The sequence below is a fragment of the Elephas maximus genome, chromosome 15 (assembly GCF_024166365.1).
Source record: "Elephas maximus indicus isolate mEleMax1 chromosome 15, mEleMax1 primary haplotype, whole genome shotgun sequence".
In the NCBI taxonomy this organism is placed as follows: domain Eukaryota; kingdom Metazoa; phylum Chordata; class Mammalia; order Proboscidea; family Elephantidae; genus Elephas; species Elephas maximus.
This window is the reverse complement of record NC_064833.1, coordinates 18335602-18859815: the sequence shown is the minus strand read 5'-3', so window position 1 is coordinate 18859815 and position 524214 is coordinate 18335602. Positions and strand designations below refer to the sequence as shown.

General features: G+C 42.8%; 6 protein-coding genes and 1 pseudogene across 15 annotated transcripts; 4 read left to right on the top strand and 3 right to left on the bottom strand.

The window, feature by feature from the left end:
* Window positions 1-117769: 117769 nt before the first annotated feature.
* Window positions 117770-186490, bottom strand: TMEM65 (transmembrane protein 65). Of its 2 annotated transcripts, XM_049854354.1 has the most exons (8): window positions 185871-186490; window positions 147249-147293; window positions 144561-144628; window positions 137445-137499; window positions 135961-136003; window positions 134025-134130; window positions 127697-127824; window positions 117770-127102 (listed from the first exon to the last, which is right to left on the bottom strand). In XM_049854354.1, the coding sequence occupies exons 1-7, from the start codon at window positions 186202-186204 to the stop codon at window positions 127723-127725; spliced, it is 753 nt and encodes a 250-aa protein (XP_049710311.1). In that variant the 5' UTR covers window positions 186205-186490; the 3' UTR covers window positions 117770-127102; window positions 127697-127722. The 2 variants fall into 2 exon arrangements, with proteins under 2 accessions (XP_049710311.1, XP_049710310.1); XM_049854353.1 differs by having other exon boundaries at window positions 117770-127824.
* Window positions 186491-241350: 54860 nt separating this feature from the next.
* Window positions 241351-246586, top strand: TRMT12 (tRNA methyltransferase 12 homolog). Its single transcript, XM_049854347.1, has 2 exons — window positions 241351-242851; window positions 246361-246586. The coding sequence occupies exon 1, from the start codon at window positions 241470-241472 to the stop codon at window positions 242787-242789; it is 1320 nt and encodes a 439-aa protein (XP_049710304.1). The 5' UTR covers window positions 241351-241469; the 3' UTR covers window positions 242790-242851; window positions 246361-246586.
* A 4448-nt stretch (window positions 246587-251034) lies between these two features.
* On the top strand, window positions 251035-252081 carry LOC126059088 (threonine aspartase 1-like; annotated as a pseudogene).
* A 7238-nt stretch (window positions 252082-259319) lies between these two features.
* RNF139 (ring finger protein 139) lies at window positions 259320-284320 on the top strand. The gene is made up of 2 exons (XM_049854343.1): window positions 259320-259887; window positions 282255-284320. The coding sequence occupies exons 1-2, from the start codon at window positions 259707-259709 to the stop codon at window positions 284069-284071; spliced, it is 1998 nt and encodes a 665-aa protein (XP_049710300.1). The 5' UTR covers window positions 259320-259706; the 3' UTR covers window positions 284072-284320.
* Window positions 284321-284819: 499 nt separating this feature from the next.
* Window positions 284820-319426, bottom strand: TATDN1 (TatD DNase domain containing 1). Of its 4 annotated transcripts, XM_049854349.1 has the most exons (12): window positions 319376-319426; window positions 311062-311127; window positions 308958-309007; window positions 305763-305826; window positions 304062-304205; window positions 303921-303963; window positions 298067-298152; window positions 297936-297976; window positions 295673-295749; window positions 290836-290906; window positions 289158-289284; window positions 284843-285095 (listed from the first exon to the last, which is right to left on the bottom strand). In XM_049854349.1, exons 1-12 carry the CDS (start codon window positions 319395-319397, stop codon window positions 284993-284995), a joined length of 894 nt encoding a protein of 297 aa, XP_049710306.1. In that variant the 5' UTR covers window positions 319398-319426; the 3' UTR covers window positions 284843-284992. The 4 variants fall into 4 exon arrangements, with proteins under 4 accessions (XP_049710307.1, XP_049710309.1, XP_049710306.1 ...); XM_049854350.1 differs by lacking the exon at window positions 290836-290906 and having other exon boundaries at window positions 284820-285095; window positions 295677-295749; XM_049854352.1 differs by lacking the exons at window positions 305763-305826; window positions 308958-309007; window positions 311062-311127; window positions 319376-319426 and adding an exon at window positions 305681-305757 and having other exon boundaries at window positions 284837-285095.
* Window positions 319427-319496: 70 nt separating this feature from the next.
* On the top strand, window positions 319497-325246 carry NDUFB9 (NADH:ubiquinone oxidoreductase subunit B9). Its single transcript, XM_049854356.1, has 4 exons — window positions 319497-319645; window positions 322592-322784; window positions 323389-323502; window positions 325024-325246. Exons 1-4 carry the CDS (start codon window positions 319545-319547, stop codon window positions 325153-325155), a joined length of 540 nt encoding a protein of 179 aa, XP_049710313.1. The 5' UTR covers window positions 319497-319544; the 3' UTR covers window positions 325156-325246.
* Window positions 325247-326916: 1670 nt separating this feature from the next.
* Window positions 326917-520421, bottom strand: MTSS1 (MTSS I-BAR domain containing 1). 6 transcript variants are annotated; one of them, XM_049854338.1, is made up of 15 exons: window positions 519809-520421; window positions 484594-484655; window positions 478781-478854; window positions 365948-366032; window positions 363236-363327; window positions 362194-362268; window positions 347165-347322; window positions 345917-346024; window positions 344500-344597; window positions 339151-339358; window positions 334851-334970; window positions 333822-334016; window positions 332409-332582; window positions 331893-332055; window positions 326917-329819 (listed from the first exon to the last, which is right to left on the bottom strand). In XM_049854338.1, exons 1-15 carry the CDS (start codon window positions 519878-519880, stop codon window positions 329119-329121), a joined length of 2385 nt encoding a protein of 794 aa, XP_049710295.1. In that variant the 5' UTR covers window positions 519881-520421; the 3' UTR covers window positions 326917-329118. The 6 variants fall into 6 exon arrangements, with proteins under 6 accessions (XP_049710295.1, XP_049710294.1, XP_049710296.1 ...); XM_049854337.1 differs by having other exon boundaries at window positions 339151-339361; window positions 519809-520420; XM_049854339.1 differs by lacking the exon at window positions 334851-334970 and having other exon boundaries at window positions 339151-339361; window positions 519809-520420.
* Window positions 520422-524214: the final 3793 nt, after the last annotated feature.

Below are 524214 nucleotides of genomic sequence, written 5' to 3'. Positions count from 1 at the left end.
TTTATCATTTATCATGATGTTGCTTATTGGTCCAGTTGTCAGAATTTTTGTTTTCTTTATATTGAGGTGTAATCCATACTATAGGCAGTAGTCTTTGATCTTCATCAGTAAGTGTTTCAAGTCCTCTTCATTTTTATCAAGCAAGGTTGTGTCATCTGCATATCTCAGGTTGTTAATGAGTCTTCCTGCAATCCTGATGCTGCATTCTTCTTCATACAGTCCGGCTTCTCAGACTTCCAAATTAAAAGAAGTCATGTGTCTCTGCGCTCCCTACTTGATACAGAACAGTTTGAGAAAACAGCACCCCACGTTGTGTGGTCTCTGAGTCTTTGTACTATCGGAAAGAAATGGGCTTTGGATGATGGCGTTGAAATGTGGGTGTAGTCACTTACCAGCTGCATGAGATCAAGCAAGTTACTTAACAACTCTGAATCTCACTTTCCTTACCCATGAAATGGAGATCATACCTGTCTTACGGGAGTGCATGCATCTGGGCAAGCACAGGGGTGGCAGAGGTAGACAAACATTTATGAAGTGTCTAGTATATTGTCTTGCTTATTCAAATTAAAGATCACTTACTATTAAAGTAACAAATGACTAATGTTTATTGTGTGCTGTTACATAAACACAAAGGGGCACTGGTGGCGCAATGGTTAAGCTCTCGGCTGCTAAATGAAAAGTTGGCAGTCTGAACTCACCCAGTAGCTCTGCGGGAGAAAGACTTGGTGTTCTGCTTCCATAAAGATTACAGCCTAGAAAACCCTATGGGGAAGTTCTACTCTGTCACATGGGGTCATGATGAGTCGAAATCAACTCTCCAGCACCCAACAATATATAAACACATGAGTCAAAATCAACTCAACAGCAACTGGTTTTAACTGATTATAGGCTACAAAGTAATAATATAGTTTCTCACTAGTTCTGGCAAGAACCCCATTTTATAGACAAGAAAACAGATACAAGGACTTCCAAGATTACTCACCTCATTTGTAAGAGACCTAAGGTCCAAGCCCAGGCCCCTTTCTCCTGCCCCTCTGCTCTTCCCTTTGCAAGAAACTGCCTAATGATTGATTTAAGATGGGATAGGTTGCCTCCAGGCATAAAATTCTTCAATGAATTTTTAAGGTTCATCTCTGTCCTAGGATTCTAGACTCCCAATAACAGTTCCAGTGCATTTTACCTAACCCCATGAGTACATGTTTTAATCCTTTTTTTTTTATTTATTTATTAACTTGAAGCACTGCATTTGAAGGTTAGAAAATATAATGGGCCTCTCTCATTCATGCTACCTCAGACCTAATACACAGGCTTTTCACATTTTGCCACTTGTGTTCTCAGTGCAGGAAAAAAAATCCTCTGTTTCCCAGCTTCCCTTGCCACTGGAATGCAGACATTAATTTAGCTCCTCATAGTTGGGCACGGAATTTATATTTGGACCTTAGTTATATGAAGAAATAGGCGCTTGATCATCCCAGAAACTGCTAGCTGTGTACCAAACATCCATTTTTCTTCTTCCTCCGTGGAAACAGAGCCCCAGCTGTACTAGAGTAGGCATGTGCTGAGATGAAAGAGCACGCGTTTCCTTCTCTCTTGCTATCGGGATAGCCAAGGCTATGTAAGCAGAAGTCATTGGGGAGGGCTTAAAGGAAAGCTTGTTAAAGGGAGTTTGTTCAGCTAATAAACCCTACGTCTCTCTTCCTCCTTCCTGCCCAAACTGTGGATGCGATGGCTGGAGCTCCATCAGTTATCTTGGATCATGAAGCAACTGTGCATATGGACCACAGAAGCCACCATATAAAGAACGAGAGGGCAGAAAGACAGAGGGAACCTCAGTCCCTTTTGATTGTAGAGTCACCAAACCATTCCTAAATGGACTGTTTCTGGACTTTTCTACATGAAAGCAAAATAAATTTCCAGCTTTATAAAGTCACAATTATTTCGGAGTGGCTGATGTTGCCATTGTGTGCGGCTGAACCAAATCCTAACTGATAAGAAGAAGCTTTCCTCAACCTTGCAGAAGTGGGGCCAGTTTCTTCCAGCTCCTTATTGGAGTCACTTTACCTCAGACCAGCAAAGGACCAGGTAGCACTAGTCTCCTCGTGAAAACATCTTACCTTCCTTCAAGCTTGAGCTGAGATCATGGAGGTTGCATGTCATGAGGCATCTCTGCATTCGAGGACCAAACCAAGCAATTAGAACTTCCATGTGAAATTTCCCCTTTTCCTCCCGAGCTTCTGTTAAATCTCACCTTTTAAACTTCACTAATACAGAGTACTTTGTTGTTGTTGTTAGCTGCTGTCAAGCTGGCCCCCAACTCATGGGGACCCCAGGCACAATGGAACAAAAACCTGCCCAATCCTGTGCTATCCCCATGATTTATCCTTGGCTGATTTTCCGAAGGAGATCACAAGGTCTTTCTCCCTAGTACTAATCTCAGCAGCTCTTTATTGTCAACCAGTATGCTAGACAGTTTCATATATTATCTTCTTTAATCTCTGTGGTGATCCTATGAATAATCTGTAGTGAGGATAAGCTAGGTTATGCTGTCATAACAACCCCCGCAATCTTGGAGGCTCATCTTAACAAAAGTTTGTTTTTCACTCACAGATTTGGCCCTGGTCTGTGCAATTCTCCAAGTGTTGGCCCAGGATTCCAAGTTGTTTTGATCATATGGATCAAATGGATCCTCCATATCTGCACAAGCTCCATAACTGCTGAGGCAGGGAAAATAAAGCAATGAGACTCCAAAAATGGCTATCCATGCTTCCACTTGGCAGTAACCCACGACACTTCTACCCGGATTTCACTGGCCAGACAAGTCCGTGGGCGTGCTCAGCTTCATGGGATCTGGGAAGTATCATTCTCCCACATGCTCAGAAGTAGAGGAGAAGCAGGTGTGGCTGAACAATAGCCATGCTTTCCACATGTGAGTATGCTTAGTCCAGATTTTCAGATCAAGACAGGAGGGCTCCATAGGTAATTAGAAGGAAGTTCTGCTTGCTTTGAAAACCATCTCCTTTCAATTCCCAACATAGCCTCTGTTGCATTATGACATACCGGATATAGACTATTTTTCTCCTCAAAGAATTATCCAGTTTTCTGCCTGCACCAGCTTTTGTGATGATTGAATGAAACTGTTTTCTAACTGTAAGCCAACAGTTTTTTGGTAAATAATAAAAACCAGATTGTGGTGAATCATTTTTATGGCCTTCTAGAGAGCCCTTGCCAGAATCACTTACTGCCCCTAAGAGTTCATCTGGGGCTTTCTGAAAATACCCAAGCAGCCCTATTCTTCCTTTGGCTTTTAGGAAGCTTAGGTAGAGTCTTAGTATTTAGGATCCAGGCATATAGGGGCATAAGGTGGCCACTGAGTAGATGCAAATTTGCATGGATATAAATTTAAAAGACATTGATGTAAGTTTTAAAACTAAGCATTAGAAGTAGGTGACCCCTCTGCTCATGTTGGTCCTCCCCCTGTAGGAGGTATTTCCTTTCTTTTCTGCTAAGCCCCAAAGCACTACAGTCCTGCCTCTCCTAAGGTCCAGAACTCATGGTTAAGTACTCCACTGCTGACTGAAATGCTGGCAGTTGGAACCCACCCAGCAGCTCTGAGGGAGAAAGACCGGGTGATCTGCTTCCATAAAGATTAAAACCAAACCCATCAACCACGTGTCGATTCCAACTCATAGCAACCCTATAGGACAGAGCAGAATGGCCCCATAGGGTTTCCAAGGCTGTAAATCTTTATGGAGGCAGACTCCCACATCTACCTCCCACAGAGCAGCTGGTGGGTTCCAACCACTGACCTTTCGGATAGCAGCCGAGGGCTTTAACCACTGCATCACCAGGGCTGTCCCATAAATATTAAACCAAACCAAAGCAAACTCATTGCCGTCAAGTCAATTCCAACTCATAGTGACCCTAGAAAACCCTACAGCGTGTCTCTACTCTGTCCTATGGGGTTGCTAGGAGTCAGCATTGATGCAATGGCACCTAACAACAAGAAGTCAACATGTATTATCATCATGCCTTATCTATCTCTGCACACTGAGCTTCTCCAGGCCATATGGACAGGTAGTTAGAAAAGGAGTTGCAGTAATAGTTGCTGTTGCTGTTGTTCGTTGTCTTTGAGTTGATTCCGACCCATGTCGACCCCATGTGTTGCAGAGTAGAACTGCCTATTAGGGTTTTCAAGCCTGTGACCTTTCTGAAGTGGATTGCAAGGTTGTCTTCCAAGGTGCCTCGGGGTGGGTTTGAACTGCCAACCTTTCAGTTAGTATTCCAACACTTAACTATTCGCACCGCCCAGGGTAAAACCCCCGAAAAACCAAACCCCATTGCCGACAAGTTGATTCAGACTCATAGCAACCCTACAGGACAGAGTAGAACTGTCCCGTAGGATTCCCTAAGCTGAAATCTTTACAGAAGCAGACTGCCACATCTTACTCCTCAGGAGCAGCTGGTGGATTTGAACGGCCAACCTTTCAGTTAGCAGTAGAGCACTTAATCACTGCGCCACCAGGGCTCCTTCTACCTAAATTCCATCAGAATTCATGGACTCTCTTGGCCCAATTTGATCTATAGTACATTGTTCTCCTAAAAAGTCCTATCTCCTTACTCAGCCCAGAATCTTTTCAATAAAACTTTAAAGGAGGCCTAGGGCAGTTCAGGAGCCCTGAAGGCACAGTGGTTAAGAGCTTGGCTGCTAACCAAAATGTCAGCAGTTTGAATCCACCAGCCACTCCCTTGGAAACACTTCGGAGCAGTTCTGCTCTGTCCTATAGGATCACTATGCATCGGAACCGACTTGACGGCACCTAATAACAACAGGGCAGTTCACCTCCAGATACAGGGGCAGATATGAGGGCAGAGGCAGAGATTCAGGTGGCCATGGGACAAGTTTTGGGCCATGACAGGTAATAAGAAGTTCCCTGGCTGGGGCTTTGAAGAAAAGCTCTTGTTCACCTGATACAAGGAGTGGCACAGCCCTTGTTCTTTGCCCTTCCCCCTAACCCTACCTGGAATGTGGATATGATGTATGGAGCTGTAGCAGCTGTCTCGCCACACGAGGACTAAAGCCAAGGCCAATGACAACGCATCAGGAAGTGTGAAGGAGCCTTAGCTCTGCACTTACATGGAAAAAGACAACCCCTCACCTGTTTGTCGGGTTTTCTGTGGCTTGCAGCCACCAGCAAACCTAACTGATGTAGAACAGCAAGACACTTGTCTACAAAAATACTCAGCCCCCCCAAAAAACCCCTATTGCCACCGAGTTAATTCCGACTCCTGGCAACCCTACAGGACAGAGTGGAGCTATCCCATAGGGTTTCTGAGGCTGTGCTCTTTACGGAAGCAGACTGCCACGTTTTCTTCCCGAGGATCGGCTGGTGGGTCCCAACCACCAGCCTTCATGTTAGCAGCCAAGCATTTTAACTACTGTGCAACCAGAGCTCCTTAAACCGCCTTACAGGAAAAGTGCACCATTTTGAAAAAAATGGCAGTGAAGGGAGGGAAAGAGGCAGTGACTGGCCCGATTCAGGCTCAGGAGCAAAACCAAAGGCCACAAAAACCTGGAATATCTGCCACCAAACCCAGTTGCCATTGAGCCAACTCCAACTCATGGCGACCTCACATGTGTCAGAGCAGAACTGTGCTCCGCAGGGCTTTCAATGGCTGATTTTTCAGAAGTAGATCACCGGGCCTTTCTTCTGAGGGGCCTCTGTGGGGACTCCAACCAGCCGGGGACTCTAAGAGCTATCCCCACGCACTCACTCACACATTAGCACTGCTCACAGGCAACAAGGCAGAGGCGGAGGCAAGGGTAGGGAGTAGGCACAAGAGTGAAACTCAAACACTGTAAAAACTCGTCAATAATTCAGTGATTCGGTCACTTGGTGAAGCGGATTTTAGTAAGTTAGCTTTCAACAAATGTGTTGTCAGCAAAGCGACCTCAAGCCTGTGTTTTCAGGTGGAACCATGGCCATCTCCCGGGGCCGCCATACCTCCTGCAGTAGCTGAGTCCTCTAGGTGCGAAAGTGGGGCTGTGGCCTGGCTCAGAGGGGATCTGCTCTCTCCCATTCATTGCAGGCTGCACTAGAGGCCCCGAGAGAGGGCTGCTTTATCCAGAGTCATACAGGGACTTGAGTGAAGCAGCTCTGATGTTCCTATTCTCTGGTGGGTTCGGTCAGAGTCAATGGCTAGGGCTGGGCACAGAGATGAACCCATGGGGATGCCTGAGCTTCACTCACACCTACCCTCCCTCTGAGGACCCAATCTTGGGGATTGGGTCAAGCTCTTGGTGTCTGTCCCCTCCTTGTCCAGTCTGAGTTCCCTCCCAGGAGCATGTGCAGACTAGAGCCCCAGTTTGCCAGCCTTGCATTGGTGGACTGACCCCCAGTAGAGGCTGGACCTGAGGCTACACCTCCCAAGTCCCCTGGGCGGTGTCTTGCACACGGCAAGAGGTCAGTAGATACTCACTGCATAAATGATAATAATAACTGCTGCCCTCTATGGAGGGGCCAGGCGGGGTGCAAGCAGCTTGTGCTCGACTACTAACCTAAATATTGGTGGTCCAAACCCATCCAGTGGCACCACAAAAAAAAAGGCCTGCTGACCTGCTTCTGTAAAAGTCACACCCAAGAAAACCCTGTGGAGCAGTTATACTCTGTAAACACGTGGGTCACCATGAGTGGGAATTGCCTCAGTGGCAGTGGGTTTGGGTTTTTCTGGCCCTCTATAGAGGGCCTCTTGGTCTATGTACAGGTTCCTCATGAGCACGACTAAGTGTTCCGGAATTCCCATTCTTCTCAGTGTTATCCATAATTGGTTACGATCCATGCATTTGAATGCTTTTCATAGTTAATAAAACACAGGTAAACATCTTTCTGTATTCTCATTCAGTCAAGATCCATCTGACATCAGCAATGATATCTTCTTTTTCCATATCCTCTTCTGAATCTGGCTTGAATTTCTGGCAGTTCCCCATCAATGTACTGACAAACGGAGAAGACAGAAGTTGTCAAGGATTTCATTTTACTTGGATCCACAATTAACACCCATGGAAGCAGCAGTCAAGAAATTAAATGACATATTGCATTGGGAAAATCCGCTGCAAAAGAGTTCTTTTAAGCGCCCATACCCCCAGGCCCTCCTGCTTACTCGCTCCAGCCTTCCTGGCTTCCTTGCTTTTCCCTGGCCCTGCCTAAAGCATTGCAGCCACAGGGCCTTTGCCCAGCCAACTCTTCCTCGTGTAGTATTTGTCTCCTTGCTCTCCCCATTATGGGTTCACTCTCTTTTGGCTTGTGTGTCACATTCTCTGAGAGACTGTCTGTTTTACTTGCTTTGGGCTTATTTCTCCTTCACAGACAGCAGCTCAATGAAGGCAAAGTCAACCCCACCTGCAATTCTATCCTGGTGTCTGGCATAGGGTCCCACCCATTGCTGTCAAGTCTATTCCAACTCATAGTGGCCCTCTAGGACAGAGTACAACTGCCCTATAGGATTTCAAGGCTGTAATCTTTACAGAGCAGACTGCCACATCTTCTTCCCATGGAGCAGCTGGTGGGTTTGAACCTTGACCTTTTGGTTAGCAGCCAAGCTGTTAACCGCTGTGCCACCAGGACTCCTTTGTATATATAGAGTTCAAGACAAAATAAAACAAAACAAAAAACAACAAAAAACCCATTGCTGTCGAGTCAATTCTGATTCATAGCGACCCTATAGGACAGAGTAGAACTATCCCATATGGTTTCCAAGGAGTGGCTGAGGGATTCGAACTGCCGACATTTTGATTAGCAGCCGAGCTCCTAACTGTTGCACCATCAGGGCTCCAGTGACCCTATAAGCCCTGAAAAATCTTTATTAAATTTGTGCGCTGGTCGTACCTGACCTTGCCCGCAATCATCCAAAGTTTGCCTTTTTTTCTGATTTATACTCTGTGAAGCAAACTTTCGGTGGAACTTGACTCCCGAAGCAACTCGTTGGCAGAAGAGAACATAGCAATCATCCTAATGGGAGTAGCCTCATCCATTCAACAGATTTATTTCTCATTGAAAGTGATTAAATCAGAACTGTGGTGTTTGCCTCTGTCTGGCACACACTTTAATCAGTGTGATACAGTCCCCAAGGCCTCATCACCCCTGCAATGACAGCGGTGTGACCCTGGGCCTTTGGAACCAAGAATTGGGTCCTAGGATGTGGTAGGTGATGCTGGTACCCCTGGTGAGATCTTCCCTGGCTTCAGCTGCCCTGCCCTGTTTATTCCTATTTACAGATGGTCAGAGAGGTTAGGTAAATTTTGCAAAGTCACACAGCTCATGTGTGGTAGCAGAATCAGAATTCACATCTTGCTCTCTGTGGCTACAAAGCCCATGTTTCATCAAGGTTCTAAAGTTCTCTCTCCTGTGAATGAATATGCAAAAACAAGCAGGCAACTGACCAGTTCCCCAGTGTCACTGATGCCAGTCCTTGATGGGGAAATTCATGGCGATCACATGTGTGTCAGAGTAGAACTGGGCTCCATAGGGTTTTCAATGGTTGATCTTTTGAAAATAGACCACCAGACTTGTCTTGCAAGACATCTCTGGGTGGATCTGAACCTCCAAACTTTCAGTTAGCAGTCTAATGTCTTAACTGTTTGCAACACCCAGCAACTCCTCAGGAATACCAGCTGAAGGTGACAATACAACGAGCCAAATTATACTCAAGTCCATCTTACCAGCCACACCAAAACTTTAGTCTCCTCATTGCTTTCAAGGTACTGGTACGTTGGAGATTTGTTGTTGTTATTAGTTACCATCAGATAAGTCCCTGACTCATGGCAACACGATGTATCACAAAACAGAATTTCTCGGTAGGGTTTTCTTGGCTGTCATCTTAATGGGAGCAGATTGCCAGGGCTTTCTTCTGCAGAGTCGCTGGCGGTGTTCGAACCACCAACCCTTAGGTTAGCAGCTGATCACAAATTGCTTACAGTACTCCAGCTCCTTATGGGAGTTAGGACTATCATTACTCATCCCCTTCTCCTCCAGGTTGTAGCCAGTTAGCAGTGGACGCAAGGGACCAAATGGGGACCAGAGAATCAGTTTCTTCAATAGCAACAAGTGCTCCATAACTCTCAAAGTCACGGTTTTCCGGTAAACTGACTCCCCCACCTCCCCACCTAGAAGGTTGATGGGCAGTATAGCAGGGCTAGCTTATTAACCAATCCACTGCTTTGCCTTTTTTACTTAGGTGCTGCTAAGGAAGACAGAGGATGGTGGCATCATTAGGCTCACTGTGCCTGGGCACAGGTCCAACAAGAATCAGGAGCCCTGCCATGAATGGGAATGACTTCAGCACCTTAACCCTGCCCAACATAGCAACGTGGCCGCTGAACACCACCTCTCAGTAGCTCTCCAATGGATGAGTCAGTCTTCTTCCTTTATGCTAACAGAGTGGGAGGGGGAGACAGAGACACTCACTTTCCAAGGTAACCAACCATCTCGGTTTGCCTGGCACTGAGGTGTCATGGGATATGGGACTTTTAATGCTAAAACCAAGAAAGTCCCAGGCAAACTGGGATGAGTTGCTCACCCTACAACTTCCTCAAGCCGTAGCAAATGTGTCCTTTCTCAAGAAGGGGAAAGCAAGGTGGAGAAAAGGAGGGAAGGGCTTCTTCCTTCAGCAGCTCTAGTGCCACTCCTAGGCTGAACTGGGGTATTAGGTGGACTGAGTGTGGGTTTGGGGATAAAATTTTGGGTGTCATATAACACCACCTTAACAGTAGTTAAGTAATTGGAGCTGGAGACTCAAAGATGAATAAGAGTCTCTAACCAGGGACTGATTCTAGAAGGTATAATACACAGTAATGCTGTAGGCACAAGATCACCTTCTACCCACTTACTTCCGGTCTTGACACCAGCTGAGACAAGTCTCATCACTGCCAGGGTTGGAAAGCAAAGCTCCCAACCACTTCTCCGCTGGCGTCTGATAGAAACTTGCATTTTTCTTTCCCTTTACCCCAAAGGAAAAATAAACACTTTGGAAATGATAAAAGTCCTTCAGACAGGAAACTTGGCTCTGACCTTGAAAAGCCAGACAGTGAACACTGGAACTAGCAGAGAGAAAAGATCTTCTCTAAAGAACTTCTGCAGGCATCTACTAAATGGACAGGGCTAAAAATAAACTATTTGAAGAACAGAACAAGTGGGTCTCGTCTCCTTCATGGAAGTTTACTGCAAATTCTCCTTCGAGCTGTGTCTTGGAGCAAAGAAATCATTAAACACACATAGACAGACACACCCTCAGACCGAGGAACCTCCAATCCAAGAGCGGTAAGGCTAAGGAAAGACAAGGGTGACTCTTTCCCTATGGATGAGGTCTGCTTCACAAGTGGGCCATGTTCCATGTCCTGTGGGTAGCTGCTGGAAACCCACTCCAACCCCCAAACATCACCTCTCATCCCTGCCCCTCCTGTCTCAGTCCAACCTGCTCTGTGAGTATCTAGAACTCAACCCCACTGCAATGTCATTCTTTTGGGTCAAGACATTGGCTCTGTTATATAACCCACTCCAGTTGTTGGGAAAAGTGGATAAAATTAAGCAAGTCCAATTCTAGGAATTTGCGGGAGGAACCTAAAAAAAAAAAAACACCCAAACCCACTGCTCTCAATTCCAGCTTGTGGTGATCCCATGTGTTTTTTATACAGTAGAACTGCTCCAAAGAGTTTTCTTGGCTGTAATCTTTACAGAAGCAGTTCACCAGGCCTTTCTTCTGCTGGGCAAGCTTGAATTGCCAAACTTTAGGTTAGCAGCCAATTGCAAACCACTTGGGCCATCCAGGGATCTTTTGCAGGTAGAAAGAGGGAATTAATGGTGAGTCATTCACAGCCTCACAGGTGGTTAGAAGTGGTGCTAAAACCCAGAAGACTGGCCTCCTAAATCCCAGCCCAATGCCCTTTCCATGACAAACTTCATCCTCAAAACCTCTTCAAACCTCTGCTTCTATCCTTCCAGCTAGCTTGCTGGAGTCTAATTTCTCCATTCCCATCCTTCCTTCTGGGTTCCATTTTAATTGGTTGCTTCTCCCATTCCTTTCTTACATTAAAAAAGAATCCAAATTTCAGTCCATGAAGTGATTAAACAGATCAGGAGGAGGCCCAGCACCCCCAGGCCACCCTACAAAACATCTGTGCTTGAAATGAAAAATTACTTCTACATTTTCAGTGTTAGGCACACCCAAACTAAACTCTTTAGAAATAAATCGTGACTTGTCGCTCCTTCCAGCCCTGGAAAAACAACAACACAAATATGACACGCTGATGGGACTGGATAACAGATAACACTTAAAATTACGTCCAGAAAATGTCACTAAAGGATTGGGTAAATTGCTACTATGCTAAAATAAATTAAAATTAAAATTAATTATATTTATGGACAGCTGTGGATTCAGAGCAAAATTAAGTGTTGCCCATTGATAACAGGCAGTGATTAAACCAACTGACCCTTCCCAATAAGAAAAATTATTAACTGCTGCCAACACTTAGTCACATAATGACTGATGAAGCAGGTTCATCCCATAGAAATGAAAAAGGAAAAACCATAAACAACATTAACTGTCAAAAAAAAAACCTTTTCAGGGTTAACCTCTCAAGATCCCAAAAAAGCATAAGAAGGACAAGCTATCTCTGAGCCTTTGGCCAGTTGTAGAAGCCAGGAATCAGGGTAGGGCATTGGCTTACCCGTATTATACAGCAGTTATACAAGCTTAACTGCCAGGCAAGACCATTGACAGCTATGCCTTGGGTTTTCCATAAATTAAAACGGTGACTTTTGCTTTCAGCAATGGCTCACAAGGTTGTGTTAGACCAACCATCCTGTGAGAACAATAAAACCTGGAGAAAATATAAAGAATGGCTGTTTTAAGGCATCACAAAGCTACCAAGACAAAGAGTCAGGACCCAGCAAAGCCAGAAGTGAGACCAGAAAGTAGACCTCCTTTACTGCTTAGCCTGATTGCTGAGTCCAAAAACAAAAGCTGAGTCTGAGAGGCCGTACAGAGATGTTTGGGATTCTCACACACTAAACCCATTGCTGTTGAGCTGATTCTGGCTGATAGCAATCCTATAGGAAAGGGCAGAACTGTCCCATAGGATTTCCGAGGAGCAGTTGGTACATTCGAAGTGCCAGCCTTTTTTGGTTAGCAGCCAAATGCTTAACCGCTGCACCACCCAGGCCCCAAAACTATAGGGAAATAAAATATTTGAATAACCCCAAAAAAGGCAGGAAGTTCCAACAGAAGAATCAATAACAAATGAGACAAATAGCAAATATCAGACTTAAACCCAGCCATACGAACAACTAAACTAAATGAAAATGAACTAAACACTTCAACTAAAATGCAAGGATTATCAGACTCAATAAAAAAGCAAGCTCTAACTATATCCTGTCTATAAAAGATGCATTTTAAATACAAAGATACAGATATATTGAAAGCAAAAGGATGGGAAATGATACACCATGAAAAAGCTAAGCATAAGAAACCTGTCTTTGTGTACCGTTCAGTCAATTCTGACTCATAGCAAGCCTATACCCAAAACCAAACTCACTGCCATCAAGTAAATTTTGATTCATATTGCAACCCCATAGAGTTTCCAAGGCTGTAAATTTCTACAGAAGCAGACCTCCCAGGTAGCAGTCAATCACTTTAACCACTGTGCCACCAGGGCCCCTAGCAACACTATCAAAAAAAACCAAACCCGTTGCCATTGAGTCGATTCCAACTCACAGTGATTCCATGTGTTACAGAGCAGAACTGCCCCGTAGCGTTTTCTTGGCTGTAATCTTTATAGAAGCAGATCACCGGGCTTTTCTTCCACAGCACCACTGGATGGGTTCAAACTGCCAACCTTTAGGTTAGTTAAAAAAAACCAAGCCTGGTGCCATCGAGTCAATTCTGACTCACAGTGATCCTATAGGATGGAGTAAAACTGCCCCATAGAGTTTCCAAGGAGTGCCCGGTAAATTTGAACTGCCAACCTTTTGGTTAGCAGCTGTAGCTCTTAACCACTATGCCTCCAGGGTTCTCTTTAGGTTAGTAGTCAAGCACAAACCATTTGTGCCTGAAGGACTTTAGAAGCTACCAAAAAAAACCCAGAATTTAGAAGCTAGGATTCCCAAAACTCAGTGCCATTCAGTCAATTATGACTCATAATGACTCTATAGGGCAGAGTAGAATTGCCCCAAAGGGTTTCCAAGGCTGTAAATCTTTATGGAAGCAGACTGTCACATCTTTCTCCCGCAGAGTGGCTGGTGAGTTCCAACTGGCAAAATTTTGGTTAGCAGCTGAGCACTTAACCACTGCACCACCAGGGCTTTTCGGAAGCCAGGATAGTAATTGCTTTGGGGACTGGGTAGTGACTGGGAACAGGCAGAGGGAAACTTCTGGAGAGCTGGCAAGGTTCTTTTCCTTGACCTGAGTTGTGATTACACAGGCCTGTTTACTCTGTGATGATTGATCTGGGTTTCACTTATGATTTTCGTAATGCTTATTATACTTTAACCAAAAGTACATTAAAATATCTTAAACAATAAATAAATGAGCAGGTTAAAGTAGTAATAATGCTGATGATTTCTAGAGCATTCAATCCTAACAGCTGTCAGGCCTGATACATGAGATGAAAAGAGACCAGTTGGATCACTGAAAATATGTAGATGGGATAACATAAGCCATTTAGCAAATAATTACACTGTAGTAAAAGGCTTTTAATTACTGTGAAAACAGTGAAGTATAAGTTGGCATCTAGCCTATGAACGCAACTACATAAAAAACTCATATACTTGTGAATCATTCTAAAAGTAGATACAGAAAAATGAATGAAGCTATTATGTTTTCTATTGGAGTTAGTAAAAGTGGTTTCACCAGAGACTCCATCATCCTGAGATCAGAAGAACTAGATGGTGTCCAGCTATCACCAGTGACTGCCCTGACAGGGAACACAATAGACAGTCCTAGGCTTGGCAGGAGAAGAGGGTGGATACACGAGACCAAATAGGCAGCTCCTGTCCGGAGGCAGAATGAGAAGGCAGAACGGGACAGGAGCTGGTTGGATGGATACGGGAAACTTAGGGTGTAAAGGGGAAGTGTGCTGTCACATTGTGGGGATTGCAACTAGTGTCACATAACAACATGTGTAACTTGAGCTGTAAACTTTCACCTACAGCACAATTAAAAAAAAAAAAAAAGTGGTTTACATGAGTAAAAACAGCCTGACTTAGTATGGCATGGCTGGGAAGTGGAGGATATTTTCTTCCCGAAATTCCATTCATTTGTTTATTTCTTGGTTCTTACCTTCTTGATTAATTTTGTATTGATGTATAATGTAAGTCTAACAGCATGCACAAATCTTAGGCATACAGCTCAATAAATTTTTACAAAGTGAAATGTAAATGCTAGTTTTACCTATGTCTGAACTTCAAAACATACAGGATATACTCTTCCGTGTCTGGCTTCTTTCCCTCAACAGTATGTCTGTGATCTTGTTTCTTACTTTTAATAGCCCTGTTTTATCCTAATAAACAACACACTGAAACCTAGACTAACACAAAGGAAGATCATCACACTATCATCAAACAAGGCCCTGGGGTTCCATGGAAAGAGGAGGGACTTTGGAAACATGCTGAGCTGGGCTTGAGTTCTAACTCTACTACTCTGGCCTTGGACCAGATTTTGAAACTCTCTGAGCTCATCACCTCATCTTTAGAATGAGGAAATAATAGTTACATGGCAGGCTTGTTGGAAGGATTATAAACAATAATTTCACTAATACAAGCTAACTTCATGGAACACCCTTTGTGTGTCAGGCAACGTGTCTTATTCACCTAGCACTGCTATAACAAATACCACAAGTGGATGGCTTTAACAAAAAGAAATTTATTCTCTCACAGTCTAGTAGGCTACAAGTCCAAATTCAGGGCATCGGCTCCAGGGGAAGGCGTTCTCCCTCTGTCGGCTCTGGAGGAAGGTCATTGTCATCAATTTTCCCTTGGTCTAGGAGCTTCTCTGCTCTGGAAAATCAGATCCAAAGATGTGCTCTGTTCCCGGCACTACTTTCTTGGTGGTATGAGGTCCTCTCTCTTGAGAAATAAAAGGTGGTGCAGGCAACACACCATGGAAACTCCCTTTACATTGGATCAGGGATGTGACCTGGGTAAGGGTATTACAATCCCACCTAATCCTCTTTAACATAATATTACAATCACAAAATGGAGGACAACCACACAATACCGGGAATCATGGCCTAACCAAGTTGACACATATTTTGGGGGGACACAATTCAATCCATGACACAACCCTGATGTATAAAGAGAGGTGGGGTGCTACCTTCTAGCCTCAAGCCTAGTAAGGAAGCCTTTAAGGAGCCGCTCATAGACCTTTATCATGTTTTCCCTGCAGTCTTACCAACCTGCCAGGGCCAGAGAGAGTTACGTGCTAAACAAGAGCTGTCGTCTCCCTTCAACTGAGTGGCCTCAGCAGCAGCTCATTGGCCTAAATCGTTGGCACCTCCATTCACGTGACCCCTCTCTTCCAAATTCCATATTCCAGACAGGCAATTTCATGGGCCCAGCATGGGTCAGGTAGATACCTCTGGAAAAACCAAATCATCCAGGCCAGTAGGAGGTGGGGAGGGTAGACAGTTACATAGCACTAACCAGCTGGCAGAGCCAGTGGCTGAGGATTGGGCAGCTCCCAGAGAAGAGGGAAGCATGTCCCAGGCCATCACCTCAGAGTACCTACCATACAGTCAGGAGCCTAGCCAGAGACACATCCAACTCCTGCATCTAGACACACATATTCTATTGTTGTTGTTGTTAGGTACTATCTAGTCAGTTCTGACTCATAGCGGCCCTACATACAACAGGGTGAAACACTGCCCAGACCTGTGCCTTCCTCACAATTGTTGTTATGCTTGAGCCCATTGTTGCAGCCTCTGTGTCAGTCCTTCTCGTTGAGGGCCTTCCTCTTTTTTACTGACCCTCTAACAAGCATGACATTCTTCTCCAGGGACTTGTCCCTCCTAATAATATGTCCAAGTTATGTGAGATGAAGTCTCACCATCCTTGCTTCTAAGGAGCACTCTGGCTGTACTTCTTACAGGACAGATTTTTTTCGTTCTTCTGGAAGTCCATGGTATATTCAATATTCTTCATCAATACCGTAATTCAAAGGCACCAATTCTTCTTCCGTCTTCCTTATTCATTGTCCAGCTTTACCATGCATATGAGGCGCTTGAAAACACCATGGCTTGGGTCAGGCGCACATTAGTCCTTAAAGTGACGTCTTTGCTTTTTAACACTTTATTCTAGGAAAGAAAAACTAGAATCCAAACTCCCTACGTATTCAAAATATTGTTATCCGGCTCACATAGAAAGCAGTCCTAGATTCCAAGTCTCCACGAGGTTTAAGGTACAGCGAAAGAGATCATGCTGATGTAGTAACACACTGAGAAGTTCAACCAGTGAATAAGACCACTGAGCACAACCCAGGCTAAGAGAGCTGGCCCTCGGTCAGTTTGGTTGGAACCACCTTCTGTTTGTTGTCTTCACATTTGACAAAACTCTGTCATATCCCCAAGCTCAAGGAATCAAAAAAAGAAGAAGAAAAGCAAAGACACTTTGAGATAACAAGGGAAGGTTCTGTATTATTATACCCATTTCCCAGATGAGAAAACTGACTCAGCGGGTTTCTGTGATCTGCCCAAGTTCACGCAGTTAGAAAGGAGCAAAGCTATGGCCAAGTCTGACTATAGATCCATGTGCCTCATATTGTATGTTTCCTGCCTACATAATATTATGACTTTAAAAAAAAAACTTCAGACCAGCTTTGATTTTAGTTGATCTAATTCGAGTTCTTGGTAGTACGAATGTTTCATGTCCTCGGTTGCTAACCAAAAGGCTGTCTGTCACTTCAAGTCCACCCAGAAGCACCTCACAAGAAAGGCCTCCCGATCTACTTCCGAAATATCAGTCATTGAAAACTCTACGGAGCGCAGTTTTACTCTGACACTCATGGGGTCACCACGAGTTGGGGTCGACTTGAGAAGAACTGGTTTTTCATTCGGGTGCCAACTGGATGAAGAAGTGAAGTGTGGGCTGTTAACAGGGGCCTCTTCTTTTCTTTTGGTCTCACACTCTCAGCCACCCTGGGAGTGTTGATTTGCTGTGTCTACCAATGTTTAAATGAGAAAAAAAAATCATAAAACAGAACTGCTATTCCGCTGGCAGAAGGCAACAGAAGAGGGCAAAGATGCATATTAAAAGAGGCTCATCTGAAAAAAGCCTGAGTGGTTATTGCCTCTGGGAATAAAATTATGTAGATTCAGTCACTGCAGGGAGGGGGAAGATGCCCTTTGGAAAATGGAGTTAAGCTAATTTTAGCTTGATTTACATTTCTAGTACATTAACAACTTCAATTTGGAGTGTGGAGGGGGAGTAGAGAGGCTGACCCAATAACACATCTCAAAGGGGGCAGGACAGAGCTGTGCTTGCGAATGCGATGTGGGCATGACAGGCGTGCTGGGTCACACGGGATGCGGGCAGATGGCATCCCTCCCCCATCAGCCAACCTTTGACTTGTATCCCATAAGTCCCCAGAGCAGCATGATTCCCTGATGGAGTGAGGGTGGAATCCCTGCCCTGGGCAAGTCACAGCCTCTTGTACCTCCTGTACCTCTCTGTGAAATGGGAACAATGACACCTGTTGTTCATGGCTCCTGTGAGGACTCCAGGTAATCATGCATGTGAATGCCGGGCACAAAGTGGGTGCTTGCGAGGGGTAGTTATTGTCAGTGGGGCTCAGCCCCACTCATCCCTGTTATCGTCCATCCACCCGTGCATTTGTTCATCCTTCATTCATTCATTCATGCAAAGTGCAAGCACAGCAGAGGAGATGGAACCACAGAGATGAATAGGGCGCAGACTTTTCCTGCAGGGAGCTCACCTTCCAGTGGGGGGGGCTGAGGGTATAAGCAGGGTGGGAAGAGTGCTGAGAGGCTCAGCAATGGAAGCTCTGTGGAAGACCCAATTTGTTTTTACAGGAGCAACAGGGCAAGGCTTCACAGAGAAAGAGGTGTTCAGTCCAGGAAGGACAGGATTTTACCAGACAATGCTGGGGATGGGAGGGGTGTTGCGGGCTGCAGGATGACATGGGTGGTGGGTGAGCGAAAGCAGGCCCTTGGACAGGCGGTTAGGCCAGGTCCAGTAAAGACCTCACGCCCCCGCTGAAAACAACACAAAGCAAGCCAAAGTGCACATTTTCCTGATATTAGTGCAAACGTTCAGAGACAGCACCCTCACCCAGGCAGCAGAAAATAGGAAAGGCAAGACCAAGGATAAGTGGGAAGAGGAGAAGACCTTGTTTTTAACTTAGCAGTAGAGGACTTTGGGCTCGGCTTCCACCAAGGATTTGAACCGGTTCGTTCAGGTTCAAGCCCCTGCTGAGAATCTGCATTTCTACCCCCACCCCAGATATACTGAATCAGGATCTACATTCTAACAAAGACTCCCAGGTGATTCTTACATGTAACTTCCTGCCAGCTTATTAGAAATGCAAATTCTCGGCACGGAGCTTGTTAGAAATGCAACTTGTTAAAGGGGTTTGAACCAGAACGAACCAGTTTTAAGCCCTGGCTTCCACTAAAAAATTATCGTCAATGGAAAGTTGTGTGGAATGTATTACAGGTGTGCCCTGAAGCTCCAGAAGTTGATGGGTTCCAAGTTGTGTAAATCAAATGAAATACAAAATGCATTTGGTACCCTTGCTATTTCTAAACAAACAAACAGATAAATACATAAAACCTGCAGTGAATTATTTTACAAAGCGACGACTCAGTTCTTCTCTGATTTTTGAGTTCAGGTTTTCACACAGAATGAAAGAGCTTCAGGATGCAAAGGGACCCAATGCTATATGCTATCCTGGGTGGCTGTGGGCACAGAGAAAGGAGCACATGCAACACCTCTAGGTTTAAAAAAGAAAAAGAAAAAAGAATTCTACCTTTTTAATAGTGAACTTTGTCAAAATGGGTTAAAAGTAATAGACAATATTCAATACATTTACTAGGGGAAATATTTTTCCTCCTAAAAAATCTGTTTCTTCCTTATTTCTTACCTTCCACGTGACTTTCTTTCCCTTTGGCTTACCCAAAGTAGTGTGGCATAGTACAGACTTGACAGACAGTGAAATCTGAATCTCATTTCCATCTCCAATATTTAACCTCTCTGGCTCTTAATTTCCCATCTATAAAATGGGAAAATAATTGCCACCTAGTTGGTGGTGCCGTTAATGGAATGTTGAACAGGCATGATGATGACAGTGATCAATACCCAGCTTTAGTTTTTCCTCTTCCATCCTTTAACCTTTATTCCTGGGGGTGGGAGTGCCTTCCCTTGCCTGCAAGTGACAAGTCCTGCAGGCTATGCCTGTTCTGCTCACACAAACAGTTGACACCCTTAAGGCTACAAACTCAGTTGCAATTCAGAAATTAGAAAGTCCAGTCCCTCTTAAGAATTCAAATCTCTGTACTTAATTTAGCTTTAAATCTGGCTCCCTCAATGCTCCAGCTTGCTTCAGTGAATGGCAGTGGGGAAGGCGAGGCTGGTCTTTCTGCTCTCTACCTCCCCCATCTGGGAATGGTTTGGTGCCTCTAATCAATAGGGACAGAAGTCCCTTCTGTCAGCCCCACCATTCTTTGTGGTGGCTTTCATACTCAAGGTTGCCTCATGATCCAAAATAACTGATGGTGCTCCAGCCATCACATCCATAATACAGGTGAGCTGGAGGAAGGGGGGAAAGGCACATGGGGTCTATTGGCTGAGTAAACCCCTTTTAATGAGGTTTCCTGTAAGCACTCCTTACTAGGATTGAGGCTAGAAGGCAGCCCCTACACTTTTCATTATCAATTCTCTCTCAACCCTTTCAAAATTTGAGACTGAGTAAGGGAGCCAATAAACACAGAATAGGTTCTTCCTCATTCCCACTGAAAATTCTGCAGGTGAGGAGGTGTCTCGGCCTTACTTTGGTACCCTTGTATCCAGCATATTGATGTGTTAGTAAAATCTGCATCAGGGAGAGTCTGTTTTTAATATCCTGTCACATAAAGGTTAGAAAAAACATATCTCAAGCGCTTGGCTTATAGTAGGTGCTCAATAAGTTATTGACATGAGTATAATCATTGCTAAAAGGTTGTTTTTCTTCGACCTGGCAGATAAGAGGTGACTTTGTGGGAAAATTTCAACAGGTGCCTAAAACTGCTCTGTAGCCAACAAAATCAGATTTCCCAAAGCCAAGTTTTCCTTAATTATTCGACTGTTTCAGATACGCTCCCAGTAAAACAACAGGATCTAGAACCAAACACTATTCAAAACGGTTCTGGTGTAGGCCCATCCAGTGGTAGCTGGTGATGTTTCAGAATCAGATTTAAAACAACAGGTTCCCCTGTGGGTTTGCAGTTCCTTAAAAAAACAAAAAGCTTTCTCAACACTGAATGAATTTATAATGCACATCCATATGAAAGTCTAAAATACAAATTAAAAAAAATTATTTGAAAATCTGCATTCAGAAACTATTTGGAAACTATAGTCAACGTACTAATTCTGGTTCTACCATCTCTGAGCTTGGTGAAAAAACATCTGAACTACCTTCCAGAAAACCAGCTCAAACGAAAAACATGAATGTCCCAGAAAACCCGAGGCTACTAATTAGCAGACTCTGTGTTTGTGCGCACAGTGTGTGTGTGGTGTGTTTGCGTCCTCCCCGCTGTGACATCGTGGGCGTTGTGAGTGTTCAGGTTCCCCTGCTGAGAGAGCTGCATGCTTTGTTTTTCTCCCGGCAACATCATGAGATCTCAGCTGCTCTCCACCCGCTGTAAGCTGACTGACTCCCCCAGAAAACAGCACCTTTTCCAAAGCCGGAGTTAGCTCTGGTAACACCAGAGGGAACTGAGACACAAATACTTTCTATTCATGTGGGATCAGGGCCTGGTGAAGGAGCCCATGTGGCAGAAAGATCAGCAGTTCAAAGCAACCTAGCAGCTCCACAGGAGAAAAGACCTGGCAATCTGCTCCAGTAAAGATTTCAGCCTAGGAAACCCTATGGGGCAGTTCTACTCTGTCCTATAGGGTCGCTATGAGTCAGAATCACTTGATAGCACACAAGACACACACAAGGGCCTGGTGGAGTCCTTGGGTGGCACAAATGGCTAAGTGCTCAGCTGCTAATGGAAAAGTTGGTGGTTTGAGTCCACCCAGGGCCATCTTGGAAGAAAGGCCTGGCAATCTCGATAGTTGCCATCAAGTTGATTCCGACTCCTGGAGACCCCATATGTGCAGAGTAGAACTGCTCCATAGGGTTTTCCTGGCTGTAATCTTCGCAGAAGCAGTTCCCCAGGCCTTTTCTTCCATAGCATGGCTAGGCGGGTTCCAGCACCAAACTTTTTAGGTTAGCAGTCAACCACAAACTGTTTGTGCCACCCAGGACCTGCCCGGACATTTATTTCCAAAAAATCAGCCATTGAAAACCCTGTGGAGCACAGTTCTACTCTGACATGCACGGGGTTGCCATGAATCAGAATCCACTCGAGGGCAACTGGTTATGGGCTTGGTAACATCTTTTCCCCTTCTAGGCCTTTGCTATGGAGAATGCTCTGGGCACATCTCAAAATGATGACTTTTTCCTTCTCCCTGGCTTAGTCCTGGGGTGGCCCTCCTCCTGCCTCAACATGCTTCCTGGATCCATGGCAATACAGAAGCAAGGGATTCTAGTAATTCAAGAAATTCCTCCCAATTTTCTCACTGCAGACCCCAGTTTCTGTGATGGAGGGTGTAGTCCTTCCTGATACAGGGACAGCTACAGGCTTCACTTGTAGAGAGCCTCAGAGGAGGCAACTCAGTCACAAACCTGCACTGAGGTATAAATGACTGATGGAGATAGTCTTCCTAAAGGCAACCTCTTCTAAGGGAGAAGAGTGAGCACTAAAAAACAGACAAACAACCCAGGTACTATCAAGTAATTCCAATTTATGCTAACTCCATATCTGCCAGAGTAGAACTGTGCCCATAGGGTTTTCAACGCTGTGACCTTTCAGAAGCAGATTGCCGAGATTTTCTTCCAAGGCACTTCTGCGTGGATTCAAACCACCAACCTTTCGGTTAGTAGCCGAGCACTTAACTGTTTGCACCACTCAGGGACACCCACATGGGCACAGAAGACCATAAAGAAGGAATGACTGGTTCACCCTGGGGAGAAAGCTGCAGAAATGTGCAGGGCTTTTCCCCAGCCCCACGTTGCTGCCAGCTCTGCAGACCTGACTCCTCCTCGCCCTGAACTAACCTGACCAAGGTGAGCAGAACGAGCAGGATATTACCTACCGTACAGGCTTCACTGTAACGCACTGAGACAGGTGGTTTAGCCGCACAGAAATTGTAGCAGCAGTGAGACTTGAGCAAATTCCTTCACACTTTTGAGGTTTTGTATCCTTAACTATGAGGCAAAGCGTTAATGCACTTGACTGCTGTCATGGATTGAATTTTGTCCACCCTAAAATGTGTGTATCAATTGGGCTGGGCCATGATTTCTGGTATTGTGTGATTTTCCTATATGTTGTAAATCCTGCCTCTATGATGTTAATGAGGGAGGATGGGCAGCAGTTGTGTTAGTGAGGCAGAACTCAATCTAAAGATTGGATTGTGTCTTGAGGGAATCTCTTGAGATATAAAAGAGAGAAGCAAGCAAAGACACAGGGGGACCTCAAGTCACCATATCAGCACCAGGAGCAGAGCACGTCCTCTGGACACAGGGTCCCTGCGCCTGAGAAGCTACTCAACCAGGGGAAGCCTTCCTCCAGGGCCCCTGAGAAGCTCCTCGACCGGGGGAAGCCTTCCTCCAGGGCCCCTGAGAAGCTCCTCGACCGGGGGAAGCCTTCCTCCAGAGCCAACACCCTGACTTTGGACTCGTAACCTACTAGACTGTGAGGAAATAAATTTCTCGTTGTTAAAGCCATCCACTTGTGGTATTTCTGTTATGGCAGCACTAGATGACTAAGACAGCAGCTAACAGAAAAGTTGGAGGTTCAAGCCCACCCAGAAACACCTTGGAAGAAAGGCCTGGTGACCTACCGCTGAAAATGCAGCCACTGAAAACCCTGTGGAGCACAGCTCTACTCTGACACATAGTGACGGGGGCACCATGAGTCGGAATCGACTCGGAGGCAACTGGTTACTGGTTATCCTTAACTATAAAATGGAAACAAAACTTAGGAGGCCTTTTCTGACACCATCCTGGCAAGGGTGAATGTCTAGATTCCACACTTGGCCTTTGCTGACGAGCTTGGGCTGCAGTTTTTTCTGCGATGTTTGGCTGGAATAAAGCAGTTATCTCTAAGTGCTCTGTCTTACCGGGTTGCCCTTTTTCTGGCACTTTGGCTTAAGAGACCAGGTTTTTCATGTTCTTTTTGTCTACGCCCAATGGCGTTTCCTGTTTGTCAGCTTCATCAGCTTCAAGTTGGAGGTTTGTGATAGAAAAAAAATCAAAACTCAGAAGACTCACCACCATGTGTTCGTTGGGCTCTGAGGTCCCTCGCCAGTCTGCCTTCTTCTCTCTACCTTCTAGAGCCTTCTCATGTTTGTTTCATGTGTCATGTCTGGGGTGTTGCTTGTACTCAGCAGGAGGAAAGAGAAAAAGTGTGTCTATTTCATCCTTGGTTAAGAACTCGGCAGCTAACCAAAAGGTCGGCAGTTCGAGTTCACCAGCTGCTCCTTGGAAACCCTACAGGGCAGTTCTACTCTATCCTATAGGGTCACTATGAGTCAGAATTGACTTGATGGCTACGGGTTTGGTTTTATTCCATCTTACCAGAAGTGAAACTGTACCATCTTGTTTTATAACCTGCTTTAAACAGGACACCTTTTCATTCAAATAAATGTCTCACATTATTATTTTAGTGTCTGTATATTATTCCATTACATTTGTATACATTGCTTTGATTAAATCAGTTATCCGTGGTTGAACATAAGAAGGCTTGTGATGCAGTGGTTAAGTGCTCGGCTGCTAACTGAAAGGTCAGTGGTTTGAATCCACCATCTACTCCATGGGAGAAAGATGTGGTGGTCTGCTTCCATAAAGATTACAGCCCTCGAAACCCTAGGGGGTGATTCTACTCTGTGCTATAGGATTACTATGAGTCAGAATGGACTCGAGGGCAATGGGTGGGTTTGTTTGTTTGTTTGTTTTTTGGAAAAGAGCTCTGATGGCTCAGTGGTTAGGTGCTCAGCTGCTAACCAAAAGGCTGGCATTGCAAACCCACCAACCACTCCACAGGAGAAAGAGGTGGCAGTCTGCTTCCGTAAAGATTACAGCCTTAGAAACCCTTTGAGGCAGTTCTACTCTGTCCTGCAGGGTCACTATGAGTTGCAATCGACTCAATGGCAATGGGTATGGTTTTATCATTGTTAAAATGATCCCTGGTGGCGCAGCAGTTAAGTGCATGAATGCTAATCAAAAAGTTGGTGGTTCAGACACCCCAGTCACTCCTTGGGAGAAAGATGTGGCAGTCAGTCTTCTGTAAAGATTATAGCCTTGGAAACCCTAGGGACAGTTCTACTGTGTCCTACAGGGTCACTATGAGTCAGAATTGTCTCAACGGCAATGGGTTTGGGTTTTGGGGGTGGGGGTTATTATTGTTAAATTTCTAGGCAGTATAAGGGAGGTGGGAAAAGCTGAGATGCGAGACTTGAACAGATCCCCCAGGTAGGCTAAAGACATGGCAGGTTATGGCACATCATTGTCCTATAGCAGACAGAGGGCAGAACATGGGGTTCCTGGCAAGACCAAGTGAAGCAGAGGGTGGGGAGGTGGAGACCAGATTTCCTCTGTCCTTCAAGCGTGCTCTTCATTTCCCTGAAATTCTTGGGCCTGTTTCCTGAAGAAGCTTCTGTCACCCATCAGAAATGGATAAGTTGTCTTCCTAGTAAATGGGTCGAGGGAATTACGTAATTGTTGTTCCATAATTACTGGCCATATACATATGTGAACACAAGCACACACACACTGACATACAGCCAAGCCCAGCCTGTTTTAATCCCGGGCTTCTGTTCCATGTCACAATTAGTCAGGATAAGACTATAATTAGCTGATACTACAGTTGGGCTGTAATGACAGTCACATAGCGTGAGTACAAGATGATAGGGGTTGAGCCGGTAGAAGGTAAGAGGGCTTTTCTTCACAGCAGTTCTCAGCTCCATCTTAGATTTCACCACTGACCGTCCTGCGGCTCAAAAATTTAACACTAACAATAGTGACTGGTGTTTGTTTGCAAAGTGCTTTTAACCCCAAGTCCTTGAAGGCAGGAACTTTGGGGAGTACTCCATTCCCCAAATCTGGCCTGGGGACAACCTCACGTGGTTGCTCCACTTCACATTTGCAGAATTGGCACATACTGAAATGTATTTCTTAAACTGGAGTTGTCTAGGCTCTGGCATACGGAGGGTGCCCTGTGCTGACGTAGGACGGGACCCCAGGATAACTGGTACCCAATGCCATAAAAATGCACTTGTTTCTCCAAGGTGTTTAATCTGGAACCATTAGATTTCAAATGACACGACCAGTACCTATCAGGGGAGAGCCTGGGTACAGGAATTTGGCTTCTGTGGCTCTTCAACTCTCTGAGCCCTTGCCCCTCTTTGTTAGCTGCTGTCATGTTGGCCTTCAGCTCATAGCTACCCCATGCACAGTGGGATCGGACTGCTCTGATCCATAGGGTTTTCACTGACTGATTTTCAGAAATAGATCTCCAGTCCTTTCTTCCTACTCCATCACAGTCTGGAAGTTCCAATGAAACCTGTTCAACATTATAGCAAGAGACATCTATCATTCGTGGCTCCCCAACTCTCTGCACCCCTTGTCTACCCCTTGGAAATTTTTCACATTGTGAGTCCTGCTATTTCAACATAAAAGCCAAAACATCTCACATTCCCAGAATCCTTTGCAGTTACATTTACATGCTTAAAAAAATACCAGTTGACACTGAGTTGACTCCAAATCACGGTGACCCATGTGTGTCAGAGCAGACCTGTGCTCCACAGGGGTTTCAATGACTTATCCTTCAGAAGTCAGTCACCAGCCCTTTCTTCTGCGGGACCTCTGAGTAGACTGGAACCTCCAGCCTGCTGGTTGGCTGCTGAGAGTATTTCCACCACCAGGGACTCCACATGTGACCTAAGTCTCATCAATTATATCTAAGACCTGGATTCAGAAGTGAACACTGTAGGAATGTGGGGGGAGAAAGTGGGCTGGCAGAGATGTCTAGTCTCATGGGCACTGCAATGGCAGACGTCCTGGGGTCTGGTCCCAGGTGGTGCTGGTATCCAGTGATGGTGGGAACAGTGGTGACGCTGTCACTGTGGCAGCTCCCGTGCCATGGTCAGGCACAGATCCTGGCTGTGTAGCGTCAGAGTTCTCTGAGCCTGTCAAGATTTTGTGCTCAATCTAATACCTTTTAATAAATTCCCTTCTTGCTTAAAATAGCGAGAGTGGATTTTGTTGGTTGAAACTAAAAGCCTAACCAACACTAACTGGAATGCAGGATTTCTGATGCCAAACTAAGAGCCCCCAGTTAGGTATTAGCCTTAAACTCACACCTTATTAACCCTATTCCTTTCCTCCAGACATGGAACTAAAATAAAGAACTGATGGCATCAGGAAAGAGAACGTTGGTCTCTGGAACCGGTCAGAAAGGACAGCCCTGGGTGGAGTAACACAGAGCAAAACTGAGGGCATTGGGCTCTGCTAGGGGAAAGCACAAAGGGGGTAGAAAGCAAAGAGAACCTGGAAGGGTATGAGAAGAGAACGCACATTTAGCGAGCAATGACTTTGTACCAGGCACAGTACTAGGCACTTTGTAAGCCCAACAAGAGCAAAAAACAGACCTAAGATAGGCACTCCCAAACTTTGCTGTGTCCCCACCTTCTAAAGAGGATTCTTGGAGCTCTTCTGCCCCTGAGCTCTTTTGGTGGGAATACAGCTAGTGAATAAGGAGAAGAGATAGCCTGGAGTTCTGCACAGAAGAAAGAAGAGATACAGGAAGTGGGAAGAGGATGTTCAGAGACACAGCAAGGGGGGAGAAAGAGAAATGAGAAATTGGGAAGGGGGCTACCATGATGAGTAGGACTTTGGGGAAGGAGATATTTTTAAGAAGGTTTAGGAAGATTTGCTGGTATTGCCAGGTAAAGGACCCCCTACTCCTGGCCTCTTCTTCAAGAAGCTTCAGAAAGTCTAATGTCACTGTTCCAGAGTCATGGTATGGATGTGTTATTCTTTTGGACGTGTCGTCATGCTGGGAAGCCTTAAGGAGGGAGGAAACACGTGATTTCATGTGACCTTTGTATAACTCTGTGAGCTGAGCGCTATTGCTGTCACTGTTTCTCAGATGGAGAATCTGAGGCTCAGAGAGGTTTTGTGATTTACCCAAAGTTACACAGCTCTCTCAGTGGGAAGACTGGGATTTGAAACCAGGCTTACGAGATTCCAATACCTCTTGGAATTCATCTATTTTACAGTCTGCCCACTTGCTGTCCCTGGGTGATCACATGGATTGGAGAATTCATGAGCTGATTTAAGGTTCTACCAATTGGTTAGATCCATAGCTCAAAAAGAGAGAGAAAAAAAAAAAAAAAGCTATGAAGTCCCGTATAACAACTATTCCAAAAGTATAAGGACAGAACCTCCAAAGCCATACTCAAGAGCTAACCTGGATAAGTTATTCAGAAAATATAAGGTAATTAGACTGAAAGGATAAAACAGGTGTGTAATCCCTCCTTGGTCAGACCATATCACAACTCATTTCTGGAGGCAATTAAGTTAATATGCACTTTAACAAAGTTTAAGTGTAATTGCCACGTGGCTGTTTATACCCATAAAAAAACCCATACAGACCAGAAAATGCTAACATGGGAGAAGAGTTTCTATTGTGTAATAAATTCAGTCTAATGTGCTAGTATTGGGGCCTGGGGAAACTCACTTGCTGTGTGCTCCTTAAGAGCTTTACAGATGTTAGTTCATTTATTTTCACCACACCCCTAAGAGGTGGGTGCCGTTGGCTGCATCTTAAAACGATTCAATGAGGCTCCAAAAGGTTAAGTGATGGGCTCAGTCATACAGCTTCTGGCTTTAATTAAGAGATAATAGGTCCTCGTGTGTCTGGGACAGTCCCAGTCTGGACGTGCTGTCTTAGGGTAATTATGAAGAGTGTTCCCTTTCGTCTTCAAAATTGTCCCCACTTAGACAACAAATTGTAGGGTCACCCCAGTCATCAGTGAAAAATTGGGGCGAGCCCAGGTCGGATAGACTCATGTTTATGGACACTTTGCTCTACAAGCCTAAAACAGGCTTTCTATGAGGCAGAGCCTGGTCAGGGAGATCCTCATGCCATGGGTCTGGAGGGGGCCTGGGAATCTTTGTTTATACCGAACATCTTCCAGGTGATTCCATTGCTGCTGGCTGGAGTGCCATGTTTTGAGAGAGACCCTCCTATACCATGTTGCCTTATTAGGTACAGAAGGTGGGCGACGGGTGAAAATCATATAGTCCTTTTTTTCTGAAGGCCTTGAAAAATGAGGCCGCCTCATCTGTGAGGAATGTGAACCCTTGTTAATTCCATCATTGCCCAAAGTCTAGAACTGTGCCAAAGGTCGTAAAAGTGACTTGACCTATGAGAGTGAGGGACTGTGAGTTCCAGGGGCAGCCAGAAAGAAATGACTTTTCCCACCACCACCATCCCAGCTGGGTAAAACAGAGCAGCAAAAGTGACCTTGGCTACTAAAAGGCATGGGTAGGTGGTGAATCAGGTGCAAATTTGGAAGAACCTGTATGGCACACACTGTTACGTATCCTAAAGACATTCCCATTCTTCCCTCCTGACAGAGGCTGTTTCCAACTGCAAAGCAAGAGGTCTCTTGAGTAGCTGGAGCATGGGCAAGTGATTCAAGGCTGGTCAATAATACCCAAGGGGAAGTCTGTTAGTGGGTTTATGGGAAAGAATCTTCCTTCCTGATAAGGTGGACTACTAAAGAGAAGCCTGCCTGCCTGAGACATGATTATTTGCAGACGTGATGCTTGGCGCTACAGCCACCATCTTGTGACCAGTGGAAGAGGGAGCGCCTTTAAGAAGCTGACCCAGAGTCCTCACACAGGAACCAACCCTGGAACCACCCACTCCAGACTTACCAAGTGACGCAAGATATGTCTGAGTTGTTGGGCCCCTTTTAGTTAGGTTTTCTGTTACTTGCAACCAAAGCCCTCCTACCTGGTACAAAGAAAAGGACTCTGAGTATTATGCTTCCAAATGCTAATGGTTATTTGAAAATTAATAAGTAATGCATATCCATGATAAAAAATGTATAAAAAAGAAAACTAGTCAGTTGTTGTTGAGACAGTTCTGACTCCTGGTGGCCCCATGTGTGTCACGGTAGACTGTGCTCCATAAGGTTTTCAATGGCTGATTTTTCAGAAGTAGATCGCCAGGCCTTTGTTCTGAGGTGCCTCTGAGTGAATTCAAACTACCAACCTTTAGGTTAGCATCAAGTGCATTAAGCTTTTGCCGTACCCAACAACTCCAAAGAAGTTTAAGGCCATTGCCATTGAGTCGACTCTGACTATAACCATACATAAATTAATCTTAAATAGATATTTCATATAATTAACATTCTAGTTTATATCCTTCCAGGGTTTTTTCCTAGGCATATGTACGTATATTGGAGCCCTGATGGTGCAGTGGTTAAGAGCTTGGCTGCTAACCAAAGGGTCAGCAGTTTGAATCCACCAGCTGCTCCTTGGTAGCCTTATGAGGCAATTCTATTCTGTCCTGTAGGGTCGCTATGAGTCGGAATCAACTCGACAGCAATGAGTTTCTTTTGTGTTTGTGTATACGTATATTTACCTTACAAAAATGGCACCAGACTCTGCCCCTCGTCTTATAATCTGTTTTGTGTTTGTGGGCATGTAAGCCTAATATTATATCATGATGTTCTTCTCATATATATATATATCTTATTGTTCTTTAGGTGAAAATTTACAGCTCAAGTTAATTTCTCATACAAAAATTTATGCACATATTGTTATATGGCATTAGTTGCAATCTCTACAGTGTGACAGCACCTTCCCCTTTCCACCCGGAGTTTCCCAGATATAGAATCTGGGAACTTGAATTGCTTAAAGCCTTCTAGTGTGCTGAATCATAGACAGGGTCCAGAACAACGCCTTGGCATGTCATTCATTCATTCATTCATGCAACACATATTTATTGAGCATGTGCCTATATGCGTCTCTGTTCTTGGAGTCAGGGATACAGCGGTAGACAAAACAAAGTTATTACTCTCATGGGGCTTAGATTATAGCATGGCGGTAGGCATAAAACAAACCACAGTATTTTATGAAAATAACATGCTCTTTCTATGTCTGTTTGCCTACCATTCCTTCCTCCCTTGCAGTATTTTCTTCAGCTTGCTATGCTAATTTTTGTTAACAGCAACATGCAAAAAAAAAAAAAAAAAATTGGCATATGGTGGGTGTAGGGGGAGGGCTTGGCTGGCAAACAAATGTAGAAAGTGCGCATTATTTGTATAAAAATATGGTAATGTTCAGAATGTGGGAAGTTCGGTGACAAAAACTAAAGCAGGGAAATGAAGGGTCGTCAAATTTCTCTTATCACAGCTTGGGGCCTTCTTCCTCCTCCCCGACTAGACTTTCTTCGCCCCTCCCCTGGAGGGCAGGTGGGGGATATAACGATAAAGAGACAGCATTTGTCAGGCAATTGGATTATTCCCAGAGCCCAAATTCAGGATGGATTTGAAGCTAGTCCCCAAAGTCATTCCCCACGTGGCGTTCATTTCTCTTCATTAGCACAGATCATTGCTTTCTTCATAATGGCTTAGAAATAACGCTGAGAAATGTCGATTTGCTCATTACCCTCTAATAGAAACTCTCATCCCCACTTTCCCACAATCTAGCGAGGACTACACTGCTGTGAGTCGCAGTTGACTTGATGGTACCTGGTGTTATAATAGCAGGGAGGGTGGAGAAGAATGGATGGATTTGAGAGGCATATGGAAGCTAGGACCAACAGAACTTAATTATTAATGAGGGGCGTGTGTGTGGGGGGGGGCAGCGTTAGGGGCAAGGGCATGAGATCTGTGCTCAGGGAGGGAGTATCTGCTGTCAGTGTACAGTATATGCGGGTCTGCTGGCCTTAGCACCACCCCTCCACCTTGCCTTGTCCCCACCCTCCACTGTTGCTTTCTGCCTGGACCCCTGGTGTCTGAACTTACCAGGACATGCCCCTTGTAGCATCTGTGATACTGTATTGCAAGAGGCCATTGTGCACGTCTGCCTCTTCCATGAGGCTGTGCGTTTCGTTTCTTAAGGCAGGAGCTGGGTCTGGGGGAAGTAGATACAGTAATTCACTGTGAGGTCTCCTGACCACTAAAATTTGAGTCACCTGGGGGTTGTGGTTGAACATGTAGATCCTGGGGCCCCAACTCCAGACTTCCAGAGTTAGAATCTCAGGAAGTGAGGCCCAAGAATCTGTCTTTCAAGCCAGTTCCCCAGGTGCACCTCATTTCCACTAAAGTTTAAGTATATACCTACTATAAAGGTATATAGGAGCCCTGGTGGTGCAGTGGTTAAGCACTCAGCTGCTACTGAAAGGTTGCTTGTTCAAACCCACCAGCCACTCCACAGGAAGAAGATGTGGTGGTCAGTTTTCACAAAGATTGCAGCCTAGGGAACCTTATGGGGCAGTTCTACTCATTCTACTCGGTCCTATAGGGTCACTGTGAGTCAGAATTGACTGGATGGCAATGGGATAAAGGCACATGGTTAAGAGGACAAGCTCTCGAGTCAGCCTGAGTCCTAATCCAGGTCTTCATTGAAGCTCATTGGTCTCGCCTCTAAACTGGGGATACTGTACTCACTCGCCCTGGAATAGGTGGGATAGCATCTGTCTAAGTCATCTAGTGCTGCTATAACAGAAATACCACAAGTGGATGACTTTAACAAACAGAAATTAATTTCTTCACAGTAAAGTAGGCTTAAAGTTCAAATTCAGGGTATCAGTTCCAGGGGAAGGCTTTCTGTCTCTGTTGGCCTTCTCGTCAATCTTCCCCCAGACTAGGAGCTTCCCGGCGCAGGGACTCGGGGTCCAGAGAACTTGCTCTGCTCCTGGCACTGCTTTCTTGGTGGCATGAGCTCCCCCCTCTTTGCTCGCTTTCCTTTCCTTTTTATGTCTTGAGAAATAAAAGGTGGTGCAGGCCACACCCCAGGGAAACTCCCTTTACAAAGGATCAGGGATGTGACCTGGGTAAGGGTGTTACAATCTCACCCAAACCCTCTTTAACATAAAATTACAATCACAAAATGGAGGACAACCACACAATACTGGGAATCATGGCCCAGGCAAATTGATACACACATTTGGGCAGGGGTGGGGGGGTGGGGGGGGGACATAATTCAATCCATGACAGTGTCTATGACATGAGGCACAGGTGTGGCACATGGCAGCTGCTCTATGAGTGCCAGTCGAATAAACTTGCTGAGGTGGCGAATGCAACATGTCAGGTCTGTTTGCGTTGGATTCTCTTTTCTATTTCATAGTCGGTGAGTGCCCCTTTGGCCTTGACAGCAGTGACATGCTAATGGCAAATGGTGATGGGGCATTGTTCTCAGGAGCCTGGGGCTCCACTGGTTCTGTTAAAATGACATTGTGCTCTGTTGATGACCATGAGGACATTTCCTTGTCCCCTAAAAAGACTCACCTAAATGAAGTCACAGCTTATTGTCTTCCAAATGTTGCCCGGACTGAAGGGTGCTTCCACAGTCTTTACCCAGCTCTCTTTGTCTCATTTGACATTTTTTTAAAATGACCACCACTTTGTTCCAGAATTAAAATCGCACCGTCTTAGAATCCTGGCAAGTTACTTCTCAGGGGAAAGTGTAGTACAGGAGGAGTGTGGGTTTGGGGGTCAGTCAGTAGGTCTGGTGGGAGATCGAGCTCCAGTCCTGACTAGCTGAGCAACCTCGAGCAAGTCACTGAACCCCTCTGAGCCTCAGTGATAAATAATTTCTGTATACTAAGCATAATAGTAGTTTGTACATTAGGCTATCATTGTTGTTGTTAGGTGCCCTCCAGTCTTGACTCATAGTGACCCCATGTGTAAAAGTAGAACTTTCTCATGGAATTTTCTAGGCTGTAATCTTTACGGAAGCAGATCACCAGGTCTTCTCTCCTCCAGAACGGTGGGTGAGTCCTAACCGCTGACCTTTTGGCTAGCAGACGACCACTTAACTGTTGTGCCACCCGGACTCTTTAGGCTATCTTAGGGATTCAATTTGTTTTTAAATTTATTTTGTTGTTGTTGAGAATATGCATAGCAGAACATATGCCAATTCAACAATTTCTACATATACAATTCAGTGACATGGATTATATTCTTCGAGTTGTGCAACCATTCTCACCCTTCTTTTCTGAGTTTTTCCTCTTCCATTAATATAAACTCACTGCCCCCTAAGGTTCCTATCTAATCTTTAGAGTTACTGTTGTCACTTTGATCCTATAGCTAGACTTCAGGGGGTATTATTGTTTAAGTTTCAGGGCAGTGTTATTTCAGGGCAATAGTTTCAGGGGTTCATCCAGCCCCCATGGCTCAAGAAAGTCTGGAATCTATAAGGATTTTAAATTCTGTTCTACATTTTCCCCCTTTTGATCAGAATTCTTCTATAGAATCTTTGATCAAAATGTTCAGTAACGGTAGCTGGGGATCATCCAGTTCTGGTTTCAAGTCAAAGGGGGCAGTGTTCATGGAGGCAATTAACCACACATTCCTTATTCTCCTCCTATTCCTGACTCTCCTCCTCTATTGCTTGGATGGCTGCTTGCAAGCTTTTGAGACCCCAGGCGTTACACAAAAAACTAGGAGGTAGAACAAAAGCATTAAACATGTTTTTAGGCCAGTTAACTGGGATGTCCCGTGAAACCATGACCCTAAACTTCCAAACCAAGAAACCAAATCCTGTGAAGTTTTCAGTTGTACATAAGCAGTTTCAGCAGCTACTCTCTCTCTCTTTCCTTTTATGTCACTATTGCAAACGTATCTATCACCTGACTTTTGCCGTTTCAAATTTTTACAGGTGTACAACTTATTGACATCAATTATAATAATTGGTTGTGCAGCCCCACCCTTAATTGATGTGATTTCTCCATAATGGTTGAACACCCGCCCCCTTTCCTCTTGCCCTTGGTAACCACTAAACTTTGGTCTCTGTACGTTTGCCTTCTCTTGTCTTTTTATATAAGTGAGGTCATACAGTATTTGTCCTTTCGTGATTGACTTATTTCACTCAACATAATGCCTTCAAGCTCCATCCATACTGTAGCATATATCAAGACTTCATTTCCCCTACTGGCTGAGTAGTGTTCCACTGTATGCATGCATGTACCACACTTTGCTTATCCATTCATCTGTTTTTTCCACCTTTTGGCTATTGTGAATAGTGCTGCAATGAACACTGAGGTACAGTCTCTGTTTGAGTCTCTGCTTTCAAGGCTTTTGGGTATATACCTAGGAGTGGAATTGCTGGGTTATTTAGTAGTTCTTAGAGTCCTGGTGGCACAGTGGTTAAGTGCTCGGCTGCTAACCGAAAGGTTGGTGGTTCAAACCCACCAGGGCTTCCACTGAAGAAAGAAGTGGCAGTCTGCTTCTGTAAAGATTACAGCCTTGAAAACCCTATGGGGCAGTTCCATTCTGTCCTATAGGGTTGCTGTGAGTTGGAATTGACTCAACAGCAATGGGTTTCAGTGGGATGGGAGTTCTAATTTTAGTTTTTTAAGGAACCGTCACACTGTTTCCCACAACAGCTGTACCATTTTGCATTCCCACCGTCAATGGATAAGGGTTCCAAGCTCCCCACATCCTTACCAGCATTCGTTATTTTCTGTTTTTTTTTTATCTAGCCATCCTAGTGGGAGTGAAATGGTATCTCCTTGTGGTTTTGATTTGCATCTGTCTAATGGCTACTGATGTTGAACATCTTTACATGTGTTTGGTGCCATTTGAATGTCCTCTTTGGTGAAATATCTATTCAAGTTCTTTGCCTACTTTATGATTGGGTTATTTGTCTTTTTGATGTTAAGTTGTCAAAGTTTTATATATATATTGTTATTAGATTTTTATTGGATATATGGTTTCTGAAGGTATTCTCCCAGGCTTTTTTGGTAAAGTCTGTCGATGAACAAAAGTTTTTAATTTTTATGAGGTTCCATTTACTTATTTTGTCTTTTGCTGTTTGTGCTTCTATTATTCTATTAGGTAATCCACTGTTAAAACCTAAGCCCTACAACATTGCCCCTGCTTGTTCTTCTTGGTTTTAGTCTGCACGTTTAGGTCCTTAATCCATTTTGAATTTGTTTTTGTGTATGGTGTGGGGCATGAATCCTGATTCATTTTTCTACAAGAGAAAATCCAATTTTCAAAACACCATTTATTGAAAAGACTCTTGTTTCTCCATCAAATGGACTTAGCACCCTTGTCAAAAATCAGTTGACCACAGGTGTGTGGGTTTATTTCTAGACTCTCAATTCTATTCCATTGGTCTATGTGTCTATTGTTATACCAGTACCAGGCTGTTTTGATTACTGCAGTTTTATAATCTGGTTTAAAATCAGGAAGTATGAGTCCTCATACTTTGTTCTTCTCTTTCAACATTGCTTTAGCTATATGGGGCCTATTGCCATTCTATATAAAGTTGAAGGTTGTTTTTTCCATTTCTGTAAAGAAGGCTGTTGGAATTTTGATTGGGGTTGCATTGAATCTATAGATTGTTTTGCACAGTATTGACATCTTAACAATATTAAGTCTTTCAACCTAAGAACACAAAACATCTTTCCATTTATTTAAGGCTTCTTTAATCTATTTCAGCAATGTTTTATAATTTTCATTGTATAAGTCCTTCACATCCCTGGTTTAGATTTATTCCTAGATAATTTATTCTCTTAGATGCTGTTATAAATAGAATTGCTTCCCTAATTTCCATTTCAGATTTCTCATTGTGGTGTATAGAAACCCAAATGATTTTTGTTTGTTGACCTCGTACCTTGCAATTTGGGCTTAAATAATTTTTGTAAAGTTCTTAGAACAGTGCTTGGCACTGAGTAAGCTTTTATTCTCAACTTTATCCAGCAGCAAAATGTTGGTTGGTACCTGAATCTCTCTGACTCTCTATCTTACACACCCTCTAAGACCACTCTGTGAAGTCTGTCTCTCACTCAAGGGCCCAGAGTTCCTTTGCTTAAACCATAACAAAACCCATCTCAGAAAAAAAAAAAAAAAAAAAAATTCCCCTACTGGAGCGTGGTTGTAGGGCAAGTAGCTTTGCCTCTGGCCCCAGTAGCTTTGCCTCTGACCCCAGTAGCTTTGCCTCTGACCCCAGCCAGAGGGTCTGCAGTTTCATAAAGTTCTGAGCCTAAAACTTATCTAATTCTTGCCTAACATACCCACGTGGGTCGACCAAATTGAGACATCAGTAAGAAGCTTCTAAAAATAAGAATGTAGACCTATTGACTGGGTGCAGTGTACAACGGCAGAAGTAGAAGGGAGCTGTGACTCTCTATTCTTCTACTCATAATCTCTGCCCCTGGTTTCAAGGCAAGGTATCTTTGTGGTCCAGGCATTCTGCAAGAAGGCTGTGGCTAGTGGCAGAAGGCACCTCAGTAGTTCCTCTTGGACCAGTGCTAGTGTCTCCATTTAAAATCAGAGCACTCAGGTGGAGTCTGAAGATGTTCCCTCAACAGGAGGACAATATACCAACTGTAGCTGCTCTTTCTCTTCCCTGGGGCTCTTTCTCCTTAGAACCCAAACCCACTGCCATCGAGTCAATTCTGACTCAGCAACCCCACGGGGTTTCCAAGGCTGTAAATCTTCATGGCAGCACACTGCCATATCATTCTCCTGCAGAGCTGCTGGTGGTTTCGAAACCCTGATCTTTCGGTTAGTAGTCGATTACTTTAACCACTGTGCTACCAGGACTCCTTTTCCTTAGAACAATGGATCTCAAATTTTGTTGCACCTTAGAATCACCTGGGGAGCTTTGAAAACTCCTAATACTTAAGCCAAACTCCAGACTCATATTAGAATTTCTGGGGGTAGGACCCAAGCATCAGTATTAAAAAAAAAAAAAAAAACTATTAAATTATGCCTATTAAAGTATGATTCTAAACTTTGATGAGCATATAAATCCCCTGGGGAAAGTGTTAAAATGCAGATTCTGATTCAATAGGTCTGGGATATGACCTGAGATTCTGCATTTTTAATAAGCTTCCAGGTGAGACCCACACTGCTTGTCTAATGACCTGAATTTGGATAGCAAGGTCTTAGATGGTTCCTTCCTCTCACCCTCCTGTCCATCAAAGTCGGTGTCCTATTCTCATTGGTCTATTGTCCCCAAGTTTGTAAGACCAAAAATGAAGGCTTTCTTCTCATCCCTTTATTTACTCCCAGAACCCGGTCTGAGGAAAAGGAACTAATTAATATTGACTCACCTGCATTATCTTGTTTAAGGAGAAAAATGGGAATGTAAAATGTTCTTGCAGTCAGATCTTGTCATTGCCACTCTTCTTTTTATAGAGCTTTCTTTCCATTTCATACAGCTCGTGCCAGCTCTCTTTCCTTCCAGGACAATATTCCTCAAGGATGTGCACACACGGAGAGAGGCCGCATGGTGTGCAGGTTCAGCACAGGGCACTTAGGGCAATGGGCCTGGCTTTAAATTCTGATTCTACCACCTGGTGGTTGTGTGGCCTTGAGCAATTTGCTTAACTTCTCTGTGCCTCAGTTTTCCCATTTGGGAATTATAATAAGTGAATGAGTTATGAATCTATAAACAAAGGTAAAATACCGTCATTAGAACCTTATGTGAATTAACTCCTATAGTTGTAAACTAGAGCCCTGGTGGTGTAACAGTTGAGTGCTCAGCTGCTAACCAAAAGGTTGGCGGTCCTGAACCCTCTCCAAGACTCCATGGGATAAAGACCTGGTGATCTGTTCCTATAAAGATTACAGCCTAGAAAACCCTATGGGGCAGTTTTACTCTGTCACATGGGGTCGCTATGAGTTGGAATTGACTCTACGGCACTCAATAACAACAACAGTTGTAAGCTATTCTATGAGGTTGCCTTATCATCCTCATTTTATAGATAAGTTGAGTACCTTGCCTGAGGTCACACAGCTAATAAGTGCCAGAGCTGGGATTGGAGCCCAGGTAGTCTGGTTCCTGTGGTAGTTCTCTTAACCACCATGCTGTACTAGCTCTCACAAGCATACATGACGGAAATCTCCTGATTCCCAGCCCAGGGCTCTGGGGAATGGGTCCTATTGTCAATATTTGCCACGCCACCCACAATCCCCCTGTCACCTCGTTTGCAGCTGAGGTCCTAACACCTATGCACCCTGTTGTCGTTAGCTGTTGTCATGTATGCCCCTGACTCATGGCGTCTCCATGTGCAATGGAAGGAAATGGTGCTTGGTCCTACACCATCCCTATGATCACTTATGTATTGAACCGTTGTGATTCACAGGGTTTTCATTGCTAGGCCTTTCTTCCTAGTCTGTCTGAGTCTGGAAGCTCTGCTGAAATCTGTCTAGCATCATAGCAACACACAGGCCTCCATCGAAAGACAGGTGGTGGCTGAGAGTAAGGTGCATTGGTTGGGAATCAAACCTGGATCTCCTACATGGAAGGCAAGAATTCTACCACTGAACCACCAATGCCCCCAGTACTGAGAAAAATAATTATGGTCTGTGTCCATCAGGAACTTGCTATCTGTAAAATTTTTTACAATTCGTAAGCAATAAACATCCCTATTATTTCAGAATAGAACTATTCATTTTTCTTTCTTTAAATTATTTCACTTAAAAAATAGAAAACCATCTTAAAATTAAGATTTTTTTAAATGTGGGGGGTGAGGATAAAACAATCTTTAACATATGCCCTTATTGGAACAACATCAACATCGATTTTAAAAACCAAAAATTCTGCCCACAACTAGACCTTCACAGGCAAGGTCTTTTACCTTTGTTCAGTTCAGCTGATCTAGCCCCTTATTTGTTCATTTACAGAGCACATTCTGAGCGTGGCTCTGCATCGTCTAAATTTAGCCTAGACTCTTAGCTCTAGAAATACCCAAATCAATGAGAGCCAGTTTCTGCTTTCAGGGAACTCAGGAGGGTCTTGTGGATGACACAGATATGTGAGAGACCATTTGCGATAGCTCACAGAAAAGGCTAGAAAGAGAGGAATGGGCAAAGACAGGAAAGCCAACAGCTCTGGCTGGAGACATCTAGGAAACCTTCTAAGAGGAAGTGACATTTGAGTTCAGGAATTAATCAAGCAAATTAACAAATTCATGAGATCACTGGCAACACTATGCTGGGTGCTGGAGAGACAACCGGGCACTGGATAACTTCTCCTCCTCCAGATTCACCGGCCACCCTCTCTGTCTGCCGTGCACCCCAGGAGGCTGATCTATATGGACCCACTGCTCTGCCCTCTGGCTTCCGGGTGGGTTTGGCCAGTGTGAGGCAGTAGCAGGAGATTACCAGGTGGAAGGAGAATGAGGTATGGTATTTATTCCCCAGGCTATGGCCCTATGAAGGAACCATGGTGGCACAAGAGTTAAGTAATCAGCTGCTAACCGAAAGGCTGGTGGTTCCAACCCACCCAGTAGGCCAGGGGGAAGAAGACATTGTAATCTGTTCCTTAAAGATTACAGACTAGAAAACCTTTTGGGGCAGTTCTATTCTGTCACATAGAGTCACTATGAGTCATGACTAGAGGGCACCTAGCAACAAAAACATGGCCCCACGGAGCTACCTCAGGTGATTGCATGCTGCCACCAGAGGTCGTGGCTCCTGTCATATGGTCTCTCCACATAGTTCTCTCTTGGGTCCCTTCCCTGTCTTTTTAGGCCTAATGGGGTGGGAAGGCCTCCTATCCCAGATCAAAAAACACCACACCCACCACCTTCGAGTTGATTTCAACTTGTAGTGACACTGTAGGACAGAGTAGAACTGACCCATAGGGTTTCCAAGGCTGTAATCTTATGGAAGCAGACTGCCACATCTTTCTCCTTTAGAGCAGCTGGTGGGTTTGAACTGCTGACCTTTTGGTTGTCATCTCAAGGCTTAACCACTATTCCATCAGGGCTGCTTGACTTGCCTAGGGCACAGTGCTATTCCCTGAAAACAAAACAAAAAAACCAAACCCATTGCTGTCAAGTTGATTCCAACTCATAGCAACCCTACAGGACAGAGTAGAACTGCCCCATAGAGTTTCCAAGGAGCACCTGCTAGATTCAAACTGCCGACCTTTTGGTTTGCAGCCATAGCACTTGACCACGATGCCACCAGGGTTTCCCTGTAGTTCTCCCTAAATCCCTAAACCCTTCCATACATTACAAATATTCGCTTTGTTAGATTCTCCTCAACCCCCACAAATTGAGCCTCCTGTTTTTTCCTGTGGGAATGCTGGCTGACTGACACAGGACGAACAAGATAGACTCAATCCATGCCTTCAGAGAGCTTATAGATACTGGGGGCGGGGTGGGGGGGCATGATTTAGGCAGAGGACATGTATTCTATTATAGACTGAGAAGAGGCCTCAGGTCCTGCCTCTGTATGAGTTTAGACAAGTCACTCAATCTCTCTGAGCACCTTTCTTTATCCATAAAACTGTGACAATATGACCACTGCCTCGTATGTCTCCCAGGGGGGTCTGTGATGATGCAGATAATAAAAATAATAACAGCAGCAAAGACACCAACATTTACATACGCTTAATATGCCTCAAGCACTGTTCTAAGTGCTTTTCAGAAACAAGAGCTGCTGTCCAAAACCGGATCGGAGTGTTTTATTTATCTCAAGATTTTTGGCCAAACTGAAATGTCACAGGCTTTGTGCAATCTTCGAATGAAAACTCAGAGTCTGCCCAGTCATGGACTCTCTTGGTTCTCACCCCTCCACACAGCAGCCATGACTCCCAAGACAGAATGTGAGGGACACTCCAAGTGGAAGTCTGGGTTGTTTACTCCTCCACTCAACAAGGCATCACCAATGACCATCCCCCCATCAGCGTTTGGACTTGTAGACCTGAAAGTTTGCCATAATCTCCTCAGGGCAAATGTAACAGAATCCACCATCAAACCTCTCCCCAGCTTTTCTTTCCCTTCCTCAGAACAGACACAAGGGCACAGGCTTTGGGATGCATGCAATCAGTGTACTGAACCTCCCCTCAACTGCATCACAAACAACCCCACTCCTGGCCCGCCAGGCACTTTACCTCCCTTTTCTCTCCCCCCCCCCCCACAACCGTTTTTTCTATTCTGTGTCAGCACCTGAGAATCAAAGAGAAGTGTCTCTTCCCTTCCTGGGATGAGAAGACTTGGTCCCAGCTTGCATCATTATTGCTTTGGAAAAATCAGTTTGGGAAGTAGGCAAAAAGGAGCGCTCCTCATTAGAGGAGATCCAGCTTGTACGTTCTCCCCTCCTTCAAAGTCAAATTCTTTCCCCCAACAGCCTCTCCTCGCCTTCAGTTATTTTTGTTCCACCTTCATGATTTGTGTCACATCCGCATACCACTCATAGTATTATTTATTGTAATTATAAATCTTGTCACTTTTTAGCTGAAATAATTTCCTGGTAAAAATCTAGTTTATATGACTGTCATAAATGGAAAAACAATATTGGGAAGATTTTTCCCTGTTACTGTAACTCTGGCAGCAACTGAGGGTTAACTGAAAATGATTGTTATGAAAACTGAGCAATATCAGTAGATTCTAACTAGATAATGCTGCTTGCTGAAGACACGGTGTGTGCAACCTGCTTTCTCTACATCTAATTGCAAGGACTGAGAGAAACTGAAAATGGAACTGCTCCTCCCTCTGGTTCAATGTCGCTTCATGCCTTGCCTGTAGATGATCTAAAACCATCGTTGAGTGGAACCAAGAATGTGCGTACTGTACATTGAGAGGCACTGGTTTAAAGTGATGGAAGTCCTAGTGTTCAAGGAGATTGGCAATCTCCAGGAGGACTTCAGAGACCAGCCCCACCCTGGTCTTCTTCCCCTACTGACTCCCCACCTCCATTCTTTTGTCAGAACATAAGAGGCCTTCCAAATAACAATTTCATTCGTTGCTGCCAACCTTGACATCTCCATGTCCTCTGAGGTCCTTTAAGGAGGCAGTTCTAAGAGTCCATGGGCCAACAGCAATAAGACACAGCATTTGTCCTGTCGTAATCAGGGTAAATCTCCCGAGATGACCACTGTTGTGTGGCATGATCCCACTTTTGCACACACACTCATTCCTCCTCTCTGTGCTCCTTGAGTTCGCTGCTGTAACAAGAGCCAAGGGGTGTTCCTATCGGGGAGATGCCTCCTCCCACAAGGTCTAGGAGTGATAAGAATTGACCAGCACTGGGCTGGGCTTTCTGGATACACTCTTTTGCTTTCTTTGGACACATTTTCCTCACCATCGGAAAGGTAAGACACCAAGCAATCAGGCCTGGCTGTGACACAGGAGAAGAGCCCTAAACCCAAACCCAATGCCATCAAGTTGATTCTGACTCATACCAACCCTATAGAACAGAGTAGAACTTCCCCATAGGGTGTCCAAGGAGTGGCAGGTGGATTCATACTGCCGACCTTTTGGCTAGCAGTCATAGCACGTAACTACTAGTGTAGCGATAATTACAACCGCCTCTGTAACTCATTTATGTGTCTTTCTCACGGTTAAATTTCTGGCATCTTGGAAACAGACACAATGCCTTAATTATGGTTATTTCCCCAACACCTAGCACAGACTCAGGCACACACGAGGCCATGAACAAGTGTTTACTGCCTGACTAAATGAATAAACAACTGTAAGCATCAAAGCCTTCTTTCATTTCTGTCAGAGCTTCTGTTTCCAAGCTACCAAGTGCTTCTGTGATCCTGGTCTATGGAAATGATTACATAATGTCCCTTGAAGAGTCTCCAAGAAATTTGGCTTCTCTCATTAGTTATTTACATCTTAGAATGGTCTCGCTGAGACTTACAGATTCTCCTTTGCCTTGCGTGGCTTCTTCCATGAGTTTCCATGTTCCTATATAAATCTCACTTGATCCCATCTCTTTGGGTCTGATTCTCTCCTCTCTCCCTCCCTTGCTCCTGGGGGCTGAATGCTTTGGTTAACCTGAAATGGCATTCAAAGGAGGTACAGCTGTTGATGCAAGCCTGGACACGTGCTCTGTCTTTCCATTTAGCTCCCTATCTAGGAGGTGGCAGCCTTTCCTGATTGCCCAGTTAGCCCCTGCCTCAAGGACAGCAAGGTCACTTAGCAGCTTCCCCATTTAATGAATGGAAAAGTCAAGAGTCTGCAAGAGGAAGTGACTGGGCCAGGATCCCAGAGTTGCAGACTGACCCAGTCCTAGGCCTTGCAAGTTCCAAGTCCCTGGGCCATGGCTAAACCTTGGAAACCTTTCCTCAAACCCTAGAGCTGAAGTCACCCACCATGGACCGATGACCTTCCATAGGAGTTGGGACACTGCATGACTCAGGCCACAACCTGGCCTGGAAAAGCTCATGCCTACTGGAGGCTGCTGGGAAGAAATTCATTACTACAATGGGGTGTGACTTATGGAGGGCTCAGGCTATGAGTTACACAGCTTATAGACTGTTGAAAATAGCATTTGCAAAACTTTGGTTTGACTCCTAAAAAAATCTTCCAGGGCTCATTTACCAAGTACCAGCTCACAGAACAACCAAGTAAAAATTCCTTAAGGTCACTTAACTCATAGCCTTAGAAATGTTAAAGCTAGAGGAAATTTGAAGATGTACTGGTCCCAAATTTTAGTCCACAGGGGAGGATACCATATCCACAGTTATACAATTAAATCATCACTGTGGTGTCCAAACTGCTCCCAAGGCTGTCATCTCAAGAATGCCTATCACTTACTGCTCTAAAAAGGAAAGAAATTGAACATTTACGTGTGCAGCCTTGAGCTACGCGTGCTATTATTACATTTAATCTTCCCCCAAACAAAATGGATTTTTAAAAAATTAATAGACTTCATTTTCAGAGCAGTGTGGATTGACACAGTGGCTGCAACAATGGGCTCAAGCATAACAACAATTACAAGGATGGCACAGGACCAGGCAATGTTTCGTTCTGTGGTACATAGGGTCGCTATGAGTTGCAACCGACTCAATAACACCTAACAACAAAAAGTTAGGCTTAGAGAAAAGTTGAGCAGAAGGTACAGAGAATTCCCATATACTCCCTCTTGCCATCAAGCCCCTCAATCTTCCTATTGCTAACATCTTGCATTGGTGTGGTACATTTGTTACAATTGATGACCTAACATGGGTACATTATTATTAACTAAAGTTCATAGTTTTCATGAGGGTTCATTCTTTGTGTTGTACAGTCCTGTGGGTTTTCACAAATGCATAATGTCACGTATTGCCTGTGACAGTATCAGAACAGCTTCACGATCCTAAAAATGCCCTGTGTTCTTATTCACCTCGCCCCTCCTCCCCCAAACCCATGGTAACCACTGATCTTTCTACTGTCTCTTAGGGCCAGTCTCCCATCCTAGGCCCCACGCAGACATGACTGTAAGATCAGCGCACCCTTTCGCCTGAGCTCAAAGTGGGCTTCGAACACAGAGCTTTCCGCAGCCACTCCCAATCAACCCCAGTTGACTTGAAATAAAACGTATTTGCCACCCCCTGGCCAGATGAGCTTTGAGCTCCATTCCAGCTCCAGTCTGCAAACTCTGGCCCTGGATTTTGCCATTGCTCTGCAGTGCTGGAGGAAAAATGGGAGCAGCTTATCTGTGGCTCCACAGAACAGAATCCTGCGGACACCAAGCCTGCCAGGCATCTGACAGATCACAGGGCAGTGCCAGGGCCCAGGGGTCTGCCACACAAGAGACGAGGGGTCTGCCACACAAGAGACGTGGTCACAGCTCCCTCCCCTTCTCTTCCTTAACTTTACTCCACATTGTCGGAAATCTTTCCCCTCACCTGACACGCACTGGACAGCCACATAGGTCTCTCGGAGAAATTAACCTCTGTTGCTGAAATGGCCTAACATCAACACCAAGGCAGCCAAGGAGGTGGATGGAAAAACACCACAGCCCTCACCTGATGACGGCTGACTGACTGGCTTGCGGGGGAGGGTGGTGAATTATAGGGGCAGTTAGTCAGAGTTATCTCTATGGAATACATCCAGAAACTCCAAGCTATGGCAGGTCGTTGGGCCTGCAGCGAGCCCCGACAGGAGGTGAGGAATGGAAAATCAGAACCATGTTGAAATCAATCCCTGACGAGTTGTGGTCCAAGGCTATGCGCAGAAGAAAGCCTGCAGATGGGAGGGAGCCCAGCACCTGGCCAAAGCGTCAGCTGCCTCTCCTAAGACTGTAGCAGGGTCCCTGGCCCTCAAGTAGGAGGACAGGTCATCACCTCCTGCCAACAGCCACCATGGGGGCGGGGGGTGCAGTCCATTCTTCGCTGGGTCTATTTGAATCCAGTGTCAAATTACCCCAGACTGTCAGCACAGCCTGTAGCCTGGCTCTGCCCTGGGAGGGGAGTCAGCCCCACCTGACCCCAAGGGCAGCCGTGATGGCCTGGACAAGGAGGCAGGGACAGCCCTGACACAGTGCAGGCAGGGGGTTCGTGTTCTCACTGGGCCGGTTCCTCACCTCGCCTCACCCCAGATGGGGCTGTTTCAGGGGCTGTGTTATACCCTGTTTTCAACTCGGGCTGCTCCTCAGCAATGCTCAGTACAGAGACCATGGAGATCCAGCAGGTGAGTCAGAGGGAAAAAAAAAAAAACATTCTCCAGGAAAAAGAAATTAACTGGAAGTTTCCAGGTCTGTCTTCGTTTTTGTTGGTGGTGTTAATTCAATATACTTCTGTTCTTATGGGTCAACATAACTTGAGTAAGAACAGCAGAGGCTTTGGAACTTGCTAGAAATGCAAATTCTTGGGTCCTATCCTAGGTCTCAGGGTGCCCTGGTGGCTCAGTGGTTAAAGCGCTCAGTGTATTGAACCCACCAGCTGCTCCATGGGAGAAAGATATGGCAGTCTGCTTCCTTAAAGGTTACAGCCTTGGAAACCCTATGGGGGCAGTTCTACTCCATCCTATAGGGTCGCTATGAGTTGAAATCTACTTGAATACAACGAGCTTAGTTTTGGCTCTAACTGCACAAGCTACCCCAATGAAGTGGGGGAGACATTCCGCCTTCCTCCCCTCCACACAATTCTACTTTGTTGCTGAAACTTCCAAGCATACTCCACAGCCATTGCAGGCCCTGGCCCCCTGCTGCAGGTGCCAAAGGGTCTGGCCTCCTGACTGTGTCAACTCTGGTCTTGTGATGATGGGTCATTGCAGCTGGAGGCATACTAGTGGGTTTAAACTTTCATATACACCTGGCATTTGGGAGGGCCATGGGAGGGACTGAAGGGGAAGGAAAAGTAACCTTTCCCACTTCTCTTTAATGCTCAGCCACTAGAAATTAATAATTATAGCTACGAATAACTACCATGTATCTAGAAGTTGCTATGAGCCAGGCGCCATGCTAAGCACGTTATACGTAGCGACTTTCAGCAAATTTGGAGGAATGTGGCCTTGTCATGCCTGTCTTAGAAAAGGAGAAACAGGCTCCAGCATCTCGTTGGAGCATGTTCAGGTCTTTGTAAGTGTCAGAATTGGGACCTGGCCCCATGTTTGTCTGACTCTAACTCTGCAGCCTTGACCACTAACCTACCTCATTCTAACAGCCATCATCCCTCGCCACCCCCTCAGCATTTTCCCAGGGGCTTTGTCACAGTCTTTGTGGGGCCAGGTTAAGACCAGAAGAAACAACTTCTTTGCACACCAAACCAAAAAAAAAAAAACCAAACCCAGTGCCGTCGAGTCGATTCTGACTCATAGCAACCCTATAGGACAGAGTAGAACTGTCCCATAGAGTTTCCAAGATTCGAACTGCCGACCCTTTGGTTAGCAGCCATAACGCTTAACCACTACACCACCAGGGTTTCCTCTTTGCACACAGTAGGTGCTTAATAGGTGGTGTGTTCTCTCTTTGCCTTTTCACACTCACAGCAGAGCGATTTGGAGCCCAAGTTTTGAGTAGGTTGTACCATTCCTGGGCTGTCTGGCCCTGAGGCGAGCCATCTGAGCCCTCTGGGGTTCAGCGTCTAGTTTTGTGAAACAGGAATCATGACATCTGCCTCCTGGGAATGTTACGGAGATTTAAACCCTTTTGTAGTCTGTGGTATACACCGTAGACCACTCAGCAGTGAAACCCACTATGCTACTGTAGAGTCTCATAGTGACCCTATAGGACACAGTAGAACTGTACCCATAGGGTTTCCAAAGAGCAACTCGTGGATTTGAACTGCTGACCTTTTGGTTAGCAACTGACTTCTTAAACACTGCACCACCAGGGCTCCCCTTGATAGGGGGTATCCTGTTTTAGTACGTTCAGCCTCAAGGTAGGTGTCTTTGGAATTGCATGGAACTCAAGAAACCAAAGTTGCAGCCTCATTATTGTGTAGGTTGAACACTGTATTAGGTGACGCATCCTGGATGTCTGAATTTTCCAAACTTTTTACTGTTTTGCCTTTATTTCTGTGGGATAAGCCAGTACTATAGTTCTCAATTACTATATTCTCTCAAGAATAAGCTATACTTAGTGTTCATTCATTCATGCCTGCCATTTTTTCCCAGACGCCATTCATTGCTTCCAAGTGTTGCCGGATCCCAGCTCAGCTTTGAGTTGCTGCTCTGCAATTTTCCAGGACTGGTTTTCCTGTTTCTGAACAGTAATTAATGCCTTTGCAGTGAGGAATAATGCATTGCAGTGGTACTTTTCAAGGAACTGGAACCCTATAAGTTATTCTTACCCCGCATTCATCCTTAGGCCACAGTCATTGCTTCCACGTGTACAGGCTGGCATGCACAGTTGTGAGCAGTCCCGCAATACTCCAGGGCCGCTGGTCTTGTTTCTTCAATGTTAGTACTGATTTTGCTATAATGAAGAATACACGGTAGTGGGAGTTTTCCTGAGGTACAAATTACCTTGGTTTGATTTATTTGGGAAGGAGGCTTGACTTAGGTAATTTTCTCCCCTGTGTATTCTCATGTTTGTTTGAAAGTATGCAATAGTTATTATCCTAGTTTTGTAGAGCCAACAACTAGTTTTACAATGTAGAACATTACCCAGGGGGGAAAATGTGACCCACTATCCTTCAGTAGGTTTGCTGTCAGTAGGCAGCTAGCTATCCAGGTGCCAGAAAAGAAAGAGAAGAGGAAGACCCTCATTTCTGGCTATGTATAAGCCAGGAGTAAGTGGGGTCCCAGATGAGGTATGGCTCCAAAAGGATGGAAAGTATTATCCTATCAATGCATCTAGAAGGTGATGCAGAGAGTGCAGCACTAACGAAGAAGCAGACCAGAACAAAATTTACGTGCAGGCATTGCCAGGTGCCTTTAGGTATTACACCATATTTTGAAAACTTTCATGAAAAATAATAAAAAGGCTAAGAAAAAGAACAAAATTTATGTGCAGTCATTGCCAGGTGCCTTCATGTATTACTTCATGCTATGCAAATTTTCAATAAATAAAAGAAGTAAAATAAAACAATTTTATCCTTGATTTATATCCCCAATATTTACTACCTCAAGGGTCTGCTGGGCCTCATGGGATCCCACATAATATGTATTAAAATCCATAATTCATAATGAAAAATCTGAATTGGCCCTTGAATCAACATGCCTTCCATTAGTGAAAACACATAGTATCAACAGAAAGTTTAAAAAAGAAAATAATTGGACCTAGAAAGATTTTAATAAGCTTGTGTCTATAAAGTGCACAATATTTGGAATATAATAAGCACTGAAAAAAACGGTAATTGGTGTGTTACTGTTATTGAGCCTCATAAAAAAATGTGCGAGGAGGCAAGGCAGGCATTTCCATCCCCATTTTACAAATAGAAAAGTAAGCCTCAGAGAGATTGTTACCCCCTGTTCTGATGCTGGAATCCTTGTTCTGTCTACAACAATATGGCAAGCTGTGCAATCAGCCATGAAACCTTTAACAGCTTTTTCACCCAAGGAAGAGTTAGCAGGTGTCTTAGCTATCCAGTGCTGCTGTAAAACAGAAATACCATAAGTGGGTGGCTTTAACAAACAGAAATTCATCTTCTCTCACAGCTTAGGAGGCTAGAAGTCCAAATTCATGGAGCTATCTCTAGGGGAAGCCTTTCTCTCTCTGTCGGTTCTAGGAGAACGTCCTTGTCTTTTTTCAGCTGCTGTTTCTTGGTTCCTTGGAGATCTCATGTGGTATGGCATCGGTCCTCCCCCAATGGCGCTTGCTTGCTGCCTGCTTAATCTGCTCTTTTATATCTCCAAAGAGATTGATTTAAGACACAACCTACACTAATATCACCTCATTAACGTAATAAAGGAAATCCATTCCCAAATAGAATTATAACCACAGGTATAGTAGGGTTTACCACACATATTTTGTGGGGACACAATTTAACCCTTAACACAAAGTAAGCCTCAATGCACATTGACTAGAGAAGGTCGTTCTAATTTTGCAAGAGCTGATCACTCAGAGCAATGTTTCTCAGTGGGGCGCCATCGGCATTTTGGATGGGACAATGCTTCGTTGTGGGGGATGGTCAGGGTGCATTTCAGAATGTCTGGCCTCCCCACCCATGGAATACCAGTGGCTCCTCCAAGCCACCGTCTGAATACACCAAGGCTTCAGTCAACCAACTAACCAATCAACTAAAGTAGAACAGTGAATCGAGATTGCTGGCCATGCTTCCTTCTTTCTGCCTCAGCCCTGACAAATGGATTCTCAGTGGTACAGAATCTTTCTCAAATGAAATACAATGGTGGTTTCTCATATTCAAGAAGAGGAGCTGAACTCAGAAGCTAAACTGTTCTCTGGCTTTCCAAGCTCAGAGTTTCCGAACTCACTGCTATCTGCCCTCAGGTCTTTCCTGCCCAGGAAACAAAGAACAGAAAAAAGAAGAATGGTGGAATCCATGGACTTGAGTTACAGCCTCTAAAGGCCCTGAACTAGTTAGTTAGCCTCTTTGGGCCTCAGTAGCCTTGACTGTAGTGTGAGGAGGTTTAGTTAGATGATCTCTGTCCCTTTCAATATGGACCTCCAGCCTAATTCCCCTAGGTCTCAAGCCCTGAGACCTAAACTGATTTCCTTTTATTCACTGATTATTTGGAATATAATGTCCTCCCCCACCCCACCCCCGGCCTAGAATCTTGGCTAACTAGTCTTTGCCCATCACATCACATGGGTATAGTTGTCTAGTATATTTAAGCACAGACACATCAAAACCCCCTGTTCTACCCTAGAATATAGTGACTTTTCATCAGAGGGGAAAGAAAGTAAAATAGAGTGACACTAAGAATCTTTATTAACACTTGCTACCATTTGTTAAGCACTAACTTGTGCAACGTCACTATATACTTTCTCTTCTTTATTTTCACTACGAGACTCTGGAGAAACGTATTAGCCCTCACTTTGTGGATGAGGAAACTGAGGCTCGGAGAGGTTAGATTGACTTGCCCAAGGGAAAAACATTGGTGAGTGGCACAGGGAGGATTTCAAACTCCACCTATTTGGCCCCAAAGCTAATACCCATCACATTGTACTACATATCATACAAACCGCTGATTTCCTTCTCTTGTTTCCATAACCCTTTGTTTACGCCAATTACTCAAGGTTTGCCCACACTCACCTCTGTATTAGATCCATTTTTCTCCAGGTTTGCCTCCGCCAGTGGTCCATCAGTTGAACAACTGGTCTTTTCCAGGGAACTCAGCACAGCTTCTTCATCTCTTGGTACTCCACCACCCCTCAGACCCAGCTCCCAGCAGATGTACAATGTATGCTTGCTAACTAGCATATATCAGTATTCCAGAAAAGTCCTCTGCAGTGAATACCATACTGATGAATTTTGATAAAAGCAACCTTCTTAAAAACCTTATTTTACAGAAGGCAATCAACATTCATCATACTATTCATTATGTGCATCATCGGTTTGCCTCTTTTTTTTTTTTTCTTCTCTGACCCAATTTAAAAAAGAACATCTGAGTTCTCGAGACAGCCCACATTTTTGAAGCTGTTACTATTGCTCGAGCTATGGCCAGACTCCTCCCTGGCAACGACTCAGGCACAGGAAGGTGATGGGCTATCGGCATCCACATTTGCCTGCCACGGGTCCACCTGCCATTGGCATGCTTGGTAGTGGCCAAATTCATCATGCTGATGAGCACAGTCACATCTAGTGTGGTCCCTGGGGCTCATTATATGGGCTCTGGGGTCATGCAGATTCAAATCCTGATTCCCTCAGATTCCTAAGAAGTCCTGGAACACTGGGAAAACAAGGGAGCAAACAGCAAAGAGAAATCTTGGCTGTCACACCCTTTCTTTGTGCAAAGGCCTTCCAGTTTGTCTTCTGGAATCTTTGTTTGGTTAGTATTGGGATAGAACTCCACCCAGAAGTGCCTCAGAAGGAAAAGCTGGTGACCTACTTCCAAAAAATCAGCCATTGAGAAGCCTATAGAACACAATTCTACTTTAAAACACATGCGGTCACCATTAGTTGGAATCAACTCAAGGGCAACTGGTTATGGAGTTCAGATGAGGCTGCTTATTGGTTCATAGTCAGCCAAAATGGCGGTCTCTGGGGTCCAGTGCAGGGCTTTATCTTGGACTCAGAAATAGAATTTGGACCCTTTTCTGCCAAGAAGGGCCAATGTTTGCTTTCTCTGACGTAAGTGCAGCGTTGGATTAGAAAATGCCTGCAAACTAAGATGCCAACTCCTACACTCCTGCTGGCACATGATCAAATTAGCATTTTTTCCCTGCTGAACAGTTTTGTAATTGGGATATTTCATAGTTGGACCATTCCGTAAATCCGAGATTCAGAGCTGAAATGAACCCTAACATGCCCACAATTAACGGCTGTAAAAGGACAATAGGGCTGCCAAGCCATTATCCAGTCCTGTCAGTTCAACCCCCAGAACATATCCTGAACCCTCCCCTTCTCCTGTTTCCATCACCACCACCCTGGCCCCAGCCGCCATCTCCCCTCATATAGATCACTGCAATAGCCACCCAAGTGGTGTTTCAGCTTTGCCCCTGTCATACCAGTCAGATGGTCTTTGAAAAATATAAACCAGAGTGTATCACCCCTTTGCTTACACCTTCAAGTGATTCCCACTGCATCTAAAATAAAATCTAATCCTGCCGTGGCTTATAAGGTCCTGCAGGTCTGGCCCCTGCCACCCTCTTGGACCTCATCTCCTCCCACTCTCCTCCCTTCTCACTCTGCCCCAGACCTATTGGCCTTCCTAGCGTCCCAGGAACATGGCAAATGTGTCCTCACCCCAGGGCCTGTGCACTTGCTTTTTTCTGCCTGGAATACACCTGCCCTTGTTCTTACGATGTCTGACTCCTCCTTGCCCTTCAGACTTCAGCCTTACTGTCATCCTCTCCGACAGGCTTCCCGGATCAGTCCGTCTTCAACAGTCCTCCCCTCCCATCACTCTCCATCATATCACCCTGTTTCATTTCCTTCACAGTACTCACACAGTTTTTGTTGCCTTGCTTGTTTTAATTTCTTTCCTCTACAATGTGGGCTCTTTGTCCTTTTGGCCTTTCCCAGTGCACAAGATCTCACAGCTGGTAGGTGCTCAATAAATTTGTGTTGAATGAATATTCATTCTGTGTACAATGAATCATAGGAACGCAAAGGAGGAAGCTGTCAAATTTATTTGTGGTATGGCGAGGCATCATAGAGGAAGTGACTTTTGACCTGAGTGTTGAAGCCTAAGAGGTTTTAGGGCAGGTGCACAAAGTGAGACAGACCATGATCACAACACCACTGTGCCTATGTTGTTGCTGTTGAGTTGGTTACAACTCATAGCAACCCTATGTACAACAGAATGAAATACTGCCTGGTCCTGCTTCATCCTTACAATTGTTATGTTTGAGCCCATTGTTGCAGCCACTGTGTCAATTCATCTCATTGAAGGTCTTCTTTTTCGCTGACCCTCTACTTTACCAAGCATGATGTCTTTCTCCAGGGACTGGTCCCTCCTGACAACATGTCCAAATTATGTGAGACAAACTCTCGTCGTCCCTGTTTCTAAGGAGCATCCTGGCTGTACTTATTCCGAGACGGATTTATTCATTCTTCTGGAGTTCCATGGTATATTCAATATTCTTCCCCAACACCCTAATCCAAAGGCATCAATTTTCCTTCGATCTTACTTATCCATTACCCAGTTTTTGCATGCATATAAGGCAATTGAAAAGACTTGAATCAGGTGCACCTTAGTCCTCAAGGTGACATCTTTGCTTTTTAACAGTTTAAAGAGGTCTTTTGCAGCAGGTCTGCCCAATGCAGTGAGTCATTTGATTTCTTGACTCCTGCTTGCATGGGCGCTATGCAAAGTGCTATGAAAGCAAGACTATTGGTTTCTATACATATGTACTACATATTGGTTCCACATACGTGTGTGTGTGTGCACGTGTGTGTCTCCTATTGGTTCTGTTTCTCTGGAGAGCCATGACTGATGCAGCTTAGTTCTGTTCTTTGTAAGTCCCCTTAGGAAACCCTGGTGGTGTAGTGGTTAAGTGCTACGGCTGCTAACCAAGAGGCTGGCAGTTCAAATCCGCCAGGCGCTCTTTGGAAACTATGGGGCAGTTCTACTCTGTCCTATAGGGTCGCTGTGAGTCAGAATCGACTCGATGATAGTGGGTTTGGTTTTTGGTTTAAGTACCCTTAGGCCATGGGCTATAGGAAAAGACATAGGATCTTTCAATAGCTTTCAGTTGTAACAGAGAATTGTTTCTGGAGCCTGTTAGTCTTTAGCCTGTTTCTGCTGCCCCCAACACAACAAGTCTCTCATCCCAAACAATTACCTGCAAAGGCCTGGTCTACAGGGGGCCCATCCCTCTCCGCTCCTAATGCATTTGGTGTAATGAAAGCAAAACTCTGGAATCCCATGAGGCTCATCCTTCCCAGATTGTCCCTAACTAAGCACTTTAAATGGAGCAGACAGCTTAATGCAGGAGAGACCTCTGTGCTTGTCCTTTCCCTTCACTTGAGTTTATATTCGCTCCTTGAGCTGAGTTTATAGACCGTAGCCAGGTGTACAGGATCAAAGGGAAATCGGACCGCAGGAGAAGAAATGAAAATTGCCTCAAAATGTGAATGGCAGTGACTAGACAACCCGGGCCTCCCAGAGGAGTTCTCCAATCCACGCAAACTCTCCAGTGGCTGATAACTCAGCCTCCGACCATTTAAGAGGACTTGCCAGCCAACACTACGTCATAACATCCAGCCTGCGTGAGATATGGTTCCCGCTGCCCTTCTTGTCTGAGCAGACGGTGTGGGGAGTGAAGTCCACAGTGAAAATAATCATTGGCTCTGAACAGCCATCAGGACAATTTCTGGACCCTAGCACCTCACCCCACCCCTACACAACTGCCAAGACCTGCCCTTCCCACAGCAGGGTTTGAGGGTAGTTCATGTATTCAATTAAAAACTGTTTTTAATTAAAAAAAAAAAAAAAAAAGATGTGCTGACCAATCAAATCAAATTCATGGTGATCCCATGTGTTACAGAATAAAACTGCTCCATAAGGTTTTCTTGGCTGTGATCTTTAAGGAAGCACATTGCCAGGCCTTTCTTCCATGGTACTGCTGGTTAGGTTCAAACCACCAAGCTTTGGGTTAGTAGCTGAATGCAAAGTGTTTGCGTCACCCAGGGACCTCATATTCAATTTAGCAGCTGCTAGACTGTCCCCTATGGCTGCTGTACCTCTCCCTGCCCTTCCTTTTCCTAGCTCTTCCTCGCCAAGAAATGAGCTGCCCTTGGGGTAATTTGGGAGGTTACTGCTAGCACCCCACAGAGCAGACAGACCTAGGGTCTAGTCTCAGCTCCTCCACTTACTAGCCGTGTAACCCTGATCCCTAAGTCCCAGCTTCCTCCACAAACTGTGGATGACAATGATGCTGTCCAACGAGGCTGTGGGACAATCGACCGAGAAGTGAGTGAAAGTGCTTAGCACAGTGCTTGGCAAACAGTGAATGCTCAATTAATATTAGCTGTTATTATTGTGGTTGCTCTTTTTATTATTAACAAGCAACTGGTGTGCCACCAAAGGTGTGTTAATTTTCTGTGGCTGCTGTTATAAACTATCATAAACTGGGGGGGCTTAACACTACAGAAATCTTTCTCTCTCACAGTTCTGAAGGCAGAAATCTGAAATCAAGGTGTTGGAGCAGCCATGCTCCCTCCAAAGGCTCTGGGGAGAATTCCTTCTTTGCCTTTTCCAGCTCCAGGTGAAGGTTGGCATTCCTTGGCTTGTGGCTGCATCACTCCAATCTCTGCCCCCACCTTCATGTCACCTTCTCCTCTGCGTGTCTCTGTCTTCTCTTTGTCTTCCTTATCTCCTTTGATTCTTTCTTATAAGGACACTTCTGACAGCATTTAGGGACCTCCAGATAATTTCCTCATCTCAAGATCCTTAGCTCAGTTGTATCTGTTACCATGGAAGGTAATATTCACTCTTTTGCCATATAAGGTAATATTCACAGGTCCTGGGGATGAGGGCATGGACGTATCTTTCTGGAGGACACCATCCCACCTACTGTAAAAGGCATTAACTGAGAAAATGGGCTTGGGAAGGAGGGCCTTTGCCCATTTCACATCCAACAATCTTATATCCTGGCAGCTTTGACTCCCAGCTGCAAAGCTCTCGGTGTTGCTTCTCCCAGGAACCTACTCATGGCCCATTCTGCAGGCCCGCATGGTCCCTGTGTCCCTGGAACCATGATATATACACAGCCTAAGGTGAGTTTGTGGGGTGGTGGGATGGAGCAGAATAGGCTGTAATGACTAGAGATATGTAACTGGAAAAGGGAACTCTTAAGAGAGAGTGAACCTCAAATCTTTGCTCACCTGGACTTATACATAACTGTGGGGATGCCGTGGAGAGGTCAAGGTTTGGGTCATCTGGTAGGAAGGGCTTATGTTACATAACTGGAAAAAAAAATACACTAAGCCAGGATTAATCTTCACTCTTGATGTTAAGTCCTCTGATGCCCTCCAAACTGTTGAAATACAAATACGACTCTCAGTCCCTGACCACTACGGAGAGAAAGACAACTCGTCACCTGGTTCTAGGAGCCTCACGCATAGTGAGTCCATGACTCTTAAAACCAGATTTCTACATTAGTTTACCTGAACCTATCATCCTAACTGGTGCCATACAAGAGGTAACAGCAGTCCCCATTTTCCTGTTATTCCCTCCTACTGAGATTCCGAATCAAGGAATGAGGGGCAGTGGTAGGTCAGTGGTAGAATTCTCACCTTCCATGCAGGAGAGCTGGGTTCCATTCCCAGCCAATGCACATCATACACAGCTACCCCCCATCCCCCAGTGGAGGCTTGTTTGTGGCTGTGATGTTGAACAGGTTTCACAGAGCTTCCAGACTAAGGCAGACCAGGAAGAAAGGTCTGGTGATCTACTTCTGAAAACCAGCCAGTGAAAACCCAATGGATCACAACTGTCTGATCCGAAGCCCATCTTGGTAATAGTGCAGGATTGGGCAGCATTTCGTTCCATCGTGCACGGGGACACCACAAGTCCAGGGCCAACTGATCAGCAGCTAACAACAACATCAACAGGGAGTGGGGATAGGAGGAGTGCTCCAATGTGGGAACCCACTTGAGTCTGCCCTACAGCCTCCTCTATTAACACCTGGGCAGGAGAAAAAAGAGGAGGTGGCCTTCAGAGGGTTTCCGCAGGTGATTCAGGCCCTTCCAAGGCAGAGTTTTCAGGAAACATCTTTCCTTCTACAGGGCTCTTTAGCTCTTTCCCCAATTAATTTCTCCTAACATTTAACTTACGTTAGACACATAAGCAGTGATTTCTGGCCCAGGTCAGCCACTCCAAAACTATTTATAATCCTACAGGAAGTCATTACTCTTTTCATTTCAAGATGACTGATTAAAAAAATTATTATTATTATGGCAGTTCATAGAAACAGAATCTCAGAGGGTGGTTTGGGAAGAGAATGACCTGGTAAATAATTATTTTCTCTCGCACCCACAGAAGCCTTTATCTCTCTCCTAATTCTTGATTAGAAAATTTTCAGAATCAGCAGGGATTCCGAGAGTTGAGGAAGGAGGATGGGGGATGAGATTTGCATCAATGCACAGTGTTTTGAGGAAAGGCAGTTGTGACTGCAGAGCACAGGGTGAGATTTAGAAGAAACCTGAAAAGAGCCTCTGAAATAAATGCCAGGGAAGAGACTCTTTAGAGTTCGGTTTCAGGTCGAAACTGATAAGATTGCACCACAGTGAAATACGTAAGTACAATAAATCTTAACCCTGTTCTTCTAGAACCCCCAGGAAGACATTTTCTATGACCTTGAGGATTAATCAAGTATAAAGGAGGTTAAAGAGATCTCCCAAACTAAAGGGGCACACCAGCCCAGGAGCAAGGACTAGAAGGCAGGAGGTGACAGGAAAGCTGGTAGTAGGGAACCCAAGGCCGAGAAGGGAAGAGTGTTGACAGGTTGTGGGGTTGGTAATCAAGATGACACAACAATATGTGTTCTAATTGCTTAACGAGAAGCTAGTTTGTTCTGTAAACCTGCATCTAAAGTACAATAATAAAAAAGTTATAAAAGATTTCCTGAAGAGACCCTTATAGCAGCAAGTCACCGTGCAGGTTGAGAATTTCCATCCTCTCTGCCAATTAGTCTCTTATTTATTTCACAGATATTATTGGTTTCACAGCTACCCTGTCCCTGACTCTGAACTCGGCACTGGGGATAATATGAAAATTATCAACATAAAATTATTTCTCTCAAGAACCTTACAAGTTTTTGAAGGCAATAACGATCACGTACAATTATAGAGACAATAAAGATAGTGATTGAGTGCATGGCTCTTCCATTTCTTAACTGTGTGATGTTAGACAAGTTATTTAAACTTTCCGAGCTTCAGTGTTCTCATCTGTGAAGTAAAGATAACCCTAGCACATCCCTTGCATGGTTGTTTTGGACATTAAATGAAACAATGTACAGAGCTTGTACTTAGCACTGACAACATTAGAGGGTCAGTGAAAAAAGAAAGACCCTTGATAAGACGGATTGACACAGTGGCTGCAATAATGAGCTCAAACATAGCAAAGATCATGAGGATAGCACAGTACAGTATTTCGTTCTGATGTACACAGAGTCGATACGAGTTGGAACCAACTTGACGGCACCTCACAACAACAAACTATAACTCGTACCTGTTGCTGTCCAGTCGATTCCGACTCAAAACGACCCTGTAGGACAAAGTAGAACTACCCCATGAAATTTCCAAGGAGTGCCTGGTGGATTTGAACTGCCGACCTTTAGGTTAGGAGCCGTAGCAATTAACGACTATACCACCAGGGTTTCCACAACAAACTATACCAACAACAAAACCCCAAATCACCTTAATTACTGACTAGACTGACCCAACCCAACACACGAATAGACTGACAAAACACACATGCTTGTTTCTGGGCATAAATACTATTTGCTTCAGTTCACCCTATTCTTCTATACACAGTGGTCATTTAATAATAATAATAATAAAAAAAAGACAAGGCACATAAAAAGCAAATGGCAACCCATTTGATGAGTGTAAGGTAGTCGACAGACCCAGACCCAGACCCAGAGATGACCCAGATGTTGAAATCATCAGAGAGGGACTTTAAAATAACTAGGATTAGTATGTTAAAGAATCTAGTGAAAAAGATGAGCAATGTGCTTGAACAGATAAACAATTTTAGCAGAGGGATGGAAAGTATAAAAAAGATTCAAAAGGAAATGCTAGAAATAAATATCACTATATCCGAGATGAATTCCTTCAGTAGGCTTATCAACAGAGGAAAGAATCAGTAAACTTAAAGATAAGTCAATACAAAATGTCCATATTAAAATACAAAGAGAAAAAGAGAGTGAAAAATAATTACATGAGTAGCCCATTGTCGTCGAGTCAATGCTGATTCATAGTGACCCTACAGGACGGAGTAGAACTAACTGCCCCATGGGGTTTCCAAGGAGTGACTGGCAGATTTGAACTGCTGACCCTTTGGGTAGCAGCCAAGCTCTTAGCCACTGCGCCACCAGGGCTCCTCCATAAGTAGAGAACTCCCAAAATTTCCTCAGATAAACCACATTTCTTGCAAGTTCACAGCCCAGCTGCAAATAAGGATCATCAATTAAAAGATAATTTCTAAGAGATCCACGAACTCCTACAAAACTCAGATTTGCCTTCGTGGCTGCTGTTAGTTGCTATCCAGTTGATTCCAACTTGTAGAGACCTCACGTGTGCAGAGTAGAACTGCTCCATAGGATTTTCAAGGTTGTCACCTTTCAGAAGCAGATCACCAGGCCTGTCTTCTGAGGTGCCTCTGAGTGGGTTTGAACCGTCAGCCTTTCAGTTAGTAGTCCAGCGCTTGACCGTTTGCACCACAGGTTTGCCTTCAAAAGGCTCATTTGTGTGCTTGGGCTCCTAACTTCTCACAACTCCCGGCAGTCTTGCCTGCACAGCTTTACCCAAAAGCTCCCGTATCAAATAGTCTGATTCCATGAGCTGTGCATTTAACCGTTACACCATGCTATTTCTCTCTGCTGCTGGAAAAAGGAAAAAGAAGAAACTTAATTGCTGAAACATCTTCCCATATTGTTTGTAGTCACTAAGTCCTGAAGGTCTTAGGCATGTAAGACCGGCTCCTCCATGCCAGGCTCTCAGGCTTCCTCCTAAAGAGCCCCTAAGTGGCTTGTGGATGATCCAAAGCTCGTATGAATGGAAATTTTCTTTGCTGTCTCATATTTTTAACTACAACATTCATGTAAGCTTTGCATTTTACTCCAAAATAAATCCACATTTGCTTTAATATAAAAACAATGCATTAATTCTTTCCAGCCCACTGAAATTGAGTCTCAGGGAAGAGGTGCCATGTTTATTTGTGATTTCAGTACCCCCTGACATAGCACCCTATGATTCAGGGGGTCTGGGGACCCCAACTTGAGGAACCTAGGAGGAAAAATGGAAGGAAGACCTTCAAGGGCCTTTCCAGCACTGAGAATCTGTGGTCCTTGCCATCAAAAGGAAAAGTGAGAAAAAAATTCAATTCTGGCAGTTCGGGTGATCACTAGACTCCTTCTGAAAGACATTTCACACATCACTCATGAAGCAAGACAGGGCAAATGGCTGGCCTCCTGGTGTGAATAATGCACTCGGCGACATTTTTTTTTTTTTTTTAAATTAGCTCCACTTGAAATCCACATTCATGTTTGTCAGAACAGGACAATTTTCTCCCTTCTTGAGATTTTTTCCTACCATTTCCAACTTTTACTCCATGTCAGTGATGTATTTTATTTTATAAAATCTGTATTATAGCAATAATAAATAAACTTAAAGAAAAAAAACACCCCTAATCATATCACCCTTCTCAACAAAGTATTTTTTTCATATTCCCTTTCCATCCTCATCCATTTGATTTTGTAATTACAATTAATTGTAAAAATAAGTACCATACATTTTACATTGTATGTCATTTGTTATTGTGTAGTCATTCTTTTGTTGATAGTGTTCATAATTTCCATCTAAATAGCATGCAAAATTTCAGTGTAATACTTTCCTATTACCCATTGTTGAATATTCACTCACTCCCTCCAATTTTTTAATACTATGGATAAAATTATAGTGAATAATTTTTCCCTGAGAATGCTATTTCCTTTAAAAAATACCCACCTGCTTTATATATTTATGCCCATTCCAAAGAAAGGTGGAGTGTGGAAATTATCGAACAATACCATTAACATCACATACAAGCAAATTTTGCTGAAGATAATTCAAAACGGTTGCAGCAGTACATCGACAGGAAACTGCCAGAAATTCAAGCTAGATTCAGAACCTGGAACAAAGGATATCATTGCTGATGTGTCAGGTGGGTCTTGGCTGAAAGCAGAGAATACCAGAAAGATGTTTACCTGTATTTTATTGACTGTGCAAAGGCATCCCACTGTGTGGATCATAACAAAGTGTGGATAACATTGTGAAGAATGGCAATTCCAGGACACTTAATTGTGCATAGGTCAAGAGGCAGTCATTCAAACAGAACAAAGATATCCTTTGTGGTTTAAATCAGGCAACGTGTGCATCAGGATCGTATCCTTCCTTTCACCATATTTATTCAATTGGTATGCTGAGCAAATTATCTGAGAAGCTGGACTCTATGAAGAAGAAAATGCATCAGGATTAGAGGAAGATTCATTAACAGTTTGCAATATTCATGCAGATGGCATAACCTCGCTTGCTGAAAGTGAAGGGGACTTAAAGCGCTTACTGATGAAGATCAAGAGCACAGCCTTCAGTATGGATTACACCTCAACATAAAGAAAACAAAAATCCCCACAACTGGACCAATAAGCAACATCATGATAAATGGAGAAAAGATTGAAGTTGTCAAAAATTTCATTTTACTTGGATCCACAATCAATGCTCATGGAAGCAAGAGTCAAGAAATCGAATGACATATTGCAATGGGCAAATCTGCTGCAAAAGACCTCTTTAAAGTGTCGAAAAGCAAAGATGTCACCTTGAGGACTAAGGTGCATCTGACCCAAGCGTGATATTTTCAATCTCTTTCCATGCATTGGAAAGCTGATAATGAATAAGGAAGGCAGAAGAAGAATTGATGCCTTTGAATTATGGTGTTGGCAAAGAATATTGAATATTCCATGGACTGCCAGAAGAACAAACAAATGTGTCTTGGAAGAAGTACAGCCAGAGTGCTCCTTAGAAGTGAGGACTGCAAGATTTTGTCTCATATACTTTGGACATATTATCAGGAGGGACAGTCCCTGGAGCAGGACATCATGCTTGGTAAGGTAGAAGGTCAGTGAAAAAGAGGAAGACCCTCGACAAAATGGTGCAACAAAGGGCTCAAACATAGCAATGATCGTGAGGATGGCACAGGACTGGCAGTGTTCCGTTCTGTGTACATGGGGTCGCTACGAGTTGGAACCAAATCAACGACACCTAACAACAACAAGCTTGGTACATCCACAGCAACGATATTCTAATTCAAATTCCAGAATCACTTAATTCATAGCTGTTGTGTTCCAAGCACTACACGCCAGGCTATGCTCAGAATGATAAAAATGAGAGGATCATAATCACAGCAGGACTGGATGACAGGTAAGTTATCAATGGCAGTATTTATACTTTAGTAAAATGACACTCATGCTGCAATATGGGTCACCACATCCTCACAGGAGAGGAAGGTCAGGGGGTGATTGACATGGAGAATCTGCATCTAAGTGGCCAAGGACATGACCGTTGGAAATTATTTTGCAAGAAAAGGAGTGGAAGGAGGCAGAACAGATCAGAAGTTAGTGGTAGCAGCTTTCCTTGAATTATAGCCAACAGTTGTCATGGTTAAGAGCATAGGCTCTGGAGTCAAAATGGCTAGGTTCAAATCCCAGCCCTACCTCTTAAGCTGGGTGACCTCAAACAAAATACTTGGGGATCTAAGCCTCTTCACTTATCTGTTACCGAGGGTCATACTACTACACACTTTCAATGCAATTCTAGCACAGTGCCTGGAATATAGTGAACAGTCAATCTGATTTTAGCTCTTATTGTCAAAGCCTTTCCACAACAAAAACACTCTCCAGGAGGTAGCCAATGAAGCTACATTAATGTAAGTCAAATAGATAGGGTTAAAGGCAAGAAGCATCATTAGGGATGAAGAGGGTCACATTATAATAACAAAGGGCACACTTGCCAGAAAAATACAAACTCTAAATTCATATATACCTAATAACATAGCCTCGAAATATATTAAGAAAAAATTGATAGAACTACAAGTAGAAATTGGCAAATCCATTATCACAGAGGGAGATTTTAACAGAACCCTCTTAAAATTTGATAATGAATAAATAAGAGAAAAAACGTGACTCATAGCGACCCTAAAGGACAGAGTAGAACTGCCCCATAGGGTTTCCAAGGAGCACCTGGTAGATTTGAACTGCTGACCTTTTGGTTAGCAGCCATAGCTCTTGACCACTACACCACCAGGGTTTCCAAAAATAATAATAATAAGAGAAGATATTAATAAACTAATAAAAACAAAGATTACATAGAAGATGAAAACAGTAACGACATACAAAGCTAAATTTTGTTTTTGAGAGGCTAATATATAATCCACTCGACGGCACTGGGTCTGGGTTTTTAATATATAATAGACAAATTTCTAATTGTCCTTCAACAGGAAAAAACATAAATTATAGTATAGTCACAGATAGGATATTAAACTGTAAAGAAAATGAACTGGAGCTACACATATCAACTTGAATGAGCTCACAAACATAATGCTGAGTTGTGGTGGAAAAAATAAAAAGCAAGCTGCAGAAGAATGCATACATAAAGTATAACACCATTTATAGACAGTTCAAACATGTGCTAAGTAATACTGCATATCATTAAGTTTACATATGTATGTAGTTAACCATAGAGAAATACATGGAATTAATGAAATACCAAACTCGAGATAATGTATATTTTTGGGGGGGGGGGGCGGAGAGGCAAGGGGATAACATTAGAGAGGGACCCACTGGCTTCAATTATATTGAAGATATATTTTTTCTTAAGGTCCCTGGATGGTGCTAACAGTTGATACTTGACTACTAACCTAAAGGTTGGTGATTTGAACCCACCTAGCAGTACCTCGGGGAAGAAAGGCCTGGCAATCTGCTTCCATAAAGATTACAGCCAAGAAAACCCTATGGAGCAGTTCTACTCTGTAATACATGGGGTCACCATGAGTCGGAATCAACTCAACAGCCATGGGTATTGTTTATAGTTTTTCTAAATTTGGTGGTGGGAACACAGTTCTCATTATACAATTCTTTATACATTTTTGTGTGCTCAGATGGCTTCATGATTTTTCAAAGGAGGTGGGACTAGGAAGAGATGACACTGATCATAGCTCTGGGACCGTGGAAGGTCACTGCTCCTTTCCAGGCCCCTGCCTCCTCGTCTGGTTTTGGCTGCCAGCTGCCTGCTGAAGAGATAACGATGATGACAGTGAGTGCACTCTTCATAGTCACACCTTGATGGAACAGGTGAGATGAGGAGGCCTGGACACTCAAGGACAGGCAGTGACCCTGGCACACCTCACAGCTGGCAGACCAGCAACCGGTTCTGAACATCTTCTGCCTCTCCTGTGCATTGATTAATGTGCACACCCTTGAACACATTGCAGAATTCCCCCCAGGTTTTGGTGTCCCCTCCTCAGAGGTCCAGAGGAGCTCATACAGACACCTACCACACACACACACACACACACACACACACAAGCCATGGTGAGGAAGAGCCAGGCCAAGTGACTGTGTATCAGCAAAATGAGTACTGATGCCAAGTGATTTGACAAGCTAAATGAGGCAGGAGCAATAAATTTTCTTAATGAATCTCTAAGGAGTCCCTGGGTGGTGCAAACAGTGAAGTGCTCGGCTACTAACTGTAAGATTGGTGGTTTGAACTCATCCAGAGATGCCTTGGAAGTCAGGCCTGGTGACCTACTTCTGAAAGGCCACAACAGCCTTGAAAACCTGGAGCAGTAGGCTCTGCACACACGTAGTCGCCATGAGTTGGAATCAACTCAAAGGCAACTAACAATGATAACAACAAGTGGCCAAAAGAGACTGCACACAAAAGCCTTGAAAGAAGTAGACATGTTTTTTTGAAAAATACCACTTATTGAGAGTCTACGAATGCCAGATTTTTTTTTAAATATACTTATAAGCATCCTTTATCTTCAACTGATACAAAACTAAAAGTTAGGTGTTACCGTCCACATTTGGCAGATGGGAAAGCCAAGGCCAAGCTAAGTACAGGATAGTATACAGGATCTGGAGTCAGGGTGCCTGGGTTTGAGTCCCATCTCTACTGCTTACTCAGCACGTGACCTTGGGGAAGTTGTTTTCTCTGTGCCTCAGTTACCTCTTCTGAAAATTCATTCAATGCCTGGTGAACTCCCACCTGTGTCACCAGACTTACCTGACCCCGTGTCCCATTTCTTCTCCTGGAGGATCTGCTGTCCACCCCTCCTTTGTACCCCATTGGACTGCCATTAACAGCAACTTGAACACTGGGCTGCCCCTTGTGAGTTGGTCTATGAGTTGGAATCGACTCGATGGCAATGGGTTTGGTTTGGTTTTGGTTTTCCTCCATTGGCTTATAAGTCCCTAGAGGGCAGGACTGGGCCTTCTTTGTATCTTTTATCGTATTCTTATTTTTTATGTGGCTCATAGAGTTGCCAGTTGCCTTTAAGTCAACTCCAACTTCTGGCAACTCCATGTGTGTCAGAGTAGAACTCTGCTCCATAGGGTTTTCAATGGTTGTTTTTTGGAAGTAAATTGCCAGCCCTGTCTTGTGATGGAAAACCCTGGCGGTATAGTGGTTAAGTGCTACAGCTGCTAATCAAAGGGTCGGCAGTTCTAATCCACCAGGCGTTCCTTGGAAACTCTATGGGGCAGTTCTATTCTGTCCCATAGGGTCACTATCAGTCGGAATCGACTTGACGGCACTGGGTTTGGTTTTTTTTGTTTGTTTTTTGGTTTTTGGTCTTGTGATGTGCCTCTGGGAGGACTTGAACCTCCAACCTTTTATTTAGCAGCCAAGTGAGTTAACTGTTTGCACCACCCAGGGACTCTATATGGTGTTAAATGCTCAATAATATGTGTGTGGGGGGTGCATACACACATGCTTGCATGCCTGCTCACGCACATGCATACACACACACAAAGCAGCCGGTGTTCGCCATTAGGATTAGGCTGGGAGGTCCATTATTGTGGGAACTGTCTTATCCCTAGTAACTCTGAAACCATGGTGGCATAGTAATTAAGTGCTACGGCTGCTAAACAAAAGGTCAGCAGTTCAAATCCACCAGGTGCTCCTCAGAAACTCTAGGGGGTGATTCTACTCTGTCCTAAAGGGTCACTATGAGTCAGAATCGACTCGATGGCAAAGATTTTTTTTTTTTTTTTTAATAAACTCATAATGAAAAAGTGGATGGATGGGTGGATGGATGGATGGATGGGTGGGTGGGTGGGTGGGTGGGTGGATCGGTGGATGGGTGGATGGGTGGATGGATGGATGGATGGATGGATGGATGGATGGATGGATGGATGGATGGATGGATGGATGGATGGATGGATGGATGGATGGATGGATGGATGGATGGATGGATGGATGGATGGATGGATGGATGGATGGATGGATGGATGGATGGATGGATGGATGGATGGATGGATGGATGGATGGATGGATGGATGGATGGATGGATGGATGGGTGGATGGGTGGATGGGTGGGTGGGGTGGAAGGGGTGGGGGGGTGTGGCTGGGTGGGTGGATGGATGGTGATTTTTGCTTTGCTAAGCATCTCCTAAAGGGCTAAAGGAAAAGAAATGGACCTGAAAATCATGACTTTGAACAGAAGTTAAGTCAAGGGCATACCTGCAGAGAAATCACTCAAAACTGCCGCAGCATTAGGCTCTGCCAGGTTTTTGTCCTTGGTTCCCAGGGTTTGTTCTTTAAGCTTCACACCGTTATGAGTTTTCTTCACAGACTTATAGTTTTCAAATCCCATTCATGAACACCCCTTTCATTAGATCTTTGCAGTAGCCCACAAAGGTAGGAAATTAATATTAGTATCCCTATAGCGACCCTACAGGACAGAGTGAACTGCCCCATAGGGCTTCCAAGGAGCGGCTGTGGATTTGAACTGTCAACCACCAGGCAGGGCTCCATTTTACCAATAAGGCAAGTTAGGCTTGGAGAGGCTCAGCAACCTGCCCAGTGTGGGAATCAGGATTCAAACCCAGGTCTTCTGATGCCTAACCACCAAGGGTTGGCTCCATCATGTGGCCGGGCCTGACCAATGTTACCACACAGGGATGCAGACACGAGTCACCTAGGCCACCAGAAAAGCTGTCTCTCCATTACATAAAATGAGGGTGACTGCAGCCTGGTCTTGTGTACCAAGCATGAGCCTTCCAGAAGAGGAGTCAGTGTTTTAATTCCAGACCTGCTTTTACCAGCTGCCACTTAGCACGGAGAAGGGGAAACAGAGTGGACCACCAGACAGATCAGAATTTGAATCCCAGCTCTGCCACTGATTATCTGTATAAACTTAGGCATTTAGTTAATCTCCTTGAGTATCGATTTAGCAATCTATAAAATGGGGATAATACTCAAATTTGAAGCTTAATTAAAATGACCTAGCAAAGTACTTGGAACTTAGTAGGGGTTTGATCAACCATGTCATGGATTGAATTGTGTCCCCCAAAAATATGTGTATCAATTTGGCTAGGCCATGATTCCCAGTATTGTGTGATTGTCCACCATTTTGTCATCTGATGTGATTTTCCTGTGTTTTAAATCTTACCACTATGATGTTAATGAGATGAATTAACAGCAATTATGTTGATGAGATCTACAAGATTAGATTGTGTCTTAAGCCAATCTCTTATGAGATATAAAAGAGAGAAGCAAGATCTTATACCACCAAGAAAGAAGCTCCAGGAGCAGAGTGCGTTCTTCAGACCCAGAGTTCCTGCATGGAGAAGCTCCTAGTCTAGGGGAAGGTTGATGACAAGGACCTTCCTCCAGAGCCAATAGAGAAGGCCTTCCCCTGGAGCTGATGCCTTGAATTTGGACTTCTAGCCTACGAGACTGTAAGAGAATAAATTTCTCTTTCTTAAAGCCATCCACTTGTGGTATTTCTGTTATAGCAGCACTAGATGACTGAGACAAATGATAACCCCTCATTCTCCCTTCTCTGCCCATTTCCTCCTTGGTAGAATGAGGAAGAGACATTACAGCATGAAGGTCACCAGCATGGACTTCAGAGCCAGACTGCCTAGATTCAAATTCTAGCTCTTTTACTTATTAGCTGCACCTCAGTTTCTCTTCTATAAAATGGGAATAATAGTAGCTACCTCACAGGGTTGTTAGAAGATTAAATCAGTTAGCATTTGTAAAGTGCTGAAAACGTTTCCTGGCACATCACAGGTTCTCCATGTGATTTTTTAAATAAGAATTGATCCCCTTCACAGAACTTTTGTGGAAAGAACAGCTGTGGAAATATTTTTTAAAGAAAATCATACAAATGAAGAGAAATACTAAAGCATCTCCCTGATGCAACAGGAAGCCCTGAGCCCATTCTATTCCATTGGCACTGAATAAGGTACAAAACGATTAAGTCAGAGTCATTCGTTCATTCAGCAAACATTTGTACATCTACTATGTCCTGGGGATTTTGTGAAGCACTGGAGATATGGTGGTGAATGATATGGGTTGCATGGATCTACCTTTCAGGTGGAAGGAGATGGACAATTTAGAAAATGGAAACGAATGCATAAATAGGACAACCACAGCTTGTAATAAGCAACTAGGGAGGAAATGGATGCTGTGCTGTGATAGAGGATAATGGTAGGAAAGGGAACCTTTAGACAGGGCAACCAAGGAAGGCTTCTCTGAGGAGGTGACATTTAAGCTGAAACCTCATGACAGGGAAGGAGCCTACTCATGGAGTTTAAAACAACCCAGTCTAGAGGGGCTGGGAGGATTTGACATGAGCCTAAATACAGTGATTCTAATTGAACCTACCTCACAGGATTGTTCTGAGGAACATATAAAATGAGGTATGAGAAACACTTGGCACAATGCCTGGTACACAGTAAATGCTAATTATTACTACTGTCTCCTCGGGTAAGTGCATCACTTCCCAGTAGCACCCACGTTTCTGCATTGGTCAGGTAGAACACCATTCTTGGGCCCACTCCAGCATCAAGGAGTCACTCTGTGGACTCTGAAGAGGTAAAGACATGGTTCGTTCCTCACTCCAATCTCCCATTCATTTGGGAATTCATTCTGCTATTCACTCAAACCAACACGTATTTATTAAGTGGCTTCTATGAGCCACATGAGCCCCTGTGTGATGCAAATTATTAAAACACTCAGCTGCTAACTGAAAGGTTGGTGGTTTGAGCCTGCCCAGAGGGACCTTGGAAGAAAGGCCTGGTGATCTACTTCTGAAAAATCCTACGAGCACAGTTCTAGTCTGACACACACAGGGTGCCATGAATTGAAGTTGACTCAATGACATCTGGTAACTGGTATGAGCCACATAAAAGATACGAATGTGGTAAAAGATACAAATACATCCCCAGTTCAGCCCAATGGAGGAAACATACCTACAACCTTACAAGGGGGCAGCCCGGTATCTGAGCTGCTGTCACAGGAGTTCAATGGAAAACAAAGAGGCAGGTGGCCAGTAGATCTTCTGGGGAAGAAATGGGATGCAAGGTCAGGAAATCTGGCAACACTGGTAGGAGTTTGTCAGGCATCAAAAGAGCTTTTGGTTTGCCAGCAAGCTGGATCAATGAACGTTAATTCCTGGCTCACCACACAAGGCTGAGCCTGGGGCATAGAGGCGGCAGGGATGTGAGCTGAAGGAACGGCTCCAGTCACTGAAGATATGGCAGCCATTCCCGGGCAGCAGAGCAGAAGGCAAGCGCAATACAAGACAGGGCACTGTTGCTCTCCCCAGAGGAAACTTCATTACAGAGGCACCATGTGCACTCCAGCCTCCAGCCCTGTGCCGACATTGGCCCCTTCGGGCACCCACCTTCCAGAGATGCAGGGCCTGGCTCAGGCATTCCATTCTGTCTTTCTCATGTGTTATAGCCTACAGGTGTCACCACCCCCCAAACTGCTACAACACATGCCTATGAAACTCAGCGTCCTCTTCCATCCGACCAACATGTACTCTGCCTGCTGAGTCCTGGAGGCAGAACACGCGCAATATTCTGTCAGGGCACCAGGAGAGTCAGTGGGCATCATCTCTCAATACCAGGCAGGTTCGGGTCAGTGCTGAAGAAAAGACGCAAATAAAAGAGAGTAGACCCAATGCCGTCAAGTCGGTTCCAACTCATAGCGACCCTATAGGACAGAGTAGAACTGCCCCGTGGGGTTTCCAAGGAGCAACTGCTGGATTCGAACTGCTGACCTTTTGGTTAGTAGCTGGGCTCTTAACCATTGCACCACCAGGGCTCCAAAGGGGAACAGAACCATGAGGAAAGGAGAGATTCCTACAGGGTCTCCCATGTTTCCACACTACGTTGAAAAGTCCTTCCTTCATTGATTCCTTTGTTAGTTCATTGAACAAACATTTACTGCACACCACCTAAGTCCCTGGCACTGCTCCAAGTGGTTAGATACTTCAGTGAACAAAACAGACAAATACCCCTCAATGAGAAGGTGATAGTTGAAGACATAAGAGAGGTAAGGAAGTGAACATGCGGACCCTGGAGGGAAGAGCAATCCAGTACAAAGGCCTGGAGGTGAGTGTGTGCCTGGGATCATGGGGAGGTCAGTGGCTAGAGCTGAGTGATCGAGGAGACAGCAGAAGGAGGGGAGGACTGAACGATAGCCAAGTACCAGAGAGGCCATTGGAAGGGCTTTGGCTTTTATGCTGGGTGAAGTGAGGAGACATTGAGGGATTTTGTGCTGGGGAAGGACATGATCTAATTTACACTTAGGAGCTATTGTGACACTACAAGAGAAGGATGATGCTGGCTTCCGCCAGGTGAGAAGCAGAGACATAGCTTTAAATTTCATCTCCCTCCTGAGTGCCTAGGACCATCGCTGGCATATGGTGGATGTTGGCTAAAAAATTGATGCAATGAATTGAAAAATAAACCAAAAACCTCAATAACCCTTTGAAACTGAACTGCAACCATGGGCCAGGCCCTGCTAAGCCAACCAAGTGCAGGCATACTAAGCAAGGCCGTGCAATCTTTTGTTATCAGGCAGGGCCAGGGAGCAGGCTGGCCCAACTGCAGCCTTTGCCGTGGAGAGCTAGTGGGCCGTTCTGACAGCAGTGAGCATGGGCCCAAGGTCTCGTTCACTGGAGCCAAGAGCCACAAGAGCAACGCCTTGGCTCCGCAAAGCAAAACAGCTGTAAACATAATGCACTTCGATTGTATCACGAATTTTTAACATATCACATGACTTCAAAATTGAAAGAGCCTTGCAAAGCCCCATCCCTGCCCTCCCAGCTTGCTGTGCTCAGAAGGGCTGCCCAGTATCTTAGTCCAGAAGCTGGTTAAGGCGATGCTCGTGGGACTTCAGGAGCACAAAGTGATGATTCAGGGGCCAGGCCCGGCTTGTCAGATTGTGCACTGGAAGCAAAAGGAGGAGATGCGTGTGCATACTGAGGGAGAAATCAGTTTTCCACAGACCAGATCACCTTGCCCTGCCCAAGATCCACTACCCCAAAAAACCCAAAACCCAACCCGTTCCCGTCGAGTCAATTCCGGCTCATAGCAACGCTATAGGACAGAGTAGAACTGCCCCGTACGGTTTTCAAGGAGCATATCGTGATTCAAACTGTCAACCTTTTAGCTAGCAGCTGTAGCTCCTAACCATTATGCCACCAGGTTTTCCTCCACTATTCTGCTTCCCCCAAATTCTACAGAGTCACCAAAACAAAATATTATGAGCTGTCTCTCTGGTTAGAAAGGCAGGGAAATAAAGAATAGGACAGCCATCTTTATGAACATTCCAACACCAGGTCTGTAAGAAATCCATTCTGCAGAATTTTGCGATAATTACTCCAAGTGAGAACCTGCAGGGAGAAAGAGAAAACCTCAGGGTCTTATCTCAAGTCTCACTGCCCTGGCCACTCTGCCTAAAGGAGACACCCCTCCAGCTACTATAACATTACCACGTTTCCATTCCTTCATAGCACTTACCACGATTTGAAATGATCATTTGTCTACTAGTCTAGGTTTGATGCATGTGAACCGTGGTGTTGGTGAAGAATATTAAATATATTGTGGACTGCTAGAAGAACGAACAAATCAGTCTTAGAAGAAATACAACCAGGATGCTCCTTAGGAGCGAGGATGGCAAGACTTCAACTCACATACTTTGGATACGTCATCAGGAAAGACCAATCACTAGAGAAGGACAGGATGTTGGTAAAGTAGAGGGTCAGCAAAAGCGATGGCAGTTCCCCAGTGAGATGGACTGACACGATAACCACAACAATGGAGTCAAACATACCAACGATCATGAAGATGGTGCAGGACCGGGCAACAGTTTACTCTGTTATGCAGCAGGTCACCATGGGTCGGAGCCAACTCAGTGGTAACTAAACAACAACAGTTTAGGTTTGTCTTCCTGCCGGAAAGTAAGCTCCATGAGAGCAGGGGGGCTCCAAGTGCTGATGAGACCCTTTCTCTTGGGCTGTATTCCCCTCACTGATTTTGATAATCTGAGGTGAACGTGGAGCTCATGTGATTTGTTTCCCGTCCCTCAAGGATAACCTCTCCTGCCTGTGTTGGCTGCTCCCCAAAGCTTTCACATGTATTTTTAATATTTTGTCCAGCTTTCATAATTGCTTTTAGCAGGTAGGTTAGTGTAACACAAGCGACTTCAAACTAGAAATTCTCATCAGGAAAATAAAAAATAGATAAGGGCTGACACTTGAAAACTAAATCTTGAGGGGCAGAAGAAGAGGAATTAGAGAAGGAAGAGGAAAACCGGAATATGGCAATCTTACCAAGGCCAAAAGAAGCAGAGAGTCAGCATTATCCAAAAAAAAAAAAAACAGTCATGAAAGGAAGGCTAAGATAAGGACGCTACCCTTGATGAGGAGCACAAGGTCATTGGTGTCATGTTTGCTGATTGTTCCACTTATTTATCTTCACCAACAGTAAGTTTTCTGGTGGATGGACAAGCCTTAGGACTGTGTGTGTAATCACAGAACAGTCCTGGACATTCAGCATCTAGTTGTTCCTAAATTATATAATCAGAAAAAGTTTTCAATATTGGCAAAGTTTATGTGTGAGAGAGGCTGGTGTAAAGCTGATAGGGAGGTCTGGTTTGGAGTGTCCCTAGCTGAAGGGTTGGGAGATGCTAATTTAGTGAGGCCCCACTCTGCCAGACTATTTATACCCACCAGTGAATGTGCCAGGCGCATAGCATTCAGTTCATGACTCAGGCGGGCAGAAAATGAATTTCACTTCAAGGATCCCAACCCACGTGTGGTGAAGAGAAGCTGGGCTCATGCTTCTTTCACACAAATGCCAGCCAGAGAGGTAAACAGAGAGAGCCCCGTGAGCACAGAGCCCGAGGGACCAGGCTTTGGGTCTATAAGAAATGCAATTCTTCTGTATCATCTCTCAAAATATTCTTCCTTTGCATTTGGTAGAAAGAAAGTGAGTGTGTCCATATCTATCAGTTTGATAACTGAAAATTCTGACTGTTGTAGGCTCACACTGCTAACCAAAAGGTCAGAAGTTCGAATCTGCCATGCACTCCTTGGAAACTCTATGGGGCAGTTCTACTCTGTCCTATAGGGTCGCTATGAGTCGGAATCGACTCGACAGCAGTGGGTTTGGTTGGGTAGGCTCACAGCCTCTTGGTTTCACCACCTTACCTCACCCCCACTCCAGATCAAAAGGAGCCCATTCTCACTGTGTTCTCTCCTTTCCTGCAAATAACCAGCATGTTTCCAGCTTATACTGGCATGTCTAAGCTATTGGAGCCTTTCACTGGTCAACAAAATCACAGATGGGTGGTGCTAGAAGGGTCCACTGGCAAAACAAAGAGCAGTGGGGTTTAGTGTTTAAGTGTGTAGACCACTGGAGCTAGACTGTCTGGCTTCATTCTAGTTTTGTGGCCTTGGGTAAACCATGCAACCTCTCTGTTTCCATTCCCTCTTCGGTAAAATTGTTTTTTTTTTAGTTGTAGTCAAGTCAGCTCTGGGCAACCCTATGTATAACAGAATGAAATATTGCCCAGTCCTGTGCCATCTTATGATGGTTGACATGTTTGAGTCTATTGTTGCAGCCATTGTATGTCATGCCTCCCAACCTAGGGAGCTCATCTTTCAGAACAAACCTGGACAATATTCTGTTGTGATCCAAAAGGTTTTCATTGGCTAATTTTTAGAAATAGATCACCAAGCCTTTCTTCTTAGCCTGTCTTAGTCTGGAAGCTCCGCTGAAACCTGTCCATCACGGGTGACCCTGCTGGTATTTGAAATACTGGTGGCAGAGCTTCCAGCATCACAGCAACATTCAAGGCACTGTCAGTACAACAAACTGACAGACAGGTAGTGGTCAGTACAATAGGGATATAATCATAGTACTTAGCTATGTGGAGCTCTTCTGAGGATTAAGTGGGTTCATTACAGTACCTGGCTACCCTTACTAAGGTATGAGTGAAGCTCTTAATAAACTATTAAAAAAATAAATTAAAAAACCAAACCCATTGCTGTCAAGTTGATTCCAACTCATAGCAACCCTATAGGACAGAGTAGAACTGTCCCATAGGGTTTGCAAGGAGCAGCTGATGGATTTGAACTGCCTACTTTTTGGTTAGCAGCCAAGCTCTTAACCACTGAGCTACCAGGGCTCCTTAGAATAAACTGTAAATGTGCATTGTGATTACCTTTATTACCCTTCCTGGCACACCCAGTTTTTACTCAAGGCTTACTTGTCCAGATTTAAGGAGTCAGGGGACTATTGGACTGTTTAAGGAGCTGAGTCAGTGTTTGCACTGTGCTGGGTCAGGTGCCCCTTCAACAACCTGAAGATGCTTGTGGGGGCTGTGGGGGCTGTGGGGGTGGAGCTCGAGGGACGAGGGAGGAGCAGCTCTGGCAAGGAGCTGAAACCCTATGTCTCAGTGCTGCCTGGAGGAGGCCACCCCCGAAGCAGCCGGGATCAGAGAAGGGCCCTGGCGGAGGCACCAGGCAGTCAGAAACAGGAAATGGAGACAGACTTGATGAGAAAGTTCTCACCACTCACATGGCAGGAGAGAGGCGACTGGCACCTCCACCTGCCCACTCCTTGTACAGTGGATGACTCATCTTAAAGAGATGTCTCTGTATGAGAATGCAATTCATCTGCATTAGGCTGATTAAAACCTGTCCTTTGTCAACTTAATGGTGAGGGTAGAGAGTCTGGAATGCAAAAGTGAAAGGGGCTTTGGAGTTTGACACACCTGGGTCCCGGACCTGGCTCTGCCACCTGCCGGCTCTGTGACCTTGGGAAAGTTGTTTAGCTTCTCTGGCTCTGTTACCTTGCCTGTAAAAGGGGGTAATGATGCTCCTTCCACAGGGTTATTATTGAATGTTAAATGAGATGGCGTATGTAAAATGCTGTGTACATACTGTACCAGCCTCCAAGGGAGCAAGCAAAACAATGACCATATGTCTGCTCCCTCCCTTCCTAAATGAATCATTATGTCCAGTGAACATAGGTAGAGCATTCAATCATCTGTCAACATATCCATCTCATGGTACCTCAAATGTCTCCAGAACTCCTAGAATTGAACTATAAATGATCAAACCAATACCGAACCCGTTGCCGTCAAGTTGATTCCAACTCAAAGCACCCCTATGGAACAGAATAGAACTGCCACATAGGGTTTCCAAGGAGTGGCTAGTAGATTCAAACTGCCACCTTTTGGTTAGCAGCCAAGCTCTTAACCACTGCACCAAACTCTGAGGTCTCTTGCTCTATAAATTTTACAGTCCTACTGATTTCATTGCCATAACTCCATAGTTTTTACTTTAATGATTTAACCATTGAAAGAATATTTATTATGAGAACCTAACTTGCTGTGTAAATGTTCCCCCAAAACACAATAAAATATTATTTTTAAAAAAAGAAATATATATATATAAGGATATCCATTACTTTAAAAAAAAAAAAAAACCTCAGGTATGCTGTCACCAGGTAGCAGTAGGTATTTTACCTGGACCAATTTCAATAATTTTCTAAATTCAGAACCTTATACACATTTCTTTTACAGAAGTTACTGTGTGTTGTGTTTATTTTTTGTCGGTATTCTCTACTCAGCTGAGATACTTAATGATAAGGACATGGACCACTGATCTTTGTTTTCTGCTTAATTTAGTATTTGGCACATAGAGAGTGCTCAATAAATATTTTTTAAGTGAACTCTGAACTGAGCTGCCCTTCTTACATAAACTCTCTATTAAAAAAAAAAAATCGAATTCAATACTACTCTCGCCATAATGCTTTACTATGCCTTGAGTGAAATGCTGTTATGTCTTGTAATCACCAAAAACAAAGTATCTGCTCCCATCGATAACTCATCATTAGTAAAAACGCTCACAAGCGAAGTCAAAAGATCCTGGATATTACCTAAGTAGGTTCTCCTTTCACCCACCTTCCTTTTCCACATGTTTCAAGGTAACGATTTGTGGAATCTCAGTCTAACAACAACAACAACACACCGGTACCGGTTCCTGCCGAATCAGTTCTGACTCGTGGTGTATCAGAACAGAACCGTGCTCCTGGGGGTTTCCATGGCCGATTTTTCAGAAGTAGATTCACCAGGTCTTTCTTCTCAGGCACCCCTGGAAGGACTCGAACCTCCAACTTTCTGGTTAGCGGCACAGCAGGTTAACCGTTTGCACCACCCAAGGACTCAGCAAAAATACAGCCGTCACCATTTACTGAATGCTTGTCATGCGCCTGTGTAAAGTGCTTTACGTGGATTATTTGAATCCTTGTTGCAGCTTCATTCATTCATTTTTTTGTTGTTGCAGCTTCATTCTAGGGTCAGAGAGAGGGCAGGTTGGATGGGCTCCGATGCTCAGTGGGACGGCTGCCCAAGGCCACTCAGCTAGTGAGCCAAATTTCAAAGCCAGGGAGTCAGACTGCAAAGCCAGGACTCTTCACCACTGCACCTAAATGCCTCTGCAGCCTAGCATTCGGGCTTCGCAGGAGCTAGTCCAAAGACTTCCCCTCACACCTCAGTTTTTCCCTTCTGTGAACCTTTTGCTTCAGTCAGGAGCTACCTGCTGTCTCACATACACTGTGCACTTTCCAAGCTCTCCCTGCAGTGCTTTCTCCGCCCCCTCTGCACACTCAGCCCACCTTTCAAGACCAGGTTGACCACCGTCCTTCCAGAAGTCTCCGTGATCCCTTCTGCCAACACCGCCACACACACACCCTAAACATGCGTCTCCTCTCCCTTCTCTAAACTGTTCAAGCGTTTTTTCTACGATGCTCCTGGGGCACTTGACACCATCTCCTGGGCATTTCAGTTTTGTGTACAGAGGCCCTGTCTCTACTGGGCACTGCTCACCTTGGAGGTAGAGTCCACACAGGACCCAGGCCTGTGTCCCCACAGCGCCCAGCCGAGGTGGTTGTGCGCTGTAAGCCCCTCCCTGCCAGTGCAGCCTCATGCTGAGTGATACAATTGATTTCCCTCCCCCTGGCTTCTCTCAGCCTTCCCCCCACCCCCTGCCCCAAGTTAACTGACTGGGCCTTTATGGCACTTGCAAATGAGTCATAAAATGAGCACATGTACTGCTAGGGGCCACCCAACTAATCAAAAGGCTACAGAAAAATGAAAATGCTGGATGAGACGAAAATAAATAATCACCAAATTGTCACCATCTGCGCCTTGCTGTCAGGAAACAGAGCCCACCACAATCCTCATTTCACTCCCTACCTGCTCAGATTGCACAATGAGGTTTCAACCTGGAGGTGTGAGTAGGGAGCTGAGTTTCAGAGGTAGGATGTGCCCCGAATTTATTTGGGGGCCATTTCATCAACCCAGCCACCATGTATTAGGCATCTACTACATAACTGGCAGTCTCTGGGTGGTGCAAACAGTTAACATCCTTGATTGCTAACCGAAAGGATGGAGTTTTAAAGTTTACCCAGAGGCCCCTGGGAAGAAAGCCCTGTTGATCTACTTAAAAAAAACCAGCCACTGAAAACCTGTGGAGCACAGCTCTACTCCGTGAGCCAGCAGCCTCCCGTCTGACGGGCTGGTCCTGGGTTTGTCAGCCACTGAGTCTAAAGAAGCCTGTAACCTGATGCTGAGCCACAGACTCGGAACTTGCCAGCTTCTGCACCGCGTGAGCCACTTCCTTAGGATAAATCTCTTGATAGACAGACAGATAGATAGATGGTAGTTTGTTGCCATGGATTTACAACAGAACAAAACACTGCCCGGTCCTGTGCCGTAACAATAATCATTGTTATGCTTGAGCCCATTGTTGCGGGCAGTGTGTCTGTCCATCTTGTTCAGGGTCTTCCTATTTTTAGCCGGCCCTCTACTTTACCAAGCATGATGTCCTTCCCCACGGACTGGTGCCTCCTGATAACATGTCCAAAGTATGTGAGACACAGTCTCACCATCCTTGCTTCTAAGGAGCATTCTGGTTGTACTTCTTCCAAGACAGATTCGCTCATTATTTTGGCAGTCAATGAGATACTCAATATTCTTTGCCAACAGCACTATTCAAAGGCGTCAATTCTTCAGTCTTCCCTATTCATCGTCCAGCTTTCGAACACCATGACTTGGGTCAGGTGCACCTTACTCTTCAAAGTGACATCTTTGCTTTTCAACAAGAGGTCTTTTGCAGCAAATTTGCCCAATGCAATGCGTCGTTCAATTTCTTGGCTACTGCTTTCATGGGTGTTGATTGTGGATCCAAGTAAAATGAAATCCTTGACAACTTCAGTCTTTTCTCCATTTATCATGATGTTGTTTATTGGTCCAGTTGTGAGAATTTTTGTTTTCTTTATGTTGAGGTGTAATCCATACTGAAGGCTGTGGTCTTTGATCTTCATCAGTAAGTGCTTCAAGTCTCCTTCACTTTCAGCAAGCAAGGTTGTGTCATCTGCATATTGCAGGTTGTTAATGAGTCTTCCACCAATCCTGATGCCCCGTTTTTCTTTATACAGTCCAGCTTCTCTGATTATTTGCTCAGCATACAGATTGAATAGGTATGGTGAAAGGAAACAACCCTGACGCACACCTTTCCTGATTTTAAACCATGCAGTATCCCCTTGTGCTGTTTGAACAGCTGCCTCTTGATCTATGTAAAGGTTCCTCATGAGCACAATTAAGCATTTTGGAATTTCCATTCTTCGCAATGTTGTCCATAACTTATTATGATACACACTGTTGGATGACTTTGCATAGTCAATAAAACACGGGTAAACATCTTTCTGATATTCTCTGCTTTCAGCCAGGATCCATCTGACATTAGCAATGACATCTCTGGTTCCACGGCCTCTTCTTAATCCAGCTTGAATTTCTGGCAGTTCCCTTTTGATATACTGCTGCAGCCACTTTTGAATGATCTTCAGCAAAATTTTGCTTGCATGTGATATTAATGATATTGTTCTATAATTTCCACATTCGGTTGGATCACCTTTCTTGGGAATAGGCATAAATATGGATCTCTTCCAGTCAGTTGGCCAGGAAGCTGTCTTCCATATTTCTTGGCATAGACGAGTGAGCACCTCCAGCGCTGCATCTGTTTGTTGAAACTTCTCAATTGATATTCCATCAATTTCTGGAGACTTGTTTTTGCCAATGCCTTCAGAGCAGCTTGGACTTCTTCCTTCAGTACCATCAGTTCCTGATCATATGCTACCTCCTGAAATGGTTAAACATTGACCAATTATTTTTGGTATAGTGACTCTGTGTATTCTTTCCATCTTCTTTGGATGCTTCCTGCATTGTTTAATATTTTCCCCATAGAATCCTTCAATATTGCAACTTGAGGCTTGAATTTTTTCTCCAGTTCTTTCAGCTTGGGAAATGTCAAGGCTGTTCTTCCCTTTTGGTTTTCTATCTCCAGGTCTTTGCACATACCATTATAATGCTTTACTTTGTCTTCTGGAGCTGCCCTTTGAAATCTTCTGTTCACCTCTTCATCATTTCTTCCTTTAGCTTTAGCTACTCGACGTTCAAGAGCAAGTTTCAGAGTCTCTTCTGACATCCATTTTGGTCTTTTCTTTCTTTCCTGTCTTTTTAAGGACCTCTTGCTTTCTTCATGTGTGATGCCCTTCATGTCACTCCACAGCTCATCTTGTCTTCAGTCATTAGTATTTGATGCATCAAATCTATTCTTGAGATGGTCTCCAAATTCAGGTGGTATATGCTCAAGGTCATACTTTGGCTCTCATGGACTTGTTCTAATTTTCTTCAGTTTCAACTTGAACTAGCATATGAATAATTGATGGTCTGTTCCATAGTTGGCCCCTGGCTTTGTTCTGACTGATGATATTGAGCTTTTCCATAGTCTTTTTCCACAGATGTAGTCGATTTGATTCCTGTGTATTCCATCCAGCAAGGTCCACATGTATACTTGCCGTTTATGTTGATGAAAAAAGACACTTTGCAATGAAGAAGTTTTTGCTCTTGCAAAATTCTATCATGAGGCATCTTTTCTATCACCAAGGCCATATTTTCCAAGTACCAATCCTTTTCTTTGTCTACAACTTTCTAATTCCAATCACCAGTAATTATCAATGCATCCTGATTGCATGTTTGATCAATTTCAGTTGCAGAAGTTGGTAAAAATCTTCGTTTTCTTCATCTTTGGTCTTAGTGGTTGGTGCATAAATTTGAATAATAGTCGTATTAACTGGTCTTCCTTGCAGGCGTGAGGATATTATCCTATCACTGACAGCGTTGTATTTCAGAATAGATCTTGAAATGTTCTTTCTGACGACAAATGCAACACCATTCCTCTTCAATTTGTCATTCCCAGCAGAGTAGACCATATGATTTTCCGATTCAAAATAAACAATACCAGTCCATTTCAGCTCAGTAATACCTAGAATATCGGTCTTTATGTGTTCCATTTCATTTTTGATGATCTCCAATTTTCCTAGATTCATACTTGGTACATTCCAGGTTCCGATTATTAATGGATGTTTGCAGCCATTTCTTCTCATTTTGAGTCATGCCACTACAGCAGATGAAGGTCCCAAAGGCTCGACTCGAGCCACGTCATTAAGGCTGACTCTATTTTGAGGAGGCAGCTCTTCCCCGGTTGTATTTTGAGTGTCTTCAAACCTGAGGGGGTCATCTTCTGACACTATATCAGACAGTGTTTCTCTGCTATTCATAAGGTTTTCACCGGCTACTTCTTTTCAGAAGTAGACCACTGGGTCCTTCTTCCTAGTCTTAGTCTGGAAGCTCAGCTGAAACCTGTCCGTCATGGGTGATTCTGCTGGTATTTGAATACCAGTGATACAGCTTGCAGCATCACAGCAACATGCAAGCCCCACAGTACGACAAACTGGCAGATGCATGGAGTATACATATATGGAAACCCAGGTAGCGTAGTGGTTAAGTGCTATGGCTGCTAACCGAAAGGTCAGCAGTTCAATTCCACCAGGCACTCCTTGGAAACTCTATGGGGCAGTTCTACCCTGTCCTATAGGATTGCTACGAGTTGGAATTGACTCAATGGCAACAGGTTTTTTATATATACTCATTTCATTGGTTTTGCTTTCTAGAGAACATGGCCTAAGATACTGTGCTGGACTCTGAAGGTATAGTGGCGACAAAAGCTCTTCTGTCAAAGAGCTTACCACATGAGCATGCTGATGAAGAAATGGGGAGGAGAAATGAGGGCAGCTGGTCAGGTAACCTTGGGAAAATCCCGTCACTGCTTTCAGCCTTGGTGTCTTCACCTGTGAGATGAGGATGATAGCCAGGTTGTGTTGAGGATAAAGAGAGATAACATTTACATAAAGGCCAAGACCACAGTGAATGTTTCATAAATGTTCCCTCCTTTCACCTCTGCCTCAGGAGCCCGCAGGTCCAATTCCTCCCTTCATACAAATGTTAACTGTAAATGAAGAATTAAATATATAGCTCAGTGAAGCCAGTCCATGATAGAGACCTCATATAACTGCCTTCTTTAAGCAAAATTGAGCTAAATAAATGTTATTTTCTTCATATTTCCCTGGTGAAATGAACCATGTCCCTTCCTATGAACCTCAGATGGTGGCCTCAGAAATTAAAGTATCTTCAAAAGTATCTAAGATCTGAGTCTTATCCTCCCCATCTGTGAGGTGGAGAGGATAATATCCACCTCACAGGTTCTTGAGAAAAACAGATGAGATAATTCATATATTTACTAATAGATATTTACTGAATGCCTCTGATGTGCCAACCCTATTCTAGTTGCTGGGGTTACAGCAGTACACAAAACTGATTTTTAACAATCCCTACCTGTCTGTAGGTGAGGAGAGACAACAAATATTGGGGTGAAATATATAGTCTGTCAGATGGTTAAATGCAGGCAAAGCACTTAGTACAAGGCCTGACTGGTAATAAATGCAGTCTGCAGATTACAAATGAGTTCCATTCCTAAGTCTGTCTTTAGGTCGAATTTGTACATAAGTCAGAATGGTTAGGTACTGTTCACATCTAACATCAGTTAGTCAAATGTTTGTCTTAGTATATAGTATATGCTGTAGATTTCTATGCATAAAAAACATTAAAGAAACACTTTCAGATCCACTAAAACATCTTTAACATAATAATACAGTAATAATAGTAATGTTTCATGTGCATCACAAAGTAGGGCCCGTTTGTTATTATGAACCAATTTTTAATATAATAGAATTTATGGGGTTAGTTTGTGACTATGGGTTGTACATAAGTCGGATATTCGCAACCCAGGGATTTCCTGTTTTTAGGGTATGGAGATACTGATTGGCACTAAGAGTAAAGTACCAAAAAAGTCAGCTTCTCCAAGGTCAGGCTCAAAGTCGTGTGGTGGACAGGAGGTAGAGAAGATTCCCAGTTCCCACAGTACTAAACACCCAGTCATCCATGCAAAGAAAGAAAGGAGCTCAGCGTGGGGATGTCAGTGCTGTGACAAAGTCAAGAGTATTTTTCCCTCACACTTGAGAATGACAATGGAAATCATTTTCACACTAGATCAGTCCTGCCTCATCAATTCAAACACCACGAAAGATTTTCTCGCATAAAAAATAAAGTTATGTTGGCAAAATGTTTATACTCTGTGCCCCTTTGCTTCCTGATGTAAGAGGAAAAATAAACTTACGTTAATAGGTGTTGGTCCTTATAGTTGGGACAGGAGTAGTAACAGCCCCTACTGGTCCAGGCTACTGCATCATTCCTTTGCTGGTTTCCTTAAACCCTACCCTCAACTTCAAAAGCAATGTACATGTAGTCTCCGACTTATGACGTATTCAAGTTACAGTGAACCACGCTTATGACCATCCTTATCATTAGTAGTATGTACAATTATTTGCTGATGTTACCATTCTCAGAACTTCACTTGCATATATTCAGTTTCATGATTTACTGCTCAAAACACTGCCATATTTATAGAGATACTGATAATAAAAGACAATAATAATGAAAACTAAAAAAAGAGGCATTTTGTCAAAAGCAATTTAGGACGCAGTTTTTGGAACGGAACCCCATCTTAAGTCAGGGACTATCTGTATTAAACTCTCCCGAAAATGCCCAGTAGGGACTTGCCATAGGCTCCCTTCTAAGGATCTGACAGAGGAGGTGACTGATAAATGTGCGTGGAATGAATTAATTGATGAATGGACTCAATCTTATCCTATCCACAGGTCTATACCATTATGATCCAGACCAGAGATCCCTAAACCTATTTGGTCATTAAAATCATCCAGGGAACTTTTTAAGCAAACACTCTCAGGCCCAGGATGGTCTCAGGGAAATCTAGGAATTGACTTTGGAAATCTTTATAACATTTGAAGGTTCTCCAAGGGATTCTGGTCATCAAGAAGGAGTGAGAACCTTGAGTCTAGATGGTATCCAGATTCCTAGACCACCCTGGCCTAGAAATGGAGGCTGTTAATAAAGATTTACCCACACTGACTCATGGTCGGTTCCCATGACTGAGTCCAGTCAGGAAAGGACTCCTTGCCCCTTACGACATTTCTCTTTCTTCAGATAGAGAGAAGAAGAGATAGGGAAGAACTCTCTTCCATCACAAGTAGCTGCTGACTGCTGAATGAAGCCTAGGAAGAAAGGACTTCTTCAATGATCAATTGAATAAGCCTCTACCCAGAGGGCACACATCACAGGGGTAAGCCCTAAGAATGTGCTCTTGGGACTCTACTCATTTCAGTCACTGTCTACCTCACAGCTGTGTGACTGTGGGCCATTTGTACAGCATTTCTGAGCTCCACTTTCCTCATCTGTAACATGGGGATATGGAATCCTTGAGTGGCACAAAAGGTTAAGTACTCAGCTACTAAGGAAAGGTTGATAATTCAAATTCACCCACAGGTACCTTGGAAGAAAGGCCTGTTAATCTACTTCTGAAAATCAGCTATTGAAACCCACGTGGAGCACAGTTGTATTATGACATTGCATGGAACTGCCATGAGTTGGAGTCAACTCAGTGGTAAACATTTTTTGTTTTTGTGTGTTTGTTTTGTTTTATTCTTTCCTTGACTCGTATTTCAAGACCTCATTCCCTCCTTGAGCTGTAGTTTCAATAACTGAGATTCTGCCTTAACCTTGGTACCTGAAAGCCTGGGCTGTGAACGACATAATGTTCCATGCCTCATCTATAATTGGGATGTTCTTTGCTGATTCTGAGTCCTCGTCCAAGGCCTGGAATTTTCCCAGAACACAGACTGATTCCTGAGGCCTGATACTGGATGAAAGATGGAAGTAAGGTTGCCAGCCTATACTTCTAATAACATTAATAATAAAACACTTAGCACTTAATATGAATTGACCTCTTCATACGTTCCTTACCGATATTAGCTCAATTTATCTCTACAATACTATAAGATAGGTACTATTTTATCCTCATTTTATAGATGAGAAAACTGAGCCACTGCGAGTTTAAGCAGTCAGCACTTAACTCAGACAGTCTAATTTCAGAGATCATGCTCTAACAACTCAGCTATACCACACCACTATGACTACCTTTTCCTAACTCAAGTTGTTGGGGCAGTGGTGTGGATGATGCAATAGAAACGGATATCCCAAAAGATTCACCAGGAACACTATTACTCTCCATGAATGAGGGAAATTACTCCACCTCTCCAAGCAGCTAATCATCATCCATCAATCTATCCACCCATCTACCCAATCAACCATCCATCCATCTTCCAAAACCATCAATCCATGATTCAATCTATCCCTCTACCCACCCATCCATCCTTATATTCACCTACCTATCCATTCATCTTCTAACCCACCCATCAACTCATTCACTCATCCATCCATCCATCCATCCACCCATCTATTCCATCTATCCATCCAACCTAATCATTCAGCCATGGGTTATGATGTCTGATGGCGCCATTGGAACTGGCTATTTTTATGGCCCCTTTACAATCTGAGACTCTGTGACTTCATAAAAATATATTGACAGGTAGATGATCATACACAAAACGAGAGACAGACTCAATGATCCCTCAAAGCACTCACACCCCATAGGGAAGATTCCACAATAAAAACACGTATAACTCTAGCGGAAGGTAGAGAATGCAAAGATGTAAGTAGCAGCATAGAAGGCAGGGGTAGTGGAGGTAAACAGGCCTGGCCCACACAGAGAAATGTGGCCCTAACTATTTTTGAAATATGTGGCAATAGCCTGGTAGTTCTGAACAACACCAAAAGCCCAACTCTACCTCCCAGTAGCCTGCACCATGCTTCAGATTCCTCCCTCTTTTCCAGGAAGGCCTATTTCCAGGTGCCCCCTATTAAAGGCACAAGTACTAGGAAACACATTAATCAGTGCTTATCAACAAGATTAACAATCAGACCATCTAGGAATCCAGGATCCTATTTTTTGAACCTCAGATCAGGGCATATGACAAGCCACATGGAGATAAATACAAGGTCTATTTGGGTTTATTTAGAATCTGAGCTGCCTCAGAAGATCTGCCTCATACAGCCACCCCTTCATTCTGCTCATGCCACACCGGGACTCTTGATGTTTCCTAAATAAACCACGGACTTTCAGGCCCCCTTGCCTGTGTGTAGGATCCCAGTGGTTAACACGCTCAGCTGCTAACTGAAAGGTTGGTGGTTTGAATGCATCAGCCACTCCATGGGAGAAATACATGGCAATCTGCTTCTGTATAAATCTTCGTTACCCATTGCTACCGAGTCCATTCCAACTCAGAGCAACCGTATGGGACAGAGTAGAACTGCTCCATAGGGTTTCCAAGGAGCAGCAGGTGGGTTCAAACTGCCAACATTTTGGTTAGCAGCCGAGCTCTTAACCACTACACCTCTAGCCTTGGAAATCCTATGGGGCAGTTCTAATCTGTCCTGTAGGGTCGCTATGAGTTGGAATCAGCTTGACGGTAGTGGGCTGCCTTTACTTATATAATCCCTCTGCCTGTATCCCTTTCTCCTCTCTCGATAGAGTAGAAATAGATTGTCTAAGGCCCATCTTCTGAGTCAGCTTCTCCATTCTTCTAAGTCAAATGCTTCCATTCATTTCTCTAGATGGTTCCATAATACTTGATTTTTACCTCTTATTTGGCACTTAATACATTTTTCCATGTGTTATTCTTCTTATGTAAATGAATTCTCCCAACTTTATTGCAAACAGGAAACAGACAGGACCCCATCTCTTGAGTGCTTGCCACATAGTTTCTCAGTGTTTATATGATAATTGTGGTTTGATGTGAAAACATCAGGCTTTAAATGGGACTGTATTAGACTACCATTATCAAATAATATAAAAAACTGTGCTTTATAGAACTTCAAGATTGATATGTTTATCTTATGGATATAAGGTGTATTATGGATATAAGGCGTATTATGGATATAAGGCCAAGTGGAGCAGAAATACCTTGGTAAAAATGGAATTTCTTGTTTTCCCTTTAAAGTCAAACAATTTAAATAAAGTAAACTCAAAGGACATCAGAAATCAGCCAGTTCAGTGTCCCCATTTTAAGGACAAGATTGTATAGGTTCAACTTAGTCAAACTTCCAGTTAGGACTTTGCCAAGCTACAAGTGTAGCCAGAGTACTGGGCTCCCCTTGCACTGAATGTGTTCGGTCAGCAGGGCCCAGGGGACATCCAGGGCATGGCAGCATGTCAAGGTGCTCATCAGACCTAGAGATGGGAGGCAACTTCTCACCTCCCCACTTTGCTCTTCCAGGGAGAAGACTGAGCAAGTGCTCTTTCAACTCCTGCAGACTTCAATTTTTTTTTCTTCTCTGCCCAAATTAGTCATTTTAAGAAAAAGGAGGAAATGACCCATCACTGCTGGGAATTAGTCACATGCACGAGTTAAACGTCCAGCCAAATCACAACCATCACTTAAGACTTCTTCCTTTGCAAGATGATAGACAGGGACAGTTAAGGAGCATCCATCCTGGAAAAGCTCCGCAGGCAGGCTCTCTGGGACAGAGGAGAGCCTGCCAGCCAGCACGTCGCCTTGAAGCATTGAGGCTTAGCCTGAAAGGTTAAAACCAATAATGGACACTCCGGGTGGGGTGGGTACAGGGCAGACATGGGGACACTAGGATTGTTACCGCAGCAAATACACCAAAACCCCATATTAAAGTCCAGCCGATCCTGAATGCTAAGATATGCTAGTCCCGACGACAGGATCAAATACTTGGCACTGTAACTGAGTAGTAAGAAAGCAGAGCTTTTATTCTGTTCATAGAATGCTGCCCATTGTGCCAAATGACAAAGCCTGTATTTGCACGGTGTCTTTTCTTGTCTTCCATTATTTTATTGGAGTCTCACAACTGGGAGGTAAGACAGGGATCATGGAAGCACAAAAGGCTGTAGTTCCTTCCCAAGTTGAGGCAGGAAGTTGGAGCAGAGCAGGGACTCAAACCCAGGCCTTCTAATTCCCTGGTTCATGACTCTTCCACAACACTGAGAAACCAGGTATTGCAAAGGTCGTGAGTTGTTGGGAAGACCAAGGGACTTCCATTTACCGCCAGCTCACACATCACCCACAGGAGAGGGAAGCCTGACTGGTCCCTGGGTCTTATTCCTCCTCCAGCCATAAGCTCAGGGAAGGCCTCCTCTTCTATAAAGCAAAAGGAGAAGGAGAGAGTTGGACAAGTCAGTTCTGCTTTTGAGTTTCCTGGCCTGGATCCTGGACTTCAAGGTGCTCACAATTCACCTCTGATGGCATCAGAATTTGTCCTGTGAGGGAACAGTGTCCCCTAGAAACAGTACCAAAAGCCCTGCACATATACGCACACACATACACGCATGCACATACACACACATGCACAGAGTCAAACATACACATGCACACACCCATATACACATGCACGAATATACACATGCACACACATGCAAACACACACATGCACACAGACATACATATGCTTGTGCACACCCATACACACATACCCACACATGCACAAACACACATACATATGCACAAATACACACATGCACAGACATACACATTTGCACACCCATGCACATTTACACACACATGCGTGCACATACAGGCACACTGATGTGCACAGACATAATACACATGTGCACACCCATGCACACAGACATGCACACAGACATACATACACACATGTACACACACACATGCACAAACACATACATGTACACACACACATTCTCAGCCAAGAAGATCTACCGGAGGGCTTTCTCCTGGTGGACAAGTGTCCTCCCTTTATGTCTCCCTGAGTCTCACTTTTCTCCCACTCAGCTTCTTGTTGCCACCCACTATTTAGCCCCAGAGTTATTCTCCTTCTCCTGAAAGCTCTGGCCCAAGCCAGACATTTTAACACAGGACAGTTCTGGCTAATAACTAGAGAATTGTGGCTGAAAATACAAACAGTACCACAACTGGGTCACTCCCACCAGAGAAGTTCATGATGCCATGTGAGCTCTGGACTCACAGGCCCAGACGTCCCGGGAGCTCATCTCCCCTCGTGTTTCCCACCAGTGCCCAGTGACATCACTGCCCAGTTTCTGCATCTGTGAAATGAGAACACTCATCCCAGCAATCTCATGGGATCCTTGAGCAAGTCAAGGGAAAGATACCAGATGAGACACAGTTTAGCCCTCTTCCAATAAGATTAAATATATGGGTTTTCCTCCTTTTCTTGCTTTGGGTATTTGTTTTTCTTCTTAACCCATTGCTCTTGGACACGACTCATCATTATGGATCAGAAGAGACATCTGTCTGAACCCAAGCAGATAGAGACAGCCAGAAAAGAGAGAACTTGATGACAGTTTAAAGGAGAGGCTGTCCCAGATGCCGGGACTTCGTCGACTGGACTTTCTAGCCCTCTAACAAAGCAAAGCAATTTAATGAATGCACTGCCTATCTCAATTTAGAAAAGGCCTGCACCCACTTGTCAGGTTTAACCCACTGGCAACAGATGGCAGCTTCCAGCCTCCTCCTTCTGTCCTGAGTGTGTGAAGCAAGTGTCAGGGGGTGACCTAGCTGAAGAGGGCTTTCTGTGACCCCCAGAAGGGCTGTCCCTAGTGGGCTCACCTAACGGGCCTCATACCCTCTTCTCTGTCTGCTCTAGCTACATAAAAGCCTGTATTTCAGGTGGCTACTTTACTCATGTAGCCCTCACAGAACACTTCATCCTAAGGATCCTTCTATGTCTAGAATTCTCTGTTTAAAAGGTCACCCTCTCAGGTGTGAAGCCCTATGACCAGCACTGAATCAACCAACAAGCACCAAATAAACTTCACCATGTACCAAGCGCAGGTACTATGGGGAGATAATTCTAAGACATGTGGACGGTTATTGTAAAAAAAAAAAAAAAAAAAGTCTTTACCATTTAGTTAGGGGACAAAAGTAACACATATCAGAACAAACTGACAATAACAAGAAGAGGATAGTACTTATTTTTTGCCAAATTCTGTGATGCCTTCAGTGCCTAGGCCACCTTTGTTTGAGAGACCTCATCATTGGCAAAACATTCTGATACTGTAGATTCGAGGATCAGAAATTGCTAAAAGTTATCTAGAGCCAAGTCAGAGAAATAAAATAGTCACAGAAATGGAGTAGATCCAATATGGATTAAAGAAGAGAAAACAATTAAGTAATCTTGGGAGTTATTTTTACTAGTTTGGAGGCAATTCTGAAAGAACTCCCACTGACTCTTGAGCAATGACAACATCACTTAAAACAGGGGCCAAAAACCAAACCGAACCCATTGCCATCCAGCTGATTCCGACTCACAGTGACCCTATAGGACAGAGTAGACCTGCTCCATGGGGTTTCCAAGGAGCGGCTGGTGGATTCGAACTGCCAACTTTTTGGTTAGCAGCCTGAGCTCTTAACCGCTATATCCGCCCTCAAACAGATTTATTTCAAGAGGGCAATACACACTTGAGTGTATAAACTCTAGTGTTGGTTTAAAAAAAAATCATGCTACTTTTTAACAAATAACGGTAGTTTCAACATATATATATAACTGTTGTAGAAAACAGGATGGTGTGTTTGGAATTTATTATTTCTGTATTTGGGGAGGGGGGAAAGGACTGTTAATACCCAAGAAGACAGACACAGGTAAGATGCTGGTCAAACGTGCACCTCAAAGCCAGACTTCCTAGAGAATTTCTTCAGAAAGTGGCAAAGGTTCCCTTTTCCTTCTGGCTTGTGGAAATGCCAGCTTCCATGTTGCGGGAGAACTTTGGAAACTGGATGAGGTTTTGTTGTACGTTCAGTAAACGAAGACAGTATCATGAAGGGTCTAAAAATCAAGGCCAAATCTCCATCGACCAGTCACCACCTGCGTATGCCCAGGGCCTGGGTGTCCCCAAGCCTCAGTCAAGTCTACATCAGAGGTCCTCAATTTGGGCTGCTGTGGGAATCATCTGAAGAGCTTCCCGAAGTTCCAAGGCCCAGTCCACACCCTAGTCCAAATACATCAGAGTCTCTGCAAGGGACCCTTCCTCTCCCCTCCCTTCAATAACCTTTACCTCGGGCTTTGGGGTGGAGCACAACAATGCTTAGAACCTTGTCTTAGTTGCAAATCAGTCTTTAAAGCAGGGCTTCAAACCAGTTCGTTCTGGTTCGAATCCCTGCTAAGAATTTGCATTTCCACCCCCAGATATACTGAATCAGAATATATATTTTAAGACATTCCCTGAGTGATTCTTACGTATAATAAATTTTGGAAACCACTGCTCTACTAGTGGTTCTCAGAACTGGTCCCTAACCAGCAGCATTAGTATTGCCCAGGAACTTGTTAGAAATGCAAATTCTCAGCAGGGGTTCGAACCCTGGACTAATGAGTTGGAAGCCTTGCTTTAAAGATGGCCCCAGAGCTCAAAGGGCAGCACCTCAGGTTGCTGCTGCCCCAGAGAGATGCGTCCTGGATCCTGGGCTTCTTTGGTCAAGGGCATCCGCAGCTGGATCCAGGGGGCCCTGAGGGGCAGTGAGGAATGGAAGCGCCTTTCTGTCCTCCTGCCCTTACATGTACAAAGTCACCGGGAACAGAGTTGTTAGAAGCCTCAACCAACAGGAAGGATAGATACTCGTGACCCCAGCTTCCTTTTTTCTGAGAAGTGGAGATTCTTAATCACATAAACGCTCTCTGATTCAGAATTCACACCTAGACACACATTCATATAGTTATCTCTAAGTTTTAAGTTTAGTTTCTTTTTGAGCACAGAACTCCAACTACTAGCTAACAAATCACAGCCCACTGAATGCTGGTTTTATTGGAAGGGAATCCATTCAGTACCACTGGGTGTGCTAGAGGCTTCCTGTGTGTTTATCTTCATCTGTGCTTCTGAGATGGGTGTTGTGTTCGACTAAGCCTCATGCAGGAGAAATAACTTGCCAAGGTCACTCAGCTGGCAATGCTGGATTCTGGAGACTAGGTTTTTCCATGGTTCTCAAACTTGAGCTCACATCAGAATAACTCAGAGGGCTTATTAACACAGATTGCTGGGTTCCACCCTCAGAGCTCCTGAGTCAGGAGGTCTCGGTGGTTGTTCTTGTTAGCTGCTGTCAAGTTGGCTCCAACTCATAATGGAATGTTACCTGGTCCTGTGCCATCTCCACGATCTTTGATATATTTGAGCCTATGTTTGCGGCTATTGTATCAACCCATCTCATTGAGGGTTTCCCTTGTTTTTGCTGACCTCTACTTTACCAAACATGTTCTTTTAAAGTAATTGGTCTTTCCTGATGACGTGTTCAAAGAAGCATCCTCACTTCTAAGGAACTTTCTGGTTGTATTTCCTCTGAGACTGATTTGTTCATTCTTCTAGCAATATGCCGTCTGATTTCTTGATTGCTGCAGGTCTGGGTTAGGGGTGGAGAATGTGCATCACAAGTTTCCAGGTGGTGCTGATGTTGCTGGTCCGGGGACCCCACTTTGAGAACCACTGTTTTACAGCAACAGTGTCACCTGATAAAACTCAGCAGTGAAGAAAAGAGAGGCGAGTCCTTAAGAACAACTCTTAAAGAGGTTAGGTTTCTGCACTTGCCCCACACATATGCTTGCTCTGCTTTTTATTTTTTGAGAAAATGTATTCTTCAGAGAGAGCAGATTCAGCTTTGTCCAGCTCCAACCACACCTTCCAGAGTGGCCATGGACAAAGGACTAAAGTTTCACCATCTCCCAGAGTTGATGGTTTAATGGATTCCCTGCAGGCCTCTCCTTGGATCAGGTGAGGAAAAATCCAGGAAAACAAGAATAAACTGGCCACGTGATGCAACCAGATCACTTCTGACCTCACGGAAGACCTTGGCAACTACTGACGCTTGATTGCAATTTGTGGCCATTAATACAAGCTGAGCCTCAGTTGACCTCAGAAAGCCCTTTCTCTGATGCAGGCACGGTTTGTCTGGTTTCTTAGCAACCTAAACATTAAGGAACAGAGGTGAAAACAAAAGGCTCTAGGAGGCCATCCTCTGCTGGCCCACCTGACCAGATATTGGAAGAAATTTCTGCAGTATTAGAAGAGTTTCCACTGCCAGCATGAATAAGGTCTGTGATCCTAACCTACAGGTTCTACATAAAACCACAGGCAAATTACCACAACACCCTGACTATCATTAAAGCCACACAAAAGCGCAAATGTAAATGATGCAGGTAACTGTGAGCTGCTGGCAGGAAGACTGCTTTAGTGCAATGATCTGAAATAAAACCGGTATTTTGAAGCTTAAGGCTTTGAGAAATATATGTTTATAAGTCAGGGCATTTTTTAGAAGGCAATGTTGTGGTTGTTTTCGTCATTGCCTTTATCACCATCTGAAACGATCTTGTTCTTTGTTTGTTTGTTTACCATCCACATTGGGACATTTTTGAGATAGAACAGGACCACTAAAAATAATTAACAAGTTAGTATCCCAGGCAAACCAGCACTCCTAACGTCTCCCAGACTAGAACGTGAGCTCCGTGACAGCAGGGACTGGGTCTGTTTTACTCATCCTGTGTCCCCAGCTCCTACAACATGACGTGGCACACAGTGGGTATGCAGTAACTATTTGCTCAATGACCATGGAAGCTTTTCATCTCAATTTCTTCAGCGATGAAAGTGTGTGTGGTAACCATGACAACTGAGAGGCTGTGGTGAGAAATAAATGAAGTCACAGATGAGCCAACAGACCCTCAGTCAAACGCTTCTTTCCTTTTGCTCTCTTCCACAGGAAAATCAGGGCTTGGAACTGATGTCTCTGGAAGTGGAATTTGGGAACTGGAATGAGGGTCTAGTATAGTGTTTCTCACTCCCAACCACACTTGGTGTAAAACACTAATGCCCGGGCCCCTCCAAGCCAAGTGAAATGAAAGCATTGGAGGCCCAGGGAGACGTGTGTTTTGAAACCTTCTTGGGGGATTTTGATGCATAGAGAGGAATCAGGGCCAGAAAGGGACCTGCTCTTGGTTACACAGCTCTTCATGGCTCTCAGCCCAGTGCTCTTTCCACTCTGTCAAAACAATTTTAGATAGATTGATTGATCAACAGATGGGTGGATAGATTAGATAGATAGATAGATAGATAGATAGATAGATAGATAGATAGATAGATAGATAGATAGATAGATAGATAGATAGATAGATAGATAGATAGATAGATAGATAGATAGATAGATAGATAGATAGATAGATAGATAGATAGATAGATAGATAGATAGATAGATAGATAGATAGATAGATAGATAGATAGATAGATAGATAGATAGATAAGACAGATAGATTAGGCAGACAGATTAGACAGACAGATAGATAGATACGGATAGACAGACAGGTTGTTGTGTGCTGTGGAGTTGATTTGGACTCATAGCGACCCTACAGGACAGAGTAGAACCCATAGGGTTTCCTAGGCTGTGATCTTGGGTTGCTATGCGTCAGAACTGACTTAATGGCAATGGTTTTTGTTTTTGTTTTTGTAATCTTTACAGAAGTAGATCGCCAGGTCCTTTCTGCCGTGGAGCTGCTGGTGAGTTCAAACTGCCAATCTTTCAGTTAGCAGTCGAGTGCTTAACTGTTGGGCCACCAGAGCTCCTAGACAGATATATAGATAGACAGATAGAGTGAGCATACTCTGAAGTAGCATATTTGTCATAGAAATAAAACTTCTTTAAAATAAAAATTAAGAAAAAGAAGTTAGAGAGGCATGCAACACACCAGAGTTGTCAAACTGGGTCCTGCAAGTAGAATCTAGCTGGTAAATATGTCTTGTTGGGTCAATTTATTGAAAACAGTTTAATTACTTGCCAATCATAAACATCAGAAACTTTGATCTAAAAATTTGAATCCCTGGATTTCTTGGAAAAGTCAGATGTGACGATACTGAGCCCATATTCTCACATTTCCATAATCAATTGTATGCGTACTCTCATACATTGCTTTGGAAAATAAAGCTAAGCATACATTTGAAGTATGGCCCAGAAATTCCACTAAAAAAAAAAAAAAAAGACTTCCCTGCCAGCAGGTGTAGCTTCCAGCTGTGGAAAGATCCTGAGGACCTTCTATGAGAGGATCTGGGCTTGCTAGGGAGCCCAGTCTTCATCTGCAGAATCAATGAGCCAAGTTCAAAGTCAGTCAGGTTAAGTTCCCCATCAGATCATGTTCACCATGCCCACTCCAGCCCTGGGCATGGGCTCTTGATCGATGTGTCCACTTGCCCCTCCAGATCCAGCCTCCAGAATCACTCTCCACCGCCCTCCACCTTCTGCCCCTCCTCTATGTCCGGGGAGGCTGAGCGTTGGGTCACCCCGGCTCCCTCTGGCTTCTAATTTGGTTCAGCCAACGGGCAGCACCAGGAGTTAGAGGGTGAGAGCAGAGTCTGGAGATGAGGCTAACTTCGCTAGATTCTGTGAGCTTGGCCTCAGCAAATGAACACCAAGACTTTAGTCAGCTATTTCCCATAGCCAAAAAGACAAAACCATTTGCCGTCGAGTCGACTTCACTTATGGCAACCATATGTGTGTCAATGGAGGACTGTGCTTCACAGGATTTTCAGCAGCTGGTTTTCTGACAGCAGGTCATCAGGCCTTTCTTCTGAGGAGCCTCTGGATGGAATTACACCTCCAACCTTTCGGTTACCAGCTGAGCACGTTAACCATTCGCACCGCCCAGTGACCCCTCAGACAGTCAGTACACAAGAAATGTCTTTCCTTCCTGACTTACAATAACACATGGGTAAGATCTGCTCAGTGCTTGGGGGAGAAAACCAAGATTAACCTCTATTTATAGTAAAGCAGTGACACAAAAGAATTATTTAGTGAAATAAAATAACAACAAAAAATCAGCTTTGTTCTCAGCTCTCTTGCTTTGTTGTTCTGGTTAATTATACCTTTCTTCTCTGGTACAGGGCCACCCTCTTTCTTCCTTTCAAATTCTGTTTACTTTATACACGACATTCAGAGTTTTTTTTACAACCTCTTGGGCTTTCAATGGCTCCTGTGCTTAAAGTAAGGTTTTCTCACCGTTAGTTTGGAAAGCGATTTCCTGTGGCAGAGAACTGCTGCTGGACTCCAAGGAAGAGTTTTATGTTCCCAGCTTCCAAGCTTGGCCAACAGCCAGGGTGGGCTTTCTGAAGGGATGATGGCCTCTTCTCGGCCGCCATCTCAGACAATCAGAGAGAGATTCTCTGGCCTGAAGCTGATGCAGGGACTTGGACATAGAGATGCTCCCAGGCTAGCCTGAGGGTAGACTTTAATGAGCTCAAAGGAAGTGAACAGGCTCTTGAGGCGGGCTCCTCTGGGGCCAGCTTACTTAACACTGCTGTGTGTTCTCAGACAAGTCTCTGAATGTCTTCAGGCCTCATTTTACTCCTGTGTAAAATTGAAATAATGATCATTTGTATTTTAAGGACCAGTGTGGGTGCGTGAACTCTGATTTGGGTTTCTGGCCCCAAAGAGACTGTGAGGAGTGGAAAGGAATTAATGAGGATTGGCAATAACGAATGTCAAGTTCTTGACACAAAGTAAGTGATAAATAAACCAAACCTGTTGCCATCAAGTTGATTCTGACTCATAGGGACCTTATAGGACACAGTAGAACTGCCCCATAAGGTTTCTGAGGAGTGGCTGGTAGATTCGAACTGCTGACCTTTTGGTTTCAGCCAAACACTTATCCACTGTGCCACTAGAGCACTGATCAATAAATAGTAGTTATTATTACTTCAAAGGGATTCCCTCGGTGGTACAAATGATTAATGCCCTCAGTCGTTAACCAAAAGCTGGGAGGTTTGAGTCCACTCAACATCAACTCAGAAGAAAGATCTGACAATCTACTTCCAAAAAATCATTGAAAACCCTATAGAGCACAGTTCTACTCTGACGTACAGGGGATCACCATGAGTTGGAATCAACTCAACAGCAACTGAAAAGATCACTTCGTAGAGTTTTGTGGGTATTGAATGCTTAAAAAGAACCAATCGATGCTATGTACATTTTAGATGTTCAATAAATGGTACAATATATTTAATAGTTGGTCTAAGAATATTGTTGAAGAAAGCTCAAAAGTAACATACTCTGCCCCAAGCAGATTATTCTAACACCTCTGTTGCCTTTGGACAATACCTCTGGGGTCACCTTCTTCTCATCAAAAAGAACTGAGCCCCTGATAAGAGTGGTGACAATAAGTCCTGTCAAGAAAGTTAAATTTTTTTTTATTAGCTGTAGAAAATGTGAAACTCCAGATATTTGTCAAACCTTATTTTAAATTCCAAACCACTTGTTGAAAGTCGGAGTGAATGTCAGGAAGCAAAGTTTTGTAGACTTGATTTGTAGATGGTTATGGTCGTTGTATTTTTTCTTACAGGGAGCATAGCTTTCTGGGGTGGATTGATCACTTGGCCAGAAGGCAGGAGCTTCATCCTGGCCCTATCATTAGCTAGTTGTGTGAACTTGGGACCCTGGTTCCTCACCTGTCAAACAAGGGGGTTGGGCTAGATTGTAAGTGTGTGACTTTCCATTTCCCAGTATTTGACAGACTTGGGGGAGGGTGCTGTTACTGACAATAAAGTCCCTGAATAGGGGAGGTGGGGCAGGGGATAAGACTTCCCACAGAGCCAGGAAAGGGACCCCACTGCCAGCTGAAAAGATTCAAAAAAATGAGGCAGGGCTGGTAGTGTGGTAGGGTGTAAAGGAGATAAGGAGATGTGGTGGCAGCGACCAGTGCAAAGAAATGGATCACTGGGGCAAATGCTCAAGAGAAAGGTCAAAAAGATGAGCACAGACTAGGCAACAGTGGAGGCCATTGTGATGTGGAGGTCACCAGTGATCTTGAAAAGAGCCCTTTCGGTAAAGTGGAGGGGGAGAAAAGCCTCCCTTATTTTTGCCCTCCAAAGAAAGGTGATCCAACTGAATGCAAAAATTATCCAACAATTTCATTAATATCAGAAACCCTGGTGGTGTAGTGCTAAGTGCTACGGCTGCTAACCAAAGGATTGGCAGTTTGAATCCGCCAGGCGCTCCTTGGAAACTCTATGGGGCAGTTCTACTCTGTCCTATAGGGTCACTATGAGTCAGAATCGACCCGACGGCACTGGGTTTGGGTTTTTTTTTTTTTTTTTATCATTAATATCACATGCAAGTAAAATTTTGCTGATGATAATTCAAAAATGGTTGCAGCAGTACATTAACAAGGAAACTGCCAGAAATTCAAGCCAGACTCAGAAGAGGATGTGAAACAAGGGATATCATTGATGATGTCAAATTGATCTTGGGTGAAAGCAGAGAATACCAGAAAGATGTTTACTAGTGTTTTACTGACTATGCAAAGGCATTCAACTGTGTGACTCATAACAAATTATAGGTAACATTAAGAAGAACAGGAATCCCAGAACACTTAATTGTGATCGTGAGGAACCTGTACGTAGATCAAAAGTCAGTCGTTTGAACAGAACAGGGGGATATTTTGTGGTTTAAAATCAGGAAAGGTGCGCGTCAGGGTTATATCCTTTCACCATACTTATTCAATCTGTACGCTGAGCGATAACCTGAGAAGCTGTACTATATGAAAAAGAACATGGTATCAGGCTTGGAGGGAGACTTGTTAATAACTTGTGATATGCTGATGACACAGCCTTGCTTGCTGAAAGTGAAGAGGGCTTGAAGCACTTACTGATGAAAATCAAAGACTACAGACTCAACATAAAGAAAACAAAAATCCTCACAACTGGACCAATAAGCAACATCATGATAACAGAGAGAACACTGAAGTTGTCAAGGATTTCATTTTACTTGGGTCCACAATCTACATCCATGGAAGCAGCAGTCAAGAAATCAAATGACATATTGTATGGGGCGAGTCTGCTACAAAAGACCTCTTTAAAGTGTTAAAAAGCAAAGCTGTCACCTTAAGGACTAAAGTGCACCTGACCTGAGCCATGGTGTTTTCAGTGACCTGATACGCATGCAAAAGCTGAACAACGAATAAGGAAGAGCTAAGACGAATCAGTTCCTTTGAATTATGGTATCGTTGAAGAATATTGAATCTACTCTGGACTACCTGAAGAATGAACAAGTCTGTCTTAGAAGAAGTAGAGTCAGAGTGCTCCTTGGAAGCCAGGATGGTGAGACTTCATCTCATGTACATTGGACGTGTTATCAGGAGGGACCAGTTCTTGGAGAAGGACATAATGATTGTAAAGTAGAGGGTCAGTGAAAGAGAAAGACCTGCAAAGAGATAGATTGACACAGTGGCTGCAACAATGGACTCAAGTATAACAACGATTATGAGGATAAGGCAGAACCAGACAGTGCTTCGTTCTGTTGTACATAGGATCACTATGAATCAAAACCGACTCGCCGGCACCTAACAGCAACAACAACAGGCACACTTTGGAGATGTTTTTCTGTAGCTCTCGAGACTCATTGTTAAGAGTAAAGGAGATGAGATACGTGGACACTTAGAACAGTGCCTGTTACATTGGAAGTGCTGAAACGTGTTAGCTGACGTGATTATCTATTTTCTCGTCTGATCCTCCCCCATATTCCTGAGAGGCCCAGATGCCAAGCATGACCCAGGTTTGACATATGAAAACCGAGGCAGCTAAACATGTTAATTTACTCAAGGTCTTGCATCTTGTTCATTGGTTCATTCCTTATTCCCACACATGCAAGGATAAACAGATCACTAAAGAGCTGGAGCTAGAAGCAGGTCTCCTGTTACCTTACCCATACTCTTTCCAATATGCTAGGGAAGAGTTCTTTAAATTTCTATTGATTTTTTTATCTTAAACGTGTGAGTTACACATCATCAAAGCAACTCAGTTCCTTGACTTCTCAGAGTTGTCAGTCTCGTTACCAGATAGATTTATTTGGTCTTTTCCATTTCTTTGAATGTATACAGTTGGGTCTCCATATCCACAGGTTATGCATCCAATCTTGAATCGAAAATACGAGAAAAAACAGATTTTTTCCTTGTCATTATTCCCTAAACAATACAACAGAACAACTATTTACATAGCATTTACACTGTATTAGGTATTATAAGTAATCTAAAGATGATTTAAAATATATGGGAAGATGTGTGCAGGTTATATGCAAATGCTACACCGTTTTATATAAGGGACTTGAGCATCCGCAGATTTTGGTATCCATGAGGATCCTGGAAACAATCCCCTGCGGATACCAGGGGACGACTGCAAATAGCATCTTCTTCTAGAGGCCAAGGAGCCCTAGTGGTACAGCGGCTAAAGTGCTCAGCTGCTAACCAAAAGGTTGGTGGTCCAAACCCACCAGTAGCTCCATGGGAGAAAGATATGTCAATCTACCTCTGTAAAGATTTACAGCCTTGGAAACCCTGTGAGGCAGTTCTACTCTGTCCTATAGGATCACTATGAGTCACAATCTAATCAGTGCAGTGGATCTGGTTTGAGTTTGGCTCTAGAAGCCAGAAACTACCCTGTATACTATGTTTCCAAACTTCTATGAACTGGGAATCAAATAGTCATAGGATTGACCCCTTCTCTCATGGACGACCACCATCAGCATCTCCATATTACACATTTTTGGGTATTAGAAACCCATCAAAAGTTAGCCTCCTGGCAGAGATTCCGGAGAAAGAGGTTAATTAATGATCATTCTGGGGTTTGTCTGAACACAAGAAAATCCAACCTTTGAGAATGGGCTGAAATTCTCAGTTCCTCAACCATCCACCACTGTCAAACAGGCAAGGTTTAATCAATTGCTGAGCGCTGAAAAGGCTGAGCACCCTAGTGCAATCCATCTCTTTGAACTTTATTACCAATATCCCTTTCTCAACCTCTTGAGTAATCCAATTCTCTGCCCAAGAAAAGTGAATGTAGAATCAGAGAAGAGGCACCAATTAATCCTCCCCACACACCCACCACCACCGTCCCCACAATGCTGCCTACAGGCAGAGATGCCCTTAAACTGTTCCAAACAGCACTCCTTGCTCAACTAATCTAGGGAGCTTTATGGCTTCCTTGGGACCCATCTCCACCAGCATCCCTTCTCTGACATAGAAGGGAACAGTCAGAGGGAAGATGGCCTGCCTGGCTACTAGTAAGGCTGAGATTCCAGCCCCCTGGCCCTGCTTTCCAGACTTTTCTCCACTAGACCGGTGGTTGTATGTACACTGGTAGGCCAGGCTAGAGAGAGTTGAAATCCTGGCATGGCCACCTACTTTATGTTTGACTTGGGGCCCTGGATTTCAGTTAAAACCCACCTCAAAGGGCTGTACAGATTCAATTAGGTAACGTGTATAAACCCCCAGCAAATTCCCAGCACTGAATAAATCAGCGTAATGATTATTCATTACTACCCTGGTGGCATAGTGGTTAAGAGCCACGGCTGCTAACCAAAAGTCTGGCAGCTTGAATCCACTAGCAGCTCCTTGGAAATCCTATAGAGTAGTTCTACTCTGTCCTATAGGGCTGCTATGAGTCAGAATTGACTCGATGGCAACGGATTTGGTTTTTGGTTTGGATCATTGGTTTTACACAGATGGAAGGTGGGATGATACAACACATGCAGCTGAAATATGTGTCACTGGTTAAACATATGTCACGTCAATTTAACTATCCACATCACTAGTGGAGGTGTCGTGGACTGGTATTCAGATATGTGGCCTTTAGGAACTGATGATATTTTAGAAGAGCAACCCTCAGGGGCCAGAGGCCTTGCAGTTATCATGTGGAGTTCTTTACTCAGTGAAAGGGTCTATTAAGCTGCTCTTTTCCATTCTTTCACCTTAGTTTGATGGTCCTCAAAATGGGAGTCTTCTGCAAATTCCTCACACTCCCGTTCTACCACATTCCTCTAGGCAGGTTTAACTAAACTCAAGGCTCCAGGCTAGAGGAGGAGCCATTGTATTTCTTGGTGGTCTCTGATACACCTCTGGTTAGATTTCCACCTGGCACGTTGCGGTCTGTCTTCTGGCAGCCATTCACTCCCTCCCTTTTGGCTCCCTTTTCCCTTCATGTGATCTACTTGTCTTTTCCAACATCTAGGTTTGTCTATGAACTCAACTCATGAGTTGAGATAAATCATGCTCACTCACTCCTTTCTATGGAGGCTTCGGGAAATTCTGTTCTCAGTCAATTACACATAAGGTGCCACTTGGCAGGGGCAGACAGCAAAGAACCTCAGAGATCGAGAACACGCTTTTTTTATTGATCATCATTGGGCCTGAAGAAACACTGGCTCCTGAAGGTAAGCCAGGAGCAGACAGCGCTTGTTCATATTCTGGCTTCTCCCACACAAGGATCCTTTTTCATGTTCACTTCTAGTCCCTTCACTGGAGCTCCCAGTCACGAATATGCCCCCAAACAACTTCACAGAAGGATTTCACCACATACAGTCCCAGTCTCTATACTTAGCAAAATGTTTCACACTTCACGCCCTGTGGGGAGCTCTCCACAATGTAGCCATAACCTTCAAATCCAAACTATATCATAAACTCCATGGATGTGCCAGAGTGCCCCATACACCACATACTGCACCAAATAGCCTGGTGGGGGGGTGCATTTACAGAGGCTGCAATGTGAATGGCAACCCTATAAGTTTGAGTGCACAGCTGTACAAAGCAGTGCTGGCAGAAACCATGTCTCGTACAATTCATCTCCCTCATGCATCATGCTGAGCAACTAGAATGTCCTTTGTAAGTATCGACTGGCTGACATTTCTAAATGAAGTGTTTTCTTCCAAAGACAAGAACAGTAAAAGTCACCATGAAAAGAGAAAAGGCTCTGGTGAATATTAGATAACTATTACAGCTCCCTGGATCACACTGTGTTTTTCAGTTTGAGCATTGGATATTGCGCAGTAGAGAGAAAATGCCTCTATTAACGCACTAGTCTTTGGGAAGGGACAAGGTTAGATGCTGCTTGAGGTTTTGCCATCCCTCCTTCAGTCCACCTGTTTGACACATACCTTGTAATAACCTTAACACTTTCATTTTTTACACCTAGTAATGACTTTGTTCTCCTCTGGCGGTTATTTCATAGTGACCCTAAAGGACAGAGTAGAACTTCCCCATAGGGTTTCCAAGGACCACCTGGTGGATTTGAACTGCCAACATTTTGGTCAGCAGGCGTAGCTCTTAACCACAATGCCACCAGGGCTTCCTTAGGAGCCACTAAATACGTTCAGATTCATTTACTGATTTAGGAATAACGTCCTGTTCCTTAAAGCTTCAGCGGACAAGCCAGTGCAAGAACATACTGCTAAGGGTTGGGGTCAAGTGGGGTCTCAGTGACACCATCTACCTCAGCCATAGAGGGCCTGCACCACTTCTTAGAGAGGGACCTATCAGTCAGAATGCCTGTTTGTTGGTCTAAGATGAGAAGTACAACGGTCAACCAGGTCTACCTGCCTGCCCACTTCGACACCTGTGAACTGTCTTCCTCTATACACCAAATAGCTAGACATCAAAACTACAATCAGAAGATCATTTGAAGCACGGAGATGCTGAATGGGGGATTTGCAAAGTGATACATAAGTGCTTGGCTGCTAACCAAACGGCTGCAAACCCACCAGTGGCAACTCAGGAGAAAACACCTGGTGATCTGCTCCCATAAAGATTGTTGTTGTTGTTAGGTGCTGTCAAGTTGGTTCTGACTCATAGAGACCCTATGCACAACAGAACAAAACACTACCTGGTCCTGTGCCATCCTCACAGTCGTTGTCAGAAGAGACTCTAAAACTTGCTCGTGAACCTAGAGCAGCAAAAGCAAATGGAAGAAATGAAGTAAAAGAGTTGAACAGAACATTTCAAAGGGTGGCTCCAGAAGACAAAGTATCACAATGAAATGTATAAAAGACCTGGAGTTAGAAAACCAAAAGAGAAGACATGCTCAGCACTTCTCAGGCTGAAAACACTGAAGAAAAAAATTGAACACTTGAGTTGCAATGTTCAAAGATTCCGTGGGCAAAATATTGAACAATGCAGGAAGCATCAAAAGAAGGTGGAAGGAATATACAGAGTCACTGTACCAAAAAGAATTGGTTGACATTGAACCATTTCAGCAGGTAACATATGATCAAGAACTGATAGTATTGAAGGAAGAAGTCCAAGCTGCACTAAAGGCATGGTGAAAAACAAACATCCAGGAATTGATGGAATACCAATTGATACGTTTCAGCAAATGGATTCAATGCTGGAAGCGCTCACTTGTCTATGCCAAGAAATTTGGAAAAGAGCTACCTGGCCCACTGACTGGAAGAGATCTGTATTTGTGCCCATTCCAAAGAGAGGTGATCCAACGACATGCAGAAATTATTGAAGAATAGCATTAATATCACATGCAAGTAAAATTTTGCTGAAGATCATTCAAAAACGGCTGCAGCAGTACATGGACAGGGAACTGCCAGGAATTCAAGCCACATTCAGAAGAGGACATGGAACCAGGGATATCATAGCTGATGTCAGATGGGTTCTGGCTGAAAGCAGAGAATACCAGAAAGATGTTTGCCTGTGCTTTATTGACTATGCAAAGGCATTTGACTGTGTGGATCATAACAAATTATGGATTACATTGTGAAGAATGGGAATTCCAGAACACTTAATTATGCTCATGAGGAACCTGTGCACAGACCAACATGCAGTCATTTGAACAGAACAAGGAGATACTGTGTGGTTTAAAGTCAGGAAAGGTGGAGTCAGGGTTGTATCCTTTCACCATACTTATTCAGTCTGTATGCTGAGCAAATAACCCGAGAAGCTGAACTATATGAAGAATGCAGCATCAGGATCGGAGGAAGACTCAATAACAACCTGCGATATGCAGATGACGCAACCTTGCTTGCTGAAAGTGAAGAGGACTTGAAGTACTTACTGATGAAGAACAAAGACTAGAGCCTTCGGTATGGATTACACCTCAACATAAAGAAAACAAAACTCCTCACAATGGGACAATAAGCAACATCATGATAATGGAGAAAATACTAACCTTGTCAAGTGTTTCATTAGATCCACAATCAATGCCCCTGGACACAGCAGTTAAGAAATCAAACGACATATCGCATTGGGCAAATCTGCTGCAAAAGACCTCTTTAAAGTGTTGAAAAGCAAAGATTTTCAATTGCCTCATATGCATGGGAAAGCTGGACAGTGAATAAGGAAGACCAAAGAACTGATGCATTTGAATTATGGTGTTGGTAGAGAATATCGAATACACCGTGGACTGCCGGAAGAACGAACAAATCTGCGTTGGAAGAAGTACAACCAGAATGCTCCTTAGAAATGAGGATGGCAAGACTTCGTCTCACATACTTTGGACATGTTATTAGGAGGGATCAGTCCCTGGAGAAGGACATCATGCTTGGTAAAGTAGAGGATGAGCAGAAAAAGGAGATGGATTGACACAGTGGCTGCAACAATGGGCTCAAACATAGCAATGATTGTGTGGGTGGTGCAGGACTGGGCATGTTTCGTTCTGTTGTACACAGGTTAGGGTTAGGCTTTGATAGGGTCCCCATGATTTGGAACCAACTGAAGGCACCTTACAACAACAAATGGAGGCCATGGGAATGTCTCCATGGGAGTGGACCTTGATTACAGCTCCCTGTGGCCTCAGACTCTTCAGTTTCTCATTAACATATAATTGCTTGGTTTACTCCCAACCACGGGTAAGTGAGGACTTTACTGATTTATCTCTCAAAGGGAAACTTTTCATCGCGTTCCCAGGAAGATATTAAGCTTGCAGCCCCTTTCAGCCTCTCTTTCTTTTAAAGAGCTGTGGAGAGTTAGAATGAGTCCATGTGTGTAACATCCCATTGTTGATACTCGGCATGGTCAGGTCCTCAACAAGCATTGGTTTCCTTTTCCTGGGGTAATGAGGGGCATTTACCAGCTCTGGCATATGCCAGGAAAGGGGGCAGCTCTAACTCTACTCAGCCTCACTGTCCCTAAGAGAACTTCCACTGAGTTGGGGGAAATCTATCCCCAAACCCTAGATGGGATTCAAAGTGTGGCAACCCGTGTATGAGGAAAGGCTTGAAGGAGACTGTGGGTGTGCCTTCTCTAGGAAGCCCCTTGCCTGTCACCATCCGTGATGCCCTGACCTTTCTCCCAGCTCCAGTCTCTCTCTCAGTTAGCATCTAACAGTCAAGCAAGCTATTGTTTTCTGTTTCAGAGGTACATGATAAAAAAACATGATCAACTACTGTAAATTCTTGAGCTTCCTGTGTGGAGGAGGCTGTCTTAGGGATCATTGCATCCTCACAGGCCTAGCCAGGATTCAGCCCACATCCCCAAATCCTTGTCAATCATCTGGAATTTCTGTAGGTCCTTGAAACTGCCTTTGAACCACCCTAATGCAGTAGGACCTGTTTCTGGAACTCTTTCTCATGACTTCTGTTTTTACCTCGAGCACACAGACTCAGAAAAATGAAGACAGAGAAAACAACGACTAAGGAACAATAACCAAGCTGAGGGAACTAATCCTGAAATTAATACTGGCTCCTTGGGAGTGCTCCTCTCCTCCACATGATAACTTTGATTAAGGAAACCCCATGAAGTGAGTGGGGACTGTTCGTGAGCAGTAATGGTGTCTGCACAGAGACCACGTTTGGGACAGCTGCTCAGCTTTCAATGATCCTTAAAGTCTGATTCCAAATTTCACTCCTGCCTGAGCCTCCACTGTTCTTCCACATCCTCCCACTGTGCTCTGAGCCCGGACTGAACTCCTTGAGGAGGGGCAACCTGTGGGGCAGAAGGAGAATGGGCTTTGGGGTCTGACAGGAATGGGTCTGAATCGCAGCTCCACGTCTTAAGACCCATGACTTTCCTTGAAGAGCTTTAATCCTAGCAGGATTCAAAGAGATAATGTATACCCATGTCCCAATGCACACAGTAGGTGCTCATTACATGGAAGCAGTTTGTTTCGATTGGTATAATTATGCTCACACTTTGTTACCACAGTTGTTTCTGCCATGGATGACAGCCATCTCTGTTAGTTGACATCCTATCCATCCTTTCATTCCCAGTTTAGCTGACACCACCTCCAGGAAGCAGAGGCTGATTTCTAGGCCAGATGCATTATATCATCATTCCTCTGCTCAAAACCACTCAGTGATTCTCCACTGCCTAGAGAACAAAACCTAATATCCTTAGTGAAAACACAGGGCTTTCATGATTTGACCTTTGCCCCGTTTCCTTCCTTCAAGCCCCACCCTCATTTTACATTCCAACCATATGCATCTATCCTGCTTTCCTGCATATGATGAGCTGCCTCCTGTCTTCCTATTGTGGGAGCTGTACCATCAAAATCAGGTGGCTGGATCAACTTGCACTTGGATTTCTGGGACACAAAACATGCAAAACAGGGAGCCCTGCTGTAAAGGGGCTCTGTGAAAGGCTTCGTCCTTGGAGCACACCAAGAATCGTGCCTGAGATCCTGGAGTATCTTTGCCTCTGCATCTTGCAAATAGAATATTTCCTGTGTCCACCTGAAGCCATCCTCTGGAAAGCCATGGAAGGTATGCTTTGGTCCCCTCTCCCTCACCTGACCTGTTCCACCTGCCCACCCATCAGCAGCCTGGGGTCTGGGGAGAAAGCATCCCACCCATGGGAAGATTGGAAATCAATGGCTTTGCCATTGCTCTGTGCAGGATAGCAAGAGTGCACCACAGAGAAAGAATCAGGCCTGGCCAAACCCTGATGGATCATTCGTTAGCTTGGTCATGTCCCTGAACCTGTTTCTTCATCTGGGAGAGGCAGGTGGTAATAACACTTCAAGGGTTATGGGGAGGCTTGCCTGGCATGTAACAGCTGCTCAATAAATGTTTACTATTACTACAGTTTCTGGAAGTAGCAATGGTTTTCCCAAAAGACCACGGGACTATAACAACCATTTGTTTGCTCAGGTTTTATGCACTGCTTGAAGAGATTGACCCAGTCACCTTGGATACATCCACAGTTCAACATTAGAAGGTCAAGGTTATGTCCTTGGCTCTCAACGTTCCCCTCCACATCCCTCTCAGTCTTGTAAGACACGCTCCTGGAGGGAAGCATCTCTGCATGCCAGAGAACATGTTCAAGAATTCAGCCTCTGCAACCTTGACTCTTAGGGGCTTATTATGTGATGTGTAGATTACTGTATGGAAAGAGCCAAGAACCTGCAGGCAGAAGACCTGGGGTCTAGTCCTAGCTCCGCTCCTTACCAGCTGTGTGATCTTGGCAAAGTCCCTTACCCCGAGTGTCAACTTCCTTACACAGGGTGCCAAGTTCACAAGCAAGATATGAGAGGGAAAGTGTTTTGTAAACTATAAGTTTAGTTCAGGTCTAAGTTTCTTGGAATTAACTCTTTTTCCTCTTGACCTATTTTACTACAGGTTAAAATCTTATCTGTAACTCCAAAATGCAAAAACATCTGAAAAACAGTATTTTTCTACAACTTTTTTCATTTGGTTGCAAATGGTGAATATCCTTGCAAGGATGGCAAGACTGTGTCTTACATACTTTGGACATGTTATCAGGAGGGATCAGTCCCTGGAGAAGGACATCATGCTTGCTAAAGTAGGGGGTCAGCAGAAAAGAGGAAGACTGTCAACGAGATGGACTGACACAGTGGCTACAACAATGGGCTCAAGCATAACCACGATTATAAAGATGGAGCAGGACCTGGCAGTGTTTCATTCTGTGGTACACAGGGTCACTATGAGTCGGAACCAACTAATACACCTAACAACAACAACAGCGTGGTGAATATTCATGTGTTTTACTGCAGAAACAATAATACTGTGTTTGATTTTAGAATGCTGTCCCAATTACCCCAGAGAGTGTCAAGTAAAACATGGGATTTTCTGAATTCTGAAACACATGTGGCCCCAAGAGTTTTGCTTCAATTATGGACTTCTATTCTAGAAATATACTTAAGTTTTAGCCATTTGTGTACCATTTTCATGATTTTTGTCATACTCATCATATACCATCTATATTAGTATTTCCTTTATATTTTTTAATTAATATGATTTTTTTATGATTTATTTTTAGAGCAGTTTTATGTTTACAGAAAGCAATGAAGCAGAAAGTACAGAGTTCCCCCGTACTCCCTTCTCCCCTGCCCACAGTTCCTCCTATAATTAATAACATCCATTAGTGTGGTACAGTTATTACAACCGGGACAACATATTGATCCCCATGCTCACCCCAAGCCCCAGGAAATCACTGATCTTTTTACTGTCTCTATAGTTTTGTCTGTTCCAGGATGCCATATTGTTGGAATCATGAAGCATGTAGCCTTTTCAGACTGGCTTCTTTCACTTAACAATATGCATTTAAGGTTCCTCCATGTCTTCTGGAAACCCTGGTGTTGTAGTGGTTAAAAGCTATGGCTGTTAACCGAAAGGTCAGCAGTTCAAATCCACCAGGCAGTCCTTGGAAACCCTATGGGGCAGTTCAATTCCGCCCTACAGGGTCACTATGAGTTGGAATGGACCCTGTCTTCTCATGGTTTGATAACTCATTTCCTTTTATAGTTAAATAATAATCCATTGCACAGATATACCACAGTTCACCTACTGGAGGACATCTTGGTTGCTTACAATTTTTTGCAATTATGAATAATGCTGCTTAATATTTATGTGCAAGTTTTTGTGTGAATGTAAGTTTTCAACTCATTTGTGTAAATACCTAGGAGTGCAATTGCTGGACCATATGGTAAGACTATGTTTAGCTTTGTAAGAAACTGCCAAACTGTCTTCCAAAGTGGTTGTACCATTTGCATTCGCACTACACAGGATTGAAAGTTCCTGTACATTTTTTAATTGGCTTTTTTTTCCTTGTTTTTTTTTAATACACATTACAAGAAAAAAAAATGTCAGTTTATGTGACACTCCAAATCATCTTATCACCATGGAACGTACCTCATACTGGAACGTGCCAACACAACATGCAAGTTCTTAAATAGCCAGAACACAAGGGATAAGGGTGACATTTGTGAGCTGCCATGTCTTAGTCATCTAGTGCTGCTGTAACAGAAATACCACGAGTGGGTGGCTTTAACGAAGAGAAATCTATTTTCTCACAGTCTAGTAGGTTACAAGTCCAAATTCAGGGTTTCGGTTCCAGACGACGTCTTTCTCTGTCGGCTCTGGAGGAAGGTCTTTGTCATCAATCTTCCCCTAGTCAAGGACCTCCTCAGGTGCAGGGACCCCAGGTCCAAAGGACGTGCTCTGCTCCTGGTGCTGCTTTCTTGGTGGTATGAGGTCCCCCACTCTCTGCTGCTTCCCTTTCCTTCTATCTCTTGTAAGATAAAAGGGGTGCAGGCCACATGTCAGGGAAACTCCCTTTACGGTGGATCAGGGATGTGACCTGAGCAAGGGTGTTACATCCCACCCTATGCCTCTTCAATACAATCCAATCTCACCTCATTAACCACAGGCAGAGATTAGAATTTACAACATACAGGAAAATTACATCGATCACAAAATGGAGGATAACCACACAATACTGGGAATCATGGCCTAACCAAGTTGACACATATTTTGGGGGGACACAATTCAATCCACGACAAGCAGATTCATCTTTGAGGTTCTCAACTACCATAAGTATTCAATAGTTCAATGCTGCCAAGTGCTAGCTGCACACCTGCCATGAGCAGGACTCCGCACTTAATCACGTCAGCTTTGAAGTTCTCTTTAAACCAACCCAAACCAAACCCACTGCCATCCAAGTCGATTCTGACTCATAGCAACCCTATAGGACAGAGTAGAACTGCCCCATAGGGTTTCCAAGGAGTGGCTGGTAGATTTAAACTGCCAACCTTTTGGTTAGCAGCTGAATGCTTAGCCACTGTGCCACCAGGGCTCCAGGAAAGATGACATTAGTATTATTTAAAACAAAAACCAGGTCCACAGGGTTGAGAGCTTTGCTTAAGGATGTCCCCAGTCAGAGGCAGCGACGAGAGTAAATTAAGTTTTCTGCTGCTGATCTGGGGGTCTCTCTGCCATAATATAGGGGCTCAGCCACATTAAGCCACAGGCTTAGCAACTCCTGGCATATGTCCCTTCTGCCTCTGGCTTAAATGTTAATATTCACAAAAGCCACTGGAAGCCTGGGTTTTCATAAAACCAGTGTGTTCTCAGCCTAAAATATCCCCTCCTGACTTAGCTGTTATCTGTTGCCAGCTCTGGATTAAAGGCTCCGCAATGGTTGCAGAGATCTAACGAAGCTTTTGGAGGTTTTGCAAATATTCCAAACAGACTGGGGAGAATTACGTGACTGTTTTAGCACACTGCACAAAGATAGGGGATAGCAGTTTGTGGATACAGGCCAGAGCCCACACGATCTGTTCCAAGGCCAGATATAACAGCACAATTTAGCCTTTTGGGAAGTTTTTCTGTTTGCTTAATCACAATTTTCTGGAAGAATCAAGAATTTCCCAAACTATCTGAAAAAGTAAATAAAAAAAATTTAAGTTTTTTTTTTTTTATCAGAACCATCAATTTTCCCAGCCTTTCTTATCTTGCCCATGTAGAAGGTCATGAAAAGAAAATTAGGCTGAGTGTCAAGTGACTTGGGTCCTGAGTTCTGCTCTGTTACTAGCCAGCCACGTGCCCCGGGCATCAGTCCGTTGTCTATGAAGTGTGGAGGGCTGTTCTCAAGAGCTGGCCTGCAGTGTAATACGGAAATCTACGCGCTGGGGTCAAACAGACAGACGCATTAATCCTAGCTCTGCCCTTGGAGTCCCTGAACAGTGAAAATTGTTAAGCACTCAACTACTACCAGAAAGGTTGGTGGTTCAAACTCGTTCAGAGGAGTCTCGGAACAAACATGCCTGGCAATCTGCTTCTGAAAGGTCACAACCTTGAAAACCCTACAGAGCAGTTCTACTTTGTATACACGGGGTTGTCAAGAGTCTGTATCGATTCGACAGCAAATAACAACAACAATCCCCTTGGACAAGTTATTTGGATTTCTCTGAGCCCCACTTTCCTCGTCCATAAAACCTACCTCAAAGGTGTTCATGAGATTAAAGGACAAAATGGATGTAAAACACTTAGCATAGCCCTGGCACAAAGTAAGAGGTAAATAAAATGGCAGCTGTTGTTGTTACTGCCAATCAGGATACGCTAGGCCTTTCGACTGGGTTACACTAACGTACATAATGAACAGCCGTTGTCTCCAATGACTATGGATTATCGCCCAGAACAGATGGACTGAGGAAACATCGTGCAGCTAACAGATAAGCTCATCGCCATTCAATTTCCCACACGTTAAGTTTTCTAGCTCTGGGAAGATATTCAGAGTGCCTTGGGAAAGAATCAATAGCATAGCTTTAAGTACAACCAGCTCTTGACTACAAAAAGAAAGTCAGGGGGAACAGGAATAACTAACATCCACAAGTAATTATTATTCTAGTCTGTACCTTTGACTTTCAGGACAGTACTTTTTTACCCAAGTGTGTTGCCCCGATTTGTTTACCTTCCCTCACTCCTCCTTCACTGGAGGGAAATGGCCTGGAGTTTGGCAGCAAGAGGCACGAGGAGACACAAAAAGCCAGGCCAGTATTTTGTAAAACGAAGTCTCCTGAGCAACTGTATCAGGGTGACCTAGGTGTTTGTTAAAATCCAGATACCCCACCCCAACTGAATGAGACTATCTGGAATTGGGACTTGAAAATAAGCATTTTCAACAAGGACCCTGATGCAACCAAAACTTCAAAAGCCACTGATCTTAGGCCACGTTATAATCATGCAATAAATCCTACAAATTATTAATGTGGCATCTCAGTAGGACTTCTGTCTCCATAGAAATTCAAGGTTTAAAAGGAGCAAAAGACACATAAACAAACCATCCTAGTAATTATATAGACATATGACCATCAAACCTCCAACTCATGACAACCCCATGTGTGTCAGAGTAGAACTGTGATCCATAGGGTTTTCAATGGCTGTGATCTTTTTTCAGAAGTAGATTACAAGTCATTTTTTCTGAGGTGCCTCTGGGTGGATTTGAACCACCATCTTTTCCATTAGTAGCTGAATGCTTAACCATTTGTGCTACCCAGAGACTCAACCATACAATAGAGGCGAAAACAAAGTACAGTGGGATCCCAAGCAGGAGGGTCAACCTAGCTTGGGAGTACCTGAGACATTGCCAGGAAGGCCTTCCCCAAGAGGAAGCTTCACCTGTGCCTTTTTCAGGTAGACCAAGTGGATGAAGCATACAGGGCAATCAGTGGATGGGGACAGAGCACATAGCAAAAGGAATAACACCAACAAAGCAGAGAGATGTGGGAGACACGTGCCCACCTGAAGAGCTGCAATTATTCTTTGAGGACTAAGGTGCGCCTGACCCAAGTCATGGTATTTTCAGATGTCTTGCATGCATAGAAAGCTGGACAATGAATAAGGAAGATCAAAGAAGAACTGATGCCTTTGAATTATGGTGTTGGCCAAGAATACATGAACTGCCAAGAGAACGAACAAATCTCTCTTGCAAGAAGTACAGCCAGGATGCTCCTTAGGAGAGAGGGGGTGGCAAGACTTTGTCTTACGTACTTTGGACAGGTTATCAGGAGGGACCAGTCCCTGAAGGACATCATGCTTGGTAAAGTAGAGGGTCAGCAAAAAATAGGAAGACTCTCTCAACGAGATGGATTGATACAGTGGCTGTAACGATGGGCTCAAACATAGCAACAGGCAGTGTTTTTTTCTGATGTACACAGGGTCGCTAGGAGTTGGAATCAACTCAACAGCACCTAACAACAACAACAACAAATTATTTTCCTACGTGGCTGAAAGGCAGAGCGTGAAATTTGAATGGATAGCAGAAACATTTCTTCTCAGCTGTGCAAAATCACAAATTATACTTTCCTTCCTCAAGGAAGGAAAACGATCTCAAGTTTCTAGCATTAAAAAGCATAAACAAATATCTAGGCTCTACTATGACTTAATTTTTTTTTTCCTTTTCCTGATTTTAAAAACCACTTGCATCCTACACTAAATCCAAAAAAAAAATCCCAAGTAGACACTAAATATAGTCAGCTCTTTGAGCCTGCTCCATTTACTCTGCCAAGTCAGTCTCCTTAATTGTGATTTATGCTCAGATTGTAGTTGATTTCTTTTGCATAATAATTTCCATTCTTTTAAGGTATTGTTAATATATAACTATTTTAGTTATATACTCCTGGATTGACTTCTCATGTCAGACTCGTTTTGGTTATCTATTGCTGAGTAAAAAATCATCCTAAATTCAGTGCCTTGAAACAATACTATTTGCACTAGACTGCAATCAAGGCTGGGATTAGCTGGACAATCTTTTGCTGGTCTTGGTGGTAGTCACTTGTGTGGCTTAATTCAGCTGCAGGTTGGCTGCGGGTAGGCTCAGCCAAGATGCTGGGATGCTGGACGTTTCTTAGGCCTCTCTTGCTCCATGTGGTCTCTTCATATATTCCCTTTGCCAGGTAGCCAGATTTTTTTTTTTTAATTGTGCTTTAAGTAAAAGTTCACAAATCAAGTCAGTCTCTCATATAAAAATTTATATATACCTTGCTATATACTCCTAGTTGTTCTCCCCCTAATGAGTCAGCAAACTCCTTCTCTCCACCCTGTATTCCCCATGTCTATTCAGCCAGCTTCTGTCCCCCTCTGCCTTCTCATCTCCCCTCCAGACAGGAGCTACTCACAAAGTCTCATGTGTCTACTTGAGCCAAGAAGCTCACTCTTCACCAGTATCATTTTCTATCTTATAGACCAGTCCAATCCCTGTCTGAAGAGTTAACTTTGGGAATGGTTTCAATCTTGGGCTAACAGAAGGTCTGGGGACCATCACCTCTAGAGTCCTTCTAGTCTCAGTCAGACCATTAAGTCTGGTCTTTTTATGAGAATTTGAGGTCTGTATCTCACTGCTCTCCTGCTCCATCAGGGAGCCTGATCTCTTATATGGCAATTCAAGACTCCCAAAGCACCAAAGCAGAAACTGCCAGTACTTAAGGCCCAGTCCTGGCACAGTGCCACTTCTGCTGCATTCCATTATTTAAGCAAATCATAAGCTGAGTCCAGTTTCTAGGGAAGGGGAGTACACAATGGGGTAAAACACAAGGAGGTGTTGTTTATTGGGGGCCGCCAATGAAACAGAGTATAAAAGTCTGCCCTGTGGCCCTCAGTGGCTCACAGTCTCCCAAAGAAAAATATTCTCTTCCTCTTCCAAGACTCCTGAGAATCGCATCCCATGACAGCTTCAGTTTCAGGCTCAAGGTCCAGAATCTTGTCATCTAAAATCAGGTCCAAGGATAGAGGAGGTTCCTCAAGTGTATTTCCACTAAAGCTGAAGACCAGCAAACATGGGCACACTCTTAGTCTCAGTTCCTTGTCTGTAAAGTGGCAGTGGACTGTAAGCTTCATAAGTTCCACACCAGTTCTAACATTCTCTGACCCCAGGATCTTGAAAAGAACACGAAGAGGAGAACAGACTCTGAGTCACCAATGCTACATCCTCCTCCAAGTACTCCCTCAATGCTGCCAATATGACAGAAAGGCCCTGTGGAAGGCTTCCAACACTTCCCAAGGAACACATTGGGATCCCAGGAAGCACACTGGGATTCTGCTACCTGCCTACCCTCCTTGTCTCTTGGTATCAGTTGTTCTTCCCAGGAAGCCCAGATGATAGAAACCCTGGCTTGGCCCTGATTGCATGCTGCATTTGGTTGTAAGTGTCTTATAGGAAGATATCAAGCCATATCCTCTTTGTACTCCCCACTGCAATACCCGTCCACCTTCACTGTTCTTTGAGAACAAGACTCCACGCTTACATTTTATATCTTCCACCTATACTCCCATCCCTGACATAACTATTTAAAATCACCAATGAATTACTTTTGAAGAAAAGGATATTTTTTTCTTCTGGACCTGGATGTCATGATTTTCTACCATTATCTGTACAATAGTGATAGCTCCTGCCCAGCTACTTCTACTGGGATAAGGAAAAGGGAATGAAATTAAAATTTACTCCTTTAGTAGAAATGTTCTGTGAACTCCATCGGACTAGATTTATGTCAGCACCGTCATGACCACTGCAATCCGTATTTCATTTCCACCTTGTAACAGTGTAAATTACCAACTGGAAGAATCAAAAATTCAAAAGATGTGCGTCCACACATGTGTATGTGTACTTCTCTTTCTTTCAGCATGTTTGTCTTTATGGTTTTCCACCTTTTCTTTGCTATCATCTAATCTTCCCTTTGGGCTCTGACTACAAGATTCCCATTTTTCCAGATCCATCCGGTCTTAGTCATCTAGTGCTACCATAACAGAAACACCACAAGTGGATGGCTTTAACAAAGAGAAATTAATTTTCTTACAGTCTAGTAGGTTACACATCTAAATTCAGGGCATCGGCTCCAGGGGACAGCTTTCTCTCTCTGTCAGCTCTGGAGGAAGGTCCTTGTCCTCAATCTTCCCACAGTCAGAGAGCTTCTCAAGCCCAGAGATCCCGGGTCCAAACGACGTGCTCTGCTCCCAGCACTGCTTTCTTGGTGGTATGAGGTCCCCAACTTTCTGCTTGCTTCCCCTTTCCTTTCATCCCTTGAGAGATAAAAGGTGGTGCAGGCCACACCCCAGGGAAACTCCGTTTTGGATCAGGGAGGTGACCTGAGTAATCCTTTCAACCACAGGCAGAGATTATGATTTATAACACATAGGAAAATCACAAAAAGGAGGACAGCTACACATGGCCTAACCAAGTTGACATGTATTTTGGGGGGACACAATTCAATCCATTAAACATCCCAACCTAGGAAACCCTGGTGGCGTAGTGGTTAAGACCTACAGCTCCTAAACAAAAGGTCGACAGTTCAAATCCACCGGGCACTCCTTGGAAACTCTACGGGGCAGTTCTACTCTGTCCTATAGAGTCGCTATGATAGAATCGGCTCAACAGCAATGGGTTTGGTTTTGGGTTTTTATTCCAATCTAATATTTCCTTTCATCTTTCTACTGCAGTACCACTTCTGCAGCATCCAAATGCTGCCAGTCTCAATACCTATTCTCCTTTCTTCAGCTTTAGTGTAATTTTGAAAACTGCACTCTAGAGAGAAGACAGAGATGGGCTATTTTTGTTTAAAGCAAAATTCCCCACCAGGCTTAAGAAAAAGACTTTCAGAAACAAGGCATTCAACTATTCCCATAGCAACAAGGGAATCAGGCATTTTTGTGTGACCCAGTAGATGTCTGTGGAACTACCAACTCCTGAAAAAGAGTTATAAAGCAAAGAGCCTGGGATTTAGAGGCCAAGGACCTGGATATCAGGTCACTCATGGTTTGTGTGTTAACGCTGCTTCGGAAAAGCAAAGGACCTCATCTGTAAAAGTACAGCTTCCCATATGACCGACTGCCAGGTCTACCAGCAGCAACCATTCCCCTCAGAAGCAGATGACAAAGGCTTAAAAAGAGTGTTGAAGATGGGCAAGTAGTTTAAATCTGTCCATTAATGAGTTTACGGCACTCTTATCAAGCCTTCATAGGTTCAAAATTGATGCTGATTGACAAAAAAAAATCCCATGTAGGAAGAGGGATAACCTATCACATGGTATTGTGGTAAAGACCAAGGACACAACAATGAATTAGAAATACCCTTTGCCTGTCAGAAGCTCAGTGTTGAAGAATGATACAGTTGATGTAAAACAACGTGTTAATGGTAACCACAGAGGCCGTGGATCACAGGGAAAGGGACAAATCACTAATTTGAACTAAACTGACAACTTGTCCTCTAAGTTTGCTACATATCCTTTTTACTCTTCCTGAAATGCAATAATTCAATGTTTTTATTTAAATGGTTACTTGGGGGACATTAAGTCTTATTGCAGAGTAAAGATTAATATAGTGTCAAAATAACTATATTGCCCACTATATTGAATTACGTAAAAACAAAAAACTAAAATGCAATACAAGAACTTAACAGCCACACTGTGAACTATATGAGTCACTCAGAATCACAGAATTCTGCAATTTGCACATTACTCAAAGATTGCTCATCTTTCTAATATCCTAAGAGCCTCAAGGAAAGGGATTGGATCTCACAATTTATCTGGCTCACCCCTCTCTCACAATCTGGTTCCTTGCTGGACCCTGAGCACATATTGGTAGGAGTACAGCAAATATTTTTCTGAATTGAATTTTGCATTTCTAAATTTTGTAGAGACAAAGAGAAAGGCTGAATCTTAGTTACGCTATTTATTAGCTGTCTGAGTGGGAAGAATATTGCAGAAAGATATAATTATAAAACCTGAATGTAGCCAGGATTCAGCCTAGAGTTTTCAGCTTGTTTATAAAACATGCCAAATATCAGATGGCACGCAAAGGGTAATGTGTAATAGCAGACAGGCAAACACTGGCTGTGATTTTTAGAGGAAAGACTACAGAATTTGGACCAAGCTTTTGGCAGAGCTGTTTACAACATATTCTTTCTCTCTAAATGTAACTGCTCAGAAATGGAAAGGATTTGGAACAAATGAAGGACGTTTATTTTAAGCACCTTAAGTATTGTTCTTCTAACATCTTTGCTTTTCTACTTAGGGAAATTCAAATACTAAAAGCATGGCACCAACCATCAGAAAGTATACTCTGTAAATTATAAACGCCTAAATTATCCACTGCTCTCTTCAGCTGCCTAACATAATGACGCCACTCTTGTTGTTGCTGGGTGCCATCGAGTTGGTTCAGACTCATAGCGACCCCGTGTACAACAGAACAAAACACTGCCCAGTCTTGCACCATCCTCACAATCATTGTTATGCTTGAGCCCACTGGTGCAGCCACTGTCTCAATCCACCTCGTTGAAGGTCTTCCTCTTTTTCGCTGTCTGCTTACCAAGAATGATGTCCTTCTCCAGGGACTGTTTCCTCCTGATTACCATGTCCAAAGTATGTGAGAGGAAGTCTTGCCATCTTTGCTTCTAAGGAGCATTCTGACTTTACTTCTTAAAGTGGTATCTTTGCTTTTTAACACTTTAAAGAGGTCTTTTGCAGCAGATTTTCCTAGTTAATGCATCGTTTGATTTCTTGATGGCTACTTCTGTAGGCTTTGATTGTGGATCCAAGTAAAATACCCTAGTCTTAGTCTGGAAGCTCAGCTGAAACCTGTCCACCATGGGTGACCCTGCTGGTATTTCAAAGACCAGTGGCATAGCTTCCAGCATCATAGCAACACAGAGCCACCATAGTACAACAAACTGACAGATGTATGGGGAATGTGACCCTAGAGTTCTAAAATCTAAAAGGAAAAAAAAAAAAAGTCCAAGAATTTAGAATCGAGAAAGCTGTATTTGAGTAAAGGTCTAGTGGCTTAACAGCTATGCAGTTCTTCTCATCTATAAAATTGGAGATTGTATTGACTTTACTTCTTGTGCTACAAAAATGTTGGTTATTATTATTAGGGAAATACAAATGTAAATAAGATCTAATTCCTTCCTTCAAGGAACTTACATTGTAATGAAGAGACAAAGGTACAAAAAATACCCACAATAAGGCATGATCTGAAACGGTGGGTCATTATAATAATGGTCTCCAATGAATAACTCATCTCTGTGACCCTTTGCAATGCAACATTGCCACTCTTCACATCTAAAGGTCAGATCAGTTTCTGCATCCCCTTGAATTTGTGCTGGCTTTGTAACTTGTTTTGACCAAGAGAAAGTGACAGGAGTGACATGGTGTAAGCTTATTTTTTCTCTCTAGGGACCCAGCTGCAATGTAAAGAAGATTCAGCTAGGCTACTAACTGATGAGAGATCACATGGTAAGAGAGGGCCCAGCTTTCTAGCCCTCTATGCCAAGGCCATATTAAACCTTCCAGCTTCTGCCAACTCACCAGCTGGCTGCAGCCACATGAGTGATCCCAAGCAAAACCAGTAGAAAAACTGCCCAGCCAACCTACAGAAATGTGAGAAGTAATAAATTATTGTTTTAAGTCACTAAGTTTGGGGATGGTTTTTGTACAGAAATAGATAACTGAGACATCTGGTAAGTACTAAATGGAAGCAAAAAGTGATGTGGGGGAGGTGGGCTGGGTTTCAACAACCCAATTCCAAATTTTATGCAGATACACAAAGGGCCAAGAAGAACATGTTGTTGTTCTTGTTAGGTGCCATTGAGCCGGTTCCGACTCGTAGTGACCCTATGTACCACGGAACAAAACACTGCCCAGTCCTGTGCCATCCTTACAATCATTGTTATGCTTGAGCCCATTGTTACATCCACTGTGTCAATCCATCTCCGTGAGGGTCTTCCTTTTTTCCACTGACCTTGTACATTACCAAGCATGGTGTCCTTCTCCAGGGACTGATCCCTCCTGACAACGTGCCCAAAGTATGTAAGACGCAGTCTTGCCATCTTTGCTTCTAAGGAGCATTCTGCTTGTCCTTCTTCCAAGAAAACATGGGTAATCTTAAAAACAAATTTGAAGGACTTATACTACCAGTTATCAAACTGTCAATTAAGACATCAAGTAGTTACAGTAATTGATACAAGTATAGACAAACTGACCAATGGAATAGAGAATTCAGAAGAAAAAGAGATCCCCTCTCTCTCTCTATATAGGGCAGCTATGAGTCGAAATTGACTTGACGGCACACAACAACACATACACTTCAATATGTATTTTTTTCTATTGTTCCTGTAGCAATTTACCACAAACTCAGTGGCTTACAACAACGTAACTTTAATAACAGTTTTGTAGGTCAGAAGTCTGGTGGACGTGGCTGGTTTCTCTGCTTAAATCCTCATAAGGCTAAAATCAAGTTATTAATAGTGCTGTGTTACTCTCTGAAGGCTCTAGGGAGAATGTTTCCTTGCTCATTCAGGTTGGCAGACTTCACTTCCCTTGCAGTTGTAGGACTGAAGTCCATTTCCTTGTTTGCTGTCAGCTGAGGGCCATTCCTAGCTTCTAGAGCCCACCCACCTTTCTGGGCTTATGGCATGGTCCTCCATCTTCAAAGCCAGCAACAGCAGGTCAAGCCCTCTCACACTTTGAATTGTTCCTGCCCCTTTTTCTAGTGCATCTCTCTGGCTGACTGTTCCGCCTTCATTTTGATAATCCAGGATAAACTATCTTTAGGTCCATAACCTTAATTCCATCTGCAAAGTTCCTTTTGCCATGTTATGTAACACATTCACAGGTTCCATGGATATCTTTGGGGAGCTATTATTCCTGACTTAACTACATTGTTGATTTACCCTTGATTTACTATAAATTTGACACTGTACAGCTGTGGGGAATAAATTATCTTCTCATTAAATGGCACTAAGTCAATATGAATATATGGAAAAATGTATTTTTTGTCTCAATATATAAGAATCAATTCCAGATGAACTACAGATCTAAATATGAAAGGTAAAACAAATCTTTTTGAAGAAAACATTGTAGAACATCTTCATATTCTCAAGATTAAGAAATGATTTCTTACATAGGATACAAACAGTACTAATCATAGAGAGGAAAATTAATAAATTGGACTTCCTTAAAATTCAAAACTTCTGTGCATCAATAGATAGCATTAAGAAAGTGAGATGGCCAGCCATAAATTTCACTTTGATACCAGTATAACATCACTAGCTTTCTTTTGGCTAGTGTTTGCAAGGCTTCTGGCAAAATTCCCTGTTTTAGTTTGTCTGAAAACATCTTCATTTAATCTTCACTTTTTAAAGATATATTTGCTAGGTAAGGACTTCTAGATTGGCACTTCTTTTCTGCAGCCCCGTTAAAAGTATTATTCTCTTATCTTTTTTGGCTTTCAATGTTTCTGTGGGAGAAGTAAGCTGTTAATCTTGTTTCTTTGAAAGTTATGTGTCCTTTTTCCCTTTGGTTGCCTTTAAGATGTTCTCTTTGTCTTTAGTTTGCAGCAGGTTTACTATGATTTATTTTTCTTTATTCTGCTTTGATTTTGAGCTTGATCAAAGGTTACTCCTACGGTATTCTAAGACTCCAGTTACACATTTGCTACACATTTTGTGTGCACACGGCTCTTTTCCATTATTGTTTTCTCCCTATATTTCAATACGTATTTTTTCTATTGATCTGTCTTCCAGTTCACTAATCCTATCTTTTATTGTAAAAAATCCATTATTACATCCATCTAATGTGTTAATTTCACACAGTGTATCCCATTCTAGAAGGGCTAGAATGTGGTTCTAGGACAGCTTAGAACGTCCATTTGTTTTTTAGATTCCAATGTTCTGGTGAAAGCCTTCATCTTTTCAGTTGTTTTTTTTCCATAATTCCTTCAAACATATTATAGTTATTTTATCTTTTCATTTATAAATCATTAGATACTAAAGAGCCATCTTAAGACCTGATAAAGAGAGTGGTACATTTCCAGTGTGGGATGCAGTCATGGGATGGAGCCTTAGAGTTCATTCCCTTGTGGATAGGTGAGTGTCTTCCATATTGGAAAGGTTAGGCACACATACTTGGTAGCCAAAGAGGTAGAGTGTGACTGTTAGTTGTCCCTAACATGTATTTCCCTTCTTCCAATTTTTGGCTATACACTTAAGTCATTCAGAATGGAGAAAGATCCTAGCTTCTCTTTCAGCTGTGTGTGTGGAGTTTTTAGGGAGTCTGTGAGGTCAAAACTATTTTCATGATATGCTAAGACATTATTTGTCTTTTTCACCATGGGTGACGTGTGCACCACAATGATGGGTAAAAGCACCAGCACCTTAGAATAAATCAGGGCACTAGCAGTCACCGTATTCTTCATTACCATTCACTCACAGCTTACAAATAGGTCGTATTCACTCAGTGTCCTTGATGAAGCAGTAAAAATTCTTTCTTAAATTTTGACTCATAAGTAAATGTCTTTTTGAGACTCTATATGACGAAACAGAAAATTGTGCACAAAGCACCTCTGGAGATACCAAAACATGATGGCTGTCTTGAGGAAAAGCATTTGTAAAACTGTAATAGGTTATCCAGACTTGAGTATCTGGCAGACGTTTTCTTGAAAATGAGCTAATTGAACTGTCACTTCAAGGAAAACAACTGACAATATTTGTTGCCAATTATAAAATTTAAGCTTTTAAGTGAAAAGCAGAATTTTGGAAACCTTGTTTCTGCCCTCTGAGATTGCGAGCTTCTCAAGGTTGGTGAGACTGGTTGTGTTGCTAATAAATATGATGTTTTTTTATTTCATATAATGCAATGTGTTAACATTTGGAAGAGCTACATTAACTCAGTGAACCAATAGTTTCCAAATGCTGAATCATGTAAAATCACACACAGGAAAAGATCCAACACAAGACAAATTAATGGATTTTAATGTAACTGAATATGAAATTCACTGATATGGTTTTGGATTCACACTGCAACTTATCTTTTAGAAAAGTGCCAATTGTTTCAGTTTTGGTGCAGTGTCCAAGAGTCCAAAGTCATCTAAAAAGGCTATTAAAATATTCATCCCTTCTCCAACTACTGTGTGAGGCTGGATTTCCTTTGTATACTTCAATCAAAACAACATATTAAACAGAGTGAATGTACAAACAGATGTGAGAATCTGTTTTCTTTTAAACTAGACATTAAGCCAAAAAAGTAAAACAATACTACTCTCCTCACCAAATTTATTTTGGAAAATAATTATTTCTCATAAAATATGTACTGTATTAGTTATGTTAACATGAAATGAATTACTGTTATTTTAATTAAATATTTTTGCAATTTCTCAGTTTTAATTTCTAATATAGTAAATAATTATATAACCCTCATGAACAAAAGCTCTTGGGGATCTCACTATTTCTCCAGACAGTAAAGGGGTCTTAAGGCCAAAAAAGTTTGAAAACCTTTGGTTTAGGATACCAAAAGAATGTGAGATAAAACCACAAAGCTGTTCTGTTTGTGAAATCATGAGTGTATATTTGCTTCTCTGTGTTCTTTCCCCACCTGCAAACCCCAAAGAATAAGCTTCGTGAGGGTAAAGACGCTCTGGTTGTTCACCGCTGCAGCCAGCATGTAGTTAAAGGCACAGGATTTACTAAATGAATCTTCAGATTATAAGTACAATTTCCTTAGGTTATAGATGAGAAAATGACTCTCTGAATCTGGAGGTAAAGAGGAACCTAAGCAGAGAACAGACAGTATAAAGTCCATGCAACTGATGTCCCAAGAGCATGGTAGTTAAAAACATAGGTTTTACATTTAGACGAAGCTAGATTCCAGTCCCAGCTCTGACACTTACTATCAGCAATGTCTTGGGCAAATTAACCTCTCCACGCCTCAATTTACCACCAGTATAAAATGGGGATAATAATAGCACCAGCCAACATTAGTATTAAGGTGATAAAATGAAACAATATGTGTAAAACAGTATAGCACATAGCAACAAATAAGTGCTTAATAAAAGGGCACTAACATTATTTATTATTAACTCATAGATAAGACTCAGGCTCCAGAGCTTATTTTCTGAAATTTCCCAAACAATGTATAGTTAGACTGGCTATCTTGTTCCTAAGTCCATATAGCTGAGAACCAGCAAAACAGGGAGATAGAGCAGTTGCCAGAAGGGAAAGCAGCAAAATATGGAAGGAAAATGAAAAAAACCATGAAAACTGGATTCCCAAGGTATGGCATTACAGTACAATAATAATGTCCATCAAGACGATGCTAAGCCATTAAGAAAAATGTTACACTACATTTAATATACTGTGTTAAGAAGGCAAGAAAATATATTTCTAAAATTAAAAAAGTTACTTTAAAATGGTTTAAGCAAACTTCTGTTATTTAAAGATAAACTTTCATTACCTTCAAAATTCATCTTACAGAGAAAAGGAATAAAGTAAATGAGGCATTAGTATATAAACAGCTTAGCTATCTCTGCTGTAAATACCCATCAGTGTAATCTATTCCAGTATCTCTAGAGCTTTGTTTGATGTCCTATTAAAAGATCGAATTATCTCAACATAGGATCACCATCTCTCACACTCTGTAGTGTTGTGTCACAATTGTGGGTATCAGAAGGTGGTAAATAATTACTCTCAGGGACATTTCCACAACCCTTATAACAATTCTGTACTGATGAGTCCTATTTCCTTTAGTGATGGAATAACCAGGATAACCAGGGACCCTCTGAGATTAGGAAGAAAATCAAATTTCAAAATCAAAACCACATAACAGATTTCTTAAAAGATGTTTTTTTTTTTTTTGTTCAATTTGTCTCTGTAAAAACATTGGTCACCATTTAACATACAGTGGCAACAAAATGCACTCAATTTACATGCATCGTCAAGTCAATGAGTCATAAAACATGGACAACGTGAATTTCAAACAGTAGTAAAGTAGCTCCTGTCACATTTAACCACAGTTCTAGTGCTTCTAATAGAGAAATAGCTAATATGAGAAACAAAGAGTTCCAGTTTCAATTTGAAAACTGCGACAAGTAACATAAAATAATGATTACATGACATCATTACCCTTATTAAGGAGAACAGCTCTTCAGAAATCACTCTGTGCACAGCACCATGCCAGCGTGGGCTAAAATCCTGACTAATGTGGATCTTCTGTCAACCACAAAACGACTCCTTTTCTTTTTTTTCTTTTTATTAATTACCTGAATGATTCAAATTTTTATTTTGTCCACAAAATAAAATATCTTTCAACATGTTTTAACACCTTAAGTCATTCTGAAGATGTTCAACTGACAGATTCTGTAGGACTGGATTATGTTTGAAAGCAAAAAAAGAAATCAATTACTAAAAGCCCTTTCTAAACTTATAGGGGTGAGATTTCTGGATGTGGGATTTGAGATAAGATTTTAAGCACCACAATAAAATACCTTCTTAGAAAACAGAAAGGACTAGCAGTATACGAGTCAGGGACAAAAGCACTTAAACATTTACATAAAAAAATTTTTTTTTTTTTTTGGTATATGTGTGTGGAATTATGTGGACTATACAAACCACAATTCTGTTTAAGATCTCAAGTTCTATAATTCTGATTTGACCAATGAAACTGTCAAATTTTTGTGTATAATACGAATGTTACATATTTATTTTTATACTGTACAACTCATTTTTCTTTTTTTCCTCAAAGTCTATGATAAAAGGATAGCACTAAATCACTCTGAAATGCACAGGAGAGAATTCCTGACAAATTGCTTTGTGGAAAAAAGTAGCTTCCCTGAAGAGAAGAGCTCTAACATGTGCAAATAGAACTGTAAGGCTGCTGTACATACAACTATCCTAGGAGTTTCTCTTCTTTTGCATCTCTTTAGCAGCATGAATGATTTCAGTTGCCAAAATCATAACTTTAATTTAAATTTAACAATAATAAATTTAATTTCCTCCATGATGTTTAATTATTCTTACAAATAAGAATAATTTTTTTAGCATGTGTAACAGGCCACATGCTAAAAAAAACTTTAAAGATTCAGAATATTAAAATTAAATGATTCATACATGGTTATATTAAAGTCAGAAATACAAGACTAGAAATAAATAACTTCAACCCAGAATATACTTTAAATACCACAAAAGAAGTACAAAGACCAAAAAAGGAAGAAAGGATTCCTCCTGTGTAATTTTTGACTATGAGACTATATAGCAAAAAAAACAAAGTATAAAATATTTAGTTTTCACCTCAAAAGAAGTTAAACAGAAATAAAATTCACGAAACAAGATACAATGCCATCAAGATTATGAGTATAGAGTATTCAGATTCCTTCAATTCAGATGAGAAGAAAACACTTTGGGAAAAAAATCCTTTTCAAATATAATTTATATCTCTAACCTTACAAACATCTCTTCAGCATCACTTATAACCTAAACCTTCTTAAAAACATCTCTTCAGCATCACTTATAGCCTAAACCTTCTTATACAAGTAGAAAACCTTGTATAAAAAGCTTTTTTATGCAAGTAGAAAAGGTCCCATTTTCTACTTAATAAAAAAAAATTTTTTTTAGCTTCATAATTTCCAAGAGACAGGTCAAATCCTTTAGTTCACCCTAATCCCACAGTCCCTATTAAAAACACTCTAAAATAATAACTTTCTTCATCTCAAGGAGTCAGAACTCACCATCTAATTATTCAAAACTGGGAAATAAAAGATAAAAAAGTCAACTAGAAGTAAGTACCCTTGTTAACGTACGTGGTTTTATGCAGCAGGGAGGCCATAACGGTCATTCTTCTCAACCTCTGGCTCTAAAGACAGTGAGGTCAGAGAATTAAAATGAGCAACAAAGTACTTTAAAAATCGTGTCCATCTTAAGTGAATGTGAGAATTAGGAAAATGACTGAAATTATATGAGTAGATATGTTTACCATGAAACAGTACAAAACTGATGTTGCCAAAAGAGAGTTAAAAAAAATCTTGAACTGATATTAAACATCTTAAATAATTTGGAAAAATCTTCAGGTTCAATTGTAACTATCAGGGAACGACAACAACAACAAAAATGCTTTCATGCATGTACATATATTAAGTAACAAACAGGCAAACCTCAAGTCAGTCCGGTACATCAATGACTGATACGTAAATAATGGTTTTGATGTGTAAAGAAAGAAAAGGAAAAGGAAAAATGCTGACTGTCAGTGATGAAAAAGTATTTTCAACAACTTACATAAAATACTACTAAACCATTTTTAAAAAAGATGTCCTAGGGAGACCACGCCACAGTAAGTTAGTGTTTTCCATAATACATGCTGAACTATTTGATCCCATATCTATACACTGTTACTGTATTAATTCCTAAATGTTGTGACAGCATATTTAATAATTGAGGTACATTAGTTTACATCTTTTTATAGGTATTCTAAGAAGGTTAATTTTTCTCTTCCAGTTTTTCATCTTCTTCACCTCCTCCAAAGAAAAGTAAAGGAAACATTCCTAATACGCAGCCAACAGCCACCCCAACAGCTTTGCCCTAAGGAAACAAGAGAGAACATGGAAAATAAAAAAGTTATTTTATCCCTGAAAGATGAACGCTTGCTTAATTACGTATCTATGAAAACAGAGGATTACTGTGTACTATAAAGAATGCCGGTGGCATAGTGGGTAAGAGCTACAGCTGCTCACTAAAAGGTCGGCAGTTCAAATCCACCAGGCGCACCTTGGAAACCCTATGGGGCAGTTCTACTCTGTTCTATAGGTCGCTATGAGTCGGAATTGACTCTATGGCAATGGGTTTGGGTCTTTTTGGTTTATGTACTACAAAATTCAACTGAGGCTGTATTTCTTATCGTAATTGTGTAAGTATAAAAATAAGCTATCAAAAGGTTCTAGAAAAAATCGTATTTAAAGTTCTGAAAAGCGAGCAGGAAAAATGTTTTCTTCAAATTGCCATAAAAAGAACATTAAGGAAACATTCAAGTAGAAAAACACTTAAAATTGCATATATATTTTTTAACAGAAGGTAGTGGGAAAAACCTAGCCCACTACTCTCAATATATTTGCTACCATTATGTATACTCCTTTTCAATATTTGTCCTTCTGTACACCTAACTAAAGGAGTCTTGGTGGCACAGTGGTTAAGAGCTCGGCCGCTAACCGAAAGGTCATCAATTCAGACCCACCAGCTGCTTCTTGAGAGAAAGATGTGGCAGTCTGCTTCCATAAATATTTACAGCCTGGGAAATCCTATGGGCAGTTCTACTCTGTCCTATAGGATCCCTACAAGTCAGAATCACCTCGATGGTACAGGTTTTTTATACCATTGTTATTATTGTGTCATCAAGTCAATTTCGACTCACAGTACCCTACAGGACAGAGGAGAAATACCCCATAGGGTTTCCTAGGCTGAAATTTTTACAGAAGCAGATTGTCAGGCCTTTTCTCCCATGGAGTGGCTGGTGAGTTGAACCTCCAACTTTCTGGTTGGCAGCCAAGTGCTTAACCATTGTGACACGAGGGATCCTTATACCTAACTCCATGTAGGTATAATTATTATGCAAATATAGCTTTGTTTCCTGCTCCCCATCACCACACATGCTATAATAAATTCTTTTCCAAACAGCTACATGAGCTTAAAATGAAAACTTCTAAATTCCACTGAGTTGATGGGTCTACAAGCTACTTAAATCTCTCCCTATAAACTACTGCTACTTTCTCACCATTATAAGTTGACACAACAATGAACATTTCTACGTATAATTCTTCCCCAATAATTCATTTAAGAATCATTGTGCGTCTTCAGAGCACTGCTATGCTGTTTACCCCGACAAAACTGCACATACATATACAATTCCAAGATATGTACGTGCATGTGTATATGTCTATACCAAAACCAAACCAAACCCACTGCCGTCGAGTCAGTTCCAACTCATAGCGACCCTATAGGACAGAGCAGAACTGCCGACAGAGTTTCCAAGGAGCACCTGGCGGATTCGAACTGCCGACCTCTGGGTTAGCAGCCATAGCACTTAACCACTACGCCACCAGGGTTTCCGATATGTCTATATACACACCAATTTTTCTGCAACCCCACCTACGCTATTACAATTTTAAATTTTTATTTTTGGAAATGATTGTTTTAATTTTCATCCCTATGATGACTATCAAGGCTAAAAACTTTTCAATTAAGTTTCTTTCCCTTTTTTTTTTTTTTACAAACATTTATTAAGAATTTACTATGTGCCAAAGTCTGTGCTAGATACCAGGGAGACAGAGATGAATCAGATGCAATCTGCCCTTTCCTCCAGGAACTTCTAGTTAGCTGTATGGAGAAAAGCTTATAAACAAAATAAGCGCCATTAACTATGACAGGTGCTATTATGACAGCTACATAATCTGCAGTCTTTGGTGAAATGCCTTTTCCTGTAAGTTGCCCATTTATCTGTTGAATTCCACAGGTTTCCTAACAAATTTAAATGGCAGGCATTAATGTTTTAACAGTGGTTTGCCAAAAAATTTTTTCAAGTGTGTTTTTTTGTTGTTGTTGGTGGTGGTGGTAGTGATATGCCCATATTTTATGTTAATGATCAAGTCTGTCATTTCCATCATGTCAAATTTTAAAAGTCATCACTCCTCCAGAGTTTTAATAAGCAGAAATTTTCTTCATTCTAGATGCTGATAAAGCTAATGTTAGAGTCTTACTTTGACCTTTAGATGACATTTTCTATATGTATTCATCCAAATATGTATACAGAAACTATATTCTATTTTAGACTCCTGACTTCCCTACATATATGAAATGACCATTGGCCAATAGGCCCCATTTCCACTTCCCACCCATTCTGTTAAAATGCCTGTCACTACTGTCCACACCATCAAAGCCTTTCTTCTCCCTTCACTTTAGGAATGTCAGTCAGGGAGCTCTGACCCGGTTATCTCAATGCCCTTCTGCAGATATCATGTGAATAGTACTGGGAGGAAGAAAAGAAGTGAGCGGTCCTTTCTGGCTCCCTGATTCAGGACCTGAAACACATTTTCCCATTGTAAAAATAGGTGTTTTATGTGATGATTAGGTTTTATGATACTCTAGGTCCTATGGTTAACTACATTGGGACTAGCCTGGGAACTTGACTATATCTGTTATATAGTTCTATAAGAAAACATTTCTCAAGTTTCAAATAACCACATTAACAAATGAGGTTTTAAAAACAACTTATGTCAATTGGAACTTGCATATGTATTTGCATTTATTCTATTATAGATAAATTTCATATTTATATTATGTCATGAATCACTAACTTTAAACACTTCATACTGTTAGTGAGCAAAATGTTATATTACGGAGTAAAAAATCGGATCCTAACATATAACAGAGTCAACAACTAAGGAAAAAGATCACTGCTTCCACATGCTGGTGAGGAATTTATCAAAACACAGAGAGAATAAATACACAAATACTAGCTTTGCAACTGAGGTACTCTTGTCTAGAACAAGGGAAATGGACCTGTTTATAACATATAAAGAAAACAGAATTATCAATTACGTGATAAGATTCCAGGAAAATAAACTTCTCCTGATCCTAACTGTAGTGCCAAGCTTTACGCCAAATTGCCAGAATTCTATTCCATTGTCTCCGTGTCTATCCTCGTGCCAGTACCATACCATCTTGATTATTGTTGCTTTGTAGTAAGTTCTGAATAGGGAATTGTGAATCTCCCCCACTATATTCTTCTTTTTCAAGTTTTGGGTATTCTGAGTCTATTACAATTCCATATGATTTTACAATCAGCTTGTCAATTTCTATAAAGAAGCCTAGTAGGGTTCTAATACAGATTGCATTGAATCCATAGATCAATGTGGAGAGTATTGTCATTTTAAGAACATTAAATCTTCCAGTCCATGAATATGGGATGTTTTTCCATTTATTTAGATCTTCTTTTAATATCTTTCAACAATATTTTATATTTTCAAAGTATCAGTTTTGCATTTCCTTTGTTAAATGTTTTCCTAAATGTTCTCTTCTTTTTCTTAATACTATTATAAATGGAAGTGTTTTCTTAGTTTTATTTTTTGATTGTTCATTGCAACTGTATTAGAGATACTATTGATTTTTGTATGTAGGTCTTGTATCCTGCAACCTTACTGAACTTGTTCATTAGTTCTAATAATTTTTAGTGGATTCCTTAGGATTTTCTATATACAAGTCATATCATCTATGAATAGACATAGTTTTACCCCTTCCTTTTCAATCTGGAATACCTTTTATTCTTTTTCTTGTCCAATTTCCCTAGCTAGAACCGCTAGTACAATGTTTAATAAAAGTGGCAACAGCAGCTAGTCTTGTCTTGTTCCTGATCTTATGGGGAAAGCATCTAGTCTTTCACCAATAAATACGCAGGTTTCCTTCATCAGATTGAGGAAGTTCCCTTCTATTCCTTGTTTGCTGAGTGTTATTATCATGAAAGGGTACTGAGCTTTGTCACATATTTTTCTGCATCAACTGAGATGTGATTTTTTTTTTTAATTGCACTGATATGGCATATTATTTTGATTTTGGGATGTTAAACCAACTTTGCATTACTGGAACAGTACCATTTTGTCATAGTGTCTAATTCTCTTTTTACATTCCTAGATTCAGCTTGCCAGTATTTTGTTGAGGATTTTTCTATCCATATTCATAAATACTGGTCTGTCATTTTCTTGGGGTGTCTTGTTTTGGTATTAGGATAATACGGGCCTACAGTACAAGTTGGGAAGAGTTCTTTCTTTTATTTTTTTGTAAGAATTTGTGAAGAATTGAAGAATTGGTATTAATTCTTCTTTAAATGTTTGGTAGAATTTATCAGTTAAGCCATCCAGGCCTGGGCTTTTCTTTGTAGGTAGTTCTTTGATCATTAATAAAATCACTTTACTTATTATAGTTCTTTCAGATTGTCTCTTGCTTCTGGAGTCAGTTTTCATAGTTTGTTATTTTTCTAGGAATTTTATAAGGTTGGTATAACATCCTCTCTTTCATTATTGACTCTAGTAATTTGTCTTTCTTTTTTTCTTTACCAATCTAGCTAAAAGTTTGTCTATTTTGTTATCTTTTCAAAGAACCAACTTTTAGTTTCACTGACCCTTACTCTTTTTCTATTGTCTATTTAAGTTTCCCTCTATTGCTTCCTTTCTTCTGCTTGCTTTAGGTTTAGTTTTCTCCTCTTTTTCTAGTATCTTAACAACAACATCGAGTTTATTGTCTGTCTCCCCTCTACTGGGAGAGGAAAGATACACTAGGAAAAAGATCTTTTCTGTTAACTGGTATATTCAAAACTCCTAGATCTATACCTGACATATAAAGCCAAAACACCAAACCTGTTGCCGTCAAGTTGATCCTGACTCACATAAACCCTATAAGACAGAGTAGAACTGCCCCATAGGGTTTTCAAGGCTGTAATCTTTTCGGAAGCAGACTGCTATATCTCTCTTCTGTGAAGCAGTTGGTGGGTTCAGACCACTGACCCTTCAGTTAGCAGCCGAGTACTTATCACTACACCACCAGGACTCCTCACCTGACATACACTAAAAAAACCAAACCTGTTGCCATTGAGTCAATTCCGACTCATTGACTCATAGCAACCCTATAGAACAAAGCAGAACTGCCCTGTAGGGTTTCCAAGAAGTGCCTGGTGGATTTGAACTGCCGACCTTTTGATTAGCAGTCATAGCTCTTAACCACTACACCACCAGGGTTTCCCACCTGACATATAGTAGGTAAATAATAAATATTGGTTGAATGAATGAATGATGATACCCATCATCTCTAATTCAAACCTCTCTGGCTCTTGACCTTTAATCCAAATGCCTATTAGGTGTCACTGTCTGAATGTCCTACTAGCATCTCAAATTCAACATGCCCAAAACAGAACTCACTGTTTCCCCCTACGAGCTAGTTCTTTTTCCTTTTTCCTTGACTTACTTGGTGGCATCATGATCCACCCAGTTTCCTTCCTCTTTAAAACTCTTTGCTGGCTCTCGTTATCTAGGTGTGAGGTTCAAGCTCCTTACCATAAAAAATATAATGCCTCTCCTATCTAATTCATGCTTAATTCTTCAACGCTGTTTTCAATTGCTGCTCTACCAGCAACTCCTACATATTATATTCCAGCAATGTCTAACTTCTTGCCTTTTCTCAACACACCCTGTTTTTGTCATGCCCTTGTACTTGCTAATCAACATACCCAGAATGCTATTGTGTACCTGGTAAATGTATCCAATAATTGCCAAGTAATCTCCCCACCAAACGAACTTTCTTCCCACAAAGCATTAATTCTTCTACTTGGGCTATTTGTGTATCTTGTGCACACTTCTATTACTGCAAATGTCACACTAGATTATAATTTGCTTACATGTATGCTCTCTACCTAAATAACTTCTCCTAGGACAAGTATAGTTAGTTTCTCGTTTTATGTCCTTGGCTTCTAGCACATAACAGAAACTCTTCAACATTAACTGAATTATATACAGAATTTTTAAAAAATCAAGAACACCTACAAAAAATAAGAAATCAATTAAAAAAGAAAAAACTTTTCTTCTGATAACTGCCACAGTCTAGACAATTTTTGTTAAAAACTTCACTCAAATCAATTTTAGTTTCAAAATTTATCAACGGACTGAATGATACACTGTCTTGCCCTAGCAACCCAAATTCATTATCATGAACTATACCAAAAAAAAAAAAAAAAATGTACTTACCAAATGTGCACTAACGCGTGTTTGCCACATGTCAACTTGCTTTGGTGTGAGATCAGGAATTGACAAGCCTAACCGGGAAGCCAAAGCTTCAACATAGCCTGCAAGTCTTAAAAAACAAACCAAGAAGGCAGAACATTCTCAGACAGCAAAAAACTAATTACTACAAATAGAAGCAACATAATTTTATACCTGTAATTGGCACTCTAGAAATTATCTTAAACATTTTTTTAATTTTCGTTTTTTATTATATATAAATATATATCCACTTAAAAATATCTTTATATTAATATATTTAATACGTAGGTTGATTAAGCATTGACTTAGTGAAATTATTCTCTACCATTACTAAAAACAGACCAACTCAGGAGATATAAAAATAATCTACTAACATTTACAATTTCTACACTTAGTCAAATTCAAAGCAAAGCACTTTAACTTGTAATATAAATTTATAATTGGCAGCATAAAGCAAAAGTTTCAAAAATCCATTTGACTCATATACTAAGAAAAACAGTCTAGAATTTTCAGAGCAATGTCAAGTATTTTATCAATTCTAAGTCAACTTCACTAATTGAACATAATCTTATTTTCTGAACTATAAGAAAAAATCAAGTATGCATGCCATCAATTATAAGATGAATCCCCATATCAGATATGATAAATTACAAAAATGTATATCTAAGAATCAGTAGAATGTGATATCAGAAAAAAAGCAGAGTAGCAGTTCTTAAATATACAACTCCCAACAAAATCTTCATCTCTAATCAAAAATAGTTTTATGATGCAATCTAAAAATGAATGGCTTAAAAATCTATTAGATCATTTGATTCTATCAAATATATCAGGAAGCTATCACAGTAGCTACAATATTATCATTACTAACCTTTAATGTTGGGAACTAGAAAATGGAACGTTTAATCACGACAGATTTATGCCAGAAATTACAGGAATATAAAATTTCTGCCTTGGCTCCAAAGCAAAGAACCTTTAACAGTAGCTTTGGATAAAAATCCAGTGCAGAGTCTAATTTAGAGTTAGATCACAAGAGCTGCCTTTACCTAGTTTATACAGCTAAGTAGACTCCTACCAAGCCCAAAATTAAATCTCAAAATTTACCACTCTATTGAGCCAAAGAAGGAAGAAAAAACCCAGTGACAGAGAAAGACAGTATACTTATCACAATACCTAATTAACACCAACCTGGTCTAATTTCTACACCCCAAGCTTTCCCTAAATTCAGGAAGCAGCCCCAGGTCATCTGCCACTCAGAAGGGAGGACATAAAAAGAAAAAAAGTTGGGTCTTTTCTGAGGAAATAGACATCCTGTTTGTCTCATCATTCCTGTCACATAAAGAAAACAAACAAAAGCCAAACCTACATATATTTTGATCACTATTCCTTTTGAAAGTTCTACTCTTTAGAAAACATGCCCAGTAAGTATCCTCAAACTTGGGCCATATTCTTTATCTTTGAGCTTAGCAGGAGAGGAATGAAGGGTTATGAGGATGGGGGTCCCTGCTTTAAATCCTGTCTCATCCTTGAGAATGTTCACAAGTTGCACATTAGTACTTCAGTAAATGAAAATTGAATTTTGCTTAGATTGAAGTTTTTATTGGATTATGATAGTTTTTTTTTTTTTTGGTGGGGGGGATATATGTATCAGAATCAACTGAAAAGATTACTAAACACAAATGCCAGGGCCACATACCCATAGAAACCAATTCCGCATCTATATTTTCACGAGTTCCCTGGGCAATTCTGATACACAACGTAGATTCAGTCCTACTGATTTAGAATATTAAATTTAAAATTTTAGTTCTAAAACACAAAGAGAAAAATACATTTTACTTTTTTTTGGCCATGGTTCTCAATTAGGGGAGGAAGGAGAAAGAAAGTGAATACACACACACACAAATGAATAAACGAATGAACCTACCCAAGTCCAGCTAAATCTGATACAAGATTTCCCAAAGCAGCAGCTAAAAGATTGAAAAATGACGAGTTGTTATGTAAGTCAGAAAATTGTTACAATATATCATTATGTGATCAATAAAACACTGGTCTGGAAGAGTTCTCACATTTCTCAAACTATAACACTATATCCATAGTAATTCACTGAATAGCTCTGAATCTCAACAGTCTGAAATAGGCACAATTCTTCTGAGATTATAGTATTCCACCTCCATTAAGCAGTAGGTATTTCTCTGTTTAAGCAGCCAGTTTCGGTTTAGATATGAAAACACCTACATAATAATATTTTGTCTTTTATCTTTGAGATAATATTTGTTAAAAAAAAAAAAAAATCCATCATTGTCGAGTCGATACCAACTCATAGAGACCCTACAGGACAGAGCAGAACTGCCCCATAGGGTTTCCAAGGAGCGGCTACTGGATTTGAACTGCTGCCCTTCTGGTTAACAGCTGAATGCTTAACCACTGGGCCACCCGGGCTCCATCTGTTTAAAGGAATTTGGATATTTGGAAGTTGAAGAATAAAGGCAAATATATAGGTCTGAAATTCAAGAAAGACAAGAAGAAATGCTGTTTTTCATTAACTCACCTACTTCATGCTTTCTTTACAACAAACACAACACAGAACCATTCTCGAATTTCACCTTCCTCAAGAACACAGTAGTGGGACAATCACAATGCAATTAATGAGAATGCTTACGCACCGTGAAAATGTGACTCATGTCACTGAGCAACTTGTGCAGAAGCTGTCAAATGGGGACCTAATTTGCTGTATAAACTTGCACCAAAAACAGAATAAAATGGTACTTTTTAAAAAAAAAATTCAAAGCTCTTTCTGAAAACTGCGTTGAGATACACTGAGTTCTACTAAGTGTCGGGCATTATGCACGCATTATTTACCCAGAGGGAAATGTAGGTAACATTACCCCATTTTAAGGAAACTGAGGCTCAGAAAGGTGGCCTGAAGCCTCACCTAATAAGGACACAGCCAGGAAAATAGCAAAAACCAGAAGGTTCATGATTTTAGCTTTCTGACAGACAAAAGAAAAATTTAAAAAAAAGAATATAGTAATGGTGGAAGGAAAAGAAGATGAAGCCAAAATAGATTTTCAATCTTGAATTTCCTGGTTTAATTTTTCTACCAAACTGAAAGATAATTTAATAGAGAGGTTTTGGGGGTAGCATACTTAATTAAGAGAAACATTTGTTTTAACATAGTCAATGTAGCAGAGTATTGTTACCCATTAACAAAGAAAAGTACCTAAAGTTTCTCAGAAAAAAAGTGCTACAAACACAAAATTAAGAGGAAGAACAGTATTAAGGAGATAAACTAACAGACATCTCAATGAGTAAACCTATTCAAAAAATTATTCTCTTCTAAACCTAACCTACTGAAATATTTTACAAATATATAGTCAAGAGAATAACAACATTACTATTATTAAATACCTGCCATAGTTGAAATTCCCAAAATAATTCCAATAGACATCTCAATTTGGGTTCCCTGAAAAATGATTACAAAGAAATTAATCTTAAAAGTTAAAGCTGAAGTGACTATAAAATAATAACAAACAATAACAAAAACAGGTAAAAGTTAAACCAATGTGTTATTGTATCAAAATCATATACACAAAACTTGCAAACATTACAGTAATGCACTTAATTATTAAATATATGCATTCATGCAGAAATAATATCAACACTATTTTATTCCTAAAAGCAGACTTTCATTAAAAAATAGCAACACATTTATATTACTTATATTGCTATAAAAAATAGCAATATAACTCATCATTAAGAATCTAGAATGTATATTTTTCTATCAGAGAAAGATGCCTTAAAGCTCTTGAACACAAAGATTAACTCATATAATTTTAAATTGTGAATGATACATCTATACTATTTATTCTATTAAAAAGACTAACTAAAGGGACCCAAAAAATCATAGACTTCTTAAATTATTCTTATAATACTTAGTTCTCCATTAAGTAGTGAGGCTATATAATTCATTTATAAGCAGCAACAGTATTTAGTACAATAGATTTATAGTAAAAATGAGGCCCCATTTTATTTCCACTGAATTTATTTTATTTGAGATAGTTTCAGACATTCTACATCTATATCGCCATTTCTCTGAAGAAAAGAGGGGTTAATATTCTTGCTTCCACATTAAAGAGGATACAAGTGAGGTAAGAGATTATGCTATTCTAGTCTAATGGATTATTAAATAGAATAAAGAATAAATTCTACAGTGTACTTGTCAAACCCAGTTCTAACCCTTGGGCAATGCTACCCAACAGTAGACAATTTTCAAGAGCTCTTTTGAACACTGATGCTTAAAATTTCTAGAAAATTTAAAAATCACAAATGATATTTGTGGAGGAAATATTTACTGTCCATCAATTCTTTACACAACAGAAGCAGCCAAGTTCAGTTTTATTCACTATTCTCTTCCCTAGGACTTCTGGTTCCACTCCTTTGTGATACAATTCCTATTGAATACAGACCAAACAACTGACGCACAGAAGTCTCCCAGGCTCTTAAAATTACAAGGATGTGAAACTACCCAAAGAAACAGATTTCTGAAGAGGAAAAAAGAAAACAGAAGGAAAAAAAAAAAAAAAAACAGGCACAGAGAAAAAAGACTGAGGATGTGTAACTTCATATATGAATGCAAAAGAACTAGAGTACTCACAGAGAAGAGAGGTACATGATAGCTACAGCATATTAAAATAAATTTAAAAAAAAAAAAAACTCACTGTCATTGAGTTCATTCCAACTCATAGCAACCTTATAGGACAGAGTAGAACTGCCCCACAGAGTTTCCAGGGAACGGCTGATGGATTCGAACTGCCAATCTTTTGGTTAGCAGCTGAAAACTTAACCACTGAGCCACCAGGGCTCCATTAAAATAAATATATCCTCTTTAATGGCAGTGAATCGCTGGGAATGACCCAAAAAGAATCTGTTTTGCAATACACATATATAAAAAGTATTTAAGTGCTTAATCATTTGGTTGAGTTTAAGAAGCTTGAAATTTCTCCTAACAGCAAGAAAAGCCTTACACAGTCAGAGTGTGAGGGCAAAAGACTATCTACTTCTTTATCTCCCTTGTTGTTGTTGCTGTTAGACGCCATCCAGTCAGTTTCGACTCACAGCGACCCTAGAGGACAGAGTAGAACTGCCCCATGGGTTTCGAAGAAGCAGCTAGTGGATTTGAACTGCCGACCTTTTGATTAGCAGCAGAGCTCTTAACCACCGTGCCATCAGGGCTCCCTTAGTTACATCAAATTTTATGTTAGAAGATGAGGTAGAAGTTATAAATAAATAGAATACTAGTTGTCTTAAGGTCATACGTAGCTTAGCACCTTAATATAATTGGCCTATTTCAAAGGTCTAGTAAATTCTATCCTAATGAAACTGTAAGGAAAAAGAAAAACCCACAGAAATCTCAGTTATAAAAAGTAATTCGATAATATCAAAAAGTAATAACAAGTTATGAAATCAAAACTTAGTACAAACAGCAGCTAACACAGAGGTCAAATCTATTACAAGAAGCTGTGCAGGAATTTGTTTTTATGATTACAACCAGGGTAGCACCCAGAAGACTACACCCAACTAGAAGGAGGAAAATATCAAGTATCTTAAAAAATAAAAAAAATAGAAGAGTCAAGAATCTATCTCCTTCACTTACTGTCCTAAGACAGTCAGAGCTGTCCCATAACGTTAGGAGGCAATCAGTATTTTAAAACGATAAAAAGGTGTTGAAGTGGCAAATGTCTTGGTGTGTGTACATATATATATATTTACCACATACATAAAAAAAGATAACAAGGTGAAAAACATTCTTATGATAACAATGATCACTTATTTCCTTTTTCTATATTCTAGAGTTATATACTGTTTATGTATTTTAGTCTCAGCAGTCTATTACAAGCTTCTCTGGAAAATTGCCCTGTCTCTGAATTAGTCTGCAATTATCACAAGATATTTTTGCTACACCTATTACTTTTAATCAGGTATTGAAGTCAGTGGTTTACAACATTTCAGTATTATGTAAATAAAGGCTAGTGAAAAGCCACCGAAACTGAATTTCAATGTATTCTAGAATAATAATAAAAAAAAAAAAAAAAAAAATTTTTTTTTTTTTTTTTTTTAAGTATTACTAATTTGGAGTCAACTATTTTGGGTCTATAAAAAACAGTCCACAGTCAGTTACACTATTGATGTGGCACAGGCATGGAAAATGCAAAACAGTGAACAACATTACAACAGCCCGACTTTACGATGTGCGTGTACGTGGAGGAGGCAGGTTAGTTTTATTTTGTTGTTGGTGGTGGTTTGCTTGTTTTTGGTATCTGTATTTAAACACAGACCTGCTAGTTTAGGTATTTATTTCAAAGAAATGATTAGACCATTCTGTAAAGGTCTTATTCAGGATCTAAGAAGCTAAGCAGTTTCTCAGTTATGATCTCTCTTCGGAATCTTTCTGCAACCCTCTCTAAGCAAAATAACATCATCTCAACACTTCCTGTAGCAGGGACACTGTTCCGGTATTTGAATATTTAAGGTCTGTCCAACTGAGAGTTAGGAAAAAAAAAAAAAAAAAACTGGCTATTAAGATGATAGTATGGGTACTGACTGTCAATAAGGAGAATCTTAAATGTTAGATGAAATCATGTAAAATTCAAAAAATATCTGCCACAGAGAGGTTTTAATTGAGACAATCTGTTCAAAAACACATCAGGACTTAGGAGTCATAAATTACCTATTCATGATAATGGAGTTTTTATTACAATTCGATTTGATTTACATTAACTATTGAAATAACCTAGCTAACTCAGGTTTTAGTAGTTCTAGATAGGGCAGTGTGGGTCTAAACAGTCAAATAAGTTCATCACATTCACAGATAAATAAACTGGCCAATTTGACTCTTCTATAGAAAAAAATGCTATCATCAGTCAAAAAACCAGCATTTTGAAAGTAGATTTTGCAGATGCTCATTTAGTCTGTGGCTAACTTTAGAAATCCGGTCTGGCTAGACTGCTTTACCAAAGAATTCTCCATCAGGTGCTTATCACCTTCGAGTTGTGTACACACCACAATAGTTTCTGGGATTGTTTATGTAGCAGGATCCCTTCCTGCTATGAGAACCCTCTACTTTCCTCAACTAGGCAAATGGCTCAACTTTCTGGATGTCTGATCCTCATCTACCTAGAGATAACGTTAAGACAGTCTAGCAAACAAAACTGTTCTTCAATGAACCAACTTTAGGTACTTTCAAGCAAATTTTATCATTTATATAATATAAATTACATTTTTTCTATTGAAACCAAATCCTCCGTTTACATCCATCTATAAGCTCTGGTGGCAAAGTGGTTAAGAGCTACAACTGCTAACCAAAAGGGTTGGCAGTTTGAATCCACCAGCCATTCCTTGGAAACCCTGTGGGGCAGTTCTACTCTGTCCTATAGAATCGCTATGAGTCAGAATCAACTTGATAGCAATGGGTTTGTTGTTTTTTATAGTACATGTAACCCCCCAAACACCAAAAAACCCATGTCTCTCCTATGTATTTCTCCAACACTCAACAATTCTAAGATAGCTATAATAATGTAATTCTATTTTTTTTAAACTGAGCAGTCTCTTACACTATAGGTATCGTTTATAAAATTTTTTAAGTTAGAGTCAGTGAAGCTTAGTAGTGACAACAATCTAACTCAGAGGAGTTTCTAGTTATGAAGCACTTTGATTTTTTCAAACAAGTGTAAATAAAAACCCCACCTGAGAGCAGTCCTATCTTGCTGTTGTTGCTAGGTGCCCTCAACTCGGTTCTGACTCACAGCCATCCTGCGTACAAAAGAATGAAACACTGCCTGGTCCTGCGCCATCCTCACAGTATTGCTATGTTTGACCTGATCATTGCAGCCACTGCATCAGTCTATCTCTTTTTCTTCTTTTTCGCTGACCCCCTACCCTACCAAGCATAATGTCTTTCTTCAGGGATTGATCCCTCCTGAGAACATATCACATAAAGATCAATATCCTAGGCATAAGTGGGCTGAAACGGAGAAATGGACTGGTATTGGCCACTTTGAATCACACAATCATATGGTCTACTACGCCGGGAATGACAAATTGAAGAAGAATGGCATTGCATTCATCATCAAAAAGAATATTTCAAGATCTATCTTGAAGTACAATGCTAGTGATGGAATAATATCCTACAAAGAAGATGAGTTAATACCAGTTACTCAAATTTACGCACCAACCACTGTCGCTAAAGAAGAGGAAATTGAAGATTCTTACCAATTTCTGCAGTCTAAAATTGATCAAACACATAATCAAGATGCACTGATAATTACTGGTGATTGGAATGTGAAAGTTGGAAACAAGACAAATCAGTAGCTGGAAAATATAGCCTTGGTGACAGAAACAATGTTGGATATTGCATGATAGAATCTGGCAAGACCAATGACTTTTTCATTGCAAATACCTTTTTTCAACAACATAAATGGCGACTATACGCATGGACCTTACCAGATGGACTACATAGGAATCAAATTGACTACATCTGCGGAAAGAGACAAAGAAAAAGCTCAATATCATCAGTCAGAACAAGGCCAGGGGATGGCTGCAGAACAGACTGTTCATTGCTCATATGTAAGTTCAAGTTGAAGCTGAAGAAAATTAAAACAAGTTCATGAGAGCCAAGGTACGACCTTGAGTATATCCCACATGAATTTAGTGACCATCGCAAAAACACATTTGACGCACTGAACACTAATGATCAAAGGCCACATGAGTTGTGGGATGACATCAAGCACATTATAGATGAAGAAAGCAAAAGATCATTAAAAAGAGAGGAAAGAAAGAAAAGACCAAAATGGATGTCAGAAGAGAGCAGCTAAAGCGAATGGAAGAAATGATGGAGCAAAAGAGCTAACAGAAGATTTCAAAGGGCAGGTCAAGAAGACAAAGTATTATTAATGAAATGTGCAAAGACCCAGAGTCAGAAAACCAAAAAAGAAGAACATACTCAGCACTTCTCAAGCTGAAAGAGCTGAAGAAAAAATTCAAAACTCAAGTGCAATTCTGAAGGATTTTAAGGGCAAAATATTGAATGATGCAGGAAGCATCAAAAGAAGATAGAAAGAATACACAGAGTCATTTTACCAAAAAAAATTAGTCGTTTTTTAACCATTTCAGGAGGTAGCATATGATCAAGAACCGATGGTACTGAAGGAAGAAGTCCAAGCTGCACTGAAGGCATTCGTGAAAAACAAAGCTCCAGGAATTGACTGAATACCAATTATGATGCTTCAACAAACGGATTCAAGGCAGGAAGCACTCACTCGTCCATGCCAAGAAATTTGGAAGACACCTAGCTGGCCAGCCAAATGGAAGAGATCCACATCTGTGCCCATTCCAAAGAAAGGTGATCCAATAGAATGCAGAAATTATCGAGTCCTTTTTTTTTTTTATCTTAGTGTCCAGAAATAAGTCATTGATATTTCTTTCTCCCTCCCACAACATAAGTAATAGACCTTCAATCCACTTATTGCTAATATTTGAAAGGAAAGACCTCATATAAAATATTTTAAAAATATGTACGGAAAGTCGATCATTATCTTCTTAACTGACTATGATCAATTCATTTTATTTGGACAAAATAAGAGAGAAGTGGAAACCCTGGTGGTGTAGTGGTTAAGTGCTACGGCTGCTAACCAAAAGGTTGGCAGTTCGAATCCACCAGGCGCTCCTTGGAAACTCTATGGGGCAGTTCTACTCTGTCCTACAGAGTTGCTATGAGTTGGAATCAACTCGACGGCACTGGGTTTGGTTTTTTAGTTTTTAAGAGAGAAGTGGATAGAGTACTGGGAAGTTTTAGGAGACTTGCACTTTATTCATGGACCTATTTCTGACTTTAGAATCTGGACTCAATACTGGTATCCATTAACAAAAGGTGCCATGTAACAGTGAGAAAGGTAAGTCCACCATTCATGAGAATAAACACTAAACAACACTTTTAAGGAATATCTTTAACATGACTACGGGAGAGAAGAATCATTTTTTTAACACTACCATTGAGCAAAGGTAGAAGGCGGATATGTTCACAATGTTCTGAATTGAAACTCAAAACACCTTTGGGTTAAATGGCTAGACTGTGTATGGAAACACCCTTTAAAACATATTGCATGGGAAAATTGAACAAGAAAATAATAGAAAAATCTACATACGTGGTAAGACCTGCCTATACAATTAATTAAATGTCAGAAAAATTTTTCATACTTTTTTTCTTTAAAAAATGTTAAAACTAGAACAGGATAATATGGATGCAATAAATATGTTTTTATGATAGACTAAATGCTTTTCCAAAAGACTTAACGGTTAATATATATGATGCCTCAAAATTTAGCCTAATTAATATGAAATACAGTAAAAATTAGCCCTGTTCATTATGGTGTTAAACTTTATAGCTACAATGTGCACATTATTAGGAAAGTTGTGACCACATTAATTTCTTCATTAACTCAGAACAGAAGAAGTGAGAAAAGAACTTACTGCAACAATCATAATTGCATTATCCAAAAAGCCAAACCCTACGAAAGGTATCGCATTGTGGATGAATACTGAAAAACATCAAAAACAGAAAAATACATTTTAAGACTTCTGTAACTTTAGAATAACAACAACAACAACAACAACAACCCATATGATTATGGTCTCCTAAATAGGTTTGATAATCTTTGGAATTTGTTTTGCATTCCCCATAGCCAAAAGATCCTGCTAGTGCTGTAAGTTCAGCTACTTGGTAGAAGCTACGCGGTGAGGGGGGAGAACATATAATATGTAAAAATACTTGTGTTGAGCTTTTGTGTTTTCTTACTGGCCACACACACACACACAAATAAACAATTAATGGCAGAACAAATTAGTAAATACATGTTAAGTGCCATGTTTTACCTATTTATTTGCTACTTACAGCAACCTGTTTCTCTCACTCCTAAGGACTGGTAATATAAAATTGCTATCGGCATTAGAAATAATGAAATACCCCCTGAATCAAATTTCAGGGAAGCTATCTGGTCACTTTTACTCATTAACCAACTTTTTTAACAAACATTAGAAAACTGTGATTATCTTATCTACGGGCCATCTTTTTTCCTTCCTAACATCATTATCCATAAATGCTTTCTCAAACTATAAAGAAACAATAACTGATTAAAATAAAATATGTAAATTGGCCCATTCCTACCAAATGTATACCTTAGCTTATCTACCTGGTATATATCTGAGTGACCTGAAATGATATTAGATATGTAACTAGGAAGGACTAATACCTATTTTTTTTTCCATATTTGCATCTTCAGCACATTGCAGAATACCTAGTGCACAGTAGATGCTCAATAAATATTAAGTTGAGGACTACTAACCTGGAAAGGAAGAGAATTCCAGATTGAGGGAACTGAAGGCATACTGTGAACCAGATTAAAAGCTGGGGATAGTTAAAAGACTTTATTCTAACTAATTTATAAACTTGCCAAGGTACAGTCAACATTAGTGCAACTAAGGACTTTTTTTTAGATAAACATAAAAATTCTGAGTTTTACACTACATCCAAAAAAAAAAAAGTCCCTTTGAACCAACTGGTTCAGTAACATCAGAGTCTTTTTTCTTTTAATGCAGGTAAATCCACAGAAAAATATAATCCAGAAGTTACAAAAGTTTGGTATTACTATGGTGAGTTCTGCACCAGCCATAGAAGGCAAAATTCAAGCAATAAAAAGACATTTCTACCTACAAGCACTATCAAAAGATTAAAATCAAGGGAAAATAGTATATATCCTAGATCATTTCAGATTTCTTTTTGTTATTAAGTAAGAATGTCCAAGCTAAAAAGCAGCATCTTTTTAATTATAAAAAAATAGTATTTTAAAAATTGGTGATGATAGAAATCGAATAGTAATTAATTAAATGAAATCTTTCAATTAAAGGACCTAGCTTTAGTTCTTTGATTTTTTACCTGAGTCTATGTGCTTAACTGTTAAACATTCAAAATTTTATAAACAGCTTCCAAAACATAATACAATCCCAATTCTCAAGAACAAAAACCTAATTTTACAGGTCAAAAGAGTGTAACAAAAAAAAAAAAAATTTTTTTTTTTAATTTACTAAATGAAACATTTGCAGTGAAGAGAAAGCTACTTAAATATGTCTCAGGAGACAAGTTTCCCAAATAACTTTCTCAATCACCTTTGAAACATAAATATTGCAAAGTAACTATGAAAATTTTGAGACTGCTTAGCAATTCTGGATTCATTTGATGGTATCTAAGATTGACCGGTTACACATATCTTAAAATACATTGTTAAGGCCATTAAATTAAGATTAGACTAATTGCTACCCTAGTAAAAATTTGGTCAGTGAAAGCAAGGCACATTGCTACAATAATCACATTGAACTACAAAATACGTCATGTTTTTAATGCTCAGACCTGGACAAATATGTCTCATGAATAAAACTTTATTTTTAACCCAACAGAAAAAAAAATTTTTTTCAACAAGTTCAACTGACATGTTAAGAAAACAAAAAGACACTATAACTCAACTGTTGCTAACAAATCACGTTTAGTATTTAATTTACAACCTACTCGAGTTAACTATACTGTTAAATAATGTTCTTTTTCCTCTGTCTTTATGATAAAATTCTAAACTGTTTTATGTTATTTCAGTATTAGCCTTGAATACTTTTTCCTATCCTACTAGAGTAAAAAAAGCACACCAGCAGCACTGTAAGGTTTCTTCTGCTGGATGGTTTGAAATAAACTTCACTGTCTTCATTACCACACACAAACAGCTGGAAGTATTTTCTCCACCAGAGAACAGTTTCAGCTAGCCTTGAGTCTAAAAATTCTAGCTCTATAGTGACCAAACTTAAAAACAAAACTAAATATAGCCTTTATCATGGAAATTAAGAAAATCTCTTTATAAGTATAATTGTATTTCTGGATATTTCTAGACGGTAATAATATTTTAACAGTATTAGATTTTTTAAAGATATTAAATATTCCATAATGTTATGATATTTTTTAAACCAAGTTTATAAACTTTGTTCCTAAGCAAAATAAATAGGGTAATCCACATATCTGGAGAGCTTTAATTGACTCTTCCGTACTACTGATGAATGTCACAAGTTATTTCAAATCCAAGAGACAGCTGAACAAATATTTTAAAATTTTAGAACCATTACCATATCTCAGCTGTCCTGGGGTGGGTGGTGGAGCTTCCAATTTTTCTAAAAGGAAAAAAAAAAAAGGGTATGGGGCAAGAATTAGTTACTATTGCACGATTCTTCTGTATTACAATGAAAAAAATACCAGCAGATTTACAGAGGAGGAGAACATCAGAGTTTTATACACATAGATTATCTTTAGGTTAATGGGCCAAGGTCATCCATACAGAAAATATTAATTGGTATACGTTAAATTACAAGGCTAGAAGCAAAACTGAGCTTCAATTACAAGCTTATCTTGGACCCTTTGGCCCTGACTAAGTCATTTTTTTAAGTCCTTGCATCTATATAATGAGACTGTATGTATTAATTACAGTAAAGAAACACTAGAAATAACATCATCAGAAATCTAGCTACTCTTCTTTAAGATGGCAAACCTAGATGGCTTAAAAAATATATATCTATAAACAAGCAACATAGATAGCAGGTTAAAAAAATATATATTCAAATAGACCTAGATACCCTTTAAAAATAGGAAAATACTTTTAAAGCAACTTACTACAACAATGACTTCCCCCTGGATTATGTTCTGTTCCTCAAATAAACCAAAAAAAAAAACCAAACCCGTTGCCATCGAGTCAGTCCCAACTCATAGCAACCCTACAGGACAAAGTAGAACTGTCCCCTATGGTTTCTAAGTGCCTGGTGGATTCGAACTGCCAACTTTTTGGTTTGCAGCCATAGCTCTCTTAACCACTAGGCCACTAGGGCTTCCGTTCCTTACAGAATCTCCCTTGATAATACACTGAGTATTTTCCATTTTTGGAACCTATACTACTGGCTCATAGAGAGTAAAGAATTTTTTTTTTTTTTTACAATTAAAAAAAAAGTTGGATGCTATTTAAAATCACAAGTAACAACATAAAATATACTATTTACACACATCATAATTACAGTTTTTCCAAAATAAATCAAAATATTTTTAAGTGCTATCATATCTAAAAACATAACAATTACTACAAAATAGCACTATTAAAAAAAAATTTTTTTTTTTAATCTCATAACAATAACTATCCCATCATTTGTACAAATTCAAGAGTAAACGATGGTAAAATGGTAGGGAATTCTACTTTCTTTACCCTCAACCAATCCAACGGAATGAATTGATAACATAGAGAGAAGAAATGACACTGTGGATCATTCTACTTTACAGATTTAGTACAACTAGATCGCCCAGCAAAACTTATGAGACATACATTTTCTAAAACAATTATTTATAATTTATAACAACACAAAAACTAAGGAATTTAGGTTTAAAAAAACAGCAAATAAACCTCTAAAGATAAGCTTTATAAAAAAGGAGTATGGTCTGTATTCATGACTGAAATTTTACTTAAAAAGCATAGTATCATAAAGGCTCTACAATAAGAAGTAGTTTAATCAACTATCATATTTTGAAAGCTCTAAGAATAGAAGTTTAAGCTTTTTTTCTTTTTTAGAAGAATTAAGAAATTAAGATATACTACCCAAAAAACCCACTGCCGTCGAGTCAATTCTGACTCATAGCGACTAGTCATCGCATAATTCCACATCTGATTAAAATAGTATATTCTCCATTGTTTAACTAGCACTATCAAAATCTACCTTGAAAGCATGCAAATGGTCTTCCAAAATTTTAAACAAGGAACATAGGTTACCACTGTACTACACAGAGTTTTCTCGTAAAGTAAGCATGCAAAAGCAGTTACAAACCAGCACTGTCTGTTAGCTGCATTACTCTTGGTCATCACTATGGTTCTGACACTATGATAAGTCCTTGTCAGGTGACTGGAACATCTTGAAATACCTAAAAATTCAAAAGCAGGACTTTCCCAATAGAAGGAGAGTATAAAAAGTCCTTGCTTTTATTTCTTCGAACTCCCTACACATTTATGAAAATATTAAAAATATTCCACAATTCCTAAGAAGGAAGAATAAGGGCCAGGTAAACAGATAATATGTAGTACTAAAGAGAAAAATTCAAATAATGTAATCAGTAGTCTTAATCTTTCTTTCCTATTACCAACTAAAGGTAATAAAATCAGAGGACGAGAGAGAAAGGGAAGGAGAGAGAGAGAAACAGAGAGAACAGGGAGAAAAACCACTGGCTCAGACATGAAAATAAAATCAAAGCATAGATTCTGGCTCCTGCCTCAAAAAGAACTTAAGGAATAACAAGAATCATGAAAGTAACATTTCCTAGGAAGCAGAAAGTTTATTGGAAAGTAACCATCAAAATTTTTTAAAATCATAAAGTGATAATTTTGAAGACTGACATTGTATATTATCTTCTTTATTATAATAACTGAACCAAAACAAAACACATACCAGAAATAAAAATATTAGAGGTAAAATACATTAGAACTCAATTTTTGAGCCATCTACACAGAGAGACTGAAGATCTATGAAATGGTGGGAGGACACAGAAGAGTATACCTACATATCATTTCACTCACGTGGATTCAGCATAGTGCTCAGTGTGCAACAAATTCAAGTTTTGCTTTTTGGAACTTTCTTTTTCCTCCCCACCCCCTCCCCCTGAATATTTTTGATCTGCAGTTGGCTGACTCCGAGGAAGTGGATCCCGTGGATATGGAGGGCTGACGGTAATGAGTTACCCATCAAGGCTGTACTTCACCACACACATTTGCCGATCTTTTTTAGCTTTAAAAAATAGTTAAATCTCTTTGCTTTTGCTTTAAAAACAAATGCTGATTCTACTTCTAATACTGGCTGAGTAACCTCCTATCAGACCAATCCTCCTGATAACAATCATAAACTACAATACAGATATGTACATGCATATGTGTACACATACACATATATACATGCGTATGTACGTGCATGTACAGATGGATGTATATATGTATATATATTGCAGTCTATGAGAGCACTGACAATGACCAAAAAGTAGGTTGACTCTGAAGCAGAATCAATACTTAGAAGGGTGGAATGGCACTGAGTTGCCTATTTTTGGCAGTTTTTAACCTGAGCATAGGCTCTAGTCGACAACATGCAGGGCAACTAAACGTAATTTCTTTGGGAAAAAAAAAAAATCAACAAAATCAGTAAGCCACTAGCTAGACTAATCGTTTTTAGATTAATTAAGAATGAGAGAAAAGACACAAATTACTAATATCAGGAATGAAAGAGGAGACATTACTACAGATCCTATATCCATTAAAAAATAAGAGAATATTATGAATAATTTTATGCCAACAAATTAAATGAAACAGACTAATTCCTTGAAAAATGCAACTTACTAAAACTGACATAAGATGAAGCAAAATATCTGAATATCTCTACCTATTAACAAAATTGAAATTGTTACCAAACACCTTCACACACACACACTTCCAGGCCCAGATGATTTCACTGGTGAATTCTATTAAAACATTTGAAGAAGAAAAAACACAATCAACTGACAAGTTATATTGATTGACAACAAGATTGCAACACAACAAATAGGTAGGACAGGTTTGAGAAGTTTATTACAAAATTTAACTTGTATCTGTTTTCTTCACTTCCCTTTAAAAAAATTATTTTTTATAAAATATTAACTATAACTTGTTATGTTCATTTTTGAACATTCCATTCAATTTAACTGTACTTTACAAGGTATAGGAAACCCTGGTGGCATAGTGGTTAAGTGCTACGGCTATTACCCAAGAGAGGTCAGCAGCTCGAATCCTCCAGGCGCTCCTTGGAAACTCTATGGGGCAGTTCTACTCTGTCCTATAGGGCTGCTATGAGTCGGAATCAACTCGACAGCAGTGGGTTTTGGTTTTACAAAGTATAAGTCCAAGCTTGCAAAGAAAGAAAATTTGAAAAACAAAGAGCAGTCTTGTTTCCTAGTCTGTTGTCTATTAACTTTCACAGCAATGACAATTCTGAATGTGATAACCTAGTTCAGTCTCTTTCCATGGATGTAAACATCAACAGAAGATCACAAATCAAGGGAAAAACTCAAAAACATTTACTTACATGCAATTCAGTACTCATTTAATGTCCAGTTACCCAGTTTCTGATCCCTAATACTTGTTCCAGGTCCCACCCCAGCATCTTCCCCATGAAAATACAGAAAGTAGACCAGTCAACACAAACTATAATCAGGCCAAGTATGACATTTATGCAAAGAAAAGAGATGAAACTAGTGGTTTAAGCAATTTAGGGACTAAGGGTCTCAGCCGTCCATAATCCTGACCATTATGAATAACTGCTTAGACTTTTAGTAGAACAAAAGTTCAAAAGAGTAAGGTGAAACTTACAATAAATATACATGTTAAAAGATATAAACTTAAAATGTAAACCATGCTACATGCAAAGTAATTTAAGCAAGTGATACAAAATACCATAAAGCCAATCATGCACCAAAAGGGGGTTATAAAGCTGTGCAACAATATTTCTAAAAAGGAAACAAATCAAAACAGCTATGTAATATAATTACAAAAACTGACATTCAAAATTACAAAATGAAAATACTCAATTATTTATAAATAGCAAGGAATTCACTTTTAAAATTAGTAAATTTCAATTAACAGATCTTTTTAAGTGGCATAGTAGAGCTATGGCTGCTAACCAAAACATCGGCAGTTCGAATCCACCTGCCACTCCTCAGAAACCTTATGAGGCTTCTACTCTGTCCTACAGGATCGCGATGAGTCGGAATCAACTCGACGACAAAGGGTTTGGTTTTTGTTTGTTTGTTTGTTAATAACTGCCAAAGAACTTTTTAATTATTTTAAAAATATAAGCCTTCGCTAAGACCAATAAAAGAGTCTGAGTGAGATTTTCGGATTTTATTTAACATTTAAAAGTGGTTCCTGCAATATGCAAATTATGGAGAAAAGAAATTTCTACTTCAATCTTACAAGAGCTAATACTGTCACCTCATTAACCTTCTGGGAAATTTAGCATGTGAACTGAGGCTTCACCGAAACCTAGAATGGCATCCAGTTTACTTAGAGGCAACTAACCGATTCCTCCACCACATGTCTGTCAGTCTGTCATACTGTACTGGCTTGTGTGTTGCTGTGATACTGGAATCTTTGCCACAGGTATTTCAAATACCAGCAGGGTCACCCTTGGTAGACAAGTTTCAACAGATCTTCCAGACTAAGACAGACTAGGAAGAGGGACCTGGTGGTCTACTTCTGAAAAGAACTAGCCAGACAAAACCTTATGAATAGCAGCAGAACATTGTCTGGTATAGTGCCGGAAGATGAGCCCCTCAGGTTGGAAGGTACTCATTATACAACGGGGCAAGAGCTGCCTCCTCAAAGTAGAGTCGACCTCAATGATGTGAATGCAGTCAAGTTTTCAGGACCCTCATTTGCTGATGTGGCACAACTCAAGATGAGGAGAAACAGCAGCAACCATCCATTAATAATTGGAATGTGGAATGTACAAAATATGAATCTAGGAAAACAGGGAATTGTTAAAAATGAAATAGAATGCATAAACATTGATACCTTAGGCATCAGTGAGCTGAAACGGACTGGTATTGGCCATTTTGAATCAGACAATCATATAGTCTACTATGTCAGGAATGACAAATTGAGGTATGGCATCGTGTTCATTGTAAAAAAGAAAATTTCAAGATCTATTCTGAAGTACAACGCTTGTCAGTGATAGGATAATATCCATACACCTAGGAGAAAAACCAACTAATATTACTATTATTCAAATTTACGTACCAGCCACTTGTGCCAAAGATGAACAAACAAGATTTTTACCAACTTCTGCAGTTTGAAATTGATTACACATGTAATCAAGATACATTGATAATTATTGGCAATTGGAATGCAAAAGTTGGAAACAAAGAAGAAGGGCTGGTGTTTGGAAACATGGCCTTGGTGACAGAGATGCCAGAGTTTGCATGATAGAACTTTGCAAGACTAACAGCTTCCTCACTGTAAGTACCTTTTTTCAACAACATAAACAGGGACTATACACATGGACCTTGCCAGACGGAACACACATGAATCAAATCAACTATGTCTGTGGAAAGGAACAATGGAAAAGCTCAGTATTATCAGTCAGAACAAGACAAGGGGCCGATCATGGGACAGACCATCAATTGCTCATATGCCAAGTTCAAGCTGAAGCTGAAGCAAATTATAACAAGTCCACGATAGCCAAAGTATGACCTTGAGTATATTCCACCTAAATTTAGAGACTAACCCAGGAATAGATTTGATGCACTGAACACTAATGACCGAAGACCAGATGAGTTGTGGAATGACATCAAAGATATCATACATGAAGAAAGCAAGAGGTCATAAAAAAGCCAAGAAAGAAAGAAAAGACCAAAATGGATGTCAGAATACACTCTGAAAATTGCTCTTGAACATATAGTAGCTAATGCAAAAGGAAGAAATGATGAAGTAAAAGAAATGAACAAAAGATTTCAAAGGGCGGTTCCAGAAGACAAAGTATTACAATGAAATGTGCAAAGACCTGGAGTTAGAAAACCAAAAGGGAAGAACATGCTCAGCATTTCTCAAGCTAAAAGAACTGAAGAAAAAATTCCAACCTTGAGTTGCAATATTGAAGGATTCTACAGGGAAAATATTAGACGACACAGGAAGCATCAAAAGAAGATGGAAGGAATACACAGAGTCGCTGTACCAAGAAGAATTGGCCAACGTTCAACCATTTCAGGAGGTAGCATATGATCAAGAACCGATAGTACTGAAAGAAGAGGTCCGAGCTGCACTGAAGGTACTGGTGAAAAACAAGGCTCCAGGAATTAACGGAATACCAAATGAGATGTTTCAACAAATGTATGCATCACTGGAAGTGCTTGCTCATCTATGCCAAGAAATTTGGAAAACAGCCACCTGGCCAAGTGACTGGAAGACATCCATATTTGTACCCATTCCAAAGAAAGGAGAGCCAACAGAATGTAGAAATTATCGAAAAATATCATTAATATCACACAAAAGTAAAATTTTGCTGAAGATCATTCAAAAGCAGTTACAACAGTACATTGACAGGAAACTTCCAGAAATTCAGCATGGATTCAGAAGAGGACATGGAACCAGGGACCTCACTGCTTATGTCAGATGGATCTTGGCTGAAAGCAGAGAATACCAGAAAGATGTTTACCTGCATTTTATTGACTTCGCAAAGGCATCTGACTCTGTGGATCATAACAAATTATGGATAACATTGCTAAGAATGGGAATTCCAGAACACTAAATTGTGCTCATGGGGAATGTGTACTTAGACCAAGAGGTAGTTGCTCAGATAGAACAAGGGGATACTGTGTGGTTTAAAGTCAGGAAAGGTGTTTGTCAGGGTTGTATCCTTTCATTGTACCTATTCGATCTGTATGGTGAGCAAGTAATTCGAGAAGCTGGACTATATGAAGAAGTTAGGACATCAGGATTGGAGGAAGACTCATTAACAACCCGCAATATGCAGACAACACAACCTTGCCTGCTAAAACTTAAGAGGACTTGAAGCACTTATTGATGAAGATCAAAGACCACAGCCTACGGTATTGATTACTCCTTAACATAAATAAAACAAAAATCCTCATAACTGGACCAGTAAGAAACATCATGATAAGTGAAGACAAGACTGAAGATGTCAAGAATTTCGTTTTGCTTAGACCCATAATCAACGCCCATTGAAGCAGCAGTCAAGAAATCAGATGACACTTTGCACTGGGCAAATCTGCTGCAAGAGATCTGTTTAAAGTGTTAAAAAGCAAAGATGTCACTTTAAGAACTAAGGTGCACCTGGCTCATGCCATGGCGTTTTCAATAGCCTCATGTGCATGTGAAAGCTGGACAATGAATGGCTTATGGTGTTGGCGAAGAATACTGAATACACCATGGACTGCCAGAAGAACAAACAAATCTGCCTTGGAAGAAGTACAGCCAAAATGCTCATTAGAAGCAAGGATGGCAAGACTTCGTCTCACATACTTTGGACATCTTATCAGTAGAGACCAGTTCCTGAAGAAGGACATCATGCTTGGTAAAGCAGAGGGTCAGCGAAAAAGAGGAAGACCCTGAATGAGACAGACTGACACAGTGGCTGCAACGATGAGCTCAAACATAGCAATGACTGTGAGGATGGCACAGGACTGGGCTGTGTTTCGTTCTGCTGTTTGGAGGGTCACTATGAGTTAGAATCAACTCGATAGCACCTAACAAAAACCATCACTATCGATTCCTGGGCTGTAACAGGCCAGTAGTGTAACAGCTGGGGAGAGGAACTGGTCAGTAAGATGAGAAGAAAAGGAGCCCTTGGGGCACAGTGGTTAAGCACTAGGCTGCTAAGCAAAAGGTCAGCAGTTCGAACCTACCAGCAGTTCCTACTGAGAAAGATGTGGCATTCTACTTGATTTTGTAATGATCACGGCCTTGGAAACCCTATGGGGCGGTTCTACTCCATCCTGTAGGGTCGTTATGAGTCAGAATTGACTCAGCAGCAAAGGGTTTGGTTTTGTTGGTTTATGATGGGAAGGGTATGGTAGTCAAATAATCGCCACCTTTATTAACACATTAATGTAGTAAGGCATTAATTGTTAATTGAAAAATAGTCTTTAAAAAAACCCCTCTGGACTTCTAAGTCAACTGGCAAAATAATACTATTATGAAAACATTCTGCATCCCACTTTGAAATGTGGCGTCTGGGGTCTTAAATGCTAACAAGCAGCCATCTAAGATGCATCAATTGGTCTCAACCCACCTGGAGCAAAGGAGAATGAAGAACACCAAGGTCACACAACAACTAGGAGCCCAAGAGACAGAAAGGGCCACATGAACCAGAGACTTACATCATCCTGAGATCAGAAGAACTAGATGGTGCCCGGCCACAACCAATGACTGCCCTGACAGGGAGCACAACAGAGAACCCCTGAGGGAGCAGGAGATCAGTGGGATGCAGACCCCAAATTCTCATAGAAAGACCAGACTTAATGGTCTGACTGAGACTAGAGGAATCCCGGCGGTCATGGTCCCCAAACCTGCTGTTGGCCCAGGACAGGAACCATTCCCGAAGACAACTCATCAGACATGGAAGGGACTGGACAATGGGTTGGAGAGAGATGCTGATGAAGAGTGAGCTACTTGTATCAGGTGGATACTTGAGACTGTGTTGGCATCTCCTGTCTGGAGGGGAGACAGGAGGGTAGAGAGGGTTAGAAACTGGCAAAATTGTCACAAAAGGAGAGACTGGAAGGGCTGACTCATTAGGGGGAGAGTAAGTGGGAGTACGGAGTAAGGTGTATATAAGCTTATATGTGACAGACTGACTTGATTTGTAAACGTTCACTTAAAGCTCAATAAAAAATATTAAAAAAAAAAACCCTCTGGCTCAAGATACAGTAAACTATGTATACACACACACATACACTATGCCCATATCTCTCTGAAGTTCTTACAGTTTGTTGTTGTCGTTTTCCCCCTTTATATAAAAAAAAAAAATAGTCAGCCTAAAAAGACTGAACTGTATTTAAATCCTTATCTTCTCAAAATTTTGAGTAAAATATTTCTGACCCTTTTTCATACTTTATGGTTTACATCTTAGGTAATGTATCTAAGTTAAATAGTAATCAGAAATAAATAAAACAGGGATGTAGAGATATTTTAGTTTTTACTTCTATACTTCTCGCTCTCTACTTCTCTCCCCCAACTCCACACACACACGCAATCCCACCACCACCACCACACCATGCAACTTAAGTTAGATACCAAACTGTATGGAGAGTGAATCTAAAAAAAACTTTTATGAATGGCATTAAAATGACTTATGGAGGCTATCAAACTACTCAAAAATATTATTTTCCAAATATTGAATGTTTATAGAAGTTAACATTATACTAAGTTATTTAAATACAGTATCTTTTTGTAATATTTTAAAAGCTTCCCTGAGTGTTGTTCTTTTTTCCTATTCATCCTAGAAATTCAGTCTTTGATGCTTCTCATTCCTCACTTGCTGAGGTTATCTCAACAGTTTTTAAAACCCAGTGCCGTCGGTAAATACATTATTTAAATATAAACGATTTATGTTGAGGTTTCATCTTTTGTTACGATCAGAAATTTAATCCTTCAGTTAATTAAGCATGCAGTTATCATTCCATCATAGCCACACAGTCATGGTTAGATAATAAAAACAAATATTCTGTCAACAGCCTAAAATACTGATGCAAAAAAAAATAAAAGACTGGAGGCGGGGCCGAGATGGCAGACTAGGTGGACGCTACCGCGGATCCCTCTTGCAACAAAGACTCGGAAAAACAAGTGAATCGATCACATACATAACAATCTACGAACCCTGAACAACAAACACAGATTTAGAGACGGAAAACGAACAAATACGGAGAGGCAGCGATTGTTATCAGAGCCTGGAGCCAGTGTACCAGTCAGGTGACCTTTGGCGCCCGATTTGGGGCAAAGCCCAGGCGGGAGACGGCACAAATAAGGGGCCTAGCCCTAGCCCCCGAACTCATTCCGGGAGGGGGCCCAGCCAGTTTGCGTGGGCGGCGTGGGGGCGCAGCCGGTGGGAGAAGTCCCCGGGAGGCAGTGACTGGTCTTGGAGTGGGGAGAGCAGCGTCCCAGCCGGGGAGCCGTCCTGCCGGGATTTAGGAGGGGAGCGGGCGCGGAGAGCAGCTCCACCCCCCTGAACTAACCCCGGGAGGGGGCCCAGCTGGTTCGCGGGGGCGGCGTGGTGACGCAGCCGGTGGGAGAAGGCCCCGGGAGACAGTGACGGGTCTTGGAGCGCGGAGAGAGGCGTCCCAGCCTGGATGCGCGGTCGCGGCGTAGGCGCGGGGAGCTGCTCCGCTCGCCTGAGCTGACCCCGGGGGGAGCCCAGCCGGTTCGCGGAGGCGGTGCGGCGATGCGGTAGGCAGGACGGGGAGTCCCCCGGAGGCAGCGACTGATTTTGGAGTCGGGAGTGCACCGCCCCAGGCTGGCAGCTGAGGATCTGACCGTGACTCCAGCGGGCCAGACCCCCGGGGGGCAATCTCCACACAGACAGCACACATAGGCGACGCGCCCCGTGGGAATCTCAGATATAATAGTCATTCCAAGCAAGACAAGCAACTCTGGCTATATTCTGAGGTGCTACTCTCCTATCTCTCTGATTCCTCCCCCACCCTCCCCAGGTGGCTTCATTAACATCCAAATAGCCTGAGCCAGAGGGAGAACTCAGATAGGGATCTGACTGCATTTTTTTTTTTAGTGGATTTTCTGGAAAAACTAGTTTCCCAGTGATGCCTCGGAGACAGCAGTCCATATCAAACCACATAAAGAAGCAGACCATGACTGCTTCTCCAACCCCCCAAACAAAAGAATCAAAATCTTTCCCAAATGAAGATACAATCCTGGAATTATCAGATACAGAATATAAAAAACTAATTTACAGAATGCTTAAAGACATCACAAACGAAATAAGGCAAACTGCAGAAAAAGCCAAGGAACACACCGATAAAACTGTTGAAGAACTCAAAAAGATTATTCAAGAACATAGTGGAAAAATTAATAAGTTGCAAGAATCCATAGAGAGACAGCATGTAGAAATCCAAAAGATTAACAATAAAATCACAGAATTAGACAATGCAATAGGAAGTCAGAGGAGCAGACTCGAGCAATTAGAACGCAGTCTGGGACATCTGGAGGACCAAGGAATCAACACCAACATAGCTGAAAAAAATCAGATAAAAGAATTAAAAAAAATGAAGAAACCCTAAGAATCATGTGGGACTCTATCAAGAAGGATAACTTGCGGGTGACTGGAGTCCCAGAACAGGGAGGGGGGACAGAAAACACAGAGAAAATAGTTGAAGAACTCCTGACACAAAACTTCCCTGACATCATGAAAGACGAAAGGATATCTATCCAAGATGCTCATCGAACCCCATTTAAGATTGATCCAAAAAGAAAAACACCAAGACATATTATCATCAAACTCGCCAAAACCAAAGATAAACAGAAAATTTTAAAAGCAGCCAAGGAGAAAAGAAAGGTTTCCTTCAAGGGAGAATCAGTAAGAATAAGTTCAGACTACTCAGCAGAAACCATGCAGGCAAGAAGGGAATGGGACGACATATACAGAGCACTGAAGGAGAAAAACTGCCAGCCAAGGATCATATATCCAGCAAAACTCTCTCTGAAATATGAAGGCGAAATTAAGATATTTACAGGTAAACACAAGTTTAGAGAATTTGCAAAAACCAAACCAAAGCTACAAGAAATACTAAAGGATATTGTTTGGTCAGAAAACCAATAATATCAGATACCAGCACAATACAAGGTCACAAAACAGAATGTCCTGATATCAACTCAAATAGGGAAATCACAAAAACAAACAAATTGAGATTAATCAAAAAAAAAAAAAATAACAATACACATAACGGGGAATCATGGAAGTCAATAGGTAAAAGATCACAATAATAAAAAGAGGGAATGAATACAGGAGGCATTGAACTCCCAGATGGAGAGTGATACAAGGCGATATAGAACGATACAAGTTAGGTTTTTACTTAGAAAAATAGGGGTAAATAATAAGGTAACCACAAAAAGGGATAACAACTCCATAACTCAAGAAAAACGTAACGACTCAACTAACATAAAGTCAAACACTATGAAAATGAGGATCTCACAATTTACTAAGAAAAACGCCTCAGCACAAAAAAGTATGTGGAAAAATGAAATTGCCAACAACACACATGAAAAGGCATCAAAATGACAACACTAAAAACGTATTTATCTATAATTACGCTGAATGTAAATGGACTAAATGCACCAATAAAGAGACAGAGAGTCACGGACTGGATAAAGAAACACGATCCATCTATATGCTGCCTACAAGAGACACACATTAGACTTAGAGACACAAACAAACTAAAACTCAAAGGATGGAAAAAAATATATCAAGCAAACAATAAGCAAAAAAGAAGAAAATAGCAATATTAATTTCTCACAAAATAGACTTTAGACTTAAATCCACCACAAAGGATAAAGAAGGACACTATATAATGATAAAAGGGACAATTGATCAGGAAGACATAACCATATTAAATATTTATGCACCCAATGACAGGGCTGCAAGATACATAAATCAAATTTTAACAGAATTGAAAAGTGAGATAGACACCTCCACAATTATAGTAGGAGACTTCAACACACCACTATCGGAGAAGGACAGGACATCCAGTAGGAAGCTCAACAGAGACACGGAAGACCTACTTACAACAATTAACCAACTTGACCTCATTGACTTATACAGAACTCTCCACCCAACTGCTGCAAAGTATACTTTTTTTTCTAGCGCACATGGAACATTCTCTAGAATAGACCACATATTAGGTCATAAAACAAACCTTTGCAGAGTGCAAAACATTGAAATATTACAAAGCATCTTCTCAGACCACAAGGCAATAAAACTAGAAATCAATAACAGAAAAACTAGGGAAAAGAAATCAAATACTTGGAAAATGAACAATACCCTCCTGAAAAAAGACTGGGTTATAGAAGACATCAAGGAGGGAATAAGGAAATTCATAGAATGCAACGAGAATGAAAATACTTCCTATCAAAACCTCTGGGACACAGCAAAAGCAGTGCTCAGAGGCCAATTTATATCGATAAATGCATACATACAAAAAGAAGAAAGAGCCAAAAGCAGAGAACTGTCCCTACAACTTTAACAAATAGAAAGTGAGCAACAAAAGAATCCATCAGGCACCTGAAGAAAACAAATAATAAAAATTAGAGCTGAACTAAATGAATTAGAGAGCAGAAAAACAATTGAAAGAATTAACAAAGCCAAAAGCTGGTTCTTCGAAAAAATTAACAAAATTGATAAACCATTGGCTAGACTGACTAAAGAAATACAGGAAAGGAAACAAATAACCCGGATAAGAAACGAAAAGGACCACATCACAACAGAACCAAATGAAATTAAAAGAATCATTTCAGATTACTACGAAAAATTGTACTCTAACAAATTTGAAAACCTAGAAGAAATGGATGAATTCTTGGAAAAACACTACCTACCTAAACTAACGCATTCAGAAGTAGAACAACTAAATAGACCCATAACAAAAAAAGAGATTGAAACAGTAATCAAAAAACTTCCAACAAAAAAAAGCCCTGGCCCGGACAGCTTCACTGCAGAGTTCTACCAAACTTTCAGAGAAGAGTTAACACCACTACTACTGAAGGTATTTCAAAGCATAGAAAAGGATGGAATACTACCCAACTCATTCTATGAAGCCACCATCTCCCTGATACCAAAACCAGGTAAAGACATTACAAAAAAGAAAATTACAGACCTATATCCCTCATGAACATTGATGCAAAAATCCTCAACAAAATTCTAGCCAATAGAATCCAACAACACATCAAAAAAATAATTCACCATGATCAAGTGGGATTTATACCAGGTATGCAAGGCTGGTTTAATATCAGAAAAACCATTAATGTAATCCATCACATAAATAAAACAAAAGACAAAAACCACATGATCTTATCAATTGATGCAGAAAAGGCATTTGACAAAGTCCAACACCCATTTATGATAAAAACTCTTACCAAAATAGGAATTGAAGGAAAATTCCTCGACATAATAAAGGGCATCTATGCAAAGCCAACAGCCAATATCACTCTAAATGGAGAGAACCTGAAAGCATTTCCCTTGAGAACGGGAACCAGACAAGGATGCCCTTTATCACCACTCTTATTCAACATCGTACTTGAAGTCCTCGCCAGGGCAATTAGGCTAGACAAAGAAATAAAGGGTATCTGGATTGGCAAGGAGGAAGTAAAGTTATCTCTATTTGCAGATGACATGATCTTATACACAGAAAACCCTAAGGAATCCTCCAGAAAACTACTGAAACTAATAGAAGAGTTTGGCAGAGTCTCAGGTTATAAACTAAACACACAAAAATCACTTGGATTCCTCTACATCAACAAAAAGAACACCGAAGAGGAAATAACCAAATCAATACCATTCACAGTAGCCCCCAAGAAGATAAAATACTTAGGAATAAATCTTACCAAGGATGTAAAAGACCTATACAAAGAAAACTACAAAGCTCTACTACAAGAAATTCAAAAGGACATACTTAAGTGGAAAAACATACCTTGCTCATGGATAGGAAGACTTAACATAGTAAAAATGTCTATTCTACCAAAAGCCATCTATACATATAACGCACTTCCAATCCAAATTCCAATGTCGTATTTTAAGGGGATAGAGAAACAAATCACCAATTTCATATGGAAGGGAAAGAAGCCCCGGATAAGCAAAGCATTACTGAAAAAGAAGAAGAAAGTGGGAGGCCTCGCTCTACCTGATTTCAGAACCTATTATACAGCTACAGTAGTCAAAACAGCCTGGTACTGGTACAACAACAGGCACATAGACCAATGGAACAGAATTGAGAACCCAGATATAAATCCATCCACGTATGAGCAGCTGATATTTGACAAAGGACCAGTGTCAGTCAATTGGGGAAAAGATAGTCTTTTTAACAAATGGTGCTGGCATAACTGGATATCCATTTGCAAAAGAATGAAACAGGACCCATACCTCACACCATGCACAAAAACTAACTCCAAGTGGATCAAAGACCTAAACATAAAGACTAAAATGATAAAGATCATGGAAGAAAAAATAGGGACAACCCTAGGAGCCCTAATACAAGGCATAAACAGAATACAAAACATTACCAAAAATGATGAAGAGAAACCCGATAACTGGGAGCTCCTAAAAATCAAACATCTATGCTCATCTAAAGACTTCACCAAAAGAGTAAAAAGACCACCTACAGACTGGGAAAGAATTTTCAGCTATGACATCTCAGACCAGCGCCTGATCTCTAAAATCTACACGATTCTGTCAAAACTCAACCACAAAAAGACAAACAACCCAATCAAGAAGTGGGCAAAGGATATGAACACACATTTCACTAAAGAAGATATTCAGGCAGCCAACAGATACATGAGAAAATGCTCTCGATCATCAGCCATTAGAGAAAGCAAATTAAAACTACGATGAGATTCCATCTCACACCAACAAGGCTGGCATTAATCCAAAAAACACAAAATAACAAATGTTGGAGAGGCTGCGGAGAGATTGGAACTCTTATTCACTGCTGGTGGGAATGTAAAATGGTGCAACCACTTTGGAAATCTATCTGGCGTTATCTTAAACAGTTAGAAATAGAACTACCATACAACCCAGAAATCCCACTCCTCGGAATATACCCTAGAGATACAAGAGCCTTCACACAAACAGATATACGCACACCCATGTTTACTGCAGCTCTGTTTACAATAGCAAAAAGCTGGAAGCAACCAAGGTGTCCGTCAAAGGATGAATGGGTAAATAAATTGTGGTATATGCACACAATGGAATACTACGCATCGATAAAGAACAGTGACAAATCTGTGAAACATTTCATAACATGGAGGAACCTGGAAGGCATTATGCTGAGCGAAATGAGTCAGAGGCAAAAGGACAAATATTGTATAAGACCACTATTATAAGATCTTGAGAAATAGTAAAAACGGAGAAGAATACATACTTTTGTGGTTACGAAGGGGGGAGGGAGGGAGGGAGGGAGAGGGTTTTTTATTGATTAATCAGTAGATAAGAACTGCTTTGGGTGAAGGGAAAGACAAAACTCAATACATGGAAGGTCTGCTCAATTGGACTGGACCAAAAGCAAAGAAGTTTCTGGAATAAAATGAATGCTTCAAAGGTCAGCAGAGCAGGGGCGGGGGTCTGGGGAAAATGGTTTGAGGGGACTTCTATGTCAACTGGCAAAATAATTCTATTATGAAAACATTCTGCATCCCACTTTGAAATGTGGCGTCTGGGCTCTTAAAGGCTAACAAGTGGCCATCTAAGATGCATCAATTGGTCTCAACCCACCTGGAGCAAAGGAAAATGAAGAACACCAAGGTCACACGACAACTAGGAGCCCAAGAGACAGAAAGGGCCACATGAACCAGAGACCTACATCACCCTGAGACCAGAAGAACTAGTTGGTGCCCGGCCACAATCGATGACTGCCCTGACAGGGAGCACAACAGAGAACTCCTGAGGGAACAGGAGATCAGTGGGATGCAGACCCCAAATTCTCATAAAAAGACCAGACTTAATGGTCTGACTGAGACTAGAGGAATCCCAGCGGCCATGGTCCCCAGACCTTCTGTCAGCACAGGACAGGCACCATCCCCGAAGACAACCCATCAGACATGAAAGGGACCGGTCAGCGGGTGGGAGAGAGATGCTGATGAAGAGTGAGCTAATTATATCAGGTGGACACTTGAGAGTGTGTTGGCAGCTCTTGTCTGGAGGGGGATGGGAGGATAGAGAGAGAGGGAAGCCGGCAAAATTGTCACGAAAGGAGAGACTGAAAGGGCTGACTCAATAGGGGAAGAGCAGGTGGGAGTACGGAGTAAGATGTATGTATACTTAAATGTGACAGACTGATTGGATTTGTAAACGTTCACTTGAAGCTTAATAAAAGTTAATAAAATAAATAAATAAAAGACTGTAATCATAACCAATGCATTCCACTTCAAATAAGCCATCAGTCTTGTCCAACAGATGCTTTGCTACTTGCATTAAACATCTGACAAACCATTAATGCTGTAAAGATTGTACTGTACCAAAACTATCAGGGGTCTCTGCTGATGATACCTCCTGTACATGCTTCATAATGACAATCTCAGGTTTGGGATATCTGCGCACTAAAAATATTCTAAAATCAAAATGTATTAAAGCAATAAAGTAAATAAAACCTGTGTAAATGAAAAATATATATGAAATTTTGAAGTGTCATATGCTAGTATACAAGCAGTCCTCACTATGCACTGGAGCGTGAGGGTCATAAAAATGACAGTGCAAGCTGAAACTACGCAAAGCGACCTTATCATCAAGGAAAAAAATCACTACTGTTCTGTGACTGTTAAAATTTATTGTCAAAACACTAAAAATTCTGTTACTGTCAGTTACAATGTATAGTATAAAAAATAAGACTAACATTTATTTGTTGTTGGCAGTTGCTGTCAAGTCGGTTCATGACTCACGGGGACCTTGTGTATAACAGGAAGAAAAGTTGCCCAGTACTGTGCCATCTCCATGATCTTTGATATGTTTAAGCCCATTGTTGAGGCTATTGTGTTATATCAGTCCATTTCATTGACGGTTTCTCTTATTTTCACTGACCCTCCACTTTACCAAACATGATGTCTTTTCTAGAGATTGGTCTTTCCTGATGAGATGCTTCCAAAGTAAGCAAAACAAAATCTCACCACCTTTGTTCCTAAGAAGCATTCCAGTTGCATTTCTTTTAAGACTGATTTGTTTTTTCTTCTGGGAGTCGATGGCATATTCAATATTACCAACACTGCAATTCAAATGCCTTCAATTCTTCTTCTGTCTTCTTTCTTCACTGTCCAGCTTCTGCATGCATATGAGGCAAATGAAAACATCACGGCTTGGGTCAAGTGCACTTTAGTCATCAAAGTAACAGCTTTGCTTTTCAGGACTTTAAAGAAGTCTTTTGAAGCAAATTTATCCAATGTAATACAGCGTTTGATTTCTTGACTGCTGGTTATATCGATTCTGATTGTTGATCCAAGTAGTATGAAATCCTTGACAACTTCAGTTTTTTCTCCATTTATCATGTTGTTTATCAATCCAGTTGTAAAGATCAGTATACTGTAATTTAAAACATTAGAAACATGGAGAATTAAAGTGTTCTATTTCTTTAAAAAAAACTTATCAAGAGTGGTTTGAACTGTGCTGGCCCTCTGCTCCTCATCGTGTAACTTACAATATAAAGCAATCATCTTTTCTATGATATGGTGAACTGTCATACTCCTTGCTAAGTTTGGATCAGCTTACATTTTATCCTTTGTGCTTTCAAGGTCATGAAATATTGCTGAGCATTCCTTTAATGTGAACTTTTTGCCAGAGTCACTTCTTCTGAAACATCTCCATTCTTTTTATCACAGCCTCCTTACTTAACTGGCGTATATCAATACTTTCACCTTCACTAAGCTCCTCCGGCTGCATATCCACAGTCTGTCGATGGCAGCAGTTCCAGGGCAGTGTGAGCGTTCTCACAGTCAGCTATTTCTCTATAACTTCATTTATATTTGATTAAAATTTCACTTTGGCAGTATAATTTTTTTTTTCATTGCTGGACTTTCATATTTGTTGGCCAATACCCTCTTTCGATTACCCATTTCTGAAAAATGTTACATGGATTTGTCAGTGGGAGACAAGGAGGCAACACAACTATATGTTCTGTGTGTGAAATGAGTACCAGATGTGTAGTGAACACCCACTGAGAGGCTCTGAAAGAAGTGATGCAATTGGTCACTGATCACGACACACGTCTGCTACTTACTGATTTGTGGACCGAGGCGCTAGCAGCAAAGTCTGTACTTTATACAATTACTCACAGTTAATATACTGTGGTAAACAAAATTTAAACCATGTTGTTGGGGAACAGGTATTAACTAAAATGTGGTAACTGAAGTTCATACATATCGGAACCATGCAAAGCAGAGATTACCTTTAATAACAAAAAATGAACTATTTAATAAAATGGGAATTAATACAGAAAAAATATACTAGGCCATTAGAATTTGATACAATCTTTTTTTTCCTACACATTAAAAAAAAAGAAAAAAACACATATACACTGAAGAAAAATAGAAAGGGAACAAGATTTCTTTTCCTGAGAAGCAACATGCTTTTCACATAAATTACTTGAATTTACTATCATTCAACTATCAGCCAAAGAGTAGCTAATCTTTAATGAAGCAGGGTTCAATGATTAAATATATAAACATATAAATGATGAATATAAATAAAGGAACTTTAACATAAATCAACTAGCAAGTTTTTTTTTTTAAATACTTTCACACTCAGCACGGCAAAAAAAAAAAAAAAAAGGTTCTTAAAGGTGATTTTTAAAACAAACGAGAAAAAAAAAACCTTGCAGAAAATAGCACCCAATCTCAAGAGGTTACATGGACTCAGTAAGACATATAAATATACATGAAATGATTAAAGAAAAAGAAAAAACACAGTGTAAGTTTCTAGAAGGAGAAACTGTGGCCTTAAGAAGTAGCAAACAGCCTCTAAGAAGAGACAGGATTTGGGTTTGGCCGTAAAGCACTACAAGATTTTAAATAAGTGGAGGAGAAGGATTCCTCTTCTTCTTCCTGTACAATTCAGTCCAAAAGCCATAAGGGGAGATTACGCATGGCAGGCATCTGTGTAGGAAACAGGGAAAACCGCAGAGGTCCAGAGTGGAGTTTCAGACTTCCAGGAGGGTAAGGAGTGTCCACTCGGGGTGTGAAAGGGAGAGTCAGTCTGGCACAAGGTGCTGGAGCCCAAGCAGGGTAAGAAAGGCTTCCACATGGCAGGAGGTTGTGGCTCAGGCAGTCAGAGCCCTAGCTGGGATGAGAAGGGCATCTGCAGGAGTAAATGTGCAGTGCTGGTGATATTATATTGATAATATGTAGGAGAAGTGATCAAAAAAATAAACCTTTAAAAGATAATGGGAGCTTGGTATCTTCTCCATTAAAGAATCAACTTAGAAACATAAAAAGGGGGAAAGCTAGAATGTACCCTTTGGTATTCAGTAGAATTCGATAAACTGGTATGAACTCTTACTTTATAAAGTATATAGACAGATACAGAAATATAAACATGATATATATTATATATATAAATATACACATTCATATATTCACAATCTGTTCACTGTGGTTGTTGTGGTTGTTAGGTGCTGTCAAGTCGGTTCCAACTCATAGCGACCCTATGCACAACAGAATGAAATACTGCCCGGTCCCGAGCTATCCTTACAATCGTTGTTATGCTTGAGCTCATTGTTGCAGCCACTGTGTCAATCCACCTCGTTGAGGGTCTTCCTCTTCCGCTGACTCCGTACTCTGCCAAGCATGATGTCCTTCTCCAGGGACTCATCCCTCCTGACAACATGTCCAATGTATATAAGACACAGTCTCGCCATCCTTGCTTCTAAGGGGCATTCTGGTTGTACTTCTTCTAAGACAGATTTGTTCTTTCTTTTGGCAGTCCATGGTATATTCAATATTCTTCCCCAACACCACAATTCAAAGGCATCAATTCTTCCTCAGTATTCCTTATTCACTGTCCAGCTTTCACATGCATATGATGCGATTGAAAATACCATGGCTTGGGTCAGGCACACCTTAGTCTTCAGGGTGACATCTTTGCTCTTCAACACTCTGAAGAGGTTCTTTGCAGCAGATTTACCCAATGCAGTGCGTCTCTTGATTTCTTGACTGCTGCTTCCATGGCTGTTGATTGTGGATCCAAGTAAAATGAAATCCTTGACAACTTCCATCTTTTCTCCGTTTATCATGATGTTGCTTACTGGTCCAGTTGTGAGGATTTCTGTTTTCTTTATGTTGAGGTGCAATCCATACTGAGGGCTGTGGTCTTTGATCTTCATTAGTAAGTGCTTCAAGTCCTCTTCACTTGCAGCAAGCAAGGTTGTGTCATCTGCATAACGCAGGTTGTTAATGAATCTTCCAATCCTGATGCCCCATTCTTCTTCATACAGTCCAGCTTCTCAGATTATTTGCTCAGCATACAGATTGAATAGGTATGGTGAAAGAATACAACCCTGATGCACACCTTTTCTGACTTTAAACCAATCAGTATCCCCTTGTTCTGTCCGAGCAACTGCCTCTTGATCTATGTAAAGGTTCCTTATGAGCACAATTAAGTGTTTTAGAATTCCCATTCTTCGCAATGTTATCCACAGTTTGTTATGATCCACACAGTCGAATGCCTCTGCATAGTCAATAAAACACAGGTAAACATCCTTCTGGTATTCTCTGCTTTCAGCCAGGATCCATCTGACATCAGCAATGATATCCCTGGTTCACGTCCTCTTCTGAAGCCAGCCTGAATTTCTGGCAGTTCCTTGTCAATATAGTTCACTGTGGGGGCCTGGCAATAGCAACACTCTAACAGCAATGAACACACCTAGTACCCAGATCTTAATTTTTAAACATCATTATACTCTGAAAGCCAGCATTCCCTGTAGAAATGGCTGAGTCCAGGGTGAGGCCAGGAAAAGTACGAGATGAGCTGGAACACCTTGTGGCGCCAAAAGCTAAGGAAGTACTCAAAGAGTGATGGGGACATGTCAAAAAAGACACAAAAGGCAGCTTGAAAGGATTTCACTGGCCAGCTACAGAATAGCCTGAGGATCACAAATAATAGTAATGAATTATAACCTTGGGTAACATAGGAATCATCAAGCATATATTGATATAAATTAATAAACTGAATGATGAGGAATGGAATATTCTATAGAAATCAATACAGAGGGTAAAGCTTCAAGGCCTTGCTTTTGAAATGGATTCTTAGACACGACACCAAAAGAAAAAAATAAACTAGACTTCATCAAAATTAAAAACTTTTGCACATCAAAGGGCTTTATCAAGAAAAGAGACACCCTACAGAATGGGAGAAAATATTTGGGGACCATATATCTGATAAGGGTTTACTATCCAGAACATTATAAAGAATTCCTACGACTCAACAACAAAAAAACAAACAATGTAATTAAACAATGAAGAAAGAACTTGAATAGATATTTCTCCAAAGAAGATATACAAATGGTCAATAAGCACATGAAAAGATGCCTAATCCTTTCATTAGCAAATTAATTTTTCTTTCTACTTTTTTGTTTACATAATGTTTTTTCATTAATGGAATGCATGCTGAATCATTGAGTGTGTCTAAATTTTTGGTAGGTAATATGGACTTTTTTTTTGGCTTCATCCCAAAAATCCTACCCTCAGAGGACAGAGGGACATATGTGTCCCACAAAAATTTTTCAAAATCTGTATTTTACCTAAAAAAAAAAGATTCAGCACCACTTCCTACAATACACTGTGAAAACAATAATTCAGAGCATATGCTCCTTTCTCCCGTTTTCCAACAGTCATACAGCTCCCTGCCTACCGGCAGCATGTACTCTCAGTGGTACAGTACCTTACCAAAACTCTGAGAGGCAGTAAAGGTAGGCAGGCAAACATATATCCCATTACTCATGAAAGGGTTAACACCACTGTTGCTGTTAAATGCCAACTAGTCAATTGTCACGGTGACCCCATGTGACAGAGCAGAACTGCCCCATAGGGTTTCCTAGGCTATAACCTTTATGGGAGTAGAATGCCAGGGCATTTCTCCCTAAGAACCACTGATAGGTTCAAACCACTGACCTTCAGGTTAGCAGCCGAGCACTTAACCATTGTACCACTAGGGCTCCTTCCCCAGCCACTAGTGTGGCTATTATCAGAAAAAATGAAAAATAACAAGTGTTGGCAAAGATATAAAGAAATTGGAATCCTCCTGAATTGCGGGTGGGAATGTAAATGGGTGCAGCTGAGGTGGAAAACAGTTTGCCAGTTCTTCACAGAGTTAAACGTTGAATTACCATATGACCCAACAATTCCACTCCTAGGTATATACACAAGAGACTTGAAAGCAGGAACTCAAACAGATATGTGTACACCAGTGTTCACAGCAGCATTACCCGCAATAGCAAAAAAGTGGAAACAACCCAAGTGCCCGTAAACAGATGAATGGCTAAATAAAATGTGGTACATACATACAATCTAGTATTATTCAGCCATAAAGAGAAAGAAGTTCTGATACATGCTACAACATGAATGAACCTTGAAAAAATTATGCTAAGTGAAGTAAGTCAGACCCAAAAGGACAAATATGGTATGATCCTAAAACCAAAACCAAACCCATTCTTTCAAGCCAATGCCAACTCACAGTGACCCTAACTTATATGAAATATCTCGACTTGGCAAATACATAGAGTCAGAAGTAGATTAGTGGTTCCAGGGGCTCAGGATAGGAGAGCATGGGGAGCTATCACTCAAGGGTGCTGAGTTTCTGTTTGCAGTGACGAAAATTTCTTGGAAACAGTGGTGATGCTTGTTGAGCATAATGAATATAATTAATGTCACTGAATTGTACACTTAAAATGGTTAACACGGCAAATTTTTTCTCATATACACACACACACACATAAATATACAGACACATAAAACCACAATAACAAAAAATCCAAACCCAATGCCGACGAGTCGATTCTTACTCACAGCAACCCTACAGGGCAGAGTAGAACTGCCACACAGGGCTTCCAGGGCGGTAATCTTTATGGAAGCAGGCTGCCACATTTTTCTCCTGCGGAGCAGCTGGTGGGTTCGAGCCATCGACCTTTCAGTTAGTACTCAAACATTTAACCACTGTGCCACCAGGGCCCCTTTTTAACCACAATAAAATTTTTTTAAATGTTTAAGTTTAAAGGCACGATACATGATGTATTTTTCCAATAACTGCTTATTAATTTAATTTTATCTTGGTATATGTAGGTTAATTTTTTTGTACCATCTGCAATTGACTTTTGGAAATCTGAATCCATTCAGCATTAGAATAATGCCTCTGAGAACAGAAATTCTACACAAGACTGTCTCTGAAAAAATGGGCATACTAGTAACATATACTTAAAATAAATTCAGAATTCTGGTCTATGAGTAGAGATCATTTCAGAGAAAAATCAAGCCTCTGCCTCATACCTCCTCTCCATATCCAAATATGAGTCCTTATTAATACTCTCTCCTCAGCTGACTGAAATCTGGCTAGTCCCCACACAGTTCTTATAAAACTGCTTCTGACAGAGACATCAACCTCCTTCTTGTTAGTGAATCCAATGGACCTTTCTCCCCCCAGTCTCCCTCTTGCTTGACCTATCTGAAGCAGCAGATCATTCCTTCTATTTTGAGATGCTCTCTTCTTAGCTTGTGAGATAGATTATGCTGGCTATTCTTCCTGTCTCCCTGACCGATGCTCCTCTTCAGTCTCCGAATTCTGGCTCTTCTTTTTGCCTTCCAATAAACACTGGTGTTTCTCAGAGTTCCCTCCTAGATCCTCAACACTTTTCACCTAACTTACTCTCCCTAGCCTTAGTTACTAACTATATGGGTTTTTGCTGTCTGTTGTCTGATGGGTTTGAACCGATGACCTTTCTGTTAGCAGCTGAGCACTTAACCATTGTGCCACCAAGGCTTGTACCTCATTCTGGAGTTTCGGGGTCCACATATCTAATTAACTACTGGATATCTTTATACGGCTATCTCACCAGTACCTAATACTCAAGAAGTTAAAAATGAATTCACCTTCCCCACTCCAAAATCTGTTTCTCCCTGTGTATTCCCTTCCAGTGTGAAGGATGTCACTATCCTGTCAATTGCCAAAACAGAAAACTGGCATCATCCTTGGTTCTTCTTTTTATCTCATGCCCGTACATGGAATCAGTTAAATGTTCAATTATTCAATTAAATTTTCTTTTATTTAACTCCTAAATACTCTTTCAAAACTGTCTACTACTTCTTTACATTTTTATGTTCCACTAGCCTAGCTCAGGGCTCTATGATAGCTTATGTTGATTTTTTTTTTTTAGCCTAGCTCAGGGCTCTATGATAGCTTATTTTGATTTCTGCGAAGTTCTCCTAACTAGTCTCCCTGCCTCTAATCTAATTCCTATACTACTCAGCCTCTACACTGTATGCAAAGTGAGCTTGCCAAAATGCAAACGTGATGGTACCACTATTCATAATATTTTGCCTCCACACACACCCCTAACCCAGGTCTGGCTACCTCCTACTGAGCTCTAGATGTCAACTTTCTGTAGGAAACCTTGCCCCTGTACCTTTCCCCTCCCAGATCAGGTATACCTCTTAAGCACTTCAATACATCTAAGCTCTACCACAGTGCTTATCACACTATTATAACTGCAAGCTAAATTGTCTCTATCTTTCCTAAAACATAAACTTCACAAATTTAAGAACCATACCTAGTGCCTAAGATCTCCGTTCACATTCTCAAAGGTATCTTAAACTTGGCATGTCCAAAATTAAACTCTTTAATTTCCATTCCTCAAAACCATTTCCCCAGTCTTTTCCCTCTTGGTGAACAGCACCACCTTTTACTCAACCACTAAGTCAGAAACGTAGGTGTCATTAATTACCTATTTTCTTTCCCTTAGTTATTGCCCCTTTCTAATCCATAAGTCAAGACTCATTAGTTAACTTTCAAAAATGTATCTCAACCCCATCTACGTCTCTTAATTTCCAAAGGCACCTAGTCTAAGCCACCATCAGCCTAGTGGGCTCACCAACACCTTCCTAGTGGGCTCCCAGTATGCTCACTTGTACCCACCAATCTGTTCTCCGATAGCAGCCAAAGTGCTCTTTAAATTCCATTATTTCACTCTCATGCTTAAACTCATAAACGGCCTTCCAATGGTTTATCTAAAAGAGCCCTGACTAATCTGGCTTCTGCCTACCTGCCCATCTCATCTTATTCCATTCTCCCCTTAGTTCACTGCATTCCACTTACATTTGCCTTCTATCAATTTCTAGACTATGTCAAGTTCACTTCTATCTCAGGGTCTTGGCATTTGCTTTTTTCCTTCTTCTTAGAATGTTCTTCTCCTAGCTGTCTCAATGACTGGGTTTTTCTCAATCCTTGATTTTCAGCTTAAATATCACCTACACAAAGACCTTCCCAGATAAAGTCATCCAAAGTAACTGCCATAACATCCTATTTATTCTTCTTACAGCACACACGATCTATAATTATTTTATTTGCTTTACTGTCTCATACCTCTCCTCTCACACAAAAAAAAGTAAGCTTCATGAGGGTATCTTGTACAACTAGTTCTCTGATGTACTTCCAACATCTAGCACAGGATCTATGATATGGTAGGTACAATAACAAAGAGTTGTCAAATGAATAAAATTTGAGAGTTTGGAAAGTTTCCCTATAAATATTACATGAAATATTTTTTAAAAACTAATTTCATTCAAAAATCTAAAGGAAAATTAGACTGGAAGTTGGAGATTTATGACAGTTACAAGTCCCAAACACTAGCTCTCTGACTTGCCCAAATTTCCCGCACAATATTAACTTTTTACACATTGACTTCCCTTATTTTCAAAGTAACAATGCCATATCTGCTTTTGTGCTGAATGTCTTAAGTACAAACATACAAAAGATGAACTAGAATATGTTTTAGAAAATGTCATTTTTCTTGAACATTTGAGATGTTTCTTTTTTTCCCAACATGTGCTAAAATTCCAGGTAGAATACCCAGAAAACTCCAGTAGTAAGAACAGAGGTTCAAGTCTGATAAAGCGAAGTTAAAAACTCAACAGATGGAAAAAAAAAAAAAAAAAAAAAAACCTCAACAGACGAATGGATAAACAAAATGTGGTACATACATAAAATGGACTATTATTCTGCCATAAAGAGAAATGAAATCCTGATACATGCTCAACGTGGATGAACCACGAAAACATTATGCTGAGTGAAATAAGTCACAAAAAGACAAATATTGTATGATTCCATTAGTATGCAATATCTAAAACAGGAAAATGTACAGGGACCAAAGTCTATTAGCGGCTGCCACGGGCAAGAGGGAGGAGGAAAGGGGAAGTTGTTGCTTAGGAGGCATTGAGTCTCTGTTAAGTGTGATAGGAAAGTGTAGAAACAGATAGTAGTGATGGTTGCACAACGTTATGGACGCAATTATTGTCACTGAATTGTTCATGTAAAAATACTGAAATGGTTAATGTTTCATTTTATTATGGTAAATGTATACATATACACACACACACACACTTACCACAATAAAAAATAAATTAGTTCAAACTTGAAACAAAACCAAATACTTTGCCATACAAGTTGTAGGATTTTGGGCAAACTACTCTTAGCTTCAGTTTCTTAAACTATAAAACAGAAATAATTCCTTCTCTCTGTAAGAGGCGTAAACAAAATACATAAAAACTCATTTGCTCAGTATGTTTGGCACACAGGAAATACTTAATAATTGGTAATGATATCGTTAGCAGCAGCAAAGTGGTAGCAGTAGTATTTCTTCTATAAAATATAAGAATCATTATAGAGTTGAAATTCAGAAGTTGTGTTACAAAATACCGGGGTGTTTAAAAAAATTTTTTAATAACTTAGTAAACTAAATAACCTACCCTAAAACTCAGAAGAAAATCTAAACTAATCCAAGAAAGAACACATTTCCCTGAAATTTTAAATAGTAACGCCTCAATTACCTCTTAGATGCTCAGAACAACCACCTTTTGAACAGCCATAATCCAGACGTTAGCAAAAGTGCTCACAAGAAAGATCTTCAATGAGAGAGCTAAAGAGCCAAAGACAATAACAATGTGGTACATGCAGCTGGCTAGCTGGGAAAACAAAAGAAAGTAGTGGTCTGTATGACCTTGAAATGTCTATGAAGATCAAGCCCTACTGAGAAGACACACATAGAGAGAGAGACAGAGAGAAAGGAAAAACACTATGAAAGACTGACAAATAGCACAACTAAGAGCAGGCATTAAAAGCAATAAGAGAGATGCCAAGAAGCAGATCTCCTTATAAAGCAGAATTTACCACAACTGCAAGGGATGAATGAGAAAAACAGAGTAGAGTAGTCTGAGGCTGAGGTTCACTAAGGGCGGTGACTAAGCCCAACACATTTCACTACCACAACAATTGTAAGGATGGCGCAGGACCGGGCAGTGTTTCATTCTGTTGTGCACAGGGTCGCTATGAGTCAGAACCGACTCGACGGCACCTAACAACAACAACTGGGTAAAATGCATGCCAACTGAAACAGCACTGTGTTCTAGAGGTATCTGGGGTAACTAATAGGTCTACACATAGAAGTAGTCCCAAAGAAAATTTCATTAAAATACAATAAGTAACGACTCTGACATCTAGTAGAAGTTCAACTGTGCTCCTTATACATTTACTAAGAAAGATACAATATTTATAAATATGTTGCCATCAAAGTCATCAAAGAAAATGTTTTAGAGCTTAAGGGAAATGACTCTGTTATCTATCTTTTGTCTAGAAGAGCCTCTCATTTACCACATTGATTGAGGGAACTAAGTTACTATATTTAAAAACATATATGTGGTTGTTTTCGTTAACTTAAACCAGATGCAAACCTGTGAGGAAAAGACAAAGCTAGAGTCCTGTAAACCTACACACTAGTCAACTCAAGACGTGAGCAAGATGCTAACAAAATCTGCAGTCGAAGATTTAATCCCTATTTGCCCAAGTTAGCTATACACTCTGACACACCAAATGAAACCAGGCAAGAGTGTAGTTAAACAAACTCATCACTATTTTTAGAAAAACTGAAACAAACTCTACCAATAATGGTTCCATATCAGGTCATCCCCAACATTCAAGATAATCTATTACCTTTAGTTCCACCTGACCTTCTGGACAACCCTATAACTTACTGACTTTGTATTATTTCAACTTTCCTATCCATAAACTTGTTTATTAAAATTGTCACTATTTGTATTTGGAAATTATAGGGTAAGTTAGCCAATGATAATAATAAAGTTCCCCTAAAAAGTAAGAAAAAAAAATTGTCACAATGGCTATAAAAACTAAGCAATAAGTGACTATTAAGATGGGCGATATCAAATTAAAATACCAATGAATTAAACTATAGCAGTGTTTGACTTATCTGGAAGTCTTATTTCCTAAAATGCCAAATATTTAGAATTTAGTCAAGAACTTACAAGTGAAGAAACATCACAATCAAGGAAAATAGTCATCACTAATCTCACTTATTTGATGGAAAGCTGAGAAGTCTGATAGACAGATGAAGGGTTATCCTTCTGTCCCTATCCAGAGACAAATAACGTAAAATAAACCAATGGGCTAGAAGCAAAGAGGATACACAAGGCAGAGGAACTAAAGAATAAACGGCCTACAGTATCTCATTTTAAGCAGTGGTTCTCAACCAGGAGCGACTGTGCAACCCTCCTTCCCTCCAGGGAACATCTGGCAATGTCTACAGACTTCTTTGGTTGCCACACTGGGTCAGGGGGAGGGTGGTGCTACCGGCACCTAATGGATAGAGTACAAGGACACTGATAAACATCCTCTGTGGAGGACAAACCCCACAACAGAGAATTATTTGGCCCAAAATTCAACATTGCTGAGGTGGAGAAATTCTGATACAGAGGGAATAGTCCTACACGTCTCAACATATAAAAGGAATCCATGTATTAGCCGCCAGTGCAAGTAACGAATGTTCAAAACAAGGGTCCAAAGTCTTAAAGTCACCACCACTCTGTCAGTTTGTCGTACTGTGATGGTTTGCATGTTGCTGTGATGATGGAAGCTATGCCACCAGTATCTCAAACGCCAGCAGGGTCACCCATGGTGGACAGGTTTCAGCAGAGCTTCCCGAGTAAGATGGGCTAGGAAGAAAGGCCTGGTGATCTACATCCAAAATTAGCCAGTGAAAATCCTACGGATCAGTACAGGATATTGTCCAACGAGATTCAAACATGCCAATGATTGTAAAGATGGCATAGGAAGGGACAACATTTCATTCTGTTACACATAGGACTGTCATGAGTCTGAGCCAACTCGAAGGCAGTTAACAACAATAAAGTCTTAAAAAAATAAAAAATTAACATGGTAATGGTTTGTTAAGAGAGTAGAGAGGGATGTAATACAAGGTTTTCAACAAAAATGATTATTTTAAAGGTACTGATATAAAGGAATATATTGCAATTATTAGGTATAGTCACTTACATGGAGTATCTCCTCCTAATTTCCCTCCCCTTGAATCTGGACCGCCCTTAGTGATTTACTTGACCAACAGAGTACAGCAGAAATTATACTCTGGGACTTTCGAGGTTGTTGGTGCTGTTGTTAGGTGCCAGCCAAGCCAGTTCCAACTCTGAGTGACCCTGTGTATAACAGAACGAAACACTGCCCGCTCTTGTGCCCTCCTCACAATCATCTTTATGCTCGAGCCCACTGTTGCAGCCACTGAGTCAATCCATCTCCTTGAGGGTCTTCCTCTTTTTTGCTGACCCTCTACTTTACCAAGCATGATGTCCTTCTCCAGGGCCTAGTCCCTCCTGATACCATGTCCAACGTATGTCAGAAGTCTTGCCATCCTTGCTTCTAGGAGCATTCTGGCTGTACTTCTTCTAAGACAGAATTGTTCATTCTTCTGACAGTCCATGGTATACTCAATATTGTTCTCCAGCACCATAATTCAAAGGCATCGACTCTTCTTCAGTCTTCCTTATTCAGCATCTCACTTTCACATGCACATGAGGCGACTGAAAACACTATGGTTTGCCCAAGGTCGAGAAGGGACAGTGTTGACATGTCACAGGGTTGTTAACCAATGTCAACAATATGCGTACTGACTGTTTAATGAGAAGCTAGTTTGTTCTGTAAACCTTCATCTAAAGTACAATTTAAAAAAAGAAATCAAACAAAGTATTGCATCTGGCAAATTTGCTAAAAAAAAGAAAACACCGTGGCTTGGATCCAGTGTACCTTAGTCCTTAAAGTGACATCTTTACTTTTTAACACTTTAAAGAGGTCTTTTGCAGCACATTTTCCCAATGCAATCCGTCATTTCATTTCTTGACTGCTGCTTCCATGGGTGTTGATTGTGGACCCAAGTAAAATGAAATCCCTGACAACTTCAATATTTTCTCCGTTTATCATGATATCGCTTATTGGTCCAGTTGTAAAGATTTTTGTTCATGTTCAGGTGTAATCCATACTGAGGGTGTGGTCTTTGATCTTCATCAGTAAGTGCTTCAAGTCCTCTTCACTTTCAACAAGCAAGACTGTGTCATCTGCATATAGTAGGTTGTTAATGAGTCTTATTCTAATTCTAATGCTGCATTCTTCTTCATATAGCCCAGTTTCTCGGATTATTTGCTCAGCATACACACCGAATAAATATGGGGAAAGGATACAACCCTGACACATGCCTTTCTTCACTTTAAACCATGCGATGTCCCCTTGGTCTATTCAAACAACTGCCTCTTGTTCTGTGTACAGGTTCCTCATGAGCTCAATTAAGTGTTCTGGAATTCCCATTCTTCACAATGTTATCCATAATTTTTTACCATCCACATAGTTGAATACCTTTGCATAGTCAATAAAACACAGGTAAACATATTTCTGGTATTTTCTGCTTTCAGCCAAGATCCATCTGACATCAGCAATGATACCCCTTGTTCCACGTCCTCTTCTCAATCTGACTTGAATTTCTGGCAGTTCCCTGTTGATGTACTGCAGCAACCACTTCTGAATAACCTTCAGCATGATCTTCGGCATGTTAGACTTTGAAGGCTAGGTCATAACAACTCTGTGATAGGCTGAGTAATAGCCACCAAGGATGATCACATTCTGATTAGGTCCCAGAACTCGTGAATATGTTATCTTGTATGGCAAAAGAGACTTGGCAGACGTGATTAAGGATTCTGAGATGAGAAAATTATCCTTGATTATCCACGTGTGCCCTAAATATAATCCTAAAAAAACCAAACCAGTTGCCATTGCATTGACTCTTAATTCATGGTGACACCATGTGTGTCAGGCTAGAATTGTGCTCCACAGGGTCTTCAATGGCTGATTTTTCAGTAGACCAACAAGCCCTTCTTCCAAGGTGTCTCTGGGTAGACTCCAACCTCCAACCTTTCAGTTAGTAGCTAAGCGTACTAACCATTTGTACCCCCCAGGGTCCCCTAAGCGTAATCATAAGGGTCCTTAACAGAAAAGCAAGAGGGCTTATGAGGGAGAAGGTGATGTGACGAAGGAAACAGAGACTGGGGTGATATGGCCAAAAGCCAAGGAATGCTGGCAGCCTCTTGAAGCTGGGAGAGGCAAGGAAGAGATTCTCCCCTAGAGCTTCCAGAAGGACGGATCCCTGCTGATACTTTGATTTTAACTCCTGATGACTCATTTTGGACTTCTGACTGTGAGAACTGTAAGGGAATGAAATCTGTGTTGTTTTTAAGTTACCAAGTTTGTGGTAATTTGTTACAGCAGCAATAGGAAACTAATACAAAGTCTTACAGCCTTCTTTGGAACATTTTTTTAGGGAGCCCTGACCTGTCATCTAGATATTACAACCACCCCGACATTATCACACTGGCAAGGCCACATGCATCTGCTCTGGTCAACACTCCCAGCTAAGCCTACCCTCCTAGCTATCCCCACCAAAGTGCGAGATATGTGAGACATGTGAGTTAAGCTATCTTGGACTCTCTGATCAGCCCAATTGCCAGCTAAAGTTTACCAACTGACCTCCAAAGACATCTCACGAAGGAGATGAATAATTCAGCTGAGCCCTGCCTATATTCCTGATCCACAAAATCATGAAATATAAAATAATTTTGTTTTAAGTAAGACATAATTCTGAACATGGTTATATGCTGGTTATACGTAAGTGATGATAAAAGATTACCAAATAGCATACATCCATTTTATAATGAAAGAAAAAAGTAAATTATCTGTTTTCTACTAATGATAATCTATAGTAATAAACCACCAAAAAAAAAAAACAAACCCATTGCCATCAAGTTGATTTCAACTCATAGCGACCCTATAGGACAGAGCAGAACTGCCCCATAGAGTTTCCAAGGAGCGCCTGGTGGATTGAAACTGCCGATGCTTTGGTTAGCTGCCGTAACACTTAACCACTACACCACCAGGGTTTCCGATCTCTAGTAATACGGCCATTCTAATATATCCAGTAACTCTGAAGTCTTCAGAATTAAGCTTGTTGGAATACACTGCTATAATTGTGTTCTTTCCATACTGGCAACTGATCGTAGCAAAACATCATTTAACTTTTCTGGGCCCAAGGTACAGAAGCTCTCAGTTTATCAGAGGTCTTTTACTCCTCCTGCCTTCAATTCACACTTCACACTTCATATCCTCATCCAAGTCCTTCCCTTTTTGCTGGGCCTAGTCAGGGCTATGCCTCCCTTATTCCTCTTTTATGAACTGTTTTTCTTGCCCACTTTGTTATTCTCTTTGAGCAAAAGCCAAGATTACCCCCAACCCGTCCCAGAGTTGCTATTTTCTCATATAATCAATGGGCTGAGGAAAAAAGGGATTCTTTTGTCAAGGGTCCAGACGTCTAGTGGACCAGGACTTCATGACCAATCTTATTTACAGTTATTTTTCAGTACTCTAAATATCTATTTTGACAGCAGCTTTCTATCTTCTGGTCTTTTATTTTATCAAAGGCCCCTTATGCTACTTGGTAAATTCTCAAAAAATAATCACAAAGGGAGGGATACTACAAGTTTAGAGTTCGGAATTAAACGGTTAATCTATATGGATATAGATACATAATAAAACAAATTTGAAATGTACACAATTACCACTTATATAGAAAATCAGGAAGGAAAAAAAAAAAAAAACCAAGCTGATTAAGACCTAACATTGAGAACAAAACTGTTCTGTTCACCCTGACACTGCTAAACAACTATTTGCTATATGTAAAAAAAAATCCAATAAAAAAATACCTTAAATGCACATTTGAAGAAAATATTCCCTAAGAAGCTCCTTTTTCCAAATCCTATCTCTCATCATGCCTCGCCACTGTTGCTGAATGCCACTGAGTCGATTCTGACACATAGCAACCCATAGGCCAAGAATACAATCATCCAATAGGGTTTTCTAGGCTGTAATCTTTATGGAAGCAGATTGCCACGTTTTTCTCTGGCAGAGCCTCTGGGTGGGTTCAAACCACCAGCTGAGTGCTTAACCATTCCACCACCAAGGCACCTTAGCCAGCTCTTCTCTAACTCTCCGCTGAACATTAATTATTAACACCTTAAATAACTGCATTAGCTGGTCTCCAAGATGGTCCTCAATAATTTACCACCTCCTGGTATTCACCTTGCATAGCACCCTCCATACTGTACCATGGCAGAAGTAATAGAATGTCTTGTCACTTCTGAAATTAGGTTACAAAAAACTGGCTTAACCAGCTTAATGTGTCTGTTTCTCTATTTCTCTGCCTCCTCCCCTCATTCTGGGGGAAACCAGCTGCCATGTCTCGGGAACACTCAGGCAGCCCTATGGAGAGACCCACATGGCAAGGGATTGAGACCTCCAGCCAAAAGCTATGTGAGTGAGTCTTCTTACAGGTGGATCCTCCAGCCCCAGTCAAGGGCTTCAGCAAATGCAGCTCCAGTGGAAGCCTGATTGCAACTTCATGAGCGACTCTAAGCCAGAAGCATCTCCTAAATTGCTCCAGATTCCTGATCCTCAGAGACTGTCTAAGATAATTCATGTTTGTTTCAAGCTACTATGTTTTGGCGTAATGTGTCATGCAGCAACAAATAACTAATACAATGAGCATTGCCCATCCTTCACAACCCAAATTGCTATATTATAAAAGTTTAAATGAATAATTATAAGTAGATATACAAATTCCAAAAACAGGCAAGCAAATTTGTTTTAAAATTTTTGGCTAAATACTGATAGGCATCTGTAATAACGTCAGCTTGCCAGTCCCACCTGTAAACACAATGAGCCAACAGTGCACTGTCAGCAGGCTATGGCCTATTTCTGGAAGAAGAGAGACCGAGTTGAGCAGGTTTAAGTTGAGAGTGCAACATCAACATTTTTAATATTGAGGAGAAAATCTGTTTGTAATTTTAAAATCACAACTTATTATTTAAGTATGATAAGATGTGCCACAAAGTCTGCCTTGTCCATTGCAAATTGATTCTAATTTTTTTTCTTGTTACAGGCTATATCACATCTCATTGATAAACACATCAAAAAGGTAAGGGAATAGACCAAATTTTACCAGTAGATTACACTGCCCTGTCAAAGCATGAAATGATGTTTTTCTGTCGTGTTTCCACACCAAATCCAAAACACTTCACTGGGTCATAAAAGCACCCGTTTCAAGAAAGTATAAGATTTCCTAAAATTAGAAACAGCTCTTTTAAAAGAGAATTTATTTCATTAGAAAGTGCACTTAGTACACACAGGTTTAGTCCATGAGTTGAGTATTTCAAAACATTATTCAAAAGCAACAGTAAAAGAAAAACAAGGAAGTTTTTCATTTGCCTGACTGGAAAAAAGAATGCTGATTTCAGCAACAGAATGAGCTGTATACATTCTGAACACAGTAAAATTCTCTCTACCTTAAGTGATTAATGAATTAATTCACTAACTGATGATTCCAGTTATCTCCCTAATAACATGTATAGACATGTTAATACTGAAAAGAATAAGTGAGCACTAAGACTCTACTATGAGAGGGATCAACTTGACGGCAATGGGTTTTTTAACAGGATTAAGACTGTACTGGAGTTGGAATTGACTCAACAGCACTGGGTTGGGTTTGGTTTTTTTTCTTTGGAGCACTGGTGGCATAGTGGTTAAGAGCTCAGCTGCTAACCAAAAGGTCGGCAGTTCAAATCCACCAGCTACTTCTTGGAAACCCTATGGGAATCCACCAGCCACTTCCTGGAAACGCTACAGGGAAGTTCTGCTCAGTCCTATAGGGTCACTATGAGTCCGACTATGAGTCGGAATCAATTCTGCGGCAATGGGTTTTAAGACTGTACTAAAAATTGAAGCAGAATTCCTACGTGCCATTTGATTCAAACAGTAATAATTTAGTCATCACCGTTGGCTTTAAAGTTTTTTTAGCTTATCTACAGGAGATAAACATTTGACTACTATGTTGTTTCCTTTATCCATATCTGTTTCTCTTAAATGAAAAAAACAATTTAAATTACTAATTTCCCTCACAGAACTTACATCATTATTAAATTTAATTGATGCTAACTGATCTCCTGAAATTCAGTGACTGAAATTTTCAGGTTCTTCGAAGAATATTTAAAACCATGTTAAATTAAAAACTATCATCACTGGAAAATAGTTGCACCTCTACTGCAATACTGCAGCTGTGTGCTACAACAATAATGTATGAGGGAAAACTTACCCAGTTGTATTGTAACACATGCTTTTCAAGAAGTTGCCCTAAAATTATATCCACAGAGCCCTCCAATCCTGTAACAATGCTGACAATGAAGAATTTCCAAGAAATTACTTAGAAAAGGTCGAATGCGTGTTTAAATAATCTTGCCAATGGAGAAAGACTCTTAACACTAACATTCCAGAATGTGACTGGCTCTACTGTTTTCCAAGGAGCACATTTCCAGAATTGAGTATTTTAAAATTGCACACTAAATGCGTACACAGATTGCAGATGTGTTAGTACTCAATGATGACTTCATATAACATCATGATGCTCTAATATGTTTAATAACTGAATTGACTGGGATGTTACATGTTTTCTGTAAAAGCATTGTGGGTAGACAAGGTCTGGAATCATCTAATACATATAATTCAGTCCACAAGTCCCTGAACTGAGAAAAAAGTGGCTAAAAGACACAGCTAATAAAAAGTTTCTGAAGGAGAAGTAGCACCAATAAGTCATGCCTATCAAAAAGAGGTACACATTATGAGGTAGATAATTCTTTCCTTTATTAGCACACATAAATACACCTTCAAGTGCCTCTCACAAATCAAATGCCATGTTGCAGATAAATGTGCTCTAAACTCAGGAAATCTATGCCATGTTCGTGGACCGAAAAACCAAAGTTTGCTTACTTACAAGGGAAAAAAAAGGCGACTTAAAACTTCCAAATGCATCAGAAAGTAACATGAAATGGTAGCAACATGTTTTGTCTGTATTTAAATGACAAAAACATTTTAAGACTGAATCATTTTAGTCATTTGCTCCTTTGGATTTTCTGAACGCTTAGCCTTTTCACCTAGACTCAAAATCTGACCTACCACATTCTGCACTCATTTTAAAAATATCCTATTTTAACATGTTAGCTTAAAAATAGCTTGGTTTCAGCATTCCAAATTACTTTTGAGCAGAAATCTGCTTTTTATTGTAGAGCCACAGATTCCCAGAAAAGTACCCTCTTAATTACTTCACTCTTGCAACCTCTAGGCAAACAACAAAAACTGGACTTTAACTTGGGCAGCACCGAGCACGTACGGGCTTGCAAGGATGTCTCTGCAGCTGCTGATTGATCCCTTCTTTCCATTTCCCAGGAAAAGGTTTCCTTCAGCTCCTTAAATCAGTACAACTAGATGTGTCTGGAAACCAGCAGCTGCGCGCATCCCTGACTTACGGAGCAACACCCCTTCTTCTGGACACCGCTAAATCTTCACTTGATCACCCTGCAGGAAAGTTTCTTCCTCCCTCTGGGATTGTGACACCTTCGCATGCCACCTGCACGGCTGCAAGTTCGCTGGAAAGCAGCAAGGGGCTGGGGACAGGAAGGCTGGGCAGGGGGGCGCTCAGCAAACCAAAGCAAAATCAACACAATGTGAGCTGGCCTTTCGTCGGCTGAAGCTCCAGGATCCCGAGTCTGGGGAGGAGGCAGCCCGGCGGGGGCCCCCGGCTGCAGGGAACGATCGCGCCCGTCCTACCTGCCTCGGGGACACTCGGGCGGAAAGTTCGCCCCCCTAGGACGTCCCAGGCACGAGGCCAGGAGGCCGAGGGGGGCGGGCGGGCGGGCGGCGCCGGGGGTCCGAGGCCGGGAGGGCAGGGGAGCAGGGTGGGAGGAGGGGGCTCCCGGCCCGGCCCCCGCCCGCGCCCCTTACCTTGGGCGATGGCGATGGACTCGAAGCGGTGCAGCTCCTTGAGCAGGCAGCTCCTCTCGGTGGAGTGCAGGCTGTAGATGAAGTCGCGCGCGCCCTGCGCCGTGTTCAGCGCCTCCATGGGCTCCTTCTTGGGGTGGGTGCCCAGCCCCCGGGGGCCGGCAGGGGCGCCGCCCGGGGCCGCGAGCGCCAGCAGCCCCCGCCCGCAGCAGCACCAGGACGGCGGGCGGGGTGCGGCGGCGGCGGCGGCGGCGGCGGCGGCGGCGGTGGTGGCGGCCGGGCCGGGCCTCAGGCTGCGCGCCGTCCGGCCCCTCAGCAGCGGCAGCAGCCGGGACATGGCCGGCTGGGGAGCGGGGACCCCGGCGGCAGTCCGGGAAGGGACTGCGGGCGAGGCTGCGGGGAGAGGGAGCTGGGCTCAGCCCGACCCCGCCCCGACGTCAGGCGGCCGAGGCGCCGGGCACCATGCACTCCCGGGCCGCGCGGCTGTCGCCTCCTGTTCCGTCCCCCTTCCTTTCCAAAATCCCGCGGCGGTTCCGGCCCCTCCGACGAGAAAACTTTCCCTGAGGCGGCGGGGCCGGGGAGCGCCCGCAGAGGGCGGGCGGGCGGGCGGCGCGGGCGTGCGGGCGGGCGCCTCCCGGCTGAGGCGGAGCGGCGCGAGCGGGCGGGCGGATTCCGCGTGTGTGTGTGTCCGTCAGGCTGCTCTTTCAGGGGGATGAGTCAGCCACGCGCCGCCCTCCTCCGGCGCCGCCCTCCTCTGCCGCCGGCTTTCCCACCCTCTCGCTTCTTCTAGTCCCCACTCTACGGAGTTCAGGCGCCCTCAAAGCAGCCGCGCTCTCAGGCCCTAGCCGCCGCCGCTACCCCTAGCGGCTGCCTAAGGGGTAACAGGGCGGGGCGGAGGGGAAGGGGCGGGGCGATGGGGAAGGGGAGGGGCGGGGCCGCGCAGGCGCAGTCCGCCGGCTCGCTGGCCCGCTCCCGCCCCGGTGAGGAGCGTGCACACGCTTCCCCCCCCCCTCGGGGGCGTGGGGTCGAGAGAGAGGCCGCGCGCTCGCGGTCTTGGCGTCCACCGCGCCTGCCTCGGGCGGGAGGGTAGGGAAGAAAGTGCTTTCGGCCCCTCGCCCGACCGTACCGTGCAGCTGCCACCCGGGCGCCCCAGCGCAATGACTAAGTCTGGGGCTTGCTCTGAAAGGGCCCCGGGTGCGGGGCAGGGAGGAGACGGCCAGACCGCTCCAGAGTCCGCGCTGCCGCCTGGCGCCTGGCGGGGCTACCGCGCCCTGCTCCGGCCTTTGGGCAGCTAAGCGCCCCAGCAGCTCCCTTTGCCATGTCGGCGCCCACTGCGGCTTCTTCCCGGCGGCCCGGTCTCTGGGGCGCCCAGGGCCGCTCCGCGTGCTCCAGAGGCTGGGTGACGCCAGCCTGTCTGTCCCTCCCCGAGGAGGGCTTGCGACTGAGACGTTGGCACGAGAGCACCCTTCCCTTTCTGAGGCCAGCAGCTGCAGACTGTTACTACTGGACCCGGAGGCACGGCTGTCACGGACCTTTTCTTGGTGGTTGCTTGTAATTTTTTTTCTCTCTGCCGAGGCGGAAAGAATTCTGCCATTCCTGGCGATTTCCACGTGTCTGTCTCTTAAGGCCCAGGTCAAAGACTCCTACTCCATGAAGCTTTCCCTTATCTTCCCTAAAGAAGGCGATCTCTGCTTTATCTAAACCTGTTTAATCAACGGTCTGAGAGAATAGATCCCCTTCTAGTGGATAAGCGTAATCTCTTTGAAAGCGAGATCTAAATCCTGTCCTTATCTTACCCGCTGCCGCACCCAGCCCAGAGCCTGGTATGAGCGCGTGTGTGCTATAAATATGTAAATACATAAATGTGAGTAAAAGGAAGAATGTTATCACTAACTGGTTCTCAAAGTTTGGCCTCCAACTAGCAGCATCAGCGTCACCTGGATACTTGTTAGAAATATAAATTCTTGGATCGCACCCTGACTCCTGAATCTGAAGCCATGAGGGTGGAGCCCAGCCATCTGTGTTTTAACAAGCCCTCCAGTTGCCCACATGGAAACCCTGGTGGCATAGTGGTGAAGTGCTGCGGCTCCTCAAAAAAAAAAAAAAAACTATAAAGGTCAGCAGTTCAAATCCACCACCTTGGAAACTCTATGGGGCAGTTCCACTCTGTCCTATAGGGTCACTATGAGTGGGAATCGACTGGACGGCGGCGGGTTTAGTTTTTGGTTTTCCAGTTGCCCACACAAGTTTGAAAACCACTGCTGTAACTTAAAGAAACATGAAAAATAATTCTTGGGTTTTTGTTTTATATTTAATGTCGCGGCAATTCCTCTGTGGTATAATAATGATGATTAAGAATGCTCTCTGTGGAAAATGCAAGCTCTTTATGGGCTGGAACTGTGTCCTCATCTGGAAACCCCCATCATCACCCCCAGCGAGTGTTGGAAGCCTCCGCAGAGCTTTGTCATTCTCCAGTGTTTAGGATTACTCCCCATCCCCGTGTCCCCTGCCACCCAGAGATTCTGATGCATTGGATTGGGTCCAGGCCTGGGACGTTAGGTTTGAAAAAGTTGCTAGGTAAAAACCCATTCCCAACAGTCTCTAGAACACCAGTTTTGTGTGTGGGCTCCAGAGACAGATTGCTCAAAGTGTGATCCCTGGATCAACCATTTCCTAGCTTTGCGTTAGTAGTGGATTTTTACAATAATGGCTCCCAGTGAGTCATGCCTTCTGGTACTCGCTCGTTTGGGTCATCACCTCCCACACTGACTGTGGGCTTGGCCACGTGACTTGCTTTGACCAATGAATGGGACATCAGCAAACCTGACCTGATAAATGCTTCCTCATTGGGACTTGGGGTAATATATTTGGTCTGATATTTAAAATATTTCATTTTCTATAGAAAATAAAATAAGAGAGCCCTGGTGGTGCAATGATTAAGAGCTCAGCTGCTAACCGAAAGGTCGGGTTTGAATCCACCAGCGGCTCCTTGGAAACCCTGTGGGGCAGTTCTTGTCCTGTAGGGTTGCTATGAGTCAGAATAATCAATGGGTTGTTGTTGTTGTTTAGAAAATAAGAGAAAGTGTAGACCAAAGTTATTTATGAGATATGTTACGTAAGAAAAAATGGATAAAAAGGTGTTGAAAATAGATAAAAAGGATGGAACAAATAAGAGTGTTGCTTTAGACAGAAAAGGCTAGAAAGACCAAGTAAACCTTAAATATTAATAAGGTATAGATCATACTACCTCTAATTGGCATCTATGACATCCCTAAATTGGCCACCTACAGGTGACACCCATTATGGCCTCATATATTCTCTGACCAAGAAAAGCAGATAAAATCCCTAGTTACTCAGTGGGCTGATGGCTAACTACAGTGATGACCAGACACACTTACTCCTGTATCTCTGCCACGGAACAGATGTATGTTGGTTCCAGGCCCCCTCAATCTGCTGCAGAGCCTCTCCACTTTGGCCCTCATAAACACACTATCTGCAGAGAAGACTGACATGGCAGAAAGACAGAGGACACAAACATTGCATAAAGCAGTTTAGGTACTATGGTTATTCCACCCCACTTATACCCTATCCCAGATTTGTTAATCTACCCACTTTCTTTCCCCTTGCTTCTCACTCTGTGTTTTAAATTGGTCAATAAATTGTACTAATTAATATCACTAATAACAAATTATGTCAAAACTTAGTGGCTCAAAAAAGCCAGTTGATTTTGCTCATGATTTTGTGGCTCAGAAATTCAGAAAGGGCTTGCTTGGTCAGTTCTTGCTTGGGATCTCTCAAAGAACAATTAGATGGCAACCACAGCTGCTGTCACCTGAAGGCTCTGCTGGACTAGAAATGCAAGGTGGCTCACTCACATGGCTGACAGTTGACGGCGACTGTCGGCTGGAACCTCAGCTGAGGCTATGGATCAGAGCACCTTGTCTCCAGCGCAGCAGCCTCTCCAGCACAGCAGTTGCAGAGTATTTGGACTTCATGGCAGCTGACTTCATCTAGAACAAGTGTCTCAAGAGACCCAGGCAATAGCTCATAGTCTTTTCTGACCTCGGAAGTCACCCAGCATCCCTTCCATTGTATTATATTGGCTACAACCAAGCCACTAGGGCCAGTACACATTCAAGGGAATAGAATATCAATCTCACCTCTGAATGGCAGGAATGACAACAAACTTGAGATCGTATTTTAACTGCTACACAAACAATCTGATTCAAGCTTCTTCATTTGTTCAATAAGCCAATCTGTTCCATGACTGTAGGACAGCCTGTCTGGTGGTATACTTGGAGACTGCCTTTGCATCAAGATGATTTTCCCCATGACACTTGCCCTTTTGGAATCCAGCTGCCATGTACAGAAGTCTGAGCTACCCTGCTGCAAAGGCCACGTGGAGGAGGAGGCCCCATGCATCAGCCATGGCTAACTGCCAGACACATATGTGACGGCATCTGGGACCATCCAGTCCTAATCAGTCCAGATGAGAGCATACCACAGTGGTTGGGAACATCAGGTTAATGAGCCATTAGGGTTTGAGTCCCTACTCTACTATTTACTAGCTTATATAACCAAGCAGTTGCTGCTGAGTTGATGCAAACTCATGGTGACCCACGTGTGTCAGAGTAGAACTGTGCTCCATAGGGTTTTCAGTGGCTGATTTTTGGGAAGTAGATCAGCAGACCTTTCTTTTGAGGCATCTCTGGGTGGACTCAAACCTCCAACCTTTCTGTTATCAGCCGAGCACATTAGCCATTTGCGCCACCCAGGGACGCAATATAACCTTGGGCTAATACAACCTCTCCATGCCTCAATCTGATCATGTGTTAAATGGGAATTAGGGCAACTGCTTTATAATGTTATAGTGAAACTAAACCATTAATACATGCAAAGCATTTCAAACAGCATCTGGCATATATTAAGTGATCAATAAACATTAGCTTATTATCTGAAGGAAACCATAAATCCCCATGGACCTCTCAAACCTCTAGGATTATGTCTTTGGACCCTGATTTGAGAAATGCCTACCTAGCTATCTGTCGTTTAATATATTGAATATGTATTACCTGGATCCCCTTCCAAGTCCCATTCTCTGAAAACCTGAATACCCTAAATAGAAATAAATGGAGGAGATAGGAAGGAAAACTCCATTTATGGAACTATGAAATATAAGACTAGATGTGGGTGGAAAAGGTGGGTTCTGAGGAAATACGAGGGAATAGAGAGGTAGTGACAGAAGATTGGAGAGGTTAAGGAAACGGAAGAGAAAACGAAGGCCTAGAATGCAAACTTGGCAGGGGTTCAGCCCAGCCTGCTCTTCATTTTTAAAGATGACAAACATCATGCCGGTTGATAATCACAATCTCCTCCTTGTGACAAATTGCTGCTGAATCATCAGTCCATGGTAGGCTGCATTGTGCAAATACTCTCCAGAGTTGCTGGCATTACTGTTGCTGGCAGGGCACAAGGTTGTTTCCTGTCTACCATTTATGGCACATTATGCACCCAGCTATTCATGTCCACTCTAAAATTCTTGAAAGTGTTGCTTTAGTGAGTGGGACCTTTAATTGTGCCTTCAGCCCACCTACGTACAATTCTCTTATTGCACTCCATCACCCATCAAGTTCCTGCTTTAGTATTCTAACCCCTGGAAGACCTCTGATCGATCATAGTTATGGGGAATAAATAACTGTTCCACAATGAAAGGAGCCCCGGTGTTGCAGTGGTTAAGAGCGTGGCTGCTAACTGAAAGGTTGGTAGTTCGAGTCCACCAGCTGCTACCTGGAGACCCTGTGAGGCAATTCTACAATATCCTGTAGGGTCACTGTGAGTTGGAATCAACTCAGTGGCAATGGTTTTGGGGTGTTTTTTGTTGTTGTTGTTGTTGTTTGGTTTTCACAATGAAAATCACGATATAAGAGAAATTAAAGAACCCTTCAGTCCAAATCAAAACACCAAACCCATTGCCATCAAGTAGATTCCAACTCACAGTGACCGTATAGGACAGGATAGAACTGACCCATAGGATTTCCAAGGGTGTAATCTTTATGGAAGCTAACCACCACATCTCACTCCAGAGGAGCAGCTGGGGGGTTTGAACTGCCAACCTTTTGGTTAGCAGACAAGCACTTAACTGCTACACTACCAGGGCTCCTTAAACACTTGAATACATGGAGGGAAATAACAATTCAAGTTTGGGAGATTCAATATTATAAGATTTCAATGCTCCCCCAAATTAATCTATATGTTCTGTGCAGTCTCAATCAAAATCCTTGCTGGGTTGTATGTATGTGTGTATGTGTTGAAATTGCCAAGCTGATACTAAAATTCACATTGAAATGCTGATTGGACAGTATAGCATAGTAGAAGGAGCATGAGCACCCCCGAGATAAAATGCTAACCCTGACACCTACTTGCTGTTATCTATTTGGATAAGTTGTTTATTTCTCTAATCCTTGATTTTTTTTTTTCCTTAAAATCAACCTCACTTATGAGGGTAAAATGAGGCAATTTATGGAAAACAGAAGGCACAATATCCAACCTATAGCAGGGGCTCAACAAATGGTAGGTTGTATTAGAAGCATTAAGATAAGAAAATTAGCATTAACAGTAAACAGTATGTCTAGAAGTGGTTAGACACTCATATAACTTTAAAGCTGAAAGAAAGAGAATCCACCTAGGGCCTCTATTTTCTCAACATTCCTTCACTCCTGAACACTCTGCAATCTAGCTACCCAGTTTCCAAAATATGAGACTGGAGATACAAATTTTCGAAAACCATTATCATCTGTCGTTGTTATCATTAGGTGCTGTCAAGTCAATTTCAACTCACAGTGACCCTAAGTATAACAGAACAAAACACTGCCTGGCTCTGCACCATCCTCACAATCATTGTTATGTTTGAGCCCACTGTTGCAGCCACTGTGTCAGTCCATCTCACTGAGGATCTTCCTCTCTTTCGCTGACCCTCTACTATACCAAGCATGATGTCCCTCTCCAGGGACTGGTCCCTCCTGATAACATGTCCAAAGCATGTGAGACAAAGTCTTACCATCTTTGCCCCTAAGGAGCATTCTGGCTGTGCTTCTGCCAAGACAGATTTGTTTGTTCTTTTGTCAGTCCGTGGTATATTCAATATTCTTCCACAACACCATAATTCAAAGGTAGCAATTCTTCTTTAGTCTTCCTTATTCATCTTCCAGCTTTCACATGCACATGAGGCGATTGAAAACACCACGGCCTTGGTCAGGCACACCTTAGTCCTTAAAGTGACGTTTTGCTTTTTAATACTTTAGAGATGTCTTTTGCAACAGATTTTCCCAATGCAATACGTCCTTTGATTTCTTGACTGCTGCTTCCATTGGCGTTGGTTGTGGATCCAAATAAAATGAAATCTTAAATACTTCAATCTTTTCTCCATTTATCATGATGTACCTTATTGGTCCAGTTGTGAGGATTTTTGTTTTCTTTATGTTAAGGTGTAATCCACACTGAAGGCTAGTCCTTTATCTTCAACAGTAACTGCTTCAAGTCCTCTTCACTTACAGCAAGCAAGGTTGTATCATCTGCATAATGTAGGTTGTTAATAAGTCTGCCTCCAGTGCTGATGCCCCATTCTTCTTCCTATTGTCCAGTTTCTCGGATTATTTGCTCAGCATACAGATTGAATATGATGAAAATATACAACCATGACTCACACCTTTCATGACTTTAAACCATGCAGTATTCCCTTGTTCTGTCTGAACAACTGCCTCTTGGTCTATGTACGGGTTCCTTATAAGCACAATTAAGTATTCTGGAATTCCCATTCTTTGCAATGTTATCCATAATTTGTTATGATCCACACAGTCGAATGCCTTTGCATAGTCAATAGAATACAGGTAAACATATTTCTGGTATTCTCTACTTTCAGCCAGGATCCATCTGACATCAGCAACGATATCCCTCGTTACACATCCTCTTCTGAATGTGGCTTCAATTTCTGGCAGTTCCCTGTCCAGGTACTGCTACAACCGTTTTTGAATAATCTTCAGCAAAATTTTACTTGCGTGTGATATTAATGATATTGTTTGATAATTTCTGCATTCTATTGGCTCATCTCTCTTTGGAATGGGCACAGATATGGATCTCTTCCAGTCAGTGGGCCAGGTAGCTGTTCTCCAAATTTCTTGGTATAGATGAGTGAGAGGCATTGAATCCACATGTTGAAACATCTCAGCTGGTATTCAGTCAATTCCTGGATCCTTGTTTTCCTCAATGTCTTCAGTGCAGCTTGGACTTCTTCCTTCAGTGACATCGGTTCTTGATCATATGCTACTTCCTGAAATGATTGAACATCGACCAGTTCTTTTCGGTACAATGACTTTTGTGTATTCCTTCCATCTTCTTTTGATGCTTCCTGCTTTAAAGCTTTGGGACTGGCTAGGTTCCCATTGGGATAAAGTAAGCCTGGAGATGAGGTAAGGATCTGGGCCTAGGACTCTGTCACTGAGAGGGTGGAAGAGACAGAGTAGCCAGCGACATAGGAGGAAAACCAGAGAAAAGTGGTGATTCCTGTCCTTCTGTCTGTGTTTATTAGTAGAGATGCTTAGAATGATGTTTGCCTAATGTAATCCAGGTTATTTTTATTGTTGGGATATTGGCTGACCTTTTCTAACTTTCTTCTTTGTGCTTGTCTCTGGTGCTTGAATTGTTTATAACAATAAGAATCTATAATTTTGATAAAAATAGACCTTTACCCTACAGAAAGGAATTACAGAATACTTCTAGTACGAAAAACAGTTGAGAAATCCTAAATAAGTTCTGAACAGATAACTCCCTCTTTTGGATTCTTTGCATTCCTCTACACTAATCACCCAGTACTACCTTTCACCATTAATGCTATAGCCCTTCATTTCCAAAGATTGAATCTACATGTTGCAAAGAGTTCATCACAGGGTAAGAAATAGTACTTCATGAAAGCAGGATGGAAAATAGAAGAAAGGAGCTATCAATTGAGGCTAAAAACTCCTGCACTCAGTTTCATACTCCATGAGGCTACTATTTATCTACCACACCTAGTGGCAACAAGACTATGACTGTTCCACACTCAACAAAAAAATTGCACATACACAAAAATACATACACATTTGACTTTTTGGGTAATGTTTTGTACTTTTTTTCCCTTCTAAGTTGTCCTTAATGTTTGAGGTTTGGCAGACATCCTGATCAAGGCAAACAAGAGGACCATGAAGTGCCTTCCCTTCAAACTTTAAACTTGAGTTCTTAGTGAGGCTTCCAAATATTTAGATGCTGTAAGAACTATTTTTGAAAAATGACTCCATCTTTGAGCCCAGCAGGAGGGTCAATGAAAGAATTTTGAATGTGTCTCATTTGGAAGGGAAATAAGGCATCAGTTTAGACTTTTCTGAACACGTTTTCAATGAGTCTTATCAAATCATATCCTAACTGACACCTTAATTCTCTATATATGGACACCTACTGTATACCAGCCACCCAAGCTAAGCAATGGGAGTGTAAAAATAAAAGCACACTTTATTTGAAGCCAGATTTTTTATTTAAAGGCTAATATTTTCAATGCTATGCATTGCTACTGTTCAGCAGTATCCAGTTATCAGGACCCAAGAGGATTGCATTTACTTGCCCCCTTGAAGTTAGGGATGACCCCATGACTTGCTTTGGCCAATGAAATGGAGAACTGACATGTTTCACCTCCAGATGCATGCATTTTTTTTTTTTTAAGTCAACTCTCCAGCTCTCTCAACCCCTACCATGGTGAGAGTCACGATATGTACTGAAATGAAAGTTCTGTGAAATTGAAGAGGCTAGAATAGTGAGCCAACATAGAAGGTCACTTGCCCTGGAGAGTTGCCCCAACCCACAGCAGATTTTGCATGATAGAGAAATAAACTTATTTGTGTTAGGTCAGTGTGATTTAGGGACTCTTTTTTTGTTACTGCAGCAAAAGCCAGCATATTGTGACTAATACAGCTCCTTCTTGTTTCTCTTTGTTACTTTTATGAAGTTGAATGCCTTCCTTGACTCCTGCTACCTCTTTTTATCTAGCGAGAGGACCTGTTTTGACTCCATAATGTTGTTTTTCTTGATTAGGATACAGAGAGACAGGCTGTCTTTTTTTCTGTCTGGTTTGCGAGTTTGATGTGACTCTGGAGCGATAGACACAGATTTGGGGGTCAACAGCACTTAGGAAGTATTTAAATTCATGCGAGTGGATGTCATTGTCTATGGAAGTGTGCAGATGAAAAGATAAGGGGAACTTAGAATGGAGCCTTGGGAAACAACATTTAAGGGATAAGTAGCGAAACAGGAAAGAAACAAAGAGGGTGGGAAGTAAGAAGAAATGGCAAAATGTGTTCACAGGTGCCAAAGAATGAGAAAGTTTCTAGGATGAGTGGTCTAGAGTTTCAAAGACAGCAGCAAATTCCAGTAAATTAAGAATAAGAAGGTACTCATTAGAGTAGTGTCTGGGGTCTTAAAAGCTTGTGAGTGGCCATCTAAGATACTCCGCTGGTCTCACCCTGTCTGGAGCAAGGGAGAATGAAGAAAATCAAAGATACAAGGGAAAGATTAGTCCAAAGGACTAATGGACCGCAAGTACCACAGCCTTCACCAGACTGAGTCCAGCACAACTAGATAGTGCCTGGGTACCACCAATGATTGCTCTGACAGGGATCACAATAGAGCTGGAGAAAAATGTAGAACAAAATTCTAACTTACAAAAAAGGCCAGACTTACTAGCCTGACAGAGACTGGAGAAACCCCAAGAGTATGGCTCGCAGACACACTTTTAGCTTGGTAATGAAGTCACTCCTGAGGTTTACCCTTCAGCCAAAGATTAGACAGGCCCATAAAGCAAATTGAGACTAATGGGGCACACCAGCTCAGGGGCAAGGACTAGAAGACAGGAGGGGACAGGAAAGCTGGCAACAGGGAACCCAAGGTAGAGAAGGGAGAGTATTAACATGTCGTGGCGCTGGTAACAAATGTCACAAAACAATATGTGTGCTAATTGTTTAATGAGAATCTAGTTTGTTCTGTAAACCTTTATCTGAAGTACAATAATAATAAAAAAAGGAAGTACTCATTAGAAATGATGGGTTGAACACATATAATTATGGCCACTTTATAATAAAAGTGCACTAGAATAAATATAAATGGGTTAAAAAGACATTAACTTCACAAGCACAGAGTTAATAGAATAGATGATGGCAACACAATAATGCAAGAAGGGAAGCAGATGGAGGAGTGGTAACTAACCTGGTGAATCAGTTGTTAGTTGCCCTTGAGTTGGAGCCAACGTATGGCACCGTTATGTAAAACTGAACAAAACATCACCCCGTCCCGCACTGCACCATCCTAACATTTCTTATTAATGCTTGAGTCCATTATTGCAGCCACTGTGTCAGTTCATCTCATTGAGGGTCTCCTTCTTTTTCACTGACCCTCTACTTCAACGAATCTGATGTCTTTCTCTAGCAATCCGTCCCACCTAATAACATGTCCAAAGTAAGTGAGATGAAGTCTCACCATCCCTACTTCTAAGGAGCATTCTGACTGTAATTCTTCCACTGATTTGTTCATTCTTTTGGCAGTCCATGATATATTAATATTCTTCACCAATACCACAGTTCAAATGCATCAGTTGTTCTTCATTCTTCCTTGTTCGTTGTCCAGATTTCACATGTATATGAGGCAACTGAAAATACCATGACTTAGGTCAGGTGCACCTTAAGTCATCAAAGTGGTATCTATGCTTTTTCAGATTTTAAAGACATTTTTTTCAGTATTTAAAATCTTCCCGCATGTCCCACACCTATTGTTTAGTTTTTTTGCGAATGAGAAACTAAGAACCATCTTTTACTCTCAAATTCAGTGCTGTACAAAGTAGAAACTAAAAAGTACTATACCATCAATGGAAAAAAAAAAAAACAAGTAAGACAAAGTACTGCAATAGAGCAGGGGTCAGCAAACTTTTTCTAAATACAGCCAGATACTAAATATTTCAGACGTTGCAGGCCATTTGGTCATTGTTGCAACGATTCAGTTCTGCCTTTGTATGGCAACAACAGCCATAGACAATACTTAAACCCATGGATGTGGCCTACTTTGACCCACAACCATAGTTTGCTGACCCCTGCAATAGAGGTATAAATCTATACTCTGGAACTGGAGAAGTGAGAAAGATTAATTGATTAATTCTGTCTGGATAATTGGGGAAGGCTTCGCAGGGATATAAAACTGTCATTAAGCCCTAGAGAATAAAAAGGATTTTAAACAACAGGAATAAGAAAAGGACTTTTCAAGCACAATGACAGCTGGAAATACTTTTGTCCGTGTGAATTATTATCAAATTGATTATCATATTCCTATGAATAACGTTATAATTGGATGTAGTTTTGTGACCTATGATTTCACATTTACTCATTTTTTTCCTTCAGTGCTTTGCACAATAATGTCAGGTATGTATTCATTCGACAAAATTTATTGAGCACACACTGTGCTTAAAGCACTGTGAAGGAAGACGCAAAGGATACAAACACAAGCCATTCATTGATTCACTGATTACATACTGAGTATTTGCTATATGCCAGATACAGTGCCTGATGCTGGTGATACACTAGTGAATCAAATAGCCTTTGCCTTCAAGGAATTCCAGTACCTACCTCATAGTGCTGTGAGCTACATAGATTAAATAAAATTATGCATATAAAGTGCTGACCTATAATAAATGTTCAATAAATATTTTATTATTATAATAATAATTTTTAATAAAGAGCAAAATAAATGCTGTGATAGAGAAAAGTTCTGTGAGAATTCAGAAGAATGAGTTTATTTTTGCTAGAAAGATATTTTCATGAAACAGGTGGCATTGAGCAGAGCCTTAGAAATTGAATAGAATAAATATCTATATTACCAAATTCAGGTCATCCGGGATACCTGAGTCCTGATTCCATTTCCTGGATCTCTCAGTTTATTCCCTTAATTTGATGGTGTCCATCTTCCAGTTTTTTCCTGATATGATGAGTGGGACATAAATAGTTGGAGAATTCCACGTCTGAAAATGTTATAATTTACGCTCGTATTATATTGCTGGATATAAAATTCTGTTGTTGTTAGGTGCTGTCAAGTTGGTTCCAACTCACAGAGACCCTGTGTACAACAGAATGAAACACTGCCCGGTTCTGCCCAGGTCCTTCATCCTAGTCTGTCTTAGCCCGGGAGCTCAGCTGAAACCCGTCCATCATGGATGACCCTGCTGGTGTCTGAATACCAGTGGCATAGCTTCCAGCATCACAGCAACATGAAAGCCCCCACAGTACAACACACTGACAGACAGGTTGGGGATAGAATTCTAGGTTGGAAATAATTTCCCTCAGAATTTTGAAGTTATTGTTACATTGTCTTCTGGCTTTTAGTGTTGCTATTGAGATATTTGTAACCATTCTGAAACAGATTCTTTTTTACTTGTACTGCTTCCTTGACAACCGCTGCCAAACCCAACAACCATTGATTTTACTGCTAGAAACTTTTTAGGGTCCTCTCATCCCTAGTGATCTGAAATGTCATGATGACGTGCTTTCCAGGGGGTTATCTTTCATCTACTGTTTTGAGCCCTCAACAGAATCTCTCATTCTAGAAACAAATGACCTTCACTTTTGGGAACTTTCCTCAGCTATTCCGTTGACAATTTTCTCCCTTCCATTTCCAAAACTGCATTCTCTTCTTTAACTCTATTGTATCACCTGACCTAATTTTTTAATTTCATCACTTATTTTCTATTTTATCTTTCTTATATTATTTATCATTTACTTTTAAAGGAATTTTTCTCAGTCTTACCTTCCAGTCATTTTACTACGTTTTTTATTTTGACTGTTGTATTTTTAATTTTCAAGAAATCTTTATTTTCTGGATGTTATTCAGGATTCACCACATGGCAGATCCTGTACCAAGTACTTTGCATTACTTTATCTCACTTAATCCTCTTAACCTTGCAAAGTACATTTTGTATCTCCAATTTATAGATAATAATAATTATAGCTCACCATTATTGAGTGCTTACCATGGTGCAAGTACTATGCTGAGCCCTTAATTTAGATTACTTCTCTTTACCTTCATTAATAACCCTAAGAGGTAGGAGCTATTTTTAATCCTTATAGTATAGATGAGACACTGGAGGCACAGGCAGGTTAAGTACCTGCCCAAGGTCATATAGCCAATAAGTGATGGACAGGATTCAAATCTCTGTTCTCTATGACTCCAAAGTTCAACCCTTTTCTTCTCAAAGACCCGGTCAAGTTCAGGCAGAGGTGGGCTCTGTCAGGCAGAGCTGAGAGGTGCAAGAGTCACTGCAACCATGTCTTTGTGTGAGTTTCAATGTGTCTCAAAATCAGAAGTCTATTTTTTTTTTCTTAATAGCTTCAGTGGCAACTTCCTTCCATAAATTATCTGTTGGCTGACTAGCTTCATATTTAATGAACTTTGTCAATCTCGTTTGAATTTCCCCTTATCATTTTCCTTTTTAATTACCCCAGGTGATTTCTTCATGTAATGTTGTCCCTGAGGCATTGGAAAATACATCATTCTAGGAAAAATTATATAAGATAATACACTAAATACAAGGTACCTTAAGCCCAACAAAAAGACAATAAATGTGAGGCAGGATGTAAAATTGGGGCAATGGTTGTAGTATCATCAGAACATGTCTAACTTCAGGGAGGATAATGTGAATTAAAACCAACCCAAAGCTGATTCCCATAAGGTGGAGGTTAGACATCACCTTATTACCAATTCTGACACCAGCCGCCCCTTCTGTGGCACCCTCTACTTCTCTGCTGGGTTTGATAATTTGTTACAGCAGCCACACAGAACTTACAGACTATACTTAACAGTTAAGTGGTTTATTAAGGAAATAACAGGGTACAGCTCAGAATCAGCATCAACAGGCTCAACTCAGGGTCAGGATCAGGAAGCATGTAGGCAAGTCTCCCTTCTTCAGTGCAGCACAGCTCTCTCAGCTCCTCTCAGCCAGGCAGGCCTCCTATTGACCCTGCTATCTGTCACCACCAACGCTGCCGCAGGGCCCCTTCCAGGCCTGTCACTGTCTTCTGATTTACAGACCTTTATCCGTGTTATAGCTCTTTTAGGAGGTTCTGTGCCTCTTTTCTCTCTGCTTCTTCTCTCTTCTCCTTTCTGCTTCTTCCTGCTTCCTGTCTGCCTGCTTCTTTCTGTCTGAAAAGCCTCAGTAGAGTTGGCTGCTTATATTTACAACTCCTTATCAATTTCAAGGCATGGCCCTCCCACTAGGTCCATGAATTGACCAATCCCCTCTCTGTAGGCCATAGACACATCATTTGCATGGTAGGTTATAGACACTTCATTTCCATAGTTCATAGTCACTTCATTTGCATAGTCTGTTGACCGATCCCTACAAGGTGCATGCCAATCACAGGGCAGGCTGCAGCCCAGGGCCAGACATAAGTATCAAATCAAGTTGTTTACAGCTTACCCAGGAAATATAACAAACTCTCTGGGGTAGAAAGCCAGGGCAAAGGTAACTTCTCAGGGCTTAAGGGAAAAATTTTTCAACCTGTTTTTCCAAAGAATCTAGGCAAACAGCCACATAAAGGAACTCATTTCATCACACAAGATTAATGTATTTAAGTTTTTTTCACTCATAAGTATTTATTGATAACCTTCTCTATGCATAGCACTGTGTTAGATACATTGACCTCTCAGTTCCATGACCTCCTGCTCCTCCAATGACCTTTTATTCACCCTCACTTCGGCCACCTATTTATGATCATGCCTGGTTGGTCATCATGAATAACTTTAACACCTTAAAATCTCAGTTATAAACACTCCACTCTCCGACCATGACTTCCTGCCCTTCTAGATCACTTATCCTTACTCCTACTTACCTATAGTTGTCTGGACCTATTGGAACCTTGTATCTATTGACTCTACCACTTTTCTATTATTCATTCTCTCATCTCCCTTCTTTTTGAACCCCGCTAAATTCCTTGGTCTAGCATTATAATTTCTCCCTTTGAAACACTCTCAACTTACTTGTCCCCCACTTGTTTGGCAAAATATCAACTCTGGCTAAACCTAAATATTGGCCAGATACCCACACCTGCTCCTGAGCAGTAGAATGTGGCTAGAGAACTGCACAACTTTATCTACCCGCCCTCTGGCCTTCTCTCCCTTCACAAAAGATGAAGGGTTCCTGCTCTTGTCAGAGATGCCCCTCATAGAATTAGCCACCAGCTCTTGCATTTTTAATTTCTCTCTACTGGATGATTCCCACCAGCATAGAAGCATCTTCCATTATCTTCCATCTTTAAAACAAACAAAATACACTTTCTCTTGATCACACATTTATCTACAACTACAGCTGTATTTATGTTTCCCTTCAGGGTAAAATTTCTGGCAAGAGGTGTTCATGATCAGCATCTCCACTTCCTCATTTCCCGTTTACTCTTTAATCCACTCAGTTGGGCTTCCACCCACACCACTGCCCCCAAACTGCTTTTATTAATTAAGATTATCAATAAGGTCCATGTTGCCAAATCCAGTGTACACTTACCTGTTCTGATTTTCCTCCAAATCTGAAAGGTATGTGAAATAGTGAACTACTCCTTCATTCTAGAAACTTTCTTGACATGTGGGAAAACTCTCTCCTGGTTTTCTTCCCATTTCAGTAGCTGTACGTTCTAAGTCTTCTTTCAGGGTTACTCTGCTCTACCTCTAATCGTTTGCATGTTCCAGAGATTCATCCTCAGCCATCTCTTTTTATCTATACTTTCAACCTAGGAGATCTCATGCAGTCCTACAGCTATGGATATCATCTGTACGCCAATGACTCCTGTATCTCTACCTCCAGACTAACATGTTTAGATTCCTGTGTCTACTGTTTATTTGACATCTCCACTTGGATGTGTAATATGCATCTTAAACACAGCATAGGCAAAAAAAAAAGCCTCCTCATTCTAACTCCCCTGAATCTAGCCCTATGTAAAACGTGCTACCATCCACCCAAAACCCAAGAAGTAAAATGTCCAGAAAATATAGAGAGACAGAAAGTAGACTAGTGGTTGCCTAGACTAGAGGTGGGGGAGAATTGGGGGGTGACTGGTTATGAGTATGAGGGTTCTTTTTTGTGGTGATGAAATTTTTCTAAAATTAGATTATGGTGATGGTTGTGCAACCATTTAAATACACTAAAAACCATTGAATCAAACACTTCGAAGTGTCCCAGTTCTTTCTAAATCATTGAACAGCATGATTACCATTTACCCAGCTGCTGACGCCAGAAACCTAGAGGTCTTCTTTAAAATTTCTCTAGATCTTGCTCCTTCTGCAGGTGCATTGACAAGCCCAGGGACTCCAAGGACTGCTGGAAGCTACTAGAAGTTGAAGTTGAAATAAGCTAAGAAGGACCTCCCTCTAGAGCCACACAGTGAAATCAGACTTCTAGCTTTCTGAACTGTTAGAAAATAAATTTCTAGTTTTTAAAGGCACCCAGTAGTAGTATTTTTTGTTATGGCAGCACCAGCAAACTAAGACACCAGCTTTGGGCCTACAGCAACTGTCATGGTGGCTATAACTATGACGTTGTAGCGATTCCTGGATATTTGATGCTAATCCAAACGGCTGTGAAAACTCTTCACAATTGTATTCTCCTTACCTTTATCCTACAAGTTTCTTTAACTTATAAACTCAATGGAAAAGACCAGAGACTCCACGAAGGCAGGGACATTAACCGTCTTGTTCACTGCTATATTCTTAGGTTTAGACTGTAGATATGTACTATGTATTCATTAAATATTTTCCTAATGAATGAATCAGACCGGGTTTAATGCAACAGTTCAAACAAAACCTTCCTACCACAATAGATATCCTGAGGGTCCCAAATTCAGAGCTGCAATGTAAATAAAATAGATAGATGAGATTTTAAAAAGAAAAAACTACCGTAAGAGTCCTTGAAGAAGAATACAGATAAATCAGTTTCCTTGTTGTTAAAAAGTTCAGACTAAATGAACCCAAAGTTCCCATGGACAGTGAATGAACCCCTGAAACTATTACCCTGAGATATCCTTTAAACCTTAAGCCAAAAATATCCCCTGAAGTCTTCTTAAAACAAATCAGTAGTTTAGCTTAACTAGTAAAAAATATCAGCTTTGATCTATCTAGGGCTTCAAACCAGTTTGTTCTGGTTTGAACCCCTGCTGAGAATTTGCGTTTCTACCCCCAGATATACTGAATCAGAATCTACATTTTAACAAGATCCTCAGCTGATTCTTATGTATACTAGATTTTGAGAGCGACTGCTCTACTGGTGGTTCTCAGAACTGGTCCCTAACCAGCAGCGTATAACATCGCCTGGGAACTTGGTAGAAATGCAAGCTCTCAGCTGGGGTTTGAATCGGAACAAATTGGTTCAAAGTACTGGGTCTAACTGTATGGGATCAAATCAACAACAGCAACTGGAAAGATTAGGTAGGAACCTTAGGGGACAGTGAGTTTATGTTAATGGAGAAGGAAAAACTCAGGAAAAGAGGATGAGAACGGTTGTACCACTTGAAGACTATAATCAATATCACTGAACTGTACATGTAGAAACTGTTAAATTGATGTATGTTTTGCTGTGTATATTCTCAACAACCAAAATTAAATAAATTATTTAAAAAGAAAAAGAAAAAAGAACAAATCACCTAAGTGAATGGATTGAGGCTTGCTATTACATCACGTAAGTGACAGTACTCACTGGATATTCAGGGTATAAACTTTTATCAATCAGCAGGAAAAGTCTTAGGTGGTATCTGGAGCTCTGGTGGTGCAGTAGTTAAGAACTCAGCTGCTAACCAAAAGGTCGGCAGTTTGAATCCACCAGCCACTTCTTAGAAACCCTATGGGGCAGTTCTACTCTGTCTTATAGGGTTGTTATGAGTTGGAATTGACTTGACGGCAACATATTTGGTGTTTTTGGAGTTTGCAAGTGGTATCTGCTCACACTGAACTGCTGAAAGTTATTCTCTATGAATAGTTTCACGTTTTTGGAATCTATAACATACTAATGGCTGGCTTGGTAAATTGTTTATAACCTGGGGTTTGTTCAAAGAAGTCATTTCTTGATTTTCACTTGCCAGGCCAATCCAAAAATGTCTAGGAAACCCCTTGCATCCATGAATCTAGTACTGTACTCATATATCAGGTCCCCATGACTGACACTCCTTCCATAGGAAAATCAACGGCAGAATTCCAAAAATTTATTTCTGGGCAGCATTTCTTCCCCTTCCTCACAGCTATCCTCTTTTGCTCCAGTGTGCTATGATTTAGTTTTGAAAATTTTGAGGTTCTAGACTTTTCTTCCTTGCCACAACATTAAATAGGCCAACATAAAACTGGAGAAAGTTTCTGTAAATTCTGTAGAACATAAGATGACTCAGCCTGGCTGCTTTATAGTTTCGAGGCTGTATTTAACTTCAATGAAGGGGTTGATGAAATTTTTGCCAAATATTCTAAATAAACACCAACAACATTACAGGGGTCTAAATCTCAGGCTGAAAGGCAGGACCGGCTTCATAAATTGGAGTAAGAACTTCCAAGAGCTATTAAAATAAACACTATTTTCCAATAAAGATTATGTACATAAGTGAATTGTTAGAGCTGGAGGTGACCTTGAAGATCATATAATCCAATCTTTTCATTTCTCATGTGAAAAGAGTGATATGTGGAGGTTAAATAACTTACTCAAGGTTACACAGTGGTAGAGCCAAGGCTAGAACCTGGGACTTCTAGCTTTCAATGACTGCTGTTGCCAGGAGGAGACAGAAAAAGCCATTTTGATGTTTCTCTCACAGAGGAGACGATTTGCCCAAGGTCACAGCCACATAGGAAGTGGCACAATCAGGACTACACTCAGCTGTCTTGACTCCTAGACTTAGGATTTTTTCCATTACCCTGTGCTTCTGTGTTGGAGACAGGGATGGATTACCCAATAGGCAAGGTACTCACAGGCTTAATTATGCTTACTTTTTTTTACTCATCTGTAGTGCACAAGGTAGCACAGTGGTTAAGAGCTCAGCTGCTAACCAAAATGTTGGCAGTTTGAATCCACCAGCCGCTCTTTGGAAACCCTACGGGGCAGTTATACTCTATCCTATAGGGTAGGTATGAGTTGAAATCGACTCAACGGCAACTTTTTTTTGTTTGTTTGTTATCTTGTTTACTGTTAAGCTGGTGCATATACCATAAAAATACCATACTTACCGGTTAATCCACCCCTGATTGGAGAGTAGTGAGAAATAAGGCTAAACAGACAACAAGCCAAGAATAAATTTCTGTTGTTTAAGCCAATGCTATTACAGTTTGGAGGCTGGAAGTCCAAAATGAGTCTTACAGGGCTAAAATCAAGGTATTGCAAGGCCTTTCTCTCTATGGGGGCTCTAGAAGAGAATCCATTTTCTTCCCTCTTCCAGTTTCTGGTGGCTAACAGTGTTCTTTGCTGTGTGGCCGCATCACTCCCATATCTCTGTTGTGGTCACACTGCCTCCACCTTTCTCTATGTCTTCTCTTCTGAAATCAAATCTCTCTCTGCTTCCCTCTTATAAGGACATTTGTGATTGCATTGGACCTACCTGGATAATCCAGGATACTCTCCCCATCTCACCTGCAAAATTCCTTTTATACAGTGGCATTCACAGGTCCCAAAGATTAAGATGGTGGTATCTTTGGGGGCTGTTATTCAGCGTACCACAGACACCAATACAGCATTTTACTCTCATTCAATACAACTTGTTTCCTTTGTAACTCTATGTGTTTAAAAAATTTCAACCCCAGGCCACCAAATATATGAAAAGATGCTCAGCATCAATAGCCATCAGAGATGCAAATCAAAATCACAAGGAGATACAATTTCACTCCCACTAGGATAGCTAAGATAAAAAACCCAGAAAACAACAAATGTTGGCAAGAATGTGAGGATATTAGAGCGCTTATCCATTGCTAGTGGGAATACAAAATGGCACAGCCATTGTGGAAAACATTGTAGCGGTTCCTCAAAAAACTAAAAATAGAACTACCATGTTGTTTTTGTTGTTAGGTGATGCCAAGTCAGTTCCGACCCTATGTACAACAGAACGAAACACTGCCCGGTCCTGCATCATCCTCACAATTGTTGCTCTGTTTGAGTCCAACATTGCAGCCACTGTGTCAATCCATCTCCTTGAGGGTCTTCCTCTTTTTTGCTGACCCTCTACTTTACCAAGCATGACGTCCTTCTCAGGGACTGGTCCCTCCTGATAACATGTCCAAAGTACACTTCCAAGGGGCACTCTGGTTGTACTTCTTCCAAGACAGACTTGTTTATTCTTCTGGCGGTCCATGCTATATTCAATATTCTTGGCCAACGCCATAATTCAAATACATCGATTCTTCTTTGGTCTTCATTATTTATTGTCCAGCTTTTGCATGAATATGAGGTGACTGAAAACATCATGAATTGGGTCAGGTGCACCTTAGTCCTCAAAGCGACGTCTTTGCTTTTCAGCACTTTAAAGAGGCCTTTTGTAGCAGATTTGACCAATGCAATATTTCGTTTAATTTCTTGACTGCTACTTTCATGGGTGTTGATTGTGGATCCAAGTAAAATTAAATCCTTGACAACTTCAATATTTTCTCCATTTATCATGACCCAGCAATTCCACTCCTAGGTATATACACAAAAGATTTGGAAGTGGAGACTCAAAAAGAGACTTGTACACCAATGTTCATTCCAAACTATTCACAATAGCCAAAAGGTGGAAACAACCTAAATGCCCATCAGCAGATGAGTGGATAAACAAAATGTGGTGCACACATATAACGGAATACTACTCAGCCAGTAGGAGAAATGAAGGCTTGATACATGCTACAGTATGGGTGGAGCTTGAAAAAATTACTCTGAGCGAAATAAGCCAATCACAGAAGTGCAAATATTGTGTGACCTCGCTTATATAAAAAGACAAGAAATGGGCAATGTATAGAGACCAAAGTTTATTAGCGGTTACCAGGGGCGGGGTGAGGGGCGGTGGTAAAGGGGGGTTAAATGGTGATGGAAAAACCACATTGATTAAGGGTAGGGTTGCACAGCCAGTTATTGTAATTGCTGTCAGAAAGTTGTACACCTGTAAAAAGTTGAACTGGCGTAAGATGTGTGATAGATATATTTACAACAAGGACAGAAAAAAAAAGGGTAGCTGCTGAAGCTGCTTATGTACAACCAAACACCTCATGGATTTTGGCTCCTTGGTTTGGAGGTTTAGGGTTTATGGTTTATGGTTACATGGGACATTACAGTTAATTGGCCTAGTAACATGTTCAGTGCTTCTGTTCTACCTCCTAGTTCTTTTTGTAGTGCCTGGGGTCTTAAAAGCTTGCAAGCAGCCATCCAAGTCACAACAATTGGTTTCTATTTGCCTAGAACAACAGAGGAAGAAGGAGAGTCAGGAATAGAAGCAGGATATGGAATGTGTGGGCTGGTTGCCTTCATAAACAACTGTCTCCTTTGCCATGAGACCAGAAGAACTGGATGGTGCTCGACTACCATTACTGAATGTTTTGATCAGGGATTCCATAGAAGAATCCTGATCAAAAGGGCGAAATGCAGGACATAATTTCAAATTCTCATGGACTCCAGTCTTCCTGGAACCATGGAGGGTGGATGAACCCCTGAAACTATTGCCCTGAGATAACCTTTACACCTAAACCAAAAATATCCCCTGAATTCTTCTCAAAACCAAACAATAGCTTAACGTAACTAGTAAAAAAGAAAGTCTGTCTTCACCATTACGCTCTTTTAAGAACTATTCATATGAAATAAAATTGACAACAGCAACTCGAAAAATTAGATAAGAACCTTAGAAGGCAGTGAGTTTGTGTTAATGGTGGAAAAACAACTCAGAAATGAAGAATGAGAATGGTTGCACAACTTGAAGAATGTAATTAATGTCACTAAATTGTACATGTAGAAACTGTTGAACTGGTGTATTTTTGTTATGTATATTCTCAACAACAACAAAATAAAAAAGAAAAGTTTTCAGCTCTGCCATGTACTAACTGTATGACCTAAAGCAAATTTCCTACCTTCTGTTTCCTCTTCTATAAAATGTTGTTGTTGTTAGTTGCCATCAAGATGATTCCAGCTCATGATGACCCCATGCATTAGAGAGTAGAACTGTTCCACGGAATTTTCTCGGTTGTAATCTTAACAGAAGTAGATGGCTAGGCCTTTTCTTTCACAGGACACCTGGGTTGGTTCCAGCCACCAACCTTACGTTACCAGCCTAGAGCAAACCATTTGTACCATCTAGGGATCTCATCTATAAAATGTTGTTTTTGTCAGGAGCCATCGAGTCAACTCCTACTCAGCTACCCCAAGTGGCAGAGTAGAACTGCCTCATAGGATTTTCTTGATTGCAATCTTTACAGAAGCATATTGCCAAGTCTTTCTCCCTTGGAACCACTGGGTGGGTTCAAACCACCAACCTTTTCGTTAGGAGCTGAGTGCTTAATGGTTGCACCACCAGGTCTCCTTCATTTATAAAATAGGGATAATAAGCCCGCATCACAGGGTTGTTGTGAGAATTAAATGAGATAATTTATGTGGAGCCATACAGCACCAAGTTTATAGTAAGCACCCAATAAAATGTTAATTTCCATTTTCTGTCTCCCAAAATCCTTTGATTATAAATCTATAAATGAACTTCAAGGTAATAATCAGCATATGACATTATGACATTTTCCAGACCTGACCAGTGTGGTTAAATCTTAATTGTAGCCTGGGGTGGATTACCCAATAAGCAAAGTAAGCATGGGCTTACTTTTGCTTACTTACTAATATGCAGTGAACAATTTCACATGAGTTGTGGTGAAAAACGTGAAATTATTCACCACAGATTAGCAAATAAGCACATGTAAGCCCATGCTTACTTCACTTACTGGGTATTCTGTCCCTGTCAGGGATTATAACTTTGAAAAGAGGCTTTGATTCTGCAGGAATGTGCTGTGGGGTTGGGAGAGATACAGATGCCAGCCATACCTAGAAGCAGAATCTTTGATGTGGTGAAAAATGTGTAATTGGTCACTAGAGATGATCTGGTCAGCAACCTAAGCACTGTGTATACCTTGCCTATTGGATAAACCACCCCTGATTGTAGCTACTGCTAAAAATCTCTAATACCAGTTGCTTAGTCTGACTTTGACCTTGACATACTTAAGCACTGACAGTGTTTTTAGAAGCCCGGGTTCACTTTTGACTAGTATTTTCCAAATAGCTTTGGGTAAATTATTTATTGTTGCAGTTATAACTTCCCTTTGAGCAGCCTTTGGTACATAAATTCAATATATAATAAAGAAATTAAGCCAAGAATAAAGAGATCAGGTGTTTTCCTCAGAAAGCGCATACAATAATAAATATTATCATCCTAATGATTTTTTTTTTTAATGATTAAATTGTACTTAACGAACTATATACCCCAGGGTCTAAACTGGCTCCTTGTTGTTAATTAGGTACCTTTGAAATCATTACACTTTGGTTCCCTTTCTGATATCAGGAAGGTGTGACATATTAAGTGACCAAATTATCCAGCCCCAGAGATCAGGGCATTATAAATCAACATGTGCTTATCGAATTCCTACTTTTCTACAAGTTCCTTAAAGGCAGGGACCTTGTAATTTGCTTTCTTTCCATTTGTGGATCACAAATTTTCTGGAACACATTAAGCCTAGTTCGGTAACATGTTTTCAAGAATTTAACAGCAAAATGAGAAAGCCTAAGCTTACAAATCGGTTATTTTATAAAGTTTTTCCTTTTTTAACACAATTTTCTGTAAAAATATATGTATGTGTATCTCTTTAAGAAATAATTCAAAAAAGAAAACAAAACCCATTGCCACCAAGTGGATTCCGACTCATGGCGACTGACCGTATAGAACAGAGTAGAACTGTCCCATAGGGTTTCCAAGGAGTGGCTGGTGGATTCAAACTGCCGATCATTTGGTCAGCAGCTGTAGCACTTAACCACTACACCACCAGGGTTTCAAAGTTACTAGGGCTCCTAGAAATGACTATATAAATGGAAATGATAATATAAATGTATTTATAATGTATAATACATTATCTTAGTTACCTAGTGCTGCCATAACAGAAATACCACACCTAGGTGGTTATAAAGAACAGAAATCCATTCTCTTACAGTTCTGGAGGCTTCAAGTCCAAGTCAGGTCTTGGTTGTGTCCATTCCCCCTGTTTGTGTGCCTGCAAACCTTGACGTTCCCTTGCGTCTGTCTTCCCTCAGTGTGTCTCCATGTCTATTCTGGTCTTTTTTATATCTCAGAATAAGGATCCACACTGTATTGATATAACCTCATTAACATAAGAAAAGAAAAAGTCTATTCCCAAACAAGATCACATTCACAGGTACAAGGCCCATATTTGGGAGGATACAATTCAATCCATAACATATTTTATATGTATCTATAAGTATGTGTTGGAGCCCTGGTGGCACAGTGGTTATGAGTTTTGCTGGTAACCAGAAGGTCAGCAGTTGAGATCTACCAGCTGCTCCTTGGAAATCCTATGGGGCAGTTCTAGGCTGTCCTATAGGGTTGCCATGAGTACGACTATGAGTCAGAATCGACTCACAGGCAACAGGTTTGGTTTTTTGGGTTTTTAAGTGTATGTTATATAAAATATATAACATATTGTTTCCAAGCTATCCCATAAACTCCAATGAGCCCTTAATATACAAAGCAACCAAATTGCTTCTTTCTTTTTAACATTATTACATGTATTTTAATATATGACTCTGAAGAGTTAACACTAAGCAAGGCTTTCCTTCTGTTTCTAATTTGTTGAGAGTTTTCATCATGAACAGAAATTGAATTTTGTTATTGACTTCGCTTTTTTGCATCTTTTGAGGTACTCATACAAATATTCTTCTTTGTTCGTTTAATGTGAATGAATTTCATTGATTGAATTTTGAACAATGAACCCACTTTTTATTACTGGGATAAACCCTCCTTGATAGTTATGTATTATTCCCTTTACATATTGCTGAAATTGATTTGCTAACTATTTTTAAAGGGTTTTTGCATCTAAGTTTATGAGGAATACTGGAGTATAATTTTCTTTTTTCGTAACATCCTTGTCTTGTTTTTTGGTATAGGTTATACTGGTCTAACTCAAAGAGTTAGGGAGAGTTTCCTTTTCTCCTTTTTTTCTGAAAAAAAAATTTTGTGATAGATTAGAATTTTTTTCCTTAAATATTTGATGGAATTTACAAGTGAGGCTATATAGGCCTAGAGTTTTCTTTCCGGAAAAGTTTTTCATTACAAACTCAGTTTCTATAACACATACGAAAAACGAAAACTAAACCTGTTGCCGTCAAGCGATTCCGACTTATGGGGACCCTATAGGACAGAGTAGAACTGCCCCACAGTGTTTCCAACGAGCTGCTGGTGGATTCGAACTGCTAACTTTTTGGTTAGCAGTTGGGCTCTCAAGAACTGTGCCACAAAGACTCCATAACACATATAGGCCTATTAATACATTTTATTTCTTCTGTCAGTATTTTTAATTTTCAAGAAATTTATTCATTTCATCAAAGTTGTTGGACTTACTGGCAAAATCATTAATAATATTTTCTTATCATCTTTTTAATGTCTATAGAATTGGTGGTGGTATCCTTCTTTCACTGTTGGTATTATCTGTTTGTTTTTTCTTGATCAGTCTTCCTAGAATTTTATCTGTTTTATTAATCTTTTCAAAGAAGAAACCTTTGGTTTCTTTAATCTTCTCCAATATTTCCCTCTTTTCTATTTCATTTATTTCTACTCCGATCTTTATTGCGTTCTTATTTGTTCTTCTTATTTTGTGTTTAATTTGCTCTTCCTTTATTAACTTCCTAAATTAGAAATTTTGATAATTTAATTCAAACTTTTCTTCTTTTCTGATACAAGTGTTTAAAGCTAAAAATTTTCCTCTAAGTTCTTCTTTAGTCACAGCCTCAAAATCCGACATGTTGTATCTTCATTATTATTCAGTAGAAAAATCCTCTAATTTCTCTTTCGATTTCTTCTTTAACCCTTGGGTTATTTAAAGAAAAGCTGTATAATTTCCAAAATACTTGGAGCTTTTTTGAATATTTGTTGTTATCGACTTCTAATTTGATTCCATTGTGTTTATTCCGATTGGGGTATGTTGTGATTCTTGGATCTGTTGGTAAACAATTTTCATCTAATTTGTAAATTTTTCTGCCATTATTTCTTCAAAATTTGTCCTACATCAGTCTCATTTATTTCTATGACTCTAATTACATGTATTTTGAACCACCTGACACTTTAAATTTTTTATCATATTTACCATAGTGGTTTTGAATTCCTTGTCTATCAGTTCTAACATCTAGGCCTTTCTTTTTCTGTTTCTGCTGATCACTTTTTTTTCCTCTTCTTTATGGGTCACATGTTTGCTTTTTCACATGTCTAGGACTTTTTAAAATATAATGGACTTTGAGGATATTGTATTGTTGATAGTCTGGAGTTTGTTGTCTTCCTTGAAATAGTGTTGAATTTCATCCTGCCAAGTAGGTGATTATTGGTGGGTTAGCTTTTTTTTTATTATTAATGAATGTTTGCAGCTGTTTCTTCTCATTTTGAGTCATGCCACATGAGTAAATGCAGGTCGCAAAAGCTTGACTCCATCCACATCATTAAGAACGACTCTACTTTGAGGAGGCAGCTCTTTCCCAGTCATATTTTGAGTACCTTCCAACCCAAGGGGCTTCTCTTCTGGCACTATATCAGACAATGTTCCTCTGCTATTTATAAGGTTTTCACTGGCCAGTTTCTTTGGAAGTAGACCACTGGGTCCTTCTTCCTAGTTTTAGTCTGGAAGCTCAGCTGAAACCTGTCTGCCTTAGGTGACCCTTCTGGTATCTGAATACTGGTGGCATAGCTTCCAGTATCATAGCAACATGCAAGCCTCCATATATGACAAACTGACAGATGAGTGGGGGCTTAGTAATTGGAACATGGAGTGTGCAAGAAAATTGGAAATCATCAAAAATGGAATGGAGGAGGCGGAGCCAAGATGGCGGACTAGGCAGACGCTACCTCGGATCCCTCTTACAACAAAGACACGGAAAAACAAGTGAATCGATCACATACATAACAATCTACGAACCCTGAACAACAAACACAGATTTAGAGACGGAGAACGAACTAATACGGGGAAGCAGCGATTGTTTCCAGAGCCTGGAGCCAGCGTACCAGTCAGGTACGGCACAAGCACAGAGACCTGCTCCACCCCCCTGAACTAACCCCGGGAGGGGGACTAGCCGGTTCCACGGGCGGCGTGGGACGCAGCCGTTAGGAGAAGTCCCCGGGAGGCAGTGACTGATCTTGGAGCAGAAAGAGCAGCATCCGAGCCGGGGAACCGTCCCACAGGGATTTGGACTGCACGCAGGTACGCCATAAACACGGAGAGTTGCTCCACCCCCTGAACTAACCCCGGGAAGGTGACCATCCGGGTCGCGCGGGCGGCGTGGGACGCAGCCGGTAGGAGAAGTCCCCGGGAGGCAGCGACTGGTATTGGAGCGGGGAGAACAGCGTTCCAGCCGGGACACTCGGTCACGGCACAAGCACGGGGAGCTACTCCACCCATCTGAACTAACCCCGGGAGGGGGCCCACCTGGTTCACGGGGGCGGCACGGCCACGCGGCTGGAGGGACGAGAAGTCCCCGGGAGGCAGCGACTGATTTTGGAGTCGAGAGTGCACCGTCCCAGTAGGGGAGCCTTGACGCTGGGCGTGGGGCTGGAAGCGGAGGATCTGACCGTGACTCCAGCGGGCCAGACCCCCCGGGGGCAATCTCCACACAGACAGCACACATAGGCGACGCGCCCGCGGGAATCTCAGATATAATAGTCATTCCAAGCAAGACAAGCAACTCTGGCTATATTCTGAGGTGCTACTCTCCTATCTCTCTGTTCCCTCCCCCACCCTCCCCAGGCGGCTTCATTAACATCTGAATAGCCTGAGCCAGAGGGAGAACTCTGATAGGGATCTGACTGCAGTTTTTTTTTAGCGGATTTTCTGGAAAAACTAGTTTCCCAGTGATGGCTCGGAGACAACAATCCATATCAAACCACTTAAAGAAGCAGACCGTGACAGCTTCTCCAACCCCCCAAACAAAAGAATCAAAATCTTTCCCAAATGAAGATACAATTTTGGAATTATCAGATACAGAATATAAAAAACTAATTTACAGAATGCTTAATGATATCACAAATGAAATTAGGATATCTGCAGAAAAAGCCAAGGAACACACTGATAAAACTGTTGAAGAACTCAAAAAGATTATTCAAGAACATACTGGAAAAATTAATAAGTTGCAAGAATCCATAGAGAGACAACATGTAGAAATCCAAAAGATTAACAATAAAATTACAGAATTAGACAACACACTAGGAAGTCAGAGGAGCAGACTCGAGCAATTAGAATGCAGACTGGGACATCTGGAGGACCAGGGAATCAACACCAACATAGCTGAAAAAAAATCAGATAAAAGAATTAAAAAAAATGAAGAAACCCTAAGAATTATGTGGGACTCTATCAAGAAGGATAACCTGCGGGTGATTGGAGTCCCAGAACAGGGAGGGGAGACAGAAAACACAGAGAAAATAGTTGAAGAACTTCTGACAGAAAGCTTCCCTGACATCATGAAAGACGAAAGGATATCTATCCAAGATGCTCATCGAACCCCATTTAAGATTGATCCAAAAAGAAAAACACCAAGACATATTATCATCAAACTCGCCAAAACCAAAGATAAACAGAAAATTTTAAAAGCAGCCAGGGAGAAAAGAAAGGTTTCCTTCAAGGGAGAATCAATAAGAATATGTTCTGACTACTCAGCAGAAACCATGCAGGCAAGAAGGGAATGGGACGACATATACAGAACACTGAAGGAGAAAAACTGCCAGCCAAGGATCATATATCCAGCAAAACTCTCTCTGAAATATGAAGGCGAAATTAAGATATTTACAGACAAACACAAGTTTAGAGAATTTGTAAAAACCAAACCAAAGCTACAAGAAATACTAAAGGATATTGTTTGGTCAGAGAACCAATAATATCAGATATCAGCACAACACAAGGTCACAAAACAGAACGTCCTGATATCAACTCAAATAGGGAAATCACAAAAACAAACAAATTAAGATTAATTAAAAAAAAAATACACATAACAGGGAATCATGGAAGTCAATAGGTAAAAGATCACAATAATCAAAAAGAGGGACTAAATACAGGAGGCATTGAACTGCCATATGGAGAGTGATACAAGGCGATATAGAACAATACAAGTTAGGTTTTTACTTAGAAAAATAGGGGTATATAATGAGGTAACCACAAAAAGGTATAACAACTCTATAACTCAAGACAAAAACCAAGAAAAACGTAACGACTCAACTAACGTAAAGTCAAACACTATGAAAGTGAGGATCTCACAATTTACTAAGAAAAACGCCTCAGCACAAAAAAGTATGTGGAAAAATGAAATTGTCAACAACACACATAAAAAGGCATCAAAATGACAGCACTAAAAACTTATTTATCTATAATTACCCTGAATGTAAATGGACTAAATGCACCAATAAAAAGACAGAGAGTCACAGACTGGATAAAGAAACACGATCCATCTATATGCTGCCTACAAGAGACACACCTTAGACTTAGAGACACAAACAAACTAAAACTCAAAGGATGGAAAAAAGTATATCAAGCAAACAATAAGCAAAAAAGAAGAGGAGTAGCAATATTAATTTCTGACAAAATAGACTTTAGACTTAAATCCACCACAAAGGATAAAGAAGGACACTATATAATGATAAAAGGGACAATTGATCAGGAAGACATAACCATATTAAATATTTACGCACCCAATGACAGGGCTGCAAGATATATAAATCAAATTTTAACAGAACTGAAAAGCGAGATAGATACCTCCACAATTATAGTAGGAGACTTCAACACACCCCTTTCGGAGAAGGACAGGACATCCAGTAAGAAGCTCAACAGAGACACGGAAGATCTAATTACAACAATCAACCAACTTGACCTCATTGACTTATACAGAACTCTCCACCCAACTGCTGCAAAATATACTTTTTTTTCTAGCGCACATGGAACATTCTCTAGAATAGACCACATATTAGGTCATAAAACAAACCTTTGCAGAGTCCAAAACATCGCAATATTACAAAGCATCTTCTCAGACCACAAGGCAATAAAACTAGAGATCAATAACAGAAGAACGAGGGAAAAGAAATCAAATACTTGGAAAATGAACAATACCCTCCTGAAAAAAGACTGGGTTATAGAAGACATCAAGGAGGGAATAAGGAAATTCATAGAAAGCAACGAGAATGAAAATACTTCCTATCAAAACCTCTGGGACACAGCAAAAGCAGTGCTCAGAGGTCAATTTATATCAATAAATGCACACATACAAAAAGAAGAAAGAGCCAAAAGCAGAGAACTGTCCCTACAACTTGAACAAATAGAAAGTGAGCAACAAAAGAATCCATCAGGCACCAGAAGAAAACAAATAATAAAAATTAGAGCTGAACTAAATGAATTAGAGAACAGAAAAACAATTGAAAGAATTAACAAAGCCAAAAGCTGGTTCTTTGAAAAAATTAACAAAATTGATAAACCATTGGCTAGACTGACTAAAGAAATACAGGAAAGGAAACAAATAACCCGAATAAGAAATGAGAAGGACCACATCACAACAGAACCAAATGAAATTAAAAGAATCATTTCAGATTATTATGAAAAATTGTACTCTAACAAATTTGAAAACCTAGAAGAAATGGATGAATTCCTTGAAAAACACTACCTACCTAAACTAACACATTCAGAAGCAGAACAACTAAATAGACCCATAACAAAAAAAGAGATTGAAACGGTAATCAAAAAACTCCCAACAAAAAAAAGTCCTGGCCCGGACGGCTTCACTGCAGAGTTCTACCAAATTTTCAGAGAAGAGTTAACACCACTACTACTAAAGGTATTCCAAAGCATAGAAAATGACGGAATACTACCCAACTCATTCTATGAAGCCACCATCTCCCTGATACCAAAACCAGGTAAAGACATTACCAAAAAAGAAAATTATAGACCTATATCCCTCATGAACATTGATGCAAAAATCCTCAACAAAATTCTAGCCAATAGAATCCAACAACACATCAAAAAAATAATTCACCCTGATCAAGTGGGATTTATACCAGGTATGCAAGGCTGGTTTAATATCAGAAAAACCATTAATGTAATCCATCACATAAATAAAACAAAAGACAAAAACCACATGATCTTATCAATTGATGCAGAAAAGGCATTTGACAAAGTCCAACACCCATTTATGATAAAAACTCTTACCAAAATAGGAATTGAAGGAAAATTCCTCAACATAATAAAGGGCATCTATGCAAAGCCAACAGCCAATATCACTCTAAATGGAGAGAACCTGAAAGCATTTCCCTTGAGAACGGGAACCAGACAAGGATGCCCTTTATCACCGCTCTTATTCAACATCGTGTTGGAAGTCTTAGCCAGGGCAATCAGGCTAGACAAAGAAATAAAAGGTATCCGGATTGGCAAGGAAGAAGTAAAGTTATCACTATTTGCAGATGACATGATTATATACACAGAAAACCCTAAGGAATCCTCCAGAAAACTACTGAAACTAATAGAAGAGTTTGGCAGAGTCTCAGGTTATAAAATAAACATACAAAAATCACTTGGATTCCTCTACATCAACAAAAAGAACACCGAAGAGGAAATCACCAAATCAATACCATTCACAGTAGCCCCCAAGAAGATAAGATACTTAGGAATAAATCTTACCAAGGATGTAAAAGACCTATACAAAGAAAACTACAAAGCTCTACTACAAGAAATTCAAAAGGACATACTTAAGTGGAAAAACATACCTTGCTCATGGATAGGAAGACTTAACATAGTAAAAATGTCTATTCTACCAAAAGCCATCTATACATTTAACGCACTTCCGATCCAAATTCCAATGTCATATTTTAAGGGGATAGAGAAACAAATCACCAATTTCATATGGAAGGGAAAGAAGCCCCGGATAAGCAAAGCACTACTGAAAAAGAAGAAGAAAGTGGGAGGCCTCACCTTACCTGACTTCAGAACCTATTATACAGCCACAGTAGTCAAAACAGCCTGGTATTGGTACAACAACAGACACATAGACCAATGGAACAGAATTGAGAACCCAGACATAGATCCATCCACGTATGAGCAGCTGATATTTGACAAAGGACCAGTGTCAATTAACTGGGGAAAAGACAGCCTTTTTAACAAATGGTGCTGGCATAACTGGATATCCATTTGCAAAAAAATGAAACAGGACCCATACCTCACACCATGCACAAAAACTAACTCCAAGTGGATCAAAGACCTAAACATAAAGACTAAAACGATAAAGATCATGGAAGAAAAAATTGGGACAACCCTAGGAGCCCTAATACAAGGTATAAACAGAATACAAAACATTACCAAAAATGATGAAGAGAAACCCGATAACTGGGAGCTCCTAAAAATCAAACACCTATGCTCATCTAAAGACTTCACCAAAAGAGTAAAAAGACCACCTACAGATTGGGAAAGAATTTTCAGCTATGACATCTCCGACCAGCGCCTGATCTCTAAAATCAACATGATTCTGTCAAAACTCAACCACAAAAAGACAAACAACCCAATCAAGAAGTGGGCAAAGGATATGAACACACATTTCTCTAAAGAAGATATTCAGGCAGCCAACAGATACATGAGAAAATGCTCTCGATCATTAGCCATTAGAGAAATGCAAATTAAAACTACGATGAGATTCCATCTCACACCAGCAAGGCTGGCATTAATCCAAAAAACACAAAATAATAAATGTTGGAGAGGCTTCGGAGAGATTGGAACTCTCATACACTGCTGGTGGGAATGTAAAATGGTACAACCACTTTGGAAATCTATCTGGCGTGATCTTAAACAGTTAGAAATAGAACTACCATACAACCCAGAAATCCCACTCCTCGGAATATACCCTAGAGATACAAGAGCCTTCATACAAACAGATATATGCACACCCATGTTTATTGCAGCTCTGTTTACAATAGCAAAAAGTTGGAAGCAACCAAGGTGTCCATCAACGGATGAATGGGTAAATAAATTGTGGTATATTCACACAATGGAATACTACGCATCGATAAAGAACAGTGACGAATCTCTGAAACATTTCATAACATGGAGGAACCTGGAAGGCATTATGCTGAGCGAAATGAGTCAGAGGCAAAAGGACAAATATTGTATAAGACCACTATTATAAGATCTTGAGAAATAGTAAACCTGAGAAGAACACATACTTTTGTGGTTACGAGGGGGGGAGGGAGGGAGGGTGGGAGAGGGTTTTTTTATTGATTAATCAGTAGATAAGAACTGCTTTAGGTGAAGGGAAAGACAACACTCAATACATGGAAGGTCAGCTCAATTGGACTGGACCAAAAGCAAAGAAGTTTCCAGGATAAAATGAATGCTTCAAAGCTCAGCGGAGCAAGCGCGGGGGTCTGGGGAACATGGTTTGCGGGGACTTCTAAGTCAATTGGCAAAATAATTCTATTATGAAATCATCTGCATCCCACTTTGAAATGTGGCGTCTGGGGTCTTAAATGCTAACAAGCAGCCATCTAAGATGCAGCAATTGGTCTCAACCCACCTGGAGCAAAGGAAAATGAAGAACACCAAGCCCACATGACAACTAAGAGCCCAAGAGACAGAAAGGGCCACATGAACCAGAGACCTACATCATCCTGAGACCAGAAGAACTAGTTGGTGCCCGGCCACAATCGATGACTGCCCTGACAGGGAGCTCAGCAGAGGACCCCTGAGGGAGCAGGAGAGCAGTGGGATGCAGACCCCAAATTCTCATAAGAAGACCAAACTTAATGGTCTGACTGAGACTGGAGGAATCCCGGCGGTCATGCTCTCCAGACCTTCTGTTGACACAGGACAGGAACCATCCCTGAAGACAACTCATCAGACATGAAAGGGACTGGTCAGCGGGTGGGAGAGAGACGCTGATGAAGAGTGAGCTAATTATATCAGGTGTACACTTGAGATTGTGTTGGCAACTCTTGTCTGGAGGGGGGATGGGAGGATAGAGAGAGAGGGAAGCCGGCAAAATTGTCAAGAAAGGAGAGACTGAAAGGGCTGACTCAAGACGGGGAGAGTAAGTGGGAGTAGGGAGTGAGATGTATGTAAACTTATATGTGACAGACTGATTGGATTTGTAAACGTTCACTTGAAGCTTAATAAAAGTTATTATAAAAAAAAAAAAAATGGAATGGAACTCAAACATCGCTATCCTAGGCATTAGTGAGCTGAAATGGACTGGTATTGGCCATTTTTAACTGGACGATCATATGGTCTACTATGCTGGGAATAACAACTTGAAGAGGAATGGCATTGCATTCATCACCCAAAAGAACATTTCAAGATCTATCCTGATGCACAACCCTGTCAGTGATAGGATAATATTCATATGCCTTTACAAGGAGGACCAGTTAATATGGCTATTATTCAAATTTACACACCAACCACTAAGGCCAAAGATGAAGAAATTGAAGATTTTTACCTGTGTCTGCAGTCTGAAATTGATCAAATATGCAATCAGGATGAATTGATAATTACTGATGATTGGAATCGGAAAGTTGGAAACAAAGAAGGAGGATCGGTAGTTGCAAAATATGGCCTTGGTGATAGAAACGATGCTGGAGATTACATGATAGAATTTTGCAAAACCAAACAACTTCTTTGTTCCAAATACCTTTTTTGAACAACACAAATGGTGACTATACACCTTGCTAGATGGAATATACAGGAATCAAATCAACTACATATGTGGAAAGGAAATGGAAAAGCTCAATATCATCAGTCAGAATAAGGCCATGGGCCGATTACAGAACAATCAATTGCTCATATGTAAGTTCAAATTGAAAATGAAGAAAATTAGATCAAGTCCATGAGAACTAAAGCACAACCCTGAGTGTAACCCACCTGAATTTAGAGAACATCTCAAGAATAGATCTGACGTTGAACACTAATGACCAAGGACCAGATGAATCGCGGAATGACATCAAGGATATCACACATGAAGAAAGCAAGAGGTCATTAAGAAGACAGGAAAGAAAGAAAAGATGAAAATGGATGTCAGAAGAGACTCTGAACCTTGCTCTTGAACAAAGAGTAGTTAAAGTAAAAAGAAGAAATCAAAGTAGAAGAGCTGAACAGATGATTTCTAAGGGCAACTTGAGAAGACAAAGTAAATTATTACAATGACATGTGCAAAGACCTGAAGATAGAAAACCCAAAGGGAAGAACACACTCAGTATTTCTCAAGCTGAATGAACTGAAGAAAAAATTCAAGCCTCAACTTGCAATATTGAAAGGTTCTGCAGGGAAAATATTAAACAACACAGGAAGCATCCAAAGAAGATGGAAGGAATATAGAGAATCATTATACCAAAAAGAATTGGTTGGCTGTCAACCATTTCAGGAAGATGCATATGATCAGGAACCAAAGGTACTGAGGGAAGAAGTCCAAGCTGCACTGAAGGCATTGGCAAAAAAATGAGGCCCCAGGAATTGGTGGAATACCAACTGAGATGTTTCAACAATTGGATGCAGCGCTGGAAGTGCTCACTCGTCCATGCCAAGAAATTTGGAAGACAGCTACCTGGCCAACTGACTGGAAGAGGTCCATATTTATGCCTATTCCAAGAAAGGTGATTCAACCAAATTCGGAAATTATCAAACAATAACATTAATATCACACGCAAGTAAAATTTTGCTGAAGATCATTCAAAAGCAGCTGCAGCAGTATATCAACAGGTAATATTCAAGCCGGATTCAGAACAGGGCTTGGAACCAAGGATATCATTGCTGATGTCAGATGGATCCTGGCTGAAAGCAGAGAACACCGGAAAGATGTTTACCTGTGTTTTACTGCCTATGCAAAGGCATTTGACTGTGTAGATCATAACAAATTATAGAAATATTGTGAAGAATGGGAATTCCAGAACACTTAATTGTGCTCATGAAGAACCTGTACATAGACCAAGAGGCAGCCACTGGAACAGAACAAGGGATACTTCGTGGCCTAAAGTCAGGAAAGGTATGCGTCAGGGTTGTATCCTTTGATCATACCTAAATCTGTATACTGAGCAAATAATCCTAGAAGCTGGACTATATGAAGAAGAATGGGGCATCAGGATTGGAGGAAGACTCATTAACAACCTGGGTTATGCAGATGACACAACCTTCCTGCTAAAAGTGAAGAGGACTTGAAACACTTTACTGATGAAGATCAAAGACCACAGACTTCAGTATGGATTATACTTCAACATGAAGAAAACAAAAATCCTCACAATTGGACCAATAAGAAATATCATGATAAATAGAGAAAAAATTGAAGTTGTTAAGGATTTCATTTTACTTCGCTTCACAATCAACACCCATGGAAGCAGCGGTCAGGAAATCAAAAGACTCATTGCATTGGGCAAATCTGCAAAAGACCGCTTTAAAGTGTTAAAAAGCAAAAATGTCACCTTGAAGACCAAGGCAGGCAAGACTCAAGCCCTGGTGTTTTCAATTATGAATTTGGGGAGAGGGTGGCAAGTCAAGTAATACATTGCCAGTGGCATAGAAAAGTTAATAAATCGAATATACCATGGACTGCCAAAAGAAAGAACAAATCTTTCTTGGAAGAAGTACAACAAGAATGGTCCTTAGAAGTGAGGATGGCCAGACTGTGTCTCACATACTTTGGACATGTTATCAGGAGGGATCTGTCCCTGAAGAAGACATCACACTTGGTAAAGTAGAGGGTCATTGAAAAAGAGGAAGACCCTCAATGAGACAGATTGACACAGTGGCTGCGACAATGGACTCAAGCATAGCAATGATTTTGAGGATGGCACAGGACTGGACAGTGGTTTGTTCCGTTGTACATGGTAGTCCTTACTCTAAGGCTAAAGCAACTCTACCTTTAAATCATGTCCTTTCTAAGGTCTCAGCTGAATGCTAGAGCATTCAGTGAGTTTTCTCATCTCTGGCTATTTAGAACCCCAATATCTCCCAGCACTTATGACTTCAGAAATCTCCATTCATCGTACAGTTCCCAAGTAGCTTCACCCTGCCACCCCTTGTGGAGTGTCACCTGCACATGCAGAAGCTAGTATTTGGCCAAGTACTTAAGGGGACTCCACGCAGATTTCAAAGGAGGCCTGGATGGTGCAAACAGTTAACTGTTCAACTATCGAAAGGTTGGTGGTTTGAGCCTGCCCAGAGGTACCTGGGAAGAAACGCCTGGTGATCTGCTTCTGAAAGCTCACATCTTAGAAAACGCTGTGGAGCACAGTTCTTCTCTGCACACATGGGCTCACCTTAAGTTGGAATCAACTCGATGGCAACCAGTAACTGGTAATGCATATTTCTGACAGTCTTTCTCTGCCCAGTACTAGTATGGTGCCCCACAAGCAGGAGCTCCAAGTGATATCCATGGAAGTGATCCAAGGATCATCCTGGAGAAACTCTGCCTTGGCAGGCGTAAATAGGCAATTGTGAAAAGGGAAGGATTATGAATTTGGAGAGAGGGTGGCAAGCCAAGTAATAATACGTTGCCACTGGCATATAAATCGCTGCTTAGGCCTTACATTATGATCCACCCCAACAATCTCTGACCTTTCTAAATTCTGGGAGGGATATCACAGAGAAAAGAGAGCCAACGGTAAAACTAGCATTTGCTTTTGGTAAAACCAGAAATCACTTTTAGCAGATTCAGTCAATTCGATCTTAGTCTAGTTTTATTACAAAATCTGATTCAGTAGCTGAAATCAGAGCACTTTCTTCCTGACAATTGTTGTCCTATAAAATATTGACTTGGGCAAACTCTGCCAGGAAAAATAAGATCTATGCAATTCATAAAAGCGCAGTTCAGGCAGTTCTCTTTCTAAGAGGCAAAGCTCAATGTGATAAGTGGAGGCCACCTCAGTTTAAATAAATAAATGGTTTTAATGGTCAATATCAGTGAAAAAATGATTCTAATTTGCTTCTTCCTCAGAGTGTCTTATTTACAAACATTAGGCACAGTTCTTATTTTTAATTATGACAGATTCCTTTGTTAAATTCAACATACATAACAATCTATTGTTACACAAGAGATATACTTGGTTATTGTTCGTTTTCTTTATAAAATGGCAAACTCCCCTAATGAATTTAAAATTGAACTTTATTGAGGCATAGCATTTTAATTCATATTCTGGGAAGTTAAATAAACCATATAAATTATATATAACTGTAGGTAACAAATATATAATAAAGTAATATAAAATAATTATGCAGGAATCATGTGCGTAAGTGTACTCATAACTCCCAGGTATAGAGAGAAATTAACCTTGGCAAGCTCTTAAATCATCCATGCAGTTTAGTATCCACAGTAGTTGAGTAGTTGTCCCCGATCTTTGGTGAAATGCACGTTCAAATACAGAATTGATATATTCATAATTTCAGAGCAAAAAAAAGGTGAAAAGAATTTGAACAGCAGGGTAGATACTTGAACACCAATGTTCATAACAGCATTATTCACAACAGCCTAAAAATGGAAACAACCCAAGTGTCTATAATCAGATGTACAGATAAACAAAATGAAGTATATACATACAAAACAAAAACAAAAACAAACCCATTGGTGTTGAGTCAATTCCAACTCATAGCCACCCTACAGACAGAGCAAAACTGTATAATAAGGTTTCCAAGGAGCAGCTGGTGGATTTGAACTGGTGACCTTTTGGTTAGCAGCTGAGCTCTTAACCACTGTGCCATCAATGCTCCATATACATACAATGGAGTATTATTCAGCCATAAAGAGCAATAAAGTTCTGATACATGCAATGACTTGGATGAACCTTGAAAACATTATGCTGACTGAAGTAAGTCAGGCACAAAAGGACCAATACTCTATAACTCCACTTAAATGAAGTTCTTAGAACAGGCAAATGCATCGAAACCAAAGTTTATTCGTGGCTACTGGGGCTGGGGGAGGGGAAAATGGGAACGTATTGCTTAAGGGGTACTGTTTAAAAAAAAAAAAAAAACCACCTGTTGCCGTGGAGTTGATTCCTACTCATAGTGACCCTATAGGAAAGAGTAGAGCTGCTCCATAGCGTTTCCAAGGAACAGCTGGGGGATTTGAACTGCCAACATTTTGATTAGCAAACAGAGCTCTTAACCACTGAGCCACCAGGCATTTAGGGGGATGAAGAAGAACATTTGAAAATGGGTAATGGTGATGGTTACACAACCCAGTGAATGTAATTAATTTCACTGAATTGTACTCTTAAAACTGGATAAAATGGCTAATGTTCTGTTATACATGTTGTTGTTGTTAGGTGTCCTTCAGTCAATTTTCAACTCCTAGTGATCCCATGTGACAGAGTGGAACTGCCCCATAGGGTTTTCTTGGTTGTAATCTTTATGGGAGGAGACCACCAGGTCCTTCTCCCACCCAGAGGCTGGGTGAGCTCAAACAGCCAACCTTTAGCTTAGCAGTGGAGTGCTTAACTGTTAAGCCACCAGGGCTCCTTTTTATTATGTATATTTTGCCACAATTTAGAAAAAAAAGAGAGAGAGAAACGACAGGGTCAGATTGCCTGTATCCTCCAGGGACAGAGATTCAGAGGAATAGAACAAAGTTGTCATGCTCCAAGGATTCAGTCTGGTGCAGAAGACAATCATATTTGAGTAAGTGCCATAAGGGAGTTGGACAAGCTATACATATCATGGGTCCATAACGGAGCGAGAAAGCCCTGAATTTCACTTGAGCTGACTTTGAGCCAGGGAGAAGGGGAGGCATCCAGGGTCAGCGTCCCAGAGCCGGTGCTGGTAGTTGAGCCAGGTTTTAAGGGGTGGCAGGAACAAGCTGCGTGTGCTGCCCGGACAGAGGAAGCAGCAGGTGCATACTGCAGACCCAGGAAGGGGTGTGGCACCGCACAGAGGTCGTTTCCCATGCCTGACGCACAGGGTGCATTTGGAGAGGGGCCAGGTATTGGAGAAACCAAGAAGGTCTGTAGCATAAGAATCCTGGGACATGGTGCCAAGGAATTCTACCTTTGTTCTATAAATGATGGGCAGTCATTGAAGGATATTAAGCAGGAAAATGAAATGACCAGACATGCGTGTTAGAGAGTTTACGCTGATTAAATTTGGTGTTTATGGTCATTTCTATAAAGCATCCAGTATTAGAACCTTGGTCAGGAACCCCACCCCTAATGAGACCACTCTAAGTTCTGTATCTGCTCCCTGAAATTGGCTCTCAGAAGTGAGGGCAACTCCCATACAGCATGACCTGTTTTCCCTGACTTTCCTTCCTCTGGGCCATTGTGATTTCTTTGAATCCAAGAAATCAATATAAACATAATTTAATAAAGATTACCTATCCACTTCTTTTCATTTCCCAAAGCCAGTTTTAAGTAGATCTGTAGACGTCGCTATGAGTCGGAATCGACTCCAGGGCAATGGGTGTTTTAATGGGTTATGGTAGAGATAAAATGTTACCATTTTGTGCTTTTAAATATAAATTACAGGTAGTGATGAGAATAGAATGAAAAATAAGCCTAAATCCCTGGTCACTGAACAATACTTACTATCATATGACACTGATTGCATTGGTTCTATGCAGAGGAAATTTAGCATCAAAACCAATTGTAGAGAAACAGTTTGCAGGAGACATGAATAATCATTCCATCTGCCTATAAGCCATGGAGAGGAACAGTCTGTTTATCTATAGTTGTTTATCATATAAATATGTGTGTGCGCTTCCTGAATGTAAGGCCACAAATACAGATAATCTTTTACTTTAAGACAAAATCCAGAATGCCAATAGCCATTAATCACTTCTTTGTTAATTGGCTCCCAGCATAGAGCAATGGTTAAAAAAATATAAGCTACAGGACCAGGCTGCCTAGGTGAAAATTCTAGCTCTGTCTCATCCCAGCTATGTGATCTCGGGCAAGTCCTTTAACCATCCTGTGCCTTGATTTCCTCATCTGTAATAATAGGGATAATATTGTTGTAAGCTGCCACTGAGTCAGCCCCAGATTCATGGCGATCCCACCCACAACGAATGAAACGAAGCCGAGTCCCAAGTCATCCCCATGATTGATTGCAGATCAGACCGCTGTGATCCACAGGGTTTTCATTGGCTGATTTTTGGAATTAGATTTCCAGGCCTTTCTTCCTAGTCTGTCTTAGTCTGGAAGGTCCACTGAAACCTGTTCAGCATCATAGCAATATGCAAGCCTCTACTGACAGATGGGTGGTGGCTGCATAGGAGATGTATTGACCAGGAATTGAACTGGAGTTTCCTGCAAGAAAGGTGATAATTCTACCAGTGAACCACCACTATCCTCTGGGGATAATATAGTATCTTCTCTATAGGGTGGTTGTGAGGATTAAATGACTAAATATATGCTGAGTACTTAGAATAGTTTTCACTGGCTAATTCTTTTCAGAAGTAGGCCGCCTTCAGGGTTGTATCCTCTCAGCATACTTAATCAATCCATGTGCCAAGCAAATAATCCGAGAAGCTGGACTATATGAAGAATGGAGCATCAGGATTTGAGGAAGACTCATTAACAACCTGCGATATGCAGATGACACAACCTTGCTTGTTGAAAGTGAAGAGGACTTGAAGCACTTACTGATGAAGATCGAAGACCACAACCTTCAGTATGGATTACACCCCAACATGAAGAAAACAGAAACCCTCACAACTGGACCAATAAGCAGCATCATGATAAACAGAGAAAAGATTGAAATTGTCAAGGATTTCATTTTACTTGGATCCATAATCAACACCTATGGAAGCAACAGTCAAGAAATCAAAAGACAAATTGCATTGGGTAAATCTGCAGCAAAAGATCTCTTTAAAGTGTTGAAAAGCAAAGATGTCACCTTGAATACTAAGGTGGCCTGACCCAAGCCATGGTGTTTTTAATCACCTCATATGCATGTGAAAGCTGGATGATGAATAAGAAAGACTGAAGAAGAATCGACATCTTTGAATTGTTGTATTGGCAAAGAATATTGAATATACCATGAACTGCAAAAGAACGAATAACTCTGTCTTGGAAGAAGTACAACCAGAATGCTCTTTAGAAGCAAGGATGGTGAGATTATGTCTCACATAGTTTGGACATGTTATCAGTCCCTGGAGAAGAACATCATGCTTGGTAAAATAGAGACGCAGTGAAAAAGAGGAAGACCCTTAATGAGATGGATTGGCATAGTGGCTGTGACAATGGGCTGAAGCATAACGACAACTGGGAGGATGGTGCAGGACTGGGCAATGTTTCTTTCTGTTGTAGATAGGGTCGCTATGAGTTGGAACAAACTTTGACAGCACCTAACAACAACTTGGAATAGTGCTTTCCTTATAATAAATTTATCTCTTTTTGTTATTACTATATTTTTTACTTCTGATCTTGCCAACTAACACTGTCTACATTTTTTAAATCTAAAACTATGTTAAGATTACAGAACAATTAACTTGCATGTGACTGTTTTCATAATTTTTTCCCTTAGAATCAAACAAGGCAATGAACTTGGATGAAAATGTAATAGATTTTGCCAGGGTTTATCCCAGAAAAACTTATTCTTCACTCTTTTTTTTTTTTTTTTTTTCTACTTAATAATCACTTGTGAAATGACTTTGTTCTCAACAATATTGCCAAACTACAACATCCTTGGGTATAAATCCAACAGATTTGTAATGGAAATAGTTTTGTGTGGACCTACACTGGTGTCCAATGAAAGCACTATTGGTTTGCAGGTCTGGGTCCATGTCCAAACAGTCTGCTAACCAGATGAACAGATTAAAACTCTTTTTTTAATCTTTACTTTTCTAAGCTATTTTAACATAACTACCAAATGAATGGAAAATACTCCCAGCTGCTCAACTGTGATATTCTCTTACTTTTGTGATTATTGAGGAAACCCTGGTGGTATAGTGGTTAAGTGCTATGGCTGCTAACCAAAAGGTCGGCAGTTCAAATCCGCCAGGCGCTCCTTGGAAACTCTATGGGGCAGTTCTACTCTGTCCTATAGGGCCACTATGAGTTGGAATCGACTCGATGGCAATGGGTGTGGGTTGGTTTTTTTGTGTGTGTGATTATTGAGCATACAGTCACATCCTAGAATATAACAGCAGATTTCTGTTATTCTTCTTTTATCCCAGAAGTCTAAAATTTTTTAAATATGTACATATCTATCATAAACTTTGAAAAGACTCCTGATATATGTATATTCATTTATTTTTAAACTACGTCCATACTATTGTACTACTATATTACTCACATTACGAACACACACAAAAACAGAACTTTAAAGTTAAAATATTTGTTAAAGGTCTGTATTAGTTTCCTATTGCTGCTATAACATGTTATGCTCATTTAGGGACTTACGACAACATCAATTTATTGTCTTACACTTCTGGAGATGGAAAGTTTAAAATCTAGGTGTCAGCAGGGTTGATTCCTTCTGGAGGCTTCAGAAGCAAGTTCATTTCCTTGCCTTTTTCAGCTTCTAGAAGCCTCCTGCCAGGTCGATTATTCAGTAAGCAAGGTAAGCATGGGCTCACTTGTGCTTACTTACTAATCCGTAGTGAACAATTTCACGTGGGTTTCACCATAAAGCCCTTGCTTACGTTGCTTCCTAGGTCATTGGACCCTGTCAGGGATGGTAAATTGGAAAAGAGGCTTTGATTTTGTGGGAAGGTACTGTGGGGTTAGGAAAGAGACAGACGCCAGCCATACCTGGAAGCAGAATCTTTGATGTGGTGAGAAAATGTGAAATTGTTCATTACAGGTGATCAGGTAAGCATGATAAGCCCCGTGCTTACCTCACCTATTGGGTAATATGCTTCTGCCTGCTACTAATTCCGACTCTCCTTCCTCCCTCTTATAAGGACCCTTGTGACTACACTGGGTCCATATGGATAATCCAGGATACCCTCACCATCTCAAGATCCTTAAACTGAATCACATCTGCAAAGTCTCTTCCATAAACTAACATATACACAAGCGCTAGCAACTTGTCGTTGTAGTTAGGTGCTGTCAAGTCAGTTCCAACTATAGCGACCCCATATACAACACAATGAAACACTGCCCTGTCCTATGCCATCCTCGTGATCACTTGGACGCTTGAGCCCGTTGTTGTAGCCACTGTGTCAATACATCTCATGGAGGGTCTTCCTCTCTTTCTCTGACCCTCTACTTTACCAAGCATGATGTCCTTCTCCAGGGACTGGTCCCTCCTGATAACATGTCCAAAGTATATGAGATGTAGTCTCACCATCCTCAGTTCTAAGGAGCACTCTGGCTGAACTTCTTCCAAAACAGATTTGTTTGTTCTGGTAGTCCATGGTATATTCAATATTCTTTGCCAAAACCATAATTCAAATGCATCAATTCTTCTTCAGTCTTCCTTATTCATTGTCCAGCTATCACATGTATATGGGCGATTGAAAATACCATGGCTTAGGTCAGGGGCACCTTATTCCTCAAAGTGACTTCTTTGCTTTTTAACACTTTAAAGAGGTCTCTTGCAGCAGATTTGCCCAATGCAATACATTGTTTGATTTCCTGACTGCTGCTTTCATGGGTGCTGATTGTGAATCCAAGTAAAATGGAACTAGGACATGGGTATTTTTGGGAGCTATTATTCAGCCAAAAACAAGGTCTAATATTTTCTTCCTGAAAACCTCCTGTGTTGCATGAACTTTACTTTGATGATGACTGATCCAAATGCCTCTGAGAGGCCAAACCCAGGGGCACCTACCAGGCTGGTGCTTCACCAGAAAGGTCTCCTGGACCATCCTAGGCCAGGCTAACAAGTCCCACAGTCTCTACACGCATATTGTTTTATATAATTTGTTAGTACTCAGAACCCAAAGCAGGGAACGCTAGAAGAGAGGATCAGTTTATCCTTATTTCCTCTGAATCCTTTCTAGGTGTAACCATGTGAGAAGAGGTAAGCAAGCCTGTGTGGCTTAATCTCTGAGCATAGGGTGGCTCAACTGGAGCCCTGGAGGAACCTGGGAAGTCTCATCTTGTCCCGTGTTCATCAGTATCTTCCACGATTTCCCATAGCCTCTGAACTATCAAGTACAAAGCCTTCTCTGTTGCCTGAAGGCCTTTCACTAGCTGACCCACATCTATCTGTGATCCTCTCCCTGAGCACCCCCTAGTGGTACTTTAGAAGCTATATTGTTGTGTGCGATCCAGTGGATTTTCGACTCATGCAGACCTGATGTGACAGAGCAAAACTGCCCCACAGGATTTTGTAGGCTTTTTTTTTTTAATCTTTTAATCTTTGCAGGAAGGAGCCCTGGTAGCTCTGTGGTTAAGCGCTAAGCTGCTAACCAAAAGGTTGGCTGTTTGAACCCACCAGTCGCTCTGCAGGAGAAAGATGTGGCAATCTGCTCCTGTAAAGATCACAGCCTTGGAAACCGTATGAGGCAGTTCTACTCTGTCCTGTAGGGTTGATATGAGTTGGAATCAACTGGACGGCAACAGGTTTGGTTTTGGTTAATGTTTACAGGAGCAGACTGCCAGGGAGCAGAGCGCTAGGTCTTTTCTGGGTAGGTTCAAACCACCAACCTTTCAGTTACGAGCCAAGCGCTAAGCCATTGTGCCACAGGGCTCCAAAGTCCATTTAGGTGTCTAATCACAGGCGCTGCCTGGCCACTCTGTGTTCATGCACACCTTGTTTCCTTTGCCCAAATGACGATCTGGCAAATGAACCTTGTCTACCAGGAAACTCATCCTTTAAGCAACTTGTCCTAGCTCACTGTTTTAGTGAAACCTCCCCTCAGATTATGGGTTCTCCTCCATACCCCCTTTTTAACACTAGCAATCCTGTAATCACTCTAGTCAGGACTGGCTACATAATGTGCAGGTTCCAATGCAAAACGAGAATGAGGGCCCCTTGTTCAAACATGATTAAGAATTTCAAGACAGCAACAGCAGAGGGTTAAACCAAGCCAGGGGCCCTTCTGAGCATGAGGCCATACACTAGCGACTACATGCCTGCCCTTGAAGCTGGCCCTGATCCTAGTGAATCTGCTCAGGACATTAAGGGCAGACACTTCATCTGTAACCCATATGTCCCTAGGCCTGGGTCAGTGCCCCCACAGAGCCACACAAAAATGGCTGTTGGGTGGATGCAGGAGAAAATGAGTGAGGAACGTTGAGGACAGTCTGCATTTTACAGATAGCTGATTGTTCAGCGTGTTTGTCTATAGGTCTTTCCTCAATATGCTTCAAGAATTTCTTTATGATAAATGTGTTTAACAATTCATATGAATTTAGCTTGACTTTATTTGTCAAGCAACATTTAAGGAAATATAAAACCACGCAAGTTTTGTAGAGAGGCATGTATCACGAGTGAAGTAAAGGTAGGGAACTAAAATATTTGTGGTTGTGGTCACGTAACCAATGCAAGTTTCGTTGACACATTCTCGAAAACGTGAAGGGCAATAAACAAATGAAAAAATAGGAATGGGAAAATGTTCAGCTTTTCGTAAAGAAAATGAGGTGAAATCCAGGAACGGCAGCAGCTCTCTGCCTGCCTCTAGGTAAATGAATGGCTAGGGTTCTCGCTCTCCCCCACCCATTCCCAGACAGAGACACTAGGGAAAAATCTACCTGGATAGAATTCCCTAGGGGGTCAGCAGTTTGCATAAGTTGTTTATTAAGTGTTAGGAACAGAGTATCACTTTGCGTATACTGTATTAAGTACAGAGGCTCCTTTGGGGTTTTCATTTAAATAAACTTACCCTTCATGGAGCTTTGTCTTCTTAATCATTAATCCTTTCTGCAACCACAGAAGAATGGAGGGTTTAAGGTTTTGTTAATGCACTCCGCAGTAAGAGGAAGAGGGTAATAAGGGGAGTCACGTGTAACACTCATTTGGTAGTAAACCAGGGGTTGATGGACCTTTTCCTGCCCTGCAGGTGCTGATAGGCCCTTGGGTCTCTCCTTCCTGGTCTTGGCTGCCTGACACAAAAGAAGCAGAAATGGAAAGGCTTTGCAATAAAAGTTCTGAGTTACCAAAGGACAAAACACACTGTCCTGGTGGTAGCCTTCCACCTAGCCACCCCTTCCACTGATTTCCCCCCAGGGTCCCTGAGTGGTGCAAACTGTTAATGTACAGCTGCTAACCTAGAGGCTGAAGGTTTGAGTCCACCCAGAGGCACCTCAGAAGACAGGCTTGGTCTACTTACAAAAAATCAGCCATTGAAAACCCTGTGCGACACAGTCTGCTCTGACATGTATGGGGTGGTCATGAGTCGGAGTACAATTCTATGGCATCTGGTAACTCGTATTCACTGATTCTGGGCTATTAGCCAGCAGTGTTTGTCCCTTCAGTGAGCTCTAAACTATATATCAGTATATTCTATTTACAATTGTTGAAAAAGAGCTATAGTATGACTATATTATATACTTCATCACATATATACAGATATAGAAATTAAAGATATGACATACAAAGAAGAAAAGAGAAAAATTCAGCATTTCCCCTTTTTACCCACTGGACCATCTTGCATACTCATGCACCATTTGAAAGACTCCTGAAAGCCAGTGTTTTCAAATTGTGCTTGAAATCAGCATAGGATACAAAAACCTCTGCCGTCGTGTCGATTCCGACTCATAGCGACCCTATAGGACAGAGTAGAACTGCCCCATAAAGTTTCCAAGGAGTGTCTGGCGGATTTGAACTACCAACCTCTTGGTTAGCAACTGTAGCACTTAACCACTACACCACCAGGGTTGCAGCATAGGATAGTTGTTAAAAATGCAGATTCCAGAATCAGCTGGCCTAGCTGGGTGACACCCTTACTGTGACTTCAATATCCTTTTCTTTAAAACATGGTTAATAACAGTATGAACCTCACAGAGCTCTTAGGAAAGTTAATACTGCATTGAAATCAGTGCTGGGCTCGCAGTAAGCGCTTGATAAATGTTTATTATTTCTTTCTCAAAGCCACTATTTAAAATGATTTTTCTTTCTCTCTTTTTCAAACAATCTAGATGAGAGGGAAAAGAAAGAGAAGTCTGGGAAGACTTCTTGAAGGAGACAATCCTCACCCTCAATCTAAATTATCAAAAACAGTAAAGGTTTGCTGGATGAAGGTAAAGTCAACAACAGTCAGCTTAGGCTCTTCTTATGTAAAAGGTATTGTCTTAGGCCGGGTTCTTTAGAGAAGCAAAACCAGTGAAACGTATTCATTTATAAGTGTATATATATGTGTGTGTATAGAGAGAGAGGCAGAGACAGAGAGAGATTCATCTCAAGAAATGTGTCACACAGATGTAGAGCTAGCAAATCCCAAGTCCATGGGTCAGGCATCAGGCATCAGGCTGGAGGCTTCTTCTGACTCAAATAGCTGGAGAGGCTGATAAACCCAAGATTATTAGGTAAGATGGCAGGCTGTTGGCTCACAGGCTGTGGAGGCCAACGAGCCCCAAGATCTGCAGGCAATATGGCAGGCTGCTGGCTCAAGGCTCAGGAGCCAGAGGTCAGATAATAACAAGCTGGATGTGGGATCCAGAGTGAGCAAAAAGCCAGAGAGCTTTGCCAGAATGTACATCTGTATTGGACGCAGGCCACGCTGCTGAGGAAACTCCACTTACAACTGATTGGCTGATCACATCAGATCACATCATGGAGACCATTACATTATATCACAAAATAGAGGATAACTACCTCATTACCTGTCAAATCACATCATTACATAACTAACAAACCACTGAGAATCGTGGCCCAGCCAAGTTGACACACGATCTTAACTATCATAGATATTATTTAAACATTTTCATAATGTGCTCTCTGCTCTTACATCTCCTTTTCTGTGTTTCATCTAAACCCTTCTCCAGAGCCTCTGTGTTGTTCCCAGGGACCTTTTCTCCTGCTGCCCAAAGGAAGGTCACTTAATGGCTGATGCTTATTCACCTCCCTGGTGCTGTCCTCTATTATGGGAATCAAAAAGCAAAACTAATTCATTTCCCAGCCTCCTCAGCAGTCAGGCGTGGCCATGTGGGCCCTTTCTTCCCAGAGAGGTAGGTGTAAGTTCAATGGGGAAGGCTCTTCTTGTTTATTTTTGCTCTTCCCTGCTCTTCCCGCCTAAATATGCTCATGCAGCCTAGAAGTGCAGTGGCCATCCTGAAACCAGCAGGATGAAAGGGTCACGAGAAGACTGATAGAAGGAGCCTAGTCTACTGAGGATTCCCTGAGCTGCTACACTAGTCCTAGGCTTCTTTTTACATCAGAAATTGATTTAGCTGCTGTGTGTCAGGGTTTCTATCACTTGCTGCCAAACACACACACCTGGATTAGCCAGGCCAGTAAGTAGCGTCTAATGGAGATGAATGGAGAAAGTCCTGTGAGGAAGAGCAGGACCCTTGAAGGCTGGGCATTCAAACCATCTGAAGTCTCAAGTACTTTCCCTGGAGGCATCAGCTTCCTTGGTGCTGGTGATTGCTGCCATCCAGTGGAAACGCTGTGAAAATAAACACTATTTTTCCTTTGATCTTTCTTCTTTTTTTCCTTTATTCATTCCATCATTTGTTCATTCTACAAATATTTCACGATGGCCTGCTATGTGTGGTAGTCAGTAAAAATACGGTATAAAGGCGGGTTCTGTTCCTTTGCCCCTTAAGCCTTATACACTTGGGGGAAAACGAAAAAACCAAACCCACTGCTGTCGAGCCGATTCCGACTCATAGGGACCCTATAGGACAGAGTAGAACTACTACATAGAGTTTCCAAGGAGCGCCTGGTGGATTCAAACTGCCTACCTTTTGGTTAGCAGCTGTAGCACTTAACCTCTACCCCACCAGGATTTCCCACTTGGACGAAGATAGCCATTAATCAATAAATCAAAAATAAAAAAAGTATGAATGGAAAGTGCTAAAAGGGAAGAGTATGGTGCACTGATTGGCCTGAGCTCTGAAGGTTAAGCTGGGATAACCAGGTGTCATGGATTGAAGTGTAACCCAGCGCCGTATGTCCCCCCCAAAATGTTTGAATCAATTTGGCTGGGCTGTGATTCCCAGTATGGTGTGCTTGTCTTCCCTTTTGTGATTGTAATTTTATATTGAAGAAGATTAGGGTGGGATGTAACATCACCCTTACCCAGGTCACCTCCCTGATGCAATATAAAAGCAGTTGCCCTGGGGTGTGGCCTGTACCTCCTTTTATCTCACAAGAGATTAAAGGGAAGCAAGCAGAGAGTTGGGGACTTCATACCACCAAGAAAGCAGTGCCAGGAGCAGAGTGCGTTATTTGGACCCTGGGTCCCTGCACGGAGAAGCTCTTAGTCTGGAGGAAGATTGATAAGAAGGCTGACAGACAGAGAAAGCCTTTCCCTGGAGCTGATGCCCTGAATTTGGACTTCATCCTACTTTATTGAGGAAATAAACTTCTCTTTATTAAAGCCATCCACTTGTGGTATTTCTGTTATAGCAGCACTAGATGACTAAGAAACCAAGTAATGAAGGAAGTTTTCTGGGCAGTGAGAGCAGCTGTGATAATGAGATCTAGACATCCAATAGGGGAAAAAAAAAAAAAAAAAGGTAGACAGGTTTACCTGGAGGAAGAAGCATGTAGTCTATACTGCATTATTTAACTAACCAGGGTGTTGGACTGACTTTGGAACAGAAGGAAGCTTCCTAGAGAAAGAACAATTTGTATGCTATGGCTTCTCCCATTGCCTGACTGCAAATAATAAGGGGAGTTTCCATTTGTATGGGGCCTAGAAAACAATTTCCTTACTATATCACAGCTTTTCTATAGACTTTTCCAACATACAAAAATAACATTTGTTCATTATATACGTATTGTAATTATTAAGAAGTATACAAAGGAAAATTTGAATCACCTATAAATGCACAATATATAGGAAATTGCTCACATTTTAGAGACTACCCTAGTAAACTTGCTTATATACATAAGTAAATAATACGGTGTCACCTATAGGGTTGCTATGAGTCGGAATCAACTCGACAGCACTGGGTTTTTTAGTTTTGGTGTCACCTAAGGCATAATGATATATTTTGCAATTTAATACTGCAGAAAGTAATCTCCAGTATCATTAAAACTTATTGTGATTGTCATATTAATAATTGTATAATATTCCATCTACAGGATATACCATAATTTGCTTAACCATTCACCTATAGGTTTAAGTAAAACAGCAAGGACGATTTTAGTTTTATCCATCTTAGTCTGAATTTCTGATCATTTCTACACTCCTGGAAATGGGTTACTGCTCGATTGGGTATCAGCATGTCCACGTTTCTCAATGCTCAAAGCAGTCATTCTGTTAGTAACTATTTGCCAAGTGTTGATTTAGGGTCAGGAACTATACAAGACAATGGAGATATAGCAGTGAACAGAAAAGGAACATTCCCTGTCTACGAGAAGATTATTTGCTACTGGGGGAGATGGAGATGGCATATAAGAGTAAACAAATAGCAAACAAGCACTAAAGTGGAAAATAACAGAAGGGAGAAGAATGACACATTTAGAGAGAGTGGTTAATGAAGTCCCCTCAGAGAAGGTGAGATTCAGACAAATCTCCAGCCACTGTATCATCTAGGGAGAGAGCATTTCAGGCAGAGGGAACAGCAAGTGCAAAGGCAAGAGCCAGAGAAAAGACGGAGCCTATTTTAAGGAAGAGAGGAGAGGCTGGTGGGCCTGGAGCAGGGCTTCTAAGCAGTTCATTCCAGTTGAAACCCCTGCTGAGAACTTGCATTTCTAACAAGTTCCCAGGTGATGCTAATGCAGCCAATTCTGAGAACCACTAGTAGAGCAATGGTTCTCAAAAATTTGTTGCACCTAAGAATCCCCTGGGGATCTTATTGAAATGTAGGCTGTGATTCTCCGTATCTGGGGTGGAAATGCAAATTCTCAGCGGAATTTCAAACCAGAATGAACTGGTTTGAATCTCTGGCCCAGAGGGTATTGAGGGTGGGGAATATTCTCTCTCAGGCTGAGATTTAGAAGCCAGATCATGCATAGCCTGGTGCACCAAGGGAAAAAAAAACTTATTCTATGAACAATGAGTACACAGGAAGGGTTTTTCAGTAGAAGAGGGATGTGATCAGAAACTGTTTTGAGAACTCTCATCCTGGTTGGTATGTGGTGAATAAAAAAGAAGAGTCATAGTGGATAGGCAAGTGAGGGGATGGCTGCAGTAATATATATGATAGAAGGTGGCTAAGGGAAGCAAGAGAGGTCAGCTAACTTGGTATATACTTTGGAGGTGGAGCCCATGGCAGCTGACTATCAAATAGCTATAGAAAGTTGAGGAAAAGGGAGGGGGAGGGTGATCAAATATAATTGCAAACTATGATTGAGCGAATGGGTGGATGGTGGGTAGTCTGGTACAGTCATGTACATGGGAGTGCGGCAAAAAGAAATCTGTTTTAGACATAGTAAGTATGAGCTGGCCATTAGACACCAAGTTGAAATATCAAAGGCACAAATGGCACTAGAGTTGGAATACCGGGGTGAAAGTCTGGGTGGGAGATATGAATTTGGGAATATCATCTGAGGTGAAGGGTCAAGGAAGAGATCATCAAAAATGGACAAATGGCAGCATGTTTACATATTGATGGGAATGATCCAGGAGAGAGAGAGAGAGATTGAAAGTGCAGGATATAGAGGGAATTACTGAAGTGCTTAGGGAACTCTGAGGGATAGTATAAAACATGCCCCAGAGTTATTCCGGCTAAGGTGTGTGGGAACTTCCATCAGCCACTGGTTGAGGGCTGCTCTCTGTAGAGTGTGGGTGTGCATTAATTCCCCAGCATTTCTGGCCTGCCAGATTGGCTAAGCCAATTCTGGTGGTTAGAGAAAGTCTTCAGGCAAAGATTTTCAAGTGCTTGTTTTTAGAATATGGGGCACTTGTACTTTGTCTCATATGGTTGCTATAAGTTGGAATGGACTCAACAGCAAATTTTTTTTTTTTTTGGTTTTGTGGTTAGAAGTCATTGAGTTGGTACATAGGGGAATGGTGAGTCCTGAGCGTATATGGAACACCAAAGCATCTTCTACACTAGTCCTGCTAGGTCCTTTCTCCATGGAACCTGAGTCTTAAGGACAAAACTAGGGGCGGGGGTGGGGGGAGTGGGAAGAGGGAAAGAAAAACAAGTCTGAGAGATGTCAAGAAACCTGAGTCTTAACCATAGTCTAGTACCTCCCACAGAATCCCAAACCAAACCTGCATTCTGACTCATAGTGACCCTATAGGGCAGAGTAGAGCTGCCCCGCAGGGTTTCCAAGGAGTGGCTGGTGGATTCAAGCTATTAACCTTTTGATTAGCAGCCGAGCTCTTAACCACCGTGCCACCAGGGCTCCGTCTCCCACATTGGGGACTTCAATTAAGGTTAACTTCTCTGGGTCTCACTATGGGGGGCGGGTAGTAAACAGAAGGGGTGGTACTTCCTTACAGGTCTTATTTTCAATTATTTGAATTTATCTGTAGAGGAATTCCCTTTGTCCTCATTTAAAAAACCAAAAACCACACCCTTTGCCGTCGAGTCAATTCCGACTCGTCAACAGGTATTTAGTATCTGTTATCTAACGATTTCAACTTGTTACATTATAATGTACTTCTAAAAATCTTTTTTTAGTAACTACTTCATACTAGTCACTGTGCAAAAGCATTTTATATATTTCTCTAATCACTATAGCAATCCTCTGAAGAAGTAAATCCCATTTTATAGGTGAAGAGTCAGGTCCTGAGACCTATCATGTGTACTGGAACTCGGATCCTTCTGACTTCCAAACACTTGTTTCTTAGACCGCAAGACCGCGAGATGGTGATGACTATCTCTGGATTAAAGGGAATGAGGAGGCTATGTCGGATCCTTCACTCTTAGTAAACACGGTGGATGCTGATGCTGACCTGAGCGGCATGAGACTATGGGAAGCATTTCTTCAAATTCAGCCCATCATTTCAGGTTCACTTTTCTTTTTGGATTCGTGAGCAGCATTGAAGAGTGTGCATAAGGGTGGTGGAGAATATCGACTAAATTGAAATCTTTTAGACCACAGAATTCCTTGGTAACATTAATTTCCTCTTAGGCTACGGCAGGTAATGGTCAACCACAATAAAGATGGCGGCAGAGGCTTCATCACGGCACAGGGGACGCCTCTCGCTCCAGTCGCGTCAGTTGCACCTAGTTCCGGCCGGTTCCTTCACACTACTTCCGGCCCCACTGCTGGGGCTTACGCTCCTGTGCTGCCGCCGGGGTTGTGTGGAAGGAGGGGAGCCCACGGTGACTAGAGGGAGTCCAGCCGGCCGAGAGAATCGAAGAAAATGTGAGCGTTAGCAACATGAAGCCGGAAGGTGGGAAACCCGGGACTGTTGTCGCAGTTGTGACTGAACCTCGGTTTACCCAGCAGTACAGGGTCTATCTTGAGAAGCAGCAACTCCTGGATAGACAGCACCGTGTGGTAAAGATGCCGGATGGCACGGTGGCGCTGCCTGTGCTGGGAGAGACCCTCCTGGACCAGCACCTGCAGGAGCTGAGGAGTCGCGTGGCTCCAGGCAGCACCTGTATGCTGACGCAGCTCCTGCACCCTGTACCTTCAAAGGCGGCCCAGAGTTGTTCACCTGCCCAGCGGCTATGTCTTGAAGTGAGTCGCTGGGTAGAGGGCCGAGGAGTCACGTGGTCAGCTGAGTTGGAGGCTGATTTGCCCCGATGTTGGCAACGGCATGGTAACCTCTTGTTGCTGAGTGAGGACTGCTTCCAGGCCAAGCAATGGAAAAATCTAGAACCAGAACTCTGGGAGACTGTTGCCTCGGCACTTGGCGTCCAGCGTTTAGCGAGACGAGGACGGATATCAGCGGATGGCATTCGAACTCCAGCAGTGACTTTGCTGCTGGGCGACCATGGCTGGGTAGAGCACGTGGATAATGGAATCCGATATAAGTTTGATGTGACCCAGTGCATGTTCTCCTTCGGAAACATCACCGAGAAGCTGCGAGTGGCATCACTGTCCTGTGCTGGGGAAGTGGTGGTGGATCTTTATGCAGGGATTGGTTATTTCACACTGCCGTTTTTGGTTCATGCTGGTGCTGCCTTCGTCCATGCTTGTGAGTGGAACCCCCATGCTGTAGTTGCTCTTAGAACAAACCTTGAGATCAATGGAGTCGCAGATCGGTGCCAAATACACTTTGGGGATAACAGGAAGCTGAAGCTTTCCAACATCGCGGACAGAGTGAACCTGGGGCTGATTCCTAGCTCTGAAGAAGGCTGGCTCGTTGCCTGCCAAGTGCTACGACAGGATGCTGGGGGCATTTTGCATATCCACCAAAATGTGGAATCTTTCCCTGGGAAGAATCTCCAGCCTTCTGGAAGCAGTGGAATGGAGGAGGACCAATGGCCTTATCCTCAGCAAATTATCACCAACCAAGGGAAAAATAGAACTACCAGCGATTCTGGGGGAAAAATGCTGGCAGGTGCCACCAAACCAGAGTGGAGAAAGTGGGCGGAATCTGCAGAAACACGCATTGCCGCTCTTCTTCAGCAGGTGCATGGGAAACCGTGGAAGACACAGATCCTGCACATCCACCCAGTGAAATCCTACGCTCCCCACGTGGATCATATAGTCCTGGATCTGCGATGCCGCCCCTGTCCTCTTGTTGGTTAGAGGAGATGGATCCTGGGCAACTAGGGATCCACATGTGAGCAACCCTGAATGCATCAGCTCAGGTAGGTTCTCACCCCTGGCTCTTGGTGATCCATTTTAATATTCAAAAGGCTTGAAAGCAGGCTCCAGACTGATCCTAATCTTTTCATCTGTCTTCCACTGCTCACATTGAGAATGAGATACGTATCTGGGAGAAGCAACATGCCTCATTGAAATGAGGCCCAGCTGCAGTCCTGAATTCCTAATTCTCCAGTTCTCTCTGGCTTTGGGCACGTGGTTTTAATATTGTTTTGGCCTTGGATTTCCTCATTTGCAAAGTGAGGGTTGCGTTGAACTGTCTCGCGTCTGTTAGCTAATGAGCAGTTGCACACAGGGCATCAGTTATTTTAGAGTGAAAGATGCAGTGCTGTGTCCCAAAGATCACTCTGGCTGCAGTGTGGAGAATAAACTGGAGGGAGGCCAGGATGGAAGCAGGGGGACCGGTGAGGAGGCTTCTTTGGTTGTCTAGGCATGAGGTGATAGTGACTTGGACTAGGATGGTGGCAGTGGGAGATGGATAGATTTGAGAAACATATGAGAAATAAAATTAATAGAACTAAGCAGTAGAATCCAAACAAAGGCACTCTAACTGTGCTGCTTTGTTTTCATGGGTAAATTAGGGAGGTAAGGGGACAGAAACTACTCGTATATTAAACCCATTCCCCTACTTTAGCATTAGTTCCTGGGTGGCGCAGATGGTTAAGCGCTCAACTGCTAACCGAAAGGCTGGAGGTTCAAACCTACCCAGAGGTGCCTCAGAGGCAGAGGAGTATGTAAGGCATGCAGTTGTGGCACATGCTCTGGGCGCACTTGAGGCCTCCGCCCCCCAATAATCCCTCCCATTAATGCCCAACTTCCTTCCTGAAGCACGGCAGACACAGAGCCATTGGCCTGGGGGCGCAGAGGGGGCCACTTGCAAGTCCATGGGGGCACCAGACAAGGCACGGAATGACATTCCAAGGTGTCACAAATATGAAAGGGGCTAGACCGAAGCAGCTAGACAAGAGGGGGAAGGCATCGCTGCTATCAGCATCTATTCATCTTAAAATTGGGGGTGCAAGCAACTTAGAGATGGCCCCGGGCACTTGAAGGAGAGGGCACAACTTAGAGACTCGTTAAGGGGCCTCAGAGGCAGCGTGTCAGTGTTTGCCATAGGCGCTATTTTCTGTAGATACGCCTCTTCTTGGAAGACAGGCTTGGTGTTCTGCTTCTGAAAGGTCACAGCTTTGAAAACCCTATGGAGCACAGTTCTCTGCACACATGGGGTGACCATGAGTTGGAATCAACTCGTCGGCAGCTAACAACAAGTGAGCGTTGGGAGAATGTCTTATGTATCAAGGTTCTTGTGGTAGAAGAAGCGTAAAGAATCACCACCTTAAATCATAGGGAAACTAGAGCTCCCCATCCCCCCCAAGCTTGTGCAGTTACTGCCAATAAAAAAAACCCAAAACACCCACTGCCATCAAGTCGATTCCGACTCGTAGCGACTCTATAGAACAAAGTAGAACTGCCCCATAGGGTTTCCAAGGAGCACCTGGTGGATTCAAACTGCTGACCTTTTTGTTAGCAGCCATAGCTCAACCACTGGGCCGCCAGGGTTTCCTGCTGCCAAGAGTGAGCTATTAATAAAGTCCTGATTAAAATCTTAGGTTCTGACAGGCGTCACACGTCCTTTTCATCTCCCTTCCCCGGCTGACTACGTTAGGGACAACCCAGGGAGCGAGAGCTCTTCTGCGGTTCTCTAAGACAGCGTATCATATGGTGTCTGCCACCACTGTGGCTTCCCACTGGGAGGACTGATTCTTGAGACTCACTCAGAGCTCTGTTTTGGTGCTTTCTGAAGCCAGCTGGACGTTTGCTTGATGGAGGAAATAGAAGCGTGGCTTTATCAGAACCGTGCCTAGCATTTGGCTGCCTGGAGTTGGGCTGGGCTGCTAGTCCTGGTTTAGCAGCCTTGGGTTGGTGGTGTTTGTGTCATTCAGCAAATATTTATTAAGTGCTTACTCTATATAGGAGCTGCAGGGAATATAAGATACATTAGATACAGTCACTGTCTCTGAGGAGCTTACAGCCTAGCAGCAGAGTTAGCACAAGTACTCAAATAACTGTTATACAGCAAGTGCCACGTGGGAGTGACAGCCATGTTGTAGTAGAGCAAAGGGAGGAAGACTAGTTCTGAGGATTGGACAGGGAAGTCTTCAGAGAGGTGGTATTTGAATTAGCTCTTGAAAACTGGGTAAGATTTTTTTTTTTACTGTTGTAAAAATATATGTAACGCAACATCTGTCAGTTCAACATTTTTCACATTTCATGACTAATTCAGTAACTGAAATGGGAAAAATTACAGGTCAAAGCCCTGGAATGAAAGACTCAGAAGAGCCCTTTCAGGAGCTTGATGTGTGAGATTGGATTATTGCCAGGACTGTGGAGAGCAACACATATTCAAAGGAGCATGGTTGGCCACGATCTTTGAGCTGGGCATCTGTAACTTTTCCCGTTCCGGTTATTGTGCCGGTTCACCCACATTTTAAAACTTTGATTCTGATCTGAGTGTGCCTCCTTGGCCATGACTGAACCAGGAAGCTCTGGTTTCTTCTCACTTGTGGGCCCATACCACTCTCTCCTCAAACCAAAATGTTCAAGATGCCAAGCTGTGGCTAGAGCAGTGTGGGGAGGAAGGCAGATGAGAAACAACAAGCGAGATGAGTCAGGGAGCCACGTGTCTTGGGTAGTTGCCTTCCTGCCATAGCTGTGAACAGCCAGCTGATGTCACAGGCACCCTGATGAATTCATTCAGCCAACAGTTGTTGAACTCCAGTTGTATATATGACTCCGTGAGTGTACAGTGGTAAAGAAAGATTGACATGGGCTGTCTTCATAGAATTTAGGTTCTACTTGATTTGATTCCTAGCTCCTCTATTTTCTGTGTGACCTGTGGCAAGTCATGAATCAAGATTTGGTTTCTTTGTCTGTACACTGGAAATAGCAGTTGTACATATCCTATAGGATAGGTGTTAGGCTTAGATGTGTTAACATACGTAAAGCTGTCATCACAGTGACTGGCATAAAATGAATACTTCTTTCATTCATTCAGTCTTGCATAAGATGAATCACCATTTTCCAGTTTACCTGTGGGGGACTGTTATGCGTCTGGTTGACTTAAAGCAGACTGTCTTTATTGTTTTGGGTCCTTATTTTGAAAAGCCATTCATTGGTTAATGAGGATGCACTGTGTACTCTTGTCAGGCACTGTATTGGGGGCCAGGACATAGAGGAGACTAAAGCTGAGTCCTGCTCTCAATGGGATCACTATCTGGTGACGTGGACACAGAGGAAACAATGTCAGTACTGTGTACTGAGTGCTGTTAGAAATCAGCAGAGGTGTCTGTGGGTACACATAAGGGAGGTCCCTGTCCGGGGATCTCGGCTGGGGAGGTGGAAGCAGGGATGCCGGAACTGAGAAGTTAGGTGTGAATGGAAGGACATAATCTTAAGCCTTTCCTCTACTCACGTGTATTCATTTACATTGCAGTTTTCTCAGAGGTCTTGCTGGAGAATAGATCCGCCTGGTCAAGAAGAGGCATCTAATGGAACCAAGGAAGAGAGAGTGGAAGATCCAGGAGGCTCATGGAGTCCTTGTCACGTCAATCCAGGAATTTGAAAAAGCCCTGAAGGCTTCCTTTCTGAGCTTCAGTACTAGTTACCAGTTAATGCTCCCACCTGATGGACGTGTGATTAAAAAAATAATTTTTCAAAACTTCCTCAAACTCGAGTTGCTGTTTATTAATGCCATAATTTAAATAAGTTATGTGCACACACTACTATATAAGTACATTGTATACATTTTAAATACATAAACAGAAAATGATGTTTAACATTTTAACATAAAAATGGTAAGAAACAAATAAATAGGAAATTCATCTCCTATTCTGGCATGCACATGAGAGGGGAAAAAAATGTCATTCTGAACAGCCCTGGGCAAACTGTAAAACTCATAAAACTAAAGCATTATTTTAAGTGATTGTAACTATTTAAATGTTTAAAAAACTAAAAAAAACCCAACCTAGCTCATACATTGCTGGTGGGACTGTAGAATGGTACAGCCACTTTGGAAAACAGTTTGGTAGTTCCTCAAAATATTTAAGATAGTTCCATATGACTCAGCAGTTCCACTCCTAGGTACAGGTTTCCCCCACTATCCAAAAATAGAGCGTTCCTATGAAACCTTTTGTAAGCCAAAATGGCATAAAGCGAAGAATCAATTACCATTAATTTATATGGGAGAAATTTTTCAGTATTCCTAGGCCCAAAAAATAACCCAAATCCCAAATCATACCAAATAACACATAAAACCTAAAATAACACTGTTGTTGTTAGGTGCCGTCGAGTTGGTTCCGACTCATAGCGACCCTATGCACAACAGAATGAAACATTGCCCGGTCCTGAGCCATCCTTACAATCGCTGTTATGCTTGAGCTCATTGTTGCGGCCACTGTGTCAATCCACCACATTGAGGGTCTTTCTCTTTTCTACTGACTCTGTACTCTGCCAAGCATGATGTCCTTCTCCAGGGACTGATCCCTCCTGACACCATGTCCAAATAACACTAACATGTAGTAAAAGCAGGAATGATAACGTTCACAGACACACTTCAAAGCTATGGCAACTTGATGCCGAGACGCTGAGTACAGTTCCCAGGGAAGGAGCTTGGCAGGCAACACCACTCCTGCTGCTCGGGGTGCAGGGTGCGTGCTGCCTCTTTAACAGCTCGCTGCAAAACAAAGCTGTACGCAGTTTTTGTTTGTTTTCATTAAAACTTGACATGAATGTTCATAGCAACATTATTCATAATAGCCAAAATGTAGAAGCAACCCAAAAGGCCATCAACAGATGAATGGCTAAGCAAAATGGAATATTCAGCCATAAAAAGGCTGAATGAAGGACTGAAACATGCTACAATGTGGATGAACCTCAAAACCATATATTGAGAGAAGCCAGACACAAAAGGCCACCTTCATGATTTCACTTATATGAAATATTCAGACGAGGTCAATCCAGATTATGGTTTTGCAGAATGCAGATTATAGTTGGCAGGGCTAGGGAGAGAGGAGAATGCAGAACGCCTGGTAAATGGGTAAGTTTTTCCTTTTGGAGTTATGACTGTTTTAGTCATTGTGTTACTGAATTACTTTGAAGTGGTGAATTTTATGTAAATTACACCACAGTAAGAGATTTTTTAAAAAGAAAAAAAAATAGGCTTTCTGGGCTTTAATTAATTGGTGTTCTGAGTGGACTGCAGAAGAGCTTTTATCCTGTAGTCTGACCTTCAAGTCAAATCTCCATGTTCTGTTTAACAAAAAGTTTCCAGGAACCAAGGAGCCAGAGTTTTCTTGACGTAGAACCATAGAATTTTTGGGTGAGAAAAGGCCCCCACTTTCTCTTCCTCAGCTGGGCACCACTGTTGCCTGGCCCCAAAGCTTAGATCAATCTTCACTCTGTTTAGTAGCCCTTTGCGTGAATAAAACCTATAGATCTTTAAAACATTCCAATATTTTTGCTCACAAATAATGCAGGTAAAAAAAAGAGGAAATAACATTTCTCTGTCCTATTCCCCACTTCCCATGCCAGCCTCACAAGATAAGTACTATTCACAGTATGGAGTTCATTTTTTCGATTCCTTCTAAGGCCACAGGTATTCATATATTGTGATTATACTATTAAACATACAATACATACTGTTCTACGTATCTTTTAATTTTGTACTATGTTATAGGACAACTTTCAAGATCTACAGATCTTTGGGATTCCTTTTACTCCCTGCATAATTTTCCATTACATAGATATATATGATAATTAATTCAATTATTCTTGTTTTTAGTGTTTATTTCAAATAGAATACATAAACTTTTCTTATTGTAAGAATATAAGATAAATACTGTGAAGTTGATTTTGCCAGGACAGAGGGGATGCACATTTTCACTTTAATGTGTATAGACAAATTGTCCTCAAAATTAAGTGAGTTTTTTAAAAAGAGCATTACTTTCAATTTTGCTCCTAGGTATTATAAATATTTATAATCTTTGAAAGTCTGATAATCTAAATATACTATATTATTGAATTTGTTGTTAATGAATTACACCACTTAAAGGTTTATAAATCTAGGTATTCTCATATATTTTGCTCAAACTTGTCTTTTACCAAATTTTTATTATAAAAAAAAATTTTAATTTATCTCAGCATCCAGACTGAGACAGTGACGTTTAATTATAATTTCAATTCCCAGACAAAGCAGGTAGTAACAGTTTGGTGTAACTCATCAATCTTAAATATTTATATATTTAAAAAATTCATGGGATATGGTAGGTCAAAGACAAAAACAGGAGAAGTGTGATGGAAAAGGCTTTTTAAGTAGATGGTGGCGATGGCTGCACAACATCGTGAAGTAATTAATAGATTGTACACTTAAAATGGTTAATATGACAAATTTTATGTTATATATTAAACACGAAAAATTTTTTAAACTAGACAACCAAGGAAATTCATTTTTTTTTCATCGTGTATCTTTTAAATTTGAACCATGTGGATGTATTAACTATTTGGGTTTTGTATTATGTAAATTACACTGGCTTAAGAAACAATATTATTAGAGAAACTAGGAAAAATTAGTTTTAAATTAAATGTTTCCAACTGTTACAAGAAGAGAAAAATATTTGGTGGTAGTCAGGGATTACTCTACCTAGAGTGCTAATTAGGAGGTTTATGAGAAGGACCTAATGGTTGGAATTTGTTTACCTAATCGAAGTTCCTCTGCCTTGGAGAGTTGCTCAGAAACAATGTGATACAGTCAGAATAGCATGAGTGTGGGTATCAGGCAGAAATACAAAAAAAAAAAAAAAAAATTTTTTTTTTTTTGTCGGTAATTAACTTTTTTGGAAGTTTCAACTTCCTCATTTGTACAACGGGTGAAATCTTAATCGGGTTGTTATAAAGATTAAACGATATAACATCCAAGTGCTACAAATGTGTTGGTTTATTTTTTTCTTCCTTATATAGGTGTGCTGAACTGAGACGGATTGCCATGTGTGAATTAAAAAAATAAGTCTTGAGAAAATGTAGGTTGCAAATGAAGAACTACCTGTAGCTGAAGCTCCTCTATGTTTGGTTTGACAATCTCCTATTTCTTATGAGGGATAAAGCCTCTTAGTATCTCAGAAGTTTTAAAAATCTTTGGACTAATAGAGTTTCTCTCTCTTTTTAAAAGATGGTCAGAATGAGAATGCTTTAAAACCTTACAGATATACTCTAACAATGTTCCCGTTGGTTTTCTGTGCGCATTTTCATCTCATACTCAATTCTAGCAAATACATTTTTAAAAGTGTTTTTTTCTCCACTACTTATTCAGCACTTGAAAATCAATGGATTACTTTTTCTTTTAGTAGTAAATATCTTTATACAATATATTGATTGTATATTGGTTTTGTAATAAAAGGTCACCCACCAAGGCCCATTAACACTTATGGATATATTTCTATTTTATTTTATCGTGCTTTAGCTAAAAGTTTACAGAGCAAGTTAGTTTTTCATTAAAAAATTTATATCCAAATTATTTCATGACATCGGTTGCAGTCTCACAATGCATCAGCCCTCTAAGGAGACTGATTTTCTTCAGACTTGCAATGGGAGAGCACCCAGAAGTCACCCCTGCTGAGAATCTGCATTTCGAACAAGTTCCCAGATGATGCCCTAATGCTGCTGGCTAGGGACCTGTCTGGGGATCTTGTTAAAATGGGGTGGAAATGCAAATTCTCAGCAGGGGGTCAACCCGGAACGAACCGGTTGGAATCTCTGGGATTTAGACGGGCACTCATGAGCTCAAACTTGTGATTTTGAAAGCTTATTTTTTTTATGCTTGTGACAAAATGATGAATGAGTCCTAAAAAAGCCCTGTGCTCTGAAATCCCCGGTGAGGCACTGGGATTCCTTGCATTTGGGGGAATGGGTACTTCCCCCCATCCCATAGACAGAGGAAATTTTGGGAAAGACATGAAGACTAGTATGAACCAAAGAGTTTTGTCTTCCAAGTCACATGAGGGAACACCCACAGGACTGGAAATCTGAGGAGCAGAAGCAGATGAACCCTTAAGAGGAAAAGATGTGTGCTGGTCTACCTTGCACAAGTTGTCTTTCAGAAGGCACTGATGAAGAATGTAAAGAGGTGTGCAAAAGAGCTTGTCAAAAGACAATCAAAAGATTCTAGGCTAGGACCCTAGCAACAGAGGCGGCAACTGCAGCCCTAGTGGACCTGGAGGATTCTCCATTCAACAAGGTAGGCATGGGATCCAGTCTCAATATTTTGGGGGAGATGGGAATGTGATGCCAGCATAATGGATGGGAAGTCCTTACAACTCCGAGCAGCTGGAGCACCAAAAGAAACCAACAGCCCAGGTTTAGTTACAAATTCTCTTTTGTGCCATGGCCAGAGGGGAAACCGTCTCTGCTGGCAGAATTCCTCCTTGCGTTTTGGATGGCAAAGGTGCTTATCAATGACCAGTGGTGCACGGGATACCTTTAGCCCTACTGACTACAAGAATGTGTTTTGCTGCATTTAAAAGAAATAAGAAGAAACCAAACCACCAGGCAGAGGGGTAAGAACAAACCTCAGTTAAAGAAGAGAAACCAACCAAGTGACAAAGAAAACAGCTCAGGAACTTTGGAGGTGATTGGTGCCAGGGTTGTGGACCAAGAAGGCAATGTTGCTGCATTGCATCCAAGTGGAGGTTTAGCCATGGAACATCTGGGTGAGTAGGTCAGGCTGCTCTTCATAAATGTGGGTTCTGGGCTAACTATAACAGAGCACATACACCCTAGCTCATGGCTGTGACCATTTTAAGGAAATAGCGGATTAGCACTTTGCTGCCCAGAGTGTGTGCACAGGCTACAAGCCCAGCATGTTCACTAAGCTCTGCTGGAGACCGAGACCAAGTTCCTCGACTGACCTTTCCTGGCAGGTGAGAAAGGTGTGCCACAGGAGTGATCACTCTGAGGTCTGGCAAGTTTTCTGATGAATGTGATTCCTCACATAAACAGAGGTACATGGTGGAGTTCTTGTGGAGTCAGAATGAAAAGCATGTATGTTGGATACATGCCAACTAGTCTTGGGAAAACCCTGATGCAAGTTTCAAGACTTCCACTTGGAGCATGGGAGAGTGAACTGGAACAGGAAGTGGGGTTTGTCTCTTGGAGAGCAAGGTGATCACTACCTACAGCGCTAAGCGTTTCATCACCTGAGAAGTAGGGGTTCCAACAAATGTGTTCGATGTTTTATCTTCATAATGTCCTAGTTTCTAATGCAAACATGGGTCCTTTAACTTAGATTCTTTGTCTTCCAAGTCATCTTAGGAAACACACCTATAGGTTTATGATCTCATGTATTTCACTACTGTGAAAATTAAGACAAGGCCTGATCAAATCATCTACCTAAAATGTACATGTTGTTTACAAAACTAACCTCAGGCTCTGAGATCATAGTCTGATTTCTATTATGTAAGAATACTCAGTAAGACTATAGAGTATTAGAACAATCGAGTAACATTCGTGATTTTTGCTATACCTTCATTCCATCTATACTATTTACTATTTTTCTTTAAATAAAAATCACTTTTTTATTTCAGATTTTTGCTATTTTAAAAGGACTAGGGTTGCAATGAGTCAGAATCAACTTGATGGGAATGGGTTTGTTTTCCTTTTTTTTTTGGTTACATTATTACTAAACAAATGAAGCATTTGCTGACTTTTCCAAAGTCTCTCCATGCTTTCAACAACCCCCACCACACACACACACACACACACACTCAAAATTAAATGCATTTAATCTGGGGCAGAGCTGGTGGTGGCTGGTAGAGGACGGATGCTTAGGAATTAATTATTCCATTTGCCACCCTCCCAGCTGCAGGTTCCAATCTGTGTGGGCAGCCCGTATTCTTTTTCCTGTGTCCAAATTGTACCGTATCAGAACAATATTGGAAAGAAACTTTTTTATACATACTTATACAATGATCTTTTCTAGAAGTCCCCATTTTTCTGTTGAGCTGTTATTTTTATTGATTTATAAGAAATATTGGTTCTGTGTCAATTAATGAGTTACGAACTTTTTTCTAGTTTGGTATTTGTTTTTCATGTCTGTTTTTGTGGTTTTGTTTTGTTTTTTGTTTTGAGTGGGAAAGCTGTAAAAAAGTGGTTCTTTTTATGTAGTCTTTTTCTGAGTTTCTGTCATATTTATATGATACATTGAAATATCTTGACCAGTATAGGCACGGTCTTATATTCAGAAGAAATACTAGTCTGATTTTACAAAGCGTTGAAAAAAAGGTTGTCATTCATGAATTTTATGATTTCTTGACTGTCTTCTGTGTGCCAAGCACTGTTGTAGACACTGAGAAAACAGCAACAAAAAAAACAAAATCCCTCTCCTCGGAGAGATAAGTTAACAGGCAAATATATAGTATTTCACAGGGAGAAAAAAACAGTGTTAAGTGTAGAGGGAGCCTGTTACTTTTTTACACAGGATGGTAAAGGATAGCCGGTCTAATAACCAGTAACAAGTTGCTGCCAAGTTGATTCTAACCCACGGTGACCCTGTACGTGTCTGAATAGAACTGTGCTCCATAGGGTTTTCAATGGCCGATTTTTCTGGAAGTTGATCACCAGGCTTTTCTTCCGAGGTGTGTGTGGGTGGACTTGACTCTCTCACCTTTCAGTCAGAATGCAATTTTGTTAATTGTTTGCAACCCAGGGACTTGTCTTCTAATAAGGTGACATGTAAATCCTTTCAGAAAATCTTGTGAAGAGGTCTGTGGGTGGGTGGGAAGTTGCATTCCTAACACACTTTCCTAAATGTTCCTTTAAATGTACTGTTTACCTCTTTCCTGCTGTCATACAGCATGATCACTAGGCTTCAATTTTTGGCCTCATTCATCCAAAATTGTCATCAACTTAAATCCACTTTCTAGATAATTTCCTTTCACCCCCCCCTGATTTCCTCATTATATATTTACTCATTTCTCCCTTAGAAAATTCTCTGCCCTTCCTAATGTAAATTCATCTGGTCTGTCTCTACCTGTATCAGTTCTACTAAAGCTCTGAGATGCAAGCTTACAGCCCAATATACATATTCATTCTTTGCACTCTTTAGCAAGGCCTGATTCCCCAAGATAGTTAAAACATTCACCTTTTAAAAATTTTATTAATAACAATTAAAGCTTTGTTCCATATGGTAATTATTTTGGTGTAAGAAATGGACAAGGAACTACCTCTATTATATTTTTCTCTAAACGACTACCTTATTGTCTCATCACTGGTTTGTAGATTCTGGAGTTAGGTCACCTGAGTTCAAATCATGGTTCTACCACTTTACTAGCTGTGTGGCTTTTGTTCAATGACTTAACCCCTCTGTGCCTCAGTTTCTGATTCTGTAAAAATGGAGATAATCACTACTTCATAGAATTGTTATGATGATTAAAAGAACTATTACATATAATGCACTTAGAACAGATGTAGTAAGCTTATAAATATTAGCAATTATTGGGAAGTTAAGTTTAGTAACATGAAATTAAATCATTTTTGTGGTCATCTTTTACTGCCTTACAAGATTATTTTTGCTTTTTAAAAAATTTTAATCATACGATTTGCAGTTCATGAACATACTGACATGTTTTCTTCATCTCTGAAGGCAAGATAATCCTAAAACGAATTATAAAAAATCTTTTAGAACTGAACATTCACTGTATGGGAAGCTTTCACTGCCATATGGGCACTTAAGACTTCTTGTGGTACTAGTGTAAGGTCAGCAAACTTTTTCTGTAAAGGGCCATTTAAGACATTTTAGGCTCCGTGGGCCATACGGTCTGTCACAACTACTCAACTGCTGTTGTAGCACAGAAACAGACAATACATAAACAAACGGATGTGTTTCAGTAAACACAACAAGAAAAACAGGTGGCAGACCGGATTTGGCCATGGCCCATAGTTTGCCACGCACTGTACTAGGGGCCATTGACCCTGATCACTAAGAAGATAGATGAAAACCCCAGAAACCTCTGAGACATGTCCTTGTAATAACATGACGTTGTCTTACCAGTGTACTAGAGATTAAAACAAAAACAGAAACTTTAGTAACTCTATGCTTGAAGGAAATAATATGATGGTGAGATGGGGAAGAGGATTCCAACCAAGTTCTTGTTTCCTACTGCTCCTACCACTAAGCAGACTGCTCCGGCCACTTCCTGTCTCAACCTGCCCTCTGGTATGGCCATGTAGAGGTATATGATCCACTAAGCTCGACCAATCTGATGGTCTTTCCTAGGATTTGCAATCTTGAGGAAAAATGAAAATAGCTCTCTAATAAATTTCCTTTTTAAGATAGCCCAGAATCAGTTCTATTGCTTGAAACAATGACTTGACTGATGCAAATGTCAACGGAAAATTCAAACCAGTTCTTACACATCTTACATCTATCTTAGGTATCTGGTAGCACAAATAGTGTGCACTCGGCTACCAACTGAAATGCTGGTGGTTTGAACGCACCCAGCGATGCCGCAGAAGAAAAGCCCTGTCCATGTGTTTGTGAAGAAGATAGTCAAGAAAACCCTATGAAACTGAGTTCTACTCTGTAACATATGGGGTTGCCATGAGTCGGGGGCCAACTTTATGTAGCCAACAAAAACATCTATCTTAAGGCTTTGAAAGCTACTAAAAAGCTTTTTGAGCCATAAAGCCAAACAAACAGATTGTTAGTGTCGAACACAGGTAATCTATGTATATAGAGTTTGTGTGTCTCTGTAAATACACACACACACACACACAGTGTTCTGGGTAGACTCAATATAAAGGTACATTGAGTTCAACATTCAAATCAATGTAGAAAATAGGCAAACATTATATTAGTGAACTGAAGCCATTTCTTTCAAGAAGTATCTTTTATATTAAAAATTCCTAAGAATTTCACAAACTACCCCATTAATACACATTTAGTTTTAAGTTAGTAATTTAAAGTACTTGCTACTTTGTTTACCTTATCAGGATCTTATTCAAACCTTCATTTTATAGGGGCAGAAAACCTGACCCAGAGAGTTTTAAGACACTTGCTTGAAGTCATGTGTAAGTGAACTAAGAATGACCCACCGCCACTTCTTGGCCCAGGATATAATTTAGTCTGAGTTTGAAACTCTTACACTATTAAAAGTTGTGCATCAAATTAAAAAAATTAAATTAAAAAATTAATAAGGACCAAGGTATTTATTTTTAAAGTCTTTTATTTACTGTTTACTACATTACCAAAAAAAAAAAACAGAACCTTGTTGCTATGGAGTCGATTCCAACTCATACCGACCCTATATTAAACTTTTAAAATAAAAATGTAAAGAAAACCCATGAGCTGTTTTATTACCTATTTCACACGATCACAATACAATGGTATACGCCTCTGGTCTCCCCGCCACCCTCCTGTTTTAGATTAGTCCTTGGGGACGCTCTTCTCCATAATGGCATCCCCTTTTTTTTTTTTTGCTTTAAATTGCAATCAGGGCAGAGTAACAGGTGGGTTGAAAAGCTAATTCACAGCTGAGGTTCTCTATGTAAGTCTTCATTAGTCCTCTCCCCTGACCAAGTCTGCTTCCCTTTGGGGATTTTGTCATAACCACGAGGCTACTCCCCAGACAAAAATTAACCTGGCAGTGGTTAACAGACTGGACTAGCAAAGGTGATGACAATACTGACCATACTGCAATAAGCCAGGCAAGCTGCAGTAGGATCTTGAATTTGGATAGTGACAGTGACAACAGAAAGGAGACGGGTACAAGAGACTGTGAAGAAAGATGGATAGGAATTGGCTGCAATTTGGCTATGGGTGAAAAGAGGACGGAACCAGATGCCTCGAGTTTTGAGCTTCAGGGACTTCTGGGTTCAAATCCTGCTTGTGACTCTTACCAGATCTGGACATACACACTAGCCGCCCACTACTTACTACCTCTGTGATCTTGATAACTTATCTAAGCCCCAGTTTCCTGCTCTGTAATACAGGGATAACCAAAAGATTTAGGTAAAATGTAAAACTTAGCACAGTGCCTAACACAGAGCAAGTACCAGATAGACGACAGTCATTAATAGCTGGGTATATCAAAAGAAGGTTAAAAACATAAGACTCGAGTAAGAAGTTTGGGTGGGAGTTTGATAATTCTACCACATATACCTCCACCCTAAGAAAGGGGTTTAGGAGAGGTTTAGTAATTTTCCTAGCAATGCTCCTGCCCTCTGGGGATCCTAACTGATAGAGGCTAACCACCCACACAGAATTCAGAATTCTGATAACAACTAGATTGCAGTTTGAGCTGGGGGCCTGGGTAAGCCCGACTTCTTGCTTCCTATTTCCTCCCTCTTCATCTAAGATGGCTGGGTCTACAGCGCAAACTCTGACTTCACACACCTCAAATGATAGAGAGGGAACAGGATGACAAGAATGGACAGACCATGTTAATTACATGGATAGGCAAGTAAGCATGAGTAAAGAATGGCCTCATCTGCCCTGAGGAGGAAAGAAGTGATTATGTAGGTGTGCCTACCTCATGTTGTTAGGTGCCGTGGAGTTGCTTCCGACTCTTAGTGACCCTATGTACAACAGAACAAAACACTGCCCAGTCCTGCACCATCCTCACAATCATTGCTATGTTCGAGCCCATCACTGCAGCCACCATGTCAATCCGTCTCACTGAGGGTTTTCCTCTTTTTCACTGACTCTCTATCAAGGATGTCATACTTCTCAAGGGCTGTTCCCTCCTGATAACATGCTTGAAGTAAGTGAGACCAAGTTCCACCATCCTTGCTTCTAAGGGGCATTCTGGCTGTACTTCTTCCAAGACAGGTTTATTCATTCTTCCGCCAATCCACGGTATATACTTCCCCAACACCATAAACCAAAGGCGTCAGTTCTTCTTCTGTCTTCCTTATTTGTTATTCAGCTTTCACATGCATGTAAGTGATTGAAAATACCATGGCTTGGGTCAGGCGCACCTGAGTCCTCAAAGTGACATCTTTGCTTTTTAACACTGTAAAGAGGTCTATTGCAGCAGATTTGCCCAATGCAATACGTCATTTAATTTCCTGGTTGCTGTTTTCATGAGCTTTGATTGTGGATCCAAGTAAAATGAAATTCTTGACAACTTCAATCTTTTCTCCATTTATCATGATGTTGCTTATTGGTCCAGTTGTGGGAATTTTTGTTATCTTTATGTTGAGGTGTAATCCATACTAAAGGCTGTAATCTTTGATCTTCACCAGTAAGCGCTTCAAGTACTCTTGGCTTTCAGCAAGTAAGGTTATTTGCGTATGGCAGGTTGTTCATTATTCTTCCTCCAATCCTGATGCCGTGTTCTTCATATAGTCCAGCTTCTCTGAGTCAGCTGCTAACCAAAAGGTCAGTGGTTTGAACCCACCAGCTGTTCTGTGGGAGAAAGATGTGGCAGTCTGCTTAGGTAAAGATTTATAGCCTTGTAAACCCTATGGGGCAGTTCTACTCTGATCTACAGGGTCACTATGAGTCAGAATTGACTCAACAGCAATTTTTTTTTTTTTTAATACAGACTGAGTAAGTATGGTGAAAGGATACAACTCTTCACGCCTTCCCTGATTTTAAACCACGCAGTATCCATTTGTTCCCTTCAAACGACTGCCTCTTGGTCTATGTACAGGGTCTGCATGAGCCCAATTAAGTGTTCTGGAATTCCCATTCTTTGCAATGTTATCCATAATTTGTTATGATCCACACAGCCGAACGCCTTTGCGTAGTTCATAAAACACAGGTAAACATCTCTCTGGTGTTCTCTGCTTTTAACCCAGATCCAGCTGACATCAGCAATGGTATCTCGTTTCACATCCTCTTCATGGAAGTCAGGAAATCAAAGGCAGGGAGGCCTGCGTTCTTGCCCTGAAGTCACAGAACCCCTTGCCATTAGTAAAATGTGCCCCAATGAACGTCCTCAGTTCTGCTCAACTGGGCAGGAGGCAGGCCTGATATGCAAAGGAATAAGAATGGTGTTTCTCTTGGTGCCGCCCCATAAACGCCAGCTGTCTCTCAGACCTGGCCTCCAGGTGGAGTGGCTGGCCTAGGTTTGGATGGGGGCGACCTTTGCCTTTTCTCCTCCTAAGCAGCTCAGAACCATGTTTATGAAACGTTTAATGTCTACTAACACAGCAGCTAATAACCCCTGCCCGCGGAAGCAGAGACCTTCGCCAAGCCGACGCCACGGCGAGTGAGGCGGAAAGCCTGAGTGGTTATGCCGAGACGGGCAAAGAGCGCGCGTGGTGCCAAAGCAGCGAAGGTTTGTCCGGCCGCAGAAGCGGGCGGAACCATGGCAACGTTTTCAGACATTTGCTACGCCATGCGTGATGAGGGTGGGGCGAGCGCCCCTGCGCCGGATTATGACGTAACCGGCGGTGCGGGATTCGCGGTCTCGCGTGACCGCGGGGGCAGCCTCTGGTCTCCTAACAGCAGCAACCGCAGAGGCCGGCGGGCGAGGTCAAGATGGTGGCTCCGCGGGCGGGGGAGGCGGTGGAGGGAGGAGGAGCCAGGCCATAGCCAGCGACAGCCAGGGGCCTCCCGGGGAGCCGCCGCGGCCGCCGCGGCCTCAGCTGCTGCCGGCTCCGCCGCCTGCTCCAGCTCGAGAGACACGAGCGGGCGGCGGGGCGGGCCGTGAGAGACAGGAGAGGCGGGCGGGCGGGCGGGCGGGGGCGGAGTCGCCGTCTTGGCCCCCGCCCCCGGCCGCGGTCCCCAGCCCTGCCCCGCGCGGCCCTGCCCGGCCTGGCCCAGCCCCGGTGCGGCAGTGGCTCATGGCGGCGGTGGGGCCCCCGCAGCAGCAGGTGCGGATGGCCCGTCAGCAGGTCTGGGCGGCGCTCGAAGTGGCGCTCCGGGTGCCCTGCCTCTACATCATCGACGCCATCTTCAACTCCTACTACGATTCCAGCCAGAGCCGGTTCTGCATCGCGCTCCAGGTCGTCCTCCGGCTCCTTGGTAAGGGGACCCGGGTAGCCAGCGTCCCGGGACGGTGCTGTGGGCCGAGACGTGCCCCAGGGACTCGGAGAGGCGCGCGTTCTGTGGGTCGGGGGTGTGGGTGTGTGTTTGTGTTTGGGAACCACAGCTTCCGTTTCCTGAGCGGCGTCTTGGCGGGGCGGGAGGGGTGAAGAGGTGATGGTTGTCTCGGAGTTGACGGCGGGGTGATCCTGCCAACGACTCAGCCCCCTGCTCAGTGTCGCACCTGAATGGGGCGGGGAGGCAGGACCGAGGTGTGCGCGTGCGGCTCTTTCTCTCCTGTTTCTCTTTGGGAATAATTGCTGGTTTACCGCGTCCTGTGCGACAGCCTTGGAAAAGCAGCAACTCTGCTTGTTCTCGCCGTGTGTGACCTTGGACTTGTCGTGCCAAGGGTGGGTCTCAGTTTCCCCCTGTCCAAAATGCAGAATACTTCGTTGTCATTTTTTCTCTATCTACGGGGTCGGTAAGATCGTGAGATGTGTGTGTAGTAAATGACATTTCCAGAGAAGGAGACATAGGGTTTCGAATGTCAGACCTTGAAACCATTACCAGAAATCCTCAGGAGGAAAGAGATACTTGATAACGGGTCCTGAAATTTTCCATGAATAAATGAGAAAGTATTGAAAAAACTATAAAAACGTAGTTAGAAAGTGATGAGACATAGCCAAAAGAGACTTGAAAATGAGTGTTTTTGTTGCATATGAACGGAGTTTAAAAACATCTTGCATTTCACTCCCCGTTTCCACCTTCACTTATACCTCCAGAGTGAGAAGCATTTATGCGTTAAAGGATTTTTTTAAGTAATTGCAACTTGGCAGATCTCGTTTGATGAGGGAATTGTGATCAGTTTTTAGTAGTCTAGGGCTTTTGAGGAAACCCTGGTGGCGTAGTGGTTAAGTGCTACGGCTGCTAACCAAAGGGTCGGCAGTTCAAATCCGCCAGGCGCGCCTTGGAAACTCTATGGGGCACTTCTGCTCTGTCCTATAGGGTCACTATGAGTCGGAATAGACTCGACGGCATTGGGTTTGGTTTTTAGGGCTTTTGACTTGGTGCTCAGCGTGAGCCATTGGTGAGATCCTTCCCAAGCCTTTCTGAATCCTGAGCCATCTGTTGCTTCTTTATTCCTACAAAAACAGAGTGGTGATAAATGCAGAATTTTCAGCTTAGCAGTAAATAACAGTATTTTATATTTATATGGTACTTTTTTATTTTAGCAATACATTCTCACTGGTATTATCTAACCTAACCTTACAAACATTCCTCCAAAGTGGGTGGTGGGTGGTGGTACTCTCAATTTAGAAATGAGGAAACTGAGGGTCATACAGGTTAAGTGTTTTGCTCTTGGTACACAGCCAGTAAGTGCTTGCCACAGGCTGGGCTTAAACGTTTTCTGAATCAAGTATGGTTCACTTACTTCTCAGTACAGCTGCAGTCCAGATACAGAATGGTCTAGTAATGCTCATGTTACTAACTGTTAAAATTAAACATATAAGTGTGATGTTTTTTAGTGCAAGACTTTCAGTATCCCGTCAGCTACTTAATCCCAACTATTCCTACTCGTCTTTGCGAAAGTGTACTTCCACCACTATTTGGGGCATAAATAGGGCAGCCTTATGAGAGGATTTCGCATATTCATGCCGGAAATAGTATAGCCAGTGCCTTGTGTGTTCTTACAGCATGATCTCTACAGATCCTCTGAGAACCCCTTTGGGACCAGTTGCTTTAATGCAGTGCTCTCAGGGTAGAGCTTCAGGCTGGGGAGCTTTAAGGAAGAGGAGTGTTTTCCTTAATTAAGTCATTTGTAGTTTTAAGAACATTGAACAAAGTAACCCGGTGTTTTCCTTTTTTTTCTATCTGTGCTTCTTATTTTTGTAATAAATTAATGGAAGTTTGTATTTCACAATTTAAAAAAGACTTACGGCAAGTTATTTAAAGACTCTGTGCCTTGGTTTTCCCACCAAGGCACAATGATGGACAGTGATGGTGTCTCCTAGGGGCGTTAAGACAATAAAATGAGTCAGGATGTACATTACTTAGAACAGTACCTTTGACGTGTGAGGGCCGTTTAAGTATTAGCTATTAATAAGCTTGATTGTTTTTTTAAAAATATTTTAATGCTTCAGTTAAGACATACTTTGTTACAGATATTTTGGTCTTTTCAAGAGATCATGTAAATACATAGTTGGTTCTGTATTTGAAAATTTTGATCCCACAGTATTCTGTGGGTTAGACTTTACGAGAAATACAAACTATTTTTCAAACCTGTCACCTTACTGCTCATTTTATTGTACAATGCAATGATACTAATTTTTCACATTTGCAAGAAGAATAGTAATTTTAATAAACTGGTTTTGATGCTAAAAAATTCACCCTAAACAAAAACAAATATCTTAAATTTTTGAGACCCATTCAGTGGGCATTTTATGTGGTTATTAAAAGTGACCGATTGATGTGTTAAAAAGATAGCAGTGAATAGTTGAAATTGATGTATCTGGTAGTTTTTGTTTCAACCTGATTAGGTTCCTGGCCCCCCCCCCATATTTGATTTTTTTTTTTTTTAATTTTAGAGTATAATTTTGTACCCCGCCCTCATTTTCAAATGAGGAAATTGACATGAGGTTCAGAGAAGTGAAGTGATTTTCAAGAATACACAGTTCATGAGTAGCAGAGTTGGGGTTTTCCAAAAAGGTCAACAAGTTTGATTACTCTAAAGACAAATTCATTTTCCCAGTTTGAAAAATCAGTTGCCATCGAGCCAATTCAGACTCGAGGCGACCCCATGTGTCAGAGTAGAAGTGCGCTCCATAGGGTTTTTGTTTTTTATAAGTTTTTAAAAATTTTGTTGTTATTGAAAGTATACACAGTAAAACACCAATTCGACAATTTCTACATGTACAGCTCAGTGACACTGATTACATTCTTCAAGTTGTGCAACCATTCTCACCCTCTTATTCTGAATTGTTCCTCCCCCATGAACATAAACTCATTACCCCCCTAAGTTTCCTATCTAATCTTTCCAGTTGCTGTTGTCAGCTTGATCCCATATAGATAGATCTTAAAAGCACAGTGCTCAAGGCAGACATTCTTAACATGTAAAAATCTATTGTTTGGTTTTAAGAAAACTTCAGGGGATATTTTTGGTTTAAGGTGTAATGATTATCTTAGGGCAATCGTTTCAGGGATTTATCCAGCCTCCATGGCTCCAGAAAGTCTGGGTTCCACGAGAATTTAAAATCCTTTTCTGCATTTTTCCCTTTTTGATCAGGATTTTTCTACAGTAAACTGAGTAGTTTTTATGTGATAACTGTAGACTTCTCAGTACTACTGTGTATAAATCTCAATAGCTGTAAGCCTCACTTTTTCCTTAAAATTAAATTATAGAAATGGAAATATATTCTCTAAATTAAAAAAAACCAATTTTATATGTAGTATTTGCAGAATTTACCCCCTTATACAAAAAAGTGCTACAGCTGTACTTCCATTTGATAGCAAACTAATTTTAGAATTCCCACAAGTCAGAAAACAAAGCATTTTATTTTGGAGGTCCAAATAAAATCATATAATATAGAGTATAAGCTATTTCTTGTTGTTGTTAGCTGCTGTCGAGTTGACGCCCAACTCAGAAACCCCACGCACAGTGGAACGAAATGCTGCCTGGTCCTGCGCCATCCCCCAGATTGAGCCATTGTGACCTACGGGGTTTTCATTGGCTGATTTTCAGGAGTAAGTCACTAGGCCTTTCTTCCTACTCTGACTTAGCCTGGAAGCTCTGCTGAAACCTGTTCAGCACCATAGCAGCACGTAAGCGTCCACTGACAGGTGGGTGGTAGCTGCTGCATCAGCCGGGAATTGAGCCTGGCTCTCCCTCACGGAATGCAGGAACTCTACCACTGATTCACCACTGTCTGAAGCCATTTCTCAGGAAGCAGTAAATGCTAAATGAGCCTCGATTCGGAACAGCATAATGTTTAATTAGCACGTTTAAATCCAAGGCCCAAACAAAAACCAAACCCAGTGCCGTCGAGTCGATTCTGACTCATAGCGACCCTATAGGACAGAGTAGAACTGCCCCATAGAGTTCCCAAGGAGCACCTGGTGGATTTGAACTACCGACCCTTTGGTTAGCAGCCGTACCACTTAACCACTACGCCACCAGGGTCAGGCAGAAATGGCAAATATAGGAGGTTGTTTTAATAGTATTACCCATACGATCATGATTCATTCAAGTGGGAATGGCCCTTCTAAACATAAAAGAAAATGCAGAAATTACCAGAGAAAACTTTGATAAATTTGAGTACATAAAGTTGAAAAACTTCTGTATATGACAAAACTTAAAAATTTTTTTTTATTGTGCTTTAGGTGCAAGTTTACAGTTCAAGTTAGTTTCTCATATAAAAATTTATACACACATTGTTACGTGACCCTAGTTGCAATCCCTATCATGTGACCGCACATTTCTCCTTTCCACCCCGGATTTCCCGTGTACATTCAACCAGCTCCTGTCCCTTTCTGCCTTCTCATCTCACCTGTGGGAAGGAGCTGCCCATTTAGGCTCCTGTATCTACTTGAACTAAGAGGCACACTCTCCACGAGTATCATTTTATGTCATAGTCCAGCCTATTCTTTGTCTGAAGAGTTGGCTTCAGGAATGGTTTTAGTTCTGGGTTAACAGAGAGTCTGGGGGCCATGTCTTCTGGGGTTCCTCCAGTCTCAGTCAGACCATTAAGTCTGGTCTTTTTACTGGCATTCGAGTTCTGCACCCCACTTTTCTCCTGCTCCATCAGGGACTCTGTTGAGTTCCCTGTGTATGACAAAACTTTAAAAAAAAAATCTTTAAAAATGAAAAACAGAGAATAAAATATTTACATCATGTGAGATTAAAGTTCTAGTAAGGTTTTCCTCAGTCAATAAGAAAAACATACTCCCACAAAAAAATTGGCCTAAGACAAGAAGTTCACAAGGAACAAAATGCAGATGGTCAATAAGAGAAAGAGAAGGTACTTAACCTCATTTATAATTGAAGAAATGCAGTCAAAACAAAAATTCACTTAGATTGGCAGAGTTCAAAGTTTAATTAAAACCAGTTTGGCAAAGGTATGAGGAAATAATTGTTTATACAATTTTGGTAGACAAACTGGCTCTATCAAATGAAATTTGCCATACACCTTTTGACTCACAGTTCCAGTTCTACCAGTTTAGCCTAGAGATATAGTTGTTCAAAGGCTATGATCAAGAATATTAATGGCAGCATTATTGAGCAGTAACAAAACAATAAGCTTAACAACCTAAATGTCTATTGAAGGGAATTGGTTGATTTTTTTTTTTTTTTGTATTATGGTCTAGCCATACAATGACGCGTTGAAAAGAATTAGATAGAGTTATTGATGGTGCTGTAGAAAGAGCTGAGAAAACCTGTAAAGTGAAAAAACAAAGCGAAACCGTAGTAATTATGTCTGGCATAGGGATAGATAAGGGGTTCTTATAACAGTGGCACTACAGGTATTCCCTGCTTTTGAAAGTTCTCTTTACACCCCTTCACTTTTATAAAAGGCCTACATCAGTACCTATTAACTGAAAGAAATCTGAAGAGGATTTTCACTTTTACGAAGAAAGGTGAAAATAGCATGCAGTGTTTATTTTGCAGCGAGTCGTTAAAGAGGCAGCACGCACCCCAAGCAGCAAGAGTGGCGTCGCCAAGCTTCTTCCCAGGAACTATACTCAGTATCTCAGCATCAGGCTGCTGTAGCTTTAAACTGTGTTGCTGAGCATTATATCATTCCTTCTTTTACTATACATCAGTGTTATTTTAGTTTTTACGTGTTATTTGGTACGCTCTGGTAGGTTATTTTTTAGGTCTGGGAGTGCTCCAAAAATTTTCCCATGTAAATTAGTGGTAACTGCTTCTTTGCTTTACACCAGTTTGGCTTACAGAAGGTTTTGTAGGAACCCTGTACTTTAGGATAGTGTCGGAAACCTGTATTGACGTTTTGGATGGGATAATTCTTTGCTGTGGGAGGGCAGTCCTTTGCATTGTAGGATGTTTAACAGCATTCCTGTTTTCTACCTGCTAGATGTCAGTAGCACCTCCTTATACACCTGCCCGCCCCCCCCGAGTTGTGACAACCAAAAATTTCTTCAGACGTTGCCAAACATATCCTGTGGGGCAAATCCTCCGTTGTTGAAAATCACTGGGATAGAAAAAGAGACCAGTAGAATAGAATAGAAAGCCCAGAAACAGACCACCCATGTATAGATTGGAACTCCATGTGTTTGAGGTGTGGAATTACAGTTTAGTGAAGTAAATATGGATTATCCAATTAGTGGTCATTTAGTTATTCATATGGAAAAAATTATACTGGATCCCTACCTCAGAGCAGTGTATAAGCAGTGAATTCTAAGTGGATTAATACCTAAATGTAAAAACGTAGACCTTTAAAAATTTTAGAAGAAAATACAGGAGAACTTTTTTTTTAATCTCAGAGTAGAGAGGAAAAAAATCTTCAGAGCTATATAAAAGAAAATGTGTAGAATAAAGATTGGTAAATTTAATGATATTAAAATTGAAAATCTCAGTTACTTAAAAGGCACCATCCAAAAAGTAAAAAGAAGGGAGGTGGTCCAAGATGGTGATGTAGTCAGATGCCTCATAATGTCCCTCTTACAACGAAGACTCAAGAAAACAAGTGAATCGGATATAGATGTCAGCTTTGGAACCCCATAGCATCAAAGGCAAGGCTGAAGAATTGGACTGAGTGCCAAGTGGAAGGAAAGACAGTACCAAAACAGCAGACACAGAGAATTATGAATTGCCGGTGCCCTGTCAGCCAAACCTCCACAGCACAGTCACATTGACACAAAGCAAGCAGCGTTCCCAACTGAAGCCCCCATTACCTGGTGTAGCCAAGCAGGAGCTACTCTGCACCCACATCCAGAGCCAGGCAGGAGTGCTCCCCTGCCTGTAAAAGTTAAGTGCACTCACCTCAGCCACTGTGCCCTCCCCCAGCGCCCCATACCAGAGGCCTGCAGATCTGCGGTGACCCCCACCCCTCATCTATCCCTCCCAACCTTCCTCACACAGTTTTGGTCCAGCGGCACCCATCACTGCCCCATCCTCTGAGAAGGGGGCCTATGGATTGGCAGCATCCCCTCTTCTGCCCACCTAGCTGTGCAGGGGGCCTGAGATCTGGTGACACCTGCTTCTCCACCCAGCCACTCACGCTAGGAGCTTGTGGATGGGCAGCACTCCTTATTCCGCCCACCCACCCACCGACATCGTGAGCCTGTGCTCTGGAGTCTTCCTCTCTTCAACCTACCCACTCATGCTAGGGGCCCGTGTACTGGCAACACTTGCTCCTGAGCTCAGCCGCCCAAGATGGGGCCTGTGGATTGGTGGTGTCTGCTTCTCCACCTGGTCACTGGTGCTGGGGCCCTAGGGACTGGCAGCATCCCCTCTTCCATCCAGCGAACCGTTCCAGGGGGTCCAAGGACCTGCGGCACCTACTGATATGTCCAGCCACCCACACTGGAGGCCCACAGACTGGCGGTGCCTGCTGCTGTGCCCAACGATTGGCGCTAGGAGCCCACGTACCGGAGCTTCCTACTCTAATGCCCAGCCACCTGCACTGTGGGCCAGCAGACCAGTGGTACCTCCTGCTCTCTGTAGCCACTTATGCTGGGGGACCAGAGACCAGTGATACATCTCCCCCACAGAGTGCTCTAGTGGACGGGGGCATGCAATCTTAGCAGGCACCTGTGGCATCCCCCTGCCTTGCCCCCATCACCACCTCTTCCCTACAACCAGAAGCTTGTGCCTGCTCCAGCCACCCCTACACAGCCTTGCCTGTCCAGGACCATTGGTAAGAGTTTCTGTACCACCCACCTGGTGACTGTTAACCCAGGCACCCTGGCCCCAACCACCTGGCAACCGTCAGTACACATACACTCCACCAAACCCGGTGACCAGTGAGAACACTCCCTACACCCTCACCCAGGTGACTGGTCAGACAGATACATCACTTCACTGGCAACACCAGCTACGTCCTTAGCCGCCCCACAAGACCAGCGAACAGAGGCCCACACTCACCCAGCCACTGCCCACCCACCCGGAGACAGGCAGCGAGAGCTCCAACACAGCTAGACTAGTGACCACAGTAGCACGCATGCTTTGTCTACTTGGGTATATCAGAAAGCCAAACCAAAAAATTATGATGCAGCAAACAAATGTACAATAAATAAAAATAATAACACCTCAGTGTCTTGGAGACAACAGGCAATATCAAGTCACATAGAGAAGCAGGACAGGATGGGTCCAGCAAGTGACCAAAATGAACCAGAAAACCTTTTGGAGAAAGAAATGGTAATGAAACTACATGATAAGGAATTCAAAAGAATGTGTAGGGTTCTTTAAGAGATCAGGAAAACACATACAAAAACAAGGAAAAGACAGGCAAAATCAAAGAAAAAGACAAAGCAATAGAAGAATTCATGAAAACAATACAAGAACAAAATAGCAACCTAGACAACTAGAAACCATACAAAAACAGCATCTAGAAATTCAAAAGATAAACAATAAAATATCAGTAATAGACAACTCAATAGAAGGATGTAGGAGCAGAATTGAATGAGTGAAAGCCTAACTACAAATTATATGGGACATTATCAAGAGGAAAAATTTAAGCGTGATTGGAATTCCAGAGCCAAAAGGAGGCAAAAAAAAAAAACCCAAAACCCAGCAAATTGTCAAAGATTTGCTGGAAGAAAACTTCCCTAATATCATGAAAGATGAGAAGATACCCATTCATGGAGCTCAACGAACCCCATACAGGATAGAGCCCAAAAGAAAGTCACCAAGACATATCATAATCAAACTTGCCAAACCAAAGACAAAGAGTCCTAGAGCAGCTTGGGAAAAACAAAAAGTTTCCTACAGAGGGGAACTAATAAGTCTAAGCTCTGATTGCAGGCAAAAGGCAATGAAATGACATATACAAAACCTTGAAAGAAGAAAAATTGCCAACCAAGAATTATATATCCAGGACAATTGTCTCTCAGATAAAATGGTGAAATTAGGACATTTCCAGAGAAACAAATTAAGGAAATTTAAAAAAACCAGACCAGCCTTACAAGAAATATTAGAGGGAGTCCTTCAGACAGAGAACCAACAACATCAGACAAAACCTGAGATTAGGACACAGGACAGCATCAGCCAGATACCAACCCAGATAAAAAATTCTCAAAAACAAAACAAAGCTAAAGACTGAAAACAGGGTACCAGAGACATCAATCTGTTAAATGATGACTATGTCAAAACACAAAAGGGGATAAATGGTGTAGTTATAGAACTTTCATATGGAGAGGAAGTCAGGAAGTCAAGGGGATAACAAGAAATAAAAGACTGTTATAAACTTAGGAAGATAGAGGTAAATTTCAAGGCAACCACAAAGAAAGTTAACAAACATACTCATCAAAGTAAAGAAGAAAAACATAAAAACTACTAACAAAATCAACAATAACAAAAGAAATGAAAAGGAAATCCACAAACAAAAACTCAGCATAGAAAATTAAGCAGCACAAAAAACCACCGGCACCCCCCCACCAAAAAAAAGCACACACACCAAAAAGGACAGCAGTAGACTCATACCTATCAATAATCACACTGAATGTAAGTGGCTTAATTGCATTTTACTGGTAGTGGCAGAATGGATTAAAAAGCACAACCCATCAGTGTGCTGCCTACAAGAGACGCACCTTAGGTACAGACAGAAATAAACTGAAACTCAAAGAATGGAGAAAATATTTCAAACAAACAGTAACCAAAAAAGAGCAAGAGTGGCAGTATTAATCTCTAATAAAATAGACTTTAAGGCAAAATGTGCCCTAAAAGATAAGGAAGGACATTATATGATAATTAATGGTCAATCCACCAGGAGGGCATAACCATAATAAATATACATACACTCAATCACAGAGATGCAAAATAAAACGAACTCTTAACAGCACTGAAAAGAGAGATAGACAGTTCCACAATCATAGTAGGAGACATCAACACACCATTTGTAATGGAAGACGGAACAACGGGAAACACTGAAGATCTAAATGCCAAGTGAACTAATTCAACCTCAGAGACTTGTACAGAACACTCCACCCAACAAGAGCGAAGTATACATTCTTTTCCAATGCACATGGATTGTTTTTGAGAACAGCCCACATTTTAGGCTACAAAGCAAGTCTCCATAATATCCAAAACTTCAAAATAATACAAAGTATTTTCTCTGATTAGAGTGCTGTAAAAGAAATCAATTAACAGGAAGAGCAAGGGGAAAAAAAATCATACATGGAAACTGAATAACACCTTGCTTCAAACCACTGGTAACAGGTGAAATAAAAGAATCTTAGAATCAAATGAGAATGAAAAAAAAAGTACCAAAAGTATTGGGACATAGCAAAAGCAGTGTTTCAGAGGTCAATTTATAGCAGTAAGTACATGTACCAAAAAAGAGGAAAGAGCCAAAACATCCCTATGACTTGAACAAATAGCAGCAAAAGAAGCCCATAGTCACTAGAAGAAACTAAATAATAAAGATGAGAGCAGAAATAAATGAAACCGAGAACAGAAAAACAAAAACCAGCAAGACCAGAAGCTGGTTCTTTGAAAGGATCAATAAAATTGATAATTCAGTGGTCAAATGGACGAAAGAACAGCAGGAGAAGAAGCAAATAACCCAAATAAGAAATGATGGGTGACGTTAGGACAGAACCAACTGATACAAAAAGGATCACAACAGAATACTATGAAAAACGGTATTCCAACAAATTTGAAAACCTAGAGGAAATGGACAGATTTCTAGAAACATAGTACCTACTTAAACTAACAAAAACCTGAGATAGAAAAACTGAATGGACCTGTAACAAAAGAAGAGATTGAAAAGGTAATAAAAAACCTCCCAGCTAATAAAAGCCCTGGCCTGGATGGCTTCACTGTAGAATTCTACCAAAGATTCAGAGAAGAGCTCACATCAATACTACTAAAGCTATTTCAGAGCATAGAAAAGGCAGGAATACTCCTGAATTCATTCTAGGAAGCCAGTATAACCATGATACCAAAGCCAAGTAAAGACACCACAAAAAAAGATTATAGACCAATATCCCTCATGAATGTAGACCCAAAAATCCTCACCAAAATTTTAGCCAGTAGAATTCAACAGCATGACCAAGTGCGATTCATACCAGGTATGCAAGGATGGGTAAACATTAGAAAATCAACCAGTGTAATCCACCACATAAATAAAAAGAATCAAATGATTATCTCAATCAGTGTAGACAAGGCATTTGATGAAGTCCAACACCCATTCCTGATTAAAAACTCTCAGCAAATAGGAATAGAAGGGAAATCCCTCAACATACTAAAGGGCATTTATAGAAAACCAACAGCCAACATTATTCTCAATGGACAGAGACTGAAAGCATCCTCCTTGAGAACAGGAACCAACATTATTCATAATAACAAAAAGATGGAAACAACCTAAGTGCCCATCAACGGATGAATGGGTAAACTGTGCTACATACACACAATGGAATATTTCACAATGATAAAGAATAATGATGAATTGGCAAAACATCTCACAACATGGATGAATTTGTTGGACATTATGCTGAGTAAGATGTCAATCACAAAAGGACATCTTTAAGGCAAAATCTGCCCTAAAAGATAAGGAAGGACATTATATGATAATTAATGGTCAATCCACCAGGAGGGCATAACCATAAAAAATATATATACACCCAATCACAGAGATGCAAAATAAAACGAACTCTTAACCGCACTGAAAAGAGAGATAGACAGTTCCACAATCATAGTAGGAGACATCAACACACCATTTGTAATGGAAGACGGAACAACCCATCTATTAAAAAAAAAAAAAACAAGAAAAGGTTTATACACAGGGGAAAAAAAATTCTTGGTTACCAGGGTTGGGAGGGAGGGGAGGGAGAATTACTGACTAGATAGAAGATGCCTGTTAACATTGGTGAAGGGAAAGGCAGTACGTTATATGGGGGAAAATCAGACGACATGACCAAGGTGAAAGAAGGCACTAAAAGGAACGCGAGAATAAAGGGTAACTATGGCAATTTTTTTTTTTTTGCAATTACTATAACATAGACAATATTGCAACAATAGTATTAACAAACAGTAACTTACAAATGGATATATAAGTATGCTAGAGAGGTGTGGAGGGTTTAAGGGAGCACACCGACACACAGATAGGGGTTTGGTTTTGGATATTTCTACATACACAGTTGTAGGTGCTACATGTCTATTAGTACGAACAGTAGAGCACGCTAGGGTACAGTCACGGAAGCTTCTTAGAGATAAACCAAGCACCTTGTGGGACAAAGGTTTTAGACTTGAAGCAAATTACCATAGACTTGAGGGGACATCTATATCAGTTGGCACAACATAGTTCATAAAGACAATGTTCTGCATCCTACTTTGGTGAGTAGCATCTGGGGTCTTAAAAGCTTGGAAGCAGCCATCTAAGATACAACTGTTGGTCTCTTCCCATCCGGAGCAAAGGAGAGAGGAGAAAGCCAAAGACTCAAGGAAGCAACTAGGCCACAGGATCATGAACCAAAGCCTACACTATGCCAAGAGCAGAAGAACTAGACTGTGCCCGGCTACCAGTACTGATCACTCTGGGATCGCAACAGAGGGTCCAGGACAGGGCAGGAGAAGTACGTAGAACAAAAAATCAAATTCACAAAAAAGACCAGACTTACTGGTCTGACAGACTGAAGGAACCCCCGAGACTATGGCCCTAAGACACCCTTCTGACCTGGAACCGAAGCCATTCCCAGAGACTACCTTTCAGCCAAACAACAGACAGGCCCAATAAATAAGCAGTAACACCTGAGAGGAACGTGTTCCTTAGACCAATTAATTATAGAGATCAGAAGGACAACATTTGCCTAAAAGCAAAGATGAGAAGGCAAGAACAGGTAGAAAATTCAAATGAAAGAAAATGGGGAACCCAGGGAGGAAATGGGGAGAGTGGTGACACATTTTAGGGGTATGTGTAACCAATGTCATGGAGTACTTTATATACAAACTGTCAAATGGGAAACGAATTTGCTCTGTAAACTTTCACCTAAAACACAATTAAAAAATAAAAAAACTTATAGGTGAAAAGACCAGCCAGTAGCTGAGAGAGGATGATTAATTGCATTACGTGTAACAAAGAACTTGTATTCCAGGCATTTAAAGAGCTTCTGTTCAATAAGGATTAAAGACAACTCAATAGACAAACGGGCAAAATATTAACTGGTAATTCACAGAGAAGGAAACCTGAATGGCCAATAAAAATGGAAAGAAATTCTCTCTCATATAGTTTAAAGTGCAAATTTTTTAAAAGGTAAGAAACTATTATAGTGAGATCCCCTTTTGGTAAAAAGAAAAAAAAAAAGTACAATTATGCAAAAATAATTTGTCAGGTTGTACAAGGAACATAAAAATGGTTCCACCTCATTGGTGCCAGTAAGATGGGGAAGGTAGAAACTAAAAAAACTTGGTTCACTCTACATTTAATACCTCTCTACAGAATTTGACTTTTTTTTTTTTTAACTATTTACATAATACTTCTTAATAGAACTTGTTAAAATTTTCACTTAAAAGCAAAACCTTGGCTTTATCTTAATTAAAAATTTAGAATGACAGTTTATTAATCAAAAATAAAATATTGATACAAAACGTTTTCTTTGCACTATAGGTTATTTACACCCATTGCCATCGAGTCAATTCCAACTCACAGCAACCTGTAGGGCAGAGTAGAACTGCCCCATAGGGTTTCCACGGAGCAGCTGTCATATTTGAACTACCAGCCTTTTGGTTAGCAGTCGAGCTCTTAACCACTGCTCCAAAAAGGCTGGCAGTTTGAATCTGACAGCTGCTCCTTGGAAACCCTATGGGGCAGTTCTGCTCTCTCCTGTAGGGTCGCTGTGAGTCACAGTTGACTTGGTGGCAGCGGGTATAGTTTATTTATCAATTAATTCCTACCAATTAACATTTTAAGGTATTTTATACTGACTCATCACTCACATGGTTAGGTTCCAAAGACCAGGTCATTATGTGAGAATCAGCCTTACATGATAATGGAGAATGACCACATGAGATCCCCAAATAGAGGATGACTACATCATTACTTAACTTCCAGATTACATCATTACATAACTGCCAGACCACGGAGAATCACGACCCAGCCAAGTTCTCACATTACCTTAACTATCACAGTCAGCATTACTCTCACCTCGCATTTCGGCAGCCGATACTGTCAGATGTATGTCATTAATGTGCAGAATAGTCGGATAGTAGACTTTTTTCTGTTGTCGTAAATTGAAATGTCCGATAATGAGATAGTTGATAAGTGAGCAGTATGTGTATTTACTTTGTCTTAAATTTCATTGCTTCGGTCTCCCATGGGAGTAAGGTTTTTCATTTTTATTCTAACGGGTACTGAAATGTTTTCCCACAGCTTGCTTTAGATTGTTTTAAAGATATAAAGAGTTACAACTGTTACGTTGTTTTATTTTTTTTAATTTTAGTTGTAAGTCAAGAAAATGTTGAAGTATAAATGGAATTTGTACATTAAAAAAATGGTTAAATATTTCGTTGTGTGACACCATGGTAGGTTTTTTTCCTTGTTTTTTGTTTTGGTAATCCAAATTGAAAAGGCTCTGAACTTGTCATGAACTGAGTTGATATGAGTTGATACATAGTTTCAAAGCTCCGGAAGCGGTCTGACCATCTGCCTGTTTTCCCACCTTAAGAGCTTCAGGCAGCCTCTCATCACTGGACAATTGGGTAAGCTCACTGAGCTGTGATTTTAGTTAATTCTATACTCGTGTGTCCCCAGGTGATTTTTTCTTTCTAAAGCAGCATTTATATATCGCCTTGATTACTTATGTAGGTCACCCTTAAATCCTAATGAGAAACTCTATCCCTGGGTTTAATTTTGTTAGGCTTATAGGGTGAATATCAGGGGTTTTATATCTGGAGTTGTGAAAATGCAACAAAACTTTGATATTATTGACAGTATTTCCTAAAGGCCATAAGAGGGAATGTTACTTGGCAAATCGTTACTTGGAAAGTTGACCTTTTTTGGTAATATGTGAGCTGATTCTTTGCATATTTTAGAGTTAAAAAGTCGGGTGTATTTTCCATAGACAGGAAACGTGAGTATATGGGAAAACATCAAGAACCTCATATATATGCAGACTTTTAGTAGGGATTGAAACAGTTTTATACTATTTGTAGAGCAGTGGATCACTTTTATATGGCCTTTCTCTCCACAGTCTTGTAACTTCCACTCAAGTGTTTGGGTGGGACTATGCAGAAGAGGTAATTGTGGCCCACCAAGGAAATGGGTCAGTTTTGCCATCCTGCTAGGCTTAAAATGAGTCATCCCAGAGGCAGGAAGAGAATCTCACCGCCATCGAGGAAGAAGACCCAGGAGCAAGGTGCACCCTTTGGACCTGAAAACCCTGTGCTGAGACTGTCCTAGACCCAGGAGACAGACAGAGAGCTGTACCGTAAAGGTGACAAGACAGCGAGAAGCAGTGGCAGAGAAGCGGCAGCAGCGGAGCCAGGAGAATGGCAGGGGATGGTGTGCTGGGCTTCCTAGCCCATGGAGCAGGAAAGCTGAGTGCCTTCAGGCAGGACATTTGCTGCCAGAGTAGCATGCCTCCAGGCTCTTGTTGGAGCTAGCTTTGCCAACCCATGAAGGTGGAGCTGAGCACCTTCAGGCCGAGGCTTACTGGTGGAGTGGGGTGCCTTGGGCACTTATTGGCAAAGCTCAGACAGCTTTGTAACACTTGCCTGAGCAGGCAGGGCAGAAGCTGAGGGCCAGAAAGAGGCGTGCCTGTGGGCATGCCTGAGAAGAGGCTCTCCTGATGGAAGAACTGTATCCTGAGTGTTTTTGAACCTGAATCGTAACCTGTTACTTCCCTAGTAAACCCTATAACCACCAGTAGGACTGTGAGTTCTGTGTGCCCATTGCGACAAATTATCGAACTCAGCAGACTAGTAGAGAGAGTGCCGTGTGGGGGACAGTTGGTGTCCCAATTGGTAAAGATGGTGAGGAGAAGAGGCATGTCTAACTCCCGCCTCATAAGAATCAGCCCTGGGCTGTTGATCTTGATCCTCCTTCCCTCTTGAAAATACAGGAGGTCAGACGCCACCACACCATTTTTACACTACTCTTGAAATGTTTACTCATTTTTACATTTTGGGATGTAATTTAATATTAATTAGGATTACCATCAGATTGTTACTTGTTAGGATACATCTAGATTGTAGTTTCACTACATCGTTTGTCTAGCATAACCTTCCTCCCTTTTTTGTGTGTGCTATATTTGCATAAAGAAAAGTGACAGCACAACTGGATTAAACCAAAAGCTAAGAAATTTCCTGAATACAACCAAACATTTCGAGGGATAGAGTAGCAGGGGCAGTGGTCTGGGGACCATGATTTCAGGGGACATCTGGGTCAACTGGCATAACAAAGTTGATTAAGAAAATGTTCTGCATCCCACGTTGGCGAGTGGCGTCTGGGATCTTAAAAGCTAGTGAGCGGCCATCTAAGGTGCATCGTTGGTCCCAGTCCACCTGGAGCAGAGGATAACGAAGAACACCAAAGACACAAGGGAAATATTAGCCTAAGAGACAGAAAGGGCCACATAAACCAGAGACTCCATCAGCCTGAGACCAGAACTAGATGTTGCCCAGCTACCACCAGTGACTGCCCTGACAGGGAACAGAACACAGTCCCTGACGGAGCAGGAGGTTAAGTGGGGTGCAGAACTCAAATGCTAGTAAAGACCAGACTTAATGGCCTGACTGAGACTGGAGGGACCCCAGAAGACATGGCCCTTGGACTCTCTGTTAGCCCCAAACTAAAACCATTCCTGAAGCCAACTCTTCAAAGATTAGACTGGACTGTAAGACATAAAACGATACTCGTGAAGAGTGTGCTTCTTAGTATGAATAGCTACATGAGACTAAATGGGCAGCTCCTGTCCAGAGACAAGATGAGAGGGCAGAAAGGGACAGGAGTTGGTTGAACGGACATGGGAAATATGGGGTGGAAAGGAGTGTGCTGTCACATTATAGGGAGAGTAACTAGGGTCACATGACGATGTGTGTATAAATTTTTGTATGAGAAACTAACTTGAACTGTAAACTTCCTCTTAAAAAGAAAGGTGACACTTTTTCTCCAAAAGTATTTCTCAAACCCAAATCATTGTCATTTGTGTATAAAAATAAACTTCAAAAAAAATGTATTAAAATAAAAAGGACTGGTGGTTATAAATTACAGTTGTCGTCTTAGTTGCTGTCCGGTTGATCCTGACTCATAAGCGACTGCACGTGTGCAGAGTGAGACAGCTCCGTAGGTGTTCGGGGGGTGACCTTCTGGAAGCAGATCGGCGGGCCTCTCCCCCAGGGTGTCGCTGGGTGCGCTTTGAACTGCCGTCCTTTCAACTGGTAGTTAAGCACTTAACCGTTTATTTCATGACTAGCTGGGGAAGGTTAGTTTACCACTTTGTGAATGGCAAGTTGGCAAAAACACGTAACAGTTCTTGTTTGACTTTCTCCCTTTTAAGTGGCGTGATATGGAACTAAAGAGATTTTGGTTTTATTTTGGCTCATAAGATTAAAGTTTTGTCTTAGGAAATATACTTTTTTTTTCTAGTTAGGGGAAGTACAATGTATGACGTAGTAGTCTCATTTCCTTAAGTTACCTTCCGTGGAAAAAGTTTCTCATCCTGCTCGAAAAGCCATTTTCTATTGAAAGAGCTTATTCCTGGCTTCCAACTCTTTGGGAGATTATTAGTGGCCTACCTGCTTGAAGAATCGTGGTTCTTATTCAGAGATTTATGTTATTTTTCAGGTGATTGTATTTTGTGTTCCTGTTTGCACACATGACCTGCCCTCTTGACACAGGATAAACTTTAAGCCCATGGGCAAAGTAATCTTTTAGAGGAACTAGTCCCTGCTTTTACATGCAATGGGTTGGGAAATGCTTTCACTGTAATATGTGGAGACTTTCTTGATTACAGGCTGCAAAGGTGGATAGATGGTTATTTGAAATCAGTTTGTCACTTCTTCTGTACTTTCAAGATGTGGTTTCTCAGCTTTGTCTCTCACCTTTTTATAGGTTTCATTTTCTAAGCAGTCTGTATTTTATGGTTGCCTTTAACATAATCTTGAATGGGATATAAATATTTATTTCCCCCAGTGGAATACTAATTGTACTTTGTACAAAAAATTTAAGGATCTCTAGGTGTACAAGACAGGGTCCTTCCGTGAAATCAAGGGCACACTGTGTAATAGGGCAAATGATACCTACCAAGATGCCTTGATAATTACTGGTGATTGGAATGTGAAAGTTGGAAACGAACAATCAGTAGTTGGAAGATACGGTTTTGGTGATAGAAATGACACCAGAGATCGCATGATAGAATTTTCCAAGACCAAAGATGTATTAATTGTAAATACTTTTTTCAACAACATAAATAGCAGCTATACATATGGATCTCACCAGATGGAATACACAGGAATCAAATCAACTACATCATGGAAAGAGACTTGGAGAAGCTCAATCTCATCGGTCAGAACAAGGCCAGGGGCCGACTGCAGAACAGACCATCAATTGTTCATACGCAAGTTTAAGTTGAAGCTGGGAGAAAATTAAAACAAGTCCACGAGAGCCAAAGTATGACCTTGAGTCTATCCCATCTGAATTTTAGAAACCATCTCAAGAATAGATTGGATGCATTGAACACTAGTGACGGAACACCAGACTAGTTGTGGGATGACGTCATACATGAACAAAGCAAAAGGTCATTAAAAAGACAGAAAAGAGCAAAATGAATGTCAGAAGAGACTCTGAAACTTGAATGTAGAGTAGCTAAAGCGAACAGAGGAAATGATACAAAGTAAAAGAGCTGAACAGAAGATTTCAAAGGGTAGCTTGAGAAGGCAAAGTATTATGATGAAATACGCAAAGTCTTGGAGTTAGAAAATCAAAAGGGAAGAACACGCTCGGCATTTCTCAAGCTTAAAGAACTGAAGAAAAATTTCCAGCCTCGAGTTGCAATATTGAAGGATTCTATGGGCAAAATATTGAACAATGCAGGATGCATAAAAGAAGGTGGAAGGAATACACGGAGTCATTGAACCATAAAGTATTCACCGGTGTTCTGTCATTTCAGCAGATAGCATATGATTAAGAACCAATGATACTGAAGGAAGAAGTCCAAGCTGCACTGAAGGCATTGGCAAAAACAAGGCTCCAGGAATTGATGGAAGACCAATTGAGATGTTTCAACAAACGGAGGCAATGCCAGAAGAGCTCGTTTGTCTGTGCCAAGAAGTTTGGAAGACAGCCACCTGGCCAGCCGACTGGAAGAGATACGTATTTGTGCTCATTCCAAAGAAAGGTGATCCAACAGAATGTGGAAATTATTGAACAATATTAGTAACATCACACATAAGTAAAATTTTGCTGAAGATACTTAAAAAATGGTCGCATGAGTACATCAACAGGGAACTGCCAGAAATTCAAGCCAGATTTGGAAGAGGACGTGGCATGATGTCAGATGAATCTTGGCTGAAAGCAGAGGATGCCAGAAAAACGTTTACCTGTGTTTTATTGACTAGGCAAAGTCATTTGACTGTGTGGATCATAAGAGTTTGGATAACATTGGGAAGAATGGAAATTCCAGAACACTTAATTGTGCTCATGAGAAACCTGTACATAGACCAAGAGGCAGTCATTCAGACAGAACAAGGGGATACTGCGTGGTTTAAAATCAGGAAACGTGTGTGTCAGAGTTGTATCCTTTCACCAAACTTATTCAATCTGTATACTGAGCAAATAATCCAGGAAGCTGGACTGTATGAAGAACAGGGCATCAGAATTGGAGGAAGATTCATTAACCACCTGCGAACATGCAGGTGACACAACCTTGCTTGCTGAAAGTGAAGAGGACTTGAAGATAAAGACCTTCAGTATGGACTACAGCTCAACATAAAGAAAACAAAAATCCTCACAAGTAGATGAATAAGCCACATCAGGATTAAACTGAGAAGCTATTGAAGTTGTCAAGGATTTCCTTTTATTTGGATCCACTATCAACACATATGGAAGCAACAGTCAAGAAATCAAAGGAAGTATTATTGCATTGGGCAAATGTGCTGCAAAAGACTTAAGTGTTATAAAGCGATAACGTCACTTTGAGGACTAAGGTGTGCCTGACTTAAGCATTGGTATTTTCGCCTCATACACATGCAAATGCTAGACAATGAATAAGGAAGACCGAAGAAGAATTGATGCATTTGAATATTGACTGTACCATGGACTGCCAAAAGAATGAACAAATCTGTCTTGGGAGAAGTACAGCCTGGGTGCTTCTTAGACAGGAGGATGGCGAGATGTCATCTCATGTACTTTGGGCACGTTATAAGGAGTGACCATTCCCTGGAAAAGGACATCATGCTTGGTAGAGGGTGAATGAAAAAGAATACCCTCAATGGAATGGACTGACACAGTGACTGCAAAAATGAGCTGAAACATAGCAATGATTGTGAGGATGGCGCAGGACCAGGCAGGATCTCGTTCTCTTGTACATAGGGCTGCTGTGAGTTGGAATCAACTTGATACTTCACAACACTCAGATAACTAATACCAGGCTGTGTCAAGTGTTAGGTGCTTCACTAAGTTCTGTAGGTATGCTGAAGAAACAGTCATTATCAGAGAAAGTGGGTTTATCAGATGGGTAAGATTTAAACCATTAGGGATTTGGGAAGTTGGTGGGATCATCCTTCCAAGCAAAGAGAAGAGTATAAGCACAGTCACAGTGACGGCAGAGAAGCGATGTGCTCTGGAGCACTGGTGTTTTGGGAGGGGTATTACTCTAAAGCCAGCTGGATCTCTGCATGCCAGGGTAGCAAGTTTTAGTTGATAGTAATTTCAGAGCTGCTTAATTTTCAGCAGAGGAATGAATGAAGAAGGGCAGTTTGGTGATGGCTTGTAGATGGATTTGGACAAAATACATTTTTAGAGGCACAGGGACTAATTGGTTGGTGTCACTGAGAAAGGGCAGATATAGGTGTCAGTAGAATTTGGCAATAGATTGGCAAAGTCTGAGGGTGTGGAGGGACAACTTTAAGAGAATAATGAAACCTGTAAGTGAAATCGGGAATTACGAGGAAGACCTGGTTCTTGGTTGAAGGTGAGTTAGGCTTCAGAAAGTGTGAGTTTTGCAGTTTCAGGACTAGAGCTAGGTGAGTATTTCGCCGTCATTCCTATAGGTGAAAGCTTGGATAATAATACATTTATTGTAATCTCCCTTAAAATATATATATATTTTTAAGAACACAGAAATGGTGCAGATAGCACATGAGACTGTTTACATTGGTTAAGCATGGAGTGGGGGAGGAGGGAGGTTTACTATCATGCTTTAAGATACGGTTTGGTTTTCTGAATTTACTGTTGTAATTTGAGCAACAGTAAGAAGGGTTAACTATATGAAGCAGAAGATTCAATAATATCCAGGAAGATACTTCAGAAAGCATTTCTGACACTGAAGGCAAGTGTGTAGACAAAGAAAACGTCTGAATTTGGACCCTGGGGAATGCTCAAAATGTTTTAAAAAAATTTTTTTAATTTATTATTTTTAATGTATTTTTGGTGAAATAAATGCTCAAATTTATTGAGCAGGAAAGATAAGCTCTGGCATGAGTTTGGTGTGAGGGAAAGGAGGAATTAGCTGGAAGTGTAGAACTTAAATGTGATTCCGTAAAGAAGTCTCTTTAAAAAAAATATATAAATACACTCTAATGTTTAATAGGAAAAAATGTTTTCTGTTTTGGTTCTTTTTAACTCTTCAGTTTTTGTTGATGGAATTAAAAAAATATTTTAAATGATTATGACATTCTTTAGGACGTGTTCTTTAAAAATTTTTTTAACTTGTTGAAAATAACATGTATCACTACAAACTCATCTTAAAGGTCCTTTTTTTTAGTAATTTGGCATCTGGACCTATAGTACTACTTGAATGTGGAAATTAGAAAACAAGGGATGAGATTTAAAATAATAATATGCTTGGTTTGTCCTATTGAATGTGGACTTTACAAAACTCTTATTAGCCTATAAGCATAGATTGTCTTGAGTGTCAACTATCAGAGCTCAGAATTTTGAAAATATTCATGTTAAGCGAAGAATATCGTAACAATTTAGTGGAAAAATATTCTTTAGAATGTTTCATTCAGATGACATTTTTTTTTCTCTTTGTAGGTATATTTATATCCAGTATTGTTCTCATCTTGTCACAGCGATCACTTTTCAAGTTTTACATGTACAGCTCAGCTATTCTACTAGCCGCAACTTCAGTGTTGGTAAATTATTATGCTGCTCTGCACATTGACTTCTATGGCGCCTACAACACGTCAGCTTTTGGAATCGAGCTGCTTCCTCGAAAAGGGCCTTCACTGTGGATGGCACTGATCGTTCTACAGCTGACATTTGGAATCGGATACATAACACTACTCCAGATTCATTCCATCTATTCACAGTTAATTATTTTGGATCTCTTGGTTCCAGTAATAGGCTTAATCACAGAACTCCCAGTACACATCAGAGAGATGTTAGTTTTTATTTCTTCTTTGATTCTCACATTAAATACAGTGCTTGTATTGGCAGTGAAACTCAAGTGGTTTTATTATTCCGCACGATATGTCTATCTTTTGGTGAGGCACATGTATCGAATTTATGGATTACAATTACTGATGGAGGACACGTGGAAGAGGATTCGTTTCCCAGATATACTGCGAGTCTTTTGGCTAACAAGAATTACAGCTCAGGCTACAGTGTTAGTATACATTTTAAGGATGGCAAACGAAACTGAGTCCATCTTTATTTCTTGGGATGATTTCTGGGACCTCGTTTGCAATCTGATCATCAGTGGATGTGATTCTACACTCACTGTCCTGGGCATGAGTGCCGTCATTTCCTCGGTCGCCCATTATTTGGGACTTGGAATATTGGCCTTTATTGGATCCACTGAAGACGACGACAGGCGGCTTGGCTTTGTAGCACCTGTTTTATTTTTTATTTTGGCTCTTCAGACTGGTTTAAGTGGTTTAAGGCCAGAAGAGAGACTTATTCGCTTAAGTAGAAACATGTGCCTTTTATTAACTGCAGTCCTGCATTTCATCCACGGAATGACAGACCCTGTGTTAATGTCTCTCAGTGCCTCTCATGTATCATCTTTTCGTAGACATTTTCCTGTGCTCTTTGTCTCTGCTTGTCTGTTTATTCTTCCTGTTTTACTTAGTTATGTTCTTTGGCATCATTATGCACTAAATACATGGTTGTTTGCAGTTACAGCCTTTTGTGTGGAACTCTGCTTAAAAGTAATTGTTTCTCTCACTGTGTACACGTTATTCATGATCGATGGCTACTATAACGTCCTCTGGGAAAAGCTTGATGATTACGTCTACTATGTTCGTTCAACAGGCAATATTATTGAGTTTATATTTGGAGTGGTAATGTTTGGCAATGGGGCTTATACTATGATGTTTGAGTCAGGAAGTAAAATTCGGGCTTGTATGATGTGCCTACATGCATATTTTAACATCTACTTGCAAGCAAAAAATGGCTGGAAGACATTTATGAATCGTAGGACTGCTGTTAAGAAAATTAATTCACTTCCTGAAATAAAAGGGAGCAGCTTACAAGAAATAGATGATGTGTGTGCAATCTGCTATCATGAGTTTACAACATCTGCTCGTATCACACCATGTAACCATTATTTCCACGCACTTTGCCTTCGGAAATGGCTGTACATTCAAGACACTTGTCCCATGTGCCATCAAAAGGTGTACATTGAAGATGATATCAAGGATAGTTCCAATACAGGTAACAGCAGCAGATTTATCGCAGCCAATGAAAATCCTGAGGAAGGTGCAGTGGAAGCTGCTGCGGACTCTGACAGGGAACTGAACGAAGATGACAGTACAGACTGTGATGAGGATGTCCAAAGAGAAAGGAATGGAGTGACTCAGCACGCTGGGCCAGCAGCTGACGAACTTAGGAATGATGATACGGACTGATTAAAATAGCCTTTCCTAATCATTGAGGTATTCGTTTAAAATTCAGTTCACCCAGAATGGAGTAATACGCTTCACTTCAGTGTGTAACCAAGCACAAAAACAGTGTCAATGTTGAATCTGTGAATGGTTTTCCGTTTACTGTGATGTGCTACTGTAAATATACCTCTTTAATTACTTCTGGTCTCTTTGGTGACCTGTTTAAATTTGTGTACATTATTGTACATAGAATAAAAATGTTTTCACGTTTTTATGACAAAATTTGAACAAACAGCTTTTTAATAGATGTAATAATAATATGGTGCGTCAACTGTGCCAAAGATTCCTGAAAGTATATAAGGTATCTTAACTCTGGACCCTAGTTTTTCTTTAAAATGGGCAGGAGAATGAAAATGCAAGTCAAAACAAACCACATTAAAGTCAAAGAAATAAAATGATTTGGACCAGAGGATAATGGCTCTACATTGTTTTAAAACTAAGGAAAAAATTAGCATACCAGAGTTAACTGGGAAACTTCTTTGAAATCTGAGAGTAGTAGCAGTGCACTTTTGCTCCCTTTGAAGTCATGATTCTGAGACTGTTTAAAGTTAAGAAACAGGCTAATAGCAACTAAACGTTGGTATGAACCCGAATGTGCTAATTTCGATGTAAAAGCAGCATATTTGCTAATCATTCTGTGTTTGAAGTGTTGGTAAAATCCTCCTTTCAGACTTCTGAAGAGACTACAAAATGAAAATAGGTGGGGGGTTTCACTGGTTTAAACTAGGGCTTTGGGTGATACAAAAAATCCTGCTCCGATTTTATGGATATAAATGAGAAAGATGGTGTATGGTGATACAGCTTCCAGATAAGTCCTTTATTAAAGTTTTCAGCAAGTTCTACCATGAGATCTTACATACATTATGGAAAATGGAAGACATCCAGTTAAGTATCAGGGAAAAATATTTTAATGGTGTTGTTATACAGAGTATTGGCTAATTCCAGTGGGTCCTCATCTCTTACTGCTGACATTATCTCCAGTATTTGACTAAAACAAACAAACAAACAAACGGACAGTAAGATTTCCAAGTACATGTTCTCTTTTCAGGATCTGTAAGCAGCATCATTTTCCACGTAAAGATAATGTACTAGTACCTTTAACACAACAAGCAAAGCTCAGTAATTAAAACTTTCAGCAATATCACAAAGGTTTAACTACTGGTAGAATATTTAAAGTAACTAGGGACAAATTTCTGGGACTGTCTTACATACAACTAGTGCCAAGAACCAGGTTCAATTAAATTATAAAACCAGCCGTCCATGTAACGTGCAGCACAATTATGAGCTTAACGCAGTGGAAATGAAGAGTCCTTTTAAACTGGGTCACAGCGTATTTATTAGTGGGTCATGATGAGCATTTAAAAAATTTAAATAAGAAAACAAAAAGTATACCACACTTAGTAAGGCTAAGTCCTGTTTCATTTTTGGCTTTTTGTGTGTGTGTATTCTGAGGGTAGCAGTCAAAGTGTGACAGCTCCTGCTTAGAGAACCAGTCGTGTAGAGACAGCAGGAAGTTGCTGCATGATCACTAGCACAATGACAGTAAAAGGAAGTTATCTGCTTTGAATAAGGTGGTATGATTTGGGGGAGGGGAGGGGTAATGACAGAGATGGGAAGGAGCATACTACTGATCCTATACTGCTTTTCCCTGCAAGAGGACAGCCAGGTGGCCATCTTCCAGTTTCTCTGCTTAGAATGATAATTGGCAGTAGTGCTTCCTAGCAGTATTATATATAGGTAGAATATTTTTTATGCATGTGTTAGAAAATTCTAAAGTCAGAATTCAGCATTTAAGTATTCTTTGTCTTATTAAGCTTTTTGTTCCCTTAATGAGTATCTTTAATGTGAACACCTAAAGGAATTATTAGAGAAGGAGATTTCAGATTAAGGAATTCGGCACAAAAGCTTATCTAACATATAACATACTAAATGAGCTGACTGTAGGAAATCTTTCTTGGCAGTTAAGATATGCTGAAGGCAAATCTATTCACACTTAAATGAGGACACTACAAGTCCAGCTCTCTTAGTAAACTGGAGAATCTTCCTCTGTATCAACTACTGGGAATTGAAACTCGGAGTGCTGCTGATAGTAGACCATTTTGAAGCTCATCACAGCTTTGCTATAAATATAAAAGTCTACTAGAGTTCAGTAGAATATTCTGTTGTACTAAGTCTGATAATAACAAAGTTTATGGCAGTCTTAGATCAACTTTCTGGATTCAAGCTATGTCCATGTATATTCAGTAGCTTAAAAAGGTGCAGTCATTCTAGAAAACAAAATGAAGTTCAGTGTCCCTGAGAATTCAATGGTTTCTTTTGTTTAAGGTGACATTTTTACAGTAGGCAGAGGTTTTAAAAGTCATGCCAACAGTAATCCCATTCAAGCATTCCTACATGCATACTACTGTGTAAGAGCTGTGATTCCTGCCACCCATCTGTTTTCTTTCAGCCCTTCCCCCAAAGCGATGCCAGTTACAGCTTAAAAACAAAAAACAGCTACTTTCCTGCTTAAAATCCTCTGGATCCTGATAAAATCTCAACTACAAAGCTTGGCATACAAAATCCCTCACAATCTGGCCTCACTCTGCCTCTCCAGACTCATCTTCCTCCACTTACCCCTGGCATCCTACTTTCTGCCACACTGTCATTGTTCCCCGATCAGTCAGGCCCTCTGGAGTCGGCCTTTGCTCAAGGTGATTCCCCTTGTCTGGCCTGACTCCATTCAGGCTTACAGAACCAGTGAAATGCCACCTCAGTAAAGCTCTCCCATTTCTCCTGTGTCCTAGGTCCCTGTGGTATACCTCTGTAACAGCACTATAATTAATTTATCTGTTGGCTCCAGAGGGGGCAGGGTCCGTGTCTGATTTGTTAAATGTCTTATCTGTAGTGCCTGGCAGGAAGTATCTACCCATCTGGTGGATGACGGAGGGCAGGGACTATCATGATTCCTCAGTAGCCTCGGTAACTTGTACCTTTCCTGACATGGCAGGAGCTCCAAAGTGTTTCAAGGAATTTATAATCCAAAAGGGAGTGAAAACCTCTGAATAAACAACGATAACACAGAACTGGTAGTGGGATGGAGCTTCATAAAAATGGCTTTGGTAAATAGGAATTCACTTGCTAATTAGTAATTAGCACTAGACTAGAGGCGTGTGCTTTTGAAATGTGGCTTAAAGGTTTTCAGTTTGCAAATGTACATTTTCCCAAGCTCTACCTACTCAGTTAAAGAGTTGGTATTCGTGATGACAGCTGATAGCCAAGCCTTTATCGTTAATAGTCTACATTTAAAAGCACCTTGAAATTTGGTCTTGAAAATAGCTCATTAACATTTATAATTTTATCTAAGATTGAGGCAGTTTGGAAAACTGACTTGGGGTATACTGTTGGCAACTACTTCCTCTCAGCTGGCTGCTGGCAAAATACTCGTCTGTCTCCAAAGAATTTATTCAGAAATGCTGTTTCCTGGCTGGATTTGCAAGAACCTACATTTCATAAAAATTGCAAGCAGTTCTTTACTAACCAGATTTTAAAAGCATTCCTCCCCCTGAGTTTTAAAGCATTCAGTTTAAAGTCTTTGCTAGCACCAGCATGCTAATAAAAGAATCTTTCAAAATATATTTACAGAACAATCCTTCTCTTTTCTGTCTGCTGAATTTTAGATCTCTAACTTAAAAAAAAGATTAAAAAAAAAAAAAAGATGGTGCATATAGAAGGAATTAGTCTAGTCTAAAAGTAATTCAGTATTTTTATAAATGTGTTATAAATATGCCCAATTGTCTGAACTGGTAGACCATACTAGATGTGGTATTTAGTCTAAATAATCTGCAACCAAAAAGAAATTGGATGATGTGCCCATTAAAATGATATAACAAGCCTTTCCTGTATGTGATAATGTTAACAGGCCCTTGTCAGATGAGTAACAGGCCCTCTTTTCATATGTGCTATATAATTAAAAGGAAACCCTGGTGGCGTAGTGGTTAAGTGCTATGGCTGCTAACCAAGAGGTCGGCAGTTCAAATCTGCTAGGCGCTCCTTGCAAACTCTATGGTGCAGTTCTACACTGTTCTGTAGGGTCGCTATGAGTTGGCATCGACTGGGTTTGGGTTTTTTTTTTTATATAATTAAAAAGTATTCTGAATTACTGCCTTTATAGAAACCAAAGTTCTGTACGGTTCTACCTTTTTTTGGTGTCTGGAAAAAGGAATCCTCTCTCACTCAGACTGTTGCTCAGAAGCTTAAAGAAACAGGTATTATTTCTTAGTTTTATTCAGGTTGTCAAATCATTTAAGACACAGATAACTCTTCACAAAAAAGTCTCCCGGTAAGGCTGCATTTTTATAAACAGCAGCAGGGAAGTAGCAGGACTTAGACCAGGTAAGGTGATTTTGTGGGGAGCTTGAAGGACCTTTCCGTCTCCAACAAAATGACAAATGACCAAAATCACTGGTTTCTCAAAGGGGCAATAAAATCACTTTGGGTTGAGACAAAATCAAACCAAACCCATTGCCCTCAAGTCGATTCCGACTCTTTATAGGACAGAGTAGAACTGCCCCATAGGGTTTCCCAAGGAGCAGGCTGGTGGATTTGAACTTCTGACCTTTTGGTTAAGAGCCGAGATCTTAACCACTGCGCCACCACCGTTGAGAGGAGGGCAACAAAATCACTTTGGGTTGAGAGGATCTGAAAAGAGTGGCGCTAGAGCAGTTCAGGTGCAAATCCCCTCAAATCACTGCATTAAAATGGTGGTCTCTGGAACTTCATTTAGATTTCACAAAACAACACCATACTAATTCTGTCCCTTCGGTTCTTTTGTAAGTGGCATGTGGTGGTTGATTTTAATGTTCACTAGTGTTTTTGAGGAAGCCCTGGTGGCGTAGTGGTTAAGTGCTACGGCTGCTAACCAAAGGGTCGGCAGTTCGAATCCGCCAGGCGCTCCTTGGAAACTCCATGGGGCAGTTCTACTCTGTCCTAAAGGGTCGCTATGAGTCGGAATTGACTCGACAGCACTGGGTTTGAGTGTTTTTGAAGACCATGAAAGCAAAATACTTACATTATATGGCAAGGTTCATTTCTGTCTTTCAAGCAGTGCCCATTTTCCCACTTCTTTTTGGTAGGAAATGAAGTTTTTATGTACTTTGAGCCGGCATGTGTACTTTTGACTCCGCACCAGGGTGCATCTAGAGTTAAGCAAAAAAAGTGTCTCCTGAAGGTTTGTTTACCTTTTTAAATTATTGCTTTGTTAATGAATATTTCAAGCTAATATATAGCCTCTAAAGTATAAGCCACTATTCAGCTTCAGAAAAGGCAGAATTAACGTAACAAAACATTTTAAGAAAAGCAAACATCTTGACTTGTAAAAATCTCAGTGTTTTATGACTCATTTTTTTCTGCTAACATTGGATTATAGCATGCTTTAAAAAAAAAAAAACCTAAACTGGAAAGAAATACAATTTTAACATGAAAACATTTATATTTCTATATTGCCTCTAGTAAATGTAAAACAGTGGCTTTGAATACTGGAGTTATTCACTTATCTATTTCTTTAATAAGGAACTTAATAGCTTACACATTTTACAAGCATTATACTTTTAATAAAAATTTAATTTTTTCCCTACACTTATATGATTACAGTTTTATTATAGTAAAAAGGATACAAATGAAGAGATGCATAAGGTGAGGTCTGGGAGGGTTCCCAGTACAGAGCTTCCATGTCCCCAAAACGGACATGCTACCTGCCTACCTGTATCGCAGCCTATCACCAACCAGGAAGCTCCACAAAATTTTCATTTTCATGACTACCAAGAAAATAATGATTTCTCAGAATGGCTCAGTCTACTAAAGTTCATGATACAAGGATAAGGAAGCCTTGAGTTCCAGGATTTAGATAATATTTTTAGCTTCTATCCTTGTTTTATCTTAGGAGGCAACAGATTAATTTCTAAAATTTTGTCAGCTGCTGTCATTGGCCTACCACTCATGACAATCCTATGCACAATGGAACAAAACGCTGCCTGGTCCTGGACTATCCCCATGATCGGTTGAAGATCGGACCTTGTGATCCACAGGGTCTTCGTTGGTTGCTTTATGGAAGTAGATTGCCAGGTCTTTCTTCCTAGGCTGTCTTAGTCTAGAAGCTCTGCTGAAACCTATTCAGCATCATAGCCACATGTAATGTGCCACTGACAGATGGGTGGTGGCTGTGTACAAGGTGCATTGGCTTGGAAATGAACCTCGGTCTCCCACATGGAAGGTGAGAATTCTACCACCAGACTACCAACGCATCATTCTTATACTATATTCTTACACCATGTTTTAATTTTTTGCACTTTATTTAAAAAGTGCTGTAGCATTAAATCATTATAAAAACTGTAAAAGAAATTCTAATAGTTTTTGAAAACCTGAGGTGAAATGCTTAGCCAAGACTTTGTTTAATTAAAGTAAGTATCCATAACTATAACCTAAATTCTTAGTTGCCACATATTCTGATAGCCATTTTTAAAAGTGCTTACCCTTAGTCAAACTTCTAAAATTAAAAAAAATCACTTGCATAAATATTTTTCCATCCATTGACAGCAGCCCCCAAATATCTTCTGAAAAGTATAATTGTTGATGGAAGTTGAGCATGCTGTCTGTTCATTTTAACAGTAAACTTGATATCAGACTTTTTCTCTAGCTTTTTTTTTTTTGGTATAGCTTTAATGAAAAAAGTCTAAAAACATTAAACTTACCAGTCTCAATCATTAATTTTTCACTAGGTATTGACTTCAAAACTTCTAAGTTAGCCTCAGTTTTCAGTGAGCTAAAAAAAAAATTTTATATTGTGTGTGTACATATATGTGTATACATACATATATACAGTGTGTATATAAATAATAAATATAAATAGGTGGCATTTAATGAATAACTTTTTCATATTATAAACTTATGTTTAAAATACACTATAAACTTCCGCTGGCGACACTGGCAGAATACTTCCTTATCACTGTAGAAAGTGTTTGCACATTTGTGTCCTTCACAGAATTCAAATTAATATCTATCCCAATCAGATGCTACCTCTAAGGGGATGCAAATTTTCATGCTTCTTAGTTGATTCTCTAATAGCTTTCTGTATCATCTAAGTAAAATTTAACTTTTTAGAAGAATTCATTTTCTTCTCTGTAATTTGCCTAACTGTGAGGTGCTCCTAAGGCTGTTTGAAGGCCCATCTGTACATTCTTTATGGGCCAAATACAGGGATTCACTGGTGTGAAAGAATCAGTATTAGACACTCAAGGTTCACGTTTCACTAGTGACAAATATAATATTCACAAAGGATGGAAATCACAATTACTGTTAGAGTGGTGGATTTATTTAACAAGCAGATGCTATTTTGATTCTCACCCCATGTAGGTATCTTTCCCTACCCTCTATGTGGAAAGTTTTAGGATCTTCCATTATTCTTGATGTTCTGAAGCTTATGATTATCTGTCTGGGTGTAAATCTTTTTTCATAATTTGGGCCGTCATATCCTTCCAATTTAGACTGTGTCCCTCCAAACTCAGAAAATGTTATTTGCGGGGGAGGCAAGAAATTTCTCTTTTTCTTCTCTTTCTGGGATTTCATTAGATTTTAGGACTCCTGAATTGGTCCACTAAGCCATTTTGTTCATACATCTTTTTTTCTGGGAGATTTCCTTGACTCTCATTTTCAGTTCCTGAGGCAAACTGAATTACTGGCCCCAATTCTTCACTCTCTAGTAGAATTTTATACCTGCACTCTTGCAATGGTTTCCTGGTAGGGAGAATGAACTCTGCCCCTTGACCACAAGACTTGTTCGCCAATGCGATGACCAGGCCTGAGATGCGCTTAATGTGGTTGGGTTTGCACTCAGGTATCTACCGAGTAGTGGCTACCTTGTTCAGCCTGTGTGTCCAGAATGAAAACATGTAGCATTGTAGCAGAGATGCTAAGTCTCTATAAGCCAGACTTCAACAAAAAACCCTCACCCGTTCCTGTAGAGCCCACTCCCACTCACGGCAACCCCATGTGTGCACAGCAGAAGGGCGCTACCCGTACCGAGTCAGCCTCCAGCTGAAGGAGCTAATTAATGGTGACCGGCACAATGAATGGCAAAAAGACATCAAAACACATCTTTGTAAAATTTCATAATACCCGAGATAAAGAGCTAAAGGTTTCCATAGGAAAAAAAAGTCACACGAAAAAGGCTAGAAATCATAATGTTATTAGGTGCCGTCGAGTCGGTTCCGACTCATAGCGACCCTATGCACAACAGAACGAAACACTGCCCGGTCCTGAGCCATCCTTACAATCGTTGTTATGCTTGAGCTCATTGTTGCAGCCACTGTGTCAATCCACCTCGTTGAGGGTCTTCCTCTTTTCCACTGACCCTGTACTCTGCCAAGCATGATGTCCTTCTCCAGGGACTGATCCCTCCTGACAACATGTCCAAAGTATGTAAGACACAGTCTCGCCATCCTTGCTTCTTAGGAGCATCCTGGTTGTACTTCTTCTAAGACAGATTTGTTCGTTCTTTTAGCAGTCCATGGTATATTCAATATTCTTCCCCAACACCACAACTCAAAGGCGTCAACTCTTCTTCGGTCTTCCTTATTCATTGTCCAGCTTTCACAAGCGTGTGATGTGATTGAAAATACCATGGCTTGGGTCAGGTGCACCTTAGTCTTCAGGGTGACATCTTTGCTCTTCAACACTTTAAAGAGGTCCTTTGCAGCAGATTTACCCAATGCAGTGTGTCTCTTGATTTCTTGACTGCTGCTTCCATGGCTGTTGATTGTGGATCCAAGTAAAATGAAATCCTTGACAACTTCAATCTTTTCTCCGTTTATCATGATGTTGCTCATTGGTCCAGTTGTGAGGATTTTTGTTTTCTTTATGTTGAGGTGCAATCCATACTGAACGCTGTGGTCTTTGATCTTCATGAGTAAGTGCTTCAAGTCCTCTTCACTTTCAGCAAGCAAGGTTGTGTCATCTGCGTAACAGGTTGTTAATGAGTCTTCCTCCAATCCTGACGCCCCATTCTTCTTCATATAGTCCAGCTTCTTGGATTATTTGCTCAGCATACGGATTGAATAGATATGGTGAAAAAATACAACCCTGATGCACACCTTTTCCTGACTTTAAACCAATCAGTATCCCCTTGTTCTGTCTGAACAACCACCTCTTGATCTATGTGAAGGTTCCTCATGAGCATAATTAAGTGTTCTGGAATTCCCATTCTCATCATTCGCAATAGCAACTGATTTTTCATCTTCAGCACTGGAAACGAGAAATGGAGCAGTGTACATTTTCCATGAAAACAATTCCCAACTTAGAATTTTATAACCAGAAAAACTATCAGGTAGGAAGTTTTCTTCTTTAAATATCCAGACAAATGTTTAAGAGGTGTAAACCCAAAACCCAATGCCGTCGAGTCGATTCCAACTCATAGCCACCCTATAGGACAGAGTAGAACTGCCCCACAGAGTTTCCAAGGAGTGCCTGGCAGATTCGAACTGCCGACCCTTTGGTTAGTAGCTGTAGCACTTAACCACTATGCTACCAGGTTTTCCTTAAGAGGTGTATAGAGTAAATTCATTTTCAAACATGCAAAGTCTCAAAAATATACTTCCTATGCATATTTTTTCAGGAAGCTATCGGAGGATGTGTTCCATAAAAACGGAGAAGTAATTCATGGGACCTAAAAACAGGAGGTCCATCAAGAAGAGACACTAGTCTAAATTGGAGCAGAAAGATAGAAGGGTCTGTAACTAATGAAACTATCGGCTTATCTACATAGGTTTCCTCATGTGAAAAAATAAAGGCATTTTAGAGAGCTACTGGAAAGTGTGAGAGGGCTCTGGGTTTTTAAGAAAGCCAAGTAAATTCAAATATGAAGCAACTTACTGCAGGAAAATAAAAACGTGGGACAAGAAAAGAAAATATGTTACCCTACATGGTTCTGTATTTAATAATATTTACACAGGTGTAATAATGAAAACACTGAATACGGATATAACCAAATATTCTGAACTAGACTGAGAGACATACCGACAGAATAACGGAGGTGAGAGAGACATAAAAATTAAAATGTTCATACACCTTAATAAGAATTGACAGTTAAAGGGAATGAATCGAGATAATTTTATATAATTTTGGAATATGGCGATAAACAGTAAAGCGGATGCCTCAGGAAAGTTGACTTAGGGGTGGAGGGTAGGCTGGAGGGACTGTGATAATTGTTCCTAAGTCTTTTAGTACTATTTGACTTTTTAATCCATATACATGTATCCCCTTGCACATTAATTTATAAATTTAATTACTGATTTAAAATACAAATGAAGCATATAGGATATTTAAATAAGTCTGAACTCTACTGCAGACAATTCCATCATTATGTTTTACTAAGGGAATTTTAGTAAAAATAATGTAATCAGAAAAGAATTCTAAAAGAATGAAACAGTGAAGAGGGGAAGGAAGTCTTAACATTATCTTGCCATTTACTGAATAAGCTACACTGAGGGCATGGGAAGAGACACACACAGATGGAAGCTGTTAGGTAGGTGGACTGAGACAGGCCCAGGGGCCTAGCTGTGCTAGCTGAGTGCTGAGTGCATGAGGTTTAGTTTGGTGTTACAGTGGAAGGTCACAGAATGCAAAGCCAGAGGACACAGGTTTTAGTAGTGATTATCACCCTCGTGAGTAACTTTATACCTGTTTCTAAACTTCTCAGCCTCAGTTTCTTGGGCTACAGAGATAATAAGATTGTCACAGTATAACCTTTCCCCCATTTTTAGACATCACTGTATATGTATCGCTGCGAACACCACTGCGTACGTGTACGTGCAGCGCTGTGACCACCACCGCGTACGTGTACGTGCAGCGCTGTGAACACCACCGCGTACGTGTACGTGCAGCGCTGTGAACACCACCGGGTACGTGTACGTGCAGCGCTGTGAACACTGCATACGTGTAGGTGCAGCGCTGCGAACACCACCGCGTGTGCACATGCAGCGCTCTGACCACGTGAGTGTAGGTGCAGTGCTGTGAACACTGCGTACACGTACATGCAGTGCTGTGAACGCCACCGCATATGTGTACGTGCAGCGCCGTGAATGCCACTGTGTGTACGCACGGCGGCACTCTGACCGCCACCGCGCACATGTACGTGCAGCGCCGTGAACACCACTGTGTATGTGTACGTGCAGTGCTGTGAAAACACCACTGTGTATATGTATACACAGTGCTGTGAACACCTATGTTTTAAAGGAATAAAATGATCTGAGAGGATGAGTCAGATTGTTAGAGAAAGCTAGCTGCTGTGTTCCGTCATTGGAGCACAGGGCGGTTTATAACTTTCAAGCTTTAACTTTTAATAGTGATGTACTATTCCACTTCTTACTTAGATAATTACTGAAATTCTTACGCAAAGGTCAGTGCAAAAAAAAAAAAAAATGCACAAATTTAGTAAAGACAGACTGAAGTCTTTTTCAGCAATTCACTGTAAAACAATTTAAGAAATATGCTTAATATAAAAGTTAAAAAAAAAAACAAAACCTAAGAACGTACCAACCATTAAACCCTATGTAAAGATCCAAATCAATCAAAGCCGCTGCCGCTTCCTTGGTACCATCGAAAGAATGCACCTAAGGACATATAAAAAAATGGGTAGAATTATTATCATCGTTACCTTTTCTTTAAAATTCTACGTAACATTAATTAGACTTTCTAAGCAAAAATACAGATGCATGTAATGGTTTTAGGGTCACAAAGTTTCAAATGTGGTGGCCCTTGTAATTTTTGTTTTCAAATCAGATTTCACAGTTATAACCTGTCTTTTACTGACGTGAAGCGAGAAGGACTCAGCTGCCTAGAATTCCTCTCTCTGCAGCGGCATCATTGCAGATACCTCCAGGAAGCAGGATAGGGGCATGGAGCCATGTTCTCAGGCAAAAACAGGAGGAAAAGTTAGAAATGTTACAAAACCATTGAAAATGTAGTTTCAAATACAGATCAATTTTTCTGTTATAGGATATTTTTTTCTAAAAGAGAAGTGACTCTTAAGAGGCAAGTTTGAAGAAGATCTGTAACTAAAGAGGCTGTGAGAATGCTACTCGAAAATGTGAACGGTCACACAGTCAGTAGCAGCTCAGCAGGCAGAAAGGACTGAGGGTGGTGTTTCTCTCCTTTCAAGACTCAGGGACCAAGGCACAGTCTTTCACACTTCGGATGCACTTATGTAATCAAAAACAACAAACAATAAAAAACAACAACTTTCCTTTAAACGTAAGGTCACCTAGAAAATGACATTGTATTAACACTAAATCCAGAGTCTGAATGCACTACGGCTGACATGCTTTTCAGCAGTAAAGAAAAACGATGCTGCACAGCTGGCCATAAAGGCCTTACTCTTTCCCCCAAACGTTTCTGGTTGACTAGAAAACACAGCCTTCGTTAATATCAAAATAATTTGAAATGTGATTTCTCATAAACCATTTCAGATAATTACCTATCAATTCTTTATCTGGAAACATCTTTTTTTTTCATAAATATCAAATATTTAAGCTGGATTTGTTCTTATTGCTGATGTTAATTTTTTAAACTACAGTGAGACCTGTGAGAGCTGGAACTCAGTGGGACCTGCCTTTTTTTCCAGGTCTCAGAAGTCTTCTGCCTTTGACGGGTGCAGTCTTACCACTTTTATATCACTCGTTTTGGTGGAAAATACTTGAGTTTTCCTTCTCTGACAGGTTTCCACCTTATACAGGTTCCTGCTCTTGCAAGTTTTACTGTGTTATTAACTCATCTAAGTAAATTTTTATTCAGAAATAAAGCAAATGGGCCAAGAGATAGAGTCTGAAGGTTAAAATAAGTGCCACCAGTAATCTCAAGGGCATTAACTAAGGCCTCTCTTAATCCAAGGTACAGCTTCTAAAGCACATATTACAGGGTCAGTAAACTAAGATAAAAATGTGCACAGTCACGTCAGCACCACAGAAGTGCAGAAAACATCCACATTAGTGGTAGTATGAGACAGAGGCTAAAAATTCGAGACAACTGTCGAAGGGACATAGCGTGGGTATACAGTAAGTGCTCAGTGCTATTTCCTGTGTCTTTAGTTGGCACAGTATACATGATTTACATACTTGGGTAACAGCTTTTTCAACAGAGACTAGTGAATCATTCCTGAAATTGCATACAAAAAAATTTGTGTATTAAGACTTTTTCCCAGGCAGATTTTCAAAGGAGTCCATGATCCAAAAAGGATTAAAAATCACTGCTATGGATCCCTGAGTTAAGTGGTGGGCTGACAGTATTTCCAGGAAATGCCTCACAACTAAAGACTGAAATGACCATATGGGAACAATACTGACAGCAGAATGCAAATTAGAGAAAAAAGAACAAGTCTCTAGATCTGTGATAACAGTAAATGAATGCAGCTGACAAGAAATTAAGACGCACACCTGAAACAAATGCTAAATTTTGTAAAAATTACTTTATATTTTGCTCAAAATTTAAATTGGAGAATACTAAGGAATGACTCACGAAAGAGGCAGAAAAATCATCATACACACTCTTAAAATTTATGGGTTTTTTTGTGAACAATGGAATTTTGTACTCATCTTGTACTTTGAACAAAGGAACTATAAATAAAACAGTGTGAGATGATTGTATCACATTGGCCCATAGATACAAGTCAAATTTACATGTCCTTCAAATTAACTGATTAGTAAAGTAACTTCACTGCTGACAGATGACTACTTTACAGGTTAACCTTAATAACCACACTGCATTTGTGCATCATATACGAAAACAACTATCTTATACTTACCACTCCACCCACACACCGATCTCTATTTCTTTTCATTATGTCTGTGAATCACAAACAGAAAGAACATTTAACAAATAGCTTGATTTCTGCGAAGTTTTTAAATATTAAATCAGAAAGTAGTTTTAACTCACCCAAAAATTCAGCATGTGAGTTTCGACAATGAAAAAACATTGGTAATTTTGTTTGTTCTGACAGTTCGAACTGTTTCTCAAAATATCTGCATAATACAAGACATTTCCTTGTTAAAATTTTATTTTAGCATAAGAATAATTATGCCTAATGATTTCTAAAATTAATGCAATTTTTTTTTTTTTTTTTTTTGGGAAACTGTCAGAAAGGAAAAGTACATTCCAACATTTAAAACACATCAGGATTAGAGAGGGCTTTTCGCGACACACAGGTTCTGGAAAGGGACACTTCATCTTCTGGGAAGAGAAAAAAGCGTACTGAATCTTTTCTAAATTATTTTCAGAAATGTCTGTTTGTTTTTCCATTATAACTGCTGCGTAAATAGGTAGCACTTTACTATTGACCCTTTAAAGTAAAGAGCTATGAGATGTATGTTTAGAGTGATTGGGGATGTTCTCCCAGTTAAAATTACTTTTAACTACCTTTCCTATCAAACCGCAGCAGAAGTGCTTATCATCTCATATCCTGCAGCACACATAGGTGGCACAACATTCACTACTGCCTATGGCCACACTAGCTGGCCGAGTCCATCAGTGGGATTCAACTCACCAAAGTGAGAAGCCAGGCCGAGCTTTATCCCTAGTGCTAATCGATTCCACTTTGTAACCAATTTTCTATACGCTGTTATAAGAGAGATTACTGATATTGAGCAAAAAGACAGAAAAAGGATTCTCTGCTAAATGTTGTTGCTAGGTGCTGTCGAGTTGGTTTTGACTCATAGCGACCCCATGTATAATAGAACGAAATGTTGCCTGGTCCTGTGCAATCCTCACAATAATAGGTAATCTGAGCCCACTGTTGGAGTGACTGTGTCAGTCCATCTCATTGAGGGTCTTCCTCTTTTTCGCTCACCCTCTACTAAGCATGATGCCCTTCTTTAGGGAATGTTCCCTCCTAACATGTCCAAAGTACGTGAGCTTCCAAGGAGCATTCTGGTTGTATGTCTTCCAAGACAGATTTTTTATTGTGCTTTAGTGAAAGCTTACAAATCAAGTCAGCCTCTCATACAAAAACTTACATACACCTTGCTGTGTACTCCTAGTTGCTCTCCCCCGAAGGAGACAGCACACTCCTCCTCCTCTCCACCCTGTATTCAGCCAGCTTCTGTCGCCCTCTGCCTTCTCCTCTCGCCTCCATACAGGAGCTGCCCACATAGTCTCATGTGTCTGAGCCAAGAAGCTCACTCCTCATCAGTATCATTTTCTGTTCCAAGACAGATTTGTTAATTCTTCTGGCAGTCCATGGCATAGTCAATATTTTTTTGCCAACACCATAATTCAAATGCATCAATTCCTTGGTCTTTTCTTCCACTGCCCAGCTTTCACAAGCATACGAGGTGACTGAAAATACCATGACTTGGGTTTGGCCGCACCTTAGTCCTCAAGGTGACATCTTTGCTTTTTAACACTTTAAAGAGGTTTTTTGCAACAGATCTGCCCAAAGCAAACAATGCGTCATTTGATTTCTCGACATCTGCTTCCATGGGCGTTGACTGTGGATCCAAGTAAAATGAAATCCTTGACAACTTCTATCTTTTCTCCATTTATCAAGCTGCTTATTGGCTCAGTCATAAGGATTTTTGTTTTCTTTCTGTTGAGGTGTGATTCATACTTACAGCATTTGTTAAACAGCATAAAAATGAATTATGCTATTTTTTAGAAAAGGAGAATTACATGAAAATGGCAGCCCTCAGTATTTTAAAATACTTTGTTTTGTCAAGTGAATTATGGGCTTTTTATCCATGCTGCTCTACAAAAATCAAAAAGACCCATCACTATTAAACATTCAACGAACATTTACTAAGTACTGACCATGCCCTAAGACCACCATGCTAGGTGCTCTGGGAAACACATTAGTAAGACTTGGCGTGTGCTTAGAACTCAAAGACGAATGGATGTCGTGGAGGGAAACAGGTAGCATAAAGCATATTTTCAGTACAAAATGATAAATGCGGAAACCCTGGTGGCGTAGCGGTTAAGTGCTCCGGCTGCTAACCAAAGCGTCGGCAGTTTGAACCCACCAGGCGCTCCTTGGAAACTCTACGGGACAGTTCTACTCTGGCCTATAGTGCTGCAATGAGTTGGAATCGACTTGACGGCAGCGGGTTTGGTTTTGTTTTTATGATAAATGCTAAAACAAGTACAGAGGGCTGTGAGTACACAGAACGGGGTCTGCATGCTGTTTGCACATGCTAGGGGAGAGGGATGGAGCAAAGGGGAGAGGGCGTGGGTATCTGTTTCCTTCATGACAACCCAACTGTGAATATTACTGGTATGTCTTCATTTTACCCACTGAGTCATTCCATGCTTTATAATTTTTTTAAAAAAGCTCGTTTTGAACTGTCCTTTTAAAAATGTCTACCCTACCTTCGTTTGTCCTTAGTGTTAGATACTCTGGAAGAGGCCCAGCTCACATGCCGTCACCTTGGCAAAGAATTCTCTGATTCTCTGAGAAAGTCAGTCCTTCTGCTGTCCACACACCTTTTTTTTTTCCTATTTACCATGATCTTTATCATTTTTTTTTTAAATTGTGGTGAAAATATACACACCAAGACATTTGCCAATATACCAGTTTCTACATTTACAATTCAATGACATTGATTACATTCTTCACGGTGTATAACCATCATCACAATCCTTTTCCAAAATATCCCACCACCATTAACATAAACTCAGTGTCCCCCTTCCTTCCCATTCCTGGTAACCGCTAGTAATCTTTGGTTTCTGTAGCACTCAGCAATCATTTACTGAATGAACTGAGTTAGGACTTTATTACAGATTAACATTTGAACAACTGGCATGTGTCTTAATGCATAAACGATATCTTGCCGTAAATATTATCTGCTTTATAGGTTCGGATTTTGCTCTGATGGTGAAGTATCCTCAAAGCAGTAAAACAGAACTGATACTATTAATGTTTTCATTTAACATAAAAACTGAGCTAAAGTATTGGATTGTATTTCAAAATAAGTTTCAATTCATTATGGATGAAAAGTCACTGGATAAGGAATCGGGGGATTCTGAAACTGCCCTTGATTGTCACGATACATACAGTCTGACTCACTAGATTCATCCTGCCCGAAACAGACACTGAAGCTGAGGAATAGTGACCCAGGGGCCTAACCTTAAAAAGAAAGAAGATTCTATTAAAGACAGCTGTTTTTCTATTGCATTATAAATATGTGGACTTTTATGGTTAAGTGAGCTGACCCTACATGATATTCAAGAGAGGTACAGGGACTTAGGAACCCTGCTGGTAACCAAGTATACATCTCTGAGGAACTCAGCAAATGACACACCACAAACCAAACAGCTCTGAACCCCAGAAACCCATTGCTGTTGAGCAGTTTCCAACTCACAGTGACCCTACAGGACAGAGCAGAACTGCCCCGCAGGGTCTTCAAGGCTGTAATCTTTACAGGAGCAGACCACCACGTCTTTCTCCCACAGAGCAGCTGGTGGGTTCACACCGTCAACCTCTTGGTTAGCAGGGCTGGATAATGAATGACACAGGCCTGCAAAAAAAGTATGGGTCCTTAGAACATTATTCCAGCCCATCCTATTTCACTTGTTTATGAGCCTTTATACTCCTGGATTCTGGAGCGTGAAGCCTAGGTTATGACATACCCCACTGGTAAATCTGCTCTTCTCTACCGTGACTGTCGACTGGTATGGACACACCAGGATTTCACTGAAGGTGGGGTAGAGGAGGAAGGGTGGAGAAAGCATATACTCTGGGGTCAAGTCGCCGGCTTACTCAGGATTGTCTGACATAAATCAGTTAACTATTGGCTTATCCATGTTTTTATATACTCAGTTCCCGGTACACAGTACTCAGTAAATATTTGCTGAAGGAATGAATAAATAATCCCCCTTTGGAAGCTCATTCTACTGTTGCATCACCTTGACAACAAAGCCATTGAGCCAATGACTTGATATTTCTTTCCAGCCTACAGTACTAACCCTTGAGCGTGAGGACAGGTGCTCCTACTGAAAGCCATGGGAGGCGATGGGGCGTAGGAAGTCTTGGAAGCTTGCGAGCTCTGAAGTGTTCCCAGAAGCCACCTCTCAACATGGCTCCTATTAAAGGACTCTCAGGTTCCAAACTGAATTCCAACACTCAACAAGAGCAGACTGTGCTTTTCCAGAACTGGTGACTGATCCCGTAAACCATTTTTAATGTCTCTTTGTCTTGGTTATCTAGTGCTGCTATAACAGAAATACCGCAGGTCATTTATTTTCTCACAGTTTAGGGGGCTAACGTCTGAATTCTGGATGCTGGCTCTAGGGGAAGGCTTTCTCTCTCTGTTGGCTCTTGGGGGAGGTCTTTCTTTGTCTCTTCAGAGCTTCTTCTTCTGGGCAATCTGCATGTGGCTTGGCATCCCTCTCTCTTCTCCCATCTTTGCTCTGCTCTGCTCTCTTCTTTAATCTCTTTTATATCTAAAAAGAGATTAACTCAAGTACTCCCTGTACTATTCCTGACTCATTAACATAAAGACAACCCATTCCCAAATGGGATTATACCCAGGCACAGAGGTTAGGATGTACAGTACCTATTTTTGGGGGACATAATTCAACCCCTGCTGCTAAATTTTATCCCCCACAAATGTATTTAATCCAGTCCATTGAAATGGTTCATGTATGAATGCATTTGTTAAACAACAAAAAGTTTCTATCATGTAAAACTCATTTCTTATTTCTACCACTACAATCTAATTATATGGTTAATCAATCAGGGAAATATACGCTTCTGTTGTTGTTAGGTGCCATGGAGTCAGTATTAACGATAAATGCTTGAGTACCAACTCTGGAAGGAGAGAGGGGATAAGACTGGAAAGGGACAGAGTGTGGTCTCTAAAGCATTAATAACATTTTATTTCCTAAATTAAAAATAATTATTTCCTATATATAAAAATATATATTTGTTGTCGTTGCGTGCCATCAAGTCGGTTTGGATTCATAGCAACCCTATGTACAACAGAATGAAACACTGCCCAGTCCTGTCCCATCCTCACAATTGTTGTTGTGCTTGAGCCCATCGCTGCAGCCACTGTGTCAACCCATCTCATTGAGGGTCTTCCTCCTTTTCACTGACCAAGACTTTACCAAGCGTGATGTCCTCCTCTAGGGACTGGTCCCTCCTGATAACATGTCCAAAGTATGTGAGTCGAAGTCTTGCCATCCTTGCCTTTAAGGAGCATTCTGGCTGTACTTCTTCCAAGACAGATTTGTTTGTTCTTTTGGCAGTCCATGCTATATTCAATATTCTTTGCGAGCACCATAATTCAAATGTGTCAATTCTTCTTGGGTCTTCCTTATTCATTGTCCAACTTTTGCGTGCATATGAGGCAACTGAAAACACCACGGCTTGAGTCAAGTGCACCTTAGTCTTCAAGGTGGCATCTCTGCAAAGATATGCTTCTATCCCTGATGAATTCTAAGGAGCCCTGGTGGTGCAGTGGCTAAACACTCCGCTGCTAACAGAAAGGTTGGCAGTTCAAACCCACCCAGAAGCTCTGAGGGAGAAAGACCTGGGATCCCCTCCTGTTAAGATTATAGCCAAGAAAATCCTATGATGGAGTCGCTATGAGTTGAAATTGACCCGATAGCACCGAACAACTTATGAATTATATGCGAGCATGCATGGAATGTTTCACTTAATTTTTGATAGACAATGGTTAAAAACAAAGCATGTCTTGACGCTTAATCCAAGTATACATATTCTCAACTGATAAAAGCTATTAAAAAATCACTCCTGGGATTTTCAATAATTTCTATAGTCAGCAAATCTCCTTACTTGAGCTGAGTCTCTTTGGGACAAAACTGCAGTCGGTCAAAATCTTTAAAAGGTAAAAAGAACCAATAATTACTCATGACTTATATAGAACAAATCATTCGATTCTGAACAAGTCACTCTAGTGGCTAGGCCGGCACTTACCAAGTCCACATTCCCCTATTGCCACAACTTTCCCCTTATTGTTTTCAGCAAGATTCAGCAACTCCTTTAAGTAAAGATCAGGGTTATCCTTTTCAAATTCACTGCATCGTGTAGGATGACATCCAACTGTACTGAAAAACATATCTAACACAAAATAACGTCTTAGGGTTACTTTCAAAATATTTTTTCTTCTTTATACTGAATATACAAAAATGGGAGCATATCAAATAGTTTCAACTGGTTAATTTTTAATAGCGTCCACAAAACTCTTCATACTTGATTTAAATTATCACTAGAATTGTACTATATTAATTGTTCAAGAATTTTTGGAATACCTTAGTAAACGGGGACATGAATATGAAAATTGCCTTAATGTACTAATAAAATTAACCCAGCTCTTTCCAAAAACTTGGTATTTACTGAGACTTGCAGAATGGCAAATAAAGCAGTTTCTTGAAACGTTATTCAATGTTAACGTAACTGTCTTGATACATGTATTTAATATAAGTTGCAGTTAAAATGCATTCCCTTAGAAAGCATAATACCAATGATTTAAAGAGGTGGAAGGGGGGTTAGTTTTTCCAAGAAAAAGAAATCTCAGCTATTCAGAGGCCAGACTTTGACAGCTTTAATTGTATGGGACACATATGTGAAGTCAGCAGTAAATAAAAACGGCTTCTGGGTGCCTTTGCGCTCACTGGCACATGCACCTAAACCCATGGGAGAGGTGAAGAGCCATTCTCAGGCTCTCAGCAGATGTCTACAGACATGAAGGAGGCAGCACATTGAAAGCAGTGTAGACACAACGTCCGTGGAGGAGTAGATCAGAGCTGACAATGGAGATGGAGGGCTTACAAAAGTGTAGCTGTCTGGGCACAAAAAGTATGGAAGAAAATATTCTATACACCTCAACAACTTCTGAGATGATTTTGTATGACCTTAATCACTAAGAAAAAAAAGTTAGTAGATTCTGAAAAGAAGCATGTATTTTAGAAAGATTTCTATCAAAAAGAGCTTTTAATACATTTTTAGACATAAAGGAATACATCAGTATTCTGAAAAATGAGGGGAATGCCTCATTCATTAGTGCCTAACACGAGGCACGCAATCAATCTATCAATAAATAAAGTCTGCTGAATGAAGTGTCATATGTAACCTGAGATTTCTTTTAAGAAGCAAATCAAAAAGAATTTCGATTTTAATAATAACGTAAAATGTATGATCATAAAGAGAGCACAAGAGGGATTATATATTATATTATTCTTAGCTGTATTTCTGGGGCCTTGCACATCGTCTGGCCCACAGAATAAACATTCAGTAGATGATCTCTCACAGCTTAAGTTAAAAAAGTACATAAAAAGAAACTCACATCTGAAGCACATTACAACAAACACACAAAAACTCTACAACAGGAAGACTTGAGGTTAAATTCTGTACCTGGTGAACTTAACTCCCACTAACTGAAATCTTAAAATAATCTTTAAGTACTATGAGAAAGTTTTGATATACCAATTTGTATGCTGAATTTTTTCATCTTAATCATGTCCAATTGAAATCAATCCATTTTCCTATTGTTTCCACAGAATTATACCTGAAAGATTATTTCCATTGTATTATACCTGAAGCAGTTATCAGAAAGACTTCTTCAAAATAACTTAATTCATATTTTTTTTTTTTTTGGTAAAAGTAATATGAGGATACCATTTGTTTGTGCCAAATGCAGTGCATCTTTACTGTCTTGTAGACTTCCACCTGTAATCATAAACTGAAATTGGAAGAAACAAAGAGTAAGGCTGACGTCAACAGGGCATCCACAACCGCCCCCCAAACAAGTCTTCCTTTGGCTCCTTTTTCCCAGAATGCCATTCTCTTCTCAACTGTCACACACTTACCCTTCCTTTAAAATTCAGCTCAAAGATCACCCCCTCCTTACCCCTTACCTCAATGCACAGAATTGTCACTCCCTGTTCAAATGTAATTAACATGCCTGTCTTTCCTATTATACCAGGAATGAGTTCCCTGAGGGCAGATGTGTTATGAAAGGCTGAATAACCGAAGACTCCAGAACTTAGAATTCTATTAAACTAAACTGGCACTTCAATAAACTCACCAAACCCACTGCTGTTGAGTCGATTCTGACTCATAGCGACCCTATAGGACACAGTAGAACTGCCCCATAGTTTCCAAGGAGCGCCTGGTGGATCTGAACTGCCGACCTCTTGGTTAGCAGCTGTACAGCGCTTCAATAGTTTTGATTAATTCAACAGTTCTCAAAGTGTGGTCCAGGAATGCTCAGGGGGTATGCAAGGTCAAAACTATTTCCCCAATAATGCTAAGAGGGTATTTGCCTTTTTTACTCTCCTTCTAGCAGGTTTTCCAGCACTGATCACAACAGATTACTACAGAAACCAATATAAAAATTCCGCAGTCTTCTATTAAGCCAGACACTAAAGAAATCTGGAAAAAATATAGAACAATTCCACTTACCTCACTAAATTTTTTTTGAAAATACAATTTTTATATAAAAATAAGTTAACATACAATAATTATTATTTTAAAATAAATCAGTATTTTTAAAGTTTCTCAGTTTTAATTTCTACTATAGTATATATTACATAAATAAAAGTTCTTTGGAATCCTTAATGATCTTAAAGAATGTAAACGGGTTCTGAGACCGGAAAGGTCAGGCATCACCGGGTGAGTATACACGATGAAACCTGTGCAGGGAAATGTGTGGCTCTCGGCAGACAAGCACGCTTCCATACAGGGAGCCCACGATGCACGACAAATTCGGGGTACAACGAACCACATTTAACGAAGGTCTTTTTTTTTTTTTGTACATCTTATTGTTAATGTCGCAGTGCAAAATTTGCTGATGTTATCATTCTCAGATGTGCGCTCGCAGATGTTCTATTTTATGACTTACTGTTTAAAACACTGCTGGATTTGTAAAGATACTGGTAATAAAAGGTAATAACGAAAAAAAAGAGGTATTCGACTTATGTCAGAACCAATATACAACAGACAGAGTCGTTGGAATAGATCCCTGTGTTAAGTTGGGGACTACCTGTATAGATGGCTATTAGAGTCCAACCAATGGTTAGAAAGCCATCTGTTAAGATTAAAACGTTGTTAAAAAACTATGTGTTGATGGTGACTACTGAGGCAGTGCTCCTGAAGGTGCACGTTCTTATAAAGAAGTGACTTAAACACATCAATGGGTATTTTTTAAAGCATACTTCAAGAGCCTCACTAAGCTAAGATGAAGAATTCATTCTAGGTATACACCTAAAGCGAAAACATACAAAATGTAAGGGAAGTGCAAATGATAAACAGATACTTTCATATAACAACTTAAACTTCTAATACGATTAGACATTGAGTATTAAGGGAAGTTACAGCCAGAGTTAAATCCTCAATTGTCTGTAAAATGTAGGATATAAGATATTAACAAAAATATTGGAAAAACTTTCTTATTTACTAACACCAGCGAATTCAATACCAGACCAGCTTCTCACATCCAGTATTTCAATTATGTAAAATAGTTCCTAATCAAGTCTGCTTCTTATTTGATCTATAACTTTTCCAAGTAGATGAAAAAAAAAGTAAGGGTAAGACTAGAGGGCCTGTTTTCCTCTCCCAGTTTAGAATGGATGGTAGTGGTGGTAGTGGCTTCCACCATATACTTAATGAAGGTTGTTTACCTTATGCCAGATACAATACCAAGTGCTTTGCATTTAATATTTTTTCAATCCTCACAACAACTCTCTAAGCTAGGGACTATTACCATTCCTGGTGATTTACCAAGCAGGGGATGACTACATAGTGAGAAATCAATGTAACTTTAATCCTTCATTGTTACTTGTGAATACACCCACTCCTTACTTATCAATGTGGTTAGTTTCCAAAGACCAGGTCGTTATGTGAAAATTGGCATTATGCAAAAACAGAGGATGACCACATCAAATCACAAAATTGAGGATGACTACATCTTTACATAACTGCCAAATTACATCATTACATAACTGCCAAACCACTGAGAATCATGGCCCAACCAAGTTGACACAAGACCTTAACCATCGCAGCCAGTGTTATTACTCTTGCCTCACACCTCCGTGTTCATTACTGTTAGACTATGGCGTTAATGACAGACAGTAGATTTTTTACTATTGTTGTAAATGCGAAATGTCAGAAAATGAGATACTCGATAAGTGAGGAGTAGGTGTAGTAACTAATACAATTTTAGAGTTGGAGACTAGAGAACTCACTTCGTTTGTAGCATCACTTTTTAAAACTGAGGTTATTCAATGCAGAAGCTGAACCAGGTATCCTGATACCATATCATGGGATTTAACCTGATTTCTTATGCGCATGTGTGGGGTAGCTTGCTATCTTAAAAAAATACTAATTTAAAGAATTTGATATTGAGCTAATATTAATATGCTTGGAACTTTATAAAAGTAGTAGGAATTTTCTTAATAATCACATTATTACTATAAAAGTTAAGGTGTCCCCTCAGTCATTAGTGACAGATAAATGTCTTTTCATCGATTGCTTAATTCTAACAAATGCTAACTTATGATATAAAATTATATTTTATTTTCTTAAGAAACCTGGTAACCCACACAGGGTTTTAAAAAAAATTTCAAAGATACTTTACCATTTACATTTCTAATCACATGGAAGAATTATTCATGAGGTTTGTGTAACAAATCCCTATGAACAGAATATTCTGATATTTTATTTCCATTAACTTGTTAATATTACATGTTGACAATACATACCCAAAAAGGCCAACTGTAGCATTGGTTCTTTCTCTTCTATTCTATAGAATTTAGCTAAAATTTAGTTTAAAAAATAAAAACAAAGTCAAGAGTAACAAAAAACAGATGCTACCTTTTTAACACCAATCAGGGCCGCTCTCTCTATCACATCGGGTAAGTCACCTATAAAAGGAGGATCCCGCATTAAGGAAACCTGGTAAGTAAAAAGTCACTTACTTACAATCTAATTATACCTCCTTGAAATAAAAATACATGGAAATAGTCATTTTTCTTAAATCAGAGTCAAATGATACTACCTGATGAGTGTGTATCACATAATAAGAATAGAACTAGCAATAACCTTAAAAAAGCAGCGGGGGGTGGAGGGGAACCCAATATAAAGCAAATTAGTTGTGTAGTTATCCATTTAATTGTTTTTCTGTGTGTGTATATTGACCAAAAAGGGGGAACATGACAAAAATCAGGAGGTTCAGGCTACAGATGAATTAGCTCACTACAAGTTAATTCACTTGCCTTGAATTTGAAACTTGTTGGTATTACTTTTTTGTGTTAAAAGATTGTTTATTTTTACTAGGCATTTTCTGAACAATCCCACAATACCTCCTAAAATATGGGAAAATATTTCTTTGTAAATCCCAGTCCATGCTGTATTTCTATAATTACTATTCCCATTAAGTATAATATTTATTTTCGCTGACAGTTGTTTTTGCTTTATCCCCAAATTCATCATTAAATAACACAAAACTTGTCTGGGGAGATCAATAGTTACTAAGCTCCGAGCAACCTGAAATAACTGGACAGCAATATTAAACAATGTTATCATAAAAATCCATTTATTTAGTTTCATATTTATGTATCACAGTCAGTGTGACTGGAATCAAATTACTATTACTGCTGAAGTAGCTATAAAATTGCTTCTAGACAAAAAAAAATAACTTATGGTAAGAAGGACAGCCAGTTTTGCTAAATGTTATAAACTGCAGTAATACTAATACTGATCATAATAAAACTTGTTTCATAAACACACATATACAAACATTCAGAAACAGTCACAAAGCAGAAAATCCATTTCGTGCTACAGAAGAACACTATTTAATAGTTGAACTGTATTATATAAGTGACGTATAAAAGTATCTAAAATACTAAATGAAACAGAAAAAGTTGGTTTTGAAGTAAGACATACGGAAGTTAACACTGACTTTTCTCCTTTCAGGTGGCATCTAGCATTCCCATATTTAGGGAAGTGTTCACTTAAACTACCTAAGGCGTGGTTAAGATCAGCTTCTGATTCAGCTTTGTGAAATATGCAATTTCACCATCACCCAGAACCACAAAACCAAATTTTCCTGTTTACATTTACACAATAACAAGTATAGTCAATTTTCTGAGACAATATTCACAGACTAGTTTACTGAAGAAATTCAAGAACTTCCTGCTGTCATCACTTCCTGCTTATTCATCTCTGTTGACAAAACAGGCCTTTTAAATGAACTTGATGTGATAAAAATAAGCCGTTGTGCTTCCGGCTAAGCTCTCCACCAATCTTTGAGATATTCCAGTCTACAGAGCAGGCATCTAGGACAGAAGAGGGGGGAAGCGGGACGGGGAGGCAGAGAGCAGTGTACCTTAATCCTCCTTAATCATATTGCTACGGTGTCACCCAGCTGAAAATGTTTTTTGAAAAACAAGATATAACAATGTTCAACTGTTAATGATTTTTGGATTGTGTTCCCTACCATTCCATGGCTTAAAATGATTCATTGAACACCAGCTATCGTTTGTCTTTTGTGCACATGGTTTCGCTGTTGTTAGCTGTCGTTGAGCTGACTCACGGTGACTCCACACACAGCAGAACAAAATGGTGGACTGCTGCGATCCACAGGATTTTCACTGGCTGATACTTGGGAGGCAGATCACCAGGCCTTTCTTCCTTATATGGTTATATAAAATTCTATACTCAAAATTATACACTCCGTGGGTAAGGCAACGGGCATATTTAACAGTGTTACAATGGGCGCTTTATAAATGTTCATGACCATGGTTTAACAGCTTACCTGTGTTTCACTCTGAACACAGTTTATATTTTATCTAGGATGCATAATGAGTACTTTAATATTTCAATTGTAAGAATGGATTTATGCTTTTTAAAATCTCCTTTTCGAGGCAGAAAGTCTGTCTTTATGGAGAAATTATTTACCCTAATAAAAAAAATTTACCTGGATGCTTTTGAACCCCCCTATAAATTCCTCTGAACATAGGATCTGTCAAGTTGATACCAATATCTGTGGAAAGCAAAAATAAAATAAGTGATTAATCATTAACAGCCTCAATTTGAAACTTCTACTTTAAATGAAATGTTAATAAACTTTTCGTTCACACGCTCAGTCACTCACTCTAAACAATATTCAGGTGTCCACCACTTGCCAAATACTGTGCTAGATGCCTGGGACTCAAAGATAAGATCTAATTCTCGTTCTCAAGAAACTCCCTGCAGAACTGCTAAGAGAGACCCATTAACAGACAACTACGAAATAGCAGGAGCAAGCACTGGTACTATGGGACACAGAAGTTCCAAACCTAGTCTGGTAGCTGGCCCAGAAGAAGCTTCCAGAAGGAGGTGCCCCCGAACTGAATTTTAAAAGGTGAGTTAGTTACCCAGTGGAAGAGGGGAAATTGCTGACAGAGGCGGCAGCAACAGTAAAGCCTTGAGGCGCAACATAGCACAGTGCTTGTGGAGAGCTACAGTATGTCCCTACTGCTGGATAGAAGTGTAGAGAAGAGGGTGGCCAGAAGAGGCCAGACCCAGCCAAGTTAAAGACACTTGTCTTTAAAATACCAGAGGCAACAAGAAACACTGATGGCTTTTAAGCAGAGGTGTAAGATTCGCATTCTGGACATCTCATTCTGGCATCTTTGTGGAAGGTGGGATCTGAAGGGGACAAGTGGAGACAGGACGTCTTGTTTGGAAACTGGCAAAAACCAAACTCACTACTATCGAGTCAATTCCGACTCATAGCGACCCCTTAGGGTTTCCAAGCCTGTAAATCTTTACAGAAGCAGGCTGCCGCATCTTTCTCCCATGGAGCCACAGGTGGTTTCAAGCCACTAACCTTTCAGTTAGCAGTCGATCACCTTTGCCCACTGTGCCACCAGGGCTGAGAGCCTGAATTGGGGTAACAGAAGTGGCAATGCAGACAGGGGAATAATTTTCTGTATTCATCAAGTACTCATGAAGACCAACTCTGTACCAAATGCTATGTCAGAAGTTAGGGTACATGGACATGAATAAGCCCCAACACTTGGTGCCTGCCCTCCAGAGATTATGGTCTAAATGGGAACTACAGATGGCCACAGATAATAAGCTAGGCTGTAAGCACCACGAGGCAAGAAACCATGTTTGCCTTTTTCTAGTCATATCCCTAGAACCTAGCATAATGGTTGGCACGTAGCAGGAGCTCTGTGTACGACATGTCTGTAAGTGATTAACTGCATGGGAGCACAGAGGAGCAGCATTCTACATACAGTATGGGTAGGCACATACTTTATCTAAAAGACCGTACGAGTCTTCACGTCTACAGCACAGACAGCATCTCCCTCCACCTTGGTACCTCCCACCTCTCCCCACCCTGACTTGTGTCTGAAGACATTTTTGGTTGTCACAACTGAGGGGAGTGCTACTGACATCTAGTGGGTAGAGGCCATGTTGTTGCTGGTTGTCATCAAGTTGATTCTGACTCACAGTGACCACGTGACAGAGTAGATCCACCCCATAGGGTTTTCTAAACTGTCAACTTTATGGGAGCAGATCGTCAGGTCTTTCTTCCATGGAGTGGCTAGGTGGGTTCGAACTGTCAACCTTTTGGTTAGCAGCTGAGTGCTTAAGCGTTGTGCAACCAGGGCTCCTGGACGCTGCTAAATATCCTGCAACGCACAAGATAGTCTCCCACAGTTAAGAATTATCTGGCCCTCAAAATCAAGCGCAGCTCCTGATAAATCTGCTCTCAAGTATAGGGGACAAAGGGAATAATGAACCGTGAAGCCAGAATGTGATGGTCATAGGCAATAAAAAGGCCTCCCCTATTTAAAACACACCCTTTAGCTTTTAGCACTAGAAGAACGGGGGAGCGGGAGGAGAAGGGCAGCTGCCTACCAACCGACCCTTCGTTATTTATGTCAAGTTGCAGCTTCTCCTTGGTATATTCTCACCATTTTCTCCAAGCTGCCCTCAGGGATGTGCTGCTCCAACATTAAAACAGACCTTGAAAGATGAGTGGGAGCTTGGATTATATAAGAAATGGTGGAGAGAGTATTCCAGGCATTTGAAACAGCAAGAGAAAGGCACAAACACAGAACACTGCAAAGCATATTTGGGTGACAGCATACATGTCAACAGAGACGAATGGGAGGACGAAGTCACAACTGGTCCCCTTTCAGAGGGCTATTAACATACAAACATCATTTAATACTCCAAATGCAATGCTGGGGTTTGGTGGAATAGCCCAGATGAGAAGAATTCACCCTTTCGTTTCCTTACAAGTAAGGACTTTAGAGAAAGGGGCAGATGGAAAAAGGAAACCCATGCAGAGGAGAGGCCTTTCTGCCTAAAATAATCACCCCCCCCCCGCCACCCCGGGGTGCAGTCTACCGTCTCCCGACACTGGTCATCATCAGCACCCCATAAACGGTGTTATCTCTCGAGCCCATTTCCCCTTTGTTCAGCAATGAGATTAGAATGTTCGCAAAGCAACCTTTTACTGGAAAACAAGTGTAACCAAAAAGCAAGCAAATGCAACAAGTAAGCATTTACAACCCTAATTTTATTTTAGTATTTTATTTAACCCAGTATATCCAAAATATTATCATTTCAACATGTAATCAGTATAAAATTTTTTTATGTTTTTATTTTTGTTGTTGAGAGTATACACAGAACACACATCAACAGTTTCTGCATGTACAATTCAGTGGCACTGATTACATTCTTTGAGCTGTGCAACCTTTCTCACCCTTAGGATCCTAATTTTAAAAGCGAATGGAAGACCAGCTTTGAGGCTCAGTTTCTGAAGCCATCCCTGGTCCTTGCCTCAACCCTAACTGGCATGGGTGCTAAATCATTCTTAGTGTCTACCTTGAGGGAGATACTGGTTGAAGCCAATTCCTGGTGATATCACTGCCTCCTAGAACTGTCTTCCTGATGTGGGTCAGTCCTTCAGGCCAAGTCACAGTGGACTTAATGTTCTACGTTCAACTTTGGGCCCCGGTGAATCCTGAGCTTTAGGGTACCCTGCACGGAGTTGGTCTAGCCACCAATTTCTTCCTTTTTGTAAGAAATCCCTCTTGCTGACATTATGATTTGCCTGGAGCATATTCCTCAGCCAGTTAGGTATCAGAGCCGCCTCTATCCTTTGATGAATAGGCTGCCTCACCTAAGCCGTGAGGTTTGGTGGTATCTTCTTTTCTCGGAGTCTGTGTAATCTGTGGTTGTTTCCTTTTCCTCGAAGCAGTTCTTCCCTCTCCTGTACTGCACGGCTCTTGGATATCAACCATTCTACTTCTCCACCCATTCACTCACCTGCAAATATCTGCAGGGTGATCAAGATAACTTGCAAGTCAATATAAGGGATCATAAAAAAGTCCAAATTGATCAAAAGTGTTCAATTGTGAGCAAGTTCCAAAAATACAATAAAATGGGGGAAGTGCAATTATATACAAAAGAATGGAAAGGGAATGGGCTCTGGAGTCAGAATTCCTGGCTCTGTTTACTTATCAGTTGAATGATCTTTGGCAAATCACTAGGCCTTTTGGAGTTTAATTCCTCACGGTATAATCTCTGTTCCCAGGGAGGAAATGGTGGCTCAAATCAGAAAACGAATGTGAAGGCTTTTCTTCAAATTAAAAATCATAAAAAACGATACCACCAAACCTCATGGCTTAAGTGAAGCAGCCTATTCATCAAAGGACAGAGGCAGCTCAAATACTGTAACATACCAACAGCAAATGGTGTTAGTCAATAGGGTTAACTCTCTCAATCCAAGACTGCATCATCAGTCAAATGTGAGTTCATCTGTTTTGTGTATAAGACTCATGCATGATGTAATCACAGAAATAAAGCCAGTCAAAATCCTATTTAACTTGTTCTGATCTGCGATAAGAGATAGCTATCTTCTAAATTAACAGGTCCTATTGGAAGTGTTTTTATTTTTTTATTGGAAGTATCTCTATTAGTAATAAACTCACAAAAAAGTAAACAAGTATTACACGAAAACCAATTTCTATCCAGTTCCAGCCAAAGACAGTACACAGCTGTGGGAGATGGGCATGGGAGGGAATGACAGGAAGGAAAAAAAAGGACAAAGTAGAAAATTACTACTTTTGATTAGGGGGAAAAAAATCAAGGAATTCATCTATTCAGTGGCAAGTCACCTTATACAAATCAGCAATGTTTCTTTCCCATTCATTTTTTGTCTTTAAATACCTGGGTTTAAAAACACTACTGCTTTACAGGTAAAAACTACTTCAAGTACTAACAAGTTTGATTTTTCAAAATAATTGCAATCAAGAGAAAAACACGTCTCCAAACTGAAGCCTCGCCGTCTGGCTCAGTGATCATGTCATACAATTGTCACTTGTGATCTAGGGATGCAAAGGGACCACAAACAGCGCATTTAAAATTGTTTTTGATTCTCTTAGCTTTTAGATATAGCTTCAAGTTTACAGGAAATACAGACGATTGAAGAGCAAGCTAAATGACACACCACGTAACAAACAAATCCAGAAGAAAGGATGTTCTGTGGGGCAATCACCAGTTGCTTCAATAAGTCAGTGCCATGAAAAAGGGAACGTCCCAGATCAAGCGGCTGACAAACTATGGCCTGGGGGCCAAATTTTACATTTCTAAGTGGCTAAAAAAATAAAAATAAAAAAATAATGCTTCATGACACATGAGAATTACAAAATATTCAAATTTCACTCCTGTAGTTTATTGCTAACCAAAAGGTTGGAGGTTCGAATCCACCCATAAGTGCTCTGGAAGAAAGGCCTGGCAATCTATTTCCAAAAAAGCAACCATGAAAAACCCTGTGGAGTACAGTTCTACTTGGACACAAATGGGCTCACCATGAGCCGGAGTCGACGCCGCAGCAACCGGTTAGAGTTTCACTGGAACACAGCCGTGTCCACTTGCCTGCATACCATCCGTGGCTGCCTTCGTATGACCACAGCATAGCTGCGAGAGGTCAGATGGCCGCACAGCCTAACATATCGGCTGCCTGACCCTTTAAAGAAAAAGTTTGTCAGCTCCTCTGCTAGAATTAAAACACTTAAGGGACAACCAGATGTGTGGCACTGGAGCGGTTCCTGTTTTAGACATGACCAGCTGTAAAAGACTAGAAAAATTTGAGTATGGCCTTGGTATTAGTTAAGATGAAATTTACTGAAATGGAAGGGTGGAGGTGGTGACTGAAAGCAGACTGCAAAAGAGTATGTTCGGTTTGGTGTCTTGGCATGCTTCAGGTCTGGAAGGAGACTGTGAGGTATCATGACTCTTGGTACTTGTAGTATTCTGGGGGCTTAGAATATGATGTATTTTTTTTCTCATTGTTGCTTGCCAGTATTTTGTATTTTCTTCTTGCATTGACATTGTTTCTAAGTGTATTTTGCAGTCTAAATTAGGATCACTGCAGTATAGGTTTTAGTATATAATAGTTGGAGCTAAAAGCATTTTTGAAAGTGGGAGAGTTTATACATGACACTCAGTTGGGGAATAGACTGTAAAAAATTCCACATAGAGAAAAAGAATGGAAATGTTAATGAGCATCAGTTGGATTGAACGCATTCTCATACTGATCATCTGGTACCACTGCAAACAAGGGGAGGCCGGGCTGCCCGGAGGGGAGATCAGAGAAGGGCGCCTGAGGCAGAGGGGTCTAGGCTAAGCGCAAACCTCCAACTATCCTGTGAAGGGGAACTCATTTTAAAACAAAAATGTACAGTGAAACCTGTGAGATGGGACTGCCTTATTTTTCCCAGTCTTGGAAATTTTCTGCCTTTGACAGGATGCAGTCTTACCACTTTCCTATAGCTCTCTATTAGTGGAAGATATTTGAGTTTTCCTTCTCTGACAGGGGTTCGTCTTATATAGGTTCCAGCTTTCAGAGGTTTTACTATAGTTGATTTGTACTTTGGAGGCTATGTAGGAGCCCTGGTGGCGTAGTGGTTAAGAGCTCAGCTGCTAAGCAAAAGGATGGCAGTTCAAATCCACCAGCTGCTCCTTGGAAACCCTGTGGGGCAGTTCTACTCTGTCCTACAGGGTCGCTGTGAGTCGGAATCTACTGGATGGCAATGAGTTTGGTTTTGGTTTGGAGGCTACGCGCAGGATGGGTTTAAGGAGACATGACTAGAGGCAGGAATTTAGTTCTATGTTACAAATATATACTTCAGAAAAACAGTTGTTCTTTCTTTGTGGGGTGTTTCATGGCTGTATCCTATCTCCTCCCTCAATTATATCACAAATTGGAGTGGAGAGGCTGAGAGACCACACACCCTGGACAGTGTCTTAAAACCTTGAGGACCTCCATAGGCTTGCCCACAACATTTCTGAGAAACCTCTTCTTGGGCACTTAATACATTCTCCCTTGCGTTTGCTTTGACTGTACATAGGTCTTACCTTTCTAGTCTGAAGACTAACTGTACTTAGAGACCGTTAGATTTATTATGGTTTTACAGTACTTAGTACAATATCTCTGGAAAAAATCCTACTTAAAATAACCCTCAGACCTAAGTCTATAATCCTATCCTCATTCCTGAGTGTCATACATTTCCAACTGCCCAGTAAACAAAACATTTCCACCTTGATGTCTTATAAAAATCTCAAATGTAACCTAACCCAAGCCAAATGGAGCTCCCTGCATCTCTGACCCATTGCCAAACCAGCCCTGCTTCCACTTTATACTTAGGTTAATATATACTATGCTCCCAAACCTGGGTCCTCTTTGGCTGCTTGCTTCCCTTCCTTCCCCCATAAACCCTCAACTGCTAAGCTGACTGTAATCATCTCTTCCATTCTCTCTCCCTTTTCCGCTGCCCTAGTTCGAGCTCTGAAATGCTTCCCTGCTTCTCCCACCTTTCCACCCGTTAAGCTACCAGAATTGCCTTAATAAAGCAGAGATGTGATCACGGTCATTTCCCACCTTCAAGTGACTGGAAACTCTATAAACACAAGGATTATACCCAGTTTTACCCACTGCTGTAAGGGGGCCCTGGTGGTGCAATGGTTAAGCATTCGGCTGCTAACTGAAAGGCTGGTGGTTCTAACTTACTCAGCAGCTCTGGGGGAGAAGGGCCTGGCAACCTGCTCCCTGTAAAGACTGAAAAAAAAAAAAAACCACTGTCGTTGATTCAGACCTTAGCAACCCTATAGGACAGAGTAGAACTGCCCCATAGGATTCCCAAGACTGTAATCCTTACGGAGGCAGACCACCACATCTTCCTCCTGAGGAGCAGCTGGTGGGTTATAGCCTAGAAAATTCTAGGGGGGCAGTTCTACTCTGTCACATGGGGTCGCTATGAGTCTAAAATTGACTCCACGGCACAACAACAACCCACTGCTGTATCCAAAGAGCCCAGTCCAGTTCCTGGCACATAACTGGCACTGAATAACTTAGTGAATGAATTAAAAAAAAATTGCCATCCATTCCAATTCACAGCGACCTTATAGGACAGAGTGCAAGTGCCCCATAGGATTTCCAAGGAGCTGGCTGGTGGATTCAAACTTTTGGTTAGCAGCCACGTTCTTAACCATTGAGCCACCGGGGCTCTTAGTGAATGAATGCTCCATGTCAAAGACCCTCAATGCAGCTCCACTCTATATACAGTAAAACTCCTCAGTGAGACAAATTACCCTTTCACTCCTAGTTCTCACAACGTCCTCCAGATTCCCCAAGTGCCTCGTATAAAATATTTGTAGCCCTCTACCTCCCTATCACATTCCCTCTCTTGTTCCACGATGCTGAATGGATTACCGCACTTGCCAAGAACAGGATTTCCCCCCATTTGTGTTCTCCAGTTTCTCCCCAACATGATGATGGCAAGGACATTAGGGCCCGGGTCTTTGTGCCCTGTGCTCCTAGGCCGGCGTCAGGCTCACCGGAGGCATTCAGTTACTGTGACATGAAGGAACGAATTACTGTAATGCACCGAACGGCCCCCTCGCAGTCGTCATCTTTTGGGCCACGGAGAAAGGGTAGGGAGGTGCACGTGAGATACATCCTTTTTTCTTCTTACTGAATGTAACACGCATGTAGAAGGGAGCATAAATCATAATTGTACAGCTTGTGAATTTTCATAAGCACACTCGTGAAACCAAGCACCCAGATCCAGAGCCAGCACACAGATGCCACCCCGCACCCTCTTCCATCGAGTGGCCCTTTCGACCCTCAAAAAGCCCGGAAGCTCAAATTCTACGCCCTCTAGCTGCGGTGAGCGAAGCCAGGGCGGGACACAAAGGTACCGGTACCGGGAAACAACACGTCTTACCGACGAACTTGAAGCGACTCATGCCTGCTGCCCCGGCTCGTCCCCGGCGGAAGCGGAAGTGGCCGCCGATCGCCCTGCCCTTCCGGTCTCCCCGCCCCGCCCCTCCGGCTACAGAGAGGCCTCGGGTTTCCCGGGAGCCCTCGCGGCAGCGGAAGGTGAGCCCGCCGTCATGGCGTTGTCCGGCTCGGCTGCTTACCTGACGCACCAGCAGAAGGTGTTACGGCTTTATAAGCGGGCGCTGCGCCACCTCGAGTCTTGGGTCTTCCACAGGTGGGAGAGGGGAACCCTGGCCTGGGGAGGGGATTCTGAGGACGCTAAGAAGCCCCGGGGGACCGGGCGGCCAAGGACTCCGGGACGGAATGAGCAGGCCGCGACTAGCCCCACGTAGCTCGCCCTTAGACCCGGGTTCGAATCCAGGCTTCGTCTCCTATAGCTGCGAGACCTTGGAAGAGTTGACATGTCAACATGATTCTCTTCCCTCTCTCCATCTGAGACTAGTCTTAGAACATAGAGATTTTCGTGACCGAGATACATTGGCGTAGTGGTTAAAAGCTACGGCTGCTAACCAATAGGTCGGCAGTTTGAATCCACCAGGTGCTCCGTGAAAACTCTGTGGGGCAGTTCTACTCTGTCCTGTAGGGTCGCTATGAGTTGGAATTGACTCGAAGGCAACGAGTTTGGTTTTTGTTTTTTTTAGATACATTGCAAGGTGGGGTGACAACCCAAGGTGTGTCAATGCCAGGTCTCCATTCCCTTGTCAGAATCCTAAAAGCTATGCCAGCGGAAGAGCTTCTGAGAAGAACTTCCAATGAGGGAAAACTGGGGAGGCCTGGAAGAGGTGCAGATTGCATATTTGTAATTGGGAAGTAATCGGCATACATCTCTTTGCTAGGCAGGAAGATGGTACAGGTGTAGGATTGTTAGCTTCTTCCCTGAGTTTTCCTTCATTCGACAGAATTTGTAATTCAGGTTCTGTGCTGAATGCTGAACAAATAAAGGTCAATCTGCTTTCCAGGCTGCGGCGGTTTTTGTATTAGTGAGAAAGGTGGACACATAAACATAGATAACATAGAGAATTACCAACCTTACGGGGATGAGGGAAACCCTGGTGGCGTAGTGGTTAAGAGCTACAGCTGCTAACCAAAAGACTGGCAGTTCGAAGTCTCCAGGCGCTCCTTGGAAACCCTATGGGGCAGTTTTCCTCTGTCCTATAGAGTCGCTGTGAGTCAGAATCAACTTGATGGCAATGGGTTTGGTTTTTTTTTTTTAATAGAGATGGAGGAAGTAGAACCATCAGGAATTTAGGTAATGCTGAATTACAGCTGTGAATATTGAGTCCAAAATCATGGAAGAAATGATAGGAGTAGCTGCTGTGACGATGGAATCCCTGAGTGGTGCAAACTGTTAAGCGCTCAACTGTAAGCTGAAAGGTTGGCAATTCAAACCCACCCAGAGGTGCCTAGGAAGACAGGCCTGGCAGGATCTGCTTCCAAAAGGTCACAGCCTTGAAAACTCTATCCAGCAGTTGTACTCTGCACACATGGGGTTGCCATGAGTCAGTGTGGACTCAGCAGCAAATAACAACTTTGACAACACCGACTCGGTGTTTTTAGCCTCACTGACATCCTTTCTCAGTCCTTGCGTGGTTTTCTTCCTCCATTTGCCCTCATGGCTGTTTGTTCTCCATGGTTCCGTGCTAGGCCTTCTGTTAATTGCTTTGTGTACTTTGGACAGGTTCGTTCAATGCCAAGACTTGAGTTACCACCTATGCTCATCTGTCTGTCTCTAGAGCTCTGTATCCAATTGTTTGTTCGATCATTTACAGATCTCTGAAACTCAGGTTTTCTAAATTCTTTAAAACCAAATTCATTCTTTTTTCACTACGCAGTGGTTAAGCGCTTGGCTGCTAACTGAAAGGTTAGCTGTTTGAATCCACCAGCTGCTCTGCAGGAGAAGGATGTGGCAGTCTGGTTCCGTAAAGATTACAATCTGGAAAACCCTATGGGGCAGTTCTACTCTGTCCTGTAGGGTCGCTATGAGTGGGAATCAACTCGACAGCAGTGGGTTTGGTTTTTAGTTTTAGTCTAAGGAAAGGCTTGAAATCTTTTCAATGATTTAAAAGGTGCACGTGCAGCAAGTGAAGATAATTGCGATGAAGGGTTTGTTGCCAGGGGTTGGTCCAGTCATTTCAAAGTGAGGGCAAATTTACGTAACATTGAAGGGCAAGTGCCAGTTGTCTGTAAGATGGACATTCTTAACCCTGGGAATGCCTGTACTGGCAATTGAGTCACTCACTTGAAACCTCAGAATTGCCCTCAAGTACTCCTTATTTACCCTCTGCCAGTAACACACAGCCTCTTATACTGTGTGTTAGACACTGATTTTTGTAAATTCTCTCTCCAAAATAATAATATTAGTAGCTGACATTATTGACCATTTACGATGAGCCAGACACTGTCTGAAGTATTTGTTTTAACTCATTGAGTTTACAATAACCTTAAAATATACTGTTATTAACACTATAGAGGAGAACGTCAGGGCTTAGAGACAGTAACTTGCCCCAGATTACAAAGCTGGTAAGAGGCAGAGCTACGGTGCAAGCCCAGGCGGTTTGACTGAAGAGCCTACTCTCACCACTTGTCTAAATGTCTCCTGTCCATCATCATCATGGCTGCCCTCATCATTAGTGGCCTGGATTACCGCTGGGTCCTCCTAACTGATGGCTGCCCATGGTTTCTTCTAGAACCTGACCATAACTTCCCTGAGGTTGTTCAGCTGGTGTCAGAGTCAGGATTCAACCCCGGCCTGTCTCATTTGAGCAGTACTGTTTCCACCATGTGGCACCTCCCTCCTTACTCATCTTCATATCTCCAGAATTTAGCACAGTGCCTAGCACAAGGTAGGAGGAGATTCAGTAAGTTATCATTTAATGAGTGTTGAACAGTTCTACACAGGCTGTAGGTTTTGTCTTTTGCTAATTCTCCTTCTCATTTTTAGTTTAGATCATCATTCCTTTTTTGAAGGAGAGAGGGTGCATCTGCTGATGTTTAGGGGGCTGCAAAGAAGCAGTCATAACGTGGCTACTACTCCAGGGTCAGGGAAGGTGGTGGGAAGTTACACAACATCCAGAAGGCTTTGGTGGCAGTACAGTCGGCCAGTAATACTGCCTAGTCAAGTAGATAACCTTTCTAATCTCCAAAATCATTTTGGTTTAAGGGATAAATACCGGTACTTTGCTTGTTTGATGAGAGCCCGGTTTGACGAGCATAAGAATGAAAAGAATATGGTGAAGGCCACGCAGCTGCTGAAGGAGGCGGAGGAGGAATTCTGGCAGTGTCAGCACCCACAGCCATATATCTTCCCCGATTCTCCTGGGGGCACCTGCTATGAGAGATACGTGTGCTACAAGGTAGGTGAGGGTTACGGTGGCCGGCGATTGCCGTCTAAGAGCAGACTTTGTTTCTCCAGCCCCAAACCTCAGCCTTACAAACTGCTTCCCCTTTTAGGGGCAGCTGGGCAATTTCTTGCTTGAGAGCTGTAGCTACTCTTTTTTAGTTGTCAGTTTTCTTTCTCTCTTAGATGTCTTTAAGACTTTTTTTCTAAATTCAGCTCCAAAGTCTTACAGTATCCTTTTTGGCAAAGCATAGCACTAAGTTACTTGGTAAATAACATTTCTGTACCTTTAACCACTTTGGATTGGTGCTTAGCATTCTGGAGGGTTTTTAAGTAACACTTGCAATAACCTGAAGTCCCTCTGGCTATTCAGAGAATGCAGGCCAGGGAGGAACGCCGCCATTATTGCTGTTTTCCAGCCACAGCTCCTTACTCTCAGGCATTCTCCTTTGTCCTTGGTTTCTTGTTTGTCAACTCTACCATTAATTGATTGGTGTCAGAGACAGCCTGGTACTTGCCATGATTGTCAAAGCGCACCTTGATTTTTGCCTTCTGTCTCCCGAGCAGGCCCTGTCTGTGACATTGTAAGTGAATGACGCTGTGGTTTCCTGTCCTGGCAGGTCCCTGAGTGGTGCTTAGACGACTGGCATCCTTCTGAGAAGGCGATGTACCCAGATTACTTTGCCAAGAGAGAGCAGTGGAAGAAACTGCGCATGGAGAGCTGGGAGCGGGAGGTGAGTCTGGCTAGCATTTTGCCATGTTGAGAAGACACAAGAGGTAAAGGAGGAACGTTTCTGAGATGAGGGCGTGGGATCCCGAGGGGATCTTATTTCGGTTAGCAGTTTTGGTGACAGAAAGATGACAGATTTCTGTGTGATGCCTTCTTTTTTCTTGGTGAAATAAATGTTGAGAAGTAGGTTAGGTGCAGCATGTTGGGGGAATATGGAAAAGGTGTGATCCCCGTGGGGAGAGGAGGAGCTTACTGGAGAGTAGGAGGCTTGTCAGGAGGTGGTGAAGGCCCATTTGAAGTTAGAAACTGTTATGACAACAATTTGGTTCAGTGTTGCCCCCCCCCCCCTTTAGCAATACTAAGCTACACAGGTGCAGGTAGAAGGTAGGTGGCGTGGTTTGCCCATTGTGCACAGAGAGTGGCAAGGGACTCATTATTGAAAAGGGAATGATTGTCATGATGGAATGAATCCAAGCTGGATAAAGAAGGGAAGTGAAGACAGTGGAGACTGATGGGGAGAGAGCAGGTCGAGTGGGTGGGAGATCAGTGGATTTGTTGTCTATGAAATTTCAAGAATTATTTTCAAGGGGGCATTTGAGCAAGTGAGCTGGAAGGGGAGGTGGTGGTTGCATGGTGGGACATTGGAATTCGTGATTTTGAAAGATGTGCTGGTTCTGGTGATAAGGTCCAGGTGGTTGAGTGTTGGAAATCCTTGGACAAGGTGGAGTGGAAGGAATGTCGTTGTGGCCAAGGAGGGCAGTGTTTTATAAGAAGTGTCCCAGCATTTAGAAGTTGGAGGTATATATTTGAGTAGCACATTCATCTGCAGCAATCACCATGGTAACTCAGCACACGTGTTTGGAGGTCCAGGTCAGCCACAACACAGAACTGACTTTTCCAGAGGGAGTTTCAGAAAACTCTGGAACTCCCTCTGGAAAAGGGGACTTGGAAGTGAGTCTCTTCCATCCCCTCTGTTCCGAGAGCCTTATGTTAATCATGGAGATCTCTAGAACGGGGGCAGTTGGGAGCACTAGAAAGGACTGAGTACATATTTTAAATAGGATTTCATGTTATTTCTCATTTTGGTTGCTGTTTGGGGACCTTTGAAGTCAGCATGCCAGTATACGAACCAAGGTTTTTTTAATGGTGCTTTCGGAGAGCACTTAGCTGAGATTGTTATTGTTGTTAGGTGCTGTCGAGCCGGTTCTGTGTTTTTCTAGAGACAGGTGTGGGCCATGACAAGTGGAATTGGATGGTGATTGCCATGGTTTTGCTTAATGAATAAAAGGGGAAGGGGAGTTTGTTTTCAGCTTTGCCATTTTAAGAATAGAAAAATGTTTTAACAAGTTTTTCTATCTGAATAAAAACGTAGGTACGAAAAATGCAGGTATGTATAAACACATTTCATTAGTGAGGATCAGATAGTACGTAATATGAGACAGAGTAGACCCTTTTCACTGTAGCAGGCAGATTTTACAAAGAATTAGACTCCTTTTGCAATTGTTTCTTCCCCATCTCCTTCTAGGTTAAGCAGCTGCAGGAGGAAACCCCACCTGGTGGTCCTAAGACTGAAGCTTTGCCTCCTGCTCGAAAGGCAGGTGATTTGCCTCCACTATGGTGGCACATTGTGACCAGGCCCCGGGAGTATCCCATGTAAAGAGAGAGGAAGACACCTCGCTGTTCACGTTTGCAAGTGAAATCAGTTACAGACTGTATGCACTTGCCCTAATAAAAATAACCAAACATGGTCCGGTATGACTGATGTCTTCTGTCTGAGGATTAACGTGATGCCAAGTTATTGTGCCATTGTCATTGTACACATAAAGAAGATGGTGTGTAGTCATTCAAGCAGTGTGTGCCTTTCTTCCTCAACAAATTGTTTGATGTTATCGGTAAAGAAAAATTGCAGCAGAATCAGACTCTGACTGGCTTGGAAGACTGAGGTGAACAAACTGTAGGCTGTCAGGATTGGGAGGAATACAAAGCAGAGAAAGTATGTTAATTCTGAAGATTTAAAATACAGAGAAGCCTGTGAGAGCCGGAACTGCCTAGAACTACCTCGTTTTTCCAGTCCCAAAAGTTTCCTGACTTTGACAGGATGCGGTCTTACAGCTTTTCTATCTCTATTAGTGGAAGATAGTTTTCCTCCTCTGACATGTTTCTGCCTTACATAGGTTCTGGCTTTTGCTGGTTTTACTGTACCTTTGTGCTATTTTAAATCTTCAGTCTATCAAAATTTTTGGTCAAGATTCCACTAGTGAAATTTAATTCTTATTAAAGGACAGCTCTCCTTAAGTAGCACATATTCGGTGAAAAGCATAGGGTTTATGGAGTCTCAGGTGAAGGTCTGATGGCCAAGGTTAAAGGGTCCAGGCTGGGATGAAACAGGTTTGTGACTTATTTTGGATGCAGTTTTCCCCTTGGGAGCCCTGGTGGTGCAGTGGTAAAGAGCTCAGGCTGCTAACCAAAAGGGTGGCAGTTGGAATCTATCAGCTGCTCCTTGGAAACCCTATGGGGTAGTTCTGTCTCCCATAAGGTTGCCGTGAGTCAGAATCAACTCGACAGCAGTGGGTGTGGGTTCCCCCCTCTTGCTTTTTTACTGTAGTTTGGGTTGTCTGAAGACTAAAAGGTGAGTGTCATGGATTGAGCTGTGTCCCCCCAAAATATGTGTCAACTTACACCATGATTCCCGGTGTTGTGGTGTTGCCCTCCATTTTGTGATTGATATTATTTTCCTGTGTGTTGTTAAGTTGCCGGTGGTTCATGATGCAAGATTAAATTATGTTAAGGAGGATTAGGGTGGGATGGAACACCCTTACTAAGTTCACATCCCTGAGCCAGTGTAAAGGGAGTTTGCCTGGAGTGTGGTCTGTACTACTTTTTATGAGAGATATAGGGAAGCGAGCAGAGTGGGCGACCTCATACCACCAAGAAAGCAGCGCTGGGAGCAAAGCTTGCCCTGGGACCCAGACAAGCTTTTAGTCCGGGGGAAGACTGATGAAAAGGACCTTCCTCCAGAGCCAATGCCTGGAATTTGGACTCGTAACCTACTAGACTGAGAACTTTTCTTTGTTACAGCCATCCACTTGTGGTATTTCTGTTACAGCAGCACTAGGTAACTAAGACAGTGAGGGTATGACAGAACTCTTAAGTGTTCGTTGAGGTTTCTTTAAAAGGTAATGTGATTTTTAAAACTCAATCAGAAACACCTCTTCGTTCCAGGTAACTCGCTGGAACTGTTTTCAGAGAATCAGTTCAGGCAACTAGTGTTCTTCGAGTTCATAACCATCACAGAAATAATGTTCTGTCTCTGCCAAGAGAGGAATCTGAAGTTCACTTTAGTTTCAGTCCACCTTCTAACATTTGGCTAAGACCTCAGAGAATTTTAATAAGACTTGAAAATATAGGACTTGTTTTCTTTTTTCCTAGTGGTTCTTTATTTATAATGTAGGCTGAAGCAATTGTTACAATGTAGAAGGGAGACACATTACACAATTGTTATTTATACAAGTTTGGAACAAAAAACTGCACAGGGAGAGGTCAACTCTCAGTACAAACTAGCAACTAAACCACAATAATTTACCTTTAGAAACCATTTATTTTTAGCTGTGACACTGCTTTTACAATATGCAAAAACACAAACAGAACTACCCAAGGTGTTTTGTCACATCCTTTCTACATGGAATTTGGCAACATTTTATATTAAATTTATTCAGATTATACTAACGTTTAAAAACTAAACAAGTGAAAAGCTGTACCCAAGTACAGTTACATCCATTTATTCCAAAGGTTTAAAATACCACTTTTATCTATTGTCGTTACCTTGCAGTGATCTCTGTGTCTGCAAAAACCATCCCGAGCATCATCTGCACAGCGCATCAGCTGCTTTTAGTCGTCAAGATTGGTGGGCTAAACCACAGGCACTACTATCGCTTATATTCCGTAAAAGGAGCTTGTTTTTCAAAGAAAAAGAAGCTTAAGTAGTTTCTAATAATCATGCCTTTGCTTTAAAGCCATAACATAAAATGTCCTTGAGCAGTCCCAGCAAGTGTTCATGTTAATAGAAGGAACGATGACTGTACAGGTATGTTATTCTCACATCCAGTGGTTAGGTATTAAAGCATAAGATTATGTAATTGAAGATCAGAGCCAACAGACAGCTGCAGAGTCTCTGGGGCTCACCAAGATTTGAGCACTAAGATTACAAATGGGCACTTTCATAGGACCTGACTATGCTAACACTGTCATCTTCAAATGTGATTGATCCCTTTAAGTCTACAAATCTCTGTTGGCTTTAGGAGATGGATACTATAACAAACAAGTTTCATTTTAAGAAGACAAGACATAAATCCATTCCAAAAACCATTTTGACCTAGAATACCAAAAAAGGGACCGTCAGATTCCCAGTGACGATAAATTCTCTCGTCACTGTTTAGTATAAAGCCAACTAACTGATTTCTTTAAAAGAAGAGAAGAAAAACAAGCCCCCAGATTGTTAAACACATTGGCAAGTTGCTAGACTCCAAGCTGGTTACCCCTGTAAAATCCACTCGAGTTTTTTCAAAATATTTGGGCTTTTCAACGTGCCCAGCCTGCTGGGCACAGTTAAGTAAAAGGCATTTGCTGTATCTAAGAATTCCCTGCTATCGTTTTAAAATGTTTTCACATTTTTTAAAACTGCCTTACTTTTTTGGATGTATTTGGATTCAATAAAAGCGAGTACAAGAGTAAAGAAACTAAAGTGGGGGATTCTACGTCTACCCAGTGGCAGCAGCATGCACGGGACTGGAGGTGGGTGCTGTGTGCAGTCAGGAATCGTGGGAGAAAGAAGTCCTTATAACACCCTACAGAAACAGACACTGCAATCCAGTATGGCTTATTCGGATGCAATTACCATGAAGCTACTAGAAATTCAACCTACGAGGCTACTCTTAAATGTAACAGGATCGGCTATGTTGCCAGCGTGTCCCTCCACGGCCCTCCCCCCAGTCCCAACCGTCTACCATTTCTAGATTTACTTTATTCTGAATATTGCTCATCAGTAGTTCCTCCTGCCTCTCTGACCCAGAACAGAGTATATTTAAATGAGGGTTTTTTTTTCCCCTTATCCATTTTGTTTGTACAGTAAAATAACTTGAATTCGCTTCTAAGCCAGACTATTACGATGCATCTACAAAAGCTTGCGGTAAAAGAAAGGAAAAAAGGATTGAAAGAGAAGAGTACAGTAATCCTCTTGCTGAAGTTAACTACTTTGTGGTTCCCCTGTCCCAACCCCCCCTTATGCATTTAAAATTTTACAAAGACTTATAAAAAAGTTAAATGGAATTTGGCACCTTCAGAAAAATCAAAAGGGAAAACTAAGATTAAAATGTGCAGAAAGAAAACTCAATATTTACAAATTAAAAGATCAAGATTATGTCAGTTACATATGTTGCTTTCCATTTTTATCTAAAGGTGTGGAGTATTTTGAAAAAAGCTGTATTCTGAATTGCCTACAAAATCTTTTGTTGGGTTACAGACTGGAATGGATCAAGACAAATTAGGTGTTATTAATTAGACAGTTTGTTCCCCAACCCTCCGCCCCCCACCCCGGCAGCATTTCTGGTGAGCCTAAGAGAGCCTAGGAGAGGCGAGGGGCCGAGCGGTCATTGGTCATGGTCTTCTTCAGCTTCACGCCCCTTCGGATGGCGTTCAGCATGTCTTCTCCTTGTGGGGTGTCTCGAGGGCTCAGGTCTGCAGGCTCATTCTCTGGAATCTGGCCTGGGGAGGCCGTGGCACTTGAGGGCTCCCGTTCCTGGTCTTCGGCCTCGCTTTCTGGAATCGCCTGTCTGTGCTCCTCAGGAATACTCGACTTTGGGCCTGGAAGTGGAGGGTTGACAGACGCCTGGCCGCTCCACGTGGAGGAGGGCATGCTGGTGACACCCTGGGGGCTCTCCCCCACAGATGGTGACTCAGGGCTGTGCTCACCCCGCTCCTCTGGCCCATCCGGAGGGGCTGGCAGCACCCCGCGGAGGTCTGGGACGGTTGGGGTCTTCACAGGGATTACGGGGGTCTTGATGGGGATGGGACCAGCTCCGATGGTTCCGCGGCGGACGGAAGGCTTGGTGGAAGGGGTCCGGCGGATGGTTGCAACACCCGGGGTGACCACAGCAGGTCCAAGGGTGGTGGGGAGGCCAGCGGTGGAGGCCGGGCGCTTGGCTTGGAACATCCGTCGGTAGGACTGGCTGATGTCGCTATTCCTTGGGATGGTGGAGGATTTGTCAAACTCCTGCTGATCAGCTTCCTGGTCTCCACTTACAGAGAAATAATCGTAATCTGAAACTGATGATAGGTTTTGATTAGAAATATCCAAAGCTGCAGCTTTACTTTCAGATTCTTTTGTGTTAAGGGCAAACAGCCCAAGCAAACCAAAACCAAACCCGTTGCCATCCAGTCAATTCCGACTGGAAGAGCCCAAGAGGCAGGGGATTTCACCCACATTCTCATTCCAAGCCCACCCTCGATTTCTGTGCAAGCCTTAGAAAGGCCTCCCCAAGGAAGAGGTCCCTAGCAGGATCTTTGCTCTGCTCACTGATCTACCCCCAGCACCTAGAACAGTGCTGCACATAGGAGGCCCTCAAATACCGGTGAGCATGCAGATGGTAAAAGTGCCTGGCTCCAGCAGACCTATTTCTGAGATTCTCTGGGCGGAGAAAGGGGGATGAAAAAGACATTCTACAGACCCTCCAGTCCAGAATTCGACATGAGAAACAAACTCAATCAGCCTCTCAGGGGCCTGATAATTAATTGGTGAGGCAAAGGCTAGAAAAAGAAAAGGAACTCCTGGCAAGAAATAAATGCAACCTATGAAAATAGATTCTGTCAGCAACCCGTGCTTACCTGCTCAGCATAATGCCGACCCCACGGCAGAAGGAAGAAGCTTCCGGATTAAACATCTAAGACCAACGTTCTCAACAGCAGCATTAGTGACGTGCTGGGTTGGAGAATTCTTTGTTGTGGGGGCTATCTTGTACACTGTAGGATGTTTAGTAGCATCCCTGGTCTCTACACGCTAGATACCACGAACAACCCTCTCCCCTCCAGCTGTGACAACCAAATTGTCTCCAGGGGGAGCACAATCACACACACACACACACCCTGTTGAAACAACTATCTTAGCGTTTTTGATGAATTACAAATAGCTTTTGGTCAACTGTAAGATCTAATCCAGCTGTTAGATCTTCATCTTGCCTGGCTTGTGTGTGTATTGGGGATGAGGTCGAGGGAGGCCGGTTCGACAGAAGATTTGGTTGGAATAGGTAAGAGCTTGAGCTTTGGACACTAACAGACCTTAGGTTCCAACTCCAGCTCTGCTACTTATTTATTGCACGAATTTGGGCAAGTTACTGAGCCTCAGTTTCCCCATGTGTAAGATGGGAGATAAAAAATATTTATCCCATAAGTGGTTGTGAAGATTAAATAGGATAATAAAAATAAAGTGCTTGGTACAACCTGCTAAAAAATAATGAAGCTATGGTCATTAACAGCATGTATCTCAGTTCAAATCCAGGACCACCATATATCCTGATGGTGGGAAAGGAGAAAAGTTGCTTAAGTCCAGGTCACCTCCTGATACTGCAACACCTGACAACTACAGATAAATTCTTCAAAGGACCCCCAGATGGCGCAAAGAATTCTGAAGTCCATCTGCCAGCCAGGGCTTAGGCTGTGATTAAAATGCACTGTCTGCATTATGCTGAGTGAAATAAGTCAGTCACAAAAGGACAGAGAGTGTATGATCGCACTTAAATAAAATAGGCCAATGTATGGTGGCACAGTGATTAAGGGCTCAGCTACTAACCAAAAGGTCGACACTTCAAATCCACCAGCCGCTCCTTGGAAGCCCTATGGGGCAGTTCTATTCTGTCCTATAGGGTCGCTATGAGTCGGAATCAACTCAACAGCAATGAGTTTTTTTGTTTGTTTGTTTAGAGAGACCAAAGCTTATTAGTAGTTTCCAGGGTTGGCAGGAAGGGAGAGAGAAGAAGCCACTGCTTAGGGGCACTAAGGTTCTCTTAATGGTGGTGGAGTAACTGGGAAAAGGAGAGCCGTGATGGTTGCCTGACATGGTGAACATAAATCCATGTCACTGCATTGTACATGTAAAAACTGCTAGATTGGCAAATGTTTTTGTTATATATTATTTTTACTACAATTTTTTTAAAAGTTAAAAATTTTAAAAATAAAAATATTTTAATAATAAAAATCAATAAATATGAATGAATGAAAATATAATTTTTAAAAATAAATAAAATGCCCTGACAATTTGGTCACCTCCCTGCAGGGAGGACCACCCCTCCTCCTCAGCTGGTGCTGCTCAGAAAGCCCAACTGTGACCCCCAAGCGGCCACCTACCTTGGGAGGGGATGGTATCCTCCGAGCAGCACGGGGTGGTCGTCTGGGTGCTGTAGCCACTGGAGCACTGCAGTGAGTCCCGGCTGCTCCTCTGTGTGTCCAGCTGGAGGCCCCGTGTCAGGGCCAGGGCCAGTTCCTCACAGGCCTCCATCTCCTCACCAGGCTGCAGGTTAGAGGAAAGAGAGAGGCACAGACAAGCCACCAGGGCCATGAAATCCCCCGTCTGGTATCCCAGAGTCTTTCCACACCCCTCTTCTGGTGGGACCTCAACATCCTGCTCCCATGAACACTACACATCTGTGGGCCCTCGAGGCTATTGACCTGCTTGGGTCCCACCAGGCTCTAGAGAGTTCTATGTGTCTGACTGCCACACAAGGCTGTTTGTTCCCCATGGGTCTTCTAAATGCTATAGAGCAAGGAGTAGAATAGATGGAGCCCAGCTCCCTCCCACTGCAAGGCCCAACCACCAGCCAGACCTAATTAGGTCCAACCAGCTACAGAAAACAAGAGCGTCACCCTGTTGGCAGCTGACACGGTCATGCTCCGTGGCCTCTGGGCCTCCTCGGTGGCTGCAGGTGCGCCACCTGTGGCAGCGGGTCCTCCTCCGGGGGGCTCTGGCTCCCGCTTCTCTTTGCGGCGCTGCAGGGTGTTCACCAGAGGCTGGTCATAGGGCCCAGGCTTAGCCCAGTCCTAAGTAGAACAGTGGGGTCAGGGAGGCCAGGAGGGGCCGGGGCCTCTGTCTCTGTGGAGGGCTGCAGCTCCCCTCTAGACTGCCCACAGAGCACAGCTGGTCCCCTTAGGGGAAAGCCTAGCCTGGGGCAAGCCTGCAGCCCCTTCTCTATGGCCTCACCCGGCTCTAAAAGACAGGAAGTTGAGAACCCTTGGGAGCCCCTGGGTATCTCCCTTTTTCTCCTATCAGATCAAAACCCTCAGCAACCAGGCAGGAAGCCTGTGAAAGACTCTCGTTTTAACAGCCACCTAACAGCTGATCAACATACGCTAAGGGCACCAGCCAGGAGAGACCACGTTCCCAGGGGCCAGGCCATCTCTTCTGTCTGAAGCAGCCAGCTCTCCTTTAAAATAACTGCACTTTAGTGGAGTGGCCACCCTCCCTAAGGTCGACTCTTTCACTCCCTGGAAAGGGCCCAAAGGGCACTCAAGATCTGTGATCTCTAAAGTCCTCAGAAAGAAAGGAGAGGTGTGCCCAGGGTCAACAGAAAGACTGGAGGAGTCTGAGGGGTCCACGAAACCTGTAAGGGATGAAGTCAAGACCTAGCAAAATGGTGGCCACCTATGGGCCTACTCCTCAAACAAGGGTCCTCGTCTCAAAGCAGAATATCTCCCTGGAGCATCAGGTGAACTTACTAGGAAATAAATTTACAACTTTTCATACAAAACAATCAGGACTAGGAATAAAATCTCCATGTGCTTTTATGATAACACAATCATCCAAAACATATTTTGGGCTATAATTCTGTTACCATAGCCCAGAAAGGGACTCATTAGGAAAAAGTTTGAGGAACAGGAAAGGGGAGGACAGGCCCTCCCAGTCCCCTTCAGGCTCTTGGATAATCCTGACGGCCCTGGGCGGGATAAGCCCAGCAGATGTAATCTCAATCAAGCAGAACTGGACCTTTGTGACTTGGAACTGTTGGTCTCTGCAATGTCACATCTCACAGAGGGTAACTGATGTTTCTCAAATGGAGGCTCCCCAATCTCAGCTCCAGGTGGAAGTTTCTATCTTGGAGCTACCAGCTGCTTTTTGGTTTCCCCTCAGTGGGAATTCATTTAGGAAGAGGTGTTATGAGGAAGAAGGCAGAGAGTGAAAGGAAGGGGTGGGGGAGGACCATGGGACAGAAGAGAAGAAGGACTCAGGGCATAGGAGAGGAGGAGGGAGGGGGGAAGGGAGGAGGGAGGAGAGACACAAACCTTCCAGCTAGGGATCTGAGATGACGGGAACATGCCGGGCCCAATGGTGTAATAATGAGCGTAGTCTGGAAGGTGGGCAGAGGTGACCCGAGGGAGCAGGCGGGAGGCAGGCAGGCAGTGAGGGAAAAGACCTGCACCCACGGGTCCCACATGGGACTCACTTGATAAACTATAGTGATAAAACCCGTTAGACAACTGGAAACAAACAAAAAGGGGGGAAAAAAAGGAAAAAAAATTAATATAACAGGATGAGTGCGGAGATACGAGATGGCATTGACGATCGACGGAGGGGAAACCTGGATATTCATAAATAAAACAAATGTCTGGGCTCTGCTGCTCATGTATGATCTGGGACAAAGGAAAAAGGAACCAGGGTGCAAAGAATGCAGTAAGTATTCTCCAAGTAAGTATTCTCTCAAGGAAATATTTTACCTACATTTTAGAACAGTCTGGAAATCAATCGGCGTACTTAATCTCTGGCATTCTGGTTATTTAACTAATGTGTAATTTCATGGTGATGGTGACTGCTCATTTCATACGCAGATTAAAACATTGTCCAGAGCCTTCAAACAAATCCGTTCATCCCAGGTTTCCCAAACACCACACTGTTCGGAGGCAGATTCCAAATTGGGGGAGGAGGGGTTGGAATGGGGGCTGGAAACAAAAAGGCAGCAAAGCACACAGGCTCTGATGTGGTGAAATGTCATGGCCAAGAGGATGGTGACAAGGAGACCACGCAGGTGGGATGTTTGGGAGGGAAGGAGGCAGATGGGTGACCCCATGACACCTGTTCTGGGAAGAAGCCTTCACACCTCTGAGCTCCTCAGACCCCTCCTCGCCCCTGGGAAACTGCACAGTGATTGCTCCTTCAAGGAAAAGCCCTCAGTGGTCTCCCACCCTCTGTTGCCTGGAGGGACCCCGCTCTTGGAGTATCCTTTTAGCTTCCAGGTTCCTGCAGCTTCAGCTTTGGTGGAGAGTGGCAGATGGGAGGGGTGGGGAGAGGCAGGCGCCCTGTGGCCCGGTTGTCACCTTCTCTGTGGACGCCCAGGCGCCCATGGTGGAGCCTGAGCTGACTGAGGTGGGGGAGCTGCACTCGCTGACTGACTGGCAGGTTTCGGAGGCTTCAGAGGAGGCCGAGCTGGACGAGTTCTGTAGCAGGGGAGGGACCACACGAGGAGCCAACAGAAACCAAGCCACAAGCCACCAAAACACCATCATAAATAAAAACAAAAGAGTGGGGGCAGGAGCGGGGAGGGCACACACAGAGAGAGACAGACAAATACACAGGAGGGAAGGACGAGAGAAGCAGAGGGTTAGGGCCTTTAGTTTTCCCCACAGGAGACCCACACAGGGGCGTCACTCCCTGGAAAAGAAGCAGGAGACCCACCAAGCTCTCGGCCCCCTGGGCGGTAAGACCCCAAAGAACACAGACTTCTGTGGGTCTTGCTCACTGCTGTACTGCCAGCTCCTAGAAGCGTGCCCAGCACCAAGGCGCTGGTCAAGGCATTGGAAAACCCAGCAATGCCGTGTCCTCTTGGGGTTTTCTTCATGTGCCACGAGCCCAGGTCCTGAGGAAGGCCCTGTCCCTCACACCCCTCAGGTGCACCAGTCCAGATGCAACTGAGTCAGCTCCAACTTACGGCAGCCCCACGTGTGTCCAAACTCTGTTCCATAAGGTTTCAAATGGCTGATTTTTCCAAAGTAAACACCAGGCCTTTTCTCCAGGGCATCTCTGGGCGGACTTGAACTGCCACCCTTTAGGTCAGCCGTGAAGTGTGCTACCATTTGCACCACCCAGGGACTCTCTCTTGTGCACAGGCATTATTATTACTTGAGGACAGACGCCCCAGAATGGGCTTTTGCTACCTGTCTGCTAAAATGGCTCCAATCCCTAGACTACCCCTTGGCCAAATAAATCTTTAACTAAGGTTACGAAGCTTCATTTTCACAAGACACATATTTAGGTTTTTTGGCCTAGAGAGTGATTTTTAGACTTGGGGCAGTGAAGGCCTATGGTCAGTGCAGTGGTCCCACTGGCCACTGTAGGGAAGGGAGGAGCATCTGGAGAGATCAGAAACATTACAAAAAGGTCCGACTTGGGAAAACACCTCTTCAGGCTGATCCTCCTTAAACTCCGTCCCCGCTAATTTGCTGACATCTGCCCCGATCGGCTCCCCGACACTCCTGAGTTCCTGCCCAGCCCGAGGCAGGGACTGGGTCTGTGAGTTTACCTTTACACCCCGAGTTTCTAGTCCTGTGCCTGGTACATGGCAGCGGCTCAAAAAAAATACCAAATGGATAAGGGACAACGGCCGCCTCTTCCATATAAACTGGGGTATTGCCTTTCGCCCACCCAGGTACTTGCTGAAGTTTCTCACTGTTAATGGCAATCTCTGCATCATCCCCGATTGGTCTGAATAAGTCCAATGCTTCCCCACTGAGGTGTCTGGCTGCATTTCCCAGGAAGTGTTCCCACATCCACTTTAACTGCCAAAGAGGCCAGACTCATGCTTCTGTTGACCCCTTTCACCCGCAGAAGAAAGAAAGGCTACTGCTAAGGGACACCGCTGCAGCGTCCCAATCCTACACGGGCAAGAACCAAGAAGACGAGAGTGCCTGGTGCTCCACGTAGCCGAAGCAAGGAGAGGCCACCTGGCTGACGTCCCAGCTACACCCTGAGCTCAGTCAGAGTCTGGTTAGCAGTCGAGGACCTGGAGTCTCAAGGTTTTAAGTCCGATCTCTGCCATTTCCCAAGTGAGAAACTGTGGACCTAATCTCTCCAAACCTCGATGTTTTCAAATTTAGAGTGGGGATCAACAGTATCTATCTATCGAGCACACGAAGCTTCAATGAGATAAACGTACATCCATATTGTGCTTAATCAACTTGTCAATGAAAGTCAGTTGTTAGGAATATCGTTTACTGGGGCTGTTAATTTTGGTTTCTCTAATTCAAATGTTTGGCTTGAAAAAAAAGCGAGCCAATAGCCCACCCCAGAAGAACCCTGGTGGCGCAATGGTTAAGCGCTCAACTGCAAATCGAAAGGTTGGTGGTTGAAACCTACCCAGTAGCATCATGGGGGAAAGACCTGGCAATCTGCTCCCATAAAGATTACAGCCTAGAAAACCCTCTGGGGCAGCTCTACTCTGTCACATGGGGACACTGTGAGTCAGAATCAACTCAAGGCACCCAACAACAACCTACTCCAAGACTACACACTCAGATCTCTTTTGACCCCTGCTCATCTTTTTCTAAAGAACTTCTTGACTTGGGTGGAGTTAACAGCTTTAGGGTGAGATGCTCACTGGGGCACAGGCTCTACTCCCAGGCACATGTGGGTTAAGGAACAATCTGAAGAGCGAAGGGGAGGCAAAGGTATGGCCTTCATTTATACATGTGTAATTGAGTGAAGAAACTGAAGGGACCCTACTTCTCAGGGACCCATGTTCCCTCCTTCCCACCCTAAACAATGCTAATCTTACTGTCTTCAGGACCTCATGCCCTCTGGCCTATGTCACTGGCACAGTTTCCTTAAGTTTCCCATCTACCTTATAAGTAGTGGCAGTGCCTATTTTAAAAACAGAGCTCTCTATTAAATTTTACAGCAATCTTGAACTCATTAAAACTACCCTAAAGTTGCTAGCCAAGCACATCTTGGGCCCCGGCTTTCAGGTTTAAGTGAATCCCCACATGCTGCCCCAGCTTCCTTTTACATTATTGTAGGCAGAAGGCCTCTGGGTCCACCTGACACACACACACACACACACACACACACACACACACGAGAGAGAGAGAGAGCTTGTGGGCGACAGCAAGGCCGACATACACGGTCTCGTTTCCAGCAAGGGGTGTTGGTGCACAACACCAGGTTAATTGGTCAGTGGATTAAACACACACAGGATTAGGCTGTACGCTAGAAGAGCCTTTGAGGAAATGCAAACACCTGCTCTTGTCTCACCACTCACACTCTCTGCCGCAAGACACGCAGGTTTGGTTTAGTGCTGCATGTTGGGTGGGGGAAAGGAGTGGGGCCTGACACCTTAAAACCTGGCCAAAGCACATTAGAATTAAAGCCGTAGCTCTTGGCTCTGAGCGTTTCCATTGAAATGAGTCTGTGTCTGGGGAAGACAGAGAGGTAGCAGCAGTGTCTGGGGACAGCTGAAAATGCCGCCCAGGCTCTGGGTTCACCAACCGAACATCAGACACGGCAGGCGAGTAACAGCTTCCTCTACATGACATGCTCCCCAAAGCACTCCCTTGTGGGGGCTTTCAGGCTGATGTGGAACAGAAAGGGCTCTGGACCTGCAGCCAGAAACACCTGCTCCAGGTGCTCGTCATGTAACTGTGCAACTCGGACACGTGACTTAGATCTCTGCTCCTCTGCTTCCTCAACAAAATAGGGATAACCATACTCTACGTGGCTGCTGGGAGGATGGCATGACTAACATCTGTAGGAGCTCCTGGGATGGGGCCTGTTACTCAGTAAATAGTCTGTGAATGGTGGGCAAATTGGATATCTGGGTAAACAAGGCAAGCACATGGCCTTCTGAGTGCAAAGGATCTTGTGGTCAGTCTCAAAATGTACATGTGGCTGATGGGCTCAAAGCTACCATGCACCCCAGCAGATGCCCTACAGGGCACACTGAACGTTCATGTTTCCTCGCTTTCTCTGTGTTGTGTTAAGCCAGACACTAACCCACTGGCGGCGAGGCAGAGAGGACAGAGCCGATGAGGCATGCGAAGTCTGTTTCGAAGCCTGCCCATCCTGCCTTCTGCTCCAACTGGATCCATTGGGCCAGGATGGGCCTGGCACCATCTAACCCAACCATGGGCAAAGAGACTTAAAACCTCCGCTTCTCCCAGAATCAAATCACCAACTTTGATCTCAACAAAAAGTCATAAAGAGAACCAGAGAGTGTCAAGGAGGGGAGTCAGAAGTGATATTCAACAATATACTCAGCTATTCAGAGAGCCTGTGATGGGCGTGGAGGAGACCATACCGCTGCGGAACGTCCATTCACTACAGCTCAGTGCTCAGCCAGGCACTTAGAGGGATGCCAGAGGTTTGAGTCTCTTTCAGTCTGTCTACTTAAGAGCTCCTAAATCAATGTAGTAACTCAACCATCACCATGGAGACAGGCTTCCAACACAACTTACGGTATCTCTCTCATTTGGGGAATAACATATCTAGGATGAGAAATTAAACCAGAGCTTTCTCAAATGAGAGAGCAGGGGTCTGTTCCAGCCAAGGACCTTCTCTGGGTACAGCCATCAGCGATGGTCAGGGTGCCAGGTGTGATGGCTGTTCCTGGGGCCAAGGGCACCTTACCTGGTTGGGGGCCTCTGGCGGCATGGGGGATGGTGACTTGGACTGGAAGGCATCCTGGGATATGAATCCTGAGTCATGGGAGGACACGCTGGACAGCCTCACAGGCGCCTGCTGGGGCAGGTTGGAGCTGCGATAGCGGTAATGTGAGCTGGGGGAATGCGAGTGGGAGCCGCTGGACCGCGAGTCGCTGCTGTTGACGCTGTTCAGGCTGCTGTGAGGGGCAAGCAGAGGGGTGGTGGGTAGGGAGGGCACAGAAAGGGGAGAAGGAAGTGGGGGAACAGGCAACAAGGGGGCAGAGGAAGGATGAGAACAACATCCTGCAATCAACCCTCTACCCAGGTGTAGGACAAGCAGCATCCACCATAAGGCATGTTTTCAAATCAATCATTAACAGCAGTGACCAAAAGGCTTCTTCATGTGAGCAAGACTCAGTTCTCTGCTGGTGCAATGAGGCATTCTTGGGATTGAGGCCAATTCTATAGTCAATTCTACTGTCTATAGTCAATAGCTGCCCAGTTCTGCAATGTTATCTACTACCAAAGCCAGGGAACCCTGGTGGTGTAGAGGTTAAGAGCGTGGCTGCTAACCAAAAGGTCAGCAGTTCGAATCCACCAGCTACTCCTTGGAAACCCTATGGGGCAATTCTATTCAGTCCTCTACAGTCGCTATGAGTCAGAATTGACTTAACGGCAGTGGTAATCCAAAGCCAAGGACTGGATGTCCATGGCATGCAAAGAGATGCGGCTAATCTTATCTGCTCATCTGTTTGTAGGAACAGTGACCCTGTGACATAACCCACTAAAGTTTCAATATGACCTGGTCAGTGCATGCAAGTGGCTCCCTTGGATGGGCCATCTGGGCCCAGCGGCCCGGGTCAACCCAGCCAGCCATCGCTTTGAGAATGCAGGTGCCAATGGGCTTCTGAAGGTGATTTCACCCCAGGTGAGTCTGGTTCAAGGTCTCAGCAAGCAAAATCAGCCAACCGACTCAGTATGTTTGTGTGGGGAACCCCTGGGTGGTGTAAACGGTTAAGGTACTTGGCTGCTGACTGGAAGGTTGGAGGTTTGAGTCCACCCAAAGGTACCTTGGAAGAAAGGCCTAGTGATCTACTTCCAAAAAATCTGCCACTGAAAGCCCTATGAGGGCAGTTCTACTCTGACACACGGAGATCACCATGAGCTGGAACCCACTCCATGGCAACTGGTGGTCGAGGCAACGTTTGTGCGGATGTGTTTTACGTTTTATTAACAAAGGCGATGATTTAATTAGTGATCTACCCCAATCTCAGGTGTTTCTCTGTTAAAATATCTGCGGACCTTGCACAACAGCGCACCTAGCAGGGGGCAGACAGCTTTCACCCACTGAGGCAGTCGATTGTAAACGGTTTGCTTCCAAGACGGAGCAATAAACAAGGATGTTGCAAAATTACACACACCTTAGGGGTGTCCTTCTGCATTCCATTTCCAGCCCTAAGATGTAGCCTCTGTGCTCTGTATATGAATTCAAGTTACAAAAAAACAGAAAACTGAACAAAGTGCCATGCTCCAAACAAGCAGAGCTGATAATTACAGGGCAGTTGTAGAAACACCAGAAGAATGAAAAAAATACGACCCAGCCCAGGATGAGAAAGTTTGTACTTTCTGGTCCCAACCCTGCACGAAGGTTCTGTTTTGCAAACTCTGACAGCTAATAAGGTAGTCAAGGATTTTAAGACTGTTCTACACTAGAACTACTTGGTGCTAACGTTCCAACAGGGGGCATTGTGTGGGAGACCTGGGTTCAATTCCTGACCAACACACTTCCTGCACAGCCACCACCCTTCTGTCAGCAGAGGCTGGAGTGTTGCTATGATGCCGAACAGGTTTCAGTGGCGCTTCCAGACTAAGACAGACTAGGAAGACAGGCCTGGCAATCTACTTTTGAAAATCAGTCAATGAAAGCCCTATGGATCACAATGATCTAATCCCCAGCTGATCATGGGGATGGATCAGGACTGGGCAGCGTTTTGTCCCATTGTGCATGGGGTTGCCATGAGCTGGGGGCCGACTCAACGGCAACTACAACGATGTTCTGACAGACGTGGGGCGGGGGGCTAGAGGAAATCACTGCTGCAGAGAGTAATTATCATGATTTCTGCTTTTCCCCAGTCAGCGGGAAGAGGCATTTACAGACAGCCAGTGAAGCGGGCTCCAACTCCACTCCAGCAAGCTCACAGCTGACGCTGTCAATGCAACATGACTTGCTATTCAAACCAGAGCTTTGCATCTTTCATTCCAGGTTGAACCCCTACTGAGAATCTGTATTTCTAACAAGTTCCCAGAGGATGCTAATGCTGCTGGTTAGAGATGAATTCTGAGACCCGCTAGTAGAGCAGTGGTTCTCAAAATTTATTATACATTAAGAATCACCTGGGGATCTTATTAAACTAAAGATTCTGATTCAGCATATCTGGGGTGGAAATGCCCATTTTCAGCAGTGGTTCAAACCAGAATGAACTGGTCCGAAGCCCTGATTCAAGCTAAGACTGCAAGAAAGAAAAGCTATACATGCAACTTTGTTTTGCAATAATGAGAAAGAATTCTTTTTTTAGGTTACAGTAGGATAAAAAAAAAAAAGATTTGTCACACACACATACGAAGCCCATGAAAGAGGACAAGAAACCAGCCAGCATTTCAGGGAGCAGAACAGCAGGATGTAGCACCTAGTCTCCTGCTTCCTCTAAGCGTATCCTGAGCAAGCAGAGGTATGAAATGAAGCACACACGTGTGTACAGAGACATCCCCCTGCACCAGTTCAGCAGATCCAGACTGCCTTTCAGTGAAGGGGACAGTCACTTGGCTATGAAACATCACATTAAAAAGACGAGTAGGTCAAGGGTACCAAAAAACACCATGATGTTTCCATCCTTCATGAAGAGGACATACCCCAGAGGTCATGGCCCCCAGACTCTCTGTTAGCCCAAAACTATAACCATTCCCCCCAAGCCAACTCTTCAGACAAAGATTAGACAGGACTATCACTCGGTTTTTCTGGGATAAGACAGAAAATGATACTAGTGAGGAGCGTGCTTCTTAGCTCAAGTAGACACATGAGACTATGTGGGCAGCTTCTGTCTGGAGGCGAGATGAAAAGGCAGAGGGGGACAGGAGCTGGCTGAATGGACATGGGAAATACAGGGTGGAGAGGAGTGTGCTGTCACATTCTAGGGAGCGCAACTAGGGTTACATAACAATGTGTGTAAGTTTTTGTATGAGAAACTGACTTGAATTGTAAACTTTCACTTAAAGCGCAATTAAAAAATAGGAGAATAAACTTTTCTGTTAGAAGAGCTTTCTAACAGAAAACTGCTAAAAAAAAAAAAAAAAAACACACCAGTTTTCTAGAGGGCAGAACTATTTCAATTGATTCTGACTATGTTTCAATAGGCAGCAGTAGTTAATGATTGAACACCTGGGCTGTATTGCCCCAGGTTTTAAAACCTGGCAGAGTTCAGAGCAAACCAACTCTTTTTATAATTTTTCAATTACTTCTACCTCTGTCTCCCATGCTTGACAAAGAGCTATTTGTAAGGTCCCCCTTCCATTAACATAGTAGGTCCTCAGTACATGTCTGGTTATGGAATGCATACAGGCAGGAATGTGTGGTCCAACAAAGGCAACTGCACAGAATGAAAAATACAAGCTCACAGCTTGCTCTTCTGAGCCGGCTCTCTAAGGAGGCAATGAGAATTTTATACAAGGTGGTGGTGGTAGTGGTGTATAGAGCAAGTGGGCCATTTACTTTGTGAAACCCTGAGACAGAAACTTGGGGGAAACATCCGAACTCCTTCAGGGAATGACTTTCTAGGCTGAGGGCTGGAGGCCATGGTCTCAAAGGACATCTAACTCAACTGGCATCACATAGTTTATTAAAGAAAATGTTGTACATCCAACTATGGTGAGTAGCATCTGGGGTCTTAAAAGCCTGTGTGAGTGGCCATCTAAGATACATCTACTAGTCCCATTCCAGCTGCCGCAAAGGGGAATGAAGAAACCAAAGACATAAGGGAAAGATTAGTTCAAAGGACTAACGGACCGCAAATACCAAAACCTACACCAGACTGAGCCCAAGATAACTAGATGGTGCCTGGCTACCACCACCAACTGCCCTGGCAGAGATCACAATAGAGGGTCTCAGACAGAGTGGGAGAAAAATGTAGAACAAAATTTAAATTCACACATATACAAAAAAAGGCCAGACTTGCTGGTCTGACAGAGACTAGAGAAACCCTAAGAGTATGGTCCCCAGGTATCTTTTTAACTCAGTACTGAAGTCATTCCCGAGGTTTACCCTTCAGCCAAAGTTTAGACAGGTCTATAGGTCAAACAATAATACATGTGAAGAATGGGCTTCGTAGTTCAATCATGCATATGAGACTAAATGGGCACACCAGCCCAGAAGCAAAGGCAAGAAGGCAGGAAAACTGGACCCAGGGTAGAGAAGGGGAGGGTGTTGACGCATTGCAGGGCTGGCAACCAATGTCACAAAACAATTTGTGCATTGTTTAACGAGAAATTAATTTGCTCTGTAAACTTCCACCTAAAGCACAATAAAATAAATAAGTGAATAAATAACTCGGGGGGAAATGAGAGCACAGGCCATTGTTACTTTCTTCATTTGCTCTGGCAACAAAATCTGCCTGTATAAAATCAACCTATGTTCACTTTTTCTTAGTCCTTGTGATTTTTACTCTGCTAACCAGGAAAGACAAATTTGTCTTGGAAGAAGTACAGCCAGAATACTTTTTAGAAGTGAGGAGGACTTCGCCTCATGTAGTTTGGACATATTTTCAGGAGAGATCAGTCCCTGGAGAAGGACATCATGCTTAGTGATGCACAATTTTTTGTGGTCAGCAAAAAAGAGGAAGGCCCTCGATGACATGGACTGACACAGTGCCTGCAACAAGGGGTTCAAGCATAACAACAATTGTGAGGATGGGGCAAGACAGGGCAGTGTTGTCTTCAGTCGTACATAGGGTCACTATGAGTTGGAACTGACTCGACGGCACCTAGCAACAACCAGGAAAACCAAATGCAAGTTCATAAAATAGGAAAATCCCTACGACAAGCAGTTGAAAGAGAACAAGCTACACCCACTAGTCTCATGGCTAATGTGCTTTTCTTACCGATCCGAAATGAATCCAGAGACTAAAGAGACTGAAATCATGATGGCATTTTCCAGCTGATCACATCACCATTTCCTGTTTAAAGTTAGCCACCCAAGGAGATGAAGGACTGCCTCTGCTGCTCATATCAGCATAAAGAAACACAACCTGACCTGACAGCAAGAGTGAACCACTGCTCCACTTACCTGCAGACACTTGACTTTCGGGACATGGCGGTGCTGGGGGAAGATGGCGGCGTCTGATACGACCAACTGTAATCTGAGCCTTTCAGGTCCAGAATCACCTGAAGAGGCAGAGAGTCGACTGGGTGAGTCAAGTGCTGAGAAAGGGAACATATTTTTTACCTGCTAAAGAAAAATACTATCTGTCAAATCTTAACACTTATCATAACATCAAAATTCTGCCATCATGTGAAGGTGGGAGTTAAAGAAAAAAAAATTGTGCCTTTTTTCTATTAAACAACCACACTTTCAATCCATCAATGTCATAATCCTTTTTCTGAGACAAGCAAAAATATAATTAATGGGGGGAGGGTAAAGGAAACCATGAGATATCAGTTAAAAGAAAAAAAAAGAGAGAGAGATTTACAGTGACAGATGAATAATTTAGCCAGAAAATGACTTTCTACCCAACGCTGGAATTCACAGGAAATCATCTTATGGCACCACAAAGGCAATTACAGTTTCAGCGTTTGTTGATCTTGCATTTTAACTACTCAATATTCAATGGCCACTTGTGTTGGATTTCACCAAGACTAGACATTTTAAAACCTGGAAGAACCAAGAACAAACCAATTCTTTCACCATTTTTCACCAGTACTTCGTCTGTCTCCCTTGACAAAGAGCTACTTGAGCGTAAGACCCACCTTTCATTCACATAGTAGGTGCTCAATAAATGTCTAGTTAAAAAACGCATGGACGGACAAAAGCAATTGCACAGAATGGAAAACACAAGCTTCCAGTGTTGCCTTCTGAGTTGGCTTTCTAAGGAGGCAATGAGAATTATACACACAGGGCAGAAGCCAGCACGTGATGCATCAGATATTTCTTTAAATGTGTCTCTTCCCACCTGCTATGGTGTTAATGTTACACGAGCCAAATGAATAAAGCACAAAAATGTCATTTTCTCCTAAGATGAGAGATCCCCACATGTTACTACACTGGAAACAGGGAAATATAATGAGAACGGTTGACTGCCAAGTTCCCGTGGGAGTTTATTTCTAGAAGGTAGATGAACATAGCCACTGAGAACATGGACTCTGGAACTCGACTGCTTGGTTCAAATCCCAGTGCTACCGCTCACTAGCTAGGTGAACCTGCTTCAGTTACCTACCCTCTCAGTACCTCAGGATCCTCCTCTATGAAATGGGATAATACTGAAGGTTAACTGAGACTATCTATGCGAAGAGCTTGGAACAATGCCTGGCACACAGTAGGGGCTATATGATGCTTAGCTGTTATGATTATCATATAGTACAACCTGAAGGACATAGTGAAATACTGATATGAATTAGTATGTGACGATGCCGGGGGGACACTCAGGATCTGGAACCTGGGTCACCTTGGCTTGCTCCCCTGAATGCTCAATCCACACAGCTCCTACCTGTTCGCTTGAGGAGGGTAGTTTGTGAGGGTCCATGGTCAGGCTCTTTAGATCTTCTGATATGGTCTGAAGGTGAGTTATTTCCCCTAGCATTGAGATTTCTTCTTCCTGAGGAAAAGTGAGTCACAGCAAGTTACGCTCATTAGTGACGGACTTCATGGTCTTGGTCCAATTTTTTACTAGCACCCAGGTCAAGGTTAATACTTTCAATTTCTCAGAAAAGGCACACTTCCCTGAGGGCACTTCAAGCCCCTTTTTTGGAGGGGGCGGAATGGAGAGGAAAAAGTCTCCCATAAGTATGGAGTGACCTGGGTGCCCCGGACAGTGGTCAAAAGCCGAAATGAGCACACGTGCCTTTCCCGCAGTATCTGGGGGGCCATCAGGCCTGCTCAGAAAACCTGACTTGTATTCTTGTGGGTTCCTACAGTCCAGCCCTCTTTCACATGCTGAGGAGGCCTGCCTGTGAAGTCAATGGCTTCGGTGGGTGACGCGATTCAGTGCTGTTTTGGTTCAGATCTGATAGCAGATCTTTGCAGCAGCAGACACACGTTCCATAGACATTAACTGTCTCCCTTCTTTCTGTTTTCTCCAACTTAAAAATGGCAAGTGTGAAGGGAGCAGAGCCCCGTGGATGAAACATTCCATCACTTTACCAAAGCGCCAAGCTGGGACTGTGGGCCCAGGCAAGGGTGATTCATAGTTAAACTCTATGTTGAGGATAACTCACATTTGGACATTTTGGTAGGCCTAAGGGATATGAAATTGTGGGCTTTCTTACCAACTTTGAGAAAGCCAACAGCAGCTTTCTCAGTTATGGCATGTAAACACAATTTACTTCAAAAATAAGTTCGAGTTGACTTGTTGAGGCTCTTCTATATTAATCACGTGGTCACTTGTTAGTATTCTACTTGGCCAGTGGGTCTCAAAATCACCTGTCAGGCTTATTGAAACATAGATGGCTGGTCCCCACCCCCAGGTCTCATATCTACCAGTTCCCAGGTGAGGCTGATGCTGCCAGCCTGGGACCACACTTTGAAAAACATCTTGCTACACTTTCTTGACTTGGGGAGAAAAAGTAAGTGGAAAAACCAGTGCGAAGAATTGTGAGCAAGGTGTGGGCCATGTGGCCATCAACACCCGGTGGAGAACCACTGATCATAGAAGGGATTCCATACCCTGATTCCCAACACACAGCAGATGAATGGATAAACAAAGAAGGAAAGTCTCTGGAGCTTTCCACAAACTTACGATCACTGGCCGCAGCATAGAGATGAAGGTGCAGAATCGGCCACGCTCTTCAATCAAAGCTTTGCGCACTGCCTGCTTCTCTGTTTCTTCCAACAAGAGATATTTATCATTGACATCCTGGAGAGCACTGTCCAACTGAGGCTGGATATCGCCTCTCCCTGCAAACGAAACAAAGCCCAGGTACGGCTCACTGAAACACCAGTTTCTGGAACAAATGCACCTCCCTGGGGTCCTTGTTAAGAGTCAAAATCACCATTTTCCAGGATTAAAAAAAAAAAAAAATTTACTTATACCCAGAAAGGACTTAAGGTGGCTGTTTTTCTAGGACCAGTCATTTCCAATCTCCAATACCAGAGTGGCACATTTATCCTGGCTTACTCAGGTTACTCAGGACAAGGAAGGTTTCTGGGGCACTTCATCCCTTACTGCCTCGTGCAACTCCACAGAGCTTCTGCCAATTAAACCCCCAGACATGACAGCCAGACAGTATCCTTCCTTTTAGAACATTCTGAAGAGGTGAAGGATGGAGGAACAAGGTGAGTGCCTGTGGATGTTTCCAAAAGTGAGCACAAGCTGCCTTTGTTGGGTCAACCTTAATGCAAGAACCTTTGTTTGGGCAGAAGTTTCTGTCACTGAGGACAAAAGTGGCAAACGTCAGCTCTCCTGACTCTGGGGCCCCGGGGAATCCTTGGCAGTGAATTTAAGTCCACAGTGGAGATCCCTGAATGCTCTTCCTGTTGAACAAGTCCAGTAACAAAAGGACCCACAGTCAGTTCTCTGCTGCTGAAAAACTGAAGGCGAGTCTGTTCTGAGCCTGCCCCCGATTTGATAACTGTCTGCCCACATCGACCAAACCCAAAAACCAGTTGCTGTGGAGTTGATTCTAACTCATGGCGACCTCGTGTGTTTCAGAGTAGAGCCGTGGTCCTTAGGGTTTTCAATGCCTGTGACCTTTCAGAAGTAGACTGCTACGCCTTTCTTCTGAGGCGCCTCTAAGTAGATTCGAACCATCAGCCTTTTGGTTAGTAGCTGAGCATTTAACCATTTGCGCCACCCAGGGACTCTGCCCATGTCCACAGAGCTCAGTTAAATGGGGGCGAGCATTTCTAGAGTCTTAAACAATTCAGATCTTCAAACAACTCTAGAACATGGTTGGCAAACTGTTTCTATAAAGTTTTATTAGAACACAGCCATGCCCATTCATTAACATACTGTGTGCCACAACTGCTGAGCTGAGTAGTTACAACACAGACAGTATGGCCCCAAGACCGACAATATTTACAATCTGGCCCTTTACACACAGAGTTGGCTGCACTAGGAGATAACCGCGGACAAAACAGGCTGATGGCACCATGACGGAGCAGGAGCTTCTGCAGATCTGATCTGTAGGTGGGAACAATGGGGTGACTCCATGCTGAGGCCAGCTCACAAGCTTCCTCACTGAGGTCCTAAGGCAGAGCCCTCACCCACCACCCGGAACAGAGTAAGGCTATTTCAACTCCTTGGGGGGCAGGGACTTGGCCTTTCTCAGCCCAGCCCCCAGGACAATGCTGTTATGTATATACAGTAAAACCTGCAAAAGCTGGAAACTGTGTAAGGTGGAAACCTGTCAGAGAAGGAAAGCTCTAATATTTTCCACTAAAACAGGCAATAGAAAAGTGGTAAGAGTGCACCCTGTCAAGGGCAAAAACCTTGAGAGACCCGGGAAAACAAGGCAGTCCCATGAAGTTCCGGCTCTCACAGGTTTCACTGTGTATCAACTGCTCAATAAGTATCTGTCTAATAGCTTTAAACTCAGAATGCTAGAGCTGGAAGGGGCCTGAGGGACTTCCCTTGCCAATCTGGTTGTTTTTGAGTGGCAGTTGAGGTCCAAATGAAAAAAACCAGACCCACTGCCGTCGAGTTGATTCCGACTCATAGTGATCCTATAAGATAGAGTAGCACTGCCCCATAGAGTTTCCAAGGAGCGCCTGGTGGATTTGAACTGCCGACCTTTAGGTTAGCAGCCATAGCACTTAATTACTACGCCACCAGAGTTTCCAGCTGAGATCTAGAGGAGTGAAATATACTGTCAGAGGTACACAGGGAAAGGCCTGGAGCCAGGGCAGAGACCACCTGGTCTGACTTTCTCTAGCACTGAGCTCAATCTTCTCTGCCACATGCCGAATGAATGAATTCCATGACGCCTCCCAGGAAAGGGACTGCCCTGTTACCATCTACCCTCTTCAGAATGATGTAGAAGACATTAAATGCAATGCTCCGTTTGAAGAAGAAAAAGGTCAGAGAAAACGGCCTTGAGTGGAGGAATACATTTCATGTTTTCTCTCCTAAGCAGATAAGAAAGCTTAACTTGGAGCAAGAGGTGATCAAGCTTAAAGAACATTCTAAAAGAACAGGGAGTTGGATTTCAGTAAGGAAAAGTCAGCTCTTAGGCAGAGATTAAGCACCAAGTTAGCATGTAAAGGGATGCCCTAGTCAAACAACACCCTCAACGCCTGGGATAACCAGTGAAGCCCAGTACACACCATCCTGTATCTCTCAACAGTCATGTGAGTACAAATGTATAACATGCACAACAATGTACAGCTTCAGAGCATCTCACTTGCTGGTTCCTCCGTCACCTACCCCGCAGGTTAGTTCTACCTGTTCCTCTAGTTTCTCCACCGGGGATGGAGAGGAAGTCATCCTCATGCACTGATCTAACACCTGATCATGCGTGTCCTGTGTTCATTACTGGGCACAGAACCCATAAAAAAACCCACTGCCATCAAGTCAATTCCGACTCAGAGCGGCCCTACAGGACAGGGTAGAACTGCCCCAAACAGTTTCCAAGGAGCACCTGGTGGATTCGAACTGCTGACCTTTTTGGTTAGCAGCCATAGCTCTTAACCACTATGCTACCAGGGTTTCCAAAGAGCTTGTAAAATCACTCCCCCATTCTCCCTGGGGATTTTCCAGATGGCGGGGGCACTGGGGCGTCCCCCGGGCTAGTCAAATTGTGGTTTTTCTGTTTTAAGATGACCATGAAGAAAGGCCTGGCAATCTATTGTAAATAACATATTAAAATGCTAGTTTGTGCAGATGAGCCCACATACTCTGAATGTGCGTACGTGATGGAAACCCATGGGTCATGATGGAATGCTGTGAACACCCCCTTTTCAATGCAACCTACTAAACAGTCTGGCCAATTGCAGGCCTTGTTGGGTAAGACCACGTGGCTGAGGGCTAGTCTAGAGGCCTTCTTCTAGTCTCTCTCTCTCCTATGATGTTTTAACAGCAAAACTTGGAGGGCTGCAGACTAAGCCAGAATGTTCTTAACTACAGCAGAGGGAAGCAGAGGAGAATTGGTGGAGGAGGGCAGTAAATTAAAATGATAGTACTTGATAAAACCCCCTTGGATGTGTTTTGATTACAATAGCAATAATTTTTAAATAACAGCTTGTAATTATAAGGGCATTCCTTGGTGGTACAAATGGTTAGCGTCCTCGGCTGCTAACAAAAGGCTGGAGATTCGAGTCCACTCGTAGGTGCCTCAGAAGAAAGGCCTGGCAATCTACTGCTGAAAAATCAGCCATTGAAAACCCTACGGAGTGCAGTTCTACTCTAAGACACACGGGGTCGCCATGACTCAGAATCAACTTGACGGCAACTGGTTTGGTTTTATAAGACATTGAAAAAAACCTTTACTTCTTTTCTCAAGTTTTAGGCACAGCCTAGTTAATAACTCTAACTTTTAAAATATCTATCCACACAGGAAAGCAAAGTAATAGAAACAAGTGTTATCTAATTTGGTAAATGTATATTTAAATTATTCTACCATTGTAGCACAGTTATTTTAAATATGTATTATGTTATAATGAAGGGATTTTCAAATTGTAGTATTCTAAAATAAGTATGATCTGTAAAGACTGCTATAATTACAGTGATAGTGAGAACATTTCCATTCAGGATATATCATAACCTATAAACACAACATTTATTTTCTAAATTCACTAACAATATATAATTATATTTTTAAACAATGACTGCGGTAGAGACGAGTCCACATCCCAGGTGGACACACTGGTGAGGGGCAGTGAGGGGCAGCAACAGCTCAGTCAGTGGTAGAATTCTTGCCTCCCGAGAGGGAACCCAGGCCCGATTCCTGGCCCACATACCTCACGGGCTGCTCTGCCAGGGTAGCCCCACTCACATTCAAAACGCAAACACTCTCTGTGGCTCCTTTTCACCAGCTCCCACCGCTCTCCAGAAAAGTCCGGTGGACGGACTTCCCCACTGCCTGTCACACAAGGCAGCACGGTCAGCTGGGCCACCTGGCCGCCTCGCCTTCTGGAGCCACTCTGTCCCCCTTCCTCCTCGCCTCACTCTCCTCCCCAGGCCCCTTGCACTCCTCCAGGGCTCATCCTACCTTCATATACACCCCATCCTCCTCACCTGCCTAAAGCCTGTTCCCCCTGTAGGTTTGCCTCAACCCTGTTACTCCTCCTCGAACTTCCTGGCCAGGTTAAAAAAAAAAAAACCCCAAACCACCTGCTGTCAAGTCAGCCCCACTCACAGCGACCCCATGGGGGTCAGAGGAGAGCTGTGCTCAGCGGGGTTCACGGCTGATTTTTTGGAAGTAGGTGGCCAGGGCTTTCTTCTGAGGCATCGCTGGGAGGCTTGAATCCTTGACCTTTTGTTAGCAACCGAGCATGATGACCATTGGCACCACCTCCCTGGCCAGATTAGGGTCCTCTTACTTGAGCTCAGAAGTTCCTTCTACTTGTCCGTCAGAGCACTTAGCCCAGTTCTAATTTCATTTTCATTTTCCTAGTTATTTGATTGCTGTCTCCCCTGGTAAACCCCATCAGGGCAGAAACCATGGACGTTTTTTGCCCAGCGCTGTATCTTCTCGCTCTGCACACTTGTCTGGAAGGCAGGAGATGCTCAAATACTTGTGGAATGAAGGAGGTATTGATAAAACCACACGACCTGAATGTGCTCACTGGTGACCAGCATGCCCTTAAATGGCCTAAAAGTGCAGACCTAGTGAATTCCAGGACCGCCAAGCAGCCAGAAGAAGGGAGGGGGCCCCTTAAATGGGCTTTCCAGACAAAATTCCTGAGCAAAGAGACTTTATGGACTTTTCTGTAAAATCTCAGTCATTCTCAGTCTTGAGAATTGTTTTTCCACAGCCAGTTTCCAGGCCCTGCTTCTATTCACACTGAGGAGTCACGAAGAAAGCAGCCAGCAGCCCTTGACACCCCCAGGCAAAGTCACATGATCGTCTTTACAGAAACACTTATGGGAGGGGGGGCAGGATTACTGGGCACCATGTCGCCTCTAAAGGAGGGAGGATTTTTTTTTTTAATTAAGTAAGGAGAGTTTACAAAGGATTTTGAAATGAAATCAAGATCCCATATCAACTTCTCAACATTTATCCTTTATTTTCTTTAAGCTCCACATAAATATTTCAAAGCAAGAATTAATACTTCCTTGTGCAGTGGTTCAGAGCTGTGGCCGCTAACCGAATGGCCACCAGCCGCTCCCTGGAAACCTCAGAGGGCAGTCCCACTCTGTGAACGGCAGTGGTGGTTTAGTAGCAGAATTCTCGCCTTACACGGAGGAGACCCAGGTTCAATTCCGGCCAATGCACCTCACGAGAAGCCACCACCCGTCTGTCAGTGGAAGCCTGCATGTTGCTGTGCTAAACAGACGTCAGCGAAGCTTCTAGACTAACATGGACTAGGAAGAAAGGCCTGGGGATCTACTTCTGAAAATCGGCCAATGAAAAGCTTATGGACCACAACACTCTGATCCGCAACTGATCATGGGGATGGCGCAGGATTGGGCCAGGATTTCATTCCATTGTGCTTGAGGTCATTACTAGCTGGGGACTTTACGACAGCTAACAACATCTGACAGACGGGGAAACAGATTCAGGGCCAGTGAGCTAGTCACCGGCACAGCTAGAATCCAGCCCTGGGTTTTCTCATTCAGAAGCCCACATTCTTGGGACTTTGAGCTCACGGTAAACACAAATCCTAGCAAATGAGGTGCTAGATGCTACAAGTTCAAAGTTGTAACAGCTCAATTTAAAAGCCAATCAAATGTGACGAGCACTATCTGGACCCCCCCACCCCCCGGCTCCCCAACATCTTCACGCACATGCTGCTGCCCACACAGAGGCCTCCTGGTGGGACCCAGCCAGACATTTTCAGGCAAATGGCAACAGGCAACCAGCAAACCCAGGACCCACAGGCCAGGACGGCTGTCAGGAGTCAGCAAACATCCCAAATAATTTCTTTCTCCTGAGACAGACCTACAGGGAAGCCATTACAATCCTGCAGAATGACCTCCGTACGCCCCCGACACTCACACAAATGCTGTATTTCATTCTAAGACGCCCGCCTTTCTGCATTTTCACACTCACAAATCGTGATGTGTCTGACAACCAATGGTGTGCTGTACTTTAATTGGCAGTGATTTTTTCTCTTTTTTAGTGGTCCATAAAATAATGAGGTATCTTAAAAAAAGCCTAGTGCCGTCCCAAAATTCAGTGGAATACAGGGTACAAATGCTTGAAATGGACCTGTAAAGGGATGCTGGAGATTAGAATTTGGAATGAGAAATTCCCTTTTGCCCCAGAAGAGTGGATGAGGCTATTTTTATTACCCTATGTAAGTGTCCTTGTATTGCTTAATAGCATATTTTCTAAGTGTATGTAAATATAGTAAGTATATGTAAGAAGATATAATTTTGGGAAGATAAAGTCAAGACTCTAACATGATAGACAAGGCCATGGGTCCCTGCTCACAGCTGCAAGCCCACCTCTTCCTAGTCCTGCACTGAGAGAAGACAGAAGAGCCATTCACACCTTGGTTGTTGTTATCGGGCGCCATGTGACAGGGAACTGCCCCATAGGGTTTTCTAGGCTGTAATCTCTACAGAGCAGATTGCCAGGTCTTTTTTGTGGAGTCACTGGGTAGGTTCAAACTGCAACCTCTTGGTTAGCAGCCGAGCGCTTAACCACTGTGCCACCAGGGCTCTTTATTCACACCTGGGTAAAATCTTGAAATCAGCACACAAACATGTCTTCCCACAACATGGAAAAAACATGTTCTTCCCTAAGAACCCTGCTTTTAGTTTGAGCTGGATCCTTCCCACAGCACGGAACACTCCATGAGGGCATGACTGTGTCCGTATCATCATCGCTGCACCCCCAGCACTCAATGCATGATAGAACACCTAGCAGGCACCCATTAGTAATTATTAAAGGGATGAAATGGAAATGAAACCCAACTCAGCTTCCAGCCACTTGGACCTGTTTTCTCTGTACCTTTCCACACACTCTTCCTCCTTCTGAAATGTATACGCACCCCACCCTTCTCTACAAGCAACCCTTAGTTCAGCCTTGAAGAGTCTGCTTAAGCATCACCTCTTCTTGGAAACTTCCAACTCCCCCAGGAAAAATCCAGTCTCTTCTTTCTCTGTCTACCCACGGCATTTTCTTCACAATCCACTGAATAATTTATGTTGCCACGTCATGGCTGTCTGTAAGATGCTTGCGCCTTTACCACACCATACACAACTTGAGGGTAGAGACTATTTCTGCATCCTTAGCAGCTAACAGAGTCTAGCACAGAAGAGGTATTCACACCTGTTGGATGGATGGATGGACAGATGAAGGTTTGCTTGCATCACAGGGCTCGTGTGCACTCATCAAAGGGGAATGTTGATGAATGAGATGGCACCAGCTATGAATCAATTAGCCCCATGAAGCACACGAATGGCTTATGGGTTGCATCTCTAGAGAGGCTTGGACTGCTACTGCACCCTGCCATTGGCTATGCTCTGCACCATCCGTTCAGTGTTCTCTAGGGAGACGAAATCATATTGTGCATGCAATCGATACTTCCAACACGTTGTCCTTCTAATCTTCTGCTCTTTTATACACAGTTGAGGTTAACACTGAGAAAAGTGCTCGGCTCCTATTCTGCTTCTACATTGTGAATAACTCTCCCCTGGCTTCCGAATAAAGCTCCAGGGAAGCCAGGTGTGCTGCACCTTGACAACAGTCCCCTTGTGCACAGGGACATTCCAGGACACTGGTTTCTGCTCCTGCAGTCAGCCATTTGAGTCACAGCCAACTCGCTTGATGAGCTGTGTCAGCATGAGACTTTAATAAAGGAAGAGCACTAGCAGCTCTGGGCCTCAGTGGGTCTACTTATTAGCTTGTTTTGACCAAGAATCCTCAGTTGTGAACGGCAGTTAATGAATACCCCAGCCTCTGAGGACTACACGCTTTCATCTGAAATGTAATGGCTCTTTGCAGGAGCTTACGGGGTTCAATTCAAATGTCTCTACTGATTTAGGTCAGGGATAGCTTCCTGAATGCCAGGCTAGGTCTAGAAGGTAAAATTCTACCACGCCTGCTTCCACTGAGATGGAGCGAGCCCCAGTCATTCTCCATTTCCCCCATCACCCCACTAACACTGGGCAGAGCTCGTGGGCAGCATCCCATCGTCTGTACCTTTTTCTTCCTCCTCATTCTACTGCTCTAGCCTGGTGTTCCCCAGGGCCAGAGGGAATAGAGGCCAGGCTGTGACTCTCTAATGCCAACTAACTTTTTTATGTTTTGTGAAAATGTACGCAGCAAAGGATACACCATTTTGACAAATCCTATATGTACAATTCAGTGACCTTGTTTACTTTCTTCAAGTTGTATAACCATTCTCGCTATCCTTTTCCAAATCGTTCCACCGTTAATGTAAAGTCACTGCCCCCGAAGTTTCTCATCTAACCTTTCGAGATGCTGTTGTCAGTTTGATCCCACATAGATAAATCTTTGAGGGGCACAATGTTCAAGGGATACCTCACTAATTAGGACTAAACTGTTGTCTGGTTCAATGCAGACTTCCAGGAAAAGTTTTGGTTTGAGGTTTAAGGTTTAAAGATTATCTCAGGGCAATAGTTCTGGGTCCAATTAACTCTTCAAGTCTTCACCTGTCTTTGTCACCATGAGGGAGACATAGAGACAGAACTGTCTCCCCCACACCAGGCCATCCCGACCTTACCGTTCAAGAGAACTGAGTGGTGTGGGTTTCGCTGTAGGTGACAAAATCCAATTCCAAAGCTCTTTGGAGCTCAGCACAAATGCTAAGAAAACACTTGGGCACGCTCGAGCAAAGAGAACCACAAGGACACCTCACAGACAACCCTTCCCAAGACAAAGCGACAGCCACAAGACCGTGAAAGTTTTGGTAGCATAACCACCCACAGGATGGCATTCAACAATCAGTTGAGAAGAACAATTCTGAGCGTTGAATTTGAAGATCTGATACCTTTGAAATGAAACATTTCACAAACTCTGCTGAAATAAGAAATACTTTTTTTTTTTTTTAATGAATTTTTAGTTTTGAACAGTACCATATGGTCCTGGGGAGACAAAGTTAAAGATATTTTGCAAACAATACAACCAAATCCGATTTGGGAATTATTCTGATGAGTTATTTAGAGGGTTTTAGTTGTATTTTTTGTTTGTGATAGAAATATACGCATACATATATACTCAGATATATGTATGTTTCAAAATACTTCCTGTAGAAAGGAGGGTTAAATCACTCTGTATTTCTTCTTTCCACGAGTCTAATATTGAATTACGATGATGCAAAGGTTCTTAGAATGTTGTGCTAACACTTTTAATGGCCAAACATCCAAGAAAGAAAATGATTAAAACACACCCACACATAATTTTCTTAAAGTTATGGAAAATTAAGTAGGCACAATTGATTGTTCCAAGCTGGCAGGAAAACTTGGGCAATTAGCATAGGTCTGGACAACCATGGAAAGCCTACAGCAAGGACCATGCCGTGACCAGCCACCAGGGATACAGGATGGTAGACTTACCCAGAGCGTCCACTGGCGGGGGTGCACGGTGAGAAAGGGCAGGATACACAATTGACACAAAAAGGAAAATAATAAAGTCAAACCGGTATTCGAGCAGCAGTCTTACCTTCCTTCCATGTGTTCAATAGTCCATGGCTGGCCAAAAGATTTTTTATTATGGCGACTAAACCCTCATCCACCGAAAGCTGCACGTCCAAGCTCCCCTCTCCTGCCTTGCTGATGGTATTCTTCCCTTCCCATCTAAACAGGACCCTTCCTAGTCAGTAACTATCATCCCTTGAGAATGTAGCAAGGTTTTCTCTTAAAAGTAATTTATTTTATTTTGTTGTTCAGAATACACACCAATTCAACTGTTTCTACATGTACAGGTTCAGCGACATTGATTACATTCTTCTAGTTGTACAACCATTCTCACCCTCCTTTCCTGACTTGTTCCTCCCCCATTAACATAAACTCATTGCCTTCTATGGGTCCTATCTAATCTTTCCAGTTGCTGTTGTCAATTTGATCCCATGTAAATAGATCTTAAAAGATCACAATGCTCAAGGCAGGCATTCTTTACTAGTTGAGCAAAAACTATCATTTGGTTTTAAGAAGACGTTAGGGGATATTTTGGTTTAAGGCTTAAAGATTATTACAGGGTAATAGTTTTGTGGGCTCATTCAGCCTCCACGGCTCCAGAAGATTTGAAATACTGTTCTAGGTTTTCCCCCTTTTGATCAGGATTCTTCTATAGGATCTTTGATCAAAATGTTCAGTAATGGTAGCTGGGCACCATCCAGTTCTTCTGGTCTCGTGGTAAAGGAGGCATGTAGCAAGGTTTTTAAAAGAGAGATGAAGAATATATACTCAGAAGAAGCCAATTAAGATTTTTTAAAAGGAAAGCCTTTCAAGTATAATTTATCATAACTTGAAAAGTATCTGGGGGAACCTAGGGAAGTAAGTTTAGGGTAGGGTACAAATGAAAAAGAGAACAAAACAACCAAAACCAAATAATTATAGAACTTAAAATTTTAGGATAACAGCAGATAAAATACTAGTGTAGAACCCCGTGAGTCTGTTTATAACATTAGCTTTGCAGCCTCTACTGAAAAATGATTAATTCAACTACTTAAATGTCAGGCTCAAGCACTAGCATATTAAAATGTTCCAGTTCTCTCTCTCAAAAACACTCCCCGATAAACTTTTAGTAGTTACAGATTGAAACAAACGGCTTCACCAGAATTAATTTTTTCATTTAAATGAATAATACTATGGGAGTTAATTAAGGTGACAGATAAGACTGCTGACTTAGGGCAGTAAGATGGCAAAAGTAGGTAAACAATATAAAACATCTCCCACTTCTGAGCCTCACTTACTTCTCCAGTTAGGTTATGGTCAGCTCTAGGACCCCAGAGGCAATGAGCTGACATCATGCACAGGGAGAGGGCCAGAGAGAGGCCCCTCAGAGCTCACGGCCATTGGGTCAGTCAGCTCCATGCCACTTCCCCAGCTTCTTGTTGCCTTTGCCAGTTCTTGTTGTCTTTGTCCATCCTTAACCCCCAACCCCTGGTTGGCTTTTTTCTGTGCCCTTGACCCTGTGCCCTCTGCACTAGACCAGACCTTCTCTGAGGGCAGGGACCATCTCTCCAGCCCCAGCTCCTTGCCTAATAGATGTCCAATAAGCATGTCTTCAACAAAAATAGCTAGTCACCCATAACCAGAGCATATTCCAAGTTGGTTTAAAATGATTTTGAGATAAAATCCAATAAAAAACAAAGCATTAAAAAATGTTTTTAATGGAAATATTTAAATACCTTTGGATTATAAATGACCTGTCTCCATCATATTATAGTCAAAAAGAATCTAATAAGGAGTGTGTTAAAAGGTGATATTCGCAAACTAAGAAGCAAGGTAAATGAGTGGCAGCCAAAAACTACACCCCAGGTCGTTTGCCTAAGCCAAAAAAAAAAAAAAAAAAAAAAACCAAGGGCTGTGCTAAACCCATGCTCAGATGCATGAGGGATTTCTAAATGAAAAGAATTAGAAGAATATTTAGATGATAGGTCACAGTGTTTTGACAAAGGTGTGGCAGAAAGCTGCTTGATAATCTCCTAAAAATATATTTAAAAGGAAATGGCTGTTTGGTTACATAAATTAGATTCAACACTCTCAGGATAAAAAAAAAAAAAATGTAGCTAAAGCTTTTGTCCACACTAACACATGGTGTAAATCTTGGAAGGAACACACTAATGCTTTTATAAACTGGGGTCTAGGAACCTACTGGAGCCGGTGGCACACTGGTTAAGAGCTTGGGTGCTAATCAAAAGGTTGGGAGTTCAAATCCACAAGCCACTCCTTGGAAATCCTTGGGGCTGTTCTACTCTGTCCTATAGGGTTGCTATGAGATGAATTGACTCAACAGCAACGGGTGTAGTTTTTTTTTTTTTTTTTTAGGAACCTACTATCGGAAGGAGATGAAACGGATGCCTTAAGAGGTGTTCCAGGAATCTCTGGGTGGTACAAATAGTTAAGTGCTCGACCACTAACCAAAAGATTGGCAGTTCAAACCTATCAAGAGGTACATCAGAAGGCAGGCCTAGCATCTGCTTCTAAAAGGTCACAGCCATTGAAAACCCTATGGAGTAGTTCCGCTCTGCACATATGGGGTTGCCGTGCATCAGAATCGACTTGATGGCAACTAACTACAACAAGAGATAGTCTAGGAATACTACAGTTAGCCAGATCCAAAATAACTGAAAGTCTCAAATGACCAGATTTCTTCCAGCCCGTAACTTGTCGGGTTTCCAGTCCGTTCGGAACTCGTGCCTTCTAGGGAAGCTCTCCTCAACAAGAACCCAGTGAGAAGGATGACTCCATGGCCTTCCCTACATTCATCCCAGAAATACACAAAGGTGAGCACCTGGTCAAAAGAAGCACTCATATATCTCAGAAATATTTTTTACAAGGGCAAGAAATAAAATTTGTTTTCTGGCTGTACCTTGGAGAAACTAGAAAGTCATCCAGAACATTCCAAGTTACTGATCTGACTTCACTTACAGATGTAAGCATGCCATCATGGCCACCATGTCTAAAAGGACAATGGCGCCTGAGACAGCCAGATGTGTGGCTGCAGCTGAGAAGACGGCAGCTTCAGAAAACCCTAATCACAACCTAAGTTCTCCCAGCCTTCAAGCACAAATGCCCCAAGAAATTTCAAAACTAAATGCCAATTATTCCTGAGTCCCAGGGCCAGAAGCATCTATTCATGTCATGCAGTCTAGAACCCTATGGATCCCAAATCTTTCTATCTGGCACCTTGATGGGGAGCTCGTTATTCTCCTAGGCAGCCGTGCCACTGCTGGGCATGTCTAACTGCTGGAAACTTCCTTTTATGAGCACTGCAATCAACCTATCAGGCTTCACCCATAGGGCCAAATTCTACTAATTGGACAATACCAGTGACTTTGAGTGACAGATGAAGGCTAGTTCACCCTCCTTGCAGAATTCAGATAAAAGGATTATCACTGTAGCCAAGAATTTAAGGCCTCTGAAAGGGGAACTCTGGAAAAGCTAAGGGAAAATAGCTACTTTTTCTTACTTTCTATTCTTCACCAAACTCCCACACCTTTTCTAAGCTCTAAGCATCAACCCTGGGCTATCCCTTCAAGCCCATTAATCCTCCCTATCTTCAAGCTGGCAGTTAGCTGGAGTTATGCTCAGAATTTTTACCAGCTTGCTCTTCCACTGGGCCTCGGCTTTGATGGATTGCGGCAGTAACTTTTATTTATAAACATCTTCCCCTGGACTCGCTAAAATATTACTGGCAGGAATCCTATCACTTGTCAAACACTTGCTCCCAGGTGCCTTTGTTAGACAGAATGCCAACTGCTGAAGCACCAGACCTAAAAGAAACTACTGAGGCCAATACTGACAGATAACTGATCATGGGTGAAAATTTTTCTGCTCTTGAAATGAAGCCCTGGTGGCACAGTGGTTAAGAGCTCAGCTGCTAACCAAAAGGTCCACAGTTTGAATCCATCAGCTGCTCCTCGGAAACCCTATGGGGCAGTTCTACTCTGTCCTATAGGGTTGCTGTGAGTCGGAATCAAATGCAATGGGTTTGGTTTTGGTTTTATCTTGAAATGGTTCCATGATTTTTATAAGAACTGGGGGGACATTTTTCGGAAATGCCAAACCTTAGATAAAAACTTTCTCCTGCTGCCATAAACCTCACTGCATCCTTTCATCTCTCCAAAGGTATCTTCTTTTAATTCCAAATGGGAATGGACTGTTTAGGAAAAAGGAAATTTGGTTTTGGGGATTTCTACCTAAAAGGCGGACATCTTAAATTAACACGGAACTCTGGGAAGGCAGATGAGGGGTGGGTTCCTTCTACCGCCCACATAGCAGGCTGACTAAAAACTCCCATCTTATCAAGAGTGATGCATCAGATTCCAAAATCTGGTGTCAAGAGAGACTTTAAGGTTTTAGAAGAATGTTTGCAAAACGGATGTAGCTAGATTTTTCTCTTCTAAGTCCAGCCCATACCAGGAGAACAAAGTTGGGTTTCGGATCCGACAATTAAAGGGTTTGTGAATGGTGATAAAGGGAGAGGCAGGAGGAGGGGATCTGGCATGGTCTGCTTTTTATTAACTGGGAATTAGTAAGCTCCCATCCTAACGAACGCCATCAAAAGTCCCCCATAGCAGCAACTCCCAGCAGCTACTTCTAACACGTTCATAAGACTTAATAAAGGGTTTAGGAGATTATAGGCTGTGAAAGATGGAAAAGAAAATGACATAATTTCTGTAATAATTACTACAGAACATTTGCATAAAGGCTTTTATGTGCCACACGAAAGCGTCCAAGAAATATATCGGGTTCATTACAGTGCACAATAGCACGGAAACTGTCACATTTTGGAGACAAACAAAGGTGAGGGGAGGGGACAAGTCAAGCATGACTTTGTAAGGGCCTCAAATGAATACATATCCTGTACTTCAAGAACGTCAACTCAGATAGATGCTATTTGCTCCCATCTGTTCTCTGGGACTATCAGACATGAGGAGGTCTATGAGTATCTTCCGCTTCAAAGACCGATGGAGCACGTGTTTGCTTTCTCAAAGTAATAAGACTTATGACAGAATTTTAAGAGTTACCTTTTTTTGCTTTCTTCTGCAGTTTCAACGTGTCTGAGGACTTCTTTTTTATCTCTTGGCGCGCTTTTTTGTATTCTAAGAGAAAGCAGAATATTGAAGGATTTGACCATTTTGCTCAACAGGCATTATCATCACCACAGAAAGCATGAACTATGACGTGCCATGAACAGCTTTATCAGAATACAGTAGGATAAAATCTCATGATAATTTTTTACAAGAAAGAGGCTTTAAATTAAAATGGAAAACTCCACAAAACTCATGACAGTTTTTTTCCCACTAATACCAGTCTTGAGTTAGGGCATCAATTGGAAGTATTTTAATAAAAATTATTTATTTGCCAAGTTATTCATTTGCCAATGTAATTTTATTCAAATTTTCATTCAGTTGCCAATGAAAACCGGCAATTGTTGGCTCAAGTATCAGGAAAGATTTTCAATATTACTTACTTTCCCAAGGCCCATCTCCACTGAACTTCACTTAAAAAGAACCCCATGTGGGGTAAATATTGGCCAGACACTACAATTATGAGAAGAATGGTGGTGCTATTTCCTTTGAAGATCAGACCTAGCTCCTTCTCATACCATCAAGGTCCTCAACAACTACCTAAGCCAGTCACAAAGACTGTCTCGCCTGCTCAAGGCAATATGCAAAGAGAATAGCCAGGTCTGGGCAGGGACAGAAGGTTAGCTTGTACCATTAAAAGTTTGGTTTTCAAAATGAGCCTTATGTAGGAATCTTTGGCATCTAAGTTTCTAGTTCTAGTACCATCTACGTCTAATTCAGCTGATCACAAATGACACCACTAGCAGACCAGGCTGCTGAGAGATGTTTCATGGCCAAAAACAGCACTGAGTTTTGCAATAGGATCACCTTTGACCCATTATCTTCCAAACTGAAATGCCTACAGAAGATGTGGGGCAGAGCAAGCCTTTAGCTATTTGAGGGTGATATCGATAAACCCAGAAGAGGGCCCAGGAAGCAGCCAGAGCAGTCCCCAGCTCTTCCCAGGGTTCTACTCTGGGTCAGATGTCTGCCCCTCTACCTTTTGCGTGGTCTTTATCCAGCTGGTTCGCCACTTTCTTCCATTCTTCCATCTGTTCTTGAAGTGGGTTTATCAGGCAGTCAATTAAAGCGCTTTTACCAAAAGGAGAAAGAACAGGAGAAATTAGAGCTCAAAGATACATTTTATCGTCAGGATTTACACTTGGTTGTCAAAGCATACCTAAATCACAATTACCTAAGCAAGAAAAGACAGAATAAGCTCCCATCAGAACATAAGCTAGATGAAAAGTTCACATCTAAATCCCCCAGCTTCCAGCTTTGGAACAGCTTTGTCCTTTGAACAATTTTCAATGACTATTAAGAAGCTGTAAGTGGGACTGGTTGGAACGAGCCCACTTCTCACTTCCCTGCTTATATTCCAGTCCTCATATTAACAAGCAAATTTCCAGACCAGTGGGTCACCTGCTGGCCCCACAATAAGGAACCCCTGGAGAGTTTCGCAAAGGTAAAGATTGGTGGGCCGTACCCTACACCTACCAGAAACCTTGAGGGTGGGGCCCCAGAATGACTACATTTAAAAAAAGACTCCCCCACCCTGCAAAAAAGACCCACAGGATTCTGATGTACACCCAGGATTATAAACCATGGAAACAGACTGACTTTGGAGAGCCTGGGAAAGAGAAGAGCTAAGAGACAGTTTTCAAGCTTGAGTTTCTCAATCATAGAGGTTGAAGGTACCCCCAGGGGCATTCCTTTATTCTGTGCAGTCTTCCAAAGAGACCACATTTAGGCATATGGAAAGGGGGCTCCCACACACGAGAACCACGCAAGTCATGGCACCACGGTTTTTCATCTGGGCAAAGGAAGACAAACCAGCCCATTCCTACCTCATAGAGATTCTGTAGAAAAAATTAGTGAGTACCCATAACTGGTTCTCATTTCATTGGTGAGAACTACTAAAAAGCTATCCTCAGACCCTCTCTTGATCCCGAATAAACCAGTTACCGTCCTGTCGCCTCCGACTTATGGCAACCCCATGTGGGTCAGAGTAGGACTGTGCTCCACAGGCTTTTCAATGGCTCTGATTTTTTGTAAGTAGATCACCGGGTCTTTCTTCCAAGGCCCCTCTGGGTGGATTCGAACCACCAACCTTTCAGTTGGCAGCTGAACGTGTTAACCATTTGCACATGGGTCTTCTCAAAATCTTCAAGTTCTTGACAGATTTTCCTGCTTTTCTTATCAGGGCCTTCCCTTTCCTCTCACCTTCTTTCTCTATCCATCAACATACCACTCCCTCACTTGTTTCTGGTCTCAGTGTCACTGAGCTGGCCACCGTCCCCCATCTCCCTGTATTTCTCCCCATGTCACTCACCCCTGCCTAACATCATAGCAGGTTTATTTAGCGTAGAGAGTGTAAGCTCTGTGAGAGCAGGCTCCTATTTACTGCTGTACCCTATACACCTAAAACAGTACCTGCTACACAGCAGGTGCTCAGCAAACAGTGGTTGTTGAATTGGGGGGTCTGTATCCTCATCATAAAAGTAGGCTGAGATGCCACAGGGCTGGCATAAAAATGAACGAGGTGATGTGTGAGGAAGCAGCCTATAAGCTGTAGAGCACTTTACAAATGTGACCGAGAGGGAGGGAAGCCAACTCCCATTTCCCACTACTCTGGTGCTTTCTGGTTTGTGAACACTTCATTAATTTTTATAAGAACCCTTCAAAGTAGGTATTATTATCCCCATTTTATAGGGTCTGAGGTCTTAGCCCAAGATTACTGTTGTTGTTGGGTGCCGCTGAGTTGATTTTGACTCACGGCAACCCCATGTGACAGCCTAGAACTGCCTCCTAGGGTTTTCTAGGCTATAATTTTTATGGAAGCAGATCACCGGGTCATTCCCCATGGAGCTGCTAGGTGGGTTCAAACCGCCAACCTTTTAGTTAGCAGCTGAGCACTTAACCATTTGAGCCACCCAGGCCCAAGATTATACAGTGTTAAGTGGGAAGGTCAGGGTTCGAACCCAGGTCTGCAGAGATGGAGTGCTTCCTACTATGTTCTGCTGTCTCTGGCAGAGGCCCTGCCAAGTGGGCCAGAGAGATTTCACTATGGCAGGCATTTACATAACTCGCTACCCATAAAGCGGAACTGCACAAAATTGCTGAATTATGCTGATCTGCTTGGAAACCAGTGTGCATTTTCATTTGAACACTGGTGACCCCAAACCCCCGTGTCAGCCATTGCCATTGCTATGCATTCTGAACACGTGAAAGCCAAACAGGAAGCTGGCTCTGTGAGCTTCCACTTCACTAGGGGTCAGGAAAAAGCTTGGAGGGGAAGGGTTCCAGGACAGAAAGGCCTGTTCACTCTCCTATCCTGCATCTCCTCTTCCTAGGAGGCTCTGCAGGGTGCTAAGGGCCTGGGGGCCTCAGCAGGGTGCGCCAGCTCATCTCCTCATCCTGAAGGAGCGTGAGAAGAACTACACTCAGGAGCGTAGACTAGATCCTGCAGGGAGCGCAGGCCCCATCAGGGCAGGAACCCAGGTCTCGCTGTGTTCCCAGTGCCAAGAGCGGTGCCTGGCACATAACAGATGTCCCATCCATACCCATTCAATGACTAAACAATCAAGGGGGAAGACGGGCCCTGAGGTTTTAAATGCTACAAGGCAACCGCTTCCAGTGAGTTTCGCTATGTACCGTTGCTTCCTCCGCAACTAGCAAGGGCGTTGGCCACCTGGGCTCAGATGTCCCTCACCTTGAGAACTGCCTCAGCTTGGCTTCAATGCTTCTGTGTCTCATGCACATCCTGGTTAGAGCGGATCCGATCTCCCTGGTGCCACCTGCAACAGCAAGAGAGGCAAGGTTGAGGGCAGGGTGAGGAGCTGCGATCCCCGAGACCTTTAGGGAGAGAGCAAAAGCATGGAAATACAAGCCAGATCTCCACCAAGTCGCAAAACCTAAGCCAGTGGATTTCAAACCTTGGACCATGGCCCTCAGGAAAAAGCAGGTATTTTATACTCACAACACGTGCCCAATTTATACGTTTACGTTTAAAGACACACACACATAAATACATACATATATAAATACACACATCTATACATGGTGAGGGAAACCCTGGTGGCACAGTGGTTAAGAGTTCAGCTGCTAACCAAAAGGTCGGCAGCTGGAATCCACCAGGCGCTCCCTGGAAACCCGATGGAGCAGTTCTACTCTGTCCTTTAGGGTCACTATGAATTGGAATTGACTTGGCAGCAACAGGCTTGGTTTTCGGTTTTTGTGTATGGTGATCTATGTATATATCACCAAGATGAAAGTTATCCTTGCCATATGATACTCTCTGATATTATCTATTCTGATTTTTTATAAATGCTGATTGTGATCCAGATATTGATTTTAAAAACCACAAACGAGTCCTGGGTTTGATCAAAATAGCCACTGATGTTTAGGGAAAAGTTGTAGATTTTTTCCCCCACTTCTGGCAAAGTAATCCACTTCACATTATTGAAAGCAGCTAACAAAGCCACTCCAAGCTATTTCAGAACACGGGTTCTAGAATGTAAGTAATTCAGAGAACGGCAAGACAAAGGTAAAGGAAGTGACAGAGTAACTTTGAAATGGTTTTGGTTAACACCAGCAAAAAAAAGGTCCTGGTGCTCAGCAAATGACTGAAGTATAAGCTGCGGTAGAGTTTGATTTTCCTGAAATGCTTGTCATGCTTTCGCCTGCAGCACACCCTTTTCTGTGATGATTTTAGAAATCTTCTCTTCCCTCCCCCTCTCGGAAACAATGCTTCCATCAGCATTCGCTCGGGCGTGGGGGGTGGGGGGTCAGCAAACTGTAACCACAGATGGTAATTCTGCCCTGAATGCTGGAAGGGCAGGCACAATTATAAACGTTATGAGAACATTGGAGCTTGTGAAATCGCGGAAAACTGTCCAATAAAGCACTATTTTTAACAGGCGAGGCCTTCAAGGGAAAGCCGTAGGAACTCACGGCAGGTTGAACCAGGTCAAGTTAACAGAAGAAAATCTCCTCCTTATTAGCACCTGGACTCTCATGGCTTGTATTTCCCGCTCCGCCCTCTCTTCCAAAAAGAACGCCAATTTGATGGCATTACAGTTCCACGTATTTTCCATTTTATTCTAGAAACTAACAGGTTTCTAGAATAATGACGTCAACAACAAAAAACAATAGTGACATGTATTATATATTAACGTTTATATATTTTATTTATTTAGTCTGAAAAGGGAAGTCTTCTCAGGAAGGTTCTTCGTCTAAATCAGTGTCTCTCAATTGACGCTACTGACACCTAGTACCAGTCGATCCTTCGTAGTGAGGGGCTGTCCCATGCACTGTACAATGTTTAGCAGCATCCTTGGCCTCTACCCAAGTCAGTAGCATCCCCACATGTGCGACAACCGAAAATGTCCCTGCCATCCCTTAAAAAAACAAATCAGTTGCCAATAAGTCAATTCAGACTCATAGCGACTCCTAGATGACCAAGTAAACTGTGCTCCGAAAGGTTTTCAAGGGCTGTGATCTTTCAGGAGCAGATCACCAGGCCTTTCTTCTGAGGCACATCTGGATGGACTCAAACTTTTGGTTAGCAGCTGAGCGTGTTAATCATCTACAGCACCCCAAAACAAAAGAAACCCATTGCCATTGGGTCGATTCCAACTCAGGGCAACCCTACAGGACAGAGAAGAACTGCCCCATAGGTTTCCAAGGAGTGGCTGCTGGATTCTAACTGCCAGCCTTTTGGTTAGCAGCCATAGCTCTTAACCGCTGTGCCACCAGGGCTCCTTGCATCAGCCAGGGACCCCAAAAACATCCCTAGACAGTACCAAGTGTTCCCTAGGGGGCAAACTTGCCTCCTGTTGAGATCAAGTGTTCTGAAAAAAGATCCTGAGCAAGAACTAAATGTCACCTCAGGCTGACTTTTTTAAATGGCCAGAAGTCTCTTTAAAATGTTGTCTTTTAGCCCCTGGCACCTGAACCCACTGTTTGAGGGGCAGGGGAGAACAGTGACCATCTCAGCGGCTCCATCTACTGTGATTCACATGGTTCTACCAGCAGAGGGCGCTGTTTTCTCAGTATCGACTCACCTTCTGGGCGCTCAGGTTCTCTAAGTTTTTATTGCTTATAAGCAAGGATAAAGAACATTTTATCCCTGGGGAAACATATCCTCCATTTCCTGGGCCTTCATTTGATTAAAAGTTAATAACCTGGCCACACAAGGAAACTGGTACACTCATTCACTGCTGGAGGGAGTGTAAACCAGCACCTTCTTTTCTGGAGGAACATTTGGCAGCATTTATCAACAAAGCCTTAAAAACATCCACCCTCTTTGACCCAGCAATTCTACCCTTAGGAACTTTACCTGAGGGGACAATTTAGGATGAGAGCAAGTTCTTACCTATGAGGGCAGTCATAGTACATCTAGAAACAAAATCCCATTGTAGGAAGCTGGTTAAATAAACCCGCAGCACGGCCACACAATGGACTAGCATGCAGGCATTTGAAATGCTGGAGAAGAACGTTCAAGGTCATGGGAAGATGAGGCAGGCACTGATATCAATACCCTATATATATATTAACATATCCCTGGGTGGCACGAATGGTTAAGTGCTCGACTACTAGCCAAAAGGTTGGCAGTTTGAACTTACCCAGAGAAACCTCGAAAGACAGGCCTGGAGTTCTGCTTCCGAAAGGTCACAGCCTTGAAAACCCTACAGAGCAGTTCCACTCTGCACACATAGGCTCACCATAAGTCAGAAATGACTTGACAGTAGCCAGCAACAACACATACTGACTCATGTGATCCTCACAACACCCTCAGGAGGCTGATGCTATTATCACTCTAATTTTATAGAAAGGAAAAGTGTATCGAGTAATTTGTCCAAGATTACATTGCTAGTAAAGGCATTGGTAGCTCAGTGGTAGAATTCTCCCCTTCCATGCAGGAGAACCGGGTTCAATTCCCGGCCAATGCATCTCACGTGCAGCCACCACCCGTCTGTCAGTGGAGGCTCCTGTGTTGCTGTGATGCTAAACAGGTTTCAGCAGAGCTTCTGAACTGAGACAGACTAGGAAGAAAGGTCTGGCGACCTACATCAGAAAATTAGCCAATGAAAATCCTATGGATGACCCAACAGTCTAACTGACAACCTACCCAGGGGATGGTACAGGGTGCGGCAGCATTTCATGCCCTTGTGCATGGGGCCACCAGGAGTTGGAGGCTGACCCATGGCAGCTAACAATACACCGCTAGTAAGTGGGATCAAACCTGGTTGTCAGGCTCCAGAGTCCGTGCAATGAGCCACTCTGCCATATGGCATTTATTTACAAAGGGAGAGGGGAAGGGGCAGAGACCAGAGCCTAGAACACGATGCTAAAGCTTACTTATCTACATACTGTGACTAGCGGTAAGGTTTTACAGCCCAGTTATCTCATTTTAATTCTTGAGCCTAGAATTGCGAAGTTGATACCACAGGGATGGAGCTCCCATCCTTGCTAAGTGAGAGAGAGCTCAGTGTTGGAGAGCTGCTCCTTTGCCTTTCCGTGCTTCAGTTTCCACAAGATACAACGAAAAGGTGAAAAAAGATCTCAACAGTCGGCTCCCCCACCCCACTTCTCTGCTCCATTATTTGTCATCTTCCCAGATATTTTCCATAGATCACCGCTGATCTTTTATCATCCCAAGAAAAGCCCGCGGCTTCCCTGAAACAGCTGAACGATGCAACAATAGCAATTTCTGAACATGTCGTCTGTGCTCCACCATTGGCTTCTGAGGAACAGGAAGCCCAACCGAGGAGAGGAAATAAAGAACCGCACAGAAAACTTCCAAAAAGCAGTGTCTCTGTCCGGCTGGCTCAAGGGCAGGGGACAGGCCGATGACATTCCCCGTGGCACCCAGGGTAAACCACACCCTTTAGCATTACTGCTGATCTCGGCAGCAAAAAGGTCCGTCTGTAGATGAGCTAACAACCTCCTATCCTCTCCCTAACCCTTGCTAAAACTTAAAAAAAAAAATCAGCATGTCTCAATAAGCTTCAGAGGAGACCGGTTTTAAGATATCTGCAAGAGCTCCGATTTGACAGTGAGGCTTATCTGTGGACTCAAATGGGCTGAGGCACACTCAGCACCCTGTGGATGAGAACAGGAGACCAAACCTGTTGCCCTCAAGCCGATTCTGGCTCACGGCAACCCCACGTTTTACAGAGTAGAACTGCCCCATAGACACGGTTTTCTTGGCTGTAATCTTGACAGAAGCAGATTGCCAAGCCTTTCTTCTGCGGCACCACTGGGTGGATTTGAATCACTAACCTTTAGGTTAGCACTTGAGTGCAAACCGCTTGTGCCACCCAGGGACCACTGGAGTGAGGACAAGCTCTTACTTATTTCTGCATTCCCAGCACCCAGCGCTGGTGCCGAACGAACGAAGGGATATTTGCCATTCCGAGAACAAATCACCAGGGTGGTCATATCTGAAGGTGGACATGAGCTGGGTTTGCCTTCTGTATAATCCATAAACATCTGTGTGCACTCTGTGCACGCTACAGAAGGTTGAGAGTAAACATGAGAAGCTTACCGTCTTAGAGAAGGCTGAGTCAATTCAAAGCCAGCCCAGACCAACCATGGTGTATTAATTTTCTCTACTTGCTGTCAAGTCGATTCCAACTCATGGTGACACCATGTGTGTCAGAGTACAACTGCTCCCTAGGGCTTTGGAAGTAGGTCACCAGGCCTTTCTTTTGAGGTGCCTCTGGGTGAATCTGAACCGTCAACCTGTTGGTTAGTAGTTAGTGCTTAACTGTTTGCACCACCCAAGGCCACAAGTTGGAATGAGCTGGTTTATTCATTTCCAAGGGCTGCATTAACCATAAACTCTGGGGTTTAAAACAACACAAGCTTGGTACCCCACAGTTTTGGAGGTCAGAAGGAGACAAGGCCGTAGCCCTTGAGGGGCTCATGGACTGGTTGGGGAGAAGACCTATAAAATGGTGCCGGGAACACAACCTTCACAGCAACCCTGTGCGGTAGGCATCCTTGTTCCCATTTTACACATGAAGAAACTGAAGCTCAGGAGAATTAACTACCTTGCTGAGGGTCACAGAGCCAGTAGATGGTAAAGCTAAAATCCAAACCCTGCCTTTGCTAATCTCAAAAGGCCCTTTCCGGCTATTAAAAAAAAAAATTGCCATCGAGTCAATTCTGACTCATAGTGACCCTCTAGGACAGAGTAGGACTGCCCCACAGGGTTTCCGAGGAGTGGCTGGTAGATTCAAACTGCCGACCTTTTGGTCAGCAGCCGAGCTCTTAACCACTGCGCCACCAGGGCTCCTTTCCCACTCTAATAAGCTGGAAATACTCCTGACTGAGGACAAAAAAAAAAAGAAAATTTCTTTTTTTTTTTTTGTCCTCAATCAGAGGACAAAGGGGCACATTAAAGTCACAAACAGAATAAAATTATTCATTGCCTATTTTTTAGGGCACAGGGAAGATATGAGGAAATAAGGAAGCAGAGCCACTGAGCCACGCTCCCTTCCCCTCAAAAGCCTGCCTAGTGGCTAAACCCTCAGGCCTGCCACTTGCCACAGTGGCTCTGCTGTGGGGGACGGTGGCCCCCATCAAGTTGCATTGTCCTGTCCTTCCAAGCTGCCTTATTTGCAGGCGGCTCCCACCTCCCCACACAGCAGGGCACTAATGGGGCAGCAGTCGCTGGGCCTACAGCGCAGGCAGGTGGCAAACACGACTGAAAAGCCATTCTGTCAGGCCCAGCTTCTGCAGCAGGAGGGGGAGGGTGGGAGGAAGCAAAATTCGAAAAAGGCTTTGGTGAAGCGCCTGCTACAATAAGTCACTGTGCCTCCCAGCTGCCCCTCCCAGGGCTAACGCTGGAAGGCTAATTAGGAGTCAGACAGAACTGACAGGGGAATATTCTCTGAAACCCCTGCACGCATGGGGTCCTAAGGGGCAGGGTCTCTCAATCTTGGCATCGGCGACATTTGGGGCCGGGTGGTTCCTCGTCCTGAGCGCTGGAGAAGTTCAGCAGCATCCCTGCCCTCTACCCACTAGATGCCAGCAAACACCTCCTCACCCACCCCCCAGCTGTGACAACCAAAAATGTCTCCAGACATTGCCAAATGCCCTATGGGGGGCAAACAGCCCCCAGTTGAGGACTCCTAGGTTATAGGCGTGTAATTCCGTTGTGGGGCTGACCTGTGCATTGTAGGATGCTTAGTGGAATCTCTGGTCTCTGCCCACCAGATGCCATTTGTAACCCCTCCCCACCTTGAGTTGTAACAACGAGAAATGTCTCCAGAAACTTCCAAGTGTCCCCTGGTGGGGAAGTGCCCCTCAATGAGAATTACTGGCCCAGGGGAGCATCTGCCCTTTTCCCAGGAGGAGGAGACCCCGGTTCTGGCGCTGGGCCTGGAGATCCACAACCAGCACACTTGGTTCCACAGGAGTGCCCCACAAACACTTGTTGTTGCAGCAGCCATGAAAAGCTATTATGGTCACTGCCGCCCACCCTTCCCTCCCCTCCCTGCCTTTCCCTTCCCTCCCTTCCCTTCCCCAGCTTCCTAAGCACAGAGGTAATAGGCAATTTGTGTTCTCATAATGAAGAAAATATTCCACTCACCATTAGAGAAGCTTTCATTAAAAAAACACACAACTGACATTCCACAGAGTCAACAGGCACGGACTGTCTCCCCCACAGCCTTGGGGACACATTAATTCAACTACAGGCAGCTCATGTTGAAGCCCAAGGTATCAGAAATACCCCAATAATATGAAAAGCAGCCCACAAGGCCCAAGGCAAGAGAATCTGGCAGTAGAAGACCCGCCATCTGTGGGGTTTGCAAGAGTCCCTTCATGAGATCTGACATGAGCTCAGGGAGGGGAGGGCCAGTGGAATAAGGAAGCAACCTCAAACCCCTCGATGGCTTCTGACTTCCACCCGGACCCTGGCCGGCCCTGAGCTGTCAGCCTGAACATGACTCTGAAAATCTATGGCACTGGCCACAAAACAGGTATCACCCAAACTTAACCCTGGCCGGTGCTCTCTCCTCGTCCCCTCTTCTGCAGGTTTGAGTGAATATGTGCAGATTAATAAAATCAGTTGCCGCTGAGTCACCCCCAACTCATGGTGGCCCCACGTGTGTCGGAGTAGAACTGTGCTCCACAGGATTTTCAGTGGCTGACTTTCTGGAAATAGATCACCAGGCCTTTCTTCCGAGGCACTTCTCGGTGGACCTCCAACCTTTTGGTTTGCAGCTGAGCATGTTGATGGTGGTCCTCCAAGAACTGGGTAGGCTAACTGGAGTTCTGTGTTCTCTTTGTTGCAGAAAACCCCAAAACAAAATCCACTGCTGTCAAGTCGATCCTGACTCATAGCAAGCCTACAGGACACAGTAGAGCTGCCCCACGGGATTTCTAAGGCTGTAAATCTTTACAGAAGCAGACTGCCACGTCTTTCTCCCGCAGAACCTGTGGTGGTTTCAAACCATCGAACTTCTGGTTAGCAGCCAAGCGGTTTAACCACTGTGCCACCAGGGCTCCTTGCAGCATGAGCCACACCCAAAATCTATCATCTATGATTTCCAGTTTTGGCTTCTTGTGAAGCAATCTATGTATACTAGATTTTTACAGTCTTATCCCCAATCTTTTACAATTCCCTCATCTATACTTAATTTGATGACAATTTACTTTTTGAAAAGCCACTTGCTTTTATCCTGTCTTTCTAAACATTCCACTTATTTCATAGAAGCAACAAATCCTGATGTTTCACACATCTTTCCAAGGTTTATAGAACTCAGAATTAAATTACTTAATGACAGCCCGTACAACTGGCATATATAGGTTTGGGGGCACACATAACCGACTCTTGGAAAGGCTACAACTCAGGTGGAGGGAGAAGGGCAGACATATTGGAGAGAAGCTTACTAGCTGGGAGCCAAGGAAGGCAAAGGTTGACATTATTTTATACAGAAAATAAGGAGCATCGTTAAAGCAGTGGGTCAATGAAGGCACACTCTGATGAAGCGGTGATTAGCCGAGGCCAAAGTAATTAATGCAGCCGGGCCGGCGTTTCTGTTTGTAGGATGCATGGCTACCATGTGATAACCCTCCCTTCTCCCCTGTCTAATATCACCTCTCTGAGGAGCTGGCTAATGAGTACATGGAACCCAAGTGAACAGCACACAGGGCGCTTTCTGCGAAAACCGAAATCGTTCCTTCTTCCTAAGCATCTCAGAAGACTGGAGGCCGAGAAGGGGCAGTTCAGAGGACCTGCCGGGGAACGCTCTGTTCATTCTTATTACCAGTCATGCACCAGTGAAGTGGTGACGTGACAGAACTCACAGCTGTGGTGCCCAGAGGTTCACAGTCAACCAACTGCGTGAACCTTCATCCCACTGTGACCCCTCCACACCAGTGGGTGGCTCTAATGAACAGAAGTTTATTTTCTCTCTGTTTAGGAGGCTAGAAGTCTGCATTCAGGGCACTGGCTCTAGGGGAAGGCTTTCTCTGTTCGCTCTGGGGGAAAATCCCTGTCTCAGCTTCCCTAGTGTTCCTCTCAGCATTCTTTGTGGATCCCCACATGGCATCCATCTCCCCCCCCCGTTTGTGCTTGCTTGTTTTTGTGCCTAATCTGCACTTCTATCTCAAAAGTCACTTGGTTTAAGACACATCCTACACAGGTATGGCCTCACTAACAAAACAAAGAAGCCCAATTCCCAGACGGGTCTGTATCCACAGGTATAGGGTTAGGATTTCAACACATATTTTAGGGGGTACACAATTCAATCCATAACACTATGCTTGGCTAAGGAGGCTTTAAAGGTGTCCCAGCCCTAGAGCTCTCTGCGTTATCTCTGTACTGCAAAGTCCTGAATAGTTGCATCCCCAGCCTTCTTTCAGCAAAGAACGAACAAAACTGAAAATTCAAAAAAGAAAAAAAAAAATTTTTTTTTTTTTTTTTTAGCTCCCACTAAATCCAGCACTCAGCACCTTCACTCAGGCCACTTCTGAAAGAGCCACCGGCAGGTGGTAGTATTTCAGTTTCAATACAGGAGGAAACCTTCTCTCTTCTTTCTTACTCTCAAGCCCCTGTGCTCAGAGAGCCCAGAATTCTGGAAATGTCAGGTGTCTTTTCACCTTGGTGGCTGCTGGAGGGCTGCCAGGCGCTGCATCACAGAAGTTGCCTCAGCGTGCGTCAGCTGCGCTCTGGCTGGGCCGAGCAGAGCAGGGTGGGCACATGGCTGGGTCCACCATCTGCCGCCGGGGGGGACGGCTGAGGTCGGCACTCAACACGGCTCACACAGCTCTGTGGAGGCGTACAGTGAAGCTGGTGCCCTCCCTCGGCAACCTCGCTGGCACACTTTAGAATACCTTTATTTCACAGCTTCAAACGACGGTGCATGGTCTTTGAAAAAAAAAAAAAAACAAAAAACCAAACCCATTGCCGTTGAGTCGATTCTGACTCATAGCAACCCTACAGGACAGAGTAGAACTGCCCCATAAGGTTTCCAAGGAGCAGCTGGTGGATTCGAGCTGTCGATCTTTTGGTGAGCAGCCGAGCTCTTAACCACTGTGCCACCAGGGCTCCACAGTCTTTGAAAGGGAGAATAAAACTGCTTCAAGACGGCATCCAATAATGAAAAGGTGGAAACAACCCAGTATCCCTCACCAGATGAATGGAGAAAAAATGTGGTACATACAGACAATGGGATATTATTCAGCCGTAAACAGAAATCAAGTTTTGATACATGTCCCCAATCTTTTACAATGGCCTCATCCACACTTAATTTGATGTTTGTTTTTTTTTTTAATGATACCCTGGATACTGGAAAAGCGAAAGGACACCACCCCACACTCAACAAATATTTAGGAAATGGTCTAGTTAACTGTGCTATGCAGCAAGGTGAAAACTTCCTGCCCTCATGGAACTCACAGACAAATCATCTCGTCTCCTTAATTGGAAACGGTAGGTTTTAATGGCGGCCTCAGAGCTGGAAGGAGCCGACTGAGAGAACTCAGGAAGGAACCAACCAGCAGTTCCTTGCTGGTCAGAATCACACTCTGTCTTTCATTAACAGGTAAGCACCTGGCCCACCCTCAGGAGCTCCGGCTTGCTGTCCTTTCTCTTATTCTCCTCCACACAATGCTTCTGTGAGGCAGCTGGCTCTTGTCAGGGGGACTGTTGCTTTCATTAAAGGTCAAAGAAGGCACTCGGGATATGAAGAACATCAAATTAACCAACTACATTTTTCTGGCTTTGTCAGCATTTTATTTTTATCCCTGAGCAGGAAAAGATGGATAACTGGGAGAAGGTGGCATCATTTGATGCCCTACATCTGTTTGTATACAGGAAAGGCAGGGAGAGAGGGAAACACCCAGCTCCCAGTATGACAGACAAGTTAACCACACACGGCATTTACCATGTATATCGGCCACACGTTCTCTCCACTCACTAGAGGGAACGGCCGCTGAAACCACTGAACAATGTCCAAATACCTTATGTTAGCCCTGAAATGGTTTCAGAACTATCCAAACATTTTTTAGATCACCTAAATGTTGTCACAACAGGTACACAATTTGATTTCACAGAAACTAATGGATGAGCAGGTAGTGCAAACAGTCAACACACTCAGCTGCTAACCGGAAGGTTGGAGGTTTGAGTCCACCCAGAGGTGCCTCAGAAAAAGGCCTGGTGATCTACTTCCAAAAATCGGTCACTGAAAACCCTATGGAGCACAGTTCTTCTCCTCTGACACACATGGGGTCATCGTGAGTCAGAATCAGCTCGACGGCAGCTGGTTTTTTTTAATGGATGAGAAACATCCGTAGTACTTTACACAGAAGCAAAGACCTATCCCGTTGTCTTCCTAGGGTTCCTTAGGACAAACGTGAGGAAACTTAAAAGATTTTCAAAAATAAATTAACAGTCCCCAACAAAGGAAGCATAACTTCCTTTTTGTTACAATGGCAATCCCAACAGCCAGCTTCAGTCTTCAAAGAAGACTGAAGTTTCCTGTTCAAAACCATTTTATTCTGCAACTGTCTACAGAAGAGGCTGGAACAGAAAACGCAGCTGCTGTTTACGGGATGGCTAATACTGAGCGCTCAGCAAATGCCAGGTATGGTCAGTGGCACAGTTCTGGAAGATGCGTGGTGCCCATACACAGGGTGGGAGATACTGCCAACTGTTATCAGACGACAATCTTCCAGCCAATCTCACTTCTCCGCCTCTCCCGCTTTGCGACTTTTCAAAAAGCAGAGGAAACAAAACCACACACAATCCCACCACCATCTGGCAGCTTCAGGCCAGCAAACGCGAGACTCTGGCAGGCACAAAGACCAATATTCCTCCTCCTTTGTTGCTGTTTTAAAAGCCAAGCGAGAACGGTAATAAGGAAACACAGAAACACGGACACGCTCACGCTATGGAAAAAGCATATTAAGAACAAACGCATTCCGGCAGGGAGTTTTCTCAGCCTTCATTCCCGATGGAATGGGACCTGGATGAAAAGCGCAGTGGGAGTGTCACCGGGAAATGCCCGACATCTGTCACCCTGAACCCCTACTGTGAGGGTCTGCCTTCCCCTCATAGCCATTGGAGCCAGGACTGACTGGCTCCACAACGCCAACACATGCCAGCCAAGCAGATGTGACTTCATGTGTAAAACCCCACTGTGTTTCCTTAGTTCGTGGACATTCATTGTCAGGCAGATCAGATGCCCACAGCGGCAGGTCTGGGCACTATCTCCTGGGCGGCCTTCATGGAATGTCACATGATTGGAAGGTAGCCTGATGAAAATGGCAGAACAGGGGGTCAGTTAAAAGACGTCGTGTGCTTTAGGGCATCAGAGGAAGAGCCTCAGCATTCATCTCTCCCAAAGGGATAGCCCTGCAATGGGACCCCGGAAAACGAGCCCTCTGGCTCCCCTCTTGCTGGATGTCCCCTGGTGACCAGACCTCCTTGCGATGAACCATCCATTCTTAAAAACTCCAGAACCGAGAACCCGGTTACTCTCACATGTCGCTGGCCTCAGAACTACTCCGCCGTTCCTTTAAGGGGTTGCTGAACATCCCTGAGCTGTGCAAAAATGTGTTGACGTTAACATCTCAGAAAGCAATCTTGCAGCTTTCCCAATTACTAGGAATAGCTAATGTTTACTGAGTGCCTGCAACATGACACGTGCTTGCAAGCACATTACATTCGTTTTTTAAAAATCTCACTATGCCTCTACAAGGTAGGGATTGTCATCCTAATTTTACAAGTGGGGACAAAGGGCTCAGAGAGGTTAAGTAACTTGTCCCAGGTCACATGGCAGAATTCAGGACTTGCATCCAGGGCTGACTGCATAGCCAAGACCCTTAACCACTCCATTCTTGGGGATACCTCGTCAAGCACTCAGCTACTAACCAAAAGTTGGTGGTTTGACTCTATCCAGAGGTACCGCAGAACAAAGTCCCAGTGATCGACTTCCAAAAGGTCACAGCCATTACAAACCCTACGGAGCACGGTTCTACTCTGACACACATGGGGTCCCCTGCACGGCCAAGCTCATTCCCCACCCCAGATGACCCGCTGGGTGATTTATTGCCACTGTGCTATGTCTGGTCTGGCTACCCATAGCTGTTCCTTTAGTGGGACACAGTGTTCCTCACCTCTGCCCAGGGGAAGACTGGAGACACAACTCTCAACCTTTTTTTTTTTTTTTAAGGTCTAGGCAAAAAGCAGTTTCCTTGTTTTTTTAGGATGAGTCCGTGACAGAGAAAGGTTGGGATGGCAAAGAGGTTTCATCTCCTGGGGTAATTCTGATCAGTAATGGACTCCTGGAGCACTGTGTTGAGAAAGATTCTGAGGCTGAATCAGGGCTTGATAGAAAACACAGCGCCCAGGTCGGCTAGCAATGTCTGCCTTGGGTGCTAGAGTAGCGGAGGTGCAGCCCTGTATTTGTTACCCTTGCCTGAAATCCTCAAAGGAGAACTAGAGCAGCAACTTCCCAAGCTTTGATGTGCATAAGAAACCCCGAGGGACTGTGTTAAAGTGCAGATTCTGATTCCCAAGGTCTGAAGTGGGCGCGAGATTCTGCACTTCTAATAGACTCCCAGGCAATGCTGACTTGTCAAGGGCTACCAGCCACATTTGAAAAGAAGCGGCTAGAGAGTATTTCGTCATCCCATACACCTTTTCCCAACTCCCGTGAATACCACCACCCTGCAGAGGCCCTGCCAGACCAGATGCCCTGGACTTGGAGAGGAGACAGGGGAAACACGACAGTTCACTGTGTCACCATATGACACTGGGGGCTGCTGCAGAGACAGAATACTGCTGAGGAAGCTTCCCTGCCCCTCTCTCTTGGCCTCCATCCAAAGCCAGACTTCCCTTTAACTAGATGTCCTGCCAACAAACGAAAGTGCAACTCTGGGTACAGAGAAAAGGGAGTGTGTGGGCGTGCCAGACAATGCCAGAGGGCAAGGTGGCTCAAAGTGGTTGAGCTTGGGTCAGAAAGAAGCCCCTGGTTCCCACTGGGCTCCACCCTGGGACATTTAAGCAGCCTCTGGTGTATAAAGGTAGGCTTGGAGGAAGCTTTTTCTCTTCTGCCTTGTGGAGGATTTAGAAGCAGCTCAGAGGCCTCCAGGAGCACTTGCAAATAACGATGGGAGAACGGACAGACAGAGGGCAGGAGAGACCAAGAGGGATCAAGCTCACCTCTACCCACCCCCCAGCTTCCCACAGCTTCTTGTTGTTGTTAGTTGCTGTCGAATTGGCTACGACTCATGGCAACCTATGTGTAAGAGAACAAAATTGTAGCCTGGTCCTGTGCCATCTTCATGATCGTTGGTACATCTGAGTCTTCTGTGAATGTCTTCCAACCTGGGAGGCTCACGATATTCTGTTGTGATCCATAGGGCTTTCCTTGGCTAACTTTCAGAAGCAGATCACCATACCTCTCTTCATAGCTTCCCAGGGCACATACGAGTGGGCTTGTGTCCACCATTAGGCTCTGCGCACCTTGGGGACAGCAACAATATCCAACCCATCCCTGAATTCCCAGGGTCTAGGAAACCCTGGTGACATAGTGGTTAAGTGCTACAGCTGCTAACCAAAAGGTCAGCAGTTCAAATCCACCAGGTGCTCCTTGGAAACCCTGTGGGGCAGTTCTACTCTGTGCTATAGGGTTGCTATGACCCGGAATTGACTTGACGTCAACAGGGCTCTGGCAAAACGTATGACCTAGAACAAAAGGCTCCATAGGTATTTACATATAAAGGAACTAAAAAAGGGATTAAAAAAAAACAAATTCCGGCAGTATTCTGAAAAGCAGGTACTCACAAGGTTTGAACATCAGAGCTCAACCTGAGATCCCAGGAGAGGGCAATGAGAGGGTCTTTATAAGAATTAGACTCCCCCCCTCCAAGCATCCATTTGGCCCACTGGTGTGAAAACAAAGGGACCAGGGGTTCTGGACCCTGAAGCTGCACCCTCGGAGGCCTGCCTGGGTCTGAGGTGCAGGGTCATCTGGGAAGGAGGACATCTAAATGCTAACCTAATAGAAGCGTTCCATATTTTTGGAAACCCTGGTGGCGTAGTGGTTAAGTGCTATGGCTGGTAACCAAAAAGTTAGCAGTTCAAATCCACCAGGCGCTCCTTAGAAGCTCTATGGGGCAGTTCTACTCTGTCCTATAGGGTCACTACGAGTCAGAATCGACTCAACGGCAATGGGTTTAGATCCATGCTTGGCTAATCAGCCTGCCTTTCAAACAAAATGAAACATGTGAACGCCTACTATGTGCAAGGCTGTACGTAACAAGAGGGATTCTTTTTCCCTATGAGAACAGCAACGAAGGGGGGAGGAAGAAGGCAAAACAAAGAACCAAATCTTTTTAAGACACAGGGCTGACAAAGACCTCAGAAGTCTCCATAAGGATGGAACAGGGACCATTAAAATGTTCACAATATTCAGAGCATATTTTTTTTTTTAGCAGATAATTGCTAACAATCTCAGGAAGCCCAGGTCCCCTTACATGCTATCAGAGAAGCCTTTGCAGGCGCAGCTCTGTTGCCATGACAACAATCACTTGGCTGAATAAAAAGAGGGACAAGGGACCTGCCAACGGGTATTCTCAACAGTAAGCCCTGAGATTTCTTAAAGCTACTTTCTAAAAACGTTCAGCAGCTAGGAGTTACAGAACCTAAAAGCTGAATGTGTCCTCATGGGAAACCTAGTTTATCTTGGTACCGGAATTTCTTCTTTACCATCCCGTCAGTCATCTAGACTCGGCAGAATCTTCTCCCCTTCGTGTTTGGAGGAAGAAGGCAGGGAGCTTTCCTTGAGAGACTCAGTAACCCTTGGAGTACACTGAGGATAGGCATAAGGGCGGGAAAAGGCTTTTATTTGAAGAACCTTTCCCTTTCTGGCTGCTAACCAAAAGACTGGAGGTTCGAATCCACCCAGAGGCACTCAGAAGAAAGGCCTGGCCATCTAACTCTGAAAAATCAGCCCTTGAAAAATCCGATGGAGCACAATCCTGCTCTGACACACATGGGGTCACCATGAGTCCAAGCTGACTCAGCAAACGGTCAGTTCCTTTCTAAGCAGAAGGTTTAGATACAGCACGCCGGTCTCTTTGGCAAGGGCTGCCATTAGCTCAATGAGGACAAGCAAAACAAGAACAGGGTGGAAAAGTAGCTTCTTCTAGGTTTTAGATGCACAGCTAGTTTCTATTCCAGGCTTTAAATGTCACCTGGAAATTCATGACTATTACTGTGACTCTAAATAGAAACAGTACTCAAGACCCTGGTGGTGGTCAGTGAACCACATGGAAGGCTGCATATATGGCAAAGACATGGGTGCGTGCTTTGCCTCCACATGCCACATAAACAAGCCCTTGTGGGTGCGTACACAGACACACGGCACGTGACACTTAATAGCCACCTCTGTAGAGCATCATCAAGGATGGCTTCTTCCAGGGCCCAGGTCATAAAATATCTTTTAAGACAAATGTGCATGGGTTCTTAGGTTAACTCACAGGGGAAGACAAGACATCTGTGTAGTCGAGGATTGGGAGAAGGGGACAGAGGGTGTGCAAGTAAATGCATCACAAAAGAGGGTACAAGCCACGCAGTAGTGGCAACCCCACATCTCGCCCATGTGTGTGACTCTAAGAAGCAGCGTGCTCTGCAGAGGAGCCTCCTGGATTCCATTGCAGCCTCTAACCGTCTCCTGACACCACCAAACACGGTGAGGCTGCAAGATGACAGGTGCCAGGGTCCATGATGGGAACAGGCCAGAACCCTCGGCTTCCTCCATAACAAACACCATGACTTCCCAAGTGTACCGTCTGCATCTTTCAACAGTCATTCTAGGCTGGCGAGTGGTACCTGTGACTGCTATACCGAGGCAAGCTTACGGTGTAGTTCATACAAGAAAAAGTCAGAAAAATTTTAAAGAAATAAGTCTGTTTTAGTGGGGAGGCCTGGTGGCACAACGGTTAAGTGCTGGGCTGCTAACCAAAAGGTCAGTGGTTTGAACCCACCCAGTGATTCTGTGGGAGAAAGACCTGGCAATCTGCTCCCATAAAGATTACAGTCCAGAAAACCCTATGAGGCAGTTCTATTCTGTCGCACGGGGTTGCAATGAGTCAAAATTGATTTGACAGCACCTAACAACAAGGGAGCCCTGGTGGCACAGTGGTTAAGAGCTATGGCTGCTAGCCAAAAGGTCTGTAGTTTAAATCCACCAGCCACTCCTTGGAAATCCTGTGGGGCAGTTCTACTCTGTCCTACAGGGCTGCTATGAGTTGGCAGCAATGGGTTTAGCAACAACAACCTGTTTTAGACTTCAGTGTACTTTATTATCAGTCGTTAGCTGCTGGCAACTCAGCCCCACCTCACGGCACCCCACGCACAATGGGATGAAACGCTGCCCCGCCCTGTGCCATCGCCATGATCAGTTGGGGATCGGACCATGGTGATCCGTAGGGTTTTCACTGGCTGATTTTCGGAAGCAGATCACCAATGTACTTAGTTGCCTTATAAATAATTTCTACCATCCAGAACAAAGACTGGCAATGTCAATGAAAAGGACTAGGTTGGACCTAGAAATCTCTCCTTGACATAAGATGCCCAAGTGGGCTTATTTTCACAGAAATGGGTTTGAAATTAAGATAGCACCAAGAGCAAGTGCACCCCCAGAACACAATGCCCACACCAGGGAGGGCTCCAGTGCCAGGAGCTCACAGATCCTGCAAGGCAGCCCATCACAGTCCCCAGTCGGAACCCAGCACTCATCTGGGAAAGAACCTAGCAAACCCTGGTAACATTACTTAATCAGCAGGCTTAATCTCTAAAGTTTAAACAGGAAATTGCTCCTGCAAGCTGGTCTCATCTGGTGGGCAACATCACAGAGGCAACTCAAGATGAGCATTGACAACTGAGTGGGTAGGGGTGGGTCACAAAGAACGGCTCCTCACCACAAGGCTGAGGACAAAGGACGGAGGGACAGGCAGGAGCAGGCACGTTCCCATTACAGGAGAAGAACGGGGCCACAGGAAACGGACCAGCAGTTATTAGGCAAAGGATGCTTTGCATTCGTGCAGCTGAAAGGACAAATTTACAGTCCCTGAGGTTTATTTTAGGGCCCATTACCCAGTCATTACAAAGCTGAAACTGGTCTTTCAGGTAGAAATCTTGCCGTCAGGGATCTTCTATTCCCAAGAAAGAAAACAGGAAGAACGACAGCATCTGAGTGCTTTCACATTTAAAGAAAAGTGTGAGTGTGTGCATGTGTGCATGTAAGAGAGAAGGAGAGACAGACACACGAGTGAGCCCGAGGACAGGGGCAGACAGATTTAGTTGCCTGGCAATACTAGGCCACTGGATTAATCCTGAATTGTATTCAGCGTGCTTGCGTACACACGCGCACACACACACACTCGAAAACAGATTAAGTGTTGTATTAGAAAATGAGATTGCGTAAACCAAATTTTCTTATTTGTTTTAAGTTCAAAAGACTGAGAACCATCCAGTGGATCATACAATCACAGGACAATTTTCACCCAGCCATAAATGCTCCATCTTGGCAAGCAAGCAGATCCCCAAAGCCAGCCATGCCTCCTTACTTCATGTCTTAGAATGCAGGGGCGTTTTGTTATTAGGAAGAGGGGCCGTTTCTCTTGCCCTGGAAGGATGGTCTGACTCCTGAAAGCATGAGATGGACAGTGACAGGCTCTGGTGGTTACGCACCTACATTGAGGCCCTTGGCTATACTTCCTCTCCGTCCACTTAGCAATCCAAGAACCACCTTAGCGAAGAAGAGCTACGGGCTCAGACAGCAGGACAACTTGCTCCTGGAAACCCAGCTGAGCAGCATACCACAGGGTAAGACCTGGGTTCTGAAGTCGGACATCTTAGTCCACTGTTCTAGTTCTCCCTTTGTCAATGATGTGACCTTGGGGTGGTATTCACTCTGGCCTCAGTGACCTTATCCAATAAGACCTCCTCCATAGAGCCATCACAGATTAAATGAGATAATCGAAGTACAATGCTGAGCACCAGGCCCTGAGCATACAGATATATTGCTATCATTGTCCAATACAGTGGTGGAAGATGAGCCCCCTAGGTTACAAGGCATTTCACAATGGCTGCAACAATGGATTCAAACATGCCAACGATCATGAAGATGGCACAAGACTGGGCAACATTTCGTTACATCATACATGGGGTCACCACGCATTGGAACTGACTTGACGGTAACGAATAACAAGAGATCATCAAGCAATTAGTTTCCAAACCCACAGCTGTCTGGTCCCAGACCCCCTTCCCTGCCTTTGTACGTGTAGCTTCACACAAGACTCTCTTAACTAAATCTGGTTCTGGATTTATACCCCACTTCATTCCAAAGGTGGAGCCCTGGTGGCACAGTGGTTAGGACCTCAGTCATTAACCAAAAGGTCAGCAGTTTGAATTTACCAGCCACTCCTTGGGAACCCTATGGGGCAGTTCTACTCTGTCCTATAGGGTCACTAAGCCAGAATTGACTGGATAGCAACGAGTCTGTTTTTTTTTTCCATTTCAAAGTCCGTTAGAGTTTTCTGTTCCATATCTCAATTGCAGCAGGAATGTGTGTGATGACTGCTTTGGCAGAGGGAACACTGCCTCGAAAATCAGTCACAGAAAGTTTCATCGAGACTCCTGGTGCTGCTGTGCACAGCTCCACATGTTATGCATTGCACAGCTCCAGAGGACACCATTGCCACAGATGGTCTTGGTCACCCAAAAGTCTGGTTTCAACCCAATCAAATCCAGAACACCATCTTCATGGTACCTGAGTCCCGGCACTGCCAGTTCTGCTGTCCCCCCGCCGCCCTCCGAGCCCCAGCCCCTATCTGTTAGCAAACTTTAAACTAGGCTAATTCCCTCTCATCAAAGGGACGCCTCCCACCTCAGACACCTGGAGGAAAGAAGGCCCCCAGAACCCGCGAGTGAAACCTTGTTTAAATTGAGGCCAAGCGCCTGCTTATACGCGTGGCCCACCACATTTATAAAGAAAAAAATCAGACCCTAAATTCTCGGGAGATTTTACTCATCTGAGAATGAGGGTGTGCCGCCATTTTCTTGTCCTTTCTTGTAGGTGGGTGTATTTATCTTCCTGATGTGGAGAGAGAGGGCCACATACTTTGTCCTCACAATTACGGAAAGTGGGCACGTCTCTGATTTCCAAGCCAATGGCAGGGCCGCCAGTGGTCCCCGACTTACCAACAAGGCGTGTGTTTCGGAAGACTACCTGAAATATTTTTAATAATAGGCAATTTTTTTTCCCTCCAAAGAAACAACGTCATGAATGAACGGTAGCTACGTTCCCAGGCTAGCACACAAACTTAACCCATTATATACCTAAGCCAGAGTCTCACCGGGTCACGCAACAATGTTTCTATAGGAAAAAAGCCCAATTTCAACTCGGTAGAACTTAGTGGTGAAGAAAAAATGGGGTGGGGGGAGGGGGGAGGAGAAGCCTCCTACCTCTGAAAGGACACCACTCTTCATGGGCTTAGTAGTTATTTATTCTACACTATTGTCGTTGGGTGCTGTCAAGTCAAGCTGATTCCAGTCACAGCAACCCCCCGTGACACAGCAGAACTTCCCCACAGGGTTTTCTAGGCGGTAACCTTTACAGAAGCAGGTCCCCAGGTCTTTCTCCTGCAGAGCCACTGGTGGGTTTTAACCGCCAACTGTTCAGTTAGCAGCCGAGCGCTTAACCACAGTGCCACCAGGGCTCCTTATTCCACACAAGGACTAGTAAAACAGTGCTTGCTGTAAAAAAAGCTTAAAGAGGTCAGCAATTACTTTAAAACAAAGGTGAGAATGTAAAGGGGCAGGGAAACTAGAATAATGGAAACAAAACAACCAGAATAGAAATAATGAGACTGTTCACGCATGGTAAAGAACGTAACCAATGTCACTGAACAACTTGTGCAGAAATTGCTGAATGAGAACCTAAACTGCTATGTAAACCTTTACTGAAAACACAATATTATTTAGAAAAAAACAAAGCTTACAGGCCCATGGTACAAAATGAAAGGTAAATAGGTGTGGATGCTTTAATGGGATAAGAGTCCAGATTTGGGGGAAGTCAAGAAGGACTTCCTAGAAGAAGTCGTATCTAAGCTGAGACGGAAAAGGCACAGCCTGGTCAGACAGTGGGTATTGGAGGGTATGGAATGCATTCCAGAAGAGAAAGAAAACAGCACGTGCAGAAGCCTGACAGTGAGAGGGAGCATGTCTGGGGCCTCTAAGGAGCCCAATGGAGCTAGAGAGTCGGGGACATGCAGGGTGGAGGCACGAGGCTGGACAGAAAGGTCGGCAGGGGCCAGACCATGTAGGAGCTCGGCAACAAGATCAACCTTAGCAGAGAAAGGTCACTTCATCCAGAGGCAAACGGGGAGTCATGGAAAGGTTTGAAGGGGCAGGGGGGGATGGCAGAAGTGCCAGATGAAATGACCGGTTCTAGCTCTGAGTGTTTTCTTTTTTTAACTAATTGTCACTCACAATAAGCCCACTGAAGCTCTTTGAGAGTAGGGGTCATTCCCCGTGGAGCAGGCTGGCCTCACAGTGGCCTCTGGCAGACAGAAGGTAGGTGACAAAATTCTCCTACAGGCACTGCCTGCCTTCAGGCTTGCCTCTGACATGCTCCCCGCTGGCTTGTGTCTGCTATAAATACTCCACAGTCCCTCTATGCACTGAGTTAGGACTGTCTCACCTCCTGCCTGCGTCCGTGAAACCAAACAGCTGTCCCGGTCCAGGTTCCAAAGAAAAGCGCAGTCTTAACTCAAAGTCCCTGAAGAACACAGTGCTTTAAGTGCCCAGGCATCAGAGCCAGACGTGGGTTCAAACCTCAGCTCCCCCCAGTACTTAACTGTATGATCTGGTCAAGTTCCTCATCTCTCTAAGCCTCACTGTCATCACCTCCAAACTGGGGGCTAATAATAGGATTCAATGAGATAAATACAAAACACAGGGCTAAGCACAGTCATTGCTGACATGGTGGCTATTGTTAGTAGTGCTGCTAACATTGTACCCTGTACAACTAATAAATATTTTTAACGGTAACGTCCATTTAAAACTACCCAACTAAACAGCAGCTGTGCCCTCCAGACCAAAGCAAAGTGCCTCTAAATCCTTTGAATAGACACAACAGGTGGGCTTAGCTCATATGACTCATGACTTCTTACCAGCACAGGGAGCAGCCTGTAGGACCTCTCAGGCAGTACAGGTAAGAATGTGAATGATCTCATCACAGCTTTGGTCTCTGTTCTGGGGACAGTTCTGGAGGAGAAACTGAGGCAAGAATAAGAATGACTCCTTCCCCCACCAGATCCGCCTGGTGTTCCTAGACGCAAACCAAACCTGTTGCCATCAAGTTGATTCCTACTCATGGCGACTCCATGTGTGTCAGAGTAGAACTGTGCTTTATAGGGTTTTCTTGACTGCCTCCCCAATCTTTATAGAAGTAGGTTGCCAGACCTTTCTTCCATGGCACCACCGGGTGGGTTCAAACCACCAAACGTTTAGGTTAGTAGTGAAGCTGGTGTACCCAGAACTATTCTTATTCCGATACACAGGACAAGCTGCTGAGTTGAGTGCCCTTCTCTCAGTCAGCTCCCCAGGAGCTATGGCAGCCTGGGCCCCTTCAACCTTCAGTAGGTCCTGTTCCCACTCAGTATCACTTTCCCCTTTCTCCCATCAGAGGTCAGAGCACCCCAAGTCTTCTGGGCTCCGGGCTACACTCTCCTCCCGCTGAACCAGCAGTGCAAAGTCTTGTTCCCAAATACAGGACACAGATACATCAGCTCAAACATGACATTTAATGTGAACATTCAAATGGTCTGCCGAGAAGTCGGAAGGCTGAGCGCTATTGGAGACTTGAGGATTCAACAGCTGAGATTCCATGGCAATGAAATGCAAAAGAAAGTCCATATTCATTTGCATTCAGAGTTTGCTGGGAAGCTGCTGGAGATAAGACCATTGGCTCAGCCATCTTCTCATTAAGTTTTTGTTGTTGCTATTGAGCTTGGCCCACCAATATGCCTCAACACGTTCTCACATCGTTCATTCATGGCTCACGAACGAGGCAGCACGACCCCCACACGCCCGGGTGGAGTGTGGGAAATAAACAATTAAGACCATTCCTGCAGTCAAAGAGTCCACGATTCAGTGAGAGTCAGATACAGAAGCAAATGGGCCCCAACGATGTCACATGTACTATGACAGAGCTGTTGTCAGGTGTCATCGAGTCAATTTCAACTCATAGCGACCCCACGTGACTGAGCAGAGCTGCCCCATAAGGTATTCTAGGCTGTAACCTTTAGGAGAACAGTTTACCAAGGCCTTTCTCCTGCGGAGCTGCTGGGTGGGTTTGAACTGCTAACCTTTCAGTTAGCAGCCAAGTGCTTAACCATTGCGCCACCAGGGAGTAAGGGAACACAGAAGGAGGAAGAAGAAACAAGAGGAAATCTTTCAAGGAAAAGGTGATGTCTATGGCTTGATTTTGAGGTACAGGATCCTATTTATAATTAGCTCAATCCAAGCCCCTGCACTTGCCCTTTCTCAGTAAACCATCCGGTGAGCTGCCATCTTGACGGTAACTCCCTCCTCCTATTACAGTGGCCCTGGACCGACCCCAGCAGGGCGTGGCGATTACAGCTCAACGAGTCCACATGTTGGGTGTGCCAGCTTCTGGGATGGATGAAGACCTTGATATGCTCTGTATCAATAAGCCAACATTCATCAAGAGCTACTTGGGCTTGAGGGTCTCTAAGTGGTGCAAATGGTTAACATGCTCAGGTGCTAACCGTAAGTTTGGAGGTTCAAGTCCACCCAGAGGTACCTCTAAAGAAACGCCTGGTAATCTACTTCCGAAAAATCAGCCATCAAAAACCCTAAGGAGCACAGTTCTACTCTGACATATCGAGTCGCCATGAGTTGGTATCAGCTCAATGACAACTGTTGTTTTTTACCGGTTTGCTTGGGCTTGAAATAGGTGCTGTGGGCTACAAAGAAGTTATTTAAAATATGGTGGTTGTGGCCAATAGTGCAAAGGAAGCAGCAGGCAGTGACAGCAACTGTAAGGCCATTTTAATGCCTAGAACAGTGCCTGGCCCAAAGTAGGTCCTCATATTTCTGAAACAAATGAAGGAACTAATCTAAGCAGAATTGAAAAGTACACAAAGATAAGGGAAAGAAACTCATACTCGTTCTAAAATTTCTCTTAAGCTCATCTGTTCATGCGATTGAAGCTCATGAGTTATGGGCCATATACCAGGCTTCTCAAACTTTACTATGCATTGGCATCACCTGGGATTTGTTAAAACGCAGACTCTGAGATTCAACAAGTTTGGGCTGAGTGAGGTCTGAGAGTTCACGTTTGGAACAAGCTCTTAGGTGACGTCAATACTGCTGGTCCCAGGACCCCCTGTTGAGTCGTGAGGGAGAGACTAACAGACAATATTGTAGCTAAGCAGTCCGCCTGCATATGCCAGCTAACAGAGTGGGGGCCATGATGCAAGAACCAAGTAAGGCGTGAATAAGACTTGATTCCTGCCTTGAAGGGGCATACATTCCAGTAAGAAAGAGATGAGCTCAGAAAAGAGGAACCATAATGTGAAAAGGGTTCTAAACAGGGGCATAATACAGAAATGGTATGTGCAAAGTGTACCGGAGCACAGCCACACTTCTCCATCATTCTAAAAGCTTTCATCAGCAGTCAGAAATCAGCTCAATCACGGATAAAGAACCACAACCAGTAACCTTTCAGCCCACAAGGAGAGTATCCCAGGCCCATGGTCATTACTTTGCACAGAGAAGAGTGTGGTGGCTCTTGTCATGCTCTTGGCCACCAGCATCTGAACACTTTCTATGATTGGGCAAAAATCTCTCTCTACGAGAGGGCGAGAGGGAGAACCCAGCTCCAAGGAAGCTGTCTTCCCAGCCTGCCTTGCAGCTAGGGGCCAGGCCACAACCCACCTTCTGACTAAGTACACACCCCAAAGTCTGAATGGGAAGCAAGTAAGAGGAAGCAGGAGTCACCAGACTCCATTCTGAGCCTGCAGCAGAGCCAGCATATACATGGTGGGGGCTGGGTCCTCGGTGTCTTCTTAGGGGTTATGTTCCAGCACAGCCTCTGAGCCTGCTCAGAGATCCCCAATATTCTCTAATGAAGTCCCTTTCTGAGGCTCAAGTGATTTCTGCTGCCATGACTTAGCGCCTTAATTGATAGTATTGGGGATAGAATTAAATCCTTCTCAATTCAGCTCTTGAGCAAGGAGGTGCTTTGCTGTTGAAATCTTGATTGCTTTTTCATTTCAAATTCAGGTTCCTTTATAAAAACAAGGATTGATTAGCAAAGCATCAGATTAGCCTCAACCCACACCTAAGGAACAGCATTTCAACTGACGTCTGGCCTGCAATAAACCCCAACGTTTTTCCAATCAGGTTTACGTAAGCATTAAACCACAGCTGGAAATGCTCTCTGGTCAGAGAGAGGGCAGCGTGTCTACCACACACGACTGTGTCAAACTTCAGGTCTGTGCCTGATGCTCTTCCCAGAATACTGGTGGTGAGAAAATGATTTCAGGCAAGCCGGGCATCTCCCCGCCATCCAGCAAGGAGTCGTCCCTCCCGCCGTGAGAGGTGGTGACGTGGCCGCCAGAGAGCCCAGAGGCGAAGGAAACCAGGAGCTGCCTCCAAGGGCCAGGGGCCCCGCCTCTCTCTTCCATTTCCAGGGGATCAAGTACCCACCAAAGAGCCAGCTTGGTCTCAGGAGGAAACTATTTGAGACAGAAGCAGACATTTCGGCCCAAAGCCATTCCATTATGTCCTTTAATCTATTTGTCTTAATTTCTTGACAAATCACAACAATCAAAAAAATCCCAAAACTAAACCATATGCCACTGAGTTGATTCTGTGTCAGAGTAGAACTGGGCTTCATAGGGTTTTCAATGGGTGATTTTTTTGGAAGTAGGTCACCAGGCCTTTCTTCCGAGAAGCCTCTGGGTGGACTCGAACGTCCAACCTTTCAGTTAGCAACCAAGCACGTCAACCATTTGCACCTAAAATTCAGCTCTTCCAGTTCTCACGGAGAACCACAGGAACCAGGAGGGTCTGTGAAAGATTATCGGGTACTTCAGGAGGGCTCGCATTTAAACCAGAGATTGTTGAAAGAATCTTTTTTAAGCAGCAAAACCCTGTTTTGATTTGAGATGTTTCAGAGAAAAGATGTTCAGCTCTGGCTGAAGCCAGTGAAGGAGTGCAGGGGCTCTCCTCAGACTGCCATCCACCCCACCACCACCTCCCCCAGCCACCCCCTGGGCACTGCCAGGCCACCCGAGAGCTCACCCACCAAACCATGACACTCCATGTCATTAGTTGTTGTTAGGTGTTGCTGAGTCAATTCCAGCTCATAGGAACCTCGTGTGACAGAGTAGAACCACCTCAGAGAATTTTCTAGGCTGTAATCATTACAGGAACAGACTGCCAGGTCTTTCACCCACGGAGCCGCTAGGTGGGTTTGAACCGTCAACCTTTCAGTTACGAGTCGAGTACTTAACTGTGGCACCACCAATGCTTATTCCTGTCATTAGAGTACCCTAGTTCTAATGACCTCAGAGAGCCAAGGAAGTCACTTGGCAAAGTTGACCACAACATTTTATATTCCTCACCAGAAGCAGCAACCTTGCGCCAGGCAATTTATAGACATGGCTTCTAATATTCATGACAACTCTACATGGGGATATTAACGCTCCCATCACGGAGAAGGAAATGAGCCTAGAGACTGCAGTCCTTCCAAGAGCTGGCTTGGCACTGCAGCCTTCACCCCACCTCTGTTGTGGCAAAGGGTATTCTCTACGCGGGCAATGCCCACTTTCTCAGTCTTGTGGAAAGCAGTATGTCAAAGCACTTTTTCCAGAGAGACTGCTACCTAAACACTTCTGTAACAATATTCTCAAGCTGTCTTTGCACAAAGAGGGAGAGTAACCTGCCCTGTGTCACACAGCCAACATGCGGGGGAGCTAAGCCTTAGACGGGGTTGTGTGCCTCCGAAGCCCACTGATCTCCCACCAGCACCTTCTACAGCTTCTCTAACCTAAAGCCCTCAGGCTGCTGCCCAGGCCTGTCTGTTTTACCCACACCTCAGTGGACACTGAGGAAAGCTGCCTCCACTATCCACTAGCCAATTGTCCGTAAGCGAATGGACAAGGACCCAAAGTACACTCTTCTGTTTCACAACATTTCTGGACTTTACTTGTGCAAAGAACAAGAAACTACTGCATCGTTCCTCGTTACCACAAGATCGATTTCCAAAGATGCTATCAATAGGGCAGGCTGTGTGTGCCAATATTTTTATATTTAATCCACCATTGGCAAAACTAATCTGTGGGCAGCTGGCCAGGGCAGATGTGGTCAACCTGCTGTTAAAACCACACTGGCTATATTACACACTGTGACCAGATTAACCAAACCCATTGCCATCGAGTCAATTCTGACTCATAGCAACCCTATAGGACAGAGCAGAATTGCCCCACAGGGTTTCCAACTGGATTCAAACTGTCGACCTTCTGGTTAGCAGCTGAGCTCTTAACTACTGTGCCACCAGGGCTCCAGGTTAGAGGATGGCAAAGAGGAACAGGAACCGAAGCCTGCTCCTTTCATTCCAACAGGACACCAGGTACAGGGCCTTCCCTAATCGGCTCTGCAACGGCCCTGGCACCCAGCAGCTCTCCACCACGTGTCCGGCACAAGCACAGGGTAAGAAGAGCCTTTCCTGGACACGGGGGAAAAAGAAAGGAGAAGAAAACAAATACCAAAAGTGTCAATAATAAACATGCCTGAAATCGGATTCTAAGGAACAAAGTAAAGGGGAACAGATGCGACAGAACCTCAGACTTCACAACGACTTTTGCACCTTCTCAAAATCATTTTACAGTAACAGATTTACAACATTTTAGGGCGTGATGCCTGGGAAATGAAGGTCCCTAGGTGGCACAAACGGTTTGTGCTCAACCATTAACCTCAAGGTGGGTATTTCGAACCCATCCAGTGGCACTGCAAAACAAAGTCCTGGCAATCTGCTTTCATAAAGACTACAGCCAAGAAAACCCTACGGAGCAGTTCTACTCGGTCACACACAGGGTCGCTCTGAGTCCAAATCGACTCTTCGACAATGGGTTTCATTTGGCTCGGCTGGAAAACGGAAGGAAGAATTGCTTTGCGCTAAATGATTCGGACAGATGTTTACTAAGTTTGTTTTTCTCAAATTTTCGTGTTCACGGTTAACGGGAGGTGATTAATATTTATGAAAGAAGAGCTCACCTGAATTTCATATATTTGACATCTATTAATGTTAAGAGACAAAAAAGGCAGAGCTGTGAAATGTTCTTTTAAACGGGCATCTGAGAGTATTCACAGAAAACAAAATTGTCAGAAGCTGCCAACACACACTTTTCAGTCGTCCTGGCAACTCGAAACGCTCCGCTCTCACTATACCTGCCTGTCGCTTCTGCATAGGCCGTGTCTTCTGCTGGGACATGGCCCTACTTGCTTCAAAACCTTGCCTGGGGTGCCTGGTTACCATTACTGAACTTTTTGATCAAAGGTTTTATAGGAGAATCCTGATTAAAAGAGGGAAAATGCACAACATGATTTCAAATTTTCACAGAACCCAGACTTTCTGGAGCCATGAAGGCTGGATGAACCACCAAAACTACTACCTTGAGATAATCTTTAAACCAAAAATATTCCCTGAAGTCTTCTTAAAACAAAATAATGGTCTGACTTGACTTGTGAAGAATGTCAGCCTTGAGCTCTTATGCTCTTTCAAGATCTATCTACATGGGATTAAACTGACAACAGCAACTCGAAAGATTAGATAGGAAACTTAGGGGGCAGTGAGTTCATGTTTAATGGGGTGGAAACAACTCAGAAAAGGAGGGTGAGAATGGTTATACAACTCAAAGAATGTAATAATGTCACTGAATTATTGTACATGTAGAAACTGTTGAATTGGTGTATGTTTTGCTATGTATATTCTCAACAACAACAACAAAATAAAAACAAACAAGCAAGCAAAAACCTTGCCTGGGCTCCTCAAAAAGTTAAACATAGAACTACCATACAACCCAGCAATTCCACTCCTGAGTACATGCCCAAAAGACTTGAAAGCAGGGACTCAAACTGAAATCTGTACATCAGTGTTCACTGCAGCACTATTCACAATAATCAAAAGATGGACACAACCTAAATGTCCATCAACAGATGAATGGATACACAAAATGTGGTATTTCCATACAATGGATTTTATTCAGCCATAAAGAGGAATAAAATTCAAATATATGCTTCAACATGGACCAACCTTAAAATATTATGCTAATAAATAAGCCTGACACGAAAGGATAAATATTACATGATTCCCCTTATATGAAATATCTAAATTTGGCAAATTCATAAAGACAGGAAGTCAATTAGAGGTTCCCAGGGGCTGGGGAGAGAGGGGAATGGGGAGTTTAGTTGCTTAATGGGTACAGGGTTTCTGTTTGGGGCAATGAAAAGTTTTGGAAATAGATAATGACGATGACTGTACAACATGGTGGATGTATTTAATGTCACTGAATTATATATTTAAAAGTGGTCAAAATGGCAATTTTATGTTAGATATAGTTTAACACACACACACACACAAGACATAAAACCCTTGCTCTGGCACCACCCAGACTGAGCAGCTCTCTCTCAGCCCTGCCTCCAAGGAGCGTCTGCTGGCTTGCACAAGACCTTTGTGCCCCATCAGACCAAATGCCACTGGCCTTTATTTCCTGTCTCCTCCCCCAAGACTGCTAAGCTTCTTTCGGGTATAGCTCTTATCCTTTTGCATATATTTGCTGGGTGATGGAAGAAGAAACAAACCACTCGGAGATGCTGGGAAGTGGGTCTCATAAAAGCTGATGGGAATACAATCAAATGCTCACAAGATACAGCACCAGGTGCCGTTGAGTCGACTCTGACTCCTGGCCGCATGTGTGTCAGAGGAGAACTATGCTCCACGGGGTTTGCAATGGCCAATTTTTCAGAAGTAGATAGCCAGGCCTTTCTTCCAAGGTGCGGGCTTGACCCTTTAACCTTCTGGTGAGCAGCTGAGTGTGTTAACCGTTTGCACCACCCAAAATAGATCTGGTTTATTTTTCAGATTTGCAATAGACAGTTTTGAAATCTCTGGCTGGATGGACGGAAGTATCAGAGAAGTTAGACTCGTGAGATGGAAGGGATCCTGGGTCATATGGCCCAACATCTGCATAAGGCAGAAATCATGTCTGCTGTGTACCAAGTCAAACACATGGCTGACGCTGTTATCCTGGCAGACGTTCCTCCCTTAGGAGTCATAAGCCGCAGACCTGTTTTTCTGCCAGAGAGAAACAGTGCAGAAATCACAGCAGATTTTTTTCTTTCCACTGCTTCAACTGTCTCGTCCATCCTCTCCAACAGCTGCAAAAGAACTCAGGAATCAGGGCCGCATACCCAAAGTTGGGCATTTTTGTCCATGCGAAAATGGAATGTACTAATATAAAAGGGACAGCGTCTACCCCTCCCCTCTAGATAAGATATTCTTGGAGGGCACAGGACTGACTCTGTAACTCCCAAGAGAGTGCAGCAGGTCATGGCACACAGTGAGCGCTCACAGTATCTCCGAGTTGGTCTTCCACCAACATAAACCCCGTGTCTGCCACAGGCTTTCACTTTCGAGGTCCTTAGTTCCTTCCTCCTGAAGTTCTCGACAGATGGTACAGGGTGGAGTGACCTTAAAAGCTACTTAAGTCAGCCAATTTTCTTATCCAAAAAGCCAGGCCCGAACCACAGTGTAAGGAACCCTGGTGGTGCAACGTTAACCACTTGGTTGCCAACCAAAAGGTAGGCGGCTTGAACCCACCGACTACCCTGCAGGAGCTAGACCTGGTGAATTGTTCCTGTAAAGATTACAGCCAAGAAAACCCTATGGGGCAGTTCTATTCTGTCACATGAGGTCGCCATGAGTTGAAGTCGCCTCAACGGCACCCAATAACAACCATCACTGTATAAGGGTAAGCATTACAGTGCTAAGAATGCTACCTTGTTAATACCACAATAACACTCTGGGGAAGGAGAAAAAAGCATGAGATGTTTAAAATACCTTTTCCTCCTTCCTGCATGAAAAATTAAATTAAAAACAAGAACAATGGAATTTTGATGCCTCACAGAGCTCGGATGGTGCACATGAAACACTATCTTCAGTGACTGGACTGGGAACCAGGTTTCTCCTACTGAACATTGGTCTGGCTTAAAGGTCATCCCCGCCCACATTCCAGCCTCCTCCCAGCACTCCTCTAGGGAATCAAGACAAGAGAAGGGGTGGGGCGGGGGCCGGGGGGGGGGGGGGGGGACATCACAGACACTCTGATCACCTGGAGCTCTTCCACCCATGAAGGCAACTTTTAATAAAGTTATCTTCCTTCCCACCACCCCTTTCGTGTCCCCACTTCCCCACCCAAACCCACAAAGCGAGGAAACAATGACACAACTATAGTCACCAAGGTGCTGACCTTTAAATGTTTAACCAGGGATCTATTTTTTAAGGGCCAGACAAAAAGGCAGGTGATTGGTTTTCAGCATGAGTCACAATATCCTCACGGTATAATAATTCAATTAAATATTTAATGGCCTCAAGTTTTCTTTGAGGTGCTGTTTATGATGGCCTTATTAACCCTGGTCATGGGCTCATGAGTGAAGTGGAAGGGGTCAGCACCCCCCTGCATCCTGCCCCAGGAAGGAGAGGATCCACGAGGGGGGCAGGCTTCCCTAAGCTGGAACTGGAAAGCCAGGCTCAGGGAACAGGGACCAGGGTGTCTCCATCACAGCATGTGGCATTGTTTTTCCCATCAGCTAGAGGCAGAGGTTATGCCCTCTCATAGACTATTCCCCGTCAGTTTTCCCAGAGAGATCCTTATTAACCTTTAAAACCAGCGGCTGTCGCGTTGATTCCAACTCACAGTGACCCCATGTGGCTCAGAGTAGAACTGTATGATGGCTGATTTTTTCACAGGTCAGTCGCCAGGCCTTTCTTATGCATGCCTCTGGGTGGACTTGAATTGCCAATTTTTCAGTTAGGTTTAGCAGCTGAGTGTGTTAATCTTCTGCACCACCCAGGAACTCCTAATAACCCTCAGGGAGTTAAAAAAAAAAAAAAAATTCTGCAGCGGGTTCTTGGCATTAGAACCCTCTGTTTTGGCTCTGGCTTGGTTTTCTCTTGTGACGTCCTACTATGGGGGGCTTTCCTCTCTTACTTAACAAGCCCCTCCCCAACTAGAGTCACAAGGAAATAAGAGTAGGGAGCTGAAGGCAAGGTCAGACCTCAGACAGCCCCAGCCCTATAAAGGGTAAAAGAACAATTCAAGCTACTTATCCTTATCAAGGAGGTAAAGTCAGGGTGACTCGATGAAACATTCTAGTACTATCTAACCCCGAGAACTGGTTCCTCTGAAGGACACCAACGAAAAACAAGTAACCAGCTGCCGAGTCCAGGTGACTGTGATTCATGGCGACCCCGTGTGTGTCAGAGTACAACTGTGCTCCACGGGGTTTCAATGACTGATTTTTCAGGAGTACATGGCCAGGCCTTTCTTCCAAGGCACCCCTGGGTGGACTTGAACCTCCAACCTTTCAGGTAGCAGCTGAGCATGTTACCTATTTACACCACCCAGGGACTCCCCAATAATAAAAGACTCCCCAAACTCCCTGATTTGACTGTTTTAGAGTATGGTTACCCTTTATTTATTGTCATCTGAACTCACACAAATGTTTATCCTCACAAAGACCACAGGCAACTGAACCACATGTTCATATGTATGTATTAAACTTCTCATATTTTCCCAATTTCTGTTAGCGTATTGATCAATCACCTTTGCGAGTGGCAACTCTCAAAGGCTAAAAATATTGGAAATCTTGGAAGAGGCCGGAATAGGCACCAAAGGTAGTCTGACAAGTTAAGCCAGGTGACCTCTGCCTGGGAGTGCCACTAACGAACGACACAGAAATGAAGAGGAGGCAGGTTGGTTTGGCTGAGGTTGAGGAACCATCAGGATGGCCAAACATCTCCGCACTGTGCCAGGCACGTTGATGGCGCTGAAATTCCTGTCTGCTCAGATGAATGGAGACCAGCAGACAGTTGGAAGGAGGAGACTGGAAGCCAACCCGAAGAGGTGGGTTTGCTCAGAGCAGGGAGATGTGGACACGTCAATGAATGAGGACTCCACACAGCTGCTTCCTACCCTCCACATTACAAACGGCAGATGTCTGACAGCTGTCTGGAAGTTTCCTGACACTCACTGTCCTTGATTTGTAGATAAATGCTACAAACAACATACCCACATTTCTCCAGCTACAGATCTCTGCGGCTATACAAGCACATGGCCCCAAATCTGTCAGGGCCAGGTAGGTGCATACCCAATCCAAAAATGCAAGTCTTCCCTTTTCAGGGAAATGGTTCCCTGGGCGTAGTTTGGGGCTTGCAAGCCAGAAAGGAGAGTGAATGAGAAGGCACTATGCAAATGGCAGTCAACCTTGTTTGTCAGTATTAGATTCATGTCCTGGCTCTGTTGTGGTTGTTAGGTGCTTAATCAGTTCTGACTCACAGTGACCCCATATACAACAGAACAAAACACTGCCCAGTCATACACCATCCTCACAATTGTTGTTATACTTGACTCTGGCTCCTGCTAATTAAACAACTCTGGAAAGAGCACCCAATCTCTCCGTGCCTCAGTGTGCTCATCCGTAAAGTGTGACTGTCTACCCAGTATGTAAGACTCTAGAAAGAAAAATATGGAATACATCTCAGAAAAATACACTATACAACGTAAAATCCTACATAACAGCAAGGGTTTTTTGGCAAGTAGTAGAATCCTTCTAATCTTTGGGGTTGAATCTATCAAAATAATTTTGCCCCAGCCAGAATTACAACCCAGAGAAATGAGTACATGATTGAGAACTTAAGGATAACAAAAGCTGAAACTTTAGACAGAACAGCACTTTCAGACACAGACTTTCAGTTCTCAAACACAGGCGGCTTTCATGGCCAAGTTCAGCTGGAATGGACCATCTGTTTGCGAGGCTCCCCTGCCCCCAGAACCGGCCCCGTCCTGGTGCTAAGAGAGACAGCCCCATTAGGGCACCCCACACCCACAAAAACTGCAGCTTTGAGAACTGCTGTGAAAGCGGCTTAAACGCTCCAGCTGCAAGTGCGGCTGGGCTGCCTTCTTCAAACATTTCTAGTTCCTTTTATTTCTTGATGAACAGGCTCCCCGGCAGCTCTGCAAAATAGGAAGGCTACACAATCATTTTCATTAGCAAGCCCTTAGACACTGCAGCATTTCCATCCAAGGAACCCAGATGTCAGGACTGTACCCGTGCAATGGACCCAGCTGAGCCCCCGGTCTCAGCCTCTGGCTGGCTACAGGGTGAGTTTTAGGTAGTCTGTGACCTCAGCTTAAGTGTAACGGGCACCTACTATGTGCAGCAGGATACAGTACTGAAGTGTGATGGGGAAAGAAAGGGAGAGGTGGCAACTCAAACTCACGCATAACCAAGTCCCTTAACCATGACACTATGCTGGCCAGGATGATGATGAGAACGAATGAAGGGCCCACGTAAAAGCAAGACCATGCAGAATCTGAAAGGCTACGGAAGCGGGAAGTTGAAGGTCCCTGGGTCCTCCAGGAGAATTCTTGCTCACCACAGTGAGCCAGTCTAATGCTCCATCCATTCTCTCCTTGGAAGGCTCTGCAAGGACAGTTCTAGGCTGGTCCCAGCTCACTGATGGCTTTAGAGCTGCCTTTTCTGCCAGGATGCTTGAATTTGAAAAGGATCCCACAGTCAAGGTGTCCCCAGTCAAAAGGACCTTGAGAAGCATTAAGCCCAGAGATTAACAACCTCAGCTATGAAGCTGGGAGTAGGGGAGAGATCTAGTGATGCTCCGTTCAACAAGGCAATTTGTTGAGAGGTACTCAACCTGCCCCTTAAAAGGAGGTAACGAGACAAGGCTGCTCATGGGGATGGGTGGTTAGAAATTACCAAGCCCCAGCCAGGACAGATTACTGAGGGCCCTCTGCAAGTTATGCTGGGGACACCTGGCTGCAGGTTTCCTCCTCTGTGCATCACCCCAGCCTCTACCCCAGCACAGGAGGGAGAGGCTGGGGGGGGGGGGGGCGGGACTCACAGCTCCATGGTAACCACTGCAGGATTGGATACATGCTGCCCTGATGCTAAGGAAGGTCTCCTTCAGCCCCTCCCAGCCACTACAGCTGATGAGTCTGCGGCTGGTACCCGGTCCCCGCCCAGCCTGCACAGGTGAGGTGGGAGTGAGCCTGTCATGCGATATTGCTTCACTCGCGCTCCTCTGCAGAGGCCAAAAGGGTACTCAAATCCTTCACAGACTCCCATTTATCGGAAGCAGCCTTGTGGTTCATGGCAAAGTTCCCATAAGGAACACCTTTCAAGGGCCTCAAGAGGCTGCCATGGATTTCTCAGAAGAGAAAGTGAATGGACATCCTGGGTGGTGCCAACAGTTAAGTGCTCGACTACTAGACACAAGGTTGGTGGTTCTAACCCACCCAGAGGTGCCTCAGAAGATAGGTCTGGCAATCTGCTTCCAAAAGGTCATGGCCTTGAAAACCCTTTGGAGCAGTTCTACTCTGCATATATGGGGTCGCCATGAGTCAGAATCCACTCGAGGGCAAGTAACAACAACGACATCTTTCCAGGCATTCAAATAAAAACAGAAAGTGCGGCTACACTTATTTCTCCTCCCTCCATGCCCTGCATCCCTGACCTCGGACCCTGGAAACTCCATAGTGCCTTTGAGCTGTCTGAAAACCTGGTGTCATCTCAAACTATTTTAAATTGGTTCAATTAAGTTATTTAGTTGGCACTGAAAGGATGAGGGTTGGCAACCTGATAGACATTGGGGCAGAATCCTTCTATTAGCTAACAATCACTGAGCAGCACTGCAGGCATTAGCACCAGCATTAGATCTTCTCAACAACCTGGCAAGGTCAAGATCTCTACTTCATACATGAGGACACTGAGGCTCCCATGGGGTTAAGGGACTTCTCCAAGGTCACAAGGCTAGAATGGATTGAGGCCGGGTTTCGGACCGGGTCTATCTGATTCGAAATCCTTTGTTCGTAATTCTTGCTCTATAACCAAGAGCCACAGCCAAGGAGGACAAAGGATATGGGATCAGGAACACTGAAGAGGACACCAGGCAGCATTCATGGAGAAGCAGGACTGATCAGAGATGGAGCAGACTCGTGGGATTAGGTGGGTGCTCCAGAGACCATGGAATAGGGGTGACACAGGAGAGGAAGGTAAGGGGTGGAAGACACCAGGAGTCAGCCTGAGATGTTTGGAAGCCAGGAAAGATCTTGTGCTAGCAAGTGGTGTGGACTGTGCTTCAGAAAGAAAACTATGACATAGCCATTTCCTATAAGAAATTCCCATAGATAGAAAAAGAGCTATGACGCCAAGTGCAGAACAGGTGACAAGAATGGACAGAAGCTAAGGGCCTGGCAGAGAAGGAAGGGGTGCTGCCTGTCACAGTCTGCAAACCTGAGCGTCAAGACATCAACCCAGGTAAGAAGCCCTGTCTCCTCACTCACAGACCACCTGCCTCAGAACACAGCACCAGTTATCTCTCCCAATTAAGCCACCACCACAGGGTACGAAACTCAATGACACAATCAAGTGGCAGGATGTTGATGCAGCCCCAGGCTGGTGTTTACAACCCTTATTAGCAGGAAGGGGTCCTCAATCCCCTAGACCCCACAGCTCACCCCAGAACTGCAGGCCAGGCCAGGCCAGCCCAGCAGGGTCCAGGCTTCCTTCCCCTCCAGCTCATTCAGTAGGCTTTCTGAAAAAGGACAAGAAGGCATCGACCCCATGTGTGTCAGTCAGAGAACTGTACTCTACAGTGTTTTCAATGGCTGATTTTCTGAAGGACATTGCCAGCTTTTTCTTCTGAGGAGCTTCTGGGTGGATTGAACCTCCAACCTTTCAGTCAGTGGTCATGCTCACTAACCATTTGCACCACCTAGGGACGCCTAGACCCCTACACACATCTCTGCCTTCTTAAGCACAGCCCACTGCCCAGGGGCTATAGACTCACCCTTCAAAGAGCTGAGCTACTGAACTGGTGAGGGCAGAGTGTGGGAGGGCCCTCTAACTGTATCAGCCCCTGCTTTCTTAGTCCTTTCTGAGTCTTCCCTGAAATACTTCATCTGCTCCGTGGAATATGGTTCCTCTTTTAAAACTGCTTAAAACTTCTAGATCAATAACGTTTAATAAACATTCTAGGATTTATGACCAGTTAGGACCAGACAAAGGAAGCCTTCTTCCAACCCCCTAGGAAGAGATCACCTTCACAAGTGACCTATTAATTCCTTGGACTCAAAGAGGCCATGGACCCCAAAGGCCCCCCGCTCTCACCCCATCTGTTGCCACTGATTTAAACCAGAGGCCACGACTTCTCTTGGCAAGCCATCCATCAGCAAAATCTCCACCAGACAGCGGGCCTGGGTTATACAGGTGTGTCACCCACTCAGGGGTAAGGCTGAGCTGGGGTTGGAACCAGAGCAGAGGCGAAAGAACAGAAAGAGAAGGAACAAACAGAAAAGAACCAACTAATATTTTTCATTATTTTGAATTATAAAGATTTCACGTTTATTCTATCAGTTCTCACAGCAATTCTACGGAAGGAGAGAAGAAACAATAATTACTAATCTCCTTGGTTTACAAATATGGAAAGTGAGGTTCAATGAGGTTAAGTGATACACCAGAAGGTGTAGGCCCTTGTTGCTCATTGGGGCCCGCAGACCGGCTGGACGATGTGGGAGCCCCACCCCAGATCTACGGCCTCAAAACCTGCATTCTAACAAGACCCAGGCAATTCGTAGGCACTCTAAAATCCGAAGTGCTAATCTATAGCACAGACTTTGGAGTCAGAAAATTCTGGGTTCCAATCCTGGCTCCAATCCTGGCTTATGTGTTAGGCTAGAGGAAGCTATGTAGCCCCAATGTGCCTAAATTGTCTCGTAATTAAAGAGGTACCTACGACTCGATGGCACTGGGTTTGGGTGGTTTATTCATAAGATGGCTGCAAGAAATAAAGAAAATAACACACATCACACACCTGGCACAAAATGTGGTACATAAACAAATTTAGGCATGGGCTCTGCTATCAACATCTAAAGCTAGACACAAAGTGCCAGATCCCGCCTCTAAGAGTTTTTCATTCTTCTGGGAACTTTTGGTGGCAGTGTTCCAGAGCCTGCTTTCTATGTCCCAGTGCTGTGCCGCACACCCGTGTGTTCTTAAATACACATTTGAGCACAGCTTCATGGCTGAGATATGGCTACCGACCGCACTCAAAGCCAAAGATATGCTTGTATCAAGAAATGGAAAATAATGACTAATGGTGGCATTTAAACATTTAGTCACCCAGCACACCCCAAAGTATCACTATGGAGCTTAAAACACACACACACTCTAGGCATTGAGGTCAAAGGCTAGGAGCAGGCTGTGGAAGCTGGGGACAGGGAGAGGCCAGCTCTTCTGGACTGATTCCAGGCATGCTGCCACCACTGGGTGCCTCTGAGGACAGCAGACAAAGGTCACCGCCTTGACCCGAAAATCTCCCCAATGACACAAAATGTCCTTTCCTGCCAGAGCCAGCAAACACGGCACACAGATTTCACAACAGGGGAACCCTACCAGACCCTGAAAGGCACATCCACATACAAAGCCAAGGCAATGTCCACCCAGTAGAGTCCCGACCCTCTTGCACAGGTCAGATCTTCCCTGACCACATGCCACTGCACTTCCCCTCATTCTGCTTTCCCTCCGTGTCCCTGGATTTGGTCAGTGGCCTTACCACGCACCAGCATCAAGTCCCAGTCAGCTCCTCCCTGTCCCTCACCTCATCCCAACGCTTAGCATCTCTGCCGCTAAAACGTCTCTGATGCCATGCTCTCCACTTCATCCCCACCACCCAGATGCTCATCACGAAACTTCAGGCCTTCTGGGTTCTCTCATACCATTTTCTGCATCATTCTCTTGGCCATCCTCCTAGGATACATCTGATCCCATTGTGCTCTTGGGTGATTCCCTACCACTTATGGAATGGACCCGTGGTCCTCTAAAAGCTGACGGCAGCAGAGCTAAGACTCCCACTCCCTGCCTGCCTACCACGCCCGATATTCTGCTGTGGCCACTGAGATAATAGGCCCGAGATCTGGGGTTTGCTGGTGGTTGACTTTGTCTGCTTTGCTTTTAATGGAAAGTAAACAGTACAGAGAGGAAAAGTAAGGAGCATGCCTCTCCATACTGCCTTAAAAACACACCCAACCACAAACGAGGAGCCCCTGGGTGGTGAAAACTGTTCCCATGCAAAGGCGGGAAGTTTGAATCCACCCAGAGGCATCTCAGAAGAAAGGCCTGTGATCTACTTCTGAAAAAGCCATTGAAAACCCTGTGGGGCACAGTTCTGCTCTGAGTCAGGGTCAACCTGAAGGCAACTTTTTTTTTTTTTTTTTTTAATCACTAAAGGCAGTGAATAATAAGACGGATTTCACTACTAACTGGAGAATTTTCCAACCAGATGGTTATTGTTACCTTAGCAGTCAAGGCCTCAACAATTCCATTACTGATCCAAATCTTTTGGGAACACATATTTAACAACAGCATTTGAAATCGGGCTCTAAGTTACTCAAGAAAAGCAGCTTTCCTACTTCGTATCAAACTCTTTCTGACCAAGAAAAGTCTTTGCCGTCAAGTCCATTCCAGCTCGGAGTGACCCTACAGGGCAGAGGAGAACTGGCCCATAGGGTTTCCAGTGAGCGGCCAGTGGATTAGAACTGCCCACCTTTTGGTTAGCGGCTGAGCTCTTAACCATTTCACCACCAGGGCTCCGAAGCTAGTTAGTATAACTAATTCTGTCACATTGCAAGCTCCAGATCTAAATTTATGTATGAAAATATAAATTAATCAACATGACAAAGTAGCCATGCCTTTTTCTGGGTAGGTTTTTTTTTAAGACCAATAAGGATAATCTATAAACTAGTCCTTACTTAAAATGAAAGAGATAAAACATCTCAATGTTTCTTCATGCTCCCCTTCTTCACTCTCTAAAACCACAGCATATAAACATTTACAAACAATGAAGAGATCTTGATCTGTCACCATGGACACACCTGTCAACAAAGGCTAATGACAACTGGAGGAAAAAATGTCTGATTTCCATGATCAGCTGATTAGAGCAGGAACCCTTTAAATGTCCTTGATCTAAAAATTAGTTTCCCCTTGTTCAGCCGCTGAGAAACTAGCAAATGCACAGTCCATGCCCACACTATTCCAAGTGTGGCCCCTGGAATTACAGCAGCGGCAGCACTGCCTGGGAGCTGGTTAGAAATGCACTGTCTGGCCACACCCACACCTGCTGATGGAGAACCTGCCCTTCAACACAATCCCATGGCTATCAGTGGTTCCTATGCACACAGAGTTTGAGAAGCGCTGTTCTATGCTACAGCTTAAAAAGAGAGCAAGTGATCAAAAAAAAAAAAAATCCCTCTTGAAACCAAACAATAGTTTAGTTTAATTAGTAAAGAATGTCTGCCTTGAGCATTATGTTCTTTTAAAGAACTATCCGTATGGGATCAAATTGGCAAAAGCAACTTGGAAGATTAGATACGAAGCTTAGAGGGCGTGAGTTTACATTAATGGGGAAGGAATGATTTGGGAAAGGCAGATGAGAATGACTGCACAACTTGGAAGGACGTAATCAATGTCACTGAACTGCACATGTAGAAACTGTTCAGTTGGTGTATGCTCTACTGTGTATTTTCAACAACATTAAAAAAAAAAAGTTCTAATGAACTTTTTGTTTTATACAAAACAATGAACGCTTCTCTGACTCTGTTTCCTCATCTGTGAAAAAGGATACCTGTCCATCCTCCCAGGTTTTTGTAAGAGCTGGTGGTTCAGTGGCAGAATTCACGTCTTCCATGCAGGAGATCCAGGTTCAATTCCCAGCCACCATCCGTCTGTCAGTGGTGGTCTGCATGTTGCTAGGACACTGAACAGGTTTCAGCAATCTTCCAAGACTAAGACTAGGAAGAAAGGCCTGGTGACCTACTTCCAAAAATCAGCCAAAGAAAACCCTGTGGATCACAACAGTTCAATCCCCAGCTGATCACAGGGAAAGGGCAGGACCGGGCATTGTTTCCTTCCACTGTGCACAGGGTCGCCACGAATCGGGGCTGACTTGATGGCCGCTAACAACAGCCACAATGCTGAACGCTCAGCTTGGAGCCTGGAGCTTAGAAGGTGCTCAAACCTCCACTTACTTACCCTCCAAACATCACTTCCTTCCTCTCCCTTCCTTCCTGTAAATGAATCTCACTTCAGGGCTAAAAAAAAGATGACTAAGGAGCAGTATTTGAGAGAAAAGGAAGAAAGAGACAAATACAGAGAACAAAAGTCAAAGGACAGAGCTGACTCTAGATCGTTCTGGAAAATAAACTCTTAAGATGAAAGATATGTAGCCAGCAAGATTGCTGATTCTGGCCCACCTTTCAGAGGGCAGATAGACTACATTTAGTCGTAGAAACATGACTGCAGTTATCCAAGTTTTAGGAGACTTCAGACTTCTTTGCTACAAAGCTCAATTGCAAATTTGTACTTAAATAGAGAAAGCCGTAATGCCTGACATGCCATTCAAATGCCTGAGCACCTCTGTTTCTATAAAATCTTCCTCCTCTTCCTAATCCAGAGCACATGGCCATATTTATCACAGTCGGTCAATTCTAATTAGCTGCTTTTGGTCACGTCTGCCACTCTAAGTTTCTTGAGGTGAAGGAGAGTGGCTTATTATCTTTATATTCTCATAGCACAGCAAGATCTAGTAGACAGTAGGTGCTCAATCACTGCCATTGCATGGATGTCCTGAGGTGTTATAGTCTCTGCTGCAGTTGCCCTATTTCTAGATGGAATTCACTAATTTTATGGCTCCCTGATTTCTTATTTTATTAGACTGCTATCATGCTTTAAGTAGCCCTGGTGGTGCAGTGGTTCAGTGCTCAGCTGCTAACCAAAAGGTCAGCAGTTCAAACCCACCAGCACTCATGGGAGAAAGACGTGACACTCTGCTTCCTGATTACAGTGTAGGAAACCCTATGGGGTGGCTCTACTCTGTCCTATAGGGTTGCTATGAGTCTGAATCGACTTGACAGCAGTGGGCTTGGTTTTTATCATTCTTTGCTTCTGGGTGCTAAACAAAAGAAGAGAGGGTAACTGGTCTCAATATTCTTAAAAAAAAAAAAAAAAAAAAAGTCCTTTGACACATGCCAAGCATCAGAGGAGGTCTTGAACACTCGGCTCCCGATGTTGTACGACACAAAAGCAGGAAGGACAAAGTGTCTGCTCTAGCGGGTCTGTCTGCCGTGCTCCTTAGGTTGTGAGCACAGATTCCAAAGGGCTTTGGCCTCGGACACAGGTTCCCGTGATTTAACCCCAGCTGGTGCCAGACTGCGTTCTTTTTGTGTTTATTGTAAGAATCCAAATACCAGGAGGCAGGAAAATGGAACAGACGTTATTAACAGAGGCAGCTTACTTCCAGAAAGTTTTCCAAAGGGCAGTGAGTATGACATGATCAGCCTGACAGCTGTGAGGCATGAAGCCTGATTTGCCCGCGAGCCCTCCCTGTTCATTTAGCCACAATCACCAAGGCCTCATGATTCTCTACAAGGAAAGCACTCCACTGTCCGCGCAGACCAATCAAGAAATCTCTTGCAGAACAAAGGTCCCTGAATATTCCTTAACAACTAACAGAGGGCACCTAGGCTTCATCACCATTTGCCACAGCATCCTTGGAAGGTCACTGCTTACATTTTGGCACAGGGCTCTTTGCCCCACGGTAGCCTCGCAGGACGGCCTTCAGTCCCCTTCAGCAGTACCAAGGGCCAGCATTTGCCGTGGCAGCGGTCCAGTAGAAACAGACTATCCCGATTTCATCATCTTTCAGACCTTACTCAAATTATTTCAAACTCAAAAGTATAAAAGTCTGAACCAAGATGGGATTTTCTCTGTAGAAACTGCTAAGGAAGGAGTCACATTTTCATTGCCTGAGTGTGCCCACACCGCCTCACTAAATTTCACAGCCCAACCGAGAAGACATTTGCCCCCAAAGATCAGAACAACCACGGTCCTGACTAAGGCCACAGACGTGAGCGCCAGACTCCGGGGCTGCTGTCCAAAGCAGGTGCATTTGTTCACGCTTCTCAGTTCTGAAGAGTCACCCTGCACCAGCAAAACAAAGAGTTCCAATTCAAACTGCTAGATTTTAAAATGAATTTATGTCTCAATTCACTCCCTCCCGTCAGGAATCGGGGGAGGAAATGATACATGGACAATTGCCTCCATGAACAGCTGCCTCCTTTGCCATGAGACCAGGAGAACTGGAGGATGCCTGGCTATCATTACCGAACACTTTGATCAAGATTCTATAGAAGAATCCTGACCAAGAGGGGGAATACACAGAACAGAATTTCAAATTCTCCTGGAATCTAGTCTTTCTAGAGGTATTGAGGTCGGTTGACCCACCCCCCCCACCCAAAACTATTACCCTGAGGAAATCTTTAAACCTTGAACCAAAACTATACCCTGAAGTTACTGAACTGAGTAATAGTTTAGCCTAATGGGAAAAGAGTTTGCCTGAAGCATTATAAAGAATCTTCTATATGTGGTCAAACTGACAACAGCAACTCAAAAGGATAGATGAGAAGCTTAGGCGGGGCAGTGACTTTGTGTTAACGATGGTAAAAGTGTTTGGAAAAGGTTCTCAAGAAAGGTGGCACAACTTGTAATTTGTTGTCACTGAATAGTACCTGTAGAAATAGTTGAAGTGGTGTATGTTTTGTGTGTATGTTTTGTTGTGTATATTTTCACCAAATAAATAATTAAAAAAATTTTTTTTCCACTCCCTCCCAAGCAGATCATTTGTGAAACGGACAAGGAAAACAGAGTCAAGGGAGGTTTAGGATGGTGACATTAAAGAATATTAAGAATATGTACATGCGTTTTTGTGTGAGAGACTGCCTTGATTTGTAAACTTTCACTTACAGCACAATAAAAATTGTTTAAAAAAAAAGACTATGTACATCCACGGCCACCCCAGAGTGAGAAACAGTTATGGGGAGTAGGTACGAAAGGGAGGGAGGATGACAACCCCCAAAGTGCCCTCCTCCCACAGGAGGGGGTGAGCAGAGCAGGGGCTCCAATGCAGATGGGCTGGTTGGAGACTTAGCATCAGGAAGATGAACACTAAACACTTGCAAAACTGTAGGAGGAAGAGGGGTTAGGTCATTTGCAAACCCTTGGCCTTGGCCCAGCTGCTGTTTCATGCTGGGGCCTGCCGGAAACAGGTGGTCATCTCCCTTCACATCCGGGAAGGAACAGAATTTATCTATCACATTTGGGCCTCAGATTCTTCACCCAGAGCAGCATTCTTCTGATGGTCTTCAAGGGGGTGGGTGACCTGCCCCTAACCACAACAGGGCTGGTTTTCACAGTCAGGTTTTGAATTTATGCACTTGCCCTGTTCATCCCCTCTATGCAAATGTTTACTCAACCCAGGCATGAATGTTGCCATGGGAGCGTGAAAATAAATTAGGCAGAACTTGCCCACAGAGAACATATGCTCTCATGTTGCTGTTGTTGTTGTGTGCTGTCGAGGTGACTTTCGACTCATAACAACCCCATGTGACAGAGCAGAACTGCCCCATGTGGTTTCCTAAGCTGTAATCTTTATGGGACTGAGCAGTGTTTCGTTTTGTTGTATGTACGGTTGCTATGAGTTGGAACTGACTCGATGGCACCTAACAACAACAATCTTTATGGGAGCAGACCACCAGGTCTTTTCTCCCATGGAGCTGCTGGGTAGGTTCGAACTGCCCAGAGTTACTACATACATACACATTAGACAAATTAAGGAGGTGACACAGCTTTGGGAGGTGGCAGGGTAGACTAACTCAGTTTGGCACCAGGCAGTGCTTCCCAAACTTTGATGAACATAAGAATTACCCGAGACACTTTCCATTTGGGGTCTCTTCCTCTGCATAAAATTTGATGAATCCTGTATCTTTTTCGGGCAGAAGACAATGACCTTCACTTATGGTGTTTTCCATTAATCTGAAGAAAGGAGCCTTTGACAATAACTCTAATAATTCTTTCACCTTGTCAGAGAAATCCGAGGAAATTTCAAATTTCATTGCTATAAAAGGTTTAAAAGTTTCAACACTGCTTCTTTGGGCTGCAAAGGGTCTCTCTCTTCAACCAATGAAGACGATATAGTTAAGAAGGTAGAGAGTAAGGGTTTGTAATCAAATCCATCACCTAAAACTGAGCCCACCTTAGAATTTAATAATGCTGAGTAGAGCTTCAAAGGAAGCCCAAGTCATCCCAAAATAAGCCTGGAATAGAGTCCCATCTGAAACGGGAGAGGACAGCATGGTCGGACATTCCATTTCCACATTTCCTTCCCTGGCTGAGATCTGCGCCCTTTGGTACGTTGTCAGTGAACGGCAGAGTCTGTGATGGGATAAGCAGACACCTGGTCCCTACATGGTCCCTACATTCTGAGAGTAGTTCTGCCTCCCCTGAGATCCAAAGAAGAGAAACGGGCCCCAGAGCTAATTACCACCATTCAGGCATGAAGCTGAAACATCCCCCAAATGTTTCACATTTAATAACCTTGGAGTCTTCCAATGAACCCCTGTCACGTACTTAATTTCCACCACTTCAGCCAGGACACATGAGTGACAAGGACCCTGAGGCCACAAAAGAACGGGTAGCAAAGGAGGATGCTTTTCTTAATCACTAGTAGCTATTGCTATAATGTTACAAGCAAACAAGTTACATGTATATATACACATATAATTTTGGAAATAAAAAAGCCGTCCCCACGAGACTTTTAATTAATTGGAATTAATCAAAGGACTGAACTGGCAAGTACTAACTATGAGTCTTAACCAAAAAAGCACTTCTATTTTTCAGTTGTCCAGGATTTCAGTTTACTTGGATCCACCATGAACAGCCACGGAAGCAAGAGTCAAGAAATCAAGAGACACAGTGCATTGGGCAAATCCGCTGCAAAGGACCTCTTTAAAGTGTCGAAAAGCAAAGATGTCACCTTGGAGACTAAGGTGCACCTGACCCAAGCATGGTATTTTCAATTGCGTCAGATGCAAGTGAAAGCTGGACAATGAATAAAGAACTGGTGCCTTTGAATTGCAGTGTTGGTGAAGAATATTGAATATACCATGGACTGCCAAAAGAACCAACAAATCTGTCCTGGAAGAAGTACAACCAGAATGCTTCTTAGAAGCAAGGATGCCAGGACTGCATCTTACATACTTTGGACATGCTGTCAGGAGGGATCAGTCCCTGGAGGAGGACATCATGCTTGGCAGAGTACAGGGTCAGCAGAAAAGAGGAAGACCCTCAACGAGATGGACTGACACAGTGGCTCCAACAATGGGCTCAAGCATTACAACTGCAAGGATGGCTCAGGACTAGGCAGTGTTACTTCTGTGGTACATAGGGTTGCTATGAGTCAGAACTGATTTTATGGCACCTAACAACAACACAATAATTTTTCAGTGCATATATTGGTAATGAGCTAGGTTAAAATGGGGCTGGCAAGCAGAAGCCCTAGAAAACCAGCTTTAATGAAGATACAACATTATCACAACAAAAGTATATAAATAGACTGCTCCAAAGTGCTATAAGAGCATATTTTATCAATACACAATCAGATAGTGTTCATTTGCTTAGTAGAATTCTTTTATATGTAGTGTTAAAACTGTTATTGTCTACATATTCATAAACTTGGAATCAGGGAATCTAATCTATTAAGACTTTTGCCAAACTTCTTGCTCCAATAACTGATGATGACAGTAACAACAACAATAAAACCAGGTGCTGCTGAGTCGATTCCGACTCACGGTGACCCCATTTGTGTCAGAGTAGAACTGTGCTCCACAGGGTTTTCAATGGCTGATTTTTGGAAGTAGATCACCAGGTCTTCTTCAAGGCACCTCTGGGTGGACTTGAACCTCCAACCTTTCAGTTAGCAGCCAAGCATGTTAGCGATTTGTACCACCCAGGAACTCCAATAGTAAATAAGATAAACATTAAATAGACATTTATAAATAGAAACTAACATATCAAGCCTATCGCATTCGACTGACATCTAATGAGCACCTACTGTGTGTAGCTCATACACACTATATCTTATAGGGCCCTACCATACCGCAGGGCTGGACAGGTGATGTTCATTCCATTTTACAGATGAGGAAACTAACTGGCTTCCCTCAGGCATCACAGTTCTCTTGACTCCCAGCCCACTGTTCCTTTACCCTCCCAACTATTTCTCACAGGCACCCAAGGTTCCGTATAAAGAGCCCCAGTGGTGCAACAGCTAAGCATTCAGCTACTAACCAGTAGGTTGGTGGTTCAAACCCACCCAGTAGCTCCACGGAAGAAAGACCTGGCAATCTCCTTTCATAAAGATTACAGCTAAGAAAACCCTATGAAACAATTCTACTCCGTCGCATGGGGTTGCTATGAGTCAGAATCGACTTGATGGCACCCAACAAAAACAACAAGGTTCAGCAGAAAACTATCCCATTCTGCATGATGGTCGTTTGATTAAGAAGTAAGAGCAAGAAGGATGCAAAAATAATGTATACACACCTTGAACAAATTTATCTTAAGTCAAAACATTCGTTCCCTAAGATTTGAGTACGTATCTGCCGCTTGGAGCCCCCAGATCTTTCTAGGAACAACCACACCCCAATGTCCAATGTCAGATTCCTTCAGAAAGAGCTTCACCACTTACAAGATTATCAGGAAAGATCAATTTCTAGAAAAGGATATCATGTTTGGTAAAGTAAAGGGCCAACAAAGGAAATCCTCAATGAGAGGGATTAACACAACAGCTTCCAGTAGGAACTCAAGTATGCCGTCACGAACTGGCGCGGGCCGGGCACCATGGCAATCTGTTATATATAAAGTCGCCATGAGTCGGAGCCAACTGTCTTGACAGAAAATTAACAACGTTTTACCAGACTGTCAAGGTACAGAATCATTTCAGATTGTAACCACTCCACCCTCTTTATTATGCTTATGTCTCCTCCACACCTAAAACAACAGGATTTAAAAAAAAAATAAGTTGCTTTTCCACGTCTTTCCAGAACACATAATTCAGTTTTCAAAGAAACAACTTCTCTTTTCACACTCGAATTTCATCAGTTTATGTAATATTTTATTCAATTACGTAAATACGAAAGCAAGTTTTGGAGACTAACACACCTAAGCAGTGAGCATGGCCTTCACCTGGGGGTGGAGTGAGGGGCAGAAGAGGTAGGGGGCAAGTAAGAGGGCAATCACTGTCACCTGGCACCTTGTTCAGACCACATAGTGTGGTAGGCACTCCAGCCAGCAAGCCAAGTGGTGGTCAGTCAGGAAAGCTTCTATCGCACAGGTCTGGAAGCACCTTAGGCAAAAACTCAGTGTTTCCATCAGAAAACAGAACAAAAAAGACTGAGAAATGACAAATATGGGCTCAATTCCCTGTGACCTTGGGAAATCATGGGGCCTCTCTCTTTGTAAAGTATGGTTACAACGGTATTCCTCAGGCAGTTGCTACAAGAATTAAATAAGAGCCCTGGTGGCACGCTGGTCAAAATCTTGGCTGCTAACCAAAAGGATGGCAGCTCAAATCTACCAGCCACTCCTTGGAAACTCTAAAGGGCAGTTCTACTCTGTCCTATAGAAAGGCTATGAGTTGGAATTGACTAGACGGCAATGGGTTTGGTCTGGCTTTTATACAGGAGTACCTAGCACAGGACTTGTAACATAGAAAGTGTTCAATAAACACGAGTACCTTCTCTGCCTTATTCATTGTCTCTTTCCCACAGTGCCTAGCAATTGCTTTGAAATAGAAAACTCTAAAGATGGATGGATGGATGGACGGATGGGTGGGCTGACAACTGGTTTGGTAGCAAGACATTTAAAATCCTTTAGCTTAGTGACTTGCTTGACTCAAGCAGCACAAATAAATCATGAGGCTGTATGCTGCGTCCTAGTTTTTCCCACCTAAAGGTAAGTAAATTTTACTTTTACCAATGAACACGGAGAGTACAGAGCTGGGCTTAATAGGAGAGACAAGCAGAAAAGAATTATGGAGTATCAGTCCCAGATGTTAAACAAAAGGATTGGATCACTGGTGGAATACATCTTTTTTCCCCTCCACCTTACAAGTGTGGCTATTGAGAAAAGAGAGAGAAACGGAGTTTTTACACAGCTAAATCCAGGAAAAAGGTCAATTATTTACCTTTCATTTCCAATAAACAGTAAGTCTCAAAAACTTAAAAGGGAAACCATTCTGGAATGACAGCCATGTGGTTTTGGTTTCCAGTACTTAGCATTTCATAAAATGCACAGTTAACTGAAAAGATGTTTAAACTCTGCACTGAAGCAGGTGCAAGATACAGGCCTTCAGTGGTGGGTGTGAAACGAAGGGAAAGCAGGCAGAACTGGAGGGCCCTGAGCTCAGCATAGCTTGAGTTTTTTTTTTTTTTTTAATGAATCAAGGAGCAGATAAAGCTTTCATGCACTGTAGTTTTGTTTACAGGAAACTCAAACTGCTAAAAAGACACACCCAAAACCTTAATAACCAAAAAGCAAAACAAAACAATACTTGTTGCCATCAAGTTGATTCTGACTCATAGCGACCCTATAGAACAGAGTAGAACTGCCCAATAGGTTTCCAAGGAGTGGCTGGTGGATTCCAACTGCCAAACCTTCGGATATTATTCCCTGGGGAGAAAAAATCTCTATTTTAAACAGAAGGAGCCCAAAGACAATGTATTTTTCTCAAATAGCTCCTGATAATTGTCATCTTCCTTCAAGCAACTCATGTTGGGTAGGTCCAAGTCTGCTTTTAAAACTATTAGGTCCCCAGACATCTCCTCAGTTATACCATAAGCACTAATTTGCTGACAGCTTCACTTTTCTTCTGTGTTCTGAAAACCAATAAGACAACACCCAATAGTCTCCGTTTCTCTAAGCCTCAGTTTCCTCATCTGTGAAATGTGAACAGTGGAACCCATTTCAGACAACCATCTTCAGAATTGAAAATACATAATAGACTTAGCACACCCTGCATGCAACAACCCCTCAGTTCATGGTAGCTGCCGTTATTATTCTTTTCTATACGATAAACAAAACCTCACAAGTACCTTTCAATAAAATTGACAGAGTGGGGAAAAAAAAAAAAACAGTAACACCTAGTGCTAGTGAAACACCGTCACTAGCTGGTGCAAGGGAAGCTGAAAAAATCCTTCCAAAGACTCATTTGGCATACAGAGCAAAAGTCTTAAAAAATACTTGTGGTGCTGACTCAGTAATTCCACTTTAGGACTCTCTCCTAGGCAAATAGGATATGCAAGAAATATATACAGGAATGCTTGCTGCCTTGTCATTTACAACACAGGAACACTCAAAAGAAAGCAAATGACCAACAATGGGGGAAACGGCTGCATGAACAGCTGTGTGTTCATACGAGTCATGCTTCTGCAGTCACAGAAAAATGAAGACAATATGGTCATTTAAGAACTCACATTTGTACCCCAAACTCTTACCTACAATATGAGCCCAAATTTGAGGGGTTTCATATACAGTATAATATGTGCCAGGTCTTTTATAATACGTGCAGTCCTGGTGGCACAATAGTTAAGAGCTTGCTGCTAACCAAAAGGTTGGCAGTTTGAATCCACCAGGTGCTCCTTGGAAACCGTACGGGGCAGTTCTACTCTGTCCTATAGGGTCGCTCTGAGTCGGAATTGACTCGACTGCAACAGGTTTGGTTTTGGATTTGGATATATAATATGTAAATATATTTTAAAATATTATATATTCACACATGCTAAATAATATCTACATTATTTATGGGAAAATATATGAACCATATATATGGAAAAACACTAGAAGAACTACAACTAACTATTATGTCAGTTATTTCTGGGTAGAGAAATTACAGGTGGTTTTTATACACTGTAAGAGTATAACTGCTCTGTGGTTTTAAAATTCTCTACAAAGAATCTGTTTAAGTATCAGAAAAGTGGTATTAAAATTTTGTGAACTGCCGTGTATGCATGTGAAAGACAGACAAAGAAGCCACACTAGAGAGATTCCCCACAAGCCCATTTCCATGAAAACCAAAGCTGGAGGCACACCATTAATAGCTGAGGAAAGAACACACAGAAAGAAGGGGAAGAACACAATCCCCTTAGGCCCGCAGTGTGAGCTACATTAAGTCTGTAGTTATTTCAGTTATTTCCTTTAAGACCTGGGCACATGGGCATTGCTCATTTTAATGTAATACCATTTGTACCAAAAAAAAAAAAAAAAAAAACCCTCACAAACCCCAAACCACGTTTAAATGCGTAAGGAGCTCATGATTCTGTAGCATTCTGGTTTCCTTGGCAACGGTATCTCTGTCTTCTTTGGTCTCAGCTAACACATGAAATGGTCTTGGTCCTCCGAAGTCCCTAAGACCAGCTGCTGGGGACAGAAGAGAAACCGTGGTAGAATGCCCGTTTAAAAAAATACCCAAACCCATTGCTGATCGGTCAGAAACCAATTCTGACGCAGAGCGATGAGACAGAACAGAGTAGAACTGCTCCATAGGGTTTCCAAGGAATGGCTAGTACACTCAAACTGCCGACCTTTTAGTTAGAAGCTGAGCTCTTAACCACTGCACCATCAGGGCTCCCAATGCCCATTACAGAAGTTATGATTAAGGAATCTGTCATGTATGGGGTCGCTATGAGTTGGAATCGACTCAAGGGCAATGGGTTTTTTTTTTTGGTCATGGATTGAACTGTGTCCCCCCAATATACATGTATCCATTTAGCTGGGCCATGATTCCCAGTATTGTGTGATTGTCCACCACTTTTCCTATGTGTTGTAAATCCTATCACTATGATGTTAAGGAGACGGATTAGTGGCAAGCACATTGATGAGATCTACAAGATTACACTATGTCTTCAGCCAATTTCTTTTCAGATATAACAGAGAGAAGTGAACAGAGAGACAGGGATACCTCATACCACCAAGAAACAGCACCAGGAGCAGAGTGTGTCCTTTGGACCTGAGGTTCCTGCACAGAGAAGCTCCTAGGCCGGGGAAGGACCTTCCTCCAGAGCCAACAGATAGAGAAAGCCTTCTAGGACCTCTAGCCTCCTAAACTGTCAGAGCATAAATTTCTCTTTGTTAAAGCCATCCCCTTGTGGTTTTCTGTTATAGCAGCACTACACTACTCTGTTCACTACCTCAATCCACATAAATTTTAAGGAACAGGTTCTAGACACATTCATTATTTGGGTTCTGAACTGTCTGATTTTCACATTACCAAAAACTTAATTTTAGCATCATATAAACATAGTTAACCTTCTTCACTAAGTGAAAGGAAAAAAGAAAATTACATTTAAGTCTCCAATTGTGTTAAACAGTACAAACATCTAAACATTTACCTGCTGTTTCCATCCCAGGCCCCTTGAGCAGCCAAGTGTGTGCAGTGAAGGGTAGGATTTCCATACCCCTTTCTGGCCAGCAAATGTCAGCCTGGAAAAACCACATTCTAGGGGCTGTGAGCAAGACTTTGGCGTCTGAGTACTACAGGCAGGATATTATAAAGAAACCTGTAATTAATTTCAAGGGGCATGGGGAAACCTAGCCATCCATTTATTATTCAGGAACTATGTTGTTGTTGTTAGCTGCAGTTAAGTCATCCCCTGACTCATGGAGACCCCACGGACAAGGGACTGAAACTCTGCCTGGTCCTATGCCATTCCCATGATTGGTTCCAGATTGGACCGTTGTGTTCCACAGGGTTTTCACTGGCTGATTTTCAGAAGTAGATTACCAGCCTTCTCTTCCTAGTCCATCTTAGTCTGGAAGCTCCACTAAAACCTGTTTGGCATCACAGCAACATACAAGCCACGGACAGACAGGGCGGCTGCACATGGGGTACGCTAGCTGGGAATCTAACCCAATTTCCCTCATGTAAGGTGAGAAGTCTACCTCTGAACCGCCAATGTCCCATTTCAGTAACATAACCCATTGCTTTCGAGTAAATTCCAACTCACAGCAAATCTACAGGACAGAGTAGAACTGCCCCACAGGGTTTCCAAGGAGCAGCTAGTGGATGCAAACTGCCAACCTTTTGGTTAGCAGCTGAGCTCTTACCTGCTGTTCCACCACGGCTCCTTTCAGTAACTGTTTTAAGGACTCTTACAGTTAGTAGTAGTCTCAGTAACTATAACAGGCCTTAAAACAGTTTAAGGAATCTGTGTCTGCCCCTTACATCATTTTTCTAAGAAAATCTCCAGCTGGATAAAGTTAGGCGTTTCATGTTTAGATTCATTCAATCATACACATTTACTGGAGGCCACTATGAACTTGGCATGGTGACAGGCCTCAGGAACTCAAAGGTGAAAAAGACAATACACATCTGGCCCAGAGATGCCCTGAGACTAGTGGAGCACAAAACACCTTTCTCAGTGTATAGAACATAAAAGGGCGGCTCCCTCACGTACAAAGTAGCATCATGTTTATGGATGTTTATACAACGACCTGTCTTCGAAATCGCAATAAACAGCAAACATTTTGGGATGAAGTGAAATTTTCTCCACAAGAACCGAAAGGGCACTGAACTGAGAGCAGCTACGATATGTTCCACTGCGGTGTCACAAGCTTAAAGCTCACTTAATCAACTTGCTTTTCTTTTTTTTTAATTACTTTCCTCAAATCTCATTTTCTCAGCTGAAGCTCTGCATGGCATTTTCACTTTTAAGCCTAAACCTTTGACTTAAACTCTTTATCGTGAGTGCCCAGAAAGCAAAATTGATCGTAAGCATCTTACTGTTTTGAACACTCTAGGCTTTCAGTGAAAACAGTCATCCCTGCTCCCAAAGCTACAAAAGCCTCACCCGGCTTCTGCGCCCTCAGCCTAAGTGGTTGTTGGTAATGACCTTTGCTCCCTTGGGGCAGAAAGGTCACTGACTCTCACCCTATTGCAAAGAGACTGGCATCACCAAGAGCTGCTAGTGCAAACAGATTCCAATGGTTCCTGCTGTGTTTTTGCCCTTCTCTCCACTGTAAATACGTCCATTTAGAAAAAAGTGATAAAGGGTTTAAAATACTCGGTTACCACTATTGACAATTCTGACCAGGGACACAATAGATGGTCCCAGATAGACTGCGAGAGAAATGTAGAATAAAACTCAAATTCTTAAAAAAAAAGCCAGGTTTACTAGAGGAGCTGCCCGTGACTGTCACCCTGAGATACCCCTTAAACATGAAACTGAAATCACCGCTGGAAGTCACCTTTCAGCTAAATAACAGACTGGCTCATAAAATAAACAATACCACCAGCGACTAACGAGCTCTTTTAAAAAATCATCTATATAAGACCTGTAAGCGAAGACGAGAAGGTAAGGGGCAGGGGGTAGGGAAGCTAGATTAATGGAAATAAAGAGAATGTTGACGTACTGCAAAAAATGCAGCCAATATCACTGAACAATATGTATAGAAATTGTTAAATGGCACCTAATTTGTTGCGTAAACGCTCACCAAAAACAATAAAATATTTTTTAAAAGTTTAAAAAAAGAATTTAAGATATATATAACAGGCTGTAGGTTTTAAAAATTTTTCATTTGACTCATTTTTGAAAGGCAGTCTTGTGCCATGTTGAAATCTCAACTTGTTTAGGCTCCTTCAGGAAACAAGGAACCACTTCCCTCGGCATTTTCTCTCTTTCCCACATAGCATCGTCAAGGTTGGTTCACACCCTTTAGTCCTTTATCTCAAGGCTGCTGTCACCTGCCCTTTAGTCAATTACATATTAAACAGTTGTTACAACCTAGACAACATGCAATATCTAATTAGCACTTCATTTTTAAAATGTGAAAAATTATCAAATACTAGGAAATCATATAAACCTTCTTGAAATTATTTTCATAGATCACAAAGAATAACTGTGTCCTGGGGTTTCTCAAATTATCTTTAAATAAGGATTTCTTGGGGGCAGTGGTGATTCAGTGGTAGAACTCATGCCTTCCATGTGGGAGACCCAGGTTTGATTTCCAGCCAATACACTTCACGTGCAGCCAGCACCCGTTTGTCACTGCGGGCCTGTGTGTTGCTGTGATGTTGAACAGGTTTCTACAGAGCTTCCAGACAAAGACAGAGTAGAAAGAAGAGCATGGTGATCTCTTTCTGAGAATCAGCCACTGAAAACCCTAGGGACCACAACGATCCCATCCCGTTGTGCATGGTAATACTATGAGTTGGGCCCAATTCAAAGACAGCTAACAACAACAAACAGGATCTCTTATGCCTCTGCTAATGTTTTAAAGCAAGTTAAATCAAATCCATAGTTTCATTGTTTAGAAAGTCAGCAGGAAACACAATGACAAGATCCCTGAAAAGGTAAACTATTACACAGAAGACAAGATACAGTCTTTGAACATGACAGAACTAGGGCTTTAAAAGACTAGATGCACCTGAGTTTTAAGCCTTCTACGCAGAACAGAGCCGTTATATGAAGCCATTACCCAGTACCTAGAGAGAAATTTTCTATCTTCTATTTTTCAGTAAAATAAGTATGCTGTATCACCGGATCACAGCTAATAGCTAGTTTCCTCACGGTTAAAAATACCTGCACCATTATACATACTTTCTTTAAATAGAAGAAATTTCTCTCTATTTTCAAAAACTACCTTGAACTACATTTCCATGCTATTTACGTATTACGTAATTTTGTGGAACTGAATTTTGGGGGGATGGCACTGTTTCTATGTTTCACAATTTTTATCCCCAATGAAGTTTTAATATGAAAAAGGGGAGCCTAAGCGGTGCAAGCGGTTTAAGCACTTGGCTACTAACAGAAAGGCTTGAGGTTAGAACCCACCAGAAACGCCTGGGAAGAAAGGCCTAGAGATCAGCTTCTGAAAAGTCACAGCCATGACAACCCTATGGAGCACATTTCTACTCTGAAACACATGGGGTCAGAATCAGCTCAGCGGCAAAAGGTTTGATTTTGGTTTCTTTAATATGCACAAAGGCGTGTGTGTGTTGAAGTTTTACTATTCCTTCTATCCCCCCCCATTATTATAACTTAAGTAATTTCAAAAACCCTAAGGCATTTATAAACCATTTTTTAGTTCTTCATATTTTTAGAGCTGGCCAGCTGTAAAAATAATCTAGCAACTCCATGAATTTTTCCCAAAATATGACTATGTAGATGGATCTTTGATAACAGAAGAGCACAGAATTAGGGTGGAAAGTTATGTATGTTAAAATCCAGGATTCCTCTCTTCAAAATCAGAGGAAAACCAAGAGCTTCTGGAGGCACTTCCAGGTCCCCTGTATGATCTAATCCATCCCAAATGATGGAGCATGGCTTTAGAGAACTCAGCGTAGGAGAAAAGGTCTCCATCCAACAACAGGTTTCAGGATTAGGAAGGTAAGCACAATTTAGCTGCAGGACTGAGGTAGACAGACCTTCTTCTGGGCTAGAATCCAATATATGATGGGAGCAGACCATGAGACTATGCATTAACATCTCAAATCAGGGCCTGCACTCATTCCTACCCCATCACTTCAAAGCCTGTTACAAACGGAAAGAACGAACTAGGGCAAAAGAGCACCAAGGAGCTGCTAGACTTGCTTCAAGAATTACGAGTTGATATTTGGAAGCAGTTGCGTGTTTCAGGTGAAAGGGTTTTGTTGTTGCTGTTGTTCAGGATTTTTTCTTAAATATTTCAAAACACCAACAATGAGCTCTTTAGGTCAATTTTGACAAAGGCCCTCTTCCAGTGTAAGAATTTCTGGCAGGCTACAGAATAAAGAGTCACTTAAGAAATTTTTTTTTTTTTTTTTTTAAGAAAACCTCATATACTCTAAGCAGCACTAAATCAACAATGAATGGTGTCCACCTGGAAGTTCTACCATGTCCTCCTCTCCTAATTCCTCAGGCCCATGAAGAAGGTCATCACAGCTCCTTGGCAGGGCGGGTAACCAGCTTCCACAGGTTGTCATTGTTGCTGTGTGTGTTGAGTTGATTCTGACTCAAAGCAGACCCCATGTGACAGAGTAGAACTGCCCCATAGAGTTCCAGAGGTTGTAATCTTTACTGGAGCAGAATGCCAGGTCTTTTTCCCGTAGAGCCTCTGGGTGAGTTTGAACCACCAACCTTTTAGTTAGCAGCCAAGTGCTTAACAGTTGCAGCACCATGGCTCCTAGCTTCTGCAGGAAGGAACCCCATTTCCAGGAGACTCGTTATATCAGAAAGGCTTGGGTTCACCTGCACCAAAGTCAATGGGAGGCTCAGCGACATTTCCGACTAAAGTACTAGCAACAAAAGCCACCCCACCTCAAACAGCAGCCACTCCCAGCTACTGACCAGGGGATGTTTCAACACAAGGTTAGGCAAGATAAAGTGAGAATCTGAGGTTTCCATGAGGGGCCTAGAGATGAACCAGGCATCACAGGCTGTGAGTATGCCCTGATGAAAAGCACCATATTTACCGAACTCCTGTGTGACCCAAGTCTGCATTCACCAAGTAGAAACCCAAGCGCTGCCCTCCAGGGGCTCTTACAATATCCAGCCTTTATGAAAAGCTCCCTAGGCAAGAACGGATCATGGTTTAATCCCAAAAAAGAGTTACCCTTTCTATCTTTTGTGATCTACTTGCCATCTTTCTTCATAAAGGTTCAGAAAATAGTAGTAACCATTCCATTTTCAACTAAACCCTAAATCAGGAGTCGGCAACTTACAGCCCAGGAGCCAAATCTGGGCCATCAATTGCTTTTTGTAAATAAAGTTTTATTGGAACACAGCCACGCCCATTTATTTACATATGGTCTACAGCTGCTTTTGCTCTACAACTGCAGAGCTGAGCTGTTGCAACAAAGATCCTTTGTCCTCCAAAGTCTAAAAATATTTACTATCTTGTCCTTTACAGAAAAGTTTACAGACATCTGCCCTAAATGGTATAAAACAGTCAAACCTCTAAGAGGTATATAACATTATCAGCAGGAAGCAGTCTTTCTGTGAACAATTCCTCAGGGTGGTGCAATGGACAGAAGAGTCAGGGGCTCTGGGACCAGGGCTGTGCATCATCACAGCTTTCACAACACATCGCATGACCATGGTGAGGCTCTGCTCTCTTGGTTATAAAATTAGGGCGTTAATGGAGGATCAGACAATACGGCATATATAAAAAGGCCCTAGCCCCAGGCCTGATATTCCCCAACGTGCCTTTCATCCACCCTTGACCAACCACGGTTACTTGAGAATTGAGTACTAAATATGAATGACTGCAGTACTCACCTTCAGTCATTAAGGTCCCTATCGCCATGACCTCAAAGGGCTACTGTTATTTGCTGGATCAAATTTACCTAACTTAAACCCATACCTTTGGACCACTTTTTTTTTTTTTTTTAATCCATGATGTCATTTTTCCACTTTTTGCCTTCTTATTTGCACAGTCACTCCCCAAATACGCATTCAGCCGTTTTTACAATGATGACCAAAGGAAGACCACCTTCTAGGATGTCAGTATTGAAGCATCAGGAAACGAGCCTTCTTTAAAAAGACATCTGGCTTAGGCTGATAACATGCCACAAAGTAAGCTGATAGCACCAGTCGGTCACGTGTGCAAGTCTAAAAGGAGACCCTGGCCACTGGGAGACCTTCCCTTCAGAAATGGCACACAGCACACTCCCATAAACAGTACTGACTGCCTGACCTAGCTCCAGCTACCACATACAGTCCATGTGGCCATTTTTGCCATAGGTTACTACTTCCCTAGAGTTTTGCCTTCTAAATAAAGGCTGTTGATGACTCCTGACTGCAGAAGGGCCGGTCCCTAAAGCCACAGACCAGATCAAATGTGAAAGTCTTCACAATAGCAGTTATTTCAACTGCTCTAGACACTTCAGCCAACACCCACCAGGAAAAAAAACCCTCCCCATGGAGAGCCTGCTGTATCAACCAAGGGGCTCAGGAGGAGGAAAGTGCATACAGCCTGGGCCTCCCTGATTCCCAGAGACTTCCTGTTTGCAAGGTTTCCCCCTTTTCTACCTCAGAGCTGCCACAAACTCCCTTCTAGAGAGAAACCTCCCTTTGTGGCTCTCTCCCAGACTCCCAGACTTCCTTGGGGACAGGGGTAATGAACATTCTTCAGGGGTGAATATTCAGGGGTGAACATATCGGAGTGCCTAGTACAGTGCCTGCCATAGAGCCAGGACTGTATTCATTTTCTTCTCCTCAAAGGCTTCCCACTCCCCCACTTCAAAACTCAGTTCAACAGGAAAGTTTCCTTCCTAAGAATCCTTTCTGGCTAGTTCTACCCATTTCAGCCACCCAGGGATTCCCTTCTCCAATACCTCCTTTTTCCACTCAGCATCATACACTCATTAATGCCTGGATAGGACCTAGAACATATTTATTCCAACTTCCTCCCCATGACAGGAATTTCTTCTATACATCAGCGAAGTGCAAAAGAAATACAATGTAAGCCACAAAGACAAGGCACACATGTGATTCTAAATTCTCTAGTGGCCACATTAACATAAAAAGAAACAGGTAAAATCAATTTTAATAATATATTTTATTTAACTTAATATACTCAAAATGTTGTCGTGTCAACATAAAACCAATATAAAAGTTATTAACAAGATACCATACATTCTATTGGGCAAATCTGCTGCAAAGCACCTTTACAAATTGTTGGAAAACAAAGATGTCACCTTGAAGACTAAGGTGTGCCTGACCCAAGGCATGGTATTTTCAATTGCATCATATGCATGTGAAAGCCGGACGATGAATAAGAAAGACTGAAGAAGAGTTGACGCCTTTGAATTGTGGTGTTGGCGAAGAATATTGAATATACCATGGACTGCCAAAAGAACCAACAAATCTGTCTTGGAAGAAGTACAACCAGAATGCTCCTTAGAAGCAAGGATGGCGAGACTGTCTCACATACTTTGGCCATGTTATCAGGAGGGATCAGTCCCTGGAGAAGGTCATTATGCTTAGTAAAGCAGAGCATCAGTGGAAAAGAGGAAGACCCTCAATGAGGTGGATTGACACAGTGGCTGCAACAATGGGCTCAAGCATAACGATTGTAAGGATGGCCCAGGACCAGGCAGTGTTTTGTTCTGTGGTACATAGGGTCGCTATGAGTTGGAACTGACTCAACGGCACCTAACAACTACAACATCGCACATTCTTTTTTTCATAACAAGTCTTTGAAATCCACTGTGTATTTTATACTTTACAGCACATGTCTATCTGGGCCAGTCACATGTAAGTGCTCAAAAGGCACATGTGGCCAGTGGCTGAATGATATGGGAAATGACAGGTCTATACTATTATCTGTTGCAATTCCCACAGTGTAAGGAGCGTGTTCCTTCAAACAATACACAGGAAAAACACAGTTCCTTCCTACAAACACAGCACCTCAGTTTATCAGTTAGCAAAGGCTAGCACAGCTAAGAAACACAGGACACGTGCAGGACCCTGAATCTCCTCGTTAACTTACACAAAGGGACTAGAGAGATTTCATGGTCCACCCTGACAGATGAAGAAACTGAGACCCAGAAAACTCATGCGACTTATCTGGTGTCATACAGATAAATAGTAGCAGAGGCAGGCCTTAAATCTAGATGTCCTGTTGAGGGCTGCTTCAAATACTAAATATATGACATACACATACAACCATGTATCTATGTGGTCATCACTGTCTGTAGACAGTACCTAATTTCAGATTAACACCTGTGTTTTCTCCAAATAAGTTCCAAATTTCCAAGATCCAGGAAATTCGGTGGTGCTCCTCTTCCCATCCTTAACGGGGATGATGAATAGCACAAGAAAGACATATCTATGTCTGCCTTCCACCCCCAGCAGGTACACTCTAAGACCATGAGCCTCTGAATCTTTCATACACAGAGTCACCTATAATCAAAGACATTAAAAGAGTGATGCTTTAACGAATATCCACCTAAAACACTCTAAAAGCCCATCCCACACGTATGCCCCCATGGTAGGTGTGCCTCTGACCTTGGCCATTTTATTCACACTGTGACCTGACCATAGTGAATTCTCTGCTTTACCTTGACCACCTGCATTTCCAGTCATCTGTCCATTTCATGGTAACTTTCAAGAGGAACTGACTGAACTAAACTCAAAATGCATTCAATTTTGTTCCCAGAACATGGGGCCTGGCTTACATTGAGAATACCTGGGTGTCACACGGGGACTAGGCAGATGAGAGAGGAAGTGGGATTGGATTTCAAAAAGAAGGACCTCCTAGGAAAGCCTGGACCAATTCCCTTTGCCTTCCAAGGGAAGACAACATGTTGGGGTCAGTACAGAAAGGCATCAGTTTCAGTTATGCCTAAGTGCAAGGTGTGGCTTAGGCCGCCATCTTGAAGCAAAACGGCTGGCTGATGCCTTTTCATATGGTATGTCTTCTGTAAGTTTTTTATTCATTCATATGTATGTTTTTTATTCATATGATTATCAGGGAAAAGGTCATAAGTACAATCTTGAAAAAAAAAAAAAAGCCCTTATTACATTTACTTTGAATAATAATGGTGCAAATGGTCAATGTGCTCAGCTGCTAACTCAAAGGCTGGCAGTTCAGCTCCACCCAGAGATACCTTGGCAGAAAGGCCTGGCAATCTACTCTGAAAAAGGAGCTACTGAAAACCCAATGGAACCCAGTTATACTCTGACACACGTGGGGTCGCGATGAGTCAGAATGGACTCGACGGCAACTGTTTTTTTTCTTCCTCCTATGATATACAACACGTGTGACTTTCTGTGATTATGGTGGGGGAGGTCTACAGTCAACAGAACTACTAGAAGTAACTTGCACTCAAAGAATACTGAAAACTTAGAAAACATGAACTAGCAAACCCCTCACTGGCCATCAGGAAGCCGCTGGACACCCCGGCGGTAGGGAAAGACTCTTTCCTGTCACAGATCTTTGGGCAGAGCAGCAACATCTCAAGTTATTTATAGGCCAGAGCTATTGCTGGGCAGATGCTTCTGAATATCTTACTGCTGCCCCACATGAGGGTAATGAGGTGTATCATCCACAGTCACCTGCCAGGTGCTACAGGAACAAGGTCCTCAAGCCTCAGCTACAAAGAAAAGAAGGATAGGCCTGAAGCACTCCTGGGCACAGCTGCCAACAAAACCCTGAGGATGAGAATCTTTGCCAAGTGAATCATTAACCTATTTTCAAATGTTTGGCCCTCTTCTCCTATCCAGTTTTCCTTTTAAAGAAACACACCAATGGCACTGTTCTGAGAAGTGTAACAGAGGCATATGTTCCCATCTATTCTCTCACGGACTCTGCCACTTTTCATGGTGACAATACTTTCCATAAATGTAAGGCTCATTAATGAATTACACAGCAGAATTCTTCTCCTTTCCCCACAGGTCAGGAGAAATAACAAATTAAAATTCTGGGCAATTTTAAGAAAAACAAGAGTGTCATAAAGTAAAAACACTTAGAGGTTCACACTAAACCACATGAAGTATATTCTATGCCAAGAACACCACAAGTGAAGAAACCCTGATACTTACCCTGCTCAGTCACTATTAGCAAGGGGGCCTGAACCAGCTGGGAAAGCTTGTTAGGCCTCAGTTGCCTTATAAACCAAGCCACTGCTGTCAAGTTGATTCCGACTCATAGTGACCCTATGGGACAGAGTAGAACTGCCCCATAGAGCTTCCAAGGAGCAGCTGCTTGATTTGAACCACCAGTCTTTTGGTTAGCGGCTGAGCTCTTAACCACTGCACCACCAGGTCTCCTTACGAACAAAGGGAGGGCAGTAATATCCATCATTACCTAATTCATATATGACTATTCTTTGACAGGCATAACATGATGGACCTATTAGCAAATGTGATAACCAAAGTGAACAGCCCTTTACAGTTTACTTACATCGTTCATCAACCCTGTGAGGGACCTAATAACTTGCTCAAGGCCAAAAAGTTAGAAAGTAACAGAACGGGGTGTTCTAGTTTCCCAATGCCAAAACCTCTAAGAATTTAATAATAATGCTTGAAGATTAATCAGGCACCCCAATCTCAATCATGGAGTCCCTGGTGCAAACAGTTAATGCACTTGGCTGCTAACTGAAGGGTTAGAGGTTCAAGTCCACCCAGAGGTGCCTTAAAATAAAGGTCTGGAGATCTATTCCCCCCAAATTTGCCACTGAAAATCCTATGGAGCACAGTTCTGCTCTGGCACACATGGGGTCATCGTGAGTCAGGGCCAACTTGACAGCAACTGGTTTTATCCTCAGTCATCCTCAAGTGAAGCACTATGTTATCTTCCCACGTCTGGTCTCCGGCCCCAAAAATAGCAGAGCGGAATGTGGGCTGGAAAACGATGTGATCTGGAGAAGTGTGAAAGCTGCAGTCGCCCAGTGGCTGTTGACAGGGCACAGTCCCGGGCTTGGGTCCCCGCTGGGAGGGCCTGCTGAGCCCTGTCTGGTGCACAAACCAAGTCCACTGACCCCTTGCAGGGAAACTTTTTTTCCCAAAGTTACTGCACATGGGTCTAAAAGGCAACATGTTAGATGCTGACTCAGCCACAACAGCACCTGGACAAAGAACGGCATTTCTGGGTGACCTGAGCTTTAGACTTTCCCTGCTTGGGCCTGCAGGTCCATGGACTTCAAGAGTACAGAAGGTCTGGTACACCCTTCCTCATCTCAGCAGAATAGGGAGGGGTCTCCATGGTGACTTTAACACAGGTGAGAACAACAGGAAACTAAAAAAATACTCATCTTACACCATGTGCCAAAACATGGACTTGCTTTGCAAAGTCAAAGGTGAATGTGGGACAACTCGGCCAATTGGCATAATATAGTTCATAAAGTTTATGTTCTACAACCTAGTTTGGTGAGTAGAGTCTGGGGTCTTAAAAGCTTGAGAGTGGACATCTAAGATACAACTATTGGTCTATACTCATCTGCAGCAAAAGAGAAAGAAGGAAACCAAAGACTGAGAGAAGAAACTACCCTACAGGACTAACAGCCCACACAAACCACATACTCATCTATCCTGAGACCAGAAAAACTAGATGGTGCCCAGCTACCACTACCAATTATCTGACCAGGGACACAACGGATGGTCCCAGATAGAGTGGGAGAGAAACATAGAACAAAACTCAAATTCTTAAAAAAGGCCAGACTTACTGGACCGGTAGAGACTAGAGGAACCCCTGGAACTGTCACCCTGAGATACCTTTTAAACTTGGAACTAAAATCACTCCCGGGGCTATCTTTTGGTTAAATAACAGGTTGGCTCATAAAATAAACAACATCATCAGAGAGTACTGAGCTCTTTAAAAAATCTCTTGTAAGAGACCAAATGATCAACATTTACCCAAAAGTAAAGATGGAAAGGTAAGCGGGGCAGGGAAGCTAGATTAAATGGAAATGGAACAAACGGAATGGAAATAATGAGAATGTTGACACATTGTAAAAAATGTAACCAATATCACTGAGCAACATGTATAGAAACTGTTAAAGGAGAACCTAATTTGTTGTGTAAAGTTTCACCAAAAACACAATAAAATATTACACACACACATACACACAAAGTCAAAGATGAAGACAAAAGCTTCTGGCCTTCAAAGAACTTAACCACTGAGAGCTTGGGGATTTGAACCAAAGACTAATTCTTCCCTTCAAGAAGATTCAGATATGGGACAAAGACTGGATGGGCAAAGAAGATATGCTCAGAGCTGGGGAGACTGGCTTGCAAAGTTCTTAAGTCATCTAAATAAGTTTTTATCTATTCACAGAAGGAAAAGAAGGGTATGGAAGTGTCAAGGCGTTTGAGTAAAAAGTGTGAATCATAATGTAACAGGCTCGGGTCTAAGTTGCTCCCAAAAGTCAAGGAACAATGAGCCCAGGGCCCTTCTTTTGAGCCACTTATTCAGAGGCAGCCCTGCAGTATTCTAACTACAGGTAATGTGAGGATAGAGGAACAGGTTAAATGACACCATAAGGATAAAAAACAAACAAACAAAACAATCGCTGTTGTCTATTCTGACGCATGGAGACCCGTTTGTTACAGAGCAGAACAGCTCCGTAGGGTTTTCTTGGCTGTAATCTTCATTAAAGCAGACTGCCAGGCCTTTCTTCCACTGTACCGCTGGGTGGCTTCAAATTGCCAACCTTTAGGTAAGTCGTTGTGTGCAAACCATTTTGCCACCCAGGGACCTACCATGAAGATAAAATCAGCCAAATTCAGAATGCTACTAGGCAAACAGCTAGATCCCTCAACAAATAAGTTAGGTAAAAAAATACATTAAACCAAAGAGGGCACTGTTATTAATTAAAAGAAACTTAAGGAACACATCAACAAAATGCAATGATAGGACTAGACTGTGATTCAAACAAACCAATGTAAAAGCCATTTCAGTCAACTGCAATGAGTCAAATGGAGAAAACTGAGCTTGAACTAATGTTAAGGAATGATTGTTCATTTTGTTATTAAAGTCGTTAACACTATTGTAGTTATGGGTTTTTTTTTTAATTATTAATGAACTTTAGATAAAGGATTACAGAACAAACTAGTTTCTCATCAAAAAGTCAGTATACACGTTGTATGACATTGGTTAACACCCCCACAACATGTCAACACTCTCCCTTTTCAACCCTGGGTTCCCGATTACCAGCTGTCCTGTTCCCTTCTACTTTCCAGTTCCCGCCCCAGGGCTGGTGTGCCCCTTTAGTCTTGTTTTGTTCCATAGGCCTGTTCAATCTTTGGCTGAACCTCAGGAGTGGCCTCATTACTGAGCTAAAAGGGTGTCTGGGAGTCCACACTCCCAGGGTCTCTCCAGTCTCTTGTCAGGCCAGCAAATCGGGTCTTTCTTTTTGAGTTAGAACTTTATTCTACATTTTTCTCCAGCTCTGTCCAGAACCCTCTATTATGATCCCTGTCAGGGCAGTCAGTGGTGGCAGCCAGGCATCATCTTGTTGTACTGGACTCAGTCTGGTGGAGGCCATGGTAGATGTGGTCCACTAGTCCTTTGGATTAATCTTTCCCTTGTATCTTTAGTTTTCTTCATTCTCCCTTGCTCCCAAAGGGGTGAGACTAGTGGAGTGTTCTAGATGGCCGCTCACAGGCTTTTAAGACCCCAGACGGTACTCACCAAAGCAGAACGTAGAAGATTTTGTTTATAAACTCTGTTATGCCAGATGTTCCCTGAGACCATGGTCCCCACAGCCCTCAGCCCAGCAATTCGGTCCCTCAGGGAGTTTGGGTGTGTCTATGGAGCTACTACAGCCCTCCCTGCCTTGTACAGGCTATGCTGGCTTCTCAGTTATGGGTTTTTTCATTTTGTTCTGTTTTGAAACCCCTAACCACTTAGAGGCACATACTGAAGTGTATATAGGTGGAATAATACAGTGCCTGCAGTTTGCTCTACAATACTGCAGCACACAAAGAAGCAGTCGGTGGCCATACGTGACAATAAGAATAGCAGAAAGCTGACGTTGCTGAAGCTGGGCAACGGATAAACGGGACGCATCATTCTGTTCTGTCTCCTTTCCTGTGTGCTTCAAACTTTCTGTAATAAAACATCTAAAAAATGAGAACAGAAAGATGTTTCCCTTCTCGGCACATGTGTCGTTAAAGGCAGAGTCAGCTGAAAAAAAGGGGACACTCGTTAGTGACAGATGGAAGCTAGTTCCCGCTGCACTGAGCAAAAGCAGAAGGCAATGGCATGAAGGCTCAGTGGCAACTCTGTGCCAAAGAGGGTTCTGGTGGTCACCCCTGAGACCACCATCACTGCACACAGATCAAGGAAAAGCAGGTACACACAGCTCTTTCCCAGCCCAAACGTAACCAGGAGACAGAGGCCTTCTGTTCATACACACAGAACCCCCAGGTACCCACCTCTCTGCATGAAGCATGAGACTCAGTTCACACACCCACCCAGCAGGTGACATTGCCATCTCATTACTGACCCAAGTTCAAGTTGTCAAATTACAGCAAGCACTATAAAATGGAGTCCCTCTCCATCTCTGCATTCTTTCAAATGAATCTGAACAAACCCCAGCCATTTGTAACTGGTTATATACGATGCTAGCAACTTACTAATTTAACTGATAAGCAATTCCTTTCTTAACTTAATACTAATTAGGAATCTGAGGTATACAGTGGACTTGAAAAGGAAGTCATGTGTTGATCATCAGGCATCTACGGGGCAATCTGCCATAACAGCTCACCAATCCCACTGTCATACAGAACACCCAGACACATCCAAGAACAATATTTGCTTCAGGAGACCCTCTTACCTTAAGTGAGGTACAGTTTCTTTACACAGTGTACCTTGGTTTCCTAGGGCTGGTATAACAAAATAGATAGCAGGCTTCCCAAGTAGATACTCTTAATCTACAGTAGGAAGTAAAACGAAACACCATAAAGGCATCCTGACATATAACTTTAAATGATGCAACAACTGTGGCTTGATCAAAGTTTAAAAAAAAGAAAAAAGAATATTTTCTAATATACCTACTTTGAGGGAAAAAACAGTTGCGATGTCTTCATTCTTGGAAATAACAGCAGGTACTTCCTCTACATTTTACTATGTCTATCATGGAAAAAAAAATTTTTTTTTTTTTTTTTTATCATGGAGACTCTGGTGGCGCGGTGGTTAAGAGCTACTGCTGCTAACCAAAAGTTCTGCAGTTTAAATCCACCAGGTGCTAATTGGGGCAGGGCAGTTCTATTCTGTCCTCTAGGGTCGCTATGAGTTGGAATTGACTCGACGGCAACAGGTTTTTATTTTTTTTACCATGGAGTTTTGCTGTCTCAAAACTCTACGGTACCATATATGACAATTCCATTCTAGTTTACAGCACAGAGTATCGAAGGACTCGTAGGTGTCAAATGGTCTCCACTCTAACTTACTGCCTGGACTTCTTGTTATCTTAGGAGTAAAGAAAGTGAGAAAGGGAGAGAATGAGAGCAAACGCCACCAAATTGCACAGCTTCGTTCTTATCAACCCATGAAACAGAAAACTATTTACAGTCTTCATGAAGCTCAAAAGGTGCACGATCAACACTTGACTAATTAAAAATCAATAGTGTCAAGAAACTTGGAAGCTCTGTGAGCAGAGATTATGAATGTAATCTCTTACCAGAAAAAGTTTTGGATCAAAAAGGAAAAAAAAAAAAAGAATCTGAGGTATAGCTATAACCAATATGTTTGGAGCCCTGTATGGATGATCAGAGATGAAATGGACACTTCACAATGAAAATTACCTTTCCACCCTATTTAGAACAATTATTTATGACACTAAAAGCACTTTAAATTTCTAAGTATTATCAATTACCAGAAGGCAGTGGTGGTTCAGTGATGGAACTCTCGTCCCTGAGCAGACTCGAGTTAGATTCCTGGCCAGTGCGTCTCCTGCATAGCAATTACCCGTCTGTCAGTGGAGGCTTGTGTATTGCCACGATGCTGAGCAGATTTTAGTGGCGCTTTCAGACTCAGAGACTAGGAAGAAAGGCCTGGCAATCTGCTTCAAAAAAATCAGCCAGTGAAAACCCTAAGGATCACAACAGAATACTGTCTGATATAGCACTGGGAGATGAGCACCCTAGGCTGGAAGGCACTCAACATACATAGTGGCCACGACAATGGACTTGAACGTGCCAATGATCATGGAGATGCTGCAGGACTGGGCAACAGTTCATTTTGTTGTACGTGGGGTTGCCAGGAGATGGGGCCGACTCAACAGCAGCTAACATCAACATGGATTATCACATTACTTTAAGAGCTCCAATTCTGTGTATCTGAGAGCCATAGTTTATTAAGTTACCCCCCTGAATCCTAATCCATTTCAGTGACTTGCATCTCAGGAATGATCATATATGACATACCTTTTCCTGGTAATATTAGGAAAGTTGCTCTTTAAGGAAAGTGAAACACCTGGATCCTCACACTTGGAGGACTACTCCAGGCTCATTCCAGGAAAGCTATCTGAAAAGCACATGGAGCAGCTCAGCTCACTTCTCAGGAGACTGAAGAATGGGAATTACAATTTGGCTCCAGAAGCAAACAGCCAATATATTAAAACCACACTGGTCCCACTGGCTACATTTTAACATCCACAGAAATTCTTGGGAGGAACCTGGAAACCTGGAAAAGTACCTGGTCATCATCCTGGATCTTCTCCCATTGTACATTGATGGGACAACACCGGGGACACCCCCTGCCCACCTGGGTTGCCCTCCCTGCCCTCACAGATTTCCCTGCTAGCCCCTGGATCACATTTTCCCAGGGTCTTGTTCCACTGTCAGGAACTAGCCTAGGTTCCTGAAGGAATGGGCTGGGGCTCACACATCTTCACATCAGCTGCACCTATGCAGTGCCTGGCCCAGAGCTGGCACGCAGATGCCTGCTGGGTGAACAGAAGGGGAACGGACAGATAGTGAAGAACTCCTCTGAATTAATTCAATGAATTCCATCTGAATTAATGAAATATACCAAAGCACCAGAATGTACCAAATTAACAACGGGGAGACTTTAAAGAGTGGGTATTTTTATGAGGAATCATTACATCGACTTTAGGCAGAGAGCTGTCCTAATCAAGAGTCCAAATAAAACGAGGCACCCTCGTGGTGCAACAATGAAGCACTCAGCTGCCAACCAAAGGGTTGGAGGTTTGAACCCACTCAGCAGCTCCACAGGAAAAAGACCTGGCGATCTTCTCCCGTAAGGATTACAGCCAAGAAAACCCTATGGGGCAATCCTACTCTGTCACATGGGGTAATCCTACTCTGTCACATGGGGTTACTATGAGTTGAAATTGGCTCAACGGCACCTAACAACAGCAACCAAACAATTAAATAGAAATTAATTCCCACATGTACAATTGTAAGGGCTAATCTCTTCTCCTCCTGATTCTGTCTCTCTTCTGGGTGTTACTGCTAAAACCGGACCTTGTGATTTGTTTCCTGTGCAACTGGAATACCAGAAGCCACGGAGGGCTAAAATCGGTCTCTAGTTCTATTTAAATCTGGCTGTTGGGATGGCCATTCTAACTAGGTAGATACCAAAAACCACAAAGCTATCCCAATAACAAGCTTGGATTTCAAGACAGCATACACGTACATTTCAGTAAAGAACTTAAAAAGCCCTTCTCTGGCTCTGGGCTCAATTGTGGGAGATGTAAAAGCAGCCGACCGCCTGGAGTTTGGTTTCAGAAAAGAACAAACAGTCATTTGAGCAATTTGGGATAGGCTGCACCACAGAAACACTGGCCATAGAAAGGAGCAGCATGGTGGCCAAAAGAGGAAGGGGCACAGAACCAATGACACAAGTCTGTAATTGTTGATGTTGTTGGGTACCCTCGAGTCGATTCCGACTCATAGCAACCCTATTGGACAGAGCAGAACTGCCCCATAGCGTTTCCAAGGCTGTAATCCTTACAGGAGCAGATCGCCAGGTCTTTCCTCCCACGTAGCCACTAGGTGGGTTCAAACCGCCAGCCTTTTGATTAGCAGCCGAACACTAAACCAGTGCGCCACCGGGGCTCCTTAATTTATAATCAGAAGATATATATATTTAAATTTTTTTTTTATTATGATAAATATATAGATAACAAAACATTTGCCATTTCTACAATTTAGAAGGTATATTTGTATATTTAGAACTATACACACACCCTACCCTCAAGCTGAGAGGAAGAGAGGATTAACCCAATAATTCAGCAGGACCTCCCACACAACAGCACAGGTCACTAACCCACTCCCGCAGCAGAAAAGGAAGTTCCTGGGTCCTAGCTTTCACCCTCCCTCACACTCGCCTAGTACGAGATGCCTCCCACCGTACACCAAACATGAGGCTCAGGCTCAGAGAGGGTGTCAAGGCAGCCATATTTCTACAAAGCACATTCTTAGCGAATATGATGTGGATGGTCCAAATTCCGAACGTGTTACAGCTTCAGTATTGGAAGTTCAGTAAGTTCAGTATTGCAAGGCCCCCAACTCTTCCATCCTCTCTTCCTCCAGGTCCTCTCTGCGATATGCCAGCGTTCCTTCTGTGAAAGGGTGTGTTTCAATGTCCTCCTCACAGGAGCAAACGGTGAGGGGCTGATGCCTTGAAGACGTGGTGAATACACATGCACACACACACGAACATATAGAAACACACACTAACATTCACAATCACACACACATACACAAATACACAAACATACATGATCACACATACAACCACACACACAGAATCACACACATACAATCATTCATACAATCACACAAACATACACAACCACATACACAACACACACAAATATACACAATCATACATACAACACACACACAAAAACATGCAATCTTACACACGACATACAAACATACACAATCATACACACGATTAATCTGAATCACACTCTCCACTGAGAGCAGACACTTCTCTGCCCCAAGGCTATTGCCAACCTACAGAGACAAGTAGAAACAAAGAGGTCACATCCAGTGAACAGAAAAAACCAGGCCCAGCCATGCGGCAAAATGCCAGAAGGCAGTGGGATGAGCTTGGTCATTAAAAAGTTCACCACTCACAACCTTCATCCTTTGAGGAAAGGGCTTCAGTAAGAAAAGCTAACACTTTTCTGTTAAAAAAAAAAGTTTAAATCATCTTTTTTCAAAATGCATTGGGTAATCCTGAAAAGTAAAAAGCCCAGAAAAATGTCACCCATAAGTCTATGACCCAGAGAGAACGCTATATATGTCAGTTTATTTCCTTCCACTTTTTTTTTTTTTTTTTTTTTCCTGTGAACAGGTGGATTTTTACAAACAAGTCATGTCTCTGGACAACTGGATTATTACAGTCGTATCTAGACAAAGGGTCAGTTTCATGACCCACATTTTCCACCAAAGGCCTCATGCTTAAAAACCACAACTGTCTCAGACTAACTCAAAGGAAACCCACAGCTGGGAATATACACGTAACCATCACACATGAAAACCATCCCGTAGCCAGCCATCAAGTCGATTCTGACTTGTAGCAACCCTATAGGACAGAGTAGAACTGCCCCATAGAGTTTCCAAGGAGTGCCCGCTGGATTTGAACTGCTGACCTTTTTGGTTAGCAGCTACAGCGCTTAACCACTATGCTGCCAGGGTTTCCACATGAAAACCGGACAGGCCAAATGGTCAGGTCATGGTATCCCAGCAAAGCTGCAGGTACAGGCACCCCAGGGATAATCACCCACCTGCCCCATCCATACTCCCATCAAGGTCAAGAGTAATTCTACCTTTCCTTTCTCCCCACGCTCCTCAATGGAGTGGATTCTTCCTTCCTCGGCTCCCCGGCACATATGACCCCTTGTTCATCTACATACAAAGGTCGTCCTCCCCTGGCTCCTTCTTAAACTAGTATGATTTGGACATTCTCCATCCGTGTAAGAGCCCTCAGCCCTCATGGGTGGATTATCCAATAAACAAGGTAAGCGCGTGCTTATTTGTGCTTACTTACTAATCTATTGACAGCAGTGGGTTTTTTTTTTTTTTTATAGTGAACAATTTCACATTTTCTCACCACATCAAAGATTCTGCTTCTAGGTATAGCTGGCATCTGTCTTTCTCCTAACCCCACAGCACCTTCCTACAGAATCATAGCCTCTTTTCAAATCCCCAGTGGCGCAGTGCTTAAGAGCTACAGCCGCTAACCAAAAGGTCAGCAGTTATCCACCAGCCACTCCTCGGAAACCCTATGGGGCAGTTCTACTCTGTCCTATAGGGTCGCTATGAGTCAGAATTGACTTGATGGCAATGGGTTTACTTTTTGGTTTTTGGACACAGCAAGCAACTCAGTAAGGAGGTAAGCACAGGCTTTGATGTGGTGTGGTGAAATCCATCTGAAATTGCTCACTACAGATCAGTAAGTAAGGACAAGTAAGCCCGTGCTTACCTTGCTTATTGAGTAATCCATCCCTGCCCTCAGGGTATCATCTTTTGATATTTCACCCTTTCACCTACCCTTTCTGTAAATGGCCTACTATGTCCAAAGCACTGTAAATGCAAAGGTCAATGAATTGCAGCCCCAGTCCTCAAAGGAGGGCAAAAGCAGACACAAATAGAAAATAGCGATAGAAAATACAAAGGATTTTTATGCAGGATGTTATGAGTGAGGGTCTGCAATACTTTCTCCAGTGATGGTACCCAGCTTGAGTCTTAAAACCAAAGACAAGCAGGTGCTGGTCAAATGGTGGTTTGTCTGCAGACAATGGAGAAGCTTGAGCAATACCCCAAGGTACTCCCCGCCCATGTTAGTGGGAAGAAGCTACCCACATTTCAGTGTAACCAGTAGGTAAAGTACAGGCAAGGAAGAGCAGGAGAGGTGAGCTGGCGAGGCGGACAAATCCTGCAAAGCCACCCCAATCAGTCCACAGGGGACCGCCCACGGTTCTGCCGGGCTTTGCCCAGGGGTGGTTTCATGGCTCAGAACCACAGGCCTAAATTCAACTCGTCATCATGGACCTACCAAGTCAATGGCCCTAATTAAAGTTGCCTGTGACACAGGCCTGGCCATCTCCTCCCAGCAGGGCCCTCTTTAGATTAAGGCTCCTCTCCGCAAGCACCAGCTTCTCACTGTCCTTTAATCTGGTAGCATCCAGGCATCCTAGTCTGAACCAACCATTTAAGGTTACAAAACGTCTCTCTAATCTTAGGAGCATGCAGATCAGCATTTAGGGGCACACGAGATTAGAGGCCACACTCTAGAACTGAGCCCTTTGTTTCCCCTCAGGTTCTGAGAAGGCGGATCCCGCTGGACTGTACGTTGCCTAAAAGCACGCACGCTCACAACCCGCGGTCAAATAGAATTACAGGCAACGAGGCTTCTCGCTTGTGAAAGAAAAGGGAATGAAAGGTCAGGAGTCCCATCTAGTCGGAAATCTGTAACTAGAAGACTTTACTGATAGCTTTTACTTACATCAAGCCATTAGTCACTTTGGTCTCCAAACCTGCTGCCTTCCTGTCTTTATATAACCACCACCAGTCCCACCCTCATCATCACCATTATCACCACCACCACAGCATCATCTTTTTCCATCATCCATCATTATCACGTATCATCATCATCATCTTCATCCATCATCATCATCATCATGTACAGAGTACTTAGTATGTGTCAGGTACTGTTCAAAGCACCAGAAACACATTATCTCATTTAATCCTCACATTAACCCCAAGGCTAAGACTACCATATTTCATAGATTGTAGGATCCATCCTTGAGTCAATTCCAGGGTCAAGTCTCTTTTCCTCACATTTGTCCTGATCCCTGGTGGTGTAGTAGTTAAGAGCTCAGCTGCTAACCAAGAGGTCAGCAGATTGAATCCACCAGCCACTCCTTGGAAACTCTATGGGGCAGTTCTACTCTGTTCTATAAGGTTGCTATGAGTCAGAATCAATCCAACAGCAATGGGTTTGGTTTTTCTTTTCTTTTTTTTTTTTTTTGGTTTAATGCCAGTGTTTGATCCAGGTGACCTCCTGGGTTTTTTTCAGCACTTGAATCATTTGAACATGTATGTATTCCAGAGGCAGTGCTACCTTCCAATATTAAAAATAATAATAATAATAGCTCTGCAGTATTACTGGTCGCTATGAGTCTTTTTTTTATGAGTCAGAATCAACTCGATGGCACTGGGTTTGTTTGGTGTTCTGCAGTATCTAAGGCTTTTCTCTCTCTGGGATTCTTTAAATATTTCTTTGCTCTGTTTAGTGGCTAATTCTCATTTTCTCCTCAATCTGTTCAATAAAACATTGATTTCTTCTCTTTTCCTAGCCCTATAGACCTCAGTTCATAAAATTGCACTCGAAGTTCCTTCACTCACTCCATCTCACCTTTGGGCCTTTACTTACACTGTTGTAATGGCTATCTCCAGTCTCATTTGCCACCCTCCAGAGCCTTCACTGATTTCCTCCTGCCCACTCTGTCTCTTCTCTGCCTTCCCCCAGGCTCCTACAGGCTCCTGGCTCTGCCAGACTGATCTTAGAGAGCCCAGTAGTAAAAGCCTGGCTTCTGGAGACAGACTGCAAAGTTCAAGTCCCACTCTACCACTGATGAGCTTCATGACACCGGCAAGTTACTTAACCTCCCTGTGCCTCAGTTACTTCATCTGTCAAATGGGGAAAATGTTAGTACCTATCTCTCACAGCTGTTGTGAGAATTCTGAGAAAAGGCACATGTAAAGTGCTCATTAGCACCTGTTGTTGTTGTTAGGTGCCATCAAGTAAATTCCAACTCATAGCATGTGACAGAGCAGAACTGCCCTATAGGGTTTTCTATGCCATGATCTTTACAGGAGCAGATTGCCAGGCGTCTTAGTTATCAAATGCTGCTATAACAGAAATACCACAAGTGGATGGCTTTAACAAAGTGAAATTTATTTTCTCACAGTCTAGTAGGTTACAAGCCCAATTTCAGGGCATCGGCTCCAGGGGAAGGCCTTCTCTCTCTGTTGGCTCTCGAGGAAGGTCCTTGTCCTCAATCTTCCCCTGGTCAAGGAGGTTCTCAGGCGCAAGGACCCCATGTCCAAAGGATGTGTGCTGCTCCTGGTGCTGCTTCCTTGGCAGTATGAGATCCCCAACTCTGTTTGCTTCCTTTTCCTTCTCTTGAGAGATAAAAGGTAGTGCAGGCCACATCCCAGGGAAACTCCCTTTACCTTGGATCAGGGAGGTGATCTGAGTAAGGGAGGTGTTATAATCCCACCTTAATCCTCTCAACATAAAATTACAACCACAAAATGGAGGACAACCACACAATACTGGCAATCATGGCCTAACCAAGTTGACATGCATTTTTGGGGGGACACAATTCCATCCATGACACCAGGTCTTTCTCCCACGGAGCCACTGGGTAGGTTTGAACCACCAACCTTTTGCTTAGCAGCTGAGCACTTAACCACTGTGCCACCAAGGCTCCTTTGTTAGCACCCACCGCATAGTAAATGCTCAATAAACATTAGCTGGGTCACTATGAGTTGGAATCAACTCGACAGCAATGGGTTTTTATAATCCACTGCATGATAACAACCTGTTTATCTGTAGACATTCTCCACTAAACTAGTCTCAATGGGGCAGGCTCACAGTCCGCAGCATATCCGCAGAGCCTAGCACTGTGGCTAGCTCAGGAGAGCTCAAAGACTATCTGTTGAATGAATGAACAAATGAACACAAGCCTGTGTGTATAACACCTGCAAAACATCATGGTCTGGAATACCAGGGCAAGGCAGCCATGCAAACGAGTGACTCTAATCTAAATGCTAAGTAGATGTTCTAGCAATGAGCTGTGTAAACATGACAGAAGGAAAATTAATTCTGGCAGGAAGGTGCTTTGATGAAAAATATCAACGGGAGCGGAAGGAACAAAGACATGTGAATTTAAGGAAATGGCCACAAGCAAAGGCAAAGAGGCTTGAAGTGTATGGTCGTCCAGAGAACGGTCTGCCACGGGCTTAAGCAGGGTTCATAACCAGATCCACAGACCCCCTGAAACTGAATGGAAAGTTGGGTGAGCACACGACTTCTCACGGAGGAGGTCCACAGCTTCCATAATTTCCTCGCTGGGGCCGAGAAGGGGCCCTGTCACAGCGTATCTGGTCAGGGGACAGGAAGAGCAGAGGGAGAAGGAAGAGAAGGAATGAGCCCAGCTAGCAGTGGGTTAGAACGCTGGTCAGCAGAGCTTAGGCTTTATGATGTGGCCGTGGAAGTCACTGAAGGTTTTCAAACGGGAAGTGGGGTGATCAGATTTGAAATGCAGGAGAGAAAAGCCACCCACAACATGGAGTCAGCCAGGAGAGCAGAGCAGGAGGAAGGAAGCCAGTTAGGAGGCCGCCACTGGAATACAAGAGGGTGAGACGAAGACGATAGTGGGGGTAAGAACAAGAATCGAGATTCATATTTATTATGGATTGAACTGTGTCCCCAAAAAAGATAGGTTGAAGTCCTAACCCCTGTACCAGTCAATATGTCCTTGTTTGGGGAAATGGGGTCTTTCTTTGAAGATATTATAAGTCATGCTGGCGTAGGTGGACCCTAGTCTTAACCCCTTCTTAGTACCAAAAAGCAAACCAAACCTGTTGCTGTTGAGTCAATTTCGACTCATAGTGACACCAAGGAACAGAGCAGAACTATCCCGTAAGGTTTCCAAGGCTGTGATCTTTATGGAAGCAGACTGCCACATCTTTCTCCCACGGAGTGGCTGGTGGGTTCAAACTGCTGACCTTTCTGTTACCAGACAAGCACTTAACCAGCGCACCACCTTCCCTTCTGAGTAGTGTCTTACAAGAATGTCTCCAGAACCATGAGAAAATAAATTTTTGCTCTTTAAAGGCACACACTGTGGTATTTTGATACGGCAGCCCTAGGAAATTATGAGACCATTTCATAAGCAAGGAAGGTTCACATGAACCCAAGACAGAAGTCTAGCCTGCCAGCTCAGTAAAAAGTACAATTTAAGGAGCAGGCTGGGATCCACGCAGAGGGGAGGGAAGGGAGGTAAAAACGCTGTTTCCCCCTCTCTTTCAGATTATGAGTTTAAGGTGTGAGCGTGGCATCCATGGGGAGCTCGTGGGGGGCCTGGGGTTCAGAGAGGAATGAGGCATGGATTCTGGGGTTCTCTTAAGATAACTGTTGCAGTGTTATGTGTACCTGAAAGAACCCAAAATCAGAACTTCCAAGAACGCAATAATGGGGATCGAATCAAAAATACAGTAAAGCTATGGACCCTGGACACTCTGCTAACTCAGAATTGAAAGCGCTCCTAAAGCCCACTTTCCAGACAAAGATTAGACAGGACTGTAAAACAAAAACAACACACGTGAGGAACAGACTTCTTAGCTCCATCAAATATACGAGGCCAAATGGTCAACTCCTATCCAAAAGCAAAATGGCAGGGCAGGAAGGGACAGGAATTGGACGAATGGACACAGGGAACCCAGGGTGGAAAGTGGGAGCGTGTTGTCACATTGTGGGGATTGCAACCAATATCACAAAACAATACGTGTATACATTTTTGAATGAGAAATTAACTTGAGCTGTAAACTTTCACCTAAAACACAGTAAAATTTAAAAAACAAAAAACAGCAAAGGAGACCAAGAAGGAACAGTTAGAATGATAGGGGCAAACCAGGAGCAGGTGGTTCCCTTGAAGCCAGAGGAGGAGAAAACCCTCAAGAAGGAGGAGTGGTCGACAACCTCAACTACTGAGACACAGTACAAGCAGGATGAGGACCAACAAGAGGTGGCCGATGCAACGTCATTGGTGAGAACTTCTGTAGAATGAAACCACAAACCTCATCAGTTCAGACTCTTAATTCAATCTTAGTGATAGACTGGGGATAGGGTCTGAATTAATTTAGAAAATTCATCTTTGTAGACAGTACCAATTAACACAACAGGTTCTTAAAAGATGTCTTAAACATTTAAGACAACAAACTCTCCTGAGTTGTGATATGATAGAAAGAACACCGGGTACATGGAGCCAAAAAACATGCATTTAAATGTCAGCTCTACCACTTATTTGGCATGTGATCCCTACGAAAGTTATTTAACGTCTCTAAATAGCATGGGGGTAAAAGACATGCTCACAGGGTTAGGGGACTTAAATCAAATGGCATACCTGCAAGTCCTTGGCTCTGTGCTTGGCATATGAGCAGGCCCTAAACGAAGGCCACGCTTTATTTAAATACCACTGAAATATCCTAGAACCTGGAGAAGGATATCATGCTTGGTAAAGTACAGTGAAAAAGAGGAAGACCGTCAACGAGATGGACTGACACAGTGGCTGCAACTATGGGCTCAAGCGTAACAGCAACTATAAGGATGGCACAGGACCAAGCAGTGTTTCATTCTGTTGTACACAGGGTCGCTGTGAGTCGGAATCGATTCAAAGGCATTTAACGACAACAAAACCAACCCAAAAAACTAAACCCACAACATCCATTAATATAAAAGCAACTGGTATGCTAACTATAAATATTCCTTATCTACTCATCAAAGCAAATTCCTTAAGTGCTTTAATTAGGCAACACTTAACCCAGTTACAAGTTATTTTTGTTTTTAAAAGAAACAAAATGCTATATAATTGAATATTCCATAATTCAGAAAGTCACTGACTGAAAGACCTTTCCATAATGTAATATAAATTCCCATAGTCTTTTCGTACCAGTAAGACAAGTGTACACACACTAAGTCAACATTTAAATCGCCTACGAGGAAACTAAAATTTTATTTTGACAATTCGTACTCACATGCTTAAGATTCCCAGGATTTGGTCATAATTTGAAGATGTTTTCATCACTACCAAAAATATAGGAAAAGTAAAACCTTCATTACCCAGAATGCTTTCGGGACTAGAAGTTGTGGCTAACTGAATTCTTCAACCCATATGAAAGGTTGTTACTGTTTTGCTCAACCTTTGCCGCCAAAAACCTAAAGCAAGAAAACAGAACCCCATGGTAAAGCGAATACAATCTTTCTTTGGTAGTTAAAGATTTTAAAGAATGTTAGCGACATATTCCATCTGAGTGTCTGTTCTCCTTATGCGTGAAACGCCAACCAGGGGTATGCTGAGGAGGAGGGAGGATAAGAACAAACTTGTTTTCTCAATAAATTCCCTTAGTTTGCTTATTTGGAAAGACCTGCCTCATTCCTATTCAAAACAAAAAGTTACCAAGATTTATAACCAATTAAAGGGCCAGTTGACAGATGCTTTGTTCCTCTTTGGTTATCAGGTAATACCCTACATTATCTTAAATAAAATATAAACTAGTTGAGCTACCTGTGTGAAGAGTTCTGACCACACATCACCTGACAAACTGAGAGGCCTTGAAGGAGAACACAAGACATTCTGCATCCTTTCTTCTTCTTTGGAATGAGAGATCCTATGTACCAGAGACTTTTCATTACGTTCTCACCCATCTTCAAAACAACCCTCCAAGATAAGTATTATTATCATTTCAAACAAGTGAGGAAACTGAGGCGTAAAAAGGTTCCATAATTTGTACAAACTATCTCACAGCCAAGACTCAAAGCATCCAAAGCTTTCACCTTCACTAAAAAAAAAAAAAAACTAGCTGCCTCTAAAAAAAAAAAAAAGATGGCTGCCGGAAGGGACAGCCTCTGAGGCAGCCACAGGGCAATCTTACATGCTTGTTCCCACCAAGCGCCTGAGTGGGTGGTTGTTTCTACTCTTTCCTTTTGTTTTCTTAAAGGCACAAACAGTTCCACATGCAGCATCTTGTCAGGCATGTTTTATTCTAGCCCTAAATCTACAAATGTCTTCAAAGGTAATAACACTACAGACAGGAGGTATTACCAGATTTGCTCGATCCAAAAGACACAAAGCTGGATTTCTACACCTCAGATGACAACAACAAACCTTATCCAGTCTCTTCTCCATTTTTAACCCCCCTTTTCTCTTTCACCCGCCTAGTGCGTCTGCAAACCGATTCCTCACTCCACGTGATCACGGCCAGCTAACAATTTCCCAGCAGCCATTTTGTTTCAGGATGGCAAACAGGCCTACAAGGTCAACATAATAGATAATCCCGACATTCTTCAACAGCACGGCAGATTCGGCTGTAAGAAAAAAAAATCAATACACCTCTGAATGTGACCAGAAAACAAACACGCAAAGGTGTAAGGATGCCTAAAGCAGTTGAAATCAAGATCTCAGTTTGTTTGGCCAATCAGACAAAGCTGACGGCCATTTTGAAAACACCACATCCACACGGAACCGGAACTCCATTCTCAGCTGTATCTACAGAATCTCACCTGACACAAACTTTTACACTGAAAATGCCACAAGGCTTATCGAGGTTTGACACACTTTGTTCCTGTGAAGTGAAAGAGACGCCTTTTGGTGCACATGGGGCCCAATCCCATAAAACTGCGTACCTTCAGTGGTATCTTACACATAGCAGGTTCCAAGTCAAAGCTGTTAAACTGAACACAAAACCTCATTGTTAGACAGACGTTTTGATTGTATCAGGCTTTTTAAACCCTTGTTTCAGAGTGGGTTTCCTGCTACCAGATTTCATTTTGCTTCACTTGAAATACTGAGCAAAAATGAATCCCTCAGTAACAACAGCAGCCAAATCAGACCCCACCACCACCTACACACCAAAAGTGCAATAGTTAGGCAATCATGATAACATGTGCAATTAGAGAAGGTCTCAACCCAACAGTTTTGGATTCTATTTTCTCTATAAATACTTACTCATTTTCTAATTAAACAAACAATTAGTAGACAGCACAGCATGAGCAACTGCGTAGGCAGTACCATTTCACCATACTGAGATATTGTGACAAATGATGCTAACTAAGGGATGAATAAAACATGTTTTGGTCCTCATGTTTGCACAATCTGAGATGACCACACAGCCCAGCTGTTACAGAATAGCTAGTCCCGAAAATTTAACATGTGTGCTTTCAATGACAGACATCTTAAAGGAGAAATGTCCCTTTAGATGAATGCCAGATTGCTTGGATTGGGGAAAAAGAGCTGGCTATGCGAACACATTCAGGGTAATTTTGCTTATTTTTTGTTTGTTGGTATAGTATTGCAAATGGTCCCAGTCAGAAAGGAATCAATGACAATGAGCTACGTATTTTCTGATGCTTTTTACTTATTGTCAAGGATTGAATTGTGTCCCCCCAAAATACGTGTCAACTTGGGTAGGCCATGATTTCTGGTACTGTGTGGTTGTCCTCCATTTTGTGATTGTAATTTTATGTTAAAGAGGATGAGGGTGGCATTGTAACACCCTTACTAAGGTCACATCCCTGATCGAACGTAAAGGGAGTTTACCTGGAGTATGGTCTGCACCACCTCTTATCTTACAAGAGATAAAAGGAAATGGAAGCAAGCAGAGAGTAGGGGACCTCATAACACCAAGAAAGCAGTGCCAGGAGCAGAGCGTGTCCTTTGGACCCAAGGTTCCTTTGCAGAGAAGCTCCTAGTCCTGGGGAGGCATTCTCCTGGAGCTGACGCCCTGAATTTGGACTTCTAGCCTAGCAGACTATGAGAAAATAAATTTCTCTTTGTTAAAGCCATCCACTTGTGGTATTCCTGTTATAGCAGCACTAGATGACTAAAACACTTATGTTCAGTGTCTCAGTCTATACATACTTCAGAGATACAAGACAAAGCGATGACCTTTATATAGCTCATGTGCTAACATCTGCTAGTTCCATTTGACTAAGCAAAGCTAGTTTTTTACTCTTTTTGTTTAGTACTATAAAAGAGCATAGATGGCTATAACACTAGAGTAATACTACACTACACAAAGGCAGATGGTGTGAGCATCTTGCTCTAATAGTATTCAGTTATCAGCTCTGCAGAAGGATGTCTGTAAGCACTGGCTATTTTTAAATCTTATTCATTCATTCATTCATTCAATAACTATTTACTGAGCACCGCACACTGTCGATACCAAAACCAGTTGCCTTGGAGTCAATTCCAACTCATGGCGACCCCATGTGTGTCAGAGTAGAACTGTGCTCGATAGGGTTTTCAATGGCTGATTTTTCAGAAGGCCATCACCAGGCCTTTCTTCTGAGGTGCCTCTGAGTGGACACCAGCCTCCAACCTTTAGCAGCCCAGCCAGTGCATCAAGCATGCACACCACCCAGGGATTGCCACTGTGGATGCAGACATACGTAAAACAAAGGTTTGCCCTCATGAAGCTTACATTCTAGTGGGAAGGAAAGAACTAAAGGAAGTCATGGAAACAAATAAAAATTTCAGATGATCCTAAGCGTGGAAGAGAGGGTGAATGGAGATGCATGTGGAGGGAGGAGGGGGGTGGTATTTAGCTGGTATGGTCGGTCAGAGGAGGGCCTGATGAGCTTACATTTGAGCTGAAGCCCTACAAAGGTCTGGAGAACAGTATTCCAGGCAGAGGAAACGGCAAGTTCAGTGATTCTGGGATGGAATAGGAGCAGCCAATATGGCTGAACACAGCAAACAAGGGACATAAGTGTTGGCAGAGGAGGCGAGGGAGTCAGGCTGGGGCACCAGCAGCCCTGTAGTCCCTGATAATGAACTGTTGATTTTACTCTACCTGCAAAGGAGTCTCAGAAACCAACAAGAAGCTAATAATTTAAATATAAATATATGTATGAGCTCAGCAAACATAATACACTTAGCATTGATCATCTGAGAGAATATAAGCTAGGAAGCTGGCTTATCATAAACACTATCTGTATAGGACTCTGGGGCTTACAGAGAGCTTCTGTATTGTCGCCATCTCATTTGGACGTCTACATTGGGGGCAGTGAACATCAGGCTAAGGACACGCAATAAAAAGAGCTCCTAGCTCTTAATAACTAAGAAACCAATTCCTTCTGTCTCTAAAGTGGTTAAAGAAGAACACTCCAGAGACAGTACATGAAAGGAGGTGGCTTTAGGATCCTCCCTCTGAAGGCTGCAAGTCATCTCACTTCAAATGGCTTGGGAACTCACTGCAGCACTATCCACAACAGCCAAAACGCGGAAACAACCCAAGAGTCCATCAACGGATGAAGAGATAAACAAAATGGGGTCTATACGAACAACAGTGACATTATTCCACCATTAAAAGAAATGAAGTTTTAATGCAAGCTATGACAAGGGTGAACCTTGAAAAGATTATGCTGAGTGAAATAAGCCAGGCATAAAAAGACAAATATTGTACAATCCCACACAGATGAAATATCTAGAATAGACAAATGCACAGAGACAAAAGGTTATTAGTGGTTACCAGGGGCTAGCCCTGGTGGTGCAACGGTTGGTGCCAAGAGCTTGGTGGTTCGGACTTATCCGCAGCTCCTTGGGAGAAGAGACCTGGCAAGCTGCTTGCATAAAGATTACAACTAGGAAATCCTATGGGGCAGTTCTACCCTGTCATATAGGACCGCTATGAGCTGCAATCAACTCAAACGTACACTACAACAATAGGAGCTAGGAAAAGGAGGGCATGGGGAGTTATCGTTCATGGGTATGAGGTCTTTTTAGGGGGTGATAAAAAGAAGTTTGGGAACAAATAGTGGTGATGGTTGCACAACACTGTGACCGTGATTAATGCCACTGAATTGTACACTTTAGGGGAAAACGGTTAAAATGGCAAATTTCATGTTACATATATTTTACCAAAATTAAATAAAAAAAGGTATAACCTGCAAGAATGCCATCATGTGTGGTGTACTGGCCACACTGTCAAGGGTTGTCAATCCTTGATATACTTGACCTTCACCCCTCACAGCAACCCTGCAACTAGCACATTTTATACTTGGGGAACCCGAGGCTCGAGGGTGATGAAACTTGCTCAAGGTCAAGGAATTAAAGCGTGGCTATGTAGGTTGGCTGCTGGTTTTCCATACATCTTTAGTCATTACTTCCAGATGATGCTTGCTGGCAGGGTGACAAGGGAAACTAAAAAACTGGTTAGACTACTCTGTCCTATAGGGCCTCTATGAGTCAGAATTGACTCAATAGCAACTTTTTTTTTTTTTTTTAATTGAAGGCTCAGTATTCCTTACGAAGCTTCAGGTCTGCCTCTCTAAGAACGAAGTTTCATCATAGTACCCACCACCAAGCAAAAGGGTTAGTCCCTGCTCCGATTCTAACTGCTATTGTTATGTGCCGTCGAGCTGATTTCAACTTACAGCAACCCCATGTGACAGAACAGAGCTGCCTCATAGGATTTCCTAGGCTGTAATCTTTGCAGGACCAGGTCTTTTCTCCCACAGAGTCGCTGGGTGGGTTCGAACCACTAACCTTTCAGTTAGCAGCTGTGCACTTAACCACTAGGCAACCAAGGCTCCGATTCTAACCAGCTGTGTAATTTTGACCTCGTTATTTCTCCACCTCTCTGAGCTGGTTCTCTCTCTCTTAAAACAGAAATAATAAAAACTGTAAGAGTACTTAGTACCTCAAAGGACTGTTAGGCATTTTTAATAAGGTTGTGCAGCATGTAGGAGAGGTTTAATAAATGTCGTTCATTATATGCCTGCCCATTATGCAATCTGGTTCATTAAGTTTCTTGGAACTATTCAAGGAAAAGCATTCTGCCCCCAGAGGCACGCCTGCCTAATGAGAAGTTGTGTGGGGTCCCCAGGCTACCTTCGAGCCCTTTCCTGCTTGGCATTTTCTCCTCTTCGGCTCCCTGTCAGGGATGAACCTCCTTGTCCAGAAGTAACCAGAACTGTTTTCACAGTCGGGTTGCCCTGACAAAACCAAAAAGGCTTAACTGCTTTACCAGACACCCATCTTGTCATTTTTCAGGTGGATCTAGTGCATGGTTCCATGAAACGTGACAATGTTTGTGAAATACTCTTCAGCTTCAAAAAAAAAGAGAGAAACAGTGCTTTCAACTGGTAAACAAGCCACAGTTCCAGATTCACGATGCCCTAACCCAAGGCGTGTGCTGCTTCGAATCTGGGTCTCCTTATCTGCCTGTAGTAACATAAATTGATGTGGCCCATCTGTGCTGTTTCAGGACAAACAAGAATGAAGTCATTGCGCTTAAAATAGCACAGTGTGGAAGAGCTGAGAGCAGCCCGCTCTCTTTAATCTCCCTTGGGGACTTTCACACAGGATTTCGGAATCACGGCCTTGTGCTCAGTTCACTTGACGTGCCCACATCTGGGTCACGCACACGTGCGTGACCAGCTTTACTTTGTATGCTGCTCTCTGAAGAGCGATTTTCTTCAAGATGACTGTATACCGTGAAAATGTGTGTGGTCTTCTCTTTGGCCCATTCTTTAATTTTATGTGGCTTTTCCTCCTTCATCTCTACTATTTCAGGACCACTGTAAAACACACCACCCACCTGACTCTCAGTTTGTGGTACTGTGTTGGCTTCCGTGTTGCTATGATGTTGGAAGCTGTGTGTCTTAGTCATCTAGTGCTGCCATAACAGAAATACCACAAGTGGATGGCTTTAACAGAGAGAAATTTATCTTCTCACAGTCTAGTAGGCTGGAAGTCCAAATTCAGGGCATCGGCTCCAGGAGGAGGTTTTCTCTCTCTGTCGGCTCTAGAAGAAGGTCCTTCTCGTCTATTTTCCCCTGGACTAGAAGCTTCTCTGTGCAGGAGCCTGGGATCCAAAGGACGCACTCTGCTCCCAGTGCTTCTTTATTGGTGGTATGAGGTCCCCACTCTCTGCTTGCTTCCCTTTCCTTTTACCTCTTATAAAATAAAAGGTGGTGCAGGTCACACCCCAGGGAAAACTCCCTTTACATTGGAACAGGGATGTGACCTGAGCAAGGGTGTTACATCCCACCCTAATCCTCTTCAACCACAGGCAGAGATTATGATTTATAATACACAGAAAAAACACAAAATGGAGGACAACCACACAATACTGGGAATCATGGCCTAACCAAGCTGACACATATTTTTGGGGGATACAATTCAATCCATAACACTATGTCACTGGTGTTTCAAATACCAGCAAGGTCGCCCATGGTGGACACCAGGTTTCAATGGAGCGCCCAGACTAAGACAGACTAAGAAGAAAGGCCTGGAGATCTACTTCTAAATATTCATCAGCAAAAGGCTAATATTACCATATAAACGATCACTGTGTGCCTTCTAAGACCATTCCTCAGCAAAATAGAGGCCCAGGAGTCCCTGGATGGCACAGTTAAGTGCTACCTAACAGCTACTAACCGAAAGGTTGGTGGTTAGAATCCACCCATAGACGCCTCGTTAGAAAGGTCTGGCAATCTGAATCTAAAGATCACAACCATTCAAAACCCACTAGAGTGCAGTTCAATTTGGGAACACATGGAGCTGCCAAGAGGTGGAATCAATTCAAAATAGAGACCTCACTCCCTTAGGTATTCAGTGTTGAGTTATCCCAAAAAAAGAAGAAAAAAAAAGGCTCCAGTTCCCTTGAATTATTTTTTAATTGAAGGTTTTGGGCTTCAGATTCAGCATAAAGAGAACTCAAACACAACAGGCTTATGGAAAGGGCAAAACTCAGCCTCACCTTAGGAAACAGCCCTGCCCAACACAATCCTGTGAACGGCCTGGCCAAACACCACACACACAGAAAATACACACTGAGTAAAAGAACTTGGCAACTAGTCATTGTGTCACATCAAGTACTCTTCATGGCATCTACAATAAAGTCAGTTAGATGAACATTCTCATCCTGTGCTCCCCAAGTGATGCCAAGAAAAAAACACTGACTATTCAAAATTTTCAAAGCCCTGGTGGCGCAGTGGTTAAGAAGAGCTTGGCAGTTTGAATCCACCAGCCACTCCTTGGAAACCATACGGGGCAGTTCTTTTCTGTCCTACGGGGTCACTGTGAGTCGGAATCCACTCGATGGCAATGGCTTTTGTTTTGGTATTCAAAATTTTAAAGGTATTCGGGGTAGAACACTTCTAGAAAGGAAGGGAGTGAGAAGCCTAAGAATTCTCTTGCTGAACAATGAGAAAGACCTTCTTCCTTACTGTTATCACTGATGGTTAATTTTTTTCTTTTTTCTTTCCCAACCAAAACTTTCAAATCAGGGATACACAAATCAAAAAAGAAAAAACAAAAAAATTCATTTTGAACATTTAGATTTTACCAAACACAGGGAAAAGGTAAACTCTGTGGGGCAATTCTACTCTGTCCTATAGGGTCGCTATGAGTCGGAATCGACTCGACGGCAACGGATAAAGGAGAAACACATTTCTCACCTCCACCTCCATCTCTGCCCCCTCCTCCAAGGTACTCTGCTTGAAGTCAAGGATTGGCAACCTTCTTCTGTAAAGGGCCAGTTAGCAAATATTTTTGGCTCTGGGAGTCGTTTGGTTTCAACTCTGCTGCTGTAGGGCAGAAGTAGACATAGACAGAACCTAAGCTAACGGGCTGGCTATATTCCAATGGAACTTTTTGTGTGGACACCTACATTTTAATTTCACATCATTCTTGCATGTCATAAAATATTACTCTTCTTTTGATTTTTTCCCCCATTTATTTAAAAATATAAAAACCATTCTTAGCTTTTGGGAATTGCTGGATTTGGCACACAGGCTGTAGTCTGCCGACCCCTGCTTTAAATTATTGTGGCTAACTTTCTGAGGTGCAGTGCCCACGTTCTTTTCCTGCTTCGGGGGTGGTGATAGTTTAAGAAGTTTACATGAACCAAGCTAGAACCAGGCAAAGGCAACAGTACAACAGTGTATTTCAGAAAGTGGGTACCTCTGTTAAGAGAATCCCAAGCGAGTCTGAAGACCCCTTTAACCACCTCTTGGCAGAGCACCAGAAATTTTAACATGTGCCTGCTTACTTCTAAAATTTAAATGTCTCACTCCCTTCTCTTCGAAAGAGAAACAATAGAATAGAATATTTCTACTTTCTGGATCAGATGGGTCTATACTCACCAGATGTGTCCTGTGTGTTTGGCACCGTTCAGGCTGCCAAACACAGGGGACATCGCGACAGATCTTTGCCCCTAAAGGTTTTAGACCCTCGAGAGCTGGAGCCCCAAGCCATGGCGTTTTCAATCGCCTCATATGCATGTGAAAACTGGACATTGGATAAGGAAGACAGGTCTGGCAATCATGGTGCCTTTGAATCATGGTGTTGGTGAAGAATATTGAATATACTTACCATGGACTGCCAGAAGAACAAACAAATCTATCTTGGAAGAAATACAGGCAGAATGCCCCTTAGAAACAAGGATGGTGAGATTTCATCTTGCCTACTTTGGACATATTATTAGGAGGGATCAATCCCTGGAGAAGGACATCATGCTTGGTAAAGTGGAGGGTTAGCAAAAAAGAGGAAGACCCTCAATGAGATGGACTGAAAACAGGGGCTGGAACAATGGGCTCACACGTAGCAATGATTGTGAGGATGGCGCAGGACAGGGTAATGTTTCATTCTGTTATTATACACAGGGTAGCTATGAGTCAGAACTGATTCGAGGGCAACTAACAACAGCATGTAGGTGATAGATTTGGGGCTAAGCCTTCCCAAAATGTGTTTCATTGACTCTCCCCCTTTGATTTACAGCATGCACTTTAGAGATAGTTTTAGCTAGGGTTTAATATACATATTTATGGCAATGAAGTTAGCATGGTCTCATAGAAACAATTCTAGACTTTAAAATCCTGGTGCTGCCACTTAGCTCTGTGATCCTGGGAAAACTAGTTAACCTCCCCAAATCCTCTATTATTGCATAAGAACTAACATAAAAACATCTTTTTCAAATAACCCTAACACTTTAATGCCGGGCCTTGGAGACACTAATTCATCTTCTCATTCAACATGTTTAATGAGCCCCACTACCTATCAGGCACCAGGAACACAATGATGACAGCTACTCATTGGATTTTTTCATTAAAAACACACATGTGCCTAAAACATTGCTTAAAATTGTACAATGCCTATCCTCTGCCTTTTCTAATTCCACTTCAACTTGTACATCTCAGGGGAGCGCTAGCTTTCAAATGGTACAGACCCAGCTTGACGTGCAAAGTCAGCCATGCATTTGTCAATTCTGCTCTACAGTATGGCTTCAGGAGATCTGTGGCACTCAAAGAGTTAAACACTCCTAACTGGGACTCTTCCTAAGAAATTCTACAGTCCGTGGCATGTGTTGGCTTACGGTTCTGCCAAGGCCAGGTTTGAACCCCACATGGGGCAAGGTTTTTTTGTGAGGGCAAGTCCTTTAGCTGGTGAGTAAGCCCAGCCCAGTGCCTGCATCTCAATGCAGGTTTGTTCTTCTCAGTTAGCAAAAGGTTTTATTTAATCCCTGCAACGACTCTCAGAGTTGGGTATAACCATCTTCATTTAATACACGTAGGACTCACATACGTTGGACATATTATCAGGAGGGATCAGTCCCCGGAGAAAGTCATCATGCTTGGTAGAGGGTCAGCAAAAAAGAGGAAGGCCCTCAACAAGATGGACAGACGCAGTGGCTACGACAATTGGCTCAAGCAGAGCAATGAGTGTGAGGGTGCTGCAGGATCGGGCGGTGTTTGTTCTGTTGGACACAGGGTCACTATGATTTGGAACTGACTCTACACCACCTAACAACAGCAACAGGATCTGAAAGCAACTGCACTCTGTAGTGGCTTCTTAAGAGTCCCTGAGTGGTGCAAATGGTTAACGCATTCGGCTGCTAACCCAAAGGCTGGAGGTTCAAATCTACCCAGAGGCACCTCAGAGAAAAGGCCTGGCAATCTACTTCCAAAAAATCAGGCACTAAAACCCCTGCAGAGCACACGGGGTCACCATGAGTTGGACTCGACTCTACAGCAGCTGGAACGCGGCTTCTCAGCATTTGGAAATTCCTAAGGATTGTGTCTCGTAACCCTGTGACACTGAGCCTCTGCCGGGGCTTGCGACCCCGGCTGCGCTTAGAAACAAGCTTTAAAAAATACTGGCGACCAAGCCCCATTCCAGGCTAATTAAATCAGACTGTCTGGGAGTGAGGCCCAGATACTAGTATTTTTTAAAGGCTCTTTAGAATTTTTGCCCAGATAAAGGTTACAGAATGACAATCCATGAGCCAAATTCAGCCTGCAAACCCTTAAAAATCAGATTTCCCAGCATACCCTGATTTCTAGCTTCTTCTCAGACTATGCTCCCCAACAGAGTAGCCATTGGACACAGGTGGCTATTTAAATCAAAATTAATTAAATTGAAATAAAATTGGAACTTCAGTTCCAGTCATACCAGCCTCATTTCAAGTACTCGATGGTTGCCTGTGGCTACCTCACTATACAACGCAGACACAAAGCGTTTCCAACATCACAGAGAGTCCTGGAGGACGCTGGTCCAGTTCTGCATCCCCACCACAAGGCAAACCGGCCAGGGTGCCGCCTGCCTGCTTTAGACAGGGGTTGTGCTGATTTTCGGCAGTAGGCTCCCTGGTGGCAGCCTGGCTAAATTCATGCATTTACACGACCTGCCCAGCCCTGGGATGCCATACCCAAACTCTGCCTAGCCATTACATGTGGCACCTAAGACTTGCAGAATGTTGTTGTTGTTGATAGGTAATGTCAAATAGTTTGCGACACATGGTGACTCCATGTGACAGAGCAGAACTGCCCCATAGGGTTTTCTTGGCTTTAATCTTTAGGAGAGTAGATCTCCAGGTCCTTCTCCCGCAGAGCTGCTGGGTGAGTTGGAACCACCAACCTTTCAGCTGGAAGCCAGGCGCTTATCCATTTGTGTCTCCAGGGTGCCTATGAGACCTGATTAGAGGTGGGTTAAAATTCCTCGCCTAATTGCATGGGCTGTGTGTTTTCTCCCCTCCTTGCCTTTCTACTCTTTCTCCCTCCCTCGTTTTTGCTACAGTGACCGAGAGAGTGGGCAGGACTGACAATTCCACCTGGCAAACGGGCAGGGAGGAGGGTGAGCAAGTAGAAATGGCCTCATTCCCTCCAGACGTCAAACCTCCAGGGGCCACTGGCAGCCAGCTGCTACCTCTGCTTTCACCTGAAAGTGGCAGAGAAGGAAGCCCTGGGAAGTTGAGCCACAGGGGAGAGCATGCCAGGAGGTGGTGGCCTTCCAAGCTAAAGGTAGGGAAGGGTTAGACTACAGGAAAAAACAAAGGTCAGTTATACGGCACAACTAGGACGCACAGCTTCCAGAACGCAATACAGCACTTCTACTGTATTAATGGAAACCCTGGTGGCGTAGTGGTTAAGAGCTACGGTTGCTAACCAAAAGGTCGGCAGTTTGAATCCACCAGGTGCTCCTTGGAAACTCTATGGGGCAGTTCTACTCTGTCCTATAGGGTCGCTATAAGTCGGTAATCGACTCCAAGGCAGTGAGTTCGGTTCACTGAGATTGTATTAATACCTGTTGCCATCGAGTCAATTCTGACCCAGCAACCCTATAGGGCAGGGTAGAACCACCCCATTGGGTTTACAAGGCTGTAATCTTTATGAAAGCAGACTGCCACATCTTTCTCCCTCGGAGTGCCTTGTGAGTTTGAACCACCCACATTTCAGTTAGGAACAGAGAGCTTAACCACTGCACTACCAGGGCTCCTTGTTATATTAATAAAAACCAAAACCTGTTGACACTGAGTTGATTCTGACTCGTAGCATCCCTACAGGACAGAGCAGAACTTCCCCAGAGCGTTTCCAAGGAGCGGCTGCTGGATTCAAACTGCTGATCTTTCAGTTTACAGCTAACCCTTAACCACTGTGCCACCAGGGCTCCACTGTATTAGTAGAACACGTCTATTATGCTCATGTTGTTGACAGTGGTGCTGCTGAATTGATTCTGACTCCTAGCGACCCCACGTGACAGAGCAGAACTGCCCCATGGCATTTCCTAAGCTCAGTCCTTACAGAAGCTGATCGCCAGGCCTTTTTCCCACAGAGCTGCTAGACAGGTTTACACCACCAACTTTTACAGTAGCAGTTGAGCGCTTAACTGCTGCGCCCACCAGGGCTCCTTACTGTACTAATAGTGTATTAATATAATGCTTTCTATTATATTATATTATTATAATAGTTCTATTATATTCATCTCTTTGAAAGAGCACCCAGGCCCTGACCACCAGTGTTCTCTCAGAAGAGAAATTCAACAATGCATTACACTTGTCAGAGACGGTTGGTCGGTGCCAGGTACAGTGTTTCTACAGGTATGAAGGAAAACACTCCCCTGGGCAACACAAGTAAGGCCACCAGGAACTCTTCCACCCACGCTGCCTCTAGGTCGTTGCTATTGTTGTTAGGTGCCGTAGAGTTGATTCCGACTCATAGCAGCTCTATAACCAAAAAAACCAAACCTGTTGCCATTGAGTCGATTCTGACTCATAGCAACCCAACAGGACAGAGTAGAACTGCCCAAAGGGCACCTGGTGGATTCGAACTGCTGACCTTTTGGTTAGCAGCCATAGCTCTTAACCACTATGCCACCAGGGTTTCCAGGAGCTGCACAGGACAGAGTAAAACTGCCCCGTAGGGTTTTTCTAAGCTGTAATCTTCATGGGAGCTGACTGCCAGGTCTTCTTCCTGCAGAGTGGCTGGGTGGGTTTGAAATGCCAACCTTTCTACCAGGGCTCTTATTGCCGCTGAGTGTTTATTTTACCCCAGGCCCTGTTCCTAGGCGAGGAAGGCTAAGCAAGACCACAAAGATCCTCAGCACCAGAGTGGTGGTTTCTTTAGACCACAGGAAGGAGCTCCTCCATCTCAGGGAAGCAAGCTGATGGTCCATTCACAAGGCCACCTGGGCGTTAAGTGGCAGCGCTCAGAGCAGAAGGGTTTCCCCAACATGGAGCAGACTCCAAGGCTCTGGTGTTAGAAACAAAAAGTAGGATTATTGAGCTCAGTTTCCTCCCAAGAGAAAAGCTGGACTTTCGGAACCTTACACAAATGTGTCTATCGCTCCAAACAACACAGGGAAGCTGTGGCCGTCTTAAGTATGGAATAAAATTATGCCCTCAAGTAACTAATCTTCCTCTCACCATCATGCCAGACAGAGAGAAATACCAAAAAACCAACCCCACTGCCGTCGAGTCGATTCCGACTCATAGCGACCCTACAGGACAGAGTAGAACTACCTCATAGAGTTTCCAAGGAGCACTTGGTGGATTCAAACTGCCAACCTTTTGGTTAGCAGCTGTAGTTCTTAACCACTATGCCACCAGGGTTTCCACACCAACCCCAGGACTCCTGCATTTGGTTTCTGTCGGAGGAGCTATTTCAAACACGGAAAGGTGCTGCTTTTATACCATCCCCAAGTTTTTTATTTGTTTGCTTGTTTAGATAAGCCTCTAAAAAAAAAAGTCCACAATGAAAATATGACCGTCCTAAATACATTTATCCCGAATTATTTCAAATGATAAGGGCAACCTGACCACTGTTTAGCTTAAAACAACACTCCCTCTCTCTCAGAACTGCTTTCTGGATTGCCATTGTTAGCTGCTTGTGGAGTCGGCCCCTGACTCTAGGGCAACCCCATGCACGAAGAAATGAAAAACTGCCCAGTCCTGCACCATCTTCATGATCAGTTGTGGACCAGATCGTTGTGATCCATAGGGTTTTCATCGGCTGATTTCTGGAAGTAGGCTGCCAGGCCTTTCTTCCTGCTTTCTATATAAATGTTCTTGTTGGTTGCCATCACTTCGGACTCATGGAGACCCCATGTCTGTAGAGTAGAATCGTTCCATGTGGTTTTCAAGGCTGTGACCTTTCAGAAGCAGACTGCCAGGGCTGTCTTCCAACGTGCCTCTGGTTAAGTTTGAACTGTCAACTTTTCAGCTACTAGTCAAGTGCGTAATTGTTTGTGCCACCCAGGACCACATGCACTCTAAGTAGTAGTTTTCCTTATTCATAGTAATAGTTAATATTTGAAGGCTCCCATGCGCCAGGTGCTGAACCATGCCCTTTATACATTTTCATTTACTTTTCCTCTCTATTCTACATAGGTGCCATTATCACATCCAATTTACAGATGAGAAAACCAAGGTACAACGAGGTTACAGCAACTTGTCAAAGGTCTCCTTGTTTAAAAAAAAAAAAAAAAGCATAGCCAGGATTAAGCCCAAATGGAAGGTCCTTAACCAGCCTGCTATGCAACTTAACTCTAACAAGATACCATTCACACCACAATGTGGACTGAGCAGGGTGGGGGACTGTTTATAAACACGTTAGTGTGTTAACCCCATCTTCAGCAGCCTCCCTCAAGTTGCCTTCAGCCCTATTTGCTGAACAGAAGCTCTCTGGGGGAGCCACCAGTGGCAAAACTGCTGGAATCCAGACCTAATATGGCTACCCTTCAAAGCTGCCTCTTCCCTTGGAGAAAATAACCCCTCAGTAGGGAAGGCTGCGGAGGTTCAGTGGTAGAATTCTTGCCTTCCATGCAGAAGACCCAAGTTTGTTTCCTGGCCAATGCGCCTCATGCATAGCCACCAGTCATTTGTCAGTGGAGGCTTGAGGGTTCCTGTGACGCTGAACACATTTCAGTAAGCTTCCAGACTAAGACAGATTAGGAAGAAAGGCCCGGCAATCTACTTCTGAAAATCAGACAATGAAAACTCCATGGATCACACCCTAGTCCAATCCCGGCGTGCATGTCAAAGACACTGGGTGGGTTCAGAGGTCATCTGGACAAGCAGCTAACAACAGGCAAGGTGGCAGGACGAGGAGCAGCACTGGGACAAAGGAGAGAGGGCTGACCTCAGGAAAGTTAACATTTGGTTTCGGGCACCAAGAACAGAAAGGTGCTGGCCGTAGCCTCCATGCCTTCAGGGTAAGACTACAGGGGGGCTGGGGCAGCCGGTCTGGCCCTGGTGAGGAAGGAAGAAGGAAGCCTGGAGTCAGAAGGGAGAAGCCAGGCCAGTGGGTGTGGTGCAAAGGGTAAAGGCCAGCCATCTGAGCCAGTGACTAACTGCAAGGCCAGTTCATGGCAGCCCTGACCACAAAGCCAGGGGAACAAAGTGGGGGAGGAAAATGACACAGTATAGATATTTTCCTTATGGTGCAAAAAAAACGCATGACTAGTAATGTCAGTTAGCATTTCAAGCTGAATTTGGGCTAACCACAATCAAAGAAAAGAACAAGGGGTTTTCTGAAGCCAAATCACATCCCTCCCCATAGTCCTGACGGGGAGGGGGAAGTTATTAGATGAGCTTTGGAATACCCATTAGTTGTTTAGTGTTGCTTTTTTTACTTGCAGATGATCATCCCAGTCCCCCCACCGCCCTGCTCCCCTGACGTATGGCCTTTTGATCTCTCTCCTGAAGCTTTTTTTTTCTAAAGTAGTAAATCAGTACGTTGAACCATCAGGGCTCGTTTTATTTCCATGTGATTTAAGCATGATGTGTTAATGTTTAGTATCACAATGCTCCCATTTAAAGTAAGCAAAAAAAAAAAAAAGTTTTGTACACAATATGCACTTGGTTAAAAAGGACGTTGCGCAAAATTTAAAAGAAGGAAAAAATTAAATTTAAAAATGGAAGGTAAGAGTGACTTTGAACATCCTTACTCAAGGACTTGTGAGCAACACCAAAACCGTTCTCCAGGCAGCCTGCAGCATACTTATCAAATAAACCAAAAAAACAAACCCGTTGCAGTCAAGTCGATTCCAATTCGTAACGACCCCATAAGGACACAGTAGAACTGCCCCAAAGGGTTTCCAAGGAGCGGCCAGTAGATTTGAACTGCCGACCTTTTGGTTAGCAGCTGTAGCTCTTAACCACTGCCACACCAGGGCTCCACCTATCAAATACTAAACCAAAAACCAAACCCCGTTGCCACCGAGTCCATCAGGCTACTAGCTCATCTATATTTAAGGAGCCCTGGTGGCGCAATGGTTAAAAGCCACCAGCGGCTCCATGAGAGAAAAGACCTGGGGATCTGCTTTTGTAAAAATGACAGCCTAGGAAACCCTATGGGGCAGTTCTACCCTATCCTGTAGGGTCACTATGAGTCTGAATTGACTTGTGGGCACATAACAACAACAATCTATATACATTCCCCACGCCTTGGGCTCTGAACTTGGTAGGGAATTCCCGACGCTGCTGGCTTCTCTGACACCCTAAAAAAGAAGGCAATAACACAGGTCCATTTGTAGACTCAAAAGCCCGGCTGGAGACAAGAGGCAGGACAGCCCCTTGGAAGCGCCATGGCAGAGATGAACAACACAGCCTTTCCAAGACAAAGAACCCAGCTGCCAGACCTGGCAGCAAATTCTCTGGCAGCAAATACCTCAAGATGTTAAAAAAAAAAACTCCAGCTGTCAAGTAGATTCTGACTCATAACAACCCTCTAGATATAAACCAAAGCCACCGGCGTCAAGTTAATCTGACTCACGGTGCTCCTATAGGACAGAGTAGAACTGCCCTATACAGTTTCCAAGAAGCGCCTGGTAGATTCGAACTGCCAACCTTTTGGTTAGCAGCTGTAGCTCTGAACCACTACACCACCAGGATATCCCCCTACAGACACAAGGCAAGTGAAACCATCAGAAACTAACTTACTAAGACCACAAAGGGATAACTAAACAGACACACCCAGTCCCAGGCCCGAGATGTGATGGTTAAAACCCTCAAGGTACAGGTGCCATCTGGCATCAGATCTTGGTTGCTACCTGACGGACTGCTGACAGACCAGGATGAAGCTGGTGACCACAGGGAGGGCTTAGCCATCTGGGGGCTACTCAATCCCTCCTATCACCTGAATCAAACCAAGAAGGTGCTTTGATCCCTCGGAGAGCAAAAAGGTGACCTAGGTCTTAGGACTCTCAAATACTGATCATCTGAAGAATGGAGTTTTTTATCTGACAACCGCAAAACACTTCAGACTAAAGAGAAAATCATTTGGTTTGCCGTCATGGCCAAAACTTTGAAAGCACAAGTACATAACGAGAGTAGAAATGGCAGAGTAAAATAAAAATATCTCATTTTTTTTTTCCTAGACAAATGAACCATAAGTCACTCTGCATTCTTTTTAACTTATTTGTTAGTATCTGATGCTACCGCCATTAAAAACAATCTCTAAAGTCTTTGTTGAGCATCAGAATGAGACAGCTGGGGTACTGGCATGAGGAAACATTCAATCTTGTCATTTTAAAAAAGGAATTCATATTCATAATTAATAATGCTTTTGTCTATGCCAAAAGGAAAATCTAAAGGCTCAACTATGCTTAAGTAAATTCTCCTCATGCCAACTGCAATACAATTTCATAAATTATACAGCAACAGAGAAGAACAAGATTCTGTAAGTCTTGAGAATAAAAGGAAAGGATAACAACAAGGCAGCCACATTTCAAATAAGAAATTGGGTTAGAGATGTCCATTGCTGAAAGGATGGTTAGATTTTCTTCCTCGTCCATAAAAGAAACAGTAATTTAAAGCTTTAGCATCCTAAGAAGAGGCAGCGCAGTAGTTAAGAGCTCAGCTGCTAACCAGTTTGAATCCACCAGCTGCTCCTTGGAAGCCATATGGGGCAATTCTACTCTGTCCTATAGGGTCACTATGAGTCGGAATCAACTTGACAGCAACGGGTTGGGTTTGGTTCTCTGACATGAATTTCAATGATTCAATAACTCTTTGAGAGTGGTCAGGTGCCATCAGGTATAGGTAGTACTAGGACCACCAGTATCTGGGCCAAAATATCAACTAAAGGTAATTAACAGGTAACTACGAAAATAGCTTTGGTTTAAGAGGCTATGGAAAATCCTTAAAACAAAGACTAGCGAAACATTTTTTTAAAAATCCCTTAAAGATTCATTTTCCATTTACACAGCTTTTAGATAGACATACAAAGTAAAAGCTCATTTCATTAATTCAACGTTTTATGCCATGAGTTGGAATTGGCTCCATGGCAACTGGTTTTTTTTTTTTTTTTTTTAATTTATGCCATGCTCCATGTTAGAGGTTATGGGTAGAGTAATGAATAAGTCACTGGACACTGCCAGGGCAGTTGCCAGACTACACGGAGGAGTGCAGAGTGACTGCTAATGGGTACGGGGTTTATTTTGGGGTGATGAAAATGTTTCGGAACTAGAAAGACGTTGTACAGTATTGCAAACATACGAAATCCCACTGAATTGTTTGTTTTTAACATGGTTAATTCTGTTATATGAATTTCATCTCAATTAAAAAACAACCCTGCCAGGCACACAGTAGTGCTCAGTATTAATAACTGTACAAGTCCCAGTCCTGAAGGCCCTCACAGGCTGCAGGGGAACAGAGAGTGCAGAATATAGGGAAAGGCCAGGATCTGGGCATGCAGCAGAGGGGAGGCCCCAACACCCTTGAGGAGTGAGAAAAGAGTTCTCAAGAAGGGATGACCTGAGAAAAACCTCAAAGGATAAGGCAGAGTTTACAGGTGAGGGTGGGGAGAGGAGAATTCATTTGCAAGCAAAGGCAGGAGATGGTGGTATATACTCAATACAGCCGGGGCACGGAGAGACAACCAAAAATGTAAAAAGGCATTTGGGGTGCCACTACGATACCCCTAACCAAAAAATAAACAAAATAATAAATCAATAATTAGTACAATGATATATAATATTTATAATAGGTAGATATTTGTTTATAATTATGAACAAAATAATGAATTGTCATCATCATCAAAATAATAAAACCCACAGAATCAAGGCCAAGGCTGGAGTAAGGCCCACCTATTACAGGGAAAGGCATCGGGGACCTCACTGTTTACAAATAACACACACTCCCAGCAGTCACCTCCTACAAACACATTAGGAAAACAAACACCAGAGCAATAGGTGTCCACCTAAACAAAACTGGAGGCAGTTTTACTGTACTTCAATCTCACTAAGGAGCCCTGGGTGGTGCAAAAGTTTCTTAATTACTAACTGAAAGCCTGGAGGTTCGAATCCACCTGGAGGCACCTCAGAAGAAGGGCCTGGTGATGTACTTCGGAAAAATCGGAGGGTTGCCATGAGTTGGCATCTACTTGACAGCAACTTTTTTTTTTTAATCTCATTAGACAGGATTCTGGACACCTGCAGTGGGAGCCCAGGGCTCCTATCACTGCCATCTCCCACACAGGCGTATTATAAGCCTACCTGTGGCCAGCGGCCAAGGAGACCGCCACCACCACCACCACCACTGGGAGGTCAGGTGATGTGCTTACATGACTCTTTATTTCCTCCAATTCCCACGTAAGCAACACATCTTGCACTTGGGTTTAAATCGTATCATCCAAATGAAGTCTTGCTCTCAGAATCAGCATCGGCCTTTAAACAAGTACAGATGGCAATCACGTGCTTAAAGGACAAATCAAGGGCTGGAATTTGGGCTTGCTATCCTGGGCTCTCAGAGCTGGGGGCTTTAAGAGAGCGGGGTCAGGAAACACAGGATGGCACATGTTGAGAGCCGAAGGTCTTTTGTCTGCCATCAGGCCCTTCTGGTAAACCAAATGGATTCAACCAAAGTCAATGGGTTAACAGTACTGGGGTCAGCCCGGCATTCTCATCATTCCAAAGGGAAGCCTATAGATGAACAGCCCAAGAAGAGGGCTTACTTCACTCTCCTCCATAATTGTTTTGTTTATTATCAGATACCTTTGGCCATCGTTGGAAAGCTGTGTATTGCCCTACTTCTGACAATCACATCAAAAGGGTTCCTATTAAAGGTCACTTCCTGCCTTAACAGAAACAGTATTTTTATTTCATTTGCAATCAGTCGGCTTTTCCCCTTTCCTTATTTTAAAGGCAGAAGCAGCAGCACTGTACTGAACTGTGAAATGTGCTCAAACGCAATTCTAAAAGAAAGTACCACCCAGTGTCTGCATATTTGTTTCCATGGTAACCAGGGTCCCTGGGCCCTGGCGCGCACAGCAGGAAATGGTGCAGATTTCCACAGCAGTATCTCTCACTAGAAATAAGAGTTGCACGGCAAGTTTAAATATTTGGGATTCAAAAACATGGGTGTGTGTGTGTGTGTGTGTGTGTGTGTGTGTAAAAATATATACGAGAGAAAGATGGGGCAGTCTGCTTCCATAAAGATTATAGCCTTGGAAACCTACGGGGCAGTTCTACTCTGTCTTACAGGGTCGCTATGAGTTAGAATTGGCTTCATGGCGACGAATACAAATATATGCATATATATGTACTGTATACATATATATATGTGCAATATATACAAAATTAAGATGAGTTAGATGACCTGAGGAAACCCTGGTGGCATAGTGGTTAAGAGTTCAGCTGCTAACCAAAAGGTCGGCAGTTCAAATCTACCAGCCACTCCTTGGAAACCTTATGGAGCAGGTCTACTCTGTCCTTTAGGGTCGCTATGAGTCAGAATCAACTCAACAGCAGTGAGTCTGGTTGTTGTTTTTTAGATGACCAGATGACTAGTTATTCTTACAGATAAATATGCTTATGTCAAATATAACAAATAAAACAAACGATTAAAATGTAAGCAAAACAGCTTCCCCCCACCCCCCGGCCAGAAAACAAAAACCTCTTCTGTAAAAAAGGAAGGACTGGAATGGTAGCAGAAAACTGCTTTGGAAAACCAGATGATCCTTACAAAACAACAATCATCTGAGAAGACAGAGGGCTTTTCCCCAGCCCATGTCATTTCCTCCTTGAACACTCTCACTGCTAAATTAAAAGGCGCAGTGAACTGGTTGATGATGTGACTTTAAGGAAAACCATTAGGACAGAACATCCTGGACTCGGATTCCCTCTCAGGGTGGCCTTGGACAAGTGACTTCACCTTGCTGAGACTCAGTTTCCCCTGTAAAAATGATAAGGTTGTACCAGTCTATAAGTACAACCCTATGCTTTCTTAGAAATGAAAGACCAGACAGCCACGTTCTCAAAAAAAAAAAATCTCCAGGAAATTCTCACTTTAGGTCACACGTATATTTCTAAAAGTAAGTGTGTAAAAATCAGGTTTCTTTAAACGTATCAGGAAAAATCACTGCCAGATTCTTGGTGACATGAGATCTTTTGAAATGTGGTTGAATATTCTTTACTTACCCTGTGAGTGATTTCTCAATATCGCATTTTTCCTATAGCAGAATTCATGTGTACAGTGGATGGGAAAATTGTAGCTCAAAGGAGTTTTCACGTTTTGTGCATGTTTTGTGGCTGGGGCTTTATCAGAGGGCACAGAAAAGAGACAGCTGTGCGGTCTGGCAGAACAGACCCATCCTAGAAAAATACTAGTTTGACAACTTCAAGTGTCTTCAAGTTCACATTTACATTCCAAACGGTTATTTTTAGCTGAGATGGGGCAGACCAAACCAAGTTCACAGCTCCATGGCAAAGATCTTTCACAAGAAAGCACTGTGCAAGAAAAACGACCTTGATCATGGCATTATTTTATGAACATTAATCGGCGTTTTACTAAAAGTGACTACAGTGTGTTTGTGTGTGGCAGTATTAGTTATTAAGCCAAAACAAAAAGCCAATATATGGAAGCAAAGCAGAAGAATTAAAATGGAGAGAAGTGGTGAGGACCCTCACTGCATGTGTACAGAATGCAGACAACCCTTTAAGCTGGACGGATGAAGTGCTGACTCGATCACTTCATTTTGTAAACTGCCTACCAACACAAATCACCACACTGCACACAGATCGGCTCAGTCACCCGTAAAAACACACATCCTCTCAACGCTTGGACCTTCTTCCCCGCTGCTGCTGCTGCCACCACCACGGCGTAATTCACTGGCATTTATTAAAGCTGCCCAGATTAGACGGAAAACAGCACACTCGATAACACGAGCATCATCTGGGAAAATTCACTAAAGCCAAAAAGGGAAAACACCATGGAACCATGCAAAGCAAATGGTTCTCTTAAGTTGTGGGAACTCTTAGCAGCAAGACAAGCCTTAACAGGACCCATGTGCTTGGGTACAGGGTTCAGAAAGCCCTAGCTCTTCCTGGTATACGCCACACACACCAGTCGCCATCAAGTTGATTCCAACACATGGCGACCCCGTGTGTGTCAGAGCAGAACTGTGCTCCACAGGGTTTTCAGTGGCTGATTTTTCAGAAGTTCACCAGGTCTTTCTTCTAAGGCACCTCTGGGTGGACTCACACCTCCAACCTTTTGGTTAGCAGCCAAGTGTGCTAGCCACCTGCAACACCCAGGGACTCCTACCCTGGCATAGGATTTTAAAATTCCAGTGACTTCTTGCTCCAGATACCCAGGGTATGCTTTCGTAAAAATGGGCTTCAGGTTGGTTCCTCTCAGGTAACACACAATGACCACTCCTTCCCTCATCATTTCAGGAACAGTTAAGAGCAGAACACCTCACAGGGAGAAACTCTGGTTAACCACAATGGAACAGTCTGTCTCTGGCAACTGTTGCTACCCAACCAAAGAACAATAATAAAAGCCCACCTGTTGGAGCAGGACAGCGCTATTGTCAGGCATATGTTTTAATATCAAGAAAAGATCAATAGGATTGGAAAGAGGGGATTTCATTTTATTACCAGTAACACTCAGTTCATGATTACAAATAACAGTGAGGCTTTTCAAACCACTGCTACCAACGGGGCAAAATGTGCTTAAGACTTCCTCACCATCATTCATATGAATCAAAATCAAGAGGTTAAGTTCAAAATCCCAAGTTAAAGGTAATAGAGTCTCTGTGTCATCTTCAATCCAGATGTCAACATGGCGTCAATTCCAACTCATAGCAACCCAATGGGACAGAGCAGAAGTGCCCCCATAGGGTTGCCTAGGCTGTAATCTACATGGGAGCCAATCATCAGGTCTTTTCTCCCATGGAGCCACTGGTGGGTTTGAACTGGTGACCTTTCAGTTAACAGCTGAGCGATCCATATTGAAAAAATATATAAGCAAACACAGCTGCTGGCCTGTCTACTCTGTGACCCAGCTGGATGGGCTTAAGATATTTTTGACAAAAGAGTAATTGTTTTCTGGGCACCTAAGATGGGCCAGGTCCTAAGAAGTCAGAGCTAAGGTGCCCCTGTGACAGCTACATACAGACTCCAGACAAAATTATCCCAAGCTAGCTTTCCATAAAACTTCTTCCCTGGAGTCCAGGAGATGTTTTATGCTATATTCTTTTCTTTCACATTCTGTAAATTCCCAGTAGGAATAAGGTCATGAAAGAATACACTATTCTTGAATCTTTAAAACCGATAAACTTGATTCTTAAAGAAAGATCACAGCTGAACTTGTTTCTCAAATGCTCATGAGTTTTCTTGCTTGCTCCAAGAATCCCAAGGACAAGAACCCAACATCAGCATGGAAGTAGACACGGCTAATAAGAGTACAAAATCAGTTTACGATCTACAGCCACAGCTTAGCAGATCGCAGAGTTATGCTTCCCACCCCCCCAACTCTTTAATCAAATGAATGAATTTGGTCACATTCCTTTAAGATGATACTAAAAAAAAATATTCAATTTCAGGTCTAAGAGAAGAGCCTTTTCTGTAACTATTTTTATTTTTCAATTTGAGGCCAAATAGCTTCCCAGGTAGAAATCATCAGGCTGTACTGACTAATTAAGAAGAGTTCAGGGCTTAAAAACAAAGTCGATCCAGAAGCTGAGGACCAGCGAAGTCTCGATTAAACAACCTGGTTAAAATAAAACTTGGGGGCAAACAAAGCCAGTCTGGCTGCAGCTCTCAGAAACTGCTTCCCAGCACGTCCTCCCCAGTCTGGGAAAGAACAGGATGGGGGGCTGCCTTCATCCATCTGCCCCTTGGCATGATCTCATCATATTGAAGCTGAGCCCTCTTTCAGCCACAAGGAAATAGGAAGTCACATATTCCACCAGACTTGTGTCACCGAGATCTGAATTCTGAACCCCAAGTGGAATCTGGCCAAGGCCTCACCCCACCAGCCTCCTGCCCCCTGAGATGACAACTTTCCCTCCCTGGAGCCACAGAGGGCTGTTGGAGTGTGGTGGCTGCTATGCGGTGGGACAATGGTTAAGTGCTCAGGTGCTTCACAAAGCAACATTCTCGCTCCCATTTTCCTTCAAACATATGACCCTCAGGCTGCTATTGTTCCCACTTTTGATGAGAGAAAATGTGTCTGCTCTAATGCCATGAGTCGGAATCGACTCAATGGCAGTGGGTTTGATTTGCTTTTGGTAATATAGACTGAAGGCACCCTGAGGCACAACGGGTAAGTGGTTGGCTACTAACTGAGAGGGTGGTTCAAACTCACCTGGCGGTTCTGTAGGAGAAAGACCTGGCAATCTGCTCCCATAAAGATTACAGCCTAGGAAACCCTATGGGGCAGTTCTGCTCTGTCACATGGGGCACCATGAGTTGCAAATCAACTTGATGGCACTTAACAACAAAGCTGCTATATGTGTTCACTCTGCTAAATGCCAGGTACTTAGCATTTTGGTATCTGGGTTCCTCAGAGCTAGTCCGGCACGGGCCCTGCCCCGGCGGAGTCTCAGTCTAGGGCAAGACGGTGACCCTGCAGTAAGGAGAACGCTCTAACAGAAGCGGGTAACCCCGTGGAAGGATGGGCTTTACCTTCTGTGGGAGGCAAAAGTTTCACAGGTGATGTGACTTTTAAACTGGCTCTTGGAAGACAAAGAAGCGCTGGGGATGCAAAAGGTTAAATGCTTGGCTGCTAACCAAACGGTTGGTAGTTCGAACCCACTCAACAGCTCTGCGGGAGAAAGACCTGGCCATCTGCTTCAGTAAAGATTACAGCCAAGAACACCCTATGGCCCAGGGCAGTTCTACGCTGTCACATGTGGTCTCTATGCGTCAGAATCAACTTGGTGACACCCAGCAACAAGCTGGAAGAGGAACAGCAGATGTAAAGGTGGCAGGGGGTACTCAGGAAGGTATCCAGGCCTGGAATACACATGTGCACACAGGAAGGGTCAAAGGCTTTCACCGCTGCAGGGAGCAGTGTGTTCCTTGTGGGTGGAGCTGTCGGCACATGGGAGAGGTCACTGGACAGGTGGGTGATGGTGAGATGGCAGGATACCTAAGGTGACAGTACAAACCTGCCTACAGCACAGAATCCCCTGGGAAGCCTTAAAACTCAGAGATCCCCAAGCCCCACTCCAATTAATTCTGATTCCATAGGTATGAGGTGGGGTCCTAAAACCTGAACTTTGAAACGAAGTCTTGAGTGATTTTGAGGCACACGGCCAGATCTGGAGACCCCGGCACTGAACAGGTAACATTTTTAAGAACCCAGCCTGCTTTACCTGATAGAAGCCGTAACAATTTGCTTTATCAACTCGCCGCAGACTTGGAGATCCAGGCTCACTGATTCAAGTACCCACCAGACCGTTTGGCCCTAGATGGCTGACTTGACCTTTCTGCTTCTACCTGTCACCCTCACCCAGGACTGAGAGGGGTTTTTGTTTTTTTTTTAATAACTCAAACCAGCCCAAATGCTCATCTTTAGTTTCCTTTTTTTTTTTCTCTTTCTCTCCCCTAACCCTTTCCCAAGTAGCCATGGTGGCACAATGGCTAAGCGCTCAGCTGTTAACGGAAAGGCTGGCAATTGGAACGCATCCAGCAGCTCCGCAGGAGAAAGACCTGGCAATCTGCTCCTGTAAAGATTGAAAAATAAACCCACTGCTGTTAAGTCGATTCCGACTCATAGCAACCCTATAGCGACCCTACAGGACAGAGTAAAACTGCCCAATAGGGTTTCCAAGGAGCGGCTTGTGGATCTGAGCTATCGACCTTTCGGTTAGCAGCTGAGTTCTTAACCACTGCACCACCAGAGCTCCCCACAAAGGGGCTACCAAGTCAGAATCGACTCAGTGGCACCCAACAACCCTCTCCCCTCATGATCCTCTTCTGAACTCTGCTTCCTCCACTCCCTTTGTCCTCAGAGCAAAAACTGGAAGCTCTGCAGAAAATATGGAACAGAAAATCTAGACCGCCCAACTTCATTCATATTTTATGTATTTAATAGGGTCAAAGAAGATTTTAAATCACAGAATATTCTTGGAGTTTACTTGCAATCATCTAGACTTAGGTCTCTTGTTCAGATGTAGAGACTGGACCCCAGAGAAGTGAAATACGATGTACTCAGGCCCACATAGTTGGCACAGCCAGAAGTCACACCCAGGCACCCCAGCTCCTGACCTCGTTGTTATCCTTTTTTAATTTTATTGCGGTGAAAGTCTACATAAGATAACATACTCCACCTCAGCCATTTCTACACGTACACCTCAGTAGCAATGATTACATTCTTCAAGTTCGCCAACTACTCTCGAGACCTTTCTCCAAATCATTCCACCACTATTAACATAACTTCCATGACCCCTAAGCAAAAACACAGGTTTTTCTTTTTAAATGCATTCAGGATCAAGCGACTTTAAAAGCAAATATAAGCTTATACTAACTCCAGGAGCTCCCTGGAATTATAAAGGAATTATAAATTAGTGGTTGAAGCCTAGGCTCTGAGGCCAGACTTGAGTTTCACTGCTACTAGGTGCGTAACTGGGGTCCCTTTAGGTAAGCTCCCTTTTGTCTTGGTCTCATCATGTAAAATGGGGATGGGGGTCAGAAGCACCTCCTCATAGGGCTGCTTTGAGAATAAAAAGAGTTAACAATATGGGATCAAACTGATAAGAGCAACTTGAAAGATCAGATAGGAAACTTACGGGGCAGTGAGTTTCTGTACATGGGGAAGGAACAACTCAGAAAAGGAAAACTGTACATGAAGAAAATGCTGAATTGGCATATGTTCTGCTGTGTATATTCTCAACAACAATAAAAAATATTTTTAAAAAAGAGTTAATATAAGTAAAGCATTTAGAACAGAGCCCAGCCCACTTTAAGTATTCAATAAAGCTAGCTGTCATTATCTTCAAGGAGCCCTAGTGACGCAGTGGGTAAGCTCTCACTATTAACTGAAAGGTCAGCAGTTCAAACTCACCCGTGGCTCCTTGGGAGAAAGACCTGCTAATCTACTCCCATAAAGATTTACAGCCTAGGAGCCCTATGGGACAGGTCTACTCTGTCATATAGGGTCGCTACAAGTTGGAACTGGCTCAATGGCACACAATAACAATGTCATTTTCAATATTAAAGCCATACGCATTTTTAAAAGTGGCCTATCAAGGTTCTTGGACATTAAAGACAATCTAGGCCACCTGGGATCCATTTCCTTCCTTCTCCTAATTTTAAATTCCTTACTATGTGCTCGGTGTATCCTCATCTAAATATCCCGAGATGGTTTTTCAAAGCTATGAAAGTAATTAGAGAGGCACACAGAGGCAGTCAGAAATGCAAGGCCCTTGCTGACACAAGCAAACGACGCGGTGGCCATGGAGGGCCAGTGCTGACTAAGAGGGTGTGTCATGAGCTCGATACTCCTGCCTCCCAGTGAGACAGCGGGCAAACCTGTGGGGTGTAACTGTGCCTGCTTACAGGTATACGGACGCTACTGCCCAACACGGTGCCACTTCTGCTATAGAGGGTTAGGAGGGCATTTTATTCCTTGGTTCTTTTTCTTTTCTCTTATTTTTATTCATTTATTTTTTTTAAGTAGCCCAGACAACTGCATGCCAGTCACTTCAAACATTTAACTCCAGTGATAAGCCAACTGCTGGTCTATTACAGATATGAAGAAAACGGAGACTTCTGCTCTCAAGTGCTCCCCGGGTGGCACAAAAGGTTAAGTGCTTGACTTCTAATCAAAAGGCTGGTGGTTCAAACCCACCAGATGTTCCTCCAAAGACAGGTGGGGCGATCTACTCCTGAAAGGTCACAGCCTTGAAAAGTCTATGGAGCGCAGCTCTACCCTGCAACACGTGGAGTTACCACGAGTCGGAATCGACTTGACAACAATGGAAAAAAACTCTCAAGAAGTTCCCAGCTCACAAATTCTTGGATTCTTTGTCAAAGACTGGTTCTTCATGACCAATAATACAAAAAAAATTACGAAGTGTACTTTCATATTAGATACCAATTTTATATTCACCCCAAAGTGCAAAATCAACTAAATATGAACTGTACCTTGTGCTAATAAGCTTGTAAATTCCATCATAGTTTTATTAACCTAAATATAACAACCATTTATACACTTCCATTTAAAAGACAACAAATGGTACAACACTGTGTATGTAATTAATGTCGCTGAATGATACACTTAAAACAGTTAAAATGGCAAATTTTGTTAAATATATTTTACTACAATAAAAAAAAATTAAGAAAAATGAACAAAATAGTTTTAATACAACAATAGGTCCATAATGGCTAGATTGATTTTGCTTCTATAGTGACTAATTACAAAAGTTTTTCATACATAACTAAATTTTTTTAATAGCTGGTACATAACATTTGCTAAAAGGACAAAGACCTTTCAGAGCTGTTTCCTCTGGGAAACAATATGAAATGTTAATATTTTGGAAGCCAGAGACTTGCTACCTTGAAAATTCTGAACATCTGCCCAAAAGAGATGCACTTAAGAATAACTGCAATTTTCTTCCATGGCTTCCAGAAAAAGAGACATGGAAAATACATCTCTTGCAAAAACAAGAAACTGGACAAAGGAGACTTTTCTGTACAGGGTGTGGATTTCACATTTCAAACTGTATTAGAGTTACAATCTGTGATGACCTTAAGCCCCAAAATATCTGCTGATCAAAACAGCTTGAAGCATTGTCTATAGAGTCCTGGTTTCCTTGGTGATTCAGACACCATTTAAAAATAGATTACTTGTAAATCTCCAAAAGGATGTATACATGGGCACTGACTGCAGCACGGCTTTCAATGGCAAATCTCTGGAGATCATCTAAATATTTATCAATAGAGGAATGATTAAACTGTCTCTATCCAGGCAGTGCAATTCCATTCGGCCACTTGAATGAGGGGGGCCCACAGGTACCAACATGGAAAACCTCTAATACACTGTGCAGCAAAAACACTGGGACAATGTCTTTTATGGGCTATCTTTTGAAAAGGATCATACTTATATATTTTAATCCATATACATTCTACATATTATTCTGTATGTTTAAAAAAAAAAGTCTATAAATACTACTAAACCCAATACCGAAGGCGTGCCGGGAGGGATGGAGATGGGGATGGATTTCACTTCCTATATTTCATTATTTGAATTTTTTAAAATAAGGAGTGTGTTTTCTACTTGTCAGTAGAAATTAGCCATCAAAATAATTTCTGACACTGAGCATACAAAAAGTACGTTCAACTGTCTTATCACTTCCATAAAACAGACCTTCTTGCTATCCACCTAAAATATATTAAGCTAAATTCTATCAGGCTAAAATAAAATACATGCTTTAGCTCATATAAGAGTTCTCACACTCCCACAGCTCTAAGAAAGTTATTTCCCACAAGTGCATGTGGGCTCTAAAGAGAATATCCTGGCATCACTAAAACGGACCTGAAAACAAACAGTTTAAAAATATATCAAAGCAGAGGTCTGTTCACTATGCCATTATTTGTCTTTTGTCAAATATATTACCTCTAAACCCCTACTCTTCCTGCATCACCACCACAGAGGGGCGGTTCCGGTTTCTTTTCCCACAAATAATTGCTCTGTTTTTCCTCCCTCCAACCCATGAGAACTCCCAGGCCCTCAAGTTTCCCACTGAAAACCACTCTGGGGATCAGCCTCTTCAAACACCCGGGTTCCTACCGCAGCACATGACATACAATCAGGGGATCCCTTTCTATTCCATCCTTCAGGGGCCATCCAATAGTTAAACACTAATATAGGAAAACATACCACGAACCACAGAAAAAATATATGCATATTACAAATCAAAAAGGCAATGCCAGATATCTAAATTCTTTAAAATACTGGAGCAAATGAAAAAATAAGATTCTGATGGCTATTACAGAACTCTGGTGGCACAGTGGCTAAGCACTCGGCTGCTAGCCAAAAGGTTGGTAGTTCAAACTCACCAGCTGCTCCATAGGAAAAAGATGTGACAGTCTGCTTCCATAAGGATTACAGACTTGGAAACCCTACGGGACCGTTCTACTCTGCCCTATAGGGTTTCCAAGAGTCAGAATCAACTCGACGGCAATGAGTTTTTATTATAGAAATACATTCACATGGCTGACAAGTCCAGTAGAGGAAGAAACTACTCTAAAACAGACCCGATAATATTAACCATAGTGATCACTGGCTTGCAGTTGTGTGTGTCTTTCCGCTTACATTTTCTAAAGTTTCTCTAATGAACACGTACAATAAAACCTGTGAAAGCCAGAACCTGTGTAAGGCGGAAACCAGCCAGAGAAAGAAAACTCAAATATTTTCCACTAAACAAAGCAATAAAAAAAGTGGTAAGACTGCACCATATCAAAGGTGGAAGGCTTTCGAGACCTGGAGAAACAAGGCAGCCCCAATGAGTTCTGGCTCTCACAGGTTTCACCGTATAAGCTATGTAATTATTAGAAAAAAGGGCTTAAAGAAAGTTACTGGTTATCCACATAAAGTTGATAAACTGGGTGAGGAAAAAACAGCTCTGAAATCCTCATCACATTCTCCTGGGGAACCTTCTGGAATACTGTTGGCCTCTTGGAAACAAGAAATATTACCTCCCCTGGGAAAGCTTCCCTGACTCCGAGCTAATTGCTCATTCTTCTATATTCCCCCAGCACTTTATTCTATCACTGTTACCATACCACACATACCATTTCTAGATTGAAATTCTTTATTTAAACATCTCATTTCCCCACTCAATTGTAAGCTACAGGGCCAAGAGAGTAATATATTCATTTCTGTGGTCCCAGCACAGTGCCTGAAATAATAGCAGTTTCTGAGTTTCTTAAACCCAATCCCTCAAGGCATGCTAGGAGGCAAGTGGGGATGGATTTTACTTTCTAGACTTCATTATTTGATTTTTTTTTTTTTTTTTTTAATATAAGGAGCATGTTCCTTGAGGGCCTGGAAGTTCTCGTGGATTAAGGGAAGGGATTATTTGTGGGAAGAGAAACCAAAATTGCCCCTCTGTGGTGGCGATGGAGTAAGAGTAAGGGTTTGGAGGTGATGCCTTTGACAAATGAATGAGAAGTGCCCCCACTGCATATTCATTCAAGTATTTCATTGAGCTACTGTGGTAATTGGGTACCTACTAAAACCCACCAGAGGCGCCCCTCAAGTGATTCAGGAAACTAAGTTAGCACGTGACTAGGAGTAGACCCTCCCCATCCCCACCCCAGTTTACCAACGTCACCATGACAATGAAGACAACAGGCGTAGCTGGCCATGCAATAAGGAGATCCAGAAAAATCAGACAAACAGGCAGGAGATAGTCTCTGCTTTCAGAATGAAAAGGAAAACATCCCCTTTCAACAGGGGGTCTCTACATCACTGGTAAATGTTGTATTTTTAAAGGTGGTAGTGAGTCCAGGGGTATTCATTTTCTTCTTTATATCTTTCACATGTTACGGACATTATTTTGTGTGACTCAGGATTATTGAAACTATTAACATTTTCAAAATATTTCCCTTTGTTCATTTATTAAACATACTTTAAAGATCTATTATGTTGAAGGCAGTATGTTTTAGGGGGTTTGGACATAAAGAGGTCATAGACTCTACCTCGAAGGTGTTTACATCAAACGTGGGAGGCACAAAAGCAGAAAGAGCACAATAGGATACTGTACTTATTAAACAAGGGTTCCTCGTTTTATGGGAACCCAGAAAAATGGTCTATCCAGTCATCCCCAATGTTCCCCATTCCACAGGAAAATAAGGAAACCTTAGGACGATCTGGCGGCATAGTGGCTAAGAGCTACGGCTGCTAACCAAAAGGTCAGCAGTTTGAATCCCCCAGGTACTCCTTGGAAAACTCTATGGGACAGTTCTACTGTCCTATAGGGTCACTATGAGTCAGAATCGAGGGGAAGGCAACGGGGTTTTTGTTTTTGTTTTCTTTTGGTAGGACAATCCACGTGAGGAGGAAAAAAACAAACTGCAACCAAATGCAAAGCTCAGGGCTCTTCAGCCTACATGTCATTAAAAGTGATTAAAATCCACAATTAAAAAAAAAAAAGACGTCGAAGAACTACTAGAAAAAAATATCTAATTCCTATATTCATGTGGAGATGTACTTACAGATAAAGACCTGGAAACATCTGTTATCTTATCAATTAGAAGTAAAACACATGAAACGGGGAGAAAAGTGATCAAAAAAACACATCGAACCACCCCAAGTGTAAAGTGTGGCTCCTTTTCCTTATTTTCATTCTTTTTTGCATGTGCTATCTGTATATAACGTCTCATACGTGGAAACCCAGAGTTAAAAAATAAAAATATGAGTCAGCTAAGTTCTGATAACTGCAGCCGTATCTTCTTGTGAAGCCACCCCAGGCTAAGAGCCCACATGCTGATTTCAGTTAATGCTGGAAGTCATCCCTCCATCTGCTTACCACGTGTGTTGGTAGCCATGTCAGCCACTTTCTGAAAGGCGTCCAAGAAGGCAGCTGCCGCTACTACTGTTGTCCTGAAAATGCAAACAGATAACAAAAGCATGAGGAATGTCTCACACCAGCAAATTCATTACAGCTGAAGGGCTAAAACCTCTGCTAAGAAGAGAACGTAGACTTCCAGGAGAGACAACTCAATTGGATTTGGACAACCATTTGCTTCCTGGCCCCATTTTTTTCTTAGGAAGCATTCTGTTCTTCCTAGGAAGCACTCTACCCAGTAATGTCCAGCTCACTCAATGCTATGCGATAAATGCTAGTAGCTTTTCCCCATTCCATTTCACTTGATTGTTTAAAATTATTGCCAGGTCAATTTTGTCAAAGGAAGAAAAGACAATGTGGCTACCTAAAAGAAAAGTATCATTAAAAAACTGAAATGCTATAGTTGAAATTAAATCTAGAGCAGGAAAACTATACATATATATATATATATATATACACACATACGTATAACGATCGGAGGAAGGAATCTTGGAAAGAGTCCATCTAGGCCAAAGAATTCACTTTAGAGATGGAGTAACTGAGATTACAAAATGCAACGTGACCTTCAAGATCAATCGTTCAGAGTTGGGACTAGTACTATTTGCCATCAAGCCAATTCCAAATTCATGGCAACCTCAGGTGCATCAGAATAGAACTGTGCTCCACAGTTTTCAAGGGCTGGTTTTCTGGAAGTAATCATCAGGCCCTTCTAAGGTGCCTCTGGGTGGACTCGAACCTCCAACCTTTCATTTAGCACCAGAGTGCATTACCCATTTACACCACCCAGGGACTCCAAGAGCTGGGACTAGCATCCCGGTGTCATGACTCCCAGTCCCCAGCTCATCCCATCACAAGGTCCTATACGTGTGACTTTTCCTCCAAGACCTAATCATAATGAAACAAAGATACTATTTTTTTTCAAACTTAGGATGCTATTTCAACTATATATTCTGAATTCCTAAAAGCAGAGAATGGGGAGAAGTTACCACACTCGTTTTATGTCTAGAAATTATCTTGAATTCTTAACATCTTCTTGAGCACTGCAAGATACCTTGAGCACTCTGTGGTCTGCTAGTTCCCAGAGTCTTGATGCGAGATGTCAACCAACGAAGAGTTGTCAACATTCCACACCAGGACCACGGACCCTAAGCAAACAAGCCCCAGAAAACGCATGTAAGGATTTTACAATCAAGCTTTTAGCCTGGTGTGAATTTTCAAGTAAGTCACATATGAATCCGGTCTTCACTGAGCATATCTATAAATCCAAAGTTGCTAAATAAAGAACATGAGAATAGGACTGAAAAGAAAGAGTTCAAAATGGAGAAAAAGGAAAGAAATGGTCTTTAAACATAAGCACCAGTGACAATGAAATAAAAGCATCAAAAAGTACATTCGAAGGTTCCTGAGGTGGTCCCTGGGCTGACCTGGGCAACAATCCCTTAGAGAACTTCAAAATGAGGCCTGGAATTTTCTAGTAGAGCAAGAAAACATTCTGTTTGAGTAATAAAAAAATAATAATAAAGATATACGTGCACAAAGCCAACCAGCCAAAAAAAAAAAAAACTTTCGCCAACCAATAATTACTCTTAAAAGTATTATTTTTTAAAGACATCAAATGCAAACCCATGAAAAGTTAGCTTCATCAAACATCTTGTGATTGTAAATAGCTCATTTTGATTTACAATTAATTTCTGACACAATGGCTGGATTTATTCTCATTCACGTCAATGTCAATTGTCCAAGTTTAATAAGCCAGAGACAGAGGTGCCTTCTGCATGTCATGGTCTCCAGGATTCCACTGAAAATTAGGAGGGTGGTCAATTTTGAGGAATTAAGTGTCCCTGGGTGGAGCTCGGAGTCCTGGTCATGCAGTGACTAAGAGCTTGGCTGCTAACCAAAAGGTCGGCAGTTCAAATCCACGAGCCACTCCTTGGAAACCCTATGGAGTAGTTCTACTCTGTCCTCTAGGGTCGCCATGAGTCAGAATCGATCTGACAGCAACAGGTTTGGTTTTTTGGTTTGAGTGGAGCTTGGGTTTGTGCTTGCCTACTAACCAAAAGGTTGGAGGTTGGAACCCACCCAGTAGCACTGAGGAAGAAAGGCCTGGCAATCTGCTTCTGTAAAGATCAGTGCCAAGAAAACCCTATGGAGGGAGGAAAGTGCATCCTTTGGACTCAGGGTTCCTGCGCTGAGAAGCTCCTAAACCAGGGGAAGATTGATAAGGACCTTCCCCCAGAACTGACAGAGAAAAACTTCCCCTGGTGCTGACACTCTGAATTCACAGTCTAGCCTCCTAGACTGTGAGAATATAAATTTCTCTTTGCTAAAACCATAAAAAAAAAAAAGAAAGAAAGAAAACCCTACGCTGCAGCTCTACTCTGTAACACATACAGCTGCCATGAGTCGAAACTGACTTGACAATGGGTACGGTAAGGGCTTTTAATTGACTTCCAATTACAGCCATATTTCACTGTCTGACGTAGTCACAGGATAGTCTGACCCTCTCTAAGGGGCAGGGCAATCAAGCAGCCACTGATAATAGGAAGGAATGACTCAGCTTAAATCCTCCAAGACATATTTGCTTCTTCTACCCAACCAAAAAAAACCCATTGCCATCAAGTCAATTCCGACTCATAGCAACCCTACAGGACGTAGTAAAACTGCCCCATAGGGTTTCCAAGGAGCACCTGGTGGATTCGAACTGCCGACATTTGGTTAGCTGCCAAACTCTTAACTATGCCACCAGGGTTTCCACTTCTTCTACGGTGTAATCTTTATCCTTTCTCTAATACAGGAAATTAAACCGTGTGCTCGAGGCCCCTACAATGCCATTAGTCGAGTATTAGTCATTTGACAACATAATAAAGACATGGTCCTGCCCCTCAGGAGGCCTAAATGTTGTTAAAAATACAAAATATACCTGTACCAGTGAGAATAAGCTAAGATTACTTCAAGTTTTACTTTTGTGTGTTTATTAAGACAACTAGGCAGTCAATTTTTTTGAGCTTTAGCATCCTCATTTGTCAAAGGAGAAAAGAACCGTATTCTTGGTCAACCCTAAAAGCCTGTTACAACAATTAAACAAGGCCAAAAAAGACAAATTAGGGGGAAATGCGTGTCAATGCTTTACTATTCTACTACAGGAGAAGACCTACAATATGGAGAATGTCTTTCAGAAATAAATGATAATTGTGGCAGAGATGGACTGGGGGAGGGACTTGTTGTTATTAGGTGCCATAGGGTTTATTTCGATTCATAATGACCCCGTATGACAGAAAAGAACTGCCCCACGGTTCATGGCTGTAATCTCTATGGGAACAGATCGCCAGATCTTTCTCCCGGGTAGCCAATGGGTGGGTTCAAACTGCCAACCTTTTGGTTAGCAGCCAAGTACTTAGCCATTGCCACAAAGGCTCTTTCCATCTGGCTAAATAAGGGGAGGCTGGTGAAGGTCTTGGAGATCCTGGGTGGTGCAAACGATTAACATATTATAGCTGTTAACCTAAAGGGTGTAAGTTCAAGTCCACCCAGAGATGTCTGGGAAGAAAGGCCTGGCAATCTAACTGCCAAAAAAACAGCCAATGAAAACCCTATGGAGCATAGTTGAACTCCTGACACACATGGAGTTGCCATGAGTTCTTTATTTTTTATCGTTGAAGAACTCAGATAAAGGGCTTTGAATTCTGAGCAGAGGAGGCTGGATCTCATCCAGCACAGAGAAATTCCAAGTTCTTAAGCATGGAAATCATAAAGGACTTGACAACTGGAGAAGACAACCACATTCTAGAAACCACTGACCATCTGGAGGCCTACTCACAGCTCTAGAAATCCCAGAGCAAGTTCAAGTTCATGAGTGATCTCAAGCAATGTATTAGTCTCCTAGGACTGCTGTAATAAATTACCACATACTTGGTAGCTTTATGCAATGAAATTTATTTTCTCGCAGTTTTGCAGACTAACAACAACATCCTACTGCCATCAAGTCGATTCCAACTCATAGCGACCCTAGAAGACACAGTAGAACTGCCCCACAGGGTTTCCAAGGAGCACCTGGTGGATTCGAACTGCCGACCTTTTGGTTAGCAGCCTTAGCTCTTAACTACTGTACCACCAGACGAGAAGTCTGAAATCAAGGGACTGGCAGAGCCATGCTTCCCTCTGAAGGCTCTAGAGGAGAATCTGCCCCATGCCTTTCTCCTAGCTTCTGGTATTGCCAGCAATCCTTGGCATTATTTGGCTTGTAGACACATCACCCCAATCTCTGGCCCCGTCACCACATTGCATTCTCGCTGTAAGTTTCTGTGTCTCTGCTCTTACTCTTATAAGGGCACTACTTGTTTTGGATTGGGGCCACCCTAATGACCTCACATTAGCTTGACTACATCTGCAAAGACCCTATTTCCAAATAAGGTGACATTCGCAGGGCAGGGTTTAGGACTTTAATATACCTTTTGGGAGACACAATTCAACCCACAATAGGCGCCATGAAGCTAGAGGAATGGAAGGGATAAGATCAACTCCCCCGAGTTATTCTCTCCTAATCTATAAGGGAGCAATGGAACCTCCAGTCCTATGGCTAAAGCACCGGGAGGTAACCCCAGGTGACCACGGGCAAAGGCCCAAGAGGGTCAGGCCATCTCTCCCTCATCTCTCTCTGCCGTCCACATGGATTTTTATCCTAGAAAACACCTACATGTGCTGCTCTTTGGAAAACTATCCTCCACCATCCATCCAAACCAGTGTCATCCCCCAAATGCCAGGAGCTAAGATCATGAAAATAAGTACTTTTTTAAATGGTCCATACCTCATGGAGCACCTACCACGTGCAAAGACATTCCTTCTCCCCACTGATTTAAAAGACTACAGCTTTCACGAAAACATGTTGAAACATTCTGCATCGCACATTAAATGATACACGAACAAGAACAGAACAAGACTGGGCGATCGTAACAGCCCTGTAGGGTAGATCAGCAATAGGTTGTTTTTTCTTTAACAGCTGTAGGGAGGTATTAATTTGCATACCATAAAATTCACCCGTTTTAAGTGTCCAATTCAATGATTTTTTGGTAAATTTACAGAGTTGTACAATCATTACCACAACTCATTTTAAAAACATATCCATCACCCCCAAGAAGATCCCTCATACTCATTTGTAATCTGTCCCTCTTTCTAGTCCTATTCCCAGGCAACCACTAATCTACGTCTGTCTGTACAGATTTGCCTTTTCTAGACATTTCATATAACTGAAATTATACAATATTCATCACTAGGTTTTAAACTCTTTATACTGAGAGGCAGTAAGCAGAAAGGTAAAAGCATGGAATGTGGAGCCAGCCTAGCTGAGTTCAAATCCTCTCTACCATTTATAAGCTGTAAGACTTTGGGTAAGTTACTTAGCTTATCTGTACCTCAGTTTCTTCTTCAATAAAATGGGATATTAACTGTACTGCCTCAGGGGGTTGTGAGATTTAAATAAATTAATATAACTCTGGCATATAGTGAGTGCTACATAAATGTTACCCACCATTACCTCATTTGACTCTGAAAATTCCTGTGGAGGGAGGCAGAGGGGATGTGAGTCCAATTTTACATATAGTAACCAGGGGCCATGATATATGTTTAATAAGTGGTAATGCCCAAATCAGAACCGACTACCCCCTTCTATATCTGTAACATTTCCAAGATTAGCCCAATCTTGCACGTTGGGTCTGTCCTACTTCATCCTCTGTTTAAGGATGTTGCCTTTTTCCTGTGGACAACAAGCTTCTACTTACCGGAGCTGGGATTGTAGCTTTCCTGCTTTGTTTATGAAATCTTCCCAAACTGGATAGCTCCCCTGCAACAAAACAAAGCCATCAATAAGCCACACTGTGACAGACATCTGATTAAGGCATTCACAGAACACCCAATTCCAATTACACAGGGAACAATCTGTGTCTATTATACACTGCCCAGATTATATATAAATTTATCGGCTGAGGAATTGTGTTTAGAATGTGCTCCATCCGTGTCATCTTGCAAATACTACAAACATCAACTGGAATTAGTTCAGCCGAGTGTGCTACGTAATACATTGCTGTATCACCTTTTCACTCAATAGACGGGGGCTCCAAATGTATGAAGTGCCAAGCATTTAAGGCTCTACCCTGATCCAGCTGCTTATACAACATGGCCTTGTGTTCTAGCCCTTGTCCCTGACAGCAGGGAGGAGGGAACCAGAGTGACTGGGGCTCCTCCCTAGGACAGATGGCTATCAGGAAACATAATTAGAATATCAGAATCTCAAGGCTGGAAAGTTATCTAAATATAGCCACTCAGCTGATGCCTTCAGCCAACATCTACATACAATATGACAACAGGTGGTTTCCCAGCGGGCCTCAACTCAACAGCTAACAGGGAGCCCATTACCCTCCCATGGCAGCCCATATCGGCCACCCTGTCCTTTATGTCCACGTGATCCCAGTTCTAAACTTCTGAGGGCCCTCAGAGTACAATCAATTCTGTTCCCATGTGGAAGTCTTTTTAAAAAACTAAGGATAACTAGGACACTGGTGGTTCACTAGTAGAATTCTATTTCCTCAGCATACAGATTGAATAAGTATGGTGAAAGGATATAACCCTGACACATACCTTTCCTGATTTTAAACCATACAGTATCCCCCTGTTCTGTTCAAACAACTACCTCTCCGTCTATGTACAGGTTCAGCGTGAGCACAATTAAGTGTTCTGCAACTTCCCTTCATCCAAATGTTACCCATAATTTTATGATCCACACAGTTGAACGCCTTTGCATAGTCAATATAACACACTCACTACTAAACACTAAATAGACAATGGATAACTGGTAACTTTGGTGAAGGGTAAGACAGTACACAACGCTGGGGAAGCCAGCACAACTCGTCCAAGGCAAGGCCAGGAAGCTCCACAGATACATCCAAACTCCCTGAGGCACTGAATTACTGGACTGAGAGCTATGGGGACCATGGTCTCAGGGAACAGCCAGCTCAACTGGTGTAACATGGATTATAAAGAAAATGTTCTACATTCTACTTTGGTGAGTAGTGTTTGAGGTCTCAAAAGCTTGTGACCAGCCTTCTAAGATACTTCACTGGTCTCACCCTTTTCGGAGCAAGAGAGAATGAAGAAAACCAAAGACACAAAGGAAAGGTATGTCCAAAGGACTAATGGACAACAACTACCACAGCCTCCACCAGACTGAGTTCAGCATAACTAGATGATGCCTTACTACCATCACTGACTGCTCTGACAGGGATCACAATAGAGTCCCAGACAGAGAAAAATGCAGAACAAAATTCTAACTCACAAAAAAAGACCAGACTTACTGGTCTGACAGAGACTGGAGAAACCTGAGAGTATGGCCCCTGGACTCCCTTTTAGGCCACCCCTGAGGTTCACCCTTCAGCCAAAGGTTAGACAGGCCCATAAAACAAAATGAGACTAAAGGGGCACACCAATCCAAGGGCAAGAACTAGAAGGCAGGGGGGAATAGGAAAGCTGGTAATAGGGAACCTAAGGTCCAGAAGGGAGAGTGTTGACACGTCATGGGGTTGTTAACCAATGTCACAAAATAATATGTGTACTAATTGTTTAATGAGAAGCTACTGTGTTCTGTAAAACTTCATATAAAGTACAATAGGAAACCCTGGTGGCATAGTGGTTAAGAGCTACAGCTGCTAACCAAAAGGTCGGCAGTTCGAATCCACCAGGCGCTCCTTGGAAACCCTATGGGGCAGTTCTACTCTGTTCTGTGGGGTCACTATGAGCTGGAATCAACTCGATGGCAACGGGTAAAGTACAACAACAAAAAAAAAAAACAACAGTCACTATGATAGAACAGTACTTATTACATGCCAGTAATACCACCTTCATCCCCCAGTTGTGACAACCAAAAACATCTCCAAACATTGCCTAATGTCCTGTTGTGAGGTACTATCAAGTCAATTCTGACTCACAGTGACCCCATGTGACAGAGTAGAACTGCCCCATAGAGTTTTCTTGGTTGTAATCATTACAGAAGCAGGTCACCAGGTCTTTCTCCCACAGGGCCTCTGGGCCGGTTTGAACTGCCAGCCTTTCAGTTAGCAGCCAAGTGCTTAACCGTTGCACCACCAGGGCTATGGGGTAAAAACTGTCCCCAGTTAAGAACCCTTGCCTTAGAGAGATATCTGAGAAACTAATTTCTTTTGGTAAAGAAACAGTTAACTGGAGTTTAAAATTACTTCAGTTTCTTCCACAGTTACCACAGTTCATTTTCTTCCGCTAAAGTGAAATGACGTCTTTATTTTAAAAATAGCACGCATAGTAGGAACACATTGTTATAAAACTGCCTATTTACGTATTTCTCTATCAATTCTATCTGAAAACATGCACAGAGATATCTGGAAAACTGTGTCTACCAAATAATAAAATGGGTTCTTTCTGGAGGCTAAGATTTGGATCAACTGCTGCTTTCTTCTTTGTACTTTCCTCTCTGGCTAGTTTTTTTTTTTTTTTTAATAAATGATCTGGTATCATTTTTACGAAAGCAAAGTCATTGCATTAAAAAAAATTTAAGATCCAATTGGAGGTTCTGGCAACAACGGCACCATGAATTTACAATCTTCCCAAGCCTTGCCATCTGTTTCACACGTGCTGCTAGGCCACATCCACCAATTCTGCATTCGTGCGATCGAGACCTGCTTGGCCCAAATACAGGTCTCCAGATTTACTCCCATAAGTGCCGATTTGCTCCAATAGGTCACTAAGTTGTACCAGGGCAGGGATCATGTCTGACTGGCTCCTGGCAAAGGTCCTTAGACAGCCACACCTGAGCTACTGTCAACCAATACCCATGCAGAGGTCTTGTCACCACACTGCTAAGCCCTGCGGCCACCATCCCATCTTTGTGGCCTGTGGATTTCCTTCAACCCAAGAGCGGAACTATGTATTAACTGATATTAAATGAGCTCTTGCAAGATCTCACAATCCGTGCGCGGCACAGTTATGTGCTTGATTCCTAAACAAAAGGTTGGCGGTTCAAACCTATTCAGTGGTGCCATGAAAGAAAGGCTTAGTGATCTATTTCCAAAAAATCAGCCATTGGAAACCCTGTGGAGCACAGTTCTTCTCTGACACCCATGGGGTCACCGTGAGTTGGAGTCAACTCAACAGCAGCAACCGGTTTGTTTTTGCAACATCTCAGGCTACCATTCTAGTCCCATCAAGACATTGCAGAGATTCCAAGTATAACACCCAATATATTTACCTCTTCCTTGTCAAGTCCAGATATGAACAGCCCTTCTACATTTACATCCAAGTAATTAAAGAGATAAAGGCCAAGATTAGGGTCCTTGACTGGCCACTGAAGAGCTCTGTCCAGACGGACAGCAGTTAACACCCTTAAGAGAGCAAGACTTCAACCCAACAGTTACAGCCCTGTCTCGCCATTCTTTCACTTTCTGATTCATAAGCTATTGTAAGAAACTCTTTGAAAAGATGGGGGACGTTCAGAGACACTGTCCACCTAATTCTATTCCAAGGTACCACCATCTCTCACACAGGGAGAGGGACCTGAGGGCTGGGCCCTCCTCTCCCAAGCACCAACAACCCCCATCCCCCATCCAGGGAGCCCTGGAGAAGGCCACTGAGATGAGCAATAATGTTTATTAAGAGAAAAGTGAGACAACCAGCAAGAACAGACCAGAATGCTAAGTGGTCTGGGCAGGGAGCATTGAGTCTGGAGTTCCAGACACAGCCCTGCCAGTATTTACTAGGTGAAATCACTTTACTCCTCAGGACCTGTTTCCTAATAATAATACTAAATGTAATAGTGATAGTCTCTGGGTGGCACAAATGGTTAAACACTCAACTGCTAACCAAAAAGTTGGTGGTTCAAACCCACCCAGAGGTACCTAAGGAGACAGGCCCGGCAATCTGCTTCTGAACGGTCACAGCCTTGAAAACCCGACTCTGCACACATGGGGTCACCTTAAGTCAGAACTGACTTGATGGCAACCAACAACAATAACAATAACGATAGTTATTATATATGATATTTCAATAGAAAATATAATAAATATATAAATTATAAAATAATAAAAATTTCATCACTATCATCAGCAATACCAATTACTGAACTTTGAAACAACACAGGAGTCAGAAGCACAAATTTGGGAGTCCAATTGCTTGGACTGTATTTTAGCTTTACGGTTTGCTAGATGACATTCAACCAGTCGCTTAAGCTCTACATGAGGACGAGTCACCAGTTTACACGGTTAGTTCAAGACATAAATGAGGATATACATAAAAAGTGCTCAGTGTACTGCCTTACCCATGGTAAGTGCTCAATAAAGCAAATGGAGGAAATGATGAAGTAAAAGAGCTGAATAGAATATTTCAAAAGGAGGCTCGGGAAGACAAAGTAAAATATTATAATAAAATGTGCAAAGACCTGAAGTTGGAAAACCAAAAAGGAAGAACACGTTTGGCATTTGTCAAACTGAAAGTACTGAAGAAATATCCAAACCTCGAGCTGCAATACTGAAGGATTCTATGGGCAAAATACTGAACAATGCTAGAAGCATCAAAAGAAGATGGAAGGAGTACACAGTCACTGAAGCAAAAAGAACTGGTCAAAATTCAACCATGTCAGGAGGTGGCATATGACAAAGAACCGATGGTACTAAAGAAAGAAGTCCAAGTTGCACTGAAGGCCTTGGTGAAACACAAGGCTCCAATTTAGATGTTTCAACAAATGAATGCGGCACTAATGGTGCTAGCTCGTCTATACCGAGAAATTTGAAAGACAGTTACCCGGCCAACAGGATGGAAGAGATCCATACTTGTGCTCATTCAGATCCAACAGAGTGCAGAAATTATCTAACAATATCATTAATATCCCATACAAGTAAAATTTTGCTAAGACTATTCAAAAATGGTTGCAGCAATACACGGACAGGGAACTGCCTGAAACTCAAGCCAGATTCAGAAGATACGGAAGGAGGGATATCATTGCTGATGTCAGATGGATTTTGGCTGAAAGCAAAGAATACCAGAAAGATATTTACCTGTGTTTACTGACTATGCAAAGGCATTCGACTGTGTCTATCATAGCAAATTATGGGTAACATTGGGAATTTCAGAATACTTAATTCTGCTCATGCAGAACCTGTACCTAGACCAAGAGGCAATTGTTGGAACAGAACAAGGGGATACTGTGTGGCTTAAAATCAGAAAAGGTGTGCATCAGGGTTATATCCTTTCACCATACCTATTCAATCTGTATGCTGAGCAAGTAATCCAAGAAACTGGACTATATGAAGAAAAACAGGGCATCAGGATTGGAGGAAGACTCATTAACAACCTGCGTTATGCAGATGACACAACCTTGCTTGCTGAAAGCAAAGAGGACTTGAAGCACTTACTGATGAAGATCAAAAACTATAGCCTTCAGTATGGGATTATACCTCAATATAAAGAAAACAAAAATCCTTACAACTGGACCAATAAACATCATGTTCAACATCAAAAAGATTGAAGTTGCCAGGGATTTCATTTCACTTGGATCCACAATCAAAACTCATGGCAGCAGCAGTCAAGAAATCAAATGACGTATCGCATTGGGCAAATCTGCTGCAAAAGACCTCTCGAAAGTGTTAAAAAAACAAAGCTGTCACTTTGAGGGCTAAGGTGCACCTGACCAGAGCCATGATATCTTCAATCACCTCACATGCATGTGAAAGCTGGACAATGAATAAGGAAGACTGAAAAAGAATTGATGCTTTTCAGTTATGGTGCTGGTGAAGAATGCTGAATATACCATTGGCTCCCAGAAGAATGAACAAGTCTGTCTTGGAAGAAGTACAGCCTGAATGCTCCTTCGAAGCAAGAATGGCTAGACTTCACCTCACGTACTTTGGAGGGACCAGTTATCAGGAGGGACCAGTCCCTGGAGAAGGACACCATGCTTGGTAAGGTAGATAGTCAGTGAAAAAGAGAAAGACCCTTGACAAGATGGATCGACACAGCAGCTGCAGCAATGGGCTCAAACATGGCAACAATTGTTGAGGATGGCGCAGGACCTGGCAGTGTTTCATTTTGTTGTACAGAGGGTCACTATGAGTCGGAACCAACTCATTGGCCCATAACAACAACATGATTGATCCAAACATTTGCAGACTCTGAGTGATCTTACTCAGAAGGTTGGGAGAGATCTTAAAAACACTCTAAGTTGGACCGTACACGCCAGCTGGGATCCCTTATTGTTAGCGGTGCTTCAGTAGTAGAAGTCTCACTTTCCATGCCAAAGGCCAAGGTTCAACTCCAGGTCAATACATCTTGTGCACAGCCACCACCCATGTGTGGGTTATGGTTTGCATGTTGTTATGATGCTGAACAGGCTTCAGTAGACTAAGACAGGCTTGGAAAAAAGATCTGGTGATCTACTTCTGAAAATCAGCCAGTGAAAACCCTATGGATCACAACGGTCCAATCCCAGACCAGTCACTGGATGGTGCAAGATCAGCCTTTTGTTCCACCGTGCATGGGGTTACCATAAGTCAGTAGCCAACTCAAGGGCAGCTCACAACAACAATGTGTAGAACCAGGTGACATGGGAAGCTAACTGAAATGTCAGTGGTTTGAACCCAAAAGCTGCTCTTCAGGAGAAAGACTTGGCAGCCCACTTCCATAAAGACTACAGCCTTGGAAACCCTAGGGAGCAGTCTACTCTTGTCCTATAGGGTTGCTATGAGTCAGAATCAACCTGACGGCAATAGGTTTGGGTTTTTTTTGGTGTATTAGTTGGCCAGAGCCCCCTGGCTGGCACAAAACCTTAAGTGCTCAGCTACTAACAAAAAGGTTGGCAGTTCAAATCTACCCAGAGGCACCTTGAAAGAAAGTCCTAGTGATCTACTTAAAAAACAATCAGCCACTGAAAACCCTGTGGAGCACAGTTCTACTCTTGACACTCATAGAGTTACCATAAGTCAGAATCGACCCCACGGCAACTGGTTTTTCGGTATTAGCTGACCACAATTAAACCCGAAACAGGCTGAGGTAGCTGGGTGTACAGTACCAGACAACCGCTCTGCTGCTCCTAAGTAAACGGTGCTACAGAGAATTCCAACCCGAGATGAGTATGCCTAAAAACAGGGACTGCTCAAGCCACTTTAAAACTACTTACCTGCCCTGACGTGGGGCTTCATTTCAGTCTTTTACCAGAGTAGCAAGAGAAAGAGGGACCCCCCTCTAGTCAAGGGGCACAGCACACGGCTCTCGGCCTACGAACACCCACTCAGCCAGAAGAAGGCTGCCAAGAGCAGCTCTCTCCTGAGCTAATGATATCTGACAGTCTATCAAAGGGTGTCAAGCCCACCTGTTTCAGGGAATATATAATTTAATGGATTAAAAAAAAAAAAAAAACCAACTTCTAAGAACAGAAGACAAAAACCTCCTTGTTGAGACATGAAAAGACATGTGTAAATGTTATTAAAATTTAAAGGCAAGGCGATGTTGGGTTGCTCCAGATTTTTTTCCCCCCTGTTTTTTCAGGAAAAAAAAAGAAGTTTGGGCCTATCTGAAAGCAGTTTTACTACAAAAATTCAAATGCTTTGAGGAAGTGAGAGAAGAGGCTGAAGATAACAGTAGAAAGATTAAAAGGTAACTGAGAGAAAAAAGACCCTGGATTTTTCTAGACTAAGAGATTTAGTAAATGGGACCGTACTCAAGTTTCAAAAGAAACCTGCCAACAAGGCATTTTATACATTTCGAGTCCTTCTAGAAAGCAATTCCAATATACTCCTTGGTTTTCTCGTCTACACCCACCCACCCACGGCTGCGTTTCTGACTGCTCTATTCACGTCTGAGGAAACCCCGAGGAATGCATTCCCAGAGTGATGAAGAAGTTTCCACACAGATCCTGCTGTGGAGTCCACCAGAGAAAGCAGAAAGGTTTCGCGACTTTCCAGACAGACAGACCCACATCAAAGAAAACAGAACTCCCGCCAAGCACCCTGGTTTTGCCAAATCCAAAGTCAGGAGGCAAAAGGAAAAATCTCTCCTCCTGCAGCCATCATTTGAATTTCTTTGGAGAGGAGGGTAGGGAGTTTTGGGGACCCTGGGCAGTTTGTTGAAGAGAGAACTCAAATCACACTGGGTTCTGACAGAAAGGGAAAAGTCCCCTATTAAAGAAACGGGAAAAGAAAGTCACTTTGTTTACAGGCATATAAAGAGAACTCCCTTAATCAAGATGTGTGGCTGTCCCCACTTCCTACAGCGAGAGAGATGGGGCTTCCCTGAAAACACGCTATAATTCACGTCTCTGCAGCTGCCAAGTGGGGATCCCACAGGGCTCCCCACATCACATGCACCATCTCTGATGACCACCTTCTCTTCAAACTTCCTAGAGGATTCAACAATCTGGAAAACTCCTATGCCATCATCAAGACCCAGCAGAAATGTCACTTCTTCTAGAGAGTTCTCTGATGCACTTTCTTTTCACCTGCCCTCCTGGATTAGAGCTCTCTTGGTTTATTACATCAAGTAATTCGCCATTTATGAGCCTAAGATCTCCCCGCTGAACTGTGGGCTCAAGGATGGACAAATGAAGGGAGAAAGGAGAAGCATTTCCGGCAAGAGGGAAGGCAAGTGCAAAGGTAGGGAAGCAGAGAGGATCCAAGCCAGCTCTGGGGAGAAGCAGGAAAGGGGCAGTGTAGAGTAAAGGGGCAGTGTAGACAAAGTGACTATGGGTCACTTCAAAGGCAAGGTCTGGGGTTTAACCCAACTAGGACAGCAGAGGATCACCTGAGTGGCCTTCATTCCAATGGCAGGTGACATAAATCCCAAACCAACCATGTGATGGGAAAATCTGGCTAATGAGTTACCTACCTGATCCCTTTCCAGGTGGGGAGGAGAATTAGTCCTTTTCTAACTTTCTCAGGAGAAAAGCCCGCTAAATCTCCTTCCGCTCCTCAAGAATCTGGTAACCACCTAAACAAATATGCGAGCTGGCTTTCCCGCCCCACCCTCAGGTTTGTGCTTTGGGAGTACCCCCAAGTCCCTCTCCACTTCTCGTTCTCCTGCTTCAGGTTCCCCAGAGCCAGAAGGCCAGGGCAGGCCACTTGCCTCATGCAGGGCGCAGAAGGCAGGCAACAGCAAAACTGGCTTGGGGTTCTGTTTCGTCTTGTATTAAACAGAGGCTCAGGATGGTGTCCCACACACGGTGCAGGAGAATTAACTGTGTAACTCATCAGGCACGGCTGGTGAACGGTGCTCCATAAATAATGCAGCAACTGCTCTCCCAGCCCAGCCGCTGGGGCAGCGGGACCTCCAGGGACAGCTGAGGGAATTGGATACCAAGCTGCTCCACAGAGAAGGGAGAGGAGCTGGGAGCTGTGGCTGGAGAAGAGGCAACTTGAGAGAGGACAGAGAGCTGGGCAGGATGCTCATGAGGAAGAAGAAGTGTGTGGTTGAGAACAAAAAAAGGACAGGCAGGGTAGGCTACAGAGAGTTAGGTTCCAGCTCAAAGGCCTCTGTCGTGCCCAAAAGGGTGCAGACAGAGGCTGGCTCACCAGTGGTTAGGGCTGGCAAGAACTCAAGCCTCGGGGATAAGGTTGGACAGATACCTTGCCAAGTCCCTACCTCTCACCTTGACAAGCACCACTGTCGTCATCTTCATCAGGGAGCATCACTATTTTCTGAGCAGTTGCTACGTTCCAGATACATACATCACCGCTTCTCAAACCTTAATTTACATTATCCGTCACCTGGGGGTCCTGTCAAAACACAGCTGAGTGGGGCCTGGGATGCTGCAAGTCTAGTCTGAGTAGAGATGCTGGTGCTGCTGGTCCACTGACCACACCGTGAGTGACACAGCTTTAGACCACACTTGGCTTATGCTCACAACAATCCAGTGAGGCAGGTACTGCTAGTATTGTATGGCTGAGGAAACGGAGGCCCAGAGGGTTCTACTGAAGTGATCTCGGCTGAAATCTGAGCCCAGATCTGTCTGACTTTGCAACCCAAGCTCTACCCTGATTCTGGGAAGTGAAAGCAGCAGGATGGACAGACCCAGCCTCCCATCCCAGCCCAGACATGGGCTGCAGAAAGCGGCTGAGACAGCAGGCTGGATCCTGCTCTACATGAGCGTCCTGTAGGGGCTCAGATCTGTTTGTTCTTCTGGCAGTCCATGGTATATGCATTATTCTTCATCAACACCACAATTCGATGGTGTCAATTCTTCTTCGGTCTTCCTTTTTCACTGCCCACCTTTCACACGCATATAACGAGACTGAAAAGACCCTGGGCTTCAGTCAGGAACACCTGAGAATGGAGATTTCATCCCAAATCATCAGGAAAGACCAATAGCTAGAAAAGGACATCATGTTTGGTAAAGTGGGGTGGGGGGCAGGGGTTGTCAGCGAAAACAAAGGAAACCATCAATGAGATGGATCAACACAATAGCCACAGCGATAGACTCAAACATACCAATGGTCATGAAGACAGCACAGGACGGGCAACGTTTTGTTCTGTTATGCAGAAGGCCCCCAGGAGCTGGAACTGACTCAAAGGCAACTAACAGCAGAAACTAGAGGCGCTCAGACCATGCAGAACAGGGAGCGACAGCTCTCCAGACATACAACACCTGGGTACAGCTGTAAATGCCCCCAAGGGAACTCCACCGTCACATTAGAAATGGTCAGAATCCTTAACCACCTGAAAACAAAAAACAAAACAAGAAAACCCCTTTGTGTAGAAAAAGGCCTCAGAGAAAATGCCGGAAACGTTCACAGGCTCTGTCATTCAGTGGTATGATTGCAGGTAATTTAATCTCATCTTCAGGCTTTCTGTGGATTCTGGAACTTATCTGCAGAGGGCCTCCCTGAAGCATCTCAAGCTGCCGCCGTCGCCCCCACTGCCACTACTTCCCGCTCCCCACGTCTGCGGGAACCTCAGTAGGGTGAGCATGAGGAACGGTTGGCAGTAGCCCTCTTCTTCTTGCCCTAGGTACACCCCTTCTGGGAAATGAAAAGAGAGGAAGCTTCCAGAGGAACCTTCTGCCCTCATCCCCAGCTCCCCTGGACTCACTTCTCCAGAAGTGGGTGTGCAGAATGACGGACAAGACTCGTGAATATCTCTGTCACAGTTTTGTCCTCAAAGCCACCCTTCCCCACCCCATCCTGCAAGATGAAGGGCTCCTCCGATCAGACGAAAGACGTTGTGTAAGCGCATCCATCATAAAGACCGTTCCTGGGCTATTATTCTCTGGTGGGGCTCGCCTAATCCACTAATTATCCCTGTCCATCAAGTGGATGACAGCCTTGGGGATAATCAATGGTTGCTTCCTTGCACGCCCACTCTCACCCACTTGCCCATCCTGAACAGCAATAAATGTGCCTCTGCAGAGGCTGATGTAACCACAAAGGACGCTCCTCCATCCATCCTTCCCTCACACGCGGCTCCATTTGTAACTAGAACACACTAATTAAGCCAAAGACATCAAGCTTTTTCTCCCTCCTGCATTACTAGGTTAATGCCCAGACTGTCTGTTTTCTGACACATGGGTCGGTCTCTACTTGAAATAAGAGAAGTAAACAAATACGTCAATCATACCTTCAAAATTATTTTGTTTTGTTTAACTATACCAGTTATTGTTGCTGTGTGCCATCGAGTTGATTCCAATCCACAGCAATCCCATGGCACAGGGCGGAACTGCCCTATAGGGTTTCCAAGGCTGTTAATCTTTACAGGGAGCAGACTGCCAGGTCTTTTCTCCTGCAGAGCCACTGGGTGGGTTTCTAACCACCGACCTTTCAGTTAGCAGTTGAGTGCTTAACAGCTGTGCCATCAGGGCCCGCGTAAGCATTCCTTTGTCTATTCTGAGCCACCCAAATCAGGGTAACCACTAGCCACATGTGGGTTCTTAAATTTAAGTTAATCCCAATGAAATAAAATATTCGACTCTTCAGTCACAGGGGCAACATTTCAAGTCCTCAATAGATACCTGTCATGGACTGAATTGTGTCCCCAAAACACACGTGTCATTGGTTTGGCCATGATTCCCAGTATTGTGTAGCTGTCCTCCATTTTGTGCTTTTTCTATGTGTTATAAATCATAATCTCTGCCTGTGGCTAAAGAGCTAGGGTAAGATGTAACACCCTTGCTCAGGTCACATCCCTGATTCACTGTAAAAGAAGTTTCCCTGGGGTGTGGCCTGTGCCACCTTTTATCTTACAAGAAATAAAAAGAAAAGGAAGCAAGCAGAGAGTTGGGGATCTCATACCACCAAGAGAACAGTGCTGGGAGCAGAGTGCATTCTTTGGACCCGGAGTCCCTGCATGGAGAAGCTCCTAGTCCAGGGGAAGATTGATGACAAGGACCTTCCTCCAGAGCTGACAGAGAGAGAAAGTCTTCCCCTGGAGGTGACGCCCTGAATGGGGACTTCTAGCCTACTAGACTGTGAGAAAATAAATTTCTCCTTATTAAAGCCACCCACTTGTGGTATTTGTTGTGGCAGTGCTAGATACCTAAGGCAGTACCTGTGGCTACAGTACTGGGGAGTGCAGATAGAAGAACCTCTAACTGCAGACAGTTCTATTACTCAGCACTGGCCATGACATGGCAAAGCCACCCTGGGCAGCCTTGGGCTGTTCTGTAGCTGCAACTAGGTGTCTGGTTCTATTTTTTTAAACTTTTGTGGAAAAAAAAGCGCAGGCACTACATTTCTGTGAAAATAGAACCCTTCTCCGACTCCTTTTTCTTTCCCCAAATTCATCTCACCCCTCCACTAACTTTTACTGCCTTTAGTAATTTATTGCTTTATTATTATTTCCTTTATGATTTCAGATGGTCCCTCCCACCAATAAAAAGGGGGTGGGGGGAATTACTACCTTCATCATTCACCCTACGCTATGCCTTACGTGAAACCAAGGTGGAATCTCCCATCCGGAAGTCCAAACCTACTTCACTAGCATCATGAATAACACCCCCTCACATTATATAGACCATGACAGATGATAAAGGGCTTTCACAACAACCCAGGGAAGGCCATTGGTAGGACAGGCATTAGTCCTTCCCTTTTGACTGAGGGAAAACAAGGCTCAGAAAAGCGAAGTAATGGTCCATGGTCACAGAGGATCTGTCCCCACACCAGTTTCTCTCATTAACTGCTCCTAAGTTTCCCCAATTCCTTTTAAAATGAAACTGTTCCATGGTTTCACCTAAGACTAACTCATTCTCTTGTTAAATGACAGATTCTGGAGCCAAATTATAAAAATTTTAACCAAGATTTTATTTGGGAGTAAACCAAATTAGTACAGCAAAGAAGCTTGGCACTCAGGCGGAGATGCCAAAGGCTTCAATTTGAGAAAGAGCAGTATCTTTTTATAGAAACTTTGAGGAATTTAGTTGGTGAAAAACAAAAGGTTCTGGAAAGTTGTCGTTTAAGGAAAGGCAGATCCTTTCAAAGGGGATGCGAGTATACGATTGGACCACACATCCTTTCTTTCATTTGTAATAGCTGCAAGGGTCCTTGTCTTTACTATGATGACACCTCAAGAGAATGTGGGTTTGGAGAACGTCAGTTAAGTAAGGTTTTTAGGAGCAAGCCCCTGGGGCAGGCCTAAACCAGTCATGGTCACTTCTGGCTGATACTTCATATCTGCAAAACTGCTGTAATAGGTGCCCTCATAGCGACCCCCATGTGGCTCAGCAGACCTGCCCCATATGATCTTCTAGGCTGTAATCTTTATGGGGGAGCCCTGGTGGTACAGTGGTTAAGACCTCAGCTGCTAACCAAAAGTTCAGCAGTTCAAATCCACCAGACACTTCTTGGAAACCCTATGGGGACTGCTGTACTCTGTCCCATAGGATTGTTATGAGTCAGACTCAACTCGAAGACGATGGGTTTGGTTATTTTCATTTATTTATTTATTTATCGGTTAATCTTCACGGGAGCAGATCACCAGGTCTTTCTCCCTCGCATCCGCTTGGTGGGTGGGTTCAAACCGCCAGCCTTCTGGTTAGCAGCCGATTGCTTAACAGCCGTGTCACCAAGGCGTCTCTGGAAACCTGGGTACTCAATATTTAACTTCCTAACATGGGGGCTGGCACTCCATGCTTTACCTAAGTGATCATAAGCAATGGTATGTACATTTAACCCCCCTCCCAGAATAGTATATATCTACCCCCGCTAACCTTTTCCCCCTTACAACAGGGTCCAAAGCTATTGTGCCATTTGTTTATTCCTGTATATAACGTCCATGTGAGATGACGAACCTAAGTAAGCACTTGATGAACTGCACGGCCTATAGGAATGTTAAGTATCATTACCATTAATTCATGTTTGTACCTCTCTCCTCACCCACATCTCCTCCCCGGAAGTACCCTTTCTTACTCGCCTCCACCTAACGCCAACTGCTTCTGCATTTTAGGGACTAGTTCTTCTTTGCGCCAATCTCTCCAACGCCCTGAAAAAAACACACAAACACTCATGACCATTTTTTTTTTTTTTGTCTTATTCTTTGTCCAGCTTTCTCATGCATATAAAGTGACTGAAAATCGCATGGCTTGGGTCAGGCACACCTTAGTTCTCAAAGTGACATCTTTGCTTTTAAACGCTTTCAAGAGGTCTTTTTGTAGACCGATGCAATGCATCTTTTGATTTCCTGACTGCTGGTGTTTTGTGGGTGTTGATTGTAGACCCAAGTAAAATGAAATCCTTGACAACTTCTATCTTTTCTCTGATTATCATGATGTTGCTTACTGGTCCAGCTGTAAGGACTTTTGTTTCTTTATGTTGAGGTGTAATCCGTACTGAAGGCTGTGGTCTTTGATCTTCATTAGTAAGTGCTTCAAGTCTTCTTCACCTTCAGCAAGCAAGGTTGTGTCATCTGCATAATGCAGGTTGTTAATGAGTCTTCCACCAACCCTGATGCCACGTTTTTCTTCATATAGTCCAGGTTCTCGGATTATTTACCCAGCATACAGATTTAATAAGTATGGTGAAAAGATACAACCCCAACACACACGTTCTTGATTTCAAATCATGCAGAATCCCCTTACTCTGTTCGAACAACTGCTTCTTAGTCTATGTACAGATTTTACATGAGCATAATTAAGTGTTCTGGAATTCCTATTCTTCCCAATGTTACCCATGATTTCTTAGGATCCACACAGTCGAATGCCTTTGCATAGTCAATAAAACACAGGTAAAAATCTTTCTGGTATTCTTTGCTTTCAGACAAGATCCATCTGACATTAGCAATGATACCCCTCATTCCACGTCTTCTTCTGAATCCAGCTTGAACATGTGGCAGTTCCCTGCCGATATACTGCTGCAACCGTTTTTGAATGATCTTCAGCAAAATTTTACTTGCATGTGGTATTAATGATATTGTTCAATAATTTCCACGTTCTGTTGGATCACCTTCCTTTGGAATGGGCACGAGTATGGATCTCTTCCAGTTGGATGGCCAAGTATCTAGCTGTCTTGCAAATTTCTTGGCATAAATGAGTGAGCACCTCCAGCACTACATCCGTTTGTTGAAACATCTCAATTGATATTCTCTCAATTCTGGAGCCTCGTTTTCCACCAATTCCTTCAGTGCAGCTTGGACTTCTTCCTTCAATACCAACAGTTCTTGATCACATGCTGCCTCCTGAAATGGCTGAATATTATTCAATTCTTTTTGGTTCAGTGACTGTATTCCTTCCATCTTCTTTTAATGCTTCCTTTGTCACTCAGACTTTTGCCCATAGAATCCTTCGATATTATACTTCAAGGCTTGAATTTTTTCTTCAGTTCCTTCAGCTTGAGAAATGCCGAGTGTGTTCTTCCCTTTACGTTTTCTAAATCCAGGTCTTTGCACATCTCATTGTAATACTTTGTCTTCTCAAGCTGGCCTTTGAAATCTTCTGCTCAGCTCTTTTACTTCATCATTTCTTCCTTTTGCTTTGGCTACTCTACACTCGAGAGCAAGTTTCAGAGTCTTGGCCTTTTTCTTCCTCGTCTTTTTAAAGACCTTTTGCTTTCTTCATGTATGACGCCCTTGATGTCGTCCCAAAACTTGTCTGGTCTTTGGTCATTAGTGTTCAAGACATCAAATCTAGTCTTGAGATGGTCTCTAAATTCAGGTGAAATATACTCAAAGCTGCACTTTGGCTCTCGTGGACTTGTTTCAATTTTCTTCAGCTTTAACTTGAACTTGCATATGATCACTTGACGGTCTGTTCCGCAGTTGTCCCTGGTCTTGTTCTGACTGATGATACTGAGCTTCTCCATCTTCTTTCCACAGATGCAGTCGATTTGATTCCTGCAGTATTCCATCTGGTGAGGTCCACATGTATGGCCACCATTTACGTTGTTGAAAAAAAGGTATTTGCAATGAAGTCGTCACTGGTCTTGCAGAATTCTATCATGCGATCTCCGGTGTCATTTCTATCACCAAGGCCATATTTCCAACTATCGATCTTTCCTCCTCGTTTTCAACTTTCACATTCCAATAACCAGTAATTATCATATGCATCTTGATTGCATGTTTGATCAATTTCAGACTGCAGAAGTTTATAAAAATCTTCATCATCTTTGGCATTAGCGGTTGCTGCGTATATTTGAATAATAGCCGTATTAACTCATCTTCGTTGTAGGTGTATGGATACCATCCTATCACTGACAGCACTGTACTTCAGGATACGAAATGTGTTGCCATCAAGATGATTCTGGCTCATAGCAAACCTACAGGACACAGCAGAACTGCTCCATAGGGTTTCCAAGGCTGTCATCTTCAAGGAAGCCGATGGCCACATCTTTCGCCCACAGAGAGGCTGGTGAGTTTGAACCATCAACCTTCTGGTTAGTTGCTAAGTGCTTAACCACCGTGCTACCAGAGCTCCATACTTCAGGATAGATCTTCAAATGTCTTTTAGACGATGAATGTGACACCACCGCTCTTCAATTTGTCATTTCTGGCATAGTAGACAGTATAACTGTCTGATTCAAAATAGCCAATACCAGTTCTTTTCAGCTCACTAATGCCTAGCACGTGGATCTTTATGCATTCTGTTTCATTTTTTGACAACTTCCAATTTTCTTAGATTCATACTTCGTACATTCCACGTTACAATTATTAATAAATGTTTGCAGCTGTTTCTTCTTATTCTGAGTTATGCCGCATCAGCAAATGAAGGTTTCGAAAGCTTTACTCCATTCTCGTCATTAAAGTTGATTCTAGTTTGAGGAGGCAGCCCTTCCCCAGTCGTATTTTGAGTGCCTTCCAACCTGAGGGCCTCATTTTCAAACCCACCAGTGGCTCCGCAGAATAAAGACCTGGTGACCAGCTCCGGTAAAGATTAAAAAAAAAAAAAAAAGCCTATGGAGCAGTTCTACTCTGTCACATGAACTCATTGTGAGTTTAAATCGACTCGACGGTACCCAACAACAACAACATTGCTTTAATGAGTCACAGTACAGTGTCAGTAGCGTTGACTCAGACATTTAATGAGCAGCTACTACGAACTGACACTGAGCTAGGCACAGGCCACACAAAGATAAGTAAGCCACCAAAGTGTCGGGCGGAACTCAGTCTAGGAGGAAAGCTGATGGGTAGACCATCGATCCCAAGTTTACCAACAAAGTACTGGGAGGCAGTGTTGGTACAACTTTCCCAAAGGACGTAATGCTTTACCTGGGTCTTACAGGATAAACTGGAATCTTCCTGGCAAAGAGGAGGGGAAGGAAGAAGGAAGTATGCCCTGCAAAAGCAGCAGAACTAGCAAAGGAAAGGAAGTGCAGAAGAGCACGCTGCGTTCTCGGCACTGGAGGCATTTTGTTCAACTGGAACATATACCAGCTACGTCTGCGGTGCAGCGAGGCTGGCAAGAGAGTAGGGGGAGCATGCCTACTTACTTCATGAGCTGCAGAGGAAGCTCCTGAGGGCTTGGGGTGGCCTGGCAGCCATCCCCTCTTCCACTTGCTCAGGGCGCAATCCCACTGCAACCTATACGACATTTGCTAGAACTGCAGATTCCTGAGCCCCAGCCCAGACTTATACAAGTGAAGTTTCTGGGAATGAGGCCCAAGAATCTGCATGTTAGTACACTCTCAGGGGAGACTTACGCTTCCTAAAAACACATACAGCAGTATCTAAGAACCACTGCACTAGATAAGATGCCGCGTCTCTCTGAGCCCTTGGAAGCTATGGCCTTAGCGATATCTCAGTCCTAATGTCCATGTCTGACTCCTTCAGGAGTCATCTCCGGCGACAGGCACTCACACATGAGAATGTGAACTGATACAGGACTTCTGGAAGGCATTCAACAAGGGCTTTCCAAAGCCTTAAGAAGTACATATCTTTTGACATAAGAGAAATCCTTCGGGGAAAACCATCAAAGTACATCAATATTTATCTACGAGGATATATTAACCGCAACGTTGTTTACAATTTGGAGTCCCTGGGTGGTGCAAACAGTTAACGTGCTCAGCTGCTAACCAATAGGTTGATGGTTCAAGTCCATCCTTGGAAGAAAGGCCTGGGAGTCTACTTTCGAAAAATCAGCCACTGAAAACCCTAGAGAGCACAGTTCTGCTCTGACACACAGGGGATGGCCATGAGTCAGAATCAACTTGACTGCTTTACTGGTTTGCTGACAATTAGAGAAAAAACGGAAGCAGCCTAAGCACCAATCAGTAAGGAATTGGCTCCTACCTCAGGGCCTTTGCACTTCCTCCTTTCTTGCCTGGAACATTCTTCTCTCAAAATCCACACGGTTCATAAGGTGTTGCTCAAATGTCCATGAGGCCTTCCCTAGCCACCTTATTTAAATCCAGCAACACCACCCGTTGTTTTTTCTCTTTTCTCCTTTTCCATCCCCACCCCACCATCCCTCGTAACCACAACCGAGTATTTCTTTTTGTAACACTAGCCCTGTTTTATTTTTTCCCATTGCACTTATCCCTTCTAATATGCTAGAGAAGTCACTTACTTAGTCTGCAGAGTCTTCACGTCTCACCCCACTAGAATGTTCCTACCAGGAGGGCAGGGATTTGTGTCCCTTTTGTTCACTGCTGTATCTCCAGGACTTGGCCAGAACCTGGCACACAGTAGGCCGTCAAATAGGTGTCAACTCAATGAATTAGTTACAGAGATCCTAACAATGGAATACTGCACAGCCATTAAAACTGTCATTGCTTAAAAGACAAGGACACTCTATTGCTAGGCGAGAAAAGAAATCTCAGACATAGCCTAGGCTGTTTGAGCCTTTGTTTAAAGATGCATGTGTTTCTGTAGGTGTCCATAACCCCTTTTGCAATCCACTGGTTATGGGTGAGTTATTTTTTACTTAACTGAAGTTTCTAATTTTGTTTCCATTAACTTTATATTACTTACATAATCTTCGAGAAATAATCCCTCATGAAATGTTCTCAAAACATTTGCCTTTTTTTTTTTTAGGAAAAAGCTGCCTCCTCAGTGACTTAATTAGGGTGCCCCTATTTAGAGCCAGCACAACATCAAAGAGGCCGGGTTCCAAGGGACCCTGGCTCCTGGTCTACTTCTGGTTTCAAGACGACCTCACTGCCTCCACCAGCATCTCAAGGAACCTGTGTGAGCTCAGATGCCAAGGGCTGGGCCATCAGCTACTCCTGGCTCTGCTCCTGGCTACCTGCTTCCTATTGGGGAGGGGGGAACCTCATCCAATTATTGATCACATCCTGCTGGAGAGTTTGCTTTGAAGCTTCAGTAAACAGTCACTTCAAAACAAAGAGCGACCATTAAACCAAACTCAAAGACTTCCTTAATGGCTGCATGTCCAGCTGCAGGAGACAGGGCTCAGGCAAGCCAGGCCTCTGAAGTGAAATCGAGGTCTCCCTGGGAACTAATCCTGAAGTATTTCCAGCCTCCTATTGCAAATATCCCCTCGGCTTCCTGTTTGGAAGAGAGGTTACTGGGGCAACCCCGATGGAAGGAGTTTCTAGAGCAAAACAAGTAAGTATGTGCTGTGAGACTGCCACTTATTCAACCATGCCGGACCCGTTGGTCTCACTCCCCATAACTTCTCTCTGCTGACAAGTTGGAGGCATCTGCCCGGTGAGTCAAATGCCCAAAAATTCCATGTCATCAACTGGGTCACACTGCATTGTCGTTGGCTGCCGTCGAGTCGATTCCAACTCACAGGGACCCTGTGTGACAGAGAACTGCCTCATAGGGTTTTCTAGGCTGTAACCTTTACAGAAGCAGATCACCAGATCTTTCTCTCACAGAGCTGCCGGGTGGGTTTAAACCACAAATCTTTTGGTTAGCTGCTGAGTGCTTATTAACCATTGTACCACCAGGGCTCCTTAACTGGGTCATAAAAAGAAAAACCAAAGCCTATTGCCGTTGAGTCGATTCCGATTCATGGTGACCCTACAGGACAGAGTAGAACTGCCACATAGAGTTTCCAAGGACCGGCTAGAGGACTTGATCTGCCGACCTTTTGGTTAACAGCTGAGCTGTTAACCACAATGTCACCAGGGCTCCAACTCCGTCAAAGTCTCCTTTGAATGAAATGAGAGCTCTTGAGCTTCTTAAAGAAGCTTAGAAACAAGCCTCAAGTGTTACGTATTTTCTCTGGCTCATCCTGAGTTCTAAAGGAATAGATTGAGCCATCACCAAAAATATCAATGAAAAACACCCATTATAGAATCTGACAGGGAAATCCTAAAATGCTATATTGTGAGAAGACAGTCCAGCATGGTGGATAAGAATGTAGACTCTGGAGTCAGACTGCTGGGAGCTCAAATCCCAGCTCTACCTCTTAGTATTCGTATGACTTGGGCAAATGGCTTAACTACTCTATGTCTCTATTTTTCCACATGTAAAATGGAGATTATAATAGTAACTACTTTACTGGATTGTTGAAGGGATTAAATGAGTCTATAACAGTGCCAAAGTACATAGGTGGTGATGATGGTGGTGGTTGTAGTTGCTGGGTGCCATCGAGTCGATTTCAACTGATAGAGACCCCATGTGACAGAGCAGAACTGCCTCCTAGGATTTTCTAGGCTATATTCTTTACGGGAGCAGATTGCCAGGTCTTTCTTCCATGGATCCACTGGGTGGGTCTGAACTGCCAGCCTTTCAATCAGCAGCTGAGTACTTAACAGATGCGCCACCAAGGCTCCTTCCTTGATACATACGTAATGCCATATAAATGCTTACTTAAGAAGTAAAATAAAATTCTGTTCTAAGCTTGGGGGTCATCAGTACTAAAAGCTTTCCCTGGCTCTGTCCTTTCATCCCAAGTGGGAATCAGGGGCCTTCCCCAGGGCTCCCACAAAACCTTGTGTTGACCTCTATCCTGGTACTTTTCACACTGAATTCTAATTACTTGTCTGCTCTTCCACTAGACTAACCGTCTTACTGGGGTCACAACGACTGTGTCTTGTTCATACATACATATCTGTTGCCCAGCAATAGCAGTCTTGCTATGCTATTTACTGACTATGTATACTGCGTTCACTCAAATTATTTATACGTTGAAGGTTGAAAAACATTTCCCTCTTATCTCTACTGCACTATCAAAGTGAAGACATGGGTTCCGGGTGTTTACCGAGGCATCTGAGGGCCACTATGGGCAGTGTACTGTATCCTGTCCTCAACTCCCAACTAGGAACAGAGACACAAGAGCCTGTGCTTAGCACTTATTTCATGCTAAGCCCTTTCTATTTACTTTCTCATTTAATCCTCAACAACTTTAGGAGGGAAGCCCTTTCCATTTACTTTCTCATTTAATCCTCAACGACTTTAGGAGGGAAGTATCATCCTCCCTATTTTACAGATAAGAAAACCTAGGCTCAGGCAGGTTGAGTCACTTGCCCAGAGTAACGGAGCTAGGAAGTGGCAGAGCCAGGCTTCAAAGCCCAAGACAACCACTCTATAAGACAGAATCTAATAAATACCAGGTAGAATCAAGATAGGAGTTCCTGGGTAAGGAACTTGACTACTAGCCAGTTAAGCACTTGACTACTGGCCAAAAGATTGGCAGTTCTAACCCACCCAGAGGTTCCTCAGGAAACAGGCCCGGCAATCTGCTTCTGGAAGGTTACAGCCTTGACAACCCTATGAAGCAGTTCTACTCTGCACACGTGGGGTTGCCATGAGACAGAACTAACTGGATGCCAAGTAACAACAAAACAACAAAATCAAGACAGAATGTGGAAAATGCTTTAAAGGTCTCTGGCTTGGCAGAGGGAAGAGGACAAGAGAATGAACTAACTTTCTGGTGGGGCTTTGCAGGATAAAATGCAAGATTTCAACACACAGCAAAGGCAGAGAGAGAGTCCTCCACACAGCAAGAGTGAGAGGCACCAGGTATGCTCAAGGAAGCCAGGGGTCCCAGTCTAGAGAGCACAGTAGAGCCCTGCTGGCACAGTGGTTAAGCATTTGGCTGCTAACCAAAAGATCGGCAGTTCAAATCTACCACCTGCTCCTTGGAAACCCTATGGGGCAGTTCTACTCTGCCCTACAGGGTAGCTATGAGCCAGAATCGACTCAACGACAATGGGTTTGGTTGTTTTTTGCTTAGACTCATAGTGGGCCACCCAGCCAGGGCCAAATCACAGGGTCCTTGAATGCCAGGCTAAGCAGGCAGGCAGGGAGGAAGAGTCCAAACATGGCCAAGTCTTGGGAAGGAGCACAGGCTCACGATGACACTGCTGATAGGGGCCAGGCCCCATGCAAATGAGGACCATTCTTCCCGGTCACCTCAGAAAAGGAAGAGAGACTCAAAGGAAGCCAACAGGAAAAGATGGCCCTGACAAGGCAACTCTTCACCTCTCCCCACCCATACCCCCACCCCCTTCACCCCCCACCCCCTTCACCCACTCTAAAAGGCTTTTTTTAGCACTAAAATAAATGTCCTGATGACCCTGGCCATGTACCCAGCCCCGCCTCAAACATTATATCCAGACAGTGGGTTTGCAAATAAAGAAATCAAATGCAAATAGCCCCTGCTGAGCCAGCTGAGGTTATAATGAACTCCAGTGATTTACTTAGCAAACAAAAATGCTGAACTTCTGTATTTCCTGCCTCTTCACTGCAAGCTCTAAATACAGCTCCATAAAGGGTGGGGCAGCATCTGCCCTAAAAAGTGGTAGAGATAATTGCTACACTGATTTTTAGACTTCAAAATACTTCATTCCCAAATCTACAAGGCAGAATAACAACAGCGGCTAGCATTTAACTACAAGGGCGCCAAGTACTGTACGAAGCCCTTCACATACGTTATCTCATTTCAGAATCCTCACAACAACCCTATAATGTGGGTGTATTATTAGACCCATTTTACAGAAAAGTAAACTGAGGCTCAGAGAGGTACATATAGCTGTCCCACAGGATTTGAAATCAGGTCCATTGGACTGCAAGGTCAGCAATAGCTCCAGAATTTCTACAGGAGGGGTTTTGTCACTTTTTTTTTAGATATCCTCGAGTCCGTTCCAACTCCCAGCAGACCCTATACAGCAGAACGAAACACTGCCCAGTCCAGTGCCATCTTCACAATCATTGCTGTTTGAGCCCACTGCTGCAGCCACTGTGTCAATCCATCTCATCGAGCGTCTTTCTTTTTTTCACTGACTCTCTACCTTACCAAGCATGATGTCTTTCTCCAGGGACTGGTCCCTCCTGACAACATGTCCAAAGTACATAAGAGGAAGCCTTGCTATCCTTTCTTCTAAGGCGCATTCTGCCTGTGCTTCTTCCAAGACAGATTTGTTCATTCTTCTGGCAGTCCGTGGTATATCCAATATTCTTTGCCAACACCATAATTGAGAGGCGTCAATTCTTCAGTCTTCCTTATTCATTGTGCAGCTTTCTCATTTATGTGAGGCGACTGAAAATGCCATTGCTTGAGTTGGGCGCACTTGAGTCCTCAAGGTAACATCTTTGCTTTTTAACACTTTCAAGAGGTTTTTCGCAGCAGGTGTGCCCAATGCAATTACACACTGTTTGACTGCTGCTTCCACTGGCATTGATTGTGGACCGAGTAAAATGAAATCCTTGACAACTTCAATCTTTTCTCCGTTTATCATGATGTTGCTTATTGGTCCAGTTGTGAGGATTTTTGCTTTCTTTATGTTGAGGTGTAATCCATACTGAAGACTGCGGTCTTTATTTTTCATCAGTAAGTGCTTCAAGTCCTCTTCACTTTCAGCAAGCAAAGTTGTGTCATCTGCATAGCACACCCAGGTTGTTAATGAGTCTTCCTCCAACCCTGATGCCCTGTTCTTCATATAGTTCAGCTCCTGGGTTTATTTGTTCAGCATACAGACTGAATAAGTATGGTGAAAGGATACAACCCTGACGTACCTTTCCTGATCTGAAACAACACGGTATCCATTCAAACTAGTGCTGCGTGGTCTACGTACAGGTTCGCAAAAGCACAGTTACGTGTTCCGGAATTCCCATTCTTCCCAATGTTATCCATAATTTGTTTTGATCCACACAGGCAAATGCCTTCACATAGTCAATAAAACACAGGTAAACATCTTTCTGGTATTCTCTGCTTTCAGCCAAGATACATCTGACATCAGCAGTGATATTCCTCGTTTCACATCCTCCCCTGAATAGGCCTGAACTTCTGCAGGTTCCCTGTCGATGTACTGCTGCAACCGTCTTTGAATGATCTTCAGCAAAATTTTACTTGCACGTGATATTAATGACATTGTTTGGTCATTTCCACATTCCCTTGATCACCTTTCTTTGGAATGGGTACGTTTATGGATGGCTTCCAGCTGACTGTCGAGGTAGCCGTCTTCCAGATTTCTTGGCATAGACAAGTGAGAGCTTCCGGCGTTGCATCCGTTTATTGAAACATTTCAACTGGTATTCCATCAATTCCTGGAGCTTGTTTTTTGCCAACTCCTTAAGTGCAGCGTGGACTTCTTCCTTCAGTACCGTTAGTTCTTGATCATATGCTACCTCCTGAAATGGCTGAATGTCAACCAATTCCTTTTGGTACAGTGACTATTACTCCTCTTGGATCCCTTTTACTTAGAAAGTATGTTTACAGATCTACACCGTCCAATGGGGGAGCCTTTTAAATTTAATTATTCCATTGCTGTTGAATCAAATTTCAACTCATAATGACTGTTATGAATTGTGTCCCCTGAAAATGTGTGTCAACTTGGCTAGGCCATGATTCCCAGTACTGTGTGATTGTCCATCATTTGTCATCTGATGTGATTTTCCTATGTGTTGTAAATCCTACCTCTATGATGTTAATAAGGTAGGATTAGCAGAATTATGTTAATGAGGCAGAACTCAATCTGTAAGAGTAGGTTGTATCTTGAGTCAATCTCTTTTAAGATACAAAAGAGAAAAGCGAACAGAGAGACGGGAACCACCTACCACCAAGAAAGCAGAGCCAGGAGCAGATCATGTCCTTTGGACCAGGGATCCCTGTGCTAGAAGCTCCTAGACCACAGGAAGATTGATGACAAGGACCTTCACCCAGAACCGACACACAGAGAAAGCCTTACCCTGGAGGTGGCGCCCTGAATTTGGACTTATACCCTGCTAGACTGTGAGAGAATAAAATTCTCTTTGCTAAAGCCATCCATTTGTGGTATGTCTGTTATAGCAGCACTAGATAACTAAGACAGTGACCTGATGGGACAGAATAGATCTGCCCCATATGGTTTCTAAGGCTGTAATCTTTAAGAAAACAGACCACCACATCTTTTTCCCATGGAGTGGCTGTTGGGTTCAGAACACCAACCTTTTGGTTAGCAGCCAAGCACTTAACCACTACACCACCAAATCTGTTGCTGTCGAGTTGATTCCAACTCATAGTGACCCTATCACCACCAAACCAAAACCAAACCAAACCCAGTGCCGTCAAGTCAATTCCGACTCATAGTGACCCTACAGGACAGAGTAGAACTGCCCCATAGAGTTTCCAAGGAGCACCTGGTGGATTCGAACTGCCGACCCTTTGGTTAGCAGCCATAGCACTTAACCACTACGCCACCAGGGTTTCCCCTATCACCACTGGAGCTCCTTAAATTAATTGTAAGTGAATAAAATTAAATATCCAGCTCCTCAGTGGCACTAGCCACACTTCGAGTATTCAGTGGTCACATGTGGCTAGCTAGGGGCTAACATATTAGACAACTTCCATCACTGCAGAAAATTGTACTGAACAACATTATTCAGATCAATAAAAGATAGCCACATATTCTAAAGATGCTTTTATTCAGGCATAGGTAACACTGAGGAAACACTTTGATGGGGCTGAAACTGAGGGGGACGCTGTATAGCTCAGTAGTTTTCAGCCCTGGCTGCGCACTAGAATCAACGGTGTGCTTTTTAATATCCCAATGCCAGGATGCTCACCCCAAAACCAAAAAACCAAACTCCTTACCGTGGAGTCAATTTTAACTCATGGTGGCCCTGTGTGTTACTGAGTAGAACTGAGTTCCACAGGGTTTTCTTTATGGCAGGAGCCCTAGTGGTACAAACAGTTAAGTGTTCAGATGCTGGCTGTTAAAACCTGCCCAGAAGCTCCAGGGGAGAAAAGACCTGGCAATCTGCTTCTGTAAAGATTACAGCCTAGAAAACTCTACGGGTCGCTGTGAGTTGGAAAAACAACTCAATGGCACCTAACAACAATCTTTATGGAAGCAGATTGCCAGGCCTTTCTTCCACAGCACTGCTGGGTAGGTTCGAACCACCACCAACCTTTTGGTGACTAGTCAAGCACGAAATGTTTGCACCCCCACGGAACCACTGAACCAGAACCTGTGGGGAGTGGGGCCCAGGCATTGGTGATTTAAAGCTTCCAGGGAATCCCAAGGGGCTCTTCCCCATAACTACACCCACTCTACCAAAGGGAGCACACCTGTTCAGAACCTCCTTCTCCAGCCAGAGTCACTCCTTGGCCCCTGCAGACCTTGAGGGAGGTGGCAGGAAAGACAGTCCCAGGCAAACCTGCTGCCCACTCCAGCACTCACTCAGGAGGCCACTGGTGCTGAGCGAGCTAATACTTTTACTGCTGTCCAAAGTCTTTGAGGGAGAGAAAGCAAATAAAAAACACACAGCTCAAAAGGCACTCAACTGATTTTTTTTTTTACCCACTTAAGCTAGACAGGAAAAGAAAAGCCACTTAGAAACTATGACCCTGTCTGTATATGCCAAGAATCAGCAGCACAGGAAAGAGTTTTTCTGGCCATCCCATCAGCTTCTCAAAGACCGCTCTACAGACTCAACCAACCTGGAGTACTACCGGGACATAATTAAATACAGAAAATTCTTTTACAAGTGTCCCAGGCCTTGACACAAAATGAGCTCAAGGTAAGGCAGTTTTCTTTGAGGAGTCATTTGAACTTTGAGTGAACTTATTTAAATTGTATAATTAGGGGGACGGAGCCAGGTTCATGCAGCAGCCCCGCCTGAGGGACCTGTGGACTCTCCAGACCTATAAACGCAGCTGTCTAGCCTTCATGGAGAAAACGCCGAACGTTTTGTGTGGGGACAAGGGCAGCTGCCAAGGCTGAGGGTGACAAGGTCAGGCCAGAGTCTGACCCACAGACTCCTCTCCCCTCCTGCAGACCCAGGGGAACAAGAGGAAAAGGGAGCATCAAGTTGTCTGGTGGAGAAGACTAGTGAGTGGGCAAAGGAAGGAAGCCACAATGTGTTGATATACCGTAAGTTAAATGATTTCCACAAAAATGACCCCCAGATGGAAGGCGGCCACCCCACAAGAACCCTCAGAGCATCTCAGTTCAAGCTCATGCTCCATGCCAGCTCCAGGCTGCAGGCACAGAGAGAAGACCCTGGTTCCCCTCCTTCATCTCCTGAAGGACACTCAGCCAGGTGAAATGACATCTTCTGGAAATAAATCCCCGCCCCATCTCAAGCATGCTCTAAAGATGTGGTTAAGTGCTGGGCTGCTGATCAAAAAGTCGGTAGTTCAAACTCACCAGCTACTCTGCTGGAGAAAGATGTGGCAGTCTACTTCCCTATTCTGTCCTATAGGGTTGCTATGAGTCAGAATAGACTCAACAGCAGCCGGTTTGGTTTTTGGTTTGGAAAGACAGCTTTAGGGTCAAACGGGCCAAGGTCTGAATACCAGCTTCACCTCACGGTGGCCTTAGATAAGTTACTGAATCCTTCCAAGCCTCAACTTTCTCATCTGTGAAGTGGGGACGGATGTCAGAATGACATGAAATCATGCACATGAAATGCTTAGCATAATGCCCGGCACATAGTAAGTCCCTATCCAGTTCCCTCCTGCCTGCCCCGTTTGCCAGATGCAACAAATACTGAGCACCTACTATGTGCCAAGTAGCACTCCAGAGCACCTTAAACATCCAAATCCTCACATTTGCTCAAGAGGTAAAAACATAGCCACCTCTAACCAACCTGGGGAGGAGCAGATGATACCCCAATACTGACAATGGGCAGGCTGTTCTGGAAGGGATTCTATGCTGGGTGAGTTTTGTGTTTTTCTGTGTTGTGTGTATATACATACTCTTCAGTGGCACATACTCAGATGAAACCTTCAGCAGTCTCCAGCTAATTTGAGAGAGGACTTGGCAATGAAATACAATGGGCTTCCTTAATGCTCAGCCAATTCATTTACCCCATTTGTCTCTCCGGTTTGCTACTTAATAAGGCCATATCAGCAATGCAATCTGCAAATCTGAGTTAAACTGCTTAAGGCATCACTCAGTTCCCTGTAAGGGGGCCTCAGATACTTGTCTGGTGCCCTAGACTGCTAAATGGGTCCTTTGGCTTTGGTTTGGTTTGGGGAGAGGGTATTTCTTTGTTTTTCCAGAGGTGTGGGGTTTAGGGAAAAGTGCCCAGAAGTCAGTTTCGAGAAGTAATGGGGAACTCAAAATGATCTCATTTTTCCATATACAACTTGAACATCTAAGTGGTCTCACTCCTGAAGGAATCTCGCCAGCCCTCACCCATTCCTGGGAAGATGGCAGAAGCCTGGATGAAAATTATAAACAAAGCATCTAATGGATCAATACTTTCAACCTTTTCACCTCCTAAGCACTTTAACAACCTCAAATGAGCTAGCCAAACTGACAGATACCATTTTAGCTTTATCCCTTTCCCTACAGCCAAGATGCAAAAGAAGTGTTTAAAGGCCGGAGGTCAGCAGCTAAGAAGACATGCTATGCATGGGACACACTTATACTGCAAACAATTGTTAGCGGTTTATCTAAAATCCAAGTGTGACCGGGCAGCCTGTTGCTGAAATTTTAACTTGAAACTCAGCGCTTGCAACATAGCTGAGGCTCAATAAATACTATAGAATGAGTACATGTCACTCTTCATAAGAACTGAGTGATGGCTGAACCCAGTGAAATTCAAACTCGGCTGATCTTCCATACAATTCGTGACCTAAAATGACTTCTTCTCTTCATTTGGGGGCATTCCTTACCGTGGAATTTCAGAAAGTAAAGATTCACCTTATCAAACAACAAGTTCTATATGATTGTGTTGAATATCAGGTGCAAGGGGTTTTCCACAAAAACATATTCTAAGACCAAAAATGACTTCTTTTCAAACCAGGAAAACAAGATTTTCAGCTAAAAAAACAAAAAGATTGGTCTATACTGAAGACATCGTAAATATGTGAAGAGGGACTCATTCCAGGCAGTTCTCTGCTGCCAATTCTATGACATCTTTTCTTTACCTTCTCCCACAGGCTTGAACTGAGGAAGCAGTAAAAGACTGGCCAAACACAGCCGTTTGCTAAGAGAAAAGCCAATGCAGGGTCCATCTGGACTTTACAAGGGCTTTGTGTGCCTGTCACAATTTAAAGAGAGCGGGCAACCTTCCTCAGAGCTCTTGGCCACTGGCTGAGGCCTTGGCTGAGCTTTCAACATATTCTTAGAGAAAACATTTTTTTAAGACCCAAAGGGAAAGTCCTATAAGGACTGACACCTTCCCCAGGCTGGACTACATGCCCTTCCTTGTGGCCACCATAATGTATTCATGTTATCTATTTACAGCCCACTGGCCAAGGAGCTCTCCAAGGGCAGGGGCTGTGCATCTGTGGGGCCTCACAGCCTAGCCAAAGACCCTCCACATAGTTTGTTGTTAGTTGCTGTCAAGTCAGCTCCAACTCATGGCCATACCATGTACAACAAAACAAAACACTGCCTGGTGCTGTGCCATCTTCATAACCATTGGTATGCTCGAATCCACTGCTACAGCTGCTGTGTATTTTGAATCCCTTCCAACCTAGGGGGCTCATCTTCCAGTACTGTATCAGACAATATTCTGTTGTGACTGAAAGGGTTTTCACTGGCTAATTTGGGTTTTCACTGGCTAATTTTCAAAAGTAGGTCACCAGGCCTTTCTTCCTGGTCTGTCTTAGTCTGGAAACACCACTGAAACCTGTCTACTATGGGTGACCCTGCTGATATTTGTAATACCAATGGCATAGCTTCCAGCATCACAACAACATACAAGCCACCACAGTACCAAAAACTGACAGATGAGTGGCAGTTCAGGCCCTCAAGAAACACTGCCCAAGTGAACCTCTCAGCTGACAGGAACCCCTAAGCCATGCCAGTTGTGGATGGTGGGGGGAACAACCCTGAAATCACTATCCAGCCTTGGACCCACTACCCACATTCCTGATCTTATGATAAGTGAGGGAAAACAGCATGATGTGCCTTTGAACCACAAAAGATTTCCATGGAATTCAAGAAGTCCCTTTGGCAGTTCTAATTTTAGGCAGAACTGAGGAGAGAGGACACTGGTGGCAGAGAGAGGTAGGGGGCCGTGGGGAGGAAGTGAACAAGGCCCCTATTCTGCTTGGCGGCACAGGTGCTGGTAACAGAACACCCCTCTATAAAGTGAGAGGCAGGGCTGGAGAATTCAAGGTGTAGTCTGGTGTTTTTTCACCCCCAAACACATTACATAACCCCGAACACACTCTCCTTGCCTGGTACAAAGTTCCCCCTGCATCGGGCCCAATTCAGCTCCAGACATGCGGATTCTTGAGCAATAACAGTGAGGAAAATATTTGGCTTTAGCATCCAATTTTTTTTTTTTTTTTAACCAAGTTAATCATTAGAAGACAGACATCTACAGGGTGAGCTGCCCCCAAGTTTGGCCAGCAGAGTCCCCTGGTCTTACAAGTTTGCAAATATCACCAAATCCTATGCTGGCTCAGTTACTTAAAAGTAATGGCCCACTTGAGAGTTGTGCTCTTTTAAAGAACTACCGATAACGGATCAAACTGACAACAGCAACTTGCAAGGTTAGAAAGGAAGCTTGGGGGGCAGTGAGTTTTGTTAATGAGGGAGGAACAATTTGAGGAACAATTTGAGTAAGGTGGGTGAGAATGGTTGCACAATATGAAGAATAAATGTCACTGAATTGTACATGTGGAAAAAACATAGATGTTTTGCTGTGTGTATTTACAATGACAACAACAACAAAATTATTTCTTAAAACAAAAGCAATGGCACAAATCTGTTTGCAGCATCTAGCCTGTCTTTGGGACTCCAGAACCTCCTTAATGCAGTCAGCATCATCCAAACATCAGAGGTCAACTGGCCTTCAAAACAGTCACTTCCAGGCTACTGTTCCCTGGACAAACCAGCCATGGGCCCTTCTCTCCAGCCACAAGAACATCTTGTTTCCCCTTTCCTTTGGGACCAACTAACACCAAAGAACTTTAAACAAGGGGAACGGAGATTTCCGTGGATGGGAGGAATGGACGCTAGTAAGTGATTTTGCACACCAGCAGTCATTCATTAGTGACCACCACCACAGCAGGGTAAAAGGGAAAAAACAAGGCATCCTTCTCCTCAAGGAATCAGTAAGTTATTTTGCAGCTGTTGCTTGCCTTGCATGGCGCTAGATCCCATGGAAGAAAGATGAGGGTTTCTTCTGCACTCTACCCCCCAAAAAGGCTAACACACACACCCTGATAGCTGAGGCCTTGGCTAGAGGAAATATCATTAAAAGAAAGAATTTTCTCCAGTTTTTAGGGGTCTTGAGAGTCTTCGGTTTTAGAAAACAGATGGTGCTAGGCCTTGGAATTACTTCATTTTTTTTTCTCCAAAAAGGAAATTTACTCCCTTCCTGTGCTGTCGATGGCACTGCTATTCATTTTAGAGAAGCAAATGCTACTAATAAAACCATGTGCCTTACCCTTTTTTTTCACCCCAGTCCAACATCGTGTCTAAAAAGCAAAACTAAAAATGTTATCAAGACGGCATTCCAAATGGGTTTCCAACATTTACATCTGTCCTTCCAAACAAATAGAAAGGGGACCAAAGGCATTTTAAAGCCACCAAGGGAGTTCAGAGAAGAGAAAAAGAGGATAAGCAAGTCATTAGAGAGTCAGCTGACGTCAGATATTAAAAACGACTTTTATCGCTGGCAGCTTCATACATATGTATACTGTGCACTGCTTATCCCATATACCCAAGATCCATGAAATGTCCTTTTAAAATACCACTGCCTTCTAATCCTGGAAGAAATCTTTTAAGAAGAAAACTTCATGAAAACTACCAGCAACTGTCTTTTGCATAAACCATCTTGGGAATTGGCCCATCTCCCTTTCTCCTTCCCAGCTCCCCACTACCCAAAAGTCTGAAAGTCTGCAGAGCCCGGGGCATGGCTCAGTCTTGTGCTTCTCCTTGCTTTTAAAATCTTTTACTGCCCAAACCAACCAACCAACCAGCCTTTAAAACAAGCGACACCTTCCTACAGGATGCAGAGGAACTCAACTCAAGGGCCACAGGCTTTAGATTCGGCACTGAAAGAGCATCGAATAAGAAGTCTTTAGGGAGGAACAGGGAGTGAAAGTTCATGGGTACAGGGTTTCCTTTAGGGGTGATAAAAATGTTCTAAAATTAGAGAGTTGTGAACTGCACAACTCTGTGACTATGCTAAAAACCACTTAATTGTACACTTTAAATGGGTGAATTATATGATATATGAACTATATGTCGATAAAGCTGTTATTTAAAAAAAAAGAAGTCTCTCTTTGTAACTGGAACCTTGCAGAGGGAAAAGACCACCACCTTGGCGTCCACAAATTCCGCAGCCAGCATGCCCTACAGGGCAGCCATGGGCCGGCAGGTGGCAGGCCGCATGACCCACCCTTTGGGCAGGGTTCCCTTCTGAAGAGCTTTGGATGCAAACTGGATAAATGGGAAGAACTGGGCCTGGATTTGGGATAAGAAGAACAAAGACAGAGAGAAAACTCCAAACGTAAATACTCTCAGACTGTGGTGGGCAGATTGGTTGGAGTCCCTGGGTTCCCTGTTACTACTGTGGGCGTGGAAATGGCCATTTATCTCCTTAAAAAACACAAGCTTTACCAACACATCTCAAATTCCTCCTCTGGTAATTAGCATACACCATGTGTGCCTCAAGCCAAATCTTGTCTGATTTACACAGTGTATAGAATTTAAGTGAACAATAAATAATACCCCAGAGTCTAAGGAAGGGGCATCAATCTTTGTCTTAAAAGAACATTTCAGTAATTCCCTATTTCTGAGGGCAAAGGAATGAAAGGCGTTGCCTTTGAACCAGGAATAATCCATCTAATTCCAAGTGGCTGGATTAGAGGCATTCCTGGACAAGCAGGGTCTCAGATGCAGAATATGCTACGCGAATGTGTCAATTCCTGACAAAAGGCACGAGGCTGGTAGGAGGTTTTCAAAATGGACAAGGCTAGGGTGGCGGTACCTTGGAAAAGTTCACCCCGGGTGAGGTGGCAGTTGGTTCGAAAACGGGGAAGCGGCTGTGACAGCTGAGCATTCTTTCCTGAAGTCAATCTCCGAGGCTCGCACCCCCTCCAAACCTTACACTTCATCAGACAAAAGCCCCTCCCGCAGCCCAGGCAGCGGCTGGAGAGGGGCTGTCCACACCCACTCTCCTACAGCTTTCCAAACCTGCCCACTCCTTCTGGAAGCCAAGCTTTTAATTAAACACCACCTACCCGGATCTGTGGAGGCAAACTGGGGCTGGGCTAGAGCCAAAGAGAAGCTCCCTAAATACACATGAAAAAAAAACTGCCCCCACCGCCCCCAAATCCCACCTCCAGCCAGCTTGCTGCTGGGTGGATTTCCTTCGGATGAGTAACGCAGGGCCCTGGTCTATCTCTATGCACCAGAAAATCCACATCGAGAGGATCAGGTTCTCCCCAGTCCCACCCTGCAGGAAAAAGCCAGGGTGTTGTTCCCCGCCCCCAACACACACACGCACACTCTCCACAATCCTTCCAAGAGAAAAACCTGGAATGTGTGCTTGTGTGTGTGTGTGTGTGTGTGGAGGGAGGGAGTAATACATTTCGTCAGGGGGTCCCCAACCCCCCAGTCCTAGGAGCCTCAGCTCGGGGAATGAAGTGTCCCTGCAAGGCTGCCCTGGGAACTTCTGCTCCGCGCCCCCCGGGGAGGCCATGCACACCCTTACCAGCTTTGGAACAGCCTAATTAACACCAAATTTGTTCGGATCCCCTCCTCCACCTCCCCGCGCCACCCCAGGTAGACCTGGAAGCTAAGGGGGAAGAGGAAGACCTTCTTCTTAGTCTTCCAGGGCCAGGGGTGGGGGTCTCCCTCCTGAGGCCGAGCAGAACCTCTCCCCTTAACCACCATCGCGCAAAGCGCTCTCATCTCGTCCTCGGGGGAATCAGGTGTCCGCCTGGGCATCAAGCCTCCGCGGGTCGCACTCAGCCCAGGGACAGACAATGGAAAACTTGGAGCTGGGGCCCTAAGCCCCCAGGGGACTGAGATGGTCCGGTCCCCTGGGAGAATAAGCGGAGAGATGGCAGGAGGCACAGACTCCCCCAGGAGCCGCCCGCCCGGGGATCCGGCAGAGCCTGGAGCAGCGCCCAGGGTGAGCAGGTGACGCCGGGCCGGAGAGCTCCCGCAGGTGGCGGGCGAGCGGCCGTCCCGGGTGGGGGCGACGCACCGCGGCGAGGTCAGTGCGCCCGCCGCCGCCGCAGCCGCAGCCCCGGCGTCCTACCTTCATGTCGCTGATGATGGTCTGGAAGAGGCCTCCTAGCGCACTGCATTCCTTCTCAATCACAGCCTCCATTTTCCCGGCACTGGCTGGGAGGACACTCACTCGGGCCGCCTGGACTGCGCGCGGGGCCGGGCTCGCTCACCCGGGCGGAATTTCACCCCGGAGCGACCCACCTCCGGCTCGCAACCTTTCCTGCAGAGAGCACGGAGTTCACGAGACGGGCTGTCCAAGGCCAAAAACAATAACAATAATGTAGAAACCAAGCCGCTCTGTAGGCTGACTCTCCTACATGCAACGCTCGGCTCCTGGCCTTACAAATGCCCGGAGAAGATTGCCAATCAGGCCACCACTGGTGCCCCTGAAAGAAACAGCAAAGCCCATCTTGAGGCAGAGAAAACCGCCCGCTGACCCAGGGCCAGCGCCATTGAAAAATGCGAGATTTTAAAATTTAATGAATTTTCCTGGAATTTAAAAAAATCGCATAGCAGCAGAGCGAGTCTGCTCGCTGCGCCCGGCTCTGTTGCTCCAGCGCGGCCGCCGCCTCCTTTTCACTCCTGAGCGCCGGCCCCGCGCGCGCGCTGGCTGCGCTCCCCGGGACGTTCGCAGGGGCGCACGCGCGCTCGCGGCCGTGCGTGCGCGCGGGGGCGCGGGGAGGGCGCGCGCTCGAGGCTGAGGGCGGGGCTGCTGCGGGCGGGGCCGCTGCGGCCGGGGCTGGCGGCGCGCGCCCGGGAGGCTGGGGGCGCCCTCTGCAGAAAGCAGCCGGAGGGCGGACGGCGCGCGGAGGGTTCCGCCCCCAGCTGAGGACTCACCGGGCGGCACCTCCTCCCCGGGCCGCCTGGAGCTGCGCGGAGAGGGCCCACCCCGCGATGGTTCCGAGCTCCCGGAACGGAGGGTGCACCCCCTGATCCCCCGGGTGGCACGCTTGCATGGCCGCACGCCTAGCGCGGTGCCCGGCATATAGTGAGCGCTCAGTAGGGCTGGAAAGCGGCTGTTGCTGCAGTCTCCTGAGAAGAGACCCATTCTGCGAAGTCAGGACTGCAAGTCACGATTGCAAATAGCCAGCTATGTCATTCAGGAGAGTCCGAGGGCGGGGGTGGGGTGTCCCCTGCAGTGCGAGGCGAGTTCGATTAAGTTGCAGGATGCTGGGGAACTGGATTGGTTTGCAGTTGCAAAATAAACGGAACCGGGCCTTAGAGCTTCTATGTATTGACTCCTTCGTTCTTGGCGATTGCTGACCGCCAGGGGCTGGACCGCTGATGTTTTTGAGGCCCACCGAGGGCATCGGTGTTGATATCACTGCAGACAGCCCTGTTGGAAGGTTTAACTTAAAAAGAGCACAAATGTGCCAGGCTGATGGGGAGCCTTGTGGTTTATTTTAACGGCACCACTGCCTAGCTGCACAGCCAGGATCACTCACGTTAACATCAAATGGCCGAGGGGGTAGGACGGGGCAGAATCAAACAAGCAACTTTAAAAAGACCTTGAAATGTAGGTAACTCTGGTCTGTCGCCTTAACCCCTGAACTGGATATTTGAAGCACAAACACAACAAAAGGAAAATGCTGGGGTGGAGGAGGGTGAAGGAAACCATGTGCAAAATGCTGTAGACCCAGATCTGATTGACTCAGTAATAGGAAAAGGTCCGGCTTTGAAAACCACATGAGTAGGAAGGCTGTATGGGGTTGCATATCACAGCTGCAGAAGATAATTTTCCCCTGGGCCACTCTGTCCAACTTTTTTTTTTTTAACTTTATTGTGTTTTAGGTGAAAGTTTACAGTGCAAATTAGTTTTTCATTCAAAAATTTATACACAAATTATTTTGTGACATTGGTTGCAATCCCTGCAATATGTCAGCACTCTTCCACCTTTCCCTTTCCACCCTGGGTTCTCCTGGTCCATTAGTCTAGTTTCATGTCCCTTCCTGCCTTCTCATCGCTGCTTTTGGGCAGGTGTTGCCCATTTGGTCTTGTATACTTGATTGAAGTAAGAAGCACGTTACTCACATGTGTTATTGTTTTATAGGCCTGTCTAATCTTTGGGTGAAAGGTAGACCTCAGGTGGGTGTGGCTTCAGTTCTGAGTTAGCAGGGTGTCCAGGGTCTATAGTCTGGGGTGGGGGGGTGGGGTTCCTCCAACCTCTATCAGACCAGCAAGTCTGGTCTTTTTTGTGAATTTGAATTTTGTTCTACATTTTTCTCCCGCTCTCTCTGGGACTCTCTATTGTGACCTCTATCAGTGCAGTTGGTAGTGTAGGTGAGCACCATCTACTTCTTCTGGGCTTAGGCTGGTGGAGGCTCTGGTTCATATGGTCCATTAATCCCTCGTGCTTACTCTGTGCAACTCTTAACTGCAACCTCCCCTCTCCCACATTTCAAGTAGGGGTGTCACCTTCTGGAATTAATGGATCTCTCTCTCAGACAACCCTGCTGGGCCCTGCCCCCAAGTACATTCAGATGCATAGCCCTCATTGTCACCTCCCCAGTAGCAGTGCTGGACACATAGGGTGCTCTCAATCATTACCATTATTGGGATTTTAATACCATTGTTGGGTGCCAAGGACTCAATTCCCATTCACAGCGACCCTATAGGACAAAGTGGAACTGCCCTCAGAGGGTGTAAAGTGGAACTGCCCTCAGAGGGTGTTCTCAGCTATAATCGAGGGCACTGGGTTTTTAATCTTTACAACAGCAGATCACCAGGTCTTTCTCCCACAGAACTGGCAGGTAGGTTTGGATCACCAACCTTTTGGTAATACTATCGACATTATAATAATCAAGATCACTGCTTGTGGAACCTGATTGCCTGGGTTCAAACTCCAGTTTTACAACCTACTAACTTGGTTGGATAAGTTACTTAACCCCTCTGGGCCTCAGTTTCCTCATCTGTAAAATGGGGATAAGGATAGCATCGACCTCATAGGGCTTTTCTGAGTATTACATGTGCTAATATATGTAAAGCACTTAAAGTAGTGCCTGGCATATAGTAAAACCCAGAAAACCAAAGCCACTGCTGTCGAGTCAATTCTGACTTACAGTAACCCTATAGGCCAGAGTAGAACTGCCCCCATAGGATTTCCAAGGCAATGGTTTTGGAAATCTTTATGGCAGCAGACCGCCACATCTTTCTCCCATGGAGCAGCTGGTAGATTGGAAACGCCAACCTTTCAGTTAGCAGCCAAGCACTTAACTACTGTGCCAACAGGGCTCCTTGGCATATACCAAACCAAACTCTGCCATTGAGCTGATTCCAACTCATAGGGACCGTATAGGACAGAGTAAGAACAGCTCCATAGAGCTTCCGAGTCTGTAATCTTCATGACAGCAGACCCAGAAAAAAACCCAGTGCCATCGAGTCGATTCCGACTCATAGTGACCCTATAAGACAGAGTAGAACTGCCTCATAGAGTTTCCAAGGAGCAGATGGTCACATCTTTTTCCCACGGAGCAGCTTGTGGGTTCAAACTGTCGACCTTCTGGCTAACAACCGAGCATTTTAACCATTGCACCACCAGGGCTCCTTCCTTGAATATAAAACCAAACCAGACCCATTGCCGTCGAGTCGATTCCAACTCATAGCAACCCTGTAGGACAGAGTAGAACTGCCCCACAGGGTTTCCAAGGAGTGCCTGGTAGATTTGTACTGCCAACCTTTTGGTTAGCAGCCAAGCTCTTAACCACTATACCACCAGGGTTTCCTCCTTGCATAGAGTAAGCACTTAATAAATCTTATTCGTAGAAGAAGTAGATACCAAGTCAAGGCTCCTGTCTAGCGCTGGACCCTGACAGCACATTACAAACCTGCAATGTCGGTGTACTGTCTACTGACATTACTGAGGGCCTACTGTGTGCCAACCTATGCATTTTACATGTGTTGTATTAAACCTCACCACATCCTGGAAAAGGAGATGGTTGTACAACAACGATGTCACTTTACAGCTGGAGAAAGGCTGGCAGGCAGGACTCCTACCCCGGTTTTCTGATCTCCAAGCCTGAGGGTTTCCCTGTTCCAGCCTCCAGGCCTACTGCGATAAGGGCCTGCTGCCTTAACCTGAAGAACAATGAGTTCAGCTTACAGTCACATGCCTGAATTTAAATAGCCAGAGCACCCCCGACCTTAATAAGTGTTTGCCAAAGCACACATCTCTTTTGCCTCCTTTTTCCTTTGGTCGGTACTGGCCTTCAAGTCCCTGGCTAGTGCAAACAATTAACCACTTGACTGCTAACTGAAAGGTTGGAGGTTCGAATCCACCCAGAGGTATCTCAGAAGAGAGGCCTGTCAATCTACTGAAAAATCAGCCACTGAAAATTCTATGGAATTTGGAAAAGCATAGCGGTGATGGTTGCACAACACAAAGAATGTACTCAATGTCACTGAATTATATGAGTCATTACTTGCATAGTGCCTGGA

Bases quoted from the DNA above. Each gene is read 5' to 3' on its own strand.
- TMEM65 (XM_049854353.1), bottom strand. From the start codon at position 186,204: ATGTCCCGGCTGCTGCCGCTGCTGAGGGGCCGGACGGCGCGCAGCCTG. The intron at 144,629-147,248 runs GTAATGGTTCTA...GATGTTTTTCAG, and splicing joins CCCAGGACAGCTGAGATATG to TATTCATCCACAATGCGATA. The intron at 137,500-144,560 runs GTAAGTTCTTTT...ATCATTTTTCAG, and splicing joins ATGCAATTATGATTGTTGCA to GGAACCCAAATTGAGATGTC.
- TRMT12 (XM_049854347.1), top strand. From the start codon at position 241,470: ATGAAGCCGGAAGGTGGGAAACCCGGGACTGTTGTCGCAGTTGTGACT.
- RNF139 (XM_049854343.1), top strand. From the start codon at position 259,707: ATGGCGGCGGTGGGGCCCCCGCAGCAGCAGGTGCGGATGGCCCGTCAG. The intron at 259,888-282,254 runs GTAAGGGGACCC...TTCTCTTTGTAG, and splicing joins GGTCGTCCTCCGGCTCCTTG to GTATATTTATATCCAGTATT.
- TATDN1 (XM_049854349.1), bottom strand. From the start codon at position 319,397: ATGAGTCGCTTCAAGTTCGTCG. The intron at 297,977-298,066 runs GTGAGTTAAAAC...TGTGATTCACAG, and splicing joins CTCACATGCTGAATTTTTGG to ACATAATGAAAAGAAATAGA. The intron at 285,096-289,157 runs GTAAGTATTTTG...TGTTTGTTTTAG, and splicing joins AATGAACCTTGCCATATAAT to TCAAATACTGGAGATAATGT.
- NDUFB9 (XM_049854356.1), top strand. From the start codon at position 319,545: ATGGCGTTGTCCGGCTCGGCTGCTTACCTGACGCACCAGCAGAAGGTG. The intron at 322,785-323,388 runs GTAGGTGAGGGT...CTGTCCTGGCAG, and splicing joins AGAGATACGTGTGCTACAAG to GTCCCTGAGTGGTGCTTAGA. The intron at 323,503-325,023 runs GTGAGTCTGGCT...ATCTCCTTCTAG, and splicing joins TGGAGAGCTGGGAGCGGGAG to GTTAAGCAGCTGCAGGAGGA.
- MTSS1 (XM_049854337.1), bottom strand. From the start codon at position 519,880: ATGGAGGCTGTGATTGAGAAGGAATGCAGTGCGCTAGGAGGCCTCTTC. The intron at 366,033-478,780 runs GTAAGCAGATGG...TTGCTGTTGCAG, and splicing joins CATGGCTACCAACACACGTG to GTGGCACCAGGGAGATCGGA. The intron at 346,025-347,164 runs GTAAGTTTGTGG...ACTTTTCCTCAG, and splicing joins CTATGCTGCGGCCAGTGATC to GAAGAAGAAATCTCAATGCT.